Raw genomic sequence first — 576,716 nt, forward strand, 5'->3', positions numbered from 1 at the left:
CTTAATTCACAACGGTCAAGGTTGAAAGTAGAATAAGATAGGGCATGTGTTTCCCAGATAGCATGTGATTTTTGAAAGTTGCACATGAGACAGAAATGATAAATCAGACAATCCAGCTCACGTGAATCCAGGCAACGTGTTTTTTACTGCCAGACTATCCAAAGTAGGGTCCATGGTTCTGAAGAATTAGTATTAGCATCACCTCGGAACTTGTTGGAACGGCAGACTCTCAGGTCCCATCCCAGATACACTGAATTGAAATCTGCATACATTTTAATTAACAATAGCCACAGGTTTGTTTTATGTATGTAAATATGTGAGAAGCACTGCGCTTAGTATATACTACTGCTTCCTCCCCTCTGTCCTTCAAATGACCACATCGCTCATACTTATCCTTGGAAGTAAGTGGGGAAAAAAACCCTGTATATTGAATCTTTAAGAAGTACTCTACTATGAGGAAGATGTTTTATAGATAGAGATGCTCATGAAACACTTTAAATGAAGGAGGATATTTTGGTACCTCCAAACACAACATTTACTACCATTGTAATTATTTAAAGAAAGTGTTTTTCATAACAATGGTGCATATATTTCTAAATAATCAAAAATATATAAGAACATATAAAATAAAAGGTAAGTGTATATAAAATAAGTAGAGAAAAATACTTGAGGGAAATATGAAATGATTTTAGCTATTGTTCTTTTTTTACCATATACTTTTCATATTAGAACAGTTTTTAATTTACCAGTAATTTGTAAAGATAGTATTGAGCATTCTCATATACCCCACACCAAGCTTCCTCTAATATTAGCATCTTACATGAGTATGATACATTTGTTACAGTTAATAAAGCAATATTGATATATTATTATCAACTAAAATCCATACTTTATTCATATCTCCCTAGCTTTTACCTAATGTCTTTTATGGGTCCCAGGATCTTATAAAGTATACTATATTGAATCTAGTCATGGTTTCTGTTTAGGTTTCTTTGGCTGTGACAATTTCTCAGAATTATCTTGCTTTTGATGATCTTAATATTTTTGAAAATTACTGTTCAGGTGCTTTCTAAAATGTTTTTCAATTGAAAACTTTTTGATGTTTTTCTCATGGTTAACCTGGAGTTGTATGTTTTTTGGAGGAATACCACCAAGATAAAGTACCATTTTCATTACATCCTAGCAGGACTGCATATTCTCAGCTGGATGTGGTGGTGCATACCTGTAGTCCTGGCTACTCCGGAGGCTAAGGCAGGAAGATCTCTTGAGCCCAGGAGTTCAAGATTACACTGAGCTGTGTTTGTGCCACTGCACTCCAGCCTGAGGTGTAGAGCGAGACCGTGTCTCTAAAATTAAAAATAATAATAATAATTTCAATAACATAAAAAAGAGAATATGTTCTCAAGATAACTTATCACTGTTGATGTTAACTTTGGCCACCTGGCTGAGGTCATGTTTGTCAGGTTTTTCTACTATAAAGTTATTCTTTATTCCCTCTTTTTTTATACTGTTGTCTTTGGATGGCATCATGACTGCCTAGTCATGATGCACAGCCTATACTAAAGGAGCGGGAAGCTAAGCTCCATTTTCTTGAAGGGTGGAGTATCTACATAAATTACATAGAATTCTTCCCCATAGAAATTTGCCTGTTCCTCCACATTGATTTATTTATTCAAGGACTTATTTTTATCAGTATGGACTCATGAGTATTTACTTTATAGTCAGAGTTTTAATTCAATACTACTTTATTTTCTTGCTCAAATTGTTCCAGCCTTGGCCATTGGGAATTATTTCCATCGGCTCCTGAGTCCCTTTGACAAACTTTCATTATTTACTTACTTTTAGCACTTACTTTGTGGCCATACAACATGCTCATCCTGTATTCTATCCCAATCCTGGAATAATTTGTTTTCCTGATAAGCCCCATCTTTTTTACTGGAGGATAGTATTAGAAACAAAGTTAAGGACATTAGGTGTGTTTACTGCTACTGTTATGTCATTGCTTCTTGCTTCTAGGCCCTCTCAGCTGGCAGAGCCAGGAAATATATGTGTGTATACTAAAGCCATGGATATACATGTATGTCAAATATTTTTGTATATAACCATTTGTATCTATATTAAGCTAAATGTAATTTCTTACTATTTTCAACTGTAATCCACTACCACATGGATCATTTCAACCTCCTCTCCTTGCTTCTCTGTATCATCTCCTTGCTTCTCTGTAGTATTGGGAAACCTGGCAGCCACCATACACCACCATTTACTTAATTGTTCAATTCCAATACACATGTATAGTGGTATCAGAATTAATAACCCATTCCCCATGGAAAACTACTTTATTCACTAGAGAACAGTGCTTATGTACTGCTCCTTCTGCCTTTAGTCTTACAGACTTCACTCATTTTCAGAATTACTTAGGTCATTATCCTTTCCCTCCAACTCTTCAGTGAAGTTATTTCACATATTTATAAAATGGTTCAATTCTTTGATCATATTATTCATTCCATTTTGTGACCTCCTAAACCCATAAATAATTTTTTAAATTCCATATGTTCAGCCTCTCTCTGTGCTGTAAAGTTCTACTGGTTTTGACAAATGCATAGTGTCATATATTCTTCTTTACAGTATCATGAAGAAGGATTTCATCACCCTGAAACATCCCTTGTTTTTCACCTATTTGACCCTATCCCTCTCACTCAAACCCTTGGCAACAATTGATCTTTTTCCCATCTCTGCAGTATTTTTTAAATTTATTATTCTTAATTGATACATAATTTTTATACATATTGTGGTACATGCACTACTTCACTAAATGCATAGGATGCAAAATGATCAAGTCAGGGTATTTGAAATGTCCATCACTTTGAGTACTTATCATTTCTATGTGTTGAGAACAATTTAAGTCCTCTTGTCTAACTACTTTGAAATATGCAGTACACTGTTGTCACTCTATTTTGCTGTTGAACAATGAACTTTTACCTTTTACCCAACTGTGTTTGTGCCCATCAACCTATCTGTCTTCATACTTCCTCCCACCCACCCTTCTCAGCCACTAGTATCTATCATTCTACTCTCTATCTTTGTGAGATCAACTCTTTTTTTAGCTCCAACTTATGAGTGAGAACATGCAATATTATCTTTCTGTGCCTGGCTTATTTCACTTAACATACTGACCTCCAGTTCCATCCACGTTGCTTCAAATGATATTTCATTGTTTTTATGTCCAAATGGTGTCCCGTTGTGTATACATACCATATTTTCTTTATTCATTTGTCCACTAATGAACACTTAGTTTGATTCCATATCTTTGTTATTGTAAATAGTACTGCAATAAATATGCAAGTGCTGGTATCCCCTTAATATATTGATTTGTTTTCCTTTGGATAGATACCCAGTAGTGGGATTGCTTGTAGTTCTATTTTTATTTTTAAATCTCCACACTGTTTTCCACAGTGGTCATACTAATTTATATTCCCAACAACAGGATATAAGAATTCCCTCTTTCACATATCTTTGCCAGCATCTGTTGTTTCGTGTATTTTTAATAATAGGCATCCTAACTGGGATAAAATGACACCTCATTGTGTTTTTTATTTATATTTCCCTAATGATTAGGAATTTTGGGCATTTTTTCATAGCCCTGTTGGCCATTTCTATGTCTTATTTTGAGAATAATCTATTTATTTCCTTCGCCCACATTTTTTTATTTTTATTTGCTTTAAGTTCTGGGATACATGTGCTGAATGTGCAGGTTTGTTACATAGGTATACATGTGCCATGGTGGTTTGCTGCACCTATCAACCTGTCATCTAGGTTTTAAGCTCTGCATGCGTTAGGTATTTGTCTTAATGCTCTCTCTCCCCTTGCCCCTCACTCCCAGACAGGCCCCAGTGTGTGATGTTCTCCTCCCTGTTTCCATGTGTTCTCATTGTTCAGCTTCCACTTATGAGTGAGAACATGAGGTGTTTGGTTTTCTGTTCTTGTGTTAGCTTGCTGAGGATGATGGTTTCCAGCTTCATCCATGTCCCTGCAAAGGAAAAGAACTCGTTCTTTTTTATGGCTGCGTAGTATCCCATGGTGTATGTGGAATTTTTCTTTATTCAGTCTATCATTGATGGGCATTTGGGTTGGTTCCAAGTCTTTGCTATTGTAAATAGTGCTGCAATAAACATATGTGTGCATGTGTCTTTATAGTGGAATGATTTATAATCCTTTGGATATATACCAAGTAATGGGATTGCTGGATCAAATGGTATTTCTGGTTCTATATTCTTGAGGAATCGCCACACTGTCTTCCATAATGGTTGAACTAATTTACACTCCCACCAACAGTGTAAAAGCATTCCGATTTCTCTGCATCCTCTCCAGCATCTGTTGTTTCCAGACTTTTTAATGATTGCCATTCTAACTGGCATGAGGTGGTATCTCATTGTGGTTTTGATTTGCATGTCTCTAATGACCAGTGATGATGAGCTTTTTTTCATATGTCTGTTGGCTGCATAAATGTCTTCTTTTGAGAAATTCTGTTCATATCCTTCACCCACTTTTTGATGGGGTTGTTTGTTTTTTTCTTGAAAATTTGTTTAAGTTCCTTGTAGATTACAGCTTCTCTTGGCTTGGAAAGGGAGACTCCCTTGCCCGTGCCTTGGACTTCTTGGGTGAGGAGATGCCCCACCCTTCTTCTGCTCGCCCTCCGTGTGCTGCACCCACTGCCTAACCAGTCCCAGTGAAATGAACAGGGTACCTCAGTTGGAAATGCAGAAATCACCCGCCTTCTGCATTGGTCTGGCTGGGAGCTGAAGCCCAGAGCTGTTCCTATTCTGTCATCTTGCCAGCAGCCACTCACCCACTTCTTAACAGGATTTTTTTTTAATTGTTAAGTTAACTTCCTTGTATATTCCTGGTATTACTCCCATGTCAGATGAAAAGTTTGCAAATATTTTCTCCCATTCAACAAGTTGTCTCTTTACTCTGTTGATTATTTCCTGGGCTGTACAAAAGCTTTTAGGTTTAACCTAGTCCCATTTGTCTATTTTTATTTTAGTTGTCTGTGCTTTTGAGATCTTAGCCATAAAATCTTTACCTAGACCAATATCCTAAAATGTTTTCCCTATGTTTTCTTCTGGTATTAATAGTTTTATAATTTAATGTCTTGCATTTAAGTTTTTAATCCATTTTGAGTTGATTTTTATACATGGTGAGAGATAGGGGTCCATTTTCATTCTTCTACATATGAATATTTAATTTTCCAAGACCATTTATTAAAGATGATGTCCTTTCAATAATGTATATTCTTTGTGTCTTTGTCAATAATCAGTTGGCTGTGAGAAGTATTATGGTATAGTAGGAAAAGAATATCAGAATCAATCAGATCTGGTGATATATACATTGCAATGTCTTTTTCTGATCAAACGATCTTGCCCAAGTGAATTTCATCCCCCGTTTCCTCACCTATAAAATGGAACATAATAGCATCTCCTTCCCAGGATTGTTGGAAGGATCAAATGAGATGATGTTTAATGCACCTGGCCCAGTGTCTGGCCCCAACTGGACTCCCTATAGATGCCATCCCCTCTCCCTACTCAGCCCCAGGGTGCTTCGCTTGTATCTGTCTCACAGCGCTCACTGGATTTTCCCACTCTGAGAGTTAGTTGCTTACCTATTTGTTTTCCTCATGAGACTGCCTGCCCTCCAGGTCTAGGGAAGTGTGCTTTTCACTTCTTCCTCCCCACAGCCCTGAGCATGATACCTAGAATACAGTAGATGCCAATTAAGAGTAGTCAAGTGATGCTGAGGCCAGATGGGCCAGCTGTTTTCATTGGGTTCCAGACTTTCAGTATTTTAGTCTCTTGCCCTTTTCAATTTGTCAACATTTCAGCCTGAGGGGTTTCTGATTTACAAACTTCTCCTGAGTGCCAGGAACTGTGCATTATCCCATTTCATCCTTGTTTCCTCACCTGTAATTTGGGGCAGTAATAATGCCTGTTACCTAGGGTTCATGAACTCAAGGAGATGATGAACCCTAGAAGATAGGCATTATTACTGTTTCCAAATTACAGAAAGGAAACAAACTCAAATCATGCACATAAGATAGAAGTGGGCTGAAACCTGGCCAACTTAACCCCCAAGCCCAGTGGTCTTTACAGTGGGATGTTACCATTGAATAAAAGCTAACATTTTTAAAGTACCTACTTTTTGGCTGGCACTGCACTCAGGGGCATACATGCATTATCTCATCTGATCCGCTAGACTGCATGGTTCTAACAGGGCAGGAATCTTGTGTGTCTTATTCTCTGTTGTATGCTCAGTACCCAACACATTGCCAGACACAGAGCAGCTGCCAAGAAATATGTATGGAATGAATGAAACATTATACATCATCCCTCGGAGACAGATACTGTTATTATCTCCATTTTACATCAATTAGATAAACAACTGGAAACTGAGAGTGGTTAGAAACTTAACCATGGCCACACTGTTAGTAAATAGGAGACCTAGTATTTTAAATGAAGTCTGTTTGACCAAGTACTTAACCTGTCTGTCATCCTGCCTAAGGAAAGACAGGTAAATATTTATGAACAAAAAGAAAGAGAAAAAAAAGTGGCATTATCATTCTTCCATTAGCTCTGTGTATGGTTACGAATTCTTCAGCAGGCTAAAGAAATAATGGGTCATAAAACACTTCTCAGCCATTGCCCCTCACCTTCCTTTGTTTGTATATTGCTACTTTCAAAATCATTAAGCCTGTCACTGTTCGTGGGGTAATTCTGAGCATATGACAATTGCCTCTGAGTCACAGGCTGTACCCCTACAGCTTAAATATAACAATGGTAGGTTCTTTTCAAAGGGTACATTTTCCCTCACAGCTGCCAGCTCTGCTTTCTATACAAACTAAAAATAATGATCTTTCCATTATGGGAGCACTAGTATTGTTGCTTTCGCTCTTAGCTTATATTAGTGCTTAAATTATACATTCTTGGTCTCCAGGGATTTAAACTTGGCTGGGAAACTTTTCCTGAGGCCAAATAGTGGTGTTAGCTGGTGCTCTAGCATGAGGTTTCTACTGCAGTCTCCTGTAGAGCCTGGGGCGGAATTATAGTACCCGAAATGGCTTCAGTTATGATTGTTGGCCAGCTATAAAAGGTCACTGATGGAGTCTTTGTAGTCAGCTCCAGCACTTTATAATGGTGGACCCGCTCTTTTTTCTCTGTCTGTCCTACTCATTAAAGCAAAGCACAAAGTGACCTCTCCTCACTTGCCAAGGCTGCAAAAGAAATCTGTATTCAAGTGTTTGCATATAGGACTTATCTTTAAAGGTGGTAAATACCCTGGTGCTTTTTTCAGAAGCATGAGAGCAACCTTGTTCTAGTACAGTCTGACTCATGGTGGGCACCTGGACCATTGTCCTTAGATGAGCACGCCAGTCTCCAAGGCAATGGGTTGTGAAGTGAGTGGAAAGAGAAGTGGAAATTGAGTTGAAGGTAGTGGAGCAGTGGAGAGGGGAGGAGAAATTTATTTTGATAACTTGGAAAGTTGTCTCCAAATGATCTTGTCACATAACTCTCAAGTCTTGTAACCTGAGTGCTAATAATAAGTAATAGTGTTCTTTTTCTCCTGGAAATATTACGGTGACAAATAATGAATTTATTTTTCTTGTTTTCTTCTTTATTTTTACTTAAACATGTGCATTTGCTGTTGCTGATCTACTGGTAAGTTTTATGGTGTTGCCACTCATTTAAGAAAAGGCTGCCTAATATTTTGTCAGTGGCAGGGCTTACCAGTCAGCACATATGAATCTTGACTTTGATGGTCAGTTAAGGTCCACTTAGCATAACTCCCTGTCTATGATAATCTCTGGAGGAACTCTTTAATTTAAGACTTCATAGAGACAATAGGATTAACTGAAAATGATTGAATTGCACTCTGGAATGAGGATCAGACATAATTTAATATACTTAACTGAGGCATAATTCCATACAACACTCTATAGAAGGCATCCTGAGGGTTTCTAATACTAATTTCTAACTCCTCTTCACCAGAGAATTCATTCAACAGTTGTCTGGAAATTGATCTTCTCAGCTTGCCCATCTACTGAAAATTCCCTTCTGTATGTTCCAGGTAGATTTCAGCCCATGTTAGTTGGTGCTGCTAGGGTTGACTTTTTCAATCAACTCTTGTGTTTAAGCCCTGTGCAAGGCTCATTTAACATACCTTCTTGGCAATTATACTGCTAAGGAGTCTTGTTTCCATCCAGTATGCTTTGCAGATGACTGCCATCATCCAGTCATCTTAGGGAAAGTCTGTTCTCTCTTCTTTGAGTCTTGAGTATTTATTTTTCAAATACAGAAATGTGGATTCAGGACCCTGGGCTCTTCCAGAGGTGTTTCCAAAACTTTGACTTAAGCTAGAATTTTAAGATTGGGTCCAAGCTGAAAATGAATCTTCCATTAGACACATATATAGACATGACACTTCATTTGACATTTAAATAACTCTTCCAACTGCCACCTCTCAAGATATTCTTGTTTAAATGTTCCACAACCCATTGTTCTACAGGCCCTGTAAAAACTACCAAAAATGCTCATTAAAGAAGCAAATATTAACATAAAGATTCAAAAGCTGTTAATGAGGCTTACTCTAGCAGTTTTTTTCCTCTTTTTAATAAATGTGTGTGCTTATATTAATTTTTCAGGCAAAGAGTACAGTTGGGTTTTCTGCTGAGAATATTCTTAGCTTATGTGAGAATGTAACCATCATAATATGTCTCAATGTTCTGCAAAGACTGACGTGAGTTCTAGGTTTTCTATCTCTAGAACAGGTTTGAGAATCATAGATTTACAGATTTATGTTCTATTTTATAAGACTAAGAATGACAAAATCTGAATTCTGCTCCTGGATATCCTGTTACTTATCATAAGATGTTATATGAAACCTTTGTTCTCCCCTAACCTTAGTCTCCTAATTTATAGTTAGAAAGTGGAAATTGGAAGATTCCCTAAGGGATCATCTTAATTTTTCCAGCCATGGTTCTATAATATAAGCTGCTACTTCTATTCTCAGCACCACTCCTATTATTACTATTATTACTATTAATATTACCACTGCTGCTACCCTTATTGGTGTTACTACTACTGATAATGCTGCTACTGGTACTACTTACTCTTGCTGCTATTACTACTTTTGCTACCACAAACATCATTATAACTATCTCAAATTTGCATAGGTTTCATTTACAAAGACTCATCCTATCTATTTTCTGGTTTAAAACTACAAATCAGATATGGCATGAGTCCTGGGGGAGGAGGTGACCAGTTTCATAGATAAAAGACCATTTTCTTATCTGCAACATTTTTTTTCCTCAATCAGCCACCACCTCAATGAAACGTTCCTTTAACTGAGCCAACTTCTATATTCTTACAGCTTTATTAATCCTAACTAAAAATAAAGTTAATTTGATTCTGTTAGATTTATGTATGTCCAACAGTGAGAGAATTGATTCAGTCTCAATGACTACGGCTACTCCACAAAATATCACATTATTTTTACATTTTATTGTTGTCTTACTGATATGGTTTGGCTGTGTCCCCACTCAAATCTCATCTTTAATTGTAGCCCTCATAATTCCCTTGTGTCATGGGAGGGACCCAGTGGGAGGTAATTGAATCATGAGGGCAGGTCTTTCCTGTGCTGTTCTCATGATAGTGAATAAGTCTCATGAGATCTGATGGTTTTATAAAGGGGAGTTCCCATGCACACGATCTCTTGTTTGCTACCATGTAAGACACGACTTTGCTCCTCCTTCACCTTCCGCCGTGATTGTGAGGCCTCGACAGTGATGTGTAACTGCGAGTCCATTAAACCTTTTTCTTAATAAATTATGCAGTCTTGGGTATGTCTTTATTAGCAGTGTGAGAACAGACTAACACACTTAACAAATGCAAATATTCTTACCTGGAAATTGTGATATTTGATTATCTTCTCTGAGGGACAGATAGAGTTGATGCTGTTTGCTCTCTTGATTATTAATGACAACCTTCCCATGAGTCCCCCAGTTATCAGAGATGAATGACAAGTCTAGCAGCCAGTTTTCTGTGTTACTCTGTTTCCCCACAGTAGCTTATGCCCCAGTGTCATGAAGTAGTAAAATGACTCCCGTTTATGGTGAGACTCAAATTTATAGTAATCAAAAGTCTGCTGCATAAGAGGTATATTATTTAGGATCATATGATAATTTATCACTCTAGTAGGTTTTTAAAAATTTTAGCCATAGTACTTCTGAAAACTATATAAAAGCATCCACAACAATAATTAAACATATCTTTGGTTTTGGCATGGGGATGCTTTGGCTCATAGAGTCTCAGGCCTATTTATCAGCTTCATGGATGCCAATTGACAACATGGAAGCAGTCCACGTAGTACCAGAACCCTGGCTCAAAGGAATGCGCTATTCTGAAGTCCAAAATCTTTTGTCCCAAATGCAAGATTTGCATAACATTTCTCTGATTTGGGCTGTCTTCCAATACATAGAAATTCCTATTTTGTGCCAAGAAGTTGGACGATTTCTGAGATGAGCAGAAAAGGCACAGCTTCCATTCATAATTTGGAGACCTTCGTCCTCAGTGATCTTATTTTCCTATTGTGGAGTAATTAATCCACAGAGTCTTGTGACTCATAGTGCAAGCCCTGACCTGTTAGCACTGAAATACTTTCAGATAAATTCAGGCCTTCCTGATACCTTGACCCCAAGGACAATGCTTGATCCCTATTGTTCTGTGAGCTTCCAACTGGTTAGCATCCATTGAACAAATGACTATTTCCGTTGTATAATTCCTACCTCTCAAACTGGGCAAAGGGAAACCAAACTATTCTAAGAGAAAAGTAATGATCACTGGTGGTCCTTTTACCAATCAGGAAATTGAAGAAATAAAACAGTTATACCAGATCCCACCCTGAATGTCAATGGGAGAAAGAAATACTGGTCCCCATACATTAGTCTGTGACCTTGCCTCAGACAGGTGAGAGCCCAATGTAGTTTGTACTAATTTCACTAAATGCTCCCCCTTGATAAGTCTGCCTCCACAAACATCATCTATGCCACAGAATCACAGCAAGAAGTAAATAAGAATTTCCAGCTGCTGTGATGTCACATAGGAAATGCCGGAAAAGTAACCGATCCATTGCACAATCACCACAATTCAGGTCTGACTGAACACTTACCACTACACATGGGAATATCACTCCTTTCATTTTCTCTCTCTCTCTCTTTTTTTTTTTTTTTTTTTTTTTGAGACAGAGTTTCACTCTGTCGCCCAGCCTGGAATGCAGTGGTGCGATCTCGGCTCACTGCAACCTCTGCCTCCTGGGTTCAAGCCATTCTCTTGCCTCAGCCTCCCAAGTAGCTGGGATTACAGGCATGTGCCACCACGCCCAGCTAATTTTTGTATTTTTAGTACGGATGTGGTTTCACCATGTTGGCCAGACTGGTCTCAAACTCCTGACCTCAGGTGATCCGCCTGCCTCGGCCTCCCAAACTGCTGGGATTACAGGCATGAGCCACCGTGCCCAGCCTTCACTTTTTCTCTTGAGGAAAGGCAACGTGGTTCTGAACTGGCATTTGGCCCCTTGGGTTTTGTAATTTGTGCCCAAAGGAAGGTAGGGCAAGAAACCTTTGGTGATGGCCTGTGGTGGGTTGGAGAGGGGAGTAGAGAGTGAAAGACAGTAAAATGAAACCACCCAGCAGCTGTGACGGAGCTCCGATTCTGGCAGGCTGTGAAGAGTTTGACAGAGCTTTTCAGACATGAAACATTTGAACTTTACGTGAACACCCGGAGTTTTCTCTGTTCAATATGTCACAGGGAGAAATCTCAAGACACACTGTTTCTTTGCACGTTAGCTCAACACTACAATCACATAAGCTTGACGCAGTTCCATGGTGAACTCCAGGATCCCGCCTGTGAAGATGAGATCAAGACTCTGATAGGATTATGTGGTTAGACGTCCCCCAAGACAGTACAGTATGCTAACAGCAGATTTAGTTTTGGAGAAAGGAAATAGAGACTCCAAGCTCAGGGCTTCTGGTTCAGAGTTTTTCTGCTTGGTGCCCAACAAAAAAGTCTTGCTCTTTTTCAATAAGCTCTTCATCCTTCTCCAACTAGTGGGCACTGCGCTCCTGGCTCGTTTTTTTGTGCTTTCCTTATCGCATTTAATGATTGCAAGAATCACTTTCTCTCATATATTTCTCACCCTTTTTAAAAATATCAGGTAACAATATTGAGATTCTAGAGTTCCTAAAATCTTTAGACTCAAATTTGGAGATAACAGCGTACAAACTAGTACAAAAGCAGATATGCAAACAATAATTAGGTAAAAAGGGAACTGGCTACGAATTGCGCAGACAGAAACTGTGTGTGTGCTTTTCTACATGTGTGTAACTTACCTGATCATAGTCAAATCACAGTGTAAGCGTCAAAGTGACTACATCTAAAATACAATTTTTGAATCTCCCTCCCCAAATTCTTCAGCTAAGTAACACACATACTACAAGATCTCACTTACACACAGAATCTAAAAATATAGACTTTATAGAAGCCGAGTAGAAGGGTGCTTACCAGGGGAGTGGGGAGATGTTGGATAAAGGGTACAGTGCTTCCATTAGTCAGTTAGATGGGAAGAAATGTTCTGGAGATCTCTCTTACATCATGGTGACTATAATTAAGAATAATATATTGTATACTTGAACATTGCTAAGAGAGTAGCTTTTAAATGTTCTCATCCCCAAAATGATAACCATGTGAGTCATAGATATGCTAATTAGTATGATTTAATGATTCCACAGTGTGAGTCATTCTTGAGTCCTCTATTCCATCCTCTTGTGGGCCAGCCCTGTAAGCTCTGCTTCCCAAAATATATCCCATTTTTGTCTGTCCATACCTTCTACCACCTTATTCCAAGCCATCACCATCTCACGTGGACTGCTACAATAGTTGCCTAACTAGTCTCCTGTCCATTCTTGCCTCCCTGCAGTCGACTCTGCTAACAACTGGCTTCTCCGAGAACTTCCTTAATTCTACTCTAAACAGCGCCTAATCATGCTCTAATTCCCTGCCCTACTTGATTGGTTTTCTTTGCCCTCACTATCACCTGGTGCTATGCTACTCATTTGCTTACTTATTTATTATCCATCCACTAGAATGAAGGTCCCTTGAAGGCAAGATTTATCTTTCTTGTTCAAGATTGTATCCCTAGAGTTTGCAATTAGTAGTGGCACATAATAGGGAATGAGCAAGTATTTAACAAACAATAAATGAATGAATATAAGTATTTTTGTATGGTGGCCACACAGATGATTTAAATATTTTATCACTATCCTTGCCTATTTTATGATACATTCGATATTTACATCTGCATTTTAGAAATGGTATTATTAATTTTGATAATTAAAAATAAACTTGGCCGTAGCAGCCTTTTGCTGGTTGGAATGGGAGCTTTGCTCTTTAGCTGGCACAGATACATTTTATGAAGCCACATGAGCTTCTTTTCAAGGCCACGTTATTTTGGGAAAACTGCAAGTCCATGTTGAAATCTGAATCTTTTCACATTTGAAAGGATAAAAATTATTGATAACTTACTAGCTTGTAACTAATATTTCCACATTCTAAATATAACATTTACATGCTTTCCCCTTATTTGTGACTGGGAGATGAAGACAAAAACTTAACGAACTCGTTAGGAGACAAAGCTCTAAGATCATCTAATAGAAAAAGTCAACGTCTCTTCATCTCCCTGGCCTTAGTTTCCTCATGTGTATATTGGGGCCTCTGTAGCCCATGCTTTCAGGAAATATCTGTTTATATACGTTATTTTCATATGAGGTTTTCTTTGAAGGAATGTTTACCTAATTCTCATCAATGTCTATTTCAGAACGGTTCATTTCTGCCCACAGCTCCTCAAACAAATAGATTGACAAAAAAATAAAAGAGATGCCAAAAACAAAATCAAACAGAAACCATTTCACTGATCAAGATGGTACCTCAGGTTTCTCCTAGTCCACGTCTCTGCCTCTCAGGAAGTGCTGCATGAGGGCAAGGAACTGCAGGTTGTGAGGTTGCCAGAGACCTCTGTAGAGAGTAGACCGCATCCAAAGTTGGTGCTCACGGAAGTCTTGTTAAGGTAACATGGTTGTTCTGTGTCCTGAGCATCCCTTTCTCTGCCAGATGGATGGGCCTATGCAACAGGAAAAATGAAGAGCTCAGAGAGGCTCATGAGAAATTTTTTAAATGGATGTCAAAACTGTTGGAATGGATGAGGTGGTACATGGAAATGAAGAGGTGAAGGACGGAATTGTAGAATACCGTACATGTAAAGGACGGTGGGAAAAGCTAGGGCTGGAAACAGAAGGAAAAGACTAAAGAGAATAAAATTTGAGTATTTCCACTCTGCCATCCAGACCACTGTAATGTCCGCTTGGTTTTTCTTCACCTTTCTTGCGCCACATCCTCTTGGGTTCTCCCTATTTTTTTCTCTGTCACTTTCTTCCCTTTCACTGATAGCAATGACTCATATTTTAACCTTGCTGTCCTTTGGCAAACACTGCTCATGAATCCTAGCATTATAGACAGAATCCCTTTTATAAGAACCATCATATGCTCTTATAACTTTCTCAGATGAAATACACCTCCTAAATCAGTGTTTCTCCATGGGTAGGCTGCAGTCTACCTGGGAGAGCATCACCTGGGATGTTTGTTAATATGCAGAGCTCTGGGCTCCACCTCAGATCTACTGAGTCAGAATTTCTTGGGCCAGTCCCTTCCCTATTTAAAAATGTTCCCCAGGTGATTCTCATGGCCCTTGTATATTGCTGCTTTCCAAGCCATGGGCATCGTCCTAGGTAATGGGCATTGTTCAAGGTCTCCTTGAAGTTCTTGACTTGGAGATGGGGGAAGGAAGAGAGAAAACAACCATTTATCTGTGTGTGTGAGAATCACAGGTGATATAATTAGATAACAAATAAATTCATTGGAGACTTCAGATTCAGTTCATTAATTGCAAGATAATAATCACTACCATGTGTGAGCTTCTAAGACTGAGACTTAGATTACCTTTTCTTTGTTTTCTCAGCTTGTGGCAGAGTGCCTGGCACAGCAGGCAATCAACCAGACTGTGTCCAGTAGAGACAAAACCAAATTCTTGCTTTATCATCTCTTACAAATGTAATCTTGAATGCTATCAATGGTGAAAAAATAAAATAAGAGTCAATAAGACAATTCTTAATAGATACAAAAGACATCAAATTACCTGGAATTTCCTGATGATACTGATGTCAATGGCAATAATTTAATCTAACATTCATTAGATGCTAATAGCCAATTTCAAATTCGCTATTTTTTTTATTTGGTAACTATTCATTGAGTGCCTACTACATGCCAGGAAATGTTCTGGGCATTTGGGATAAATTTTTGGAGAAAGCAAATGTACCTTTGTAGATTTCTTATTCTATACAATGGTGGAGAAATAAAGCATAAAAATAATAAGTGCATTGTGCAGTATGTTAGAATGTGATAAGATCTGTAGTAGAAAATTATTTACAATGAGCAAGGTGAAATGTGTCAAATTGCAGCAGGAGGTGGGCTGCAGTATTAAATAAGGAGGTGATTATCTTATTTTGTATTCACCAAATAATGTGGGCATCATCATTATTTTAGTTTTTAAGAGTAATGAACTGAATTTTACACATATGTGGGTTACGCCATGATTACACTCCTTGTAAGAGTTGAAGCTGGATTCAAATCCAAGTAATCTGGCTCCAGAGAGTACACTTTTGAAAATTCCAATTTATATATTCTGTCCCATTGGCAAATGATGTATATACCATTTACATTTAGGAAAATATGGTAACTACAGCACCGGGTCAGCTGCAGTGGTCTTCTAAGGGCTCCAGGGCAGAAGTAAGCAATTCCAACTTTCATAATCCCAGGCTTAATTACCCAATGGGCAGCGGGAGCCCTCAGTCACCCACAGAGCTGGCTGTACAAACAAGACTCATGATTCTAATAAAGAATCAATAATGGAAAGGCCATTGCATATTTTCTCACTTGCTGGATGGGGAGGGACTCACTGTGGTTATCACACAAGAGTAAAAGAGAAGGGAACACAAAGAGGGTCACATGTTTATTTTTAGTTTCTATTAATAATTTTTGCTGAGCCATTGAGTTTGAGGAGACTTTTTACAAACTTGCAGTATAATTATTTTCTAATTGCTAGAAATGTGTAGACATCTGAGTGCAATATTCTTGTATTTTTTAATTGTAAAATTATTGAACATTGCTTAACACACTCTGACACCTTTGTTATTACCTGAGAGAAATAAAATGGTGTTTGGACCATGGGTAGTGTATGTGAAAGGAGACCTCAGAGATGGCCTTGCCCAAATTCCTTATTTTAGAGAGAATGAAATTTAGAAGCTGTAAGAAGGAAAGTGTCTTACTTGAAACCCCTCAGAGTGTCAAAGAGGTATCATATTTTAAAATCATAAATTATTAGCATTGGGAATCATCTATTTTTTTGCTGCCATTCTCTAGATAAGGAAAATTAATCCTAATACAAGTTGATTAGCTTTTTCATTGGAGTCTTCCGCTCTCTAACACATCCTCTTTACAAACCACTGATTTTCTTTAATGCAAATATACAGATTTTATTCACTTACAATACTTCAATGATTCTCTACCATCGTCAGAATAAAGCTGAATTTTGTTACTATGCACAAAAGGTTCTCCAGTATTTATCCTTTAACCGTGTTTGCAGGTGTATCTCTTAATGGTCTCCTATTGTACTGATTCTACCACCATACACGCTGTACTCTGCTCAATGCTCTCTCCTCACTTAATCTTGGTATTCTCTATTTACAGGTTTTGTTTTAGGTAGCATATCATCCAAGTTTCTCCTTCTGCCCACTCACTTTTCTGGATAAACTTTTTTTGTTTTTGTTTTTCTGAGCATGACTCTTTTAGTTATTATGTACCACTTAATATTTTGTTTATATTTGTCTTTCTCATCACTGGGAGTCCATTTAGAGCAGGCATTGTGATTTTACCCACTGCTGTATCTCTACCCTTTGGTAGCACCATGCCTTGCACATGGATAGCCTGCTACAAATACTTATTGAAAAAAATAAATGAGTAAAATAGATGAGTAAATAAATAACTTGTGGATTGATAAAGTTTAAGGATTTCCAATAAGATTTTTAAAAATATGTTTCAAGAAGAAAACAAAAAAAGTAAAAACAAAATTTTGGCTTCTTATTGAGAAGTCTCAAGTAAAAAATATACATGTAGAATTTCATAATGTAGATTGAAATTATAGATGATAAATTTAAAAATATTTTATGAAGACATTTGTTGTTGTTATCTAAGCCTTAGTTTCTCCCTGTGTAAATCTTGGTGCAATAGCAGCCAACCATTCCATATAGTTGTGGAAAAAATTATTGAAATTAAGCAAATTAAATTCTGAATTCTTTATTCATTTCTTTAAGAGGGTAATTGAACTTATACTAAATTTGGCAATATGCTCCAGGGAGGGATAAACAAATGAATCAGATAAAAGGATTTTATATTCCAGGAAGAGAGATAAGAAGCACCATGAATTAGTTTATATCCACAATTACTATACCTGATGTCCAAATTGACATGCAAAGGGCCAGGGGAGTTCAGAAGAGGTAAAAGAGTATTTATATTTGGGTATGCTGGAAAAACTTTATGAAAAGGGATCATTTGAGTGAAAACTTGCAGAATTTTGACAGGAATTTTAGAGATATGTTAATAGTAGAAATCCTCAAAGCTATCTTGGATTTTTCTTGAAATAATAATACCATGAACTTTTCTTGGGGCTAGTCTTACTACTTTGCCATTGAAATATTTGGACTTCATGATCTCGGGAGTAATAACATTAGTATTATGTAACCTAGGTTGTTAGTCTCCCAGTGATTGTTTTAGAATAAAGGAGGTCACCAAGTGCTAGCAAGGTAAATATGATTTATGTGGCAAAACCCAGAGAGAAATTACAGTTAATAAAATCATTGAATATAGACTTTATTTATTCAATAGATATTTACTAAGGTCCTACTATGGGGTAGGGTTATGTTATTTGCCAAAGACAGAGAGATAAAAGTGCATCACCTATGTTCTCAAGAACCTGAAGTCTAATGAGGAGTCAGTCATGAAAACAAACAATAATAAGACCATAGCATAATTATTTTTCTAAGAATATGCATGACTGTGAGCATCACAGGGGGCTCCCCAGAGAAGGCATTAGTTGAGCTGATGCTTGAAAGATGGGTCGGAGTTTGCCAGATATTCTGAAGCAGAAGTAGTCAGAGACAACATATGTTAATAGGCACAGGAACGAGGAGAACATAGCTTGTTGTTGGACTGAGTATTTTTTTTAAGTTTCAAATGATCTCTTTTGTTTGCTTATTGGCAACACCACTTTTTCTTTTCCTTTTATAGTGATTGTTTTAGTATTTATGGTAGTATTTTACCTTACAAAAGTATTCTTCCCTTTACCCTTTCTTGCCTTTGTGTCATTGTCATATATTCTACTTCTATATATTTATAAACCATGTAATAATTTCTTTTAGTTTTGCTTTCAAAGGTCAAGTGTCTTAAAAATGGATTTCTAAAAATTAAAAAAAAAACTTTTATTATATACTTATTTGTTAGCCATTACTGGGCTCTTTCATTCCTTGTGTAGATTCCCATTTCCGTCTGGTTTCATATTGCTTCTGTTTGAAACAATTACTTTAACATTTCATGTAGAACAGATCCATTGTTGATGGGTTATTTCAGATTTGGTGTATCTAAAAGAGTCTTTGTTTTTTTTTTGTTCTTCATTTTTCAAAGGTACATTCACTGGGTGTAACATTCTTGGTTGTCACTCCCTCATATTCACTACCACAAGTAATTTGGCAATGTTGTGCCACTGTCTTCTAGCTTGCACTAAAAGATAAAGTTGAGAAAAAAGTTGAATTTAGTTCACTATGCACAAAAGCTTCTCCAGTATTTATCCTTTACCCATGTTCCTGATCTTTGCCTTATTCTTATCTTTGTTCCTCTGGATGTACACTGTTTTCTATTGCTCTCTGGATGTTTTAAGATTTTTTTTTATTTTTAAGCAATTTGATTGCATTAGTGTAATGTTCTTCATTAGTGTAATGATGTGCAGTAGTATAATGTTCTTCATAATTATTATTCATTATTTGTTGAGCTTCTTAAATATGTAGTTGGATAATATTTACCAAATTTGAAAAAATATATATATTTAGCTATTATTTCTTCAAATAGGACCCTTCCCGCTTTTCAGGGACTCCAATTACTTGTATATTATACAACTTAATGCTTTCCCACAGATCTCTTTTTGTTGGTGGTGGTGTTTCAGTGTTATTTTCCCCTTTGCATTCTATTTTGGATAGTATTTATTGCTATCTTCAATTTTACTGGTCTCTTCTTCAGTATCTAATCTGCTGTTAATCCTACTTGGCATATTTTTAATCTTAAATACTATTTTTTTCCCAGTAGATGCTCAATTTGGGTCTTCTATCTTCCACATATTTTCTTAATATGTTCATACTTTACTTCTTGAGCATATAAAATATTTCAATTCTTTTCATGTATGATAATTTTTTATTGGAAAAAAAGGATATTGTAAAATTCACCTTGTTAAGTTGGATATTTTTGTATTCCCTAAAATATACCAAAGCTTTTTTTCCAGGATGCAGATAATTTAGTTGAAAACAGTTTCATCCTTTCTCAACTTTTTTTTTTTTTCATTGTTTCTCAGCTTTCTGTGGCAAGTTTGAAGCAGCCTTTAGGCTAGGGCTAATTTTACCAAACTATTGAGGCAATATTCTTTCTGTGTTATCTGACGCACTATGTATTCTCAAAGGTTTATTTATTTATGTACTAATTTATTTTCACTCTTGTTCATGGAAGCACAAACTGTTTCCAGCCCTGTGTGAGCACCAGGGATTGTTTGAATTATTCCTTCAGGTGGTTCTTTCCCCAGGTTCTTTACATGTATGTATTGATCAGTACTCAGATGGCGACCTTCTGCATGTCTCCGCAGCTCTCTTTTTGTACAGATCTCTCCTCATTCTATGTCCATCTTCTTTCTCATCGCTGTGAATTCTAATCATCTTTTCCCCCTACACTAAACTCTCAACTCCATCTTCTCCATTTAGGGAGGTCAAGAGTCCATTTGGGCTCCCACTCTCTTCACTGTGTCCTGGAAACCCCCCAGGCAGTTAGTTCCAAGTAATTGTAGGGCTTGCCTCATTTGCTTTACTTTTTTCATAAATAACTTATTTGAGCTGTCTTTGTCCAATGTCTGAAAACCATTGTTTAATATATTTTGTCTTGTTGTTTAACTAACAGTATGCTGGAAGCACAAGTTATCTTTGATGTGTTACTGGAATTCATGTAGATCAGGATTCCTTACTAGAAAAATTAAAAGAGTAGAGAAACAAAAGTTAAGTACGGATGGCTGAACAGAAGTCATATAGCAAGCACCTTTTTATCACAATGATAACTAGGAAGTTTTCATGAGTTGTGCATAGATTTGTAATTAAGAAACATTGCCTAGTGATATAGTCAAGCCTAGATTGAGCATGGTGAAGACAGAGATAGAAACCAACAAGAGGATCTGGCAATAGGCCAGATAAGACACTATGAGAATACAGGTTGAAAATCCCAAATTTGAAAATCTGAAATCCAAAATGCTCCCAAATCCAAAACTTTATGAGCACCAACATGATATATAATGCAAATACTTCAATATCCAAAATCTCAAACACTTCTGGACCCAAGCATTTCAGATACAAGATACTCATCCTGTATGAGCTTGGACAGTGATGGTGACCACAGAGTTGAGTGGAAATTGCAAGAGATATTTGCATCTCAGAGCTGACAAAACTCATTGTCATAATACATGTGCTTGTGTAGGGGTAGCTATTAAAGTGGAGGGAGATTTTAAGAATCTGTCTAGTTTTAAGCCTTAGATTAACTGATAGATGTAGTGCCAGAGAGCTGAGAGAAAAGGAACTGTAGGATAGGAAACAAATACTGAGGACAGGATGGTCAATTCAATTTGAGCTTGTTGAGCTGAAGTGCCTGCAGATTACTCAAGTATGGCTGATCCATTAAACAGTCAAGTACAGGGATAAGGATAGAGGCCCTAATTAGAAATAAATTATCAGAATTTTTAGTATTAAAGTAGAAATTGATGCTACTCAACTTCATCCTTCACCCTGTGGCTCCCATGAATTATTTCACTATTCATTTTTGGTGGAAGGCATTATTGGCTGTCTATCCAACAGCTGTATCTCTGCCTTCATTCTTTGTTACTGGAAGAACCTCACTTTCGTTTGAGAGTCCACTATCTTAAGTCAACTACCCAGAAGTGCAGAAATCAATTCTTGGCCAAAGTTTGGGTCATGTTTGATATAAACCAGTCATGGAGATGTGTCAGTGATGAGCTTAAGCAGAGGAGACAGTCAGACAAAGCCAGGTTCAACTCCCAGTTCTCACTTACAAATTGTGTCACTTTTGATCAAATTACTTGAACTTACTAAACATCAGGTAATTAATTTACATGAGGGGATAATAATAATATTACAACTCACTAGCACACTCAATATTGTATGCTTTCTCAAGTCCACACACACTCTGGATGCTAAAGAGAGGGTGGTGATACACACTCGGTCATAGCCTTCATGAATTTATTGCCATTCCAGGAGTACAATGCCAAAAGTAATGACAATAGAGAAAGATAAATAAATGTGTTGAGCACAGTTATCTATTAGAATTTATATTTATTCCAAAGAATTAAGGATCAAATTAGATAATGTATGCACATCTCCAAATGCACTGCCTGGCACACCATAATTGCTCAATAAATGACCGACACATTGCATTAAGAGTTAGTAAATGGTTGAAAGTTTCACTGTTAAAAGACAGGGCATTAGTAAAACTCCATATCTGTGTGGTCGTAAAATGTGAGATACTTGGGAATCATGATGATCAGCATATTAAATTGGAGCATTAAATATAATATAATACATAATTTAGCTGATTTGGCATTAGAGCTTAGCATTTGGTCATGGAGTTATTTGAATGGCAAATAAGAAATGCTTTAGTATAAAGAAGTTTTGTACACTGCACACACATACATTACATATATATACATTTACATATACATATATATATATCTTTTGCCATTTTCCCTTAGCTTGATAACTTTTACAAAGTAGCTTCGATCAATCTCTAACCAGAAGTGTCATCAGTGAATAATGCCATCAGAGTCTTATTAAACATATCCTGCACAAGTATGTCCGGAGCAAAGATAAAGTGTCGACAGGATGATGGAGTTTAGCCTGCAAAATTGATTATTTTACTTCCCAACTCTCTAGCCTTTAATTGAAATGGATAGATTTGACGGAGCACCCTTGGCCTTGGCCACAGTGTCTGGCAGAGCCTGAAAACTGACACCCTGACTTCTGAAGGCACTGAGCCAGAGGTTTCCATAGGTCAATTCTCCCTCGTCACTCCATCCCATAGCAGAGGATGGGATCAATAGGAAATTGGCCAGGTCGCCACTCTGACGCCTTCCATCCTCAGTGCAAGAAAATGGAGCTTACATTACCCCAACAGCAGGGAACAAAATTAGATTTTAGTGGTCACTAAAATGTTCCACCACCCATCAAAATCACCCTCACTGGGGCTGGAGGAGGGAAATACAAGTATTCTTGCAGGAAAAAAAGTCTTGGAATTGTTCTTCCAAGATAATTAACAGATTTCACTCCCACTAAATTGGAAACTGGGCAGTGGGTGAGTGATCCTAACACAGTTTGTTTAAGTTTGGTGCCACATTTTTTACAATGATAATCTTTGGAAGCACCAGGCGAATGACGCAGACGAGGCTGAGGAAATGTGTGGTATAGATTAAAAAATGCAGAGGTTGAAAAGGCCATTGGTTCTATGGAAAGATATGGGATGTACCAGGGAACAAAATAGCTAACTGAACAGGTCCCATCTGCCTGACAAAACAACTTAATGATTTCAGAAGTCTTATCAGCATGCAACTTCCTTACGAGTTTCCTTGGTGCACTTGTTCAGGAATATCAACTTAGCCTGGCTTGACCTTTGAAACAAGCACATGTCGGCAGCAGGGTTAGCCCAGTTGATACACTTGCATAGTAGACAAAAGAACTGTACTCCTCTTATTACTAAAGGCTTATTAGAAGTTTATTGAGGGGAAATAAGACTTAGAGGAAAATATGAGTGTGTGTGTATACATTTATACACATAGGAATAATTACATTCTGGTAAGTATCACTCAGTCTCCATTATCATTCAATTGTATAGTACATTCTTAGCATTATTGGAAAAACAAATCAAACATGCAAAAAAAGCCCAGTGTTTTGGGATAGATTACTCTTGTCACCTCTTTAGTTAGTCAATTATCTGTTCTTAGAGGGCTTTTAAGATTGTTAATAGATGAATACTACCAGTTGCTTTCTTCAACACTTTATGTGCAAAATTTTTTTATCATTTTATTTGCAGTGACAAAAACATGAGAATGTGGTTGCAATATATATCTCCAAATATAGTAGAACAATTAATAAATCACAGGGCATTTAATAGATGAAATGTTAGATAGCCATTATAATTTTACATATGAAGACTTTCTGATGCTGTGGGGAAATGTTAATAATATAAGGTAAATTCGTATGAAGAACTGCATATATCCCCACACACAATACACACCAGATACTTATTTGTATTTTTACACGAAGGGAACACAAAAGAGCCACATAAAAGTTAGTGTTTTCCCAAAAGTTTAGTAGTGGTTATTTCCAAGCTGAGGAATTATGAGTATCTTCTTCATATACTTTATTATTTTTAAGTGGCTAGGCATTGAATTTTAAAATAAAAGAAAACGAGAGTCATTTAAAAAAAAGCTTTGTAGAAGATAAAGAATGCTATAAAGTGTCTTAGTTGTCAAAATCACTGACCTTTTTTCCTAAACCGTAGGAGTTCATTGCTATTATCCCAGCATCCACTGAGAGAGAATCCAGATTCCTCAGAGGGTGAAATAACTTGCTAGGGTACAACAGTGACTTAGTAATGAGGTCAGTTCTGGACTCTACCCAGGAACACTGAAAGCTGCTGTGAATGGTTTGGGGTCTTCCACTTCTGTCGTTCAACTGGCTGCTTTATGTTTTGTGACTTGTGGCTCAACAGCCATTGTAAATAACTGCTTCCCTCTCCATGAGAGGCTTTTATTGGAAGCATTAAGAACCCTACTGGTATAGCTTACTTCATGACATTTTCCAAAGTCACAAGGAGTACGACATGACATTTTACAGGGCTGTGATTTTGCAAACATGTCTATAAAACATTATTAAAGTTTCTTATTAAACTAGACTAATTTGACTGGGACAACTGGTGGTTTGGAAAGTTTGTTCTTGCATCACAACTAGGTCTTCTGGTGACTGATTCATGCCTTTATCCTCTGACGAGCCTTTGCCATACCATGGGGCCACTCTGCTTTAGAAGCCAATTCCTTTCAACTTCTCATTACATTTGAGGAAAGACACTTACTTGTGCCAAGACATATTTTTAATTAAAGGGAAAAAGAGGGGAGGGATAAATTTATTCAAATCTAGAAAGCCCTTTAAAAATTTAAAAATTTACCCAAACGGATTTACTAGTAATGAGACTCAATTAACTATAGATGGAGCATTGATGACATTATATGAACATATAGCAAGGTGTTTATCAAAATGTGCCCTGATTAGCGTTAAAAATCTATTACACAAAGAAAAATATGTGGCCAAATGCGTTGGGGAACTACTAGGGTAAGCAGAGTTATACACATTTATTTACTGCAGGATTTGTCAGGATTCTTTTTTTTTTAACTTTTATGCTCAGGGGTACCTATGAAGGTTTGTTATATAGATAAACTCACATCACGGGGGTGTGATGTACAAATAATTTTGCTACCCAAGCACTAAGCCTAGTACCCAATAGTTATTTTCTTTTTGGATTATTTATTTATTTATTTATTTATTTTTGGTCTTCCGGGAGGAGTCCAGTGCCCTGTAATAGCAGTTGACATCTTTTACTGTAAATTTTGTCTTTCTTCTTCTGGAAGCCAATCCTGTCTCCTGATCTTAGGAGTGAGCACATGACCATGCCTGGTCAATCACAGAGTCCATATAATTTCTTCAACAGTAATTGGTCCAATGGCCAGGCATATGAATCATATAGGCCAATCAGAGCCTTCCCTGGGATTCTATAGAAATGATGACAGAAGAAACATTCCGTTTCCTTCACCCCCACCCTCTCCAATCCCTTTTCTTGCTATATTTTTTCTCTTAGCATTTGACATCATCCCGCACACTATGTATGATTTTATTTATTTTGTTTTTTTGTCCATCTTAACATGTAAGCTTCATGAGGGCAGGTGTTTCTGTCTATTCTGTTCACTCATGTATTCAGTATGTGGCACATAGTAGGTGCCCAATAAATATTTGTTGCTGAATCTTGACTATATCAATAAGTATGCATAGAGTGTACTGTTTCTAAATTTATTTAAAAATAAAACACCTTATCTTCAAGGCATTTGGAGATATTAGTTCTTTGTGAAAATCTTTGTGAAACACTGTATTTATAAGAGTCCTAATAAAATGTCGGAGTAAACATGAGTACTTTACAAATGAGGAAAATAAGACATTCATAGGTTAATAATTGACCTAAAAGTCCACACTGCACTTGAAGTTTTTGCATTTGAGCTTTCAGCTCTTCACATTGATTATGCCACCACATAAAGAATGCACATTACATGCCAGACTCAATGATGGGTCTGTCTTCTCTGGCACACTGTCTAACTAAAACATCAATGTGCCCAGACGGGTCAGGATGGAATCCCCCTTTTGTCCACAAAACTGAGGATATGACATCTCCAAGGCTGCACTGCCACATGCCCAGGCTATTCCCCAGTTTGCATTTCTAATGCAGAGCAAGTACTGCCTCCAACCTCCATGCCACCTCTCCACCTTTGGAAAGATCTGAATTTCCCCCAAAGTTATAAAAATTTTATAACTAATAAACCAAAACACATCCTGAAAGTCTGTGTCAAGCAGATGTTACAGGCTGCACTTTCAACATCCATTCAACCAATATTTCTTGAGAACTTTCTAGGTGTCAGGTAATACATTAGGCACAGGGGCTGCAAAACGGACATGGTGTCTTTGATGGAAAGTGTAAACTCCAGCAGAGGAGACAAAGAAAAACACACTAAGTAAATACAATATAAGCTTTGGTGATTGTGATGTTACAAAGAGAAAAACACAATAGAAGATTTCTAAGGAGCTCAGTTTCAGATGGGCGTCTCTGAGGAGCTTTGCTGTTCTGCTCATCAAAGATAGATAGATGTAGGGATGCAATGCTCAAAAAGAGAAAGAAACTTCAACCACGCTAACCCAGCCCTTTAGCCTTTGGGAAACTGACACTAAGATTGATTCTAGAGTTGAATTGTTTTCCTTTTTTCATTAAATAACTAGGTAGCATCAAGGAGTCCCCCAAAAGGACCGGGCCTTACCACCAAACAGATTTTTTGCTGAACTGAACCTCAGATTTTGATGGGAAGTGCTGTGTTGGAGGTGAATGCCAAGTGCTTTATGCATGTAATAGCACTGTTCTTCATTATCCATTATTTATCAGCCTGGGGAGACTGGAGGAGAGAGAGCAAGACCCCTCAGCTTAATGTGAAGTCTTTATCTTTCAGCTTTTTGAGCTCAAATATGCCAACAGAAGCTATTGAATTGCCGTCAGTGAGCACACACATCAATGGCTTGCCAGCTCGCAGCCTGAAATGCTCAGGGCCTCAGAGATGAAGCCACAGGAAATTCAATCAGGTTCTTAGGGGAGTTGATGTTGGCAGATATTTTAATTGTAGAGCCATGGGAACAGGTGAGTGGTGGGCTTAAGGACAAACACTCTCCCTCTGAAGTATTTTAGTCCTTTATTCACAAAACAGAGGTTCTCAACTTTGGCTGCACATTGGTGTCACCTGGAGAGTTAACAAACAAACAATCAAAAAATCTGATGCCTGAGTCCCACTCCTAGAGAATATGCTTTGTTTGATCTGGGATTGGGAGTTTTCAAAGCCACCCAGGTGATCCTAATGTGCCATCAGTGCTAAGAACCACTTCTATAGATGTAGGCATTACAGTGAGGGGCAACTTTGATGTGTGGAGACCTTGCCTTGCCAGCCTCCACAAAAGATGAATCAATCAATAGGCAGATTTTATTTCACGTGTTCCCATTCCACCATTTTGATAATTTAGTCTCCCTGGTCAATTTACCAATGTTTAAATCACGGAAATGATAAGGTTTCCAGTTATTTACTTAACAGGTGGGCTTTCTTAGTTGTCTGTTCTAAGGAGGAAGGATGCTACACCAGTTTAAGAAAGAGGTTATGTAGCCATTGTGTGTCTAACCTGGGTGTTCTCCAGAAGGGTAGAAGAGATGGGAGCCCTGGGGGAAATGAGAAGACCAGAAGGATATTAATCCACGATGAATGAAAAGAAACCATCCGTGCAGTAGTTCACAAAACTGTTCAACAGGATTGTTTTTCAACTGTATACCCTATAAATTTGATGTTGAAATACTTTTATCACAACATAAATGTATTTTCCCACCAAATTATTTAGTTATGGGTCTTTCTATCTGCTACGTAGAGTTTCTTTGCAGAAGGATATCATCGCTGATACAATTCCAACCCAAAGCAAAGAAACTCAACTTTGAGTGTGTTCTTGCACAGGTATTAGCCTGAGTGATGACTTCTGCCAAGCTTTTCAAAAAGTGAAAAGTGGAGGATAGACACACAGCATATTCAGAGACCCCTAGGTCCCCAGAAAGAAATAAGGTAGGCAACAGATATTAATCACCTATCACAGGCCAGGCACTTTGTTAAAAGATAGGTAACACCATCCTCATTTCATGGGTCAGGAAATTTGGCCTCTGAGAGATCAAGTTATTGGCTCACCAGTCCCAAGGCAGTGAATGGAGCAGGGAATCAAATTGAGTTCTCTATCTTTCTGTGCTGTTTCTTCTCTTCCATGCTAACCCCTGCGGGAACTTCTGAATTTAGACTTCTATCAGCAAGAGAGACTCCTTCTTGGCCCCCAAGGAAGCCACTTTTATTGGGTCTCTGAGATTTCCTCCACCTATCTCTGAGAATGATACCCTGAGATTATAGTCCCAGTTAGAAAGCTTTTCTTGCTTCAGCTCTGAATGCTTTCAAGTGTGTTGGTCAGGGGAGGAGCTCTGACTTCAGGTTGTCTAGGATGTAATATAGCTCCCTAATTCACCAGCTGTGCTGCCCCTGGCCACTCACTCACCCCTCTGAGCCTCCGTTTCTATCATCTGTGAAGTGGAACAATAATAGTACCTATTAAATAAGGTTTTCATGAGGATTAAGAGATAATCAAGTTGAACACTCAGCACAGCATGCAGTAAATGACCAGTAGATGTCGACCACACCCTTACCACAATCCCCCTCCACCAGGGCCTGGGTCTCCACTTTTCCTCATACCAGCAGGCAGAGAAACCAATCATTGGCCCCTCTGAGCTTCCCTTGATTAGAGGACTTAGCCCGAGTAGTGCACCGCCTCCATCACTGCTGTTTCAGCTCCTGCCCTCCTTCTGCATATTGATCCCATCACCTTGCCTCCTCAGCCTCCATTCATATGGAGGCAATGCAATTGCTTATTTCAGAATGAGAGTGAAGCAAACTGATTTCTCTGCTTTGAAGAATAGCTGAAACCCCCTCGATTTTATGCGGTGTTAATCAGGCCTGAAAGAAGTGACAGAAAACCAATAGCCAGGCTTGGAAATCTGCTAGAAAAACACACCATAAAGGCTCATTGGTTTCCTGTGCATAAGTGAGAGCTAAGAGGTTTCTGGAGAGCTTCAGAAACTGCCGCTTTGATTCCTGCCCAAGCTGGAGCTGGGTAGAAGGGGACGAGGTCCCAGCTCAGACCCCCACTGTCTCTGCCTTGTTGTTGAGGAGGACAACTGGCTTAGTTCAGAGGTGACTGAAGTCCATGCCCTGTCCCTTCGAATGACTTTTCTAGAACCTATGCCTACACACATCGACATGCCCTGGGCTTGAACACACAGGTCCAACTTGTGTCTCAGCATAGTGATGTTTCAAAGAATGCCACAGTTGTTAAATTCTAATTAAGACACCAAAAACCCAAATCAAGGTCACAACGTCTACTCTTTCGATGACAAGTTCTATATAATAGCAATATCTGCACTGACAATTCCATGTGTAAAACACATCACTGTATACTGTCTCATAAATGGAAATAGCAGTGATGAGAAGGAGGTGTCCTTACTCAGATAAATGTGCCCCAGTTATTTTTATTTGATTTGATTTATAAAATAAGAGTAGAAATTTCTATTTCACAAAAGTATTGTAATGATTAAATGGGGACCTTTTTTCTAATATGTAGTAGCTATTAAATTATATGCCCAATAGAATCTGAACCCAAAGAAACCAACCTTCATCAAAATCTCACATTCCAGTAGTGGCAAGACTCAGTCTTGAAGGCAAGCCTTCAGAGATCTGCTTACCTTAGTCAATGACTAAAACCTCTGTTAGGATTTTGCAGGGCCAATTTGTGTGTTATTTCTACAAGGCAGCAGGGGCAGGAGGGAAAGAGACGCCCGACAGAGGCCTTGGAAAGAAAAGTCTCAGGTGTCAGCATGTCCAGGTTTGAAGCAGGTTGCATTTGGCACAAACTATGTGAACTTGAACAATTCACTTTTTTCTGAGCCTCAGTTTCCAAATATATAAAGTTTCCCAGTAATATTTGCCTTGCAAAATTTTTGCAGTGTTTAGGTGCAACAATATGTGTAAAGACACTCTCAGTACTGGGCACACATAGAACAACAGTGTGCCCAACTGGAGAGTTTGGATAAACAATGAGAAATGTTAGCTGGAGCAGAAGGGAAGTGTACACATGTGACCTCCCCTCAAGCAGACAAGAGAAAGGGATAGCCCAAAGCCATGCCACTCAGTATGCGCAAGTCTAAGTCTTCATCAGTTGCACAGATGAAGCCCTACAGTGAACTAGAGAGGACATCAAAGGGGAGGCAAGTTGTTCCCTAGTTGACCCAGACCACACAGCTGCAAGACCCATGGTGATCTGACCTCTAGAGGAAAATGCAGTCTTAGTACTCCAGGAAGAACCTCATTTTCACTGTCTATAAGGTAAGGGCAATCTCTATCACTCTTGCAGGGGTTGAAACAGATAACTCATGTAGAGTGAACCAGGCCGACCTCAGTACTAGTCTAGCACATAGTCAATAAAAATATATATATTTTAATCTACTTTGGATAGGTCCTGTCCTTACTGGAGGTAGGTATAAAACAGGCTCTTCTTAGCGTCAGCTAAGGCTTAAGTTCCAGCTCTGTTTCTTACCAGCCATATAGCCTTGGGTGAGTCAGTATATCTCCATAAGCTTCCAATTTCTTATTTCTAAAATGGGATTCACAAAAACAACAACCATATATCAACAACAATATACACATATATATAAAAACATGGGGATGTTGAGAGCCTTAGGAAATACCTCAAATTATTTAGCACAATAAATATTAGCATTTATAATGCTACAGATCCTTAAAATACCATATTATATCTAATGTAACTATGGCTAATCTGTTATTATTAGGTATAATGCATAAGGAATACAGTAGCTGTTAGTTTTGTTTCTGACAGTTTGAAAGAAGAGGCTTTGAAGTTGTCCTTCATTAACCAGACAGTATGCTTACTCAGACAATTCCAGCCCCAATAACCAAAATGTAGAAGCAGGAGGAATCTCTTGAGGCACCCAGAAAAGGAGATAAAGACAGATACCTGGAGCCCATTGGATGTCAAAGAGAATTGGGTAAAAACCTGGAGGGCAGTTGCTGTGTCTGTTAAATTCCTGCAATCAAATAATGATAACCTACTGAGGATGGAAGCCAAAGGAATTTTCCATAATTCTAGTACCAGATGGGATTTGGACACACATCTAGTATGGGATTTGGACACACACCTATTTTATTATGTCTAGTACCATAAAATTAAAATGGGAGCATAGATGCCACATTCTCAAGGATCGCGAGGACCTCTGTCATCTGGCTGCAGGGCCAGATGTATGTAGCAAGCTCCTGGGCCACAGGAAATCCTTCAGCAGTTTCAGAGAGTTCAAGGCTCCTCTGAGCTCACTGAGTGGGACAGGGCTTTGTGAGCATCTATAGAGCCACAACAGAGTCTTAACTCTCATCTATCTCTAGGGTAAACATATTTAATTGGCCCTCTTTCACCTCCATACAGACAAGAATCAGTCCTCTGTGCCCACTTTCGCTTGAGATTCAAAATACTTTTTCCTGTTTCAAAAAATCATAGGTGTTGAGAGATAGTCTGCCTTAACCTTCTTGATTTACAGAGAATAACATTTTTTCCAAAACATTTTCCAATAGTGTCCTAAGCCATTGGCATAAATACCTCATATGTTCCTGATATGGATCCTAGATGACAATTATCAGTATTTGGATAGAGGATAGAGTTTGGATATTGGAGACAGACTGATGTGTGTCCAAATCCTGGTGCTTCCACTTTCAAGATGGATTAATTCAACTTCTCATGTCTTAGTTTACCCGTCACTACCCTAGGCACTGGGTATATAATGGAGCATGAAATGGACATGGCTTCTTCCTGCATGAAGCTTAAAGTCTAGCTAGGACAGATGAGCCATAAATAAGTAAACAAATGTATAAATCTAGAGTTATAAATTAGTGAAGTACTCAAATGATAATAAGCAGATTGCTATGATTTAGATTAAGGGAGAAGACAATCTATTCTGCTAAGATCTCCCTGCATGAGTGGCGATATTGCAACTGAGACTTGAAGAGGGAAATAGAGCCTGCTAGGGAAATGCTGGAGGATGCTAGCTGGCCTGCCAGTCTGGAGGGGAGAATGACCCTACATAGGATACATCTGCCAGTCCCTAGCACCCCTTCTGATACAAAGTTCTGCTCAATAATCTGAATAATAATAACTGAATCTGAAATTTACTTTCCAATCAATCAAGCTTAGACCCAGAATTGACTATGAGAATTACCCAGGCTTAATAATTCATGGAGGAGGAGGAGAAAACTTTCCCACCCCCTCCTTCTACAGTCAAATCCCACTGACATCACCACCAGTGTCAGTTGCCTGGGAAAGTGTCACACAGATTGACAAATGTGGAGTCACAAAGCAAAGGAGGTGGGGAGACTGGACCCCACCCAAGTTATCCTGACACCGGGGCTGCAGTTCTCCAAGTGCCCTCTCCCAGGGATTGCAATCCCTCAAGGCAATTCACCTTCTTGGAGTAGATCCTCCCCATCACTATCCACACCCCCCAGCACATTTTTAAAATAAAATCTTATTTTTATTTCTACTTTTTGTCTATTTCAACCTGAATTTAAGTTGACTAAGTCTAGGCTGTCCTAAAGCCGTCTGAGCTGGGCTTCATTCAGGAGTGGGGCCTGGGAGAAGAAACTGCTCCAGTGCAGAATCAGAGACCCTTCAGGGTGCTGGGTCCGGGGTCTTGGAAATCTGGTGGTGGTGTCGGGGGTGGCTATGGTATAGATGTCTGGGTGCTGAGCGCAATGCTGACTCAACCAGAAAGAAGTTGCTGCTGGAATGAATTATGTGTCTGTGATTTCGCAGAGGCGCCATAAACCAAACAACACCCAATGGTGTTATGGGGTCCCTTTAAATTTATAGCCTGCCCCCTGCGGAGTGGTCTACCAGATTAGGATGCAGGAAGGGAGAGAGAGTGAGTGTGTGCATTTTGAGAGCAGAGAGACAATGAGACAGGGCAGAATTGTTAGAAACATGAGGAACCACAGTGAAAAGAGGTGCAGTGACAAAAAGAAAAATTACAGTGAGCAAGGGAAAGAGTGGGATAGAGGAAAAGATTGAAAAATAGAAATAAGTCTGAAACACAGACAAAAATAGCCAGACAAAATCATGAAGTCAGAGAAAGTGAGTAAGACATTAAAGGAGAGACAGAAAGAGAAAGAAAACAGATAGATGGGAAAACATTCCTGAAAAATTCAGTTAAAGAAAAGGAGAAAAGCTGAGAGTCAGAGAGGGAAATGGAGAGAAAAGAGGTGGAGAAAAGCAAAGAGGAAAGAGAACAGGAGAAAAAAAAGAAATGTAGAGAAAAGAGGTGAAGAAAAGCAAAGAGGAAAGAGAACAGGAGAGAAAAGAAAGAAAAAAGACTACAGCCTAGAGAGAGAAGGAGAAACAGAGTCAGCAACAGAGAAACACAATTACAGAGCTACAAACATAGAGACTAAGGTACAGACAGGAAGGCTGCACAAGAGGCAATGAAGCAAAGACATCCAAATAGACAGAGGAAGCTGCAAGGAGGAACAGGCAGCTACAGGGAGAGAGATACACACCGAAAGACACCAGAGACAGAAAGACCCCGGAAGACCCCACAGCAACTGCAGAAACCAGTGCTGACAACGTGTTTTTGGGGTGTGCAGCTGATGAGACCTGAGATGGTCCCAGCTTCTGCTCTGGCTGGGAATGGCCCATGTGGGTTTGCAATAACAGGATCCCTTTAATGAAAAAACTCCAACTCATAAATGGTGTCTGCTAAAAGGGCCTCTTTTGCTTTCTTGGAAATGGAAGTGGGAGTTACTTGATATTGCTTTTCTGAGAAACAGGTATATGTGTCAAAAAATGGCCCTTTCCAGCATCTAAAAGAAAACGCCAGCCATTTTCTACCTCAGATGATTTTTTTTTCCTTTTATTATTACAACTCGCTACTCTGAGTGGATGTGTTTTGAATGTCTGTAGCAATTCTTTTCCCATTAGATTTCCGGATAACACCTACCGCAAGGGAAATGCAATTTTTTTGCCCTGTGAATCGTTTATGTCCTCATCAAAATATGTCTTTAACAACACCCTAGGAGGTGATTTTCAAAAGAACTTTCCAGTGTGAAGATTTTTAAAAATCCCCTCCTCTGTCTCTCCAGTTATCAGTTAAAGAAATAAAAATAAAAAACAATTCCCTCCTAAACTCTCTGCAGTCCCTAGAAGGAGAAAGTAACACTGACTTGGGAGCATTTAGCTCACATAATTTTGTGTTTTCTTTAATATATACAATACATATTTACCACTTATTAAATTTTAGTCCTGTGCCAGGCACTTTGCAGAAAGTATCAAATTTAATCTTTCCTGCAATATTGGCAGAGGTATTATTGTCCCCATTTCACAGAGAAGGAGACTGTGGTTGAAAAAGGATAAGTAACTAGCTGGAGGCCATGGTGTTAACAATGACATCTCTAACATATGCAATAGTAATATGCCACACATGTATGCAACATTGCAATATTAGATACTATTGCAATATATGCAATATATTGCATATCTAATATATGCAGTATTATTACTATTGCATATTATTACTATTGTATATATTAGAGATGTCATTATTATTAGCCCCGTGGCCTCTGGCTAGTTACTTATCCTTTTTGAACTTCAGTCTCCTTTTGACCCAAGACTTCTTGTCAGCACTGGTTTCTGCAGTGACTGTGGGTTCATCTGGGGTCTCCCTCTGTCTCTGGTGTCTCTCAGTGTGTTATTTCTCTCCCTGTGGCTGCCTGTTCCTCCTTGCAGCTTCCTGTGTCTCTTTATCTGGGTACCTTTCCTTCTTTGTCCCTTGCTCAGCCTTCTTGTCTGTACCTCAGTCTCTGTGTTTGTGACTCTGTAATTGTGTTTCTCCGTTACTGACTCTGTTTCTCTGTCCCTCTCTGAGGTGTAGTCTTTTTTCTTTGTTTTTTCTGTGTCATCTCATGGGCATCTCATAATCTTTTGTGATGAGCATTAGGATACCCGTTTCACAGATGAAAGCTCTGAGACTCAGATAATTGAGGTAAATAGCCCAAGACCACATTAACAAATAAATGGCAGATCAAAAACTCACACCATGGCTTTGTAATTCCAAAGCCTGTGTTCTCAATCAAAATGGTTGTTGTCTCTCATTGTTTTTGCCAGAAATCACAAACATCTCTCAAAGATTTGAGCTCAATGAAGGCAAGGGTGCATTTTCATGACTAGTATGTTTCCCCCCAAGGAATGTGAGTTCCATAAGAGCAGGTAGCTTTGTCTCCAGCACCAATAACAATGTTTGGCAGTTGTAAAGGCTCAATACATAGGTGCTGAATAAATGAATCTCTGATCCCAGCAGCTGTTGTCTTTCTTGGCACATGATTGGTGCCTCCTTGCCTGATAGCCTGCCACCCTTCAGCAGAACTGTACTGCTCTGAAGCTCAGTGGTCCTCAGTGTGCTGACTTCTGTAATATTTTTGCTGCTCGAAGAAAACAAAGAATTTCAAAGTCCAGCACATTTGCCCTAAGGATGCAAATCAAATGCCTTTATGGAACAATGGCCAAAAACAGGGGCTCTTATTAAAACCCTCACTTGGGAAACTCATGATTTGGAAAAAAAAAAAGAAAGAAAGAAAAAAATGGCCCCTTGCTTGGTCATCTATTCCTTTGGGCTGCTCAGACTTTGGTCTCATTTTTAACTTTCAAATTGTAAAAAAGGACTTTGGTTCACGTTCACCACTACACAAAGGAGGCAGTGACACAGTCAGTTGTTGCTTTCATTAGCAGCCTGCTCTGATCGGGCTCGCTTCACACCCTGGCCTTGTACTGACTTTAATTTGCAGGGCAAAAGCAAATCTAATTGAATCACATGGGGGCTTTTGCAAGCTGGCACCTAAGAACTTTATGGTGAATTTTGGTTCGTATTAAATAAGGAACATGAGCCCGGGAATAAAGACAGGGTAAAGAAGTAAACTTTTTGAGCCACAAGTGTTTTCTCCTTAGTGTCTAATTACGAGAGCAATCTATGCTCTTTCTGGATGCCAGATTCTAATTGTTCTCTATTTATAATAAAATATAAATTCAGTTACGGCTAGAGTTATTGATTAATATTTCCACAAAATAATGGATCTTGGATATATGCCCTTCTAGATAAGAGATCCCTATATACATGTCATTATTACTTCCTCCTCCAGCTGTTTTTGCCATGTTGGTTAATGGTGAATCAGCCAATGGCTTGATCCAGCCAGAACCTTGGAGTCATTCTTGACTCTTCCCTTTCTCATACATTGCCCAATGTAGAAGGCCATGAATCGTATCCATTTCCCACTTGAGTTTCCTTGGATGCCATTTATTTCTCTCCTTTCTTACCACTTTAGCCCTATCCTGTCTCTCAGGGAAAACTGACATAGCCTCCTGCCTGGGCATCTATTGTATTACTCTCTAATAAAGATCCATTGAGAACAGGGTTCTTCCAACAAACCAGACATCTTGATAGTGTGATGGGAGCAATGGTAACTACCAGTTAAGTAGCATTTACCCTATGCTGGGCCATTCATTTAGTGCACTGCATGCATTACCTCATTAAAGAGTTGCTTGGTTTTACAGATAAGAGAACTAAAACCTCGGAGAGGTTGTATAAATGCCCTAACATCAATGAGCTGGTACGCAGTAGTAGCAAGATTCAGCCTGGTCGGGCATCCTGTACCCTTGGCCACTCTCTTATTCTGCCTCATCAAGCCTTTAAGTTAAATCAGCCTTGTCTAGAAGCCCAGTTCCAAAATGAACTGACCCTAGGAACCAATGTGAGCAATTTTAGATTCTGAGCCTTAGTTTTCTCATTTATAAAATGAGCATTATAATATTTATTTTGGGAATTATTTGCTAGGATTAAATGAGCTAATGGCTATAAAATCCATAGCAATGGATCATGCATGTGCATAAAAAAAAACAAACAAAAAAATGGAAATTCTTTACTTCTCCCCTAAACATAAGATTTGAATGCAGCTTCCTCAGAAGAGGAAAGATCATTTCTTGGTATATGTATGTATTACACATTTTCTCATACATACGAGAAGGTTCTAGGGTGGAATACTGTATTCGTCAAAGGAAATTGGGATTCAAAACAACATTGCTTGACTTTTTGCTCTCTCCCCAAACCCCCCTGAACCCCTTCATAAAATATGGCTTTTCTACATTAAAAAGAAAAATCACCAACAAAAGCAATCCATGAAAAAATATCTCTATCATCTTTCTGATCATTGCATTTATCCTAATGCCTTTGCTCAAATTTTTCTGCCTACTGCCTACAATGCAAAGTAACTAGCCCTCTTTGTTCTAACACTGCATCTAGATGTTGGGGTTTCTTATGGGCAATTTGAAGATGGCAAATGATGATGGAATGTTCAATCACACACTGAACTGCCCTCCTGGAGTGAAATACACCACACAATGCTTAACTGTTTCCCCGCTGGTGTTTACTGGGGAAGCACTATTATCTCAGGTATGGAACAAGCAACAGAAGGCAGGCTGCAAAGACTAAGGTTTCCTGCTGCCTCAGGGAGCAGTGGGATCAGTTTACCTTTTGAAGGATTGTTTTGTGCATCAATTAACAGGGTCATCATAAACCCCTTCAACACAGAGCAATCAGCCAGCTGTTGTAGTGGAAAGAAAGGTGAGTATAATACAGAGTCCTGGCTCACCTGGACTAGGCCCAGCTTGCCCTTCAGAATATTGGAATCAAGTGTTGGGGGAAAATTGGAGGGAGGTTCAGATATGCACCCTGTTGCCTTGCAGCATCCTTGGCAAGGGAGTGTAATTTCAGGCACCCTGAATACCACCAGCAGCCAAGAGGCTTTGAACCTTTAACTGTGACCTTTCTGGCCTTGTATCTATTTCCCAAAAATCTCCCATCTCTTCATTTGTGAACCCCTCATTCTGTTACTCCTCCCTGAAGATGACCTTCAGGGGTACCTTTAAAGTTGAAAGGGCTGTTTCAACATTTGCTGTACACATGTGTTCACTTGTTATTCATTTGTTTGTTGATTCATTTATTTACAGCAAAGTTTTACTCTTGAAGTGTGTTGTCCAGACTGGGGAAGGGCCATCACCAGGGCAGAACCCATTAGAGCTTCTAATGTTGAAGATCACCTGTGAATAGTCAGATAGCAACAAAGGGGACACAATTTTTTAATAATCTCAGTCCTCTTAGGAATGAGCCATCAGTTCAGCGCCACCCTTCCCCAAGAGGTTGATGGGCCCAGGAAAGAGCGAGGAGCCAGGACTCCTATATGTGATGAACACTGTCCTTGGTGCCACACACATAATGATGAGTCCATCAATATCCCATCTTCAAACAGGTCAATCTAACAAACACTACTCAGAGCTGTCTGGAGGGAGGCAAAAGAGACTAGAACCTTGAGGACACTCACCACATTTACCTTTCCATATCAAATCAACATTTGAACATGGAAGGAGAGCAAAGGACATCCCAGAATTTGAGAGATGAGGTCATGGGAAGTAGCAAAGACACAGCATGAAGGAATTGAGTAGGGGCCAAGCAGGATGCTTCGGTCCGGAGCAGTTGGTGATTCCCCTTAACGTGAGAAAGATAAGGCATCCAGGTGTAGGGAAATCTTGGAAAATCAGGATGGGTGAGAGAACATGAACACAGAACACAAGGAGACCTCTTGAAACTGGAAAAAGGAAGTCAGAAAAGGACCTGATGGAGGAAAATCAGTTTCCAAAAAGGAGTTCATTCTCTGCTAGTAAACATGACATTCTCTTCATCTGAATCTGAATAAAGTGGAGAGGAAATAAGTGAACTCCTCCATTGCTTTATTTAGAGTTGAACTGGGTTTAATATATGAAGCAGTAGAGAGGAGAGTAATCACCATTACTATTCAAAGCAACCTCATTCATAGTGGCCTGTGATGCATGGTTTTCTCAGGCTTTATCAGGTCATTTTGCCATGCAGGGGGCTCCAGTGCAGGGTCTGTAGCAAGTGGCAAGGCAGGTAATAGTGCCATAATTTCAGACAATTGGGAATCAGACCCCAGGGAGAAAGTTGGCTTTGATATTCAGATCCAGATACCTAGGCTGTCTGTAAGAGAATAAGATTTAGTAGAGGTGTAAATAGAAATAGAAATGCTAAAGAGGAAAACTGAGGCAGAAGGCCAGAAATGGAGTCAGCTCTGAGGAGCAAGGGGAAGAACGAGAGTGGATTTGATGGCCAGAGTTTTGCCAGCCTTGGAAGGCTGGGGCCTATGGCAGTAAGACACTTACTCTTGTGGCTGTGACAGACAAAATGTCTGGTCAGGATTATCTCAGGGGGAGAGCAGAATTGAGGCTTCAGGTCAACATCATCAGTAGTGGCAGCTGAGGGGATTTAGCATGGGCATAGTAGGGGGGCAGAACAGCCTAAGAGGCTAAAATCATAACTCCCTGGCATTCCAATGTTGCAATAAATGAAAGGATTGCAGAGGGCCAGAGAGATGACTGTGGGAGAAAGAATAAATACAGGCTTTGAAGTCCATCAGACCTGGATTTTATTTCTATCTCTGATAATGATGATGACGATGGTGATGACGATGATGGTAGTGATACTGATGATGATGATGTTGATGAGTACATTGAGGGTAAGTGAGATAATGAATAACACATCCTTTGAGCATAGTGAGCAATCAACCTAGGTCAGTTCTTATTGCTAAGAAGACATGGAATTTTCCCTGGATCAACCACATTCCTATCTCTTCGCATGACAGCTGTTGCCTGACACTTTGGTTCTAAGTCCCTACTTCCTCCAGAATAACCACTACCACCACCAGCACAATAACAGTAATTAAAAATAAATAAATAAATAAATAAATAAACTAACACATATAGGGTAATTATTATATGTACATCATTCCAAGTGTTTTTAACAATATTGTTTTCATGCTCATCCATGTGAAGAGACCACCAAACAGGCTTTGTGTGAGCAACATGGCTGTTTATTTCACCTGGGTGCAGGCGGGCTGAGTCCGAAAAGAGAGTCAGCAAAGGGAGATAAGGGTGGGGCCGTTTTATAGGATTTGGGTAGGTAAAGGAAAATTACAGTCAAAGGGGGTTTGTTCTCTGGCGGGCAGGAGTGGGGGGTCGCAAGGTGCTCAGTGGGGGTGCTTTTTGAGCCAGGATGAGCCAGGTAAAGGACTTTCACAAGGTAACCTCATCACTTAAAGCAAGGACCGGCCATTTACACTTCTTTTGTGGTGGAATGTCATCAGTTAAGGCGGGGCAGGGCATATTCACTTCTTTTGTGATTCTTCAGTTACTTCAGGCCATCTGGGCATATACCTGCAAGTCACAGGGGATGCGATGGCTTGGCTTGGGCTCAGAGGCCTGACATTCCTGCCTTCTTATATTAATAAGAAAAATAAAACAAAATGGTGTTGAAGTGTTGGGGCGGCGAAAATTTTTGGAGGGTGACATGGAGAGAGAATGGGCGATGTTTCTCAGGGCTGCTTCAAGCGGGATTAGGGGTGGCGTGGGAACCTAGAGTGGGAGAGATTAAGCTGAAGGGAGGTCTTGTGGTAAGGGGTGATATTGTGGGGATGTTAGAAGAAACATTTGTCGTATAGAATGATTGGTGATGGCCTGGATACGGTTTTGGATGAATTGAGAAACGAAATGGAATAAGAGAAGGAGAAAAATAGGTATAAAAGGTTTAAGAATTGGGACGACTCAGGATATCTGATTAGAGAGTGCCTCAGGAGATTCAGCATAGTCCTGCCAGCAAAGATTATTTATTTACTTCAAGAGTTTAGAGTGGCAGTTTGGGGATAGCACCAGGAGATATCAGCTGTGATGGCTTGGAGAAACAGTGTAAACCGGCAGTGTAAACAAGAGCAGGGCATGTATGAGTAGTTGAGAACGATGAATAGGAGTATGACTAGACAAAAGATAGTAGGGATGACAAGTTTTTTTGGGGGCACAGTCTAAGTTGCTCTGGTGTCGAATGAGACTGGGGCCTAATAAAAAGGAGCGTCTATACAGGAGCTTAAATGGGCTCCTGTACACCTTGTAGCATTCTGAGGACAGGCCTGAATTCTGAGAAGCAAAAGTGGTAAAAGTATTGTCCAGTCCTTTTTAAGTTGGTGGCTGAGCTTGGTGAGGTGTGTTTTTAAAAGACCTTTAGTCCACTCTACTTTTCTTGAAGGCGGAGGACCATAAGGGATATAAAGGTTTCACTGAATACTAAGAGCCTGAAAAACTGCTTGGCTGATTTGACTAATAAAGGCTCATCTGTTATCAGACTGTATAGAGGTGGGAAGGCTAAACTGAGGAATTATGTCTGACAGAAGGGAAGAAATGACTGCGGTGGCCTTCTCAGACCCTGTAGGAAAGGCCTTTACTTATTCAGTGAAAGTGTCTATTTAGACTAACAGGTATTTTAGTTTCCTGACTCGGGCATGTTGATTAAAACTAATTTGCCAGTCCTGGGTGGGGGCAAATCCTTGAGCTTGATGTGTAGGGAAGGGAGGGGGCCTGAATAATCCCTGAGGAGTAGTAGAATAGCAGATGGAACACTGAGAAGTTATTTCCTTGAGGATAGATTTCCACGATGGAAAGGAAATGAGAGGTTCTGAGAGGCGGGCTAGTGGCTTGTACTATAGCATAACCTGCCTTTGCTGGTGTGTGGCGATTAGGCCTGGTGGAACCTCCATCAATAAATCAAGCGTGATCAGGGTGAGGAACAGGAAAGAAGGAAATCTGGGGAAATGGGATGAATGTCAGGTGGATCAGACAGATACAGTCATGGGGGTCAGGTGTGGTATCAGGAATAATGTGGGAGGCTGGATTGAAGTCTGGGCCAGGAACAATGGTAATTGTGGGAGACTCAACAAAGAGTGAGTACAGCTGAAGGAGCCAGGAAGCAGAAAGTATATGCGTCAGGTATGAGGAAGAAAATAGATTTTGGAAGTTATGAGAAATGTAGCGAGTGAGTTGAGCATAGTTTGTGATTTTTAGGGCCTCTAACAGTATTAAAGCAGTGGCAGCCGCTGCAGGCAGACATGAGGGCTAGGCTAAAACAGTAAGGTCAAGTTGTTTGGACAGAAAGGCTACAGGGTGTGGTCCTGGCTCTTGTGTAAGAGTTCTGACCACACTAACCATGTTTAGGAAGGAAAGGAGTTGTTGTTTTGTAGAAGGTGCTGGGGTTTGAGAGATCAGTCGGACACTATTGGCAGGGAGAGCACGTGTGTTTTTATGAGAATTATGCCGAGATAGGTAACAGATGAGGAAGAAATTTGGGCTTGATGGAAGTAATGGGGGCTGTCTGTGAAGCTTTGCAGCAGTACAGCCTAGGTAATTTGCTGAGCTTGATGGGTGTCAGGGTCAGTCCAAGTGAAAGTGGAGAGAGGCTGGGATGAAGGGTGCAAAGGAATAGTAAAGAAAGCATGTTTGACATCTAGAACAGAATAATGGGTTATAGAGGCAGGTATTGAGGATAGGAGAGGATATGGGTTTGGCACCATAGGGTGGATAGGCAAAACAATTTGGTTGATAAGGCACAGATCCGGAACTAACTTGTAAGGCTTGTCTGGTTTTAGGACAGGTAAAATGGGAGAATTGTAAGGAGAGTTTATAGGCTTTAAAAGGCCATGCTGTAGCAGGAGAGTGATAACAGGCTTTAATCTTTTTAAAGCGTGCTGTGGGATGGGATATTGGCGTTGAGTGGGGTAAGGGTGATTAGGTTTTAATGAGATGGTAAGGGGTGCATGATCAGTCGCCAAGGAGGGAGTAGAGGTATCTTATACTTGTGGGTTAAGGTGGGGGGATACAAGAGGAGGACGCAAAGGAGGCTTTGGATTGGGAAGAAGGGCAGCAATGAGATATAGCTGTAGTCCAGGAATAGTCAGGGAAGCAGATAATTTAGTTAAAGTGTCTCAGCCTAATAAGGGAACTGGGCAGGTGGGGATAACTAAAAAGGAGTGCTTAAAAGAGTATTTTCTGAGTTGGCACTAGAGTTGGGGAGTTTTAAGAGGTTTAGAAGCCTGGCCGTCAATACCCACAACAGTTATGGAGGCAAGGGAAACAGGCCCTTGAAAAGAAGGTAATGTGGAGTGGGTAGCCTCCATATTGATTAAGAAGGGGACGGGCTTACCTTTCACTGTGAGAGTTACCCAAAGCTCGGCGTTCGTGATGGTCTAGGGGGCTTCCGAGGCGATCGGGCAGTGTCAGTCTTCAGCCGCTAAGCCGAGAAGATCTGGGAAGGAGTCAGTCAGAGAGCCTTGGGCCAGAGTTCCAGGGGCTCTGGGAGTGGCTGCCAGGTGAGTTGAACAGTCCGATTTTCAGTGGGGTCCCACACAGATGGGACGCGGCTTAGGAGGAATCCCGGGCAGCGGGCATTCCTTGGCCCAGTGGCCAGATTTCCGGCACGTGTAGCAAGCTCCTGTGGGAGGAGGTTCTGGAGGAACACCTGGCCGCTGCGGTTCAGGCGTTTGGAAGTTCTCGTGTGCTGGAGATGTGGCTGGGGTTTGTCTCACAGTGAAGGTAAGGAATTGCAACTTTTTTCTATTATTCTACACCTTGAAGGCGAGGTTAATTAAATCCTGTTGTGGGGTTTGAGGGCTGGAATTTAATTTTTGGAGTTTTATTTAATGTCGGGAGCAGATTGGGTAATAAAATGTATTTTAAGAATAAGACGGCCTTTTGACGTTTTAGGGTCTAGGGCTGTAAAGTGTCTCAGGGTTGCTACCAAACAAGTTATGAACTGGGCTGGATTTTTATATTTGATGAAAAAGAACCTAAACGCTTCTGATTTGGGATAAAGAAAAAGGAGCATTAACCTTGACTATGCCTTTGGCGCCAGCCACCGTTTTAAAAGTAAATTGCTGGGCAGGTGGGGGAGGGCTAGTCACGGGCCGAAACTGTAAGCCGGACCAGGTGTGAGGGGAGGTGATACAAAGATTATAGGGTGGAGGAGCGGAGGCTGAGGAAGAATTGGGACCCAGCTCGGCCTGGCGAGGAGCAGCCTGGGGAGGAAGGGAGAGGTCAGATGGGTCTGTAGAAAAGGAAGATTAGAAAGCCTCAGCGACGCTTGGAGTTGGTACTGAGGGGACAGGCGGGAGGGAAAGAAGGAAGATTTGGGACGAGTTGCACTGGGCACAGAGACTAGGAAGGGACTGATGTGTAAAAGAATGCTTGGATGTCAGGCACCTCAGACCGTTTGCCTATTTTACAAGAATTATTTAGATTTTGCAGGATGGAAAAATTCAAAGTGCCATTTTCTGGCTATTTGGAACTACTGTCGAGTTTGTATTGGGGTCAAGTGGCATTGCAGAAGAAAAGGCATTTAGGTTTTAGGTCAGGTGTGAGTTGAAGAGGTTTTAAGTTTTTGAAAACACAGGCTAAGGAAGAAGGAGGAATGGAAGGTGGAAGCTTACCCATAGCGAAGGAGGCAAGTCCAGAGAAAAGAGTAGAGACACGGAGAAGGGGTGGAGGGTTCCTGCCCTCCAGAAAAGCAGAGAAGGGGTTGGGGCACGGAAATAAGGGATTGGGGCACAGAGATAAGAGGTCAGGGTACAGAAATAAGGGATTGGGGCACAGAGATAAGAGGTTGGGGTGCAGAAATAAACGACTGGGGGTTCTTGCCTCCTAGGAAAGCGGGACTTGCCACTAAGGGTGAAGGAGAAGGGGTTGAGGGGTACTTGCCCCTGCCCCAGGAAAGCGGGACTTGCCGCTAAGGGTGAAGGACCAAGGCAGGCGTCCCTGCGTGGTCTGACATCTTTGAAATGTGGGTGAATAATCAGAGAAGTGTCCCAGCAATGATTAAACACCAAGGGAAGGCTGCCTTCCCAGTCCATGACCGGCGCCGGAGTTTTGGGTCCACGGATAAAACGTGTCTCCTTTGTCTCTCCAAGAAAATGAAAGGAATTGAAATTAAGAGAAGGGAGAGATTGAAGAGTGGAAAGGAGAAAGTGGTTGAGGGACAGTGAGAGAGGTTGGAGAAGAGAGTAAGAAGAGGCCGCTTACCTGATTACCAAATTTCATGCGCGTCTGTGTGAAGAGACCACCAAACAGGCTTTGTGTGAGCAACATGGCTGTTTATTTCACCTGGGTGCAGGCGGGCTGAGTCCGAAAAGAGAGTCAGCAAAGGGAGATAAGGGTGGGGCCGTTTTATAGGATTTGGGAAGGTAATGGAAAATTACAGTCAAAGGGGCTTTGTTCTCTGGCGGGCAGGAGTGGGGGTCGAAAGGTGCTCAGTGGGGGTGCTTTTTGAGCCAGGATGAGCCAGGAAAAGGACTTTCACAAGGTAATGTCATCACTTGAAGCAAGGACCGGCCATTTACACTTCTTTTGTGGTGGAATGTCATCAGTTAAGGTGGGGCAGGGCATATTCACTTCTTTTGTGATTCTTCAGTTACTTCAGGCCATCTGGGCGTATACGTGCAAGTCACAGGGGATGCGATGGCTTGGCTTGGGCTCAGAGGCCGACATTTGTCTCATTAAATTCTCAGAAAAAATCCTATGTGGTTGGTACCATTATTACTATCTCTGTATTACAGGTTTGGAAATTTAAAGATACAGAGAGTCACATTGACTTGTCTAAAGCCACAAATCCAGCTCCTCACAATGTCTAAGGCTTTGTTTCAGAAAGTTTTGTCCTCTAGTCCTTCATCATATTATTTGAAGCCCCGACCAGCAACTTCGCGTGGCCCAGCGAGCTGCAGGACCCACTTTGATGGCTCTGTTCTCAGAACAGGGTGGGGAGCACTGGTGGAGAATGCGGCATAAATCTCCACCTCATAACCCAAGAGCCTCTACTCCAAGGCCATAACTCCACATCCATCAGGCTGCGGCCTGGGAGTGTTATTAGAGAAAGCACTGGGGATAATTCTTTCCAGGAAAGGGCTTTTTGCTCTGTGATTGATTAAAGACACCCCCTCTCCAAGCTGCCTCTTGCTGAGGAGCCAGTGGCTCATTTTCACAGCAGTGAGAGAACATTTCTTTGTCCTCCAACAACAGGGGTTCCAGTGAAGACTTTTGATTTCCATATCCCCCTGTAAGAGGAAGGCCCAGAAGCAAAATTCTCGTTAAATATTTATTGCCTCCTCCCCACCCCTTTCTCAGTGTGTCAGGCCCCAACAAACCCCCTTAATCACAGGGCAATCAAGCCCTGAAGAGCTGGGCTTGCTGGCTCAGGAGGGGTGTTGGGCACCCAGCAGAGAGGGGCTGAAGCCTGGGTTTCCTCTAGAGTGGGATGGAATTGCACAGTAGCCACGTGGCCATGAATGGGACTTGGAATTGAGCAAATGGGAAGTTTTGGAGAACAAATTTACTCTCCTATAGCCATCACTCACCAACACCATGTTAATGCACACACCATCTCTTCCTGCCCTCTCAAATGCTTCCCTTCCAGTCAGTTGCTATTGATTTTTTTCTCTGGTTCTGCTTGATCACATCTCTTAAGGAGTTATCCAGGTTCTAGTTCTTGAATTTCCCAGATGGTCCCACCAGCTGGGAACTCACTGTCCCCCCTACACCTAGTACATTGTGACAAGGACAGAAACAATATCCACAGATTTCAACACAAAAATGTGTTGGAAGCTGCTCTCTACAGGCATGGAATTGGTGTGCCCATTCTGCCCACACTGGACATCCAAGATCACTGCTCTTGATCTTGGAGATTCACACTTGATTTTAGCTTCTTTTGGGTGTGATAATCCATAATTAGTTGGGTCTTTGGCTTATTTGATTCTGACTTCACAACTGGGCCTCACCTCTGGATCCTTTTTATCTCCCACCATTGCAGAGGAGAGGTTTTCTCTGCCAGTATAAGCCTCATAGAACTACTCAGTAGGGCTGTCTCTGAAAAGATGTGACAAAAATGAGCCCAAACCCAATGTTGGGATCTGGGAAAAGACCAATTTTTGCTGAAGGGGCTGCAGGCCTGAAGCCATATCTTCAAGGTTGAGTGGGTGGTGACTAGACCAGGAAGCCTCCGTCCCTTGATTGAGACCTTTGGCACCCAGCAGAGGCTTTCTTTTTTCTTTTTTTTTTTTTTTTATTATTATACTTTAAGTTTTAGGGTACATGTGCACATTGTGCAGGTTAGTTACATATGTATACATGTGCCATGCTGGTGCGCTGCACCCACTAACTCGTCATCTAGCATTAGGTATATCTCCCAATGCTATCCCTCCCCCCTCCCCCCACCCCACAACAGTCCCCAGAGTGTGATATTCCCCTTCCTGTGTCCATGTGATCTCATTGTTCAATTCCCACCTATGAGTGAGAATATGCCGTGTTTGGTTTTTTGTTCTTGCGATAGTTTACTGAGAATGATGCTTTCCAATTTCATCCATGTCCCTACAAAGGACATGAACTCATCATTTTTTATGGCTGCATAGTATTCCATGGTGTATATGTGCCACATTTTCTTAATCCAGTCTATCATTGTTGGGCATTTGGGTTGGTTCCAAGTCTTTGCTATTGTGAATAATGCCGCAATAAACATACGTGTGCATGTGTCTTCATAGCAGCATGATTTATAGTCCTTTGGGTATATACCCAGTAATGGGATGGCTGGGTCCAATGGTATTTCTAGTTCTAGATCCCTGAGGAATCGCCACACTGACTTCCACAATGGTTGAACTAGTTTACAGTCCCACCAACAGTGTAAAATGTTCCTATTTCTCCACATCCTCTCCAGCACCTGTTGTTTCCTGACTTTTTAATGATTGCCATTCTAACTGGTGTGAGATGGTGTCTCATTGTGGTTTTGTTTTGCATTTCTCTGATGGCCAGTGATGATGAGCATTTTTTCATGTGTTTTTTGGCTGCATAAATGTCTTCTTTTGAGAAGTGTCTGTTCATGTCCTTCGCCCACTTTTTGGTGGGGTTGTTTGTTTTTTTCTTGTAAATCTGTTTGAGTTCATTGTAGATTCTGGATATTAGCCCTTTGTCAGATGAGTAGGTTGCGAAAATTTTCTCCCATTTTGTAGGTTGCCTGTTCACTCTGATGGTAGTTTCTTTTGCTGTGCAGAAGCTCTTTAGTTGAATTAGATCCCATTTGTCAATTTTGGCTTTTGTTGCCATTGCTTTTGGTGTTTTAGACATGAAGTCCTTGCCCATGCCTATGTCCTGAATGGTAATGCCTAGGTTTTCTTCTAGGGTTTTTATGGTTTTAGGTCTAACGTTTAAGTCTTTAATCCATCTTGAATTGATTTTTGTATAAGGTGTAAGGAAGGGATCCAGTTTTAGCTTTCTACATATGGCTAGCCAGTTTTCCCAACACCATTTATTAAATAGGGAATCCTTTCCCCATTGCTTGTTTTTCTCAGGTTTGTCAAAGATCAGATAGTTGTAGATATGCGGCGTTATTTCTGAGGGCTCTGTTCTGTTCCATTGATCTATATCTCTGTTTTGGTACCAGTACCATGCTGTTTTGGTTACTGTAGCCTTGTAGTATAGTTTGAAGTCAGGTAGTGTGATGCCTCCAGCTTTGTTCTTTAGGCTTAGGATTGACTTGGCGATGCGGGCTCTTTTTTTGTTCCATATGAACTTTAAAGTAGTTTTTTCCAATTCTGTGAAGAAAGGCATTGGTAGCTTGATGGGGATGGCATTGAATCTGTACATTACCTTGGGCAGTATGGCCATTTTCAAGATATTGATTCTTCCTACCCATGAGCATGGAATGTTCTTCCATTTGTTTGTATCCTCTTTTATTTCCTTGAGCAGTGGTTTGTAGTTCTCCTTGAAGAGGTCCTTCATATCCCTTGTAAGTTGGATTCCTAGGTATTTTATTCTCTTTGAAGCAATTGCGAATGGGAGTTCACTCATGATTTGGCTCCCTGTTTGTCTGTTGTTGGTGTATAAGAATGCTTGTGATTTTTGTACATTGATTTTGTATCCTGAGACTTTGCTGAAGTTGCTTATCAGCTTAAGGAGATTTTGGGCTGAGACAATGGGGTTTTCTAGATATACAATCATGTCATCTGCAAACAGGGACAATTTGACTTCCTCTTTTCCTAATTGAATACCCTTTATTTCCTTCTCCTGCCTAATTGCCCTGGCCAGAACTTCCAACACTGTGTTGAATAGGAGTGGTGAGAGAGAGCATCCCTGTCTTGTGCCAGTTTTCAAAGGGAATGCTTCCAGTTTTTGCCCATTCAGTATGATATTGGCTGTGGGTTTGTCATAGATAGCTCTTATTACTTTGAAATACGTCCCATCAATACCTAATTTATTGAGAGTTTTTAGCATGAAGGGTTGTTGAATTTTGTCAAAGGCTTTTTCTGCATCTATTGAGATAATCATGTGGTTTTTGTCTTTGGCTCTGTTTATATGCTGGATTACATTTATTGATTTGTGTATATTGAACCAGCCTTGCATCCCAGGGATGAAGCCCACTTGATCATGGTGGATAAGCTTTTTGATGTGCTGCTGGATTCGTTTTGCCAGTATTTTATTGAGGATTTTTGCACCAATGTTCATCGAGGATATTGGTCTAAAATTCTCTGTTTTGGTTGTGTCTCTGCCTGGCTTTGGTATCAGAATGATGCTGGCCTCATAAAATGAGTTAGGGAGGATTCCCTCTTTTTCTATTGATTGGAATAGTTTCAGAAGGAATGGTACCAGTTCCTCCTTGTACCTCTGGTAGAATTCAGCTGTGAATCCATCTGGTCCTGGACTCTTTTTGGTTGGTAAACTATTGATTATTGCCACAATTTCAGCTCCTGTTATTGGTCTATTCAGAGATTCAACTTCTTCTTGGTTTAGTCTTGGGAGAGTGTATGTGTCGAGAAATTTATCCATTTCTGCTAGATTTTCTAGTTTATTTGCATAGAGGTGTTTGTAGTATTCTCTAATTGTAGTTTGTATTTCTGTGGGATCGGTGGTGATATCCCCTTTATCATTTTTTATTGTGTCTATTTGATTCTTCTCTCTTTTTTTCTTTATTAGTCTTGCTAGCGGTCTATCAATTTTGTTGATCCTTTCAAAAAACCAGCTCCTGGATTCATTAATTTTTTGAAGGGTTTTTTGTGTCTCTATTTCCTTCAGTTCTGCTCTGATTTTAGTTATTTCTTGCCTTCTGCTAGCTTTTGAATGTGTTTGCTCTTGCTTTTCTAGTTCTTTTAATTGTGATGTTAGGTTGTCAATTTTGGATCTTTCCTGCTTTCTCTTGTGGGCATTTAGTGCTATAAATTTCCCTCTACACACCCAGCAGAGGATTTCAAAAGTCATTCTAATCTGTTTCTCCCTGACATCCGTGTTTAGGTTTCTTATCAACACTCCTGCAAAGAGTATCTGGAAGGAGCTGCTTAAAGTTGTGAAAACCATGCTCATAGCAATTGTCAGAGGTGATTGAAGGGGTTAAGAGGAAAGAAGAGGCTCAGGCACCAGTCTATTAGTTTCCCTGGAACTCAGGGCTACTGGAGCCCCAGTAATTTGAGAATCAGTTCTCCAGAAAGGCATCGCTAGGCAAAGTTACTTTAGTGTTAAATAAATAGAATTTGCCTGTTCAAATCATCACCTGCAACTCCGCTCACTGTATGTATGTGTTTTTAACCAATCTCAAACATAACTAGGCAAATAAAGGAAGAACCATAGTTACAGCATTTAAGATGTATGACCAGAATTTGCAACCCAGGCATTTAAGGCAGCAGCAAGAGAGAATGGAGAATTTTAGTCAGGAACAGCAGCGGAGACTATCCCAAAAGGGGCTCTTTAGTGTGGGTGAGCACTAGCTTCAAGCACTAGCTGTGCTATATACCAGTCTGATGAATTACAGCAGACTAGTTATGTAGGCTGGCAAAAGTCTCCCCTAGGGGTTGGTTAATGAGAATCCTGTTGGGCTGCTGGGGCTACCAAATGGTGTTCACACAGACTTAAGAATAGAGGGTTGGAAATTGGTTCCAATTTTTAATAGCTAAATCTTACTTCAATGGGTTGTGATCAGCGGTGATCATATCCTCAAACCAATAAACCAAGAGGTTGTGATAGTTAACTGTGTTTCTGCATCTTCAGAACTCAATGGTGATCTTTTTACCAATATCACTAAGGATGAAGCAGTGGTAGCCTTTCCAGTTCCCTAAAAAGACTGTAAGACAAAAAGATGAACTCACCCTAGCTCCACCCCTGACTTACTGTGTGCCTTTAAGGAACTCACTTTGCTATTCTGAAACCTGAGTTTCTACCTCTGGAAAATGAGAAGGCTATGTTAATGAGTTATCTCAGCCCTTCCAACTCTAACATTCTATCAGTTTGCAACAATGTAAGCTGTGCTTTGTTGATAAGTGCAGTCAGGTTTCCTGTCCTTGGAACATCTACCAATGAGTTATTCTGAGTTACATAACTAATGAGGTTTTCCAGATTACATTGAAAGTTCAAATATCCATTGTCAGCACTCAGTCATGACACCAAAAACTGGGAGGCTACTGAGACTTGAATCCTGTGCTAGAAGCTACTCCAAAAGAACCAGGTTGAAGGGTGTCCCAGAGATGGACCTGGAGTTCTCCAGGAACTGACTCCATTTATAACTGAGCCAACTGCCTAAAAATGCCTGGCTCTTGCCAAAGATATAAGAAACAATGGGCTTTTCCTTTACAAATGTTTCTTCAACTCAAAATATAGGACCCAAAAGTAACCACTCTGAATTGGGCTCTGAGCAATTGAAAGAAATAATATTCTTTTCTTTTTCTTTTTTTAAGTCAGGGTCTCACTCTGCCACCCAGACAGTGGCGGGATCACAGCTCACTCAACCTCCATCTCCCGGGATCAATCAATCCTCCTGCCTCAGCCTCCCAAGTAGCTGGGACTACAAGTACCCACCACCACGCCTGGCTAATTTTTTTTTTTTTTGTATTTTTAGTAGATATGGGGTTTCACCATGTTGCCCAGGGTGGTCTTGAACTCCTGGGCTCAAATGATCTGCGCACTTCAGTCTCCCAAAATGCTGGGATTAGAGGTGTGAGCCATTGCACCCAGGATTCTATTTTTTGTTTTGTTTTAAAGAAAACTTTCTGATTATAAAGGGACACTGAAAAAAACCCTCAAATATGGTATTCCCAATTATTTTCTAGATGTGCAGAGTCTTCAGCAGTGCATTGGAGATAACGCAGAAATAACTAGAAAAGACTTGTACAACTATCGATCTTTCTGTGAAATGGAAGGGAAAGTAGGTATTTGATAAGAGCCTTATACTGAAAGGGAGATTTTGCATCTTAGTGCCTTTTCTAAGTTACCTTTGGTTAAGTCAATGTCCCTATCTGGCCTGCAAATCCCAGATGTGAAAAAAAAAAAAATTGAAATTCAATTCAATGTGTCTTTTTTTTTTTTTTTTGACAAAGTCTCACTTCATCACCCAGGCTAGAGTGCAGTGGCACAATCTGGCTCACTGCAATCTCCATCTCCTGGGTTCAAGCGATTCATTTGCCTGCCTCAGCCTCTCAAGTAGCTGGGATTACAGGGGTGCACCACCACGCCCAGCTAAACTTTTTTTTTGTATTTTTAGTAGAGATGGGGTTTCATCATGTTGGCCAGGCTGGTCTCGAACTCTTGACCTCAAGTAATCTGCCTGCTTTGGCCTCCCAAAGTCCTGTGATTACAGGCGTTAGCCACTGCAACCTGCCCAATGTGTCTTAACAACCTTATTTCCTTTATGTATCTTAGATTATTTAGGGCTCTTTTGACGATGAGTGACAGAAATCCCAACCCAAAATGCTTTAAGAGAAACATAAATCATAAACTCTTCAGTGAACTGAGGAGTCCAGGCATAGATCTAGGGAATGTAGATTCAGGCATAGGTGATCCTGGGATCAAAGATGATGTCATCAGAGGCCAGGGACTTACACCCATCTGTTAGTCTTTCCTTGGGGTGTATAGTTTTCTGTTCTAAATCCCATAGGATGGGCAGATAAGCACACAAGGTTCTGAGCTTTCATCTATGAAAAAAAGGTTTCTCACTCTCAACAGTTGGAAACATACTCTGCAGGCATGAATCTCATTGTCCTGAATTGGGTCATGTGGTCAGTCTCATCCAATCACTGGGTATAGATAAATGGAAATCACCTTAGGCCAATCAGTGTCCTCCCCTGGAGGAGTGGTGAACTCCCTTCAAACCAATGGGCTGAGTGTGGGGAATGACTATTTCCCAAAGAAATTTCTGGGCACTTTTTTTTATCAGAAGAAAAGTGAATCGTAGTCAGAAGAAACAACAAAGGTTTAACCACTGAAATTCCTGGGAATCTGAAGAAAGTGTTCATCTTCCCAGGCAATAAACAAATGTACTAACAAAAAAACAAAATCAAAAACAAAGGTTACATAAGTAATCAAAAAATTAAGAGACGCCATAAAACTTGCCCATGGATCCAGGTTACTTTTAGAAGATACTTCCTTTAGGAATTGTTCTCAAATCATGCTTGTCCTGCTGAGAACTCACCTGGCTGGAAAAGGCAAATTCTCATGTTCTGCTTGAGCCAAGGCCAGGAAGGAGCCCCTCACATAAACCCATCTAACTGAGGTGCCCTCCAGTCTAGGTTTTCACATATTCCACAGGCATTTCCGCACTTTCTGGCATGCATAAAAATAGCTACAGCCCTTTTGGAAGACAATTTCACAATATGTATCAATAGCATTAAACTACCAAAGCCCTTTAACTCAGAAATTCCACTTTGGGGAATGTAGCCTAAGAAAAATCACCAAACATACAGAACAGCTTTATGCATAAATATGTTAATTGTCCCGTTGGTATAATGAAAATGTGAATGTTCATCAATAGCCAATGGTTAGGTAAATTGTGGAGCACACATTTGTTGAGCTGTAATACAATCATCAAGCACTCTGTTTTAAATAAAGAATGTGACCCAACACAGGGAATATTAGCATTTTAATGTTGAAAGACAAAATCCAGATATGAGGTTAGATAAACAATTTATGCAATTTTGTATGCATATAGGATTGTGCAATCTAATGATTTATATAGAGGTATTAAAATATTTATTAAAAATTATGGAATTAAGCTGCTCTTGGGCTCCAGTAGTGAGTTCATGTTTCTTTTCCATCTCTATTTTTTGATTCTTTTGTAAGCATAATACACTTCATAATGAAAAAAGCCAACTCTCTTGAAATTAACAAATAAACAATAAATAAATGAGATGGTTATAGTTGGTAAAATGTTCTCTCTCAAATAACATATGGGAAAGGGAACACAAATGGGACGAAATAAGGTAAAGAAAATCTTTCATTGAGTTTTTCTTCATTGAGTAAAGGCAAAGATCTATCATCCTTGACACTTTCCCAACATGTTTCCGTGTTTGCTTGAACAAACGTAACCTAACTCTAACCCTAACCCTAACCCAACCTAACCCTAACTCTAACTATGTGTGAAATTAATGAATTAAGTGCTTGTGATACTAGCAAGTTACTGGGTTGAGGTAGCCATTGGAGAATGAAATGAAATCAGGAGGATTTGAAAATTGTACCTCAATGGAAGAGCTTTGTTCTTCGAAATTCTTGATGTTGGCTTTCTGGAAGATGCTGCCTTTGCACACATTGCTCTGGGTTTAGAGGATTCAGAATATAAGGCTAAAAGGGGACTTGCAGGACATGTTTTCCAGCAAGTTTTATCCATCCACTGTGAGTTCATCACACACACTTTACTATAGACAACACCTAACTTAGCAAATTGAAGAGTATTCAGGGTGACCCTTAGGTACTCAGAAACTTAAATAGTATCACTGGAATTTCTTTTTAGGGTGACCAACCATCCCTATTTGCTGGGACTGAGGGGTTTGCCAGGACATAGGATTTTCAGTGCTGGAACTGGGACTGTTGGTTGGTCTTCCAACCTGTCAAATCCATCATCTGGTGCTTCACACTTTACATATGTAGCATGTTCCTATCCATCCACACCTCCCCATCGGCCCCATCACCATCTTAGTCCTTCGCCACAATGCTAGTTTTGGAAAGCATGTCTGATTATGTCTATTCTCTGATTCAAATCCTTGAAAAACTTACTACTTGTAGAAAAGAGACACATCAATTACATGGCACTGTGTGGCCATTCCCCTGCCTGCCCTAGGTCTCCTCTCTCACCATCCTTCTCTTAGTCATTCCCCACACCCCCTTGGCTTCCTTTTGTCCTTCGTATTTACCCTGTGATCATTCATTTTATGTGTCAACTTGGCTAAGCCATGGTACTTAGATAATTGGTTAAATACCAATCTTGATGTTGCTGCAAAAGTATTTTTAGATGAGATTAACATTTAAATAAATTGACCTTTGAATAAAGCAGATTACCCTAATGTGGTTGGATCTTATCCAAACAGTTGAAGGCTTTTATAAATAAGAGACCTGAGTCCTCTAAAGAAGAGGGAATTCTGCCTCCAGACTGCCTTTGGACTCAAACTACAACATCAACTCTTTCCCGTGTCTCCAGCCTGCCAGGCTACCTTGCAGATTTTTGGACTTGACATCTCATACAATTGTATGAGCCAATTCCTTAAAGTAAAAATCTATCTCACACATCATATTGGTTCTGCTTCTTTGAGGAATTCTAATTAATACTTGCCCATATCCCAGAAAGTGGTTTTCCTATTATGGTAGTTATTCCTGACCTCCCTGACCAACTAAAATCTTCATGCTATACTCTGTCAAAATACCTTTATAACCCAGGCATAGAAATAGTACATACATTTATACAATTGTTGACAGGTGTCTGTTTCTCTGCTAGAAGAAGATGTTTTTGATTTACTATAGTAGGTGCTTATTAAATATTTACCAAATGAATAAATGCACTCTGAATGAGCTACAATGTGTATCTTGGGTCAATAGACACTGAAAAACACTGATTTATTCCACCCCCTTTATTTTATGGATGGGAAACTGAGGCCCATAAACTCAAGCATGTGCTGGGACCACATCAATTGGTTTTGCAATTATATCCAATTATTACTTTTGTGTTTAGAATTATTTTTGAAGAATACACAGTACCTTAAATAATCAGTAGTTGTCAATCTTAACTGCCAAACAATGTGAAAAATATAATTATCCAAACTCATGCAGAACCACTGTCATATCTTCATTCTCTCTGCCAGCGGAAAAATATTAGAGTGTGATCTACAAAGGGAAAGAGAAAAGGAGACTGATTTGTAACTTTTTCCTAACCTAAATCCTTAGAATACATATGAGTTTAAAAATCTGTGCGACTGTCCCTTTGCTTGCGTTTGAGAAATGAGTCCAGAAGTCCATTGACCACTTACCCATGATATATACTATTCATGTAGGCATTAAAACAATAATTACAGGGTATCTACTATATGGCAGGCACTTTACTAGGTACCACGAGGGAAAGGGCAGAAATGAATTAGGTGAGTACCGCCTTCAAATTGCTTATAATCTCTTAAAAATGATAATATGTTCCCAAGGCAACATAGAGTAGCACATTACAATTAAGCTTCCAACTTTTGTATAGAAGAGAAAATTCACTTCCTGCAGGATGTTTTGAAAAGGCATGATGCAGGATGAGGTTTTGGAATGAGGCTTTGAAGGATGAGAGGGATTTTGAAATGTAGACCTACAGAAAAGATCATTTAAGGTTGAAATACCAAGCAAAACAGCAAACACAAAAGCCTGAAGGCTAGAAAAAAACACTAGATCTGATTCGATTTTGTTTTGTCGCCTAGAGTATAGGTGAATTTTTATCTTTACTAATTTGTTCATATTTTCCATTCATCATTTACCTATTCATTCATTCAAAAAAATGTCTATTGAGTGCTCCCTCTGTGACAGTCCCCAATTTAGGTCCTAGTTACAGACAGAGGAAATCACAATTATTTTGGTCCCACTTTTGGGAGGTTTTCAGTCTAGTGCATGAGATGGACTTCAGTCAGAAACTTACTCTCTCGGTTATATGATTGCAGGCTGAGGAAAGGGCTGTGAAGTAAGGAAGCAAGTATCATGAGGACAGATAACAGAGGGTCCTGACTTGGTGGCCTCCATAGGGAAAGAGACCTTGAGATGAGAGCTAGGAGAATGAGAACTTAATTGAATGTGGAAGGGTGGGTTGACGTGGGGACTGAAGATCCAAGCAGAAGGAATGGGCTATGCAAAGGCCCTGTGGAGAGAGGAGCAGATAAACAGCCATTGCCTACCTTATTTATCTTAGGAATTTAATTTTTCTTTAGTCCTGTCTGTAGCTTTAGGGCTGCCAAAACTGGGAGTTTTTCCTCATAGCAGTAGGTTCCAACTGGCTGCAAAATAAAATTACAATAAGGGGTGTGTGTGTCCTCCTTCAAGCTACCAACCTGTGACCCTTCTCTCAAAATTCTGTTTTAAATGTTCTGAAGTGTGGCCTGAGCATTGGTATTTTTTAAAGCTCCCCACGGTTTTCTAATATGTATGTGGATTTGAAATCACTATCAATCACCAAGCTACTAAGTGATCAGTTCACCCAAATCATGAATCAACTGCTAATCGGTTGAAAGTGGTTAACCCAGTTCTTGAATACAGTTTAGCGACTCAGAGGTGGGGAGAGAGAACTTGAAAATGCAGAGGCTGCCAACATCTCAGACTTGTTAAAACTTACCCGTTGCATCCAGTTTCGTACTTCTTGGCTATGTGCTCACCAAATGGACTTGACTATATTCTAAATTAAATCTCTAGAAGCTGGCCATCAATAAATAAGCATGATGCTTGACCTCTCTGGCTTTCCTAGGAAGAGAGAGTTACTTTCTTTTGTTTCCTGCAGGGCTTTGGGGTATCTGTCTTGGCACTTCTGCCTTTTAATTGCTCTGTTTCTTCCCCCATCCCACAAGGGACTCTTGACCCTTTAGTAATTAGAACCCTTCTTGGTCTTCCTTGTATACATTTCTAGAGCCCAGCACTAATGTCTGCATTTAGTAGGTGCTCATAAACTGTTGGAGAGGCATGCATTTCACAGAAGTCTGGTACATGCTATTTCGAACACCTGTACATCAGGGACACAATGCGTATTCCAAGTGAGCCATGGCTCACTGGGAGGTGCAGAGTTAGACAAAGACAGATCTGGGTGTATACTCTGACTCTACCCCTTACAAGCTGGGAGACTTTATGGTTACTTATCTACTTGGAACCTCAGTCTCCTCATCTGTTAAACAGATTTTAGGAGTAACTGGGAGATTTAAAAAGGCAAAGTATGTAAAACACTCTGTACTGGACTGGAAGTTAGTAGGTCTATAGCAAAATGGGTAGGTTGAATAGATAATAAAAAGAGGTGACCATTCCTAAATTCAGGAGGTGTCACATTGGTCTAAGTTGAGAATTTTCCAGATTCTAGCCTTACTCTCCCTCCAAGAAAATTTAGTCTCCAGCTGCATGTTCAGGAACACTCCTCCATACATTCTGTACTTCTGTTTATTCATCTATCTCCCCTCCTACCCAAGTCTTAACACAGGGACAGGCCTATTATAAATACTCAGTAACCATTTGGTGAACTAATATGTTTGCTTCATCTGTAAAGTGGTGGCAATACTACCTGCCTGATTGATGGAAAAGAGCTGTGTCCAGTGCCCACTTGAAAGCCTTCCAGCCCTGGGAGGATAGTGAGTGGGGGGTCACCCAACCTCCCTGAATGACAGTTTCCCATATGTGCAATGTGGACCATCTCTGTGGACTCTCCCTCCAGCTGCTGCACTATAGTTATTCAAGAGCTGTTCTTTCTATACCTGGTACTCTGGATCAGGCCCATGAAAAGGGGATGAAAGATAAATTATTTCTGGCTCCATCTACTGGGCCAGGGCTTCTTTTATGAAATTAATTTGAGCTCATCAGTCTGTTTATTTGTTCATTCATATACTCATTCACCCAGTATTTATTGAGAATCTGCAATGTAATGTTTATTCCACTACATCTTGTAAATACAAAGAGGAATACTGCATTGTCTCAGCTTTCAAAATGACAGAAATATATTGAGGAAGACAAAAACATGAACCCACAATTTTAATGAAAGAGCAGCTCCTGCTCTTGTTACAGCTGCACTGTGAATGTCTCCAGTGGGGCGGGCCATGTCCGTGGACTGGTTTTATCTGCTCCATTTCTGTGTTGTTTCAGTTGGTCAGAGGGTGCTGTCATCACAGGTAGAAAAGGGTAGAAATGCTACCAATCATCAGCAAACCTCCTCCTTCTAGTAAGGCTCCATCAACAGACATTAGCCTGCTTTAAGCTGAGCTCTACTATAGTACTGGGAGTGTCCCATCAGAGATTCTCCCAAGGTATAGTGACTGCCCTTGAGGGAGGAACCAAAGCCACTCTCATCTGAACAAGTGGAGTGTTATGGATTATAGACTAATGAGACCTTTCCAGGTAAAGTGCCACATTGAATAAATCTCGAAGAACTTTTTTTTTTTTTTTTGAGACGGCGTCTCACTCTGTTTCCCAGGCTGGAATGCGGTGGCGTGATCTCAGCTCACTGTAACCTTTGTCTCCCGGGTTCAAGTGATCCTCCTGCCTCAGCCTCCTGTGTAGCTGGGATTACAGGCATGTGCTACCATGTCTGGCTAATTTTTATACTTTTAGTAGACATGGAATTTCACCATGTTGGCCAGGCTGGTCTTGAATTCCTGGCCTCAAGTGATCTGCCCACCTCGGCCTACCAAAGTGCTGGGATAACAGGTGTGAGCCCCCACACCCAGCCAAATCTTGGAGAATGAAAAGATATTCTCAAGTTAAAAAAAAAAAAAAAGAATGGGAAGGAAAGTGGCATAAGGAAGTATCTTCAGTAGCACAGAGCATTCTGGGACAGATTAATACAGTTCTGTGTGCTAGCACATAGGATGAAGGTGTTGGAGGAACAGGAGTTAAAGTAAGAGAGTTAAGCAGGCACCAAATCCAAAAGGGATCCTGGCTCCTCCTGACCCTGAGTAGCTGGCTTGACAAAGACCAAGCCTCAGTCAGGAATCAGCAGCACTTTGGAAAGGAAGGAAAACAAAATTTGCATCCTGGGATCCATGCCCTCTCTCCCACGCTGGGCGAGTCCCAGGGCTGACTCTGGTCTATCTCCACAGCCTGATGTGGGCGTCGCCTTCACTGTTACAGATTTTCCCAGCTCCTTATCACAGATCCTGTTCTTGTTATAGCAACGCTGTGAATGTCTCCATTGGGGCAGGCCAGGCCCTTGGACTGGTTTTCTCTGCTCCACTTCTCAGTGTTGTTTCAGTTGGCCGGAGGGTGCTCTCATGACAGGCAGAAGAGGGCGGAAATGCTACTGATCGTCAGCAAACCACCTCCTCCCCCAGTAAGGCTTCATGAACAGACATTAGCCTGCTTTCAGCTGAGCTCTAAGAGTGGTGTTTTATTTTTCATGATCCTAGATGTGGAGAATGAATTGACAGGTAGCCAACCAGAGCAAACTACAAAGCCTTGAGATATAATGCCTCGTTACGGGCTTGTAGAGTCCCACAGACCTGGGTTCATATCCTGCCTCTGCTATTTCTTAGCTCTGTGTCTTTACAAATTAATGACATTCTTTGGTCCATAATTTCCTTATGTGTAAAATGAGGACTATTAACACCTGCCTTCTCAGCTTAGTTTGGAGATTCAAAGAGGCAAGCACTTAAAGCACCCTGGGAGCTGTCTGGCACATGGCAAGCACATAATACATGTTAATAATAATGATAATGATAATAGTAATCCAAAATAAAATGTAATCAATTTGACATACCACAAGTTCAATAGAAGCAAATACCTGATTTTTGTTTTGGCTGCCAAAAAATTACAGTGGGAGTTTGGACAAGGTATTAGACTTCCTCTTGCCTCTGTTTCCCTTCATAATACATGACAGGAGTAGATTTGATGAATTATCTATGAGCATTTTTAGTTCTGATAACCTGTGGTCCCTGGAACACAACTGAAGGCTGCATATACACCACTCTTCATCTAGATGACTGTCCTGTGAGGTTCCACATAAAAATACAGTTTCATTGTCTCTTATTAAGTATCCAGAGGGTTTGGATTAAATAAAAAATGACCCTTCTAAATTTTTTTTGAAAGCTTTCACACTAACAACTCTTCCCTCAGTTCGGCAGCATGCATATATGTGGGCGACCCCATCAGAGAATCCATTACATAGCACCATCAAGGATCTGAATAACCCCCTTAAAAGAAGGGGAGTTCTTGTTTCCTGTTTTCTCAGCCCCTGTCACATAGCATAACCCATGCTGAGTTATGTGCACATATTTACTATGCACATATTTATTAGCCAAATCAATAAAATAATGACTGAATGAGTCAATGGATGAATGAACACACCCATCTAATTGCTCCTAAGGTTTGCAATAGGCTCAGAGAGGATGTAAGTAAAAAATTTCCAGACACCTTAACACCTCAGAGGCAAGAGGAATTTCACGTTCATTCTCTTACGGTGCTGGGAAGCTCTCCACAATATACTAACAATACATGTCCATGTCAAGGGAAAGAGAACCCAGGGCCTCCCCAGACAATGTGTTTCATGTTTGGGCAATTGTAACTGTGTTAGAGTCTTTCCTTCTATTATTAAGCCTGAGTCTGTCTCATGCTACAATTAGAAGAAGTGCCAGGCACAGATATGTTTCATCTAGGGAGGTTAATTGGCCATACAGACAAAACCAGTGTGTGTGTGTGTGTGTGTGTGTGTGTGTGTGTGTGTGTAAGCGGCAATGTCATCTGATGGAGTCAGCAAAGTCCAAGGGATTGTCTTGTCTTTGGCCTTGTGATGACATCCACAGCTGGCCATACCTAGGAAATTAATTTATATCAACCAAGTTTACAGGATACCAATGTATAAACTTGATCATAATTTAGTCATTTGAACTGTAGAAACTTCTTTCTCCATGACCAATATGTACCTATTCTAGGCATGTGGAAAATCAACCGGAACTTCAGCTGGTGGCTTAATGAGATAATTTTGAGACCTGTTTCTCCTAGACTGTAAGAGGTAGATGAAATCCTCCACCACATCAGAGGACACCTCTCAGAGTATGGAATATAGTACATCCTCCAGGTCAGTGGCACTTCCACAGAAGAGACCCATTACATAAACTGCCATTAGTTTCCTTTTTCTGCTCGGGACCACGTTCTGTCTGTTGCAGGATATGGGAACTTTGTATATTCAGTGCAATATGGAATAAACAAGGTCCATGTTTCCCACCTTTTCTCACTGTATGACTGAGTTAAGTATCTGTTTCCAGTGATGGATCACCCTGTGGCTTGTGTTTAGATTTTAGATAGGTAAACACAGTTAGGTCATTCTCAGATACCCTGTTCATCCTGATAAACTCATACCTTCCCACATTCCTGCAGGCTCTCATTTTCTGACTTTCTCTTGGGTTGGGCATGTTTACATGTCACATGGATGACATCGCTCATTATTTGAGGATTTTATCGAGGTTTCTGTCAAAAAGAGGAGCAGAACCCATACAAGGGTTGATAATACTACTGGTCCCCTTCTCCACATTGACTTCATCTGCCATATAGATATTTCTTGGGCTCCACTGGAAGTAGGGATGTCCACATAACACAGTTCTGGATGATGAGTTGTGGGAAATGCTTCGCCCTTCCTCTCCCACAGTTTCATCTTCCGCTCAGTTCTAGAACTCTCAGCTGTGTCCATTTGGCTGAAGAGAAGGCATAGAACTTGAGTAAAGGAGGAGGGGGAATGCTCCAGAAATGCAGTAGCCAGGCCCTTCATTCCTGGAGCTGCCCAGGGTGCACAGCCACCTGGGTTCCTGGCTCAGCTGCCCCACTAAACTCTGTAGATTGTGCAGTATTATAGCCAAAAATAATTTAAGTCTACAGGATTTTGATGCAAGATGTCACCTGGAGCTTTCCAGGATTGTTCCTCCTGCCTTTGGGATTCTCCTTGCCTCTCCAAGGGAACTCAGCCTCAGTATCTTGAACATCTGAGCTTCTGTCTCTCCAGCTGCTGGAGTTGCAGGCTGGTGTGATCTGACCCCATCCTTTAAGAGAATAACTCGTCAGGTGCTTCTGTTGCTTGATTACTGGTAGAAGAGATGGATGCGCAAAATCACAGATCAGGAAATGTGTGTTGATCTGTGAACTTGACCAAAGCAAGTGGAAAGACGCAGTAGATAATTTCATTCTAACAAGCATAGGCACAACAAACAGAAAAATGCCTTTGAATTCTGAAGGCATACAACTTTAGCTTACAAGTCAGTGCAGTTTAGACAGTAGTCTTCGAAGACAGGTCAATTTGAGTTTGAATCTTGATTCTAACACTTCTTAGTTGTGAGACTGTGGGCTGTTTACTTAACTTCTCTAAGTCTCAGTTTCCCCATATGTTAAATGGAAATCATAGAATAATCTAATTCCTAATATTAAAATGAATTAAATAAAGCAATACGTGTAAAAGCACTTGGCAATGTGTCTGGAATCTAGAAACTGCATTATAAATGACAGCTATTGTTATGATCATTGAGCTATTAATGATTGTGAAGTTGTGTTGTTTATTAAGATATTAACAGTTATTAAGCCTAATTTTTTATATAGTACAGAAAGTTGAAATTTTATAACTCATATTTGATAATTAATGGTGGCAAGGCCCACAAGATTAGATGGGGAAAGTGGGTTGGTTCATCAATAGGTTATTAATACCAAGCGACAATGAGAAACTTTTTCACCATTGTTTGCTTGTTGGGCAAGATGTCAGGAGCTGATTTTTTTTGCAGCTCAGTTCCAGAACTCTCAGCTGTGTTTGTTTGGCTAGAGAGAAGGCACAGGGCTTGGAAAATGAGGAGAGGGGTATGCTCCAGAAATGCAGTAGCCAGGCCCCTCATTCCTGGAGCTGCCCAGGGTCCACAGCCACCTGGGTTCCTGGCTGGGCTGCTTCCCTGACTGCCATGAGGGATCTTGCTTTCCTGTTCTCTGTCTTAGACAGATAGAGCTGGAATGATTCTTAGAGATTATTTAATCACATTTCCCCAGAAGTGACACCCAGAGAAAAGATAGGATAAGCAGAAGTTATGCACACAATTACTCAAATTATTATTTTCTATGTTTTATTCCCTGGTTATTTTTTCTGCTGTCCACTAAATGCCTGACTACTGATGTGACCAATGCCTGCTATAAAATATGAAAATAGCTATTCAAAAGTAGGAGATGATTAATCCTGAGCCCCAATTTCCCGATGGAAGAACCAGAACAGTGTATGAGACTGGGTGTCTACCCTAACAATAACTCATACATACACTGGGACAAGAGATCCTGGTATTCTCCATGTGTCATCCAACTTTCCTGTGCCCTCATTTTCTCACTGGAGAAATGGGTGTATGCTTCCAGCTGCTTTCCAAGATAACTTGTTGCTTACAGAATCTGATTCTAGTTTTTTAGGGAGTTCTTTAAAAAGAAAAAAAAAACAAAAACAGCTGTGCCTAGTGCCTAGTGTGATTTCAAAGGGCATCCATGCTGATGGAAAGGGTGGACATCTGGCTTTAACTGCCTAGTCCTCATGACCACACCCACTTGGGTGGATCTGGGCTCAGTCCGGATGGGAAGAGGTGTGTCTGAGGCCTGGTTCTATCCCTTTTTTTTCTGGGAAAAAAATTAGCTCTTATTTTTGGCCTTCCTTGGGCAAGTGTAGAAAAAACTCAGAGGGTGGTGAAAAGCCCAAGTGTGTTTTGTCCCTGGTTTCTGAGGCAGTGCATGCACACATTCTTTTTTCAGTACTCGTGTTTCTCTCAAATTGTTCACTGCCTGACTCTGTTTCCTTCGTTCTCTAGCTCATCCTGAGATCTTCTTGTTTCCTTTCAACAACGTGGCAAGTGATGTTGTAATTTCTTTATGGAGCATGGAAGACTCACAGAGATCAGTACCCCAAACACTACATTTTACAGAGGAAACAACCAAGTTATGGAGACCTGGCTTGTCTTCAAACTCATAGTAGAAGAGGCAAAATCTGGTCTCTGGGAGTCCTACCTAAAATGATTTCTTCCATGCCCCAGTGAAAATAAGTAAATTCTGGATATCACTGTCATATTAAACCAGGCTTCCTGGAAATTGACTTAGTGTAACAGAAAAAGAGCAACCTGTGGATTTGCAACTGTGCCATGATTGGAGTTGAAGCCTTCATCAAATTAATCAAGTTCTTTGCCCAGTGTCTCTGTCTGGACATTATTTAAAGCTTGAGTGAGAAGTCAATATGATTATGTGGGCCATATATCTGACTTTTATCCAGTGGGGAGAGTCCATGAAGGACTTGAAAGGGAATTGGTAGCTGATTATTCTGGCTAGAGTGGAGAGTGCATTAGAGAAGGTGAGGAGAGGCCAGAGAGACATCGTGCTAACCCATATGAGACGTGATGGTCCAAACCAGGGCCGTTTTCTTGGACATGGAGATCTCAGCCTCTGGGTGGGAACAGAGGAAGAAGCATTTTGTGGGTTGATGAGTTCCTTTAGGGCTGATCTCAGTGAACTTCTCCAAAATTCTATTTGACCCTTGAATTAAAATCTTGGTATAATCTTTGATCCTCCCTGTAATGTATCCCCAATGCCCATTAATTTCATTGCTAAGCATATCAGTTCTGCCTCTACAAAGTTAGTAATATCTTATTATCTATTGTGTTAGCCACTGTTTGAGAAGATAAAGTCGAATAAACAAGATATCACGATGGATTCGAGTTGAAGGATGTCAGGTTTCAGCAATAAAATAATTCTGCCTTATAAATCTGGTGCTTTGGTGGAGAGAACACTGGAGGAAAATACTGAGTTTGGTGAATGGACTTTGATCTTGGTTTTAGCCATGTTCAGATGTTCAAGGGAAGATTCCAAGGAGAGAGTTAGATAATCTGGTTAGAACCACGTACTTTTAGCATGACCTTGAGTAAATTGCTTATTCTTTCACAAACTCAGTTTCTTCATCTAGAAAATATGTAAACCTATAATACCTCTCAAGACTACTGTTGGATTTAAATGATATCTCTATAAAAGCATTTAGTATCATAACTAGAATCCTGTAAGTGCTCAATCATTGGTAGCTACCGTATTAGTTTTCTAGACCTGTCATAAAAAACAATTATCCCAGGCTGAGTGGTTTAATTTATAGAAATGTATTTTCTCACAGGTCTGGAGGCTAAAAGTCCAAGATCAAGATGTTGGAAGATTTGGTCTCTTCTGAGGCCTCTCTGTTGGCTTGCAAATGGCCACTTTCTTGCTGTGCTTCACATGGTCTTCCCTCTGCATGCACATCCTCAGTGAACCTTTCTGTGTCCAAAATTTCTCATCTTATAAGAACACCAGTCAGATTGGAGTAGAACACACCCAAATAAATGGCTTCATTCTAACTTACGTACTCCTTTAAAGGCCCTGTCTTTAAGTACAATCACATTCCAAGGTACTGGAGTTTAGGACTTCAACATATAAATTTTTGGTGGGGAGGGGGCAGATATAATTCAGCTCATAGCAGCTACTGTTTCATTATTTTACATTTTACTAAGTCACGGTGATAGGAATTTGGGGCTCATTTTTGTCTATAATCATTTTACAATATTTGTGCTTCTCTAACTGGAGAAGCTTGTGAAACATTACCATGTGGTCAGAATGATATGGCATTGAAATCAGACACTAAAGGAGACATCAGCAAGAGCATCGTCCATATGCCCTCAGCCTCATGTGCTCCTCTATTTTACCCTTCTTTGCATTAAGCACTAAGGCTAAATGATTTTGTCATCGTGGCACTTGCTGTGCCAGAGTGAAATTAATCTATGACCAGTACAAGATAGAAAATGCATTCTGCAAACCACAAATCATGCCTTCCCTTCTTGTTGGCTGTAGGTGATTGTTTGAGTTCTCTGAGACAAGTACGCTTACTTCATGTAATGAAAATAAAATGCCTAACTAATGTATCTTATTTTTAAAGGAAGCATCAAAACCTTCCTCTGTCTTTCTTCTGTCCAGGGGACAACTGAATCCCAGGTACTAATGCTGAGTGAATGGGGATGGAGGTTGGGGTGGGCAATGATGCCTTGAATCACTGCTGATACGCCAAGCCTCTGTGCATTGTACTCAGGGTCTCTCGCTCCAGCATTTCCTGTATCCAGCATCTTAAAGGATATTTTCCTTTATAGGAAACTAATCCAAAAAAGAAGATTCTGTAACATGGGCTCAGAACTACTTTCCTGTGCAGAGTATACCCTGAAATAGAGCCTCAAATTGGAGACAACCACAGGAAAGGTGACTTTTCTAAGATGAGGTATAGTCTATGTGAAAAATAACCCCTGAGCAATGAGATTTGAGGTGTATGAAAGTCACCCTGCATTTTGGGATTATATGCATTAATTTATTCATGTGTTCATTTATTCATAATTCATTTAACAAATGTTTATCATAGCGGTGGGGAGTGAGAGGTCCAGCTTTGAGAAAGTAATGAGGAGGAAAAAACACTAAAACTTAACGTAGATTTTCAGATATCATTTAAAATCTTCCCAGCAATCTTTTGGGGTGTGTCTTTTTCTATGTACTTAATAAATGAGAAAATTATGCTCTGTTCAATATGATTGATAATAATGACAGTGATCAAAGATTGAGCACCTAGCGTATGCCTGTACTGGGAGCTTAAAAGGATTATCTCACTTAACTCTCACACCGCCTTTTGAGGTCATTGTATTAGCAAAACCCATCCATTTCTCCTTGCCAGCATCTGTTCTCTCCTTTTGACCTCATAAAAGAGATCCTTACTTTGGGAAATTCTTTTCTCTCATTCTTAACCCATATGATTTCTGTGGGGCTGACACTACTGTAGGCTTCAGGTGTAGAGACCTAATTCAAGCATGGCCTAAAATGTAGAACATCTACCTGGATTGAATATTTTACCCAGGGTTTCCTTTTATAACTCAAAGCTTTGCTAAAACTATTGGTGAAGAGGCTCTCTCTCTTCTAGAGAGGCTAGGCACTTAAAGAATAGTTAAGTCTGGACCTGCCATGTACCATCTTGTCTACTTATAAATAAAAATCAAATGGAAATAGAGCTGGCAAGGGGATATCAGAACCCAGAGATGAATAAGAAATAACATTATTTGAGTGGCTACATCAAGCCACATATGACAGTATACAAAGCTTCTTGACTTTTGGGGTATGTGAATAAATAAATTCCCTTTCTGGCTGAAAATAGTTTGTGTTGTACGGCAGTCATTTGCAGGAGATATAGGTGATTACAGAAACAGAGTCATGAATTCATTAATTTGTCCAAGGCCACACAGATAGTAAGAGTTGGAGTGGAGTACTTGCCTAAATTTGTTTGGATTTGAGGATTGTTGTTATCCAATCCTCATTTCTGAAGTATGTTTTTTCTGAATATAGATATCTGTGTTGACAGTTGATCTAAAAAGAGACTCAAGCTTTTTTATCTAAACTACAAGCAAAGAACAATAGCTTCTGCCTCTCTATGTGGATTATTTTAGGTTAGGTTACTCCAGAAACAAACTATGATATAAAGATCCGGGTACAGTTTGAGGTAGAAAACATGTTTAACAAATGCTTATAAACATGCAGTCCTTTCTCTATGAGATCTTCCAAATTATGAACGCCCTGGGCACCTTGGTTACCACTGCCATGCACAGGATCATCTAAGATATATATATATGTATATGTATATGTATATGTATATCTGTGCATAACGCAGAGGGTATACCCAAGATACCCTCTAGGCCTCACTGGGGTGTTGGAGCTCCTGAATGACTCCCAGAACTTGGCTTCTGGAGATTTTAATATGGAGGTCTTAGAAGCTCTGAAAATCTCCTCTGGGTTCTTGGGTGAGATATTTGGAAGTGCCAGCTCTCACCTTCATTGTTTTGTAGTTGCCAGCTTCTGATCATACTTTTACTTTGCTGGCAGTCAAACATGGCCTTACCCTGTCTCTCCCCAAGTGGCCAATTTGGTAGATAATTCAGGAAGCACTGATGGAGGAAAGTGGAAGTAACTCAAGAAAGGGAAGACAATAAAGAACATGTAATTCACCAGCTTATTACTGAGGGAAGTTGGGATAAATTCTCCCTGAAGAAGTCCAGATACAGTGTAAAACAATCTTCTGTGTGATCTTGAAAGACAAGAAAGCTGGGATATTTTTCCACTAAGCCCTGTCAGCCATTGATTGAGAATTGCTCCCTTCACAGTTAATTCTGCAGTACTTCTGGTTAGTAGAACAGGTACTAGTGGCTCTAGTGACTAGAAAGAACCTTTGGGCAAAGAGTTGTAGGTGCAAACAATTGGAAGCAACCACATGAAGAAGGAGAGTGTTGAGGGGATGCAGGCAGAATATGAACAGTATCATTTAAAGTTAGAGTTAGACAGTGACAATTGCCTTATGCCTTGGTAGGCTATGGGAATGTGATGGACATAGAAAGAGAGAGGAGATACAGGATGGATTTACTCTTTGTTGAACAAGAACAGAGAGACAGGGACACAAATGTGATTGATGTGACTATGAATTATGTTGGCTGGTGGTAGTAAGTGGGAATTGTCTTGCAAATGTGACTCAAACCAGAACACTAGATAAAGTTTGAAACAGTTTGGTTCACACTCAGGCATTGCCAATTTAAAAGCAGTATCAGTCTCCACACTGTTTTGAAGGAGGTTTTATTTTAATAGTAGCTAAAGTGTAATCTCTCCCCAAATTTGCCCAGAATATTAATGTAAAACATCATGTTTCAGTGTAATCTTATTGGGCAGATTGTAAGTTTCTTGAAGACCATGATTCTGACCAAACTTGCCTCTATATACATAGAACCTACCTCACTATCTAGTACACAGACAGTGCTTGAAGCATTTTTGTGAAATAAAATAATTAAGGACTCTGAATAGATGGTTTATAGGACCCATGACTATATCAAAGCAGTCTCTCATGTTGAGAAACTCCTTTAGCACATCAGAGATGTCTCTGTCCACCTACCTGGAGGAAGCTGAGAGAAGATACACACAGAAGATCCTCAGCCACAAATCTTGCACCATGAGCAATTACACTCAGAGTATTTTATATTAGGAATGAGAAGTGGTAAAGGTTTTTTATAGACATAGGATGATCTGGAATGTGAAATAACTTTGAGGTTGTAATACTGATAGAAATACAAGGACCTTGAAAAGAGGTTTCCACACATTTTTATCTCTAGTAATATCCCTCATCTTGAAATCTACTTTGACTGATAGTAACACAGCCAGTCCAGATTTCTTATGATGTTTCTTTCACATATCTTTTCTTCTTCCAACCTTTTACTTTCAACCTAACTGGGTCTATATATTTAAAAGGCATCTCTTATAGACAACATATAGCTGGGTTTTGTATGTAGTTGGACAATCTCTGCTTTTTAATTCATGTTATTAGTTCATTTACATTTAACATAATTATTAGTAGGGTTGAATTTGAGTCTAATGTCATGTTTTTGTTTTTTATTTGTTCCTGCTGCCTCCTGTTCCTCCATTCTTGTCTTCCTAGAATAAATCTACTTTTTCCATTATTTTTAATTGCTGTATTGCTTTTTAGCTATTTCTTTACTTTTTTGTGGTTGCTCTAAAAATTACAATAGACATCTTTATTTCATTCAAGTCTATGAATAATTTTATATGACTTCATGTAAAATGTAAGAAATTTACAACAGTATAATTTTATCGCCTCATTTTGGTGCTAATATTGTTCAATATTTCATATGTGCATATGTCATAAATCCCTTCAAATGTAGTTATTTTTTAAAATTTATGTCTTCAGTTGTCCTTAAAAAATTAAGGAAAGCAATAAAAGATAATCTCTTACATTTATCCAAATTTTTACTATTTCCAGTGCTTGTCATTCCTTTGAAGTTCTAAAATTCTATCTGATGCCATTTCTGCTTCAGCCAGAAAAAAATTCTTAAGCAATTTTTGTGGTGCAGGTTTGCTTGTGACAAATACTCTCAGCTTATGTTTTTCGGAAAATTTTTTTATCCAATCCTCATTTCTAAGGTACTTTTTTTTCTGAATATAGAAATATGTGTTGACAGTTGCTTTTGGAGAATTTTAACAATCCTGCTTCATTGTTTCCTGGCTTCCATTCTTTCTGATGAGAAGCCAGATATCATTTATAGTATGGATCTCCTTTATATACTAAATATTTTTCCTCTGGCTATGTTTCAGATGTTCCTTTTCATATTTGTATTTCATCAGATAGACTGAAATTTCTAACTATGTTTCTTTTTGTATTTATCCTGCTTGGGTTCCAAGAACTTGGATATGTAAGTTAATTTCCACCATCTTTGGGGAAATTTTGGCCTTTATTCCTTCAAATAATTTCTCTGTTTTATTATCTGTCTATTTCTGGTACTTCAATTACACACATATTAAACTACTTGATATTGTGTCATAGTTCACTGGAACTCTGTTATATAAAATATTGAGTTATAATTTGCATATTATAAAATTTACTCTTCCAAATTATACAATTTGGTAATTTTTAGTCTATATGCAGGTTTTTGAAACCAAAACCACTCTCTAATTTTAGAACATTTTCATCAACTCCAAAATAAATGCTGTGCTCATGAGCAACCACTGCCTATCCTCCTTACCATTCCCCCTGGGCCTAACAATCATTAATCTACTTATTTGTCTCTATAGATTAATGTAATCTGTTTTTATAGATTTACATTAACTGTCTCCATGGATTTGTCTTTTTTGGACATTTTATGTAAGTGTCATTTAATATGTGGTCTTTTGTAACTGACTCTTTTCATGTAGAAAAATGTTTTCAGGTTTTTTCCATGTCATAGCATGTATCAGTATTTCATTTTTGAGGGAGGATGGGGTTCAGTAAAAACCAAAAAAATTATAATAGAGCTTTAACACTCGTAATTCATTTTTAATTTTCAAATAATATTCCATTTTATGGAGATACTCCATTTTGTGTATCCATTCATTAGTTGAAATATATTTGGGTTGTTTCTAATTTTTATCTATTTATAAATAATATGTATATAAATTTGTGTATTAGTTTATATGTGGATGAATGTTTTTATTTCTCTTGGAGTATAATACTTAGGAAAATAATTTCCAGGACATATAGTAAAGATACGTTTAACATTTTTAGGAACTACCAAAGTGTTTCTCAAAGTGGATGCACAATTTTACATTCCCAGCAGCAATAAATGAAGGCTCCAATTTCTTCACATCCTCACCAGCACTTGTCATTGTCTGTTTTTATTATATTCCTTCTAGTGAGTTTGAAGTGATATTTCTCTGTGGCTTTGATTTATGCTTTTCTAAAAACTAAATATGTTGAGTATCTTTTCATGTGTTTACTAGTCATTTGAACATCTTCTTTGGAGAAATATCTTTTCAAATTCATGAACCATTTTAAAATTTGTGTTATCTTTTATTGTTGAGTAGTAGAGATTGTGTATATTCTAGACACAATTCCCTTATTAGATAAATACTTTCTACACTATTTATCTTATTCTTTTTGTTGGCTTTTCAATTTCTTTATGGTGTTCTTTGAAGCACAGAAGTTTTAAATTTCTATATAGTTCAATTTATCAATTTTTTTCTTTTGTTGATTTTGTTTCTGGTATTGACTTCGGAAACCATCACTCAATCCAAATTTATAAAGATTTACTCTGAGAGACCAGGTGTGGTGGCTCACACTTGTAATCCTAGTATATTGGGAGCCTGAGACAAGATAATCACTTGAACCCAGGAGCTTGAGACCAGCCTCAGCAACATATCGAACCACTATTTCTAAAAAAAAAAAGAAAAAAAAATTAAAATTTAGCCAGGCATGGTAGCACACACATCTATAGTCCCAGCTACTTTGGAAGCTGAGGTGAGAGGATCGCTTAAGCCGAGGAGGTTGAGGCTGCAATTTGCCTGGATCATGCAACTCTACTCCAGCCTGGACAACAGAGTGAGACCCTGTATCAAAAAATAATAAGAAGAAGAAGTCTTATTCTTATTATGTTTCCTCCTAAGTAATCTTTAATTTTAGTTCTTACAGTTAAGTTCAATTATCCATTTTGAGTAAATTTTTGTATATGGTGTGAGGTAGAGATTGATTCTTTTGCATGTGGATATCCACATGTCCCAGCACCATTTATTGAAAAAAATTCTTTCCCTATTTAATTATTTTGTACCTATTTATTAATTTTAAATGATTTCTAAGGGTCTACACATGAATTCTATTGCTTTGCCTTCAAGTTTACTAACGCTTTCTTTTGTAATCTCCAATCTACTGTTAGCCTATACAGTACCTTTTTTTAAATTTCAGGTACTGTATTTTAAGTTCTAGAATATCCATTTAGTTATTTTCTATACTTTTTTTGTTCTTTCCTGCTACTACTTCCTATTTGTGCACTCTTTACAATAATCTTTCCCTCACGTCATTGAACACATGCATAATAATTTTAATTTCAATATCTAGATCATCTGAAGGACAATTTTTAATATTTACATATTTGCTTGATGGTTGCTTTTTTGCTTCCAATGTCTAGTAATTTGCTATAATATACTGGACATTGCAGATGAAACTAGGTGTCTGGATTATGTTATCTATCTTGATTAAAGCTTAAAGGATGCTTAATTTTATTCTCATACAGAGTTAAATTTTTGTTGGATCCTTCTGATACAACAGGTTGATTTTATTCTTTATTAGGGAGGATAGATATATTGTGGTTTCTCTTTAGTCATACAGTATGGCTCTTACTTAAGGCAAGGGCCTCAGCCTAAAGAATGGCATTTATGGGCTCTGAACTAAAAGCTGAGCATCAGCAAAGTCAGTGCAGCCTCTGAGGTCTTCATTCAGCCAGTTCTAGAGCAGCTATTACCTACTGGGCCTTGGAATTTCACCCAGGATGAGTGCAGCCAGTTCATGGACAAGGATCGGTGGTGAACCCTTGTCTACAGCACAGCTCTGTCCTCTGACAGCCTGTAGCAAAAATTCTAGTTACTTCAGGTCCCTAAACTCTGATTCTCTTTTCTTTGTTCAGCAAAACTAACTTTTCTGTTTAGCTTCTACTTCTCCCTGGCGTGGTTTGGTAAATCCCAAGGAAACAATCCGAGGTTAACATGGGCTAACCTCACATGTCTATCTTCTCTGAAGGATCACAGTCTTACTCTATCTATTTTCTAACACCTGAACATATTTCCTCCATTATTTTGTCTAGTTTTATGGTTGTTTACCATGGGATGACAAACCTAGCACCTGATACACTATTATGGCCAGAGAAAGACTGCATCCATTAACAAAAATAGTAACTGTGCGAGATTTGCCAATTTCTCTGAAATACTTGAATAACATCTGTGAAAATCCCTGTGAGCAGTATGTGACTATTGTCCAAAAGAAGAGTTAGAATAAGAACTTGAGAAGAAATTTAGGTTTGCAGATTGAAGTAGCTGAACTCTACAGAAGATAAATTTGTTTAAAAATGTAAGTAAGATGTTTCTGGTTATGGCTCAAACTAACTCTATGATCTTAGGTAAGTCACTTCAGTCATCTAAATTTCAGCTGTCAAATGGGTATTGTAGGACATATTCTAAAACAATAATACTAATACTATACTAATAGTAATTTTAATACCAATTTTAATTATAATGCTAATAGTTAACACTAATAGCTTTAATTTATTACATGCTTACAATTTCTGGGCACATGCTTAATTTAAATGTATGATCTCTGTTAATTCTCATAAAATGCTATAGATATTATTTCACCTCTTTTTGTAGATGAGAAAAATAAAACATAGTTTTGCCTAGGTGACATAATTCATGGTTGGTGGAACTAGTATTTGAACCCAGATCTACTGGATTCCAAAGCCCATGTTCTTTATCACCATACACTTTGCCTTCTGTGACTGTTACATAGACTGATTGGGATCACATCAGACCATATAGAAGAATGCACCCTTACTAGTATGAACCCAGCCACAATTTCTGCTTCCCTTGCTGTTAACCCCTTTCTTTCCAGTTGTGCAGAATTTAGGACAAGAAGAAACCCAAAAACTAAAGTTGTACACATGAGTCTTGCTAATCAATAAACCTTCAGATGATGGCTTTTGGTCCATTATTACTTTCTCTAATAATGTCTAATTTATACATTTCTCACAGGTTGGGTAGGTTAATTTACTAGGGGGAACAAATGAGTAAAAACCTATTAGTCTTTTTTTTTCTTTTCTCTGCCTCAAAAATTATAATCTTGGATGTTTCTGTGAGGCAATATTAATAATGCATTTATCATTTCAAGCCCTTAACCTCTTAAGTTCTTCAAACAGAATTAAAAGAATCCTGAACTACTAAATAATTGCATTATGCAGCTGAATGGAGAGAATGAACACCTCTAAAATGACACTAATGTATTTATTCTCCTCCTGAGAACTTCACTACTCAGAGTGAGGTGGACGCTGTCACTACACTTTGCCTCACAGCTTCTTTGGAACTTCTCCTCAATTAGGCACAGACACTTCTACCCCTAGCCATCTCTAGACTCACAGCCGTTTTTTCCCCAAAGCAGAAGGCCATACAAATGAAGTGCAAGCATGGTTAATTGCACAGCTTCTCCTTGTAAACACATTGCTCTTTTGTTTGTTTGTTTGTTTGTTTGTTTGTTTGTCTTTCTCTTCTCTGGTAGTTATTTGAGGCATGAGGACATATCTATTGAGCTTGTGCTTCAATGTATATCATTTTGCCAGTGACTTCTTAACCTAATCTAGCCTAGCCTAGTTTCAGCAGCTAAAGACTTTCACCACAGGGGCTTACTTTGCCCACTTTGGGGACCAGTGCCACTCAAGCTTAAGAATAGCTCACAAGACTGATCGCTACCTTCAGTGGAGTCTGGAATTCGTCTTGCTACCCTAGAATGTGTATATAGGGCACAGTCCCGACTCATTAATATTCACTCTTTCACAAACAGCTGGTTTCTTTTCTGCATCTTTCAATCTCATCTTATCTCTTCTCCATGAACAAAGGTCTACTTGGTTGGCATTCTAACTTCTCAGCATTTACCAAGTCCTGACTTGTTGGGTACTAAAGACCACCTTTTCTATCCATCTCACATCTGGCTAATTGTAGACACTTTCTTTCATTCATTCAAAAGCTGAATAAGTGATTTCATGGATGATTGCCTGAATGCCATCCTACCCAGATTCTCTGCAAATGATGGCTGGTGAAGTATCTTAACTTATGAATACAAGTACAGCTTTGCAGGGGGTTCTCCAGTCAGAGTACAGGGCCTTTCCTCACTGCCATTATTTTAATTTTATTCAACTGATCACTTTATCTGGCCTCTGTATTCCCCTGGCTGCCCACCTGCCTGGTGGCCAAGCCCAAAACTATGGTGATAAACTCTGAAGAATCATTTCATGATGCCCATACATTTGGATGGACATTGCACATATATTTAATTAGAAGAACGAGTCTTATTAGTAACTGAAATGCATTTTTCATCCACAAAGAATCTAAATAATGTCTACAAAATATGCTCTTTCACATTTTTCATAAGTTGTCTTCTCAGTCCATACAGATCCAGCTCAGATAAATAGTCCAAGTTCCTTTTCTTTATCTTATTTTTCCCTCTTTTCCTCTGCCATTATTACTCTAAGCCTTATCCTATGCCTCTGTTTGTATCCCAGGATACTGACTTATCCTTAAGGTGTAAGTCTTTCAGAAACCCCAGACAAGAATAGCTGCAAGACAAACTCACCTTTCTCCTTTTCATGGAAATGGACTCTTATAATTAATTTCCATTGTTTTTATCCTAACAAAGTCTCTGCCATTTTATTGTTCCTCCCCAAAGAGCATCTCCACACAAATCTTGGGAGAGTAATGGTAAAGACATGAGTGGGCCGACCTGTAATGCCAGCATTTTGGGAAGGGCAAGGCGGGTGGATCATCTGAGGTCAGGAGTTTGAGGCCAGCCTGGTCAACATGGTGAAACCCCGTCTCTACTAAAAATACAAAAATTAGCCAGGCACGGTGGCGGGCACCTCTAGTCCCAGCTATTAGGAAAGCTAAGGCAGGAGAATCATTTGAACCCGGAGGCAGAGGTTGCAGTGAGCCGAGATAATGCCACTGCACTCCAGCCTGGGTGACAGAGACACTGTTTCAAAAAAAAAAAAAAAAAAAAGACACGTGTGAATGGTATAGAACATTCTATTTGCCTTCTTGGATTGTCTACCAGGGACTTTGTGAAGTTTGCTTTGAACACTATTCAAGATTCATAACACCTTTCTGTACTTTCTTCTCACTTTATTTCTGGATAACTAAAGTAGATGTTTGGACACTTGGGAAGGACACAACGGTGTTCTTATTTTATGAAATGACTACCTGAGGACAACTAAAGTTAGACAATTCATCTAAGGTCCTATAAAAAATGTGTAATTTCAGAACACTAGGATTATCTTTTTTTATTTCTTTTTTATCTTCTTCATAGGCAACCTATGTTCTGGGGCAAGTATAGAGTGCAGTGTCAGCTGTCCAAGCACTTTCTCTATAGACTCAAGGCATACACACATGGAAATTCTCCCCTGTTTCAGACACTGCAAGAGTGTTTTATGATTGTGAACTTGAGGTTCGTCCTACCCTTGACAATGCAGATTCTTAAATAAAGGCATAAGAAGTTCTACAGCATATGTTCAACTTCCATAGATCTCACTATCTGGAAATAAACTTTATTTTAGTTAAGATTCATCTTGTTCTGGTGCCAATTCATTCTACTTAACTACAGAAGAGTGACAACAATATATTTCCTCAAGAATTCTCTAACAGTTGCCATCATGTTTGTAGTGCTATTCATTCAGTTTCCAATTGTTCCTTGAAAAAAACTACTGGATTATCTACATTTGACACATAAGGACACAAAGGCTTGGGAAAATTTATTAACTACTTCAGAGCTGTGTGGCTTATAAATAACAAATGATGACTCTAGAATCTAGGATTATCTTATCCCAAAGCTGAAGTGTTTCACTGAACTACCTTAGAAAAAGTTATTTTAGTTCTCATGTATTGCTATTTTCATAGTTTATCTTAATTTTTTTCTTCATTTTGCTCCATAAAGAAAATATAGGAAAAAAAATATGGGGAAAAGGGAAACACACACACACACAAGGAAAGAGAGAGAGAGGCTTCCTATAATCTCTACTTCCAAACCAAAGCATATTATTTTTAGGAGAAATCCTAGCTGTTTGATAGCCACCAAGAGAAACCACTTCCATTAGAAACCCAAGAGCAGTGATTACAGGTGATTGGAGAGCATTCTCATTGGCTGCTGTGTTTGGATTGCTCTTCTGTCTTAATCATAAATGACCTGACCATTGAGTGGCGAAATTCTACTCCTAATATGAGCCGAGTGCCTCTCATATCAGCATATCTTGTGAAGCGAATTAGCCATCTAATAGCTAACAGGCTGATGTGGAGAGAAGTCAAATGTAACATAGATTTCCCAGAAGGCTTCAAAGTAGATCAAGTAACACTAAAATAAAATTGTCAAACTAGAAAATGATTCTCGTCAGAAAAATTTTTCTCCCCTATAAATAAATGGCTTAGACCAGTTCAAGAATGATCATAAACCATGGAAGACCTAGCATAGTGTGGTTCCCAAAGTGATTGTTGCCATTTTCTATAGTTGTCCATAACATGTGGCTGGTCATTTGAAGACTGGGAACTCATTTATGCTTGAGAATTCTCCCCATTCCATGTCTATTACCCATCCCTTTCAGCGAGGCAGAAATAACAATGATAAGACTGGCCCCCAGCTTCCTGCAATTCTACTGCCTGGAGAATGTTTAAGAGACTTGTACCAGAACTTGCAAGGTTGCTTTTGCCCAGCTACAGGACTTTCCACCTTGTTCAGAGACTGCCAATCATAAGCATATGGGAAAAAATAGCAATTCCAATAATTATTAAGAGTACTTGCTCCCCTATTACCTATAAGGGAAATCTTGTAAATCATGTTATCATGAACAATATATTAATAGCATTCAGAGTCATACAGACCTTGGCTTGAATCTTAGCTATCTGTCTTTGAAAAAAGCAACTTCCTTTTGAGTATTAGTAACCTTATGTATTTAATGGGGTCACAAATTCTTAATTCTGTTATGAAAATATCGATACAATTCTAAAGCTAACATTTACTAAGTGTTTGCTCTGTGCCAATCACAACACCAAGTACATAACATGTACTCTCATTTAGTCTTCACAAAAACCTCTTTTATATTACCTTTATCCTTTTTTACATGAAAAGCTGAGATTTGTTTTATTTTATCTATTTTAGATTCAGGGGGTGCACATGCAGGTTTGTTACATGAGTATATGGTATGATGCTGAGGTTTGAGCTTCTACTGATCCTGTCACTCAAATACTGGATATAGTACCCAATAGGTAGTTTTCAACCCTTATCCCCTCCCACACTCTTCCCTCCAGCAGTCTCCAGTGTCCATTGGTCCCATCTTTATGTCCACGTGTACCAAATTTTAGCTCCCACTTATAAGTGAGAACATGCAGTATTTGCTTTGCTGTTCCTGTGTCAATTCACTTATGATAATGGCCTCTAGCTGCATCCATGTTGCTGCACTGGACATGGTTTTGTTCTTTTTATGGTTGCATTGTATTCCATGGTATATATCACATTGTCTTTATCCAATCGACCATTGTGGAGGACCTGGTTTGATTCCATGTCTTTGCTATTGTGAATAGTGCTGTAATAAACATATGAGTGCTGGTGTCTTTTTTGGTAGAATAATTTATTTTCCTTTGGGTATATACCCAGCAATGGGATCGTTGGGTCAAATGGTAGTTCTATCTTTAGTTCTTTGAGAAATCTCTAAACTGGAGAAGGTGAGACTTAGAGATGTTAAGGTTAGAGATGATGTATGGTTACTGTGCTATTACGTGGCAGTGCAATAATGCAAACTTTCATATTCCTGCTCTGTAATTCTTTAAACTCTGATGCAATGAATTCAATACCATCATTTTGCAAATTGGTGGGGATGTTTGAAGAATTAAGTTTAAAGGATTAGCTAGTGAGTGTCTGTCTTGAATTGGACTGGGATGGCCAAGGCTAACCAGTGTGTCTGACTCGTGGGGAATCCCTAAACCTAAGTTTTTCTTTCACTCTCAAAATAATTACACACCATCCTGACAGACAGGAGTCTGTGTCATTAACTGGGATGCTGAGCTTTTCAATTTAGGGAAGAAGGATCTGCAGCTCTGAATTTCCTAAGATGGTTGGACCATCTGGTCTAAATACATATTGACATCACAAGGCATAAAACCTGAAACACAACAGAAATTATTCCCTTTGCAAAACAAATGCTAGAGGGAGAAATCACAGAGTAATTCCACCAAATTTTGCAACAAGTCTCACAAGACTGTGCGTGTTAATTGCTTGTAGCTGCAGGTTAATACTGCCAGTTCCTATGTGGCAGCTAAGTGCCAAATGGCAGGCCCTTCAATCACAGAATTACTGACATTTGGGGCTGGAGAGGCCCCTAACACCAAGGCATCCCTTCCATTTTCCACCCATACAGCCCATTCCTCAAGACTAGTCTTAAGTCTTTTTGGCTAGTTGAGTTTGAGTGTTGAGGTTTGTCCAGAGAAGTCATTACTTCATTGTAGATTTAACTGTGGGGCGATGCTTTATTTGGTTCAAACTATTGTGTTATTTGCTCAGTTTCACTCATTAATTCTAGCTTCTCTTGAGAATGCTTGGTCTCTCACATATTTAAGCCCTCGGCTTGGTATGCCAAGTCCACCACTGATGTGAGGGGTGACCGTAGGAAGCTTATTTCTTCTCTCTGGTCCCTCGTTGTTTTGCCTGCAAAATAGAATAATTGGAAGAGATGATATCTAAGGTCGCTGTTTCTTTCTTTTTTTATTTCCTTTTTGTTTTTCCCTTCATTTTTTATTTTATTTCATTTTTGTTTGTTGTTTTGTGCTCCATCTCTGCCCTTCTCTCTCCTTCTTGCCGTATTCTATAACTATACTGAAATGGTCAATTCCTCATCCTGTGACCCCTAGCTACACTGGAGCCAGCTCTTACCAACTTAGATAAGCCAAGTATGCTCATTTCTTCCAAACTTTGTGACCAGCGATGTCTCCTTGGTAGCTTGAAATCAGCCAGTATGGAATTCAGCAAAGGTGACAAACTGCAGCTTGCCCTCCCCACCTTTTCCAGACAGCCCATTGTCACACATTTACCAGCACACCATTGCTGTGAACACTTTCTGAATAGAGTCTTGGCATAACTAACCCTCTCTAAGTTAAAATAACTATGAGCAAAATACATTTTTAAAAAAACACAAGGTTAGATTATCCAACTTTAAAGAGCTCACCTACGTCCAGTACTTGGTGGGGTGGGGGGACTTATATTGAAAGAAAGGGTGAGTATAGGCAGGGGAAGGGTTTTTAACCAGTTTTGAGCATTTTCTATGTACCAGGAATATGTTTTCTTAAGCAATCCTCACTACAGCTTTAAAAGATAGGTTTTAGCTTTCATTTTACATATGAGGAAACTGAGGCTCTGCAAGATTAAGCACATTGCCAGACTCACAGAACTGGTAAGTGACAAAAGGCTGCTGCTCAGTGACAGTCTGAAAGCTCAGCACCATTTATGTTTTTGCTCCTTTTAGCAAATGTCAAAGGTGTAGAATAAAACCAAACATCCTTGAGTTCACACAAAATCCATCCAGACCATTCAGCGAGAAACAACTAGGGATAACTAAAGATCCCATAAATACAGGCTCAGAGAGGATTTCAGGCTCACCTTATTTGGGATTTTGGAGGTGGTCATTTCACAGATCAATGTAAAGTTTAGAAAAAGAAATTAACTTGTGGACTTTATATTTGAAAAGCTTGAGTCCATATGTCTAGAATGGTCAGTTGGTTTTAATATCTTGAAGTACACTCAAGTTTTCTTAATTATTACTTTCTGCTTTAGAAAAAAATGTGAAGGTAATTTGGAGGAGGGGTCTTACTCAAAGTCCCCTGTAGACCTCTCTGTAACTTCACCTGCCCTAAACTTAGGGTCACTGTGACTTTCACATGGAATAGCTTGAACTCAAACCCTAATATATTGACTCTAAATCACATAGTTTTTCAGCCACCACACCAAGATGCTTTGCCATTATGGAAGGGAAATCATTGCCATTAATATCTGTGTCTAAGACACTCTCATCTGCAGCAACATCCCCCATACTGGTAAATTTCAGCACATCCCAGAATAAGGCATTAATTTGCTTCCTCTTTTTACCATTTTGATGCTCTCCCCCTGCTAATGGGAAACAGAAATGCTGGTCACAACAGGAGACCTCCAGGCAGAACATGGATGTACTCTTCAAAGGCATGGAGAAGGGGGGCCTCAGAACCCAGCTGCCCCACAGATGGGGCTCATTATCCACACTACCCTCCCACATTGAAGGGAGGCCAAGTGAGAGCCACAGAAAATTAGAGGCTTGTGCTGGAGAGGCCAGATGTGGAGACAACAGGGACATCCTGTCTCCATTGGCCTGGTCAGTGGGTTTGAGTATTCTTTGGTGTGGCGGACAATGTGGGCTTTTTCCAGCATAAGATGAAGGGCATGTTAGGAAGGCCTGTTAAGTTAAAAAGTCACAGGAAGTAGTTGCAAAAGAAAATAAAAGCATCATTTCCTAGAGGCTCACCTGTGCAGGTAGAGAGGGACCCCAAGCAACCGAAGGGACCTGACACTGATTGAGGCTCCACTGTGTGAACAACTGTACTTTAACACACAATAGAGTGGTAATTCTATTTTTATTTCTTTCAGAAATCTCCAATCTGGAGAAGCTGAGGCTTAGATATGTTAATTCCTGCCATAGGCTCAGGGACACTGTGACTCAGGACAACATTTTGACCTGGGGATTATTTTAACATTTTATAAGCAGCAGCAACAACAATGACAACAATAATACCCTAGAGCTCAAAGGGGTACAGTGACTTGGCCAAAGCCACCTGGTTATAAGACTCAAAGGTGGAACTTGAGCCTGTGTGTTCTTGTGTTCTTAACTCTGAACCTTCGCCCTTTACATCTGTGCTCCTCAGTACAGTCCTTGGACCAGCTGAATCAGCATCACCTAAAAATTCATGACAAATGCAAATTCCCAGGCCTCACCCCAGACTTGCTAAACAGTCAGAGATGTGCGTTTTAACAAACACTCCAAGTGATTTGGATTTGCACTAACATTTGGGAACCACAGTTTTCCACCGTGCTACTGCCCTCTGAAGAAGCCCCTAACACTAGTCTCCGTATGTTTCTAGTCTCTTCTAGTCCCTTTGGATTAAGGCTCTAGTTTTCAGGAACAGAGAAACAGCTCTTCAAGAGTTCTGGGTAGGACACTGTGAGATTTGGCTGTCTTCAGTGACAGCAAATCACAGTGGAATAACTTTGCACATGGCTCAGCCCAGCTTACTCTGGCTCAGTGGCTGCAGGTGGTGAGATGCAAAGAGGCAAGGGGATGGAACATGGCAAATTGCTTTGAGGCAACCAAAATTCCCTCCTGACTTCCTTAGTTCCTGACACACTTGGTACAATGTGCATGCTGGCTTCTCAGCAGATATAATGGTGAATGGTCCTGGGGCTTGGATCACAAAGAAATAAACCCTCCAATAATCTTTCATAATCCAAACGCATGCTCTCCCTCCTGGACTATAATTAATGAATTAACACTAATTGACCAATGGTCTGGGTCATTCCTATCACTGTGATAGGCCCTGCTTAGGCCAGGTGGTGTTCACATTGTTCATTTATTTTCCTACAGTTGTTTCAGGCCTTCATTAAAATGCCAACTCTAGAACATGGGAGTTGGCAGTTTTTATAACCAAACATGGCAAATTGAATGTTAAAAAGGCTAAAATCTCTTCCAGAGTGTTGCAAAAAAGGCATTGAATTAGGAAAGTAGAAATTTGAGTTAAAATATCTCAAGCATTCCCTGGGTACTAGCTGGTATCCAAACAATGGTCAGTACCAAATCCTGTGAGGAAATAAAAGTTATGGAGTCATTGCACAGGCTGAGATTCAGGGAGATGATTTAAGGAAGATATACCATAAGGGCCATTGGCCCTGTGGGTATAATCCCAGGAGATTGAGTTATGGTTGTTCCATAGGCACAGGCTTCCTGGGGTGATTGTTAAAATAAAAGATGTTGACTATTTTTATAAGTCGTTCTTTATCTACTGATAGGAACCACTGGAATAACAGGATGAAGGGGTCGGGATGGAGGAACTACATTCCCCCATATGCTCTGGGGTTAGTGCAAAGCAGGTAGAAAAATAAATGAATGTGATAACCCTGGTCAGCTCCCAGACCAGGGTTGCCTATTGTGTTTATTCTGAGTTCCATGTTTTCATGAGATGTTGATAAGCTGGATGAAATACAGAGAAGGAAATTATACCTCATGAGAGGCAATGGAAGGACTTGGAGATGTTTTGACTGGATAACAAATAACTTAAGAAGAATGAGGGGCAAAATCCCTTCTCTTCAAATGCTTCAATCTTAAGGTATGTCCATCATTAAAAATTTTAAGAAAAACTTTGGCCATGTTTGAAAGTATCTGTAAATAGGTAACACAATTCCTCATGGTTTCACTATCCCAACACATGGCCTATTTCTATATTTTGCATATTGCCTCTTAGAACTTCCAGTACTTCATTCTCTATGGCTTCAAAAATGCAATCCGAGGACCAGTGATGAAAATTCCAAGGGGGCCATGTGTATTGCATTACAAATAAGAAGGTCCACATGTTCAGTGCATTACAAATAAGAGGGTCTGCATAATCAGAGCCATGTAACACTGGAGTCAGACACTATGCTGGGGATGAGCTCTTTCCTTTTGGAGTTGTTCAAGTATGAACGGAGAGGGTGTCTGTCAGTAAGGCTGCCAGGAGGCTTTCTGGTGGAGTCACTGTTTGCTCAGGATAGCTTTTACAGTGTCTTCCTACTCATAAGTGTGCACGGGTCTGTGGTTCCAGTATAGCTATCATACTTCCTTTCCTGAATCATCGTTTCAGAAAGTAAATGGCAAGAATGGAACAAACATGTTTTTCATGCCCTTTGCTTGCCAGATCTATCCTTTTGGCTCCTTTACATTATCTCTATTCTCAGGACAAACTTTATGAAACACCTATCCATTATTTTTGTATTGCAGATGGGTGTCTTAAGACAAATTTGCCCCTAAAAAGTAGGACAATGACCAAACTGATCCAAAATTCAAAAGACTCAAAACTGGAGAGTAGCTGAACTACAGAAGTCCTTACCACGGACAAGAGCCAGTGAGGCTTCAGAGACTTCAGCATCAAGAGTTGCTGGATGTTTACATGTCTATCCCCCATCAGTAAGACTCAACTACCACAACTCTTGAGATGCCTCCTTCTGCAAATTATTTTTCAGAAGAATCTTATTGGTTTAGTTCAGCCAGTGGACCAGTTTTCATGTGTGTCCGTGTGAAGAGACCACCAAACAGGCTTTGTGTGAGCAACATGGCTGTTTATTTCACCTGGGTGCAGGCGGGCTGAGTCCGAAAGGAGAGTCAGCAAAGGGAGATAGGGGTGGGGCCGTTTTATAGGATTTGGGAAGGTAATGGAAAATTACAGTCAAAGGGGGTTGTTCTCTGGTGGGCAGGGGCGGGGGTCACAAGGTGCTCAGTGGGGGAGCTTCTGAGCCAGGAGTAGGAAATTCACAGGGTTAATCACTCAGTTAAGGTGGGGCAGGAACAAATCATAATGGTGGAATGTCATCAGTTAAGGCGGGGCAGGGCCTTTTCACTTCTTTTGTGATTCTTCAGTTACTTCAGCCCGTCTGGGCATATACCTGCAAGTCACAGGGGATGCGATGGCTTGGCTTGGGCTCAGAGGCCTGACATTCCTGCCTTCTTATATTAATAAGAAAAATAAAACAAAATAGTGTTGAAGTGTTGGGGCGGCGAAAATTTTTGGGGGTGGTATGGAGAGAGAATGGGCGATGTTTCTCAGGGCTGCTTCAAGCGGGATTAGGGGTGGCGTGGGAACCTAGAGTGGGAGAGATTAAGCTGAAGGGAGGTCTTGTGGTAAGGGGTGATACTGTGGGGTTGTTAGAAGAAACATTTGTCATATAGAATGATTGGTGATGGCCTGGATACGGTTTTGTATGAATTGAAAAACGAAATGGAATAAGAGAAGGAGAAAAACAGGTATAAAAGGTCTAAGAATTGGGAGGACCCAGGACATCTGATTAGAGAGTGCCTCAGGAGATTCAGCATAGTCCTGCCAGCAAAGATTATTTATTTACTTCAAGAGTTTAGAGTGGCAGTTTGGGGATAGCACCAGGAGATATCAGCTGTGATGGCTTGGAGAAACAGTGTAAACCGGCAGTGTAAACAAGAGCAGGGCACGTATGAGTAGTTGAGAACGATGAATAGGAGTATGACTAGACAAAAGATAGTAGGGATGACAAGTTTTTTTGGGGGCACAGTCTAAGTTGCTCTGGTGTCGAATGAGACTGGGGCCTAATAAAAAGGAGCGTCTATACAGGAGCTTAAATGGGCTCCTGTACACCTTGTAGCATTCTGAGGACAGGCCTGAATTCTGAGAAGCAAAAGTGGTAAAAGTATTGTCCAGTCCTTTTTAAGTTGGTGGCTGAGCTTGGTGAGGTCTGTTTTTAAAAGACCTTTAGTCCACTCTACTTTTCTTGAAGATGGAAGACTGTAAGGGATATAAAGGTTTCACTGAATACTAAGAGCCTGAAAAACTGCTTGGCTGATTTGACCAATAAAGGCTGGTCTGTTATCAGACTGTATAGAGGTGGGAAGGCTAAACTGAGGAATTATGTTTGACAGAAGGGAAGAAATGACTGTGGTGGCCTTCTCAGACCCTGTAGGAAAGGCCTTTACTTATTCAGTGAAAGTGTCTATTTAGACTAAGAGGTCTAATAGTTTAGTTTCCTGACTCGGGACATGTTGAGTAAAGCTAATTTGCCAGTCCTGGGTGGGGGCAAATCCTTGAGCTTGATGTGTAGGGAAGGGAGGGGTCCTGAATAATCCCTGAGAATAGCAGATGGAACACTGAGAAGTTATTTCCTTGAGGATAGATTTCCACCATGGAAAGGAAATGAGAGGTCCTAAGAGGCGGGCTAGTGGCTTGTACTATAGCATAACCTGCCTTTGCTGGTGTGTGGCGATTAGGCCTGGTGGAACTGCCACCAATAAATCAAGCGTGATCAGGGTGAGGAGCAGGAAAGAATGAAATATGGGGAAATGGGGTGAATATCAGGTGGATCAGAGAGATACAGTCATGGGGGTCACGTGTGGTATTAGGAATAATGTGGGAGGCTGGACTGAAGTCCTGGTCAGGAACAATGGTAATTGTGGGACTTAAAGAGTGAGTACAGCTGAAGGAGCCGGGGAGCAGAAAGTATATGCATCAGGTATGAGGAAGAAAATAGATTTTGGAAGTTATGAGAACTGTAGAGAGTGAGTTGAGCATAGTTTGTGATTTTTAGGGCCTCTAACAGTATTAAAGCAGTGGCAGCCGCTGCACGCAGACATGAGGGCTAGGCTAAAACAGTAAGGTCAAGTTGTTTGGACAGAAAGGCTACAGGGTGTGGTCCTGGCTCTCGTGTAAGAATTCTGACCACACTAACCATGCCTAGGAAGGAAAGGAGTTGTTCTTTTATAAGGGATTGAGGTTTGGGAGATTAATCAGACACGATCAGCAGGGAGAGCACGTGTGTTTTTATGAGAATTATGCCGAGATAGGTAACAGATGAGGATGAAATTTGGGCTTGACTGAAGTAATGGGGGCTGTCTGTGAAGCCTTGCGGCAGTACAGCCCAGGTAATTTGCTGAGCCTAATGGGTGTCAGGGTCAGTCTAAGTGAAGGCAAAGAGAGGCTGGGATGAAGGGTGCAAAGGAATAGTAAAGAAAGCATGTTTGAGATCCAGAACAGAATAATGGGTAGTAGAGGGAGGTATTCAGGATAGGAGAGGATACGGGTTTGGCACCACGGGGTGGATAGGCAAAACAATTTGGTTGATAAGGCACAGATTCTGAACTAACTTGTAAGGCTTGTCTGGTTTTAGGACAGGTAAAATGGGGGAATGGTAGGGAGAGTTTATAGGTTTTAGAAGCCCATGCTGTAGCAGGCGAGTGATAACAGGCTTTAATCCTTTTAAAGTGTGCTGCGGGATGGGATATTGGCATTGGGTGGGGTAAGGGTGATTAGGTTTTAATGGGATGTAATGGGCATGTGATCGGTTGCCAGGGAAGGAGTAGAGATGTCCCATACTTGTGGGTTAAGGTAGGGGGATATGAGAGGAAGACGCGAAGGAGGCTTTCGGTTGGGGAGAAGGGTGGCAATGAGATGTGGCTGTAGTCCAGGAATAGTCAGGGAAGCAGATAATTTAGTTAAAGTGTCTCAGCCTAATAAGGGAACTGGGCAGGTGGGGATAACTAAAAAGGAGTGCTTAAAGGAGTATTGTCTAAGTTGGCACTAAAGTTGGGGAGTTTTAAGAGGTTTAGAAGCCTGGCCGTCAATACCCACAACAGTTATGGAGGCAAGGGAAACAGGCCCTTGAAAAGAAGGTAATGTGGAGTGGGTAGCCTCCGTATTGATTAAGAAGGGGACGGGCTTACCTTCCACTGTGAGAGTTACCGGAAGCTCGGCGTTCGTGATGGTCTAGGGGGCTTCCGAGGCGATCGGGCAGTGTCAGTCTTCAGCCGCTAAGCCGAGAAGATCTGGGAAGGAGTCAGAGAGCCTTGGGCCAGAGTTCCAGGGGCTCTGGGAGTGGCTGCCAGGTGAGTTGAACAGTCCAATTTTCATTGGGGTCCCACACAGATGGGACGCGGCTTAGGAGGAATCCCGGGCTGCGGGCATTCCTTGGCCCAGTGGCCACATTTCGGGCACGTGTAGCAAGCTCCTGGGGAAGGAGGTTCTGGAGGAACGCCTGGCCGCTGCGGTTCAGGCGTTTGGAAGTTCTTGTGTGCTGGAGATGTGGCTGGGGTTTGTCTCACAGTGGAGGCAAGGAATTGTAACTTTTTTCTGTTATTGTACACCTTGAAGGTGAGGTTAATTAAGTCCTGTTGTGGGGTTTGAGGGCCAGATTCCAATTTTTGGAGTTTTATTTAATGTCGGGAGCAGATTGGGTAATAAAATGTATACTTCAGGCCATCTGGGCGTATATGTGCAAGTCACAGGGGATGCGACGGCTTGGCTTGGGCTCAAAGGCCTGACACCAGTTTGCCTTGGGTCAGGTCCAATAAACTACGATGAGGGTATGAGCTTGCAAAGTGATTCACGTGGATGCCTTGGTTTGCAACATGTGCAGGTTGTGGTGGCAGGGATAGTGGTGGAGTTTTCTTAGAAAGATATGAGTAGGAAGCAACAGTCCTTATTTCTGAGAGAGTCTTACAGTTGCCTAAGATCTCACCACTATAGATCCCAAAGTCTATGGTCAGAACAAAATCTATCTGGATGTGAAGTCCCTGATCTTGCTGACATATCTGGTAAAGGCAGCATAAGGCTGACTCTCAGAGAAGCTGGTCTCTTGTTCAAGGTCACACGTCAGTAGGAAATGCAAGAGAGTGTTGTTCACCATTGTTAACTCTGTCCAACAGTGGAACATGCTGGAGAAGAGCCCATCCAGGCATTCATTTCGATCAGTTGTATTAACAGAGTTGCAGAATTTAGCTGGGTTCCATAGTTAAACTGATGTGGATTCAGGTCCAGAATCTGCCTTTTGTCAACTGTGTGATACTAGGCCAGTTAATCAATGGATAAACAAAGTACTAGTTCTGGGAATCCAATCCCTGGATTCTAGGAACCTCAGTTAATCTGAAATGAGGATTTTCAGCAATATCCTCTTTCAAAGCCACTCCCAATCTCAAATTCTGATAAGGGTCTTATGCAGGAGTTGGCAAACAATATCCCATCAGTCAACTCCACCCATTTTTGTAAATAAAGGTTTATTTGAACACACCCACACTCATTCATTGGCATACATGGCTGCTTTTGCACTACAATGGTAGAGTTGAGGAGTTGCAACAGAAAGTGAATGACCTGGAAAGCATAAAATATTCACTGTCTGACTCTTTACAGAAAAAGTTGGCTGACTCCTGGCCCAAAGGGAATTTATTTATTTCTGCCTTCAACTCCCATGCTGTTTTGCGCAGTTCTTGCCTTTCCTTGGTATTGTTCCCCTTCCTTTTATGAAAACTTAGAGACCAATCTTTGAACATATTCTCCCTGGGATCAAATCCCAGCTCTGCCACTCACAAATGGTGTGAGCCTTGGAAAGTCCCATTAATTTCCTAAGCTTTAGTGATCTCTAGAAAATAACATTAGACAGATGTATGCCATAGTGTTTTTCTGTGACTTCAAAGGTATAGTCCATGGAAGCTGCTTAGAAAGTGTCCAGGGGATGTTAGCTACTATTACGATGACTGTTCTTTTCTTTTTTAAAAAAAGTTATTTTTATTTGCACAAATTAATGGAGTATATGTGAAATTTTCTTATATGTATATAATGCATAGTAACAAGTCAGGGAACTTAGGGTGTTCATCACCAGTGCACACTGCATTTGTCTTAACTATAGTCACCCTACTCTGCTATCAAATATTGATTTTATTTTCTTAATTAATCACTCTGGGCAAGTTTCCATCTCCATGTTTCTTAACTAAGGAGTTTGACACTTAATACCTGGTAGCTCATGGTTAATACATGGTCTGGCCCAGAGTAAACACATTATAGGAAAAAGAGATATCTATTTTAATCCTCACAACATTCCTACTTTGGTGACAATATCACTGTATTTCACACAGGAGGAAAATCAGAGTTAGGAAGGTAAGCATCTTACCCCAAATCCCAAACCCTGTGAAGATCAGAACCAGGATTCAACCCCAAGGTTAAGGCCGTCCTCTACACCACCTAGAAATGCCAAAGTTCATAAGGAAACAATAATCCAGAGAGTTACCTTTCAGCACAGTGATCCATTTATTTCCAGTTTTTTCTTTCTTTTTGCATGATTTTCTTTTATACATAGTTGATATCTGTTTGTTTATGAATGAGTATAACTTTATATCTTGCTTTTTAAAAATACACTATTACAGATGTATTATCATCAGAAACTCTTGGTAACCATAGCTGTAAATGACTTAATAGTCTGCATAGTATCAGTACAAAGTATGAATATGTACATCAGAATTTATTCACACCAGATTTCCAGCCAACCACGTGTTACACCCCCCTTAGAGCAGGAATAGGTACAAAAGCCTGCTGTCTGCAAGTGCCAGGGAGGACTCGCAGGATGCCTCTGCCCATTCTCTCCCCAGAACAATGAGTCCCAGACAGTGCACAGAGGCCCAGATTCCTGAGACCGCCCAGTCCAGGCAAGGAGTCAGGTCTCCCGGCCGTCCTCCTTAGGTTAATCAGAAGCAGGCACGCTCTGCTGAACTGGCTACTCAAAAGAGAATACAAATGCCTAAGTCTCAGGGATAGAAGGTGGGCTCCACCAAAAACACACATACACCCTCCCCTTCCTTTCCCCCAGCACAGGAAGCTTCAGGCTAAAGGCCTATATGCCTCTCATGCATCCATATTCTGCATCTCCACCCCCTTCCCCAGCCGTGGGGGTTGAAGTTTCATTACATATCTCAGGAGGGGTCGTCATTCTTTTTCAATGAACATCTGGCCTAAGAGATCTCCTAATTAAAACCACCAACTAATTATTATCACCTACTCTTTCCACTTGTTGTTTATGATTTCCGTGTACTCCCACCTCACCCCCAAAACACATGGATTCCTTCAGGAATGGTTAGTCTCTCTTAGCTCCCCCCACCCACTTTAATGAGTCTTATGTCCCAGCCTTGTTTCTCAAGGAACTGGAGGTCTGGGACCCTGATTACTACCAGGGTTTCCAATTGCCTATTCTCCCCCTGGCCTTTCTGAAAGGATCTATTGAGAAAGAGGTCATGATTAAAGCCCTCAGAACAAGCAAAGTGTAATTGAAGCAGTGCCTGGCGCCTCTCTGCTTAACCTCCCTCCCCATAAACTGCAGCCAAGCACAGCAGGCTGCAGACCCCCTTCCTACATCTCTCTCTACAAAGGAAAAGTGAAGTGTGAAGTGGGGGCGGGGCCATCCCAAGTCTCTGCAAGCCAAAAATGCAGGTAGCTAAGAGGAAACATCTTTGACACGTGATGAAGATATTTGGGAAAATCGATGCAGAAAAAAATTATGTCAGACTTGTCACAAAGAGAGTGAAAAATGTATTTATATTGCATACACTTTGGGTTCATACATGCAACTCAGACATTAAAGGTTATGAGGGACCCCTCAGGAGGGTGGTATGATGTGGTAGAAGGAGGCTGTGCTTCTGAAATGTTCTGAATCCTCAAGATGCCCAGTATTGCCCTGGCTGTAAAAAATCTTGGAGTAGTTACTTCATTTTTAGCTTCATTTTCTTGCAAAACTCTTCCTTGCAAGGTACTGGGGAGGACTCAAGAAGCTGGCTTGAGTATCTAATACAGTCTGTGCATAAAGCTGTTTACTCATTGTAAATGTCTATCTTTTCTTTTCCACACATGCATGCACGTGTGTGTGCGCACAGGCACACTGAAACACCAATAGTTATAAAGCATATAAGCTAGGTACCATTATTTTAACTTGAGGGAATAATGGCTAAGATATGATTATTATTAAGAAGGGAATCAAGCCTTCCTTGGAAGCTACCTCAAGAGCTCTTAACATATTACTACTCTTGGACGCTGATAAGTGCACTATGTTGCATATAGAAAGATACTTATTACAGCATCATTTATAGTCCCAGGGCAATTAAAGCAATAAGGGAAATAGCTGAAACATACACTCAGAGTTTACTGGTGTGAATAAATTATGATATACACATTCATACTTTGTACCAATACTATGTGGACTATTACATCATTCATAACTATGGTTACCAAGAGTTTCTGATGATCATATGTCCATAATAGTGTATTTTTTAAAAAGCAAGATATAAAGTTATACTCATTCGTAAACAAACAGATATCAACTATGTATAAAAGAAAATCATGCAAAAAGAAAAAAACTGGAAATTAATGGATCACTGTGCTGAAAGGTAAATCTCTGGATTATTGTTTCCTTATAAACCTTGGCATTTCTAAGTTGTGTAGCGTATGGCCTTAACCTTGCGGTTGAATCCTGGCTCTGATCTTCACAGGGTTTGGGATTTGGGGTAAGATGATTACCTTACTAACTCTGATTTTCCTCCTATGTGAAATAAGTATAGTGATAATGTCACCAAACTAGGAATGTTGTGAGGATTAAAACAGAAAATGCATGTAACATGTTTAGCTTGGCACATGATACTATAGTTCATTATGTTTTCCTGGTTAAAAAAATAAGTTGGAATGGGAGGAGCAAAAGCCCAACAGAGACCAGGAGAGTGGAACTTCACTGACAGAGGATGCAGCTGGGGCCAGGCCTGTCTGGTGCTGAGGGGGGGTGCCTGGCAGCAGTGGCCCAGTCCCTATCTCTTTCCACAAACAAACAAAACCCTTCTGGAGTGAAACTCCACACTGACCATCTGTGTTCATTCAACACCCACATTCACCCTTTTCACCCCCTGCAGGTTCCATTTTCAGCTTTTCCTTCTCTTTGATGTAGATAAAAATCTGCCTGGAGCAGCCAAATGTTTTAAAGTGGTGAGATTTAGACTGCAGGCCCCTGCCTGTGTCGGAGAACATTCTTAGCCACGTGGAGGAGACCAGATTGAGGTCAGCAGCACCTGGTGAAGGGGCCTGGTTCTTTCCTATGCTAAGTACAACACTGAGCCAGCCCATGGCCCGGAGTCTGCATTGGAAATAGGGGCTGTGTTCTGACTTCACTCAAGAAGCCATTAAGTGGAAGACTGTGGGTTTCCTCTTCAAACTCTGTCCCTGCTTTCTGTCTCTCTCTCTCTCTCCCCCTTTCTCTCTCTTTCTCTCTCTCTCTCTCTCTCACACACACACACACACACACACACACACACTCCAAGATCTTTTTGGGGGCCCTAAATGCTTCCCAAGAATTTCTGTTATCCATTCCTATTCCTGCAGAACCACACATACTTCTCTAGTGCACAACGGATATTATTTTTCAAGGACTCATATAATCTTGGTTTTCTCAATTTGGTGAACATTTCACAAAGGTGGGAATTGTATCTGATATGTTTGACATTGTATCACCAGTGCAATACAGTCTGGCAAGATAGATAGTTTGGTACCCAAGTGAATAAGTGAATATACCAGTAGAAGCTCTAACTGAATTTAGGAGCCCTGACTAATCAGAGTCTTGAGAGTTCCTGGCTGTAGAGAGGCAGGGAAGGTGATGCCATTGTATGGGACAAGACTGGCTGAGGGATTCCAATGGTCCATAGCTCACTTATTCTTTCTGGCTTGCTAAGAAGCATGGAAACTCAGGGCCCCAACTTTGTTTGTTCTTTGTCTGTGTGTGTCTGTATGCACTTAGGGACTTTTGAGCTTAGTAATCATGACCTTGGGGGTAGCTATTATGATGCTCTCACTGAAGCTGTTTTCCTCTGTAGCCAGTCGTGTGCATTTCTGATCTCAGTGTACAATGTATGGCATGCAATAGACCCTCAGTTAATGTTTGCTGCTTCTTAAAATATTAGAGTGTGCAAAGAAGACTTGTAAACTAAGAGCAGGAGGCTCCAAAGACAGGTTTAATTTAAAACAAAACAAAACAACAACAACAAAATAACTCTCTTGTTTCATGTAAGTCGGACCAACAGAGGTTTAATAAACCTGTCTGCCCAGTTAGTTTGCTCAGGGAGGATCAGATGGCTACCTGGTGTCTTAAGAGAACAGCAGCAACCTCACAGGGCTCCTAGGGGATACCATCGTCTTTGGCCATGGAGCTAAGTCTCACGGCACTGTGCAACAGGGCCATCACTGAAAACCAATCAGCAGCTCCAAACGTGATCTCACAGTCTTCAGACACAGCTCAGGACTCCAGTCACTGCTATGTGATTCGAATGCACATACCTTTTCTATGCCCGTTTGGTTTCATATTTCAGTTTCATGCTAGGAATCGGGATTTTTGTGGAGCTGACTCTTTAGTTCTTTGGGGACCCCTTAGCTTTGTAGTAATGCCCTGGGATTGCCTTGGCCTTGTCTGTAATCAGAGTTACACAATCAAGGAAAAAGCGAGCTCGGGGCTGTCATTTCAAATGGAGGAGCAGCAGGGAAGAAAAAGTTATTTGGTTGTGTCTGCAGAATGACATTGAACCCTTCGAGAGGGCAGTGGCTCCTCCACCACCTCCTCTTCTGCTGTGTTCCCTTTGGGTTTCCTATAGAGGCAGTGGCTGCCATTTACAACTCCCCCAGAATTTCTGTCCCCATCATCATCTATCCAGCTCTCTGGCAGGGGTACATTCTGCTCCCCCGAGGTAACCTTGAAGCTAGTGTCAATGATGGATTTGCACAACTTCACTTCTGAGTTCTGAATACATTTTTTCTGCATGACACTGAGGGAGGGGTGAGGTGTAGCGCTGGGCTGCAGCCACCTAGCTGTCTGTCTTCATTTAAAGGATTGTAGCCTGGCTCCACAGGAGAATCTTAATGCTTGGCGGTCTTGTGTGTGCTAAAGAGAAAGAAAAGAACACAAAATAAACAGTAATGCCTGCACTCCCCAACCTGGCCCCCTCACCCTCTATCCCCCCACTCCCTTTTATTTCTCTTCCTACCTCTCCTTTCCTTAGCACAATATATATCCTCACCTGTCCTCCCTCCATTCTAACATTTAAGGCAGTACTTTATCTTTTTTGTTCTCTGCTGGATCTTTAATGCCAGGAACGGTGCCTGGCATATAGCAATCAGGCTCTGAATAAATATTTATTGAATGAATGGACTGGACCTGGTGACAGCGTGGGTTTGAGATGAAACAGATGGCAGTGGCAGTTCTGGTGCTGACAGAGAACAGCTATCTGCTCCAGCAGCAACACCTCCCTTCCAGGAGCCTCAGTTTCTACATCTATATAAGGAGGGTTGTAATTACCCAGACCTGCCAGACATCTTGTGAAGATGAAATGGAAGGATTCATGTGAAAGTGTCTATTAAGCTACAATATTCCATGTGTGAGTCATGGTTTGTTTAGCCTGATTTTAGTGTTTTGATTGCATTTTTTCTTTCTGTCGGGGACTTAAAATCCTTTTGAAAGTACGTAGAATATAAGTGATTCAGATAGAAAAAGAAAGTAGATGAGAATATTTCACAAATAAGGATGTAGCATTAAAATGAAGTTCTCACAAAAGTAAAAAAAAAGTACAAATGGTAAAAACACTTCTAAGAACAATTGGGAATCAGCCCATTGATGAGAGAGGTGACTTTAGATGGAGAGGTGACTTTAGAAGTCAAATTGGTGATGATTATACACACACACACACACACACACACACACACACACACACACACTCTCAGAGTGGGCAAGGGTCCCATGAGATGACACTCATACATTCCTGGTGAAAATAGAGATTCTTACAAAAAATAATTTAGCATCAAGCATCAAGAGCCTTAAAATATCGATTTTTAAAAATTGACTAATCTAACTATTTGGAATCTATCCAAAGAATGAATTGCAGGTAGAGTTGCATGTATAAGATAGTTCAACATGATGTTGTTGCTTATAGTAGAGAACTGTTGGTAATAACCAAATCCCTGACAACAGAGGAAAATTCTAAAAACATTTCCATAAAGAATAATGCATTGAAATTCATCAATCACAGATATTATGCTCTAAGAGGATTTAATGTCAGGGGAAAATGCTGTCAATGTAATTTCAAAGGAAAAAAAGAAAAAAGCTATATAGATGGCATTTTCTCAGTTTTCAAATAAAAGCACATTTATATACAATAACTATTTCAAGTGTACAAACACAGAAGTAAAATTACCGGTCCCCCATAACATATGATAGGTACTACATATTTGCAAATTTTACATATATGTATGTATATGTAATTCATTTTTCTATCAATGCTTTTTTGTCATTTTTTGTTCTTTAAATTTTTGTTGATATGTAATAATTGTACATATATGTGGGCACATGTGATATTTCGTTACATGTATAGTATGTGTAGCGATCAAGTCAACATATTGGAAGTATCCATCACTTTAAGTATTTATTATTTCTGTTTTGGGAACATTTCAAGCCCTCTCTTCTAGCTATTTTGAAATATACAACACATTGTTGTTAACTATGGTCACCATACTCTACTATGGAACATTAGAATGTATTCATTCTATCTGACTATATGTTTATACCCATTAACCAACCTCTCTTCACTCACTTCCCCCACACCTTTCCTAGTCATTTCCATGTTATTCATAATAATAATACATTACTTTTGAAATAGAGAATAACTATTTTTCAAAGTTATTCAAAACTCTAATTTCTAATCTTCATATTACATGTTAATAAACGTACTAGTTATATTATTGCTAAGCCTGACATGTTAAATAAACAATTGCTTTCAATTGCATAACACAATTCTCAATTGGGGAAAGACCTGAATTAGACAAATGAGGCCCCAGTTATCCCAGGGAATTAGACCAGCCCTGTGTATCCCGCCCTTCACCTTTACCCCTCCCTTTTCCTGTTGAGAAGGCAGGGGCATAATCAGGGAAGAATCCCAAGTCGATTAGGAACTGAAATAGCTGACCCTCCCTGTCCCTGTCCTTCCTGGAGAACTAAAACCTCACCCAGAGGCCCCTCCACTGACCTCACTTCTCATACCCTCCAACAATGCAGGCAAATCCCTGGTCACTGTCTCAGTATTCCAGGCACCTGCTTTTCAGATTTTGAAATTGTTTCTCCTCTAACCAATATGTAAATTTTAGCAAGATTCAAAAGTCACAGGGGCTAAGGTCCATGTTAATTGGGCAAATTATACAGAAACATTGGATATTGAATTCAAAATGCCAAGCACATTGAGATTATACACCAATTATATACAGGTGTATTCTACACCTGCAAAGATTGAAAGCAAAAAGGTAAGGATAAAAATTCGCACATTAAAGCAATGAGATTGTAGATTTCCTTTCTGTTTTCCAAAATTCTATCTGAAGTTCATCTTCTATGGCTTATGCAGTAAAATTATTTTATAAAAAGTGATTCTCAATAAGGAAATGGATTCAGAAACTTTTAGCAACTTCCTCAAAGGCACACAGGAGGTAAGAGACAGAGCTAGGATTCAAATGAAAGCCTGTCTTGATTCTTCCATTCTTTTTAATCCCTTATGGCTTTTCTGTGAAATAAGATCAACCATCACAACAGTGGGCACAAGTCACAAAAAAAAAAAATGTTTACACAGAAACAGAAGACAGATATGTGAATGTGGATGGAAGAATATATATTTTAAAAAAGAAGGAAATCAAATAGGGGCTATGAAACCAACTGCATCACTTTTGCTAAATTGAGCCTTAGAAATAGTTGAGACTTGGGGGTCAGAAAATTGATCTCCCTCCACTGCTTGACATCCCTAGCTAATTCAAAGTCACCCAGTTAGACATTCTCTTAGCACTCTGAAAATTTGTTCCAGGGCATTTATCTCAGTTGCAATTTTACATTTCTTTTTGCACTTATTTATGGAGTGCCTTTCTCCTCTGTTAGACCCAAAAGTGCCTAAATGCAAGGCCATGACTATTTTCATTCACTCTGTTCCCCTCGAGTTTAGAACTGAGTTTGGCAGATAGTAAATGATCAATTAATGTTTGTTGGATGAATGGGTGGATGATGAATTTTTATCTGTCCTCATGTTTGAGCTGCTTGCCCTACTGTCCATGTGTTTTTCCCTTGGATGTGCTGACAGCTGGATTTCAGACCATTCTTTCAGCATCCCTTCACCATTATCAAGCTACGCCCTGCAGGAGGTACCGAGTCAGTTCTTCCACAGCTAAGTACTGTAGCTCTCTTCATCCACTCCTTCTACACTGAAGCCCTGGTTTGAGGGCCAGAATTTAATCTCAAGAACCAACTCTAGCTGAAAGGGGAAAGATTGCTTTACAAGTCTGCAAGCTCCATTTGTGAGGCCCCAACTTTGTGTGTCTTGTCTTTGCATGAAAACATTTACTTCTCTTCTCTTTTAGACTTCAGTTTCTTGAATGCAGTATCTGTAGGTACTATGGATGGAATGAAAGTTTCTCTCTCCCCAAATTCATTTGTGGAATCCCTAAGTCTCAATATGGTGATATTTGAAGGTGGAGCCTTTGGGAGGTAATTAGGTTTAGGCGAGATCATAAGAGTGGGTCTCTCTGATGGGATTAGTACCATTATGTAACGGGATGACTAGACCAGAACTCTCTCTCCACCATGTGAAGACGCAGTGAGAAGCCAGCTGTCTATATGCCAGGAGGGTGGGCCTTGCCAATAACCTGACCTTGGTGGCATCCTGATCTCAACTTTCAGCCTCCAGACTATACGCAATAAATGTTTGTTGCTTAAGCCACCCAGTTTATGGTGTTCTGTAACAGCAGCCTGAACTGGCTAAGACAAGTATCATTCTGTGCTCAGCATAGAGATCCATTCACTCTTTCATTCTTTAATTTATCATTTATTTGGTAAATTTTTATTAAGTACATATTTTGTTCAGGCCCTGGGGCTCCAGAAATGTCAGTAGCCAGTTTAGTGAGAAAAAAAACAGAGAAGGCTAGAATTCTGTTCCCAAGAATGAATGTCATGTTTCTGAAATCCCCATTGTTCATGCTTGAGGAACATGACAATCATTTAATTAACAGTGTTTCATTTGTGGAAGTTCATATTTAAGATTGAGAACTCAATAAAGGTGGTATTAATACTATAGTCTCATTTCAATAATTTAACTGGACATTTATTTTTCACTTAGAATTCTTTCCATACAATGTTACCGAGATGCTTTTAAATTTATTTTGCTTTGTTGCTAATATGCTTATTAAGAGGATTAAAGAGTGTGCCTCATCCATCAGCCAAACATCTATGTCACTTTGATTATATGAAACACAGTTGACTACCATACCAGCCAATTAGGTTCTAAGAGCTATAGAATAATTAGAACATGTTGTAAAATATATTTAACAAGTTTCTAGGACTATTTTTTAAAACTTCTTTGCACAGTTTCATTTATTTCAAATCCCACTTTCATGGGTTTCTTCTTCTTTCTTCTTTAATATCATTTCCCTGCAAAGGAGTTAAATCACTGTATATTCTCCAGTGTGGTAAATAAGGAAACAGTTTACCAAGTGCAAAGTCATATGCCATGGTTCCTTCTAATAGATCTCTATGGCTGTGGAGCAATTCCTAATAACCAATAATAATGGGAAAGTGGAATGTTAAAAGGGGAAGCTTTGCTCAAGACAAGAGACATTCTAGAGTTGGAGACTTAAGATGTTAGTTATTAAATGACTGCATCACATGAAAAAAATGGGAAATTAAAGGGGGCAGATTTTAGGGAGATGTTGGTAGACTGAGTGTCCCTGACTCTCCACAATGGAGAGGGGAAGAAGGTAATTCCTTCTTTCAAACTTCCACAGGTGGTCTTGGCAGTACTACTCTGAAAATTCAATGTATGTCTCTTGAAATTTTGGTGGCACAGCAGCCTGGTGTCTGGCACCTGCCTCAACAACAAACATAACAACAAGAAAAATACATGCTAGAAACTTTTATAGTGGAGCAAAGGTGAGAATGGCATGTTGGGTGGCCTACACTCCAAAAGTTGACCCTGCAAATGGTGTATGAGTGCTTACCATGATTTAGAAGAGCGATACTGCTCCTCTGCACCACCACACACACACAAGAAGAGGAAAAGAGATCCGGCACGGCATCTTATTGGACTGCTTCCAAACAGGGCTACCTGGAGGGTTGAACAGGTCCCAGCAGAGAATCTAGGTATCTGGCGACTGAAGAACAAGTCCTTGTCCAATGAAAACAGAGATACCTTCTTCTTGGCAAAAGAAGAGTGGGTAAGAGTAGGCTGGCGGATCTTTAAAGAACCAAACAAATGCTTTGGAGAAAGTCAGTTCTAAATAGCACGCCACCTATGCCACACTGCTACGTGACTACCAGCCACACAACAACTTCCCTGTGCTTCTTCTCATAATCCCATGCTGATGAGACTCAGAACCTCGGTAAATGAAATAAAAAGATGTCAAAGCACTGAGGGAGAAGGAAGAGAAGAAGCTGTCCACACACAGGCTCTCCTCCTGAAACTGCAGTTTTCATGTCTGCACTGGGGCACAACTGGTGAGGGAGAGAAATCTCAAATTAAAAAGAATATTGAAGTTTGGCCTTTCCATGGGATTGGATATTATACATTCTGAAGAGAGATTACTTTTTGTGAATTGACCTGAGAACTGTTCACAGGTGCTGAGAGTGAGTCATAAGGTTCAGGTACTTGCCATATTTGTCCAGCAGCAGGGAAAGACCTTGCACTACAGGGCCAGCTTTGGAGACATGAGAGATGAAGGTAGTCCACCCTATGAGTTTTTTTCTCATTTGATGTGATGGTTACAAATGACACAGAAACATTACAGAATTGAAAGGGTCTAATCCGACGTGAGGGATGAGAGAAAGTGTCTTAAAGGGGCAGATGTCTGAGGTGAGCCTTGAACAAGGAGTGAAAATTGATAGATTGTTGAAGTTTTTAATATAGGAGCATCTGCCAGACCAAATCCACACCTCATGAGGTCACTTAGAAATAGTAAGAAACAGGCCAGGCGCAGTGGCTCACACCTGTAATCCCAGCACTTTGGGAGGCTGAGGATGGTGGATCACTTGAAGTCAGGAGTTCGAGACCAGCCTGACCAACATGGAGAAACCCCATCTCTACTAAAAGTACAAAAATTAGCCAGGTGTGGTGGCGGGCACCTGTAATCCCAGCAACTCAGGAGGCTGAGGCAAGAGAATCGCTTGAACCTGGGAGGCAGAGGTTGCAGTGAGCCAAGATCACACCACTGAACTCCAACTTGGGCAACAACAGCAAAATTCTGTTTAAAAAAAAGAAAAAGAAAAAAAGAAATAGTAAGAAACATTGGAAAAATAATCCTTCCAGCTACCAATTTCTGAGTGCCTACTGTGAGTTGAATCTTCTGGTAAGAAGCACTTTGCATATATCTCTAATTCCATCCCAAAATGGCAAGGGAGAGGTTTTTACTTCTATTTTGTGGATGAGGAAAATGGCCCTAGAGGGGTTGGGTAGAAATCTGGCACTCAGTGCATGAGTGGTGGAATAGGATTTCCACTAAGTACTTTCTGGTCCCAGGGCTGGTGCCCATTACTGTTCTTTATGTGGTAGGTGAGTTCATTCTTTAACTTAATTCTCACAACAGTCTTCTCAGGAGAGCTATCCATGACACCTCTAAACAGCATCCTGAAGTTCTTTCCTTCCCTTGCTCCTGTAATCTTTGTCCAAGTCTTGAAAATGGCATTTACCTTGTTACTGTAAAGATTTATTTATACACCTGTCTCCCGTTAAACTGGAAGATTCCTAAGTGCTGAGATGGAGCTCTTGCTTTCTGCGTTCACTAAATATCTAGGCCAGCTTTGCACACAGTAGGACTTCCTAATGTTATTGAATGAATAAATATATCATTAATCGTACATGAAAAAAGGGAATTCAGAGAGTTGAGATAATAAACTTAGGTAACACAAGTAATTACTTGGGAGCCAGAATCTAAATCCCTGTCTCTTGATTTCAAATATAGGGCTCTTCCCATTTATTTAAGTTGGGATTAATACAATTTTCATAGTTGCTTTGGATATATTATACTTGACTACCAAGACAGAATCAGAAGGGTATATGTGTGTATACACATGCACATAGACATGTATAGAAATAGAAATCAAAATTTTTTTCTTAGTTGACTAACTTCAGCCATTAACATGCTAATTCTTCAATTAGCCTCACTGTTTACCTTAATTCCTATTTTGTTTTGTTTTGTTTTTAGAGACAGAGTCTCACTCTTGCCACTTCACTCTCACCTAGGCTGGAGTACAGTGGCAAGATCATAGCTCACTGCAGCCTTGAACTCCTGGGCTCAAGGGATACTTCTGCCTCAGTCTCCAAAGTAGCTAGGATTACAGCACCACTATGTCCAGCTAATTTAAAAAAAAAAGTAAATATTTGGTCTTGCTATGTTGTCCATGCTGGTCTCAAACTCCTGGCCTTAAGGGAGCTTCCTACCTTGGCCTTGCAAAGTACTGGGATTATAGGCATGAGCTACCATGCCAGGTATTTTTTTGTTTTTGTTTTTGAGATAACATTCCACAGCTTTCATTAAAAAAATATTCATTGTGTACTTATTGTGTTGCAGGCAATTAGATATGCCCGAGGAGAACCCAAACTACAGATAGGTTTGGGTTTTCCTTGCATATATATGTATATGCAACCTATATATATTTACTTTGTATCTCCATATATGTGTGTATGTATATATATATATAGGTGTGCATATATACATACACACAAACTATTCTATTTACTAATCTGAGTTCCAGTGATATGAAGGAAAATGGCACAGTGCTTTGAGAATCTATTATAGAGAGCCTTGATCTAGGCTGGTTCCTCAGAGGAAGGGTTCCTAGAGATATGAAGGCAGATCTGAGAGCTAAGGGAGAGATGAGATATATGTCAAGAGTAGGTAGATAAAGGGATAGGTTTCCATGGAATTTGTGAGCAGTTAAAGGGAGGCTGACATCACTAGGACACACAGATGGAGATAGAGTCGCACAACAGCATGTAGACCTGGCAATGGTCAGGTCGCGCAGGATCCAGCTAAAAGTATTGATATTTTGTTACTTACTCTAAAAGCACTACAAAGGCACTGAAGGGGTTTAGCTGAAGAATAATATAGTCAGTCTTGAATTTCTAAAGCCTCTCTGTTGGATGTGAAGAGAATAAGTTGGAAGGAGATAAGAATGGAAGCTGGAAGTCCAGTTATGAAGTGATTAAGTAGTCAGGTGAGAGACAATAACAATGTATCTGAATATTCTATAAACTCCTGGGCCTTCTATCTTGGCTTCTCTACATAAAAAAAGAGAAAGTTCATTCCTCTGATTTGGACCATAAAGTACTGAGAAATTTCCCCCAAAGAATATTGCCATAATTTCGTTCTACACAATTCTCCCAAGTGTCATTCAAAGGCAATGAGTGTGGAGAAAAGGTGTGCTGGTATTTTCTGATCTATGTTTGTTCAGATCAATGGTCTTTTGGATGCTGCAAGATCTTTCTTCACCAATCTAATATCCCATTGTTTGTGGCTGAGCCTTTCCTCGTGAAGCCAGTGATGACCTGATCTTAAGAGGCTCACATTTTTGACTACCCTGAGGGTCTGGTTGAATTAGTTACTCTCTGGAGACCCATGGTGACCTAATTCTCTGTCTTGTCTGTGCCTTCAGTAGAGGGCAAGGGTGTCTTCATCTCCAATCTTCCCCTGCTTTGTCTTGACTGCTCTCACACTCAGACCTAATGCCCATGGAAGCTTTCCTCCTCCTCTTTCTCTTCCTCCTCCTTCTCTGCTGCAGGAATGCAATGGGGGAAGGGGGGCAGGTGGGTGGGTGTTGAAGCGGTGATTTGTGCCATTAACCTTGATCTGTAACCTCAGAAGTTCAGAAAACGGAAAAGGAGAGTGGAGCATCCGCTGGGCTTTTTCCTAACCAGTAGTTGTGCATTTCACTTGTAGAGATAATGCCAAATTAATGGCTCTGTCTACCTGATTAAGTCTTTTTTATCTTCTCTGAAACTGCAAAGGAAAAAAGCCCACCTCAGCCATCACTGCACTAAACCAGACCTAATACTCCCATAACCTTTTACCATGTGAGAACTAGTGTTCTCTGAGGGCTCACCTAGCATGCCTCCTCAAATGTTACAGTTTGTAAAACTGATAAAGAAAATAAATTCATTCATTCACCCAAAAATTTGTACCAAGTGCTGATTGTATGCTAGGCTTTGTTCTTGGATAGGGAATCAGAGATGTAAATGAGTAAATGTCTCTGCTATTGAAGAGCTCACTGACTGCCCGGTAAACAAGTGAATTAGCCATAACCTTGTGAGAGCTCTAACCTTGCAAGGGACTGATAGCTCATGGTGAGGGGTAGGTCAGAGTGGTCTGGCCCTATGCCCAAGGCTCCTATGAAGGCTAAATCAAAAGTTCTATCTCTACTGGGGAGTTTGTTTTTTTTTTTTTCTTTCCAGAAAACATCTAATTTGGTCAGCCTTGGAGTTAAACGTATTTTTTTTCCTCCTTATCTTGTGTTTCTCAAGCTGAGAGTATTTCAATTACAAACTTATTAGATAGATAAATGTATATTTTACTGCTTTAATTTGGATCCAGAAAAAGATAGACAATCTTGTAAAACTTATCCCAAGGCCAAGGATACTGCAACTATTTAATATATTATGTGCTGACTGTGTGCTGAAAAATAAGAGTCTCTACTACTCTCTCATTTCTTGGTTAGATGTGATATCCAATTAACTCATACCAACAGGCACAATGCAATTTAGAATAAGCTGTCACAAGAGATGCACCAATAGTGAGGATTTAGGGTGCTTAGTGAAAAACTGAACATTTGCATTAGGCCTAAAAGAATGGGCAAGTTATCAACAAGGGTCATGTACCGAAGAAAGTCCTGCCAAGTATGATCCTCTATAAGCTATTTCACCCAGTTGAGCCTGAATTTTCTCAACAATGAAGAAAGGAACATTATTTAATAACACCTATCTGCCTCATGCAGTAGAAACTAAATGAAATATTTAACATAAAACCAGGCTCTAATGCATAGTGATAATGGTGGTGGTAGTGGTGATGATAATCCTGGGTGGTGGTGATGAAAATGCTGATGGTGGTGGTGATGATAATGATGTTGGTGATGGTAATGGTGATGATAATGGTAGTAACAGCGGTGATGGTGGTGGCGATGAAAATGGTGATGGTGGTGGTGGTGATGTTGGTAGTGACGTTGGTTGTGATGAAGAGTATAAGGATAATGATTGCAATCGTCATGGTGCTGATGAGACAATGATGATGAAGAATTGTACCACTTCTATGGATATCATCCATAACCTTCGATCATCCTTCAGGATTTTTCTTTGAGACAGAGTCTCGCACTATCACTCAGGCTGGAGTGCAGTGGTGCGATCTCGACTCACTGCAAACCCCGCCTCCCGGGTTCAAGCCATTCTCCTGCCTCAGCCTTCCAAGTAGCTGGGATTACAGGCTCCTGCCACCACGCTCAGTTAATTTTTGTATTTTTAGTAGAGACGGTGTTTCACCATGTTGGTCAGGCTGGTCTCGAACTCCTGACCTCATGATCTGCTCGGCTCTGCCTCCCAAAGTATTGGGATTACAGGCGTGAGCCACCGCACCTGGCCTCGGGGTTGATAATATTTAGTTTTTGTAGGACTGATGTACACTGATTAGAATGACAATTTGCCTAAGGAATTGTTCAGTGATTCATGAGGGCCCAAAAGACAGAGTGGCATCTCCCAAATGACAAAGGAGGCTATGGACCATGCCTACTCAGAGGTGTTGCCAGCCAATTATAGGCAGAAGGCAGACAACTGTCAGAAGGATTTCCAACACAAGAAATTTCTCTCGTCTTTCAACAGAAAGTTTGTTTTCTAGGGGCTGAGTTTGGTGGAGATTTCTTATTTCCTGGTTTTCTCTGGGAAGCAGTAAAAAGCACATTGCATTTCATTCTTTACAATGTCTTATCAATAACAAGATTGCCTCTCTCTGCCTTTCTTTTAAGTACCTGGGTTCAGGGTCCTGTTTATAGCTTCTCTAGTTAGGGGATTCCTTTTACTCTGAGGAAGAAAAGCAGGGTGCTTGAGAGAAAGAGATTTCTGGAGTTTGAATGTTGGCTTCCTCACAGATTGGCAGTGTGGCCTTAGGCAGTTTTCTGGAACCAGCTAAGTTTAATAATACCTATTTCTTGCTTTTTGTCTCCCTTCCTCCATTCCCACTCCTTTCCTCTCTGCTCCAGTCTTTCTCATGTTGAAAGACAGTGATTTCAAGACACCTGAGACTTTTGCAGTGAGCTCCCTGGGCTGCCTGATGCTCTCTGTAGCTGAGTAAGAACAGGTCTGGGAGAAAGGCAAAGCTCTGATCCCACATGCTCGATGAGGCCTAGCTGTGGAGATGCTGCTCTTCTGTGTAGAGGGAACTGGAACTTTCAAGGCGCTCTAGAGATGTAGGTAAAACAGAGGATATCATACTGAAAGAAGCTGTGGAAGTGTTCATAGAAAAGCATGTTGCTTAAAAATAGCCCACAGCTCCATTCTGCAAATCTGCCCTGTCCCCCTCATTCTGATTCTGCTGCAGTCTATAATCAAATGTGAGTGAAAGCAAGTCTACCTAGCCTTGAGATAAAAGCTTTCTTAAAAAAGAAAAGATAGCTGGTTTCCAGTACGGCATGCAAGGAGCTTAGAAGTTTCTGCTCTGTCCTCACAACAGGTAAAAAGCTGAAGAAACTAAAAAATCAACAACTCGTCTTATACCCATCAAAGAAGTGAGGTCACAGGGCAAACTGCTGCCCCCAAAATTGAAGATGCAGGTGGATACAGAGAATCACAACTTACAGGAACAGAAACTTATGAGCAGAAATCTCTGGAGTAGCCAGTGCCAGTCTAGGAAAACCTACAGTGTAGTTGATGAATTGCTGAAGGCTCAGTGTGCCTGAGTCCAAAGGTCAAAAACTCCAGGGTTACCAAGTCATAGAAAGGTCTTCACACTTTTCTCAGTTTTACTTCCAAGAGCTCTACCAAGTCCTCAGAGTGAAGATAGAAAAAAAAAAAAAAATCCCTCCATGCTGCCAGAAAGGCAAGGAAGACATCTTAAAATGTGCCAGAACATTCTGTTCTACTTCACAAAGTCTGTCCTCAGGAAAAACTGCTTAACCAGAGCCTAATCTGCTGTAGTTTTATCAGATCCTAACTTCCATGGGGGAAGGAAAATACCCAACTCCAGTTCACTCTAGTCATCCTGTCCCAGGGAGAGAAAAACAGTGAGAAACATTTTCAGGTTCACAGCGCAGAGGTCCAGGCTTGATAAAATGCTGAGACCTAATAATAAGACTATGGAATGTTGTCTCTCCCTCCATATCATACCACAACATTAAAAGGGCCTAATTACAGCAGCTTCTTTTTACCCAGTACATCAAATACAGCTATCAACAAAAAATTTTAAAGCTATACGAAAAACACAGTTCAAAGAGACTGAACAAGCATAGGAGTAGAGTCAGACACGGCAGAGATGTTAGAATTATCAGACCAGGAGTTTAAAATAATTCTCTTAGGGATCTAGTGGAAAAGTAGATCCCAAGCAAGAACATGGAAACACAGAGATGGAAACTCTAAGAAAAAATTTAAGAGACTTGCTAGACATACACACACACATACACACACACACAGAATGACTTTGGAGGGCTCATTAGTAGACTGGCCATGGCTGAGGAAAGAATCTGAGCTTGAGGAGATGACAATAGAAATTTCCAAACTGAGAAGAAAAAAGACAAAAGGCTTGAAAAAAGTGGAACAATATTCTAAAATCTGTGGGACAACTCTAAAAGAGCAACACATACATAATAAGAATGCCAAAAGGAGAAGAAAAACAGAAAGGAACAAAAGCAATATTTGAACCAATAATTACTAAGAATTTTCTCAAATTAATATCAGAAATCAAACCACAGATGAAAGCTCAGAGAACATCAATCAGGATAAATACCAAAAAAACTACACTTGGGTACATCATATTCAAGCATCAGAAGATCGAAGATTAAAAAAAACTTGAAAAAATTGAGAAAAAAACATTCTCTATAGAGAAGAAAAGATAAGAATTATATTAAATTTCTCCTCAGAAATTATGCAAACAAAAATAGAGTAGAATACTTGCAGCATTAAGAGGAAATAAAAAGCAAGTAAGAATTCTCCACCCTATGAAATTATTCTTCAAAAGTGAAGAAGCAATAAGGACGTTCTCAGATAAACAAGAATGGAGGAGATTTGTTGCCAGGAGTCATGCCTTGCAGGAAATATTAAAAGTTTTTCAGAGAGAAGAAAAATGATTTGGGTCAGAAACTCACACTTACATAAAGCAAAAAAGAGCATCAGAGAATGATTAAGTGAAGGTAAGATAAAAACCATTCTAATTCCATGGGAGAAAATATTTGCAAACTATGCATCTAACAAAGGTCTAATATACAGCATCTATAAAGAACTTAAACTTACAAGATAAAAACAACCCCTTAAAAAGTGGGCAAAGGAAATGAGCAGACTTTTTTCAAAAAAAAGACATACATCCTGTCAACAAGCATATGAAAAAAACCTCAATATCCCTGATCATTATACAAATGCAAATCAAAACCACAGTGAGATAGCATCTCACACCAGTCAGAATGGCTATTACTAAAAGCCAAAAAATAACAGATGCTAGCGAGGTTGCAGAGAAAAGGGAATGCTTACACACAGTTGGTGGGTGTGTAAATTAGTTCAATGATTGTGGAAAGCAGTGTGGTGATTCGTTGAAGAGTTAAAGGCAGAACTACCATTTGACCCAGCAATCCCATACTGTGTATATACCAAACGAATATAAATCATTCTACCATAAAGACACATGCATGTGAATGGTCAGTGCAGCGCTATTCACCATAATAAATACATACAATCAACCTAAATACCCATCAATGACAAATTGGGTAAAGAAAGTGTGGTACATACACACTATGGAATACTATGCAGACATAAAAAATAATGAGATCATATCTTTTGTGGAAACATGGATAGAGCTGGAAGCCACTATCCTCAGTAAACTAATGCATGAATAGAAAACCAAATACCCCATATTCTCATGTATAATTGGGAGCTAAATGATGAGGACACATGGAAACATAGAGGAGAACAACAGACACATGAGCCTACCTGACGGTAGATGGTGGGAGGAGGGAGAGAATCAGAAAAAGTAAATATTGGGTACTAGGCTTGGTATCTGGGTAGCAAAATAATCTGAACAACAAACTCCCATGACATGAGTTTATCTATATAACAAATCTGTATATGTATCCTTGAACCTAAAATAAAAGTTTAAAAATTAAAATAAATAAATAAATAAATTTCAAGGAAAAAAAGCACATCCTTAATTGATGTGACAGATAACAGTTTTTCAAAATAATCACAACAGTGTATTCAAATATATATTAAATATATAAACATTTATTTACGCTTACATATAAGTAAAGTGAGTGACAGCGATGACACAAGGAACACAAGGGAAATATTAGGGACATTTTATAATTATACGGTACTTGCACAATCTGTGAAGTAGTATAGTGTTATTTGAAAGTGCACATGAATTCGTTCTAAATGTATGTTTCAAACTCTAGGGAAATCACTTTAAAAAGTGAGAAGAGTAGCACAATTGATATGCTAAAAAGGAGAAAAAATGAATTATAAAATGCTCAGTTGAAACCATAAATAGCAGTTAAAGTGTGGGAGACTAAAAAAAAAAAAGAACAGGGCAACAAATATAAAACAGTAACAGATATGGTAGATATTAATCCAACTATATCAATAATCAAGTTAAACATCAATGCTTTAAATGCATCAGTTACAAGATAGATATTGCCAGAGTGGTTAAAAAATAAAAACCCAACCTATATTTGTCTGAAAGAATCTACTTTAAATACAAAAGACATACAGGTTAAAAGTTAAAGATGGAAGAAAGGTACGCCATGCTGTTAATAACACTAACCTAAAGAAAATGGAAATAGCTATGCCAATTTCAGACAGAGAAAACTTCAGAGCATGAATAGTTATCAGGGATAAAAATTAATATTACACAATAATAAAGAGGCCAATATTCCAAGAAGATATAATAATCCTTATTATATATGTGCCTAACAACCAATATCAAAATATGTGAGGTAAAAACTGATAGGACTCAAGGAGAAATAGATGAATCCACTATTATAGCAAGAGACTTTAACACTCCTCTATTAGAAATGGACAGATCCAGCTGGTAGAAAATCAGTAAGTATTTTCAACAGCAGTATCAATCAACTGACTATAATTGACATCCATAGACTACTTCATCCAACAATAGCCTGTTACACGTTCTTTTCACGCTTATATAGAGCATTCGCCAACATAGACTGAATTCTGTCCCATAAAACATGTCTTAATAAATGTAAAAGAATAACTACCATGCAATATCTGCTCTCAAGCCACAATGGAATTAAACTAAAAATCAATAATGAAAAGACAGCTGGAAAATACCAAAGTACTTGGAGATTAAACAACACACTTTTAGATAACAAATGGGTCAAAGAAAAAAATCTCAAGAGAAATGTTAGAATATTTTGAATTAAATATAAGTGAAAATACAACTTATCAAAATTTGTAGATTCAGCAAAAATAGTACTTAGAGTGAAATTTATAGTGCTGAATGTATATATTAGAAAATACGGAAGTTTCAAAATCAATAATCTAAGCATCCATCTTAAAAAACTAGAAGAAGAGGAAATTATATCCAAAGTAAACAGAAGAAAAGAAAGAAGTACAAAAAATTAACTTAACTGAAAATGGGAAATTAATAGAGTAAATCAACAAAACTGAAAAAGACCTTTTTAAAAAACATTTAATAAAACTGGGAAGCCTCTAAGCAGGCTATGAAAAAAAGGGACAAGAAACAAATCACTAATATTAGAAAGGAGAGAAGATACATACTATAAAGCCCATGAAATTGAAAAGGATAATAAAAGAATATTATACACAACTTTGTGCCCACAAATTTTATAACCTGGATGAAATGGACCAGTTTCTTAAAACACGCAATCTGCCAAAACTCATGTAAAAGGAATAAATATATAAATAGGCTTATATCTACTAAAGAGATTGAATCAATAATAACTTTCCAAAGCAGAAAGCACCAGCTATAGATGGGTTCACTGGTGAATTCTGCCAAACATGGAAGGAAGAAATTATACAAATTCTCTACAATCTCTTTCAGAAGATTAAAGCAGAGGTAATACTTCTTAACTTATTTAATGGGGTCAGCACCAGACACTACAAGAAAAGAAAACTACAGACCAATGTTTATCATCAACATAGATAAAAAATTCTCATTAAAATAGTAACAAATCAAACCCAACAATGGTTTTTAAAAAGAGAATTTTACATCATAACCAAGAAGGGGATTTATTCCAGATAAGCAAGGGTGGTTTTACATTTGAAAATTAATAAACGTAATCTGTCATATAAACAAGATAAAGAAGAAAAATCACATAATCATATCAATAGATGCAGAAAAAGCATTTGACAGAATTCAACACCCAGTCATGATAATATCTATATATAATATAAAATACATAATAATATATAAAAATATATATTTTATATATATGCTAAATAAGGATAGAAGGGAACTTTTTAAACTTAATAAAGAACATTAGTAAAACATTACACTAACATTACGCTTAACATTAAGAAACTTCCAGCTTTCCTGCTAAAATCAGGAACAAGACAAGGATGTTTCCTCTTACCACTCCTTTTCAACACTGTACCAGAAGTGCTAGCAAATTCGATGAGAAAAGAAAAGGAAATAAAAGGTTATTAATATCAGGAAGGAAGAAATAAAACTGCCTTTGTTCACAGATGACATGATTGTCTAAATAGAAAATCCAAAAGAATCAACAAAAAAACCTCTTGGAACTAATAAACAATTATGGAAAATTTGCAGAATACAAGATTGATAGAGAAATTCAATTGCTTTCCCATACTTCTGCAACAAACAAGTGAAATTTGAAATTAAAAACACATTGCCATTTATATTAGTGCCCCTCAAAATTATATGCTTAGATATCAATCAAACAAAATAGATACACATAAAGGATTAGTTTCAGGGCCATCCACAGATACCAAAATCCAAAGATGCTCATATTCCTTATATAAAATGATGTAGTACAGTTGGCTCTCTGTATCTGCAGGTTTCAATCCAAGGTTGGTTGAATCCCTACCTGTGAAACCTTATGGCATATCGACAACACCCAAAACATGGAAGCAACCAAGATATCCTTCAGTGGATGAATAGATAAATAAACCAAGGTATACACAAACAATTAAATATTTGCACTAAAGAGAAATGAGCTATCAAGTCATAAGAAAACAGGGAGGAAACTTAAATGCATATTACTAAATGAAAGAAGCTAATCTGAAAAGGCTACATACCATATGATTCCAAGTATATGACATTCTATAAAAGGCAAAACTGTGGAGACAGTAAAAAGTTCAGTGGTTGCCAGGGGTTAGCAGGGAAGGAAGGGTGTATTAGTCTATTTTCACACTGCTATGAAGAAATACCTGAGACTGGGTAATTTGTAAAGAAAAAGAGGTTTAATAGACTCACAATTCCACATGGCTGGGGAGGCCTCACAATCGTGTTGGAAGGTGAAGGAGGAGCAAAGGCACATCTTGCATGGTGGCAAGCAAGAGAGCATGTGCAGGGGAACTGTCCTTTATAATACCATCAGATCTAATGCGACATATTCACTACCACAAGAACAGCACAGGAAAAACCTGCCCCTATGGTTCAATTACCTCCCACTGGGTTCCCCCTCATGACAGGTGGGGATTATGGGAGCTACAGTTTGAGGTGAGATTTGGGTGGAATAGAGCACAGAGGATTCGTAGTGCAATGAAACTATTCTGTATGATACTATTATATATAGTACTACATGATAATACATGTCACTGTAGATCTGTTCAAAGCCATAGAATGTACCCCACCAAGAGTGTGCTATGGACTTTGGGTGATAATAATGTGTTAATATAGGTTCATCAATTGTAAAAAAAAAAAAAAAAAAAAAAAATGCCATTGTGGTGCAGGATGTCAATAGTGGGGGAGGTTGTGCATTTGTGGGGGACAAGAGTAGTATAAGAACTCCATATACTTTTCACTCAATTTTGCTGTGAACCTAAAACTGGTCTATAAAAATAACATTTGCTAATTCAAAAAGGAAAATATAGTATTAAAAACTGAGTGCTCTCCAGAAAACGGACATAGCAAATACCAAAAAGTTAAAATAACAGCAATTAAAATAAAAATAACAACTAAGTGGTTAAACATTTACTCTGCACCCTGTCTCATTAACTCTTTATATGCATTATCTCATCTAATTCTTGCATCAGCCTGATGAGGTGTGTACTAGTATTTTCTTAAACTTGCAGATAAAGAAACTGAGTCACCAAGAGGGTAAGTCACTCCTGCCAGATGCACGTTATAGGTAGTAGAGTCAGGGTTGGCATTTAGTTCCTCTACCTTGCGCTTCGTCCCAAGACACATGCTAATGTCACATTTGTTTTCCAGATCTTGGTTAGAATGCTGATACATAAAAGTGGCCAGGACTATAAAATACAGAAGAACACTTGGAGTCTTAGATGGAAGAGGGGGGCTTCCTCCACCTCTGCAATACTGACATTTTAGACCTCATATTTCTTTATTGTGGGAAGCAGTCCTGTACATTCAGAATGTTTTGCAGCAGTTCCACTTCTACCTACTGTACGCCAATAGCACCTCCACCTTTAATGTGACAACCAAAAATGTCTCCAGACATAATGATTTTCCCCTGGGGGGCAAAATCCCCCCAGTGGAGAACCATTGCTTTACTACATGCCATCACTCCAGGTCTTGATATCAATCACAGAACCAGGCTTAATGTTTCTGTAACTACCAAATACCTAGGCCTTGCTTCACTGTGTTTTTGTCAATCTGACCTTTTCTAGCTGCCAACGATCTCTGTCCCAGCTCCATCAACAATAAAATGTAGATAATACTTTGCAGAAGTAATGTGAATTTTAAAGCACGACCTTCCTCATAGATGACAATGTCAAATAATATTTACTAAAAGACCAAGAGTATAATGATACTCAACAAATGCTGTTTATCTTTACTTTGCCCATCTCACCTAAAATGCTACAGTAAACAAAACTGAGCCCCCTCTTCTCCCCTAGTGAAATAACCTAATCACCCACAGACACTCTGAAAGAATGGATGTATTTTTTAAAAATGTCAATTCCTGAATTTGATGATTTTGCCAGTATACATTAAGTAGACATTTGGAAACATCTGAATAAAGAATGACGCTCCTTAGTTTTTAATCCATATGACTGTGCCTCTCAGACACAACCTAAAAATGACTTTCGTTAACTATGAAAGCTTCAATGGGCTATATGTGGACTGAGTCCATCCTTTCTTTTGTTTAAAACAGACCATGGTGTCATAGATTTATGTAACAATGTCTTAGAATCTGATGTGGATTAGAATTTATTTTACATTTCTGCCATAGAATTTCATTTTAATTGAAAAAGGAGATTTCTTTCTCTGTGTGTGTGTGTGTGTCTGTGTCTGTGCATCTGTGTATATACATATATGATGTCGGTATTTACTTTGTGTTTATATGTGTAAGTGTATGTTCATATATACTTTCATGTCTATACATATTTATGTACTTCTATGCATCAAGAGGAAAATTATATTGCTGACATAAAGCTATCTGTATCAGATGAAGATGGAAAAAGAAAGTTTAACATATTGGCCAATCTGCATAGAGAGCGCATACACAATTGCAGCCCATCTTGGGAGGCAAAAGCAGTACTTTCTTGCTTCTAATGGCTTGATAATAGCCATTATCCGCAACAATGTAAATGAAAAGAAAATAAAAAGAGGCATTTTTATGCACTGCCCATTAAGAGCAGCATGCATATAAACTCATGAACTTGGAAAATAAATAAACGGACTGGTTGCTAAGCAAAAGCTTGATTTCATTTCCAGTCCTATCGATGGGCATTTTGTCATTAAAAAGATAAAGCTGTTTAAGCTGTCCCAAGGGAAAGACTTAAAGTGGGATAAAAAAGAATCCAGTGGAGTATGCAGACCTGAGCCAATTTTAAATAATTGCCATTCCACCCTGAAGCCAGAGATTGTGTTAAGACGTGGCCCAGCAGCCACTGGGAGCAGGGCCTTCCTACAGGAGGTGCCACATACCCAATTTGTCACACCATGGAGCCCTATGGGAACAACCCCAAGGCAAAGATAGAGGAGTCCTTGCCTTCACTATGTGATAAAATGATGCTTAAAGACCTGTATATCTTCCTTGCTGGTTTGTCATGTGGCCTCATATATCTTTGGAATAGTGTCTGTGAATCATGGAATGAAACTCAAGAGGTCGTTTGGTCCAGCTGCTTGTCCTAACCTCTCTAAATCAATTTAGCTCCATAAGTCCCATTTGTATCAATCCACTAAAAGGTACTAACTTTATTTCTGGGTGCATTAACTCAGTAAATGACTTAATATATATGGAGTGCATAATAGTGCCTGTGCATAATAGACAGTCAATATATGACCATTTCTGCTGTTCCTTATATTTAACATTTTTTTAAAGTCTGCTGATGTAAGAAACTTGATTGCCTTTGAAATTAGACATAGCTACATTCCAATTATGACTGTGTGTTCTTGAGTGAGGACTTGGCATCTATGAGCCTTAGTTCCTTAATTTATAACACAGGGATGAGAATACTTCATGCATTTCATGATTGTTGTGAGAATTAAATGAGGAAATCCTTGCAAAAGGAGGGCACATAGTAAATTCTTAGTGGATGTCAGCTATTATTGTCATCACTGCTGTTATCATTTGCATCTCAATAGATGACATTCTGTTGCTGAAACTACAGACATCTCTGGGATAAAAAATGAATGGTACTTTTCTATTACTTATGCCTTGGAGTGATGTCATGTATTGAGTAATTTTCCTCTTGAGTGGAGCTGACGGCAGAGTTTTATGAGGAATGAGAGAGGGAGGATGATGAAGAGCAAGAAAGAGGATGAAGATCAAGATTGAGAACTTGGACTTTGTGTGAGAAAGGAGATCTGAGTAGCGACTACTCTCCTGGAGGATGGAAAAGAAGATTCAAGAGTGTTCAAGATCTCACTTTCATAGAATCAGCTGAACTATGTTCAGGGCTGGGGTGAGACCACAGACAAAGCTAGCAAGGTGCCTGGATTAGGGAGCTCAAGGTCTAGTCAGGGATAGAGGAATGTAAATGGGCCATTACAATACAAGTCTCAAGTACTTGGATGGCTTAGAAACTCACAGGCAGTGGCACTTAACTCTGACCCAAGGCAATGAGGAAGACTTCCTGGAGGCATATATATCTTAGAGGCTTCTGAAGAGTTCAGAGGACATAGGAAAAGACAGCAATTGCTCTGCCGCTTATAAAATGTAGAATAGCATGCTTAAACTTTCTGAGCTTCAGTCTTGTTTTTCTATAAAATGTGGATAACAGAATACGGACTATGATGATTATAGACATTATAATACATATTATACTTATATTAAGGTGCTTCATCAAAATTTCTTATTCATTTATTCAATGAATGCCAGTCTTTATTGCCAAGATGAGAAGCCTGGGCCAGTTACTCACCAACTCTGGTCTTCACTTTGCAATTGGCAATCTCTAAAATCCCATTCTTAGGGTGTACAATTTGATGAACAGGGCAAGACTGCTGGCAGATCAAACATCTCCCTCCTCTCTCTCTTGCTCTCTCTCTCTTTCTTTTCCACCCCTCTCTCTCCTGCTATTCAGTCCCTCCTTAAAAAACTTCAAACCCTGCTGAGTACAAGAAGGCATATTTAATGCCGGGCGCACACCCATCGGGGACCACTTCCCAGACCACAGCTTCTCCCTTCCTAATTAAAGTCGAGGCTTTGAAATGTTCAGTGCAGCTTTCTCTGAAGTTGCAGCTGACCAGTTTCTCCTGCTGCCTCTCAAACCTTTAATTTGTCAGTAAAATTGTTCGTTTTTCTTATGACTACTTGGGGTTTTTCATCCTCCTGTGGCTGCAGAAATGGACCCCGGTGAGCAATGCCTATTTTTACGAGAACTCCCTTGCACAACATTCGGGCTATCTCTGAAAACTGTTTCAAAGGGAAATGGATGAATGATTTCCTTCAAGGGCACCTGGGTACCTGGGGAATTTAAGTTTCCATGTTTTTTTATTTCCTTGAGGGCTAAGGATATATGTTGCTTTCTCCTAAACAGCCAGAACTGAAGCTCAATGCCAAAAAGTGCATTTTTCTCTAGGCCGTTGTTAAATCTCAATTTTGCCTTTGACCAGCTGTACAACTTGGGTAAGCTACCTGAAGTATTTGCAAGCCTCAGTTTCCTCATTGATATAACAGAGATTAAAATGTGACCTAATTGGGATGATTTGAGAATGATAATTACCAGCTCACTCTACATAGCTATGGTACAAATGTTGACAGTTTCCTGGCCTTCACAAAAAGCACAATTTAGTGAGCAGCTAGAAATTTGTGTGGGATTTTGGTGCCTAAATCCCCTCCTCCATTGTGGATTTGTGGACTTAAGGGGCTACGGGCACAATGAAGCCATAATTATGGGGAAACATAGTATCAATTATATTCTTAGTTCAGGCATGACTCCATAACTTCCTTTATAGCACTAAAGAGACTGTGGTGGAGCTGTGGCTGTCTTCCTCATCTCTCCTCTTTAAATCTCCAGCAGTTGGGCCTGAATGGTCCTCTTCCCAGATCAGCTGCATGGATGAGGCAGGCTGGTCTGAAGAGTGCACTGATAACTAGAAGCTCATTACTTTTTAGCACAGTGTGTGCCATCCATTAGGGAATCGTGGCCCATTGAATGTTCAGCAGCTCCACTGTTTGCTCCTGAAAAGGAGTTAATCATGTGGTAGGTGGGGAGGGGCAGAAGCACAGAGCACAGAGGGTTAACAGTGTTGGTCTGTTTTTTTTTCCCACTGCCCATATACAAGGCTAACATACAAGGTCAAGGGACTACATGAAACAGCCCCACCCTGACCAAGCAGGGCAGATGTATATAGATCAAAACAGACAAGTATGAGTGCAACTGGCTATATTGTGTAATCAAGGGTTAGAAAAGGGCTGACTCTTTATCAACCCAGTCACAGACACTATGTATATGACAAACAATCAGGAAGAACAAGGGCGAAGTGGTCTCAGGAAGCAACCAGCTCTTAGGGAAATTGCTCTGTGCCCTGTAGGTTCTTACTCCTGCTTCATGTGTAGGAATTTATTTCCAGATAGCAGCTCTGTAGGCCTTTTTCTGGGGTCCACCTTTTAAAAATTGAATTTGGCGAAGCTTATCTTAGTACCTACTGTATACAAGGGTATGGTAGGTACAGTAGGAAAGATAAAAATGCAAAGTCCCAAACCATCTAATGGTCATCTGCTACAGAGGATTAAGAAAGATCTCTAGAGTAAGACTCTGGGAGATGGGTTGCAAGCTGAGTATCGTTAGGCAAGTCACTTCTCTCTAAGCCTCAGCTTCCTCATCTGCAAAATGGGGTTAATAAAACCTATTTCTCAGGGCTGCTAATATGATTTCACATAAGCAACTGACACACAGAAGTCACTCAGTAAATATTAGTTTCCCATTCCTACACTACCCACAGGAGAACTCAGATACTGGGCACCATCCTTAGAGAAATGGGAAATGTGGGGATAATAAATCCCAACATCTGCTTGTTGGACCTTTTATCTGTACTTGGAGACAGGGTGTTTATGGAGACAAGGTAGATTTGCAGTGATGCATTATTAATAGTTTGTGATACGTTCCGGGTGATGGATATCTACCCCCAAGGCATACAGCGACAGCTGCATTCTCTCTCAGGGAAAACAACAGCATCAAGCCCGAGCAGAGAGCTCCAAGGGAAAAAAGAACAAAAAACTTCAGATGCCAATTATAGTCCATGTTGCCTTGCTTGGATTACTAGAAGGATCTCTCCCACCTCCCACTCCATCAACATCATAAATCTTTTGCCTTGAATTCACAGCACTTCTGTTTAGAAGTTCTTGCTGGCATAGACACTACACTGACAAGAGTTGCAAAATATCCCCTTCTTTCTGGTTGCTTTATGATAAAGTTTAGAGACTCACAGTACATCACTACCTACTATCTTTTCTGTGCAATGTGACAAAATATTTGTCCTGAGTAAAGATTGGTTGTCTCTGCAGCAGCTCAGTCGGTGGTGATTTCAGAACACAAAAACATGGAGTTATGCTGTAGAATTAACAACTTTTTAAAGTGACTGGAGGGATTAGAGATTGAAGAGATTGTTGATCCCCACTCTTCCTGTCTTACAGGTGGGAAGTGGTGAAGGGTTGTGCCAAAGGTTGCATTGGAAATTAGAGGCTAGAGAAAGGATAAGAGCTTTGGGTTCAATACCATGTATGCACTCATATTTATTAGAGCTGGTCCAAGATCTGATTTTATGAAGGTGCAAAGTATATCTGATCTTGGGAGTGTAAGCAAGGAGACATTGCTCTCCCATCAGACACTAATTTTTCTTTACTTACTCTCTGATTCTTGCAGCATCAATTGCAGGTGTGACACCTTTCATTCATTTACATTGGGACAGACTAATGCTGTAGACATAACACTGCACTTGGAGACCAGCTAGTTGCATTCTTACTGTAATCATGGAGAATATACCTAAACTCTTTAAACTTTTTTTTCACAAGTAAAACATTTAATAACAATCTAAAAGTTAATTTTTTTTTTTTTTTTTTTTTTTTGAGATGGAGTTTCACTCTTGTCGCCCAGGCTGTAGTGCAATGGTACGTTCTTGGCTCACTGCAACCTCTGCCTCTTGGGTTCAAGCAATTCTCCTGCCTCAGCTATCCAGTAGCTGGGATTACAGGTGCCTGCCACCATGCCCAGCTAATTTTTTTTTTTTTTTTGTATTTTTAGTAGAGACAGGGTTTCACCATGTTGGCCAGGCTGAGTTAATTTTATTTTTGTGACTCACTCATCTACTATTTATAGGGCAACCACCAAATGCCTAGTGATATCTCTGTGCTGGGATATGTATGAAGTGGAATACAACACTGTCCCTCTATTTTAGAACTTTGAATTCTACTGCTGGTTCCGCTCTGACCAGACTCTAGGATTCTGTTTTTTTGGTTTTTGTTTTTAATTTTTCAGTGATCTGAGAATTTGTTATCATGGTAAAGAGTTAATTACTTTTTGAGATGGCCCCAGTAAAGGGTGATTTCTGTTTACCTTGAAGAGTTGAATGTCAGTAGCCAAGACTAGGCTTGGTTTTGTAGCAGGTATTAATAGAAGTGAGTTTATTGGGAAGATGTGCCTGGTTGTACATTTGCAACTATTAGGATCAATGCATTCAGGCTACTACCTCCCCTAATTGTTCTCTCCTTCTTTCATCCTTCTCTCCCTCCTACTTTCAAACATTCACTTTTTGTGGACTTGATCTCAGCATTATAAGAGCTACCAAAATGAATTACTCTTTACTCATGAAGCCCATTACCTATATGGGGGATGTTAGGGTTTATCCTAGGAATAGTCAGGAGGCGAGGGACATGCAAAGTGTGGATATTACTTAAAATGTTGACATCTTCAACAACATGATAGGAGGGATATCGCCCTTTGTGATACATTAATCTAAGGCAGAAGCTTTTAAAGCTTATAATTTGGTTGTAGCTAGGTTATGATGGCTGAGAACATTTCTTATCTATGGAGGTACTCACCTTCGTGAGTGAAGATGACATGCCTGGAAGCCCATGCCTTCACGAATGTATGCCAGCTTTCTTCTAAAAGGTCCAGTCTTAGATGAACACTTCCTGCATGTGCATGGGCATGTGTGTAGATCTGTAGGTGCAGGCTGTGGAAGCACAGATTCACAGGCCATTACTGTTCCGTCTGGGGCATGTTTCTAAGATATGCCTCTACTTAGTCTGTCCATCAGAACACTGTGCTTTCTCAGGAGGCAATACTTCCATCATATGTTTACCCTTAACAGGTGGAACGTCCTGTTAGAAAGATGTGTTGAATATTTAATACAGACAATGAAGTTCATAAGGACTTTGTTTAAAATATCCTTTGGTGTTTGTTTGTTTTGTTTGTTTTTGAGACAGAGTTACACGCTCTTGTCGCCCAGGCTGGAGTGCAATGGCACAATCTCGGCTCACCGCGACCTCCACCTCCCGGGTTCAAGTGATTCTCCTGCCTCAGCCTTCTGAGTAGCTGGCGTGCACCACCACTCCCCACTAATTTTGTATTTTTAGTAGAGATGGGGTTTCTCTGTGTTGGTCAGGCTGGTCTCAAACTCCCGACCTCAGGTGATCTGCCCACCTTATCCTCCCAAAGTGCTAGGATTACAGGCGTGAGATACCGTGCCCAGCCTCCTTTGGTGGTTTTGATGATGGTCATTCTGAGGAGACAGTGACCTAGTGCCTTTATCTGAAGAACTTGTATCACTGTGAGGGGGACATTTAAGGCCTTGTGTTATCTTGCAACAGAGTTGAGGGTCACACTTAAGGATCTCATCTCTGTCTGAAGGAAGCTTTCTCATTCTCCCTGCTTCCTTCTTGCAGATCCAGAGAACCAGCCCTGAGTCATTTCCACTTTGAAACTGCCACCTCCCACATTTCCCAGTTTCTCGTGGCTGAATCTGCTGCCATTTGAAAATTTTTCTGATTCTCCTGGTTAAGCTCATTGAACTCTTCATTTGTTTGTTTTTAAAACTAGAAGTCTGGAGGAAGAAGAAAGTTAACTATTATTTATTGGTCTTAATTTTTTTTCAAATATGACTTTAAAACAGATTCATTGCTAAGTCCTTTTTCTGAATTATTTTATTGAATGTCCCTAACAACACTATATGTAAATATTATTTTATCTCCAAGTTATGGATAAAGAAACTGAGGTATCAGATTAAATGACTTATCTAATATTACACAGCCAGTAAGAAGTTAAGCTTTTTTAGACATGATTACTCACATGCTTGGGGAAATAGAGATGAAGTAGAAAAAAATTATAAAAGCTGAGAATTATGAAATTTACCAAATTCTTAAAAGAATTTGAACTTTAAAAAAATTGAACATTTTTTTGTTTGGTCCCTTTGGTATAAAGCTCTTCTATTCCTCTCTTCTTCATTATCTTTATGTCCTCATCCTTTACCCAAGGAAGGTCAAATTATGTCATTCTTTGGCAAAAGCTATGTTACCATAATTGTTTAAAAAATGCATGATATAGTTAACTTCTCAAAATAGTTCAAAGTTTTGAAAATGAATCATGTTTCAAACAGTCACCAACTGGAGGCCAATTTGCCTGCCATTAAGTGGTTTCCTAGATGCAGAATTTACCAAATGATTTCACTTTATTCTGTCATTTATTCCCAAAAGCACTTAAGAATCACGAAGGAACTGAACACATCTTGAGGAATTCATAATGCTAATAATCATGGCTGTCATTTGCGGAACCCCTTTACGCTCCAGGCACTTTCTTAAGCTCTTTGTACATGTTGCCTTATTTGACTATCATGGCAACTCTTTCAGGGAGGGATTACTCTCTCAAGCTTTATTAGTGAGGATGATAAGGTGCAGAAAGGTTAAGTAATGTTCCTAGGGTTCCTACAAAACAGGAATGAGCAGAGCAGGAATAAGAACAGAAGTGTCCATGCCTATGAAGGTCACACAGATGGAGGAAGCTGAACCGGTCTTCCATTGTGTGGCCAGATCTTTCAGACAATCCCTTTAATGACCTACTAACTATAACCCAGACAATATCTCATCATATATAATGGTCTTAAAGGGAGACTTTTCTTCTAAAACTTGAGTGAGAATAGCACAAGTTTGGCCAATTCGGGCAATTTTCCATCTTCATGCAATAAAATGGTGAGATTTCAATCAACACACAAATGGCTCAGTCAACACTATACTGACTAATTGGACTGTACTTCTGGGACAGTTGCAAAGTGGACTAATGGGAGCACACCCACATTAGACACCAGAGCAATAGTATAATCCTTGTAAAATTGTTTCATTTAGCAAAAAGAGTAATTGAGTATTTCTGGAAATAGTCGCTAGTTTTCTCCTTGACATAGACAGGATACTTTTCTTCTTTTCACCTCCTTTTTTCCTCTGAAAACAATAGGTATGTGATTAAAGGAGGTCTTTGAAACATGCAGATTTCTAGGACATTGTTTTATATCTCTAAAATAAAATCTACTATGCTCACTACCAGGGTGATGGGATCCATACTCCAAACCTCAGCATCAAGCAATATTCCAATGCAACACATCCGCACCTGTACCCCCTATATCTAAAATAAATGTTGACATTTTCATAAAATAATAATAAAAATATTTATTTCCCCAACACAACTTTTAAATATGAAATCAGTTTTAAAATGGTGTGTATGTGCATGTCCATGTGTGGAGTTAAATTGAGTACACGGCAAGGAATGTTGGCGAGTTCTCAAGTTGGAATATTTAACATTGAAATATTTGCAATAGTGGTGTACTGAGGGCTTATTATGTGTGTTAAACATTTTGTGTACATTACTTCTAATAAATATATGTGATAGAATAATATCTCTACTTTACAGATGAGCAAACTGAGGTTTAGTGAGGCTGAATAGCTTGCTCAAGGACAACCTTTTCAAAAGCCCGTATGTATCTGATGCCAAACTATTCCCTTTTTAACTGACCAGACTGCCTCTCCAGCCCACGCTGAAGAACACATATCTATCTAGTGCTAGCCCACATGAAAGGAAGGTCACCATCCTGAGGCAATGTGATCCAATATCAGTCATATGTTCAGTCAGACACAACCTTAGAGTGAAACCAAGTTGCAGCACATACAAAACCAAGAGACTTGGTTGAATGAAGGTGTTTTCTTCAGTGAGTCTCTATAGACAGTGAGGTCCTAGAGAACCTGAAACCATTTTAGAAGATAGGTCAATAAGACAAAGACCAAAGCTCTGATTCTTTGTGTCACCCAAGTGACCCACATGATGATCTTATGATTCTGATTAAATAGTACGATGTCATTTTATCCCCAAGTATGTTCCAGCACCAGGCAGCCTCTAGGTCCCTCTGAGTAGGCAGACTTTGCATTCCAGTGACAGACATCATTAAGAAAATATTTCTACTCTCCAAACCAGAGGGAGGAGAATGCTGGAATTTATTATCTCCTTATGCTTAAACACATCCCAGAACAACTTAATAAGGCAAAAATTCTCCCCATTTTACAGACGAGCAAATTGAGGATTAAAGAAGATTATGCTTTCCCCATGGTTCAAAGCTAAATCTGAAATTATAAACCTGCCTCTCTGGACTCCAAAGCCAGTCTTATTCTAACACTGTTCCTTCCTGACTGGTTCCTTTTAGCATTCAGATCTCCTTGGTGTTAAGCCAGCGAAGAATGGCTCTCCCCCCACAAGTTGAGCATAAACTCTGAAGAGCTTAGTTTAGCCCTCTGGGAGGTATTCTCTCTTGGATCTCTGATGCAGAGTTTGGTTGCAAAGTTGGATCCATGTATGAGGGAATGACGCTGCTGGGGATTGGTGGAGAGTCCACTGGTCTGACGCCAGCTGGCTCAGGGGACCATCTCTCCTCCCTTTCCTGGAGCAAGCAGTGTTATGTCTGGCCATGCTTCTCTGCTTTGATGCCCATTTCCACAGTCATTTCAAGTCTTCCCACTCCTCAAACTGAGCATTTAGACTCTCATGGATCACCCCTTTGATATTTCTAGCCACGTAGCTTCAGCTTCAAAAACAAATCAGGAATGACATTCTGTGACTATATTTTCAGCTATAGCTCATAATTTGGTTTAAAACTTGTCATTGTCTAAGAAACATATCCCTGTGCAGAGAACCCGTTGGACACCCGGATGAAATTGACTAAATAAAAGCAGTTTCACTGAACAATTTGCAAATATCACTGCTTCTTGCCAATCCTTTTTGGCAAAACTGTCTTCAGTGACTCGAGAGTTTTTCCAGCCTGAAAGAAATTTGAGTTACCTTATGCTTTCCTCTCTACATTTTTCTGATATAATACTTCCATTAAAGCCACATGTCTCAGACAATGGAAATATCATTTAGCAAAACACTAACATTAATTTTGCAGGAGATATTATTCAGTATTTTGTTGTTGTTGTTTGTTTTGTTTTGGGACACAGTCTCACTCTGTCGCCCAGGCTAGAGTTCAGTGGCGTGATCTTGGCTCACTGCAACCTCCACCTCCCAGTTCAAGCGATTCTCCTGCCTCAGCCTCCCAAGTAGCTGGGATTACAGGTGACCACAGCCACACCTGGCTAATTTTTGTATTTTTAGTAGAGACAGAGTTTCACCACGTTGGCCAGGCTGGTCTCAAACTCCTGATCTCAGATGATCTGCCCACCTTGACTTCCTAAAGTGCTGGGATTACAGGCACGAGCCACTGCTCCAGCCTCAGTTCTCCACCCCGCCCCCGCCACAGGAAGATGGACCTAATTTTAGAGCCAAAAGCAATATTCATTAAAGATAGTTTGCACAGCACAGTCAAGGTATGCTTGCACTCGTGTGGTGATAGGCAAGAAGGAGTTACTTGAGCCATATTTCCTGAGGAAAAATGATGAGGTATTTTCTGTCCCATCAAGGTTGAAAGTGCAGGAAGGGTCTTTGGGATAGGAAAGAAATAGGGCAGGAAGTGTAATTGTGAAACTCCTGGCATGGACATCAACAGCCAAGGTTTCTAGTTTAAATCTAACTAACAATGGGTAGTGTTTTGTTATAAATTAAATATGAAGATATGCTCACAACATTAAGCAAAATTAAGTTAAAATTTAAGAAGGGAATTTACAGAAAAGAAAAGAAAAGAAGAACTAGACAAAAATCACAGCCCTTGTGGAGCTTACATTATTTCTTAGATGAGTCACTTGGCTAGTTTAAGACTTGGAATTTTTATCTATAAGATTGGGTGAAGAGGAAGAAGCACAACCTAAATTAGTACTTCCGTGACTGTGTGCCAGACCCCACACGAAACTCAAGACAATATGTCATTAGCCCAATTTTCCACTTGACAAACACCATAGCTCCTTCATTTACTCATTATTTTGAGACATATTTTAGTGGCACTTATTCAGGGAAGCCGCCATTAAGGAATAAAACAATCCCTTTCCTTCCTTTACAAAGCTGCTAGTCTACTGGCTGAGATCACATGTGAACAGCTGGACCAGGAAGTCTGGACTCCTCCCAGTGCCCTGTTGTAGTGAGGACAGTCTCCGTTGAGGCCTGATCTTCAAGCATAATTACTACTGGCTAGTGTGCTGGTTTGGATGATCAGTTATATGCTTACCCTCCCCAAGATTCACAGGGTTTCTTCGAGGACTTAGAGCTACACTATTTTTTCGGAGACCCAAGTGAAACCAGGCCAGGAAAACAGCCAAAAGTTTCAGTCCAACAGATTCTTTAAAAGTTTCTGGAATAAACACTTTGCTGGCCCATAGGAGACATAAAAGTTTGGAGCTTTTAAAAGGTGCTTATGAGACAATCTAAGCCAGAATGCTCAGCTAACAGATGAGAGGAGAGGCCCAGCTCAACATGAATAAACAGCAGACCCATGGAAATAACCAAGTTTTCTACACTCCTGTCCATTCTTCCCTCAGTCTTTTTAATGTCTCCATTTGAGCATGGTCATCAAAAGGATGCGTAAGAGCAATGGAGTACGGGAATCTTGCAAGATGGTGCTGTCCGTACTTTGAGGGCATTTCTGCAGGGAGAGAAAGAACCAAACTTCCCACTGAAGAAGAGTCTACAAGACTAACCTGCTTTCCTTCATTCTTTCAGTTCACTTTTTTTTGTTTTTGATTGATGTTTTTATTTTTTTATTTTAAGACGTCTCTGTCGTCCAGGCTAGAGTGCAATGGCATGATCTTGGCTCACTGTACCCTCCACCTCCCAGGTTCAAGCGATTCTCCTGCCTCAGCCTCCCAAGTAGCTGGCATTACAGGTGCCCGCCACTGTGCCCAGCTAATTTTTTGTATTTTTAGTAGAGACAGGGTTTCACCATGTTGGCTAGGCTGGTCTTGAACTCCTGACCTCAGGTGATCTGTCCACCTCAGCCTCCCAAAGTGCTGGGATTACAGGCATGAGCCACCATGCCCAGCCTTCAATTTGCTTTTAAATTATTAGTTTTTTTCTTTTGCAAAAGTACGGTGAGTTTTTTTTGACAGTAGAATACATACTAAAATGTAATTATATAGATATATAATACATATCAAACCCCTAATTCTACCACAAACAGATAAGCCTGATTAAACTCCCAGGGATATATCCTGACAGGCATTAACTATGCTTACATATACTTTGTTACTATAATAAGATCACACTGTTCATATTATTAAGCAGTCTTTTTTTTTTTTTTAATTTGTTGATTTGTTTCTAAACCCATTTGACCATATGTCTCATCTTACTGGTATGGTTCTTTGAGTCTTTGAAAGGTGATTTGTGGAGGACAAGAAAGGCTTTGTAGGCACTCCCTGCCCTCATCCTTGGAATATCCCTTCCCCGATCTTCTCCTGATGCCAGGAATTCCATTAGCGAGTCCGCATGTGTGTTGATGCACGGATTAGCAGGCAGATGCATGCAGGAGAGGTCGACATGAGGCCCTAATCAGTAATTGAAATCATAGCCAGTGTAGCTGATGGGATCCTACTCAGCAGGCAGCTGGAGAGGAGGTTTCTGGCAGGCGGGAGAAAGGACCCAGAATGGAGCGTGATTTGTGTGTCACTAGGAGGAAAGTGAAGCGAGAGCTCCAGATACTTCTCCTCTGGAAGCCCAGCAGGGGAAGGTGAAGGAGCTACACGAAATATTTGAACTTAGAAACTCCAAAAGGAGGAGCCCAAGAGAATGCAGAGTAGAGGAAAAACAAACAAACAAAAAACCCAGAAAACTCACCCTGCCAAGAGGGAACCTTTCATGAGTGCCCTCAGCTTTGTTATTAAAATTGCAGTCATAATAATATTGCTGTTCATATCATTCATTCATTTACTGATTTGGTGGTTTATTTGCCACAATTTATGCAAAGCCTGTGGTGTGCCAGGCATTTCCCCACATGCTGGCTTGAGCTAATGAGCACAGCAGACATGGTCCTGCCTGATGCCATGCTGACAACCCAGTGCTGAAGTTGGACTTTTAACACACAGACACACAGATAATTACATAATTAAAACTCCTTATAAGTGCTAAGGGTAAAGGAGGGAAATCACAATGTCTTATAAGACAGAATAACAGAACAAGACATAACTTAGACTGCAGGGTCAGGATGGCCTGTTGACCCAGTGATATTTAAAGGAAATCTGCAGAATGAATAAGAATCAAGCAGTCAAATCCACAAGAAAGGGCTCTCCAGGGTGTGAAGAGCCTGAATAAAGGCCTGGAGGCAGGAAAGAGTACAGCTCAATGGAAGGTCAGAAAGTCTGTTTAATGTGGCTGGAGTTTCTCCAGCAGTTAGAGGGGTAGGTAGGGGTGAAGGCCCTATAGGCTCTCTGTTAAGGATTTTTGGTGTTTGAAGAATTTTCTGCAGAAAAGTGACATTTCTCAATTTATTTATTTTTAAAATAATTCTAACTATGGAGAATTTTTATCCAATACATTCTTCACTTATTTCTTGTTCATTACCACTCTATAAGCAAGATAAGAAAATAAATACCTATTTAAAAAAAAAAAACTAGAATATGGGTGTTATCTCTCTGAGTTTAGTCATTACTCCATGGAAATTTTCTGAAATTCTGAAAAGGTAGATCTATTCTCAGCAAGGCCAAAGTTGTGCTTCTGCCTAAATAATGGCTCATATTTCTGGAACACTTATTATTTGCTACATGTTTTATTGTGCACATGTACCCTAGAACTTAAAATATAATTATATATATATATATATATATATAAAAGAAATTTGTATAGATGTTTCTCTTTTAATTTTTTTAAAATGAAATTCTTATAGCAACCCTATGCAGGAAATGTGATTATTCTTATTTGACAAACGAGTGTCTTAACAGACTCACTCCATCCCCACAATAAAGCAGAATCCCTTTACCTGGACTCTGTGCTACTGCTAATTTTGCTTCAGGCTATTGTCCCGGGAAGCCCGTGGGTCCAAATGTCTCGTGCATTCCTAAAATGGTTTAAATCTGGGCTCAAATAATTTGAGCTACAGGTCAGACTGTGGACCTTTAAAACAGCTTTCTCATCTGTCTAGAGAAAGTACTTCAGTATGTGAGGGGAAGTTTCTGGGTGTCTAGAAAACCTTATCAGGATTGGGGGATGCTTATCAGCTGCTTTTGTCTACTGCTGCCTGGGCTCCAGTGACAGCTGATGTCTTACAAAGGGATAACGTTGGTTGGGGATACTCACTGACAGCAGCAAGACTGGCAGTAATCTCAACCTTTGCCTTCAGACTAGAGCAGACCTCATCAATCAACCTATCCATCAATGTATGGGTACCTGTTAAGACGTTCAGGATCCAGTTGTAAGGTAATACTTAGGTTCAACAGAAAAATACCATTTCCTGGATAGCAAGGCAAACATTCTTGCAAGGGAAAATGAAATCAATTTATACTGTTCCACTTAACAATAATTAGAAAAAATATGAACTGCAAACAGTAAATTACAAAACAACCTAAGCAATTCTAAAAAGACAATTTTAAAGAAATAACTGTTTTTTTTTCAGTGTTTTCCACAAGATCTCTGTTTGTTGTGTGTACACACACAGATATGCAGATAAGCCCACGGGATCTCAAACTGATTTATATAGATGGTCATCACTTCAATTCTATAAATTTTTCTTTTTGTACAAATTAAGTCTAGGGGGACACATAAAACATATCAGTTATTTGGGTGTTTACTTTTATTAATAACATTTATATATATTCAATTATAGTTCAAAAATAGTCTGGGATAAGTTGAAACAAAAATTTTAAAGCCCTACCTGACAAATACAACAGATTTTGCTATTCTGGAAAATTGCAATTTTTTTCTTCATCATACTTTTTGAACTTTTATTGATTGTTGTTCAAATAGAATGCTTGTTCATAAATCAAAATTCAGAAAAGAGTTTAAGAACAAAAGGTGCAACTAGACCAAAATGCAAATAAAGCTATTTTCAGAGGTAATATATTTTTTCAGTCTGTTAAATCTATGCATTTGTTAATGTAAGCATTAAAATGGTATATAGATAACTTTTACCTTTGGCCACTTATCAAGTTTTATTACACTGACACTTTTCTATGTTGTTATATTATTATTAAAAATATCTTTTTAGATATTAGTCCTTTGTCAGATGTACAGACTATGAAAATTTTCTCCCACTCTGTGGGTTGTCTGTTTACTCTGCTGATTGTTCCTTTTGCTGTACAGAAGCTCTTTAGTTTAATTAAGTCCCACCTGTTTATCTTTGTTTTTGTTGCATTTGCTTTTGGATTCTTGGTCAAGAAGTCTTTGCCTAAGCCAATGGCTAGAAGGGTTTTTCTGATGTTATTTCTAGCATTTTTATAGTTTCATGTCTTATATTTAAGGCCTTGGTCCATCTTGAGTTGATTTCTGTATAAAGTGGGAGATGAGCATCCAGTTTCAATCGCCTACATGTGGCTTGCTAATTATTTCAGCATGATTTATTGAATAGGGTGTCCTTTCCCCACTTTACGTTTTTGTTTGCTTTGTTGAGGATCAGTTGGCTGTAAGTATTTGAGTTTATTTCTGGGTTCTCTATTCTGTCCCATTGGTATATGTTCCTATTTTTACACCAGTACTGTGCTGTTTTGGTGACTATGGCCTTACAGCATAGTTTGAAGTCAGGTAAACTCAAACTAATTAGCAAGAAAAAATCCCATCATAAAATGGGCTAAGGACAATTCTCAAAAGAATATATGAAATTGCCAACAAACATATGAAAAAATGCTCAAAATCACAAATGATCAGGGAACTGCAAATCAAAACCACAGTGTGATACGATATGTATACTATCATATCATATGTATGCACTATATAGTATACATATATACTATACTATAGTATATATAGTATATATACAGTGTATATACTATATACTATATAGTATATATTATATATATAGTATATATAGTACATATAATATACTATATAGTATATATCCTATATATGGTATAATATACAGTATATAATATATACCATATATATTATATAATATATAATATATACCATATATATTATATAATATATAATATAAACCATATATATTATATTTTATATAATATAATATATTATACATTATATTGTATTATATTTTATATAATATAATATACATTATATTGTATTATATTTTATATAATATAATATACATTATATTGTATTATATTTTATATAATATATATTATATTGTATTATATTTTATATAATATATTATACATTATATTGTATCATATTTTATATAATATAATATAATATATATTATATTGTATCATATATTATCTAATTATATATATTATATATGAATATTATATATATAATATATATAATATACATTATATATCTAATATATATTATATATAATATATAATTATATCTAATATATATATTATATATAATATATATAAAATATAAGTTATATAATGTATATATAATATATAATATATAATATATATAATTATATAAAATATATATAATTATATAAATATATATAAAATATATATATATAATATATAATTATATATCATATTATATATATTTATATATATATATACTATATTATATATACTATATGTACTATACTATACTATATTATACAGTATATAATATATATTATCTAATATATAATTACATAATATATATTTATATACATTTATATATAATATATATTATATATAATATATACATAATTATATATATAAGTATACATATATTATATATATGTATTATATATACATTATATAATTTATATTTTATATAATATATATTATATATTATCAGATATAATATATATTATATCTGATAATATATTATTAGATATATATATTATATTAGATAATATATTATCAGATATAATATATATTAGATATATATATTATTAGATACAATGTATATTATATTAGATATATATATTATTAGATATAATATATAATATATTAGATATATTATTAGATATAATATATAATATATTAGATATATTATTAGATATAATATATAATATATTAGATATATTATTAGATATAATATATAATATATTAGATATATTATTAGATATAATATATAATATATTAGATATATATTATTAGATATAATATATAATATATTAGATATATATTATTAGATATAATATATATTATGTTAGATATAATAATATATTATATCTAATATATATTATTATATCTAATATATATTATATTAGATATAATAATATATTATTATATCTAATATATTATTATATCTAATATATTATTATATCTAATATATTATTATATCTAATATATATTATATTGATATAATATATTATTATATCTAAGATATTATATCTAATATATTAGATATAATAATATATTATTATATCTAAGATATTATTATATCTAATACATATTATATTAGATATAATATATTATTATACCTAATATATTATATCTTATATATATTAGATATAATATATATTAGATCTAATATTTATTATATCTAATATATATTAGATATATCTATATATATATATATATATCTAATATTTATTAGATCTAATATATATTAGATTAGATATAATAATATATATTATATATGATGTATATTATATATTATATCTAATATATTATATATTAGATATATAATGTATATTATATACAATATATTATATGTATATTATATGTAATATTCATATATAAGATATAATTAGATAATATATAATACAATATAAAATATTATATTATATTATATAAAATATAATATACTATATATACTATATACTATAGTATATACTATGTATAATATAGTATATATTATATATAGTATATATTATATATACTGTATATAGTGTGTATATATTATTGTGTATTTTATATATTGTATTTATATATAAATATATAGTACATTATATATACATTGTATATATTTATAGTGTATATATATAGTATATATACACAATAATATATACACACACACACCCACACACAATGGAATACTACTCAGCCATAAAAAGGAACACATTAATGGCATTCACAGCAACCTAGATGGAACTGGAGACTAGTGTTCTAAGTGCAGTAACTCAGGAATGGAAAAACAAACGTCATCTGTTCTCACTCATAAGTTGGAGCTAAGCTATAAGGATGCAAAGGCATAAGAATGATACAATGAACTTTAGGGACTTGGACAGAAGGATAGGAGGCGGGTGAGGGATAAAAGACTACAAATTGGATTCAGTGTATACTGCTTGGGTGATTTGTGCACTAAAATTTCACAAATCACCACTAAAGAACTTACTCATGTAACCAAGTACCACCTGTTTCCCAAAAACCTATGGAAATAAAATTTTTAAAAAAGAATAAGTATATCATTTTAGTTATTTAATATGGTTTTATCAAGTGGGTGAACAAAGGATAATTTACTCCTCTATTGCTGAGGATGTAAGTCGTTTCTAAGTTTACATATTTATAAACAGTTCTATGATTATTGTATTTCTATGGAAAATATGCTACATATATATTACTTTCCAAAAAAATAACAGAAATGGCATTACTATGAAGAAAATAATTAACACATTGAGTGATTTTTAAATTAATTTTCAACTGTGGTTTACTGGTTTATCATCTCTTGCATGGTTTTTCTCTTTTTTTGGTTTTTTTTGAGAGAGAGTCTCGCTCTATCCCCCAGGCTGGAGTGCAGTGGCACAACATTAGCTCACTGTAGTCTCCAACTTCCAGGTTCATGTGATTCACCCGCCTCAGCCTCCCTGTAATTGAGTAGCTGGGATTACAGGTGTGTACCACCACACCCCGCTACTTTTTTTGTATTTTCAGTAGAGACAGGGTTTCGCTATGTTAGCCAAGCTGCTCTGGAACTCCCGTCATCAAAAGATCTGCCCACCTCAGCCTCCCAAAGTGCTGGGATTACAGGCGTGAGCCACCATGCCTGTCCAGCTTCTTAATCAAAACAGATTATTATTTTTTAAATGGTTCTAGGTTTAAAACAGTTAAAGTAATTCATATTTCATTATTTTTCATTACTAGTTATCAAACTTTGCTTTCCATGTGCCTATTTATGCTTATCTTTAACTATAAATGATTGGTGTGTGTCCCTTGTTCATTGTGTACTGAGGTCCTATGGTTTTTTATTAGCTTAGTTAATATTTTTGTATGCTAAAAAATCAGCTCTTTGTCTACTATCTACATTGAGAATATATTTCTAGTCTGATTTTTTGCTTTTATTTTTAATTACCTTTATTTCTCACAGCAGTTTTGGGTTTACAGAAAAATGGCAAACATGGTGCACAGTTCCCAAATAGCCCTCAACCAGTTAATATCTTACAGTAAGATGGCATATTTTTTACAATTAATGAATCAATATTGATATATTACTACTAATTAAAGTCCATACTTTATTCAGAGCCCTGTATTTGTTACCTAATATCCTTTTTCTCTTCTGGAATCCCATCCAGGATATAACATTACATTTATTTGTAATGTTGTCTTATGCTCCTTTGGCTGTGACAGTTTTCTCAGACTTTCCTTGATTCTGATGACCTTAAGAGTTCTGAGGAGTATTGGTCAGACAATTTTTTTTTTTTTTTTGAGACAGAGTCTTGCTCTGTCACCCAGGCTGTAGTGCAATGGCACAATCTCGGCCCACTGCAACCTCCTCTTCCTGGGTTCAAGCGATTCTCCTGCCTCAGCCTCCTGAGTAGCTGAGATTACAGGCGAACGCCACCACGCCCTGGTATTTTTAGTAGAGACGGAATTTCACTATGTTGGCCAGGCTGGTCTCAAACTCCTGACCTCGTGATCCTCCCACCTCGGCCTCCCAAAGTGCTGGGATTACAGGCATGAGCCACCAAGCCCCGCCCAGACAATTTTTAATACATTGCTCAGTGGGTCTGACTGGGGTTTTGGAGAGGAAGAACACAGAGGTAAAGTGCTATTTTCATTATATCATATCAAGGATACAGACCATTAACACGACTCAACTTATCACTGTCAATGTTGACTTGATCACCTGGCTAAAGTAATGCTTTTCAAATCTCTCTCCTGCAAAGTTACTATCCCTCTATTCCTTTCCATACTGTGATCTTCAGGAGAAAGTCACTATGCACAGACCACACTAAGATGTTGGAGGTTATATGCGACCTTCTAAAGGATGGAGGATCTATATACTTTTTTGGGGGATTTTTCTGCATTGGAGATTTATCTTTTCTTTCTTTCTTAATTTTTTATCTATAGCAGTATGAATTCATGGATATTTATTGTGTACTTTGGGCTACAATCTAATACTCCTTTACTTAGTTGCATAGATTGTTCCAGATTTGGCCATTGGAAACTCTTTTAATTGGCTCTTGTGTCCTTTTGACATTGGGTCTCTTGCTTTTTAAATTGGGCTGTTTTTTGTGCATACCTGTCAGTTCATTTGTGAAATGTGTGTGGAAATTTTGCCTGTGGATGTGTATGGGTTTTAATTTATCATCTTACTGATGTTGATAATGGGATAGACAGAGAAATCACATAAGAAACCCTGAAGCAATATGATATCAGCTTTATTTGATGGGTAAAGTAGCTTTCATTGAAATCAAACAGACCTAGATTTGAAAACCACTATGGGAGATTATTACAGTAATAGCCATCAATAAATTATGCTTCCTAAAATATGTTATGAAAATCATTCTCCCCCGCCGCCCCCCGACCAGCAGATTGACTGTAGGCTTGATAATGTAAATTTCTTTGGCTAACGAGATGTAAGCTAACTTGACACAGAGAGGCTTGATAAGCACTTGCACACAAACTTGAAGTCTTGGAATTCTGTGACCACTCTGTAAGAACACTAGTGCTATCCTGCTGGAAAGGACATGAGAAAAAAGACAAACATCTCAGCTGAAATCCCAGTTCATTAGGCATGCGAATGCAGCCATCTTGCAATAAATAGCCTCACTCACCATCTAATAACTATGCACACATACTTGACTCAAGGAGAATTTAGCAGAAGAGCTACTTAGCTGAGCCCAGTCCAAAAATGAGTGTGCAAATAAATTGTTGCTTATAATTCAATATATTGTTAGTTTATTATATTGAAAAGGTTAGCAGACTTAAGACCTAGTTCCAGAAGTGGACTTCAAAGCTATGTGGATAAGGAATACTAGTTTTTGTAATTTCAGTTTATTACTTTAGCTCCCTGAACTTCAGTTGTCCATCTATTGCATAGGAATAATAATACCTACCTACTCTTTTTTCTTTTTCTTGAGATGGAGTTTCGCTCTTGTTGCCCAGGATGGAGTGCCACGGCACCATCTCGGTTCACTGCAATCTCTGCCTCCCAGGTTCAAGCAATTCTCCAGCTTCAGCCTCCCAAGTAGCTGGAATTACAGGCATGTGCCACCATGCCTGGCTAAATTTTTTTGTATTTTTAGTAAAGACAGGGTTTCTCTGTGATGTTCAGGCTGGTCTCGAACTCCTGACCTCAAGTCATCCACCTGCCTTGGCTCCCAAAGTGCTGGGGTTACAGGCGTGAGCCATCATGCCAATGAAATCATGCTTATCAAGTGTCCCACCGAGAGCTGGAATGCTGAAGTGGCTCAGACCTTATCCTCAGCCATTTCCTAAAACACAATCACTAAAATGTTCCTTCCTTTCCCAAACATGCTGTTAGATAAATCAGAGTCCAATTGCAATAAAGAAGATTGCAAATTAAGCTTATTCAATGCAGCAGGAATGGAATATGAACCACTGTCTCATCCACAAAAAATGTGACCCCAGAAGTGTGCCACCTGATTGCTATCTGGGACATTTTGACAGGCCTTCTAGTGCCATTTCTAAATGGAACCATCAAAGCATTTTATTCCAGATATCTGAAGCCAAACTCAGCCTCTCTTCCTCATTTCCCATCTCCTAGAAATAATTCTGAAGGCAAGGTTGTGCTTTAATGTGTAGATTTTATGTGAGAAAATAGGTGTCTTGAAAACAAAGATATATAGGCATAGCATGAGAAAATCCAGCATTGCAGAAGAGTACATGTGACTGGGAGATAGGGACAGAGACTCAACACTCTGTTCTTTCTGGTGAGAGGAAAGTTACGCAGAAAGAGTCTGGGTTTAGTTATGGTTTTGTACTAGCATTTAAGACTGAGGCTCATCACTAACTTACCTCTAATGTTTTTTCTCTATCATTCTATTATGTATTAATGTCTTCAAATAGACAGATTGAATGTAATTGGTTATGTCTCATGACATATTAAGAAAAATGGTATTCAAATTTTGACCCACTAGAAAGTAATTATTTAAATTGTCAGAGTCATAGTGCTTTTTCATCTGCCAAATTTGTATTAGGCAACTTAATTTCTTAAATCAGACTCAGGGTCTTAACATACACATATGGCACATACACACTTATAAAGAAACACTGACACATATGCATGAATAACCATGCATAAGCATTCACCCAGGTACACATATAAAAATACACACCCTCCTTCACAAATACAGACATTTCCATCATCGCCATCATTGCCATTATTGAGTGACTGCAGGAGTTTTATATAACTTTCTCACATACTTTTAGCAGGCCTCACCCATGGGTAAGACAAGCTGATGTGGTACTGTCAGAACCCCCAGTGAGTACCGAGATATGGGCATCCGGGTGGTGAGCATCACAGAGCACCTTGGGGGAAGGGAGTCCAATATTCATCGGACTCCACTTGTCCTTTCACTCTCCTCCATAAAAATATGCCATATTGACTCTCAAAAGAGGGCAACCAAAAAGAACCAGATGTGACAGGTTCTGGTTCTACCTCTTTCACTACCTTTTCTTGTGACTTTGTACAAGTCACTTTCCTTCTTGGAACATTAGTTTCTGGTGGGGACTTCCAGTTCCAGCCAAGATGGAGTAGGCTCACAATATCCTGTCTCTCCTACTGACTATAACTAAAACCTATGGATAGAATGCAAAAAGCAAATACCTACAATCTCTGAGAAGGATACAGGTTGATCGGGAAAAGAAGTCAGAATTTGAAGAATGACCAATATCGCAGGGGTATTCTTTTTTTCTCCTTTGTCTCCCAGTTTTGATCCAAGAACAAAACTGCACAGCAGATGTGGAGAGCAAAACCTTTGAGAGACTCTAGCCAGAAAAGGGGTTCCTGTGTACCAAAGAGCATGGGATCCCTATGAACAAGAGACACACAATTTTTTTTTCTCTCCCAGTTATGCCCAGAGGCCAGCTTGAATTGCTGTGTGATGGTGGCAGCAATGCAGAGGGTTGAAAAGTAAAGCCCCAAAAGAAGAAGCCATCTCTGAGGTCAGGTAGTCTGTGCTTCGAAGAGTGTGTTTGTTAGTGGGGGAGGCCAGAAGCCATATTGTTTTTTCTCTATTTTTCTCTGATTGTATTGCCCCGAGGTCAGCCTCAGATATGTGGGAATGGCCAGCAGCAGATAAACCCTCTGAAGAACATTGCTTTCTGGTTAGAAAAACAAAACAGGGGAAAAGATTGTTGAGAGCTGGAAAACTTGGGTGTATTAACCACCAGAAATCTCAAGTTCATGCCTGAGGTGCACTTGCACAGAACAGATCTAAGAAACACAGCAAAGTTTCCAAGAACTGAGTTAGAATATCAACCATCACCCAAGGTTGGTGACAGTTTACACAGTCAAACGAACTCCTGAGGGATGCAGGACAGGGTCATTGCCAAGACTGGAAACAGAACTTAGGTTGGACCCTCCAAAGGCAAGGCAGAGCTTGTTGTGATCTGTACCTAACCAAAACTGTCAAAACAAAACACATCAGTGTCCTCCAGATGATTTTAACGGAGTTAGAGTCTCACAATACAATATTTAACCATCCATAATACAGTCCAAGATGAATTGACATAAAAGGAACCAGAAAATTGTGAAGAATTCTTAGGGGTAGGCCTTGGTGCACTATAGTCCATGCAGCAAATTTGTACTAGCACCAGGATTAGTATGGCTCTGAAGATAAGAATAATTTGTACATTTCTTAATGATTGAAAAAATCAGAAAACTATTTGTAAAACGTGAATATTTTATGTCAGTCAAATTTCAGTATCTATGTCTAATGTTTTATCGGAATACAACTACACTCATTCATTCATGTGTTGTCTGCTGCAGCTTTCATGCTGCAATGTCAGAGTTGAGAAGTTGCCGCAGAGACGATATGTCCCACACAGCTAAAAACAATTACTATCTGACCCTTGACAGAAAAAGTGTGCCGATCCTCACCACAGAAAAACAGAATCCCAATAAATATCCATGCTTGAGATGACCTAGATGTTGGAATTACCAGACAAAGACTTTAACGTAGATATTATAGTCACATTCAATGAGATAAGGATTAGTGTATAGAAAGATAGAGGTTCTCAAAAAACAACTCTAAAAACAGAACCAAATTGAAATTTTAGAATTGAAAAATGCAGTGTCTTAAGCAAAGATAGTCACTAGATAGAATCAATAACAGAATGGAGATAAGAGAAGAAAAAGTAAGCTTACAGATACATCAATTAAATTATTCAAACTGAAGAATATAAAGAAAAAAATGAGTGGGGGTGAAGGAGAAAGAATACTGCTTCAGAAACTCAAGACAATACAAAAAGGTCCACTATTCTTGTCACTGGAGTCCGAGAGGAAGTGAGAAATAGATTGGGTTAGAAAAAAATTTGAAGTAATAATTATTTTCTCCCAAATTTGGTGAAAGACATATATTTACAGGTTCAAGAAGTTCAGGAAACTCTAAACATAATAAACTCAATAAAACGCTGCCCAGACACATCACACTGAAACTCATGAAAACCAAGATAAAAGGAAGGGGTTGAAGCAAATAGTTACTAAAATACTCAATGAAATACTACATTAAAGAGATAAAGAGGTTGGTCACAGAGTGAGGAATCTGAACTAAAGACAGAAAGTTATGGTTGTAAAAAACTAAATATTTTGGCACCTTAAACCCTCACACATAGCATTTTTACCCCAGGAAAATGAAGGCCAGGAAGATTGAATTACTTGGGCAAAGTATTAATAACTCTCAGGCAAGTGGGCAGGAAGGAAGAAAGGAGGGAGGGAGGGAGGGAGGAAAAGAGGAAGGGAGGAGGAAGAAACAGAAATCTTTGCTGAGTGGAGGAGGTTAGCAGGAATCTTAACACTGACTCAGTACCATATGCTTTTCCTTAGAGGTAAGAAGAATATAGTGATCTTCACAAGATGAGTATTTTAGGAGAAAGCAATGCTCTCTGAAGCAACTCGCTTGAGGGCTAGGACATCCAGACATCCACCGCCCGGGCAGTGGTCAGAATCAAAAAGACGTGGTGCATGCTTGCGAGGAACTATAGAAAGGAGCCCATGAAATATTTTTGCTTCCTTGGAGAATTTTGCTGAAGTGATGTTTAAATGGGTAGGGGTGGGGAACAGTGTCTTCATTTTTACACAAGGACAAAACTGTTGGAAAATTCAATCCTAAAAGATGTAGCACTCATTTCAGTGCCAGGAAAAATTAGACAAACTGTTTGTTGATATTATGTAGCCAGAAAAAGAAAAATCAGACAATGGATTTTAAGCTAAACTCACAAATACTTTGGCAGAGTATGGTTTCTCCTTTTCCTCTACATCCTCCTCCTCATTCTCTTCCTCCTCTTGCTTCTATTTCTCTTCTTCTGTCTTTCATTTTTCATCTTCTTTTTTTAACTTTTATTTTCAGTTCAGGGGTACAAGTGCAGGTTTGCTATATAGGTAAACTTGTAATGTGGGGGTTTGCTGTACAGATTATTTTTGTCACACAGGTATTAAGCCCAGTATCCATTAGTTATTTCTCCTGATCCTCTCCCTCCTCTGACCCTCCACCCTCCAATAGATCCCAGTGTGTGTTGTTCCCCTCTATGTGTTCATGTGTTCTCATCATTTAGCTCTCACTTATAAGTGAGAACACGTGGTATTTGGTTTTCTGTTCCTGCATTAGTTTGCTAAGGATAATGTCCTTCAGCTCCATCCATGTTCCTGCAAAGAATATGATCTTGTTCTTTTTTATGGCTATGTAGTATTCTATGGTGTATTAAAAAAGTGGGCAGAGGATGTGAACAGACACTTTTCAAAAAAAGACATACATGCAGCCAATAATCATAGGAAAGAAAGCTCGACATAATCAAAAATGCAATTAGACACCATCTCACACCAGTCAGAATGGTTATTAATAAAAAGTCAAAAAATAACAGCTGCTGGCAAGGTTGTAGAGAAAAAGGAAAGTTTATTCACTCTTGGTGAGAGTGTAAATCAGTTCAACCACTGTGGAAGACAGTGTAGTGATTCCTCAAAGACCTAAAAAGAGAAATATCATTCAACCCAGCAATCCCATTACTGGGCTTATACTGAAGGGAATATAAATCATTCTAATATAAAGACACATGCATTCATATGGTCATTATGGTACTATTCACAATAGCAAAGACATGGAATCAACCTAAATGCCCATCGGTGGTAGACTGGATAAAGAAAATGTGGTACATATTTTTTTCTCCTCTTCCTTTTCCTTCTTCATGCATCACTCTCAAACACACACACAAGCACACACACACATGCACATACACACACACCCTAGTGAGGATTTAAGGGGTGGGCTTTGATTTCCATACCCACATTGGAGACTGTAACATACCAGAGTGGTCCAAAAGAAGTCCACATTTCATGAGGAACTACTTAGGTCTTCTTGAGGAAATGTTGAAGAAGCTTTTCAACCTAATATTTGGAATCTAAAACTTTAGAGCTTCAGATAATAAAGAGGCAGAAGAGATTCAGTTTGGTAAAAGTATTCTGAGATCCTGAGAGTCACTCTGCAGCACAGAGTGAAATCTTGTCAAGGTCCCTGGCTCTGTGTCAGTGACTTGGGACTCAATTGACTTTCAGTGAAGACCCAGAGTAATCTATGTAAATATCTTAGGAGTAGTGAGCAAGACATCTGAAGGAACACTCTCACTTGTTGGTGGGACTTTCTTACTCCTCCAAGAGTAAGGAGGAAAGAGACTCTGCAAAGACAGCCAAAGAAGGCATTAGAAACCCTGGCTGCACAAGGCAGGCATCAGAAGCCCCTGGTATGGCAACTTCCATTCATGTTGTCAGGTGGCTGGCACCACTCTAGGCAGGGAGAACAAGAGTGGAATGGGTGGCAGATATAGGATGTATTTAAATTCAGCCAAATAAAATGTTTCAGGTTCTCAAGCTTCTTCTAGAACAAGAGACAGAGCATAACACCCTTGAAGCTCCTCTGATTTGTCTTTGTGCAGAGATGGTACAAACTTCCATTTGTAGCCCTGCTATAAAATACAGGCATATCCTTGATGTTGCTGTTTTCTGGGGGAAGAAAGGATCAACTCTGTATCACTGTTCCCTGCATAGAATAACTAAAACAGAATGCCTCATAGCGTGTAAAGGTATTTCGAACAAGAACAGTATTAAAAAAAAATTCTCAAAACCTCCAGTTTATTTTTCCAAGCCTAGGTTGATCTGGCCTAATCTTTTTCCATGGGACATTTTCCTCTGTTCTGTCTTTTTTGGCTCCAGACTCAATATAAAAAAAATATTGTTTAAAAAATGAAACAGATGGCTGACATCATAAGGAAAGACCTGACGGGGTTTCTGGAAAGGACGTAGAGGTCCAAGGATTGTTTTGAAACTTTTCCTGCTCTTGTCCTTGAGGACAAAAACTGGGAGGAAAGAGGTGGAGAGGTGATATAAAACTGATTAGAATTTGGCAGGGGAAAAAAAAACACAAACTCCTGGAAGATAGGCACATTCTATAGACTTGGCTGAAAAATCTTGTTTCTCCAATTTTGCTGAGATATACAATATAATTTTATCTTATTTATTGTCACTATTATTATTATTATTATTGAAGGAAGCTGAGTTAGAAGAACTTGCCTTGAGTAATAATTAGAAGAACATAACAAGATGCTTCTCTACTGACTTCCAGCGAGAAGATTCTATATAATTGTTCTATTGACAGTGTTTTGAGAGATGTGACGCTGAAGAATAAACAAATCTAAAAATTATTAGGCATGATGGCTTGCCAATTAGATGTTAATTCATTCTAAATGGTTGATCAGCTTCAAGGGAAGTGTGCAGATGCACACTGCCATTTCATTGATTTTGTGCTCAGTATTGATGAAGGAGGATGGGACTTCATGCTCTGTGAGGAAAGATACATTTAGCACGATCACGGCAGCCATTGGGAATGAAGAAGCCCCAGCTGATGGCTTAAGAAAGGAAAAAAGATGATCCCAGAGAACCAACTGGTGAATAAACAACAAGTCTACAGGCTGCAAGGCTTGTGTCTGGTGAAGGAAAAGCAGAAAGCCTGTTTTGAGTTCCAACCCATAAAAATATGAGCATCAGCAGTACTTTTTGTAAAATAAATGAGGTGCCAGGGCTCACATGATGTTAAATTATGAAATGTCTTCCTCCCTCCTCCTCTCTTCCTATATTCCTCCTCCCCTCTTCTTTATTCCCACTAACTTGTGAACTTGTTGTTCTTGCCAGAGGAGTCAGTAGAGGTGGGAATGTTAATTTATTGAAGGCCTTCCCAATGAATGGTGTTTGTAAGCTGCTGGTGAGTTGGTGAGCTGAACAGATGTACGTCGTGTAAGTAACCTTCTAGAGCAGGGAAAATGGAGTTACAAACTCCTGATTTCTTTCAATTTAAATCAATTTACTAAATATTAATTAGTTACTACTCTGTGACAGGTAGCAGTTGCAGCTACAAAGGAAGTAAACGAGGTAGGATGTGCTCTCGGGAAACAGTCTAGGATGAAAGACAGACAACAAAGACATCATCATGCAAAGTGATGAGTATCATTCTAAGAAATGGAGAGGCACAGAAACAAGATAAACTAGTTGTATATGGTGATGAGATTGCTCAGGAAAGTCTTTTTTAAATGCTTAAGATTTGAGTCAGTTTTGAAGAGGAGAATGAAATGGGTTTGCATTTTAAACGAGGGGGAAGGTATGGAACTCCAGGAAGCAGGAGCCACATCTGCAAGGCACGGAAGTGAGAAATGTCTGGTGTGTTACAAAATAATCCAAGTACTTTGGTATCGATAAAGTACAGTTTTGTATAATCAAGTAATGAAGTGCAGATCTGCAGAAAGCCATCAGACAGCAGGATTTCTCCAAAGAAAGAAGAAAAAATGGAGTTTGGTGAACTCCATCGTTAGCTAGCAGGGAGGACAGGAGTTCAATGCAGCTTCTAGTTCCATGTGTGAAGTTAACAAAGGATAAAGATAGCAAAGTGTCAAACACCGGAACTTCTGATACTTTCCCATACATGTTAATCTCTTCTCGTTCCGTCAAAATAGTTACCAGTGAAACTTTAAAAGGAATATGGGTCTTTGGGCATTTTTCTTCAAGAGAAACAAAACAAAGAGGAACTGGGAAACTACCACACAGGCAGGGGTGCAAACTTCCCCAGGGCATCAGAGTAGGTTAAGGCAGCTATAGAGAAAGAAAGCCAAGTGGACTATAATAGTAAACCTCATCATGGGGGACGGGGAATGAGTGGTATGCATGAAATACCTGTTCGAATCTGAGAAAGGGCCCAGGGTTATGGGACAGTTACTAAGAAAGGATATTTTTTTCCTCACGTATAAATCAGTCCAAAGCATGCTTTCTCAATGTGAACAAGATGTCTCCTGGCCCCAGGAAAAGACATGAGGCTGCATCCAACACCATACCAAGGTCTGGAAGAATCAACAAGCTTGCTATTCTCTGCTTTTGGTGCTAAATAATACTGACCTGAGAACCTTGTCTAAGAATGGAATGGGTTTATTAATTTTGATAACCAAGGGAATCAGCCACTTTGGAAGCAAAGTGAAAATATACAACTTATTTTTTAGAAGCAAAACTTAAAACCCTTCCAGAAAAAAAAGAAACATAACACAAAACCATATACTCAGAATCGTTAGATTCTGGAGAGGAAATACAATATAGAGACTAGAATCTAAATGCTGCTAAATAAATGGAATTCTCTAAGCCAAGCACAGTGATGTACTCCTGTAGTCACAGCTACTGGGTAGGCTGAGGCAGGAGGAGCACTTGAGCCCAGGAGTCCAAGGCTGTTGTGCACTATGATCATGCCTGCGAATAATCACTGCCTTCCAGCCTGGGCAACAAAGGGAGACCCTGTAACTGGAAAAAAAAAAAAGAAAGGAAAAAGAAATGGAAATGGAATTCATCCCAATCTCTCCTTTCTGAATAGACAGAGAGTCTGACGGGTACATATATGGTGGAAAGATGGACTGCTTCATGTGCAAAAAGGAGTAACCATGCTGCCTATCACATGGAGTCACACGGGGAGCTACTTACTGAAAATGTCTTCCTTCTCAAATATCTGACATACAGTAACTTCTCCATATTTATGCCCTAGGAGGAACAGCTGAAGAATGTACAATGACTAATGGTCTCCCTGTGGGGGCTGGGGAGATCAAATTCATGAAATTATTTCCTATTTATTTAAACTCATAGTGTTGGAATTAATCATTTAATTTCAGCAAGATGTTTCAGAGGTGTGGAATGTTGGATGTCTATTGAATAATGGCATTCTAAAAAAAGTGGTAAGGTCTCATTACAGAGATACTTATCTCTTCTTGACATCGGCATTGAGATGTAGGTTTAGCAGTAGCCTCACAGATGAGGAAACTGAGGTTGAGTAACTCAAGCTTCCATTGCTACTAAGTGGAAGAATAAAAATCAATAAAAAGGACTGCCTCATCAAAAATAATGCTCTTTTCAACAAAGATTCAGGGACAACTGGATATCCATATGCAAAAGAATGAATTTGGATCCTAGCTCCACATCATACACAAAAATTAACTCAAAATGGATCTTAGAATTAAATGTAAGAGCTAAAACTCAGACTGCCATGACACAAGTTTACCTATGTAACAAACCTACATATGAACCCCTTAACTTAAAAGTTAAAAAAATTTCTCAATATTTTAATGTGTGGATAAATAAAAACTAATTTCTCAGTAGTAAGAACAATGGTCTTAGAGATAATAGGACCTGTGATTGCTTTCCAAGTTTACCAGTAAATAGCTGTATACTGAAGGTTATATTGCCTAACATAGTCAGCTGGCCAGTAATTCAATTATCCATTTCTTAGATGTTCAATATATGACAGATTCTGATCAAAGTAACAGAAATTATGTAGAGAACAAAACAAGAGCTGCCCCTCTCTAATGGATAAACAATGGTTTCCTGGATAAGACACTAAAAGCACAAGTGAAAACAGGAAAAAAAAATAGATAAATTGAATAACATCAAAATTAAATACTCTCGTGCTGCAAAATATATTATAAATGAAAAGACAACTTACTATTCAATAATATAGAGACAACCCAATGAAAACATAGGAAAAAAATTGATGTTTCTCCCAAAAGGTATACAATGGTTAATACATACATAAAAAGATGCTCAACATTCTTAGTCATTAAAGAAATGCAGGCCAGGTGTGGTGGCTCACGCCTGTAATCCCAGCACTTTGGGAGGTGGAGGCAGATGGATCATGAGGTCAAGAGGTTGAGAACAGCCTGGCCAATATGGGGAAACCCTGTCTCTACTAAAAATACAAAAACTAACCAGGCGCGGTTGCAGGTACCTGTAATCCTAGCCACTCAGGAGTCTGAGGCAGGAGAATCACTTGAACCCGGGAGGCGGATGTTGCAGTGAGCTGAGATCACGCCACTGCACTCCAGCCTGGGCGGCAGAGCAAGACTCCGTCTCAAATTTAAAAAAAAAAAATGCAAATCAAAATTATAATGAGTATCACTTTATACTCATTAGGATAGCTAAAATCAAATGGATAGACAACACGTGTGGGTGAGCATGTGGGAAAATTGGAAGTTTCCTACAATGCTGGTGGAAATGTAAAATGGAACAGTCACTTTGGAAAACAGTTTGAAAGTTCCTCAAAATGTTAAACATAGATTTATCCTGTGACCCAGCAATTGCAGCCTTAGATATATACCTATGATAACTGAGAATGTACACCTGCACAAAAACTGGTACATAAACAATGCATAGCAGCATTATTCATAATAGTCAAAAGGTGGAAACAACTCATATATCCATCAACTGATGTTAAGATAAATACAATGTGATATAACCATACAATAGACTATTATTCAGCAATACAAGTGAAGTTCTGATACATGCTAACACATGGGGATAAATCCTGAGACATTATCATAAGTATAAGAACCACTCACAGAAGACCACGTATCCTATGATCCCATTTACCTGAAATGTCCAGAAGAAGCCAATCAACAGAAACAAAAAGTGGATTTAGTGGTTGCGTAGGACTGGGGATGGGGAGTGACTGTTATGGATGTGGGACTTCTTTTCAGAGAGATATAAATATTCTAGAATGAGGTTATGGTTACGGTTGCACAACCCAGTGTGTTTACTAAAAATATTACATATTGAACTTGAAATGATTTGTGTATGGCAAGTGGATTACCTCAATTAAGCTGCTTTAAAAATACAGGTTAACAGTCAAACAAACAAGTAGAAAACCCATGTTCTTTTACTATGTAGCATTTAAACTGTACACTATACTCCCAGAGTGGGATCTAGATTCATGCAAATTACTTCTAATCACAGTTCTCTCACTCACTACCTCTATGACTTTTGGTAGCATACCTTCTGGGCCTCAGTTTTTTTCCCTCTTAAAGTAGAAATAACAGTGCCCATGTCCTGGGATTGCCATGAGGATTAAACAGCGTACTTAAATGCTTAGCAGAGAGCCTGGTACACCTAAGTACCTTGTTAATTGTTGCCTTTTTTTTCATTCTTCCATTTTGCAAAAGGGATCCAGGCTTAGTCATGTCTGCCACTTCCTAACACCTGCAAACACGGCTCCCACCTGAATAGCAGTCACCATGTTTAATGGCTTTGTTTATTGTTGATGCTTGGTGTTCACACATGATAACACTCAACCGAGCAGCAGAATATATTGAGAAGAGCATGGACTTGTTCAAGATAGAAATAGGTCCAAAATGTGTTTCTTCCGTGATGGCTTATGAACTAATCCTTTCAAGCTTCAGTTTTATTAATCAATAAATGAGTCAGTAATGTCTGCCTAGGAAGGTTGTTATGAGGATCAGACACTGTGAACTGTGGTAAGATGGAAAACACCAAGCACAGTACTTGCCACTGAAGACACCACTAATATGAGCTCCCTTCTCTTTCCTTGCCTTCCATGCTTTCAGCCTCAATAAAATAAAATGATCTAATAAGGGAACAAAAATCCTCTTGACACGACAGAGAAAAAAACCACCTTGGCTGATATTTCCTCTGCCAAAAAGATCTTATCCAGAGCTTCTTAAATGACTCCAATTAAGAGGTATTTTTTGAAGACACACACGTACAGGGTTTTTTCCCCCTCTTTTTGCAGTGATCAGTTTAGACAGAAAGAAATAGACAGACTACTTCAATTTCACATAGAATTTGATGAAAAATTTAGAACTCTAACCACTCCTGTTCCCTAAATTGGCATTTATTAGAGTTATGAGGAGAGGTTGCAAGAGAAAACTACATCAAAAATATGCACAGGGCTTTTGGAGAGATACTTTCTGGAAGTGATGCTGTCTTACTGTCAGTCTTTGAAAGAAATATCAAAAAGGTAATGTGAGCTGAAGCTTAAGATTTCTCAATATGTCCATTTCAGTTACAAAGGATTTTTATGCTCCATTTCAGACATTATTTAAACATTGTTATTCCTGCAAACATGCCACACAGAGATAAGGTTTTGCTCTGAACCACATCGAAATGCAGATTGGTCTAGAAAGTCAGTTTCAAAGTGCCTTCTTGGAGGTAACTCTTTACTAAGCCTTGGAGAAATTTCAATTGCAAACCTTCAGTGGGGGGGATGGGGTTTAAGATTTGTAATATTCTTTTTAATCATGTGAGTCGCACAACACCGGTACAGTTATAATCTGAATAGAGTTGCTGGAAACATCAGGGCATTATACTGTAGCTGCTTCATTTAATCTAATGGTCCACATTTAGGTCATTTCTATGCATTTTAATCTATTTAATGATCACCTTTCTTGGGAGATTTACAGCAGCTAGGTGTCAGGGGTTCTGGTACCTAGGAGCCATCACGGCACAATAAATAGTAGAAAATGCTACTGGAAAATGCATGTTTTGTGTAGATCTGCCCTCATTAAACACCACAGTGATATTTGCTGAGAACCCCCAGGTGTCTCACAAGATTTAATAATGAGCATTTTATAGGCATCCAAAGAACAAATTTGATCTTGCTTATTTCGTTAAGTAAAGTAGAATATACTGAAATACTGGATCCTTCGGTAGAACAGGTGGACACTTACTTACAGATCATTTCCCTAGATCAGGGTTTTCCTGAATGTTCTATGAAAGATGAGCAAATGTAGCTCCCTACAGTCTAGGAGATTTAGAGTTAACTGTATTCACTCATTCAAGGTTCTGAAGAAGTCCTGCAAAGGGATGTATTTTGCTTGTTTGTGTAGTCTAACGTTTCCCAAACCAAGTTAATTACAGAAACTATCTTCACCTTGTAACCTCTTTCAACATCTTGTAGAACATACTTCAGGAAGGAGAGCCTTAGCCTATACCTAATATCAGATTTTCACTGGAAAAATAAAACATAAGTTTGCAGACAGACATGTCTGGGCTTCTGTCTGGAACTTACACGCATTGCAATCTCACATCATAAGCTACTTCAGCTCTCAGAGCCTTACTTTCACCTTTTGGAAAAATAAAGATAATAATAGCTACCTTGCAGTATTACTGTAAGGTTCAAGTGAGAATATGTATGCCAAATGATTAGGAAAGCAGCTGGCACGTAGTAGGTTTAAATTCACCTTAGCGGCCGGGCGCGGTGGCTCACGCCTGTAATCCCAGCACTTTGGGAGGCCGAGGCGGGCGGATCACGAGGCCAGGAGATGGAGACCATCCTGGCTAACAAGGTGAAACCCCGTCTCTACTAAAAATACAAAAAATTAGCCGGGCGTGGTGGCTTGCACCTGTAGTCCCAGCTGCTCCGGAGGCTGAGGCAGGAGTATGGCGTGAACCCGGGAGGCGGAGCTTGCAGTGAGCCAAGATCGCACCACTGCACTCCAGCCTGGGTAACAGAGCGAGATTCCATCTCAAAAAAAAAAAAAAAAAAAAAAAAATTCACCTTAGTTCCTTTCTTCGCTCCATTCTATTCTATGAAATCTCTAAAAGACTGGAAATATAATCATGAATAAGATGCTTCCTGCTTTGCAGAATCTTATATATTTTTTCAAATGAAAGCCCGGCCTCTGTTTTAGACAGCCCTCTGGACAGACATTTTGGGAAGCCGATAAAGGAGATCTCACTGTAAATGAGCACTTACCATATGCCCCATGTAAAGTCTGCAGTGCCTCATTTAAGCATCACAGCAATGCCATGAAGTGGGCATTTCCTATGAGACAACTACGTTTACTAGAAATACGTGACATGTCTGAGATCACACAGCCAGAACTGGAAAAGTAGAAAATAAACCCAGAATTATCTCCTTGAGAAGAACCTGTTCTTAGCAACCACTGGGTTGTTACTTATCATTAAGAACTTGTTCTTAATCCTCCCAGTCTGGAATAAATGACCAGTCATAAGGCACTTGAAGAGAAAGAAGAGGAAAAAAAGAAAGGTAGAAAGAAAATTAAAAGAGAAGAAAGTCACAGAGCAAGAACATGAATGAGACATGGGGCAGCTGGATCATGTGTGACAACCAAATGGGGCCTCAGGGGATGCTGCTGCGGCTCTGTTTGGCAGAAGTCTGCAAAATATTGGGAATCTGTCACAACTTGGCAAATGACATGTCACATTAGCCAGTAAAGCTCAGAGTGATTAATACAGATTAAAATATTATTTCACGTGCCAGGATTTTGTCCATCAGGTATATGTACAAAATGGTAGAAATTTCTCTATACTCCCAACTCAATGGCCTCAAATAGTTGTATTATTTCTCTAGGAGTTTGTGGGCTATAACTTAGACTTTTGTGAAACACTATCAGTAAAGGTGAGAGAGATTACAAGAGTTTAATTAACTTTGAAGCAATAGAAGAGTGGTGATGAGAATATGATGTTTTAGTGACATAAGTTTGGAATTGAAGATGATTTTGAGTGGATTAAGAAAAGCCTCTAAGGACCCTGCGTTCAAATAATTTCGAAAAGTGATGAAAGAGTTATCTTTGAATATTTAGAATGGAGTCATCTTAAACAGTCAAGAAATCTGTACTTTTGAACATCTTTATGCATAATTATAATGGTTAGAAAATCATTTAGAAAGTTGGTTTATGTCAATAGAACTATGTTCATCTAATTTATCTAATAAATTAAAATATATTCATTCAATTTATATCTATCATGGATTTCCTAATACCTAGAATTGGGATGAACAAAGAAGACACAAAGATGAATGAGCCCTGGACATCTGCTGCATGGAGCTCGCTGAGGGAAAGAGATGTAAAAGTCATACTAGCTTAGTGAAATGGGTTCCAGGAGAAGACCATGTTGGGAGAATAGCCAGTGAAATGAGTCATCTTAATAGGGGAAGAACTAAAAGAGGATGTCCACAGGAGATGGTGTTCAAGTTACATGTTGAAGAAGGCTAAGACTTTGACGGGGAGATGGTGGGCAAGGAGAATCCCAAACAGAGGAAACCCTCAAACGGAGGAAATTTTTAGGGCAACGTCAAGAAGGCAAGGAGGTGTGAGGTAGCTATGCATACTTCCGAGTGCAGTTAGCCTGGAGTGCTAAAGTCCATGCCCCCAAGAGGACATTGTGTGAACTGAAACTACTGGGCAAGAAGGCTCCCGGTCCTTGTGGGCTTCAAAGGTCATGTCTATGACTTCCCATGGGGAACAGAAAGCCACAGAAGGACTTCAGCAAGACAAAGATGAATGCACATTACGTAAAGGACAACCCAAGCATCTCCACGGAAGAGACTCTGCAGTTAGGTAAAGCATCTTATGAGATATAGAGACATTGTGGAATAGTCAGAAAGGGTCCCTTGGGCATCTTTCTAACATGCAGCCATCCTTACTGAAATCTGCACTCTAGACAGCATGATTTAGTCCCTCCCTTCAGTAAAGGATAAAATCTTCCTATATAACCTCTGCATGAAATCTCAGATCCTTTAGTAGAATTTTGAGTCATATTGCATAAAATAGCATGGCTGAGGCAAACTTTGACTTCTACATATTTTATGTGGTATATTTCATAGAGTCAGAAGTTCAGGATTGAAAGAAGCATCAAAGACAATTTAATTTGACCCTTCTGTTAATGCTTGAATCACTTCTATGAGATTCCTGTCACAGTTTGCCCAGTCTCTGTCTGATAATGTAGACCAACAGGGAATACATTGTTTGCCCAAATAAAAGTACTAATCACGCCACTGGGGACAGGGGAACAGGATGGACTGAGACAGGGTAGTGTACAAGCAGGAATTCAGTTCTTGCAGGTAGCAGGAGTCAGACCTGGAGAAGGCAGGGTACATGCTGGGTGAGTGCAGGGGTTGTGTCCAGGTGGCCAGAGACCACCTGGAGCTGGGGAAACTTGTGGAAATCTCAGTTTACAGGGAAGGGTTGTGTACGTGTAGCAGGAGTGTCATTCTGAGCAGAAGTCAGCATCCACATCACTGGGATTCATATGCAAATGCTGGAAAGTGAAGTACTGAAGTACTAGGGCTAAGTGTTACCATTTAGAACCTGGTTGAATCAACCTCCACCCAAAGCCACAGGTGGAGGTTAGGGTCTATGATTTCAGATTGATCACAGGTTGAGATTACAAGTCCAGGGCTGGTAAAGGGAAAGGCTCAGGAGAAAGGCCATAAAGTGTGAGAGTCTTTGGAGCTGGTTTTATGAGTCATGTCTACAGAGATAAGGTGGAGAATTTAAAAGAAGTAGATGAGGCCAGGCATGGTGGCTAGCACCTTTAATTCCAACACTTTGGGAGGCTGAGGAAGGAGGACTGCTTGAGCCCAAGGGTTTGAGACCAACCTGAGCACCATAGCGAGACCCCGTATCTAAAAATAAAAATAAAAAAAATAAAAAAATAAATTAGCCAGGCATGGTGGTGCATTCTTGTAGTCCCAGCTACTAGGGTGGCTGAGGTGGGAGGTCATTTGAGTCCAGGATGTCGAGGCTGCTGTGAGCTGTGATCACACCACTGCACTCCAGCCTGAGTAATAGAACCACACACTGTTTCAAAAAAAAAAAAAAAAAATGTAGATGAACCTAGACAGAGCCCAGATGAATCAAAGACTGGAAAGAGTATTTAGGACTCCTCTGAATTCAAAATTTGGTGAGTAGCTACTTATTCAAGGTCATATGGTAGATGTGACTGCCACAAGAGTGGACAGGACAGACTCATCTTTACCTGCAGGGAGTGTATAGTGTACCTCGTCTATTCATAGCACCCATGGCTGAGATTTGGCTTCATGCACCCTGGTTTGACTTTAAACCCCATTGTGAATTCTTTCAATGTGTAAGCCCCTCTCCATTTTCCTGTTGCTGCTTTGATTTTAAACACATGAAAATGCTGGACAAAAACAAGCTGCTGGATAATATGAAGAAAGTGCCTTTTAGCAGTCGGGGGGAGTAGGCTTTGTGTGCTGTAGGGAGGGCGCTTGTTGGGGGATGGGGGGCAAAGAACATCCCTGCACTGATCTTTTTAGGAAATTGGAGAATGAAAAACAAAAGACAGATTTTCAAACTAGATTTCCTCTCTGAGAGAACATCCTGAGACATTGCTATTAGTCATAGATACATAATTTAAGGGTTCAAAAGAAGTGTCAGAAAACAATTTTCATGCCAATTTTTCAAACTCAAAATGGAGGGATGAAAAATATAGGTGGCATAGAGGTCGTGAACATGCATATTCTTCAGGCTTAATGCCTCGATGTAGCAATTATAAAAATCTGGTAATTGGGCAGTTACTTTATCAGGACACTTGACGTGAAATCAGCTGGGCAGGGGAGAGTCTGGGAGATGGTTTTGAGCATAAACTTATTGAATAAGAATTTTTTAGATCAGAGCTAATTCAGGAAAAACAGTTTCTTCTGTTATGCTATGGAACAAGATAAAAACAAGATGGAAGCAAATTAACTTAAATTCTCTCTCCTCCCCCTTTCCTTTTTTTTTTCTCTCTCTCCCACTCACTTTTGCTCTCTTGCTACACACAGATGAGTACACACCATCAACAGAGCTATTTTAGCTTTGCTAGCATAACTAGTCATTGAACATCAAGATCTAGGAAGAGACACAAAGTAGTCGTATATTTGTAGATACAAGGAAACAAGAAAAAGTAATGAATATCCAATCCTAAGTCTTCACTTGGCTAGGTAGTGAGCACTTCAAACTCAATACCTCTTAAACTTAACTCATGCTCTCTATGGCAACTCTCTCCATTTTTTGTTTGTTTTCCCAAATTTGGTAAATAGTACTAACATTCATCTACACCTGCAAATCAAAAACATGGGTGTCATCCTTTATACCTATTTTCCCTCTCCCTTCTTTTCCAATTAATGTCTATCTTCTATATAGTCCAGTTCCTGAATTGTCCTTAAAATCTATCACTTTTCCCTCTCTCCACCACCGCCATCCATGTCCAAGGTACTATTGCTCTGAATGGTTGCCTTGATCTTGGGTTAGTACATGTCCCTTTTGTTCCCAGTTGAATTCACTGTTTCACCTACAGCTGCCCACATTATCCTTTTAAAAATGTAAATCTAATCATGCCCTCCATCCTGCCCCATTGCTTAGCAGTTTCTCATTGTTCTTAAGAAATCCTTAATGAAACTACATATTCCCTTATAATAAGACCCTGATTTATCACTGTAAATTTGTCTAATAATACTAGAACAATATTTTTTCTTCTCATGACATTAGTATTTGTTTTTCTTGTAGATCCCTGGATTTGCCATGCTTCTTCTGTCTTCAAGGCCTTCCTTCCTACATGCCTTTCCCTTATTTGTTCCTTAAAATGCAATTTTCCCGTTACCTAGAAATAAAAGTCTACAAAAGAAGCTTTCCCACACCTCCTAGACTAAGTCAGGTTCCTGTTATGCTTCCCTGATACCGTTTTTTATCATGATTGTTGAAATTAGTTGTTTAATAACTAACTATTCTGCTAGAATTGTAAGTTCCATTAATTTAAGAAAAGATGTATGCTGGCCAGGTGCCATGGCTCACGCCTATAATCCCAGCACTTTGGGAGGCCGAGGCAGGCAGATCACTTGAGGTCAGGAGTTCAAGACCAACCTGACCAACATGGTGAAACCCTGTCTCTACAAAAAAATACAAAATTAGCTGGGTGTGGTGGCAGACACCTGTATTCCTAGCCACAGGGAGGTTGAGGCAGGAGAATCACTTGGGCCCAGGAAACAGAGGTTGTGGTGAGCCGAGATCATGTCACTGTACTCCAGCCTGGGCGACAGAGTGAGACTCTGTGTCAAAAAAAAAAAGAGAAAGAAACAAACAAACAAAAAGGAAAAGATGTATTCATGTATTCTGATAACCAATGTATCCTCAGAGCCTGAAAAGGCATCTGAAACTGAGTAATCAAAAGGCACATATAAAATGGATAAATGATTTTCATGGGTGATCTTTGATTTCTTATAATCACAATGGATTGTCCTGATGAATCAGATGGGCCCAAGTAAATATAAAGTTCTGAGCCTGAATCCCAAAGATCAATTTTCTGAGAATACATGGAGGAAAAAAAAAATACATATGTATATATACACACACACACACACACACACACACACACACACACACACATATATATATATATATATATATATATAAACAGAGAATTCTTGCTTGACTATAAGCTTAATTAAAATGAAATACTGCTGGTTATCATTGCTTAAAAAGTGATTTTAATCTTGGGCTTTGTAAAGAGAAGTAGATTATTCAGAACAAGAAATGTGGCACTTCTGTTCTACTCTGCACTGTGTAGGCTGCTCCTGAAATACTTCATTCAGGTTTGGGATTCTGGGAACTTATATATTTGAACAGTCCAGAAGTGAGAGAAACAGATGCCGAAGGGGATTGAAAATCATGAAAACTATGAGGCATTGTTGAAGGAGCTGGAGCAGTACCTGAGAACTCTATTCAAAAATATGAATAACTCTCATGCTTGTAATCAGAGTGTCCATATGGCCTAGAAGAAAGAGACAAGGGCCCATGGGTGGATTTTGAATGGAGACAAATGATGGCTTTCTGTTTGGAGAACAGTTTTGACTAAACGTCCTGAACTGTGATATAGGCCTTGCCCCATACTGAAAGAACATTCTAGAAGCCACTATTTTGTGGGAGTGGAATGGACGAACCTGGAAGATTGTGAGGTTTCTGCCACTGGAATTGCTCAAATATAGACTGGCTGGCCGCAAGGTGCTGATATTCAAGAACCATCAGGGATCAGCCTCGTGCTGGTACTAGCTTCATATTTAACTGGCATTTATTTAAAAAGATACTGTGTGCCTAGAATTGTGCTGGACTATTTCACAAATGCTGACTCATATATGCCACAACACAGCTTCATAAGGTAAATACATGCTTTTGTAATCCTGTCTTGCAAGGGAGGAAAGTGAGGCTTAGCAAAGTTAAGGGACTTATTTAAAATGGCATACCTGGTAAGTGATCCTTCCCACATCCTTGTAAGTGATCCTTTCCAGGTCCTTCTTTTTTTTTTTTAACTTCACAATTTTATGTCACTTTTTAAGAATGACACTTAAAGGCCCTTCCAGGGCTTATGTTCTCTAATTTTACCGCACTGGGCTTGACACTGAACATAGCCTGCACACTTAGAAACCTAACCACAGTGTCAGTCCCTTTCCACAGCTGAACAAAAAGACAAGGGTCCTCAAATTGGGTCATTTCTAATTACCCAATGTAGCTAAGATTGCACAGAATAAAGCAGGGGGTGACAGTGGCTGACTATTTGCGATATAGTTTTCTAATTTAATATTTTATTTATACTTCTAATAGGTGAAAGTACTAGAGTTGGCAACTAGAGAGGTTATGACTCAAGTCATTGAAGGGGAAACCTGGAAAAATCACAATCAAAACTTTATTATGCTCATAATTAGGCTAAAAATAAGAGCATATGGCAGCTAAGGGAAAACATAAGCCACAGATATTGGATCTCTGGTAGACAAAGTTGAAGAGGAATGAATGCGTGGAGTAATATTGTAGGTGAAGACAGGAAAGAAATGGATGGAGTTAATAACTTAATGCATCTGGAAAAGTGGGAGCGCTGTTCAATGATAAATCGAAGTAGAAGTAGAAGAGAATAAATGAATAAATAAAGCAAAGAATAAATGGCCAGTAATGCAAGACACTAAAATCCTAAGCTGTCATCAAAGATATAAAAATGCAGGAATGGATGTGTAAAAAATAAAAAGGCAAGAATGAAATGCATCTGGCAAAAATGAGGATAAGTAATGTTTCAAAACCTTGTAAGAAATCTCTAATTGGTGAAAAGCATGTAGCTCATAAAACCCTGATGAAATTAGAGTGACAGTAGGGTAGCCCCAAAGGCAGGGATTAGACAGACATTTAAAGCAACCTGAGATATTGCCATCATATAGTAGAAAAAGAAGAAGAGAGATGTTATATTCCAGATTCCAGGGATTTTTTTTTCTTCTTACAGGATGAATGTCAAATGATGTGAAGAAGAGTGAGCAGGCATAGTTAAAAGAGCATAGATGAATTTTGGGATCATACCATTGGGCATTAGGATATAAAAGTTATGAAACAAAGTGTGCCCTTTGCCAATTTTTCTAACCTTTATATCCTCAGTATTTTCTTTGTTGTGTGGAAATACTAATGCCAACTATACGGTACTGTTATGAGCATCGGATATAAAAAATGTGTGTAAATGACCTGCCAAACAGCTCCCTACATGGAAGCTATTCCAATTTCAAAGTAGGGTGGCATCGTGGAAAGAGCTATTACAGAAATGAACTAGGAGGGAGGGAAGGAAATTAACCTTGACTGAGCCCTGGCAGTGTTCTGGGCACATACGCACATTAATTCTTTCAATCCTCACAACAACCCTATGAGAGTGACACTAATTTCCCCCAAACGGAGGTACAGAAGGCTTAAATTAAATGTCTTGGGTCTTGCCACTAATGATTGATAAATCTGGAAATCAAAGCCCAGTTTTTGCATTACACCAGTCGATTAAAATACGTGGGCCATCTTAATTTGCCCAGTTCAGATGCCTGAAAGCTATGACCTTATTCTTACCATTTAGAGTCTTGGGTTCTCTATCATATTCAAAGAATTTGCTTTTACAGTTTTGTTTTCACCTCCAATCCACAGGGCAGAGAAAAGACCCTCAAGACATGGGATATCTTAGGAGTTCATGAAGTTCAAAAATTATTCCAGCTCGTTTCTCCAGCCCTCCATCCCAGTAAATATGCCATGGAGCAGGAGACACAAGGAGAAATTACAGACTCCAAAAGCCACTGGCAGCAAAGGAGGGAAGCAAAGAACTAGTAGCATGCCTGAGGGGATGCTTAGGCTCTGTCTTTCTATCAGTTCAGCCAGTGGATCTTTAATCTAGTTTGAAAACTTCAGCCCCAGATGGACGTGGGCAGCCTTTAGAAATGTATTCTCAGCAAGGGAGGTGTCAGGATGGATTCATAAGAGGTATTTCATGCCTCACAAATCACCTTGAATATTTCATGTACATTAAAAAATTAGTAGACAAAACCGGAGCAGTGGTGTATAATTTACATAATTTCCAAGATGTTTTTGATACAGAGCAGGGCAGAAGATTTATCTGTGGGCACATTAAGCTGCACTTGGAACAAAATGCACTGGCTCTGCATTAGTGTCCATCAGAGAGGGTAGCAAAGAGCTACGTCGTGTTGAAGCAGTAAATATGGGCATAGCAAAGAGAAATATTAGCTTCATTTTTCTTTATCTTCTGCAGAGAGGACTGGTGAGTTTCTGCTCTCTGAAGGATGAGATAGCATTGCCCGCGTATGAATGAGTTTAAAAGGCATAAACAAGGGAGTCTGATGGCCTAATTTGGAAGGGTCCAGCGGGAATCTGCCTCCTTGCAGATAATGAGATCGTATTTGGAGTAGATATGCCACCAAGGGAGAAAATGAATTTAATAGAAATATCACTGCTATTTACAACTAAAGAAACATTGGCAAAATATGCTGAAAAGAGAATGAATTCATGGTCTGGGACCTTTTTTATGTTTGGAAAAGCACTTAGTATGTGACCCTCATCCTGTGGATAAATGTAATATGAATTTATAGTAATTCAAACCTCTGAGTTATATTTAGCTAGGATCGAAAGAGTTTGAAAATTCAGCCTTGAGCTACATTTACTGGCTGAAGAATCAGTGTCTTGCATTTACTTTCTACCTTTCTAGGTTCTAAAATTCTCAGTATTTGGCTCCAGTCTGTTGGGGTTTTTTTTTTAACTGATGATGTGTCCCCAGTTGACGATACAAGGACACTCATTTGTGTGCAGCTCAGAACAATGACTGTGTCTTGATCGACGATGAAAAGAAGCATTTCTTCTGCTAATGGGAAATCACACAAAGATGTAGAATTTTTTTTTTTCTTTTTCTTGGTCCTTTGGCTTTCTTGCATATGGGGGTATGTTTCCTTAGAGACTTCATGATGGTAATGAATTCAGAGTTTATTGACATACATTTATAGAACACATAGATTAATTTCTACAAATAAACACTAAAGTTAGTGTATTTACGGGGCAGTCCTGGACTGGAAATTGCGTGTGCCCTCAACTCTGTGTAAGCTGGTCTCCCTTGAATCTAGCTGCTTTGGAAAATTTTGGGATTGGAACATATAGTAACTAGTTTTTTTCTTATGACTATAAAAAGTAGAAGAAGGAGAAACAGTGAACTAGAAAGGGGAGTACAATAGGAAATGCAAATAACCATGGTCCTTCTGGTTAGATAACCATGACAATGGTTTATGTTTTTTAGTTACCCACCTACCTTGGGCACATTTGCAGGTTGCTTCATTTGAGTTACCCAACGTATGGGTGACATTTACCTCCATTTTTCAGATTAGCAAACTGATTGTTGGAGAGTTTTAATGACTTCTCAGGTCATACAGTCTTTGAATTGGAGAATTAGGTTCTGCACCTAGGATTGACTAGCCACATGTCCAGGATGCTAAGTGAAGCTCAGAGGCCTGGGAGAAGTAGAACTCTAGGCAAAGCCACAACCAGTCAGGGAGGCTTGAGACTTGCCCCTTCCTTCCAGGTACCTGATTTCCTCTTTCTTCCCTAGTGAGAACCCAGGCTCTTTTTATGGATGTGGGAAATAAAATGAGATGAATGAGCCTGAGATTTAAATTGTTATAAAACTATTAAAGAGAAATCTGTCTTAAGTTATCACCTAAGGGGCCAGTAAAAATTGGTCGTCATAGAGGTGGATTTTTAAATAAAGGTTGAACAAAATTACACTCAGATCCTTAGGGATGCTTCTAAATAATATTTTAAAACAGGGGGTTACACAGTGAGGTGACCTTCCTGTCATACTGCCTGTATTATACCAAGATATCCTATGCCCAGCAAGGCTCAAAGAATGCACATTCTCTCTTAGGAAACTTCAGTGTCCCCTGGATCTTTTATTATCTTGCCCAGAGCAACACTCTGATCTTGGGGAGAGCGAGAGTCAAGACTTCCTTCAAAACTGGGGACTCACCTGAAATTTCCACCCTTGAAAATCCCTTTGAAGAATATTTTATTTCTGCAAATGCATCTCCATTCCTAACCCTCCCACCTCCACTATATCACTGCTTTGCTTGAAAACCAATGATGCTTACCCTGCTTTCATGGTGCATTATCAAATCTACCAACATCATTTCTCCACTTTCCTGGTATGTTCTATTGGCCCCTGTGTACAACCATGAGTGCACACCTAAAGAGCACTGCAACAATCACCTCGTATGTTGAGATTTTCTAAACCCAGTGCAACAGAGATATGTTTTTGCTCTTTTATGCCCTGAGCTCACCTTACCATCAACTCAACTTGCAGATTTGTGTTTGGGTGTGGCTGAGTCTACGTGTTTGGGAGAATTTTAAGGGCAAAATTTAAGCCAGTCTTTACTGGCTGGAGCATCACTTCCCCCAAGCTTAGAAGAGTATTTGACCTGCTGGATGGAGACAGTGAATGTTTATTGAATTAAGGAATGCAAAGTGAATGAATGCGTGAGTGGAAGGCTTGTTCTAGAAAGACAGATGGAAGCTTCTCTATTCCCAACGTACAGCTGGTCATTGTCATGTCTTCTTCCTCTCTCTTACACTTCTCTGACTGTTCAAATCTCCCCTGCCCATCAAGACCAAATCTACAGTGTGTTTCCTTTCTGAACACATTCCCTTATAGCTCATTAACCTTATAGGTGTTTAGTCAATGAGTCAACATTTGTGGATTGTTCAGTGGGTGTTGAAATTGATGGGAAAGAGAATGAGCTTCAGGGAGGTTTGCATCTGAGTGACTACATTTAAGTGGAAAGACCTTTTCTTTCTTGACTTCATTTTCAGCCATCCTGAGCAAAGTGAAAAGTGGTAGACAATGAGAATTTAATGATTTTAATAAGGAGGTGCAGGTTGGTGAAAATCACCTCCCAGGTATTAGAATTGGGCCACAATAGGTGGGTTCTAGGGAACTCAATGACAGATGTTTTTGCCTCCTGAAGGGGATGGGGAAATAAGCCCATCTGCCCATTTCAGAGGGTGCCTGTACTTAGGTATGCATGAGATTTACCTGAAAGGTGAAATTTAGACCCTCAGAGAGAAAAGGCAGCCACGGAGATGAGCCTATAATCTGCCATTATTCTCCTGGAGGTAGATACTTCACGTATCCGAGAGCTCAGGTCTGCTGAAAACCACTTTGAAAAGGATTCAGTCTAGATATGCAAAGATGAATAAGACTCACTGCATCATTCTGTCCACACCTGCCTAAGAAGGACATTGCTTCTAGGTTTCAGGCAGGATAATTGATCTTAGTCCTGAAACCACATTATATCAGGATAGGGCTTTTGTCAGAAGTTCTTTAAGACCATGATTTCATTAAGCTTTCTTATACCTTGTAATAGAGAAACATCTTGCTTCCTTTACAGATGGGCAAAATGAGGCTTAGAAAAACGTGATGCTTCTGCAGAGGAAGTAGGGGGTGGGAGTTTATAGTGCATCCTCATTCCTAGCTTACCTGGCAACACAAGCTCAGCTTCTCTCCCTGAATCGTTTAAAAATCTCCACAATCAGCCAAAAGATTTATATTTTCTTATTACCTTAGCAGCTTCTTCCGAATAAATCTTTTTTTCCCAGCACAAGGAATGAATTTAAAGGAATATACTAAATTTCTAAAAAATGGGCTTGCAAAGCAAGATTCTGCTTTGACCCTAATATCTCCCTTAGATTCCCTTCTGCACACATACACCCTTATCAAACATGATTCACCTTCTCTGGGAACAGGCTGAGATTGGAGTCATGGCCAAAGGCAGGAATGGAGGTGTGGGCATTTTCATAGTATATAATGAGCAAATGAATGATGACTATGAGGAATTTTGGGTGTCAGACCACCAGTTACCAATAGTTTTCAAAGAGTAGAAGAATTTGAGGAGAAGGTGATTTTTAATATAATTACATGCAGAAATATGTTTTGAGGAATGAATTTTTAAAATTGCGGTCATTGATGTTTTTGCATTTCTCTTCCATTAGAGAGAATAAAAACAATCTAATTAAAATTATAGCCTCATGCTAGATCATCTTATTAGCTCCATGAGATTTCATACATAGGCTCACTGAACATCTGGAATTCCAGAACATCATCCATTGCCAACTTTAAAATAGATACCTAAATACATATAGATACATGCATATGATGGGCACACACTGCTTTTTTTAAAAGTTGGAATACATTTTTTACATGAACTTGATCTCAAAGGAATGACATAGAAAAGCTAAAATGGTAAGCTTCTTGATTCAAAATCACATCCAATTCACATGAAAAATAACTTATTTGAAAAAATGCACGGTTTTTTTTCTCCTGATGAGAGTGCACAATCACTTTGAGAAATTTGGGAATAGCGGCAAAAAGTAAAGAAAACATAAAGCACACATAATCTCACCCCTCAGAAGTAGCTGTTCATAGTTTCATAAACTCTGTCTTTCTTTCTTGAATTTATCATATTTTTTCACCTATAAGGTATCATACTACCCATGGCACTTACATTGTCCTGTTCTTGTTCATATTCACTGATACCCATCTTCCACATTGATAAAAATATTAATAAACATTTTAAATGGCAAGTCAATTTTATTATATAGTTACCTTTATTTCTTTATGTTGTGAATGTAGGTTCTTTGAATGCATTTCTTTCTGAAGGAAAGCTGTAAGAAAATTGAGTTGGAATTTAATTTGGAAGAAGAGTATATGACATTATAGAATGTTAAAACTAAAAGTAATTTAGAAGCTCATGTTCAGCCACCTCGTCTTATTTAGAGATATGTAAATACTCTCTGAGAGAAGAAAGATTTTTTTCTAGGGTTACAGTGTCAATGAACAATGAAGGGAGGACTGGAACTGAGACCCCAGTGATCTTCCCAGCTCCTTATCCTTCCTCTGGAAAGCATTTTCCTTCCAGAAGGATGATGTTCTGGTCCACCCTTTGAGAGGGATTGCTTATGAAATCAGCACCTGTGCCCCCACAGGAAATAAAGATAGGACTAGATGGTGAGCCAATATAGGAAAGAACACCTGTTGTTATTTCAGGTTTAAACAAGGTCTTCTGCCAAACCAAATCAGGGTAATGTGCTGAGAACACCTGGAAGAATGGTCTTCAAAAATTTCAGATGCCAACATAAGAAAGACTGCCAATGATATCATGTTCTGGGACACTCCCTCCCCACAATTCTCACATGCTCCATACCAAAGTGCCCTTATTATAATGTTCAAGAAAGGAACATACTTAGCAATCTTATAACCTTTGCCATATGTGTGTGTGTGTGTTTGTGTGTGTGTGTTTCCACTGCATCCTTAAAATTAGGTAAGCAGTTGAAGGGAAAGCATTCTATCCTATTGGTGCTATGGAACCAGGGAAGATATAGCAGAGGGTCGAACTTGGGCAGGGGTGGGGAGAACTCATTTCACCCAGATGTTTGGGACAGGCGAAGACTAAGATTTTTTATTCCTAGATGGTACAAGTAGAAGGAACATCAGAGCAATAATTTTGCTTTTTTATTAAAATTAATTTCTGAGCAACCAAGAAAGAGACAGAATGGGGCAAAGTTAGAGAAAGAGAGAAGGATAGTTTAGAAAAAGCAAATAACAAAAGAGAAATGAATGGGGGAAATAAGTGAAAAAGAATACATACTTAAATGCTGATAATGCTAATAAATATGTCAATTATATGTGCAGAAGAATGCTAGTTCTTGTGGTCATTTTTCTGCAGGGCTTACTGAAAGGAAGCAATTTGGGGAGCTTACCCTAATACCAACCCTGTCCTCCTTGATTAAACAAGAAGATAGAATTCAGGTTTGGGGGAAGTTCAGTGTTCTCAGAAAGATGTTATTCTATCCCTTTTTGTGGAGGAAGGGAGAGGGTCTTCTCCTTGGGCCACAGAAAAGAAGATGGGGTGGGGCCAAGAAAATAGTCCATAAATACTGGGCAGACCACCAAAAATGTCTCCATATTGAAGCCTTAGGTGACCTGTTTACCTGCCCTTTAATTACCAGGGCAGGAAGCTAGACACAGGGTAGACGGTATGCTGATACTTTCAAGTAGATGAGTGCAGCTAAAGCATACTCTTTATCTTTCCACCTCAAACCTTGCTTTCTGTTCCCTGTGACCTTATGCTCTACTGGCCTAAAGGTCTTAGTTCCAAAGGGAGGAGTGCTTCCACCAGGACCCAACAATGATTCCATTAAACAGGAAGTTAAGGCAGCCACCAGGTCACTTTGGGCTCCCCTGTGCTGTGCTGACTGGGGTGACTGCTTATGACCACCAAGGAGAAATGGAAGCACTTCTGCCCAATGGAGGTAGGAAGAATATGTCTGGAATACAAGAAATCCTTTAGGGTGATTAAGGTCATGCCCTGTGATTAAGGTCAATGAAAAACTACAACAATTCAATCCTACTAATGACTCAGACTCATCAGGAATGAAGGTTTGGATCACCCCACCAGGCAAAGAACCACAATCAACTAAGGTACTTGCTGAAGGCAAAGGAAATACAGAACGGGTAGTGAAAGAAGGTAGCTATAAATCTCATTATATCATACCAGTATACTATTAAGTACTATAAATAGTAGTAGTCAGGATTCACCAAAGAGACAAAATCACTGGAATGTATACATATATAAAAATAGATTAATTATAAGGAATCAGCTGCTCTCTTCAGGCCTCAAATAGATTGGATGAAGTCCACTCACATTAGGGAGGGCAATATGCTTTACTCAGTCGACCAATTTAAATGTTAATCTCACCCAGAGACATCCTCAGAGAAATGTTTCACCAAGTACCTGGGCATCCCATGGTCCAGTCAAATTGACACATAAAATTCACCATCACAGTAGAGAACCTGACACATAAATAGAATGGTAAAATGGCAGATATTATTTATTCTTATTACTTTTAATATTTTAGATCACCTTATTTTGCCTCATAGTTTCATTCATGAAAATGCAAGCATTAATAAATACATTCTAAAGGATAATGAAGGATAGAGATAGTTTTAATAATACCTGAACTGCAACCTAGAGTTGGGCTAGATTGAGTTTTGCAGGTTGCAACCTTGAATGCTTAAGCTTTGTGTTTATTAAAATATAATACACAAAGATGGCCAAATAGGAAGAGCTCCGGTCTACAGCTCCCAGAGTGAGCAACTCAGAAGACGGGCGATTTCTGCATTTCCATCTGAGGTACCGGGTTCATCTCACTAGGGAGTGCCAGACAGTGGGCGCAGGTCAGTGGGTGCGCACGCCGAAGCAGGGCGAGGCATTGCCTCACTCGGGAAGCACAAGGGGTCAGGAAGTTCCCTTTCCTAGTCAAAGATAGGGGTGACAGACAGCACCTGGAAAATCGGGTCACTCCCACCCCAATACTGTGCTTTTCCAACGGGCTTAAAAATGGCGCACCAGGAGATTATATCCCGCACCTGGCTTGGAGGGTCCTATGCCCACAGAGTCTTGCTGATTGCTAGCACAGCAATCTGAGATCAAACTGCAAGGGGGCAGTGAGGCTGGGGGAGGGGCGCCCACCATTGCCCAGGCTTGCTTAGGTAAACAAAGCAGCCAGGAAGCTCGAACTGGGTGGAGCCCACCACAGCTCAAGGAGGCCTGCCTGCCTCTGTAGGCTCCACCTCTGGGGGCAGGGCACAGACAAACAAAAAGACAGCAGTAACCTCTGCAGACTTAAATGTCCCTGTCTGACAGCTTTGAAGAGAGCAGTGGTTCTCCCAGCACACAGCTGGAGATCTGAGAACAGGCAGACTGCCTCTTCAAGTGGGTCCCTGACCCCTGACCCCTGAGCAGCCTAACTGGGAGGCACCCCCCAGCAGGGGCACACTGACACCTCACACGGCCGGGTACTCCAACAGACCTGCAGCTGAGGGTCCTGTCTGTTAGAAGGAAAACTAACAAACAGCAAGGACATCCACACCTAAAACCCATCTGTACATCACCATCATCAAAGACCAAAAGTAGATAAAACCACAAAGATGGGGAAAAAACAGAACAGAAAAACTGGAAACTCTAAAATGCAGAGTGCCTCTCCTCCTCCAAAGGAACTCAGTTCCTCACTAGCAATGGAACAAAGCTGGACGGAGAATGACTTTGATGAGCTGAGAGAAGAAGTCTTCAGACGATCAAATTACTCCGAGCTACGGGAGGAAATTCAAACCAAAGGCAAAGAAGTTGAAAACTTTGAAAAAAGTTTAGAAGAATATATAACTAGAATAACCAATACAGAGAAGTGCTTAAAGGAGCTGATGGAGCTGAAAACCAAGGCTCGAGAACTACGTGAAGAATGCAGAAGCCTCAGGAGCAGATGCGATCAACTGGAAGAAAGGGTATCAGTGATGGAAGATGAAGTGAATGAAATGAAGCGAGAAGGGAAGTTTAGAGAAAAAAGAAGCAAGCAAAGCCTCCAAGAAATATGGGACTATGTGAAAAGACCAAATCTACATCTCATTGGTGTACCTGAAAGTGATGGGGAGAATGGAACCAAGTTGGAAAACACTCTGCAGGATATTATCCAGGAGAACTTCCCCAATCTAGCAAGGCAGGCCAACGTTCAGATTCAGGAAATACAGAGAACGCCACAAAGATACTCCTCGAGAAGAGCAAATCCAAGACACATAATTGTCAGATTCACCAAAGTGGAAATGAAGGAAAAAATGTTAAGGGCAGCCAGAGAGAAAGGTCGGGTTACCCACAAAGGGAAGCCCATCAGACTAACAGCGGATCTCTCGGCAGAAACTCTACAAGCCAGAAGACAGTGGGGACCAATATTCAACATTCTTAAAGAAAAGAATTTTCAACCCAGAATTTCATATCCAGCCAAACTAAGCTTCATAAGTGAAGGAGAAATAAAATACTTTACAGACAAGCAAATGCTGAGAGATTTTGTCACCACAAGGCCTGCCCTAAAAGAGCTCCTGAAGGAAGCGCTAAACATGGAAAGGAGCAACCAATACCAGCTGCTGCAAAATCATGCCAAAATATAAAGACCATCGAGACTAGGAAGAAACCACATGAACTAACGAGCAAAATAACCAGCTAACATCACAATGACAGGATCAAATTCACACATAACAATATTAACTTTAAATGTAAATGGACTAAATGCTCCAATTAAAAGACACAGACTGGCAAATTGGATAAAGAGTCAAGACCCATCAGTGTGCTATATTCAGGAAACCTATCTCAAGTGCAGAGACACACATAGGCTCAAAATAAAAGGATGGAGGAAGATCTACCAAGCAAATGGAAAACAAAAAAAGACAGGGGTTGCAATCCTAGTCTCTGATAAAACAGACTTGAAACCAACAAAGATCAAAAGAGACAAAGAAGGCCATTACATAATGGTAAAGGGATCAATTCAACAAGAAGAGCTAACTATCCTAAATATATATGCACCCAATACAGGAGCACCCAGATTCATAAAGCAAGTCCTGAGTGACCTACAAAGAGACTTAGACTCCCACACATTAATAATGGGAGACTTTAACACCCTACTATCAACATTAGACAGATCAACAAGACAGAAAGTCAACAAGGATACCCAGGAATTGAACTCAGCTCTGCACCAAGCGGACCTAATAGACATCTACAGAACTCTCCACCCCAAATAAACAGAGTATACATTTTTTTCAGCACTACACCACACCTATTCCAAAATTGACCACATACTTGGAAGTAAAGCTCTCCTCAGCAAATGTAAAAGCACAGAAATTATAACAAACTATCTCTCAGACCACAGTGCAATCAAACTAGAACTCAGGATTAAGAATCTCACTCAAAGCTGCTCAACTACATGGAAACTGAACAACCTGCTCCTGAATGACTACTGGGTACATAACGAAATGAAGGCAGAAATAAAGATGTTCTTTGAAACCAACGAGAACAAACACACAACATACCAGAATCTCTGGGATGCATTCAAAGCAGTGTGTAGAGGGAAATTTATAGCACTAAATGCCCACAAGAGAAAGCAGGAAAGATCCAAAATTGACACCCTAACATCACAATTAAAAGAACTAGAAAAGCAAGAGCAAACACATTCAAAAGCTAGCAGAAGGCAAGAAATAACTAAAATCAGAGCAGAACTGAAGGAAATAGAGACACAAAAAACTCTTCAAAAAATTAATGAATCCAGGAGCTGGTTTTTTAAAAGGATCAACAAAATTGATAGACCGCTAGCAAGACTAATAAAGAAGAAAAAAGAATCAAATAGACGCAATAAAAAATGATAAAGGGGATATCACCACCGATCCCACAGAAATACAAACTACCATCAGAGAATACTACAAACACCTCTACGCAAATAAACTAGAAAATCTAGCAGAAATGGATAAATTCCTCGACACATACACTCTCTCAAGACTAAACCAGGAAGAAGTTGAATCTCTGAATAGACCAATAACAAGAGCTGAAATTGTGGCAATAATCAATAGCTTACCAACCAAAAAGAGTCCAGGACCAGATAGATTCACAGCCGAATTCTACCAGAGGTACAAGGAGGAACTGGTACCATTCCTCCTGAAACTATTCCAATCAATAGAAAAAGAGGGAATCCTCCCTAACTCATTTTATGGGGCCAGCATCATCCTGATACCAAAGCCGGGCAGAGACACAACCAAAAAAGAGAATTTTAGACCAATATCCTTCCTTGATGAACATTGATGCAAAAATCCTCAATAAAATACTAGCAAACCGAATCCAGCAGCACATCAAAAAGCTTATCCACCATGATCAAGTGGGCTTCATCCCTGGGATGCAAGGCTGGTTCAATATATGCAAATCAATAAATGTAATCCAGCATATAAACAGAACCAAAGACAAAAACCACATGATTATCTCAATAGATGCAGAAAAGGCCTTTGACAAAATTCAACAACCCTTCCTGCTAAAAACTCTCAATAAATTAGGTATTGATGGGACGTATCTCAAAATAATAAGAGCTATCTATGACAAACCCACAGCCAATATCATACTGAATGGGCAAAAACTGGAAGCATTCCCTTTGAAAACTGGCACAAGACAGGGATGCCCTCTCTCACCACTCCTATTCAACACAGTGTTGGAAGTTCTGGCCAGGGCACTTAGGCAGGAGAAGAAAATAAAGGGTATTCAATTAGGAAAAGAGGAAGTCAAATTGTCCCTGTTTGCAGATGACATGATTGTATATCTAGAAAACCCCATTGTCTCAGCCCAAAATCTCCTTAAGCTGATAAGCAACTTCAGCAAAGTCTCAGGATACAAAATCAATGTACAAAAATCACAAGCATTCTTATACACCAACAACAGACAAACAGAGAGCCAAATCATGAGTGAACTCCCATTCGCAATTGCTTCAAAGAGAATAAAATACCTAGGAATCCAACTTACAAGGGATGTGAAGGACCTCTTCAAGGAGAACTACAAACCACTGCTCAAGGAAATAAAAGAGGATACAAACAAATGGAAGAACACTCCATGCTCATGGGTAGGAAGAATCAATATCTTGAAAATGGCCATACTGCCCAAGGTAATGTACAGATTCAATGCCATCCCCATCAAGCTACCAATGCCTTTCTTCACAGAATTGGAAAAAACTACTTTAAAGTTCATATGGAACAAAAAAAGAGCCCGCATCACCAAGTCAATCCTAAGCCAAAAGAACAAAGCTGGAGGCATCACACTACCTGACTTCAAACTATACTAAAAGGCTACAGTAACCAAAACAGCATGGTAGTGGTACCAAAACAGAGATATAGATCAATGGAACAGAACAGAGCCCTCAGAAATAACACCACATATCTACAACTATCTGATCTTTGACAAACCTGAGAAAAACAAGCAATGGGGAAAGGATTCCCTATTTAATAAATGGTGCTGGGAAAACTGGCTAGCCATATGTAGAAAGCTGAAACTGGATCCCTTCCTTACACCTTATACAAAAATCAATTCAAGATGGATTAAAGACTTAAATATTAGACCTAAAACCATAAAAACCCTAGAAGAAAACCTAGTCATTACCATTCAGGACATAGGCATGGGCAAGGACTTCATGTCTAAAACACCAAAAGCAATGGCAACAAAAGCCAAAATTGACAAATGGAATCTAATTAAACTCAAGAGCTTCTGCACAGCAAAAGAAACTACCATCAGAGTGAACAGGCAACCTACAAAATGGGAGAAAATTTTCACAACCTACTCATCTGACAAAGGGCTAATATCCAGAATCTACAATGAACTCAAACAAATTTACAAGAAAAAAACAAACAACCCCATCAAAAAGTGGGCAAAGGACATGAACAGACACTTCTCAAAAGAAGACATTTATGCAGCCAAAAAACACATGAAAAAATGCTCACCATCACTGGCCATCAGAGAAATGCAAATCAAAACCACAATGAGATACCATCTCACACCAGTTAGAATGGCAATCATTAAAAAGTCAGGAAACAACAGGTGCTGGAGAGGATGTGGAGAAATAGGAACACTTTTACACTGTTGGTGGGACTGTAAACTAGTTCAACCATTGTGGAAATCAGTGTGGCGATTCCTCAGGGATCTAGAACTAGAAATACCATTTGACCCAGCCATCCCATTACTGGGTATATACCCAAAGGATTATAAATCATGCTGCTATAAATACACATGCACACGTATGTTTATTGAGGCATTATTCACAATAGCAAAGACTTGGAACCAACCCAAATGTCCAACAATGATAGGCTGGATTAAGAAAATGTGGCACATACACACCATGGAATACTATGCAGCCATAAAAAATGATGAGTTCATGTCCTTTGTAGGGACATGGATGAAATTGGAAATCATCATTCTCAGTAAACTATTGCAAGAACAAAAAACCAAACACTGCATATTCTCACTCACAGGTGGGAACTGAACAATGAGAACACATGGACACAGGAAGGGGAACATCACACTCTGGGGACTGTTGTGGGGTGGGGGGAGGGGGGAGGGATAGCATTGGGAGATATACCTAATGCTAGATGACGAGTTAGTGGGTGCAGCGCACCAGCATGGCACATGTATACATATATAACTAACCTGCACATTGTGCACATGTACCCTAAAACTTAAAGTATAATAATAATAAATTTTTAAAAAAGACTTTAAAAAAAATTTAAAAAATATAATACACGAAACGTCTTGTAGAAGTTTTAAAGTAAGATTCATCTGTGAGTCACCTGTAGAACACACTTTAAAGGTGTTGGTTAACAACCTCTGTGTATTGCTATTCATAGACATGTAACTATACATCTGAGTCTGCACAGATACTCATATATGTGTAATCCTAAAGGTTTTTGATAAATGTGGAATAACTTAACCAACTTTATGAATTTAATTAAGCTTTTCCCCACATGGTGTGTTGGAAAAGACAGCAGTTCATAGAAAGACCATAATCTAAAAAAAATATATATATTTTTCAAAATGGGAACCAGGTCTACAGGGCAAATGGGACATTTTGCTTGTCAGCAAAATAAATTTATTCTGAATTTATGAATGGATAATAAGCCACCTTTTCACAATGATTAATGGTAATTAACCTTTTAAAGCTCCATCACTTACCTGGCCATCTTTGGCTGACAGTCATTGAACACAGTAGAGAATGCTGATGGTAAAAAGACCTTCCTCTGGACTCCCAAGGTCCTATAAGGTAGACACCATTAGTTTTGTGCGAAGAGGTGGCAAATCTGATGCAGCCCTAGATAACTTCAGACAAAAAAATATACACATACTCTGTAATGGAGAGAAGCTTTTATCCTGTAGGGACAACTGGACTAGAGGACAGTCAGCTCTACTGCTTGAAGCCACGTGACTTCAGCAACATCTTTTCACTTGTGTGCACCCACCTCCTTTACCTATAAAATGGATGAGTAGCGATTTTATTAACAATTATCATTTTAAGTGAAGGGTCCTGTTGGCTGGCATAGGAAAAATGCAAGCCCCTTTTAAAACAACATCATATTAAAGCTGTCTCTCAGCAAGCTGGCACTTGTCACACATCCTAAGACACTAACCTGGACCCAAGATATGCTCCATGTCTTTGCCTGTTTCAGCGGCCACCACCTCTGACAATATGAACATCAAAGATAGCTGGGAAGTAAATTCTGGAATGGGCTTTAGCACGAAAGATGTTTATTGGGGGTATCCTTAGAATCAACACCTGTGGAAGTAAGAGAAAGTAAGTAAGATTTCAAAAAATTCAAGATGTGATGCAGGCAAGACAGACTTGGCTGACCCCAAAGAGAATCATGGAGTTAGAATGGTACATCAGAGTTGTTCTGAACCAGAGTCAATGGCCAAAACCTTATACCCCTACAGTGATCAATTCTTGACTGTGGGTTGCCCCAGTAAGGATCACGATCTTGAGACCCACAACATGAGAGAATCCCTGCAGGGGCGAGAGTTGAAAGTCATTTGCAGATGGCACTCCTAGTTGCTGAGACCACCTCAACTTCACAAAAGGGTGGCCCATTACAGTATCTTCCACATTGATTGATAGATTAACTGATTGCACACTTATTGAGCATTTACTATGTCCCAAACAGGCTATGCTGGGGCTGCTACCTGCTTTATCACTTCTAAGTCTCATCACAACCCTATCAGATAGGTATTCAAACACACTTTTTCACATGAAATGAAGGCTCAGTTAGTTGTGCAATTAGAATTCAAAACAAGACAATGTTAACTTGCATGAGTCCAAGAGTTTGCCATATGCTGAGAGACAACTTGCACTTTTATTGTGTAAATTATCAATTGTTTTCAGTACTTATCTGATTTTTCCTTGGAGATTGTTTCTACTTTCCCCTGTTTCAAATTTTATTCCTCTGTAGGATTTATTCCAGACCATAACTCACACTTCCCCAGCCAGGTGGAAGTAATTGTTTCCTCATTTTGTTTTCAGAGACTATGGCTAGCTCTAGGAACTCACAGAAGTTACTCATCTTCCCTATGTCTCTGTTTCCATTATCTGTAATATGGGAATGATAGTAACACCTATCACATCAAACTTCTAAGAAGATTTTAAAAACGAATGCATAGGTATCACACAAGCAAATGCCAAGTGTTTGTTCTTCTTCTTATTTGCATATTTCATGAATAAAAATAAATCAGTGGATAACTGTTTTTGTTCATGTATCATATTTACATATAGGTAGACACATGTATAATAAAATTCACATGTTCATTGATCTTCTTGTTAATTAGAATCATAAGATAGAGATTGTGTGATAATTACCCGGATATACTTAGAGCTTAGCATAATATCTCATACCAGTAGGTTTACCCAATAAAAAGCTATTAAATTGAATTACATTTCAACAATAAGTAGCCAAGTTTTATCAATCATAAATCACAGACATCTTTCAAAATTGTTCATTTCTGTCAGTGTATTACCCTAGCCCAAGCCACCATCATTTCTTCCTTCTGATTTAAAGTCATACAGATTTGGAATCAAAGTAGGCTGACATTCGTATTTAACTAGTTTAAGCCTCTATTTCTACATCTGTGAAATAGGAACAGATAGAGAACCTACTTCATGGGGCTGAAAACAGAATTAAATGAGATATGTAAATTAACTAATTAGTTCAAGGCATGGCATATAGCAAGACCTCAGCAATTGCTGGTTTTAATCATAACAATGACAATCACAACCACCAACCCAAGCATTTTTCCTGTTGTTGAGTTTATTCTCTGCTGCTTAGCCTACTGTAGGGATAAAACACCAGATTAGAAGTATAATGATATTGTACAAAGAGCAAACACACTGAGTATGGTTTTATCAAATAAACTTGTTCTTAACTTTGAGCAAGTAACATAATCTGTTTTAGTCTTGCTTTTTTCATTTGTAATATGGGAATAGTAATAATGCATATATCATAGAATTTTTAGGGTAAATGATATAATCTACCTATATAAGCATTTATAGAACAATGAGACCCAGTCAACAAGTACGAATGTTAGCTTTGACTCATACTATTAGCATGTGTGCAAAATAACAATTCATGGTGGCTTTAGTGGCAATATTGAGAGAGCTGGGTAATTCTGGCACACAGTAGGTCCTCAGCGCTCATTGAAGTCTTTCTATTGCCTACATTGTTGTGTCCTGAGAAGAGACAGCTGGCTCCTCACACTACAACCTGCACAATGCACAGGAGAATGTTAAACGGTGGGGAAAACACTCTGACGAAAGCTGTTTTAATGAGACATCCCATTAGCTCTGCTGCTCCCAGGTCATGCTGCCTGTGTCAGAGCAAGAACACTAATGGACTAGGTGGTCATGTCTTTCCGTCTGACTAGACTCTGGGTTTTTAATAAAGCAAGCAACCCACACACTCAGGCAGCTTGGGTGTGTGTATGTGTGCCTGTGTCTCCAATGATAAACAGTTTTCATCCTAAAAAAAGACTCGAGAAAAAAAACAACAGGACAGGAAGGCTCAAAATGTCCTCTCATTTGCACCAATCAGAGAGAAGCTGACCAAGACCTTCCTACACATGCGGATAACCCTCACACAGGGCAGAGAGGAGTAAAAAAACACGCTGCTTTTCCAGGGGGGCCATAATACACTCAATAGCGTTAATAAAGAGTAGTGTCAGCTGCCTGGCTTCTTAATGATGAATAATTCATACACATCAAAGCAGCCCTCACAAAGTATTTTTTCCCGTGGCCTCAAAGACAATGAAATCACAGCAAAGATGTCAAAAGGGGAAAGTTTTTTCAAATCACATCATCCCCCTATCTCTCCTCCCTACTCTGTAATATCCATTCTCTGGACTTGATTAAAATCAATTGTGATATTAGTTTATAAACACATTATTAAATCTTTTTATTTGCTTCTTATTCTGTGTAATGGCAAACTCCTATTCAGCCCTCAAAGCCCAGCTCAAAAGCCATCACTTTTTGAAGTCAACTCTGCCATCCACTTTCCCAACAGTCAGTCTAATCGTTCCCTTAGGTTAAACATATTTGCTTTAATACAACTGTTACTAAGACCTTATTCCTTTAAATCTTTGGCTCAGACTTGGAACCTCTTAAGCTTAGACACACTGTCTTATGTATTACAGAATAACCAGCACTCAATTTAAAGCCTGGGGTACAGTAGGCACTCAAAAAATGTTCATAGGAAATTGGAATGACTTGAATTCTTGAAATAAATAAAGATCATACTTAAAGAGAAGCACTGGAATGCTAATATAGATTAAGCCTATGAAAAGGAAAATTAGATGAAAAGAGTATTTCCAAAAACTCACAAACATCATTGAGGATTATTCTTATCATTTAGCATTTACTAAGAACCTAAATCAAAGGCTTAGAAATGCAAGGAGTGGGGGGGATCTGTTTGGAGGGCTTATCAGCACTCTTTAGGAGGGCAAGCATGTTAAGGAGAAATATTTATCAGAACTGAGATAAAATTAAAATGGCAGAATCACAATCTAGGTTATTTTTGTAGTCTGTCTTAAAATATCCTTATCCTCCCTTTCTTTTTGATCATCATAAATGACAATTTACTACAGACATACACACATCAAAATGAAGATGTTACCCACTTTTTGTATTTCTCAACTGGCTGCTGCTTCAACAAAACACCATTTCAATGTCAGGAGGGAACACATTTCTTTTTTGGAGTAAATGCTTGTTATCAAAGGAAAAAAGATATATTTTTAAGCTAAACTCTTTATTCTCTGAAAATATTATAATGCTTATAATGTGCCAGGTGTTGTACTAATCACAAAGGGAACATTTGGACTGTAAGTCATAGGTCTCACACTCACAAACCTCCTAGTTCATTAAGATAGAAAGATGCCATGAGATAATTATGAGGGGACCTCAAAAATTTCATAGAAAATGCATATTACAAAAAAACTATGCATTGATTTAAAAGATGTTTGCACCAAAAAAAACTCATACTAACTTGTTATAACATGTCTGAAGGGCATCTAGTTTGAGGCACTAAGAAGGGCAAGACATCAGTTTGAAAGGAGCACCTCTCTCAGTAACATGAATTCTGCTAAAATTGAAGCAAGAATGAACATCAAATTTATGGTAATGTTTGAGTGGAACAATGGTCAAATCATTGATGTTTAAAAAAAGTTTATGGAGGCCGCATGCGGTGGCTCATGCCTGTAATCCTAGCACTTTGGGAGGACGAGGTGGGTGGATCACGAGGTTAGGAGGTCAAGACTGTCTTGGCTACCACGGTGAAACCCTGTCTCTACGAAAAATACAAAAAATTAGCCAGGCCTGGTGGCAGGCGCCTGTGGTCCCAGCTACTCGGGAGCCTGAGGCAGGAGAATGGCATGAACCCAGGAGGCAGAGCTTGCAGTAAGCGGAGATCACACCACTGCACTACAGCCTGGTTGACAGAGTAAGACTCCGTCTCAAAAAAAAAAAAAAAAAAATTATGGGAGACAGTGCCCCAAAGAAATAAGCAGTTTGCAAATGGGTACAAGAGGAAAAGATGATGTTGAAGATGAAGCCCACAGTGGCAGACCAGCCACATCAATTTTGGAGGAAAAACTTCATCTTGTTTGTGCTCTAATTGAAGAGGACTGGCAATTACAGTATAAACAATAGCCAATACCTAGACATCTCAATTAGTTCAGCTTACACAATTCTGAATGAAAAATCAAAGTTAAACAAACTTTTCGCTCTATCAATAGGTGGCAAAAGTGTTATACCCAGATCAGCTACAGAAAAGAGCTCAGCTTTCGGTGGAAATTTTTAACAAGTGGGATTAAGAGCCTGAAGCATTTCTTCAAATAAATGTAATAGAAAATGAAGCATGGCTTTACCAGTACAATACTGAAGACAAGGCACGATTAAAGCAAAGGCTACTGATATGGTTTGCCTGTGTCCCCACTCAAATCTCACCTTGAATTGTAGCTCCCATAATTCACATGTGTCATGGGGGGAGACCCAGTGGGAGGTAACTGAATCATAGGGGTGGGTTTTTCCTGTCTTGTTCTCGTAATCGTGAATAAGTCTCATGAGATCTGATGGTTTTAGAAAGTGCAGTTCCCCTGCACACGTTCTCTTGCCTGCAACCATGTAAGACATGCCTTTGCTCCTCCTTCACCTTCCACCATGATTATGTGGCCTCCCCAGCCATGTGGAACTGTGAGTCCATTAAACCTCTTTTTCTATTTCTCAGTATTTCTTCATAGCAGTATGAAAATGGAATAATACAGCTACCAAGAGGTGGAAGTTGTCCAGTCAAAGCAAAAATGGACCAGCCAAGAACAAAGATTGTGTCAACAGTTTTGGGGATGCTCAAGACATTTTGCTTGGTGACTTTCCAGAGGGCCAAAGGGTTTCTTATGAGTGTGTTTTGAGAAAATTAGCCAAAGCTTTAGCAGAAAAATGCCCAGGAAATCTTCACCAAAGCATCCTTCACAACCATGGCAATGCTCTTGCTCATTCTCTCAACAAACCAGGGAAATTTATCAATAGTTTCTGTAGAAAATCATTGGGCATCCACTTTACAGTCCTGATCTGACTCTTTCTGACTTCGTTTTTTTTTTTTTTGTTTCCTAATTCTAAGAAAATCTGTAAAGGGTGTCAATTTTTCTTCAGTTAATAATATAAAAAAGATTGCATTGAGGTGGTTAAATTCCCAGGGCTCTCAATTTTTTTAGGGATGCTCCGAATGGCTATTATTGTGGCTTATAAAAGTGTCTTACACCTAGTGGAGCTTATGTTGAGAAATAAAGTTTATGTCTTTATTTTGTAACTTTTAATTCCATTTTTCCATGAACTTTTTGAAATCCCATTGTGTTTTAAAGTATTTATTTCTGCTTTACGTACAGAGTTATGGTTTTGCAGAAGGTGTGATAACTGATTCTTTCTGGAAAGTTAAAAATGGCTTCAGAGAAAATATGATTTTTTAAATCTTATTATTATTATTTTTAGACAGGGTCTCACTCCAGTCACCCAGGCTGGAGTGCAGTGGCATAATCATGGCTCACTGCAGCCTCAACTTTTTAGGCTCAGGTGACTCTCCCATCTTAGCCCCCTGAGGAGCCGGAACTATAGGCATGTGCCATCACTCATGGCTAATTTTTAGTATTTTTAGTAGAGATGAGGTTTTGCCATGTCGCCTAGGCTTGTCTTGAACTCCTGGGCTCAAGCGATCCATCCGCCTCAGCCTCCCAAGTGCTGGGATTACAAGCGTGAGCCGCTGCATTTGGCCAATCTGATTCTTAAAGGGCAGGTAAAAGGATATTTTCCACTAGACCAAAGGCCGCTGGATCTCATCAGGAGTTAGCAGTACTTTCAAAGGTCTGGAGTTGTAGAAGGTATTGGTGGAAAGTTTTATGTAGGTGGGGTACCTAATTCAGGGCACGGGATGAGGCAGGTGAAGAGAGAGAAATTGGAAGATGCCCATTGCTTGAAATTACAATTTAATAAGTATAGTCTTTGTTTTGTTCTGTTTTAAGATGACACTGTCAGCCTCTTGGGTGGTAGAATGGGAAAAAATGCCTACTAATTAACTATTTTTTTGCAGCGAATAAAATGATGACAGTTTGAACCAAGACTGTGGAATGGAATGAAGAAAAATAGATCAGGTCATTGAAGGTATCAAAAGCTTTCTAGGGATAAATAAAATGCATATAAATTGAACATGAAAGTAAGAGTGTGGAAGAATCAGGAATGGCTGAGTAGGGATGGAAGGAATTTTTTTTATGAAATGAGTTAAAAGTTACATAGTTTCAAAAAAGCTAAGAACATAGACCAGTTCATTTAAAATGGGTATGTTGAAACCAAAGATAAAAAGACTATTGCAAATTGAGACACTGTACGCTGTGAGTGAGGGGATGTAGGAAGATGACCTGGGCTGCAAGTCTAGACTGTTTTGGCTGCTAGATAACAAAATACTATAAACTGAGTAGCTTGTAAACAACAGAGATTTATTTCTTACAGTTGTGGAGACTGGGGAGTTCAAGATTAAGGCACTGGCAGATTTAGTATCTGGTGAGGGCCCACTGCCTGGTGCATAGACAGAGACTCCCAGCTGCATTCTCACATGGTAGAAGGGGAAATGAGGACTCTCTTCGGCCTCTTTTATAAAGACAGTAATCAAGTCATTCAGGCACCACCCTCATCATATAATCACCATCCAAATGTCCCACCTCCTAATATCATCACCTAAGGGGTTAGGCTTTCAATGTATGACTTTTGAGGGGACACCAATATTCAGATCATCCAATGAATCACAGCAGGACTCATACCTGTAATTAGCTTCCAGATCATATACCTGAGCTTAGAAGAGTGATCTTTAAGGATTATTGGTGTAGGTGTCTTTCAACCACATCAGGTAAACTGGTGAAGAAGGCATGAGAGCACATCTTGCTTCTCCTCTCCCACCATCACCTGAAACCTTGAGTTCCTTACCCAGTCAGCAATTAAGATGTTGCTATTCATGATTCTATCCTCCGTCCTTCATCTGTTGCAGAATCAGCTGGGAACAATGACTGCCAAAAGTGTCCAGAGGAAGTCTGCAGGACCTGGGTCTCTCCTAGGTGGAATATTCTTTGAAATCAGGTAACAGATACAGTTTGGGCTAAAGAGTGGAGTGGGTATGGGAGGGAAAACAACAGAATCGTCTGTGGAGGAATCATGGCTATGACCAGAAAGACACAAATGGAGTTAAACTGATACCCCAGACATGTCAGGGGAGCCCACAAAAAAGTGGTCAAAAGCTTTTAAAAAATGATAAAGTCAGCATAGGGCCATGTGGGCAGCTTAAGAACCAGTCCTCCATTAGCCTATACTTCTCACCTAGGGGAGTTTAATCCATCTTTGATCATTGTCAGTTTATGTCTCACCCAGTATTGGCAGGAATGGTGCAATACAGCTTCTTAAATAAGCCTGGCATGGTGAGGCAGGTGAAGCCCTGTCTCTTGGTAAACATGTAGAAAGCCTGCCATTGGTTAGACTAACTGAATAAAAAATTTGAATGCCTTGTCAAGCAACTAAAATTGTTTCATATCCATTTCTGAAATACAAGATGCTGGCTCTTCATTCATTAATTTTTAACAAATATTTACTGAGTGCATACTACGTGTTAGGCATTATTCATAACCCTGAGGATGTGAAACAGCAAAAAACAGACATAATTCCTGCTTCCATGGAATTTTCAATCTCTTGAGGAATGATAGACATTAATAAAATAATCACAAAACTAAATAATTAATTAAAACTGAAATTAGAGCTCAAATAGGAAGAAACATATTTCTATGAGAGCATGTAGCAAGCAGACATGACTTAGACTGAGGGGTGAGATAAGGCTCTCCAAGGAAGCAAGACTTGAGCTGTGAACTGAAAGGTAAGTGTGGTAGACCCAAACAGCAGGAGCAGCACTTGCAAAGATCCTGTGGCCAGGGGTCCTGAAAAATTTCTGTTGTGGCTGGGAATACAGAGAGTAGACATGTTCTAAGAAGAGGCTGAAAGTCAAGGGAGGAGCTATACAGATTCCTTGCTAAGGTTTTGGATTTTTCTCTTTATTATTCTTAGAGCAGCAGGTTTCCATAGACAAGTAATTTCCATGATTGTGTTGCTTCAAAATGCATACTGCTTTTATATACTTACCTCTTCAAAACCACACTTCTTGGCCAGAGCTATGTATCTGTGTGAGAAGGAAGCCAGAGATGGAGAAATGAATCAGACAGGTTTACAAACCTGGAGAAACCCAGTGTTTAGAAAAGAGGGAAGTAGCTAGATAATGATGCAACAGTGAAAATAATGGTAGGAGAAAGAAAAGCCTAGAGAGGGTAATAGGGTAAGCCTCCTTACCAGCCCTCAGGAAGCAAGGACAGATTCCCAGACTAGTAACATCTGAACCCAAAGGGCAGAGAATAATAGCTCATATCTGGTAAGTGCTTACTGTGTGCCAGGCACTAGGAAGTGCTTTTCATCTATATTTAAGGTAACAAAAGCCATATGAAGTGTATTCTATTATTATCCTTCTTTAAAAAGATGCAGAAACTGAGGATTGAAAACTTGAAGCAATTTGTTCAAGATCACACAGTTGGGACAGAGGAGGGCCAAGATTTGAACAAGGATGCTGTCTGCTAAATGTAAAGGCTGGAGGGCAGGGAGATTGAATTGTATATTTCAGATGAAAATATTAAAACATGAGATGTGTTGATTTAGAATAATTATAGCCTCTTCGAGAAATGTTTGAGGGCTTGTAAGTGCAGCTATCTTTGCCCAAATTTGGGGATAAGAGCTTGAGCCAAAATAACACGAACCTCCACTCTTAACAGAGTGGAACCTTTTGTGCGGTGAGTGCTTCAGAAATGAGAAATGCATATGCATCAGAGAGCGCATTAGTACTTAGACAATCCAAAAAGACCTGTTTTTATATCATTTGACTTTTCTTCTTTCCTCCTGTAATTACTTCATTTCAGTGAAATCACGCTGTATTATGATTTAACAACTGGAACAGTCACTTAAGCATTGATATTTTGCAAGCTCCTTTCTAATGTTCCCACCCACAATCTGGCCTAAAAAGGGAGAACAATGAGCGATCACTTAGGGGCCCAGATAAACCACACAGGAGTGCTCACTGGTCACTTTTGCTGTTTGAATCCTGCCCTGGTTATCAGCTGCCAGTATTCTGCCAGGAAACTCTAAGGTAGAATAATCATGGGACTAAGCAGGAAAGAGATTGCAATTTTTAAAGCATAGAGAAATTGGCATGGGGTGAAGATGTTGTAACTACAGGTTGCAACCATACTTCCTCTTTTAAAATTGACTGTTTCCTTCCACAATGTTGTAAGTACGTTTCTTTCCCCAGCCACCTCCAGATAAAAAGACAAAATGCCTCCCAAAGCTACGAGATGAACTACAGAATTCTAATTGTTCCCATGCTTCCTGAAGATTTGAAATTCCAGCCTGTGCTTCATTCCCATGCAGTTCTTGTTAACTCCACACATGGGTAAATAATCAAAGGTATCTAGTGGTCAATGAGTGTTTTCTTTGTAAAATGTATATCTACTAGGAATAGGTAGAGCTCTGAGCACAGTGACTTTTCTGAAGTACAGACTTTTAGCCCCAGGGGAAAAAAAAAAAATCTTAAAGACTGCTTTCTCGGCCCTGTAGTTGGACAAATAAGGGGGCTTTGGTCCTGATACGGATGTGAGCTGCCCAAGCTTGCAGGGTGAACTATGGGCTTCCTGATCCTAGCTGCTGTTATTTCAACTATGCTGCCCTGACCTAAATAGCTTTGCATTTCATACTAAGCAGTATGTCCCCTTACTTCCTAATCAAAGGTGTAATCAATCATCATTTGCAAGGCATTCATTTTGAGAAGTAGGAAATGAAATTCCCCAAATGTGGTTACATTCTAATTTGCAGGGAACCACTGATTCAGGAAAAGGAACTCCTTTAAGGGAAGGTCACCAAAATGTATACTGGCACAAATCGTGCCACTAAAAATTACTGTGAATCTAGAGCAGGGGTCAGCAAACTTTTTCTGTAAAGGGCCAGATGGCAATTACTGTAGGCTTTGTGGGCCAAATTGTAGTTACTAGCAACTCTGCTCCGTAACAAGAAAGCAGCCACAGATAATACAAAAAGGAACAGGCATAGCTGTGTTCCAATAAAACTTTACTTATGGACACTGAAATTTGAATTTTACATGCTTTTCACATGACATAAATTTTTTTTCTTTTTTTGATTTTGAAAAATAATTTTTAAATATGAAAAATATTTTTAGCTCAGTTATACACGAATGAGCAGTGGGCTGGATTTGCCCCTCCTGCCATAGTTTCTGGTCCCTAATATAGAGGAATTGTAGCTGTTTCTCACTATGGTTTGTACCATTAGAAAATATACATATGATGGTAAAAATAATTATTTTCAGTACAAATCCTGTTTTTCATTGCACTGAATGAAAAAATATCTAGATATTTCCATGTAGAGAAGTGTCCAAAATATTTAAAGGTATAAAGTAAATCCCTTTACTTCGTGGATTATAATCTTCATCAAATAGGGTTATATTTCATTTGTCCTCAAATAACCGACATCACAAGCACCTAATAAGTGATTCTTTGCTAAAATAAACCATGTCAATGCCCTCTGTAGGATCCTTCAAAATCTCCCTCTCACTGTAGATTTCATGGTTTCCAGAGCAGTTTTAGTGTTCTTTTAGATTTTCATTCATTCATTTGTTCATTTATTCAATAACTATCTCTTGAGCACCTATATAGTGGCATTCAAGGCTCTCTATGATATGATAATGGCCTGATTCTGATCTCGTGTCGTGACATGCCTGTATACACATTCATTTACTTATTCGATCCACTGATACTGGCTGTTTAAAATCTGCCAGTCACTGTTTGAGCTACTGAGAATAAGTAGTGGACAAGCCTATTAGAATTCCAGTCCTCATGGAGCTTTCAGCCTAATCACAATGAGCCAGGCGTGGTGGCTCATGACTGTAATCCTAGCACTTTGGGAGGCCGAGGCAGGCATACTACCTGAGGTCAGGAGTTTGAGACGGAGAAACTCCATCTCTACTAAAAATACAAAATTAGCTGGGCATAGTGGCACATGCCTGTAATCGCAGCTACTCAGGAGGCTGAGGTAGGAGAACCACTTGAACCCGGGAGGCAGAGGTTGTGGTGAGCTGAGATCACGCCATTGCACTCCAGCCTGGGCCATAAGAGTGAAACTCCATCTAACAAACAAACAAACAAACAAACAAAAAATCATGATGAATGAACGAGTTGCAACTTTGACAAAGGCTAGGAAGTAAAAGGACAAGGTGCTGTGAGATCGCGTTTCTCTCTATTCCAGTCATGCTGAATCTCTGGTGAGTTCCAACACTAGCTGTGCTCACCCATGCAAACACCTCTGACATGGTATCCTAGGCTCCTCAAATTCTGGGTAACTTCAATCGTCCACATTCAAAGGTCCCAGGATTGGGCTCCTTCCCATGCGAGCAGTCTAACTCCACCTGCCCAAGCAGAGTGGGCCATAACTGCAGCTGTGCCCCCATAGCATGCTGCCCTACTGTGATTGCTTCCTTTACATCTCCATATTTTATTAGTCTTGGAACCCTTCAAGTAATCATAGAGGTCTAGCTCAGCATTGTCAGCTTCTGTGCCAGTTGCCCAGCACAGTGTCAGGCTCAGCAGATAGGCAATGTTGAACAGAATTCAAGCATCATGACACATGGAGAGTCACTCACTGGAATGTTTATACTGTGCATTAAAAATAAGTCAGCCTTTATCATACACTAGTCACTCTTTCCTCTTCCCCTCCCTAAAGACACACCTTTAATTTCACAGCAACTTTATCTAGTATTTGTACTTTTTTCCGGAAAACTCACCTTTAAAGTGGAAGGTCAAGTTGCTTTACTCTCACTTTTTTCATTAAAGAGCCTGTTATGTTACATTCAGTTTGACTCCACACTCAGCAATTCCAGAAGAGAAGTCTCTCTTATTCGAATGGGGACTGGGAAGGCGGCAATAATTTGCAGAATCCAACAGAACCAGGCTAAAACATTTTTCTCCGTCAAGAGATGACACCATTTAACCCCAATTAACTCACATCTCAGGTTCAAGGCTTCGGGTTTACTAACCTGAATCAATACCCTACTCTATCAATTATGTAAATTCAAACCAATGACATTCCTTGACATTTTTGGAATTGGTGTTAAAATCCTGCCAAGCGGGGGCATCATTGGGAGCTACATTATGATCCTGTAGGAAAGTATTGTAGATGGATCATATTTTAGTTTTTTGGGGTTTTTGTTTGTAAGATTGAAAAAAAGAATCACTGGCTGGTTTCCTGAGACAGTGAAGAAGACAAAACACACATCGAGATTCTTCAGATTTCTTCTTAGTGCTGTCATTTATGAAAATTAATGAAAACCATTTAAGAGGGTGTAAATGAGCAACTAATAGATTTAGAAATCGACTCTCACTCACTCTTCCTTTTCTCCGGAGAGAGGAGGCAACAGAGTCTAAAGAAAGAGGGAGGTGAGCAGCTACATTAGGGAGCACAAGCATTGAATTTGGACAGACCTGGGCTCAAATGCAGGTCTGTGCGTTTCTGTATGGCCAAAGGCAATTCATGATAGCTCTAAAAGCCTCATTCACTTCATGTATAAAATGAGGCTATGCCTCACTTCAGCAAAGAGCTTTGCAAATATTACGCAAAACCTGTACCATCATCTCTGGAGTGCTTGGAGCCAGGAACATAGTCAGTGCTCAATAAATATTGGCTAACATTAATGTTACATCCACAACTAGACATTTTAATGCTTCGAGAATCCCAGACTGGTTTCAGTGCTGTCTTTGAATTTTCTTTTGTTCAACCATTCATTCATTTGTTCAGTAAATATCTGCTAGGCAGCTATAAGGTACATGGAACTGCATTACATCCCTGGGGAAGAAGAAATGAATGAGCAAGCCACAGCCCCCCTTTCTCGTGAAGCTCATGGTGCTCCCTAACCTGTCACAAGTAAATATGCCACTTTTCAATCCAGATATTCAAACAATCTCAAGCTTTCTGATGTAGGCAGTTAATCTGCCACGAATTTTCCTTCTGTGCTTGGCACATTGTAGTTGCTCAGTAAATGCCAATTAAATGAATAAATGTCAGTTGAGTGAATAGAAGGGTGATGGTAATGAATGTCTCCTATTCCAGAACACTGATGTGTGAGTCAGAGGACATAGTCCCTTTTTAATGTTTTTAAGAGATTGTGTCTGTGTGTGCATGCACATGCTTTGCTTAATTCACTCTCAGTCAAAGAAAATGTCTTGTGGAGATTTTAACATATTTAGGTTTAAGTTCTGGAACTAAACTTTATATCCAGTTGTCATGACAACTGTTTCTAAGACAATTAAATCCCAATCTGAGTATTCTGAAGGGCCAGTCATTTCTGGAGAGGGCTTTGTTTGGTTGGAGAGGGAGAGTCCTATTCAACTCTGGGCCCTGCATTTTATAGTCAGTCCTCTCAGAAGGAGGTCCCAAATCCATCACCCCTTCTATATTAGTTTGCTAGCCCTACTGTAACAAAGCACCACAAACTAAGTGATTTCAACAACAGAAACTTATTGTGTCACAGTCCTGGAGCTTTGAAGTCCAAAATCAAGGTGTTGGCAGGGTTGGGTCCCTCTGAGGGCTGTGAAGGGGAATCTGTTCCAGGCCTCTCTCCTTGGTTTGTGGACGGCTGTCTTCTCGTTTCACATGGTGTTCTCTCTGTAACCTCATACATCTTTCCTCTATGGGTATCTCTATCCAAATCTTCCTTTTCTTTTTTTTTTTTTTTTTTTGAGACAGAGTCTTGCTGTCACCCAGGCTGGAGTGCAGTGATCCAGGCTGCATCTTGGCTCACTGCAACCTCCACCTCCCAGGTTCAAGCGATTCTTGTGCCTCAACCTCCAGAATAGCTGAGATTACAGGCGCCCACCACCACACCCAGCTAATTTTTTATATTTTTAGTGGATGGGGGTTTCGCCATGTTACCCAGGCTGGTTTTGAACTCTTGAGCTCAGGCAATCCGCCCACCTCGGCCTCCCAAAGTAGTGGGATTACAGGCGTGAGCCACCATGCCCAGCTCAAATCTTCCCTTTTCATAAGGACACCAGTCATATTGGATTAGGGATCACCCTAATGACATCATTCTAACTTGATTACCTCTGTAAAGACCCTATGCCCCAATAAGGTCACATTCTGAGGTATGGAGCTTAGGACATCAACATATGGAATTTGGGGTGGGGGGCACAAATTGATCCATAACACCTTCTCACTGGCATGAGAAATTAGACCTTATCAGAATGCTATATATATCCTCCAAGGTATTATAAAGATGGCATCAACATTCCCTTTAAAAACAATTCCATAGGTTTTTTGGGAACAGGTGGTATTTCGTTACGTAAGTAAGTTCTTTAGTGGTGTTTTGTGAGATTTTGGTATACCCATCACCTGAGCAGTATACACTGAACCCAATTTGTAGCCTTTTATCCCTCACTCCCTCCCCACCCTTTCTCCCCGAGTCCCCAAAGTCCATTGTGTTATTCTTATGCCTTTGCACCCTCATGGCTTAGCTCCCACTTATAAGTGAGAACATACGATGTTTAGTTTTCCATCCCTGCATTACTTCACTTAGAAAAATAGTGTCTAATCTCATCCAGGTTGCTGCGAATGCCATTAATTCATTCCTTTTTATGGCTGAGTGGCATTCCATTGTACATATATAGTTTACATTCCCACCAGCAGTGTCAAAGTGTTCCCTTTTCACCATATCCATGGCAATATCTATTTTTTTTTATTATTGGCATTCTTGTGGGAGTATGGTGGCATCACATTGTGCTTACATTCCCATTTTATAGAGAGGAAAAGTAAGACTCAACGGGGTGAAGCTACTTGCCTCAGGTCAAATAGCTAAGAGAACAGGACTATCCTGGTCGTAGCATGACGCTATGCTAATACCCATATTTTATCCCATCATGTCTAGATGTTTCATGTTCTCTTTATGAGGCAGTCAGAATCTCAAGCAGAAGAACAGCTACTGTAACTTTAGTGCTCGACTCCCTTAGAAGAAGGGCAAAGTCTTCTAGATTCCTCCAATATCAACTTAAAATTAGTTTTGTGCAGCCCTGGCAGGCACAGCAATAAAAGAGATCCAAGGTGCATTTACCTTCCAGGCAGTAAACCTATATGACTGCCAAAGCTGTCATTTTTTTTTTTACCTTCTGAAAATGAAATGTTAATTCCCCCCTTAAGACCCTCCACAGATTTAGTTTGTAGGCTAATAACAGTTCACTTAAGAACAAGAGAAATGTCATCCCTACTTTGACGTGTGATCACAAAATAGAACGATCTTCAAATTCCCTTCAAAAGGGGAAATGTTTATGAATTCACTTTCAGTGGGGGATATAAAGGGATTTGTCAAAACCTGCTGTGATTTCAGCGATGCAGAAAAACAGTGCTGCATTCATTGAGCCAGCCCAAATGTGAGCTCATGAGTGGTACTGTCCTTCTGTATCCCTGCCCTTAGGGCTTGGGGTATTCTCAACCTCGTGGGCTTCTTAGGGTGTCCAGGGCATTCTTTTATTAATTTATGTGTTTGTCCCTTGTGACCTTGATTTGAAAAATAAAAAATACAATGGGAGACTTTTCACCCACATCATCCATAACAGCTCTGGCTAGGTCTTGACACCAGAAATGCCAAAGATATTGAGTTGCCCGGCTTTGTCATTGGGGCTTTACTTTCAACGTCTATGTAAAATCGGCAACTGGATTTGATTTCCTAGTATAGGCTTAAGAAGACTTCACAGCCACTGAGTTTCTTTTGCAGAAAAGGTTGTCAGCAATAGAGGTTAAAGCAACATCTTTCAAAGGCAGAAGGATAATAAAATGTTTTTATTTTTATGTACTAGTTATTTGTTGTCTGATATATAATGCTCATTATTTCATATTGCATTAATTTTAAATTAGGGATAATATACCCATTTTGCTGACTAGGAAACTGAGACTCAGGTGAGTTAAGTAATTTTGGCAAATTCATACAATTCATTTAGGCTCCAAAGTATAGAATCAAACCCACAATGATTTGACTCTTCATACTGTACTATGATTCCACCTATTATAAAATATCCATATTCACCCAAACATCTGCTCTCTGGTGGTTTGTGCTACCTTTATGACAATGAAGTCACTCACTTTACAAATGATGAAATATATCAGTTCTCTTAATAATGCTATAAGAGATACAGTTCCAGAAAGTTTGACAATTTGTTAGATGTCTCCTCATTTCGGATGAAGCTTACTTTTATCCACTTTAGACCCTTCAAGGACAATTTCTGTGAAGCTAATTCTTTCAGTGAAGAAAATATGAAGAGCCAGCATCTAAATTCTTATGGGCCTGGCTGTCACTTAACATCTGCTGGAGAAGAGTAGTGGGGTAGAAATAGTACAAGCCTGCAAATCAAGAAACTTGAGGTATTTGTTTTCATTCTGCCTTTGACTGGTTGCATGACCTTTGACAATTCCCCCAAGTCGTACGATGTCATTTCTAAGATAAGTAAAGAATGGGTGCACTATTTAAACACACACACACACACACACAATATAAATATGTTAAATTATAAATACTCAATAATTTGAAGAATTCTACTAAAATTGGCTTCTGTACTAGGGCTCTTACATACTTTAAGTATTAAAATTATTCCTCTTAAACAGATGAGATGTTAAGGGTCCCAGACATGTAAAGAGCTTCCATACTCATACACTGATGAAGTTGCAAATCAAACTCAGTAGTGTCTGGTTCCTAATTCATGTTCCTTCTACAATATTCCTTTACCTACGGTCATCTGAAATATTTTACTATAAATCAAATATATTCAACTTTGAACATGAAGTTGAGTCCAAAGGAAGCTCAGTGTATGATCCAATCTGCTAACAGGTTCTCTGTCTAGGTCCAGAGGTGCTTTTCTGGACCACAGGAGAACCAAGCCCATGGGTGTACATGGTCAGTCAATTGGACAGAGGTCTCAGTTGACCAAAGATCCCCTGAACTTGAAGGTGATCAGGGAGAGGAGGACCGGCAATCATTAGACTCATGTACAGATCTATTTCCATTCTCAGGAGTAGAACAGAATATTTCATCACCAACCACTCCACCTGCCTTGAGAATTTGGCTTGTTAGCCATACACCTGCTATACAAATTTTCCATTTTCTATTTGACTACAGTTCCACTTTTCTGGCTATGATTTCCTGCGAGGGAAAATTTATGACTTCACCTAAACAAACAACTATGACCACAACCTACCTTTGCAACACAACTGGGGAGATTAATCTTTAAAATATGGGGTAGGGGGCATTTTGGCATCCTCATTAGTTGTTATATTCTATTTCTATTCCATTTTAGGAATATATATCTTTTTTATTGTAAAAACAAAACAAAACAAAAAATAAAACAACAACAAAAGGAGAAGGGCTCAAAAATAAATAAATATTGATCCAAGATTCAGGGTAGGTTCCACTTCCAGACCCAAACCACCCACCATCATAGACTCTTCAAATGATCTACTTCCATAATTCCAAAAATTATTTGATTTTGTTTGCTTTTGTCTTTGTCACATGCCCAAGCTCTCCTCATTTTTCACTGCAACTGAAATGCTTATTCAATAATTACAAATTAAGCACTTATTAAGTCACATAAAGTGGTCATTGGGACAGAGACTGTTAACTTCAAGCTCATGGTGTGAGAGACAGACATGAAAAATTGGTTAATACAATATAGTGCAAAGAATAGTGACCTTCTCTCCTCATGGGATGGAGATGTGAATTTAGAGATGGCTTATTTCACTTAATTTAATATTTTCTCTCCTTCTCTGCCACACTTCACATTTCAGTTCATTCTGGAACTTGGGTCATCTCCCTTAAATACTGATCCAAATATGTTTTCTCCAACCTCTTTTAACCTACTAACTTGTCAAGTTACCTATATAATTGAGACTAAATCCTTAGGGTATCCTCAATGTTCTAGGCTCATGTTCTGTACATCAAGACTTATCTTCCTCCCTCTCCATGAATCTTGCACTCCACGTAAGCGCTTTTCATCATTCTCCTCATGTTCACAGGAAAACTCATACTTACTCATAACCTTTGCTTTTGCTGTTTCTCCCATCTCATGTGACCTCTGCCTATGAAATTTCTAAGCTTCAGGTAAGCCCCAGCTCTGAACTCAACTCTCTCCTAATATTCCCCAACTAGGCCATGGAATCTTAAAGATAGCTAGATCATCTATGGGCACACTTATCCCAGTTGAGTAATTTCGTTGCCCACCTCCAAGGTAATGAATAATACTATCCCCACTCTACGTTCAGTGACAAAATGATCTCTACATTTTTAGGTAGCTGTACTTCCTATTGAATTATCCTTACCTGTAGGATTTTTCATAGAGCCAAAATTAACTTCTCTGAAACAACACTTTCTTTGGCTTTGCTCTGCCTTTTGGAAAAGAAGAACAATTCTAACATCTTTCTTATGTATCTACCAATCACATGATTGAACCCAGTCATTTTTCTATTATCATCATTCTGCTTAGATCTCTTCTCCAGCCTAAATATCTTAACAGCCTCAACTCTCCTGCAGGTGGGGGAGATGTCACTCTTTCTCAACACCCTGTTCAAATGCAATACCCCAATGCAGCATGTGACCATAGCTGCAGTCTTTATAAAAGAAGATGGTTTACTTATCTCTTCTCTTTGTCATTGATTTTTATTAGAGTAAGTTCATGATTGCTTTTTCCAGCAGCTATTTTATGCTGCTGGTCATGGTGAGCATGAGGTCAACCAATGCAGCCCATTTTTCTGCAGGGACTGCCATTTAGGTAGGGCTTCCCCATCCGGTGCTTAGAGAGTAGAATTTAAAACTTGATCTCCATAAGCCCATGCAGTTTCCATCCCTCTGTGCTCTGCCTCCGTAAAATAGTTTGCCTGCTTAGTGAACTATGGTTCTAAAGGATGAAAACATCAAATGCATCGGCAAAAATCACAGGTATTGATAACTGGCCTAAAATATTTAAGTGTCATATAATTCCAGCAGACCAAACTGACAGTAATAATAGTGGTGTTTTATACATCAATGTAATAATACTTAATAATGATGCTTTGTATTTATCCACTGCCTTTCTTTTGGAAATGTTGGCAGAGTAAAGTAAATCTAACATTGATATTAAAAAATAAACCCCTAAATTAATACCAGTTTGACATACCCCTTCAAAAAAAAAAAACTCAGAAAGCACAATATAAGGCTCTCTGACAACCTGGAAATGAATGGTTTTGCAAAGCATAAAAAATTTGGCCTGTAGGATGACAAGAAAGTCATATGTCACCTGTGACTAGTTGTAACTCCTACCCTCAGGGTGGGTGTTGGTTTAATTTTGACTCTGGAGAAACGTAGAGCAGTAAAATGTATAAAAAACATGGGCAAGTTCACATCCCTCACTTGTCAGGGATATAAAGCAAAATCAAAATTATTTTCTAAGTCTTTGGACACAAAGTGATTATTTCTGGGGAATGTAAACAGTTGCCAATTCGAATACATATCAGTGGACTCCAGGTCAAGACTAAGGGACCAACAGGGTCAAGAGAACAGGCTGGCATCTGGATAAGCGAGTTATTAGGTATAAATTAATATAGGTAAATACCTCATTTGAAACGGAAATGGTTTGGCTGTGTCCCCACCCAAATCTTACCTCGAATGGTAATAACCCCCATATGTCAAGGGCAGGGCCAGGTTGAGATAATGTGATCATGGGGGCAGTTTTTCCTATACTGTTCTCTTGGTAGTGAATAAGTATCATGGGATCTGATGGTTTTATAAATGGGAGCTCCTGAACTCCTCCAAGTTCTCTTGCCTGCTGCCATATAAAACATGACTTTACTTCTCCTTTGCTTTCCGCCATGATTCTGAAGCTTCCCCAGCCATGTGGAACTGTGAGTCCTTGAAACCTCTTTCCTTTATAAATTACCCAGTCTTGGGTGTGTCTTTATTAACAGCATGAGAACAGACTAATACAGAAACACTGCATCAATTACCATAAAAGTAATTTATAGAGGAGACATTCTAAGGGATAACAATGTCTTAGACATAAGAAACACATCTCTAATGGTAAAATTTTAAACATAAAAGTAAACAGAGAGAAAATAAGATATTGAACCTAATTATAGGTCTTTCTATTTCTTCAAGTTAACCATGCAGTATGCGGTAAAAGAATAATTTAATATCAGATTGGCCAATATTTCTCAAGCTAAGAAGGAAAATACAATTTATTTTTCTCCCTGATTCTCTCTTTTACACACTAATTCCCAATACCTATATTTGTTAAGTAGTTATCATGTGCAGAAGGAAATAAAACATATGATTTTTAAACAGTCTCTGTTTAAAGTGAGTAGAATCAACAAGGAGATAAAAACGTCAACATAACCAAAATCTAGGAAGGAAGTAGCTGGATGACACAATGTGCAGATAAGATCTCTGTAGGATTAGTGGGAGGATGACCTCATGAGGGATAGTAACAATCAGAAGTAAGACCTTGGAGAAGATTTTGTGACCTATGGAGATAGAGAAAGGGCATCCAGAGAAACAGAACCAATAGGATATATAGATAAAGATTTATTATGAGGAATTGGCTTACATAACTATGAAGGCTGAGAAGACCCAAAACTTGCCATACATTAGCTGGAGGCCCAGGAAAGCTGGTTCCAGTCCCAACCCAAAGGCCTGATAACCAAAAGAGTCAATGATGTAAGTCCCACTCCCCAGTCTGAAGGCCTGAGAACCAGGAGCACTGACATCCGAAGGCAACAGAAAGTGGATATTCCAGCTAAAGCAGAAAGAGCAAATTCACCCTTCCACATTTTTGTTCTGTTCAGGTGTTCAAAGGATTGGTTGGCTTCTACTCACACCATTATCAGATTGGCCAATATTTCTTAAGCTAAAAAGGAAAATACAATTTATAAATATAAAATACATGGGGAAGAGAAATCTACTCTACTCAGTCTACCAAGTCAAATACTAATTTCCTCTAAAAACATTCTCACAGACATAGCCCCAAGTTTTACCAGCTTTCTGGGCATCCCTTAGCCCAGTCAAGTTGAAACATAAAATTAACTATCACAGCATCCTAGGGTGGGTAAACATCCATAGCAAAGACATCTAAAAAGAAGAGGAGATACGGTGTTTTTGGTCTAGGCCACAGGGGGCATCATTGACACTATTTTGTGATAACCTATTTCATCGTAGATGCTGTTACTTTCGTTAGGGTTGTCTCTATGAGCTTTTAATCCTCAGCATAATTCTATTGTTCAATATCCAATCTGTCATGACAGAAAACTTTTTATTAAGCAGTTACAATATGATCACCCTTTATGCTAAGCATTTTGAATTTTGTGGTATTTTTGGCCAAAATAATTGACTTCCCTGTAGCTGTGGACATTGCTGCAACTTTGTAACTGCCTTCTGATTTTGGACTTGTTTTGTGGCAAAGATGTTGTTATACTAGATCTGAGCCCAAGCCTCAAAAGGTTTTGAATCTCTCTTTCTCTCTGTCTCCATCTCCTCTCTCTCACTCACTCACTCTCTCTCCTTTTGTCTCTTTCAATCTCTCTCTCTCTCTCTCCCCACCCTCTGTCTCCCCCAGAACTTTGTCCAACCACCATGAGAACAAGTCCAGAGTAGCCTACTGGAGAAAGAAAACTCAGTTTTTCCAGCAAAGACCATTCTAGAATCTTGAGCTAGCCAACTCCCAAACACATGAAAGAACTCAGACAGGATCGGCAAAGCCACCTACCCATCTTGTAGCTGAACATACAAGCAAAAATGAGCCCAGGTAAAACAGAAGAGCTGCCCAAATCACCGGTAGACTCATGAGCCAAAATAAACAGTTGTTTTAAGCCATTGAGCATTGTTAGTTTGTTATGCAGCAACAGCTAGCTGATATACATATACTGCTCACAACCAACTGTGAAACAGGTATTGTTACACATCCCCATTTTAAAGGTGAAATAACTAAAGTTTTAGAGAACGAAGTCACTTGTACTAGGTCACGTGTAGCTAGTATTTTAATTCAGATTGTCCTTTTTCTAGAGCCAGAAGGCTTAACCACTTGCTGATACTGCCTATCCATATGATCCAAATGTTGTAGTTATATTTGGAATAAGTAAAATCAGGCACATATTAAGAAGCAGAAACAAGATGCAAAGTCAGGTCTGCCTTACCCTAAACTCACACACTTGTTGTGCCATCCTATCTTCTCTCACACAAAAGGGAAGCACTGAAAAATCAATACCATGATAAAGGAAGATTGAGGTCAAATCTACATGCTTTTGGACACCAGGGCAAAGAGCTTTAGCTGCTTATGTTTTGAAGATAGTAAGCAGTCCTACAATTATTTTAGCAAAGGTAGTACAAAAGTGCTTACCTTCTTTAGGCAGCGTAGGGGTAGCAGGAACACTTTCAAACATGCCATAACCCAAGAATGAATTCGGTATTTGTGTTTTCTGCCAAGCAAAATATCTCTCTGCAGAAAAGGGCCCTCTCTTTAGCTTAAAAATAAATTCAGGATGAATAAACCTCAAAAACTTCAGGGGCTAGGTCAGAAACATATCTTCCATGCAGAATATAAACACCAACTTTTTGTAGAGTCATGAAGTGTCCATATTTTTTTAAATCATAAAATATGTTGGCATACTTTACTTCCACAAGGACCCCTACCATGAGGATAACCTTAATCCAGCACAAAAGAAAAATATTTACAGGAACTGAGGCCGGTAAGTTGTTCTCCCCTGTGTGATGTGATATACTGACTACTCTGATTATGCAACAGTTTGATGGGCATGGTAGAAAAAAACGCTTAGGAGTATAAATATTAATGCTTAGGCAGTGATTTGTGTAAACTGTGTAGCAAAAACAAAAGTACAAATATAAGTTTTTCACATATTTGCCTTGTCTATGGCATATATTATTCACACCACATGTTTTCCATCTCTACAGCTCTTCTGAGTGACTGGAAACCATATTTCTCAAATACTGAATTCTCATAAAATGTTTTTTGTTTCTTTGTCTTTTTATTTAAATCTTGAATCAGATGAGAATTGTACCTGGTTTGCAAACTGGCACTAAAGCATTAAAATTGGGTTTTAAAAGTTTCTTTTGTGAATATTATGGGATATCCAAAAAGTTCAGGATGGCAATATCAAACAGCATCAAAATGTTTCTAAACTTTTTAAAAAATGTTCTCCTTTTATGTCAAACGATGCAGTGTTCATAGAATAAAAATCTCTAATTCTCTTTTGACATGATCTGTAAGTGAGGAGGTAGTGGAGTTCTTCCTTCCACTCTTAGAATTCTACAAAGAAGCCCTCAGTAGTGACATGGGAAAAGAGGTTCTTCCTTTTCTTTGCTAGAGATGGAAGAGAAGCTGCGTTCTTTCTCCTGTGCCCTGCATAATACACCCTCCACTAATACCGTTACTGCTCATACCTATTGTCCTTAAGAAACACTAATGTGATCCTCTGCTTCTTTCTTCCACCAAGTATCTGTTCTTAAGTTACAACATGTAGCCAAATTGGGAATACACATACTGTGATTCAAACAGATTTCATAGCTTACCTGGCTGATTCTAGTGAACCTTATTGAGGCAGGAACTCCTGACCAGGTTACCATGTTAACCTTGCACAGTTAATAGCACATGAGCTGTGGAGCATCGTATTCTGCCCTAAGAGTTTTCACCCACCTAATCAACAAGTATTTCTGGAGTATCTGTCCACTGTCAGATCTTGTGCTTGGTACTGAGGATATAGCAGTGTGGAATGTAACGAGATGAGCATGGCCCTTGGAGACAGTGGGAGAGAGATAATAAGAGTAAAAAATGAAACAAAGTGATTATTGATTGTGATACATGCTCTAATGGGAATAAACATGGTGGTACCGTATACAATAAGTCTACTCTGCAGAGGAGGACTTCTATAAGGAGATGGCATTGGAGTTGAGACCAGAGTGATGAGACAAAGCTCATCATGTGGAGATGGGCAGAAATACATTACCATAAAAAGTAAAAGGAAGTGCAGAGGGCCCACAATGAGAAGAGCTTGGTATGTTCAAGGAAATGGAGCAGGTAGCAAAAGAGGAGTCCAGGAGACTGGGCAGGATCCAGATCACTTAGTGTATTAGTCCATTTTCATGCTGCTGATAAAGACATACCCAAGACAGGGTCATTTATAAAAAAAACAGATTTAATTGACTCACAGTTCCACATGGCTGGGAAGGCCTCACAATCATGGTGGAAGGCAAGCAGGACCAAGTCACATCTTACATGGCGGCAGAGAAGAGAGAGAACTTGTGCAGGGAAACTCCTTTTCATAAAACCATCAGATCTTGTGAGACTTACTCACTATCATGAGAACAGCATGGGAAAGACTCACCCCTGTGATTCAATTACCTCCCACTGAGTCTCTACCATGAAACATGGGAATTGTGGGAGCTACAATTCTAGATGAGATTTGGTGGGGGGGGGTTGTGGTGCACAGCCAAACCATATCATTTAGACACTTGCCAACCCTAACAAGAAGTTAGAATTTTACAGGAAGTGGAAAGTTTTTGAAGGGTTGCAAGTGGAGATGAAACTTGATCTTATTTATATAGACTCTTGCTCAACACTCAGGATTGGGACTTCCCTCCAAACATTGTTTTGTAGGAAACTTTCCCATAAGGGAGCTTCTGCACTTCTTCTCTGGAGTCAAGACTCCATCCTCACCACAGGGTTTCTGTTTACTGTCTGGGCTGCTACTTGGCTACCCCTTTTTCCCTCTGATGCTGGTAATGATGGCTATCTAGAAATCTCTTCTCCATTACTCTCCCATCACTTCCACATGCTCAAACAGTTATCCCAGCTAAGTCTGAATTCAATGTGTTGCCTCTTGGCAGACTGAGGGTCCAGCTACTGTTGAATATCCACTCGGGAATCTAGACAGGTCTTCATCCTCTTCCTATTGTAACCAGCCACTCAGATCTTGGCATGCCTTCTGAAAGCTGAATCTACAAGAGCTATTCTAATGCTTAATATCCCCAAGCAGAAATAACTCAAGGCAGACATCTACAAAACAGACATGTTTTATGCTTTGTCCTGTTCTGGTCATCTGAATCTTAATTGAAATAAATACACAGTATTTCCCAATCCTAATAAGATCATAGTTTCTTCCTTATTTTTCCCTTCCTTCCTTCCTTCCCTCCTTCCTCCCTCCATTCCTTCCTTGCTTCCTTCCTACCTTCCTTCCTTCTTTCCTCTTTCTGTCCTGTTTTCTTTCTTTTTCCTTCTCTACCATCCCTCTCTACCTTCTTTACTCTTTGGTCCTTCTCTACCATCTTTCTTTTTCCATCCTTTGTACTTTAATAACTAAAAGAAAGATGAAGTCCCTTAAAGGATTTATGAACATGATAATCCTGGTAATAATACTAATTATGATGATAATAAAATTATCATAGCTAACACTTATTATAAATCCTCACAACTCTAATTGGTACTATTAATATCGCTATTTAAACATGAAGAGCTTGAAACCTGTAAAGGCTAAGGCACTTGTCAAGGTCACAGAGGTGGCATAAGACAGAACTGGGTGGCCCAAATGCAAAGGTCATGTATGCCTCACCATGCTTTGTTGGATACCTTGTATTGTGAAGCATGAGTGAGCCTATATTCTGTATTGAAAACTTTGTGAAGTGTGCCATGCAGAGAAAGGCATTTTTAACTATCATCTGAAATAAGATAAGTGCAATTACAGAGAGGGCTGTTCGATCCAGTTCTGATGTTGACCTCTCATTCCTCTTCCCAGAAGTGCTGGTAGAAATGCTTGACAACTGTGTCTGATGGACACACAACTGGAAAAAGCCATATTGTGGGTGTCTATGTGTGTGTGACCCCACTTTCTGCCATGAATCCTGAACCAGTCCAGATCCCTTATCTCTCAGTTAAGTGTATACATCAGTAAGGGTATACCTCCATTTATTTCTGCTTCCTTCCAACATGCTTCCTATTGATATCTGTGCTTATTTGAGTATTCAGCGGAGCTCTCTGTTTTGCCAACCTGAATGCTGAATTCTGCCCCTGCTCTCTCTGCAGCGGTGGTAGTGTTGGTGGTGTCTGTATTTAGGGGTGGCAGTCATTTGACCACTGTGGTTTATGGACAAGTGTTTTACATGCTTTTCTGAGGAAAGAGTTAATTCCAACTGGGGGTTTATGGCAAAAATAGATTATCCATTAGATAAAGACAGTCCTCAATAACCCTCTTCAGCCCCATTAAGTATCACCTGTCAACAGGCTCAGCACTACCTCGGGGCGTGACAACATAATCTCTGTATTTCCATTAGTGGGTTGGGTCAGTTGTATCATTCACATTCGGGATAAGTACCACTCCAAGATGACTTATTTATAAAATAATGTAATTTAAAATAAAAATCCAGAAGGTTTCTGTGTTTAAAGCCATGGATCACCAAAGAAACTGGTCCTATTATCATTTGATTTGCTCTATCAAATTAGACATAATTACACAGAAGTATTTATTTGCTTTTGTTTTTGTTTTTTGAGGCAGAGTTTCACTCTGTTACCCAGGCTGGATTGCAGTGGTCCAATCTCAACTCACTGCAACCTCTGCCTCCATGGTTCAAGTGATTCTTGTGCCTCAGCCTCTCGGGTAGCTGGGATTACAGGCATGCGCCACCTCACCCAGCCAATTTTTTTGTAGTTTTAGTAGAGATGGGGTTTCACCATGCTAGCCAGGCTGGTCTCAAACTCTTGGCCTCAAGTGATCTGCCAGCTTCAATCTCCCAAAGTGCTGGGATTACAGGCATGAGCCACCATGCCTGGCCAGAAGTATTTATTTGACTAGACAACGTATACAGACATGCACACAAAATCATCATGTACAATATTCTCCAAGAAATTAGGGCCTGGGCTAAAATATGTTTTAGGAAGTCTCTGTAGTCTAGAGAACTGTTTCTGAAAAATATACCAAATCTAAAATAACAGCCACTAAGTTGCTTTTGGTTGTCTTGTAAATTGACTTCATTATATATATATATATATATATATATTTTAAATACAATAGTCATTCCTTTTCCGTGGTGGTTTCGCTTTCTGCAGTTTCAGTTACCTACAATTAACCACAGTCCAAAAATAGGTGAATATAGAACGAGATATTTTGAGAGAGATAGAGCACATTTATATAACTTTTATGACACTATATTTTTATAATTATTCTTTTTTATTACTAGTTATTGTTGCTAATCTCTTACTGTGCCTAATTTATAAATTAAACATTATTATAGATATGTATGTATAGGAATAAAAAGTGTATATAGGGTTTAGTACTATCTGCAGTTTCAGGCAGCCTATAGGGATCTTGGAACATATTCCCTACAGATAAGGGGCGACTACTGAAAGGTGATATTGTGTGGGTTTGGCCAAATTAGTGAGTATACTTTTTCACATGAACGAATTTTCCAGATAACTAAGACTTAGTATTGATCCCAGTGGTAATTGCTTATATTAACTATTTTTAAAAGAAACTGTAATTTAATGTATCACATACCTCTTGGCTTTTTGAAACAGAAAATACAGAAACCAAGCTAACCTTTTCTTGATGTCACAGTCTGCCATTATCAATAGCTGTGGCAGAGAGAAAAAGTGCTGGATTTGAAGTTACTTGATACTACGTGCATGTTTACACTCTGCTTCTCTTCACAAAGAATTTGAGGTCAGCTTACAAAATTATATGTAATACAGAAGAAAAGTGACAAATAAGTGAAGGAATCAAGATGAGGAGAAAATACAGGAAAGCAAATACAAAAGCCAGGAAAAATATTAGTGAGCCAGGATCCTGACTTAGCACGCTGGCTGCAAGTGATGGAAATCCAGCTTGAAATTGCCTGAGGACCAATGAAGAATTAATTGCTGCATATAAAATACTGCAGTAGTAAACAATGGCAGAAATGGCCTTGAGGTTGACCAGAAATAGCTTCTGAACACTGTCAGGACTCTCTCTGTAGGTTTCTCATCTCTGTTACTCTGTGCACTGAGTCCTCACTTTTCCATTATTTAAAGGCAAGGAGATGGTCTGACTTACTGGAACATCTGCATTTCTCTACCAGTTCTTTGAGTAGGACCCCACTTGGCACAGCTTGGGTCCCATGGACATCTCTGGACAATTCACTCTGGCTAGGAGGATGTTTATTATGATGGAGCCAGTCTCGTTCCAATGTCATCCCTGTAGTTGAGTAAATGAGTGAACCAGTTTCCTGATCAGGGAAAGGAACGACCCTCAGAGAAAAGCAACAGCCACTATATAAGCATTCTACATGGCCTCATGGAAGCCTAAATATTGGCCCAGATTTTCATTTAAGCTTCCCAGTGTCCAAAAAATGCAGGAAATACAATTGTTTACATGATTCTTGATTTCTGTAACACAACAGGAAAGAGGGGCTTGGGGGAGAGTAGAAAAGAAGAGCTGGTATTTCAAGGGAAGCTCAGCTTTTCCTTGCATTCATACCAGAGATCTCTCCCACCTGGTGGTTCCTGAGTTAGGGAACCATAGAATACGTGAGTGAAGTCAGAATGTGGTATTCTAATTAGCTCTGGCCCCAAACATGGCTTAGAATTTTATTCTTTATGCTGAGCATGGACATACAATTGTTTCTCCTCACCTCTCAGTCCTCTACTTGATCACAGTGGGGTCTTGGCAGCCTGCTTTTGCCAGGAATCAGATCTATCCTTGTTGCAAACCACAGCAAAAATAAACAAACGAAACGACCTGTGTCCTTTGCCCACAGCAGGGAACAGATGTCCACATCCTGGACTCAGGAATTTGCGCAGAAGGAGACACTCCAAGCAGTGCTCCGACACACAAGAGGCCCCAGGAATTCGGAGACCTGAGTAACCCCAAGGAAGCCCTGGCCGCACTCAGGCTGCTGTTTTCAGGCAAAACTAAACAACTCATATCAGTCCAAGCACAAAGGATACTCTCCAAGGATCATGGACATGGAGGTTTGGATTGATTTGCATTCTTTTGCCAAGGAAAGCATTAACTGGCCCTTTGGGAAGCCCACCTAGTCAAAGGCTAAAAGCTTTATTGTGCCTGGAGGACAATCTGCACTTCCGCTCCTTCGGGACTCACCTACTCTCGTGGTAATTCCATGCCAAACCACAACCTCCTAGGAAATGGATCTGACTCTGAGTCAGAGATGCGTTCCAAGTCCTAGGGCTATTGGCCCCGCCAACTTATATCCTCACCCCTTGACTGCCATTTCTCTCTTTTGCCAATACTGACACTAATTGTAGAGTTCCCCAACTCCACGCTGCCACTTGCTTATTTCGTTATTATTGCTCAACCTGTGTGACTATTTTGGAGGACAGAGATTCCTAGGTCTCTGTATCTGGATCTTTCTCTAAGCTGGCAAGTAACCTGCTTTATCTAACCTTCCTACTGTCAGTGACCCAAGCAGTAGAAGTCACCTCCCTAATTGTCTTCTATGAGTTGGAAACCAAATAAAAAGATTTATTAGAAATATGTATAGAGTTAGAGCCTGTGTGTACTGACTGAAGTTCTAAAGGCTCCTCCCATAGTGTGTATGTGTGTGCATATGTGTGTGCGTGTGTGTGTGTGCATCTGTGCGTGTGTTTAAAGGGCTTTTTGAAAACCATCTCTGCCTATTGCAAGCCCTTCCCTCTTATTTCTAATTTCAGGAATACATTTTGGTAAAGTTGCTGGAAGTCTGGCCTGTAGGTAAGTGGGGCATCATTGTTCATAAAAAGACACCAAGTATCCTATGAATCCCAGGCTCTGCATCTCTACAATGACTGGTGGACGTGTTTTGTGAACAGACTGGGAACTCAAATGAATTGTTCCCATGTTCCAGTGAGAAACATCATCACCCTGCTCCCAAACAACATACTATGTGCAAAAGAGAGACAAAGACCTGAAGTTTCTCTTTCCGAGGGTATATTTGTTATGGATTTGGAGAGAGCCACAACCTTTCCTACACATTATTGCTCAGATGAGCTTCCTGCATTCAGAAGAAGGAAGTGGGGGTATGGCAGGTAGTTGCAGAGGTAGGTTTATGCCCAACTGGAATGGGAGTCATCAAATGGCACAGCTGTCCTGGGGCTCCAAACAGCTTCTCATCAGGATTCCCTGGAACTCCCCCAGCTTTGCCTCAGACGTTCCAAGCTCAGTTTTGTATATGCAGTTACATTTCCGCTGCCTTCCTCGGGGGACCAGCTTTAAGTAAAGAGGATGAGAATGTGAAGTTACAGAGCTCAGCTTGCCAATACTCCACCAGAGGAAATCACAGGGCAGAATGACAAGATCACTGCTTGGGGCTTAAGTACAAAGAAACAAGGCTTCCTGCCTGCGCCACTCCCACTCCCAAGGCCCATGCGCCACATGCACACGGTGTGACTTAAGGCAAATTGCTTAATATTTTCAGACCTGTTTGTTCCTCTGTCAAATGAGAATAGCAATGCCCAGCCTCTAGCCAGCTGGGGGCTACAAGAATTAAGCACAAAATGCCAAACACAGTGTCTCATATGTAGTCAGCACTCAATCTTTCAAAATAAAAAGAACAATAATTATATGTCTGCCTAGCTACTTTCAGAGTCAGCTCAGATGGTCCTCTCTCCATAAACCTCTGGTAATTTCTCCACTTGAACGTCTGTGCTCATTCTCTGGTTTTCTTAGCGCTTTGCAGGACCCCAGACAGACACAGTCACATTTTGCTTTGTATTTTTGTTTCTTGGTGTTTGGGTGTGCACGTGTGTGTGTGTCCTGGGGTCTGGGTGTGCATCTATGTTTCTTCTTGGATCTTTTTAGTTGTTAAATCTACTTGTTCCAGATAGGAAATGTGACTTCATCTCTCTCTCTCCATGTGCTCTGTACACAGAGAGGACTTAATAATTTTGTGACAAGTGTATTTATTTACCACCATGTGAGAGCTATTATTGTGTTCCAGGATACTTACTAGGTACTTTATACATGGTATTTTATTTAATCTCCATAACAGCTCTAGGAGATAGATTTTATTAACTGCATCCTTTTAATGACTATTTATATAGTCAATAAGACTATAATGACTTATACTCCTACTGAGCAGATAAGGAAACTGAAGCTCCGAGGAGTTAATAGGACTTGCTCAGTGTTGCACAACTACCAAGTGGTGGCCCTGGGAAGTCTTCTGTGACTCTAATCTAGGCTCTAAAGTCTAATTATCCACTGGCTGTTAAAGTGTGGCCCTCACACAGGCAGCAGCAGCATCACATGGGAAGTGGAAGTGAGAAATGCACATTCTTGGGCCCTAGCTCAGATCTACTGAATCAGAAACTCTGGCAGTGGATTTCAGTCCTCCAGGTGACTCTAATGCACGCTCAGGTTTGAGAAAGGATCCCTGCCCCTAATCCATCAAGCCAGGCCAGGAGAGTGCAATCGTAGAGTCCATGTGTCCTGCCTCTTGAATCCCTGAGTTGAAATCCCAGATCTTTCACTTCTTAACTATACAACTCTGGGAATGGTATTTATCCTTCCTCTGCCATAATCCTCTTATGTGTAAAATGTGAATAATGACAGGACAAACGTTGAGTTGCCAGAGGGATGGAAAATATAAATGCATATAAGACATTTAATCCAACACCTGGCACGCAGTATAAGGACTTGCTAAATGCTATTTGTCATTATTATGATTTAATCATTTTAGATTACTTTTCCAGTGTATTTCCTCACCATCCCACCCAAAGTCTGAACAGTTTTGTTTGTTTGTTTTTTAATAGAAGGAAAGTAACTTGGGTCTGGCCTTGATGAGGCTCCTGAATTTTCCTGCTTGTGATACGGTGGTGTTCTGAAGACTGGCAAGTACCTTTCTTGTTTCTCTGCTGCTATCCTGAAAATGTGACTTGCGTGCATTTGGGAGAAAGGTTTGCTGCCTGGGACAGTGCAACACAAGTTTAGAAGGCAGACTTGAATCTGTCTGCACATTTGGTCAGGTGAGCTTGGGCATGCTCTTTAACATCTGAAACTTTCCTTCTCCTTTTATGCAAAAAAGGAGAAAATCACCTGGGTGCAGGGTGGAGGAGGTAGCACTAATATTTACTGAGCATTTACTATGTCCCAAACATTTCTTCTTCTCAGTGCTTTATATGTGTTCTCTCATGTGAGCCTACAGTTACCTGTGAGATAGATAGTAACATAATCTGGACCTCACAAACAAACTGCCACAGAGAAGTAACTTGTTGAAAGCCACACAAATAAGATTGGAATCCAGGAAATCTGGCTTCTCGGCCACCATTCTTTTTTTTTTTTTTAGATGGAGTCTGGCTCTGTCACCCAGGCTGGAGTGCAGTGGCGAGATCTCGGCTCACTGCAAGCTCCGCCTCCCGGTTTCATGCCATTCTCCTGCTTCAGCCTCCCGAGTAGCTGGGGCTACAGGCGCGCGCCACCACGCCCAACTAATTTTTTGTATTTTTAGTAGAGACAAGGTTTCACCATCTTGGCCAGGATGGTCTTGATTCTTGACCTTGTGATCCACCTGCCTCGGCCTCCCAAAGTGCTGGGATCACAGGCGTGAGCCACTGTGCCTGTCAGCCACCATTCTTAACCATAACTGCCTCAGTATGTTGTTGAGAGAAATAACTAAAAAGATGAACGTTAAACACAAAACAGTGCCAGGCACATGGACGTGCTTATTACATGTAGCTGAAACAACAAATCATCATCATCCTCAGTAGCAATATCAATAATATGGATGGAAGGGCAGTTTTTCCATTTGTTACAGGTGGAATTTAATCTCCTGAGAACCAGGTAAAGAGATCTTCATTTCACCCATAAGTCCAATCAGTACTTGGTGAAGGATTCCTTCTTTCTTCCTCACCTGTCCTCCCCCTAGTGAACCACTGGTGTCATTAAGAAACAGTTAACACACATCATCTTTCTTAGCTATTTTTGCTGCCTGCCATCTGGAGTGCCTCGGCTCTCTTGGATGTGTTCACACTAAATCAGCAGATGAAAGCATTAACTAATTTCTCCATTTCAGATCCGCTCATTTGGGTAACGATGACCTTTAAAACGAGTGTCATCCACCTCATAACCATGTGCCATATGTTGGATGTCGGATAATAAAGCATATTTAAACTTAGCAGGCTCCATAACACCTTATGGCTGGTTGGTGATTAACTAATAACTTCCTTACCAGCATCTTCCCGGTTAAGGCTGACAAAGCGTTTTGTTTGCCACTTAGTGTCCGTTTCCATTGGAACCTTTTCAAACATACTCCTAGAAGACTTGATTGTGCACTGAAGCTTTCTCGTTCACTCTTGGCATATGGGGCCAGCACATTTTCTCCCCCAGATATTTTATTTCATGCAAAAACATAATACCAGACACTGATCCCTGAGTGCCAGACATTGATCCCTGAGTGCCAAGTGCCAAGATCCCATTTACTGTTCACAAAAGCTCCACAGGACAAGGGTTTCTGTGCCCATTTATGTACAGATGAGAGTGAGGGTCAAAGAAACCGAGCAATTAGCGCAAGTTCATGGAAGGGCTGAGATCTGAACCCAGATCTCTTTCCCTAAATGCCATGACTGTATTTTTACTTATTTTTGTTTTTGCTAAAATGCAAGATACCATTTTGGGTGTTTTGTTTTCCTCCCATTCAGGGAATCAAGCTATGCCCTAGTTCATGTCTTCATCAGAATGGGAAGCTTTAAAAGTTAATTCCCAGCCAGGCGCGGTGGCTCACTCCTGTAATCCCAGCACTTTGGGAGGCCGAGTGTATCGGATCACGAGGTCAGGAGTTCGAGACCAGCCTGACGAACATGGTGAAACCCTGACTCTACTAAAAATACAAAAATTAGCCGGGCATTTTGTAATTACGGCCCACCTATAATCCCAGCTACTGGGGAGGCTGAGGCAGAAGAATCGCTTGAACCCGGGAGGTGGAGGTTACAGTGAGCCAAGATTGCACCACTGCCCTCCAGCCTGGGCGACAGAGTGAGACTCTGTCTCGGAAAAAAAAAAAAAAAAGTTAATTCCCAATATTTCATCCAGTCTCCTCCCAGTTTTACCCTTCCATCACTCTGATGGTTCACAGAGATTCTGAAAGTCACCTTGCCTAGGACTAGTGTCCCTTCCTGTAGCTACTCATTCACAACCTCGACCAGTAAGCCACGCTGGACTCTTCTGTGCCCCATGCAATTCCTCAAAAATCTTGTCATTCTATTATATGAACCACAGTAAGAAACACAGATTACACTACTCACCTTTTCTGAACCTTACATTCCTACAGAATATATCTGATCCCAAGGAAAGTAGCTTTCAGTCTTTGGAGGAGGTTTTCAAAAGTGATTACCCAGAATGAAAGGGAATAATGGGAAAAAAGATGTATGTAAATACTTGGTTATTCACGGATGTTGTGACTGAGGAGATGGTTCTCCATCCCTAGCAGAGGATTAATTCTGAAGTTTTTTTTTTTTTTTTTCTATCTAAGTCCCATCCAAGTCAGTGGGACTATTAGGTCCCTTGTGATACATATTAACACTTGGTGAGCATCCTACCTTTGGAACTCTAAATGCCTCAACACACTTGTTATTCTCTTCCTCAAGCTTTTCTATATACATCCCCACAATTGGTTTTACATAAATCGGTATGTAAGACCTGCCACCACCAACAAGATAACGTATGCATCAATCTATATCTTTCCATATTTTTCTCCGTGCTCTTAAAGTGCTGTATAGGCTAACCTGATGGTGTGCTTTTCCTTAGTTGTAATTTGTTTTACAATAATGGCTATTATACACACGTTGTTAAACTTCACTATACTCATTCATTTGAATAATTATTTTTTTCATATTGTGAATATGCCACAATTTATACACCTGTTCACTGATCAGTGGGTATTCTCTTTCCCATCCCCTACTCCCATCATGAGCATTATATATAGGTGCTTTGATTTCCAGGCTCTTGATTCCCAGAAATGAGATTATTACCTCAAAGAATAAATGTTTTTAAAGTTAAATTGCTACTGCTAGATTGTTTTCCAAAGGCAGAAGTTCTTTGAATTTCCGCCAGCAATACTTGAAGTAAACTTTCCCCATATCAAGCAGCCGAAATGGCTATTTCAGTCTGATGGAGGTAAAGTAGTACTTCATTGTTACCTGAATTTTCATTCCGTCATGACTAGTGAATGGAGCACTTTTAAGATATATTTGTTAGCCATTTTGATTTGCACTTCTGTAAATCATATTTTTTGTCCAGTCTTCCTGTTGTACTCTTCGTTTTTTTCTTGGCAACATATAGAAGTATTTGCATACTACAGACATTACGATTTATTATCAATGATGCAATTTGATTTTTCCATCTCTATTAATGTTTATTGGCTTTGTTTCTGCTTTTTGGTTTTTATTGACATACGTAGACTTTACCTTTTAACTTCTGTATTTTCATTATTGATTAAGAATGTGCTACCTTCTAGATTGTAAATGTAGTTTCCTGTACTTTCTGGCAAAATTCTTATTGCTTTTTTGTTGTTGTTTTAAATATAACTCTTTAGTCAAATCTTCTTACATGGTCCTTCTTTGTCATATTTTTTGGATAATTTCAGACATGTATTCTTTGGGATAAAATTTAAGATTTAGAAATTAATCATAGAAACTAGACTAAATATACCTACTGAATTTTACAAATATATTTTCAGCACAACTGGATAATACATATCATTTTTTCTCTTAATTTGTGATACAAATGATTATGATAATAGATTGGTAATATTATACCATCTTTGAATTCCTGAAATATATCTAACTTGACCAATAATTTTATTTTATAAATCTTGGAAAAATTAATTGTAATGCTTACATTTTTAAATTAAAGAGCAAGTTATTTATTTCCATTAGTTTCAATTGCATTTTCTCTTTCAATAAGATACAAGCACTTTCTTGAGAGTTTCTCTGCTATCTTGTACAAGGTATTCCTACATTTGTTTACAATATTAAAAATGAATTATTTTTCCCATTTTAATTTATATATACTGTTTTCTAAAACAGCAGAAGCTATTCTTTCCTTTCATTTTTCACATTATAAAACCTGTTCAATAATTCTGTTTTTTATTCTCTTGTATTTTAAACTACTTTTCAATGAAAGTTATGTTATACCTCTCATTCTTCAATATTTATAATAGCACTTAATTTTCTTGTCATATTGCATATGCTAAAACATTCAAGAGAGAAAAGGTAATAATGGTGATGACAAATATCGCCGTGAAGTTCATGATTTGATTTTGAAGTTGTCTGAATATTTTTCTCTTTGGGATGTATTTGCTACCATTTTTAGTAAACATTATTTATCACATATAGCTGATTTATTTTTCTTATTCCACTGAATTTAGAAAATATATTTTCAAAATGTGGGGATATGATATAATAGATCTTGCTAAACTTACTAATATATTTGATTATGACAACAGACTATTAATGATATATCTAATATATTTCTATCTTTTTAATTATTTGAACTATCCTTGTTAGTTTTAAAGTTAAAAAGTTATGCTTGCTCCATAAAGCAAACTGACATACTTTCCATCTTCTTTCGTAGCCTGAGTTTATTTAAATAACATAAAAATTTTCTGTTCTTCAAAGCCCTTTAATCTTGGTACATTTTTGAATTATATTCACCTTCCCAATTTCTTCTATGTGTTCCTGGGATGGCTATCTTGTGTGTGTGACTGTGTGTATATGTATGTTAACTTTCTCATTTCTACCTTTTAATTTTTTTGTTCTTTTATTAGTTATTGAGGTTATGTCAAAAGACAAAATTACAAGATATTTAGTCATAGATTTAATTGGCTTTTATTTGTGATTCACAAATCAGGGCGGCCTCTATTCTACAAAGTAGAATGAGAACACCCTCTGGGAAATGGCAAAACAGTGGATTTTATAAAGCGGGAGCAAGGATACAAAACAATAGAAAAAAAAGTTGATTGGTTAGCATCAAGTTACTTTAGGTTACTTTTAGGTAAGGGATAAAGCTGAGGACACTTTCTTATTATAGTGCCTCAGGCAGACTAAAATCTGTTGTTTTCGGGGAACACTGATCTGTTTGGGGATCTATCTTTTCTTTCAAGTTTCAGTTTTATTATGTGGCATTTAGCATGAGTGACTTCGGTTTGGTCTGGTCTGTTGGGGTCAAATGCAAGACCTCCTTTCAAAACAATGGCCTCCTGGCCAGGCACGGTGGCTCACACCTGTAATCCCAGAGCTCTGGGAGGCTGAGGCGGGAGGATCATGTGAGGCCAGGAGTTCAAGACCAGCCTAGGCAACATGGTGAAACCCTGTTGTTATTAAAAATACAAAAATTAGCCAGGCATGCTGGCACATGCCTGTAGTCCTAGCTTCTTGGGAAGCTGAGGCACGAGATTTGCTTGAACCCAGGAGGCAGAAGTTGCAGTGAGCAGAGATCACACCACTGTACTCCAATCTGAGTGACAGAGTGAGAGACTGTCTCAAAAAAAAAAAAAGTCCTCCCATAATTTTTGTTTAACAGTTATTACTTAGTCTCCTTTGGTGTTTTTTTTCCACTAATAATTAATTAAGTTTGGCGAGAAAGCTTTTACTGCGTCCTATAATTTTCGTTATAAAGTATTTTTTTCGTTGTTATCCAGATAATCTGCGTTTTTACTTTTATATCTTCTCTGATTTTAGTATCATCAAGGAGGGTATCATTTAATTTCCAAGAAGCTAACATTTTGAATATTGATTGATTTCTTCATCTTAGGATAAGAAACAGAGAATATGACCTTTTTTTAACTTTAAGAAATGCTGCTTATAAATATCCCTATGATGGGCCAAGCATGGTGGCTCACACCTGTAATCCCAGCACTTTGGGAGGCCAAGGTAGGTCGATCACCTGAGGTCGGGAGTTTGAGACCAGCCTAACCAACATGGAGAAACACCGTCTTTACTAAAAATACAAAATTAGCCATTCATGGTGGTGCATGCCTGTAATCCCAGCTACTTTGTGAGCCTGAGGCAGGAGAATCGTTTGAACCCGGGAAGTGGAGGTTGCGGTGAGCTGAGATCGCACCACTGCACTCCAGCCTGGGCAAGAAGAGTGAAACTCTGTCAAAAAAAAAAAAAAAAAAAAAAAGTCCCCATGATGAAGAGCAATGTATATTCTCTATTTTCAGAGTGATGTGTTTATCTGTCTATCTAATCTATTTATCTACCTACTTTACATTTATTTATATCCGTCTGTAGCGTATTTGTTATCTATTGATCTATTTTTGGTTTCATTATCAAAGCATATGTGGGAAATCACCTCCTTTCTGACTCTCAACTATATCCAACCTTGGAGGCAGGGAAGACTTAAGCCACTCATTTAGCTCATAGCACTCAAGGACTTGGGGGTTACCAGTTGCATTCAACTGGGTTGATGTCAGCTCTTCTCCCTGAGATCCTCAGAGCACTAAGTACCAGCTCCTGTCAGTTCTTGTTGATTTCTTATTCATGCCCTGGACCTATTGCTAGTTCCAAGCAGAGAAAGCTCAGCACTAATCTTTTCTCCATGCTGCAAGAATTCCAACAAAAGCAAGGCCTCATGTATATCCAGCTGCCTATGGATCCAGACACTCTACCACTCAGGTGTAGCCTATAAAATTAGAGAGGAACTGAATGGCACTTATATTCCCCAAATCCCCTATAAGTCCATGTCATTAATAACTTTTCTAAGTGAGGTTAAAAGAGAACTACCCAGGACTCTGAGGACTATAACCTGCTTGAGTCCAGCCGTAGCACAGTGGGAACCTCAGTGGAGCTACTGTATAGGTCAAGATAAGGGATCCAGTGGAGAAGGCAGGATGGGAAGACTAGCCAGGCGATAACATCAGTAAGAGGAGTCCAGCAACCCAGGTCACAGTGTCTATGGGAATGGGACAACCTGGAGTGGGAATCAATTATTGCTGATGTCCAAAAATCCTTTGTGGGAGAAGGTGGCACAGTACTAGTCCCAAATTGCTTCTCCAGTTACAGCAGATTATATGCCTGGAGACATAAAGTGATGGGGACAGTACAGCAAATATCCTTTTGTTCCTGACTTTTCTTGACCACTTGTAAAATATATTCCATATTAAAACCAACAGGAATATAGAAAGGAGCAGTAACAGAATTTGCATGAAACATCATTTTAAAACAAGAAGTGTTAAAGAAATTTGGTCATTTCAGTGGACCATTTGGGGCTGTTCTGCCAGATTTCCCAGGCTAAGACTTTTCATTTACTCTCCAAGAGGCGTGAAGAATTTTGAGGAATCCTCATGTTGCTCACCTGCCTTGAAAACCTCATGTAAAATTCTGTCAAAAGGCCCTGTAGGTTTTTTGTTGTAGAATTTATCACAACCTGAACTTACCTAGTATATTAATCTCTTTAGTTCATGGTTTGCTTCTTCCAATTTAAATGTAAGCTCCAGGTAGTCAGGGACTTGCCTGTCTTGTGCACGGAAACACAAAAAGATAATTTCATCCATAACATTGGCCCATTTACCCATCCTGGAGTTCAGGTGAAATGCCTCTGCTGTACACAATCTTCACAACTCTAAAAATGACATTGTCATGGCCATTGTTAGCAGCAAAGGCATTTGGTAAGCAGGCATAAGAATATCATCCAGTGACTGGGATAAAGATAAAGGAAGTTAACCAAGCATGGCAGGATCAGGACTCCCATCCTGGAGTGTACCAATTCACCTGCTTGTAGTTCTCAGTAGGCTTTTCTTAAGATTGACTTGGAGACTAGGTGAGGCCAGTCTTGCTTTAGTTCCTTAATACCTCTACAGAGAGCCTTGAAGCAAAAACAGACTGACACTAGGCATTAGTCCAAGGCCCTGCTGGGATTTGATAGGGCATGAGGGAAGGGAACCTTGATGGCTAACAGGGCCTGCCTATTCCCTCCTACACTGGTTCATAAAAGGAAATGCCACCTAACTTCTGGTGAGAACTGGCTTCCTCCCCACAGCCTCATCTGAAGTATTTAATTAAATCCAATCATACTGAAATGCTGCATTTGAGATTCCACTTTTTACTTCTTCACTCCGTTTCTGGTATAAAGGCGCCCTGGGTTTTATTTAGTCAAATGTCTAACTAGAAATTGCACTTTTCAGAAAAGATAAAAAATAATGATCATCTAATTCCCTATTTTCCACAGAGCCACTTAACTTTCAAGTGCTTAGTAGTAATCAATAAAAGCCTTTCATCACAAAACCCAATAAGCAAGATCAAATTCAAGGGAAAAGCTCAGAAGAGAGCAATGGTTGGCACCCAAACCATTTTATGAGGTCAGAATCACTTTTCTACATGAAGCTAATTTCTACTCATGGCCCAAAGCCATTTCACCTCTTGCACTCTGACTTCTTACTTTCCAAAGCTGACTCCACTGGGCCTGCTAAGAACACAGGTGCTGCTATGAACAGCATCCAGAGAAAACCTCACACTGGAATTGATAGCAGCCATGCTGTGATCCCAGCTCGATGCCCAATTTGAGGGTTACTTCTCGTTCAGGAGAACCTGCAGGCATTGGTTTAGAGAGAGAAGCAGCAGCTGTGAAAGACAATGTGAAGATTCAGAGTCTTTCTGATGGTGTTAAGATGGCATTTGGACCCAGGATTTGGGGGCTTATTCCCTAGACCCTCTCATTTTCCCCCAACCTCTCCAAGGAAGACAAACAAATGGGAAATAGGAGCAAACAAAAGTGGAAGTGTCCTCATTGTCAGCTGGGCTTGAGTCCCACATCTCAGTACAAAAAGTTCTGGTGAGTTGGGTTGTGGTTCAGGGTCAATAATGAATGCCAAAAAGCTGCCTATTCCACCAAGTCCCAACCCAGCTTTCGAACCTTCTCATCCTGCATTCAGACCCCTGAGAAGACAGGACAATGAGAGAAAAAGACCCTGGGTCAACTTGCTGCTCTCACCTCATGACTTTAAAAGAAAGAACACTATGGACATCAGAGAGATACACATTCTTAACACAGGCAGCCATACCCTTGAACGAGTGCCATCCAATCAGGTAATAAGAATTTGCCTATTGATGTTAGGATTCAACTATAACCTCTATGCAAATAACTTTTCTTAAATATAGGTAGCACTTGATGGATACTTATTAATGGATGAGAGAGAGATTACATATATAGATAAATATTCCTCTCATATACTACTTTAAAGCTAAATTGGAAATATTTTTTCACAAGCAAAAAAAACAAAAATTTATTGAAACACATCTGAAACACAATTCATCATTAAATAGATTTCTTTGTATATTATATTTACAAGATACTATCAAAGGTTGTGGAATTATGCCCTAAATAAGAGACCCTCTAACTGTAGGATCAGAAAAAATATATGTAGGTAAAATCTGTTACAATATACATACTGTCACCAAATGAACATGCAAATAGCCCACAGTTGAAGGTCAGATGCCAATATAATATGAAAAGCAATATAGATACTTGGAGAATTTTTTTAAGTTTATTCTCACAGAATTCAGGAATGGGTTATTGAGAATTGTAATACAAAAGACTTGAAAATTATACTAGGTCTTAAGCTAGTTGGAACTGTTTTCTTCTTCAAATAAGGTCTAGAAATCAACAGAAGAGGAAGTAAGCTATGTCCCAATACCTCATACCCAGAAGCTCATCTTGTTTATGACAGAAGAAGCCCATGACTGTGTTGAACTTATCCTATGTTTGCCATTGAGTTCAAAACCCCAGCCTTTGCTGAAGAGGTGGTGGGCTGCATTTCAGCACCTCTCTTAGATGATCAGAACATCCCTGATGCAAATCCACCACAAGCACTAGAATTGGTTTGGAAGCACTTCACTGGTTTCTCTCTGAACTTGAGCCTATGCACCAGATAACCAACATTTTTCACAAAATTGGCACCTCACAAAGTGAAACTCTGGGAATCCCAATTGTAAGAAACCAGAACTATTGGGCTCTCTGACCTCATTAACATATTTACAGCAGTGAGGTTGTCAGTTCCTTAATAATTGCAAAACTTCACGTCACCAGCCTTCCCATGCCCACACCAGACACCAACCAGATGTCCTTGTTCTGACAAATGGCTGTAAAATTGGACTCAGCTGTCTGTAAAGAAGACTTCTATTCCTGGGGCTTTGCCTTGTTCGTGGGCACCTCCTCCCGGTCCTTCCATGTGTCAGACATTTGTTAAGCAAAAAATAAATGAATAAACCAATGAATTACCTTAAAGTCAGTAGGAAGGGCGGAATTCATGGGAAACAAAAAAGAAAGAAAGTGTCCCTTTCTCAGAAAGATGTAGGCCTTTTATTTTGCAGAAGCCGAAGCTGGATGACTTGGTTTTGTAACTGGGCTATACAGTTTCCTTCACACACCATAAAGGACTCAAGTCTCACCAGATCTTATTTTGACTTGAAATGTTTCATGATAGGTTTATGGTATTAATTTCCTCCTGTTATATGCATGGCCCTTATGTGCGTTTTCTTCAGAAGATAAATCAACTTGCTCGGGTGAGACAGACGAGTGTCGTGTATGCGACTTTAAGAAATAATCCTCAACAAACAAACCATAAGGGATTGTGGTCCTCCGTGGAATATCGATTCTGCCACGTTTTAATGCTTAGAGCCACCAGAACACATAAGTAATCTGCTTTTTAAAATAAAAGAGTTTTAATTAAATGATTTCGCAGATCCTTATTGCTGACACCGTCACTTCTATTTCTAATGGATTTTGAGACTTGTTCAGAACTTAATCCTGTTAATAAGATTCGATTTTCTTTTTGCCTTAATAGTGTACTTTGAAATACTTATGATGAAGCCAGGGCATATTTGGTGCGCAGTACTGCTGCAGTTCTGTGTGTAATTTTGGCAAATGAGACTAAGAAGAGAATGACTGGAGAGAGAATGGAGATAACATGTGGAAAGACTGACTCCTCTGCAATTTAGAAAAGAAAATAGGTTGCCGTTTCCTTCTGTATGTCTAGTTCAATCTTGCTCAATCTGTGATGCATGTATTACAAGCAAGGGCCTTTAACCTAAACGGTACCAGCCAACTCCTTCTAAAAAATCTGGCTATTTAATAACTGCATAAATAGCTGTACACTTGATTAAAAAGAAACATAATTAATTGGCATAAAGCCACCCTGCTTGTTCTCCAGATTTTCTTTTGGCGAAATTTTCCTAGTGAGCTTTAATATTCTTTTCTTTTTAAAACCCTTTTTGCCTACCTTAGAGATATAAACTCTATGGCTCTTGAATAGAAACCAGAAACAAATGTGTTTTATTCATTCTTTTGTCATTGATATGCTATTAAGAATCTATTCTGTACAAGAAACTAAAGAGCTTAAAATCCAACCAAAATTTAATTTGGCAATTTTAGAAAAATAGTTTAAAGGGAAGCATGCCCATTGAGGGCTGCTTTAAGCAAAGAAGAGATAGTGTTTGTTCAGCAGATATTCAATGCCATCTATTCCAAGCCACCTATGTATTGACCCTGAAGACATATAGAAATTTGCAATGTGGGCACATGGGGCAAGGAGATAAGTAACCAGGGCACAGATCAGAAGGCAACGTAATGTCATAATAGAGGCAGGCATTGAGGATGTACCTGCATTTAAGGATGCAGTGTGGAAAGCTAATATAAATGAAGATGGTAAGGCTCTTGCATGCCAAGCTAGGAAAACATGGGCTCTCTCCTCTAGACCGTGAGAAATGATGCATTTTGGTAGAGAGGGCAGTAGGAGAAATTTATTGTCATGGCTGGTACTTGAAAACTCCAGTCAAAATTTTGAATGAGAGAATATTTTCTGATACTTTAAAAATACCATTCGCTAACTTTCCCAGAATTATAATATCTGGTTATTGTTGATGCTCTATTGAACTGAAAACTTTCATTAATATTTGTGGTTTCATTTTATAAAATTATCATAACTGATGGATTTACAGTTCTGAAACAGTAACCAAATTTTAATAATGAAGCCATTAATACATACCTTGGCTTGAGGGTATGATATTTGTGACAATGCAATATTTGCTCTGAAAGTAGCAATCCCCAAACTAATATATTTATATATCTCTGTAAGTTGCACAAATGTCTCCCCAGCTAGCAACGCATTGTATTGTCTTGACAATCGGAGTTCTTTCACCAATGTTGTTTATTTCTTCCTCTTTGCAAGGAAAGAAAAAGATGTTTAAAATATATTAAAAAATTAATTATCAAGACGATCTTGAGACACATAAAAATTAATTTAAGAAGGAATTTCAGTTTCCAAAGCTCACTATTTCTGGTATTTTTCTGCAAAGGCTGTGAGTCCAGTGTGTGTGTTTCCTGAGACTCAAAGCAGCATTTACATTTAAATGAAAATGCAGACATACATGTTTGACAAAGACCATATACTTATGCTCCTTAAAACCATTCTTTCATAAAAGGAACAGAAAACACCCTGCTATGCCAATATACCAATTTATTCTTTAAGAAAAATAGCATATTGTGCATCTGTTGGGGATTATATATATATATATATATATATATATATATATATATATATATATATAAAATACATTTTTTTGTTGGATCCATATATTTCCTGAGAATCAGCCTCTTGAAGAAATAAATAGATGAGGGCTGTGTTCTTTTAATTATTGAAAGGTAAAACCCAATAAAACTTGAATGTTTCTCTTGTTCACACCCTACACCTCCCACCTCCATCATTTTTGTTTTCATGAAACTGAGACCCATGTGGTCCAGTGTCTTAGCCTAAATTATGCACAAAATGCCTGAGCTGGGCTTTGAAATTAAATCTCTTAATTCCTTACCAAGTGTTCACTTTTGACATGTTTTTTGCATGCTCACCTAAAATACTTATTGAGAAAATGCTAAAAGTTTCTGAAAAATTTTTTTTAAGAAAAAGATCCTACCCACTCAATATTTCCATGCCTGCTATAAACCAGCCAATGTACTAGGTTTAGGGATATAGGAATTTGAGGATAGGAGGAATTAGTACTAACATCAGAATTAATCCTGAAAAAGTCGGGATATGTAATCACTTCCTTAACACGTGTTTCTGTATTCTAACTCTAATAAATTAACACACATAATATCAGTGTCTGCATTATTATCTGCATTTTACATCATGTGAGACTTGGAGACATCCAGTTGCTTGTCTAATACCACACAGCTAGTAATGTTCAGTGCAGAGATTTGAACTAAGGTCATTTTGCAATCAAAGTCTATCATGATCTTTTTGATACTTGAGGTAATTATTTCTACCCAAAGAACTGTAGCCCAAACCTGTCCTCACAAATCTGCCAACTTCCCGTCCAGCTGTGCAAGTGGCTCCCTTTATTCCTAAAGTCCATATTGATATAATGCAACAACTAATCGAAGCTCTAGGAGCATGCATGATAGTATAAACACCTATTTCCACTTAAAACCTCTTGAGCCTTCAATTTCAAATAGCACAGCAAGATTTGCAGGTACTATGTGAAGATCTTATGGAAATGACTAATGCTGTAATGTTGGTATAAAGCACTTTGGGAAACTCCCAAAGCTAAATTACTCTCCTGACTCAAAAGCCAAACTTCCCTTCCAGGAAGGCTAAATTGTAGTTGAGAATCTACTCATTTCCAACACTTGGGGCCAAGTTCATCCAAGTCAGTTACTTTTGTAAGATGCAAAAATGTTTCCATGAATGCAATCTTTTCAGTTTTGTTTATTTATTCATTTATTTATTAAAACAAATACAAGTACAAAACTAGTGAGGTGGACACTTGGATGGGAAAAAGCCACATCTTCAGTAAAGTATCTGGAACTGAGACAGAAGTGTAGGTGTAAATTTACTTCCTGCTCCATGCCCTGGGGAAGGCAACAGAATGAACATGGATGAATAGGAATCCCAGCTTAGCTACCCACCAGCTGTGAAACTGAGCATCTTCAGATTGAACGCAGAGACTGGCAAGAGTTAGTTTTAAAGGGGCAGAAAACAAACATCAAAGGTAGTGCATATACAGGGATAGATGCCTAATAGCCACCTAGAAGTAAAATTTTCTGTGTAAGAATGGGGGACTAATATGAAATCTAGACAAGTCAAAGTTGGGTTGAGGCAAAACAAGGAAAAGAAATGGAGTGGACCCTGCCCTGGACCCACTCACAGAGTTTTTGCAATCAGTCTTGTTGCCAGTAGCTCTGGTTTCCTTTGGGGCTGTCATAAAGGCACCATTAAGAATTTAAAATTCACTGACAGACATGTCTCAGCATTGGTTCCCCCTAGGCTGTGAACTCTACCAGGGTAGAGAGTTTATGTGCTTTGTCCCTTGTCATGCCCTAGACTTTGATTCCTTGGTTGGCATCAGGCAGGAGTGTCCTAGAGGTAATGGTTAAGGTTATTAATAAAGTCGTTGCTATTTTCCATATTCAGTTTTCTATAATGAACTAATATTTTTTTCTGTCATGGTAGCTTCATTCCACTCTACCTTCTTGGGTGTTTGCATTTATCTGTCAGATCTTGCAGCTGCCTTTGTGGTTTTCATTCATTCTCATCTCAGTTCTTAGCCAGCACCTGATTCCCCTTTCCTGTTCTTCACCTTACTTGGACCATCCCTATGTCCTTCCCCACGGCACTTCAAGTGTCTGAGCCCCAGTTTCTTCCATTTTAAAATAGAAATAACCAAAAGACACAGGGCGATTACATTAAAAGTGTGTGTGGCGTATCCAGCAGGGTATTCAAGAGATACTTATTTACTCTCTTGCTACAAACCTTGTGACTCATAGTGGGCTCCAAAGCCTGTTCTGCTTGGACAAGAGCTGCAGATATCCTTACTTCAGCCTAGAGAAATGTGGTAATGGGAAATAAACATTTGGGTCATGCTTCGTTGTGTAGTTTTTTTATGTGTGGTTCATAAAGGTGATTTTCAGTAATGAAGAGATTCCTGTGAAAACAGAGAAAAGTAGAAATGTGTACCTGCTGAAGTCAAACTGCACTCAGAAGAAAAGCCCATTGCACTTAAGAACAGAAAATTAGTACAGACAAAGCTGAAATGTATTACACTGAGAAAGAGTTAGAAAAAAAATGAAAAAAAGAAAGTTATCTGGACAGAGACAGGCATAAGCAAGAGTTCATGTTCCCAGTGGCCATTATGCTATGAGACTCATAAGGTCAAATTTTACAATTACAAATTTTTGCATAGGTCACTTCTTTCTCATGGGGGATAATTCTTTCTGAGACATGCTCTCTCTTTTACCCTAGCTCTCTGTGGCCTGTCACACTCTTTGGGTGCAACATTACAATTCAGCAATGTAAGAGATTCTAAATTTGACCTAAGCCTTGACAAAATTAAATGTGCCCTAGCTAACTAAAAATCAAAGTAAGTTTTCCATTGCTCCTTTCAGATATTTGTGATTTTATGGGGAAATGAACATATGAATAACGAAACTATTTATGTATCTCAAAATTGGCTAACCTCACCCGCCTACATATCCAAACATAATAATAGATAGCTTTAACAGTAGGCAACAAAAAAGTAAGTGATATGAATAGAAATGTATGGAATCAAATTGTATGCGATACGCATACATCAATTCAATCCGTAGTTGAATGGCTGAATGTGCTTTCTGTAAAGTCGGATTTATTCAAGCAGTACAAACTTTTGCTCTCAAAAGATTAGGCTAACCATATTATTGAAAGATGGCCTAGCCCAGAAGTTGAGAAGAAAAGAGAGAGATTAAGAAAAAGGGGGACTGAGTTTGAGGCTGCAGTGAGCTACGCGTGTGCCATGCCACTGCACTCCAGACTGGGCAACAGAACAAGACCCCTTCCTTAAGAAGAAAAAAGAAAGAAAGGAAGATAGAAAGGAGAGAAATGAAGGAAGGAAGGAAGGAAGAAAGGAAGGAAGGAGGAAAGGAGGGAGGGAGTGAGGGAGGGAAGGAGGGAGGGAGGAAGGGAGGGAGGGAAGGAAGGAAGGAAGGAAGGAAGGGAGGGAGGGAGGGAGGGATAAAGGGAGAGAAGACCCCACTAGATGATCAGCCAGTATATTCAAAGAAAAGGTAAGAATGACCATGAGCAATGACTCAATAATCCTTTTTTTTTTTCTTTTTTTTTTGATATGGAGTTTTGCTCTTGTCGCCCAGGCTGGAGTGCAGTGGCGCAATCGCAGCTCATCACAACCTCCACTTCCCGGGTTCAAGTGATTCTCCTGCCTCAGCCTCCTGAGTAGCTGGGATTACAGGCATGCACCACCACACCTGGCTAATTTTGTATTTTTAGTAGAGATGGGGTTTTTCCATGTGGGTCAGGCTAGTCACAAACTCCTGACCTCAGGTGATCCACCCACCTCGGCCTCCCAAAGTGCTGGGATTACAGGCATGAGCCACCGTGCCTAGCCAATAATTCATTCTTAGTGCAGGCCTCAGACTGATATCTGATATCCCTAAGTATCTGTTGTCATCTTTTCGGTCTCCTACTCAGTAACCTTCATTATTTCCCTATAACATACAGTTACCAGGTTGGGAAAGACCAACCTGGTAACTTGGCATTCAAGACCCTCGCCAGTCTGTCTCAGCCTCCCCGTTTACACTTACTATTCATTCCTTATGGTTAAAATCCAGCACTTACCCAATCATGCCTGAAGCTTGTCTCTTGTGGCATTCCTTGATGAGTGTCTATTCCATTGCCTTTCCCACCTCAGTGTCTATCTTGGCTCCTCTTTAACTAACTCAACCCTACCCTTCCTGCAAGACTCAGAATTGGTCCTCTGTATTCTGAAACCTTTCTTGCCCTGGTCCTTCCCAGCCCACATCATCCTTGGTGCTGCTTCCACAGCCTGATGGGAAACCCTAACTGCAGCACCCCATCTCTGTAACACTATGGGTGTGAGTCACAGAGCACCAGGCACAGTAGTACTCAACAAATACCAGCTGAAATGCCAATTACTAATATATATTCTCCTGAAGATGAGCTGTGAGCTCTGTAGGCAGGGGTTGTGTGTTAAGACAGCTATTTATTCAGATAAAGGTGTTCAATCCCTGTGAGCCAGGAGGTTCACCTCTCAGAGATTAAAAATGAGGCGCAGACGGAGCATGGTCTTGTCCAGTCTTATAGAGTTGGCGACCTTGTTCTGTCTGATTCCACTGCACAGGCAGATTCCACTTCAGCGTACTCTCTCAATATAGCTCATATTTAGTTTTTTGACTAGGACACCATAAGATTGTTTAAAGAGGCACAGTAGCTAAAAGTCTAGGCTATGTAGTCATCCATATCTTGGTGACTCCTCCATTACAGGGTGTGACTTGGGGGTGCCTGACTTATCCAACTTAACCCCAACACCTCTTGGATATGGGATAATATGAAATCTCACATTAGAGTTGTGAAAATCAAAAAAGATAACACAAAGACTCATGGCAAATACCGTAACTCCTTTGCATATTGGTTCCGAATTTTTGTTTCCTGGTATCCCCTTAATAATTCTGATGAACCCATCTGTGCAAACAGAAAATGCTGAATTGCTAGGTTCATGGATCACCTCTTCAAAATACATTTTAATAAGGAGATAGGAGAATTACATAGGAAGTTTACTGAAAAGGGAGATTTCTCAAAGCCCTTTTGTGTCAGTTAGGCTAGAGTTAGTCCAGGAATCTGTATTTTTAACAAATACTCCAGCTGAGTCTGATGCAGAAGTCTAGGAACAAACTTGACCTAGTAGATACTTGCTCTAAGATTGGAAAGTTACACCATCGTATTTAGGATCATTTGACATATATACTTTTTATTACCAAACTGATTCTTTCTGTGTGTATGTCATTGTAGTGATGTGAAATTCACATAGATCAAGTTACAGAAACTTAATGTTTAGATACACATATCAAATTATGTACATGTCAAATCAAGGCATAAATCATTTCCATGGCTCCAGAAAGTTTCCTTATGCCTCTTCCCAGTTAATATCATCCCCCTTAATTAACCACTGTTTTTAACATGTATCATCATAGCCTAGTTTTTCCTGTTATTGAACTCAATATAAATGGAATAAAGCGGTATGTATTCCCAGGTACGCAGGTGTTCTCAACATTACATTTGTGAGTGTCATTTATGATGTTTTGACATAATATACATTAAATCTCTCAAACAAGCTTTCTGTCTTTTCCCTGATGAAAGCTACCTTCCTCTGCAGTATCTAGAATTGCCTAGAGGGACTGACCTTTCTGATTCTTGAAAACCACAGCACACAGCCCACAAGTTCCAGGCTGACTCACCCAGCAAGTTTCAAATGTGACCTTTGGGAAATGATGCCTCCTCTGACACAAGCACATGTTTTTTCTATCCAGGCCAATATTTTACATTCAATACTGAGAGTAGGCATGAGGGGGGAGGCGTGTCCTGGCCACCATCTATAATTAAAGATGACATTTTTCTGAACTTGGAAAATAAACAACAACGTGCAGACTGAATCAGGGCAGAGAGCACCATCGATGAAACAGGCGAAAAAAGGAGCAGCCCATTTTTAAATCACATACCCCCTTGAATTACATTAGTAATTCAGTGTGTCATCCGTTATTCAGCCAATTTTATAGAAATTATAGAGAGATTCAGTCCTAATTAAGAATAATCTGATGGTCGGGCTTGACCCAGTTAAATTCTTATCTTTATGACGTCAATCTTTTATAATGCTTCCAGAAGCCTTGGCAAAGCCTCCAATTTTATAAGTAAAAATTAATTAATTGGGACATTAAATTTGAAAGATGCTTTTATCTTTTCCCTGGTTCATGCCTTCACAACAGAAAGCAATAATTAACAGTTTTATTCAAATATATAAAATAATTCCTTGAAGATTTCTAACCACTTTAAGTACTGCAGGAATCAAATGATATGATGTCTAGATATCAACAGACAAAAGAAACTGATTTTTTTTTGCAATTATTTTATTGAGAGAGTTCTTGGTGATCACTTTCACTGGAGTAAGACAGATGGCCTGTTGTGAAGTTGACTTGGCACCAAAGTCTGCTGAAAAAAAAAAATCTAACACAATTTTTCAAGAAAAGTTTTCTTTTGTAGCTTTTTCTCTGGAAAATTATCCTACCTTAACTCACCTAATTACAATAACATACACACAGAAAGAATCAGTTTGGTAATAAAAAGTAGATATATCAAATGATCCTAAATACGATGGAGTAACTTTCCATTCTTAGAGTAAGTATCTACTAGGTCATGTTTGTTCCCGAGTTTGTTCCCTAATAAGAAAATAAATTCTTAGCCCACATCTAGAAATTACCATTTGAACGCATTGTCATAAAATTAGTATGGGGTTTAGTTTTCTATGTAGGTTCCATTTATTTGTTCATTCATTCATCATTACTTTTTTGAGTACCGCACATTTGGAAGAGAAAGATTAAGGAAACCACATGAACTCCAGGAGGTTAACAAGGATTCCTGGTGGAATGAGTCACTTCACCTGATGGAGACTGGCGGATCAGGCTGAAGAGCAGCCCCACTTGGTGTGCCCCAGCACTGTGACCTGCTTGAAAGTTTTATTAAAAACTTGGAAGGAGCTGGAGAAGATGAAGTGATTCTTTCAGATGGACTATTCAGATAACATGAATTGAATAATAACAAGAAACTAAGCAGACAGGAGAAAGCCAACTTATATTTCTGAGTAGGGATGGTGGCAGGCAGTACAGTACACCTTTCCACAAATTCTAGTTTCTTGCTACAGAAAGGGGAAATGTGGGTTTAGGGTAGTTAAGTAGTTTGCTCCAGGTGGCACTGAAGTACATATTAAAGCTGGCCACCTTCTCAAGTATGTCTGTGGGGCAATTTTATTTCTTCTTTTTTATTTTATTTTGTATTTATTTATTTTTAGAGATAGGACCTTACTATGTTGTCCAGGCTGGTCTTGAACTCCTGGGCTCAAGCAATCCTCTCATCTCCACCTCCCAAATTGCTGGAATTACAAGCATGAGCCATGACACCTGGCCTGTGGGGTAGTTTTAAAATATGGTCATAAATCCTTTGATACACGTCATATTATTACATGGGGTGTATGTCCCTGTCACTTGAGTGTGGGTTGAGCTTAGTGACCAAGGTGGATCAATGAAGTGTGGTAGAAGTGACACTGTGTAACTTCTCAGGTGAAGTTAGGGAAGGTCACACAGCTTCTCTCTAGTTCCTCTGGGGCACTTGCCCTTGGTACCCAGACATCATGCTGTGAAGAAGCCACAAAAGCCCATGGAGAGACTCATGTTGAGAGAAACCAGAGCCCATGGCCCTGACCCACAGTCCCATCCACGCTCTTAGCTAACAGAACCAACTGGCCAGCCATGTGAATGAGCTACTTTGAAAGCGGATCTCCCACTCCCTAAGCGAATCTGTCCTGCTGAATACAAATGAAACAGAGATAAAATATTGTTCTTGAGCCCTGCCCAAATGGTAGATCCAAGAGTAGAATGAATAACCGTTGCTATTTTAAGCCACTAAGTTTTGGTATGGTTAGCTATGCAGCGTAGGTAGCTCTATATTTACACTACTTCCATGTCTGTATATTGTCTCCTGGAAAGGAGTGGCAACCCTTTAGAGGCATGGGCAGAGAATACGGTTCACATTGGTAGGAGTACACGTGAAAGTGTTCAGTATCAACTGCATGAGGTTGAGCTCTAGGAGAACAGAGTCTGGGCATTTAACTTGGATCTTTCAATTGAGTCCACAGGTCAACTGAAGAAGAAGCTCAGCAGAAGGTACATGTGGATCTTCAAATGCCAGGTTTGCAAATCCCATCTCATCCTCATCATAGCCAGCATATTATTCTCGGTTCTTGGAGCCACGATCAAACAAACAAAAAAAACTTTGAAAAAGTTGACCTGTATTCCAGGAAGGTCAATCAAATGATGATGGTCTAAACGTTGTGTCCTACATAGAAGAGATAATGGTACCACTAACATCCAGCCAGCCAGAACCAGGGAAGTGTGGACCAAAGTGTAAGAATAAGAGCCAAGATTCAGTACAAAGATTCAGTGACTATGTAAGGAGAAAATACCCACTCTGAAGTCAGATGACAAGGTTAATCATCTCTTGAGCCCTGTGATTTCTGGAAAGTCCTAAGCTCCCAGTCTCTTTACACAATTGCAAAAGAAAACAGATAATATCTACTATCTTCATAGGCCTAGGCGCAATACTAGAATTATTGAAGATAACTTGCGTAAAAGAATATCGTATGGGGGACTCTCAATATTTACTCACTGGTAAAGTCAGAGTCTCAGGGGATCAGGGTTTTGCTTTATTTTAAAAGCAGACGTCCATCAATGGAATGCTTGCCTTGGAAAATAGCAAGTCCCTATCTTAAAGTTTTCTTCCTAAAGCTGGATGGTTGTTCTTCAGGGAATTAGGAGGGTATCCACAGGGACCTCTGAGTTCCTTTTGGTCCCTAAGGAATTGCATTGACAGCTCCTTTCTGCAGGTCCAGTGCTGTGTTCTTTAATGGTCTGTGTCTTCTAGAAGCCCAGCACAGACCAGCTTTCACACAAATAAACATTAGCATTTCTCTAACACAAGAGAAATCTAAGTGAATTAGATGGCCGGAGGATTACTCTCATTCAGCCTTTGAGGTTTTGCATTCAACTCTCCTCTCTCCCCTCCACCACCAATATAGAACTCTTGGTGGAGATTTAGAATATTTTCAAAATTCATGTATTCAGAAAATGTTGTCTGTCAGACAAATGCTTGCACATTAAAGGAACTATGAACATTTAATATTCTACACCAAATGCTGAAACCAAAATTCAAGGGCATTTTGTCCTTTGAATCAGAGATGCTGTCATGCATCTTCCTCCCTCTTCTACTGTTGTGTCTAGAGTTAGCATTAAAGAGCAGCAGCTAGTTTTTGATGGGATTTAGTTTGGATTTCCAGCTTATCCCTTACTAACTCTGCAATCTTGGGCAAGTCACTTAACCTCTCTGAACTCAAGTCTCTGAATACAAAATGGAAGTAGTAACACTTTCCTCCTGGGGATGTTGTGAGAATTAAATAAGATAAAATGTGTGCCTCTGCCTGGGGCAAATAGGAAATTAATACATATTTGCTTCTTTCCTGCTGTTTCATTTCTTTAGGCTGCTTCCATGAAACAGAGAGGGAAGCATCATTCCCTCCTTTCTTTCTGTCTTTCTGAGATAGATATCTGAAATGTAGTTACCAGGAAAAATGGCACTTGGGGGCTAGAGTCTTTATAGAAGAGAGAAATCCAACTCCTTTCACTTTCATTTTTTTTTCCTATTTATTTTCCGGAAAGCAGTGTCTGTTAGTCGTCATCTCAATGCCCATTCTCTCTGAACTCCTTAATATCAGAACTCCGATTTGTGGTCGGAGGGAATCATTGCCTTCTGTCTTAGTCCCTTCTGGACGCCACAACAAAAAACCATAGACTGGGTAGCTTATAAACAACAGAAACTTATCTCACATTTCTGAAAGCTGAGAAGTCCAAGATCAAGGCTCCAGCAGATTCCATGTCTGGTGAGCGTCTGCTTCCTCACAGAGAGAGCCTTCTCACAATGTCTCCACAAAGTGGAAGGGGCAAATGAGCTCTCTAGGGCCTCTTTTTTTTTTTTTATAAGGGCACTAATCTCATTCAAGTGGGCTCTGCCCTTTATGGTCTAAGCTCTCAAAAGTCTCACTTCCTAATACATTTACCTTGGGGTTTAGGACTTCAATATAACAAATTTTGGAAGGGAGCAAACATTCAAAACATTGCACTCCCTTATAAAAAAACAAAACAAAAAACAAACAAACAAAAAAAACACTAGATTTTTCAACCTCCCTTTTAGCCAAGCATTGCTGTGTGCTTACATTCTGTCCAAAGAGGTGTACATGGAAATGACACAGATCAATTCCTGCCTAGAGGGAGCCACCTTGGCTGGGGGATGCCGCCATCTTGCTCTCTTGCCTTTGCTCGTTCTCTCAGCCTGAAATGTGTCCTTGTGGACTACAGTGCCAGTCACAATCATAGATCATAAAGTGACCTTGAAGATGTGATGGAACAAAAATATAGGACCCTGGGTCTCTGTAGACCCAAGGAAAGGAGACTCCAGGACCACCTTACACTGCCAATGTTAACACTTCTTTCACTAAGGAGCCAGATAAGGTACTACCTTGGGTTAAGCTGTTGTTGTCATGTTTCCCTTTTGCACACAGCCAAGTCGAATTCTGAGATACACGAGAGAGGTCCCAAGGAGAAGAAGGGGATTGGAAGTGAAGCTCCTGCTCCACTCTCCCTCTGGAAGAGTCAGGCAGCTTTCCTCATAGGGGGTCATGGGGAGCAGTCTGTGTAGGGCACATAGGCAGGCAGGATTCAAAGATGGTAGTTTCTTGCACCACCTTCTTAAAAGCAGGAAAAATATGACCTGCTTTTAAGAGAGAAATTATAGGGGATTTAATAGAGGTCCTTTTCTTTCCCCTTTCCTTCCTTCCCAAGTATCTTTGACCATCTGCTATGTGATAGTTAGTGAGACAGGCACTGAGGATAATGAATCTTGGTCTCAAATCAATCCCCAGTGGGTGGAGGCAGACAACTCAAACATACATCAAGAACTGTCACAGGATACGGATGCTCCTGTGGATGCTGTCCATGTGCAGATCTACAGCAACTCATCCAGCTTGGGTTGGGGAAAGGGAATTCAGGAAGGCTTTGCCAGGGAGGCAATTGGGCTGGGTATGAAAAGGTGATGGGTTTCAGCCAGAGAAAGAGAGGATCTGCATCCCTGACTGCATTTCCCACACCCGGCTGCTGAGTCCCATAACTTCTCTGCAGTCCGGTGTTTATCCACATCAGCCACAATTTAAACCTGGCTCAGAGGCCACTCAAAATCTCAGCCACTCAGTGTTGGATGAAGACAAGTGAACACTTTGGGAAATATGCATGAGGTAATTGCCAGTTTAATCTCAACAGCCTTGTAATTTGGGAAGCAATCTTCCATGTAACTGGCAAATTAGCTGGAGAATTGCTCCCATCCGTCCTGTGGTAGGTGGGGGCAAGTGCTTAGGGCACAGGAACCAGACAGAGGCTTCAAGGGCCCTCCCAACATGGTGTCTGTGGTCTCAGTAGGCAGTCTGAGCCCTATGGCCAAGGCGGCCAGGGCAGGAGAAGCGCCCAAATGGGCGAAGTGGGGATAATCAGGCAAGATTGCATCGGCTCTTAAAAGCTATATCTATATACATCTATCTATCTATCTATCTATATCTATATCTATATATATATATTTACTACATGTCTGTAGGAAATGAACAGAAACATCACAGGAAGCAAGGGTTGAGGGAGGCAATTATGGAGCACCTACTATATGCCAGACAATTATTTTAGGCATTTAACATCCATCGTCTTATTGAATCCTCACATGAACACTTTTTAAAAATATATTAGAACTCATATTTCATAAATAAAAGTATGAAGAAACCTCAAGAATAACAAAAGCCTGCCCATGTTCACATTGACACACTAGAAGATTCAGGATTCCACTTCAACCGACCTGTCCCAAGCCCACATCAGAGGCTGTCCCTCACAACAGAGTGCATTCCATACCAGGGTCCAATTCAAATCAGCTCCATGGGGCACAGACCACACTTTTATGAGTGAAGATAGGGCAAGTTGGAGGCTAATAATGAAGATAGATCAGCTGTTATTTCTCAGTGTCTCTGTGCCAGGAGATACGGAGACGTTTTCCTTGGTAAAGAACAGCTACTCAGCAAGATGTATTTGCTGTAGATGTTTTATAGTCCCTTCCCAAAGGGACATAAGTAGTTTCTGGTCTCTAACTAGGAGAACTAATTATGTGTGTTCCCTGTTTTTTCTCTGCCCAACAACATTTGCCAAGCTGTTTGCTAGTTACCCCAGAACAACAGGTTCTCAAAAGAAACTAAAAAGTTATCTGTTATCTAGGTACCATTTCATCCTAACACTCTGGCTTAGAGTAGAAAACAGAAACACAACATATATCCTCAGTCAATGGGCAACCAAACAGACGACTTGGCACAGAACAGGGAAAGGGACAGAAAGATCCTCTCTAAGCCACAGGAAACACATAAACAAAAACAAAACTCAGTATCACTGTCAAACACTCCTGGGTGCCTCCCTGAAGGAGAAAAACTCGCACTCCATGTTTGGCTGTGTTATATACTTGAAAGCTTTCTTTCCTTTACCCCTAAATTATCCAGAGCTATTTCATTTCTCTTCCTGAGAGCAATCTTGACAACTCCCTCGGCACCTGGAAGATGGCTGGGTATGTATGGAGAACATGGAATTTGAAATCATTAGACAGAGATTAGATCTGGCCAGCCACTTGCTACCTGTGTGACTTCAGGCGATTCAACCTGGGAGTCTCACAAGGTTATGGAGACGAGCAAATCAGAAATATGTGTACAAGCATTTTTGCAACCTGTCAGGCTGTCTATAATTTTTTTAAGTAAATATTGGCATGTAGATTGTGAAAGTCACTGTAGAATGTTAATGATAAATAGAATCACACTACCCAATCATTGAGCACCTATATTTGCCTTGTATTGGGCCAAAAGCCTCCCCTCCTCCCAGGAGGGTGCCATTTGCATACCCGTTTCACGGATGAGCATACTGAAACTCAGAGAAGATGATTCACTCAATAGTTACAGAGCTAGTAAAGGAGAGAGTTAGGATTCAGATCCTAGTTTGTCTGACCTCAAGGCCCAAGCATTTTTCTGCTGTACCACACTAATATTTTCATCACAATTCAAATACAAATCCAATGTCAGCTGACACCAGTGACATATTATGAAACAAATGATGCTGAATGCCATCAGCAACTCTCAACAGCTGGCTCATTTCCCGACTATGGCACACTGCTCAGATTGCATGGAGGCTGGGATTGATGCTCTTTATTTGTCCATCTCCTGTCCAAATGCCACCCTTTGAAGTAAGGTCACCTCCACCGCAATGGACACAAGAAGAAAACCAACAAGGACATTGGCCCTGTAAGGAAATTTTAGCTTGAATTCTGAACTTTTTTCCTTCTCACAGGCTCTACAAATGGCTACACTTAAAACTCTCAGATTTAAAATGCAATCATTACGAACAGAGACAAAAATGAGTACTTGCAATAACTGGTGATGTCAAAGACAATCTGTAGACTGGTAATTATATTGGACCAATATCAATTTCCTGGTTTGTATCATCCACAACAGTTACGTAAGATGCCACCAAAGAGGGAAACTAGGTGATGTATACATGGGATCTCTCTGTACTATTTTTGCAACTTCTTGTGAGTCTATAATGCATTCAACATAAAAGTCTTGACAGATGTCTTCAGTGAGGTCACTTCACTCAATGAAGTAGGGCACCCCTCACCTCCAGAAGATCGCACGCATGTGGCATGATTTCTTTTCTTCCCCCTTTACATATATTGAGTGACCAATGTGTGCCAGACATCCCAGTGGGCAGCTACCCCCTGTTATTTTATTTAATCTCCAGGATAATTCTGTGAGGACAGCATTGTCAGAGCAATATATAAACAGAGACATCATGGATGGAGATCGTACAATCAATAAATGTCCAACTCTGGCTCCTTGGAGAGGAATCCAGTGTCCTTTCCACAATCGCAAGCTAGTTTCAATGAATATTTGATGAGTACGTACTATGTGTTGAAATTATGACATGCATCCTGGAAGGCAAAATGAGGTATAAGGCTATTTCTTAGCATTTAACGTAGCTAAATGTGGAAGACAACAGAATATTCCGAAAAGTGCATCATGTGAGAAAGTGGAAGAAAAGTAGGAACGTAACTCAAGGATTTTGATTCTAGCCTATGCTCCACTTCTGACTATCTATAAGACCTTGACCCTGTTTGCTAAACCTCACTGAGAGGCTGTTCTCTCATTTGCAAAGTCCCTGAGGTTCCTGCCAGCTCCGATCTGTGGTTCTTTACCTACGCATGCCAGAGTGACAGCCCCAAGTGGTCTGGGCTATGATGATCCAAGAAAGTGATGTGGGCAGAAGGAACTCATGGGAGAAAAGTGACCCCAGTGGACACAGGTGCTCAGGGAAGGTGGCTTGGGAAGATCTGGCCTGCAACTGTCTCTGAAATTGGGAAAGATTTTTATAGTGTGAGAAGGGGACATTTCAGGCACAGAATTCTCCTAGAGTTGGTACTATGACTACTCGGTACTCTTAGGAGCATCACAGAGATTGAGAATGAGTTTATCTGGAATGCTCCAGAAAAGGTGACTTGAAGTGAAACCCCAATTCACTCAAAAAACCACCTAAGTCTATTAACAATTTTCTTTGTTGACATGCCCTACATAAACAAAGCAGCTTGCTTGACTTGAAGAGACTGCTTAGTCAAGACCACTGTTGTAGACATCTATAGTTCTCAATCAGCAGACATATCCCTCCTTTCTCTTCCTAACAGTGCCCCATTTTTTCATCAAGCATTCACCAATTCCTGGAAGCCCACAGGCTCACTCACTCTGAGCTCCAGGGTTGGTCCCTACTGGTACACTACACAAGCACAGCACATTTACCAGACAGTGGTAAATGATAAACAACAATAATTGTTTTCCTGGCAAACTTATGACCTGAGATAATTCACATGAGACTTGAAATTCTGTTTCTTGGTAGGGGGGAAATTTAGTCTTTTGTTTGTGGAGAGAAGAAATGTGTGGCTTCAAGAACTCAGAAAATATTTTGTAATCAGGATGAGCCAACATTAATTTCAAACTAAAACCACAAAGGCAGAGCAGAGACATGGGAGTAAAAAAATGTGTTTGGTGAATTGTTTAAACTGCTGGATCAAACTTAACCTGAAGCTCATAACCTCTGAACTTTCCAGTTATTTGCTTTAAAAAGTCTCCTATATTTTCAATCATTTAACGTTGGACTTTCTCATACGTGGAACATAGAGTCAAATTAACAGGCATAAATATATTTAGTCATCTTTATGAGGCTTAAGGAACCCTGGGAAGGCTTAAGAACACAGAATAGCAATGTTGAGAATCCTGACTTGGTCCAAAGTCCTAGTTTACCAGTCAAGCAAAATTAAAGCTGTGTTCAACTTCACCAAAATTCGTCAATCTCATATTTGAACTTACCGAATAGTCTGTGACTTTGATGTTACTTTTACCCTCTGAAGACTGATCTGCTTCCCTGCCCCCAACCCCATTTTGATTTGACTGGCCCAGTCCCCTTCACCAATCTCAAAATATCATAGGCACCTTGATTTTGGTACTTAAAACACTGTTTTGACATCTTTGATTATCTCCAATGTCCTATTGCTAGATTCTGAACTTTTAGAAGTCAGGGATATTTCCTTGATGTCATTGTATTCCAGGTAACTGTGTAGAATTTGGTCCATGACTATTTGTGGAATATATGGAAGAATAGAAGAGTAAGCTATAACACATATAGGTAGCTTGTTAGTAAGAAACCTATGGATAGCTCACCAGAGAGACAGAGGATACAGCTGTTATAGTTTTAGGGGTCACCACATGAGGCTTATGCTGTTCCCAGAGGCCCACCTCTGCAGGTCATTTCAGTTACCTGGCCTGTCAGGTGCATAACGGGAAGTACAAATGGTAGGAGCTGAAGGTAAGTAAAAAGCCTTTCAACAGGCAGAGTTACACCAGAGATTTGTGCAGCAATTTTCAAAGTGAAATAGAAGGGGAAATGGATGAGATAAAATATAAAATCAAAGAGGAAAAAAGTTTTCCTTCATATTGTGTGGACTCTTGCAGTTACTGTTATTGCCAAGTGAATGTTCCCATTTTTTCGGAAGAGTCATATAGTACTGGAATGTCACCGAGCTGCAATTTGATCAGCATTAAGTGATGCTGTTGAGTTTGGGGTCCAGAATGGAATTTTAACAGGAATAATAAAATAGCAGCCATGGAGCTTTTCTAACTTCAGAAAGTGAAATATTGACCCTGAAGTTGAAAATGTGGCTCCAAGATCATCACTGTACAATTATCCAGGTTTCTAGTGATCAAAAGAAGCCCCAGAACAGTTGATGAATCTTGGGTGCAATCTAAACCATATTTTTAATGTGTTTTATCAATACTGAGACATATCTGACATCGTTTATTTTTCCTTTCACATTTTAGCATTTTTGAAATCAGAATGCTATTGACTTGGCAGACAGAAACCTTAATGTAGTTGTCATCACCTGTATATATGCGTGAGAGTTGCAGAATGATTAGTTGCTTGGGCGGGGGCAAAAAATCCCCATTACAATAATGGGACACTGTCTTGAGAAATGCTATTTAACTAGTGGTCTTGGTATGGGAAAAACCGGTTATCAACAGCTCTGAGTTGAAAAGTGACGCTGAAAGTTTCAACTCTGAAGATGAAGAAGTTGCATTAATACTTTAGCCAATTTATTTCAGTTTTAAAACTAATGCATGAATTATAGATGACAAAATTGATGTCTGTATAAGTCTAAAGTCAAATTGATGTCTAAATAAGTCTAGTGAGTTTTAAAAACTCAAAATGATAAGAATCATTATGTCATAGTTTAATTGGCAAGAATTTTCTTTTTTAGTTGTACATATAATAATGTCACACCTTAAAATTTATAAGATACAATGAAATAAGTTGTGTTATGGGTTCAAGGGCTAGAATTCAAGTTTATAAAACACATCCCCAATCAGTTATGCAAAACCAGGTAAAAGGGGTGACTTACAAATGTTTTCTACAGATAATTACTGTCTAATTAGAAAGATAATTTAAAAAATTTCCATTTCTTTTGAAAATAGAAATTTAAATGGTACAGGGCAAAAGTGGAGATAACTCATGTTTCATAGAAAACTCCAATGAAAAGTTAATAATAATTTGATGGATGCATCTCTATTGTCCTCTGACCACATTCATGCCTCTGCTGGAAGAAGCAGTCGGTGGTTTCACTAACTAGAATTGCCTTTGAATCAGAATCTTTGGCCAGGTGCAGTGGCTCATGCCTGTAATCCCAATACTTTGGGAGGCCGAGGCAGGTGGATCACCTGAGGTCAGGAGTTCAAGACCAGACTGGCCAACATGGTGAAACCCCGTCTCTACTAAAAATACAAAAAGTAGCCAGGCGTGTTGGCATGTGCCTGTAATCGCAGCTACTTGGGAGGCTGAGGTAGGAGAATCACTTGAACCCAGGAGACGGAGGTTGCAGTGAGCCATTGCACTCCAGCCTGGGCGACAAGAGCAAAACTTTGTCTCAAAAAATAATAATAAGAAGAAATAATTTTAAAAAATGAATCAGAGTCTTCAAGTTTCAAAGGTGGAAAGACACCCAGAGCTTTTCCATTTACAGGTGAAGCAACTGCCTGAAGGTTGGTTCTGATGCTCAAATGACTTAAAAAATTGTCTTCAACCTAAGACTAGTGGTTACATAATGAAAAACATGAAAGAAAAACAGGAGAACAAAAATATCAGCTAAATAATGAATCAGCAAATGACCTCAACATCCATTGAGTGTCTTCTGGTGGTAGGTACCTTGCCTAGAATAGCTCAGATAACAAAACACTCACAAACTCTATTGCCCAATTTCACAGCTGAGGAAAATCAAGCTCTAGAAGTTAAAGATTAAGTGCTTTGTCCAAGGTCACACAGCTAGGGAAGGCGGTGGGAATCAAATCAAATTTTGTATGATCTACAAATTGCCTTCTTTCTGTCATGACACACTGCCTTGAGGTACAACCATGATGAAATGTTGTGCTCTTCTGAAACTGACACTTTTGGGAGAAAGATAAATATAAAGATTCATAGCATTTGATTGGCTGCTTCAATAGAAATCTGGACACCAGAGGTCTATTGCTTCCACTCTTTTGCATATGGTTGATGTGGTCTCCTTCCCCAATCTCTGGCCACTTTTTCCATGTTCAACTCCTGCTCATGAATTTAGCTTCAGCTCAGTTATCAGTTCATCCAGAAAGTCTCCTAGGCTGAATTACTGACTTCCTCCTCGCTGCTCCCCCAGGACCTCAGTATTTCCCATTACCATTGCATTTATGTCATTGCATCTCACTGAGGACAGGAATATTCTTTTCATCTTTAGATCCTCAAGGCTGGCACAGATCCTGGGGCATACATGGCACTAATACAGGACCGTTGAATAAATGCATGCATTGTCATTGTGTGGACTGTGAAGATTCACGATGTCTCCCTCCATGATCAGAATCTCTTTATCGCCTAAAATAATAGCTGTAGTTGAAATCTTTTAAGTGGAGGCTACATAAGGAAGAAGGAGGTTCTAGGTTTCTTTACTAAAAAGTTCCATAACTAATCCCCCAAAACACATAATAGAAACTAGGTAGGGGGCAGTTCGTAGAAGGCAATTAACATGAGCTTCTACATGTCATGTAGCTTAGAGAAAAAAAGAAATCAAGTATTGACAAACCATTGAAAGTTCTATTCCCAAAATGTTATATCTCCCTATTGTTGGGCAGTGCCTACATTTTGGGGCATCACTCTCTTCTAGAATGTTTTGGCATGGCAAAGTGGGAGCATGCTACAGAGACATTAAGGAATGGTTAGGACTTGGTGGCTGATGTGAGTTCAAGAATCCAGGGTCTTCACATATTTCTTTCCTGTTTTTCTTTAAAGTCCCCAGTAGCCCAAAATATATTTTAAAAGAAAAACCCTTAGCATGTAGCTCCTAATTGTTTGAACTTTGGACAAATATCCCATCAGAAAATATCTGCCAGGTATGGCAGGACTGACCCCTGCCTATTATTCTGGCTTCTTCTCCCTACTTAATCTTCTTCCCTTGTTACACACCAGCCACATCAGCTCTCCCCACTTCCTGAACATTCCTAGGTCTTTCTGGCACATCCCATTTACTTTATTTATTCATTCATTGAGACAGGGTCTCACTCTGTTGCTCAGGGTGGAATGCAATGGTGTGACCATGGCTTACCGCAGCCTCAGCCTCCGGACCTCCAGGCTCAAGCGATCCTCCCATGACAGCCTCCCAAGTAGCTGGGACTAGAGGTGTGGTGCCAGCATGCCCCACTATTTAAAAAAAAAAAATTTTGTAGAAATGGGGTCTCACTATGTTGCCCAGGCTGATCTCAAACTCCTGGACTCAAGCAATCCTCCCGCCTCCATCTCCCAAAGTGCTAGGGTTACAGTCATGACCCCAGCCATGCTCTCCTCTTATTGGAGACGTTTACTTTTCTCTCTTCATCTACTCAACTCCTCCTCTTTTAAATCACAGCTAAATATCATTTTCTCAAGGAAGACCTACCTGATCACCTGGGTCTAGGTGGGATCCCCTGTTATTTGCTCTTGTTGCAACCCATGTTTCTCTATAGGAGAACGCATTACAATTGAAATTAAATAACTATGTGTGTAATAATGAGTTTGAGAACTGTCTTCCCCATCTGGCAACTCCCTAAGGGCAAGGACAACCCATATTTTTTTTTTCAGAACTATCTTCAGCACATGACATGGTGCCATTCATACTTAAAAATATGTGTTGGATAAAAAAATTTAAAAAATAGAATAAGCAAATGAGTGAATAAATAATGGGGCCTCAGTTTCTCCCTTGGGATTAAGTGGGTACCAGGCAGGACAAAATAAGCCACCTGTGCCATTCTACCCTTTCCATCCTGCTGTTTTTCCACCCTGCAGCTGCTTTCTCAAAGAATCCCTGAATCTCCTCTCTAAATAGTGCAAGCTTGCTGTTGGGAACACCCACAGATGCACTCTACAAATACACAACTCACTTTGAGTAATCATATTGATTCGGAATTATCGGCCATTCAAATACCTCATTGAAGATGCCATCTGGGATGTTATTGCTCTTCAGAGGTAGATCATATTCTGAGAAAATCTGTCAAAATGTAGAAATAACTCATCAAAATGGCCATTGCAGAATCTAGCTGCACTTCTTAAGGAAGCAGACTCTGATGCTGCGGGTTTCATTGCCCCTAAGTGAGATGCTGAAGGAAGAAGGGCTGTTTCTTTTCTGTTTTCAAGTGTCATGAGAAATTTAAAGTTCAGGAATGTGCAAGTTCAGAGTGCTCCTGGACTCCTTTGCTCATTCAGAGACATCTCACTGAAAACAAACATTCCTCAAGGTTATCTCTGGTCCTGGAGGGTATGTGCTTAAGCAGAACTGGGTTTCAGTTCTTCCTCAGCCACGTGTGGCCCATTAAGCCATGGGCAAGTTTCTTAAGCTATTGCAGACCCAGTTTCCTCACCTGTAAATTTTGAATAACAAAGTCTACTGCATAGGGCTATTTCAGGGCTTTAAAAAGATAAAGATTGTATAGCTTGATATGTAATGCCTGGAACTGATTAGGGACTCAAAATGTTTACCAAATAAGCTGGATTAAGCCATGATAGAATCTTAGATTTAAACTTTAGACAAAGTAATGGCATAAGGCACCTTTGACTACAACTTAGCGGTAGGAAAGATAAAACCATTCCAAGTGCCACTGGCAATGGTATGCAAGCAAACCAGTTCCAGTAGGGGTGGTAGAGAGTGTTTGCCTCTTTCATGGCGTAAATACTCCCAACATGGCCTGTTTCAAACAACCGACACATCAAAAATTAGCTCCCCAAAATTCTGAATATGTAACAATCGGATCTTGGAAGCCAATGAAAGTCAGCGTCATCAAACCACAACAGAAACACGTTGGTCTTGCCTCTGTGTTAGTGCCAATCCTTGACCATGCCAGGAGAAACCCAAAATGTAAGCCTCTCAGTAGATACCTGCCCCCTCGGCCATTCACGAGGAACACCTGGTGCTATCCCAGGTGCTCCCTGCTCCGCATTATTCCTTTCAGCTCCACAGCAGAGCTACCCTCCACCCTCCGTGGGCAGCATGCCATTGTTTTACTAGGGAAATTCAGTATTATTCAGCAGGCACTTTTGAATTGAAAATAACATTTAAAAAGGATTATCCCAGGCAAAGTCATCAGCTGCTGTGTACTCATTGAAGTTAAAACAATGCAAGATTGATTATTTTTGTAGACTATGCAAATTACAAATGGCATTGGTATTAAATCCTTGGTATTTGACTTCACCTCCAAGTGCTCCACAATTACTGTTTTCAAATCAAGAACCTGGATTTTTTTTTTTTTTAGAAAATCAAGCTATATATGTATATATTTCCCTTCCAGAAAAACAAAAGCAAAGGAAAATAATCACATCTGAAAGGCATTAATGATTCTAAACACATATGAAGTAAAAGACAAAATGCTTTGTGAAGCGACTTCAGCTCTCTGTTGCTTTCTGACCTCCCCCGTGACACCTACAAAAAAATGTCATGTCCTTGGTGGAGGTCTCTCATTTCTAATGGAATGGTTTTACCTTTTCCCACCACTATGCTGAATTCAACCCTCACTCGCAGCCTAGCCTAGTTGATTTAATCACTTTCACATCCACATTAGACAATATCATGGATGTTATCATTAATTTACCTAATAGCCTTTGATATGCACAAAACACCTTAAAGATATTAAGCTGTAGGACATCAGATACAGATAGGGGTTTAAGAGAGAATGATTTCTTTTACATGGTCTAGGGGTTAGAGGTGCTAACATTTGCATAACACTTACTAAATACCCAAACAGCATGCTGTAGCATGACATAAATTATGACAATGTATGATCACAGCATTTCAGAAAGACACATATTATTATTTCCCTCGTTGTACAAATGCAAAAACAGACGCTGAACAGTTAACATTTTCCAAGGAGGCAAGTGTAGAAATGGACAAGGCAAGATTAGAACCTGGGTCATTCTCACTACAAAAACCATTGCTTTCTCTGCTGCATCACTCTGCCTGATGAATTTATGCCCCAAGAGCTGTCTGAAAGCTTGTCTCATTCCCTTCATCTATTTAAAGTCAAAGCAAAAGCACATTCTGTCTCCACCTTGTCTAAAACTTGAACTTGAGATGATGTCATGGGGATAGTCAAATTAGATCAGTACAGATTCATCAAGGTCTTACTTCATTGGAGATGCTGTGCTGGGTGTAGAGTGACTTCAGAGTCCTTCCCAGTGGGAAAGCCAGCTTCTCTGCACAGAGAAGATGGCAAGTATGACAAGATAAAACCTGGTTACAGCCAGACCTGAGCTCCGCCCCCTCATCTCATAGGCCGGCTTGCTCTGCTCACATTAGCGCCATGCTGTCCACCTCCCTGCTCCTGTGCACTCCCTGCCCAGTTCCCAAGTCAGCTGAAGCCCACCTATTCCTTAGCTCTAGGATCCACCCATACATTTTCATTGTCCCCACCATAGCTGCTGTCACTGCCCCTGCACTTGGCTCCATTATCGCTTGTCTGGACTATTTAACCAATATAAGCTTTCCTCTTTATGTAATCCTACACAAACTCCCAGATTAGTCTTATGTTTACATATTCTATTTTACCATGACACTTCACTACTCCAAATAATTTCTAGACTTAAGAAAAATTAAGAAAGTAATAATTAAAAGCCTAGATAATAAAACAGATGAGAGCAGATTATCTTTAGTTTAGACTTCCGTTGAGGGGTTTTTGCCCTCTGCATTCCCTGTCTCACACCGCAGCGCCCCTCTGGGGCATCTTCACAGAACACTGGGGCAGTGCAGAGCACTGTGAGATCATACTTTGATCACTTATGGCCAGAGGAATAAATTTCAGCTCATTAGCCTGATAGTCAAGGCCCTTCTGTCTGGCAGGACAGGGAGCCACCCTATAGGGTTGCTGCAACGTTTAGAGTCAAAATATTCAAGGCACTTAGAGTATTCCTAGTACATGACAAATGCTCAGTAAATGTAGTTTGCTTTATTGGTTGTTGTTTCCAATCCTTATATCCATGTATGAACTCTAAACTTCAGTTTATGTGAACTCCTATGTCCTCTGTTCTCAACCCCCAATTGGCTCTCTCTAGTCATTACCACAGGCTATTTCCAAAGCCTGAAATCTCTTCCCCATGTACTCTCCGTATGCACAATCCTCTTGCTCTTCCAAATCCTACTGCCTCTTGGATTATCCCAGCTAGAAGTCGTTGGTCCTACCTCTGAATGCTTGTAGGCTTTTCCCTAGAACTCACCTGGAACCTGGTTGCATTACTCACTGTGTTACTGTATTCTGTCACTCTCACCTCAAAGAGCATCCTGTGGCCAGGTCGTTTGTGCCCTTGCCACTGTTCCTACCTACCATAGTAGGTTGCTTATAAGTGATGAGTAAAAGAATACAACCCACTTCATCCCTTTAAATGGTGATGCAACTGCTCAATTCATCAAGGATACCTATGGCTACAAGATGCTCCAAACTGTAATGTAAAAGCCAAAACGTCATAGAAGCTGAACAACTCCACTTCTCAAAATATTTCAAACCAATACTCTGCTTGTACCGTCAGGCTTGTTTTGTACCAGGGTAGGTTTCTTTCCTGTTGTTGATGGAGAGTTTTTCTCTCAGCAGGTGCTGATCTTCATGCTACCATTGCTCCAGCCAGTGGGTCATGACTCTAGTGAATGAAGAATCCCAGACAATGGAAGCTGCCCATGGCTTGGAACCTGCTTCCATGAAAGCCTGTGCCACCCTAGCCCAGTTCTGGCTGAGCTGTATTATTGGGTCAGCCTTCTAAGAGCTTCCCTGCCTTAGTTCTTCCCTTTTAGGTCAGCCTTAAAGCCTCATGAGAGGGCTTTTGTAAAGCATGGATGTACCCACATTCTTTAGTGTATCACTTCTATAAAGTTGTCAATGGGTTTCCATCATAAATAGCCACTTTCCTCCAAGTGTGATCCCCAGGACATCATCAGAAGCTCTTGGACTGCATGCTAACATGCAAACTCCTGAGCTCTGTCTGAAACCTAATGAACACCAGTAAGCTGCTTTTTCTCTCCAGTGGCTTCAAAGGTGATTTCTATGCACACAACCATAGGAACCTCAGACTTAAATAAAGGCCAGTTGTTGATTTCAACATTAAAATCTGAGCCAGACAATTTGTCTAGGTCCCCTGGAAGGAGCAGCATCCTTCACGTCTCTCTCCCTGCGCAGGCTATTGTTCCCTGTGGGCCCTCCTTGCCTTGCCTGTGTGCCACACGCACTGGGCCCATAATATCCTGCCACTTCCCTCCTGCTGTCTTGGAAATGTCACTGCTCCCACAAAACCCCTTGGTTTCCTAGACATGTTCAGTTATCACCATTCACAGCACCTTACCTACCTCGTGAAGCAGTGTTCTGTGAATATTAATCTACCTGCCTGATATGGTTTGACTGTGTTCTCACCCAATCTCACCTTGAATTGTAGCTCCCATAATCCCACATGTTGTGAGAGGGACCTGGTGGGAAGTACTTGAATCATGGGGACAGGTCTTTCCCGTACTGTTCTTGTGATAGTGAATAAGTCTCACAGGATCTGATGGTTTCATAAAGGGCAGCTCCCCTGCACAAGATCTCTTGCCTGCCACTATGCAAGATGTGCCTTTGTTCCTCCTTTGCCATCCACCATGATTGTGAGGCCTCCCCAGCCATGTGGAACTGTGACTCCATTAAACCTCTTGCCTTTATAAATTACCTAGTCTCTTATGTCTTTATTAGCAGCATGAGAACAGACTAATACAATGCCTTTGCCCCATCAGCCACCCATCTTCAAAAGCTGGAACCACACATAGATTTAGTTAGAATAATACTTTCCTTAGTATAGATTATAGTTTATGACCTGCAGACACACGTGGTGTGGTTCTTTGCCCTGCAGCTGCCTCTGAACAGCACTGACCACATCACTGCACCTCCCTGAGTCTCAGTATCTTCATCTGAAAATGGCCACAGCATCCCTCCCTAATTTCAACTTTTTTGATTAAATGAAATAATGCATGCAATGGGCTTAGAAGAGTACTCAATAAATACCAACTACATTTTTATTGTTAGTAATATGATCATTATTTTATTATCCTGTTATCCCAAAAGTGAAACAAAAATGCCTGCTGCCAACAGACAATAAATCATTGTAGATTTTATCTCTTCATAATGCTATTGGGATAAGGTCTACGTCCAGGATGCAGAAAATAAAGAATCTGCTTTTTTCTTTCTTTCTTTTTCCTCTCTTACCTTATAGGAGACCAATGACTGGACTCTGCTGGCTTGTAAACCAGAACCAAATTCTATTAATGGGGCTCCTGTGACTTCTGATGATTCTCCCATGGTGCAGGCAGGACAGTGCCACAGTGGAGGCACCAGGGACATTGTGTCTCGGCCATGAAATGGGCTGCTCCAAATTGCCCTGCACACACCAGAGGCCAGGTTAGAATGTACAACAAGATTCTACTAGACACTGTGGGTAATAAAAAAGAAGAAGGAATAAAGCTGTCCTCTTATACATCCTCATGTAAGGATGCTTACATTCTTTGAGCATCCTTCTAAGTGCTTTATTCAGTCAAAAAACATTTACTAAGTATCTACTTTAAAAAACCCCTCTATTAAGGGCTAGACAAAAATTCCTGCACTTGTGAAATTTGCATTCTCCTGGAGAGAAAGATGCAATAAAAAATAAGCATAATACATTTGATATTGTAAGATGACATGTGCTGTAACAAAGAAAAACGAATAGATCACAGTAAGGAAGACTTACATGTATTACCTCAATGGCCATTATTGTATAGACAGATGCTTTTATTATTACCTCGATTTTATACATGCAGAAATTGAAGCACAGAGAGGTAAAGTAACTTGCCCAACTATCTGATCAAAGAATCAGATCAGATTGAATTCATGCCTTCTGATTTCAGAGACCATGGTGTTAATTATAGTGCATGGTGACAACCAGTTGCACTAGTCAAGATGGAGCACCTGCCCAGCCCAGCTTGTGTCCAGTCCTGCTCAGTTCCAGGCTACCAGGAGAGGATGGAACAGGACAGCTCACCTCCCTTCACAGACAGGGACCTGAGCATCTCTAGTAAGGACCGGAAAGACATTTTTTCCTTCACTCCGGCCAAATGCCTTTCCTCATGGAGCTTAGGGTCACCTTCAGAATTCTCACTGGTTCCTGTCATACATTCAGCCTCCTTTCAGGGAGATGACAATAGTAATGTCCACGTCTTCCAGGGAAAGCCAATTCCTCCCAGCGATTAAAACATCATACAACCTCGTCATTTAGCGTTAGGTATATCTCCTAATGCTATCCCTCCCCCCTCCCCCCTCCCCCCACCCCACAACAGTCCCCGGTGTGTGGTGTTCCCCTTCCTGTGTCCGTGTGTTCTCATTGTTCAATTCCCACCTATGAGTGAGAACATGTGGTGTTTGGTTTTTTGTCCTTGCGATAGTTTGCTGAGAATGATAGTTTCCAGCTTCATCCATGTCCCTACAAAGGACATGAACTCATCATTTTTTATGGCTGCATAGTATTCAATGGTGTATATGTGCCACATTTTCTTAATCCAGTCTATTATTGTTGGACATTTGGGTTGGTTCCAAGTCTTTGCTATTGTGAATAGTGCCGCAATAAACATACATGTGCATGTGTCTTTATAGCAGCATGATTTATAATCCTTTGGGTATATACCCAGTAATGGGATGGCTGGGTCAAATGGTATTTCTAGTTCTAGATCCCTGAGGCAGCACACCAACATGGCACATGTATACATATGTAACAAACCTGCACGTTGTGCACATGTACCCTAAAACTTAAAGTATAATAATAATAATAATAATAAAAACATTATACAGCCTCAGTACTTTTTTTGGTGTTAAATAATGTCACATTTTGCATCTCAAAAGGCTATATCTATGTTGAACCATGCCAAACCCAGTATTTAAGTTTTTCTCCCAGTATTTCAATATAATCAGTTAGGCCTGTGCCTGCATGCGCCTGCTACAATATTCCACGTGGCTGCCAATACACGTCCAAAGAAGAACGCTCATAACTCTAACAGAAATTGACATATACATAATGAAAACATAATTTTCCCCCAAAGTTACAGAATGACCAGCTATACATCTTTGTAGAACCTGCTATCTGCCTAAATCACCTACATGCAAGTAGGTCAAGATTTTCATTTTCTCCAGGAACTTGGGTGAGGCGTAAAGTTCTGGTATCTAAGAGCCCCGTGAAGTGATCTCCCTAGAAAAAGAGACATTGCTACAATGATAAATGCAAATTTAAGTCTGTGAGACAGAAAACAATTTAAGGGTTTGAAATGGCAATTTTCATGTTTCAAAAATCTTAGAGACACTGTCATATCCAGGGCCCTCTGTGATGAGTGCCACTGCTAGGACATCACAGAATTGCTGAGATTGAGAGAATCTAAATGGCTCATCCCATCTATCAATCCATGACAGAACAGAGTAAGATCCTCATCGGTGACAAAAAAAGCCCCCTGCAAGGAATGCTGTAGAGTAGCCCTGTCTCTCTACACCTCTCTCCTTCCCCACCATCTTGCATCCATGTCTCTGTGTGCACCTGCTGTCCCTCTCTAAGAGGCCATTGTGATTCTTTCCCACTTCCAAAACGCCTACCCATGCTATCATCGTAGCTGGTTCTCACCTCCTCTATGAAGCCCTTCTCCTCTGAAAGCTTTGCCCATGTCTGAATCTCCATTCTGCCCACAGATAAGAAATTAGTGGTTTTCAAAGTTTAGTGTGCATCCACTCTCTCCCCACTACTACTATATACACTTGATAAAAACAATCATTCACTCTGCTCACATTTGTCAATCATTTATATTAGACCAGCAACTATTTCAGCTACTATAGAACTACAGTGATACAGCTGAGCCATTTGGATCAAGTCGCTGTGTTCATAGAGCTTACAAAAGAGTAATAAAGCAGCCATAGATTTCCCATCTGCTTCACACACAGGCATTGTAAGCATTCAATGGATACCTGCTGATTGATTTACTGATTGGCTGAATCATTAATATTTCTTTGTATTCAACAGCTATGACTTCAAGATCCTAGTTTACACCAACTAGTGTGGTACAGCCTGCAATTTCCAGGGTGAACATAAAGAAACAGTGTCCACTTTCATGGAGCTTTAAACCAAGTTACTTATGTAAAGCTTAGAGTTAAGTCATTTATTTTTCAAAAAAATAGTTTGCAGAAAGATTTCTGGGCAAATGCATCTTCTCACCAACAGTTACTAAGCATCCACATTAGTGGAACTGATTTTATTACCTCAGAGATTTTATTTAACCCACACTAATGTGTGCAGTTGGTATGACTCTGCAGGTGAAGGTACTGATGTTCAGGAAAGTGAAGTGACTCGTCCAAGCTACTCAGTCAGTGAGTTAGTGGTAGACCTGGGACTCCCACATAGATGTCCTGGGTCCAAACGCCAAACATTATCCTTATCCCCAAACATCTGGGAATGCTTTTCTTGTTTTTGAAGATCAGAATTGTGCCAGTGGCTTTTACAAAATCAGATATAATACAGATGCAGTTGAGACCCTCATGAAGATGTAAGTATTTTGGAAAAATTAATAAGGGACAAAGTAATGTTAGAAAGCAGGAATTTTAGAATGAAAGAAAGAAAACGAAGACATTAGATTGAAGAGGTTAAGTAAATACCTTGTAAAGTCCAGAATTAGACCTCAAATATATCCCATCCAAAATTATCCTCATCCCATCCAAAAATTATACCTCATTTCTGATATTTACAAAGGGAGTTCTCAGTTTTTCTGTTCAAAGTACTTTTTATCAGTTTAATCTATGTCCAAAGATTTTTTTTAATTTGATAAGGTAATTTGTCAAAGAAGAAATAGCGACTGGATTTCGTTAATTTTATTAAATAACTTGCTTACTGTTCATAAAATACTTTAAGTAATGTAGAAGGAAACTCTACAACATAATGGAGATCCTCAAATTACATCTTCATTTCACAATTATATTAAGATTACACTTCAGAGATCCTTATAGGCTCATGATAAAGTAACCCAAGTAGTTTGTCTTACAAACAAATGAGATCTTTCTGTCTCTGGTATTGGATAATTACTGTTCCAATAAAAGATCCAAGAGTTTGCCAAGCTTTTCCTTGACCCAATGACTACAGCATCAATAGTAAGTAATCCTTGTATCGTTACTTCAGCCGAAAAAAACATCTAGTTATTAGTTGTGGCTTGGTTTGGTTTTTCCTTGGATTTCTAACTCATTCCTGAGCAGAAAGGGGCATTGTATTTTATGTTAGCAATATTTCTTGTTTATTCTCATAACCCCACTTAATGAAAAATAAAACTTGGTCCAGCTTCTCAGTGTCTTCTGGCTCTTTGTTGAGAACAAACAGATTTGAGACACAAATCCATGGTAGCAGTGTGGGAAGCCATCAATATATTTTAAAGTCAGCGGGTATAGTGGAAGAAAATAAAAGGCTGCCAACTCAGCCTTGGGTTCTAGCCTCCTAACTTCTTGTGAGTAAACTTTGGAAAATTATTTAACTGCACGGAGCCTTTGTTTCCTCAGCTGTGAAACAGGGTAATCCCAATAGGATCATTGGAAAGACTGAAATAAGATCAGGTATGTAAAATATTTAACATATGGTAGCATCCAATAAATATTACTTATTACTCTCTCTAGCTTTTGGGTTTAATATTGTAACTTTCTGCTGGATTTTTAAAGAGAAACACCATATCTATGTATTTATCTGCATACTATGTATATATTCATATAGATAGAGGTGTAGATATAGCTCTAGACATACAAACATTTATGTGTGTGTTTGCAGATTTCTATTTAAAACAGAATTTGTTAAGTCTATCTCTTTCAAATGTGTTGCACTTTAAAATCCACCTATTTCCCTCCACTTATAACGGTTCAACTTGCATAATATTCTTCCATAACTCACATGAGCAATGCTTCCATGATTCATTGGTTGTCCTCTTTTCCACCTTCCCAAGTTTGGCAAGGTCCTTCCCATAATTAAACCACTGCTAGAGTCCTTGACATACAAAGGAAGTCAAACTTTCTCTAACAGAGCTAGCTGTGCCCAATCTCAAATCCATATCCACTCTAGTGGAAAAAGCAGTAATTCTTCTGTATGTACTGCACTTCTGGGCACTACAGGCATAAAATAAATAACATTTACTTTCATATATCGTGTCTTCTTAGGGATGTCCTGAAAATGGACTCCTTTTGATGCTGTTCTCTTAGGGAAAGAATTCAGAGTTAGAAAATAAAATTTTTTGCTAAAGGCATCTTGGTGGAAAATGTCATGTTACATGAGAAAATTTGTCTGACTCCTCAGTTCCTGTCCACTCTCCATTGATTTATTCTTTCTTCCATTCATCTCTTTTTTCCCCTTTATGCTCTAACTTTAAACATTTTTGGAGCTATTGTGATATGTCAAGACCTTTGAAACACAGGGCTAAATAGACTATTCATTTTTTAAAGGTTAATCACCAAAAGTCAGTTTCCAGGTGTTTAAATGTTAATTTTTAAAAGACATGAAAATAATGTATAAATTGTAAATCACTACATTTTTATGGTGCAAATGCAAAATTGTCACTGGGGAGTGATACAATTCTGCCTTTTCTATGTATTTTGTCTTATAAATACCTTACGAGTGGTAGAAAACTCAAATGATGCTTTAAATAACTTATCTGGCTCTATGTGCTTCAATAACTTGCATGGGGAAACTTAATTCTCAAAGATTTAAGAAGATTACTTTGTACCTTTTCAATTCCAGATCAGTATGGAATCTATCATGTGAACCTGGCTTGGACATTGCAAATATGTATAGATTTCAGTTTTAAAAGGTAGTCACAGATCAAATAACAAAAAGAAAACATTTGCAACTTAGATCACACAGACTCTGTAATATCCCTCATATAGAAGAACATCTTCTAAAACCAGAGGATAAAAATAACAACAATCTCATTCTGAATATTCCTTTCAAATCTTTTTCATTTTCCTGTCCAGGTCTTCTGCTCTGTTCTCACAGAAAGGATAATAGAGTAGTGGTTAGAAATTCCAGAGCTGAGCCTGGAATACTCAAGACTACTCGCTAACTCTGTCACTTAAGGCAATAAACTTTATCCTCCCAAGTCAAAGTTTGCTCATTTGTAAATGGGATGCTAACCTCACGGGGCTATTACAAAGATTCAATAGGATAGTCAATGCAAAGTACTTAACAAAGTGGCTGATGAGAAAGACTTCTCTATAAATGGTAGCTATTATTTTTTACACAGTTATAATCCTAGTGCATTTCCCATTAAATATCCTGCTTATTTCTTTTACACCTAGTTGGATATTATACATGCTTTTGAAGTTGCTACATAGCTGTCATAATTAAAATGTTTAGTTAATTCATCTAGGCAATGGGTATGTCATCATTTAACTTATCCTGTGCTGGCTTTTTCTGATATTAAGCTCTAATTACACACACACCCCCCACAAATTAATCTCTCAATTTATGCATCTTTTTCTATATTTAGAATTGTCAAACCCAGGAAAGACTCCCAGAATGCCTATTACTAAATAGGAATATATTTACACCATTTGACAACATGCTTCCTAGAAAAGATTTATAAAAACTTACTGCCATCAGCAATGTAAATGTGCAACCATTCCACTGCAACTTTTTTTTTTAGATGGGGCAGAAATTCTTTTATTATTATTATTATTATTATTATTATTATTATTATTATTATCATACTTTAAGTTTTCCTTTGTAGGGACATGGATGAAGCTGGAAACCATCATTCTCAGGAAACTACTGCAAGGACAAAAAACCACTGCAACTTTTATGTTATCATTTTCCATTGAAATAAGAGATGCAAGATGGTACTTCATGGTTGTTCTACTTAGCACTCTTTGTTACTCAGACTAAACCTTGTAAATGTTTATTCATGGGACGCATTTCTTTATGTATCATTATAAAATTCTTTCTTAATTATTTATAAACATTTTATATATAAATGTCATTCATCCTTTTTTGTTAATTACTCTCATGTACTGTTTCCCTTTTAAAACCATGGAGCGGAATTATTTCTCCTCTTATGCATTAAGGGCAGGTGCATTTTGTTGCATTCATGCCTTTGCCCATGTGGAAAATATCATACCTGGCTCTTGTTTCTCATTTTTAAGCAATCTGTCTATCATTTCTGATCTCCTTTCTGAGCTAAAGTCTTTTCATCTGAGTTCATTCTCTTACACACTCCATCCCCCTGAAATTGCACTAAGAACCCATGATCAGATCACACCACCACTGTAAACCCTCTACTGAGCACTATTGTTCCTCCAGGCATCTGAAATGGCTCTAACGTTCAAGTTCCTAGTGTCAATGGGGACTGTGCTACCCTCATCCTCACTAGATGCTGAGTTTTATGTCCACCTATTATTTTCTGTTCACTGCCACCAATTCATAGAGTGCATCAATTTTCTTTCATTTTTGTTTCTCAACTCCTACGGCAAAGTTTAGCACTATAAAATATGTGACATGACTTGAGGATGAAGCAGCAGCTCCCTGCTGAAACTTCAGAGCAAGAAGCAGTTTTTTTTTTTTTAGAAAGTCAATGAGCTACCAGCTGTTTGCCTAAAAAAGATATGGCAGCATTAGCCACGCAGATATTCTGCAGTTGTTCCCTGGCCATAATGATAAAAAAATTTTTAAGACTCAACTGCATATGTCTTCCAGGAAGTGGCCACAGATACCAAGCTGTTACTAACAATGACCAGTAAGGAGACATGTTAACTTTGTAATGGATAAGCTGTGTCAAGATGCCATATTCAGGCATTGTCAAGGTCACTTTTTATTTTGTGATTCCTTCTACAATTACAGAGAGATATGTAAATGGAAGATATTGTTTTTAGAAAGGTTGCATGACATTAAAGTGTGGTTTATTCTACTGAAAAATACCAGTAAATACCACTTAGAAGAAGTGTTGCCCAGACAAAGCAAAGCAAACATTCATTTGATCTTTCCATTTCCCCATGTCTCATTTTATAGTAACAGTATCAAAAAAAAAAAAAGTATCAACAATTTGCTTGGAAAAATGTACTGGGGACAGACTTGACACCAGGGTGAATTGTAACTCCCCAAATGATGAAAATAACAAAGACAAATTGAATCATTTCTCCAGATGGCACATAGTAGGGATGGCTAATTTGCATAGAAAAGGAAATCACTCAACTTTATATATCCAATATATGAAACCTCAAGTTCCTACCACCTGGTTTATAAGCATCTCACCTAAATGGTATGTCTACTCTCTCTCCCCAGTCTCCTTCTTGAAACCTACTGCGGCTATGAAGCTTGAAGTAGATAGATGTTGGAGAAATTATGACGAAAGTGTGTTTTTCCTTCCTTTCCAAAAATATTTGAGATACCGGGATTTATCACGGAAATATCGGAACAATTAAAATACTGAGGGTGGAAGAGAGAGAAAAAGACAGAACGAGAAAGTGAATATCTGGTCACCCGAAACAGAAATCTGGGAATCATCCTTAATTTATCCCTCTCTGGCCCCTCCTTTACATCCAGTCACTTACTAAGGGCTGTGATTTCTACTTTCTAGAAAATATTTCTCCAGGGATTCCCACTCCAGATGATCTCTTCCTAGCTTTCACTGTCTGCTAACTGGTTTCCCTATCTTCTGACTCCATCTCACCTTTCAAACTCTTCACTCCAGGCACGTGAGTGATAGTTCTAAAAGGCAAATACACACATTTCTTTTATGACGTTTCTTATTTTACAAAGCAGAACTTTTGCTTTATCATCTACGGAGAAGAAAACTTTGTTCTCATGCTGGGATGGGAGAGAGAAAGTTGCTCAGCAGAGCGGGGAAGTAATCTGGAAATCAAACTACTTCTCAGATGCGCATTCAACAGGGAGCCTGCTTCTGAAAAGCACCATCTTTACTCTCACTTCCAGAGGTACGCAGTGTTATCCTGAGCCATCTGGGGGATTCTGGGGTCTAAAATGGATTGCCTCTCAACTTTCCTCATGACCAGCTTATGATTCATTTTTCTCAGTACTACTAAGTCACTATTCTTCATCCTTTTGCTTTCCAGCTTCCAAAATTTTGTGCATGTGCTTGTTCCCTTTTTTCTTCTTATTTATGCCTTTTTCTTATTATTTCAATAGGTTTTTGGGTAACAGGTGGTGCTTGGTTACATGAATAAGTTCTTTAGTGGTGATTTCTGAGATTTTGGTGTACTCATCAACTGAACAGTGTACCCTGCACCCATGTGTAGTCTTTTGTTCCTCATCCACTTCCTACCTTTTCCCCAAGTCCCTAAATTCCATTGTACCATTCTTATGCCTTTGCATCCTCATAGCTTTTCTCCCACTGATGAGTGAGAACATACAATGTTTGGTTTTACATTCCTGAGTTACTTCACTTACAATAATGGTCTCCAATTCCAACCTGGTTGCTGCGAATGCCATTATTTTCTTTATCCACTTGTTGATTGATGGGCATTTGGGCTGGTTCCATATTTTTGCAATTGTGAATTGTGCTGCTATAAACATGCATGTGCAAGTATCTTTTGCGTATAATGACTTCTTTTTCCTCTGGGTCGATACCCAGTAATGGGATTGCTGTATCAAATGGTAGTTCTTCTCCTAGTTCTTCAAGGTTTTGCTCTATTGCCTGGGCTAGAGTACAGTGATGCAATCATAGCTCACTGCAGCCTCAAACTCCTGGGCTCAAGCAATACTCCCACCTCACTGTCCCAGGCTACAAGCCTGTGAACCACATCCAGCTAATTCTTTTTTTTCCTTAGAGATGGGGTCTGGCACTTATGCTCAGGCTTGATATCAAAGTCTCGGGTTCAAGTGATCCTCCCACCTCTGTCTCCCAAATCACTGGGCTATTAAAGGCATGAGCCACTGTACCCAGCTGATGCCCTTTACAGAAGCCCAATATTGTCATTTTAATGGGATTTTGAGAGGAAGAGAAAATATGTAGTATTTGTATATTCAATCTAACATATTTACCTGGAATTTACCTGTAACTGTTTTTTTACATAAATACAATAAAATAGTCACACTCGCACATCCCCAAATACATATATGCAGTGTATGTGTAGAGAGGGAAAAGGAATATTTTCAAAATATTTAGAAATTGTGTTGAGTCATGGTGTGGTACAAATATGAAGTTACTAGAAATCACATCATTTTTTAATATGGAACTTTATAGTCCGAAAAAGTTTATGATTTCTATGCTGTTGAATCGTAGAGCACACAAGTAAAAATAAAAATAAAACATATTAAAGGTTCACCCACAGTGTGCCATCTGAAGTCAAACCGTGTGTTTTATCTGCAGCTCTTGTGTATTATGAAATACACAGTTTCATAAGGCATAATGTCAGAGTATTTGTAGCTATCATTTTTAATTGTCATGGAATGTTTTATTGCATTGTAGCTTAGTTCATTTTGTGCTGCTATAACAGAATATCTGAGACTGAGTAATTTATAAAGAACAGAGACTTATTTCTCATATTTCTGGAGGCTGGGAATTCCAACATTGAGGGGCCATATCTGGCTAGGGCCTTCTTACTGTATTATCCTATGGTGGAAGGGCAAAGAGAGGGCAAGAGAGAGTAAAAAGGGCCAGAGGATGAACTCATCATTTCATCAGGAACCCATTCCCATCATGAGGAACCATTCCTGTGACCACAGCATCGATTCATTCATAGGAACAAAGTCCATATGACCTAATCGTGTCTTAAAGGTCACACTTCTCAACACTGTTGCACTGGGGATTAAGTTTTCAACTCATGAACTTTGGGTATATATTCAAACCATAGCAGATTGACATGCCATTATTAACTATTTCATCTCCATATTGTTTTCTTGCCATAAATAAAACATGCAAATTATTGCACTACTGCTGCAGATTATCTATCCCTATTTTACTGTAAGTTCTACAGCATTTGGCATTATCATTTTAAGATCGTCTTATTTAGTGGTGATGCCTTTGTTTTATTTTTTATTTTTAAATTTTACTTTAAGTTCTGGGATACATGTGCAGAATGTGCAGTTTTGTTATATAGGTATACACACGCCATGGTAGCTTGCTGCACCTATCAACCCATCATCTAGATTTTAAGCCCCGCATGCATTAGTACTTGTCCTAATGCTCTCCCTCCCCTTGCCCCTGATCCCCCGACAGGCCCTGGTGTGTGATGTTTTCCTCCCTGTGTCCATGTGTTCTTGTGATTTTTAAATATTTTATTTCCAGCATTTACTGCAAAATTGTGTTTTCTATTGTGGGGGATGTTTATATCATCTATTTTTACTAATTAGTTATGAGTTTCCTAACTGAATTGGAATGAACTCTCTTTCATTAGACAGATACTCATAGTGTGTTGCAGAGCTACAGAGGATGAGATTTGACTTTTGCTTTCTTTGAGTTCACAAGCTAGTGGAGTACAAGCTTTAACAAGCCCAAGAGTAGTGGTGTTGTCATCAGGGAAGCACCAGCTAAGGATGCCATGTGCCTGTCTGGAGAACAGCATGGAGAGGGCATTCCAGGTTGATGGAAAAGGAGAATCAAAGACAGGAGGCATATGCTTAGAAAATACAAGAAATTAAGACACTTACTGTCTTAATTTCTGACATGTGCTGCAAGTGGCATTTCTCATCTTTTTTACTTTGAAAACTATTTAATAATTTTTCAATGCATGTATATAATCAAATTTGCTGACTAGACTTTTGGGTTGTTTTCATTTCTTTAAAAATCATTCCAACAGGGTCTGGGTCATCACAGTTGACTTGAACAAAAGTTTAATAAAATTGCCACAGCTAACACCTCTCCTTAGGGGCAGTAAGGCAAGCAAATAAAAAAATTTTAACCATAAGTTACTGATAAAGAAGTATTTGATAAAGACAACATTGCATTAGAATTGTATTCTCACTGTGCCTCTCTGAAGGGTTTTGGCTGTTGTATGTTAAAACGGCAATTGGCTTTGCTGCTCATTATTCTGAGTAAAGATGTAGTCATTTGGCTTTTAATGACAGACATGGAATGTGTCTGCAGGGGCCAGATCTGGCTCCATTCCTGATCTAGAAATACTTTTAAAATACAGGACTTTAAAAATGCAGTGGTCTTTGTTATATCTTCTTGCAGTTAGATACAAGGAGTCACAATTTCTACCATACAACTCTGAGGGTTTGATTAATGTTTGGACAATATTTCTTTATTAAAACATATGTGAGTAAAAGGGATATAAGGATATGGCTCTTTTCTTCAGGAGTTTATAGACTATTTAAGGTGAGCATATACTTAGATGACTGTATTCCGTCATCCACTTGCTTGTCTATTGCTCTCACTAGAGTGTAAGCTCCTTGAAGGCAGGAATTGTGTGTTACTCATTCTTGTGTCCATAATGCCTGGCATATAATGGAAGCTCAACAAATAGTTCGCTTATTATGTGGTTGAAAGGAGACATCTGTGTACGCACAGCTCTAGTCTTGCTGCTCTGTGTTTTCAACATGGGATAAACATGTGAGCATGTGGGGGATGAAGAGAGGATGGCCAGCTGGAAAGGATGAAAATAGGCTGCTAGAGGAGCCAGCTTGTGGGTGTGGGCTGTGGGAAAGCCTGGAGCATGCAGAAGTTGAGGGAAGGGTGGTTCAGGCAACAGAGGGAAAGGCAAAAATGAAAGTAGAGCAGTGAGTCCCAGCAACAGTGAGCAGCTCTGAGGAGGGGGAATCATTGGGTATAGGGAGGAGAAAAAAGGGGAATCAGGGAGCAGGTGCCTAAGTTCTGCAGTGCTATCAATAAAGCTAAGGGATGTTAGACTACTTTCAGTAGGCAATATGAAAGCATCCCCATTCTAAAAATAAATCAGAAGCAGAGGACTGGCATCCTCAGATTTACACTTTTGAGAACTCATTCTAGTGGCAGTGTAGGCAGAGAGAGGGAAAGGGAAACCTGGGGAGAGGGAAGCTGATCATCGAGCTGTTGTGATGCTATATGTGAAACTAAAATAAGGCAGGTGCCTGGACTATGTGCTGAAAATACAATCCTAAGCAGACAGACAGATACCTTATCTGCATGAGAACGCAATTACAAGCTGCGATGAGAGCAATGAGGTCTGATCCAGCATAGGGGGTTGCTAAAAAGGTTTCAATAAGAGCTGAATGTGTGACTCGAGGCCTGATGATCAGACTTGTGCTTATTTGATGAAAAGGGTTTGCAGAGGATGAGGGTAGTGGAGGAGGATACCAGGCACAGTGGGGAGCCTGAAGAAAAGCCTTCTCTTAGTGGGGAACACAGAACATTTTGTGAATGCCGTACCAAGTTCCGGGTGGCTGAAAGCATTGAGTGGAGGAATGCTTGCTGAAGACAGCAACAGAGCCAGGCCAGATCAAGCATGGCCAACCGTGGTGAAGAAGTATTGAATTGTTTCAAGCAGAGAGGAGGATACTACCAGATGGTTATTTGAAATGCTCATTCTGGATTTTTTTTCTAGAAAATTGATTATAAAGAGCAAGAGGTTGTATGGATACACCAGTTAGGTGGCCACTAAAGGTAAGAGGTGATGGTTGCTGCTCAGACCAGACAGTTGTTGAAGTGAAAGAATTCCACAATTCGTTAGGAGATTGATGGCTCATGAAAGTTAGAAGTGATTACTAGTGCCATTTGCTCTAATAGAAAACGCAAAAAAGAGACCAGATTTTGAAATTTAGTGTGGGGAAGACAACAAATTTGATTTTGGACATGGCAATTTTGAGGTGGATTTGAGAGATTTGATAAGCAGAAACATAAATAGATCTGAATTTTGGAGTACATATAAACTTTAGTCATTAACTTAGGATAACCCAAGTCCTCAAGGCTCTCTCTTCTCTAGGAAATTAGGAAGGACATACACATGCATGTAGTAAAGGCAGAGCATCCCAGCATAGAGTCCAGAGGAGCTCCGAGGAGAATGGAAGCTTGTAGGGGCATAGGGGAGCTGCTTCATATTTTCAAGACTCTCACTGCAATAGGGAACTTAGGTAACCAGGCTTGTTCTCCCACACCAAAGAGAAGACTGGAAACTCATGGAAGTGGTGACATTCCCCTAAGGCACACATTCCAGGCTGAGCATTTAAATCAGTTGATACTTCTTCTGTATCTTATTTAAGACTTTAGTACATGAGCTCTTAGGAGACCAAAAGTTATTTTCAGTATCAGAAACTGGTGAGTTTCTAACAAGAATTTACCCTAAACACAGAAAACAATTTTTTTAAAAATAGGGCTTACTTCTGGAAGGCAGGATAATGCACAGAACACACCACCCCTTTCTCCAAGATGCCCACCATCTTAATTCAAAAAACTGAATTTGTCACCTTGCATGGAAAAAGGAACTTTGCATATGCAATTAAGGGCCTTGACATGAATAAATTATCCTGTTGGACCCAATCTGGTTACATGGGTTCTTAAAAGTGGAAGATGTTTCCTGGTTGTGGTCAGAAGGAAATGTGACCATGGAAGAAGGGTCAGAGGGATGCAATGTTGCTGACTTTGAAGATCGGAAAAAAAATGAACTGTGAGCCAAAAAATGTTAGCAGCCCCTAGAAACAGGAAAAAACAAGGACATAGATTCTCCCCAAATGCCTCCAGAAGGAATGCAACCTTGCCGACAACTTGCTTTTAGCCCAGTTCATCCTGTTTGGGACCTCTAACCTTCAAAATGTTAAGACAATAAATTTGTGTTGTTTTAAGTCATCAGGTTTGTGGCAATTTGTTATAGCAGCAACAGAAAACTAATACATCTTATAGGAAGAAGCCTACATTTGAAGTTGTATGGTGGGCTCAGCAGGAATCATCTGACTCAGGACGGCCAAGCAGTTGGGACCTAAATTTAGGTGAGTGTGTCCAGTGAAGCAGTGACCCCAGGCCTGCCACACTGCAGCAGCCACTTATTCTCATAGGAGTCAGTTTACTCCTTGGAGCTGCTGTACAGATGGCATCTGCTTTCACCTGAGTGATACATCTGGAGCATAAACACTCAGGCACATACCATCATCACCAAAACAGAATAACCTGCCAATAAGCAGGGTTGAGAAGGCTGCACCAAGATATCAACAGCTGAGGCTGGGCACAGTGGCTCACTCCTATAATCCCAACACTTTGGGAGGCTGAGGCAGGTGGATCATGAGGTCAGGAATTTGAGACCAGCCTGGCCAACATGGTGAAACACCATCTCTACTAAAAAATAAAATACAAAACTTAGCCAGGCACAGTGGCGGGCCCCTGTAATCCCAGCTACTCAAGAGGCTGAGGCAGGTGAATCCCTTGAACCCAGGAGGCAGAGTTTGCAGTGAGCCAAGATCTTGCCATTGCACTCTAGCCTGGGTGACTAGACTCCATCTAAAAAAAAAAAAAAAGATCTCAAGAGCTGATTAAAAGTGGTTGTAGATACCGAATAGTGGCAAAAATAAATGATAGGTAGGCAGGTAGATAGATAGATAGATAGATAGATAGATAGATAGATAGATAAAGAAAATATGGAATTTGTTCACACAATTATGGAAGCTGACACATCCCATGAAGTCCAGTAGGCAAGCTGAAAACCCAAAAAGGCCAATGGTGCAAGTTAGAGTTCCAGGACATAGAAAGACCAATGTCCCAGCTTAAAGACAGTCAGACAAGGAAAGCACATTTCTCCCTTACTCAGCGTTTAATGGATTGGATGAGTGTCACCCACACTGGGGAGGGCCATCTACTTTACTCAGTCTACCAATTCTAATATCAATCTCCTTCAGAAACACACTCATGGACTCACCCAGAATGATGTTTAACCAAATATCTGGGCAGCCATGGCCCAGTCAAGTTAACACAGAAAATTAACCATCATAGATAGACAGATAAACTGATAGAGATAATCAGAGGCATCCTTTCAATTAAGATCACCCATTTTCCAAACTGAACAAAGCTAAAATTCTTGGAGTAAGAAAGAAAATAATAGCAATCAAGAATTGCTGCACTTTGCTTGATTTTGCACAAAAAGGAATGGCTATAGGCACCATGGTTGGAAGGACATTCTGTCCTCATTCATTGCTTGAACAACACCAATTGCCAGTAGCCAATCATGAAATGACAGAGATTAGAAGACAGTGCAAAGTGCTCTTAGCTTATCTGTGCATGTATTTTGTTGATGGTGTTTGCTTGCTCTCTCATTTTTTATCATTGGTTTTGGAGAGGTGTACCTCCCAAAGCCACAGTTTGTCCTCCTTTTCTACTTTGAGCTCTATCCTGAGCCCCAACTTAAACTCCACTGGTGTCCTCCCATGATCAATGCTGGAAAGCATTGACCCATGAAGCAGTACTGTGTCCTGTTGGATCCCATCCTGGGAAGGCAGAGTGAATCCATAATAATGCGATATCCTACTGCATGTGTTTTTCTACAGTCCTCTGTGGTACAGACTTCTGACTTTTGTTTCTTTTTTTTTTTTTCCCAGAATGGAATAATTAATTTAAAACACTTTCTCTTGCTCACATTGGTCATTTTTATAAAAACCTATGTGTCAGGACATTTAAGACACTCCTCTTTACCAGGGGTGAAGGTAGGAAGGAACAAAGCCAGTAAAACAGAAGATAACCCTGGGCACCACATATATAAAGATTTCATACAAACAAATAAAGAAAACAAAACAAAAACTAGCACCCAAATAGGCAAGTAATGGACATGAAAAAAATCCATGAAACAGGAGTTAGAAATGACTAACACATACATGGGGTAAGGAAGATTTTCAAACTATCTAATAAAAATAAAAAAGAAGGCAACTGAAAAAACGAAAGGCAATTTTTCACCCATTTAATTAACACACATTAAAAACTTAAAAGGCAGGAGACAGGAGAAAATGATGTTTGAAAGAGTTTGGCTTAACTTACTTTCTTGCATTGCTCTGGGAAGTGTTAATTAACACAACCCTTTTAGGAACAATTGAGCAATATGTGTCATGGGTCTTTAAGACATTCTGACCTTTTGACCTGTTAATTTTACTTCCAGGATACAACCAAAAATGAAATAATCCTGAATAACACAGAAAGTTCATGTAAAAAGTACTTCATTAAAATTATATTTATGATTGTGATACATTGAAAATAACTTCTACATCCAAATAATTCAAGTTGTATCTATGAAGAGTGTTTTAAAAACCAATTTTTGTCATTGTCAAATTCAAGATATAATTTTATAATGAAAAACTTCATTGAAATATGCATACAAAGAAAGTATGAGAATTATACAACTACTTTATAAAACAAGTGGAATTATGAGTGATTATGCTTCTTTTTTACTTTTTTATTTTTGAAATTTTACAAAGGGGATCTATTGTACTGTAATAATCAGGAGGAAATTTTATTTAAAACAAAAACTTGGAATAAATTGTGAAGTTCCTATATGAAAAATCACTAAAGAGCACCCTCACCCCCTACCACCCCCTGAAATCAAACAAACAAACAAATGAACAACAACAACAACAAAAAAAAAACCTATGGCTTAAGTAGTTGGTCTGAAATTTGAGGACATTTAGTCGTGCCACTCGACTCCCACCCCAAAGATGTAACCCTAGACCCGTTAGGCATTTATAATCTGACAGCACTAAGGAGGTCTCTGAAATCCCTCCTGTCCCAACAGGAGGGAAGCAAAGTCGTTTTAGAGGAGAATAAGTTCAGATTGGATGAGAGTAAATTACAATCATTGCCAAAGCAAACTGTGTCAGAATTACAGGTGATGAAAGTCCGATACACCTCAAACCAAATTTTGAACAAATGAAGACAGAAGGAATTTTCTGCAATTAGCCTATCAACTCCTCTCAAGGTGTGTTAACTCCATGAGAGCACAGGCCTTTCCTGTCTGGATGACATTTGTAATATCTGATCTCTGGCATGTACAAAGGGCTCAAGAAATATGTGGTGGGCTGAGTGAGGTGGATCGTGCCTATAATCAGCACTTTGGGAGACAAAGCTGGGAGGATCACTTGAGCCCAGGAGTTTAAAACCAACCTGGGCAACATAGCAAGACCCTATCTCTACAAAAATAAATACAAAAATTAGCCAGGTGTGGTGGCCTGCACCTGTAGTCCCAGCTACTCAGGAAGCTGAGACAGAAGGTTGCTTGGGTCCAGGAGTTTGACTGTGCCACTGCACTCCAGCCTCAGTGACAGAGCTAGACCTTGTGAAAGACAGGCAGACAGAAAGAAAGGAAGAAAGAGAGAGAGAGAAAAAGAGGGAGGGAAGAAAGGAGGGAGGATGCAAAGAAGGAAGGAAGTAAGAGAGGGAGGATGGAAGGAAGGAAGGGAGGGAGGGAGGAAGGAAGGAAGGAAGGACGGGGAGGGAGGGAGGGAGATAGGGGAGGGAGGGAGGGAGGAAGGGATAGAGAGATAATGAGAGAGACAGAGATGTGGTGAATGAATAAATAAACTCAGTTGCTTCAGCCAGAAACCTAGGAGACTTCTTCAGTTTTCTATAGCCTTGACCCCATGACCAATCCGTCCTTTTGGTTCCTTCTTAAAATATATCCCCAGTTGTCCGCTTCGGCCCCTTCCACTGCCCATTCCTCACTCCAGGCCATGCTCTCTCTTTTCTGGAAAACTTTTAACAGCCTCCCCTCAGCTTTTCTTTCTCTAGTCCTCTTCCTAGGCATTGTCCACCAACCAGCCAGATTTGATCTCAAAGCCCGATCAAATCATGTCACTCTGCCACTTGGCTTCAAAGTTTCCAACTGTTCCCACTCCTGATCGTGGTCCTCAGTCACAGCTGTAACTGCCACTTCCTATTTCCTCCGAACTCTCAACTCATGCCACTTGCGTATTCATCATCATGCTGCGATCACATCCTTCTGCTTCCAGTTCCCCCAGTTTACTCAATTTCCAACCTCCTTCCCACCTCAAGCCCATTTAAATGTTCCCACTGCCCAGAATACACTTTCTTCCACTCAGGTTTCAGCTTAAATAATCTGTCTTCAAAGACACCTTTCTTGTCCAAATATTTAAAGAAGACTTCCTTGTTATCTTCCGTAGATTTCACTTTTATTTTTGCTTTGTACAGCACTTATGATAATTTGTTATTAGTTATATATTTATCTATCCGTCTGTTTCTCCCACCTGACACCTCATGAGAACAGGGACTATTATCAGTATTGTCTACTGTTGCATCCCAATGTGTTAGGTGTAGAGCTGTTCACGTCCATTTGCTATATGAATGAATGAGCTCTTATAAGCTGTGCATTAAGAACAGGCAGTTCACGTCCATTTGCTATATGAACGAATGAGCTCCTAAAGAAAGAAGTGATGGACAACACAGGTTTATTGAATGAGTAGTGGATGGGATGGACCAGCATGGAGCTAGCAGGCAGTTTTTTTTTTTTAAATGAGAAAGCAATAATAAAACTAGCACTAAACTGCAACAGCCCATCTGACCAGACTCTTTCATCAACTCACATGGAAGGCATGAAGAGCAGAGCATCATTATAAGGACTTCAAGTACAAATGGAAGATGATGTACGCCAAACCGTTTTACTAACGTTATGTAATTCATTAGTGTGAATTCTCTCTGTGTTAAATATATATATAAGCTTATACTTTTAATTTTCAGTAATTCTCACCAATTTTTGTCTGTTTGTGGGCACAATATTCTGAAACTTAAGAAGACTATTGGACCAAAAAGGATCAGACAGTGAGGCTGGTGCCCACAATGAATAAAGCAGGCAAGATCTACCTTTCCAGATTGGTCTAAAAAGAGCCTGTTTACATGTCGGGGGCAGATTATCCCTTAAGAGAACACAGATGGCAGAGGAGAGACACTGCAGGATGATGCACCCAACATGTGGGGAAAGTAATTATAAAGGGATTTAAGACCGTGGCAGAAACAGAGAGGTTAAGTCTCAATCCCTTCTGTGGTGTATTAAATGGCAAAATAAAAAAGCTTTGGAACATCAAACTAAACTCATCTGGCAAATTGTTTTTGGAAAGAGATGGGTTTGTGCATTTGGACTCTTGTCAGCTGTGTAAACACACTATTATCTAGCAGGTTATCATCGAGGTTCTCTAAACACCGTGAAGGCTCACTGTACCTGCCCACTGGCCCAGCATAGCCTGGAAGAGAGCTGTCCTCCTAGGTGGCCTTGAAAGTTACTATCTCCACAATGGAGCACATCACCACCATTTGCTTTATGTTCACAATGACCTTTTCTGGTGGGAATCCAGCCCAGAGAAGCACGGTTTTCCAGAAGAATGAAGGGTTGGTTGACAACCCTGACTGAATGGTAGGATAAAAAAAAGATGGTCTGCTGGCTGCATAATCATTCTGTTTTCTTTTTTAGGTTCCCCAATTATGTTAATTCAGAAACTGTATCTATTAATTGCCCAATTAGACATCTGGTAATCACTCTCTACAGAAATATCCCAAATCATAGTGGCAAGAGCTGGGTGCACTATTTTATTGTATCACAAATAAAAATCTAATTTAGATTTAATAAAAACTAATTCCAGCTAATTTAATACCAATTGATCATTAATGGGGTGCATTTTGTGGTTTATCAAGTATATAAGAAGGGTATATAATTAACTGGAAATGGTGTCCACAAGGTTATAATTAAATCCTTGGCAACTTTTAACTTTCAGCAAATGTTTTACCACTTAATTAACATTTCAGAAGATGATTTATATATGATTTATTAAATGCCGATTGCACAGGGTGCTGGGACAACTAATCATGTAGTGATGAAGCCTCCTATTTACAAAAGGTCTCTTCTTTTGAGCTAAGTAAATATCTTCTTGTGGAGTAAATAAGATGTCTACATATCTTTTTCATAAAAATTAATAATCAATTATGGACTAAAGTAATTGGATTATTTTAATATTCTAGTGCTGGCATTGTATTCACAGTAATTTTATTTTTATTTAACAGAGACTCAGAGAGTCAGATAGAATAACGAAGAAGAAGAGTTTGCTTGATTTTTCTCAACTTCCTTCGCTGAACTCTAAGCACCACTTCCATTAGACTAGAAGAGGCAAGAGGGCAGGGACCATGCCTGTATTCTTCACTGCTGCACCTTCAGCTCTTTGCACATAGTCGGCAACTAGTGAATGACTACCTGTTACAGAGATGAAGACAGTTACTGTAAGGAGCACACAGCTGAGAAGGTGGTAGAATCCATGAAATTAAACCATCTCAGTTTACATTCAAAATTCCCTATCTTCTAAAGTTGGCTACAATGAATACTGTATGTACTGATTTATAGTTTGATTTAACACATAAAATGGAAGTACTGTTATGAGATTTAAAGAAGATACTGCATGTGAAGGACCCAGTGGAGTAAACACTGAATACATGTTGGCCAAGCTCCATCTCCTATGTGGCATTCATCACAATTAAAATTTCCCATTGATTTGGGTGATAATCTGTCTTTCTTTCCCAACCAGATCAGAAGCTCCACGAAGGCAGGACTGGGATACCGTGGTGAGCAAATCTAGCTTTGCTCACCTGGTATCCCAGAACACACTAGGATGATTGCAACCTTGGCCTCCAGTGAATATGTGCTTAACCGACGAATGGATGAATGAAGACACTAGCCTTATTTGTTACTAAAATTGCCTAACATAGTTGGCCCTCCAATCCTGTGTTCTTCAAAAGATGAAAAGAAAACCAGAACTCAAATCATGGTTTGTTGCTTATGAAATGAACCATTGCGTGTTAAAAATTGTGGCAGTTTGTTCCCCACAGCAGGGCAAGTCCCCACAGGACCCCTGGCCTCAGGTTCTACCTTCAGCCTTCTGACAGAACTCCAGTAATTGTGCAGTTGTGGTCTTCCAGCATTCTGAGCTGCCTTTGTGCTCCCAATATAGTCGTCAGAGCTTATTGGAGCATCATTTCCCTACAAATATCTCAATATGGTCCCATGCCAAGCCTGGTCCTGCAGGGACCATCTCATTTGCATCTGAAGGTATCAAAATCTTGCTGAGCAAGTGCCTTCTACCCCAAACATCTTTCGAGATACAAGCTCAGCACCCTTTTAACGTGAGACTTCTCGCTTTCCCTGAGGCCTGTTCTGGGAAGGTGAGCTATATTAAACTTGCTGCCATAATGTTTGGGCTTATTGATTTTTTAAAAATAGTTGGCACCAAACATCCAAAAGGCAGTTTAAAAAAATCAAAGGGGGAAAGAAACAAGAAGGGAAAAATATGCAGTCTACTGCAGCATTTAGCAATGTCCACTGTGGTAGGCATTTCCAAGTGTGTACGCTTCAAGATGTAACAAAACCAGGGCTCTTTCCTTGATGGTCTTTTAAAATGAAGGTGACAGCTTAAGGCCATAAGCAACAGCAAAAAGAGGAAAGCAAGTTCATTGTTTTATACAGCCAGGCCAGTGCTTGGCTGACTTGAGGAAAGCAGAAAACAAACTTAGGTGAGATTCCTTGCAAGTAAGGATTCTCTTCTGCTATTAGTTCTGGCAACCTCTAAAATTTGACAGCCAGATTCATTATGGGAATCTTGAGGTCTGCAATATTACCACAAATTCAAAGGCGCTGTTCACACAGTTGCCTTTTGAGGTTGCAGGATCAAGTTTGCTCATCGATTAGATTTAGCCTTTCTGAGCCGAGTGCAGGAAACGTTGAGGGGGATTTTTTTTTTTTTTGGTGTATAACATAACTACATTTATTTAAGAATGTATTCCAATATGAACAGCAAATTTCAACAATGCAAAAACTGCAATTATGTTTGCACTAACCTAATAGTATCTTATTGTTGTTTCAATGTGCATTTTTCTTTTTCTATTTTTTTTTATTATACTTTAAGTTTTAGGTACATGTGCACAACGTGCAGGTTAGTTACATATGTATACATGTGCCATATTGGTGTGCTGCACCCATTAACTTGTCATTTAACATTAGGTATATCTCCTAATGCTATCCCTCCCCCCTCCCCCCACCCCACAACAGGCCCCGGTGTGTGATGTTTGAGGGGGATGTTTAAGCCAGTATCAGGTACAAAATCATCATCTCAAACTTGTGCCCAATAGCCACAATTGAAAGAGGGTTGGGGTCATGGTATAATTCATCCATTTATCCCTCCCTTCTTCCCTACATCCCTTTATCTATCCATCTATTCATTGATTTCACCCTTCCTCTCCCTCCCACTCCTGCCCTTCATCCATCCATCCAAAAGTCATATGTCAGACATTGCACTAGGCACCGTGATTTATAAGATGATAGAATTATGTCTAATCATCAAATATATCTCATCTTCCAGATCTGCCATGCTCTTCATTCCTTCATGCTTTTGCCCTCGCTACTACTAATCCTGCAATATTCCTCAATACTGGAAAAGTTCCTTCCCATTGTTAAAATCACAGTTCAAAGGTACCATCACTTGAGATATTTCTCAAGTGTCTGAGCCTGAATTGTTTCTACTTATTTGCTTAATACTTTATGCATATGTACTCATTAGCTCTTGCTATGTTTTACGTTAGTTATTTAAAATAATAGCCACAACAATAAATAGATCTTATTAAACAAATACAGTGACTACTTTGCTAAGCACTTCACGTGTATTAAACATTTAATCCTCCCAACAGTTCTAAGAAGAAGTTACTATTATTATCCTTAGTTTACAGAAGAAATTGAGGGACCAAAAAGTCATTTATGTGGCACTCAGCTTGGCAGTGAGCTCATGAAGGGACTCTGTGTACTAAGTTTAGTTAATGCTTGTCACAGAGGCACAGTATATGTGTATGTGTGTGTGTGTGTATGTGTCTGTGTGTGTGTGTGTATGTACAGTTCCCTGATTCATCATCTATATATGGATATATTAGTGAATAAAAATAAATCCAACACAAAATTCTAGGATTCCAGGTCTGTCCTCACCTTCCTAAATGACTGAACACAATTCTGAAAATTACAAAATAGCCTAATGTTATAGTGGTTCCTACTTGACCAGCTACATTTGTCATTCAGATGTGAATTCACTTTGGATTTTTGTGCAATTCAAGGGACTGTTGCTGGGTGCTAAATATATATCAGGCACCCTGATACGCATTTTGCATTTTACATAGATTATCTAATTTAAGAACTCGCAACACTCTGTTAGGTAAGGACAATTGCTATTTCATTTTACAGGTGCAGAAAAACTGAGGCTTAGATGTTAGGAACCTGGCCCAAGGTCACCTAGCTAGGAAACAGTGAATTTGGTGTTCAGAGTTACACAGGCTTTCACCAGAGCCTTGAAGCCTCAGCACCATACTCTGCTAACAGACACATAGAGAGAGATACAGCAAGAAATGAGGTGAGGGAAAAGGCAGATGCAGAAAGCAGGAGAGGAACATTATTTCTCGAACCGTTTAAATACTTAGACATTCTTGCCCTGACTTTAAGGCTCACTGTTTTCAATACCTATTCAAAGCACCTTGAAATGTTGAGCACTTGAATAAAATATCCCTGAGAAAAGGCTGTACTTCTGCTCAAGGACAAGACGTGTGTGTGTGTGTGTGTGTGTGTGTGTGCGCGTGTACAATCTATAAGACTCCATATTAATGTTGTTTAGAGCTTTTAAGTTCAAAATAAGATTCTTAATTGCAAAGTTATGATGGCATGGTTGACTATGATGCCCTTTCCATCTCTATGGGATGTTTTCTGTTTAGGTTTGTAAATAAATCTGTCTATACCACTGGCCTTGGCATTCAAAGTATCCCTACAAATGCCGTTATTTCTTGTACTGTAATATCCTACCAAGAGTTCAGCAAAGCTTTAAGTAAGAATGACATGCACTCATTCTGCAACCACTTGCAGTTGCTTATCTGTCCCCACCACAACCTTGAAATTCCTTTTTCAAATATCACAAATGACCCTTGGCTCACCAAAACAAATGGTCTCTTCTTAAGCATCATTTTTCCTGTAACTTGCTGAACTCTTAGATATCACTCACTCATTAGTCTCCCCATTGAAGCTCGGTACTGCCTGAGCTTCTATGTCTTAAGGTATCTTCTCATTTCACCATTTATTTACAATTTCACTATACAGCTTACAGAGGTCATCACATGCTCAAGGCTCAAGGGTCAACTTTTCTATTAGTTTCTCAAATAAAAAGGGTTCAAGCCCCCTTCCTGAGATATGAGAAAACAACAAATTTGATAATTATCCTGCAGATTTTGATCGTCCATTTAAGAATCCCTATTTTAAGATCATTGGCTGCAGAGTCAATGTCCAAAACTTCATTTTGAAACAGCTGTACATAGAAAAGGAGCAAAAACCCGGTTTTTCAAAGTGGGTGCAGGATAACTTTATTTCCAATCATAAGACTCTTGCCTTGTACCTGTGATTTATCTGGCTTCTACCTGTTGAGTATGACAAACTATATTTCAACAGACACAGACTTTGGAGACTGAGAAATATGACAGACAGTAAATGAAAAATGGAAAGAAAACGTGAGTCCTCTTTCATTTATAAAAAGTCGGCATTTTTTCAGACCCTGTGTCCTGAACAAAGATAAAGAGGAGAGGATGTTTGCAACCAAAAAAAAAAAACCTTATAACTGATATGCGATTGTACAAAAGAGTCAAACTATAATGATGTTTTGAAGAGGCTCATTCACTCTTTGGTTTTTCAAGGAATAAAAATTGTCTGAGGCAGAACACACACACATGTGCACACACACACACAGTGCTCACAGTGTTTCACTACAACCCAGCTACCTGCTGTGATTAATTAATATGAAAACACTATTAGAGATATTGGCACTTAACCTTAGGCTGTTCACACACATTTCCTTAATGGAGATGGCTATCAGGTTCTCACTTAGGAGTCTGGGGGTTGAGGGCAGAATGGGGAGTCAAGCCTAACCCTGACGAGGTCATCCACTACCCATACACACAGCATGACAAGATGCTGTTCTAGGGTCCAGGACTGGATTAACTTTTATAAACTTGGCATGGCCAGAAGGATTTAAAAACTGGTATCCAACCAGAGAATCCAATATAGACTTTGGTTCTGGGGCATGGCAGTTATACAGCAAGTGATGAAGAAAGGAAACAAAACAAGGAGTTGGGAGTCTCTGGGCTGTAGGAATGAGTGAGGGCAAAGAGAGTTGGGGAAGGAAGTGAATCAAATGCATCTGTCCTGCCTATGCACAAATGAGTCCTTGAGGGTCTAAAGTTCCATGGCATTAGCTGCTGAACCAGGATGTAGGTGGGTTGGTCAGGTTTCAAAGCACAAGGTTGGCATAGCTGAGAGCCAGCAGGGAAAGACCGTTTACATATTTCTCAAAAAAAAAATCGATGAGAAAATTAAATGACATTGAAGGGACATTGGGACCATTTATCTGCTTTTTTGGAGGATAAATGTTTTGCAAATATGCTTCCCTCTTTTTATATTTTTATGATAAAAGACATAACATTATTATGTCTTTTACATAATAACTTGATAAACTAAAAACTGCTTCTTCTTCCGCCTCTACTTTGTGGATTTTTGAAATAATATTTACATTGACATGAGAGCATATTTTTCTTATCAATTGAATTGGTGGGTATGGCAACATTTAATTTCTTGAAGAGATGTCTATCAACATAGTGGTGAAAAAAAGAAGTCATATACATTGTACCAGCATGAATATTCACTGCCTCCAACAATAACAAAATATTATAATAATAATACTAGTACTAGCAACAATGACAGCAACAATACCCCCTACAACAATTGAGGTACAGAGAGCAGAGATTCCATGGTCAGGTAGCCCAAGACTCAAATTCCTGGCACCTCCTTCTGATTCAGTAACCTTTGGTATGAATCCCTTTAAGTGACAATTTCATGCATAGAAAAGGAAGTTAATTATACATAATTCATAGGGTTATAAACAACTCATAAGGTTGTGGGGGAAATGTATTATGAAACAAAATAAAAGGAAAGGAAGAAAAGAAAAAAACGTCCTGGGTATTTTCTAGCACATAGTAGGTTCCTCATAAATGACTGTCTCCACATCTGTTTTCCTGATCTCGAAGCCAGTTCAGCAACTTTTGAAGTTTTCCAAAGAAGAAAAATGACACTACAAACAGATGAATCAAAGCATGTCTGAATTATTTTCTCTCACGCAAAACAGTGTTATCTCTAGAGCCATTTGCGCTACCATTCCCCATCAACAATAGAGATGGCCTCTTTTACTCCATGGAGTTTCACTGTAGAAGTGCTGACCTAACTCTGGCCCCACACAGATCCCTCCCTTAGCCATAAAGTGAGATACTTCAATAATTCAAAGCTGACAGCAAAAGACAATGTTTATTGAGAAAGATGGTGGTCAAAACAATTTTTGAAAAACAGACTGAGAGTGAGTACATGCACAATAATATATATGAATTCAGTTCTTATGTGAGAGGCAGTGTGCTAAGAACTACATAAATAAAATCTAGTCGAATGTTCAAAACAACCAATAAAGGCAGGGAGCTTATGATCTCCACTTTACAGGTGGGGAAACCAAGATTTTAGTGGCCATTAAGCCAATTGCGCAAAGTCACAGAGATACCAAGTAGCTAGCTAAAATTCCACAGGCTTTCTCCAGATCCCAAGTGTGGAATCTTGATTTTATCCTTACAGAAGGAAGAAAATGCATACTATACACAGAGGGAGAGGCAGGAAGAGAGAAAAAGAGACAGAGAGAGAGAAATTTAAAAAGAAAGGTAAACAAAGTTTATTAACAAACAATGATAGTCAATCACTGAATGAGATTGGAGACTATTATTCTAAGTGATGTAACTCAGGAATGGAAAACCAAATATCCTATGTTCTCACTGATATGTGGGAGCTAAGCTATGAGGACGCAAAGGCATAGAAATGATACAATGGACTTTGGGGACTTGGGGGGAAGAGTATGAGGGGGGCGAGAGATAAAAGACTATAAATATGGTGCAGTGTATGCTTCTCGGGTGATGGGTGCACCAAAATCTCACAAATCACCACTGAAGAACTGGCTCATATAACCAAATACCACCTGTACCCCAATAACATATGGAAAAATAAAATTAAAAAAGGAAACACAAATAATTGAGTTGCTTACTAAAAAAATCACTTGACTTTTTTAAATGTTTTTTCTTCCTAATAACCCACTTTTGAAACACATTAGAATCTTAAGACCTTGAATAAAATATTCTGAAAAAAAGCTAAACTTCTGTCTAGAGGCAATACATTTGTACACAGGAAGAATACAATTGCTTTACATGTTTTTAAGGACTTTATTCTCAAAGGAACAGTCTTATTTCTACAGCCTGTAATTTATGCTGGCTTGGCTGGACCTTATTTTTCTCCTCACAGTCCCAGTGGTGAAATGTCATTTTCAGTTGGTGTCTATGAATAGACCTATAGACACCACTGACCTTGGTGGATGAAACCCATGCCGTTGATGGAATTATTTTCATACTGGAATGGCCCCCAGGAATTCAACCAAATGTGGAGCAGTGATAGTTTGTTATCACTCAACAACCTTTCAATCTGGTATGTCTTCCCTGAGTGATCTTTAAATTCTTCATCTCAAGAATCACAAGACGCCCTCTGTCACTCGCAAACACAATTTTTTTTTCTCAGCCTTCAATTGTTGTAGGATTTTAGTTATTTTAGGCTTTTTGTTTAAACCATTTGACACCCCCACCTCTTTACAATTGGTTGTCTAAACTTGCATAACTTGTTGACTTTATTTTACATTTTTCACAATGAAACTACTTTAACATCCAAATGTCTACATGCCCAGCTTTAAAGGGTGAATTCCCCTTTGATACCATCCACCTATCCCTTCATGTTAAAAGCCAAAGTGTGTGTGCGTTTGTTGAAATTGTCTCCATCTCAGCTCCAGGTCAGGCAGGAACTCAAGTTTAGAGGATCAGCCTAGTCAATATCCTTGGCCACAGTGATTGGTTCAAGAATGGGCATGTAATCCTATACAACCCCAGTGATTGGTTCAAGAATGGGCATGTAATCTTATACAATCCCAGGAATGTTTTCACATTTTAGAAGGTGAGGTGCGCTCTTTCCTTTTGAACTGGAACATGAAAAGATGTGAGCCTCCAGGTGCTAACAGCCACCCTGCTACCATGTATCTTGTGAGAATTAATCCAACTCAGAGGAAAGCAGAATTGAGAGGTGAAGGGTGGCTGCCCTGGTGATAATGAGCTCCTGGGAATATTGCCTCTGCATCGTATTACCAGGGATGGCTTTATGGGCATGTAGTGACTGCAATCACACGTGACCCTATGGTTGAGGTTTAATGCCCTACAGCCATTGTCTTAAAATTACTAGTAAATGTATCTTCAGAATTGTATTTAGTAAGTGAAATTCAATGGGACAATGGAGTGTCAACCAGGAGCTTGGAGCTATGGCTCATGAATGGTCCTGCCTCCTGCTACTCTCCTCCCTCCCTGGGACAATTTCTCCACACCTTGGTCTCTGCTCCCAAGAGCTGTGGACTCCACGTGGCCTCCTGCTCCCTGTGCCCTATAGCTGATCTGCAATAGGTGCTTCTCTTTGCCAGGCTTGATGGCTGGCTAACATCAACAGGGGAAGACCTGTGTCATGCAGCAACTTGGGGAAGAGCTAGATGGTGACCATCTTTGTCCCACGCTGGGAGCACCAAGATGTGTTCAGCAGTTGGTCCACTAGGCAGGATCCAAGTGTGTCCTGGAGTGGAGGCTGCAATACCTTGAATTGCAGCAGTGAGCCCCATGGAAAAGAGAGATTGATTTCCCATCCTCCAAAAGGTCCCACCTCTTTGTTTTTCACTGGGCCCTGCCAATTATGACACTGGCCCTGCATGTTATACATGGAGTTTGCAAGTATGTGAGATAATAAACTCCTTTTTCTGCTTAAGAATCTTTGAAGGAGATTTCCTGTCAGAGGCCTAATGGACACATTGTTTTCTGCTCAGACCTGGGTCAACAGCCACGTTGCAGCCCCTGGTCTTGCTCTTTGCCTGGCTACCCTCTACACAGCTATGCTGGCCTCACAGATCACCTGTTGCCTCTTCTCACTGCTTCTGTGTGCTGCTGCTACTCTGCTGATTCCCCCGAGTCCATGGAGTAGACATTAGACTCTTTCTTAATCCCCTAAAGCACAGCTGAACCCATGATGTTTGAAAATGAGCCTAGCATCTAAAAAATTAAAGCAGATACTATAATAAAGGTATACTAAGTCTCAAAGCTAGACTGTGAGCCCTGGACTCTTCAGTTCACAGGCTTCTGCAGGAGGACACCTCCTTGCCATCTTTCTTCTCAGCCTCTGAGTAGAAATCCCAAGTGGATGCAAATTCCAGTTGCCCTCATACCCTCAGACCCACACTCCCCTCAGAATCTATACCCACATTTCCCTGAAGCCCTTGGAAAAAGAAATTCCAGTGTCAGACCAACCTCTGAACAGTAACAAAGGAACTCATTAAAAATACTAGTACTGATTTTTATATTCGAATCTGACTCCATCTTCACCACCATAATTTTAAAGATGTTGTAGTTAGGTCAACACAGGACTCCTCACTATGCAACATATATGTTGTTTCATGTTTGTAATGATTTAAAAGACATTTCCATTTCTAATGATTTAATTGAATAGGAAATCATAAAACAATCTTACTTAAAAATATAGATGTAAAAATTCTACCTACCACATTAACAAAAGGAACCCAAGACTGTTATGACCACCTAGGACTTACTGAAGAATGAAACAATGGTTAAATACTAGAAATTTCAATGACTCAACAATAAAAATTAGATGACTTTTCAGAAGATACAGAAAAAAATTAATAAAATTTAAGATCTTTTAATAAATAAACTTTAAGGAAATGAGGAACGGAAGGGAATTACCATAACCTGACAAAAGTTACCTCATAAATAGTGATGTTTTAAAAACATTTCCATTAAACTGGGGTTCAAGATGCGAATTCCCATTATTACATCTTTTATTCAACCCTTTTCTGGAGGTCTTAGCCAGTAAATTAAGGAAGGAGGAAAAGAAAGAATGAAAGAAGGAAAGAAAAATGGAGTCAAGGAGAGAGGAAGAGAGAGAAGGAAGGAGAAAGAAAGGAAAATGTAGCAATTGAAAGAAAATAATCAAAAGTGTTCACAAATAATATGGTCTTTGTTGAAAATATTAAAATATCTACAGAAAATTTATTGGAACAAATGAGAGTGTTTATCAGTATTGTTAGGTAATAGTTCAGTGTCAAAATACACAATTTTTTAAAAAGTCAATGGTGTCTAATAGAAACAGATTAGGAAATATGATTTTTAAATATTCACAACAGAAACTAAAATATAAAACACAATGAGATATTTATAAAAGGAAATATTGAAGAAAGTAAGACCTAAGTGTGTGTGTGTGTGTATATACATATACATACGTGTGTATATACACATGTACATACGTGTGTATATACACATGTACATACGTGTGTGTATACACATGTACATACGTGTGTGTATACACATGTACATACGTGTGTGTATACACATGTACATACGTGTGTGTATACACATGTACATACGTGTGTGTATACACATGTACATACGTGTGTGTATACACATATACATACGTGTGTGTGTATACACATATACATACGTGTGTGTGTATACACATATACATACGTGTGTGTGTGTATACACATATACATACGTGTGTGTATATACACATATACATACGTGTGTGTATATACACATATACATACGTGTGTATATATACATATACATACGTGTGTGTATATATACATATACATACGTGTGTGTATACATATACATATACATGTATATACATGTATATATATACAAAGACATATATACATGTATATGTATATATATACACACGTATGTATATGTATATATGTATATACGTATACATGTATATATGTATATATGTATATGTGTGTATATATGTGTATATATATGTGTATATGTGTATATATGTGTATATATGTATATATATGTGTATATATGTATATATATGTGTATATATGTGTATATATGTGTGTATATATGTATATATGTATGTATATGTGTGTATATATGTATATATGTATATATATGTGTGTATATATATACGCATATATACGCGTATATATGTATATTCGTATATATACGCGTATATACGCGTATATTCGTATATATACACGTATATATGTATATATACGTATGTATATGTATATAAAATTATATCTTTATATTTGTATAACATTTTAAGGGTGGGAAGATTTACTATGTAAAATATACCGATTTTCCTTAAATTAATCTCATGTAAGTCTTTACTTATAGTAAAATACACCCTTTACTCCATTGAATATTATTAAAATTCCGAAGTGTTTCTTTTGGAAACTAGATAACCTTTAAAGTTAATATGAATGAGTAAAGGACAGAGGAAAAAAAGGTGAGGGTCACACTAACATTAACAATATTTAAGGTGAACTTTAATAATTATTTCAGAATGATATTGGTACAGAGATGGGAAAATAAGTCAAATCTTTTATGCACCAATATTATACAGTATTATAATTAGAATCCCAAAACATGTGAGCAGGTAAATGAGTACTTGCTATATTTCAGAATTGGCTTTCTAATGAGTGAGTAATGGATAGGCAATTGAATTGATGGTATTGAGTGGAGGCAGGGGCGGGGGAGTGGTGAAGATTGTCATTCATATACAAAATCACATGCATTTAGATACTTGTCTCACATTAGATTCACAAAAGTAACTTCTAACAGTGCAAAATGTCAAAGACAATTAGATACCACTTATGCTCACGTTAAAAACATGAGAAACAATCCTACGTCCAGTTGCAAGGACAATTTAGGTAGAAAGTATAAAATTTAATGAAGGATTCTCATCAATTTTAGTACCAGGAAAGGAGGATGAAATGAGGGTGGGTGGGTCTTTAGCTGTATCTGTATATTTTACTTCTTTTCAAAAAAAAGAAACATGACAGAATATTAAGAGTTTAATAATCTGGTAATAGGCATAGCAATATCTGATTTCTGGTTTTTGTAATTTTCTCTATCCTATAATTTAGGGGTATGATAAGAAACAATTATAATAAACTGGTCAGTTACCATGTGTTCAACAAATGACATTCACCACTTAAACAGAACAACAGAGGGACAAAAATATGAACATTTCAATTAATGCTGAAAAAGTTTCTGTTAAAGTCAATATCCATTAACAATCAGGGAGAAACTTAAAAAGCCCAAAAAATTAGGAATACAGGTAAACTCCTCAACTTGATAGACGGCATTAAACAAACCACAACTAACATAATATTTGATAGTAAAATATTGAATGTTTTACCCTCTACATGTAGAAACAACATACATACATCCACTCATACCTTATCTAGTCAACATGGTTCAGGAGGCTCCAGCCAAAGAAAACAAGACAAGAAAAATAAATAAAAGACATACAATTTGAGGAAAACCAAAGATCTCAACAAATAAGCTGCTAGAGTTAAATAAGTGAATTTAGAAAAAGTCACAGGACACAAGGTCAAAAGATAAACACAAACCATTTCTAAATATGCGGAGGCAAAAATTTGAAAATTAAACACTCCAAATTAACTGAAAAAATTTGAGTCATAGGTAAATGAAAAGAGATACCATATTCAAGGATAGGACAACATGATATTAAAAATATAATTTCTCCCCAAATTGCTGAATATTTAATTTAATTTCATTCAAAATCTGGCAGACGTTTTATAGAAACAACAATACATTTCTAAAGTTTTATATGGAAATGCGAAGTACCTGGAATAGCCAGTGTCATATTTAAAAAGAACAAATTAGAAAAATTACTCTTTTGAATATGAAGATGACCTATAAAACTGCAATAATTAAGACAGTGTTCTATTTCTTATTCAACCATCACAAAGAGCACACTACTGATATACTCAACAAGATAGATGATTTTTTGAAACGTTATGCTGAACAAAATAAACTAGACATAGATGAGTACATACTGCATGATTTCATTTATGTCCAAAGTAGGGAAAGAGCAGTCTGGTAGGTCAAGAATGAGGGGGTCTATCTGGGCAGGCTAGGTTATGTTGTGGTGATTAACAATCCTATAATCTCAATGGTTTAAAACAAGAGTTTACTTCTTGCTCATTCTACATAATCATTGTGAGTTAACAGAAAGGCTTTCCTTATAGCCAGGCTGATGGAGCAGATACCACTCAGAAAGAGAGTTCAGGAGGCTCTTGCACAGGCAATTAAATTTTCAAGTCTGGAAGTGTCACAAGAGATTTGCCTTTATAACCCATTGATCTTGCTCCCGGCCCCACCCAACATAAGGAGGGAGGCAGGAGGAGTAATCCTTCCATGTGCTCAGAAGGCAGAGTCAGAAGTACATGGCTAGCAATTCAATTGACTACCACTGCTAGATGGATAGTAGTGGTTGAAAAACAAGTCAATAATATAAGGAAAGGTCTTAAAACTACTAGGATGCTGTAGCCAGTGAAGAATCTATAAGAAGCAGGCTAAGGGACTTCAGTAACAGAGATCTATAATATTCAATTACAACCTGTTGGCTTTGGTTGATTTCATATGTTACTCCTCTTCTCATCAAAATCTTCTATAGAGACAAATAATTATTTTCTTCAAGTTTTGTTTTGTAAAAAAACAAGATAAGTGATGACATTTTATGTAGCAAGGAATTTATGCTCAGAAGAGGTATAATGTCATTGCTCCAAGTCAAAGTTGCTGACAAGAATGAGCCTTCAAGGAATCTATAAAAATCACGAAGAGTCTATTGGGTGCCCTCAAGTCATGGATTGGAGTTAGATCCCAATTTATCTAACTCTTAAGGAGCAGGGTTGTCTCAGCTAATGATGGTTGTCAGGAAGAAAGGAAATAAGAGGTTTTTGAAATGGTCTCATAGAGTGCTTAGTGTGGAGGCAATGCTCAACAAATATTACTTTAAATGTAAAAACAAAAGAACGCTAGACCTGTAAGAATTATATAAGTTCTATACAAAATGATGCTGATAAAGAGTGGCAACACGACCAAGAATATGTTATGACAACTTCAATACAGCCCTGGTGTCCATATCTGGGTCTCGTGATAATTTCACTGTTAATTTCAGGACAGTGACTTCTGTTATACTACTGTGAACTACACCCAGGCTGCTAAGTATTTCCTGCCTATTTTCAAGGGTGACCAAAAACCAAGAGAAGATTTCTTCATAGCCTGGCAGGGTTAGGACCACATTATTTTCACAGTCAAGTGTGAAAGTTGGAACTCAAGCCTGTACAGCAGGCAGGGGCCCTGGGAGGGTTTAGCAGTTGAGAAATGCTCTGTCCACCGAGTTGGTGTCTTCTGCTCTCTTCCTGAACTCAGTAATTGGGATGACTCAATTGGGATGCTCCTTCACTCATCCCTTCATTGGGATGCTCTCAATTAGCGTGTTTACTTGTTTGTGTTTTCTTTATTGATTCACATTTTGCATCTCCCTTCTACTTCCCCAAAACAAATACTTTAATAAAGAGAGGAGGAACTATGGAGTGACTTTCCTCCTCTTCCCCACAGCTCTTCCTGACAATGTGCTGCTGACTCTGCCTCAGTATGTGCCCTTGTGCCCATACAACCTGGCTGCTTTGGTTGTCACCTCTTTATCTGTACCCTAGAAATGCTGGGCAGCCTTCCTCTGAGTCTCCTTGTCTCCTTCCTTGTTCATTTCCAGGTGATTCTCTACACTGTCCAGAATCAAAGTGTTAAAATTGAGTCTTGGCCTGACATGTCTGGTTTAAACATCTTCAACAGTTTCCAGTATCTGAAGGACAGGTTGTAAGCAGGGTGCACATAGAAGATGTTGATGGGACTTCTTGCAGATTTTTTTGAATTTTTTTCATAATTTCTGCTTGAGCTTCTCTTGGCTTTTGCTACCTGCCACCTCTTCATCTGCTGGCACAAGGAGCACAAAGTGCTGAGGGGTTTTCAACCCATGAATAAAGGGAGAAAACCCTGAAGCATCACTTCCACTCCAGAACTCCCCTGCAGCACAGTGACAGCCTGAACCTTCCGTCCATGGGCCTTGGCCTGAAATCACACCCCGGCTTGGGTTCTTCCCCATCTATTTCCTGCTTTCCCCATTCTTATGCTGGCATCTCCTAGGAGCATCTTCTTAATAAGCCACTTGTATGTGACTCCCCCTCTCAGGATCAACTTCTAGGGACCTGATCTAAAGCATCCCACTACCCCTGACCAAATTCAGTTTCAATAAATGGTCAAATGAGTATTTTTTTTACTTTTATAAATTTTTCTTTAATTTTTGCAAGTCCAAGCAGTTTTTTGCACTTTTGGTTTTAAGGAGAATGGTGCCTAATAATAAATTGTATCTTTGAAGGAAGTTAAAGTCTGTAGCCATTTTAATTTTAAAATTCAAACAATTTCTGGTGGCCATTATTTGGAAAATTTCCTAGAGTTTAGACAGTTTCATTACATTTTCATAGAGCCATGAAGCCAGCTTCAAACAGCTTTTAGCCCCATTAAATTGTCTTTTTTTCCCTTCAACTTTCATTTTAAGTTCTGGGTGACATGTGCAGGATGTGCAGCTTTTTACATAGGCAAATGTGTGCCATGGTGGTTTGCTACACAGATAAACCCATCACCTAGGTATTCAGCCAGCATTCATTAGCTAGTCTTCCTGATGCTCTTCCTCCCCTGCCACCCCCGACAAGCCCCAGTGCATATCGTTCCCCCCGATTTGTCCATGCATTCCAAATGAGTATTTTCATACTGCATTTACTAGCCCAATTCCTTCTGTTTTATTTTAGTCCTGTTTTTTTCTCTCTCTTTTTTTTTCTCACTTTCTGTGCCCTTTCTCTGAAGGCATTTGAGTTTTTAACTCCTGACCCTTAGGCTTTAGACTAGGGTAGGATGATTTAGGGCTCTTGACAGTCTCATTCCATTATGTACGTCTGGCTTCAGCTTCCACCTCTCTGTCTCAGGCACCCTCATTTCTTCTAAGAGACACTTGATGTCTTCCCATTTTCTAACCATGCAGGTCCTCACTCAACTTTGTTTCTTTACACATGCTGCTTGATCTAAATGAAAGACTCTCCCCTGCTTAGGTCCACTTAGCAAAATTCTGTTCATCAAGGCCTTTATCACATGTTCATTCCCAGCGCATCACAGTTTAGAATAACTGAACAAAGCCCAGTGCTGGAGGAAATGAGAAAGAGAGACAAAAGGTAGAAAGTAAGAAGGAGAGATGATCCAGGGAGGCAGCTGTTTCTATTCTGGAATTCATGAAAGAATGCCAGGAGACAGGAAAACCTCCTCAATTCTGCACGATATTGGTATATTTCTGCTTGTTTCTGGGGATTTCATAGCTTTTATCTCCTAGATATCTTTACTAAGAGTAAGAGACAGAGAGGGAGAGAGAGACAAAAAAGAGAATACGAATTTTTTAACATTCTCCACATTTCCGAACTATATTTGGACTTCTCCTCACCATAACATCATGAGGTCTACAGCTACCTTTGTTCCCATTTTAGAGATAATAAAACCGAGGTTTGGAAAAGTGATGACTCTTTAAGGACACGCAGACTGCCCATATCAGATACATGATGTCAACCTAGTTTTAAGAATTGCAAGATCATGATCTCTATTCTAATAGCTCCTGGACCAGAGAAATCAAGTGAAGATATTTCCAAAAGACTTGTGTGTGACTTCCTGAGGCCAAAACAGGGTAAGCTGCAGGCGGAGGATGACTGGCAGGGTTCCACTGTGTGCTCCTCTGCCTTGTTGGCTCATAAAACTGAGGGTGCTCGGAAGCCATGGTCACTGGGACTAGAGCTTGCCTTGACAACTTCATTTGAAAAATATGATACTGATTAGAATCCTGAGAAGAGAGAAATAAATTTATCCACTCTCTCACCTGTGGCCTCCTTTGATTTAACAAGTGTTCTTTATCATTATCTGTACTTTAAAGCTGTGGTTCTCAAAGTCTGTTCTGAGGATCAGCAGCATCAGCATCACCTGGGAACCTGTTAGAACTGCAAATTCACGGTCCACACCAGCCCCACTGAATCAGAAACTCTGGGGGTGGAGCCCTACAATTCATTTTAACATGCCTTCCAGGGGATTCAAATGCACATCTGAGTCTGAGAACCACTGACCTCAGAATGTGCAAAGCCCTCACAAATCTATTTTCTCAGTGTTTCTTTTGGAAACCTTGAATCTGTCTTGTTTTTTCCCCACTGCATCTTTGAGGATACTGAGGCTTAAAGGGGATGTGATTATCTGACATAAATTCGGATGGACTAGCTTTATAGCCAACCCACTTTCTTTGAGTATGGAGACTCTCCTACCCTATTCTCACCCTATGTCCCTGTGAGAGCCTCAACCAGGAGGATCAAAAGAGCTTTTCACCTCCACAGTGAGACAAGGCAACAGACATGTACTGATGCCATGTACGAACTAACTGATGGGGGAAGATACATTCAGACCAATCCACTTGACTTCGGCTAGGAAAATAATTTGGGTGTCCAAGTAGACTTTTGATCCATTAGAGATACATGTTGCCCCCATCAAAAAAAAGAAAAAAATCTTCAAGCCAGGCGCGGTGGCTCACGCCTGTAATCCCAGCACTTTGGGAGGCCGAGGCCGGTGAATCACGAGGTCAGAAGATCGAGACCATCCTGGCTAACACGGTGAAACCCCGTCTCTACTAAAAAATACAAAAAAAAAAAAAAAAAAAAAAAAAAAAAAAAAAAAAAAAAAGGCCAGGCGTGGTGGCGGGAGCCTGTAGTCCCAGCTACTCCGGAAGCTGAGGCGTGAACCGGGAGGCGGAGCTTGCAGTGAGGTGAGATGGCGCCACTGCACTCCAGCCTGGGGGACAGAGTGAGACTCCGCCTCAGGGGGGAAAAAAAAAATTCAAACTGGTGAAATAGCCAAGTGTTGTTTTTGTTGTTGCTGTTGTTGTTGTTTTTGAGATGGAGTCGCGCTTTGTCACCCAGGCTGGAGTGCAGTGGCACCATCTCTGCTCACTGCAACCTATGTCTCCCGATTCAAGCGATTCTCCTGCCTCAGCCTCCCGAGTAGCTGGGACTACAGGCACCTGCCACCACGTCCAGCTAATTTTTTGTATTTTTAGTAGAGACGGGGTTTCACCCTCTTGGCCAGGATGGTCTGGATCTCCTGACCTCGTGATCCACATGCCTCGTCCTCCCAAAGTGCTGGGATTACAGGCTGAGCCACGAAGTGTTTTTAAAATTGTAAAGTGCCATAAAATTTTTTCAGAATTGATGAGCATCTACTCATCAATGAGCATCTACTCATCTTTTGATGAGCATCTACTATGCACGATTATAAAAGGAGGAAAATTCAATGATGTTTCTGATGTGAATATGACCACAGTAACTCTCCTGCTTCAAACTTTCAGTTAATTTCTATGTGTCTAAAACACTGATTCTTAACCTTGGTTGCACATTAGAACACATTAAAATTCTAATGCTTACACTCTAACCCAGATCAATTAAATCCGAATCCCTGAAGAAATAATGTGGTATTTTGCAAAGATCCTGGATTGTTCCATACACAGCCATGTTTGAGAATCACTGATCCAGACACTTCAGTCTGCTTAGCATGGTCTATAAATGCCTACATGCTCCAGCCCCTGCATACTTGCTCAAAACTCCCAGAGCTCAAGATCCTGGCCTATTTCTGTTTCTCAACTGCACCTCAGCAGCCTCCTCATCCCCAAGGCCTTTGCCTCTGCTGTTTCTCTTACCAGGATGCTAGAGAGCCAGCAGCTTTTCCTGTGGCTGACTCTTTAGCATCCTTCACGTCTCAGTCCAAATGCCTCCTATTCTAAAAGCACTATGTTGGCCGCTTCATCTAAAGTCATGCTCAATGTCATTCTCACTTACCATCTGGTTTATCTCTTTGGAAGCATGTTTGACAGCCTTGATTTTGTATTTATTGACTTGTGTGTTTCTGATCTTGCTCCACTTTAATGGAGGATCCAGAGAACAGATGCCTCGCTCTTTCTATTCTATGTCCCCAGGATCTAGAAAAAGAGTCTGGTTCAATAAATATGGCTTGAATAAATGAATGAAGGAAAATGAATGAACTCCAAAAGTCCAGTGATTAATCTTCAGTCCTGTAAATCGTATTCAGGACTTGAACTCCAGTGTTCTGAGTCCAGGGTCATTGATTTTTTCCAGCTCAATCTAACTGACCATATCTGCTTTCACTCTATTCACACCTGTTTAAACCCACAAGGTTAGAAGAGACATGCTGTTCCTAATAAAGGACCTGGGACTTGGTGACTTGGAGTTTACCTTACGCGATGTGGCAAGGAGTAGGCAAGTAGGCACAGCACAAAAAAACAGCTGTGCAAATAGCATCACCTCCAGTCCAATTTAAATGAAGTCAGTAAATTATGCCTCCAGACCCTAAACTATTTAGTTCACCATGTTGGAGAAGGAAAAAGGACTGTACAGAGAAGCAATTTCTCAACCCAAGTATTTCATTAAAAAACAAATGGAAGGGGCCCCCATGGGAAAATGTGGCACTTGATCTGATTGTGGGAGACACTTTCTTAAAAAATGGAATAATCAAATGGTGGCTCACCTACTCCAGTCAGTTCTCACCATTAGTAATAATGGAAGGCCATGAGCTGGGATGAAATTCAGCCCATAGCATGCCCTGGAGGAGACACAGAGGGACAGGAAAGCCCTCTGCCAGCAGAAGCAATAACACCATTGTTAACAGTAAGTCCCTTTGTCAACTCTTTGGGGAGAGTTATTATGGGGGGGTGCTGTTAACATATTTCTTCCTCTCCATTGTTTCTGACAATGGCAATAAGCCCGTGGATAATATTTTGTTAGCATAACATGCACAGCCGAACCGGCCCTTGCTCTTTTGCAACCCACAATAAAACAATCTCATCCAATATCAGTATCAGAGAAGGCTGAGTCTGCACAGTCATCGCTGAGAGTTAAATACCAGTATTTACCTAGCTAGCATTTGTTTTAAAAGAATGTTTGGAGGAGCAGGGGGTAATTTAATAACAACAGTTTTTTTATAATTATAATTCTAAGAACAAAGCCAGAGAGTTCTTGTTTCCATTTGTGAGAAGAGGGGCCACGCAACTTGCCTATAATCCCTTAGTTATTGAGTGGCAGAGCTGGGATTAACACCAAGTAGAACACAATTCATAACATACAATATACTTAAGAAGCCTCTATGGGCACTAATAATAATGATAATAATAATAGTAATAGCTTACTATTATTATTATTTACACTTAACAAATGTTAGGTAAATGACAACACTGTCAGTGCATTACACACACGATGTTATTTATTTTTCTATTTTTTATTTGTTTTTTGTTTTTCTGAGACAGGGTCTCACTCTATCACACAAGATGGAGTGCAGTGGCATGATCTCAGCTCACTGCAACCTCTGCCTTCCAGGCTCAAGCAATCCTCTCACCTCAGCCTCCTGAGTAGCTGGGACCACAAGCATGTGCCACCACTTCCAGCTAACTTTCATATTTTTAGTAGAGATGGGGTTTTACTATGTTTCCCAGACTGGTCTTAAACCCCTGGGCTCAAGCAATCTGCTCACCTCAGCCTCCCAAAGTGCTGGGATTATGGTGTGAGTCACTGCGCCCAGCCCATAGTCTTATTTAAATATCACAATAAGTCATTTAATTCTCATTACAACTCTACCAAGTAGGAACTATTACTTTCTCTTTATAGATAAAAATACCCAGGGTCAGAAAGTTTAATGGCTTGATTAAGTTAAGAGTCAAGAATGGACAGAGCTGTCATTGGAACACACATCTTTCCAGCTCTTTTTGTTCTTCCTTGGTATTTTGTATGAACTAGACTAGAAATCACCAAGCTTCTCACAGTACCAAGAATATTGAACTAAGAGGTTTGAAACCTGATTTGGCTACTAAGTCATCCTGTGACCTTTGAATGGATCCTCTCTCCTTTCTGACAGGTCGTTGGGCTGGTCTGTCTCCATCGCATCTTAATTCCTGGTCTAGCACTCTTCTCCACTGCATGCAAACTTGGAGGATGCACACAAAACCACCATCTGGCATGCTGTCCAACTGGGTTCTTTCAAATGTGAGATAACCTGGTTTAAAAAATTAATGACGAAAGCAAACCTTACTGGACACAAGTCTCAAAAAGACAAAAGAGCTTGAGCTGCTATTGGAAATAAACAGGAGATACTCCTATGTCCTTGTTACTATTATTTGCAGGAAAAGAGGAGCAAGTGATTCATTCTTTCACTCCATGTACTCTTCACAAGGGGCTTTGGGGAATAAAAAGAAAAAAACAATTCTGGAGCTGAGAACATAATTACAAAGAACTTGAAAATGAGGTAAAGACCAAATTAAAGCAGTAAGCCTTAGGCATAAATACAAATGGATGACTATCAGCAAATCTCTCGTGGCAGCAAATAAAAAGAAATACATAGAGAACTTCTTGGTATTAAAATAAAAGTTGGAAAAAAACATGGGAGGTACCACAGAGGCAGAATCCAAGGGTGTTGAATTCCTCATAGGGCTCTGAATAGACACCATCGTAATAGCAATAGTGACTAACAGTTCTTGCAGGGTGAATGCAAACTGGGTGTGTGGTATGCATTTTATATGCAACATCTCATTGAGTTCCCACCCAGCCCTGCGCAGTAGGTGTCATCACTACCCTCATTTTACAGACGAGATGAGCAAATGGACTCAGATGCCAAAAAACTTGTCTAGATCATTCAGCTACTCAGCAAGGCAACCAGGATTCAGAATCAGACTGTCCTCATCCTGAGCTCTTTCTTCCACCCACTGTGATGGGCTGTTCACTGGGGAATAATTTAAGAGCCCTTGGCATTGGCTCTATTCCAGAACGGGGAAAATCTTCAGTCAAGTGATAAGATGATGAACTCAACTTCCAGTGGCCAAGTTTGCAATATTGGCTCTCTCTGCCTCCTTTCTTATTCTCTGCCCAATTTCTTAACCACCTCTGCTCCGTCATTGCCCTCCCTCCCCATTATATATGACGTTTCTTTCTTCCTTCCTCTTTACATTTATACTACTTTATTTGGTTATTGATCACTTATCAACTGGTTGATTCATTCATTATTCTTCAAATGTCTCTCAAGTTCATACTGCAATGCCAAGCTTGGGCTGAGATGCTGAGCACAAAGAAGAATGCAGGGCAGGGATGTAATGGGAGGCAAAGGAAATTTCCCCAGGGAGCTCACTTGGAATAATTGGAGTAATTATTCCAAGTCTTTGCTATTGTAAATTGTGCTCCAATGCCTGGGGCCAAAGAGAAGGAGAGCATTAGGACAAATACCTAATGCATGGAAGGCTTAAAACCTTGATGATGGGTTGATAGGTGCAGTAAACCACCATGGCACATGTATACCTATGTAACAAACCTGCACTTTCTGCACATGTATCCCAGAAGGAAATGTATAGACAAATGTACTCTCAGCCCATAGTCGAAGGGGTGCAGCAGACAGGGAGTACACAGAGAGAACACCAAAACCTACTCTGCAGAGAACAACAGGTTCTCTAGAAGAAGTGTCTGATGTTGGAGAGCAGAGGCTGTTCCCCCTTGCCTAGGATCATGCACACAGGAGGGCTGTGATGCTCAAACTCTGCCATGCATGAAAACCACCAGGGGACTGGTGGAAAACACAGAGCACAGGCCTCATACCCATATAGGCCATAGATTCTCATATGGGGGCCTTGGTCATGTCAGGAACTAAAATGGTTAAAAAGTTGCCAAAGTGATTTCATTTCATGTGATCTGAGCTGCAGCAGGAAGGCAAGGCATACTTGCTAAGAAATGCATGCAAACATACACACAGATGTCATAGAAATAAAGCAAATAAATGTTAGCCCCTCCACATGGACAATATTTTATAACCACCCTATACACTTGCATGAGCATCACTGGCTGAGAAAATTCACTTTATTGAGACCCCAGGAACTGAAATGAAGGATAAACATGCTTGGCTCAAAATTATAATAAGAGGTTTAATGAACAACAAAAAACACTCACCATCCACAAACGTGACTTGAAACATCACGTTCAAGATGTTTCTGAGATTCTGAGGCCAGAGCTGGTAAAACCTGGGCCCTTCCTCCTACCCCATAGTGCTTCATTTATCTTCCTGAGTGGTCACCCAACGCCGGTGCCCAATTTGATGTTCATACCCCTGATGCATCTTTAGAATCCACAGCCATGCTGAGTCTTAAAAGTGCCACAATTTTCAAAAATATTTTTCTCCACTGAACTATCATTGCTCCTCCACTTAGACACTGATCCTGCCTCTCTAGCAAATTAACCAGACTCAACCTCTTGATTTTTAACCTCCTGATTTCCACATATTGCATAGAAGCTATTGCCTGACTAATCCACCATCTGCCAAAAACTAATCAAAAGTACTTATTCCAAGTCTTTGCTATTGTAAATTGTGCTCCAATGCCTGGGGCCAAAGGGAAGGAGAGCATTAGGACAAATACCTAATGCATGGAGGGCTTAAAACCTTGATGATGGGTTGATAGGTGCAGTAAACCACCATGGCACATGTATACCTATGTAACAAACCTGCACTTTCTGCACATGTATCCCAGAACTTAAAGTAAAATAAAATACAAATAAGAAATAAATTAACCTTAGAATATTTAAAAAGTAATTATTCATGCATGCGACAAGTATTTATTGAGCAACTACTAAGTACCCAGCTCGGCTCCAGGCACTGTGTCTTCTGTAATGGAAACACAGACATAGTTTTCCATTCACAGAGAGCTTGGGAAAACAGGCATTGAAAAATTGAAAAAATAAACAAGTGATTAACAATATGAAGTGTTTTGAAGGGACATTCACAGGGCATGGAAATAGAAAAATAACAGAGGTGATAGTTTAGATACATGTGAGTAATACGAAAACTGAGGACACACCATCGCCAAAGACCCTGAGTCAGGACAGGGTTTGAAAGTTTTAAGAAATTGAGTATCAAGGCGAGAGGATAATGAGAAAAGGGAGGAATAGTGTGAGATCACGTTGGAAAGGTTGAGTGGGCTGCCTGACCTGAGACCTTGTAGCCATGGATGGTCCAATCCTATTTAACATAAAATGGAAGGGAAAGCCACTGAAGAGTTTGAGCAGGAAAGTGATATGATTTGTTCAAAGGAATCCCTGGATATGCTACATTTTTTTCATCCATTCATCAATTGATAGATATGTGGGTTGTTTCCACCTTTTAGCTATGATGAATAGTGCTGCCATGAACATTGGTGTACACTTGTTTTGCTATCTGATTTCAATTCTTTTGAGTACATAACTAATAGTAGAATTGCGGGGTCATGTGGTAATTAGATGTTTGACTTATTAAGGAATTTCCAAACATTCCCACAGTGACTGAACCATTTTACATTCCTATCATCAATGTATGGGGGTTCTAATTTCTCCATATCCTTTACATGCTACACTATGGATGAACACTAAACACATTATGCTAAGTGAAAAAGTCAGACTCAAAAGACCACATACTGTATAATTCCATTTATATGAAATGTCTGGAACAGGCAAATCTACAGAGACAGAAAGCAGATTAGTGGTTTTCAGGAACAGGGAAGGGGAAGTATGGGGAGTAACTGCTTAATGGGTGCGAGGCTTCCTTTTGGGGTGATGAATTAGAGTTCTAAGTTATGAAATTAGTAGTGATGGCCACAAAATGTTTAGAATATATTTAATGTCACTGAACGGTACACTTTAAAATGGTTGAAATGGTACATTTTATAGTACATGTATTTTACTACAATTTTTTAAAAGGATGCCTGGCAATTGCCTGAAGAAATAGAGGTAGGAGGGGAAATACAGGGCCATAGGGAGGGATGCATGAAGATGACTTCAGTCCTCTAGGTGGGAGCTGATGAAATAGCAGGGAGGCAGTGGTGTCCTGCAGAGGAGAAGGGAGTTTCATCTGGTTGATGCCTTGTTCCTTCTTGGTGCAACCTATTCTTTTGTTTCCTATAAATTGAATCCCATGTTGTTCCTTCTTAATGCAACTTCTTTGTGTGTTTTCCGTAAATTTAACCCTCATATCCACAGATTCACCCTGAGGTCTCTCCTCCCACTGAGTCCTCTGTCAAACCAGAGGCCATGTCTTATTACATTTGTTAAATAAATAAAATAAATCAGTAGCATCAGATAGCTTACGGCTGTGTGTGCAAACCTGCTGAGCAACTCTCCCCATTATACCTTTCCTCCCCACTTTCCTATCCCAGCCAACTACGGGTCCTGAGCTGCATGGAAGTAAGAAAGTCCTAAAATCAATACGGTATTTAACGGGAAGGCACTGAAGCGTGGCCAGCCCAGAAGCAATCTGCTGACTTGAAAGCATCAGGAGGGCTTCTCAGGTCCAGCTGCTGCCTGTCCAAGCGGCAGTGGAAGCCCCAGAAAGACAAATTGCAGTCATCAATCCCAGAGAAGAAAGACTTTCATGCTACCTCCTGTATCAGCAGGAGGGATAAAGAGTTGCAACCTGGTAGCTCTGTTTCTGAGATGGTAATGAGTATCATTCCCGACATCGGATGACAGTGGACTTAAAAGCAAGTCAGAAATTGCCCTGTGTTTCCTGTTAGCAGCCTGACTTTTTATGTTGCAGGGTCAGCACAGGCCAGGCCTGTTGGTGTGACTCTGCAGAGAAAGTGCTCTGATCCCATTAATATGAACTCTACCTCTTTCAACCCTAACACGAATAAGCATCCTGTCATCCACCTTGCAGCAAAGATCAGGGACAAGAGGCAAAGCTCAGAACCACCAAAAATAAACACAGCAGGCTTGTACAAGCATCATTCACTGCATTGTCTTCTCAAATAAACACAGCAGACGTGCAAGCATCATTCACTGCGTTGTCTTCTCATATAATATGGCCTTGCGTGCCTCTGCCAGTTATAGTGACATCTGGTGCTGGGCATTATCACATTTTTTTCTTTTTTTTTTTTTTTGAGAAGAGTTTCACTCTGTGGCACAGGTTGGAGTGCAGTGGCATGATCTCGGCTCACTGCAACCTCCACCTCCCAGGGTCAAGTGATTTTCCGGTCTCAGCCTCTGGAGTAGCTGGGATTATAGGTGTCCACCACCACACCCAGCTAATTTTTGTATTTTTAGTAGAGATGGGGTTTCACCATGTTGGCCAGGCTGGTCTCAAACTCCTGATCTCAAGTGATCCACCTGCCTCGGCCTCCCAAAGTCCTGGGATTACAGGCAAGAGCCACCGTGACTGGCCCTTCACATTTCATTACAGGAAAAAAATTATTTTATTAGGCATCCCTCCGTAGAAAGCAATGTAGCAAGGAGGATAAGACTATTGTCTCTTAGGTCACACAAATCCATATGTAACAATTGACTCCACCACTTTCTAGTAGAGCGACCTCAGGAAGGTTACTTAGACTCTTAAAGCCCCAGGTTCCTTATCTGAATAATGGACATCACAGTATCTACTTCATGAAGCTACCAGGGAGTATATGATGTATGGATGTTAAATACATAGCTCAGTGCCTGCAAATATAAATGTTCGATAACTTTTAACTGTTATTGTTGGAATCATTGTCTTATGCAAAAGCAGGGAATTCCACTGCTCTTCTGATCTTATCCAGGATGAGAGAAATGCATGTCAAAAACCAGAAGTGAGTAATTTATTTCATTCTCAAATTTCCCTCACCAGAACCCACATTCATTATTGACCAGGAGTCCTGGCTTGAGTTATTTATTCTTTGTCTAACAGGTAGAGGACCTCCTTGAGTTCCTGAGAAGGGGTACCACCCACAGGAGAGAGAAATGGGGCCCACCCATAGGTCACCATGGAAGAAGAGGAGGGGGATCTGGAAAGAAACTCAGCACCCACTATTCAGGGCTCCCTCCCAGCCTGACTCCCTTGAGTTTTGACCCACTGTCTGTGCCTCTGCACAGCGAGTGGGGTGCTTGCCCAGGAGACTCTCCCAAAGGACGAGCCTGCCAAGGCATCCTCCCACATTTGAGACTCATTGCACTGTAAAGCTGTGATTACAACAGTTCGAGTGATGACTTACAGGTTCATGTTGGGTACGAGAGGTGAGGCTGGAGGAAGGTTGGAAACCACTTCACTAAGGTGAGTAAAAACTTACTTCAAGAAAACTTACTGCAAGTGAAAGAATGTTTATACCAACTTGACTCATCATGGGCCCAAACTGGAAATACCTACCTGTCCATCAGCAGAGTGATTAGTATGGTATACAATTTCATTTACACAAAGTCCAAAAATAAACCAAACTAACTGATGGGGATCAATGTAAAAATAGTGGTTACCTTGTCAGGCAAGTGACAAAACGGTGTTGGAAGGTTCTACTTCTTGATACGGTATTTACACAGGTGTTTTATTTTATGAAACTTATTTGGGCTCTAAACTTATGATTCCTGCACTTTCCTGTGCATATGCTTCATTTGTTTTTCAAAAGAGGTTTACTTGGCTGGGCTCAATGACTTACCCCTGTAATCCCAGCACTTTGGAAGGCTGAGGCGGGCAGATCACGAGGTCAGGAGTTCGAGACCAGCCTGGCCAACATGGCAAAACCTCGTCTCTACAAAAAATAAAAAATCAGCCAGGTGTGGTGGCGGGCGCCTGTAATCCCAGCTACTCGGGAGGCTGAGGCAGGAGAATCGCTTGAACCTGGGAGGCAGAGGTTACAGTGAGGCAAGATCATGCCATTGCACTTCAGCCTAGGCAATAAGAGCAAGACTCCATCAAAAAAAAAAAAAAAAAAAAAAAAAGAGGTTTACCTAAGTCTAAAGCACGGGCTTCCTAAAGTCTCCCTGAGGCACTGAGAAGATTCAAAACCTGTGGCTTCAGCAGACAAGGATAATGGCACCCAGTGCTAGGGACCAGCACCCTCTGTACCACGCATCAGGGGTTTTGCAGTGGTCAGCAGCAGGACGAGCAGCACTGTGGGCCACAGAAGCCAGGGCACCAGGAGATGCTACAGGAGCTGAATGTGTCACACGGTGGAGCCCACATGTGTAGACACCCCTCAGTTAGACATTCCCTGGAAATATTTAGGGAGAGCTTGGAACACCCTGACCTTCCTACACAGTGAGTTAGTGTGCATAGAGAAAACATGCCATTTTTTAAAAGTTACTGTGACCCTGTTTTGATCCTCAGGCTGGTGACAACTAAAACATACTATTTTAATATGTTTCGTGAAAAGTTCCTTGCAAAATGGATGTAACAAACTGTGGGTTAACAAGCACTTAAAAAATGTTCATTTCTCTTTTTCTCACACCAAATGGGGTTCATTGGGACATAATAAAATAATTTCCTCAAATTTAATAGAATTAAAGAAGAATCTGAATTTCTGAGCTATAGACACATCTGAATTTTGATTCTGGATGAACACTATTTAAATCAAAATGTCCTTCTCTGTTCAAACAACATTAATATTATATTAATGACTATCAAACTGAATATAAAATTGCTCACTCATGACACCCCCTGTCCTATTAAATAAAATTGTTATCTTTAAGCATCAGTCAATGGGCATATGCTAAATTTGGTAACCACTACTAGTCACTGAATATGGAGATTTTTCCAAAACTTTGATGTTATAAATATCACTACAATAAAATGTTTCGGTATAGTCGGTTTGTTTTTCCCTAACTTTTGGAATATTGACAATAATTAATTGGAATTTATCTCTACTTATTAGGAGTTGGGCATGTTTACATTCTGTGAAATATGCTTCCTGAGTTCTTCCTTTTAAAAATTATAAATTTCACTGCCAGAGTTTATTTTTAGCTTGCAATTCTTTTTTTTTTTTTTTTTTTTTTTTTACTTTATTCATTCATTTTTTAAAATTTCCCTTGCAGGCTTACTTGGGAAAAGGTCAGAAGGATTTCAGCTCTCATGTTCAACTCTGGCCTAAGTGGGCACTGCAGATTCATAGAGAGAGGTAATTCTGTAAAAGGCAAATTTTATGGCTGTGAGTCTATCCAGGCTTTTGAAATAGGAACAGCCATGTGCAGCCCCCTCTCGATATGTCTCAACCAACCGAAATCAGACTTCATATTCAAATCGTATCTGGCTGAATTACTTCCAATCTAAAATGGCTTTGAAATTTTTCATATTAATGGATTTGAATATATAAAGTAATAAGAGAAATCTATAGACCTATATAGTTTTAAAGTTTTATGTATGTGAACCTGGAAATATTAGAAATGTAGCTCATCCTGATGAACAATATTCACAATGTAAGAAGATCTATGATGTGACCCGGCTGCTGGGGAAGGACTTGCCCAATAGCGTGATCAGTTTCTTAAAGGTCATGAGCAGGAATCTAAGGCAGGGAAGATACTATAGCAGACAAAAGAAAGAAAGAAAGAATGAAACCATCTAAAATATTCTTATTTGCCTCTAGCGGGATGCTGGAAGGCCTGTACGCCTCTTCCCACGAATGTCATGCTGCACTCACCAAGTCGTCAGATTTAAATTTTTTTCCCAAAATGTTTCCAAATGTTTTACTAAAGTGATATTGAGTAGGAATTTTAAAGGGGAAATAATTGATAGTAAAAAAAAAAAAAAGAAAGAAAGAAAAAATGGATATGGCAAGTGTAAGGGTTAAAATGTTTCTGCTATTAAGAATAAAGTAGGGCTCTGAGCTCCCTGGCATCCAAGATAAAGAAGGAAACATGGTTTATTTCACATGAGATGAGAAATCCTACCAATTCTATAACTGAGTCAAAGAAGAAGCTTGATTTTTGAGTGAAACTTCTTTTCTGGTCCATTATGAAAGGGTCACAGGGAAATATGAAGGTATTACCTGCCAAAATTTACTGCAAATGCAGAAGTTGAATTCATTCTTTGAGGTTTTAGAGTGACCTTCAATTAAAGTAGAGATGTTGGCTGCCATCCAATTCAGCAATGGCAATTGGAGGAGGACTAGGATGATATATTTCAGGTTTGTAATAAGAGTCCTGCAAAGGCCTCTATTGCATTTAGGTTTCCAGGGAATGATCCTTTGGTTAGCTCAGGGGTCTAACTGGACAAAGATTGAGTGTCTAGAGGCAAGGTCAGCATGATGTTTAGAAATCAGTGTTTTACAAAACTTATGGATCATCAGAATCACTTTTTTTTGTCACACTGAATCAAAAACACTGAGGGTAGTGCCTAGAAATGTGTATTTAAAAAAAAGAATTCACTCCCCAGATGAATCAAAAGTGGACAGTTTGGGTCAGCATTTGGAAACAAATGATTGAGAAAGCTCTTCCAGAAGGCTTTCTCTGTGTTCTGGCCTTTGGCAGGACCAAGAGGAAAATAAAAGGCAACAGGGAACCCTAAAGATTATATACAATGCAGGTCATCTCATGTGGAAGATCGAGGGTAAAAACTTCTTAAGAGCTGCTTAGAGGACTTAACAGTTTGTAGAAGAAAGCACAGAGTCCAGGCCATGAGCCCACCACCCTAGCATGTCCACCTTTTCCATTCATGGAGACCAGATACTCCCTGCAAGGCTCAGGGGCCCATTACAGTCATTCTTTTCACATGGAGATGCCTGTCTGCTCTGGCAAATTTTGATAAATGCAATGCCAAGTTGAGCAGTGTACAACCACCGCAAGCAGTATTAATCAAAGAAGGGGCTGGTAGATCTCTCAGATACTTTTGTAGTGAAGGAAAAATAATCACATGTCTGATTTCTTCAAATGACCACATTTGTTCATTCGTTTTTTTTTTTTTCTTAACCTAAAAATAAGGCTGCCTGTACTCCAATAGTTAGACTAGCATCATTGGCTCATGTCTAAAAAGATGTCCCCTGGAGGCCTATTCTTGATTTGTACTCTCTCCAGGTCCCCAAAACACTAAATAAATGAAAGTCGATGGCTTTTAATGAAAGCTTTAGCCTTCTCAGTTAAGCTTTTAATTGTGTGACAGCCAAACACACACACACACACACATATCACATCACATCCTGAGCTGTTTATTGGCATTACAAACTCTCGGCCTAAATGTCAAGCTATGCCACAGAAACATGAACAGTTCAGTTTATTTTTTATTTTTTTTTTTTTTTGAGACGGAGTCTCGCTCTGTCGCCCAGGCCGGACTGCGGACTGCAGTGGCGCAATCTCGGCTCACTGCAAGCTCCGCTTCCCGGGTTCACGCCATTCTCCTGCCTCAGCCTCCCCAGTAGCTGGGACTACAGGCGCCCGCCACCGCGCCCGGCTAATTTTTTGTATTTTTAGTAGAGACGGGGTTTCACCTTGTTAGCCAGGATGGTCTCGATCTCCTGACCTCATGATCCACCCGCCTCGGCCTCCCAAAGTGCTGGGATTACAGGCGTGAGCCACCGCGCCCGGCCAGTTCAGTTTATTAATGGCAAGTTCGAAGGTTGTTCCCATCATTTACTGCAATGGGGACTCCAGCTTGCTCAAGCTCTTAGCTTCTAACACAGATCAACACAATCCTAGTGTTGACTTAGAGCATATTAGAAACCCAAAGCACAGGAGAGACTGATGAAACTCTTTGGCAGGCTCCGAGTAATCTGTATGCAGAAACCTGAAGCATAAAGACGAGAGGTGCTGCATTGACTTAGATTAAAGTGCATTCCACGGTTGCCTCTTTTGGATCTATTTACTGTTGATTTGCTGTAGAGCAATGCCTGGACCTTCTTTCTTTCATCAGATAGTAGCCATCATGTCATCTTCTTCTATAGGGTTGCTGTGATGTTTTGATATAACATGTTTTAGCATGTCTAAAACAGTATCTGACACATAGGAGGTTTTCAAAACAATAGCGACAAGTCTAATTAAGGGAGAAAATGTTTGTTAAAAATGTATATGCGGCTGGACGCGGTGGCTCACGCTTGTAATCCCAGCACTTTGGGAGGCCAAGGCAGGCGGATCACGAGGTCAGGAGATCGAGACCACGGTGAAACCCCATCTCTACTAAAAATATAAAAGATTAGCCGGGCGTGGTGGCGGGCGCCTGTAATCCCAGCTACTGGGAGAGGCTGAGGCAGGAGAACGGCGTGAACCCGGGAGGCGGAGCTTGCAGTGAGCTGAGATCGCGCCACCGCACTCCAGCACTTCAGCCTGGGTGACAGAGTGAGACTCCGTCTCAAAAAAGAAAAAAAAAAAATGTATATGCTACGGTTTACTCTTGAATTGAGAAGTTCATTCTTTCAGTTGGGGAATTCAAAGACAAACACTTACAGTAAAGATCGCATCCAGATGAAGGCCTATGAGGCACAGGAAAATAACAATTGAAAGTTCAACAACGAATCAGGCAAGACATTCTGATGCTGACTCCCACATTCCTAGTGGTACCTCCAGATCAAAACATGTCTACCTGGATCAAACGCAAGAGTCACTTTTCCACTTCCTTTTGTCATGTCATTAACGTGACAAAATGCTGAAGGGACAGGAAGCGATGGAGAAAGAACAATGCCAGCTGACAGTAAGGAGAATGGAAGCATCCTACCCTAATGCTTAATGTGAATATACTGGATATTATGAGTTCATGACACCTTCTTCCCATATGAAAAGAGTAGAAAATTGACCCAAGGAAATAACCTTGGGCCAATAAACATCTATCACCCCATAGGCATCTCAATGCATATAAATCCCTTAGTATTTCATCAAGGGAAATGGAATCATCACCACTGGAAAAACAAGCAGCCAAGTAAAGATGGGTATCTTCATGTTTTCTTAAGAAATTGCTCCAGGAGAATTCAGCCTCATCAACCTGCAATTTACAGACCCAGAAGCTTTGCTTTATATGGTTCTACCCACATCCCCTGTAGACATCATCTCCCCTTCAGCCACAAAGTGTAGGTATCAGTTTATCAGAAGGTAGAAGAGACACTTGGTTATTGCTGGTAAATTTAACAGCAGTTACTGAAAATGACTCAGTTAAATTCTTGTCCAGTAAATGTTATCAGTTTTCAAGTGGTAGAAAACAAAGGTTTTGTGGATGTCAGGGGCCCCAAATAAACCTCTGTGGCCTGGAGTTTGACTTCCCTGTAACTACGGCAGGTGAGGAATGGAAAAGTCTTAATGACTAGCACTGCATGCTAAAGTGCTACCAAAGAATGATCATGCTAAGGTCATTAGCTCTGAACCATAGTGTTTACCCAAGACCTGAGGCTCACCCACACTGGGCAACATGGCCCCAGGAGCCCAAAGACTTATCCATAAGCTGTCATGTTCTGTGAGCCTAGCATCTACCAGTACCGTGTACTCAGCATGCATAGTTTATGCCTCACATAGTTCTTCTCCTAGTGTATGTGTGAGAAAGCAGATTCAAAGAGATTAAGTAACTTGCTCAAAGGCACGTGACCAGTGAGTGGCAAAACAAGGCTTGAACCTAGTTCTGCCACTCCGAGTCTAGTGCACTAAACCCCAACTTTATCCTGTCTCTTTATGTACTGTTGTTGGAACATAAATGTCACTCGGGAGGTGAGAAGTCATTTCTATTCTTGCTATAACCTCCTCATCCAGCACATGACTTAGTTCAAAACATGTGTTCAGTAAGTATCGGATGAGGGGATGATGTCAGGACAACTGATGTTGAGACTATGGGCACTCTTAGTCCCTTTAACGCCTTGCCTCTGTTTATACCTGACACTGGATTGGACATTCTTCATATATGTTTTCTATCTGGAATTTGTGTCTTGACTTTACTATGCAATATTGCCTTTGCCCTCTGCCTCCAGAGTCTCCCATTTCCCAGGGGACCATTCCTAGTTTCATTCTAGCATTATTCACTGGACGACCCCTCCCACCTGTCCTTTCCTCTGCACCACCACAGCTGCCCCTTGACTGGCCCTCGAGCAAAGGCTCCATCTCCCACCCCTAAGCAAAAGAGGAAGGTCATTTAGAATAGAAGGATTCGATGCCCTTGGCACTAGAGAAAACGCAGACATTCAGGAAAAGTCTGTGCTGGGAAAAATCTTATGATTTATGCATTTACACCTGGCTTTAGAGTTAGTAAGTCATGTTTAAAACAAACCATCAGAAAACTGCTTTATTTTCATAAAGGTATAAATCTCCCAAATTAAGTAGGACGGCTCACATTCTCCTTTCTAGGTTCCTTCTTTAGTGACCGCACAGAAAAGAGAGGAAGGTGTGATCCCAGAAACATGTAACAACATATTTAAGGAATAGGGAAATATGAATGCTTCATTTAATGCTTAGTTATGACTGAGGAGCTCTTTATATATAATCAAATGTCTCAACATCATAAATATGTATCACCACAAAATATGATGGAATTAAATTTAAAGTAAAGATATGCAGAGTAGATGAGAGTTTCTAGTTATATCACATCTAGGCTGTTTAGGTGCCGAGATTTCCTTTTGCAACAGGAAGGATCTTTATAGAATGTTTCCAATGCCTTCTTCATGAAGAATGTCCTACGTCTGCTGGGTTTGGAGACATATAATGTCCACCACTCTCATCTTCTTAAATTCTGTGTGGAAAGCATGTGAGGCAGGAGCAGTCAATCTCTGAGTCATACCCAGGCCAGACATGTGTTCCTGGCTGCTTTGGGCCCCCTGCAGCCTTCCTCTGATTACTCTATCACTATTGATTGCTTTTCCTGGGCACCTGGCTAATGATTGCAATAAAATGTGACTACAGAAGAGCTTCCTGTTCCGTAAAGATCAGCCTTGATGGTGACCAACCTTGACCTGACAGTGACCTAGGCAGCGTGAGCCTAGAAGATAAGATAGGTAGGGGTGTGTTTGTGTGTGTGCTTGTGTGTGTCTGTGTTGTGTCACTGATGTAAGACAAGGCAAGTAAGCAAAATAATTCAGGCCATATGGTCTTGGTTGGCACATACTACCCAGGAAAGATGGGTCCAGACAAGCAAACCCATAATAATAAGTTTCCTGTGAAACAGCACGAGATGACACTCCCCGCTCCTCCACACCCTAGCTTCAGGCCTAACCATTCACCAGCAAGCTGGTCCCAAAGTCTCCGCTCCAGACCTCCGCTTCATTTCCTGCTTTTAACCCCTGCAGGCTTGGTCCCCCATGTATTCTCCACACCTGGCTATGTGAAATTTGAATGGACATTTCAATGGAGAAATCCACTGCTGTCCCCAAAGTGCCCAAAAGTGCCAATTAACCCATAGTGGCTTTTAAACCCACAGCCACTAAAATCTCGCTGGGGCAAGGACTGTGCCAATGAATTTGCAGCTAGCTGTAGGTACGGAGGTACCAGCGAATTTCACTGGCACCAGTGCCCTTCTCTGCCTTATATTTCAACAGCAGCTCAGTCTGGAAGCTTTTATTCACTCAACTGTGGTGCTATTTTTATATCTCTGTCAAATCTCTTCCTGATCCCTCTCTTTTGAAAAGGGTCCTTATAAATTCTATCGTAATGGCAGGAATGCAAGAAACTGCAAGGGTGGGCAGAGACTAGGGGACACGTGGTCCTACAGCTGTTACCATCTTGGCATAAGAAAGCAGGTGAAGTTTTAAAAAAAGACGGCCACACTGCCATGCCTCTGTCACCAAAGACAGACCTCACATGTCTGTCTCATGTGTGTTTAAGTGTCTTAACAAGACTGCTCATGTCTTTCACCCTAATCAATACGCAAGTAATTTTTAAAAATAAAACTAAGTCTATTTTTAACCATATTCTGTGACTCTTGGAACATTAGCCAACTAGAATGTCCCATTTATTTATTCACGGGGTCAATGTGCTTAGGAGTTTGCAGCCAACTTATTTGTGTATATGATGGAAAAGACTGCAGATACTAAACAAGCAATGCCACGGAGTGTGACACATGTCCTCACTGGAGAAACACCAAGGGCTGGAGGAGCCCGAAAAAGGGATCTTAACTCAGATTTGCTGAATAAAATAACACTGTGTGGAAGAAAGTTCGTCTCAACTGAAACCTGAAGGATAAATGAAGAGCCAGATATAGAGGCAAAAGTGTGTCCCAGGCACGTGTTCCAGAATACACAAAGATCCAGGGAGCAACGACAGTGCAGTGAAGAAAATCTGGTGTCATTTTTATCTGGTAGCAAGGGACATAATAGTGAGGAATTGGGCTATCAAGGCAACCAGGACCAAGTTATGAAGATTTTTGATAACAACTTCTAATCACCTTTACAGTTCACTCCAATTCTGAATCTGGAACCTGAAGAGTCACCCCATGTCCTTTATTTCTGATAAATGGGGGGCTTGGCTACGTATGAACATTTGGGAGCCCCATCACCTAGAATATAAAGTTCATACTCCTAAGTTTTTAATTAAATGGCTCCAACTCACCCTGTTTGTGAGCCAAGGCAGGGTCATCTCACCCCATCGCAATGCTCCAGCACCCCTTGATACTGACACCATCAGACCAAATTTCTCTGGGTTTCCTAATATTTCACTCTCCTTTCCTAACACTACATTTCTGCCCATGCCACCCACTCTACCAAGAATTGCCTCTAGTCATATTTGCACTCACATTTGGCTAGCACCTGCCAATCTTTCAAGATTCAATCCAATGCCACCTCCTCCAGAAAGTGCCTTAAATTCTGTCCGCAAGAATTGAACATTCCTTCATCTGCATTTGCACAGCACTATCAACTTTCTTCCCTAGACTTTTGTTCATAGGGTTGTATTTCAAGCTCTCAATTTCATCACACAGGGTCTTCTCACACATATTAATACTTAGGTAAATGCAAAGTACTTCTTTAATATCAAGAAATGACAGTTTGTGCCAGTATGGTGACCTGTAATCCCAGCTACTTGGGAGGCTGAGACAGGAGAATCATGAGATCTCATCAAAAAAAAAAAAAAAAAAAAAGACAATTCATTGACTACTCATTTCATATACTGTATAGGACAAGTCATAATTGCAATGTATAATCATGTTATGTACATTCATGGTGACTTGTATGTATGGTCTATATCCTCAAAGAGATTCTAACTTCCTTCAAAAAGAAAACATACTTGTCTTATTCATTTTTATATTCTTAGGGTTTAATTCCAGGGCATGGGACACACTTCCAGGGCAAGTGTGCTCATGAATATTGTTGAAAAAATAAATGAGAAAAACAATGTAAATAGACCCTTCCACCCCTCCCTCCCATGCAGGCAGGCAGAAAACCTTTAATCCTCTTTAATTTCCTGTTAAGGATTAAACAATACAAACCAATGGAGCCCCTCCTGCCACACCACACACACACACACACACACACACACACACACACACACACACACAAAACAACAACCCTTTCTTAATTCCTTAATCTTCTTTAATTTCCTGCTAGGAATTCCTAGGTCAATGAGGACAGCAGTCAAATGTACAAAATGCCTTTTTGGGATGTTCAAGAAAAATGCAAACTTTTGTGGTGGATTATCAGACTGGAGAAATTCAACAAGACAGAGAGTCACCGGGGTTTTACTCCCAACTTTACCACTGACTGTTGAAAGGCACTCAACATACCAATTAGAAACTGCACATTTGCACAACTCAGTAAATTCATCAATGATTTAAAAAAAAAAAACCTTTTTTCCAATTCACTTTCAACTTTCCAATCTAATGTCCAAATTGCTGCACACACATTCACTAAAAAAACAATGAAAGTTGGGCTGGGTGCGATGGCTCACGCCTGTAATCCCAGCACTCTGGGAGGCCGAGGCGGGTGGATCATGAGGTCAGGAGATCGAAACCATCCTGGCTAACAAGGTGAAACCCCACCTCTACTAAAAATACAAAAAATTAGCCAGGCGCGGTGGGGGGCACCTGTAGTCCCAGCTACTTGGGAGGCTGAGTCAGGAGAATGGCGTGAACCCGGGAGGTGGAGCTTGCAGTGAGCTGAGATGGCGCCACTGCACTCCAGCCTGGGCGACAGAGAGAGACTCCATCTCAATAAATAAATAAATAAATAAATAAATAAATAAATAAATAAAGTTCATTTTCATCATCAACTGCCTTCTACTTTCTTTGTTCTTTTTCTTTTTCTTTTTTTTTTTTTTAACACCCTCCTCACTCTCCATTGGTATGGTATATGCAAAATTAACTGGCCTTGAAGAAAGAAAATGGTTTGGGGGTAAGTTAACAGTCTCCTGCTTGAACAATGTCATACGTGTGGGACCATGTTCACTCCTGCGTGGCTAAACTTGGGACAAAGGAAGGGTGCATCTGTTTCTAATCTGGCTACAGGCCTCAGGAGTTTTAACCTGAAGTTTGTTGGAGAGTAATTCCTGGAATCATCACCGGAGTAGACTTCTAAGAATAGAGACCCTTCTGAAAGCAGCAGCTTAAAGGATCAGTCTGGTGGGGGCCCTGTTCTTTGGCATGATGGAGGAGACCAACTGGAGCTTAATAAACTTTCTCCTAGTTCTGGGAAATTGAAAATCAACTTATGGATTTTGTTTAGCATCTGGTCTAGGTGCCTTTTTTCTTAATTACTTACAGAGACATTAGCAATATACCTACTAGAGGCTTCCTTTTTCTGAGGTCTATTTGTAAACATAAAATGTTAAAGATTTATGGTAATTGTAACATTAAAATCAACCCCCGTGTTTTAAACAGATCTTGTAGCTGCTACAACTTACTCAATTCCAATTGCATTGTGTAAATTGGCCTAATAATGAAGAGCCATACATTTTCATTAGTGCACTTGTCCTGTCTGCTGATGGCTGACATTCTAACTTTTGATAAACAGCAGGATTCTCTAAACTGCTGATTTTGCAGCTCTGACTCTCCATTCAGAAGAAAGAAAATTTGACTTCTGAATCTTGCTGGTAAAAACTCCTCTTCAAAGATGTTTTAAAATTATAGGCATGTTTTTTAAGACCAATCTAAATGGTCACCTCTTGTTATAAGCCATTCTTCTCATTTGCAAAATGTACATAATAATGCATTTAGGTCATTCATTCATTCCTTTATTTTTGTGACAGATATTCGATGATTGTTTCCTATGTACACCTGGTCCTAGATTAGGTATATGAAGATGAAATAACACAAATATTCAGTGCCTGGTATGTAGAATAGTATATTCAGTAAGTGGTAGAGCCTTCTTCCCTTTCTACAGGAGTCTAGATAATGTAGATAAGGATAAATTTTTATGATGGTCAACATTACGAAAAAGGAATTGACATCTCTCATGAGAAAGACTTAGCTTTTGAGAGTAAGAAACATCTTTTGATACCATTCAGCTCTCTCTCTAACTCCTGCTGGGACCCCCCACTGCACTGCTTATGTTTATCTATCTTCAGCAAAAGTAAGCTCAGTCTACAAGGCAGCCTGTTCTGTGAGTAGACTGAGTAGTTAGCTCTTAACATATGCCTTCAAATAATGGCTCACCCTTTACTGGGCTTGTCAGAAGTAAAAAAAAGCAAATGACCTCAATTTTCTATATGGAAGATGGTTGTGTTTACTCCTTTCCTAAGCCCTCTTCTCTCAAAACTCATCACCCACTTTTCTTTAACTGTTTGTTATAAGACGCTGATATAAGTTTTAGCCTCTTCACCCTGTTGTTTACCTGCCTGTGGATGTCAGTCAGCCAATGACCCTCTTAAAAGAAAATGTGATCTGACTCAAAGTGAAGGAGAAGTGATAACAGCAGAGTTTCCTATGGGCACATTGCTCAAGAATCACTATGTGTTCAACTACTCTTGGGTCTTCACAAGCAGCCCTGCATGGTTCCTGTTTTACAGTTAAGGAAACTGAAATACAGAAAGGTAATGATTGGCCTACAGCCACACAAATACTAAATGACAGCTAAATACTAACAGTCAGCAAATACTAAAGACTAAATAAGCAAATACTAAAAGTCAGCTCTCAAACCCTGGGCTCACTCCCCCAAAGTCATTGGATTATTCTTCCACTCCACGCAGCCCTTGTAGCTGAGGTGTTTATGAGTCCATTCCCCATCTGCCCTGTTTATAGAAAATGTTTCATTTGCAAACACTGGCCCCAAGGAGAGAATATAGAGGAAAGACTTGTTTGGAGCTTTAGTTCTATATTATCCCCCGAGTAAAACTGTAAAGTCAAAGACCGGGAACCAAACAAAAGAGAATTATGTAGAAGTAAGAGGGCTTTAGATGATATATGAAGGCATTTATAGAAAAGTGGCTATTCACAGGGTTATGATTGATTATATATTTAAAATAAACACAGTTACTTTTCTTTACTTTGGCTTTAAGAGGGGCTGAACTTTAGCATCATAATGGCCCACTGTTGTCTACATGCAGGTGGCTGGCACATAAATCCCAGAGAGTGGTGGATTGAGCAGCCAATGGATGGCTCCCATCTATGAACAATGCATATCCTGCATTTTTGCCAAGACACAAGCTAGCAGTGTCTGTGCTCCCACGTCTGTGCTTCGACTTCATGGGAGAAGCAGTAAGATCTACCTCTCCTTTGGCTTAAAAACGGAGATGATTAAGTGCAATTAAAAGCTAATTGTTGCAATTACTCATGCAGCACTTCTTTCCAGAATAAGAAAGGTGCATTTTCATGAACTCTGAGGTTGCAAAGGTATCCTTTAGGGTTATCAAGTCCAGTCTCTAATAGGATACATTAGGCATCTGTACAATAACTCAAAGGCAACATAATGCCCAGTGGAATATTTTGAAGAAATGTAAGCACATTATTTCCCAAAGTGGTCCGCCCTTTCCTATTTAACTACACATTTTTTCAATATGGTAACTCAGCAGAACATTAAATACTTTCATAATGGCAGTACTCTCTAATAATTTATATTCACTGGGGTATAGAAGTTAGGAGGGTCAACTAAAAGAAAAAACAAATTGTCATTGAAAATCTATCCATGTGTCAATGGCAGATTTTGGGAAAAAGAAAAATAGTCTTAAAGTTGTAATTGGCTCTGAAGATAGGCTGGTCTGTCATAGTGATGTTTAGACGAGAAAACCAAAGCTCAGATGGGGCTATGATCTGCCCACCATCAGAGAGCAAACCATATTTAGAAATTTTTTTCTATTCGACTAGAACAGCAATAGTCTCTGAATTCATGTCACCACTGCTCCTTAGCCTTCATCATCAGACATATATTTAGGCAATGTCATGCAGTGGTTAAAAAATTAGTGTAAATTTTTCTCAGATTCCACCCACACATCGACCTCTAATTGAATGACCAGGCATTTGTTCAACTTCTTCAGAAACATAGGCACTACACTATGTCATCTTTTAATCTCCCTGAAGACAAAAATAACAACTCAAAATCACATTAAATAGGCGTTAACCCTATTTTAGAGATGATAAATATGAGATTCTGTTTTAAATTGCCATTTTTTCTAATGATAACAGTAGTAATAAGATAATTAAGACTCATTAATTAGTATGTTCTGAGCATCATGTTTAGACTGTTTCTCAATTTTTTTAATTTTAATAATGATAATATTTGGTAAATATTACTATTATGTTCATTTTACAGAACAGAAAACTGAGGTTTCAAGAGGTTAAGCAACTTCTCCAATGGCACTGACCTGGAAAGATGGAGCTGGGATTTTAACACAGGTAGTTGGACACCAAAAACCTACATTTGTACAGGAAGACAAGTGTGAAAATATATAGTAAACATGGACACTTAATTGTACAATGGAAAAGAGAATGCAAATATTTGCTTTAAACACTTTGAAAAACTAAATGTAAAAAAAAAAAAAACAAATGATTTAAAAAATGAGAAGAGCAAAATGTCTGATTATATGTGACTTGTGACCGCATACATGCAAAAATATGTGTACATATGGACACCCATTGGAAAGATAAAACCATTGATTTCTAAGTAATGAGACTTGGAACTCTTTACTTTTAGATTTAAAATATTCTTCATGGCTGGGTGCAGTGGTTCATGCCTGTAATCCCAGCACCCTGGGAGGCCAAGGCCGGTGGATCACTTGAAGTCAGGAGTTCGAGACCAGCCTGGCCAACATGACAAAACCCTGTCCCTAATAAAAATACAAAAACTTTATCCAGTCTATCATTGATATACAGCCATAAAAAGGAATGAAATCATGTCCTTTGCAGAGTCATGGATGAAGCTGGAAACCATCATTCTCAGCAAACTAACACAGGAATAGAAAACCAAATACCACATGTTCTCACTCATAAGTGGGAGTTGAACAATGAGAACACATGGACACAGGGAAGAGAACATTACACACTGGAGCCTGACAGGTAGTGGAGGGCATTAAGACAAATATCTAATGCATGCTGGGCTTAAAACCTAGATGATGGGTTGATAGGTGCAGCAAACCACTATGGCACATATATACCTATGTAAAAAACCTGCACATTCTGCACACATATCCCAGAACAAAAAAAAAACAAAAAACAAAAAACCTAGCCGGGCGTGGTGCCTTGCACCTATAATCCCAGCTACTTGGGAGGCTGAGGCAGGAAAATCGCTTGAACCTGGGAGGCGGAGGTTGCAGTGAGCTGAGATCAGAGATCGTGCCACTGCACTCCAGCCTGGGTGAAAGAGCAAGACCCTGTCTCAAAATAAAATAAAATAAAATATTCTTTAGATGATTAGCATTTTTACCAATATCATTTTTGAAAACTCAGAAGGTAATAAAATGAACTTTCCCATGTTGTCCCTTGGTCACATTGTCTACTGAACTCTGCAGGCTGGATGAGAATAATAATGAAACCACTCACAGAATTCCTTGTTCCTGCGCCAGCATCTCTTTTGCTTATGCAGTGACGGCACTCTCCCCACAGTTGGGTGCACCGGTCCGTCTTGTTTGTTTATAGTTCATTCAGCAGAGATTGTTGGGCACCTACGACATGGCAGATGTCTGAGCTGAGATTTGCTCTGCTCTCAAGATATTCTAGTGAAGTGAAAAGTTCCCACACAGAGACTATAATAGATGTAGCGAGAAACCATCAGAGGACTACAGGCAACCAGGGAGGGGGCAAATCCTCTTAGCTGGGGACTTCACAGAGTAGGAACTTGCCAGAAGAGGAAAAAGAGAATTCAACATAGGGGAACCTTTGTGCAGAGGAGTCACGAAACCAACACAGGCAGACGAGTGTGGCTGGGTGTGACTGGCGGGAGAGAGTGGCTAAAAATGAAGCTAGGAAGGTGCTGGGGGCCATTTTCTTGGAGGGCTTTAGACTCCATGCTGAGGAGTTGGAGGAACCCTGGATGCATTTTGAGTAGGGCAGTGCAAGGACCATGCATAGAGTTCCAACAAGGGTCCCCATCCCTCACACTGCCGTTCATGGATGTGGAGGGAAAATTTCAACATAAGGAGCCATTGTGGGAACGGGCTGGCTAGCTGAGGGCTCAAAGATCTGGTTTGGAGCACTTTGGGGATGAGGAGCCATACCGACATCAACAAACCACCTCACAGACAGATTGACCAACTTGCAGACTGTGGCCAAATCCCTGTGCTTTCCTGGTGGATCTCAAAAGCCTCTCAGGGCACAACCTTGTGTTACCAACATCTGGTCGTTAAACAGTAAAACACACACAAGCACCTATTTCCAGGAAGTTTGTTCTCCAGTTTGTGTATTGTTTTGTTTTGTTTTGAGACAGAGTCTGGCTCTGTCGTCCAGACTGGAGTGCAATGGCACAATCTCAGCTCATTGCAACCTCCGCCTCCCGGGTTCAAGTGATTCTCCTGCCTTCCGAGTAGCTGGGATTACAAATGTGTGCCACCATGCTAGGCTATATTTTCTTTTTCTTTTCTTTTTTTTTTTTTTTTTTTTTTTTTTAGCATTTTTACTAGAGAGGGAGCTTCCCCATGTTTGCCAGACTGGTCTCCAACCCTTGACCTCAGGTGATCTGCCCGCCTTGGCCTCCCAAAGTGCTGGGATTACAGGCGTGAGCCACCGCTTCCAGCCTAGTTTGCGGTTTTGTTTTGGTTTGGTTTTGAGCATAGAATAAGCAGCAAGGACTGTTCAAAAATAATCAGTGAAATGGCATTCCAGTGTCCTGCTCTGTTCTGCTTTCGTGTTGTTAATGAGCTTAACTGTGAACACAATTCAATGTTATTAAAAAAGAAACAGCCTATGACTGTTGCTTCCCAGTCATCCTGTAAATGTGCTTCAGTCCGTTATTTCACAAGTATTAAAAGCTAATTGTTTTAGTTTTCAATTAAGGCCTGCATGCGTGAGAGTTTGTGTCCGTATGCATCCCCAATAAAATTGCGTTTTCACCACCCATGGCTCTTGCTTGAGTGGCTGCCTTCTATTTGGTGGTGAATAATGGCAATTCCTGCCCAGCTCTGGTGAGCTGTTGGTAGAGTCTGAGCTAAAAGTCACCCAAGGATTGCACTGCCTGGGCTTTTGTCTGCCTAGGAGTATAAATAATTGAAAGCAAGAAGAAGCATAGATGCCATTTCTTGGAGTCTGGTTAGACTGAAGGAGATAAAATGGCTTTGATTTAAGGGGAGAGAAAACGACGCCATAATGAACTCCGAGATTTCATCGGCGAATTTTGCCATTTTATCAAGGGAGCAGGCAAAACCAATGTAACTCAAAGTGCTGATTATCTCCCTTCCTGGATTATGCAAGGTAGTAACTTCTGGGAGCAGGGAGACAAATTGGAGCAAGTTTTAGGAGAAAATGATTGGGCTGTTCTCATTTAGAAACATCTCCCTTTCCCCAGTCCTACCCAGGCAAAATGCAAATGGAAATTGCCTGGCAGTTCTTACTAATCAATCTGCCTCTGGAGGTAGTAAATTCTCCCTGGCCTCCTCTTTCCTTAATGCTGCTCCAGCTAGAACAAGACAGATGCTCTGCCTTTTGCAGGCTCCATTTGTGACACCTCTGGGAATTAGAATCTTGAAGATTTGCCACTAAGAAAGGGCGGGGTGCCCAAATACAATCCCACCAACCTTAAATTGAATGGTTTCTCAGTGAAGAAGCATCTTATTAAGAGCCATGATATTTCATTTAATTTCAACTCATCAGAAATAATTCAATAAGGGTGTCTCCTTCTCCGACCAACTGCAGGAACTCACTGGCATATGAAGACAAAGATATCTTAGCTTGGGAAGCTTAGGGTACTTCTTCCAAGTCAACATTCATTATGCTTTCTTCCATTTACATGTTTGATGTCAGTCTTATCTGCAGGATTGTATCACCACACTGGTAGAGAGCACATCTGACCTGTTCACCTCCCTTTTCCACATACCAGGTTAATGACTGGCATAGGAGAGCTTCTTAATCAGCATTTCATTCCTTTATTTATTCAACAAATCGACTGAGGGCCAACTATGAGGCAGGCCCTGTGCTAAACCCATGGACTACAATAATAAACAAAACAGACATGGCTGTTGGCTTTACAGAGCTTACGGTTTTGGGAGGAGTCTTAAATTAGCAGATAATTATGGAGAGCATAAGAAAGAAAAGGAAGAGGCACAGAGAAGGCTAATCAGAAGAGGGAATACCATTCACGTTTGAGTCAGCGAAGGCATTTCTGAAAAGGTGAGATCCCCAACAGGACTGGAGGAGTAAGAAGAACCCAGACACACAAAGCATGAAGGGAGAGCACTCCCAGCACCCTGCCGTGTCAGAACTTCACATATTTTGGGAAGCTTAATGTGTTAGTTTGCTGGGGCTGTCATAACATAGTACCACAGACTGGGTGGCTCAAACAACAGAAGTTTATATTTTCTCACCATTGTGGATGTTAGGAGGCCCAGATCAAGGTGTCAGCAAGATTGTTTGTTTGTTTTTCCTGAGGCCTCTCTTCTTGACTTGCAGATGTCTATATTCCTTCTGTGCCTTCACAGGACCTTTCCTTGGTACCCATGTCAAAGTTTCCTCTTTTTGTATGACATCAGTCATATGGGATTATGGTGAACCCAAATAAATGACCTCATCTTAACTTAATTACCTCTTCAAAGACCCTATATCCAAATACAGTCACATTCTGAAGCTGTTGGGATAAGAACTGCAACCTATGGGTTTTGAGGGCACACAACTGAGTCCATAAGACTCAGTGAAGGCTGATGGGGTTAAATCCTTCAGTCTAAGTGTAAAAGAGTCATTGATGGATCATAAACTACTCACAGGGCCAAGTTTGTTTAAAGCCACTGCTTTGAGAGAAGCATGAGGAAGAGATTAGGGTGGAGCAAAAATAGATCTGGGAGAGAGACCAGTTAGGAGCTGTCACAGTTGTCTGGCCAAGAGAGAATGGTGGAAGTGAGGTGAAGGAGGAGCAAGTGTCAAGATGGAGTCTGGAGATGGAATCCCATTTCCTGAATAAGAAAAAGAGTGAATGAATGGATGCATGCACGCATAGGTTAATGAAATCCACTGAATGAATAAACCATTCCTGGTACTCACTGTGAGAAGCTCTGCCTATAGTCTATTAAGTGAGCCTCTCATCTCTCTCCCGTGTAGAAGAGACTTCCCTATGTAACATGTGGGTGTATTTCTGTCAGGGAGCCTCTTATTCTGCATATAAGGAGATCAGTACTCTGTTCCCCTCTCACAGTCACAGAGTAGGCATTCTGAGTGCACGCTTTGAATGATAAGGAGGCAAGAAAAGGGCCTGTGTTTACCTTGCTGTGTCTTCCTGGGGACACTGGTGTTTCTAACTCATCAGTCCCTCTACATCTTAGACAAACTCCTGTCTTTGAGCATATTTCAACATGCAAAATGCAAAGTCACTTTTTAAAACAAAAGTAGTTTTACTTTTTGGTTGGGTTTGTGACATTAGCCAAGCACCATTCTCCACAGTATTTGTAATGTAAATTTTCTTCATTCACCTCACACGTTCACACACACAACCAGGACAAGGGGGCCATTTCTTGCCAGAGAGGTCCACAAGATTGATTAATTAGTGCAATCAGGAATTCACGGAGCCGTTCGATTGCAGTGCTGATGGAGCCTTCGTGGCATTTGAGTCCACCAACCACCTTCAACCATGACACGAATATTTGTTAGAAAAGTGCCTCAACTTCCTCCCGTACCTTCTGTGGAACAAGTTGCTCACCACTTCACAGCATTCTCCTCTGTCTCACTGCTAATCCATTTAAATGATCAGGTTAGATACAAAGAAAAAAAGTAAGTTGGTCTTCCCATACTCACAAGGCTCTCCTCTTCTTTCTGTGTGGCTGCCATTCACAGGCTGGTAGCTTCCTGTTAAAGAGCTCCACAGCCTTGAGTAGATGCACATGGGAGATGATTTCAGCACATTACCAGCCTGGATGTGTCTCTCCCTGAGGGTCCAAGTTGGCCATTGTCTTTCTTAAAATGAAGTGTGAATATTGAATAGAGGGCATCAGGCATGGAGTGACCAAGAACCTGTCCACCCACACAGACACCCAAAACCAGAATCTGGTCCGATGTTCTTTTTCCTTCTCCTTCTACATCCAAGTCACACAACATTGTGGGATTTATCCCTTAGTTTTCTCTTGCCTTTTTTCTTCTTCTTTACTCCCATTTACAACAATCTATTAGCTGCCCTTTCTCTCGACTAAAGAGTACAAAAATCTCCAAGTAAAATATAACCTTTGTATCCAGCCCTTTTACATTTGCCCTGACAGTTACCTCTAACACTGTCCCAAAAACTGCCAATTGTGGAATATGAATTTGCCCTGACTTCCCTTCCCTAAAGCCTTTCAATGTATAGTGTGCTGGGGGAGAAAGGGGAAAGGTTTTCAGTAGCTCTGAAACACCTAAAGCCCAATGTCAAACTTCACATTTTTCTTCTGCCCTTCAGGAGCGATAGCATGATTCTATCTCTCTTCATGATTCTATATCTCTTCATGATTCTCTCTCTCATCCCATCTCCTGTCCCTCCCCAGGGACTGCATTTTTTGGAATCTCGTATTCATCCTCAACCTCATCATATTCTTCCTTTCATCTGACTTGTTCATGCTGATGCTTCAGCCAGTCACAACCTTCCCTACTTCTTTGCTGGGGTGACACCTACTTGTCTGTTAAGGTTTACAGTCACATCTCATGGGGCTCAGGGGTGCCCAAGTCAGCCTAACACACCACTCTTCTCCACCAGGCTCTCATGAGGCTGTGTCCCTGCCTTGACAGACAAATACATCATGACATAGGGTACCTGTCTGGTGACCCATGTCTCTCCCTGCTGAAACCATAAACCCAGGTTAATCCTCATTGTCCAGGACTTTATGTAGAATGCAGGAGACCATCAGTGCATGTTTGTTGAGCTAAACTTTTATCTCACCGACGAGGCTGCACTGGTATATTTGGGGAGGCCAAATCATGTTTCATGTATTCCTTTCCCGAGTGATGTTGTGCACAGTGAAGATACAACCCTTTCTCCAGAGTCAACCTGAAACCTAAAAGTCATCAAGGCTTGGTAAAAACCCTGCATCTATGCCATTATGATTTACTATGTGGTTAAAATACCAGATGCAAGATAGTTCCACAATAACTCAAGAGACCTGGAAATTTTTTATGGACCAAACACAACCTCAGTCATAGTCTCTGGTAAACTTTTATTGTCTCAGCCCAACATTAACCATACATTAAGTTGATTACTAACTGTCCCACTCAAGTATTAAGAAAAATGCACCCACATTCTAATTAGTTATTTTTAAAAGTGATTTTATACATAGTTTTATGATCAAACAATGCAATATAAAACAAATATTTAAAACTCATCTTAAAACATAGCTACCCTGATAAGCATAATTTAGAAATCTTTAATGAATTCACCTCAATTAGCCTTTAATTAAATAGCTCATTAAAAGCTGATTTGAATACTGCTCATGGAGAAATTCTTGTCCAACTGTTGTGACAGAGCAGGAAGTTAATGAAGTTAAAATTAAGCACAATTTTGAGGGAATAGTCTGAAAGTCATAAAGCTACGAGAGGAAATAAAGTCTCTGAACTTTGCCTGACACCTGAGACTTTATTCATCACCAAATGCTCAGGTATACGGTAGACTTGAGGCCCAGGGCAGGGCCAGCAAGCTGCCTTTCCACTTCTTGTTCTCAGCGTGAGGGTTCAGTATCTTGGAGCTATAAAATGATGTTTGATGAATGAATGAAGGAACCGTCAAAACAGATCTGCACACATTCTAAATTCAAGCAAAAGGTAAAAGAATAGGAAGGAAGTTTACATTTTATGGAGTGACTAATCATGCATCAAATATTTTGAACAAGTTGTTTTTATTTATTTCTCCTTCATGCTAGGAGCTAAAATATCATTCCTATTTTACAGTTGAAGAAACAGAAGACCAAAGTGATTAACACTAACACAGGTATTAATAGTTTCATCTAAGCTGAAATTTTAATTCAAATGCAAGAAAACACCCCAAATATTTTAACATTTCCAACGCCCCCCTCTTTTAAAAAATGTTATTTCATTGACATTTTTATATTTTCCAAATTTTTTCTTTTTTTTTTGTTTTTGTTTTTGAGACGGAGTGTCACTCTGTCGCCCAGGCTGGAGTGGAGTGCATTGGCACAATCTCGGCTCACTGCAACCTCTGCCTCCCTGGTTCAAGCGATTCTCCTGCCTCAGCCTCCCGACTAGCTGGGATTACAGGAGCCCGCCACCACGCCCTGCTAATTTTTTGTATTTTTAGTAGAGATGGGGTTTCACTGTGTTAGCCAGGATGGTCTCAATCTCCTGATCTCATGATCCACCTGTCTCAGCCTCCCAAAGTGCTGGGATTACGAGCGTGAGCCACTGCGCCCGGCCTATATTTTCCAAATTTTCTACAAGGAGTATGTATTGCTCTCAGAATAAAGAAAAAAAAATAAAAGGTATTTTTATTTTTTATTTTAATTTTTCTTCTTTTTTGTATTTTTATGTCAATAGTTGTGTGGGTACAAGTGGGTTTTAGTTACATGGACAAGTTCTAGAGTGATGATTTCTGAGATTTTGGTGCACCTGTCACCAGAGCAGTGTACACTGTACACAATATGTAGTCTTCTATCCCTCACCCCCCGAGCCTCCAAAGTCCATTGTATCATTCTTATGCCTTTGCATCCTCATAGCTTAGCTCCCACTTATAAGTGAGAACCTAAGATATTTGGTTTTCCACTCTTGAGTTACCTGAGAAAATGCATACAGTAACAGCCTTCACCTTCTCACATCTGCTACTGCCAACTACTCCTAAAGAAAATGTCCCCAAACCAGTGGCTTTTGTTGCCACAGCTCTGTCATTTCTGGGGGGCGACATCTATCAGATGAACATTCAAAGACGTAAATGCTGCTAAGATGCCTCCCTCTGAGAAACCTGGCAAGAGGTTAGCAAGGCAGGCATGGGGGCAGCAGCCACTCCTGAGAGTGCTTTGGGCTCTCTGCCCTGCCAGGGGAGCTCCACACCCTCTTAGAAGAGAGGAAAGACAGACACAGACACCATTTTCATCAACTCCATCATGCCTGGATAAACCTGAAAGATTTTAAAGCAGAAAAATACCCAGGGAAACAGTCTAACCTGAAATTCCCTGCAGAATGCAAAATGTTCTGAGATCTACATGGCTGCCATCCAGGAAACCTCACTATGGGAGAAAGGGCCCCGCTTCCAGGTCCTCCGCTGGGCTGAGATACCTGATGGTCAGAGGCATCAGAGTTTGTGCTCCACAGCATTGGAAGCAGAGCCTGGGGATAAAGAGGGTGTGAGGAAAATGGACCTGTGTCCTCAGCACAGCAGGAAGCAGGAAGGTCTGCTTCACAGGAGCTAGATCCCTGCCTGAGGCTGCAGCTGGAACCACTGCAGGGAACCACCCATGCCCGAACCACCACAGCTGGTACAGGCTACTTGTGGCCTAGACTTAGGTGAGTAGGAGGGGGGTATTTGAAGATCCAAGAATTCCAGGTCTTGGAATCTGAAGTGAAAACTTCAGATCGCGGATCCAGAGGTTTTCTAGAATGTCCATTATGGCTGAAGTGAGGAGATACGAAGGCTGCAGAGGTAGCGGTGGTAGGGGAAATGTTGAGGGACACACGGGGGTCTGGCACCCTTCCCCATTGACGAGAAGCACTGTGTTTTTCTCTTTTTGTATATTAGGATATTGCAAGCCAAGTCCTTAGGACAAAAGTTTTCTTGACTTACATATAAAGAACATTTGTAAAATGCTGATAAGCCTCCTATCCTTCCAAGCCCACTGAGTGGCTTGGAATTCAATTTCTGCTTGAATATTTGCAGGTCTAGAAGTCTCCATAGTCTTAAAAGCAGCCAATACCACTCTCACACAAGTGTGACTCTTGAGAACAGTCTTCTTGTGTCATATCAAGAGACTTTTCTGTAGCTTGTAGAGTCCAGTCCTTTTTATGTGCTCTGCAGTCTCACAGAAAAACCCATTTTCTATAGTTACACTAATTAACACTTACCAAGCACCTGCGATTGGGCCACTGCCCTCCTCAACCCACTCTCCCACATATAGATTTTATTAGGTGGAGATTAGCGAGGCTCAGTGGTTTAGGACAGAGGCCACACTGATGGTGTGTAATGGGGCGACAGTCAAGGTGGGTCTCACTCAAAATTCCATGCTGGCTCCTATGCAGACCAAAGGGTTATGAGGAGGAGTGTGATGGCTGCTCTGATCTTCAGGGCCCTGTGAATGCTCAGGCTGAGATGCAGGAGCTTCTGTGCCCTGCCTCTGGACCCTAGCATTCATCTACCCATCCCTCCTCTTCTCACCCCAGTGCCCACCCATGACCGAGCACATTCCTAGATACTCCATGACTATGTGCTGCCAAAGTAACTAAATGCAGAGGCTAGGAAATTCCTCAAGGTGCCTTCTACTGCCATGCAAGAGTTCTCAGGTATTTAATTTATAAAATCTACCTAATCAACTGCCCATAAGTATGTTTTGAAAAATGAAAAACACCACGTAGAGGAAACACTAGGTATCTGTCCCCTACTCATTTCTCCAGCCTGGCCTCCTTCCCTGTTCTCACTTCCTTCCTGTGCGCCTTCCTCCCCAGGATCTTGCCTCATCTTGGAACAGAACTTAGTCTTTCACCTCTTTCATGGTGGTCTTGGCATGGACCTTTCCCCCTGGTTAGACACTTCTCGTCTGACTTCATTTTTACTTGCTACTCGGTGGTCATCCACCCCTTCTTCAGTGAGGCTTTATCTTTCTTTCCAGTGTCAAGTAAGCACCCATATGTGTCATCTTATGGCATTCTGTACTATTCCCTTCTTTGTGTATAATAATTCTATGTATATACTGAACATCTATAGCCTCCACTAGGAAAATCTCAGAAGGAATGATGGTGTCTCTTCTTATCACGGGGTTCCCAGCATCTAGTACATAATATGTGCTCAATAAATATGTATTAAGTGGGCAAATACATGAGTGAATAAAAATAAATGCATGGTTGTTTAATATATGAGCAATTCCAGAGTATAAAGTAAATATTTAAATGTTCACATCCGTGTCAACAGCTCATTCTTCTGCTCTATCCAGACAGCCCCATGAGGTTGACTGTGTTCCTTTCTTCACTTGCCAATATGCCTCTATCTACAGACCATGTTTGCACCTCTAGGATGAATAAAGGACTTCTAGGAAAGTTGTGTTACAACCACAGATCCCATTTCCAGACCATTGCAGGTATATGGGACACAGCACCATTAAACTGAATGCAGTTGGTTTTGAAAAAACTTGAAATTTCTTCAAAGGTCCATCTGCATACATAAGAAAGCTCAGCCAAAGTCTACACATCCCTCTATATGCAATTAATACATTTATATTCCCATGCAGTTCCCAATGTAGTCACATTGCCTGGGCAACAATAAAACATCACTTGCTGAGGCCACTGAATTCTGTCATGCATCCATCAATGATTCATTCTTCCTTCAATCTTTATTTTCTTATTCATTGCCTTCTTCAGTCCTTCAGTTAGACCCTGGCATTCAGGATCCATCCATCCATCCATCCATCATCCATTCACCCATCCATCCATCCACCAATTTGCATTTCTAGGCATCTGACCTTTTCTTAAGACCCAACTTAGCTACCCCGGGATCTACAGGGATGGGGAATCTGAGAATTCATAGCCTAGCACTGAGGGTCCATATCAAATTAGAAGTAAAGCAGACAGCCAAGAAGAATGGAAAAGGTTCCTCCTTGTCTACTCACTCACTGTATGTCAGGATTCCACATGCCTGGCTAGGCCTCCTTATCACATCAGCTGACACCTGGATGCAATGATCTCACATACATATTTCTCCAGGCCAGACCTGTTTGGTGCACTCCACACAGATCATCGAAACTGCCTACCTTGACATATTTCCTACTTGCTAATTCAAAATTGGATTTCTCAGAATGGCTAAGATGAACCCTTGATCGTCAGTCCAATTCATTCTCTTCCAGGATTTGTTCACTTACCAATGACTCTGTTTCTACACCAAAAACATAGGGATCAGTCTTGCCTTCCACCTTCCTTCACAACCACCAATCCATCATATTTTACAACTTCGATATTTTTCCCATCCTAGCATCATCACCGTAGTCCAACTCCCATCATCTTTCACTTGGACAATGTTTATTAAATTGCATGTGCTTGGGCTGCTCCAAATCTGTCTTAACAACGTTGTTTTCAAACACAGATCTCACCAGGTGACCCACCTTCTGCTTGAGAACTTTTTGTGGCTTCCCTCCCATCGCTCTTAAGGGTGAGGTAAAGGCTACAAGGCTGACATGAGCTGGCCCAGAGTATCTCCCTCATCTCTTTTTGTCCCTACCCTCCCTGCCTAGCCCTGCATGTTCCCATCACACCAACCATACTCATGCTAACAAATATATTTCCTCTTGCTAAAAAAAAGCTCTGCCATGCCACCCCCCATAGACCAAGTACATTCATCTTTTCTCCCCCACCCCCTTTTTTTTTTTAGAGACAGGGTCTCACTCTGTCACCAGGCTGGAGTGAAGTGGCAAGATTTTGGCTCAATGCAGCCTCAACTTCCCAGGCTCAAGTGATCCTCCCACCTCAGCCTCCCAAGCAGCTGGGACCAAAGATATGTACCACCACACCTAACTATTTTTTATTATTTGTAGAGACAAAGCCTTGCCTTGCTGTGTTGCCCAGGCTGGTCCTGAACTCCTGGGCTCCCACCTTGGCCTCCCAAAGTGCTGGGATTACAGGTGTGAGCCACCATTCCTGGCCCTTTTCTCCTTCATTAGCTCTCAGCATGTCTTTCATCAGGACACTCTTCCCTGATTTCCTCATCTGGGGACCAGGGAGTGCGTTTGTTTTGTCCACCCAGAAGATGCTGTCAATAGTCCATATCCCTATAAACTAGCCCAGAGGCACCTCATAGCCAGCCCCCACTACATCTCTCTCCCTGATGTCTCTCTGGCTGTGGGGAAATGCTTGACTCACATAGGACAGGCTGGGAGTGTTAGGGAGTCAATAAACCGAAGCACTTCTCAACCAATGAGCCATGAGGGCTGGGCCTTGCCCACAGTGAGGCAATTCTCAGGCGTGTCCCATATAGTCTTAGGAACCCAGCAGGGCTGAGTCTCTGTTGCCCACAGCATTAATTATCTCTATGACATAACTTTCACTGGCTTTCTTCAATTACTTGTCTCACTTCTCCACTCCCTCATTGTGCTCCCTGAAATCACCTCCCAAATAAACGTTTGTACTCACACCCTTGTCTAAGGGCCTATTAGGGGAAAGAAAAAGTAAGACATTTTCACAGGAAAGGCTCACTTCTTCCAGATCACTAAATCCATCCGTGATTATGTGTTTATTACTGCAAATCTTCGATAACTGTCTGCCTTTCTCTTTAGGCTATTAGTTTCATGAGAACAAGGTTCCCGGCTATTTTTTGTTCTTCATCGATTTCCTGGTGCCCACCTCAATACCCAGCACATAGCAGGTGCTCAATGAATCTTTCTCCAATACAAATAAAATGATACATCAAGCTGTGTCTCCAGCACTGGAAATAAAACTATTATGATTTAATCACCACCCTTAAGAGGCTCGTATTGTAGGAGAAGCAAATTGAAATATTCATAGTATACTCTCATTGAAATTAATGTCACTCATTAGCATTGGATTTTATGAGATCTGAGGAAAAAGTACTTCGCCCACCTAAAAGGAGATCAGTAAGGGAAGAGATCCCAAAGCCTCATCCCAAAAGGCACACACCCCAAGAGAAGAAGGCTTCCACACAAAGATTCCGTAGAACTGTTGAGAGAAAGTAGAATAAATGCATTTGCTGTATGGGCTTGATACTTGAGAAAGTTATAAAAACCTCTAACTCAGAGGCTCAGAACCAGACTAATCATATTGTAGTAAATATTAATAATGGAAATTAAATAGCAGATGCATCAGTAACAGTGTACACATGGAGTGTGAGCACTCAGATGTGGTTTGTTCTAAAAATTAGGCTGATCTAAAAATACTCTTTGCGGAGGTGCTCTCATTTTCCAGAAGCAGTGATTAGGGCAGCAGGGGGCTTGGCCCAGGAAGTTTCCTGTCTGCCAAGGTTTTGGCAGCCCCCAGGGGGGCCGAGGAGTCTTGTTCAGGAGTGGCTGCCTCACAGAGCCTGTGAGTTCTGAACTCTGCTTCTGTCTTTCAAGACCTGTACCTACAATTCTCAGTGAACTGTTTTCATTTGTAAATGTACTCAACGCTGGAAGGAATTTGCCAAATTGTCTATCACCTGTCATCATTTAGTGGAATCCAAGTTTGTCTTTTGTCTTATGGTGGAGCTGAGTGCTGTAACCAATAACCCCAGAACCTCAGTGGCTTAACATACTAAAAGTATATTATTTCTGGCTCATGTAAAGTGGAATTGGATGTTTGACATGGGGCCTTCCACAGCTCTGATTCAGAGACAAAGACCTTTTCAGTCTGGTGGCTCCTCAGTCCTCTTGGGTCTCAGAGTCCTTGTTGGATGCTGTGCCTCTTTCCAGCAGATGGGAAGAGGCTCTTAGGTGGCAAAGGAGGTCGTTCAGGCTGGGTCTGGGAGGTTTGCTGGTTTCGCTCACATGCATTAGTCATAACTCAGCTCCAAGCCCCATTTACATGCAGAAGAGCCTGAGAAACAAGGTCCGGCTGTGTTCCCAGGCAGAAAAGGAAACAGGGTCTTCTTGTAAAGACTGAGAGGTCTCTCCCATACTTTTCAAGACATGTTTAGAAAGGACGGGGCCATGGGAAGGTAACCGCAGATGGCATTCCCTATCTGGTGCATGGAATGCAGCCCGCCCTTATCTGTCTCGATGAGATCATCTTTTCCACTTTTCAACTGACACAAAGGAGCTGGGTCTGTTGGACCTAGTGACCTGGAATTCCACAAGTGTTGATATTTGGACTTCCTGGATAATATGTATCCAGATCACCTTTTTACTTCAGGAAATATAAGGTCCAAAAATCAGTGATGTTCAAGAAATGGGCTTCCTACTAGGCAAATAAGTAACTTTAGTTCTTGGAAAAATTACTTAATTTCAGGTATACTGTGTGTGTGTGTGTGTGTGTGTGTGTGTGTGTGTGTGTGTGTGTGTGTATCCAAAAGGCTTTGGAAGAGGTGATGTCGAGGCATAGCAAATGAGAACTCATCCCCATTATCTATGTCCTAGAATAGCCCTAGATTAGAGTTACAGGAGCTGAATTTATTTTCTCTTTATTAAGAACAGAGTTGAAATTCTGAGCTCAGCAACCATATTGGGTTGTTATTATAATCATCTCCATTTTAAAGGTGAGTAAACCAACACTGAGAGGCATTAGGGATTTTCCCCTAAGTTATATAGTGACTAAGTGGTGGAGATAGGACTGAAACCCCAAAAATCCAATATGGGAGCCAGACTTAACAGTACACTTTCCCAAGCATCTTCGAGGAATTTGTATTGCAGGAAAAATATTGCTTTCTAAAATGCATGTAACTCATTTGTAAACATTATATATTACTGCCTGAAAATTTAGAATAAAGCAGAATAAATGAAAATCAATAGTCCTTTACCCAACCACAACCATGGTTGAAATCTTAGCAAAAATTGGAACAAATAATATTTATTACTTTTTAACCATTCCATTCCCCATACCTCATCTTCAGAAAGTTTTCTTACAAAATTACTAATTCTGGCCAGTCCTTTCTGCTTCTGAATAACCCTCAATATCTTCTCTAACCTTGGACTTACAGAAGCCAAACCAACCTCAGGGTAAGTCCAGACTTTGTTTTTATTGGAAAGTCTATTTTTCACTCCAAAATAACAATTTTGGCAACTACAAAATCAGAGCTGCTGCTGCTTATGATAGACCAACTTCAGAACCAGTAGTGTGGCCAATAAGAATGTGCTAGTGATGTGGCAGTTCTCTGGAAGAGACCAATGTCACAGCAAACTGGATGCTCTGAGCACTGTCTCCAAACATTGTGACACCTCTTCTTCCTGACTTGCCACAGAGATCATTGAGAAGCACTTTAGATAGAGTTCAATACATACGTCCATGAATGCCTCCAATCTTAACGGATGTGTTTTTTGCACAAAGTACCATGACAGGCATGAAGGATAAGACACAGATAAAATTGTATCTCATGATGTACCTTCCATCTGGAATCTGGGAAATGAGCAATGGGAACACAGTCCTTGGTTGTTAATGTGGTATTTGTTCCTCTTAGGCATGGGAGGTAAAAGGGGCACATCAATATCACCATTTTACCAAGAAGGAAACTGAGGCTGTAAGGCATTTAGTGTCTTACTGAGGGCAAAGCAAAGGTAGAAACTAGTTGTTATGGTTTGAGTGTGTCTCCTCCAAAATCAAGGTGCTGAAACTTAATGGCCAATGTGATCGCATTAAGAGGAAGGGGGACCTTTAAGAGGTGATTAGGCCATGAAGGATCCACCATCATGAATGGAATGTAGGCCCTTATAAAAGATGCTTCATACAGCCTTCAGCTGTCTCCCCTTTTCACCTTCTGCACCCAGAGGATGCAGATACAGGCACCATCTTGGAAGCAGACAGCAACTCTCAGCAGACAACCAAACCACTGGTGTCCTAATCTTGGACTTTCCAGACTCCAGAATGATGAGAAAGAAGTTTCTGTTCTTTATAAATTACCTGTCTCAGGTACTTTGTTACAGCAGTGTTCTGTGTGGGAAACACGCGAGGGGAGAAGAAAAGACACACACAATACCTCTAAGGGTAAACAATCTTTATCCCATATAAATAGCAATGCTGATATAATAAGCAAATGATATAGTAAGTAGATTGATATAATAAGCAGACTGATATAATAAGCAGATTGATATAATAAGCAAATTGTGATGGGAAGGGGAGAAGGAAAAAGATATTTACACTCACCAGAGTGTGGAGGATTCACCACCAGACTGGGAAGCAACAGCCTGGGCACCATAGTCGGCCACTCGTCTGTGCACAGACGAGGAGAGGTCTCATGAAGCTTCAGTGCAGTCTAGGACCCTAGCTCTTTTTGTAACAAGTTGTTTGACATGAGGCCCAGTCATGAGGGTCCCTCACGACTGGGCTCAAGGAACACAAAAAGGTCAACTTGTTTTTGTAATTGTCTGTTGTTTTCAATAACTAATATATAGGAATAGATTGAAATAGAGATTACTCCGACACAGCAATGGATGAACACCTCAAAGGGCCCACACTACTTGTTCTGAGACTTGGTGACCATTGTTTGTGTCCATGTTCAATTGAGTTCACATTTAATATTTAACTTTTCCTCCACAAGCAGCACAAAATAGATGAAGACAGTAGTAAATCCAGGACTCAAACATAAGTTTGTGATTTATAATGTAGACAAAGGCATTGTAAGGAGTTACAAGTGGTCATTTAGACATATCCTAGAGTACTCTAAGATCATCCTAACCAATATTACTTTCCTATCATAAGGGTTATACCACTTGCATGGAGGATCATGATGACAGTCACCTGTCAGGATTTTCTTCCATTTATAAGTCCACGAAAAGCCTATGTTTTCTCTGCCTCTGAAATTGTGCATTAAAGTCTCAATCTGTGCTTGGCACTTGACAGGTACTCAGTATAAATCATATATCCTTGCAATTATCGACCCCATGATTACCAAATTACCTATGTGTCAAGTAGAAAGGAGGAAAGAGAAAGAAGAAAGAAAAAGAAAGAAAGAAAGAAAGAAAGAAAGAAAGAAAGAAAGAAAGAAAGAAAAAGAAAGAAAGAAAGAAAGAAAGAAAAAGAAAGGAGGGATGGAGGGGAGAGAGAAATAAATTATTTTATTTTTCTGGTTCCTGAGACATTTCCATAAGTTATTAGAAAAAAAAGATCAATTTACTAGTAAAATAAAATGTAAATCTTTGCAAAAATTTTCTGTAACCTCCGCAGGTTTAAAAAGGAACCTTTGTTCTTTGTTTCGCTCCTAATGATGATTGCCCTTAAGTCTTGGGCTGATGTTTTTAAACCAGGAATTGATTTGAATTGGATAGGAGATAACCAACATTGAACACAAGGTAAGCATTAAGATGAGTTTTTTTTTCTTGGTCATATCGTGTGTGTATAAATTACCTTCAGCACAGAGAGTTTTATTATCAATCATTTGAGCCAATAAATGTCTCATTAAATCTAATTTTCACTTATGGAGTACGCAATTGTCATTATATAAATATTATTTAATTACATAATGGCTCAACTATTAAGAAATCTGTATTTAACTGATATTTGAACCATATTCATAAAATGCTCTATTCTAGGAACTATTTGAGAATTCCATAATATTTTGATTAAAGACGGTAGTACTTTACTGATTGTATTTGGATAAGCCATGTTGTCTTTATAATAAGGTGTGTTGATATTAAAAAATGATTAAACATTTTCAAGGGAAGAGCTGCTTCAACTTCACCCACCTTTCATCTTCATATTATGAATTATACATTATTCTTTCACTTCTATATCCTCAATCCTTTTTTCTTTGTAGGCAATTATACAGTGACCCATCCATATAGCTCATGAGATTTCTCAATTTTTTATGAATGTTCGTAAATATGGAGGAAATGAGTGCCAAATTTATAACCGGTTGGACCATATTAATCTTTTTTTGTTGTTGTTGGAGGGATGGCTATAGTTATCACATTGCACTGTTTGAATTTAAGAGAAAATTATTTTAGGGCAGTATGGGGAGTGAAAGATGTTTAAATCTAGAAAGTCCCTTTAGCCAAGTATGTGACAAGCACCATGTAAGTGGAAGAATTTGGAAGCCTAACTTGAATACTTCTTTGTTTTATTTCCTGAGAGATGATAGGAGACTCGGGGTCCAGAACATGATGAATGTTGGCTGTCAGATGAAGGCGAAGGGAGATGGAACTGGGCTGGGTCAAGTTTAGGGAACTTACCTTTGGAAGATGTCTGTGTTATGGGGGCATGCGACACTCAAATTTAGTCTTATCCTAATGTAAATATCCAAGGGCTATTCTCATGACAGTGGAATTCAGGGAATGGTTACACTTGAGATGCAGCTCGTGCCAGAGTGGCCTGAAGCCTGTCTCAGGCAGGAGGCAGGGATAAGAGCATACGGTCTTCCCAACTATGGCAGGACATAACCCATAATAGAGTGTGAGCTCAACCAGGACAAAGCCCTTTTTCATTCTTGGTTATCTCCATAGTGCCCAGGACAGACTCTATAACACTAGATCTGTAGAAACATTTGCCAAACTGTGGATGGAGAGAAGATGCAGTCAATGTCAGGGCACAAAGAGTGTATCAGTTTTGTGGGCTTGGATATGGCACATGGTTGGGGACCTGAGGCAGACTCCTAAGGATAAGCCAGTTGTGTGGATGGTTCTAGAGTTAAAAGGAAGTGTCTTAGAATAGGGGAAGGTGCATGATGATCAGAGCTCACTCAAGGGGCAACGGGTACCAATCTTCAGTGGGTTGTGTGTCTACCATTCTCATTGACTCATTCAACAAACATCTATGGGGCACTGGCTTTCAGCCAAATACTATGTGAAATGTTGGGACACACAAATAAAATGTCATGATTCCTGGTTTGGAAGAACTTTTGCCTTAGTGGAGAGAAAGACCTCCTAACACCACACACTGTAAGTCAGCAAAGGCTTAATGGTTGTGTATGGCAGGGTATTGGCAAGACTGCCTCCAGGATGGTGGTCCAGATATCTTGTATTTGAGAAAGCCATATGCTCTCTGATGCTTCCAGAGAGCCCCAGATCCTCCTCAGCAGCAGGGCTTGAACATTCTAGAAACTCCAAATTATACTGAAGGTGTTGGTATTTTATTTCTTTTTGGTAAACATTTGAATTGGCTCAGGCACTATGCCAAGGGCTTTGCAAATATTTATTCATATAATCAATCCTCACAATAATATGGAGGAATAAATTCTAGCATTTCCATTTGACAAATGAGGAGGCAAGATTTCAGCATTTAAGTCATTTGCCCAAGATCCCACAAGTAGTGTTTGGGGGGATCCTACACTTGAACTCAGAAAGTTTCACTCTAAAATCCATAATCTTGAACTCTACACTGTGGAGTGCACAGTTATGACTTCAGAGAAGGGGGAGCTCAGCATGAGGTAGAGCTAGTAAAGGCTGTACATGAACGGAGTGAGCATCTTGTGGAAAATGTAGACTTGAGTTAAGCTCACATGTGAAGAAAAGCCAGTGTAGTCTGAATCCTCAGCGGGGTGAAGGTGTGAATTCAGGACTCTACTGGTTCAGTTGAGAGCTATTTATTCAGCATCTGCAAAGCATGGCAAGCCAGTCTTACACAAATGCTGATTATAAGGTAATGAGCAAGGGGAGACGTGGCTTTCCCCTGCCCAGAGCTCCCAAGCTAGTGAGAGCTTCAAACAAGTCAATAAATGATTCCTACAGGAGCCATTAGGGCAAGTTCAGAACACTGTGGGGACGCCTAAGAAGAAGGGCTCCTAACCTCTGAGACAAGGCTGGTCAAAGGAGGCTTTCTAGAAAGAGTACAATATGAAGATAATGGCATTGGAAGAGTCTAAAACGAGTTGGGGAGAATGCTCTAGAAAGTTAGCAAAGCCAATAGAGGCTGGCATTGAGATGCTCTCATTTAAAGAATCCTAAAAAAGGCAGCAATTGAACAGGATAGAGGGTTCAGAGAGACCCACACTTCTCCCCTATTCCTGTTCCTGGTGCTCAGAGTAGAAGCATAAGGTACCCTAGGGAACAAAGTCTTAGTAATTGCCTCTAGGAATAATATTATTGGTCACACTGGGTTCCTTAAACCCAATTCAACTTTGCCCCTATATCAGCAATTTAGTAGGTTTAACTACATTGCTTTTCTGTTCCAATCTGCTTTGTGAAGTGCTTAAGAAAAGGCCCTTTATAACTCTCTATAATAATAAATTATGAACAACAAAAAAAGGGGCAGCAGCGTCGCCCTCCTGTTCCTCCAAGGGGAAAGCTGAGCCTAATTCATATATTCTGCTCTGTCTGGCTATCTGGTGGAAATAAAAGATTGATGCGAACTTTACTGTGTAAAATTTGGGGTCTTTTCATCCAGACGAGAAGACAATTGAATATTATAAAAACATGCAGCACACTTGAAGAGAACTTATTTTATTCAAGCACTAAGAACCTTCACCCTGAGAGAAACTGCTTTCTGTAAAAATAAATAAATTAATATATGCCTGCATGAGAAATAGATTTCTCTGATAGTTTTTTAATCTGAGAATCTTGCAGCTGAGAAGTCCAACTGCTTCATTTTAAAAGTGCAGAAACAAATAACCCTTGGGTTGGTAAGTAGCTCACCTAAGATCACGCAAACATAGATGGACAAACTCAACCCAGACAATTTGACTCTGGAATCTCCTTTGGAAACCACAATGCCAGGTTATCTCTCACCTTTGAGGCCATGCTGAAAAGTCTGCCCTGAGATGTCCCAGAGCACATAGAAAAGAGGGAGCACTAACACCCCAGCCTAGCTGGCTGAGTCCACCGCAGAGAAGGGGCCAGAAGAAATTGAAAATAGCTCTGATGGGAAGTTGTCCTGAGACTGTCCCATTGAGGTTCATCCCTAATTGCTGCGCATATGATAAATGAACACTGGTGTGTCTGGTTAATGTGACATGGGAAGGGATGAGGCTGCCAACCTCCGAGGGTCAATGTTCATTATGGTGCCCAACCCAATCCATTCAGTCTGGACCACTAGCACGTGGTGTCCAGTCCTGACGCTGTTTGCAAGTTCACTGAGAAAGCAGAAAGTAGAGCTGGCTCAAAAGAAGTCTACGTGATAAAAACCTATCTTGACTCTACCCCAGGAATAAATCATGACATCACCCATTAGAAAAATATATATATATTTAGATTATGACAATAATTTTTAAAACTTTAGAAGATGAATCAAAAAAACAAGCTAAACCCTAACATAATCTCAAAGTTACATTAAGAAAAGCAGATTCTCTAAAGCATGGATATGGGAGGTAATGACCGCACTCTACTCTTCTTAGGATAAGCAACAATCATCAGTAGTATTACTTTTAATATTAACCAACTTATTATCATCATTTACCATTCTTTTTAGAATCAGGCACTCTGCCAAGCATTTCAGATGTATTGATTCCTAATCTGATCAATCTGCACAACCTCAGTATGAGATGAATGTTTTTATCCTCATTTTCCAAATAAAGAAAACAGAGCTTGGTTGGTATTTCCAAAGCCACATGACTGCTAAATACAGAAGTACGGGGTTCAGAGTTGGTTAACTTTGAGGCTCACTTACATCGTCAATGACCTAAGCTCTTTCCACCTTTCCACTTCACCATCCCCAGTGGGTTAGCCTGTCCCATAATGGCTGCTGCAATCCCAGGCATTAAAAGCAGAGGGTGATGTCTTGAGGCAGAAATCAGTCATTTTTCCTTTCCTCCATGGGTCTCTTATTAAAAATAAGAAAGGCCTTTTAGTACAACTACCTTCATATCTCATTGAACAGAAGTGAATCCCGAAAAAGTCATCCCAGTGGGGATATATTTTAAAGCCCTCTGGATGATTCTTCTGTGCAATCTGGACAGACAAGCACTGGCCAAGACTAATTTAGATTCACCTGCTGGGCCTAAGATGAGTACAGCCACTCCTGGGGCACAGGGTGCCAGACAATGACCAACACTTGGGTCATGCTGGCAAGGAAGAAGGGTGTGGCTCCCCAGTCTGGCATAGTTAGGCATGGGCAAAACGAAGTGTGGGATAACCAGGCATGGGGAAACGACTATTCCATGGGGAGCTTACATGTCAGGTAGAGTCTCCTTTTGGCCACACTGCTTTTTGAGAAAATCCTCTTTCTATGCACAAGCCTCCAAGGTTCTGGGTTTTGTGCTAGCAAGGGAGTGATTACAAAAGCATTCTCAAATCATAGGAATTCCTGTTGTATTTTGGGAACTGTTGCTACATGGCAGGAGGAGGATGGCTTTTTCATCTCAGAGGAGTTCACTGGGCAGAAAGAAGAATAAATCGCCAAGTTATTCTATTTCAAAACCTTTTCTAAGGCATTTATCTAAGGCAAGTGTAAAACACTTAGATACAGATTGTTTTTAGGGATCAAAATTTAACCAGATAATTTCTCTCCTTTTCTTCCTTTCTACCTCCTTTTCTTTCTTCCTTCTTCCTCTCTTCTCCACTCCCTCCTCCCTTTGTTCCTTCCTTCCTTTCTTCCTTTCCTTCTTTCCTTCCTCCCTCCTTTCTACCTCCTTTTCTTTCTTCCTTCTTCCTCCCTTCCTCACTCCCTCCTTCCTTTTTCTTTCCTTCCTTTCTTCCCTTTCTTCTTTCCTTCCTTTCTCCCTCCCTCTCTCTCACCCTTTCTTCTCCTCTCCCCTTCTCTTTATAATGGTGAACTGAGTCAGGTGGGTCTTTCTGCTATGGACTGACAGTTCTCCCTCTCCGTCTCTACTGGGGTACCAACATCACACATCACAGTTTAATGTATATTATTTTTGCCAGCCTCTCAGTTCCACAAAGACAGACACTGTTATTCTTGTTTTACTCAATGTCTCTAGAGGTTAACACAATGCATGGCCCACACAAGGCACTCACTGTCCAGTTGACAAGGACCTGTTCAGTCTTCTACAGCACAGCTTTGATGGGAGAGGCCACCAGCCTAGGGTGAGGATGTTGAAGCTGCTATAGAAGCTGAGACTGCAGCACATCAGCGATTAGATGAACCTCTTAAAATAGCACTGTGGAAGGGGATGTGGGTCACTGCCTACTTGGTATTGCCTTTGGAAGTAGAAATGGAATATAATGTGGACTCCTACTGGGAGTGCCTCCTGCCCTGTTCATGTCTGTCCATAACAGTGGTTCTCAAAATTGCATCAGAATCAGCTGCAAGGTTTGTCGAAACACAGATTGTACCCCTCTTCCCATTTCTGACTCACCAGGTCCAGGATGGGGACTGAGAATTTGCATATATAACAAGTTCTCAGGTGAAGCTCATGCTGGTAGCCTGACATTTTCAAAACCACTGCTCTATAACATGCCCTGGAGTTTATCTCAAGAATTCACAAAGACTCCTTAGGGATTACTGGGAACCGCTAAGTCCAAATCTGTCTCTGAAAGGAGACCAACAACAATTTGCTGGATCTCTGAATGGACATCAAGTCTAGGGGCTGTTGCAGCTCTCAGGGACAGCCCTTCCTCATGAGTGGGTCTGGGGAGAACTATGACCAAAGAGGTTAGCAGAAGAGTCTGGAAGCACGGGCTCCTCCTCTGTGGGGTCAGGGTTGTAATTTACACAAATGGTCACCCAGCGGAGACTCAGCATTGGAAATGGTCACAGTCACTCCACAATCTTCACCATCAAAGCATTTTCAACATAGGTCCAGCTCCCTCCTGAAAACTAAGACACACTCCCTGTGGAGCCTCTTTCTCTCTCCTGGGTCGTGCATGTCAATGTTTGAGTCCTCCTTGGCCTGATCAGGTTTTTCCTCTGTGCTTAACAATAGGGTATGCATTTGAAGAAAAAAAAAAAAAAGGCAGGAATTATCACACCCTGCTGGATTTCTGAGCTAAAAATACATTCTCCCCATTGTGGAGAAACTTGAAGCCAAAAACATCCAGGGCAACAACATTGACTGTCTCTCTCCAGCACTAGTGACTCCCTAAAATTGTGCTTAATTATTTCAGAGAAATAGCATGGCATGAAATTTAGGGGTTTCTGCAATGTGAGAGAAATTCCAGTGTGGTTTTGGCAGCTGCCAATCACAAAGGTATCCAGTCCAGGAGTCAAGGGCGCATCAGCTCCAACACCTATGAGGTCTGTGACATTGAGCAGGTTCTCTCTCCTCTCTGAACCCTGGGTTTCTCATCAGCAAGCTGGGTGAACTTGCAGTCAGTCTTTAGGGCCAATGTGACAACTCCATGAGAAAGCATTTGTGAAAAGAGCCCTTCCTTTAGAGTAGAGGAACCACCTGGAGCTGAGGAGGACATTGTGGAGGAGAAGAGATAAGAGCTCTGCCATGAAGGATGGATGGGGCACTGGGATGCCGAGAGGAGAGGTGAGTGATTACTGACCAAAGCAAGAGGCTGGAGAAAGGTTTGCAAACTCAGTAAGATGAGTGAGATTTCAGGGAGAGAGAAAAATATGCAGCTTGAGATGTAATATGGACAGTTATCTGTAGCTGATGGAGCCTCACCAGAAGCTTTTGAACAGGGAGGGACATTAGAGTTGTATTTTAGAAAACGTGAAAAAGATAGAAATAGCCTAGAAGCCAGAAGTCCAGGGAGGAGAATTTGGCAAAATAGTAAGAAACACATCAGGGCAGTGGGGATGCAAGATATTTTAGAGGGACAGGAAAACAGGCCTATTCCTGATTAGAAATGATTTGCAATTAGCATATGCAAGTGAAGTCTTCTTTTCCCTGTGGCTGTCTCTTCCTGGAGCCGGCCTGCCCCTCGTCAAACACGGGGCTTTAAATCAGCGTCGGCCCCACCTCAGTCTTGTCCCTTCCATCCCCCTTGTCACCCCTCACTGTTTTGGCCTATTGTTTCCATCCAGGCCTGAGCCCAGAGCCCAGGCTCACCCTGCCAACCACAGCCAAGGAAAAAGGAAATCCAAAAGGGAGAAAACCGCAGAGTTTTCTGTTTTCTTCTGCAGGAGAAAGCAAGGTTATTTTTGGCCCCTTTCAGTACAAATCAGATTTTTTTTCTTTCTCGAAGCCCAGTGTCTGGTAGGCTTCAGGCAGGGGAGTGGAAATGAGAGCCCACACTTTGAATACCTTTGCATTTTTGCTCTGTGTCAGTTCTGTTTGTCTTCCTCCGCCTGGCTGTCTCCCGTGTCTCCGGATTGTTGACTTCTCTCAAATGCTGCTCTTAAGCCAAAGAAAGTAAAACCAGGACCTCATGTTCAAGGATGGGGTGCTTTGGTCAGAGGAAAAGAAAGGATAGAAAAGAAACCATCCCCCACTCTGGATCTGGCTGTGTAGCTCAAAGTACAGCCCCACTTTCAGTTCTTATTATTACCCTGGGGATAGAACTGGCCCCTGGGTCAGGTAAGACCCTGGACTCCCTGGGAGTCACACAGCTGGTAGGGCACTGCCAGAATGGAAGCCACGCTCTTCAACCCTAGGGTCATCTTTTCCTCAGAGTTCTCTTCTGCCTCCTTGGTGGGTTATAAAGTTTGTCAGCGTCCACTGAGCCAGTGGAATCAGGAGCTATGAATCCAAGCTTAATTGTCAGACTGCTCGGGTGGGTTAGAATCCCGACTGCACAAGTTATTGAAATTTCATAAACCTCAGTTTTCCTGATCTGTAAAATGGGCATATTAACAGTAAATTATTGCGTTGATTTGAGTGTTAAATGAGATGATCCACATGGAGACTTTGGGAACTGCCTGCAGCATGTTTAGTGAGCAGGTGTGAGTGTGTGAGCGCTTGTGTGCACGTGTGAAAGCCACAATGACATTTTCACCCAGTGGTCACCCAGTTTTGTGACCCACACATTGTATTTTGAGGGAGTTGAAAATTAGTTTCCATCCTTTTCTTAGAAGATTCTTTCATTTCTTTTTCTCCTTCTTTCCCAATGGAATATTTCACTTAAGGCAGTTCAAGATAATGTAACCTGAAAGAATGTAGCATACAGCAATTGGGAAGATTTTTCTATTTAATTCCACACATCATGTTGCCTATTTTTAGTCAGAGTCACTTGTAGGTGCTATTTGCAACTCTTTTTTTCTTTAATTATCTTTAAAGCTTTACGCTTTAAAACATAACACAGGCATGTGCACTCACAAACATATATACACACCACCTTGATGACACTGTCTAACATTATCTTTTCTGATATCTAGTTCATCATTTTAAAAGAAAATGTTGCTGTTTGCTATATAGGAGGTCTTTCAGAAGTTCCCAATCCTGCTAACGCTAAATAACAATTGATATTCTAATGATAAATACACACTCTTGAATAAGTGCCTGCTACGGTTTGGGAACCTGCTTACATTATCACCAGTATTTACAAAACCCTGAAATCTATCCTCATTTTTTAAGAAAAGCAAGGCATGGGGAGTAAAGGATGGAAGTCACTCAGCTGAGATAAATAAGCAGGGCTGACAATGGAAGCCATGCCTATCTGGTTTCAAAAGCAGTGCTCTTACTGTTATGCTAAGATGCTTCTCCTTCAAGACAAGAGGGCTGTCCGAATTGTGCCCTCTGTATCCCCAGTGCTTGACACATATTTGTTCAATATTTGCAAATATTTGTTGAACACCTGCATAAACAGACTAGTGTGCATGCACACACACACACACACGCACACACACACATAAGCACACAAGCACACACACAGATTGTTGTGGCTGTTTTTATGACACATATGGCTCCACACTCAGGCTTTTGTGATCATGGAGAGAGGAACAGAGGGAGGCATTGTGCTCAGGAGTCCCTGATCCTGAAGCTTTGCAAGGAGAAAGGTCTCAAAGAGCACAGGAGGCAACAGCTTTCTGAGGCACCTGGCCCCACAGAGACGTTCCAATCCTGCCTGGTTTTCATGTTGCAGAGACCACAGGGCATCCTGGAACTCATCTCCTTCTTTGAATATGAACGAATTAATTACCGCTGAAATAAACAAATAGCTGGTACCTATTCACTGGTGTCCTAAATCAAATATTCCCAATTTTCCTGGACTGCAGAATAGCATGCACGAAGCACCAACTTTCTCATGATGGCTCACACTTGTCACGTTGATCCCATTAGCACTGACTGCACTGTCAGGAGAAACATGTGGGTCTGACTCTTCCGGCTTCCTTGGGACCTCTTGCCCTGATTAATGGTGGTCTGGTAAATGCATTTGACACCAGTCATAGGAAAACTTGTTTTTTTCTGGTCAGTTTAGGCTTTCTGAAGGGGTACACACTGTACAGAAATTAAGAACACTTATACCTAAGAATGTATTTGTGTGCGTGTTTGTGTGTGTATTGAAATGGGCCTTTCTATGAGCCCACTGTTTCATTCATTCATTGAATGAAGAGATTACTTCTCCCAGGAAAGTGTTTCCCAAACTTATCTCTGGGAAACATTGTTTCTGTGGTCTGCTAATAAATTAGATTAGAACAAAATAAAAGAAAAGAACATTCCTTAGTTAAATAATTTGGGGAATTTCTGGAATAAACAAAGTTAAGCAAGTTTTTTAACATAGAATTTCTGAGTATTTTAGAGGCTAATGTACGTCGTGACTGTGAAAAAGATAAATATGATATATTATAATTAACATACTCTTTGGCAACAGGGTGTTTTCTTCCCCAAGAACCTCCCAGAGAATGAATGTACTGTACCACAATTAGAGGAAAAGAACTTCCATAGAGGAAAAGTAAGTGTACCCTAGTCCTTTATCAAAGCTTTTACACAGATGCAAGAATTTCCAGGTGACACAACACAGGTCAGTATAAAAGGACTCAATGTGCAGATACTCTTTCTTTTCAACAGCAGCTCTCTGTATGAATTCCTCCACAACAAGCTCATATTATCCCCATGGGCTCCACGTAGGTCTCTGCTGTGCCTTCAGATCAGCTACCTTGAGAGAGGCCTGGGACTGTCTAACCTCATGGATGGGTGGGCATTCCAGGCTTTAAGGAGCAGACGGACATTTGGGCATCCTGACTCGAATGAGTTGGCATTTTCTGCAGCCACAAAGCTCATCAAATATAGTCCCTTCACATGCTAGTTGTAAAAAGTAGGAAGTTACAACTAATGCTATGAGCCGAGTGACTTGAGCCACACAGCTATCGGGCCCACCCAGGAATCAAGACAGGAGAGATCTGGGCCAAGTTTATTTTTCTTTTCCCTTGGAGTGTGATAGCTGGAGAAGCAGACTGCACAGGAAGTAATGCAGACACATGTGGGCCCCGAGAGTGTGGGGTTCACAGTCCATCAAGAAACCAGCCAGGCTTGACGCGTCATCCCTCCGCACTTACTCAGACATAAGGAGGTTTACATTCCCACTGGTCTTAGAGAACAGAGAATGGACTCGGAAAAGAAAAACGTGGCCAGGAAAGATGCTAGGGCTGGAGCCCAAAAGGTTGAGGTTTGTCCAAATTGTCAAAGAAAAGGTAAAACAATGGGGACTGTGGTATAACATAAGAAATAAAGGGCATGGAACTGACTCTCCTTGACCTCAAATAAGACTCCTCACCTCCATGAACCTCAGTCTCCTTATTTTCATATCGAAGATTAAAAATTCAGCTGCCTTTATTGATAAGGATTATATTCACCCAGAGTTGTGATAATTAAATGATGATCCACATATAAATTGTCATATATGTTGTTATATAATTTGTACATAATATGTATTATTACATGTATAAGTAATATTCTATGCTTATTATATTTATATTTGCTGTATGAATAACTACAGTGGAAAGCACAACAGAATGAGACTCAGGAAGCTAAACCTTGTGTGTTAACTTGCTCCATCAGAAGCCAGTTGGAGTGGTCAGATAAATTACGGTACATCCATCAAATGGAGTTTTTTGTAGCTGTGAAAAATGGGATATATCAGTACATCTCAGCAAGGAAAACCTTTCCAAGACAGACCACTAGGAGGAAAAGCAATGTGTAGGGCCATAAGAAAGTAAAGTATGGACCTTTTTTCATACAGAAAAGCATTAAATATAAATATGTACATGTATAAAATGTAAAAGAAAACAAAAACAGATCCTAGCTATGCATACAAATGCGCATGTCCTTTTTGGATATGTATACATTTTCTAGAGAAAAATACATTGAGTACCTACAAGAGTGGAATTAGGCAAAAGAAAAAGGAAAAAGGGGCTTTCCATCTTATTTTATACTTTATTTCATCTTTCCACTTTATTGTATATTTATCTACATTCTTTGTATGATTACAATGTGTATGTGTGTGCGTGCATGTGTGTGTATGTATGTGCAATTCAACAACAGAAATAAAATGAATTTGAGTTAAAATACACACACACACACACACACACACACACACACACACACACACACACACACACACACACAAAACAAAGGCTGGCCAGACCCGGAGCTTTGAGCTTCTTCCTCTGTGTTCTAGGACAGCCCAGCAGACATGGTTGTTTTTCTAGGTGGGAATAATTTCATTTTCTTGCCCTAAATACTGGGCAAAGCCCATATCCAGCTCAAAGTCGACAGACCTGGTTCAGGGGAGAACAGTTTCACCACCCCCACCCCTGCGACAGATTTTGCTGTTTTTATGCGTGGGCACAGAGGTGGGCATGTTTGGAGAGTTGTGAAGAGGAACTGAACATGTCCTTCAGAAAGGGGAGGAGCTGATAGTGCCTAATGAGGAGCTTGGTGTGGCATAGCACTGAAGTTTTAAATGCTTTAAAGTAAAACCAGAAATAAATTTAATTTCAAGTAAAATGCTGATATAATCCCTGTATAGAAGCTGGAATCTTTTGAGTGAATAGACGCTAATTTGGGGGACTGTCTTTTCCTTCACTGGCTGTAATGTGTGGAACGGTGACCCCCAGAAGGATTTGTCTGTGCCTTAACACTCCTAACCTACAAACATGACTATATTTGGGAAAATAGGCTTTGCAGATGTAATTAAGTTAAGAATCTCAAGATGAGCTCATTCCCGGGTTATCTGGACAGACCTTAAATCCAATGACAAGTGTTTTTATAAGACATTTGTAAGAGACAGAAGAGAAGACACAGAAACAAAGGAGAAGGCTGTATGCAGACAGAGGCAGAGACTGGTGTGATGTAGCCACAAGCCAAGGAATGCCTGGAGTCACCAAAAGCTGGAAGAGGCAAGGATGAATCCCCCCTAGAGCCTTGGGGAGGAGAATCCCCCTGATGACACCTTGATCTCAGACTTCTGGCCTCTAAAACAGGGAGAGAATAAATTACTTTTGTCTGAAGTCATCAAGTTTGTAGTAATTGATTATAGCAGCTCTAGGATGCTAATACTCTTACCAAAGTGGCCTGGGTTGCTTTGGATTAATTCCCAGCGAAAGGGGAAGATCTAAGGATACAGGAAAGGGAAAGATAGACTTCTACTCCACACCCAGAATGCCTGTAACCACACCATGCCAAACCTTCAGACAGGCCCTGGGCCCTGATCTTCCTTCTCTAAATAGCTTCTCCCAGTGCACTCTATTGGAATATTCTGCTCTATTTTTCTGCATGGGCCTGTCATGACCCATAATTATGTTATGTATTTGACTTCTTTTTTTATAGTGACTATGTTCCCCGAGGAATGGGAGCTCCATGAGGGCAGGGGCCTCCCAGTCTGGCCACCTCTGAATGCAGCCCACAGAACAGTGCTTTGTATGTGGGGCACTGAGATGATCTCTGTGGAAGAAGTGAGGAGTGATGCTCTGGGCCCTGAGAGGGAAGCAGAGAGACCCCACACGCAGACCCAGCCCCGACCAAACACTCAGGCCAAGCAGGAGGATATAGCAAGTGCTGGGGAAGCTGTAGCACAGGTCAGAAATGTTAAAAGAAAGTGGCAAGAAGTTGTAAGAAAGGAGTGGGGACTCTGAAGAAAAATGAAGAGGAAGGGACAGATGTGAGGACACTACAGGGAGGACCCAGGAAGACCAGGCCAGCAGCAGTGCTATGTGTGCTGGGGATGAAAGAGGGCACAGAGGCTTCAAGCTGGGAGCTGGCCCAAGTTCATGTCAAAGGCACTAGGCCCACCTGCCCCAGAAACCAGCTTCCTCAGCTCCCAGGAGAGTTGTCTGCATGACTTTTCCTCCTTTACAAGTACCCAAAGCTCATAGTTAAATTAGTTATTAGAGCTATGCATTAAATTATATGATATTATATGCTAAGTACTATTCCTAAGAAAATTTTTAATAATTTCAATAATTCATATGATAGGATAATTCCCTTTTTACAAGTGAGAAAATTGAGGCTCATATTGAAGTGGTCTCAGAACAGGCAACTAGGGGAATCAAGATTTAACCCCAAATCGATTGACCTCAAAGCCTGTGCTTTCACTCTGGTCTGTGTAGCTTGCTATTGCAAAGAGTTTCATGATTTCTAGAGTAGTGCACACTCAGGACTCTCATTTGACCTGAGAATTTTGGAGAATCCAGGTCAGAGGCCCCTCACCCAATTTTGGAGAACAGAAAGCTGAGGGTTCAAGAAATGCAGGGGTCTTCCCCAAGGCACTGCATCTGAGGAGCTGCAGACCTGGGATGAAGAACATCAGTGTTCCATACTTACAGTCCTTTGCTTAGGATTTCAATCTGAACTGTGTCAATATACAAATGCAAGATGAGAGCAGTGGGAACAGGAAGCAATAGGGACTGGGGTGCAATTTGCTCCAGATCTGATGCCAGCTGACCAGGACTGTTCCCCAGGGCCCAGGTCAGTGGGCAGTGATCCAGCACATCCATCCCCAAAAGTGGCTTCCAGAAAAAATCTTACTCCCTAGAAGGGGTTGGCTGCATCCATCTTGTAGGACAATAAGCTATTTTCACCAGAGAGCTACAAGGCATAAATTTAGATTTCAGAACATTTTTTATGAACCAACATGATGGCCTCTGGACACCTCTTTACAAAGCCATAAAGAGTCAGACAGCCCTTTCCAGAAACTGCACATCCACCTGTGTCCCAGATACAGCTGACAGCCTACAGCCACATGGCAGGAAGGGCCTCCCTTTGTTTGTTGGAAAAAAGAAAGGAATCAATGGCCAGTGCTCTTAATGCAACCGTGGGCGCCCTGTCTGTCTGTTTTGCTCTACCATCTCTTTCCTTGTGCCCTGTTACCAGGTCAAATCCTGGGATGCAGAACAAATCCTAAAAAAGGCCTACCTGGGTTCTGCCCTCAGCCCCTGCTCAGTGCCCATCTTCCTGCCTGTCTTCCCTGGCTCTCTGGGCTCCCCTCTACCACAGGGCCTTTGCATGCTGCCACTCTCCCTGCCATGTGTGCCTAGGTAAGCCCTAATGTTCTCAGACCCCAGTCAGCCCTGCCTCCCACCATCTAAGTCAGACTCTTTAGTTATATTTTCCTAGAACTATATTTATTTTCTTCTGAGCATTTACCTCAGTTTGACAGGGTTTGTGTAATTATTTGATTAGAATCTGTACCCCACCCTAACTCCCCTGCAATCTTCATGAACACAAAGAATGTGCTTCCATTGCATGCTCAGAGCCTGAGAAGATGTCTAGTCCATATTCAGTTGTAAGAAAATACTGTTAAATTAAATTTAGCCTAAAGCTGCATCTTTACATATTTTAAGTTCAGTCTGCAGATCTCTTCTTACATGGTGAACTGTAACCTAAACAGTTGTAACCTACTCTTATACCAATCACTGAGTTTTGGTCAATCAAAGGTAGCCAACTGTTCAAACTAGGGTCAAATAAGGCAAACACCAAGCCATGACTGACCCAGCTATTTCTGTACCTCACTCTCATTTTCTGCACATTGCTTTCCTTTTCCTGCCCATAAATGTTCTTCCACCGCATAGTGGGGCTGGAGTTTCTCTGAATGTATTCAGGTTCTGGGGCTGCCTAATTCATGAGTTGTTCTTTGCTCAATTAAACTCTGTTAAATTTAATTTGTCTAAGATTTTTCCTTTAACAACAGTTACCAAATAAATAAATGCATGAATGAATAAATAAGTGAATCGATGAATAAATAAATGAATGGACAACAAACAATTGCTTAGTGTAGTGGCTCTCTACCAGGGGAGATTTTGCCCCACTGTGTACTTGGCAATGTTGTAAAACGTTTTAGTTTGTCAGAACTGGGAGAGGTGGTGGTAGTGCTACTGGTTTCTAGTGGATAGAGGTCATGGATGCTGCTAAACTTCCTACAGTGCACCAAACAGTCCTTCCTGCCATCCTCCCAGCAAGGAATTATCTCGCCCAAATCATGCTGAGGTTATAAAATTCTGTGTATTTGTTCCCTAGAGCTGCGTAACAAAACACCAGAAACCGGGTGTCTTAAAACAACAGAACTTTATCCCCTCAAAGTTCTAGAAGCCAGAAATCCAAAATCAGTGTGTTGTCAGGGTTGGTTCCTTCTAAACCCTGTGAAGCAGAATCTATTCCACAGCTCTCTGCTGGCTTCTGCTGTTTGTTGGCAATCGTATTGGTCCATTCTTATGCTGCTAATAAAGACAAACGCGAGACTGGGTAATTTATAAAGGAAAGAGGTTTAATGGACTCACAGTTCCACATGGCTGAGGAGGCCTCACAATCATGGCTGAAGGCAAATGAGGAGAAAAGTCACATCTTACATGGCAGCAGGCAAGACAGCATGTGCAGGGGAATTCCCCTTTATAAAACCTTCAGATTTCATGAGACTGACCCACTATCAGTAGAACAGTAAAGGGGAAACCACCCCCATGATTCGATTATCTCCACCTGGCTCCACCCTTGACACTTGGGGATTACTACAATTCAAGGTGAGATTTGGGTGAGGACACAGCCAAACCACATCAGCCATCTTTGGCATTCCTTGGCTCACAGCTGCATCACTCCAATCACTGCCTCTGCCTTCACATGGCTGCCTTCCCCATTCGTCTCTGTGCAAAGCCTCCTCTTCTTATAAGTTATTAGTCACGGAGTTTAGGTCCCACCCTAATAAACTCATCTTAACTAACTACAAGGCAGAGAACCTATTTCCGAATAAGATCACCTTCATAGGTACTGGTCTTAGAATTTGAACATATCTTTCTAGGAGACACAACTCAACCTGCCACACTCTGGTTTAGTGGAAAGTCAATCATATTCAAACCCCTCCCCTCAAAAACGAAAAAAAAAGGCAAAGAAACTTGTTTTTTCTCTTCTCCTCTCACATCCCCCCATTGTCCTGTCACTCAGCCAGATGCCTGGTTGGCTCCTCAGCCTTCCTTCCACCCTACCTCTCATCCAATCTGTCGGTCACCTGTACCTTGTCAGTTCCCTACTTTCAAAATATTTGAGAAATCTGCATTCTCTTCTATATCAGGAGCATCGTATCAAGTGGGTTATGTACATTTAATCCTCACACCAATCCCATAAGCTAGGTATTGTTATTATTGCCTTCATTTACACATAATGAAATCAGGGATAAAGTGCCCAAGGTTATACACCTTGTAGGTGACAGAACCCGGTCATCTGATTCTACGGCCCACACATAACCCCCGTTCTCTGGGGGGCTTCCTCGTCCTCGGGTTGAAGGCCCAGTTCTCTCATTTACTCCTCTGTCAGGAACTCTGCCCTGTGCTCTCAGAATGTGAGGGACTTGCCTCCACCACAGTCCTTTGCTCTCAGCATCTTTACTGTTTGTTTACATTCCTCTCTCCCTTCTAGACTATGAGGGCTTTCAGGGAAGATACGATGTTTATTTCATCTCTGTATCCCAAGCCCAATACCTGCCCTGGAGCCTGACACTCACAACCAGTCAATGTCAGTTGAGTAAATGAATGCATTCATAGCTTCAACAATCTAGACTAGAGACATCCCCTTTGTTTATACTAGAATTTTCCAGGTTACACTGCAATAAATGCAATACAGCACTATGGCTCTGTCAGAAGAGATCAGAAAGTGAAACAATTTTTTAAAGAAAGAAAAAGATTCCATAGTCAAATTACCCTGGACAACTCTAGATTAACCAACACTAAAGACGTTTCCTTCCTGCTGGAAAAGCTCTGTGAACAGAGCTTTAAATATTCTAATTTGCTTTTAGACTTTTTGGAAGACAGGTGGTCATCCAGGTATGCAGAATTCTTTTATTAATCAAGAACACTTTTTAAAACTTTATTTGAAAGATCTCAAGAAATACCAACCATAGTTAGAGTATGCTGGGGTGCACCGTGGCCCCTCCTGGACAAAGAGGCCTCCCTCAAGGTTAAGAGGTGTAGGGGCTTCCCTCTGGAGCTGGAGATGCCATCACTGGCTAGCTAGGATGATTCTTCTCTCCCGCAGATCTCAGATCTGCACCCACCATGTTCCTGCGACACTTTCATTTTTGTTTTTGGTTGATTTTCCCACTCTCATTAGAGCCTGTATTCCCTGTTTCCGTCCTGAGCTGAAAATGAAAGTGGATGGCCTAAAGCTCTCTGAACCTCATTAACCTCCACATTATCTCAGGGAAATTATGCCAATTATCACACCGGGGCTCAGGATTGAAAAGCTACCATGTCTGAGCCGACGGTGATGGATGCTACCAATTTAGAGAGAGGAGGGGCAGCTCTTCATGTGGTGAAAGAATCATTTGTTTTGCCAAGAGAAGCTTTCCTGTGGCAGACACAGAGTGTGGCTCTGACAGGGAAGTGCTCCTGGCATCCTTTTGTAAGCGACCCATTCTGAGCACAATTTTAAAAAAATAGCATGTGTTGGTTAAGCTTGCTTTTTTATTGTCTTAATACAGAGAAGTATAGAGAAGAAGAAAAAAAAAAATCTAAACATATAAAAATGGCCCGTAATCCCCCTACCCAGTGATTTCTGTTGACCTTTAAAACCAATCAAAATAAAAGTAATACAATATAGGTAGGTCTAGACAATTCAAAGAGTTCAGTAAGTAACAAAGTTAAAGTAAATATCTTCCACTTCCTTTTCCAAGTCCAATCTCTTAACAACCAATAGAGTTTTGTGGTTCCTTTAGAAACATTCTAACAGTGGAACATCAGGGCTGAGAGCTGTGGCTCTCAGATATGAGGGGACATGAAAGTCACCTGGATTTGCTAAACGGAAGGTGGCCTGGCATCTGCCTCAGAGATTCTGATTCAGCTTGTCTGGTAGGGAGTTTCTCAGGTCACGCTAAATCCCTGCTTTCTTCCCAGCTGTGTGATTTTGAACAAGTTACTCAGCCTCATTTTGCCTTGTTTTTTTTATTTTTTATTTTATTTTTCCATAAAATGGGGCTAATAAGAGAGTTGTCAGAATTAAATGAATTAAAATGATAAAAAGGCTCTGCATATTAAGAACCATGTAATTTTGCTATTTAGCATATACCAGCCTGTAAATATGTATCCAACTACCATTTATGCTTTTTAATGTTAGTTAACAAAAGGATAATTTTATAAACACTTCAGTACTATGTTCACAATAATTTTTCATATATTTACATACAGATCTATTTAGTCTTTGTGCTTAACATGAAATCATAGTTTAGATGTATTTTCTGGAAGACATGCTAGTCTTCTGTTAAGTGACCACACTAATTGTTTATTCTTTATATTGTTTTATTTTTTATTTTTATCTTTTATTTGCAGTTCAGGCATACATGTACAAGTTTGTTATAGATAAAGTGCGTGTCATGGGTTTGGTGTACAGATTATTTCATCACTCATGTAATAAGCATAGTACCTGATAAGCAGTTTTTTGATCCTCACCCTCCTCCCACTCTCCACCCTCAAGTAGAGTCTGGTGTCTGTTTTTCCCTTCTTTGATGCCCATATATACTCAATTTTTAGCTCCCACTTATAAGTGAGAACATGTGGTATTTGGTTTTCAGTTCCTGTATTAATTTGCTTAGGATAATGGTCTCCAGCTTCATCCATGCTGCTGCTAAGGACATAATCTCATTCCTTTTTCTGGCTTCATAATATTCTATGGTATATATGGACCATATTTGCTTTATCCAGTCTACCGTTGATGTACCAATTGTTTCCAGGTACTAGCTAATCTAAGAAGTGCAGCAAGGGATATCTTGCATATATCTGACATATATCTGTGAGTATATTCAGAGTTGAAAAATTCAAAGTTAAATACACATTTTGGGGAAGGCTACTTTTGTTTCTAAGCCTGGGGCTGCCAAAAATCCTGATGGGACCTACAGGCAGATGATGTTTTCCCCATGGAGTTTGTGGTCTTCATCTTTAAAATGAGGGTGAGAAAGCAAGCAAACAATGTTGGCATACTGAGTCATATGTTCATAGCAGGAAGCAAGAAGCTGAGGATCTAGAATCAGTTAAAGTGTGCTCCCCATACACAAGGAACCCTGGTCCTCAAGGGACCCAGAGTTCCTCGTGTATCCCGGCAAACAGATGTACTGTAGGCACAGTAATAGAGTAATGCAGGAAGATAAAAGATTGCACAAAAAGGGAGTGAGGTGGGTAGAAGGGATCAGGAAAGGCTTCAGGGGAAAGGAGTGGATGTGTTTTGCAAAGTGAGTAGGAATCACAGGATGATTAAGAGGGAAAGGCATTTCAGAGAGAAAAACCAGCATGTACAAGAGCCCAGAGGCTTGGTAGCACCTAACACAGCACCTAATATAAGATGGGCACTCACAGGGCGTTAGTGTTAGTTGAATACAGTCTTGGCCCTCGAGGGGTGTATGACACAGAGAAAGCTAGTGTCTTAGCCTCTCTTTGATCCAACTAAAGACCAAGAATCTCTTCAGACAGGGCTGCCACATCCTAACGTGAGATTTTAGGTTCGTGAATAGTTTAGTACCTTTTTGATGAATTCACATAATCAAAGGGAAGATTTGCCCTCTTATACCTCTAAAATCACCAGGTTGGAATATAAATGTAGAAAAAACTTTCAGATAGACCTTGGCCTTGCCTGCAACATCTACACCCTTGGTGCAAGCCCCAGGATTCTGAGTGCAAATTGGTCATAGCCACTTCCTTCTACCAAGATTTCATTCCCTGGGGGACAACCAGTGGACATCACTTTAGCTCCCACTGCCAGCTCAGAAAGTCTGTTAATACCATCAATTGAAACCATGTAAACACACAAAGCCTTTCAGTTGAAACATTTCAATCTTGCAAGCTTTTTGCTCAAATGGTAGAAGAAAGGAAAACATGAATCTGAACTCTAGGGGACATTTGATACTGGTTGTTTCAAGGGACAGAGTGCAATACTGGTTGTTTCAAGGGACAGAGTGCACTGAGCTAGGCTGCTTTTCAAATATTTCCAAGGATGCATTGGAACACTTCACATCAGAAAGGTGATGTTTTATTGTTACAGTTTGCAGTTGGTTTCAGACAAGGGCCATAGTGAGTCCACAATATGGTCCACTGTCATGGAATAAAAGCAGCAGATATAGTCTTCAAGTTGACCCCAAAACATTCCCAAGCCAACACCTCCTTCAAAGGAAGCTGGGAAAGAAGGTCTTTAAGATGCTCTAATTAACCTGCTCCATAATCAGTTTCCTGATCGATAACAAGCCAGTATGCCCTTCTGACCGTGCAGTTTCCCCAGATAGATTTAAAGGGGAAAAGACTGACTTGAGTCCAAACTCTGCCACATTCTAGCCATGCAACTTAGAGAAAGTGAGCCAACCATACTGAGCCCCAGTTTCCCTCTCTATAACATGTTGATAATGTTGGGAGAATTAAACAGTAGCATTTGTGGAAAGGTCCAGCTCAGAGGCTCAATCATAGACAATTTCCACAGTGCCCTCAATGTTACTGGAAAAAAGAATTACCTTATGTCATTTTTAGAGGTGGGATAGCCTACAAGCTTGTCCCTTAACTATGAGTTTCACTGATGTTCTGCCATATGTACTAATAAGAGGTGGGAAAAATAAAGTGACAGAATTAGTTAGGACTTTATTTTCCAGTTAAGGCTATACCCAACTTGAGCTGGCTTAAGAAAAAATGCAGGTGATATATTAGAAATAGTGAATCTTCATAAAATGATGGGATGAAAATTGCAACTGAGCCTAGGGAAGGGCCTGGAAACCAGGACAGAAAGTCATAAGTAAACCTGATAAATGGCTGTCTGCAATTTATACTCCTGCTTGGTCTTGATTCATCGTTTCTCCTCTGTTTCCTAACAGCATTTCTCTGCTCCCAATTCTCATGGTAGAATATATGGCCCCACAACTCCTGTCTTCACCTGCTAGAGGACCAGTCAGAACTCAAGACCATCAATACTTAGAAAATAGAAGCTGATTCTTCCAGCGTGAGGCTACACTCGCTCTAATCAGCAGGTGGATAGAGCCACAGAGCATAAAAATGGCTATTAGGGGAATCTTGTGCATCATGGTTATAAGGTAGAAAGACTCTAAGTTGAAAGGACAGATTGATAATTTTAGGAGAGAGGAAAAGAGAAGAGGTGTACCTTCAGTAGTTGACTAAATGTTGCTCAGTTCCTGCTCTCTATAAAGTAGTGTTGAAGGCACAGAGGTATACATCTGGCTTTGGAGAAGTTACAATTTTATCTATTTTTTTCTTCTTTGTCATTTCTCTTTTTTTCCATAAGTTATTTGGGTACAGGTGGTATTTGGTTACATGAGTAGTTTCTTTAGTGGTGATTTGTGAGATTTGGGGGCACCCATCACCTGAGCAGTATACATTGCACCCTATTTTTAGTCCCTTATCCCTCATCCCTCTCCCACTCTTCCCCCCAAGTCCCCAGAATCCATTGTATCATTCTTATGCCTTTGCATCCTCATAGCTTAGTTCCCACATATCAGTGACAACATACGATGTTTGGTTTCATTCCTGAGTTACTTCACTTAGAATAATAGTCTCCAATCTCATCCAGGTTGTGCAAATGCTGTTAATTCATTCCTTTTTATGGCTGAGTAGTATTCCATCATATATATATACACATATATGTATATATATGTGTGTATATATGTATATATATGTATATATGTATATATGTGTGTATATGCATGTGTATATATGTATATATGTATATATGTGTATATATGTATATATGTGTATATATGTATATATATGTGTATGTGTATGTATATGTATGTGTATATATATGTGTATATATATGTGTGTGTATATATATGTGTGTATATATATATGTGTGTATATATATATATATATATATGTGTGTATATATATATATATATATATATATGTGTGTATATATATATATATATATATATATATATATATATATCACAGTTTTTAAAATCCACTCATTGATTGATGGGTATTTCAGTTGGTTCCACAATTTTGCAATTGTTAATTGTGCTGCTATAAACATGTGTCTGCAAGTATCTTTTTCATATAATGACTTGTTTTCTGAGAAAGTTGGACTAGATCAATAGTTCCTAACCTTGGCTTATTATTTAAATGACATGGGAAGCTTTTTAAAAGCTCAATATACAGGCACCACCACCAGATAGAATAAATCTGAATCTCTGGCTATGGGACTCTGGGTATCAATATTTTAAAAAATGTCTTTAGATGATTCCAGTCTTTAGCTAAGGTTCATAACCAGTGAACACGATCAGTTATTCTCAAATGAATCACCTCAATCTAGCTAACATAAAGATGGTGACATAATAGGTTACAGATGGGGCATGGAATTCTGCATTGCTAACAAGCTCCTAGGTTTTATCAATGCTGCTGATCCATGGATTATCCTTCCAGTAGCAAAGCACTAAGGTATTCCTGCATCCCAGTCTAGTCCTGAGATTCTAAGAGAGGGAATATTTACTTGACAAATATTTATTATCTATACCAAACCTTGTGTTACATGCTGCGGCCAAGAAAGCCAGTAAGTTTCTGCCACAAAGAGGTTAATATGTAGCCCTCACGGCTTGAGAGAAGCCCAAGGAAATATTCTGTGGATAACATTTTTTTTTTCAGAGTTGTGTTTAGAAGTCTATTTATTAGGAATTTTTGTTTGTATTCTTTTTGTTTTGTTTTGTTTGTAAGAAAACATTCTTACTGAAAAGGCAACTGGCTTTCCTGTGAGAATGAAAGCCTGCTCAAGTCTGAGACTCAGGCAGTTTGGCATGGAAAGAAGGAAGTGATAACACCTAGAAATTTAGCGTAATGCGAGCAAAACACGAAGTCTGTGATGAAGAGAGTTTGGCCCTGGGCACAAAGGGCAACATAGAACCTATAGCTGGTGAAAAAATAATGATATTTATGATGACAGATAGAGAGAGAAAGAAGGAGATATTATGGATGGATGATGGCTGAATGAAGAGATAGATAGATACATACATACATACATAGACACACAGAAAAATAGATAAAGGTTCCGTGAAAGAATCTGCTTGTCTCCCAACGGATTCAATAATGAATGATCAAGCTCACTCTACAAAAATCATGAATATGTTTCAGGACATAGTTAAAATTTCTATTAATAACAGAACCAAAGTTGATCCAGTGCTTATGGTGTAAGTCTGTTATGTTTCATTAAGCTATTCTATGTGTAGAAAGCCAGGAATCCACATGTATACCTTGTTCCAAATCACAGAGTATGCATTCACATAGTGTGGGGAGGGGGAGGCCATAATAAATTGCCATCCTTGCATTCATCAAATATTCTCTGAGTGCCTACTATGTGCCAGGAACTGAATTTGATCAAAGTTTCCACATTGCCACTTTAGAGATTATTCATATGCCATTATCTTTTGAAGCCAAGTTCAAGATGTTTTGCTCTGCATGGTTACATGTAATACTCACGAAAACCTGTTACATAGAAGTCAATGTGGGAAGCTGTTGATGTTGATGCTGGTGATGATGAGTGTAGTGGTGATGGTGATGGTGGTACTGATGGTGGTGGTGTTGCGATATATCTTCTACTTAAGACATTTTTTAAACTGACTCCAAAACGTGGAGAGACCATAGAAAGTTCCACTGTTGGTAAGTTCTTACCAAACTGGGGCAAGAAGTCAGGTGGCCAGACTATAACTTCAGCTTCCTGTCCATTCCACCAAGGAATAACTAGAATATTAGGTAGTTTCTAAAGTTTAGTTTTTAGTTGGCCATGGTAAACACATGTGAGAAGATGAGCAAAAAACTCAGGTTCTGCAACGTACTATGGTTTCATGACTAAGAAGAGAGAGGCTTTAAAATGGCAACTCCTAAAGTTTTACTGATTTTTCATTTCTAGCTTGCATTCTTTTCTTCTGGCAAGGCTGGCTGGAACAAGAATCAGTCATAAAGGAAATGTTTCACTCTGCCTCACAAGTGCATTTCTGTGCCAAAGTTAGCTCCTACCTTTATAGTTAATACACATAAAAAGAGAATATTTAGACAGGCACTTCACAAACGTGTGGTTAGCTTAGGAAGTCAGAAGATTATAACTGCCCCCAAGAAAATGTCGTGCCTTTCAAACAGCTTCAATCCAACTGGCCTTGCAGCATCCCATCTGGTCACACTCCAACCCCTCTCCACTCTGCAGCCAGAGTGAGTCTTTACAAAATGTAAATATGATTGCATCTCTCCAGGGCCCAACATTCTCAATGGCTCCCTGTCATCTGCAGAAGAATCCTCATGCTCCCTAGTCTTGCAGACAACACCTTTTGGGGTTTGGTCATGGTTAACCATTCTAGCTTTATTTTTCTTCCCACCTTTTGGCCTTCTATGATGTGCTTGGGCAAAAGCAAGTCACATGTAGCTGAAGTCCGCATTAAAGACCACTCTGCCAGCCCAGGCAATATAGTGAAACCCACTCTCTACAAAAAACAACAAAAACAAAACAAAACAAACAAAAAAAACACTTTGTTTTTTTTTCAAATTAGCCAGGCGTATTGGCACTTGCCTGTAGACCCAGCTACTTGGGCAACTGTCTCATAAAAAAAAAATTACCTCTCTTGGTGATGCTTCTAGGCCTCCTAGGTCCCTTTGCAAGAATGCTGTATCTGCCTTCACCCTGTCTTCACCCCACAAACTGTTACTCACCCTTAAGGACTCACCCTACCCAAAAACACTTGCTTGCCAGACCAGCGTCAGATGAGAATAGGGGAGCCACCTTTATGCCTAATTCTATCAGAGTGTGCCATAAACCATGAATTTTTTAAAAAGCAAAATCCACTCATCATCATCATTAATCACCACCACCACTTCAAAGAATCATTGAGAGCCTACTAAGTTCCAGCCACTGTTCTAATCACTGTACATGTATTATCACATTTAATATCTGTGATATTCTATGAGATCTGACATTAAATAAGTTAACACACACACAAATAAAGGCACAAACTATCTAAGTATAGCAGTGCCTGGCACATAGTAAACATTGCAATAATTTGTTGCTCAACAATTTGTAAAGCTAAGTTAGTAACTATTTGTTCAGTTCTTTTTTAAAAAACATGGGCTTTATTTTTAGAGTAGTTTTAAATTCACACAAAAAAGTTGAGAAGATAATACAGGAAGTCCCCATGTACCCTGCACCCATTGTTCCCTATGCCTATCCCACATTAGCATCACATCTTTGTAACAATTAATGAACCACCATTTATACATTATTAGTAACTAAACTCAATAATTTGTTCAGATTTTCTCAGTTTTTGCCTGATATTCCTTTTCTGCTTCAGGATCTAACATAGGATATCAATGTACACTTATTTTGACGCCTTCTTAGGCTCTTTTGGGATGTGAAATTTTGTCAGACTTTGCTTGCTTTTGATGACCTTGACAGTTGTGGGGAAGAATAGTTGGGCATTTTGCATGATCCACTATAGTGATTTGATGTTTTTCTCATGACTGGAGTAGGGTTATGGGTCTTGGTGAGAAGACCCAAATGGTAAAGTACCATTTCATCAAGTTATGACCATTGATGTTGGCCTTGATCACCTGACTGAGGTAGTACTTGTCAGGTTTTTCCACCAAAACATACATTTTCCCTTTTCTCATATCGTAGACCTTGGAAGACAGTGATGCTTCCCCTCCTTGAGGGTAGAGTATATAGATAAATTATTTGGAATTCTTCTACATGGGAGATTTGTCTCCTCTCCTCCATTTTTTAATGTATTCAATCATGTATTTAGATAAGTATGAACTCATGGACATTTATTTTATTCTTTGTGTTTTCATCCAACACTAGTTAATTTTATTGCTCAAACTGTTCCAGCATTGGCCCCTGGGAGCTCTTTCAGTTGGCTCCTGTACTCCTTTGACATAATCCCATCCATGTGAGCTTTTTTTAATATGATCACTTCCTGACTTTCTGCTCCAGGCTCATCTTGCATATTTCCTGCCCTGGTCCTAGAGTTAGCCACTTCCACAAGTCCTGGTTTGTTTTATTGGAGAATGGTATTAGAAACCAAGATCTAGTGCCAGCTGTGCCCATTGTTATTGGAGGGCTTTTGTTTTGAAGACTTGCTTGACTGAACAAAACAAACAAAAATATATGTATATGTGTGTATGTATATATGTAGGTATGTGTTGTAATTCCTGCATATACATATACACATACCTATAAATATTTCAACCTGTAATTGTCTGTATGTGTATTAAACTAAACATGAGTAGCTGATGTCTCCAACTCTAATCCATTATCACATGGATCATTCTAGCCTCCTACCCTTGCTTATCTGTAAATTTCCATTCCAACAGCAAGAAACCTAGCTCCCACCACCTGCCATCTATTTACTTAATTATTCAACTCCAGTATGCATGCATAGCAATACTAGAATTCTTAACCTATTCCCCTATGAAAAACAACTTTATCAATATTAGTACAGTGCTTATATGCAGTTTATTTTGCCCTTAATCTCACAGACTCTACTGATCTCCAAAGTCACTTAGGTCAGCACCTTTTCCTTCCACCCTCTTCAGTGAGATTGGTTTATACATTTGTAATACAGTTATATTTGCTTGTCACCATCTGCCTTCCTTCCTGGGATTCCCCTGATTTCCTAAATGATTTTTTATGTGCATACATTAAGGTTAATGCTTTGTGTGGTACGGTTCTATTATTCATTCATTTTTCATCATCTATTTATTCCCCATTCATTTATTGTTTATAACACTATTTCACACACACATACACAGAAGTTAAATTAACTGACATTTAGAAAATGACCCTAACATAGCATTTAAAGTCAAACAGAAAGATCAGAGTCTACAGAGAGGAAGGGAAAGGTAACCATATCAGAGCTTAGCATGAGACAATTACTGCAGTAAAGAATTGAGGTTAGCTCAGAGTCCCTTGGCTGCCAAACTGATGGAAAGAAGCATAGCAGCATCCTAGAACAAATAGTTCCTATTCTGGACCTAAACACTAAGTGGCAGTTATAAGGGAGGAAGGTAAGATGGGACTAAGTAAGACTGACTTTGGCTGAACCTGCAGACTTCTAGGGAGAACGTGTTTAGGCTTGACCCTTAAGTCCATAGAAAGTTGCATTTCAAATTTCCTGTGGTTGTTCCAGAAATTCTCTCCCAGAAGTCCAGGACAGTACAGAGATTCACTGCCAGCTTGCCAGCTTTGGGAATAAGCCTTCATCCTTACCATCATCATGAGGAACACTTAAACATTTATGCTACATTTACATTTACAAAATGCTCTTGTATTTTCTTCTTCTTTTCATTCTCATGTCCACCTGAGGAGTCTGTTGTCAAGTATATGGTCATTCTCATTTTATAGATGAGTAAGCTGAGGGTCAGAGAGGGCTTGATTTTCTGGAGACACACAATAAAGACAAGCAACTCAATTCTAGAATCTGGATTCCTCTCCCCTCTTCTCCCAGAGCAGCTCATGCCACTGCCACTCCTTGACTACTTTGAGGACAGCAACCAAAATACAAGTAATCTCAGGTGGCAATCAGAAGTTATGCATTTGAAATTCATTTGACTCCACTGAGAATCCATATTAAAGGACCTGAGATTCCAACATGGACTTTAAAATTCTGCAAAAGTGTCATTTCCAATGTCATTTCAAAGTGCTGCAAAGTGGCCTGTGGCCTTCTCTGGAAAAAGTAAAGCAGATGTTTTGTTTTGCTTTCCCCAGTCATTCTTAGGTATCGATGTTTTCACATTATTTTTTTTTGAGACAGGGTCTTGCTCTGTTGCCCAGGCTGGAGTGCAGTAGCATGATCTTAGATCACTGCAACCTCCGTTTCCCAGGCTCAAGCGATCCTCCTGCCTCAGCCTCCTGAGTAACTGGGACCACAGGCAAATGCCACCATGCCCAGCTAATTTTCATATTTTCTGTAGAGACAGGTTTCACCATGTTGCCCAGGCTGGTCTCAAACTCCTGAGCTCAAGTGATCCACCTGCCTCAGCCTCCCAAAGTGCTGGGATTACAGGTGTGAGCTCCCAGCCATCTCATATTTAATGTCATTCTTAAATTATCTAGAAACTAAGAAACAAAGGATAAAAGCTTCTGCACAGTCAGAGAAGGCAATGTTCATTCTGTTCCCTCTTTATTTGCACATACTTATTCAGGTTTTTCACTCTTATTTTACACAGAACTCAAATGTCTGTAATTACCTGATATTCAAACCCACAGCATATTAGAAACAGTAACTGGAAAGAGAGAAGAGTGGGTACACGAACAATTAGGCATAAGGATTTAAAACACGAAACCATCTAGAAACATTTAGTTCAGGGGCAAAGTGTCTTTGTGCACCTCAGTTTCCCCTAACAGCTTTAGTTTATTTAAGCAGAGCAGCATAATCTGTGCTCATAAAGATATTTCCAAATTATTTTTTAAATCCAAATAATGTTGTGTATACTGCACTTGAAATAGTGGCAATAGTTTTTTCTGTTTGTGTGCTTGTTTGCTTGCTTTTAAAATATTTTTCATTCAAAACAGTCAAAATAAAATAAGTAATTGCTTCAGTGTTTAAAGCGCAGAAGCCTTGGATCTATGGAAAGTAAGAGTACCCAGTATAACTCATTAACTCAATAAACATTTACTGTGTAAAAATTGTACATCAGGAACCGTGGATGGAGAAATAAATAATATTGATCCCTGTCTTCAGGAAGCTCAACATTTAATTTGAGAATATGTCCCCAGGGATCTGCATTGCTGAGATTTTTATGGTATAAAAGGATGATGGTTAAATCCTTCCTGTTCTACGAGTCTTAGGACTCCCAGAGGTGAGCACCACTGAATCAAAGCCTTGAAGTTTGAGAAGAAGCAACAGGATTCATATATTAAGGAAAGAAGGAAGGAAGGAAGAAAACAGGGAAGGAAGAAGGGAGGAAGGAAGGAAGGAAGGAAGGAAGGAAGGAAGGAAGGAAGGGAGGGAGGGAGGGAGGAAGGAAGGAAGGGAGGGAGGGAGGGAGGAAGGAAGGAAGGAAGGTAGGTAGGTCTTGGAGTCAGAGAAGTTGGTACATCCCCCATCTCTGCTACTAACTTTCTGATTGACTTTATAAACCAGTCAATTTTTCTGGGTCTCATCAAATTTTTCAGAAGGAAGGAAAGAAGAAAGGAAGGAAGGAAAGAAGGAAGGAGGGAGGGAGGGAGGGAGGGAGGGAGGGAGGAAGGAAGGAAGGAAGGAAGGAAGGAAGGAAGGAAGGAAGGAAGGAAAGGGGAAAACTGAAAAAGGTTGGCCAGACCGAACTGGAAGCTGGAGGGTAAAGAAATCCCCTGGTGCAGATGGTAGAGGTCAGGCACAGAGCAGAGTGAAAACAGAGCACGTCTGGAGAGGCAAATAGAACATGTTCATTCCTGCCACACTGATCCATTCCAACATGGAGTCCACTTTGCTCAGGATCAAAGGACATTTTCCCATTAGCATCAGAAGTGGTCTCATGATCCTTCTCAGCAAGCCCTCCAGGCAGAGTAGAGTCATTGGTTAAAATTGGACCGTAAGTTGGGCCATATTTCCCATCCTTGCCCAACACAGTCTTGAACCTTCTTTCATATTCTTTTTTCGTTGGTTTGATTGTCTTGATTTTAGTAATGCCTTATCACTTTTTGAAAGGTGATTTTAACTTGTGTTTGCTGAAACCACCATATTGATAATGCTTTGTGGATATAAAATATCCAGAGAGACAGAAACATTGTCATGAAAAAAAAAGCACTGGACTTTGTTTTAGAAATCTCCGTATCTTACTAACGAGATTGGCTGATCTTGGACAAGTCATGTGCTTCATGGGAGCCTAAGATCTAACCTATGTGTAGTAGGAATGATGAAGTTACCTCCCAGAACACCAAGGATGTTAACTTTTACAAGGGAAAAATACAAAAAAAAAAAAAAAAAAAAAAAAGGTGCTGCATGATTCATAAGAAAGTAGTGATTTTTTAGTTTAGTTATTATTTTTTAATAAGGCATCATAAAGAGGTGAAGAGATCAAGCTGTAGGTTAGAAAACAAGGCTTTGAAACTTGGCTCTGGAACTTCCTAGCTGGGTGACAATGAGCAAATGTCATAATCTTTCCAAACCTCAGTTTCCTTATCTACAAATGGGAATGACTGCAGCACCCACCTCACAGGCTACTTGTTTCATGATATTCAATGAGGATAACCAAAAGCATTAATTATTACTGCCTTGTTATGGCTGCAGAGGATGCCTTCAGAGCAGGGAGCAAGTCCATACGTTATTCACTAATTTGATAGCATTTATTGTGCCTTGTCAGGGTCTAAGATTTATGATTTAGCTGGAGACAGACATCAACAGGCCTTTCTACTTCTCCTGAGACCACAGCCATAAACAAAATTAAACTCCTGAGTGCTGTTCCCTCCAAACATTTCTCCTCAATTTTGTTTGCCCAAGTTTCAGAGACCATTACTTCAGTCATGATTTTCAATGTGAGCTGATTGAAATCACTGGTCTTGGAGTCAGAGAGGTTGGTGCATCCATCCCCCATCTGTGCTGCTAACTTTCTTATTGACTCTATAAACCAGTAAATTTCTCTGGATCTCATCAAATTTTTCTGAGGAGAGAAACGAAGGAAGGAAGGCAGGGAGGGAGGGAGGGAAGCATTGATTTACACCAGACAACCCACTAAAAGTTTTCATTTTATAATAACTGTAACACCATCAACCATTCTTTGAAAGCACATCTGTTGGCTTCCAGAGTTTCTTCATCACTCTTAGACGTGGAAGGTGTTTAACAAGCTCAAAAAGACACACAAATATCAAGCACCTACTCTGTGACTGGCATCAGATCTATATTTAATACACTTTGGGTATTTTCTGAAACAAAGATGATTTTCCATAACCAATTCCCAAACCAAGAACATGCATGCATCTGTGTCCGGCAGAGTGGAAGTAATGAACATGAATGCCACCTTTGTTAAATTCTGAAATGGACCTAAAGGTGCCCGAATTCTATATAAAGTCATATTGCTAAGCTTTGATTCATACCTAATTTCCTCAAATGGGAAGGGTGGAGGATTAGTTGAATGAAGGGCTGCTGTAGAAAGAGCAACACATGTCTTCTTGGCGAATGTCTGCTTTTCTTCCAGTTATTAGAGTTAATGCCAGCACAGGAAGGGAGCAGCAGGGGCCAGAGTTGTTTTTCCCCTTAGAGCAACAGGGAGAATGTACTGCAGATAAGAGTCACCCGAGTGTTTGGCTTTTGGAAATGGAATTAGAATTGCTGTATACATGTCAACTGGATCTGGGAAGCCTGACAATTCTTCTCCCTGCCCCCATCTCTTAATTCTGATTACTGCCAGACTGAGACCTATCTATCAGTTCTGAACGTTAAGTGCAAGAAAGGTTTCATTGTGAGGGGAGGGTTGGGGGGAACTGGCCTTATTTTACCAGGAGAAGGCTATTATCTTGCAACAGCTGTTTATAGTTAACTGCAGCCCATACTTAAAGCCTGAATGTTAGAGCCTTATTTAGTGCCTGTGGATTTGTGGTGAACAGAGTCAGGCTTAACTCTTTCTTCCCCACGTTGCTAATGATAGAAATGAGGTGGAGGGGATCTGCAAACAAAGAGGGTGACACGGAAGAGGGCTGGAGCATGGAAGCAGGGCAAGCAGTTATTTCAAATGAGGGTGACTACTGAGGTTTTACTGCATGTTAGGGATGCATGGAGCATGTTGCATGCATTATTTCCATTAATTTTGACCATCAGCACTCTGATATTGATATGATTCCACCTATTTCACAGGGGAGAAAAAGGAGGCTTAAGCAAGAACGCCAGGATTCAAGTCCAGAAGAATTCAACTGCAGAACCAAAGCTCATAAACCCTAGATATGTATCTTGTTAATTCAGAAGCTTTAACTGAGGATATTCAAGATGGCCTGCACTGTGCTGGCCTAGCTATCATGGATAGAGGGTTTCCACCCCACAGGACCCTTAGGCTGGCCAGAAAGGTAAGCGAATACAGTTGATACACTGAGGATGGAGAAAGGCAGTGAAAACCACATAAACTTCTCACTCTAGGGGAAACAGAGTAGATCAGAACTCAGAGGAATTTAGGGAGGGTGGCAGAATTTATACAAACGAAGCTCATTTCAAGAAGAGAACACAGCTGCTGAAATACATACATACATACACACACATACATACACATGTATATACGTACATGCATTGCAGAGAGAAACACTCAGAATTGTTTCAGAGAGGGCTGGGAGGGGTAAGCAGGGCCCGAGCCCCAGGAGCACTCTGGCTGCCCCTGCACAAACTTAGACTTGATTTCTACAGGTGACAAGCAACAAGGTGGTCAGAGCTACATTTTAGAAAGGTCACTCTGGCTGCAGGGGCAACAAGGTTGTGGAGGTGGCAAAAGATGTCAAGAAAAGTCAGTACATTCTATGACAACCCAGGGAAAGGAAAAAAAGGCCAGAACTATAGAAGTGGGCAGTTGGGAATGGAATCAAGAGATGTGTTGCAGGTAGAACAAGTAGAAATGTGTTCATTTCTTTGCCTCTCTAAAGACTAAAGAGAGGTTAAATTTTCCAGCAGGAAGTTGGAAGGAGCATTGCTCAAACCACTAACCCAACCCCAAATGATATACATTCCTGAGGGTTACAATGCTAACCAGTGGTGTTGGGGGTGGCAGTGAGACTGCACCAGCACACACACACACACACACACACACACTTTCATTTACTCAAAACGTCTGGAATTTTTGCTCTCCTCTTTGTTTGACTCCAACATCTTTTCTGATGACAAAGAAAACCAAAGATTTTGAAATCCATTGTTGAGCACAAAGAGAGGCGGAGTAAGAGGGTTGTGGGGGAAAAGTTGGCCGACTCTGAACTTTATACCCTGCCTTGGTACCCAACAATTCGCAGTGGGAGAGAGAGTAGCTTGCCAAAGAGCTCTGTGTGACTGGGCTAAGCTAGAAGAATATGTAAAGTTCAAGATGAAAAGACAGCCCTCACAGCTGAAAACAGAGCTGGGAGCTAACAGAGCTTGGGAAAGGAGACTTCACAAAGAAAAGTGCTTATCTGCAAACTCGTTTCTCTGCAGCAAACGCTCCCAGGACCTCTGGCAAAAGGAATTCCTGGACACAGGCCTTTCCACTGAGCTTTTAGTGATCTGTGGTTAATTACTTCTCGCCAGGCTCTCTTCTACAGCCAATCCATGGGGCAACCTGCAGAGGCCTGGGGTAGAGGTTTTGCCATTTTAATTCCAACATTCAACAAAGTTAAAGTTTTACAACTGCAGAACTGGGAAGAACCTTACTTCTCCTTCTACTCAGAATTCCTAATTTTTGCTGGAGTGGTGGGTCAGACAATACAGGGAGAAAGGCCAGGCTGCCTGTGAGACAGCAGCATCTGCTGCCTGCAGGGGGCTGGGGATACCAGCAAGGGGTGTCTCTCCTGCTGTAAGGAAGTCCAGGAGAATCTGACGGTCACTCAGCAAAAAGGGCTGTTCTGGTCTGCCCCAGGGCATTCTTGCAATTGAGCCACAGATTTGCTACCATTGGCCAAATGGACTAAGGCTTCTTCCAGCACTGCATCCTGGACTCGCATGATTTTACATCAAAACAAAACAAGTTTCCTGAAAAGAAGGTGTTTTAGACAGGGTTCTCCAGAGAAACAGAAAAGCATGTCTATTCTATCTATCTAGCTATCTACCTATGTATCAATACTATCAAGAGATTTTTTAAAAATTGGCTCCTGAGGCTACAGGGGACAGCAGGTCTGAAATTTATAAGCCAGGCCAGCCCATTCAGGTCAGAGTGGATGTTGCAGTCTTGAGTCCAAATTCCACAGCGCAGCAAGATGGAAACTTAGGCAGGGTTTTTAATTTTGCAGTCTTGAGAATTCATTCATCAGGGAACTTCTGTCTTTGCTTTTAAGGTCTTTAACTGATTGGATGAGGCCCACCCACATCTCTTAAAGTCTACTGATTTAAATGTCGATCACACTGTTAAAATACCTTCACAGAAAAATTTAGACTAGCATTTGACCAAACGAGCAGGCACCATAGCCTAACCAAGTTGACACATAAAACTTACCATCATAGAAGGTATTACAACAGTGTGTAAAGCAAGACAAAAGTCTATATATTGTGGAATATATAACTGGCAAAGGATTGAGATTAATACAGGACCATGCATTTTATTGTACTCAAAACCATTTCAGATAACTGAATTTCCTACACACTAGAGAGAATAATGACCCCCCACCTAACTCAAAGATTCCCAGTCCCCTGCCCCACTTGCAGTCCCCACCAACACACCCACTAGAGGCCTATTCCTCCAGGAGTCCGGGGTCCCTATCAACCTCCCTTGGACCTCAGACAGTGGGCAGCACTGACCAGTGACATACACCAAGTGGGGATGTCCTCCAGCCTGGGAGACCCTGTGTGCTAGGGATAAAGTCGCTGCCTTCAAATTTTTGTCTTTTCTTCCCTAACTAGGGTTTAACTCAGGCCATTCTACATCTACCTGCACCCCCACCCCTATTTTCAGCCTTCCCAGATCAAGCTGACATGTATACAGCAATTCTATTTTCATTTCCAAAAGCCAAACACCCGGGTGAGTCTTATCTCTGGTACATTCTCCCTGTTGCTCTAAGGGGAAAAACAACTCTGGCCCCTGCTGCTCCCTTCCTGTGCTGGCACTAACTCTAATAACTGGAAAAAAAGCAGACATTTGCCAAGAAGACATATGTGTTGCTCTTTCTACAGCAGCCCTTCATTCAACTAATCCTCCACCCTTCCCATTTGAGGAAATTAGGTATGAATCAAAGCTTAGCAATATGACTTTATATAGAATTTGGGTGCATTTAGGTCCATTTCAGAATTTAGCAAAGGTGGCATTCATGTTCATTACTTCCACTCTGCCGGACACAGATGCATGCATGTTCTTGGTTTGGGAATTGGTTATGGAAAATCATCTTTCTTTCAGAAAATACCCAAAGTGAATTAAATATAGATCTGATGCCAGGCACAGAGTAGGTGCTTAATATTTGTGTGTCTTTTTGAGCTCGTTAAACCCCTTACAAGTCTAAGAGAGATGAAGAAACTCTGGAAGCCAACAGATGTGCTTTCAAAGAATGGTTGATGGTGTTATAGTTATTAAAATGAAAACTTTTAGTGGGTTGTCTAGTGTAAATGAACCTTCCTTCTTCCTTCCTTTCTTTCTCCCTCCCTCTGTCCTTTCCTCCCTCCTTTCCTCCCTTCCTTCCTTTCTTCCTTCTTGTATTTTATTGATTACAATAACTCAAAACTTTTAGTGGGTTGTCTGGTGTAAATGAATCTTCCTTCCTTTCTTTCTTCCTTCCTTCTTCCCTCCCTCCCTCTCTCCCTTTCTTCCTTCCTTCCTTCCCTCTTTCTTTCCTTTCTATTAGCTATTTTTTTCTGATGTGGTCATGTATTTGACCACGAGGAGAATTCCAATGCATTTCAAAAAGCATAAGTTACACAAAACTTCTTGTTTTGCCACTATAAAACAAAATTAGAAATTAAGAAGCAGCAGCCAGGTGTGGTGGCTCACACCTGTAATCCCAGCACTTTGGGAGGCTGAGGGGGGTGGATAGCTTAAAGCCAAGAGTTCAAGACTACCTGGGCAACATGGCAAATCCTCATCTCCACCAAAATTACAAAAATTATTTAGTCTCATGACCGTGTTTCAAAAAAAAAATTAAAAAGCAAAACAAAACATATGAGATAACAAATACATATATAGCGATTTTTCCTGATGCACTCCCTCCCTCCACTGCCCTCCTTCCCCCAATTGTGGGTTTTTATGTTCCTTCTTATTTTAAACCAAGAGATAACAAAAGGGAAAAACATTTTAGGGAGACATAAATTCAAAAAAAAAAGTCGCTGGAGCCAAGATGGCCGAATAGGAACAGCTCCAGTCTACAGCTCCCAGAGTGAGCGATGCAGAAGACGGGTGATTTCTGCATTTCCATCTGAGGTACCGGGTTCTTCTCACCAGGGAGTGCCAGACAGTAGGCGCAGGACAGTGGGTGCAGCACACCCTACGCAAGCGGAAGAAGGACGAGGCATTGCCTCAGGAAGCGCAAGGAGTCAGGGAGTTCCCTTTCCTAGTCAAAGAAAGGGGTGACAGACGGCACCTGGAAAATCGGGTCACTCCCACCCCAATACTGCGCTTTTCTGACGAGCTTAAAAAACGGCACACCAGGAGATTATATCCCGCACCTGGCTCAGAGGGTCCTATGCCCACGCAGTCTCGCTGACTGCTAGCACAGCAGTCTGAGATCAAACTGCAAGGCGGCAGCAAGGCTGGGGAAGGGGCGCCCGCCATTGCCCAGGCTTGCTTAGGTAAACAAAGCAGCCGGGAAGCTCGAACTGGGTGGAGCCCACCACAGCTCAAGGAGGCCTGCCTGCCTCTGTAGGCTCCACCTCTGGGGGCAGGGCACAGACAAACAAAAAGACAGCAGTAACCTCTGCAGACTTAAATGTCCCTGTTTGACAGCTTTGAAGAGAGCAGTGGTTCTCCCAGCACGCAGCTGGAGATCTGAGAAGGGGCAGACTGCTTCCTCAAGTGGGTCCCTGACCCCTGACCCCCGAGCAGCCTAACTGGGAGGCACCCCCAAGTAGGGGCAGACTGACACCTCACACGGCTGGGTACTCCTCTGAGACAAACCTTCCAGAGGAACGATCACACAGCAGCATTCACAGTTCACGAAAATCCGCTGTTCTGCAGCCACTGCTGCTGGTACCCAGGCAAACAGGGTCTGGAGTGGACCTCTAGCAAACTCCAACAGACCTGCAGCTGAGGGTCCTGTCTGTTAGAAGGAAAACTAACAAACAGAAAGGACATCCACACCTAAAACCCATCTGTACATCACCATCATCAAAGACCAAAAGTAGATAAAACCACAAAGATGGGGAAAAAACAGAGCAGAAAAACTGGAAACTCTAAAAAGCAGAGCGCCTCTCCTCCTCCAAAGGAACGCAGCTCCTCACCAGCAACGGAACAAAGCTGGATGGAGAATGACTTTGACAAGTTGAGAGAAGAAGGCTTCAGATGATCAAACTACTCCGAGCTACAGGAGGAAATTCAAACCAAAAGCAAAGAAGTTTAAAACTTTGAAAAAAATGTAGACAAATGTATAACTAGAATAACCAATATAGAGAAGTGCTTAAAGGAGCTGATGGAGCTAAAAGCCAAGGCTTGAGAACTACGTGAAGAATGCAGAAGCCTCAGGAGCCGAAGCAATCAACTGGAAGAAAGGGTATCAGTGATGGAAGATGAAATGAATGAAATGAAGTGAGAAGGGAAGTTTAGAGAAAAAAGAATAAAAAGAAAGGAACAAAGCCTCCAAGAAATATGGGACTATGTGAAAAGCCCAAATCTACGTCTGATTGGTGTACCTGAAAGTGATGGGGAGAATGGAACCAAGTTGGAAAACACTCTTCAGGATATTATCCAGGAGAACTTCCCTAATCTAGCAAGGCAGGCCAACGTTCAGATTGAGGAAATACAGAGAACGCCACAAAGATACTCCTCGAGAAGAGCAACTCCAAGACACATAATTGTCAGATTCACCAAAGTGGAAATGAAGGAAAAAATGTTAAGGGCAGCCAGAGAGAAAGGTCGGGTTACCCACAAAGGGACGCCCATCAGACTAACAGTGGATCTCTCGGCAGAAACTCTACAAGCCAGAAGACAGTGGGGACCAATATTCAACATTCTTAAAGAAAAGAATTTTCAACCCAGAATTTCATATCCAGCCAAACTAAGCTTCATAAGTGAAGGAGAAATAAAATACTTTACAGACAAGCAAATGCTGAGAGATTTTGCCACCACCAGGCCTGCCCTAAAAGAGCTCCTGAAGGAAGCATTAAACATGGCAAGGAACAACCGGTACCACCCACTGCAAAAACATACCAAATTGTAAAGACCGTCGAGGCTAGGAAGAAACTGCATCAACTAATGAGCAAAATAACCAGCTAACATCATAATGACAGGATCAAATTCACACATAACAATATTAACTTTAAATGTAAATGGACTAAATTCTCCAATTAAAAGGCACAGACTGGCAAATTGGATAAAGAGTCAAGACCCATCAGTGTGCTGTATTCAGGAAACCCATTTCACGTGCAGACACACACATAGGCTCAAAATAAAAGGATGGAGGAAGATCTACCGAGCAAATGGAAAACAAAAAAAGGCAGGGGTTGCAATCCTAGTATCTGATAAAACAGACTTTAAACCAACAAAGATCAAAAGAGACAAAGAAGGCCATTACATAATGGTAAAGGGATCAATTCAACAAGAATAGCTAACTATCCTAAATATATATGCACCCAATACAGGAGCACCCAGATTCATAAAGCAAGTCCTGAGTGACCTACAAAGAGACTTAGACTCCCACATAATAACAATGGGAGACTTTAACACCCCGCTGTCAACATTAGACAGATCAATGAGACAGAAAGTCAACAAGGATACCCAGGAATTGAACTCAGCTCTGCACCAAGCAGACCTAATAGACATCTACAGAACTCTCCACCCCAAATCAACAGAATATACATTTTTTTTCAGCACCACACCACACCTATTCCAAAATTGACCACATAGTTGGAAGTAAAGCTCTCCTCAGCAAATGTAAAAGATCAGAAATTATAACAAGCTGTCTCTCAGACCACAGTGCAATCAAATTAGAACTCAGGATTAAGAAACTCACTCAAAACTACTCAACTACATGGAAACTGAACAACCTGCTCCTGAGTGACTACTGGGTACATAACGAAATCAAGGCAGAAATAAAGATGTTCTTTGAAACCAACGAGAACAAAGACACAACATACCAGAATCTCTGGGACACATTCAAAGCAGTGTGTAGAGGGAAATTTATAGCACTAACTGCCCACAAGAGAAAGCAGGAAAGATCCAAAATTGACAACCTAACATCACAATTAAAAGAACTAGAAAAGCAAGAGCAAACACATTCAAAAGCTAGCAGAAGGCAAGAAATAACTAAAATCAGAGCAGAACTGAAGGAAATAGAGACACAAAAAAACCTTCAAAAAATTAATGAATCTAGGAGCTGGTTTTTTGAAAGGATCCACAAAATTGATAGACCGCTAGCAAGACTAATAAAGAAGAAAAAAGAATCAAATAGACGCAATAAAAAATGATAAAGGGGATATCACCACCGATCCCACAGAAATACAAACTACCATCAGAGAATACGACCAACACCTCTATGCAAATAAAATAGAAAATCTAGAAGAAATGGATAAATTCCTCAACACATACACCCTCCCAAGACTAAACCAGGAAGAAGTTGAATCTCTGAATAGACCAATAAAAGGCTCTGAAATTGAGGCAATAATTAATAGCTTACCAACCAAAAAGAGTCCAGGACCAGATGGATTCACAGCCGAATTCTACCAGAGGTACAAGGAGGAACTGGTACCATTCCTTCTGAAACTATTCCAATCAATAGAAAAAGAGGGAATCCTCCCTAACTCATTTTATGAGGCCAGCATCATCCTGATACCAAAGCCGGGCAGAGACACAACCAAAAAAGAAAATTTTAGACCAATATCCTTCCTTGATGAACATTGATGCAAAAATCCTCAATAAAATACTGCCAAACCGAATCCAGCAGCACATCAAAAAGCTTATCCACCATGATCAAGTGGGCTTCCTCCCTGGGATGCAAGGCTGGTTCAATATACGCAAATCAAATATAATCCAGCATATAAACAGAACCAAAGACAAAAACCACATGATTATCTCAATAGATGCAGAAAAGGCCTTTGACAAAATTCAACAACCCTTCATGCTAAAAACTCTCAATAAATTAGGTATTGATGGGACGTATCTCAAAATAATAAGAGCTGTCTATGACAAACCCACAACCAATTTCATACTGAATGGGCAAAAACTGGAAGCATTCCCTTTGAAAACTGGCACAAGACAGGGATGCCCTCTCTCACCACTCCTATTCAACATAGTGTTGGAAGTTCTGGCCAGGGCAATTAGGCAGGAGAAGGAAATAAAGGGTATTCAATTAGGAAAAGAGGAAGTCAAATTGTCCCTGTTTGCAGATGACATGATTGTATATCTAGAAAACCCCATTGTCTCAGCCCAAAATCTCCTTAAGCTGATAAGCAACTTCAGCAAAGCCTCAGGATACAAAATCAATGTACAAAAATCACAAGCATTCTTATACACCAACAACAGACAAACAGAAAGCCAAATCATGAGTGAACTCCCATTCACAATTGCTTCAAAGAGAATAAAATACCTAGGAATCCAACTTACAAGGGATGTGAAGGACCTCTTCAAGGAGAACTACAAACCACTGCTCAATGAAATAAAAGAGGATACAAACAAATGGAAGAACATTCCATGCTCATGGGTAGGAAGAATCAATATCTTGAAAATGGCCATACTGCCCAAGGTAATTTATAGATTCAATGCCATCCCCATCAAGCTACCAATGACTTTCTTCACAGAATTGGAAAAAACTACTTTCAAGTTCATATGGAACCAAAAAAGAGCCCGCATTGCCAAGTCACTCCTAAGCCAAAAGAACAAAGCTGGAGGCATCACACTACCTGACTTCAAACTATACTACAAGGCTACAGTAACCAAAACAGCATGGTACTGGTACCAAAACAGAGATATAGATCAATGGAACAGAACAGAGCCCTCAGAAATAACGCCGCATATCTACAACTATCTGATCTTTGACAAACCTGAGAAAAACAAGCAATGGGGAAAGGATTCCCTATTTAATAAATGGTGCTGGGAAAACTGGCTAGCCATATGTAGAAAGCTGAAACTGGATCCCTTCCTTACACCTTATACTAAAATTAATTCAAGATGGATTAAAGACTTAAACGTTAGACCTAAAACCATTAAAACCCTAGAAGAAAACCTAGGCATTACCATTCAGGACATAGGCATGGGCAAGGACTTCATGTCTAAAACACCAAAAGCAATGGCAAGCAAAGCCAAAATTGACAAATGGGATCTAATTCAACTCAAGAGCTTCTGCACAGCAAAAGAAACTACCATCAGAGTGAACAGGCAACCTACAAAATGGGAGAAAATTTTTGCAATCTACTCATCTGACAAAGGGCTAATATCCAGAATCTACAATGAACTCAAACAAATTTACAAGAAAAAAACAAACAACCCCATCAAAAAGTGGGCAAAGGACATGAACAGACACTTCTCAAAAGAAGACATTTATGCAGCCAAAAAACACATGAAAAAATGCTCACCATCACTGGCCATCAGAGAAATGCAAATCAAAACCACAATGAGATACCATCTCACACCAGTTAGAATGGCAATCATTAAAAAGTCAGGAAACAACAGGTGCTGGAGAGGATGTGGAGAAATAGAACACTTTTACACTGTTGGTGGGACTGTAAACTAGTTCAAGCATTGTGGAAGTCAGTGTGGCGATTCCTCAGGGATCTAGAACTAGAAATACCATTTGACCCAGCCATCCCATTACTGGGTATATACCCAAAGGACTATAAATCATGCTGCTGTAAAGACACATGCACACGTATGTTTATTGCGGCACTATTCACAATAGCAAAGACTTGGAACCAAGCCAAATGTCCAACAATGATAGACTGGATTAAGAAAATGTGGCACATATACACCATGGAATACTATGCAGCCATAAAAAATGATGAGTTCATGTCCTTTGTAGGGACATGGATGAAATTGGAAATCATCAATCTCAGTAAACTATCACAAGAACAAAAAACCAAACACCGCATATTCTCACTTATAGGTGGGAATTGAACAATGAGAACACATGGACACAGGAAGGGGAACATCACACTCTGGGGACTGTTGTGGGGTCGGGAGAGGGGGGAGGGATAGCTTTAGGAGATATACCTAATGCTAAGTGATGAGTTAATGGGTGCATCACACCAGCATGGCACCTGTATACATATGTAACTAACCTGCACATTGTGCACATGTACCCTAAAACTTAAAGTATAATAATAATATTTAAAAAATAAAAATAAAAAAGTCAAGGAGTTTAAAATATCTTATTCTAAAAAATAATATGCCACTGTCTCATATTCTTTTACACCCATTTTGGCCTTAATGTCAGCTCACCTAAGAGGAAGACTACCCCCTTGGGTTAGGAGTAAACATTCATACTGGGCTTTTCCAGCCCTCTAGTTAGTGTATTCAGGCCCTGCTTTCTCTACTTGCCTAAGAAGCAGTTATATTTGTAAAGACAGAGGTGGAAGTTTATGGTGTAAGGTCTTCACTCAGGTAAAGGGTATTTCCTTTAAAAATTCATCTTCTTTTTCATGAATGCCCCCAAGAGAATGTCATCTACCCCCACAGAATTCAGTAAAACATAGCTAAAAAATTGAAGTGAGTGACCCCACTAGACCTTTAATAAGAATCACTCTTGACAGGATGAGAATAAAAACCAAAAGCACTGGAGTTGTTGGGTGCTGGTAGTAACACTTCAGATTGAGAGGGTCATGCAATTATGCCAGCACCACAGTAAATATTCATACACAGGCCTCAGTGACATGGCATATTTCAGTGCCTTAAGACCTAAGTAGGGCCAGAATCTAACTTACCTCTGAGGTTGCCAATGCATGAAATTCCTCATATGTCTTCTGATGGACATGACCTGTCCTCAAGGCTCCCCTCAAACCTGCACCTTTCCTTTTAGCATTCCTTGCCACTGCGGCAAGTAAATTGCTGGTTTAATTATTTACTTAATGTCTTTCTCCTCTGTTGGATGGTGACTTCTGTAAAGTCAAGGACTGTCTTGTGTAATGCTTGGCACGACATTGAGTAAATAAGTGCTCCATGAACATCCATTCCGTGAATGAATGTACCAACCAACCCACCACAGCCAGGGTCCTACATCCCTCAGGTGTGAATGACCAGATATTTTCATCCATACAACTATGTCCACTTGCAGATACCATAGACATAAATAAAACCCGAGTGTTTAAAATACTTTTCCTTTCTGCAATTGGGGTATTCACATTGATAAATTGTTCCATGCTCTCAGGAATATTAAGAGGCTGCCATTTATATAACACCACTTTCTACCACCACTACTTCTTAGGAGACTATTTTTAAAAAAGAAATAACTGTCAGTGTGTGCATGATTTTCAACTACACATCTTTTATTCTTCAAAACTTGAAGAAAAGCTGCTGTGTTTGTGTTTCTTTTACATTTAGTTTGGTCTTTCACAGCAAAGGTGCCCAGAAGCCTGTTTAAGTGAGACATTGTTCAAAGCCCTCTATAATTTTATCCCCCTCTGCCAATTTTCCTTCCTCTTTTCTCACCACTTCCTACCATGCCCTAAACGCCCCAGCCCACCATTGCACGAAGGTATACACAGAGGGGTGGTAACCAGGCATCAGATCTTGAGGAAGATCCTGAGAACACACAGAGAATAACACAAATATAGTCGCAGCCCTCATGGGTTTATACTTTATTGAGGAAGGCAAGAATTAAGAAAGTACTTTGAGTTTGATGAAAGTTAACAAAGAGGGCTTTAAGACTATATTAGGAGCATACATAAAATAACTGGAGTCTAGTGTACCAGGACAGGTCAACTTGAGAACATGACACTTGAGCTGAGAATTAAAGGAATCAGTAGCAGCCAGGCAAGTGAGCAGTGTTGGGTTGAGGACACTTTGTAGGCAGTGGGAAGGGTGTTTAAGAAGACCCAATGTTCAGAAGGAACATGCTGGATTAAAGAAAATGAAAGAAGCCAGAACACCGGCAGAAGGGAAAGAGTTATCCTAACCCAACACACGTACAATTTCATTCATCTCCATTTTTTCTCTCTTGCTGTTCCCCTTGGTCTTAAATGCTGTTCTCCTTCTTCTCAATCTATTACATGCTTAATTCAACATTTATTTATATTCTGAGAGTTTTACCAACATCTCCCCTGTTGGAACATCTACCACCATGACTCGTTTTTTGTGTGTGTGACAGGGTGACAGGGTCTTTCTCTCACCCAGGCTACAGTGCAGTGGTGTGAACTCCATTCACTGAAGCCTTGATCTCATAGGCTCCAGTGATGCTCCCACTTCAACCTCTAGGTATCTGGGACTACATTTATGTGCCACCACACCCAGCTATTTTGTTGTTGTTGTTGTTGTTGTTTGTAGAGATGGAGCTTCACCATGTTGCCCAGGCTGGTCTCAAACTCCTGGGCTCAAGTATCTACCAGCCTCGGCCTCCCACAGTGCTGGGATTACAGGCATGAGCCTCCACACCCAGTCCCCCAAAATTCTTTATGCAAACTTTTACCATGGTGCCCATCTATTTGTAGTTCTACTCTATTACTGTGCCCTCTACATTGTAGTAACTCCCATACACCTTATTCCCTGGGCTCACATCGCGGCCGATGCAAAGAGAAACTCAATGCTGTTTCCAAAGTGAATTGAATTGAATTGTTTGATACAGCAACATTCAATGTGGACAATATTCTAGAAGGCTTTCAGTCCACAATCCCACCTAATACGGGAACACATTCTTCCGTATTTCTGACAAGGCTTTCCAGCTAATTATTGTCCCCATAAAAGCCCACATAGGGCAAAGAATGTAAGCTTCAGCGTTTGGAAATATCTTTAAAAGAACATATTGAGAAAAAGGCTTAACTCGGGTAAGAAGATTAATAGACTGAGCTTAAAAGTCATTAAAAAGATGTAAAGGAGGAATAAAGTTTGAATAAACAAAGCCATGTCTAATGAAACATTTTTTTTTATATCAAAGGCAAGTTATGAGCAGTGGGACTGACATTGGGTTTATAAACATCATAAAGTGTCATGGATAGTGTGAGTGGGAAAACCTGTCACAGAAGGATGCAAGGCAAAAATTAGGTCAGCACTGAAGATCTTAGGACATTCTAGAGTTGCTCTCAATGTGGGTTCCTAGACTCAGTAACTGAGCTCCCCGCTTATTTCTCTAATCCAGCTTGCACTTCTTTAGCAGGTCCTGGCCTCTGGGTCCTTATACCAGATGCTCAAAGGTATATGTGAGGCTGGGCTCAGAGGCTCACACCTGTAATCCCAGCACGTTGGGAGGCCGAGGTGGGCAGATCACTTGAGGTCAGGAGTTCAAGACCAGCCTGGCTAACATGGTGAAATCCCATCTGTACTAAAATTACAAAAATTAGCTGGGAGTGGTGGTGGGTGCCTGTAATCCAAGCTACTGGGGAAGCTAAGGCAGGAGAGTCTCTTGAACCTGAGAGGCAGAGGTTCCAGTGAGCTGAGATCACACCACTGCACTCCAGCCTGGGTGACAGAGTGTGTGAGACTGTCTCAAAAAAAAAAAAAAAGGTATATGTGAGATAATAATAATGATTATAACAAGAAACACAACTGCAGCAACAACAAAAATAATGCATTATTTAAAAAAAAAACTCTTCACCTCTGTGAACTGCCCTTCCCTCTTTGTAAAATGCAGATAATAATGTTCACCCTCCATAGGTCACAGAGTTGTCCTATAGACAGTATACCCACATAAAGGGTCATTGAAAATAGAGGCATCATGTCATAGCAGAAAAACATTGGTGTTCACTCAGGTAAACATGAAGCAAACCTGATTGTTATACTCATTCATTTATTCAATCATGCATGCATTCCTTAATCAGCAAATGTTCGTTTCATTACTTAGTTTTGAAAACCCAGTAACTATCATGAATAATACATCATACTTTCTACTTCCCACCAAGCATGCTTTATGAAGTTGCCAAGATGAGTAAATTTGATGGCAAGTCAAGGTATACAGTCTTTTGATTTAGAGCTTGTATTTGGAATCTCAGTTTGTTTGCTGTTTTCATAGCACGTAGTATGAAGAGCTTTTTCTCCTCCACGTGGCTGGCACAGGGCTCTTGTTGGATCTGCCTTCAACTCTAGACTGTAGTCGTCTATTTTTTATGGTGTCCCCTGGAGCCACCCAGTAGGAATTTTGGCTTTGGCAAATAGTTTATATTTTATCTTAGGCTATGCCTTCCAAATGGCCAGTATTTCATCCAACAGTGTTTGTGAAATATGGTAACAAACAATCAGAAATTTAACTTTATTTATGTGGACACCATAATAGACCTTGAGAACATAATGTTAAGCAAAGAAGGCCCAGCCAGCACCAGCATCTGCCTTTCTGTAGCTTAATATCTATAAGGGAAGACAATATGTCATGCAAGTAATCATAAGAAAGTGTGAAGAGTGTTAAAATAGAGGAAGAAGAGGAAAATGTGCAAACATACAGCAGAAAGAGACCTAACTCAGTTTAAGGGTCCATGACATTTAAAGAGATCTTTATGAAAGTGCAACCTTAAGTGATTCAAAGGCAGAGGTGAGGGTAGGCGAGGAAGTAGTGAGGACAGAGGAAAGTCCCATTCTCACAGTAAGTTGGCATTTTAATGCTGGCATCTAAAGCATAGTGGTTCAAATCATACCTCTGTTCCTTACTAACTCTGTGAATCTGGACAAGTCACATAACCTTACTGTTCCTCAACTTCTTTATTTGTAAAATGTGAAAATACAATACCCAAACTTGTTGCATTATTGTGATCCTCAAACAAATTCATACATAAAAAGCTCTTAGAAACATGCACGGCTCATAGCGAGAGCTACATAAATGTCGGCAGTTATATTTTTACTACTGCTACTATTGCTAGCTATGTCATTCCAAGAGATGCAGCTAAACTCCCAGAGCTTCAAGGTCATCATCCATAAAATGGGAATACTAATACCTACATTATAAGGAGATTATTAACGAGAATGATAAATGCAAAATATGTGCGTCTGATAGGCATCCTATAGATGCTCAGTAAATACTATCGGGTATTAATAGCAATAGCCTAAACTTCATGGAATGCCTTGACCTTGGCCCTGACCTACTATTTACAAGTGATCTATGTGTATAAATACTGACTAGTCTTTCTTGTCTAGGTTTGGCTAAGGCAACAAAGCTCAGGTAGAGGACAGGTCAGGTGTGCTACTGCCACCCTAACACAAAGATGGGCCACCATTCATAAGTCTTAAGCAAAGTCCAACACTATCTAATGATAATACATTCCCTTTATAAGTTATTTAATGATGGTGCTTCCGATATCCCTGACCCTGGAGAGTTTTCCATGTCTCTTGCTCTGAGTGTCACATTCAATGGGGAAAAGGTCAGCAACAAAAAGGAGATGAGAACAACTAGGAAACTCTTGTGCCACCACCTGTCAAAGAGAGACTCAATGACCTTTCAGTGGCTTCCCTTGGGCTCCCCTTGATGTAAGTCCAAGAGGCAGAAGACTGAGCTGCTCTTGGGAAAAAGGATCCATCACCCAGCCATTTCCCCAGGTCCATTAAAAGTCTGACACCATTAATCTGCACTACTTTACTTTTCATTATGTAGAACTGTGCCTTGATCAAAAGTCCCCTTGTGTAGCAGCCTGATTCATTACCAATAGCTGTGGGCCACACACCAGAAATTCATAATCAGCTGACATTATCTACCCAGATCATTCCCCGGATTTGAAAAGCTCCTCATGTCTATCATTATGAAGAGGCAGCCACACGGGATACAATCTGCAAACAGGTCTGAGGGTTAACACAATGGAATGCCCTTTGAACAAGGTTCCAGTTAAGGAATGAACTCCTATCTCCGTTGTACATGTTTGGGTCACCTACTTTCTGAGAACTCACCCACATGAACCCTACATGGGAACTAAGAATCCTACAATTTGGAGACAAAGAGGACCTAGGATAGGTAGACACAAGCTCAAGACACCAAGATGCTATCTCTGGGACACAAAGCCCCTGGTAAAAGATGAGATACTTCTAGTTCAAGCTTACATGTTTCTAAGTTTGGGGCCCTTTCTCCAACATCCAAATTTTCCTTTACCATTCACTTGATGTGTGATCTTAGTCCAATCACTTGCATTCCATTCTCAGTTTTATTTTATTTTATTTTATTTTTTGAGACAGAGTTTTGCTCTTGTTGCCCAGGCTGGAGCGCAATGGTGTGATCTCGGCTCACTGCAACCTCTGCCTCCCAGGCTCAAGTGATTCTCCTGCCTAAGCCTCCCGAGTAGCTTGGATTACAGGTGCCTGCCACCATGCCTGGCTAATTTTTGTATTTTTAGTAGAGAAGGGGTTTCACCACATTGGCTAGGCTGGTCTCGAACTCCTGACCTCAGTTTATCCCCCCGCCCCCCACCCCAGCCTCCCAAAGTGCTGTGATTACAGGTGTGAGCCTCCACGCTCAGCCTCTCAGTTTTATTTTTTTCCTTTATTTGTACAAATGTATAGGGCACATGTGAAATTTTGTTACACATCTAAAATGCGTAGTAATCAAATCAGGGTATTCAGAGTGTTCTTCACCCAAGTGTAATACATTTTTGTTAAGTATAATCATTCTACTCTGCTATCAAACATTGAATTTATTCCTTCTATCTTACTGTATACAGTGTTTGTGCCCTTTAACCCACTTCTCTTCATCCTCCCTCCTCACCCTCATCACCCTTTCCACTCTATTTTATCTACCTTTCTACTCTCTACCTCCATGTGATTAGGGTTTGTAGCTCCTACACATAAATGAGAACATGCAATATTTTTATACGGGCATGCCTGGCTTATTTCACTTAAGATAATGACCTCCAGTTCCCTTCATGCTGCTACAAATGACTTGATTTCATTCTTTTTTTTTTTTTTTTAATTTCACTTTAAGTTCTCGGATACATGTGCAGAATGTGCAGGTTTGTTAACGTAGGTATACATGAGCCATGGTGGTTTGCTGCACCTATCAACCAATCATCTAGATTTTAAGCCCCTCATGAATTAGGTATTTGTCCTAATGCTCTCACTTTTCTTGCCCTCCACCCCCCGGCAGGCCCCGTTGTGTGATATTCCCCTCCCTGTGTCCATTTGTTCTCATTGTTCAACTCCCACTGATGAGTGAGAACATTTGGTGTTTGGTTTTCTGTTCCTGTGTTAGTTTGCTGAGAATGATGGCTTCCAGCTTCATCCATAACCCTGCAAAGGTCATGAACTCATTCTATTTTATGGCTGCATAGTATTCCACAGTATATATGTGCCATATTTTCTTTATCCAGTCTATCACTGATGGGCATTTGGGTTGTTTCCAAGTCTTTGGTATTGTAAATACTGCTACAATAAACATACGTGTGCATGTGTCTTTACAAAGGATTTCATTCTTTTTTATAGCCATATGGCATTCCATTTTGTGTATATACCACATTTTTTAATCCATGCATCCACTGATGGACACTCAGGTTGATTCTTTCTCTTTGCTATTGTGAGTAGTGCTGCAATAAACATGGGAGTGCTTTATTCTACCTCTGTCTCTTGCAGGAGTGATCTGTATTAAATAAAAGACTGTGAGTAGAAATGTGTTATGACTGTGTGTCTGTTCTATGGGCAATAACCTTTCAGTTGACTACCAACATTTTTTGCAAGAAATGGGAACCTAACAAAGCAGTTAATATTAATCAAACGATTAGCTACCTAATTCCCTGAGAGATAATTAGGTGCCAGATAATGTGTGGCAGGTGCTTTGTAAGCATCATAACAGTTTCAAACAGTCACAGCCATATAGTGTCATCATGGAAGTTGAGTAAATTAATAAATATAAAATGTTTTAAACATATAATAGTAAGGCCTTAATAAATGATATCCATTAACATCCATTAATGCTATCACTGGAATCCTTACTAAACATGCCTTAAAAATAGTACTTTTGTCATTGTTCAAACATCTGACAAGGGGATCATTTTCTCCTGGAACCCTCTATTGCAATTCTAGACCACTCTGGCTGTTGGGTTGATCTGCCATGACTTAGACTAGAATCTGCATCTTCCCAGTTCCAAGCCACTATTTCTACATTTGCCCCCTAGTCACATAGAAGTCTACCTCCTTTCATAAGGAAAAATACCTGGAATTACTTAAAGAGAGTGATCCTTGTCTTGTCAAGATTTTTATTTTCTAGGCTAAAAAAGAGACATGTCTTTCAGTTGGATCTGGTGTGACTTGACTCCAACTTTGTTTCTGAACTTATCATTTAACTCTGAGTATTACCCACATCTCTTGGATTCACATGGAGGAAACAGTGGAGAACAAGCCAAATAACTTTTCTGGCTAATAAAGCAAAAGAGGGAGCCGGCAATAAGCAGATACCTGGGTATGTTCCTCCCAGATTAAACAGATGTTATTGTTTTGCTCATTTGCTTCAATTTTCTTTTAAGGAATAAACAGCACAGTATGGCTAAAACCCTACCACAATATTCCTTTGCTTCTCTATCCCTCCCCAGAGATGACCTAATACCTGGAAGTGGATATGAAACTTTTTGTGAGAGTTTTTCCATTTGTGTACATATGGATGTCTCCACAAATAATATGTAGGATTGTTTTGAACATTTAAAATGTAAATAAATGCTTTCATGCTGTGCATACCATTTTACACCTTACTGTTTGTACTTCACATTACAGAGATTTATCTATGTTGATACACATACTAATTCATTTTAATTGTTGCATAGCAATCCACTGTGTGAGTTGCCCACAGTCTATTTACTCAATCCCATTATAAGTAAGACCACTTACCTGTAGGTTAATTAGACTGATTCCGATTTTTTTGAAATTGCAATTTTACAAATACATATATATGTATGTATACACATACATATATGTACATACATGTTTATATACACTTGTAAACACTCTCATGCACGTATACATATCTATGTATCACTTTCACATATATCTGTAAGTAGAATAGCTGTGTCATAAAATATGTACATATACAGCAATATTCGATATTGACAAATTGTTCTCCCATCACTATGCCAGTTTATCACCACCAACAATGTATCAAATTTTGTGCATGACCTCAAAAAATTTAATAAAATGTAAAGCAAAGAAATTATATAGGTCACACTCCCTAGTCATAATGCAATAAGTTAGAATCATTACAAAGAAAAAGCAAAAGTCAAAATTACTTGAAAATCAGGAAACATATTCTTAAATAACTGAATTATAAACCCAGGAAGCAATGAATAGGTAAACACTCACATAGCAAAACCGATGGAACTTAACTGACAGCTGAATTCAGAGGAAAACTTATGGCCAGCAAATTAATACAGAGATTAAAAATGTATTGATTTCAGAATTATGGGACAAGGAAAAATTAAGAAAAGTAATATTCACCTTAATAAATGAGAAAATAGGCCGGGCACAGTGGCTCATGCCTGTAATCCCAGCACTTTGGGAGGCCAAGGCGGGTGGATCACCTGAGGTCAAGAGTTCAAGATCAGCCTGGCCAGCATGGTGAAACCATGTTTCTACAAAAATACAAAAATTAGCTGGATATGATGGCAGGTGCCTGTAATCCCAGCCACTTGGGAGGCTGAGGTGGGAGAATCACTTGAACCCAGGAGGCAGAGGTTGCAGTGAGCCACGATCGTGCCATTGCACTCCAGCCTGGGCAACAAAGTGAGACTCTGCCTCAAAAAATAAAATAAAATAAAATAAATAAATTAATTAGAAAATAATGGAACAAAATAAAACAAAAGAAAAGAGAACTTAATAAAGTCTACAGTTAATAAAATTTTGAAGGTAGCAATGACAATGAAATCCAAGAATTATTTCCTTGAAAAGACCAATAAAATAGACAAATTAGGAGTTTTAGAGGGAAGAGGTAGAGAGAGGAGAGAGAGAGTCAAGATTATAAGAAAAAAGATACACTATAGGCAGAAAGAAGACTAAAGAATTAAGGGAATCATATATACAACTTTATGGAATTGATTTGAAAACTTAAAGGAGATGAATGACTTCCAAGAAAAATATAAATTACCAAAATTAACCCAGGAAGATAAAAATAGAATAGTTATCGCTATATCAGCTTAGGTAATTTGGAAAGGTAACTTAAAATTTATCATTAAAAAAGGCAACAAAACAGATAGGTCAAAGTTAACTTTCATTCATGTGACATTTACAAAATGGATGATTCAAATGTTATATAAGCTAGTTCAGGCCATAGAAAAAATGGAAAACTAGCTAGTTTTATATGCAGCCAGCAAAATACCAATATCTGATGAAGATAGTATAAAAATGCAGAGCACTTTCACTTATGAGAATATAAGCACAAATATCAAATCAAATGTTGACTAATTGAACCAGTGATATACTAAAGACAAACATATGTGAGCAACTGCAAAAGTGGCAAAGGCTTATTTCAATTCATTGGGGAAAAAAATAGATTAATTCAAAATAGTTTTGGCACAACTGGCTATCCATCTGGAAGAAAAGAAATAAATGTTTAAGACTATATACAAAATACTTATAAATACACTCACATCTTCAATGTAAAAACATATATATACAGGAATACACACACAAAATATAGGGTCCTGCAGGGAACATGTCTTGATCAAACCTGAGAACTGAGAAATGTTGAAATAAAATGTAAACACATTTGTTCAGGTAAAATATTTTACAGCACAATATAGTATACCGAATGTTAATATAAAAATAATATTTCCCAAATGACTTAATGACTTTGCAATGCAGATGACACTGGGCTTATATTATAATACTTAAAGTAAACTGACATAATGAGAAAAAAGAGGCCCCAATGGAAAAATGAGCAAAGTTATGAATAACACACAGGAGAACAAATCAAAAGGGCTCACAAACATTTATATATACCCACATTCAGAACCAGAGGCATGCAAAATAATAGTGAAATAATAATTTACACCTATGGTAATTTTTTAAAATTTAAAACCAGCCATTGTTAGCCAGGCACAGTGGCTCACACCTGAAATCCCAGTACTTTGGGAGGTCAAGGCAGGAGGACTGCTTGAGGCCAGGAGTTTGAAACTAGCATGGGCAACATAGCAAGACCTTATCTCTCCAAAATATTAAAAATAAAAAAATAAGCTGGGTGCAGTAGCTCATGCCTGTAATCCCAGCACTCTGGGAGGCTGAGGTGGGCAGATGACTTGAGGTCAGGAGTTTGAGACCAGCCTGGTGAACATGGGAAAACCCCGTCTCTACTAAAAATATAAAAATTAGCCAGGTGTAGTGGTGGGTGCCTGTAATCCCAGCTACTTGAGGGGCTAAGGCACAAGAATTGCTTGAACCCAGGAGGTGGAGGTTGCAATGAGCTGAGATCACATCACTGCACTCCAGCATGGGCAACAGAGTAAGACTCCATCTCAAAAAATAAAAAAATAAAAACCTGTGTGGTGACATGCACCTGCAGTCCTAGCTACTTGGGAGGCTGAGGCTAAAGGAGTCCTTGAGCCTAAGAGTTAAAGGTTACAGTGAACTATGATCGTGCCAGGGCACTTTGGCCTAGGTGACACAGTGAAACTCTCTCTCTTTAAAAAAATAAAAATTTAAATTTAAAAATTTTTTAAAAGCCATTTTTTCGCAGGGATACAAGAAAATGGGTACTCTCGCATATTACTTGTAGAAATCAGAATTGTTAATTTCTCTTATGAACAACCTAGCAAAATGTATTAAGCCTAGAAATACACATACTCTTCAACCCAGCAATACTGATCCTGGATCTATTCCATAGAAATAATAAGTGTTTGAGGAAGGAGATGGATATTCTAATTATCCTGATTTTCTCACTATATATTGTACCTGTGTATCAAAATATCACATGTACCTTGTAAATATGCATAATTATTATGTACCAATAAAAATGCAATTAAACAATTAAAAGAGTCTCCAATGAGGGATGATATATATGTGATCATATTTTTGAATATTACTTTATATTAATATATTTGGAATAAAAGTGAATAGATGATAACACACCCACATAGAGACTTACATGAAGGCATATAGACATATTAACATTATATAATTGTCTCCAGAAGGCATTGATACAGTACAGTTGTCTGCATATTGCTTTGCTGATTTAACAGTACCTGATGGATATCTCAGCAAATTAAAGGGTGTACCTCTAACTAATTCTAGTTAATTCTTCAGGTTATTTTTTGATGTAGGAGCCTAATAATTTGACCCAACATTTCCCCAGACTCAGACAGTTTCACTAACAAATTTTACCAAACACTCAAAGAGTTCATATCAACCTTGACCCACTCTTCAAAAAATTGGATGGGAGGGAATGTTTTATAACTCATCCTATGAGGCCAGTATTACCTTGTTACTAAAACCGAATAAAACATAGAAAAATTGTAGACTAATATCTCTTATGAATATAAATGCAAAATCTTAAACAAATACCAGCAAACCAAAGCTAGTAACATACGCAGACACAAAATTTTACAGCATGACCAAGTGGGATTTCTCACAAAAATGCAAGTTTGGTTTAACATCTGAAAACTCAGTTAATGCAATTCAGCTTATTAATGGAATGCAGGACAAAAACCATATGTTCACCTCAGTAGATCCAGAAAAAGGATTTGACAAAATCTAACACTCATGACCAACAACAACAACAACGACAAAAAACCACATTCAACACACTAGGAATAGTAGATAACTTCCTCCATCTGATGTAGAATACCTACAAAAAGCTCACAGCTAACATCACACTTAATGGTGAAAGACAGAGTGCTTTCCCCTAAGATCAAAAAGAAGAAAAGGATGTCTATTCTAATTACATCTACTCAACATTGTATTGGAGGTGCTAGCTAGGGCAATTAGATAAGAAAAAAGAAATAAAGGCAGCAGAATTAGAAAGAAAAAAGTAAAATGATCTCTATTTGAAGATAAGCTTATCTTATACATAGAAAATCCTGAGGGTTCACAAATTAAAAGAAAAAAAGTTATTTGAACTAATAAATGAGTTTAGCAAGGCTACAGGATATGAGTAATATATAAAAGATTTTTTGTTCAACATTTGTGTTGTTTCCACTTTTTGTACTTCTATATACTAATATTTTTGTATTTCTGTACACTAGCAATAAAAAATCTGAAAATGAAATAAAAACAATTACACTTATAGTGGCATCAAAAAATAAAATACTTAAAAATACATCTAACGTAAGTATAAGACTTATACATTGAAACTAAAAAAAATTATAGAAATGGAAAAAAATCTAAGTAAATGGAGAATTACCCCATGACTATGAATCAAAAGGCTTGATAGTGTCCAGATGGCAATACTCCTCAAATTGTTCCACAAGGTCAATAGAATCTCTACCAAAATTTGAGCTTTTTTTTCACTGAAGAACTTGGCAAGCTGATCCTAAAATTCACATGAAGATTCAAAGGATCCAGAATAATCAAAACAATCTTGAGGAAAAAAAAAAGTTACAGGCACACAGACTTTCTAATTTCAAAACTTACTATAAATATACAGGAACTGAGACAGAGTACATCTACTATAAGGATAGCCATATAAGGAACAGAATTGAGAGTCCAGAAATAAACCCTGATATCTATGATCGATTGATTTTCTACAAACATGTCAAGACAATAAAATGGGGCAAGAAGAGTCTCTTCAATAAAGATTTCATCAAAATTAAAAACTTTTGTACATCAAAGGACATTATCAAAAAAAGATACAGAATGAGAGAAAATATTTGCAAATCATATATTTGATAAATATAACTATATCCAAAATATGTAAAGAACTCTTACAATTAAATAATAAATGACAATAACACAATTAAAAATAGGCAAAATATTAAATACACATTTCTCCAAAGAAGATATATAAATGGTCAATAAGCACTTGAAAAGATCCTCAACATCATTAGTCACTGAAAAATGCAAATTAAACCACAATTAGACCCCACTTCATACCCAGTAGAATGGTTATCATAAAAAAGAAACACAATAGCAAGTGCTGGCAAAGATATAGAGAAACTGGAATCCTCATGCAATGCTGGTGGTAATGTAAAACGACGGCACGTAAAAAGAAAGATCTTCCTCAAACTGTTAAACAGAGTTACCATATGATCCCACAGTACCACTTCTAGGAATGTACTTAAGAGGAATGAAAACATATGTCAACATAAAGACTTGTACACAATGTAAACACTGTGTAAACTACCAGTAGTTTTTATACTAGCCAAAAAAATGGAAACAACCCAAATTTCAGCAACAAATCAATGGATAAGTGTGGTATACTCATGATAAAAGCTATATAACAAAATGAAGTTCTGATACATGCCACAACCTAAATGAACGTTGAAAACATTAAGTCTAAGTCAGAAAACACCAAATATTATATGATTCAACTTATATGCAATGTCCAGAATAGGTAACTCTACAGACAAAAAGTATATTAATGGTTGCCCAAAGACATAAAAAGAAAACGGATTTCTTTTTTGAATGGCAAATACATCCAAAATTAAATTGTGGTAATTTTAACACAGTTCTAGAAGTATTCTAAAAACTATTCATTTGTGCACTTTATACGGGAAAGAGGCATAGCATGTAAATTATAATTAAAGAAAGCAGTTCAAAAAACACAAAAGAATGGGTCGAAATTCTGAAGGTAAATCAGACTCACCCACGTTTGTGGTCTGGTGATATGGAAATGTCTCTTTTCACCCGTGAGACTCCAGGTTTATTCCCTACTTCCAGTATTCATGAAAAATAGGACAGAGAGTCGAGCCTTTTCTTCTTCCACGGAAATTAACACCACACGAAAATTGCCATTCTGTTCTAGAATATAAGGAAATATCTCATTGTAAATGGTATGTCTATTTACAAACTGATAGCTAGAAACAGCTGGAAAGCGTGTTTTTGAAATCTTAGAAATTTAAAATCTGAAATTTTAGAAATTTAGAAATTTGAAATTTTAGAAATTAGAAGTTAATGTAAAAATGTACTTATGCCATTTGCAAACTTGATACCTAAGTTAGTAAATTCCAGAATGTGCTAGTTACAAAAATAAATGTTACTCAGTGTTGAATGTGATCTTTTACCATTATTTTTAATTTGGGAACAAATTATTGACTCAAACTTAATGCATAAAGATTCCTTTTCTATAAATGTTCTGGGAAATTAACTAACAATTAAGTATGACTAACAACTGAAAAATGAAAGCGCATATACTAGGGCTGATTCACAAGTGAGATACTTCTGGAGTTCATGATAGCCTGTGTGGAGTTTCCTGGAATCTTTGCAGTCACTACATAACATAATGTCATCCTCTTCTGGCCACTTTAAGTGACACAGGCTTGCCCAAGATGCACTGGGAACTCATAAGAAGCCACCAGAGTGTCTATCTTCTGCACTTTCTCCACACCATCTCCTATCAGTATGTCCTGATCCTCTTTCTCAGCCTTTCTAAGTAAGAAGTCCTATTCCAGTTTCATGCCTCGGCCACTTGGGTGAATGTTTTGATCAGGGACTCCAGATCCCATAGGTTTCTGCAGTGATATGTTAAGCCTGGAAACTGTCATTGAGAGATATCTATACCTCAGAATCCTCTGGGCCAGCCCTGACCTTCTCACTGGGGTGGAGGTAATAAGAGTAATTATTACTAAGCACAAAGTATACATGGAGACTGATGTAGATGCTTTATATAGATTAACTTCCAATCTTCATGGCCGTTCTCTCCCATAAGATTTCAGGCTTAAATACTTTAGAACCTTACATAAAATGACTCAGCTAATATGGACAGAGTTTAAGCACTTCACGCTTGCAACAGTGTTTTGCTCAGCCTGGCCAAAGACCACCTATAAGATCACCTGGAGAGTCTGTCAAACACATAGATTTTCTGGCCCCAGCTAGGATCAACTGAATCAGTTGTTCTCCGAATCTTAATAGTTTCACAATTTTCTGAAGTAATCTGTGATTCTGACACACAGAAATTGGAAAAACACCACTTTCTTCTTCCTTGAGCATCAGTACAGTGTTTCACAAATTTTCTAACAAGCTGAAACCTCCAAATGGCCTTTCATTTTCACAGTGGATGGGGGATGGTTTTCATATACTTCTTTTTCCAAAATCCATTCGTTATATTCTTCACATTGCATGATATATTAGAAAATCCCAACAGGAAAAAAAAAACACCACCACTATTAACAAATAACTCTGTGTCGGAGGCACCACTTGACTAAAAAGATGAGCTTGGGAATCTGGTTTTTACTAGTCTTTATTCAAACATATATATAGGACTCCTATGCCCACTCTCCAACATCTCATATGGCTAAGCTGCAGCCTTGGTACTTAGTTACTAAACCCTCTCACTAATGCCTAGAATTTGGGTTCCCAATCACAGGCCTATTTAGACATAAGATCCACGGGCATAAAGAGATGTTGCCACTCTTCATACTCTTGAGAATAAGGCCCTTCAAAAATGGGAAGGGTTTTCTTAGGTGCTTGGTAGAAAGGCTTTGTTTAGGATTTAGCTAACTAGTTGTATATATCAGCCCCAAATTTAATCTTCTCCTCTACCCAGCACAATGCCTTGTTAATGGTGAGTTCTTTCAGAAATATTTACTAGATGAGTGAGTCAAGATATTGATCATTTGATGTCTGAATATCAGAACTGCAAGAGACCACTGGGAGATGCAATTCAAACCTCTCCATCTCTTTTTACAATTGAGAAAACATCACTGGGATCATTGGCCAGAACTCAAATCCCTTCCCAATAGGGCAAGGTCACTCCCATTGTCTTCACATTTCAGAGCATTTAGTTGAAGCTATGTCCAAGATAAGAACTCTAAGTTCCTGATTCTTTATAAATTTATCAGTTGTAATGTCCTTTCCCCAAATCACTCTGCCTCTAAGGCAGTAGAATTTTGCCTCTCTTTTTTATTTAGTATTGATACCTGCAATATGCCTGAGAAAGAAATCTAAAGGGACACTTATTGAGACAATAAAGGCACATGCAAGATCATGAAAGAGACAGAGAGGTGGAAAAGATGATGTTTTAAAGATGATGCCCATTGAAAGATGAGCAGAGAAAAGAATGCAGGAGATAATTTCAAGGAAAAAAAAATTTCACTGAGCTAAAAGTGTTCAAGCCTAAGAATACCCCCTCTAAGGGTAAAGTTTCATTCTCACCGATATGACAAACATTTTCCCAACAGAAGAAATTTAACACATTATATAAATACCCCAATACGCAAATGGTGGTAGTAATAATTAGTTTTCTCCCCTTTCATCTCCGTTGTTTCTGCCCACACGCATTTCCTATTTCGAGCTTTGGTGTAACAAATGCATCTTTTAAACTGGAAGCCCACGCCTTGTTTTTGCACAAACACAGGTCTCTTTATCGCCACGTGCAGTCTCTCCAGCTCAGGGAGCCGAACAATGAGGCATTTTCTTCTCTCCCTGGCTGCAGAGCTCTGACAGAATTCATTTAATTTCCATGTAAAGTGTAATCGGCGGATAATAATAGGTCACTCACAGCAATATCATTCTGCTCGCCCTGATCACCCATCATTGTGCTAATTGCGGGATAATGTAATATACAGCCAAGGCACACACATAGAATTAGACTGAGCATTTGTTTTTGTGATGCTATGAACAGGATATAAGAGAGAGTGTCATGTCAGCAAATATCATAGACATAGCCCCAGTCTTCCTAAAATGACTCAGGAAATAAAAGTAAAGATTCTTGTATACAGAGGATCTTTGGTATTCTTGATGTCACCTGCAAAATCCACAGGACTTAGGTGATTTTTCTGGGCACAGCTAGACCACGTAAATGCTCTGTCATCCCTGATGTCCCAGTTTTTTGGCTCCTTGGGACAGAAGCTTAGAGCAGCCAAATGATTGCTTGGGCAGGTGACAATCACCTGCTAATTGGCTGTGCTCATTTTAAAATATTTCAAAAATATTGATCATAAACCTTAGATTCTTCTTTCTAAGCCCAAAGACCCTCAAAGCAGCAGAGGCCTTTTCTGTATAGAATTGCTATCCTGGCCAGGCACGGTGGCTCACGCCTATAATCCCAGCACTTTGGGAGGCCGAGGCAGGCGGATCACGAGGTCAGGAGATCCAGACCATCCTGGCTAACAAGGTGAAACCCCGTCTCTACTAAAAATACAAAAAATTAGCTGGGCAAGGTGGCGGGCGCCTGTAGTCCCAGTTAGTCGGGAGGCTGAGGCAGGAGAATGGCGTGAACCCGGGGGCGGAGCCTGCAGTGAGCCGAGACCGCGCCACTGCACTCCAGCCTGGGCGACAGAGTGAGACTCCATCTAAAAAAAAAAAAATTGCTTTCCTTCCTGTAGAAACCTAAATTTTCCCATGCATGCTGTTTCTTTTTTGTCTCTGTGTTGGCAAAGTCAGGAGCTATCATAGCACATGGGCGCCAAAAAGGTGGGTCCTAAAGATGGCCTAGCCCAACACGTTCATTTAATTTATTTCATGATTTTTTATTCTTGTTACAAAGACAATTCATGTCTATTGTAAGTTATCTGGAAAGAGGGAAGAAAACAGAAGTGAACCCAACCCTCCAGAGAGCCCTGCAGTGCAGAGAATGAAGGTGAAGCCACAGAGAAAAATAATTTTTCTTTCTCAGAGAGGGACACTAGGAGGGGTGGAAGGATGTGTTTGCAAGAGGTTTGAAAACTCATATCTGAGAATAGTGTATGTCCGTCTTAGCAGTCAGCATCCCTCATGGATGTTGTCTAATCCTCATGCGCTGGGTGGGGCCTCCCAGCAACTCTCCTGCCAAGAAGCAAGGCAGCCTACTGGTCAGCACAAAGCTTGGCCAGCTCCAGCGCTTCAAGCCAGATTTTCAGGCTTTGGAAGAAGAGAAGAGCCAGCCCATTCCCTGCTCTCCTTCTCTGGTTTTTTTGGGGTATGTGTGAAGATGGAAATTATGCTCATGACCTGACAGAGACAGAAAGATAGAGAACTTCACAGACGCTAGGAGATGGAATCAGATGAGAAACAGCCTGTATTAATCTGTTTTCACACTGCTATAAAGATACCACCTGAGACTGGGTAATTTATAAAGAAAGGAGGTTTAACTGACTCACTGTTCCGCATGGCTGGGAAAGCCTCAGGAAACTTACATTCATGGTGGAAGACGAAGGGGAAGCAACACACTTCTTACGTGGCAGCAGCAGCGAGCAAGGGATCGAAGGGGAAGTGCCACATTTTTAAACCATCAGTTCTCGTGAGAACTCATTCACTATCACGAGAACAGCGTGGCGGAAACCACTTCCATATTAAAATCACCTCCCACCAGGTGCCTCCCTCGACACGTGAGGATTACAACTTGAGATGAGTTTTGGGTGGAGACACAGAGCCAAACCATACCAAGGTCCAAGGGAGAAAGAACCAGAGAAAGCAGATGGAGCTGAGAGACAAGTGTAGGGGAGAAACAAATACAGCACCAGGAGTGAGAGAGTGAGGAAGGGATAAAGGAACAAGACAGAGGCCCAGAATGGTAGGGAACAGAGAAACAGAGGGAGAGAGGTACAGAGGGAGAGGATAATGGAAGGGAAGAGAGAGAGATGGGCAATGAGGGATGAAAAGAGAAAGAGAAACCCAGAGTGAGACAGAACTAAATGAAACTGACATGAGTGGCGTCTATACAACAGGCTGAGCCCAACGTTGTGGCAGGGGTCTGGAGGGAGGTGAGTGTGAATGTGTGCATGTGCATGTGTTTGTGCATGAGGGGGCGCTGTTGGTGCTAGAAGGAGCCTTAGACAATGCACAGGATTTAAAAGCTTCCTCTGGCTGGGCGCCGTGGCTCACGCCTGTAATCCCAGCACTTTGCGGGGCCCAGGCGGGCGGATCACCTGAGGTCAGGAGTTCCAGACCAGCCTGGCCAATATGGTGAAACCCCGTCTCTACCAAAAATACAAAAATTAGCTGGGCGTGGTGTCAGGTGCCTGTAATCCCAGCTACTCAGGAGGCTGAGGCAGGAGAATTGCTTGAACCTGGGAGGCTGAGTTTGCAGTGAGCCGAGATAGCACCACTGCACTAAGGTCTGGGTGACAGAGCAAGACTCTGTCTCAAAAAAAAAGCTTCCTCTGACTTTTGATTCATACACTCATGTCTACCCCTAGATACTCAGAGCACCTTGATAAGCCTGAAGAGGAGATTGTGTTCTTTATTCTTTCTCTCTTACCTGAAAAGCATTACTTCTTCCCATATTTCAACCATTTCGTCAACAATTTGGTGATTCCCTGGTTCATGACTCTGCACACTGAGAAGCATGAGGTCATTTTGGAGGGGGCTCCAACCAGACCAAATGTGATATGAGCTGAGCAGAGGGAGTGGGGTTTGGTGAGCGGGAAAGCAGTGAACACCCTCTGTTGGTTCAGTTCAGGGGTCAGGCCCAGCTTCCCCAGGGCACTGAGAGCTAACTCAGATTTCCAGCACTGAGGTCACAGATCCAGGAATGGGGACAAAGAGTGCCAAGCCTGAGGCTTCAGGTGAGTGGTCAATGACTCTCCATCCAGGGCGTCAGCCTATAGGTCCATAAGTAGAAACTAGCAGGCATCAGACTGAAGGGACACTGGACCCTGGGCTCAAAGCCCAGGACCGAATTCTAGAAGCCAACATAGCAGGGGGTGGAGGTGAAGAGAAAGCTCTGTTCATGAGCAAAGTGGCCCTAGGGACACTGGATTCTGAGAATAAATGGCAGTGGAGGGTCCCTAAGATGGAACAACAGAGTTACTCAGTAAACGTAGCTAGGCTTCCCCATCCTAGATCACAGTGGCCGACTTGATTCAAAGCATCAGAAGGTGGACAGAGGAAGCAGCTGCTACCCTCCTGCCTGTGAAAGTTGTCTTGAGCTCTGGTCAATGGAAGACTCATTTGTGAAGAATGGAGAGAGAGAGAGGAGACATTGTCCCTGTCCTATAGGTGTGCCCAGTCACAAGGGAGACATGAGAAAACACCCCCCGACACACACACACACACACGCAAACACATCTCCAAACATGCTTATGACTACCATTATGATAATGGAGATACACAAAAAAAAGGAATAACAAATTCTACATCCTTGCTACTCAAAGCATGGTCCACGGACCTGAAGCATCAGCATCACCCGGATGCTTATTCAAAATGCAGTAGCCCAGGCCCTGCCACAGCTATAGAAGTAGGATCTGTGTTTTATCAAGAGCACATGAAGCCTGAAATGCCACACTCCACATGACAGGGGATCAGAGAAGGCTTCTTGGAAGTGTAACACTTCCGTGAGTTGGGTGTTACTTTGTCTTATAAGTAAGGAAAATGATATTTGAAAGACTGGATGGGTAGCCCAAAGCAGCATATCTCTTAAATGACCAAAGCTGGTCTCAAACTCAGGTTTATGACTGAAAATTAAACTTACTAAATCAAAGATCACCACTTATGTCATGGCGGCTATGTGCCAAGCCCAGAGCTAAGTACTTTATTACTCAGTTCTTTGTGTGTTTGGATTCTCACAATAACCATGTAAGATATATTTTCCCCAGTGCACAGAGGAAGTAACAACAGGCTCAAAAAAGGCAGGTGATGTTTCCCAAAGCCACACAGCTAGCAAGGGGCAAAGCTGGGATTCAAATACACAACTGTCTATTCCTGAGTCTGGGCTTGATCTTCGATCTGCTTTATATTGCCCAGGCCTGGTCACTGTGCCCCCCTGCCTCATTTTCTAAAGATGGAAAACCTGCTCTTCCGGTGACATCTATCATTCTGTTCTTCTGTCTGGTCACAGCCAGCCAACTGTGGCCAAGCCTGTGGCCAGCCGGCAAGGACAACAGAAGCCACAAGCTGGGAGCAGGCAGCAGAGAGATCTGTGGCACATGCTGGTCCCTAGCATTGGGCACGAGGGCTCCAGATCAGCACAGCATTTGGAAACCCACTTTAGGGTCAGAACTGGACATTTGTGTGCTTTCTGCCTGAACCATGCACTTAATGTCCTCCCATATCCACAGGCCAGACCCCCTGGAGCTGCCAGCCTGGGAAATGTTAAAGGATGTCAGGTTCCCAGAATGTTTTGAGTTTTCCCAGTAGCAGGATGTCGGGGCTGGGGAGGCACTTCTGTGTGCTCGACTGTTTCTCTCGTTATAGCAAGATGTCTTTCAACTCCCCCTGCCCGGTGTTCTTCTCATGCAAACTCCACGTGGCATTTCCTGTCCTCGCAGCTCTTGCCTCAGATATAGGCAGCCATAGAATCCCTGCCCTTCTACATTCATCTGCAAAGAGCTGACAAAAGGAAAGCAGGTGGACATTCTCTCCACTTTGTTTTTAGACTTACAAACTCCCCCAGCCCATGAATGCATCTGCCTGTAGGAGGGAGCTCTCTGAAATGCAAACCACGTGTACCTAAAGAAAGAAAGCTTGTTGTATTCCATTATAGGAAGGCCAGCAAAACCCAAAAATAAAATCAAATGGAGTGACTCTGAAAATATCCGCAGATCACCATCATGTATCCCTCCGGGACATAACCATTCAGAAGTCTCTGAATCTCAATTCTGATTTTCTGAACTGCCACTGTAAGTCATTCCCCTATTGGGCTCAGCTTGCCTCAGGCAGGCTGGAGGCCCAGGGCCCTGCTCAGGTGCTGCTGCTGAGTGGAGCAGGCTCCTAATAAGGCAGGTGTCAGTCCAGAGAGAAAACATCATTAGCGATTGTTTGTGAAGGAGAAAACATTCACAGGGTGGTTGGGAAGGGAGGTGACTGTCTGCCTAAGGGGACAGTGATCAGGATATAAAACCCTCAACCCACCAGCAGCTGATGGGTATTCAGGAAGCAAGAGCATGCCACCTCTATCCCTTAGAGAGCAAGGAACTCAGGACAACACGTTATCTTGTGAGCTGGGGTTCAGGATCTCCTAATAGGTACAGAAATACTTGACCAAAGTGGTGTTGGTTTGAGTGCGCGCACTAGGGAGGCTTGGTGATTTCCCAGAACATCACCTTGGGAGTAAAAACACAGCATTCAGCTCTACAAATGCTTTTGAGATTAGAGGAGCCCCTCGATGGCTTTGAATTTAAGTGGAGATTGTTCCCCTGGGAGAAATCAGCCACAAATTTGCACAAGCACATGGGCATAATGAAGGCAATTGTTCCAGCAGGGAGGCTTTTATCAAAGAACATGATGTGGAGTTAGAAGTAGAGAAAGGCCCTCCATGGGCATCAGTGGGGTGGACTTCTGGAGCTCCATGGTAAGAGAGGGGGCTGAGAAGACACGAATTCAAAGCTGACAGCTGCCCCTTCTCAAAGTGAGGACTTTGCTCAGGAGGTGGCAGAGGAGAAAGAAAGAGTGTGGGGTTTAGAACCAGGAATCCTAGCTTGAAGAACCCAATCCAACTTGTTTTCACCACCCTTCCCCAGCAGGATAAATGTTTTTGGTTTTTTGTTTCTATAACCAAATCATTATTTACAGGCAACAAAATTTTCCAATTTTAAGTGTGCGGCTCATGGAGGTTTGACAAATGTATTTGCCATGTAACCACCATCCCAGTAAAAATATAGACTATTTTCATCACCCTAGACAGTTCCCTCCACCCTTATCACTCAGTACCCACCTGACCCTACTTATCTTCCAGAGGCAATCACTGTTCTGGATTCTCTCACCACGAGGTAAGTTTTTCTTATTCTAAAACTTCAAATAAATTAAATCATACAGTGTATACTATTTTATGTCCAGCTTCCTTCACCCAACAGAATGCTTTAAAACTTTGTCTCTTCTGTTGTGTATAGTAAAAGTTGGCTTCGTTTTACATTATGTAAATATATCAGGCCAGGTGTAGTGTCTCATGCCTGTAATCCCAGCACTTTGGGAGGCTGAGGCAGAAGGATCACTTGAGGTCAGAAGTTTGAGACCAGCCTGGGCAACATAGTGAGACCATGTCCCTACAAAAAATAAAAAATTAGCTGGGCATGGTGTCATCCTTCTACAGTCCTAGCTGAGGTGGGAGGATTGCTTGAGCCCAGTTGTTCAAGGCTGCAGTGAGCTATGTTCTCGCCACTGCACTTCAACCAGGGTGACAACGAGACTTTGCCTCAAAAAACAACAAAAAGAAAAATATATTTTGTTTACCCATTTACCTGTAGATACACATTGAGGTTGGTAAGAGTTTCTGGCTATTATGAATAAAGCTATTAAGAACATTCTTTTATAAATCTTATTGTAGAAATATACCTGCATTTTACCTGGGTAAATATCTAAAAGTAGTATTTCTGAATCATAGGGTAGATATATTTTTGGCTTTATAAGAAGCTACCAAACTGTTTCTCACTATAGCTGAACTATTTTACATTCCCATCAGCAATGTAAGAAAGTTCCAGAATAATCTACATCCTCACCAACCCTTGGTATTGCCAGTCTCTAATTTTAGCCATTCTGATGTCTGTAAAGTAATATCTCATAGGATTTTGATTTGCACTTCCCTGAAGACTAATTGTAAGATGCATCTTTTCTTATATTTGTTGGCTAATTATATGCCTCCTTTTACAGGTAATCTGTCCTTTTTCCTATTGAGTTATTTGTTTTTTATTACTGAACTTTAGGAGTTCTTTGAATACCCTGAATATTAACCCTTTGCAAATATTTTCCCCTGTCTGTGACTTTATCAATGGTGTTTCTTTTTTTCCAAGAGCAGATTTTAATTTTGCTAAGGCCCAATTTAAGATTTTTTTTATTAGTACCCCTTTAGTCCTAAGAAATTTTCACCTACCTTACAGCATGAAGATATTATTGTATATTTCTTTTAGAAGTTTTATAGTTTTCATTTGTATGCCTGGGTCTATGATGTAGCTCAAATTATTTTTTGTGAATGATGTGAAGTGAGGATTGAGGTACCCCTTTTTTCCATATAGACATTTAGTTTGTCCAACACTTTTCTTGAAGACTTTTCTTTTTCTGTTTAGTTACCTTGGCACCTTTATTGAAATTGGTTGAACATATAAATGTGTATTTGCAGACTCTCCATTCTGTGATAGGGCTTCTAAGGATATCTTTTGTTCCCATATTTGGTCTTTGGCCTTGGTTTCTGACACAGAGCTCCTAAACTCCTTGGAATTCCTCATGATAGGAACATCTTTTGTTCTAATGAGATGACTCTTGATGGGCTCCCAGACGGGGGCTAGTCACTAGAAAACCAAGTCATGCATAGAAGCATTAAACTTTCAGCCTCAGCCCCCATCCCTTCAGGGAAGGAGGAGAAGCTAAAGACTGAGTTAATAACCAATCATGTCTACATAATGAAGCCTCCATAAAAATCCCTAAAGTAAGGGACTTAGAGAGCTTCCAGGTTGGTAAACACATCCATGTACCAGGAGGGGCGATGTACCTCAACTCTATGAGACAGAAGCACCTGCACTGTGGGCCGTTATGGACCTCATCCTGTGTGTCTCTTTACCTGGCTGGTCATCTGCAGCCTTTATGGTATCCTTTATTTTATAATAAACCAGTAAGCATAAGGAAACATTTTCCTGAGTTCTGTGGCTGTTCTAGCAAATGACTGAACATGAAAAGAAGCTCCAGGGAACCACCAATTTTGTAGCCACGTCAGAGAGAAATTGTGGGTCACATAAAGACTTACCACTTGCAATTGGTATCTGAAGTAGGGGGACAGTCTTATGGGACTGAGCCCTTAACTAATGGGATCTATGCTAATTCCAGGTAGACAGTGTGGAAATTGAATTGTAAGACACCTCGTTGGTATCCCAAGAAAATTTGAGAATTGACTGCTGTAGAAAAAAAAAAAAAAACTTCACATTTCTGGTGTCATAAGGGAAGTATTGAAAGTACCATGAGAGTAAAGGAAAAGGTATTTTTTCCTATATATATTGCAGTTAATTACATTCATTGATTTAAGCATGCTAACCCCACCTTGCATACCTGGGATAAATTCCTTCTATATACTTCTGGATTAATTATTCAACATATTTTTAAGAACTTTTGCATTGATAATCATGAAGGATTTTTGAATGTAATTTATTGTCTCCTTGGCAGGTTTTGGTATCAGAGTAAGATTAACCCCATAAAATCGGTCATAAGTGTTCTTTAGTCCTCTATTTTCTGGAGCAGTTTGTGAAACTTGTGTTATTTCTTCTTTAAGCGTTTTATAGAACTTTTCAGAGGGACCATATGAGTCTGGAGTTTTCTTGTCAGTAGGTTTTTTTCCTGAATCAATTTATTTCAAGGATATATTACTATTCATATTTTTTCTTGTGTTAGTTTTAGTATGTTGTCATGTTCAAGAAATTTGCCATTTTGTTTCAGTTGACAAATATATGGACACCAAGTCATAGTTTTGTAATATTTATAGGATCTGAAGTCACTTGTCCTCTATCATTCTGATATTGGCATAAAGCTGTTAGTTTTGCAATATCTGTAGGGCATATAGTGGTGCAGAAGGGTTAACATCAAAGTTCTGACTGCTATCATTTGCTATCATTTCAAGTGTGGCCCTTGGCTGGCATCTGAAAACTTTGATTTTGGAAGGGTCCTTGCCACCCAATCTGATAAGAGTAGTGCGCTAACTACTGCACAAGAAATATGGTTTATGCTGAATACGCACTTTCCTTCTGGGAGTCTGCAATTTTGGTATATGGTGGACAGAGGCTGCCAAAGTGTTCCCAGTAAAAATCCTGGACACAGATCTCTGATAAGGTCATTAGACACTTCATACATGTTGTCACAAGTCACTGTGGGGGAACTAAGCATATCCTGTGTGGTTCCACAGAGAAAGCACGTTTGAAACCTTGCATCTGGTTTCCTCTGGGCTCTGATCCACGTACCTTTTCCTTCTCTGATTTTGCTTTGTTTCCTTTGATCGTGTCTTAGTCCGTTTTGTGCTGCTATAACAGAATACCCAGAATACCACAGACTGGGTAATTTATAAGAAACAGATATTTATTTCTCACAATTCTGGAGGTTGAGAAGTTCACAATCAAGGCACCAGCAGGTTCAGCTGTCTGGTGAGGGCTGCTGTATGCTTTCAAGAAGGCACCTTGTTGCTACATCTTCTGGAGGCAAGAAACACTGTGCCCTCCCATGGCAGAAGGTAGAAAGGTAAGAGAGACAAACTCCCTCCCTCAAGCCCCTTTATAAGGGCACTTAATTCCACTCATAAGAGAAGGACCCCTAATAACATAATTACCTCTTAAAGGTCTTCCCTCAGTACCATCGCATTGGCCATTAAGTTTCAACACCTGAATTTTAGAGGGAACTTCTTCAATCCATAGCATGTTGTAAAAAATCTTAGCCAGGGGTAGTGTGCTGAGTTCTGGGAGTCCTCCTAGCAAATTTTCAACCCTAGGAAGAGCCTGGAGATTACCAACACAGAAGTTATTTTTCTATCATACTGTTATTAGTAATTGATATTTTCTCTCTTCTTTTCTTAGTTGGTCTAGAAATGTTTTTAAAGAAAATACTTTGACCTTGTTGACTTTCTCTGTTGGCCAACATTTATCATTATTAGTTTATTTTCTATACTTTCTGTTAGTTCTGTTTCTATTAGTCTATTTTAATAATTTCTGTTCTTTATTTTTCCCATTTTTACTTATTTTGAGATTAATTTGTTCTTTTACTTGCTTCATATGGTAGAGGTGTAGATCACTGATTTGAAACTTATCATTTTTCTAATATAAGCATTTAAAGTCATACATACATTTCTAAGCATTTCTTTATTTACCTCACAAATTTTTGTATGTTGTGTTTTCATTATCATCCATTTCAAAATCTTTTAACCTCCTGTGTTATTTCTTCAGTTTCCAAATATTTTGGGCTTTTCTGAATATCTTACTGTTATTAATTTCAAATATTGTTCTACTCCTGTCAGAGAAATACTCTGTATGATTCTAACCAGCTGACATTTATTGAGACTTGTTTTAAGAATCAGCAAAAGGCCCATGATTATAAAAGTCCCATATGCACTTAAAGAGGACATGCATCCTGCAATTGTTGGGTATATGTTCTACAAATGTTGTATGATCAAGTTGGTTAACACTATTTTCAAATCTTCTGCATTCTTTCTGTATTTTTATCTACTTGGTTTTGGTTTTTGTTTTTGTTTTGTTTTGTTTTTTGTTTGTTTGTTGTTTGTTTGTTTTGAGACAGGGTCTCACTCTGTCACCCAGGCTGGAGTGCAGTGGCAGGATCTTGACTCACCTCAGCACCCTAAGAAGCTGGGACCACAGGCATGAGCCACCATGCCCGGCTACTTTTTATATTTTTGGTAGAGACAGGGTCTTGCTGTATAAACCAGGCTGGTCTCAAACTCCTGAGCTCAAGCAATCCACCTGCCTCGGCCTCCCAAAGTGCTGTGATTATTGGCGTGAGCCACCGCAGCCGGCCATGTTATCTATTTGTTATATCAACTCTAAATGAACGGTATTAAAATCACTATGTTTGTGCATTTTTCTATTTATGCCTTTACTTTTGTCAACTTTTTCTTTATGTATTTTGGAGTATTGTTATTTATTGCATACATTTAGAATTTCCAGGTATTCTTCAGTAATTGACCATTTAATCATCATGAAATAATGCCCTTTATCAATGGTAATACTCCCTGCCTTGAAATCTACTTTGCCTAATATGCAATATGAGATCTTTCGTATTTATTTTCACACAGGTCATGAGGTTCTGCTCAGCATTTTTTTTAATCTTTTTGCATTTAATTCACTTTTGGCTTTATAGGTAATGTATATCTCTTTTAAAAAAAAGTACTTAATTCTTTATTTATATCCAGTGTGACAACCCCTGCTTTTCGATTGGAATGTTTAGTTCATTAACATTTAATGTAAGTATTAATGTAATTTGGATTAAATATAGCAGCTTGCTATTTGTTGTTTATCTGTGCTTTTAGTTCTTAGTATTTTTACTCCACGTTTCCTGTCTTCTCTTGGGATAATCATGCTGTTGGTTTTTTTGTTTAGTTATTCAACTTATCTCTTCTATGGCTGTTTTGCTTTTATTCCTCTTTTTCAATGGTTGCTCTAATAATAACAGTAAGCATCCTTACTTAACTTGTCTACATCGATACTGAATTGACATTATATCACTTCATATACCACGTTAAGAGCTGTAAATAGCATCTTCTCATCCTCTATTTCTGCAATCATCACATGTTTTACTTTTCCTTTGTTAGAAACCATCATTTTGTTATTATTTGTGCTCTAAACAGTCCATTACATTTTATAACATTTGAGAAATGAAAATATAGCTTTTCATATATACTATTCTTAGTGCTCTTCCCTCCTTTCTTTTGGATTCAAATGTTCACTTGATATCATTTACATTCATCCTGAAGAGCTTTCTTGAGCATTTCTGGTAGTGTGAGTCTGAATACATTTTCTTAGCTTCTGTCTACAGCTTATCTGGCAACTATCTTTATTTTTTCTTCATTTTTAAAAACATACTTTCATTTGATGAAACAATCTATGTGATAGTGTCTTCCCATGCCTTATCCCCTGCCCTGACACTTTAAAATGTCATTCCTTTATCTTCTAATTTTCATTGTTTTCTTTTTTCTTTCTTTTTAATAATAAATATGCTGGTATGCTGTTAGTCTTCTCCAGATTCTCCTGTATATGTCTTTACCCTGCTCTGAATACTTTTAATGCTTTTTCTTTTGCTTTGGTTGATTACACTTTGACTACAATGTGTTCAGGTGTGATTTTCTTTGTATTTGTTCTTCCTGGAGTTTCCTGGGCTTCTTGAGTCTGTAAGTTGATGTTTTTGTTTTATCAAACTTTGTAATAGTTCGGTCAGTATTTCTTCAATTTTTTTTTCTGTGTAATTCTTATTCTCCTCTCCCTCTGGGACTACATTACAGGTTTTTGTTTTGTTTTCCTTTGCATTTCAGTTTTTCTTTCTCTCTCTCTCTGTTCTTATTCAGGATAAGTTCTAATAATGTATCTTTAAATTTATGAATACTTTCTTTTGTCGAACCCAATCTGCTGTTAACTTCATCCAATTAATTTTTTATTTTAGCTATCTTATTTCTTTAAGATATGTATTTGATTCCTTTTTAAGTTTCTATATTTCTTCTAAAATTCTCCATTATTTATTATATCTATTTCTTTAACACTTTTTATGTTGGTTAAAGTAATTACCTGCAATATACAATCTCTGGTCATCTGTGGGTCTGTTTTTTATTGATTCGTTTCTTCAATGAGTCACATTGTCTTTTTTTTTTACATGATTTTTTTTTCTTTTATTTTTCCTTTTTTTTTTTTTTTTTGAGATGGAGTTTTGTTCTTGTTGTCCAGGCTGGATTGCAATGGCATGATCTCGGCTCACTGCAACCTCCGCCTCCTGGGTTCAAGTGATTCTCCTGCCTTAGCCTCCCGAGTAGCTGGGATTACAGGCATGTGCCACCACACCTGGTTCATTTTGTATTTTTAGTAGAGTCAGGGTTTCTCCATGTTGGTCAGCTGGTCTCGAACTCCCAACCTCAGGTAATCCGCCCACCTCAGCCTCCCACAGACGATTTTTTTAATTGTGATTTAAGTATTGTTTTTCATACATTGTAGAGACTCTTTTGTTAATGTATTTGGAATAGTGTTGCTTATTTGTTCTAGACGTTAAATATATTATTCACAGAGCACCTTGATCCTCAAGCACTTAGTTTTAGCCTTTGTTTGAGTATGCTGCTTTTGCAAATGTCTTAGTTCTCAGAAGTAGTCTTTACTTCTAAAGTACGGCCTTTCTAGAAGTCCAGTGAAAAACCACTAAGGTATTTAACAAACCCCTCTCACACAGAGGTATTCTAACTCCAAACTCTTACTTCTCTATGGTGAGCAGCAGATTACAACTCTGCTTAGTTTATTCATCCTTCAAGCTCTTCATATTGCCTTTTAGATCCAGAGTTTCATCCAAACATGCATAGTCTGGGAGTCAGATGAAGATTAGAGAATAATTCAGTCAGTGGGTCCTACGTATCATGGTTTCCCATTCACTGATTCAACCATCTGCAAATCAAAAATATTCAAAAAATTATGGGGCACGGTGGCTTGCGCCTGTAATCCCAGTGCTTTGAGAGGCAGAGACAAGCGGATCACTTGAACCCAGGAGTTCTAGACCAGCCTAGGCAACATAGAGAAACTCCATCTCTACCAAAAAAATATAAAAAATAGCTTAGCCTGGTGGCATTGGCCTGTAATTCCAGCTATTTGGGAAGCTGAGGCAGGAGGATCACTTGAGCCCAGGAGGCAGAGCTTGCAATGAGCCGAGATTACAGCACTGCACTCTAGCCTGGGCAACAGAGTGAGACCCCATCTCAAAAAAATAAAATCAAGAAGTTAATAATAATACCCCCAAAAAATACAAATTAAAAAACCAATACTGTATAACAATTATTTACATTGTATTATTTACATTGTAAAGATGATTTCAAGTATATTGGAGAATATGTGTAGGTTACAAGCAAATACCACATCATTTTATGCAAGCAACTTGAGTATCCACAGATTGTGGCATCTGTCAGGGGAGGTCCTAGAACCAATCTCCTACAGATACAGAGGAATGACTGTATATGGACTTTTGGCTGTAGTTTTTCTGGCTGTACTCTTTCTTAGAATTTTCCTTATCAACATTCCAGAATCTCTGGAAATTCTGACTCCTCAGACCCAAAAGAGGGTGGCCTGAGTTCTAGCTGCTATACTGTGTAACCATTAGAGTATCCTCAAGAGAAAAATAAATGTACATCTCACCCAGTATGGCTCCCTTTTTTCAAGGATCAATTCCTTACTGGTTTATGTCCTCTCTTTGTTACTCTTTGGTTGCTCCTGTTCTTTTTTCTTATATTGTATCCATAATTTTTATTGTTTGCTCTAGGATGATTAGTCCAATGCAAGCTGCACTATTACTTAAATTAGAACTCCTTGAGTAAGCTTTATCTATATTCATTCAAGAAGAGTGTACTAAGCCCCTACCTCACGCCTAGAGCTTGGTTAGATGTTGGAGATGTAGTGGTGAATAAAAATACAAAGGGAGAGAGAGAAAGAATAAAGAAAGAAAGTGATAGTTCCCACCTTTGTGGAACTTACAGTATAATGAGAGACACACACACAACGAAATCACATAAATACATGTATAATGAGAGCATGTGGTTATGAGAGCCTATAACAGGGCAATTTGAACTGATCAAAAAGATCCAGGAAGATATCCCTGAGGAAGTCTTAATGGAACCACCATCTAAAGCTGCTGTTACCACCCAGGAAGTTTTCATGTGATTCTAGAAGCTGAGAACCCTTTCCTGAGACCATGACCATCACCTTGAAATCAGATGACCAGTTAACCATGGATGGTTTATGTCTGTCCTAGCAGAAGTCCAGTGATATGCTAGATACTGTGATGAAAGGATTCATCCTGGATATATCAGCTGTCTGGTAAAGCATTCTCTATAGTAGAGTCCATGAATTAGGGGCGCTGTCATGGGAGTCAGAAGGGAGAAAGGCGGAACAACCAGACACACCAATCCAGTGCAGGGACAGCTGCAAGAGCATCTGGCCACCCCAGCATTTTTGAAAAATTGTGAATGGACTTAAATGTCATGGAAGACACAGGTTCTAAGAACTGCCTTTCTACTGAATTATTTTTAAAAAATAGAAAAGGATTTTTAAAAAGAAAAGTTTCTTTATGGGTTAAAAATTCTGTTGAAAGCAACAGAGCTGTGTGAGAGAGAGAAATCCCAGGATTTTGTTTCCTCTCTGGGAGCCTGGGGAATTCACCACCAGGGAGGGATTCATGTGGAGATCCCCTGGGGGTGGAAGGGAGGGGGCTACCGAGTGAATTTTGGGGTGGGGAAGAGCACTTCCACTTTAAACCATGAAAAGGGAGAGGGCACCCCTCCTTTACTCGTGTTATAGTAACGTTCTTTTATGAAGGTTTATTCGAGTCCTGTCAGTCTGATGGTAATGTTTTCTCCACTTATTCTGTAATTATGAAATAATTATAAATGGATGACACAGATCCTTAGTCCCCCTTTTTCTTTCTATTCAGCGGTAGACATTCTGCCTGAAATTTGTAGTCTAATTAGTCATCTCTTGAAATAATTTGCCTATGGTAGATCTTCCTAGTCTAGTGGAAAATAAAAATTATCAACCTGAATGCATTTATTATTTTAGTATTAATTACATTTTACTTAACAGAGGTTCTTATTCCATGAAGAATATTTTTAAAAATGAAACAGGACAACAGGAGGAAAGACATAGAAATTTGCATAACCTAGTGCCTAAAGTTCACCACCGATAACATTCAGGGTTAGAGCTTAGTGCCCATGAGCAGGTGCATCTGGACAGAAAGCACGACTGAATGTGAACCGACAGTGGCTGGGGTATATGGGCAAGAAATCATGAGGCTGAGGAGGTCTCCTGTGGCCAAAATCACGGATAGCCTTTTTAGGCACGTTAAATATTTTAGAATTTACTCTTAAAGAAATGAAAAGTGGGGCTGGGCACGGTGGCTCATGCTTGTAATCCCAGCACTTTGGGAGGCTGAGGCGGACAGATCACTTTGGGAGGCCGAGGCTGAGGCTGAGGTCAGGAGTTCAAGACCAGCCTGGCCATGATGGTGAGACCCCATCTCTACTAAAAATACAAAAATTAGCTGAGCGTGGTGGCAAGTGCCTGTAATCCCAGCTACTCGGGAGGCTGAGGCAAGAGAATCGCTTGACCCTGGGCAGCAGAGGTTGCCATGAGCCGAGATCCCGCCGCTGCACTCCAGCCTGGGTGACAGAGTGAGACTCTGCAAAACAACAACAAAAAAGAAATGAAAAGACACTGAAGGGTTTAAACAGGAAAAATTCTATAACCAAATTCGTATTTAAAAATCCCTCTCACTGTAGTGTAGAGAACGTTATCTGAATGAGGCAGGGGTTCCTGAGGAGAGGCTATTAGGAAGCTGCTGCTGTCATCCAGATGAGAGGCAGCAACAGGACACTGATGGGAGTGATGGAGAAGGAGAGGAGTCCACAGATAAAGGAGACATTTAGGGAGAGCAAGTGGTGATTGATTGGACACGGGGTGCTTTCCAGGCTTTTATTTTTTTCTTATGCATAAGTTTTTCTTTATCTTAATAATGTGACCTTCTATACACAAATATTTTACCCTGCTTTTTTTGACTCAACAATAAGAGTTTATTTGGTATTACTTACTGTTATTAAATGCTGTGTAATAATTTCTTGAACTTATGCCCATAATTTAATTCCCAGCCTCTCACTGTAGGATGCTAAGGTTGTTCTCCAGGTTTTTCTAATAACATGTAATTCCTTTGGGCATAAATAACTTTCTTTATATTTGATTGTTTCTTGAGAATAAATTCCCAGCACATAATTTAATGGGTTAAGGTATATAATCTTATTAAGATTTTTATGGCAATAAATGGATACATCTATTTTAACATCATAGTTACATCATTTCTTTGGGGGAATGGCCTTATATCAGGCTAGTGATGTTGCGTTATTTTCATCATAGAAGGGACAGTGATTTGTCTTCACTGCAACAGATGTGTATTCTGGATATAGATTAGTCTTTCCTGCCCCCACAACTTATTGTCAGAACCACCATCTATGGACTGACAGAATGTTTTATTCACCACCGTGGAATAACGTGCAACATTGCTTCTGAACATAGGAAACTCATTTTATGGCAAAAGAAATGTGGCAGTTGGCTTTTACTCTGGAATTCAATGACCTCACAATACAGCCCATCCCTAAAAGTATCTAGCACCCTAGACTGATGGAATGGCTTACTGAGGACCCAGTGATAGGGCCTATTAGGAAAAAACATTCTGAAAAGTTTGAGGTTATATTTTTAAATGTGCGGTATATGCTTTAAATAAGCAACTAATATATGGTGCTATTTCTCCCACAGGATATATGGGCCTGGGAACAAATCTTTACTATTGTACCCATTAACAGAGTATTTGTTCGCTGTCTCTACAACTTGGAACTGTCCTGATTTGAAAGTTTAAGTTGTCAATGGAGAAATATTTTCACCAGGGGACACAATGATTGTCCCACTGAATTGACAGTTGCAGAGGCCATTTCAGGCTTGTCACATCACTAAACCCTTGGGAGGAAACAAGTTACCATCCTAGCTAGATGATTGATCTTGATCATCAATAGGAAATTTGAGTTCTCCTCAATAGGAAATAGGTCAGGAAGGACTAGATTTGGAACCTGGAGGATTCTCTTGGGGAAATTTTAGCATTCCCATGTGCAATAGTAACAGTGAATGGGAAGTTGCAGCAACCAAGATAGAAAGCAAAACAACCAAGGATTTACACCATATAGGAATGAAGATTGGGGCTGCCTACCTGGTAAAGAACATTGATTAGTGGAGATCATGGATAAGGGGAAAGTGAACATGGATCCAACTGTAAAGGAAAGTAGTTATAAATAGCAACCATGGCCTAATGAGCAGCTACATAAGTAAAGACTGAAATACATGCATACATGCACATGTGCACATGCGCACACATACAGAGCTTTTTATTTCACTTCTGTTCATCCTTATTATTATTTTATAAGGCATATTAGCAGTGGTTCAGAGCACATGTGGTATCCAGTTCACTGGTTATATTTAAAGAAAAATGTTCTTAAATAGTTTCACCGTGTATACCAAGGCAGAATAAATAAAATGGAAAAGTTCAGAGGATATGCACAGAGTTAAGGGGATATACTGCCTTCTGGAAGAATCGGCACAGTGCAGAAAAAGTATCCCTGTCTTGAATGGCCAATGGAGAACAGATTCCAGCTTAATATAAGAAATAGCTTTCTTAACAGCACTACGCAGAAATAAAATGGGTCTCACCATTAATGTAATAGGCTCCCTATCACTGGGAACCTAAATAATGTTCAAGGGGATTGATGCATTAAGCACAAGACTGCAAAGTCAAACAGGATATTGTTGTTGTTTTACATTTAAGGAAAATAATTATCAGAGAGGTGATGTGATTTGTCCAATATCACACAGCTAACAGTGAAGCTGGATAACTCCTTCTAATACCAAGATGTTGTTTTACTGTCTATTTGCTGATAACCAAAGAGGAGGACCGTGAGGAAAATTAGGGTTTGATTTTTTCTTTTTCCTTTCTCTCCATAAGAATTTTAGCTCTTCTGGGGAGTTGATGAGTTCCTTTCAGGGATTAGGAAGCTTATGTTGGGCATACTTTGATATATATCCAAAATACATCATTAATTATTTACTTCATTAACCTCTAGAAATTTCTAGAAAACTGGCATATCATTAACAAAACCCAAAGTCAATAACTTTTGTCAATATATCGCTTACACTCTCCTCACCTATTCAGCCACACACGGTACACATGTACACAGTACATGCCCCCCCAACACAGACACACAGTCACTCACACATCAAATACTATTTTCATTAACACGTGTGTTTGAATTAAAACATTTTTTCTCTAGTATTGTGAATACTGGAATACTGATGAATTTTGGAAAACGAAAGATGGCTAAACTATCTAGATACTCAGATATTTCTGTGCACAAAAATGGGTCTAGTTCTCCAGTCAATCCAAGGACATGGAAAGATTGTACTTCCCTGCACCTTTGAAGTACAATGTGGGCCGGGCACGGTGGCTCACGCCTGTAATCCCAGCACTTTGGGAGGCCGAGGCAGGTGGATCACGAGGTCAAGAGATCGAGACCATCCTGGCTGACAAGGTGAAACCCTGTCTCTACTAAAAATAGAAAAAAATTAGCCAGGTGTGGTGGCGGGCGCCTGTAGTCCCAGCTACTCGGGAGGCTGAGGCAGGAGAATGGCGTGAACCCGGGAGGTGGAGCTTGCAGTGAGCCGAGATCGTGCCACTGCACTCCAGCCTGGGCGACAGAGCAAGACTCCATCTCAAAAGAAAAAGAAAAAGAAAAAGAAGTACAATGTGGCCATGCAACTTATTTTATCTAATGAAATGTAACTAAATGTCCAAGTCACCCTGAAGCCTGATATTGAGATGTTGATATCATAAGTTAGTGGCGCCTCCATCAGATTGGATCCTTGCAGGACTACAGAGAACAGAGGACCCTCTCAAACTTGACTGGCCATGTAGCATGCACAAGAAATAATTATTTGTTGTTTTATGTCCCTGAGAAGCTCCATTTGGTTGTTACTGTCTGAGAATCTAACCTATTGTGAGTGGTAGACATGCCGACCAAACCCTATGTTAGAGATTGAAAGTACAAAGCATCTCTATAAGACAGACCTTATTATTTTCATTTTACAAGTGAGGAATTTGAGGTTTAGTCATCACTAACATGCCCCAAGTCACACAGTAAGTTAGAGCGGAAAGAGGTGAATGAGACAGTAATCCATGTTTCTAAGGAAAGACAAGTCTTTGTGTTTGATGCTGGAAATAATCAATTGTTTTCTCCAAAGGGCAACTTTGGGCTTTCCACAGGCTTGGAAAGCTCCCTTCCCTTACTAATTTATCTTAGGGCTTGCTTTGTCCATAACATCCCTAAGATTGGGCTCCTGGCTGAGGTCAGATGAGAATGACTATGGTGGAGACAGAGGGCTGGGGAGGAGTTATCTTCAAATAGATAAGAAATACATTCACAATAAAGATAATTTCTGGAAAACAAGACACAGAGGAAGCTGCAAATATATCCCAGTGGACTGCAGCTACTTCTAACCTGTCTGAATTGTAGGGGATAAAACAACATCGCAGGAGTGGATGAGCTCACGTGGGTGAGTGTACAACACTAGGAAAGGAAAGATTGATGAGTCTCTTCCCAATTCACCAGAATTGATACCTTAAATTTAGACAATATTCTTCAACTTTATTCTAAATTCAATATAGAGTTTCTGTTTACTAACTTGCCTACCAAATGGCCTTTGGAACATAATGTAAATTCTTGCTTCATTAATATATATGTCACCTGATGTTTACTTGCTTATACATTGATAATTGTTCTTCAGAATTGCTTTTCAGGTTTTACATTTTTTCAAAAGAAAGCATCACATCTATCTAAATGCATGTATCTAGTAATTCATATTAATTCTTGTGATGACATTTAGACTAAATTTAAGGTATCAATTTAGAATAAATTTAAGGTATCAATTCTGGTGAATTGGGAAGAGCCTCATCATAATATTGTAAGTTACAACCAAAGTGTTATGCCTATTATGTAAATCGTCCAATAAAGAATGACAAACATATTTATCACAGAAAGTTTACAAATTTTCAAGCTGACTGACCCATTAAAGCCTGTTCCTTACTTGACCTACAAAGATTTACACAAGATGATGGAGGTGCTTGCTTCTGAACATAGAAAACTAGAAACAAAAGATGTCCAACTTCTTCGTCCTCTTAACAATGTTGTCTCATCTATAAAAACAAATCAACAAACAAACTGTCCCTTTACCTGGAATGTTCTCCAACAGATGATGGAGACATATGGTTCCTAAAGATACATTGATTTCTAAAAGTGAACTATATAAACTTGCTGTTTTACATATTAGAAAAATAACCTTAAAAAAGGCAAAATAGTTCACCTGGCCAATAGCTTGAAGTAGGGCAGAAGAAGGAAGCCCTCTGCTCTCCTTTGGCCCTGCCTGTAGCCATCCACCTGGTCCCATCTGAGGTGCCACCATACCTGTCCTCAGTGCGCTCTTCTCTTTCTCCACTTCCTTGCCTGCATCTTGGCCATTTCTTTCACTTAGGACATTACAACAGCCCCATACTGGTCTTCCTGCCTCTGGTCTCTTCCCACCTCCCATTGTGTTTCCAATAAATGACAAAATGATTTTTCAAAATACCATTTGGGTCACATCACCATCCTAATTTTAATCTCTTCCATGGTTCACTGTAACCCTCAGATGAAATCAAACATCTCTTGGCTGAGAACGCCCTTCCTGATCAGGTGTGTCTCTACCTTTTTTGTCTTATTTCCTGGAACATGCTCATAAACACCTTTCCCTTTAATTCTATGGAATTACATGAAGTTTCCTCAGCCCACCCTTTGTTTCCCTCCAAACTCCTATTCACTCTTCAAAATCCATACCAGGCATTTTCTTTTCCAAGAAGCTTCCCTTGACATCTTATCCCATCTATCCTGGTTAGGACATATTTGATACTTTGTTTTGATTCACTGTTGACTTGACCTTCACCAATAGTAAATTTTGAAGTCATTGAGATCAGGAAATTCATGTTCTTAACTTTATATCACAGGATATAATATTAATATATTATATCACATAAATGCCTGTCACATAAATGCAGGGAGTGGGCTGGGGGAAGAATAAAGGAAAGAAGGAGAGAAAGGAAAATAGGAAGTAAAGAATAGACTGACTCTCATGTTCACTATCCCTTGATCCAGAGTTCTTCCTCCCACTTCATGGTCATTTCTGCAAATATCAATAAGTAAGATAAAAAAACAAGTGGCCATGTTGGTTTTTTAATAGTTAATGAAAATAATATTCTCACATTATTTTCTTCAAGTTCAATAAGAATATTTAATATGGAAATTTATATGGTTTGGCTGTGTCCCCACCCAAATCTCATCTTGAATTCCCATGCATTATGGGAGGAACCTGGTGGGAGGTGATTGAATCATGGGGCCACGTCTTTCCCATGCTGTTCTTGTGATAGTGAATAGGCCTTGTGAGATCTGATGGTTTTAAAAATGGGAGTTTCCCTACACAAGCTCTCTTCTCTCGTCTGCCACCATGTGAGACGTGCCTTTCACCATCTACCATGATTGCGAGGTCTCCCCAGTGGAACTGTAAGTCTAATAAACCTTCCTTTTGTAAATTGCTCAGTCTTTATCATCAGCATGAAAACAGACTAATACAGAAGTAATAGAATTTCTATAGTTAGTAGCTATTGTAGAGGTATTGACAAGCTCAGAAACTGGTGTTTGCATCTGGATGTTGATATGCTTTGTCTATGAGATTTGGCCACCCAAATCTCATCTTGAAATGTAGCTCCCATAATTTCTATGTGTTATTCTTTTGTTTGTCCATTCAATTAATCATTTAGTAAACATTAAGCTCCTACACTGTACCTGTGGGAGGTAACTGCATCTTGGGGGTGCAGTTTTTCCAATACTGTTCTCATAATAGTAAATAAGTCTCACGAGATCGGATGATTTTGTAAAGGGGAGTTCCCCTACACAAGCTCTCTTGCCTGCTGCCATGTAAGACATGACTTTGCACCTCCTTTGCCTTCCACCATGATTGTGAGACCTCCTCAGCCATGTGGAACTGTGAGTCAATTAAATCTCTTTTTTTTCTAAATTACCTAGTCTCGTGTATGTCTTTATTAGCAGTGTGAGAACAGACTAATACAGAAGTTAAAATAAGATGATCATAAAAATGACAACAAAATAGTTTGTTATAAAGTTACACAATTTTTAAATGGCATTCATGTGCAATATTTCATCTGATATCCCAAGATACCCAGAACACTATACTGAGTGTAATTAAAAGTATTACTTTTATCATACTATAGAAGAAGAATTGGAGGTTCAGAGAGGAAGTGATTCCTCAAGTGCACCTTGCAGATCATTGGCAGAACAGGTGCCCATATGCAAACCCCTGAACCTCTCATCATTAAACTTCACTTTCCACACACCCTGTTGAGCTATTTTGCTTTAAATAAAAGGTCAAGGAAATTTCCTTGGAATTAGATGTTTCCTTGGGCTTGACTGCCCTTTGTTTAGGATTTTATATTCTGCTTTCTATACAAGTTGTTACAACTCAGCACTTACCCAGTAACCTTCTCCAAGGGAAAAAATAGCAATAATTTATTTGGCTTATATTTTTTCTAAGATCTCAAAATTACTGTTTTGCAAATATCTTCCCTGAATTTTAGAGTGTATAAAACAAGAGTATATAAAATGGAAAGAAAGCCATTGGCCCTATGAAGTCAAGGACTCTTTCCATAATAATAAAAAAATTTAAATAAAAATTTGATCATAACTTAAATTCATGGAAGAATATTTGCATTAGAATGGGTGATTTATGTTAAAATATTTCAATATCCCCTGGGCCTAAAGGCAACAAAATTATTCTTTTGTTTGTCCATTCAATTAATCATTTAGTAAACATTAAGCTCCTACACTGTACCAGGCAGGCATTTTTTTTATATAGGACTTACTTATTTATAAGCTCAAAATCACAGATGTGGGGAGCATTGTACATCCTGTTGAATCTCTCTTCCCTCTTCTTTCACAGTTTCATTCTTGAATTCTCTATTTCCATGCCAGGAGACTCTTGTACTTAGGTTTGAATTGATCTATTGATAAGAATCTCATTACTTCTAGGGGTTCCTGAAGTTTACTAGGTTGCTATATCCACTGGTCAGTTTTCCGGGGCAAATGGACAATTCTCTCCCCAACAGAGCATGACAGAAACATGGAAGGACAACTCATTAGACAACTTTGTAAAGCTTCCCGCTGGTACTGCATTGGACTGGCAGTTCCTAGTCTGGATTCAGACAAAAGAGACTCAACCACAATTAAATAGTCACAGAAATTCCTTATGGGCTTCTGCCTGTGCACATTCAGAAGGACACTAATTAGGTGGGGACCCCTTCCATGCCAAGCTCCCCAGGCCTAGGGTTGGGGTGGGGGCTGGCTACATTGGAGGATTCTTCTCTGACTAGCAGCGGTGTTTGACCTCCTCATTGAGTCCCTAAATTGTGTTTGCCCCGCTAATAAAGCCCTAATGGTGGGAGCTGACAGACTGCCTGCCTTTCCCTATCCAGGGGACTCCACTTTCCCCCACTGTGGGTTGCAGGGCATGAATGACCCCTTTGTCTTCATTTCAAATGTTTTGGCAGGGCTTCTAAAAACAGTGGTGAATGAAAAACCACATGGTTCTAATTGTTTTCTCTGGGATCAGACTGATTTCCTTAGGCCATCCACCACGTACACACAGTGCCTCGAGATCAACACTGCCCATAGACTTTCCAGCTAAAACCCCAAACTGTGATTTTTAAGAAGTACCAAAATATATGCAATCGTTCTAAGAAAGAACATTTTCTCTACCCAACTCTAGCAATCGTCCAGGTGAAAACATCAGGGTGTGATTTCCTTTCCAATTAAAAGATACACTGAGCCAAGACAAGCCACCTGTTTATATCAAGGAAGGTACTAAAACCTTCAGGGGAGGGCTGCAATTTCTTGAATGAAGGAACAAATGAATAAACAATACATGGAGAAGAAGGAAAGGGGGTGGAGGAAAGTGTTCAACCCTAAACTGTGCAAATACTGGTTTGATGTTCACTTTGTCCCAGGCACTAGGTTAGGATTTTTCAACTATTAACAGTTTGGATCAGATAATTATTTGTGTAGGGAGGGTCTTTCCTCTGCATTGTGGGGTGTTTAATAGCATCTCTGCCTCTACCACTAGATGCCAGTACCAACACCCCACCCCCAGCTATGACAATCAAATATGTGTCAGATCTTGCCAAATGTCCACTGTGTGTTGGGGGTGAGATGGGGAGCCGGGGGAAGGGGCAGAATTCATCCCCATTTGAGAGTTACTGAACTAGATAATTCAAAAACACAAGAATTGCAGAAACACTAAGTGAGAGTTGGCTCAAGAGTCGGCAGCTGGGTAGGAATCCCATCTTTGCCTCTTACTAACTCTGTGACTTTGGGCTTAATACCCATCCTCCCTAAACCTTCAAATCTACTCCATAAAGTCTAGAGGATTAAATGAGAGGCCCCATGTAAAGTGCTTAGTACAGAGCCAGATACCCAGTGAGCTGGGCACACAATCAACGTTAACTGGCATCAACATCATCCTCATGGTATTTCTGCAACTTGACACAACAGCAGTCCTCTTCTCTGAGCATAACAGCAGTCCTCTTCTCATGCATCTGCTGAGCCCATTGGGTGCTGTTATGTCCACCATCAATTCTAGAGTTTCCAGCCTCCACATTTCAGGCCCAAGAACAGCGGGAAATGAGGACTCTGGCATCACCCATGACCCCTTGACTCCCTCCTGGGGTACACACATGCCAGGGGTTGAGAAAGAAAGATGTTTCCCATGGAAGAAAAGGCTGCTGACATTTTCACAAGCACATTTGACAGGGCTTTGACCAGCCAGGGCCAAAGGTCGGATTCCTGGCTTTCACATTTGCCTTTCTCCAAAAGGAAAAGAAAGCCCCATGGTGCTAACGGATATCTTCGGCCTCTGGTTACAGCCTGGGATGAATGAGCTGCCCCAGCAACCTGGTTTTTGCAAAGGTTCCCACACATCACATGGTCAGTCACTTCCACCAACAGTCCCCCAATCAGCCTGACCCAAGATCCAGACCTGCTTCTCTTCAGCCTGTAGCCACTCCATCTGCTTTCCATCAGCTCCTCTCCATCCTCACCTTTGTGTTCTGTTTAAGTCTCTCTCTGGCTCCCTGGATTGGAGATTTGAAGCACCGTCCTCTCTACCTCTTATCTCCAGGGCATCCTCCAAACCACCAAGTCATATTATTTTTCTAAACTGCAACTGTGACTGTCACTCCCTTGTTTAAAAACTTTCAGTAGCTCACCATTTCTTTTGAACTAAAGTCTTCAGTTAGCTATACAAGCACCTGAATGCCCATGCCTACCTCCCTTCATCTCTCAAGAAGTGCTTCCCTTCTCACTCCCACTTACTGCCTGAACAGCAGGTAAACCAAGCCCCATGCCATTCCCTGAAAATGTCCTACTCCTTTTCCAAGCTGATTCATTCCCTCAGCAGTACAGATAGAGTGCAGGGCCAATGACATCATCAAGAACTAACTGAAGTATTTAAGGCCGGAAAACACAGATGTATTGGATAATATATTTGAGAAGAAAACTGTGAAATCAAAATGAATAAACATTTCATTAAACAGTCACAAAACAATACGCTCTAACTAGTCAACTGTAATTCAACTCGTGATGCTATATAAATATAATAAACATTAAATTAAATAATATAAATTGTTTTGACACAATTGAAACTTAAAATTTTAATGTGAGATGTGCTATGTATGTATTTATATTCGGTTTAAAATGAGATGGGGCTTCAAGATGAAGAGGTTTTAAGTGTTTCTTGCAATCCTGGATCTTTGAGCACATTCTTTCTCTGTAGCATGTGTTTTCCAGTCTCTCCATCTGGAAAACTGTTTCTAATTCTTCAAAATTAACTTAGATGTTGCCTCCTGTAAGCAGCTTCTCTGAGGTCTGTTCCACATGGCCAGCCTTCTCTCTGTGGTCTCTGTGCTCCATCTCAACACCTCTCATACTATGTCAGTCTGTATCTCTCACCAGACTTTGGGGGTTAATGATGGAGAAGACTGTGTCTTATTCACCTTAAAACAGCTCCCTACTGCCTGGAACTTAGCATAAAATGAATAATTGATTACTGATGACAATAACCACTACAACAATTACAATGTTGTAATTTGGGCACCCTCCAATGGCAGACCAACCAAGAACCTCAAGAGAGAAGTGTACTTTCTTACTTTGCTGTGGCCACATTAGGGTACCCTCTGCTCTGAGTGTGGGTCAGGTCATGGCATGACAGGCTAGCCATTAGCTGGACAGGTGAGTCATCGATCATCAGAATGACCACCTTTCCTTCTCCAGACCACCACATGGAAATAAATGAGACAGGCCTGTCTCGGAATGGAAATAAATGAGACAGGCCTGTCTCAGACATGGCTGCTCTCAACAACTAGTACCTCCAGGACCTGACATAACCAACAAAGCAAGATTCCGAGGGGTTCCTCGGGCTTGGAACAAGGAACCAGTTATACTAGGGTCTCAGTGCAAATGAATGGCTTTTGTGGCTGAAGAAAAGTGGAAGGTGAAACGCTGAGCACTTCAGACATTCTATGTCCACCATGGCAAGCATTCTTGGCTACAGTCCCTAAGGGGACCACAAAAATTTCACAACATGCTGTTTATTTCTTCTCTTTCAGGGATTCTTGGGGGTGGGGTAGGAGGCAGAAGAAGCATGTTTTTGGTTCATGAACCAGATGCTTTATTTATCATTGCTCAGAAAAACTGAGGGAAACAAAAAGAATCAGGGTAGTAAGGGGAAAATTACCTTTGGTGTGAGCCAGGCTTGGGTTGGAATCCTAGCTCTGCCACTTATAAGTGGTGCGATTTGAGGAAATATCATGTAACTTCGCTGAGCCTCAATTTCCTCTTTCATTAACTGGCTGTAACACATACCTTGAAGATTTGATATGATTTCTGCAGTTCATACATTTAATGGCAACCATGAGAACATCTTCATCATTCATGTTCAATAGTCAGTGCTGTTGTAGATCATATGTTGTAGGTTACATGGGTGATCATATGTTCATGTCATATGTAGATCATGTGTTGTAGATCATATGTGTGAGAGTGATCCTGGCCCCATCACCACCACCACTACCCCTATGTCCCTCATTCCTTCCCCTATAATTGATTTTCCATCTTTGGAAGCAAAATAATAAGAGAAAATAGGGCATTCCTGAGGAAGCCTGTTCTTAGAGTCCCTGCTTTGAAGCACACCATGGCAATGGGCCACACTGCAAATTTGGGGAATAAATTTCATTTTGAGTCTTCCACCAGTTGTCTGAAGACAACAACCACTCATGCAAGAAAGGCTTCCAGAGAGAGTGGGACATCAGGGAGAGCCCTGGAGTAGTAGTTTAGTTACAATTTCAAATGTACCATCTACCCATTGGAATATTGCTATTATTGGGAAATAATAGCAATAGTGTGTTGGTACAGTTTTAGAGAGTTGCACTATTTACAAAGTGCTTTAACGAACAGCACAGAAAGTGACTTTAACAGGTGTAGCACTTGGCCTCGAGGTATACCAGTTGTATTGGCCTATGGAATTCCACTTTAACTTTTTAGTAACTTGAAGAGGAGTGGTGGCATCTATCATTATCCTTGTTTTATGTATGGGGAATTTTAACCACAGAGAGTTTAAGTGATGAGGTCACACAGCCAATAAAATCACTGAGTGAGGATTTGAACCCCAAGATCTGGTTGATTTCAAAATTGATATTCTACCCCCAAAGGACTCCCTTAGCCTTAGAAGTATGGTTATCAGAGATAGTAAATAAAAATGCATAATACCCAGTAAAATTTGCATTTCAGATAAGCAACAAATAATTTTACTATCAGTACTCCCCGTATATTTTTAGCATAAGTATAGCCCAAATATCACTTATACTTTTAAAATATCTATCTATCTTAAATGTTAATTTAACTAGCCATCTTGCATTTTATCTGACAACCCTTCTTAGGAAGTTCGTGTCACATGAGCACGTAAGAGGTGGTATGTCAGGGCTTTTCCAGAGACACCTGAGGTGGTGCTCGTGGAAATGTGCCATTCATAAATGTAAGCATTCTCTTTACTATTGAAAGATTTTTAGAGAAACATAGGCAAAGGAAAGCTCCAGAGATGATTTAGGATGTGTTTTCTACATGAATATGATATGGGTCTAGGTGTGCAGAGTGAGAAATCCAAATCAAAATTGACAGCAGGCAGACAACCTCGACTGGGTAAACTCAGGGTCACTAAGCCAATTTCACCCTGAACTCTCACAGGTCTCACTTGGAAGCCATAGCAAGTTGCTGACCTAGAAGCTGATGTTTACTGAAACCCACCTGTAGGGCAGCACCGTGCTGGCACTTTATGGCATCTCATTCCGTCTCCTGGCATTGCTGTGAGGTGGGCATGATCACCTCACTTACTGAGTGAGAGATTGGGATGGAGAAGTCAAGGCCATGGCTCATTACTGGTAGAGCTGACTTTGACACAGGTCTGTTTGAACCCTATCTACACGCAGCATCATATATATGGTTCATGGAAAGCCAGGGAGCCACAGTCTGATGCCTGAGATTTTGTAGGTATATATTGAGTGTCCCAAGTAACACAGTTTAAATTGTTCCTTCTACAGTCATTCTACCTGAATAGTCTCCTGTCTACTCATCTGCACCTTTTTTGACTCATCACTCAAGGCCCATGTCATCCCTCTCTGACATTTCTGCAAATTTTTGGACCATTGATGCTTTCCATAATACATGAACCCCTCCTCTACACCTCAAATCACTCTCTGGCTTGGCTTCCAATGGCCTTCAGATTTGACCTCTTACTGCAGGAACTGGGCACTTCATCTCCCATTGTGTGCACAATGCCTGCTACCACTCTTACAGAGTGGTATGCCACATAGCACAGTGGCTAAGAACACAGTCCATGGCTCCACCACTAACTGTGAAGGCTTGGATAAATTACATAGCACTACATGTCTTGGTTTCCTTGTCTTTAGATACAGATAATAATAACACCTACCTTAAGGGGTTGTTGTAAGGATGGATTGAATTAATGTTCATAAGTCACTTAGGACAGTGCTTGGCACACAGGAAATGTATCATTCATTTTATGTTATTACTATTACTAATGATGAGATCTATCATGATTTGAACTTTTCATAGGTGTTGAGCACGGAGCTGAACAGCTCACATGCTATTCTCACAACAACCCCGAAGGCAGATACAACTGCCATTCACACAGTTAGTAAATCATAGTGAAGAGGCAAAACTCATCTGAACATGGAGCCTATACTTTCAATCCCAGCTCTTCTGTTCTCTCATATTTCTCTCTCAATCTCTTATAGATTCTTGAAGGTGCTTCAAAATCATGGCTGACTTGAACTACATATTTTCTCTATCAACACATAAAGAGACATAAACATTTTTGCCTCCCCAGAATCGAATGCTCCCAAATCAAAGCCTTCTTTGTGTATATGAGCAAGGAGATGAAATTGAACAGCAGGGGGTTAATAAGAGCAGTCAAGTATGGGCTTACAGGTTAGCCAGCCTAATCTACAACCTGAGAGCTACCTTTGTCGCACAATGACGTCACAGCTCCAGGTCTCAGATTCCTTCTTGAACCATAAAAATATCAATCTTTTCTTTCTTTTATTCTTTAAAATAATACATCTTAAAAAGTTAAAATATTATTTAACTAACCCCAGGTTGGGGCAGGTGTTGGGGATAAAAATCAAAGCACATCTTTATGGATGTGGACCATGCAATGTAGCACCTATCAATGCCCGCATCCCAGGTGGCCCTCGGAGCACATTGCACCCAGCAAATCACTGATCTCGAGCAAACCACCCTTCCGATGACTGTGTAGTCACTAGAGATGTCTGCCTCCACCTCCAGCCTGTCAAAGACCTCAGAGAGATAACTTTGTTAATGAATAGGAAGGAACCCTTTCTAAAACCCCTGAGTGGAATATGTCTTGTCTATAGATGAACAAATGAAATGAAACACTCCAGTCTGGGACCCACAGTGACAGCTTCAAAAAGATATTAAATCTTCACAGACCAACCAAGAGAAAATCAAAGTTTATGGAAAATTTCACATGGCATTGGTAGATAAGACATGTGATGTAGAATCCATCTCAGGATACATCCAAGGATACCATGTGATAACTGTTTGTCTGTGGGCAAGCTTCTCAACTCCCCTGAACCTTCATGTCCACATCTATGAGTTTGTGAAAGTTGTCCTTCAAATTGGTATGGGCTCGAAATGAAGTCACAGATGTCAAAGCACCTGGTATGTCTAATTCCTACTAATCATATTATTTTATAAGAGCACGATTTCCCAAACTAATCATATTATTTTGTAAGGGCACGATTTCCCAAGTGTCAATTTTACCTTTATTCATAGCACACATATTTCTGATTTGGGAAAATAATAATGTTTTTATCAAACCAGTAACTACTGTGACCATTGAAATTCAAAGAGTCTCATCCCTTGCTATTTAATGGCACTGATTTGCTGGGTTTTCCCTTCTCATCCACCCAGAGTTCAGTTATCTGAGTGAAAAGACCAAACTAGAGCTATAAAAATATCATTACATTGCTGCAGCAAGTTCTCAAACTCAGACAGTTATAACCTGATGCAGGGCATTCCAATTTTAACTATCTACTGCTGTTTTTATTTCATAAAGACACTAAAAACATCCTGCACTGCTTTTATACACATCACTACTTTTATGGCTTTTGTGTCATAACAAAAGGCAGTTCATTGGAAGCTAAGGATTTTTTTTTCCAGCAGAATAAATAGCCAACTTGGAATAAGACATTTCTGTCTAGTCTCTCTGCCTTCTAACTCAGGCCCATTCAATCAGTCCACATTCCTCCATGCTGCCAAACTGTGCTTCCCAAAAAGTGATTTATAAGATATTGCCCTACTCTACCTTCAAAGGCCCCCAATTACCTTGATTGGAAGGCCCTACATCCTTAGCCTGGCATTTAAACATGCCTGATATCTAGCCTCACAAAGAAGCCACCTAAAACACAAAAAAACACTGAGTTTGTGGTTTACCTTCTTGATTTTATGTACAATAAGCTGCCTCCACAATTTCTGGTAAGCCCCTCTGCCTTACTTCTTTCCATAAGTTTAATTCCTACTTATTAATAAAAACTTAGATTTCTACATAATTTTTCTAGGAAGTTTTCCCTGGGATTTCTCCCTTTCCTCATCGTTAGCAGAACACTGCTTCCTCTCTTATTTCAACACAACAATACTCTGCCCAGTCACATGGCTTTCACTGTTGCCTTATCACCTCTCCACAACTAAATCCAAATTTCCCTTCGATTCGATTCTTTATCCTGTACTGTGACTACGGGGAATGCCAGGTAATGATGCATAAGAAAAGGAACAATTCTAAGAGGAAACTAAGCAGATTCCTTAATTTACCAAGGGTAAGTGACCTAGCCACAGTCACATGAAGTTCATGGCAGATTATCTGGAACTCACTACAGTGCACTTTCCAGAAATGAGGGAGGGAGTGCAAGAGGAAGAGGCGGAGGGATGGATGGTTGGATACACACATGCATGCATTCTAAGGGAATATCTGTCAAACTCTTGACTCAAGGAGAAGAGGATGCCTTCCTCTGAAGAGAGAATAAATAAAACACTCTGATGAACAGGAAGATGACACCTCTGTGTCTAGTTAGTAGAGTTGGAAGTTCCTCTCTAGCCCCAACCAGATTCAGCAAAAGATAACCCACTGAGATATTGGTGGCAGAGCAGCCAAGCAGGTGCTATGGGAAAGACTGTAGGTTTGTGGGCAACACTAGAACTAACCGGTATAAAGTGATGCTTTTAATCAAGGACCTGGACTCTCCCACATGTCTTCTTCCCTAGCTAATGTTTTCCCTCCCACTTCAAGGTCTTGACTATTCAGATCCCCAAACCCCTTCATTAATACAGTCAGCTCCAAGCACTGAGATGTGATTAGTGATTTATACTATGTTGTGGCCATTAGCTACTAATGTACACAGCTCTGGAGCATCTCAGAAAAGGACCCATCTAGGCATTTCTCACATGGACAGATCACCTAGTAGGTGACTAGACAGACTCTGATAATAAATATCTAGGAAGCCTTTGTAATGTTCAGACAATTCTGATTCCTATAAAGTTCCTTGTCTAGTAAGTTCAGTTGCTTCACCCAGTCTGTGTCAGCAAACAGCTGTTGATGTTGGACAGTGTGGTTGACATAATGTCATTTACCAAGATTATGGCAAAGGCACAGTGCCTTGTCCTCAAGGCACTTTCAGTCTAGGTAAAATCTCACTCTATGGAATCTCCCTATTAAGTCTTGAATCTAAATGAACATTTTGATTATCATTGAATAATCATCCCTACAGGAATTTGAAAAACAATCCTTTCCTTCTCCATCAGCATCTTTCTTGGTAACCATCACAGAGCTCCAATTCTTGTGAATACACCATTGTCTGAGTTCTTCTACACCCCTGGTCACCTCCAGTCTTTAGTTGCCTCTCTCTCTTTGCAGTATCTGAGCCATAAACAAAATAAAGGGAACTCAGCCCTTGAGTTCTATTAATATCAGCCCATGATATCAATAGAAACTCTCCAATCCAATGATCACACAGTAGGGTAGGTGAATTAGAACCAAAGCCAGATCAGTAATTCTCAATGATTACTGATCTGGCTTTGGGAGAAAGCCAGAACATAGGAATTCTCAGTAATTCTCTGTAGTATCAACAAAGTCACCATTAACCTGGAAACCCTGAAATCCCTTGGTGGGTGGCCATCTGTCTGCAAGATAGCCTGTTACTGAGTGGAGCATCTTGAGGTGTCCTTGACCTGAGCCTTGAAGTCTCGCAACATTCATCCTCAAAATTTCACATATGCTCACCTGGCTTAGCTTATTCTAAAAAATCTCAGAATTTTCAAAGCTTCCCCATAGGGTCTTTGATATAGCTGAGTTGTCTGGAGGAGTCCAAATACAGGGCTCTTCCAACATCACATCCCTGTATTCCTGTAATAGGTAACTGTAGCCTTTAACAGGAAAATGTAATAATTTTCAGCCTCATGCTTGTCTTCTTGCATTCTGCACATGGAGACAAAAACTGTTTTACAGGAGATTAAAATAAGACAAAGGCTGGAGAAGGGTCTGTGTGTGCTTACCTATTAACCATATTAGGAGTCAAAATGATTCATGCCTCCAACAGATTCTACTCTGTCTGGCTCTGAGCTTGGTTATGTAGTACCAAGATGAATAAGGTTCTTTTTAAGAGATATGATCTAAGAAGCCTGTGAGTGCAGTTATGCAGGCCCCTGTTTAAGAAAAGCCATGGCACTCCTATGTAAATCTCAGAGAGGAAATGTCTAGAAGGCCCTGGTATTCTTGAGGCTCACTTTGCCTTGGGATTTCTCATGCCAATGCTTCTACCACCATCAAATTGTCCCCAGTAAGTCCTGTGATGCCTGCAGCATAGACACTGGCTTCTTCTCTTCATGTGATGCCAGTAAAAGAAAGATGAATTGTTGAGGCAAAATTTTATTAAAGATCCATAATTAACAAGAAGGAAACAAGAAAACCAAATCATCATAGCTTAAAACTTAAGCTCTGTAGTCAGGCGGATTTAGGGTGTGAATTTTGGCTTGGCCAACTTCTATTTCTGTGATCTTGGGCAAGTCAACCTTTCTTTGACAAACTTCACATGAAAACTAAGAATTGTAGTACTATCACATTGAGCTGTTGTAAGAATTCAGTGGGAACAATAGAATAAGCTATACGCTAGGATAATTATCTATTACTAAACACTGTATAGAACAAGAGTCATCTGGCCTACATGTGAGGCCGGCCCTTCAAGCTTCTCCAGGATCCAATGACCCTCTCTTTCCGTGGTTTAGACTCTTTTCAGGCTGTAGGTATCATCCAAGCACCAAACACTCAGCAACACACCTCGAAATCCAGACCCGAAAAAGAGTGACACTCTTGCCCTTCTCGTCTCTTAAAATGCAAACTTTATTTGCTTCACATTTTTCCTCCAAAGTATTAAACATATGGTATTTCATCTGTCTCCATAAAATTTTAAAGCAGATACAGATGTTCTTCTCGGCTAAATGTTGGATTTAGAGTCAAAAGACCTGGTTGTGAATACTGCCTCCCCCACTTGTTAGCACTGGAATCTGAATCAACTGGCTTCATCTCTCTGAGCCTTGGTGTTCCTATCTGCAATGGAATAACAATGATATGATGGTAGGGGGGTGCAATGACAATAGCGACAATGATGAAAACAGGACGTCTACCTCACAAGCTTGTTAGGGGACTTTTAGGAGCTATGATGTGATAATGGTTGCAATGTTTAAACAATACAATTTCCTGTTCATCTTATTATTTATGATTTGGGAACAAAAGCTCATGGAGTGCAGAAGTGACTAAAGGTCACACAATTAACCTGTGCTGGTCATAGTGGGACACTTTTTTTTTTTTTTTTTTTTTTTTTTTGAGACAGAGTATCGCTCTGTTGCCCAGGCTGGAGTGCAGTGGCGCCATCTTGACTCACTACAAGCTCTGCCTCCCGGGTTCACCCCATTCTCCTGCCTCAGCCTCCCAAGTAGCTGGGAATACAGGTGCCCGCCACCACGCCCGGCTAAGTTTTTGTATTTTTAGTAGAGATGGGGTTTCACCGTGTTAGCCAGGATGGTCTCGATCTCCTGACCTCGTGATCCGCCCACCTCGGCCTCCCAAAGTGCTGGGATTACAGGCGTGAGCCACTGCACCCGGCCCATAGTGGGACACTTCTAATGGAATGACCACTTATACACCTCTGGGTTTGTTAGCCTTTGCCCCAGCTCTGGTCCAGTTTCAGGACAAAACACCCATATGCCTTGTAGACCAGGTCTAAGAAAAGCATGTTCACTTGATCTTCTATACTTTTTTTTTTTTTCCAATAACAGTGTATACTAGACTGGCAGTGTGAAGATACAACAGCAAATAAGCAGTTGCAAGGCTGCCATGTTTATAGTTTATTATAATCTGTAGAAGTAGAAGGAACTTACCAATACTCTAGTTTTAAAGCTTTATTAAAATCATGAGGCTATTGAGGCTCGGAGTGGCTACATAGCTTCTCGCATCTCACCTGGGAGAATGGGGAAAGACGGAATGGGAGCTAAAGTTGTCCAGATCCCCTGGCTGGTGCTCTTGGTTCCAAGTGACTCTCTGACACAAATAAATCATCTTCATCATACCACTCATTCTTTCATATTTCATATAGGATTTCTCTGGGACTTGATAAGATAGTTTGCTCAGTGTATTAGCCCTTCCCGGGTTATTTGACTTTCCTCGATTCCTACATTTGTGGAACACCCATGAGCAAGAAGAGGCCCAGCATCTTCACAACTCTATGGTTTTAATGTGATGGGCAAACATTGTTCCATGAAAGAACAGTATCTAAGCCCTTATCTAATTGATACACTGTCTTAATTAAGGCTTATTTGGCAGGCTGAAATAAATTGGGGGATTTATTCAAAAGCTCCTGGGTAGTCCATGAAGTTGATGCAATGGTTAGGTCGAAACTTGGCAAGGAAGAGACCCACAGAAGCTCTGGAGACTCCCTTAGTAGGAGCAGAAGGCCATAAAACTTGACTCTGGAGTCATGCTGTCCAGTACAGTAGCCGCTGGCTGTTAAGTTTAAATGCAAAATTAAAATTAAATGTAATGTGGCTCACACCTGTAATCCCTGCACTTTGGGAGGCCAAGGCAGGCAGATTGCCTGAGCTCAGAAGTTCAAGACCACGCTGGACAACATGGTGAAACCCTGTCTCTACTAAAATACAAAAAATTAGCTGGGCATGGTGGTGCACGCCTGTAGTCCCAGCTACTCGGGAGCTGAGGCAAGAGAATCGCTTCAGCCCAGGAGGCGGAGGTTACAGTGAGCGGAGATCACATCACTGCACTCCAGCTTGGGCTACAGAGTAAAACTCCATCTCAAAAAAAAATGTTAAATGTAATGTAATGGAAGTTAATGGAAATAAAATTGGAAATACAGTTTCTCCAGCATGCTAAGCACCTTTCAAGTGCACAATAGTCACCATGTTGGGTAGTGCAGGTTAGAAATCATTTTCCATCATTGCAGAAAGTTCTATTGTAGAGCACTTCTCTCCACTGATGCCATTAAAGTGCCTCTATCCTGGACTCCCATGCTCTGTCACATTATTTCAGCTTTCTAATTTACAGTAGAGAGAATATGATAAGCCAGGTTGAGATCTGTGTCTGCATTCTGGAACAATCCACTATGATCAAGGAGGACGAAATCATTTAATACAGGCCTGGCTGGGCATCCTTCACTGAGGCAGGTGATATAAGGGATTCTTCTGTGAAAAGGGTATGGGAGTACAGTCATGTTACCTCCTAGACTCATCAAAGCTGGTGTCTCAACAATTCTATCTTGTGTCTGTGTAATGCCTCCCAGGACTTCCCCGTTCAACTCTCATGACTCTCAACAATAGCCTGAGATCATAAAGTGGACAATTGAAGTAAAGAAAAGCTCTGCCCAAGATTGTGGAACAAGAGAGTGGTAGACCTAGGGCTTCAATCCACTTCCTGTGTCTTGTCTGGTACATTCATAATGTCTTCTTCCACATTCCTCTTTTTAAAATGTAATTTATTGGAAGGATATTTTTATTTATTTTCTTATTGTTCATCTTGGGCAGCCTTCTTGAAACATCCTAATAAATCTCACTCCTCTTTAACGAGCTGCATTGAGCCTATTAACAGGAAAAATAAAAACAAACCACTATTATGTATCTTCATCTCAAGGTGTGACCCAGTCAATTCAGGCCCAAGAAGATGAATGGATCATTTTTTTTAATCTAGAGAACGCTCTGAATGCATGATGTGTTTTTTAGGACACAAATTCAAAGGAGGCACAGAGAAGTCAGCAGAAGCTTCATTTAGGGGCCTTTGTCTCTTCCATGAAAAGAGTCTGCACTAACAACAGAAACTGAATGCACAAAACTAATTATTGGAGTTGTATTTAATTAACCTGGCCTACTAATGTAATCCCTGGAACATTTGTTCATCTGCAGAAGTGTTATCTTCAGGAGCAAATCATCATTGGCTTTTTCACATTCATTGGGTCTACATTGATGGAGCATCATCAAATCCTTGCATGCCATGGAGGTTTGCACATCTAGGTTGATAAGAAGGCTGGGGGAGTGAGTTTCTTCATCTGCCCCTAGTTTCTACATCATTCTTTAGGTTTTCTCACAGAACACTCAGGTCTCTTCTAGGTATACCCACCTGTACAGCAATGTGACCATGGTGTCTAAACTCCCTGCATAACCTGGCCCAAAGACACTCCCAGCCCATGAGCTATAACGCACCCACCTATCCACACAGCAGTGCCATTCTAAGGATACATCCACCTGAAAACCCTCCAAGGTAGCAGGTTCTCAGCCTTGACTGCACATTAGAATTGCCTGTGGAGCTTTTAAAAAGACCCAGTTGAGCTGTACTCCAGACCAATTAAATCAGAAGGTTTGAGGGTGGGATCAGAATCAGTGATTCTTAAAGCTCCCCAGGTGACTGCAAAGACTAGTTGAGTGGCAAGTTAGTGGCCGGCAGTATGTGCATAACCTGGAGCTTGTTAGATGTGCAGAACTGCTGACCCCACTTTAGACCTACTGAAAGGGAATCTATATTTTAACAGGCTGCCCCAGGTGACTTATCTGTGTATTAAAGATTAAGAAGCACAGCCCAACCAGGGTTCTCAAGCTCATGCATGCATCAGAATAGCACCTTCAGAGCCTGCTAAAATGCAGATTGCTGGGTCCCATCCCCAGAGTTATTAAATCACAAGGTCTAGAGTAAGGCTTGAGAATTTGCTCTTTAATTATAATTTCAACTTTTATTTTAGATACAGGGGTATATGTCCAGGCTTGCTACATGAGCATATTGCATCTAGGTGGTGAACATAATACCCATTAGGTAGTCTTTCAACCCACGCCCCCTTCATTCCTTTGCCCTTTAGTGGTCCACAGTGTCTATTATTACCATGTTTATGTCCACATGTCCTCAATGTTTAGCTCCCGCTTATAAGTGAGAACATATGGTGTTTGGTTTTATGTTCCTGCATTAATTTGTTTAGGATTATGACCTCCATCTCCATCCATGTTGCAGCAAAGGACATGATTCCATTCTTTTTATGGCTGTGTAGTGTTCCATGTTTCCATGGTACATATGTACCACATTTTCTTTATCCAATCCACCATTGATGGGCACCTGGGTTGATTCTATGTCTTTGCTAATGTGAATAACTTGGCAATAAACATACAAGTGCATGTGTCTTTTTGGTATGATGATGTTTTCCTTTGGGTATCTGCTCAGTAAAGGGATTGCCAGGTTGAAGTTTGAATGGTAGTTCCGAGTTCTTTAAGAAATCTCCAAACTGCTTTCCACAGTAGCTGAACTAATTTACATTCCCACCAACCGTGTATGTGTTCCATTTTCTCTGCAGATTCAACCAGCATCTATTGTTTTTGACATTTTAATAGTAACCATTCTAACTGGTGTGAGATGGTATCTCATTGTGGTTTGAATTTGCATTTCTCTGATGATTAGTGATGATAAGCATTTTTCCATATGTTTTTGTCCATTTGTATATCTGCTTTTGAGAAGTGTCTGTTCATGTCTTTTGCACATTTTATAATGGGGTTATTTGTTTTTGCTTGTTGATTTGTTTAAGTTCCTTATATATTCTGGATATTAGGCCTTTGTTGGGTGCATAGTTTACAAATATTTTCTCCCATTCTATAGGTTTTCTGTTTATTCTGTTAGTTTCTTTTGCTATGCAGAAGCTATTTAGTTTAATTAGGTCCCACTTGTCAATTGTTGTTTTTCTTACAATTGCTTTTGGGGACTTTGCCAAAAATTATTTGCCAAGGCCAATATTGAGAAGGGTATTTCCTAGGTTTTCTTTTAGGATTTGTATAGTTTGAGGTCTTCTGTTTAAATCATTAATCAATTGTGAGTTAATTTTTGTATAAGGTGAAAGGTAATGGTCTAGTTTCATTCTTCTGCATATGGCTAGCCAACTATCCCAGCACCATTCATTAAATAGGGAGTCCTTTACCCATTGCTTATTTTTGTTGGCCTTGTCTAAAATCAGATGGTTGTAGGTGTGTGGCTTTATTTCCGAGTTTTCTATTCTGTTCCATTGGTCTATGAGTCCGTTTTTCTAACAGTACCATGCTGTTTTAGTTACTGTACCTTATAGTGTAGTCTGAAGTCAGGGCGTGTGATATCTCTGGCTTTGTTCTTTTGCTTAGGATTGTTTGGCTATTTGGGCTCTCTTTTTGTTTCATACAAATTTTAGAGTAGTTTTTTCTAAATCTGTTAAGAGTGATGTTGGCAGTTTGAAAGGAATGATGTTGAATCAGTAAATTGATTTAGGCAATATGGCCATTTTAATAATATTGAGTCTTCCAGTCCATGAGCATGGAATGTTTTTTTCCATTTATTTGTGTCATCTCCAGTTTCTTTCAGTAGCGTTTTCTAATTCTCCTTGTGGAGATCTTTCATCTCCTTGGTTAGCTGTATTCCTAGGTATTTCATTTTCTTTGTGGCTTTTGTAAATGGGGTTGTGTTCTGACTTTGATTCTCAGCCTGGATGCATTGGTGTATAGAAATGCTACTGATTTTTGTACATTAATTTTGTATCCTTAAACCCTGGTAAAATCATTTATTAGTTCTAGTAGCCTTTTGGCAGAGTCTTTAGGGTTTTCTAAGTATAAAATCAAATCGACAGCAAAGAAAAATAGTTTTATTGCTTCTTTTCCTACTTGGATGCCTTTTATTTCTTTCTCTTGCCTGATTGCTCTGGCTAGGACTTCCAGTACTGTGTTGAATAGGAGTGGTGAGAGTGGGCATCTTTGTCTATTCCAGCTCTCAAGGGGTATGGTTCCAAGTTTTGCCCATTCAGTATGATGTTGGGATGAGTTTGTCATGAATGGCTCTTGTTATTTTGAGGCATTCTCCTTCAATGCCTAGTCTGCTGAGGGTTTTTATCATGAAGGGATGTTGGATTTTATTAAATGCATTTTCTGTATCTATTGAGATGAAAATTTGCTTTTCTAACAGTGATGTGATGCTGGCGATCCCAGGTGAGGATGATATCACACAGAGATCACATTTTCAGATACACTGCTCTCTAAAGCACATATAACATTATCCCCAAATCTTTTTTTCTCCCAGTAATGTTTTATGAGGACATAATAATATATTGAAACACAGAGAATATTGCAGTTACTAAGGAGATACAATCCCTGACTTCACGGAACTTAAATCCTAGAAAAGGTCCAGACAATAAACAAGAAAATAACTAAATAACTGAAATGAAAATTACAGATCATTTAAAGTTTTTATGAAAGGTATATTAATATATACTGAGTGGCGAGACAGTGGGTGGCTAGGAAATACCATTGTAGATCAAGTGGTCAGGGATGAGCTCTAAGAAGGAATTGCATTGAGCAAAGACCTCATGAGTGAGTTGGTGAGTACAGCAAAGGACAGGAGGGATAGATTCAGGGCAGAAGGAAAAGCAAACATAAGTGCCCAGATTCAGGGTGGGCTCGCCACACTCCAAGTAGGATGAAGAGTCCAGGGGATAGATTTCCCTCTCCATCTCCTAGATCCACACTCTATTGGCTGTGTGATTTGGAGAATGGAACTTTTTTTTCCTCTTGGCTTGTTTATTCATCAAGCTTTCCTTATAGGATTCTTTGGAAGATTAAAATTCCATCAAAAACTTAATTCACACTTTTTGCACACAAAAGTTACACTTGCTTGCTGATACCAATTTCTTCACTGGGGAAAGAAAGCAGAACTTGCCAACAGTGAGTGAGACATCCCTCTTCACTGAACCCCATAATGGAGACATAAGATGGATGAGATGTTTTCTCTGCCATCAGAAAACCCCCAGCCACATAGGAAGGAAAACAGCAGGAGGAAAGAGAGAAGACTCAAGAGACAAAGAGAGCAATGATAGCTGCATGGATTTGGACTGGAGAGTAGAACACAGGGGTATCCCAAGGACTGGAGCAGTTCAGGAAGGATCTTGAAAGATGCAGAACTTCAGGCAGGCCTTAAATGAAGAGTTTAAGCCCTTAAATGAAGGGCTATAATAAGAGGATACAGGCAAGGGGACCCTATAATTTTGCCTACATGTTTTATTGAAGAGCTAGATGCATGCATCTGAAGATGACAGTACCAGACAAATGTCAAACACCTTCCAGAGTTTATGGACCTCATTAGTTAGGCCAAATATTTTCACTTCTCATCTCTGTCCTTGACTTCTGCTGTGAACTGAATTGTGTTCCCTCCAAATTCTTATGTTCAAGCCCCAACCCCCAATGTGACTATATTTCAAGACAGGACTTTTAGGAGGTTATTAAGATTAATAATAACCTCATAAGAATTGGGCGTCATGTCCTTATAACAAGAGGAAGAGACACCAGAGCTCTCTCTTTCTCTGTACTTATAACTTGCGCTATATTGGCACAAATACAGTGTGAATGCACACATCTCCAAGCCAGGAAGAGAGCCCTTTGCCGGAATCCAAACCCTGCCATGCATTGATCTTGGACTTTCCAGTTCCCAGAATAGTGAGAAAATACATTTCTATTGTTTAAGCCCCCTAGTCTATAGTATTTGTTGTGGGACCCCAATCTAAGACACTTTCCAGGAAGCATAAAGACGAAATTAATTCCCATTTAGTGTAAATATAGTGGCACAAGTTTTATAAATAATGACTTTCATCTTTCATCCACAAACTTAATGGTATAATATTAACTATTTTTTAAAATTATCTTAAGTAGGAAGTTTTTTGTCTTATTTCCCGCCAGACCTAGATTTGAAAGTTCCACATTTCTGGCTTTGAAAGAAGAATTCTTCAAGTAACTAAGCATTCATTTTCTTATATAAAATGGAGATTATAAAAAATGGCTATTTTTGAGCTTGTTGTATCACATTAGAAAGAAAATGATAGGTGGAAGTGAAGGAATTAGCTCTTAGTATATGGTAAGTGTTCCATAAGTGCTGGTTTCCTCTCCTCCTGCACTATGTGGCTTACCCCGGACTGAACAACACAACTATCCTATATATGATTGGAAAATGACATTCCCACATGAAAGGCTTCGCTGAGGTTCAGACTCTGGCTCCCTCCCATCCCCGACCCCAGTTAAATGTTGCATAAATGATCCCCAGCCCACACACATTTTTTACCCTAGCTGGCCTCTAGGTAAATAACAGCTGCCATTGTCTTCTATTAGGCTTATTAGAGATGTTTTATCATCCAAGCCCCTATAGTTGCACAACTATAAACAAAATAGCCTTACCAGGGGAATCTGTGGCTCTGTCTTCATGGGTCCTGAAACTGATGAGTGAATTGTCAGTGCTTGTGAGCCCTGCAGCCTTGTGTCAGGGGAATCCTCCTCTTCCTGATTTGGATGTTCTCTGGTATTTATTATGTTTGGAATGTCAAAGAATATTCCACAACCCCACTTCCCTTCTTGTCTTTAACTCTCTGTGATCCCAAAAGGAACACCTTTAGCCAACAGCTGTTCATAAGTGAGTAATGAAAAAAATGTATTTAGAGTGCTCTCTTAAAAGCCTAAGAGAACAGAAAGGCAGCCATGAAGCTGGGGTTGTTCTTGAAAGCCTGACCAGTTAGCTCAGTGTATAGGAGTGAGGGTTATTGTAACCCAATTCCGTGAGGATGTGTGAGTATGAGGAGTCCACCCCACTCATGCCCAAGATCCATCTGCAGCCCCCAGACTGATCAGGTTGACCTCACATGTAGAAGCTAGTGCACATCTGAGAAGCTCAGTGACAGCTAGGGTGCAGACGCCAAATTGATACCCAGGTGCTGATCTGAGAACCTTCACTGGGCTAAAATGTTTGAAACGTCTGTACCTAGCTCTCATGGTGCCTACTTCTCAACATCTGTTCCTGGGTCTAACTTCAGGAGCTGGGTCTGTTTCAGGGCTAGCTCTGAATTGGAGCTGTGGGTTTCTGGTGCATCCGGCAGTTAACATCTGTGTCTGGCCACTGTAGGTGCCAGATATAATCTTCTTATGCTCCTCTATGCTGTAGTGCAGCTGATACTTTTGGTACTTGTGTCACATCCTCCTGACCTGCCTCTGATTTCAGCCACAGCTGTGGTGGACAGATCTATTTACTCTGAGAACCTCCACCTTAATTAAAGCACAGGGCAGAGGGTCCAGGTGGATATCTTATCCCAGCCCCAGCTGTACAGCTATAGATACAGAGACAGCAATAGAGATCTTAAAGTGGGGTTTATGGACTAGCATCATAGGTTTTACCTGAGAGATCTCAGATCCGATACCAGACCTACTGGATCATATTCTGCATTGTACAAAGAGCCCTAGAGTCTTTTCAAGCATGCAAAAATTTGAGAAATACTGGTCTGGATTATTTTATGTCTCTGTAAAGTGTCTGACTCATCAAGCCTCTCCCCACTCACCCTTCATTCTGGATAATGATGGTGGCCCTAATATGAAATGGAGTAGACAAGACTCTTTTTTTAAAAGGAAAGGGAGAAACTGCCTCATGCTGTTCCCATGTTGTATTTCATTGTCAAACATCAAGAATCATTCAATTAATTAACTTGGAAAACAAAGTTACTTTAAATTATTGAATGCAGGTTCATTCTGGTGCTTAAACACCAGCAGTGCCAGAAAGAATAATTTCCTGAAAGCTTCCTATTGCCACAGAAAGGAAGTCATTCTTGAGGAAAAAATAACAGCTCTAATATAATCGCTTTTCATTTGCACTCATTCAGGAAGTTGCCAAATGTTTGCACTCACTCATTTGATCAAAAAGTTGCTTTCTTGCTACAATTAAAATGTATGATGGCTGCTCCGTTAGCCACTTCATGACACTGGTCCAGACATTGAGAATTTTCCAGCTAAACTTCTCTGTTATGAATAGGCTTTAGGCTGTTGAAGCTGGGATAGGCATTACGCATGAATCTGGACCAAATCCTTTATTTTATAAGAAATACACACAGTGTGTAGGCAGACACACACACATACCCAGAGGCTTCAAGGTGCTTGAAGGAATTGATCCACTGGAATTCTATTACAAACCCTTCAATTCTGAATACAAGGCTCTTCCTATGTTTTTTAAAAATATATGAATGTTTCTTTGATCAAAAGAAAAATCGACAGCTAAGAAAAACCAGTTCATTCGATCCTTATCTATCTATCTATCAGTGACTGTTTGAAACCAAAGAATATTCATTTGAGCAAATTCAGATATCCTCAGTATATGACTTTTATCTATTGTAATAATTTTCCATGCAAGTTCTGTAAACGATGACTAACATCTGTCTCTCTCTGTCATGGCATTAGGGATTATTCATTCCCTTGAGGTTGGGCTAGTTTTGTTCTTCTGGATTACCTGTAATTATATTCCAAAGATAGTTTGCTAGGCATAATTTATTATCTTTTCTCTGTAAATAAACACTACTTCTGAGTCCTCAGTGACTTCTAGTTCCTGCCTGCCTTTACATATTTTGGGAGCAGCAAAAGGAGACCTTCTAGTTTGGTTCTCAGAAGCCCCAGCAATCACCCTACAGGCCTCTGGCTCTGATTTACTCCAGCTCTTAAAAATCATCCTTTTACAAGGTAGGTTTACAGGAAACTACCTATTGCCAAGTTCACCAAGTTATAAGGGAGGAAATGCATAGGATCACACAGAGGCAAACCCCACAAATTAAAAGAGGGGAGAAGTCACATCTCCTAATACAAGTGATACCTCTTGTATTGGTCTGTGCTCACACTGCTGTAAAGAACTACCTGAGACTGAGTAACTTATGAAGAAAAGAGGTTCGATTGACTCACAGTTCTGTAGGCTTAACAGGAAGCATGACTTGGGGGGCTTCAGGAAACTTACAATCATGGAAAAGGTGAAGGGAAAGCAAGCACCTTTTTTCACATGGTGACAGGAGAGAAAGAGAGTGAAGAGGAACATGCTACATGCTTTTAAACAGTCAGATCTCGTGAGAATTCAATCATGAGCCAGCACTCAAAGGATGGTGCTAAACCATTAGAAACCACCCCCATGATCCAATCACCTCCCACCAAGTCTCTCCCTCAACACATGGGGATTACAATTTGACATGAGATTTGGGCGGGGACACGGAGCCAAACCGTATCACCTCCTTATCTCAACCAAAATATTTTTACAGTATATGCATTGCCAATTCTGACCACCATTACAACCCCATAATATGGGCAAGTCTGACGCATTGAACTCCATTTTATGGAAAAACAAACAAAAACAATAAAAGTTTGAGACTCGGAGAGTGAGAGAGACAGAAGAAGAGAGGACTTGTCTGCCCACAGAGTCACCCTTTCAGTGTCTACTGAGAGCTCTGGTCTGAATGATTCTATGGCTGAGAAAATGTCTGATCCCAAGAAGTACATCAGCCCCCATCTGCTCACCCCCATTCCAGATCTTTCCAGACTGACTGCGCTGAAGAACTGAAATGGTGTGTATATGTAAATGGACCTGAAAGGCAGTGGTTCTTCAATACATGGCATTTCTTATGATACAGCCACCATATGTGGAACATGATTATTTATAACACTAAATTCTGTCTTCTCAGCTGCAGGTTGCTTGTTCTCCCTTTAAAATCACATACATGCAGCTTATTTGACCACTAATACATTGTGATAGCTCAGAGCAAGTCCTCACAAATGGAACTTGCCCTCTAATTATTCAGAAATATAATGAAACCCATCATCAATCTCCAGGTCGGAGATACCCTGGGACCCCAGCAGCAGCCCTGGCATTTACTCTCAAGCCGCAGTCACTTGGATGAGAATTGTGGCAGATGCTCAGGTCCCCACCACAGCTGACCCAGGGCTAAACGAACCCCTCCGGGATATGTCTCTGTCTGTTGCATGCTGGGAAGACAGGGGTTTTCTATCATTGCTATGAGTCCAGGGAACCCCCAACACATACACACATGTTCACATACTCACATCCGTAAGATAAATCAATCCATCTGCTTAAGAATCAGACTAAGAAGGAAGGGCCCTTAAGCTACTATTCCAAACACTGCCACATAATCACAAAAGATAAACTTGTTTGTCTCACCACTTCCAATGAATCATGAGCTCTAATTTGTAGTGATGACTGGAGCTGCTGTGCCTCTTCTTACTCTGTCCTTTACTCTCTTTGTTTTAGTCTCTGCTAAGCCCTGTACTGGGCAGTAGGGTGAATGAGATGGGCATCACTGGCCCCTTCTCAGAAAGAGAGACAAACTGCACACAAACTCCCTTGCATAGACACTAAAAATACCAGGTGGAGATAGCCCCACTCACTGGGAGCTGGGCACCATGCCAAGTTCCTACATCATTCATGGGCCTCACCTAGCCAAGACCTCACCCCAGCCTATGAGGCAGGCTCTGCTGTCATCTCCATTTTGCAAATGAAGAAACCGAGGCTTGGAGATGTTTATGGACTTTGCTTAAGTATAGCCAGAGTCGTCCATGCTCTGGTCATCCTACCATATAGAGGTAACCACAGAGTGTTACAGGGACACGGAGGAGGGGCTCAAGCTGAGAATGATAGAGGTGAAGTAGAGTCTGAATAGGCTCCCTGCAAAAGATAATAAATACATGAGATCAGTGGCTGAAAAATGAGCAGGAATTAGGCAAGGAAAGGAGGGTGGAGACAGCATCGCAGCAGAGAGAGCACGGCATGGGCAAAGGCATGGTAGGGAGAGCAGAGGGAGATCCCAGGTCAGTTCCCAGGCTGCACACCAGTCATCCCTGAGGGAGGGAGAGTGGATGTGGAAGAAAGGGAGGAGGGGAGTGAGAGAGGGTAGAGCAGTCTCAGGAAGGGGCTCACTCAGCCATGGAAGGCAGTGATGTGGTGATGGCAGGTGAGGGGAACTAAGTCCCACAGGAGAGAAATGTGGGGCTGTTTCCGGTATTCTGATGTAATAGGACCCTACCTCCCTTCTATACACACACCCTAAGCAAGTAGTCACAGAGGGCTGGAGATCCAAACAGAGCCACGCGGGCTCAGGAAAGGCAGCCAGATAGATGGGGATGGGGGCTGCAGCATATGGTTCTAAGGGGCACTTCCAGGGTGGAAGAATATTTTTGTTCCAGTTTTCAAAGAGCTGAAGGGCTCATGAGAAACAGCCCACAGAGGCATGTGGAGCAAGAGATGGAGGCTTTTCTTGCAGACCCAGGCTACTCTGGGGCCCGGTGGTCACAAGGACATTGGATGACCAGAATTCTGAATAGGAGAGAGGGTCTGAGACCAGCTCCAGTAGTCCTGGGCAGAGCCTGCAGTTGCTTCTGGGGCTCAGCCCAGTGCACACTCAGAGTCCAAGGCTCTGTTTTAGTCTCTGCTAAGCCCTGTATCGGGCAGTAGGTAACTGAGACGAGCATCACTGGCCCCTTCTCAGAAAGAGAGACGAACTGCACACAAACTCCCTTGCATAGACACTAAAGACAGACATCCAGATACCCTTTTCTCTGGGTCAATGAAAGGCAGGAGGGCCCAGACCAGATACTGCTCAGATGCTTTCTCTAAGTGGAACCTCTCTGCACAAGATGCCTGTAATGCCCTCTAAGTGAGCATGAAAGAAGGAGCTGACAGTTCTGGGTCACTAGCACTGTCCCCAGATGTAGATACAGGCAATGTGTGACAAGGGAGGACTGGAGGAGGAGGTGAGGTCCTGGGGAGGGCTGGGGAAGGGGGATTCTCCCCATGAGGGTCATTCCCTCAGTGATGCGGTAAAGATGGTAGTAGTAGCAGAAGGTCGTGGAGAGGGAGATGGGGTGCAGCCTCCTCTTCACCTGGGAAAGCTCCGGAAAGACAGCCAGGGAGCCCAGTGTGCACCTGAGGTGGGCCTGTTCTTGAGGGAATAGAAGAATACTACAAAATGAGAACAAGGAAAGAGCTGAGGAGGCAGGACAGGGCTCAGAGGCACAGCAGCAGCCCAGTCACCCTGAGCCCTTCTGAGCGAAATGTAGACGATTGCAGAAATCAGAGTGTAGAGCAGACAGATTTCATCTCCCATGAACGACTGAGTGCATTATTTCTTTAAGGCCAGAGCGCACTGTACCTGGAGTGAACCTCCGAGCTCTAGCCCTCTCCCTCCTCCTATAATGGGGGCCCCAATCTCATGCCTTCTCTGTTGATCTCTCAAGCTTCGATGGCACCCATAATGAGCTCTGACAACACTAAGCCGGTGAATCCCACCTCCCTGATTGAGAGCAAGACGTTCTCTGCACCCCAATGTCCTGGAACTGTCTGGTCTAGGAACCGCAATGGGGTAGTAATGCCAAGGTTCACCTGAAGCCATGATGACACTGTCTCAAATCCCCTGGCGCTAATCCCCTCTGTGTATGGATGCTGGCTGGATATAGCCACTCTCTTCCATGGACAGCAGATTTTCTGCCTTGGGACCCAAACCTGGCACCCAGTCATAGCCAAGCCCTTGTCCCAACTAAGCCTCCTTTCCTCCCTCTCCCCACCAGACTCTGCAGTGTCACACAGGTGTGGATGGCCCACATCTGTCCTCCTTCTCTCTCTAGCACATGGTTCTAGCATGCGGTATGCTATTGTACTGTCCAGATGGGCCACTCGTAGGCAAAGCTTGCACCTTCTGGGTCCTTCTCCTCATCACTGATAGAAATATTGACCTGGCAGGGCTGACCAGAGGTCAAATTCACTTTCCATGAGACCGTTTTCAGAGACCACCTCCATCTCTCACCCTGGGACTTCTCTCCATAGGAAGTCAATTCATGAGAGACTGCTCCACAAAGCTTGCTGGGGAGAGAAGAAGCGAACAGATTCAGGAGGCAGAAGAGTAGAGTGGTAAGTGCCCCCCACTTCAGAGTGAAATAGCTGATGAGTCAGAATTCTGCCTCTAATGTTTACTGTCGTGAGATTCTAACAGGTTTTGTAGGGAAGATAATAACTCCATGAGAGTTGTAGAAATAGATATGTTGTTATCATGGTACAGGATGACCTGCTGTGTGTGCAGCCAGATATGAGCACTATGTAGATTTGATGCCCCTTTGATCCTTGCATCTGCCTGGGAACTAGGAAGTATTCCCATCTCACAGATGGGGGAGTCAGGCTCAGAGAATGGAGCCCTGAGCACAATCATGCAATACTGCATGATTCAATAATGCACGACTCGACTCCGGGGCCAGCATTTGGACCTTGGCCTGAATGGCTCCAAAGCCCACCCTCTTTCTCCTCTGTCTCCAGCCCACAGTGCCCTCCCTCCTTGCCTGCTTCTCTCACCCATGTTGGGAGGAAATGGCAAGTATAATTCCTGAATCTTAAGCTAGGAAAGTCAGGCCAAGAAGTGCAGCAAATATAGTACACATGACATATCTGGTGGGAAGCTAAAAAATGTCAAGTTTTGAAACCATGAATTATTTTCCTTCTGTTTCCTCAAATCAGCACAAGCCCATCTGCGTGTGGTTTTCCTCAGGCAATATGCCGAGAACAAGTTTCACCCAGGTCTGCCCCACTCCCTTAAGCCTTCCATAACACTGTCTGAAGAAGCATAGAAATCACTAGAGTTAGAGCAATGGTGAGTGCTTTTGGGGTAAATTTTGTAAGCCCTGAGAAGACCTTGAATCCCTCTTCTAAATACCCCAGGCTGATTGCAGATATCTCTGCTTCATTTAATAAGAAAATATACCTTCATTTCTCGATCAGAAAAAAATAGAGTCTGTTAAGATATTAAGACAATGTGCTCTAAACTTCTTACTAAGGTGTGAGTGACTGATGTTAGAAAGAAGATCAGGAGAATGTATGTTCAGCACCTTACATACATTCTCCCATTAATCTTCATAGTAACTAATCATGCAGAGTGTGTGCCATTATTACCACTGAGCGGGTTATTTTTTCAAGGCCAGAGCTCACTATGCCTAGAGTGAGCCTCCAAGGCCTAGTCCCCCTCCTTCCTCCTACAGAGGGGACCCCAATTTCATGCCTTCTCTATTGATCCCTCCAGCTTCAATGGAGCCCATCATGAGCTCTGACAATACTAAGCCTTGCCAATCCCACCTTCACCAGGACAGCAAGATATTGTCTGCACCTCTATACCCTGGAACCTGTGCTGGTCCATTCTACAGATGAGGCTCAGCCAGGTACAATGCTCCCAGGGAAGGAGGCAGCCCATGAGTGACTGACATGTGGGTACAAAACCTCGAGCCCCCTGCTTCACGCTGGAGCAACTCTGGCATCCTTCCTAGTCTAGAGCTCCCTATGAGATCAGATTAACACAAGTCTCCAGCTGAGAGAACATCCTGCCGTAGCTTATTTTCTTTTGCTGTATTCTACTCCCTTTAGTCTCTCTCTCTCTCTTTTTTTTTGTAAGGAAAAAAAAAAAAAGGCTGGGCACGGTGGCTTATGCCTGTAATCCCAGCACTTTGGGAGGCCAAGGCAGGTGGATCACCTGAGGTCGGGAGTTCGAGACCAGCCTGACCAACATGGAGAAACCTCGTCTCTACTAAAAATACAAAATTAGCCGGGCGTGGTGGTGCATGCCTGTAATCCCAGCTATTCAGGAGGCTGAGGCAGGAGAATCACTTGAACCCGGGAGGTGGAGGTTGTGGTGAGCTGAGATCACGCCATTGCACTCCAGCCTGGGCAACAAGAGCGAAACTCCATTAAAAATAAATAAATAAATAAATAAATAAATAAATAAATAAATAAATAAAAAATAAAACACTCTCCCAATAAATCACTTGCAAAGGAACCATCCCTGCCTCAGGCTCTGCTTTTAAAGAACTCATCCTAAGACAGTGTCTAAGGAAGGAGGCAGAAATGCTACATGGGCAAAAATCATCCAGAGCGGGCACTAGAGTCCTTGCCTCCTGACAGTTCCCTAGAATATTTTATAGGATCTCCAGGCAAGACCTCAAAGCTGTTTAAATGCAACAGAACCTTGAAGACATCTGGGCAACCCTTTCATTTTAGAGGTGGGATGGCCAACACCCAGTGAGGGGAAGCAACTTACCCAGATCACACAGAATTTAACACAAATCTATTCCCACAAATAATACAGTCAGACCAAAGACAAGGCATGTCCCCTGCCTACCACGGAGTTTACATCACCAGTGCCAGTCTAGAAGGGATGCTTTCTCTGAGGTGGAAGAAGGTAGGTGTTTGTGCTCAGAGGTTTCAGAAAATCTGATCTGGTTACTCTCCTGCTTAGAAACCGTTGCTCACAGAAGGAAAGTCATGCTCCATGGTGCAGTGCTTAGGGACTTACACATGATAATGTTCTCCAGCCTTGGAATTTGACATCCGATGCTCCCCAAGGCACTGTGAATTCCATACACCCCTGAACTTTCCCAAAGCCAAAGCATGCTATGCTGTTGCTGGTTCACACTGGTATACATGTAATGTTACCAAATAAATACAGTGCTCAGTTAAATATGGAATTTGAGACAAACAACAAGTACAGCTTAGCATAAGTGTGACGTAAAAACTGCATGGGACATACTTATACTAAAATAGCATTTGTGTGTTATCTAATCTGGCATGTTGTTTACTTCTGCTGCCTGAAATGCCCTGTTTTTTTGTTGGTTTGTTTTGCGTTGCGTTGTGTTTTTTTTTTTTTTTTTTTTTTTTTTTTTTGAGATGCAGTCTCGCTCTGTCGCCAAGCTGGAATGCAATGGCATGATCTTGGTTCACTGCAACCTCCGCCTCCTGGGTTCAAGCGATTCTCCTGCCTGAGCCTCCCAAGTAGCTGGGACCACAGGTGCATGCCACCACACCCAGCCAATTTTTTGTATTTTTAGTAGAGACAGGGTTTCACTGTGTTAGCCAGGATGGTCTCGATCTCCTGACCTCGTGATGCACCCACCTCGGCCTCCCAAAGTGCTGGGATTACAAGCATGAGCCACCACATCCTGAAATGCCCTGTTCTACAGAGTCCTGGCAAACTCCTCATCCTCCAAAACCAGATCAAATTGAAGCTTTTATGAAGAGCCTTGTCTAATTTCTGAAATAGTCCCTCCCTGGTCAGGACCAGAGTGCTCCGGGCTCTGCTCAGCTGAAACTGTTACGGTATTATAATGTGTTATCAGGAATGGCTTCAATACTGGAATGCCGGGCTCCCCAGTAGTCATATGGGGAGTGGGAGGATTGTCTGAGCCTCCATTGACAAATGTGTTCATGTATGCATAAATTCATTCAATAAATATGTACTCGACATCTCTGTGTATAGCATGTATGAGGTGTAGGGTCCACACGCATCAATAGAAAAAACTTGCATGGTGCCTGTTCTCAGGGGGCTTTCAACCCAGGAGAGGGAAAGGTGTTGTACAAGTCAATAAATAAATAGATGATTTTCAAGTATTATCTGTGCTACAGAAGGAACAAACTAGGTGCTCCAATAAAGAATAATGATGATGGATAGTAGCAAGAATTGTTCTAGGAGGTCTTTCAGGGAGGTAACTTTTTAAACTAGGATCTGAGGGATAAGTAGCATCCAGTTGCATGAAGGGAGGGGGTTTCAATAAGAAAGAGCAGCTTGTGAGAAGGCCCTGAGGCCAGAAAGAGCTTGTCATGTTTGAACTTCTTATAGGAACTGGGTAGTGAAGAAGCACAATAAGTATGAGTTAAATATGGAGCCACAAGCAGGGGCCAGATCATACAGGATCTTACCAACTATATTTAGGAGATTATTTGAAATATAGCTGGAGATTGTAAAGGATCTTAAGCAGAGAAATGGTGCAATATTTTTCATGTGCAATCTTTACTCCTGTGTCTTATTAATCTTTGAACCCCCAGCATTCACTTTCAATGCACTTAATATTTGTGGAATAAATGATTCTGTCCCTTTATTTGATCCTTGTACCCCCATCTGTAATAGAACCATTGGGACTTCTATCTTAACACACTTTGACTCAGGTAGAATGGCATCTCAATATTTATGTGTCCCCCAGCTGTTAAAATGTCATCAGAAAGGTATTTCAAACTCATAGAACCCCATTCCTTTTTGGAAGTGGTTCTATCTGCAAGAACAGCTGAGATGTAACTTTACAAACTTTTACTAAGTAGCATCTTGGCTTTTAAATTAAATGTCAGCATTGGTTTTTCACTGGGAATCTGGCCCAGCCTTCTGCAAGGCAAGATCTGGTTGACGACACAGGCCAGACCCTCAGAATGGGGCACAAGAGAAACTGCTTTCAAGGGACACAAGGAGATGGCAGGGTGCCCACTCCCAACACGCTGATGCTGGGGCACAGGTGGTCCAGCCCAGGGAAGTGTGCATGTGTAACTGAGGGGAGGGAACTGGCAGGGAACAGGGGGAGATCTGTCCATTGTCATGATAGAGAAAGTGGTAGAGGGAGAATGTGCTCTCCACACTCCCTGCCCCACAGTCAGCCTCCTTCATCCAGGGAAGACCCAATGCTGAAGTCTCACAGGGATCCTCTGGTGAGGACTTGAACCCTAGGTACCAAGAAGGTTGAAAAGTCTCAATCCTGGAGGAAGGAAACAAAGAAGGGTGGGTGGAGGTGCCATTCCTCTTTCTTCTTGGCTGGGAGTTTTCTAGACTTCCGTAAAGTCTGTATCTCTTGTCTCAAGACCCTAGGGTTTCCAAAATTATCCCTAATTTCTCTAAAGTTTTATAACTTACTACTCTGCCTCTCTTCCTCAACCCACTTCACCCCCAACATACTTTACACTGTAGTCAAACTAGAATACCCTTCACTCAAAAACTCCCTTCCTCATTTTTTGTTTGCAGCTCCCAATGTCAAAATTCTTAGCACGCTCCCAGGCCCCTAGGTCTTCCAGCCCCAACCCATCCTTCCTCTGCACCAATGGGAAGGTGTGCACACCCTCTCCTGATTACCCACTGACCCGCATCTAGTCCTTCCTCACTCCTCGGCTATTGACAGCCTCACCCTATGGTCAATTCCTTCCCTTCTTGAAAATTCGTCCCTTTGAGAGTCAAGAATGCTAGCTTTCCCTCTGTGAATTCTCTGCAGAATCAACCCTGTTATTGGAAGAAGAGCAAGACCTACTAGCCAGCATTTCCACAAGCATCTCATTTCTTTTTCACAATGACCCTATATGATAGGTTCTACTATCCATATTTTTAGATGAGGAATTTGAGTTCAGAGAGATTAAGCAAAAACCCTAATCATCTAGGTATTAAGTGACAAAGTCTAAATTTAAATCCATGCTCATTTAACTCCAACACTGATACCTCCCCCATATAAGGCTGCTCCAAACAGAGCTACTTAACTTTTTAAGAATATTCATTTCCCTTTCTTTTCTGCAACACACTCTTCTCCCTACTTACTGCAAAGATCATTGGAACCCACATCTCACACCTTTCCCCCAGCCCTTCCCTGAAATCTGGCGTTTAATGGAAGTGAGCTTGCTAAGCTTCCTGCAAACACTACAGGAATATGGGACTATTTGGATTCCAAGGGACCAGATTGGACCAGAGGCACCAGAGCAGACTACATCTGCCACGAGTGCGCTGAGACATTTTAGTCTTCACTCGTTTGAAGATCTCATCTGGAACATTCACAGTCTCAGAGACAGCAAACGTCATAGCCACCAGCAAGGATGTATTTTTGTTTCTCTCCTTCTCCACAGGTCAGAAGTGGTTAACTATAGCAAGAAGTCTCCTTCTGGGTTTCCCATTGCCAAAAAAATAAAATTTCCTTTGTGAGGCTGGGACAATCTTCATGATTGGGCCCCTAGTATCTTCCTACAGCTCTGGTCTCTTCCTCTACCGTGTCAGACTACACAGGGGTGGGCTCTGATTATACACAGGGCTGAGACCACCTCCTTTTCAGGTCCTTGGCATGCATTCAAGCCTCCATACCTCAGGTGGTGCTGTTTACCTTTACCTAAAATCTACTTCCCTCTGTGTTTCTTTGAGAACTTCTTATCTTCCAAAACCCATCTCATGACAGCACTCTCTTGAACTTTCTCTGAATCTATGTGACTTTGGTGGCAAAATGAATCACTTTGAATGTGATGAGAATATAGCATCTTTTTTTGAGATGGAGTTTCGCTCTTGTCACCCAGGCTGGAGTGCAATAGCGTGATCTTGGCTCACTGCAACCTCTGCCTCCCAGGTTCAAGCGATTCTCCTGTCTCAGCCTCCTGAATAGCTGGGATTACAGGTGCACACCACCACACCTGGCTAATTTTTGTGTTTTTAGTAGAGTCGGGGTTTCACCATGTTGGCCAGGCCGGTCTCAAACTCCTGACTTCAGGTGATCCGCCCGCCTTAGCCTCCCAAAGTGCTAGGATTACAGGCATGAGCCACCGTGCCCTGCCAATCCTGTACAAGCCTCTAATCGTCATTCATTCACAACATATTTATGCATCAATTACTATGTACCGGGCCCTGTGTCAGGTCCTGAGGATGCAACAGTGAATCAAAACTGCGAAACCCCTTCCTTCATGAGATTTTATGTTCTGGAGCAGGGACTGTCCTATCATGTAAAGCCCGGTTAAAACACCCAGTTTCTCCAGTGCAGTGTTTGTGCCTCTAGCAAACATTTAATTTCCATGTTTGTTTCACCAGGGCACACTATGCTCCCCGGCATTTGGTAGACATTCAATCCCTGTGCTTATATTCAATTGAGGAGGGACATATGTCTTGATTAACACTCACCAGGAAGCCGGGACACCTGGCTCTGCCACAAACAACATGTATGTTCTCACCAAAACCAGTTCCCAGTCTCAGACAATTTTTTTCTTGATAAAATAGAGCACTAGGGAGTAGATGCTTTCAGGGGTTACTAACAGCAATATGATTCGAATAAACTATGTATTCCACTGTGTATTTTCATGGCGGGGAGTGAGGAAGGGGATGAAAAGCTCTGGAAAGATGCAACTGGATTTAGACTCAGAGTTACCAGAAAGCCCCAAAGGCTCAGCCAGATTCTTCTGATCCTAAGAACAGGGCCCACTGGCAACCTGATAGCTCATCTTCAGATCAATCCCATTGATCTTGCATTGTAACAAAGCCACTTCCCCTCAGACTGTAGCTTAGCGGTGCTTCCCAGGGTTTCCTGCCATCTTGCGTGGCTGCATCTTCATCTTTATGCAGCGACTGAGGGCATGTGAGGCACGGCTTGGCTGTGAAGGTTTGTCTCTCTGTTTTAATGGTGTGACAGGAACCTTTCTTCCTGCCACAAAACAGCTTTACACCGGGTATGAATGAAAACCTCAATCATCCATCCTCCCAGTGCATATCGTTTGTCTCATGAAGCAGGCAAGACAAGGGCATCTTAGTGGTTTTGTGAACAGGATGGGAGAAACCCTTAGGGTCTTTTCTCCTCACCTAGAGATGTCGATCGATTACAACGTAAAGATGGTTAATGACCAGAGGAATAGAACCATGCATTCGTAAGGAACATCAGATTCTTCCTTAGTAAACTCCTACAACTTCCAAGGGTGAAAAGAGAAGGAACGCCCATGGTAGAAGAAGTGACTGGACCTCACAGGGTGACACTGATACCTACCCTCCTTGAAGAGGCTGCTCACCAATTCCCGCTGCCAACTGTGCACTGGCCTCAGGGGATGCTCTCACCCCATAAACTCGCTGGCTGGAATGTGGACAAAGGACCCTCCTCTTAATTTTGTGGCACAATGGAAATAGAGCTGGAACCTTCAACTCAGATTGATTAAAGACTTAGGAATAGCAAAAGAGAAATAAAGTCAGAGGATCATGTAGAAGTTGAAAATCAGATCGCCTGACTTAGAAGCGAGGACTTGATGTCTGGAGTTTACAGGGTGCCTCCACACCAGCACTGGATGTGCCCCTGTGAGCTGAGCACCTTTGAAATCACACTGCCCAAGAGCCCACAACTCAATGTTTGTGCTCTCGGAAGTCCAGAGAGAAGAGAATGAATTTCAGAAACACAAGAATTCCCTTCCTGTGCTCTGTCAAGTGCTCATTTAGCAAGATGCAATTTTCTCTCTGAGGGATGGAATCTTCCATTGTGGTGCCTGTCTCCTGTAAGTGAGACTCCAATCCTATCTCATCCCTTTATGGTGTCAACATGATGATCAGATCAAGATTTAGCCCAATAAGGCCAATAGCCCCCTTCCTAACAAGTGATGGGTTCATTCGGTTTCAGAAGAATTGTGTGTTACAGTTTTGCCCATCCAGCTGCTTATTGGCTCTTCCACTAACTCCTTAAACTCAACCCCTGATCACCCTCCTCCTGGACCCCACACCTGCTCCTCCTCTAGCATTCCCCATTTCAAAGCACCACTGAACACTCAGGTGCCAAATATATAAGCTTGCTCTATCCTTTTGTTCAAGCTTGCCTTGCCCCCTTATTTATCAAGTCTTGGTGACATTATCCTTGCAATATCACAGCCATCCCTACTCTCCACCATCATAGTTTGCCCTCCTTCACACCACTGTCGCCTCTTCACCAACTGCTAGAACATTCTCCTAGCTGCTCCCTTTGGGCCCTGTATCTTCTTTTTCAACCACCTGGAACTTGCTGAACATTTCCATGAAGATCAGCTCAGGTTTTATCCCTCTGCTACTTCAAAAATTCTAGAAGCTTCCCGTTGCCATAAAATCAAAGATTTTATTCCCGAGGGTTTTATCAAGCATTCCACAGGCTAAGTGTAATGCAGAAAGAGGTTCTATGAAAAAAAAAAAATCAGGGAAACTAGATTAACACTCTTGAGATTTTTGTTTTTATTTTTTTGCTGCAGGACTTTTCAGTGCCTTTGATAAGATATTGATAAGTAATGTGTATTGTGAAGTTCCACACGTGTAATATATTGGCAGCATTCCAAAAATTCTTTTATCAAAAACTATCTTAGCAGTATTTTAGAGGACTCATGTCACATGGAATCTGCATCTGAAAATTCTGCTGTAGAATATAAAACATAAAATCTAATTTCTGGCATTCAATGAACTCCATAATTTAATTCTACTTTTGTTTTCTTATTCAATTTTATTCATAAACAATGCTTAGTTTATTGGGTTTTTAATTACAAAAGAGATACTTGATATTGTTATGAAATTAGACAAGAGTATACAGGATAAAATGATTTTTCTTTAAATCAGTCCCCTAATACAATAAACATACAACATTTTTATCATTCTGTTTATCTTACTAGCTATGTTTACAGATGCACATACATATATAGGCTTCTTTTTTTCTTTCTTTTCTTCCCATTTTCACACACACACACACACACACACACACACATAATAGTAACATTATACACACATTATTCTGCAAGTTCTTTGATTTCATCAACTGCAATCTTTATGTTTATCTGAACATCTTTCCAGATTTATGCACATTGACCTTTCTCATTTATTTAAGTAGCTGCATGATGTACTACAGGGCAGATGCCCCAAAATACCACAATTTATTCAATTATTCCCTATTGATGTAATTCTAGTTATTGCCAGAGTTTTTATTTTTATTTTTTGATGGTTTAATACATGGAATACTGCAACATGTATAACAAAATCCTTTTATTTTATTCCTGAAGTAGAGTATTTCAAAAGTTGACCTAGTCCATTTTTCATGAGAAACTCATGCTATTTGCTATTTGTAGTTCTTGGGTGAAATGAAAACCTACCTGAAGTAGGTAGGACAGATGCTGAATGCTGGTGCCCATTATTTTAAACAAAGACAGGAAAACGACCTCTGCCCTTTTGAAGTCAGCCCTTGGGATGCCTCTCTGAACACAGCAGGCAGATGGTGGGCCGCCAGGTCCCCCACAGGACACTCCTCCCCAGCCATCCCTGTCCTGCCTTTAACTCATACCCCATGATGATCCCTCCTGATCTGGGGCTTTTGGTGATGCCTGTATTTAGAGAAAAGCCCCAAAACCTCACCACATAATAGTAACGAGGGAAGGAGGAAGACAGGGCACAGAAAGTGTGTGGCTCAGATGCTGCTGTGGGCACAAAAGTCGCTTGATAAGGGTTCAGAGCTGAACAGAGCTGACAGGAGAGCAAGGGCAGCCACCGCCCACTCATCCTCCAGGGGGACCACTGCATTGCACAACCAGACTGCCCAGAAACTGGCTTCCTGTGGACCGCATTCACCAAGTCACTTCTGGGAGCTATCACCCTTCCTTCTCCACTTCCTCACTGCCTGCCTCCTTGACAAGTCATCCCTCTGAGCAAGCTGCAAGGGATCCTACTATACCTGCTATGGGAATCAGAATAGCAGGCAAGTCTCAAGCACAGACTCGGAACCAAACTGCCAGGCTCAGATCCTAGCTCTTTTCCCTACCAGCTGCATCATCAAACAAGTGACTTACATTTTGATCTTTTGACCTAAGTTTCATCATCAATAAAATGGGAATAATGGTAATACTTCATAGGGATGTGACTTTTAAATAAATATAATTTCTTTCTCCCCAAACTGGTGCCCATATGTGTGTGTCTGCACATGTCCATAAAATATATAATACTATATATTAATGATAATAACATTAATATGGAATACTATATTATACTATATTATATTATATTAGTTTATTATGTTATAGTATATAATAGTCATTAATATAACACAATTTTTAATATAATATTATATAATTCTATATTATTATTCTATTAACATTAATATAAAATATATGATATTATAAACATATACTGTATTATATAATTATAATTATATATTATATAATAAATATTATATACGCACATATATATATTTTATACATATAAGGTGCTTAAAGAAGTGGCTCACAGCAATCTCCCAGGAACCCTTAGCTCTTTTATTGGTGGCCACACACCCATTCTTATCAGGCCCAGCCTCCCTGCAGTGCTCTAGCCTGAGACAGGCTGGGCCATCTCTGTCCCCTGCACATGGCGTGATGCCAAACCTCTTCACCTTTGCCTATGCTGCTCCCTTTTCCAGGCTGACCTTCCTCAAATCCTATGCCTGCTTGCCCAAATCCTTCTCTTCTACAAAGGCTCAGTTCAAAGGGTGCCCTCTCATCAAGCCTTCTAGTATTCCCACCTACCCTGTGTTCCCCCTGGAGCCTTCTCTCTCCCTGCTTGGCTCTATAGCAGCCCACTTCCTTGGACTTATCACTTTCTGCCTTACATTATAGTCATGCATGCCCTTGACCTTCTGTCATTCAGACTGCATGTTTCTTGGCAGCATGGATGAAATCCCTCTGTCCCCTTTGGTGTCTGCCACGAGGACTGACATATAGTGGTACCAAATGCATGTTGGCTGAATGAACCAGGTCATATTAGGAACCCTTTGCAGTGACACTGTCCCTTCCCATTTTTGAAGTTTGCTCCATTGTTGCATGAAAATCGAAGCATTCTCTCAACGGGTAGAAAAGTGGCTAGACTCCCTGCACTCTCAGGGTCACGGCAGTGCCTGGAGGAAGGCAAGATGGTCATGGCTTTATGAGAAGTCAGGGTCTCAGGCTGGGTGGTGTTAATGAACACAGGGTTGATCATGCCATCTTAGAGGGCACCTGAAGCTACAGCCCCCTCTCAACATGTGCCACATACCTCCCCAGCTCCTCATCACCTGTCTCAGAGCCCAAGTTTTAATTTGAAGTGCAGTGTCTGACCCAACTGAAATGGAATGCAGGGAAGGTCGAATCCTATTAAGTCACCAGATCATAAAGCAGAAAGGTATAAAGTTGACAAATTGCTTCTCCCAGTGGCAGCAGCTGTGAGGCACTCAGCGAGCCTGGGCTCTGACCCAGGAAAGGGCCAACAGATATCCCCTTCTATTTCCTTGGAACTGGTCTCAATGTGCAACTAACTCCCTTTCCAGAGTGAAAGGGCTTAATTGTTTAACAGGTAAATGTTTCATATCCTTCCCTGTATTTTATTTTCCAATTGAAATAGAGCCTGGGGGTACCAGGTCATGCCAGCCTGGGCATATGGATAATAAGTCCACAGTAACCCTTAAAAAAGGGAATTCTGCTCATTGTGCACCAACTTAAAATTGCACAAATCTCAGCATCCTGCCCTTTTTCCCCACAGACAGTCCTGGGAGGAGCTGAGGCTGTCAATCATGGGTCCCTGCAAAGAGTTGCCTTTGCTCCATTGGGGTATGCACCATGAACCTCTTCTCATGCTCTGTGAGCCAAGGTGATGTTTCCAGGAGGAGAGAAATTGAAGAAGGGAGGCACACACTTTGCACATTTCACCTACGTTATCCCACAGAATCCTCCCTGCCATGTAATGTCAATATCATGGTCTCCATTGTAAAAACAAGCCAAGAAATGTCCAGCAAGGATAATTACTCACCCAAGGTCAAACTGCTAGTATCAGGTTAAGTTAGGATACAGTGTTCAGAGTCTTCCTGATTAAAGATCATATTTAGTCCATTATACAACACACTTTCCCTTGTTGCCTCCAAAGCCCTCATTCTAGCCCAGAATTGCCTCACTGAAATATAACAAGCAGCATCCTCCATCTGACGTGTACTTTCCTTGTCCTCACAATAAAATCATCCATTCCATTCCTTTTAATGAACCTTTAAACTTTCTAGAAACACACTCCTAAGAGTATTGTCAAGAAAGCTATGCTATCGGTCCCTAGGTTTCAGTATTGGTCTGGAGCCCATTTGACTAAGGGAGCTCTTACTCTCGGCTTCACTGTGATGCTGACTGTCCCCCACCATTACTACCCCACCTCAGCTCCTGCACATGTTCCCCAGTTCTCATCTCAGGCCCCTTGGTCTGATAAGCTATTCGGAAAAGCTTCTTCCACTGAACTGCAAACTTTGCTAAATAAAATTTTGAAATGGTACTCCCAGGCTCACATACCACAGCTAAGGGATACTTTTTCCACCTAAGCCCACTAGTGAAGCTTGGTAAACCTGTGTTTCCTCACCTGTCAAAGGGGCAGTAAGCATACCTCCCTCCATGGGATGTTTTATAGGTTCAATGTCGGTCATGTCTTAGGCATATAAAATGCTCAGTAGTAACTAGTACAGAATAAAAGCTCAATATGTTAGGCCCCATCTTCCTCCTCATCAGCTGCTCTCCCTGGTCTGAAGTTGCTCATGTTGAGCATCTCCACTTCTTGCTGCAGTGGAAGATTAAAGGATCGGTTTGGGCAGGAGGTTGGGGGACATACACAGGGTTAAGTAGCCCTGGGCTCCCCTCATGTTTGTCAGAAACTAAGATAACCCTCTCATTCAGACCAGAGAAAGGACCCAACATCAGCCACATAAACTCAGTGCTGCTCACATTGAAGGAGACGAATGTGCCCAACTCTCTTACTTTGAGGCTCCAATCTTTCTAGGGAAGACTTTCAAGATGACCCATCCCTCTGGCCCTCCAGATACTGGAATCCACTGGGGAAACCTTGTCTTCTCAAAGAAAATAGAGACAGAATTGGGGCCACTGCTCTACTGACCAGCTCTTTCTCCCTTCCTAATTTCCCTATTGTAGTTAATTACCATAGGCGAGAATATCCATTCTTTCATCCATACTTATTAGCTCATTATTCAAATAGATTGTTTAACTCTACCCAGGAGATTCTAAGTTCTGAGTTCTTTTAGAATTATTTTGTAATGTTTTAAAACAGAAACTTCATAAGAAAAAGTAATATTCCAACTCTGTTAGATATGTTGGATAAAAGCTGATGTTTCTATCCATTCTACTGCAGTCTTTGCATTCCTTTATGCCATAAGAATCTACCATGGCCTTATATACCAGGCAATTTTCTAGGAGTAAAGGATAGAGGCAGTTATGCAAATAAATTCAGTGCAGATCCCAGAATCAGAATGGAAGTATTTGCGTGGTGTGGAAAAAGCACGGGGAAGGGTGAGATCAAGTCCTCCTGAAGGAAGAATAACTCCAAGTCATTCTACTCTTAGAAAATATCTTCCTCTTTCAAGTTGTGGCTCATGAATCACCTTCACTGGGAAGCCTTTCCCATTAACAATTTAAAGTTTTAGAAAAGTACAGTAAATTCCAGAGACTGGGAACAGGGTCACTGAATTTCATCTGAATTTCTTCTTGACAGATTTGGAAACACAGTTGCCTTGAGCATGAGGAAGAAGAATCTAGGAAACCCTTCAACAGCATAACAAATATAAACAAGAAACTCCCCAACTCTTTGGGAGTTTCGATGGTCTTGGAAATTTACAGGCAGACCACATTCTGATGCTCCTCCACTTCTACTGTAAGTGGTAGTCGGGGGTTCTTTGCTGGGGAAAACTCAGAAAGCTTGGTCATTTGTGGCCTATCAAGTCATTATGACATTCAGCTAGTCACTCAAGATGAGAATAACTACCAACCATTTTAGCCAGGGGCTGCTTTTCTTCAGAGAGCAACAAGGAGCTTCTCAATGTTTATAAACACTCCTTTTCTTAATTTTTATAATCATTCACTATTAGTGCTTCATTTAATGCCAGAAGACATCAAGAAAAATCCCATTTCCCTTCTCATCTACACCATTCACGTGACCACACGGGCTCAAGAATTCAGATGCAGAATGAAGGAAGACACTCATGTCTGCTTAGTCAAGCTTTCACAGGTCCTAATTGGATGTAGGAAGATGTGATTATTTTCACTAGCCTGTTCTCTCTACTGAATGTAAAAGGAAAGACCCAAGACTTGTCTCTCACAAAGCACAGAATGAGGCTTTTCTCTGAAGTTCCCTTACCCACCTGGAAACCAGACCCTCAAAGAGGAAGACAGCTGTCTTCCATCTTCCCCCAGAAATTTCAATATCTATCACAGAAAAGAAGACAGAGAGCCTCAACCACACCTAGGTGGACTTTCTCACAAGAAAATGTGCGCTCCTCAGGATCATTCAAATTCCAAAGGGAAACATTTACAATTAAATTTCTGTCTGTGGGTTTACTCACTTCCCCTGAAAATCATGTACTCCTATGCCCCCTACTTTCCTCTTCCCAATGGATAGCATGTTTAAGTGTCAACCATCTAGTTTTTTTCTGGAGTTTTCATATTTTGTATGACTCCCATGCACATGTATATATGTAACAAATGTTATGTTTTTCTCTTGCTGACCTGCCTTTTGTTATCAGAGTTTCAGCTATGACTTTTTATTACGGGAAGGAAAGTAATCACCCCCTTACCACTTGTACACAACCAAACTCCACATCCTAAAATTCAATTATCACTGAACTTCACAATGCAGCAAGGCCCAGTCTTATCATCTCTCCCCTCCAATATCTTCCTCCCTGTGTCTCTTATATTGGTAAAGATTGCCATTTTTCTTCAACAACCAGCATGCCATTTTACAGCTCTCCCTCACATCATCCCCAGTTTTCTTGGATACATCTTCTTAAGATCAATAATACTGTACCTACCACATTTTGTCTACCCTCACTGCTACAACATGGTCCAACTCCTTAACACTTTATGCATAAATTCCTTGACTAGATTTTCCAAAGCATTCTCCCATCATAAGCTTTATCTGCTCCTCCCAATCTTTCCCAGTTGTCATAATAAACTTTCTCCAATGTAAATCTAAGCCACTAAAATCTTTTTTTTTTTTTTTTCATTTTGAGACAGAGTCTCACTCTGTCACCCAGGCTGGAGTGTAGTGGCACAATCTCAGCTCACTGCAACATCCACCTCCCAGGTTCAAGCGATTCTCCTGCCTCAGCCTCCCAAGTAGCTGGGATTACAGGTGCCCGCCACCACACCTGACTAGTTTTCATATTTTTAGTAGAGATGAGATTCCACCATGTTGGCCAGGTTGGTCTCGAACTCCTGACCTCAAGTGATCCACCTGCCTTGGCCTCTCATAGTGCCTAAATTACAGGCGTGAGCCACCACACCTGGCCTCACTAAAATGTTTATATTTATATCACCCATTTCCCTTTACATTGCCCATTTCCCTTCAGGATAAATCCAGGCTTCTTACACTCCCTAAAGACCCCTGCATAATCTGAACCTGGTCCTACTCTCTGCCCCCTCCCCAAATGTACTCTAGCCTCTGACGTATGGAAATATGTACACCCCTTTACCATCAACCTTCTTTTGCTATTTTGGTTTTATGTTTCTGTGGCAAATGCCTTACAGCAGGATTGGGTTTTATCTCTAAAGGTGAGAATCGCTGTCTTCTAAGTGAAATTAACTCATTCATAGTATAAGTATTTTGACTTACTGAAACCAACATTCTCTATTTGCCACTCTTTCTGGTCATTTTCTTATCCTTTGCTCCTTCCTTAAGTTCTATTGCCTGGGGTTCCTCTGCTTTTCTTCCTTAGGCCTAGGTCTTTAGTGGTCTGGGGGTTTGTAGTCTTGATCTGTTTTTCTAATTTTTAACCTTACGTATTTTAATAAAAATACTTAAATGTAGGCAAATCTGAACAATTTTAGAGATGATCAGCATCTATATTCTCCACATAACAAAACAAATCTCAGCATGCTGTAAATTCCATCTGCCTCCTTTACCCATCCCCAACTTATTGTATATTGAAATCAGCAGAGATACTTTAGTCAGAAAATTAATTTTTAAAAACTCAAGACATTTAAAATTAAGAATTTTTTTCTGGTTTGTTTGTTCACCATTGTTTCCTTTATCTGACTTCTTTCTCTTAGGTTTATTTTTTCCCCTTGTTGTTAATTAGTTTCAAGGAGATCTGCTCATGGTAAATTTTCCAAATCTTTGCATATCAGAAAATCTGTTGATTTTACTCTCAAACTTAAATCATGCTTTTACTGGGTATAGTGATCCAGATTCAACATTAATTATCTCCCTGACATTTGAAAATATTGCTCCATTATCTGCTGTATTCATCGCTGCTGCTGAGAAGTCTGTTGTCAACCTGATTCACATCACTTTATAAGTAATTTGTCCACCTACTCCACCATACCTCACTCCAGAAGCTTTCAGAATTTTCTTTAGTGACTTAAGATTTTATCACAGTGTCTTGCATGGATTTAATTATCCATTTATTCTTTTCTACATGACATGAAAGAATATTTTTCAGCCTAGTAACTTATTGGATTGTTAAATTCTATGAATTTGCTTTCCATTATGTGTTTGAATTATTGCTGGGTCCATTCTGCTATCCAATTCATGTGCTGGTGTTTCTTGTTTCAACAAACCAATTTTTAATACCTTGGATCTCTACTTATTCAGGCTGTGTTTATTAGGGGCTGCCAAACTGAGCTCTAAAAGGCATTCTCATTAAATGGAAAAGTTATACTAAAATGAGCTGTTATCTGAGATGAGTAGGTCTGAAACGAATGTGTATAATTTAATGCATCTAGTTTACACTATGCAAGGTTGTGAAAGGCCTGGGCAATTCATGGTTTTAAGTCCTCAGATAGAGCAAGGGAAGGCGGGGAAACTGTAGATCTGGTTGAATTTCTGACCATGTTCTTCTGTGCTGACCATTCAAAGACTCCTCCCTTTCAAACCTTTGAAGTCAAGGTACAACTGGTCATACGTATACAAACCTCTGAGAAAAGTGAATGACAAATCTATAGTGGTGAGGTTTCATTAACTTGTAAAGAGAGTGCAGTGTTGACTTTAGCTCCTGTTTATTCTAACAAATGTGTCATCTTTATGTCAAAGTTCCTTTGTTCTTTCTGTAGCATTCTACCCCTCCCTCCACTGCCTGGCTTTATTTAGGTCTACAGAGAAGATAAGTGGATGACCTGCCACGAGCAACCATACACCGCAAAGAGCACCTTACTGTAAAAATATGCTAGATATATTTAGTGCTGCTTAATTAGAATTAGCTATCTTGAATTCATTTCCCTTTCTTTATGATGAGGTTTTAAATAAAAACCCAAACACTCTATGTTTGTATTTATTGCAGGGCTTGAATTAGGTTGAAATCTGGATTCTCTCACCTTGAGCAAGATGTGTTACTACTCAGCCTCAGTTTTCTTATCTGCAATCTCAAGAAAATAATGTTTTCCTCACAAGGATGCTGGAAGGATTGTAAAGACACGAAGATAGTTGGGCTGTAGACTTCAATACACTCTAACAAAACAAAAAAGGCTATGTTTCCATAGCAAGTTCAATGCATCCACACTCATACGCTTAATAATTGAACTAGCACTTCCCAGGGGCATACAGTGCATATGAGCCAGGGAGAGTACCCACATGGCTTCATTTTTGGAATTCTATGACTTTTGGGTATTCACGTTCTCAACCAAACCATTATGTCACCCTAGGATTTGCATTTAATACCTAGTCTCATACTGAACTGGTAAATGACTTTGAACTCCTTAAAAAAGCAATGAGCTCCAAATAACAAAAGCAATGTGTTAGAAGATGTTATTATTAACTCCCTAGCCATTTTTCAGAGTGTCAGACTCCATCCTCCCAAGGAGCAGGGAGTCTAATATTGGTACAAATTCCCTGGATCTTGACATTTAGTTTCAGAGTTTTAATTGACTCCAGACTCACACATCATGTGTCTCATGAAAGACAACAGTCATCTGCACGATCTCATCACCATCTGCCCCCTAAACCATCTGAAACTCTGGGGACTCCAAGGGAAAAGTAGAGAGAGAATTTGTCAAATCATTAGCACCCTATTTTCAGAGGCCCTCTAAAAGGTGCAAGTGGCAATATTTGCCTGAGTCTGTGATCAAGTCCCTCAGCAGCCAAGAGCATGTATTCTCTAAAGTTTATTCTAAAAAATAATTTTAAAAGTTTATATGCTAATAATTCTGGCCTTCACTACCCTTTCTGGTCAAGGTATTATCCCTCACCTGACAAAACAGGAAAAATTGAAAACGAAGCACAGATAGCTGTAGTCTTCTAATATAAAAGAAATGGAAAGAAACGGATATTAATTTAGCAAATCTAATGCTTACCACTTGCTTTTACTGGCACAAAAGCCACACACACCTACACACTCACACACTACAGATATAGAAAGATCTAGACAGAGACACAGACATAGATGTGGATGTACATTTTCCCCTCAATATAATCATTTGAGGTAGATGCAATCATCTCATTAATAGGTGTGCAAACAGGCACAGAGCAAGACAAACCTAAAACCCCCATGTTCATCCTTAGCCCTTAGCTAAGTAATCATGCATTCTTAGCTATTGATTCTCCATTTCATGGTTGGAAACTATACTGTTTTGTTCATTCCTGTATCCCTCTGCCTGGCAGAGAGTCTGGCAATAGTACATGGTCAATGAAATTTTGTGGAACGAATAAAGAGCAGGCTATAATATGGTACCAACACAACAAGTTATAGAGACAGGCTTTATAGACAGGAGCTCAAATTTATTGACCACCTACTATCTTCCAGACCCTCTGCTGGGCAGAAAGATACAGAGATGAATGGAACAGATATAGTTCCTGACCATCTAACGGGAGAAGTAATAACTAAGACTATACTATTGCTTGGCTGAAGGATATGGAAGAAAGGAAAAGGCCACCATGAGGGAGATGATACAGAACTGAGAGAAGGGATGGGTAGGTGCTATCCAGCCCCAAATTAGATATCAGAGTTTGGGAAATCCTATCTCTCAGGAGGTCATTCTGACCTGTTGTCACACTGACTACCTTGAACGTTATGCTCAAGATTTTGTTTCCTCTGGGACACAAACATACACACACGTACATGTTGCATTTCCTAGAGTCTGGGGTCACCGGATTTAGCAAATAAAAATGCAGGATTTCCAATTAAATTTGAATTTCAGATAAACAAATTTTTAGTATAAGTATGTCTTAATATATGAGACGTACTTACACTAAAAAAATTATATGTCTGAATATATGAGACACACATATACTAAAAAATTATCCTTTGTTTATCTGAAATTCAAAACTGGTTGGACAAATTTTATTTTGGGAATCATTCAATAATTTTAAAGTGAAATAGGATAAAATGCAGACTTTATTAATATAGAGATTGTAGGCCTAAGTTTTACTGAATGTTAATTAGACATGTTAATTTTTGAGAAGAGCTAACTTTCAAAGATGAGAACAGTATCTTCCCAACCTCTGTCTGTCATGGTTAATCCATGAAGATCACAGAACGCCAAGTCTAGTATGTAAAAAGCACTCAGTATCAATATGGTTGTTTACTTAATTTCATTATTGCCAGTGGTGTCCTCATTAACGGATTCATTACACCAATATCTAGTGAACCTTTCTGTTTTCTAGGCACTGTGCTAAAGTTTTTTACATACATCATCTCTCTCAATCCTTCCAGCATCCCTGTGAGGAAAACATTATTTTCTTGAGATTACAGATGAGAAAACTGAGGCTGAGTAGTAACACATCTTGCTCAAGGTGAGAGAATCCAGATTTCATCCTAATTCAAGCCGTGTAATAAATACAAACATAGAGTGTTTGAGTTTTTATTTAAAACCTCATCATAAAGAAAGGGAAATGAATTCAATGAATTAGCTAATTCTAATTAAGTGGCACTAAATATATCTAGCATATTTTTACAGTAAGATGCTCTTTGTGGTGTATGGTTGCTCGTGACAGGTCACCCACTTATCTTCTCTGTAGACCTAAATAAAGCCAGGCAGTGGAGGGAGGGGTAGAATGCTACAGAAAGAACAAAGGAACTTTGACATAAAGATGGCACATTTGTTAGAATAAACAGCAGCTAAAGTCAACAATGCGTTCCAGGCCTCAGAGTGTGCTCTAGGGTCCCAAGACCAGAAAGAGGATAAACAGAAGGAATAAAAGACAGTTGTCATCCAATAGCATTGCCCTTAGGTGCAGGAAAAAGACACCACCCCAAGGCATAAATGGACTCCAGTTCTCTGGCACATCCTTTAAGCTACTTGCCCTCCAGTGTGATATTGATCCAGCAGCTAAACACGAAAGGATCTTAAAGAGGGACAGACAAAGTCTGTAAAGTGCTGGGTTGTTCTTTCAGTATTTGAGTTTCTGGACTGGGAAAACATGTTGCATGGGGCAGGAGACACAGCTGCAACAGCCTGCAAAGCTCTTCTGGTTAAGTGTGGATAATAAAAACAACAACAAAATCTACATCCCCAGTGTATAATTTCCAAAGCTCCCTGTAGTGTAAGTATGATATTCATAATTACACTCATTTTGCTGCTGAGGTCCCAGAAGACCTGAGCGATTGGTTATGCAACTCCTCCAAAGTTTCACAGAAGCAGGTCGACAGGAGAGCCGTAGACAGAAGACAGGTACAGGGAGGTGCTGGATGTCAGGCCATTGGGTCCAGTCCCCTGCCCAAAGTGTCAAAGGCCTTGTAAAGAACACTTGCATGCATCTGTCTTTATTTTCTGTTCCCTCTCTCCTTATTGCAGAAGAGCCTACCCAAGGCCAATTTCTCCACTGCTGCACCCAAAGTCCATACTCCTTCACTTATCCATACACATCACCCCAAATATTAACTCTCCCAGCATCATCCATTGCACCTTCGCTATTTGATCATCTCCATCAGCATATAAACATGCTGCTATATTTACAATCACACACACACACACACACACAGAGTGGGTGAACCTTCTTCTGACCCCCATCTTCCTCCAGTTCTGCCCTACTTGCCTATTCCTCTAATATAGAAAAGATGGGTCTCTGTATGGATAGAGGATTAGATAGATAGATATGTGAGAAAACAAATCTATTAAAAGATTAATGATATAATCTAAATAGTGTGTATGTGGGTATACACTGTGTACTTCTTTCTTTCAAGCTTTCTGTGTGTTTGAAATTTTTCTAAGTGAAATATTGGGGGAAAAGCTGTCTCTATTTCCTCTCACCCTTTTCTTTCTATTCTCTCTAGAAACTACTCCAATATGTCTTTCATCCTCATTTCTTGTCAAAGTCTCCAATGACTTTTGTGTTGCTAATGCAGTGGCCACTCTCCCAAGCCTCATACTGATACATGGGCAGGCATTTGACACAGGTGGTTACTTCCTTCTCCTCCACTCAACCGCACTCAACTTCTGGGAGGTCACTCTGTCTTGGTCTCCCTCCTAGGGAGACCAAACATCTCCCTCCCCAAAACCTCCCCTAACATCTAGACTATAGTGAGCCACAGGACTCATTCCCAGACCCCTTTTCTATTCACACTCCCATGCTGAGCTCACCCAGTCTCATGACTTTAAATGTATCTTTGCAGATGACCTCCAAATATATACCTTTAACCCAGACTTCTCCCCTGAACTCTGAACTCTAATATCTAACTGCCTATTCTACATCCTCACTTCAAGGTCAAACAGGCATCCCAATCTTAAGATGTTCAAAGTCAAACTCTTTGTTTTATATCAGCCCCTCCACCCTCACCCAAATCTACTTATCCCCACAGAGACCTCCATGTAAATATGTCCAAGCTGGCCCGCTTGAAGGATGGTAGGCCATGCAGAAGAAAACCAAGGCACCCAGAAGGACATCCTGCCAACTGCGAGATGTTTGAGTGAGACCATTCTGTCAGCCAGTCACCAGCCAGCCAACCAGCTAATGACAGATGCATGCATAGGCTCCAGAGAGATCAGCTGAGTTGTCCCAGACTACAAGAACCAGCCAACCCGCAGAATTACAAGAACAATAAAAGGTTGTTTTCTTAAGCCACTAAGATTTAGGATGGTTTGTTTCTTAAAAAAAAAAAAAAAAATGAAGAACACCTGAAATATTCTAGAAACTATGTGTAATTTTAAGGTGAAAGAGTCACTCATAAAGAAAGATAATTACCTAACTCTTTAAATGCATGCATTGGGAGCTGGCCTTGTCACAGTTCCTTGAATATATCCCTTATTTACTTGAATATAGGCTTTTAAACTGCCCCCATTTTCTCACCCAGGAAACTTCTCATGGTAGGACAGCTTCTTCCAACTATCTTGAAAACTCTTGAGTAGAGCTTTTTGCACGCTCTAAGTTGTTGAGATGTCTAAGTTGATACATTCCTTTCTTACATAAACTTCAGACAAGGAAAAGAGACAGATCTGCACAAATGTGCCCTCTGTTTTCATGTTTAATGATGCCATGTGATATCTCCTGGATTGTAAGTCTGATTAGTGTGGTTCACGTGGCTAACACCCCTCTATCATGTATTGATTCACTTTTGAGATTGGATCAAAGTATGCTGAATTATTAAAGACTTAATTTTTGACTCTGGGTTGGATGCAAATATGTTTTCAAAGTGCATTATATTTTAAAAATTCTTCCAGAACTTCATTAGGAAGCCACTGAAATGTACCAATTTTTGATTTGATCTGTCAGAGTAGCCTGAGGATGTAGCAACTACATAGGCCCCAGATCCTGACCCAGAGCAGTTAAACTTAACAAAATCTTGCTAGTGAATCAGCTGCCTGCTCTGATTGCTAGAGTAAAATTAACAATTCTCAAGGGCCTAGAGAAACCCTGAAGATAGCTACATCCATTTCTTTTTCCTCTTCGTATTTGCTTACCTCCCTCCTATCACACTCTGCTCTCATGGAAGGAGCCAGGCCTGTGGAAACCCCTGCTCGAACTCCTCCCAGCTAGCCTCAAGTACATGATTCTCACCTGTGCCCCCAAACTTTTCTGTATGACACCTGGTTAATTCTTAATATATGGCATTGCCATTGTAAGTTTATCAGCCATCTGCCCTACTAGCCTGGTATTCTGTAAGGTCAAGTACCGAGTCTTATTTACATCTGCACACCCTATACCCAGCAAGGGGTTCTGCACAACGTGGGTGCTCCAAATAGGCTTATTGATTGAATGAAATCAACAGACTCATGTCTCATTATCGAATATAGATCTCCCCCAAGAAGCTTGTGAACTGATGAAAATTATACAAGTGTTTGTTACCATCGTCATCATCATCATCATCACCACTGACTTCATTTCAGTAGCTGTGTTTCCTGGATTTAATTTGTTTCCCCAATCTTCATTATCTAGTTAGCAGTGGGAGGCTGGGCAGAAATCCAGGCCTCCTGGCTCCAAGTCTGTTCATGTTCCCTCATAACATTTTAACCATTAGCCTGATAGAGACCTGCAGCGGTCAACATAGCAAGAGCACAGAGAGGATTCTAGGATCACACAGCCAGGCCATGGCCCCAAGTAATGTGTGGGAAGAAAGTTATCACTCAGAAAACAATTACCCTGTCCCATGGCCGGGGCGGTGGCTGATGCCTATAATCCCAGCACTTTGGGAGGCTGAGGCTGACAGATCACTTGAGGTTAGGAGTTCGAGACCAGTCTGGCCAACATGGCAAAACCCCATCTCTACTAAAAAAAAATACAAAAATCAGCCCAGCATGGTGGCTCACGCCTGTAATCCCAGCTACTTGGGAGGCTGAAGCACGAATCACTTGAACCTGGGAGGCGGAGTTTGCAGGGAGCCAAGATGGTGCCTCTGCACTACAGCCTGGGCCACAGAGCAAGACACTGTCTCAAAAAAAAAAAAAAAAAAAAAAAAAAATTACCCTGTCCCATCACTCTGCTCATCACTCTATTATTTTACCTTTTTAAAATTCTCACAAAAACATTGTGAGGCAGGTAATAATTTTTCAGATGAGGAAATAATGGCAGTGAATTTTCTATGGCAGGCAGCAAATCAGTGGCTTGACCACGCAACACCATTCAGCCAACTCGCTATCCTAGATGTCTAAAGATGTCTCTACCTAGCTCAAGAAGACTTTCTCAAAGCCCTACTTCCAGGCACAATAGAAAACATGATATCTATTTACAAGGCCAACGTTACTGGAGGCTGAGGAAAGAAGAGGCTGGTATTAGGAAAAATAGACAAAAAAAAATTCAGTTTTTTAGGACCAAGCAGTTCTTCAAAACAAAAGGGAAACTCAAGTAGATATATTTCGTGAATATGAATCTGTCATTATTCAAAGTGTCTGAGCCTTTTAACGTGAGAAGTTTTAATGCTGTGTGTGACTCTGCTCCTGGACCGAGCATTTCATAGACAAACACCTGGAGAGTGTGGCTAACATGGGAGGAAGATATCTCCTCAAGGTGGCATGGGGCATCCAAATATTGCATGGAATATACTTATACTAAAAAATTATTTTTCATTTATCTGAAATTACAATGTAACCTAGTATCCTGCATTTTTATGTTCTAAATCTGGCAACCCTACATAGGTATATTTTTGACAGTGAGGACGCTCTACCAGAAGACGGGTGCTCCTGTGTCATTGATCAGAACTGAGACCCATGTCCATGCTGGCTCCAACCTTCAGCAAGGGGGTGGAGCCTGCATAGTGACTTGGATCACTATGGATCATCCCTTTGGGCCTCCTGGAGAACACGGACATGAGTTAAAATGAAGGGCTTAGGAGACATAGAAGGGGAAATGGGAGTCGGAAATGCAATCAGCCCCATTACCATCATCATTACAGGGGCTCCAGAGCTGACACCCTCCTTTCCAGCCCACGTATCTTAGTTCTTGGTCTGACCTTGCTATGGAGGGAGTTGGATACATGAAGTGGGATGACTGCCAGGCTGCATCTCTCTTTACTTCTTGGCATGTCCTTCAGCAATGACTGCTTCACATCCTTCATGTTTTTCAGGATGATGCCTCAATGGTCCTGCTGTGGAAGGAAAGCTGCTCTGCAGGAGTCAGAAGACATTATTCTCTGAGTGGTGGATTCAGCTCTGGATCACGTATACCCGTGGGCAAGCAAGCTTGGCTTTCGAGTCCTCTCTCAACTCCCCTGCAAAAGGGAGTGTTCCTTGTAAAGAACTTAAAGTCCCTTTTCACTCCAGCTATCTTTCAGCAGAGTCACGTCCTGGCTCTTCCCACCTGAATCGAGCTTTGACATTGCTTAGGAGCCTCTCATTTTTTGGATATTTTAAATCAAAATTCTAAAAAATGTCAAATATATCCTGGGCACTGTTTGGTAGGCATTGCTGATAAAAGATGCACAAAGTGTGCTGAGCACACAGTCCAAGAGAAGTGATAGACATACAAACAGCCAAGTACCACTCAGTGTGGGGCATGCCATTGTAGAATTACAGAGAACGTACTGGAGGATCTCTGAAAAAGGAGGTAGCAAATTTCTCTGTCCCAAGGAACCCGGGAGGAAGTCAGAGAGGAGGTGATTCCTGAGCTGGGTCTTTAAAGATGAGCAGGGTTTCACCAGTCAGCAAAGAGCCTGGTGTGTTAGGATAGCAAAGGGAGGCTCCATGTGAACAGAAAGAAGGTTCTGATAATGAAGAGAGGTAAACAGCCTACTTGCCTAACCATAGGGACAAAAGAACAGGATGGGCTGAGCACAGTGGCTCATGTCTGTAATCCCAGCACTTTGGGAGGCCAATGTGGGCAGATCACCTGAGGTGAGGAGTTCAAGACCAGCCTGGCCAACATGGTAAAACCCCATCTCTACTAAAAATACAAAAATTAGCAGGGTGTGGTAGTTCAGGCCTGTAATCCCAGCTACTCAGGAGGCTGAGGCAGGAGAATCACTTGAACCCAGGAGGCGGAGGTTGCAGTGAGCCAAGATTGTGCCATGCACTGCAGCCTGGAGGACAAGAGCAAAACTCTGTCTCAAAACAAAAACAAAAACAAAAACAAAAAAAGAAAACAACAACAACAAAAAAGAGCAGGATGCATCCAGCGAGTTTTGTGCACACTACAAGACAATTATTTTTAATACATTAATTCTTAAAATGCCTTTGCTGGCAGCATTAATTCACTTAGGTGATACTGAAGCTTCTTAACAAATAGCATTGCCAGCGATGCATTTCATAGTGATGTGACTCAGTATCCTAGAACAGTGCTTAAACACAATGAGAATGTGTCAACCCATACGCACTTAATTCATTCACAGTGTGGATCCCAGCAGAATGGCCAAGTTCCACAAGCAGCATTCACCCTGCCTTTCCATCTCACAGTGTTTTATAACATCGTCAACCTGAATGAGGTGCCTAGAAGGACAAGTGGTGGTTTTCAGGTTGAAAATAAGTGTCCATTCCTTCCCATGGGAAGCTGACATCTCATTTTTTAAGGGTGACATGCCATTACAAAGACGCATTGAAAGGTGAAAATTGGAGCACACTCTTGAACATCCTAAGTGGTACACGAGCTAGAAAGAAACTCTCATTAGGTGTAATGACTCTTCTACCTTGAAATGCAGGGGAAGGACGTATGCTACAAGAAAATAGAACACATGTTGGGTAAATATAAGCATGCTCTCAAAGAAACCAGAATGGACAAGGTTTCATTCGCTTCACATCTACAATAAAACAAGCCAAAATATGGAGCCATATGTAGGTGAGCTTAGGTTTAGTTAGGAGCTTTCTTTCAAAAATGACCATGGCACAGTGCAAAAAGTGCCTACATTGGAGGGAGGGGGGCATTCTGATTTTTAGCAAGTGCCATTTAGTTATCATTGTCCTCATCATTGGCAGGGTCTGGGAATGACATTCGCCTGCCTTGAGCAAGCTAAGAGCTTTCTTTGAAAAAGCATCCCCAAGTGAAGGGGCTTTATAATCTCCACACTGAGGTCAGGAAACTGAGAAAGATGGCAAGACATCGTACCTAGGATTACACAGCTAGAGCTTGATTGCACCTCAGTAAGTCCAGGTTTCCCTGAAACCAAATGGAGCATCTTTCCATGGAAACCTAGAAAAAGTAACATATTTTCTCAAGTTCACCAGACCCTGGAGGGGTTGCAACTTGAACCAGGAACCCCATTTTTCTGGCTGAGTTCAGATTCTTCCCTTTCAGTTTGCTGGGAATAGCTCCCTCTCTTAAACCTCCTGACCATTTTAAACTTTTGGTCAACTTTCCTTCAACAACTCTAGTCTCTGGTATTTCTGCTTTCTATGTGAAAGGGAATAACTTGATAACCTTTAAAATCCTTCTTTAGAGAAGAAAGAACTAGCCATTTATATTCCTGCTGCAATCCTCATGGCTCTGCCTGCCTCTGAACTGGCTTTCTTGGCTCCGTGATCCTTAGGCTTTGTTAACAACCTCTCTTTGAGGTTAGGGTGAGGAATAGTAATTCAGCTATTCACAGGGGCTGCTGGAGGCAAGCCTGAAAGGTGTCCAGAGAGCCAGCAGGCACGGGCCATGCTTTCAATGGACAAGGGCAAGAGTCAAGAGTCATTTCCCCATGTGGTATGTATGTGAGTGTGAGAAAGAAAGAGAGAGAGATGAGAGAGACAGAAGAGAGATTATGGGAGGGGCAGGAAAACATCAATATATGCCCTTCCAAAATAAATTTAACTTCTAGGTAGAATCTTAGTTTCCAAATAGGCTTATGGAATCCTCACTTTTTCCAATTTCAAAGCTTCCTGTTGCATCCAGCGTTTCTAGAAACACTCCTTTGTAGAACAGCAGCACTGTAAGAACAAAGGGACACCATAAAATAGAAATTGGGACACAACGCATTCTTTTCCAAACAGCAATATATCAAAGGCTTGGTTCTCATCCCACAAGGGGAGAGGCTCCTAAGGTTAGGCATGGTTTGAGTATTGCCTTCCCACCTGCATGCTATGATCTGAGAAAATATAAAAACCCAGCACAGAATTGCCAGCACTCTGAATGTGTAAGGAAGACTAAGACCAAAACTCCAAGAGTCGTCCCTGTGGGTGGCTGGCATGTCAGAACTCAGTGACCCCATGCTCTGACTCTAGCTTTTTATTTTCCCTTTGGGGCAACCCAATTTGCTTCACATTGACACCATTACAACAGACTCTAGGCTGTGGTGTCTTGTTTTCTATTTAAGATCTCTGTCCAGGCATTCATCTCTTCCTTTGTTCCTTTTCATATAGTTAAGACAGGCTCTCTTTTCCAGAAGACTTTATTGAACCCTAAAAGATGAAGAATGGAACATAAACTCAGTGAACATAAAGGCCATTAAAGTGAGCATGGGTTTGGGGGGAAAGGGAATCTGTTTTTACCTGCATGTTTCTCTCTTGTGAAACTCCTTTAAGCAGTGACACAAAAGAAGACCTTATGCCAAGTTCCAACTTGAAGCTCATCAGTTAAGGCTTGGATGCATAATGTATACATACCATGGAATATTATTCAGCCTTAAAAAAGGAAGGAAATTCTGATATATTCTACAACATGGATGAACCTTGAGGACATTATGCTGAGTAAAAATAATGCACTCAGAAAAAAAACAAATAGTGTATGATTCCACTTAAATGAGGTACTTAGAGCAGTCAAATTCATAGAGACAGAGAGGAGAATGATGGCTGCTAGGGGCTGGGGGAGAGGGAGAAATTGGGAATTACTATTGAATAGGTACAGTTTCACTGAAGTCACTTTAAAACAATTATGGGTTAACCATCTTAACACTGAAAAAGTGGCTAAGATTGTAAATTTTATCCTATATGTATTTTACCACAATTAATTTTTTTAATTGAAAATGTTGAGTGTATTTCAACAATGATTTCGACTTTTCAGCCTGGTTCCATTGCCTTCATTGATGTTGGAATCTTCAGATCCCACCAATAGGGATCTAAACTACAAGTTATTTTCTCGACCTTGTTAGAGACAAATGAGATTCTTTATTAAATGATTTAAACTGATTTTTTTTCAACTAACTTTTAGGTTTAAACAATCAAACTCACTACTCCAGTGAGTGTTTGTCATTCAAATTAAGAATTAGCCAGGCATGGTGGCTCATGCCTATAATCCTAGCACTTTGGGAGGCCAAGGCAGGTGGATCACCTGAGGTCAGGAGTTTGAGACCAGCCTGGCCAATGTGGTGAAACCCTGTCTCCACTAAAAATACAAAAATTATTGGGGCATGGTGGTGGGCGCCTGTAATCCCAGCTATTCAGGAGGCTGAGGCAGGAGAATCACTTGAACCCGGGAGGCAGAGGTTGCAGTGAGCTGAAGTAGCGCCATCGCACTCCAGCCTGGGCAAAAAGAGCAAAACTCCATTAAAAAAAAAAAAAAAAAAAATTAAGGATGCCTGTCAGGGTAAGCACAAAACAGAACTGAGGCACTGTGGCATGAATGACTTTCAAGAAGGTAACACCAAATGAAGAGCTGGAAAGAAGATCTGCCTTCCTTTCTATGAGTTAATTATCTTGTCCGTTTCTTTTTCTAGTCATTTAATAAATAATATTTTGCTTATCGACCTTTTTTAAAATCTTGGAACAATAAGAGAGATACTTTCATTTCTTCATCCAATTTCAAAGTCTGGAGAAAAAAAGACATGCATGCACAACTAAGTAATCAACGTTAGATTCTGCTGACATTTATTAAGCTCCTACAGTAGGCTAGGAAACAGGCACATAAAACTACATGGCCATGAGTTTCTAATTTAATTCTGTTTCCTAACCAAACTGAATCAAAAGGCTATTGTTTTTCCCACATCTTCAACAATTCATTTAATTCCTGTATTAATCTATGTTTCGAAACACCCACCCTGGTCATCCCTTATCCTGTCTCACCAAAATTATTACTCCTGCTCTGTTGCAGCCACACATTTTTGTGGACTTCCATGGACAGGTTAGGGGGAAGAGATTTGGATGTCATCATGATCAGTAGATGACTGCTCAAGAATATAGATACTAAGACCACAGGAGGGGTGAGGAAGGAGCCTTGAAGATCCCCAGAACCCAAAGAAGTGGGCAGAGAAATAGAAGGACCAGAAGAGAGAGGAGGGAATTACCAAATTCAAAGTACAAGTTTGGAGAGAAAATGATGAGCAACAACATCTAATGTTGCCAAGTAAGATGAGGAGTAATGAGTCCTTCAGCTGTGATACTTGGGAGGTTCCTTGGATTTTAGAAAATCACTGCCTTAGACTCGGGGTGGTGAAAGTGATAGTGACACATGAGTAGAATGCAGTACAATGAAGCAAATAAATGTGGATAGTTCTCTTAAGACAATTGACCCGGAAATGAATGAGGCATCTCAAAGAAGAGTAGTCTCAAAGGGAGATGAATGGATCCAACGTTTGGAGGTGCTTCTTGTGGCATCTGTTGTTGAAAGAGACTTTTGTAAATGGAGTAATTTTGAGAGAGAGCAAGAGAGAGGAAGAGAAAGAGAGAATGAGAATGAGGATATATTCAAGACTCAGGAATTAAAAATGTGGTCAGAGGAGGGAAGATTCCTAGGGTGGTGATGGGTGAAAGCCAGAACCAGGCACACACCGAATAGGAGAAAAACGCTTTTACATAGAAAAAGTGCACCAGGCTCAATTCTCCTTCTTCCATAGAGCCCTCCATCTAGACCTCAGCTCGCCTAATGCCAATCCCCTTTCTTACCGTTGCAGAGCCATGTGCAGGGTGAGTGTAGAGCAATTATTTGTAGAGAATAAGAACAGAGAGATGATGCTCTGCATGGCTCAGAAACAACTTCTGCATGAACTCCTCTTTGGAGGCCTGGGTGTGTTGAGCCAGTTCACTCCAGCGTGGGCAGCAGACACTCCAGCCCCAGCTATGTCTGCCACTCTCTGAGTCTCCTTCCTTGCCTCTCTCCTTCCCGTTTAATTTCAAACTCTCACATTTCTTGTGCATTTCTCCTCTTAAGGACAGAGACACTGGGTCATTCTGTAATGTGCTGGAAAAATCCACAATCCTTAATAAAAAGGCAGGCAGAACCTTTCTTCCCCACAGCAGGGGTAGCTGAGCAGTGCTTGGCCAGGCAGAGGGAGGGCCATCTCTTTATCCCCTCCCCTTCCCTTGTCCCCCAGGGGGTACGTTCCTGGAAGCACTAATGGTTCTTAAGTTTAGGCAGTGTCCAGCTGTGAAGTGAGGCTCCATTCTTCAAAGAAGTCAGCAGCCACCTGCTCTGCAGGAGACAGGGGAGAAATCGAACCCTCAACTAGAGAGACAGTGGGTGGTACACTCTGGCTGCTGGCTGCAGCCACCTGCCTCCCATCCGTGCAGCTGGGACTGATGGACCCAACCAAGAGGTTCAGCCCAGCCCCTGGAAGAAAAGCTGGCCCCTCCCAGAGGGCATGACTTCCTACTTGTCAACCTAGAACTTCACCATTGTCATTGACCCTGATCCCAAGCCTCCTCCTGAGAACTCAGTTTCTTCCTCGTGCCAATGACAGCTGCAGCCTATGTCCTAAAAAACTGAGTCCCTAGACATCTGCCGACCTAGAGATAAAGCCCTTTGTCCCCCTTGCCTTCACTGTCCCCTGTGTAGGAAATGCATCCCACCCCTACTCATGGGCCCTATTCAGGAGTCCCTGTTCCTGCTGCCTAAGCTCCCCAGTCCAAGTCACAGACAGCAGTCTCCTCCTGCAGTCTCCTTGCCTGACAACCTGCCCTGACACCACCCTAACACCGAGGGGGCCTCCTGAAGCTGACTGCTCACCTGAGCCCCACTACCTATGACCAGGCTTCCTAATTCCTCAGGTACCTCAGTGGTCCTGTCCACAGGGTGGCTGGGAGGCTGCAGTGAGATGGAGAGGTAGAGCGATGCCTCAATGCCCACACATGTCCATGGTGGGGACCATTGTTGTTGCTGGTGTTTTGCTCTTGTTGAGGGCAGATTTGGCAGCCGTGTATCCCTCACCCCCAGCTCCCACTTCAATCCTGGAGCACACAATGTGCCCCTAAGACATTGCCCAGCTGGAGACAGGCAGACAAGCCTAGATTTGAGTCCAGACAGACTTGAGTTTGAATCTAAGCTCGCTTATTATCTGTGTGACTTAGAGCAAAATCACTTAACCCCTGGAGCCTCCGTTTGTTCCTCTATAAAGCCTCCCCTGTGGGTTTCGTGGGATAATGAAATGAGATGACATAGGAAACAAACCTGGCACTTTTAGGCATTGAAAAGAACCCTGTACTCGTGCCTGTCCTGTCTTCTGGAAAAGTAGGCAGAGCCACCTGGCTTTGATCCAAGACCACCCCAGGGATTTCCCCAGGAAAAGACTTCAGATGCTTTCCCCAAAGGGAACCACAAATGCCGGCAACACACCCGAATCTGCCTCCTTCACAGGCCTGGGGATGTGTTTGATGTAATCAACAATTGCCTATGCCTGTGAGCTGAATCCCGACACATAGGCTCACTTCCGACAACGTGCATATGTTCCTCCAAATTAAATGGGAGCCTGGGGAGCAAATGACTTTTATCAGGATGTGGGGTCAAGAACTGCCCTCCTGCTCTCCTACAATGGGTTATTTACAACTGTGTGTTTCTCCCAGTGCTGCTTGTCAGCTGCTAATAGCATCCTATTAAGAAAGAACTGGAAGGAAGGACAGCAGAGGCCTCCACCAGCCCCTGCCCACTGAGAAGGGGCTGAGACAAAGTGCAGGGTGAAGTGGAAAAATTCAGGCTCTGAGGTCTGACTGCTGGGGCTTGATTTCCAGCTTACTAGTTTGGGACTCTGGGCAAGTAACTTTATCTCTTTTGAGCCTCTGTTTCTTCATCTGTAAAATGGCCATTATAACATTATGAGAGACAGCAGTGCGGCAAAGTGAATGGCATGGTGCTGACATTCCACAATGCTGAGCAACATTAAAATTAGCTGGAGTTGAATGAGCAGTACATGAGCTCTGGGGTGTTCTGTAATGGAAAGAGATGGAAGGCAATGGCAAGAGAAAGCACCTACTCTGTGCTACTTTTACATATGCTATTGTATTTAATCCTCAAAACAAGCCAAAGATGTGGGTACATTATTGCCATTCTTTTTTTCCCTCTTGAGATGGAGACTTGCTCTGTCTCCCAGGCTGGAGTGCAGTGGTGAGATCTCAGCTCACGGCAACCTCCACCTCGCAGGTTCAAGCGATTCTCCTGCCTCCACCTCCCGAGTAGCTGGGATTACAGGCACATGCCACCACACCTGGCTAATTTTTTGTATTTTTAGTAAAGACGGGGTTTCACCATGTTGGCCAGGCTGGTCTCGAACTCCTGACCTCATGATCCTCCTGCATCAGCCTCCCAAAGTGCTGGGATTATAGGCGTGAACCACCACTCCCAGCCATTATTGCCATTCTAAGGGAGATGACTGAAAGGCTCAGAGAGGTTAAGTGACAGATTGAAATCTGCATCAATAGCAAGGGATGTGCAGCCACATGCTTATGCCTCCTGAGCACCTCTTTTTGCCAGCATACTGGGGGTGCTGCAGGAGGACTGGGAATTCACAGGTGGGCTGGGCTGCTGCCTGGACAACCTTCAAAGGAGACAGGAAATGAGAAAATGGGGCTGACTCACTAAGTCAGGACACCCGTCCAGGACAAACCCGGAAGACTCATGAGCAGGCCCGCAGGCAGTTCCTCATTACCACATCCCACTGCTTGGAGCAGACAACAGCAAGGGAAGCCATCTGGAGGTTAGGTCAATGCAGCTAGGTCTGCCAGAATGATCCAGATCAAAAAGCCTGCACATTCCAGCTCAGCCTTTTTCCAGGGTCTAGCCAAGTCTCCAGCCCTTCCTGCATTCCATTCCCTGTGCCTGGAACACTCGACTTCCTTTGGTTTGGCCAGTTCCTACCTGTACTGCAGGTCTCTTGTGTAACATGCACTTCCCTGAATCCTTACTGGAATATCCAGTGTGGATGAGCTACTTGGTCCTGGGCTCTCACAGCATCCTGCATTCTGCCTGTCCTACAGACCTACTCTCTATCTGACTGGCTGCCTTCTGTCCGGGCTCTAAGCTCCAAGAGGAGAAGGACTGTGTCTGTTTTGCTACCATACAGTGTTGTTAATATCAGTATCCAATGATTTCATCATTAAAGGAGATGATGTGTGAAATCCTTAGGACACTGCATGATGATGTGTACATGGGTAAGGAGTGATGATGGAGGTGGCCCAGCTGCAGTTCTTTGCAGTATTGTAGGATATAAGCTGTTTATGGACATGCTTCTGAATTGATTCATTTGTGCATTTTTGGCACCAGGCACTGCTATACACACAAAAAATCCAACAAGTGCCAGATGATACCACAAGTGGCAGGTGATTCACTGGTGAGACAGGGTGCCCCGGGAACTCAAAGGCAAAGTGTGGATCTTTTTACCTGGAACCAGCAGGAAAGGCTTGTCTGACAAACATAAGGTGGGACTTTCTGGACATTGGAGAATCATTATAAAAGAGGCACAGGGGAGCAGTTAGTGAAATTTAAAGCAGTTCAGTTCAAGAATTATAGCATATTCACACATTTTACCAAAGCCCCAAGAACACCAACATCTTGACCATGGAGAAGGTGCAGAGGGATGGACTCAAAACTTCATCCCTGCCCTGTTTCCTTCTTGGTTGGGAGTCTAGGTTGGCTGCACTGCAACCTCTGCCTAGTGTTTAAATCCTGAGTTTTGGTGAGTATTGTTATCATTGACAGTTTCTGAGACAACTGCAGCCCTCTGCTTCCTGCTGTGGCTGAAACATGACAAATAGAGAACTTCCCTGGGGAGGGGGTTGCTTCAGGGAACCCGTCCCAGGCTGAGACTGTCTTCCTCAAACCGCCCATCTCCCCCCAGAATGCCCTTCCTTCTTATTCAGGTATGATTTTTAAAATGACCAGGCTTTGAGCTAAAAATACAAATGCTTTATGTTCCTCCATGGGGGGAAAAATAAGACAAGAGAATCTATGAAAGTAACAAGGAATTTCATCCTTCAGTGGACTTTAGAATGGATATTTTAGACTCAGCCATCCATAAACATCGGGTAATATCATACTCTTGTAGTGCAGAATGAATTCCACAGAACGGGCCACAAATCTGCATTAGACCAGCAAGGGGGGCTCTCTGCGAGCGAGCGTTCAAAGATCTAAGGGATGACTGGAACCCTCTGTGCCCAGCTAAACAGATTTCACAGGCAAGAGCCCATCAACCAAATAGCACCAACCCTGGGCAACATTCTGCTAGGCCTGTGTAGAGGGGAGAACGCAGGCCATTAGCTCGGGCAGCTGGAGTCAGCTGGGGACTTAGAGCCGAAATCCTGCTCATGTCAGACCCTGCTTGTGACCTGCCCTGGATCCCAGTGACTACACGGCTTGCAAGGCCCTGGATGACCTGGTACCAGCTGCTGCCTCTGCATGATCCTACCACCCCGCTTCAATTCTGGGATTGTGGCATCCTGTCCTCCTCTCTCCATCCTCCAGAAGCCCCAGGATACCTCACTTGCCATTCGCTGGGCCTGCCTCAGTCCTTCCCCAGGCTTTCAGTGCTGAGCTTCATCATCACACCCTCTAGGAAGCTCCCTTGATCCCCAGTATGGATTAGCTGCCTTTTCTGCAGTGACATGTTGATTCCAGGCAATAAATGCCAAGCCTTTCACATGCTCGGTGCCACCTTTCTCTCCAGCCTCGTCCTCGCCCAGGCATCCTCCCCTGCTGCATTAGCCAAGCTCCCTGATACATACTCACATCTGGGGCTTCTGCCAAACTGATGAGTCCCTCTTCCCTGAGCCTGCCAAGATCCTTCTCTTGTCTGAGCCACTGTCCATGCAACGCCCCTCGGGACATCCTCACCTTTGTCAAACTGAATTAAAGAATTAAAGCCTCCTCCTCAGCCTCCTTCAAAAATCAGCTCAAATATCACTTCTTCCCAGAAGCCTCCCCTTACCAGGACCTGCAGAACTGTTCTCCCCTACCTGTGCCCCTCCCCTTGGCCCCTGATGCCCCTCACATCTCCTCCTTGCCTCAGCAGCAGTTTACCCCCAAGCATGTCCCCAAGTGAACAGATAAGCATCTATCTCAGCTGGGCCTAAACCACCCTTAATATCTCTGGTATCTGCATAGCTCCCAACACACGGAAACTTACCACACTCTGAAATGAACAATAAAATAAAAGGGCTTCCTTCTCCTGCTTTTCTGAGCTAGTAACTTTATCAAGAAGAAGAGGCTTGCTGTGGCTGAAGGTACCATAGCCTTTACTTCTACCCCTGCACTCTCTTTAGGATCAAAGAGCAAGGCAAATACTGCCCCAAATTGATTGCGTCCAAATGCAACCATCTCCTGCCATTTTAGATTTGGGAAAAGGAGGTACAGTATGTTTCATAAAGCCAGCATCATGCTGGATTTGCAATATCTACCAAGCCCCCCTGCTAATTGTTCTACTTTCCTTATCTCTTTTACGCCTCACAACAACCTGATGAGCTAAGTTCAATTGCTCTCATCTACAGAGCAGGAAACAGACAATGAGAGTTTAGGTCTCTGCCTGGCCAGGTCACGAGAATGCTTGATCATCAAGCTGGCTTGCAGGCTTTGAGCTCCAGGGGCCTAGGTCCAGAGCTGGAGTTTGGGACTGCCACACTATCCCCACCTCTCTCCATTGGGATTTCTTCGGCACGTATTTGGATTCTGTTGGAGCTCAGAGAGATTGCACAGCCTGTACACACTTAGATCAACTTGTCAGTGGCAGGGCTCGCTCACAACAGATCTTTTTCATCCCTCCTCCCTCGACTCATGAGGCTGACAGAGTGGTATATTGGATTTCCAAAGGCATCTTTCAGTAGAAAAAATATTTTCTTTTGATCACCCTCTCTCTTCCCAAAGTTGCAAAGGTGGGAGATCAAGTTGCCAACTGGAATTCCATTCATCAAGGAGATAAATATCAGCTATCTACTCCCCCAGTGCCACCATCAAAGAGCACATGTCAGCGGGTTGGCAGCTAGTGGCTGGCAGGACAAGGAGGCCTGAGACCGAGACTGGGGAGGGGCCTGTGTTTGAATCCAGTCTCTGCTACTACCCTCCCATGTGACCTTCGGCAAGCCACATCTCCTCTTTTGGCTTTTGTTTCTCCGTCTGGAAAGCAAATGTGGGTTCCATGAACAACTAAGTTGACCAAATAAATGAACTGATGAATGAATGAATGAATGATACAGTACAATGAGCCATTTTTCTGCTCTAAGAAACTATGACTCTAAAATATTTTTCTAAAGCAGAGTTCATTCTGTTGGCCAAGCCAGAACCCCAATCATCTGCAGTAGGACCAGCATCTAAGTTTCACATTATACCCACAATCTCTCTTTAATTGAGAGGGTGATTTAAAGCACCAGGACTTTAGACCCAAAGAGCAATGTGAGGTCTGTGAATGGTAAGCCTCTCCTTTCTCTCTTCCCATTTAAACCCAGCTCCAGCTCCATTCACCCACAGGCAGCCAGCATGGTGCAAGGGGCTTTCTGCAGCTGGGGCAGTTGACTTGAGCACAGCTGACCTCTCAAGGTCTCCCCTGGCTCCAGATCCTCTGATTCAATAATAGTCCCTGTGAATAACAGATCTGCTCCCTGACACTGTGCATGATAAAGTGACCTGATACAAAGTCCTATTAAGATAAATCACATTTACGTTTAGGAAATTATATGTTTGAATCCTGTAATTTAATGTCACTGTGACGCCTGAGAGGAAGGAGAGAGAACTCAATTAGAGGCTAATTAGACCAGGCGACTCAGGAGGCCTCGGTTGGCTGTCTGCCTCTGCTGAAGGGAACTTAAGCAAAGCTACCCAAAATTCCTGCCCCTCTGCCTCAGTTTCCCCACCTTAAGATGGGGATAGTCCTTGTAAGGGAAGTAAAGGACCTTGAATAAGACAGAAAAGGTGCCAGGCACAGTGGCTCATGCCTGTAATCCCAGCACTTTGGGAGGCCGAGGCAGGCAGATCACCTGAGGTCAGAAGTTCCAGACCAGCCTGGCCAACATGGCAAAACCCCAATCCAGGCCGAGCGCAGTGGCTCATGCCTGTAATCCCGGCACTTTGGGAGGCCAAGGCGGGCGGATCACGAGGTCAGGAGATTGAGACCATCCTAACACGGTGAAACCCCGTCTCTACTAAAAAAAATGCAAAGAATCGGCCGGGTGTGGTGGCGGGCGCCTGTGGTCCCACCTACTCGGGAGGCTGAAGCAGGAGAATGGCGTGAACCCGGGAGGTGGAGCTTGCAGTGACCCGAGATCGTGCCACCGCACTCCAGCCTGGGCGACAGAGCGAGACTCCGTCTCAAAAAAAAAAAAAAAATCCAAAAATTAGCCGGGTATGGTGGCATGCGCAGGTCATCCCAGCTACTCGAGAGGCTGAGGTAGGAGAATTGCTTTAACCCGGGAAGCGGAGGTGGCAGTGAGGGGAGATCGCACCACTACACTACACTCCAGCCTGGGAGATAGAGCGAGACTCCATCTCAAAAAAAAAAAAAAAAAAAAAAAAAATCTGCTGGGGTCCATGGGTGGGCTTCAGAGGGTCTGTGAACCCTGCACCACAAAATGCAAAATCTATGTGGGAGTTATATTTACAGAGGAGTAGATCCCTCAGAGTTTCATCAGATGTTCAGAGGTAGGCAGAGCTAAAAACGCTACAAACTACTGCTTCTCTCAATCCTCCCCTTCAGCGGAAACTATTCTAACATCTCTCCTTCTCCAACCAACAGCCTTTGCTCCTTCCTGTTGTGGCCCCTCTTGCTAAAATGGCTGGTCATTGTCACCATCCTACTTCCTCCCTCCTCAAAATCCTGCCATCGCCACCATCCCCCTAAAACTCCCTTCCCAGGGTAACTGTTGGCCTTCTAAGATCCACCTATTTTTCTTAGCATCTTTCCAGCATCAGCCCCTGTTTGCAACTGCACTGAATCCCTGATCCCTTTGGCTTCTGTAATCCGTGATGTTGCCCTTCCAGACCACTGCCAGGCAAGCACTCCTTGCATCTCTCCTGGGCTCAGTCCTCTTCCTGCCCCACTCATATGGCATGGTGTTCCCAGGCCACCCCTCCAGCCCCTCTAGACTGAGGGTACTTGTGTTTAACACCCGCTTGGAATTCTTCTTGATGACTCAGACCCATGTAGGCAACTACCTCCTGGATTTCACAGAGATCCCTGAAATTCAACATTCAAGAACAAACTCAGTCATTTCCTACCCCATCTCATGCAGCTGAAATAACTATAAACCTAGTTGCCACCGCAGGAAACTTTCTCCTGAACTTCTCCCTCCATCCCTGATATCCTACAGGACCACACATTCTGAGGCTTGGAGATTTCCTGCTGAGTGGAGGTGACTGGAGAGAGGAAAAGTCTATCAGGGCAATCCTGAGGTCAAGGTGCCCTTGGAGAAGCAATGTTTTGGAGGGAACTCTGTATTGGAGTGGAGGTTCCGCAATGCACAAGGAACATAAAAGGGTGTGAGGGGAGGGGTTGTTTAGGTCACAGGAAGGACATGAAAGCTGTGGGTCCAAGAAGACTTGCCCTTTAAGTGGTGGTGGTGATGAGTTGGGCCAAGGGCAGACTGGGATGTGGAGAAGGATGTAGATGGGATAAAATGAAGTCCAGGGTCAAAGTGGAATGTGGGTGCAAGGTGTCTGTAGTGCTGCCACGGTGGTATTGCTCCTCCCCCAACAATTCCCAACCCCTGGTTTCCTGCCAAAGTCTAAATCTCAGTGGGTGAGCTAGTAGGGGGATGAGAAAATGACACTTGTCAAGGGATGCAATCCCATAATAGCACAGCAACCACCAGAGCTTAAAGAAGGGCCCTTTGGGACAGAGCGAAGACAGAAGGCAGTCGCAGGGGAGGAATGACAGGAACAGGATAGAGTTTCTTGATCTATAGCAGTTAATATCTGTTGAAGAAGGTCTTCCTTTATGACTGCATTGATCAAATGATGATGAGATAATGGCTACTGTGATAAAAAATCAAAGGAGAAGACTTCTTTATGTAGCACTTGCTTAGGCTCAGTGTAGCTTTAAGCTCTAATAACTTCAGAGAGATAAATGCCATAAATAAACAAAAACAGTATTTGAAATTATATTTCTTTTTTTTTTAACATTGATTTGGTTCTGTGAATTTTAAAAAACAAGTCTTTAAATTTTTTTCAGCCCCTCTGACTGAGCATAGCAAATATTGACTGAAACAAAAAGAACTCTTTTTTATTTTTTGAGGTGGATTTTCGCTCTTGTCACTCAGGCTGAAGTTCAATGGCACGAACTTGGCTCACTGCAACTTCTGCCTCCCGGGCTCAAGCTATTCTCCTGTCTCAGTCTCCCAAGTAGTTGGCATTACAGGCACGTGCCACCACACCCGGCAATTTGTGTGTGTGTGTGTGTGTGTTTTTAATAGAGATGGGGTTTCACCATGTCGGTCAGGCTGGTCTCAAACTCCTGACCTCAGGTGACCCACCCACCTCAGCCTCCCAAAGTGCTGGGATTACAGGCGTGGGCCTCTGTGCCCAGCGTGAAACAAAAATTAAAATGAAAGATTTATAAATGCACAAAACGAAAGATTTTTAGAAAAGGGTAATACTTCAACTTTCAAATGATGTGTTTTTGTTAAGTGTATAGCATGGGTGCTTCTGAAATTATTAAAAATCAAAATTACACTCAAGCTTTGGGAAGACTTTTTATTTAAAAAAAAATCATAATATTCAATCTTCATAGTAGCTCCCTAAAGGTAGGTATTACTATAACCCTCTTTTACAGACAAAAATCCAGAGTTTGAGTGAGGTTAGGAGACCTGCCAAAGTTGCTTAGGGAGGGATTCTGGAGCTGAGTTACCGCCTCTTGTGACCAAAATGTAATGTAGCCTAACGAGAGATTTGGGAATGATGCCTCCAGCTCATGGGCTGGCCAAGTAGTTGCCTTATAAAATAGTGAGGAGTCTTCCTGACAGAACACGTGTGGACAGAATGCAAACTAGAGGAAAGTAGCAAGTTGGCCTGGGGGAAGATTATCTCACAGAGGACCCCTCCAGGGTGCAGCCAGAGACAGTGGTGGGCCAGGATGGGAGGGGACTGAGCTGGGTTGTTTATCTTTGTCCATATGGGCTGCTGGTGATGTTTACATAGACTGCATGGAGCTCTTTGGGTCAGCTTTAACTGGGGGTATGCAGACTAGATGGGGAAGAACGAAGGGAGGGTACAAAGAAACCCGAAGGGAGATCTGGGCATTGCAGGAGCACAAATGGATGAGAAATGTGAGACCGGGTGAGATGCAAGCTATGCGTAGCTGCTCAAATATTAATCAACAATATATTTTAATGACATCAAACACCAGTGAGCATTTGAAGAAACATGAAGGGCTTTGGATACTTGAATAATGGCATTGTCACTTTGAGATTTTATGGTCTCATCTTTGGCAAGAGCTACAGCAAAACCCTAAGCAAATAGTCAGGGTGCTGGGCGTGAGCTTTGGAATGTGAGTCAGCAGCGGCTCAACAGGTCCCTCATAATAACAAAGCATCTGCCTCTCCCAAAGTCACCTGGTTTCTTAGGATCATAGCACATCTGCAAAGCCCACAGCTAAATGGCCTCTTCTGTCGGTACAGGGTCAGGCCTGGGCTCAGAGAGCCCCATGGAGCTCTGCTCATACATTAGCTGCTGTGTGACCTTGGGCTCAGGACAGAACCACTGGAACTCAGTTTTGAAATCTGTAAAGTGGGATGGCTCTAGGTTCATGGTAAATGTCAAGGAGGTACGAGTGATAGAGCCCACACAGGCCCAGGCACCTGGTGAGCTGGGGTAAAGCAGCTCTAGAACATTATTACCGTGCCCAGCTATTGCTCATCTTGGCCACCTGCGGCTGCGGCTCAAGAAGAACAGCGAGGCATCCAGCCACACAGTTCACCGTAGGTGGGCTGGCCTGTAGCCCAGGTCTCAGAGAGTCAGACCAGTTGTTTTTCCCTCAGCTGTAAGCAGAATTCTCCCAGAAGGACCAGCCAGCCCTGGGTTGAGCAGAGGAGACTTGGCTTATTCCTTGTACGATCTGGGAGGATTACTCCTCATCCTAGGAAGATAAAAAAGGCATGAAATGCCTTTACTAGACTATTTACTAGACTCAGGGTATAGTAAAGCTGTTAACATCGAGATGAACAGAAACAAGAGTTAGGCGGCTGCCTTCTAAAGCTGACCCAAGACAGCAAGCGTGGCCACAGGTAATTAAAAGAAAGAAATACATCGCCCTTTACACACCCACAGTGTTCAGAGGGCTTTTATCAGCAATGCTTTTGTCCTCCAAGAAGAGGCCCTAAGGAGAGGCTAAGAACTGTAAGTAAGTTCATCACACAGAGTCACTAGGCCCCTCAGTGGCCACTGTGAGATAAGCAAGCCAAGACTTGCTGTGCCTAACTCCCAGGGCCTCATCTGTGCTCTACAGAGCTACCTCTATGGCGATTATCAGGTCAGAGAGACACAAAGACCCCAGCCCAGGGCACCTGAAGGCCATTTCCAGTCTAACCTTCCTGATAGGAGAAAGTCAGTGAGCAGCACACCTGGGAGGAAAGGAATGGCAGGTCAGGGAGGCTCGTGGCTTCTGGCCTCCATTTCCACATCAGAAAGCCTGAGGTAGCAATGATCGCTGCCTAATAGGCAGGGCCGACATGGACAGTTGCTCAAGCAGTGCACTGCACCTGTCCTCCTGGAGGTGCCACATGTGCCAGGCACCCCTGGAGCTGAACAGTGTTTGACCTGTCAAACAGTGGTTCGACCAATCTCAGTAAGAATCTCATGAGATTTTGTTAAACCACTTTGGAAAAAGTCAAAAACTATGCAACGATTAGCCATCATCACAATAGTTACCAAAAAAAAAGTTTTACAATTACCCTCTCTACACTGACCATCTCTTTGTGGGGCCTTAACCTCTGTAGCACTTTCTCTACTGTCCAACTGGCAATAGCAACAAGAAAAAACACACACGATATTTAAACACAAATATTAATCACTGCCCCCCAAGACTCTTCTGTTATAATTCAGTATTTCTCAAATTTCCATGTATATGTGAATCATCTGAATTTTTTTTAATGGGATTCTGATGAAGAGAGGTAGATTTAGGAAGTAAAAGAGGGGTGCTGAGATGCTGCATTTCTGACAGGTGCCATGGGCCTTGCTATGGTGAGGCTGTTGCTGCTGCTCTGTGGACCACACTTGGAGAAGAAAGCCTGTGACTCCCGCAGCACCTAATGTTAGCATAAGGGATGTTTGTTTTTCCTTGGTTTTTTGAGGACCAGTAGAAATGAAGGGCCAACAAACTAAAGCCTGCAGCCCAAATCCAGCCTGCTGCCTCACTTAGTAAATAAAATTTTATCAGAACACAGCCACACCTACTATTTACATATTGTCTCTGGCTGTTTTGTTGCTGTCATAACGGGGTCGAGTGGTTGTGACAGAGACTGTGTTGCCTACAAAGCTGGAGATATTTACTACCTAGTCCTTTAAGAAGAGGCTAGATGACCAAGCAGTTAAGGTGAGACCAACTTGTATTGAGTGGGGGTAGGAGTCAGAGGGAGAGAGACAGGAAAGAGAAACACATTGAATCTGAAATCAAACACACTTCATCAAACACACTTCATCACATGGTGCTTTCAACCTCAACACCCTGCCAACTGACTTTCAGCTTGGCTATCAGGGAGGCTTCATTTCTGAGGAGAGTTCATTGGTTTATTTGTTTGTTTTAATTTGTATAGATTTAGAGGGTAAAACTGCAGTTTCTTACATGGATATATTGAATAGTGTGAGGTCTGGGCTTTTAGTGTAGCAATCACCCAAATAGTGTACATTGTATCTATTAAGTAATTTCTCATCCCTTATTCCCATCCCACCCTTCTGAGTCTCCAATGTGCATTATTCCACAATGTATGTTCCTGTGTACACATTGTTTAAAGTGAAAACATGTAGTATTTGATTTCCTAAGTTATTTCACTTAAGACAGTGGTCTCCAGGTCCATCTCTGTTATTGCAAAATACATGATTTTATTCTTTTATGGCTGAATAGTGTTTCATTTTGTGTGTGTGTGTGTGTGTACCACATTTTCTTTATCCAATCATCTGTTGATGGACACTTAGACTGATTTCACATCTTTGCTATTGTGAATAGTGCTGTGATAAACATGAGTGCAAGTATCTTTTTAATATAATGATTTCTTTTCCTTTGGGTAGACACCCAGTAGTGGAGTTGCTGAATCAAACGATAGTTCTATGTTTAGCTCTTTGAGAAATCTCGATACCGTTTTCCATAGAGTTTTACTAATTGTGCTAATTTACATTTCCACCAACAATGTATAAGCGTTTCCTTTTCTCTGCATCTTCACCAACATTTGTTATTCTTTGACTTCTTAATACTAGCCATTCTGACTGATTTAAGATGGTATCTCACTGTGTTTTAATTTGCTTTTCCCTGATTATTAGTGATATCGAGCATTTTTTCATATGCTTGTTGGTGACTTGTATGTCTTCTTTTGAATAAAGGTCTGTTCCTGTCTTTTGCCCACTTTTTAATGAGGTTATTTGTGTTTTGTTGTTGAGTTGTTTAAGTTCCTTGTAGATTCTGGAGAGCTTATTTTTGTTAGTCATCTTTGCAGAGAGATGGTAGATTAGACCTCCTTAGGTTTCTCTGTTGGCAGAAAAAACAGATATATTCCAGAAAGCCATGTAGAGTCCATCTTGGCCTCCAATATAGAGATGTGTCATAATTGGCAGAAGCCAGCATCTTCGCAGGTAACATGATAGGATTCAGATTATTCAGTCCAAGATGTTCTGAGAAATGCAGCTGGCCCAAGCTGAGTCCAGACATGTGGCCAAGAAGTCCCTCAGAGATCCAGTTCATTCTGACACCTGGCTACCAAGTGAAGGATCCAATGTTAAGAAGTTGGCCATCAATAACTACAAAAACCACTTGTGGTTATTTCAGTATTCCTAAAATACGTGGGTTTTTTTGTTTGTTGGTTTTTTTTTTGACCCTGTAGGCTCCCAGAGCCAGGCTATAAGTTAAAGGTCATCCACTCTGCTCCCACCATGCTCCCAACTATCAACAACAGTTGCCTCAACCATGGTTTTGACCGGGTGATTTCAGCCTCCACTTGAATACTCCTCATAATAAGGAGCTCACTACCTGTCTTAATCTGTTTGTGTGGCTATAAAAGAATACTTGAGACTGGATCATTTACGAAGAAAAGAGGTTTATTTAGCGTATAGTTCTGCAGGCTGACAAGATCGAGGGCGTGGCCATGGCTCCTGGCTTTCGTGCTGCATCACAACATGGTGGAGAGGGTCAAAAGGGAACAAACCCATGCACAAAGGGGAGAAATCTGAGGGGCATCCTTGTTGTATAACCCACTGTCGTGGGAGCTAGTCCATTCCCAGAGAACTAATCCAGTCTCATCAGCATGAACTCAATACCATGAGAACAGCACTCAGCCCTTCAGGAGGAATCCACACCCCATGATCAAAACACCTCCCACCAGGCCCCACCTTCCAACACCACCACACTAGGGATCACATTTCTACATGAGTTTTGGTGGCGACAAACAAACCATATCTGAGCCATAGCATTCCTGCACACACAAATGCTTGTGTGACTCCATTTGCAACAAAGTTCCTCTTTGAACTGAGTTCAAACCCGCTTCCATGCAGTGTCCATCCACTGGTCCAAGTGCCACGTTACAGAGTCAAAGAAAATGAGTCTAACCCTTGTCATCCCCCACAGAACTTCAAATCTCTTTTCTGGGGTGACTTTGGATAGGTTGCTGTATCTCTTGGGGCCCCTGTTTCCTCACATCTAAACTGGGGGGGTCCCAACTGGACACACAGAATGTTTGTGGGGGTCAAAGAGGTAGGGGTGGCCAAACTTTCATCCCCAGTATCTCACATAATGCTCATGCCAGCTCTGTGAAGTGGAAATTGGTTATTCTCATTTTTAAAATAAGGAAACTGAAGTTCCGAAGGGGAAGCGGCTCAGCTGGTGAGGGCAGGGGAAGGCTTCAAATCCACGCACATCTAAAGCAACCTCAGTGCTCTGTGGAACTCATCATTTGCCTCTTAGGAAAGTAGGGGACCAGTTTTGGGACAAAGGAACCCTCGGGTTATTCAGATTCAGATTCTGGACCTGGAAATTCCAAAATGAGCCCTTGAAAGCTGGAAATAAATCAGGTCAATCCCAAACTCCCTTTGTTTAGAAAAATGAAATGTTTTTATCAACTTCTTCAACAGGAAATCTGATTTCCATCCTTGTTGCCACTTTATCATTTCCTCCCAGCTGTTATCGAGATCACAGCTTCAAAGATGGTTAAATGTTTGTCACATTTAATATTCTTGTTCCCATTTTTCACATACGGGAAGCTGGCTGGTGCTCATTGGAAGTGCTGGGCTGAAAACGCAGCTGCTTGTGCAACTGTGTGTGCAGGGGCGGAAGTCCAGAGAGCTGCCCAGTTGTCTGCCTTGGTGACAGTGGCATCAGATGGGGTCTTTGAGCCCTTGGGGACAGGACCAGGACATACAAGAGCTGAGGCTGGATACCAGGAGACAGGGGGCCACAGAGCCCTCCTGTGCATGCATCTCCCTAGTGTTCCATCGGCCCAGCTCTTGCCACCCACCACCCTTCTTTGTGAAGGCATCAGCATCTCTCACCTGAGTATATCAAGCTCTTCCTTCAAACCAGTGTCTGTGGCTCCAAGCAGACCTTCTACAAACCTTTTCCCACCTTCTCCACACAGCCACTAGAGTGATTTTTCAAAACCCCAAATCTGATCATGTTACATCCATGCTCAAATACCTTCAGTATGTCCCCACTGTCCTCTCAGGATAAATTTCAGACTCAATAACATATCTCAATAAGGTCTGGTCTGCTTGACTTCTGCCTCTTCTGAAGCCTTGCCCATTACCATGGCACCTGCTGTCTAAGCTCCAGCCTCTGAGGCCTCACTTCTGCTCCTCTGCCTGAAACCCTCTTTCCAACTCTCCAAAATGGCAGATTAGAGATGGTCACAAATTCATTGACATTTCTCCATCAATAAGTGGGAATATGTGTCCCCTCCCCTTGACTCTGGACAGGCTCTGTGACCAGTGGGGTCCAGGGGACATAACACTGTGGTGGTTTGTGGCCCTTGGGCCTTAAGAGACTGGTAGCTACCATCTTCTCTTTCTCTCTCTCTCTCTGTCTCTGCCTGGAGCTGCCATGTAAGAAGCCTGACTGCTTTGCTAAAGAGATAAGAGGGGATGTGAAGAGAGTCCCTGAGACTACTTAGAAAAAGGGGGCCCACTGAGCCCAGCCTCTCAACAGTCCCCACCAAGGCAATATGACCAAATGACCACAATTGACAATTGACACCCATAGACCAGAAGAATCACCAAGCTGAACCCAATCCAAACTCCTAGCCCAAAGAATTGTAAGAAATAACAAAATCATTGTTGTTTTAAACTTCTAAGTTTTGGCAACTAGTTATGTAGTAACAGACCACCTGACCCCTTTTTCTCCCTAATTTTGGGTAACTAACTCCTATGCATCTTTTGGCTGAGATGTCATTTCCTTTGGAAAGCCTTTTCTGATGGCACAAGGCCATTCTTGTTGCCCATAGAAATCTATTCCTCTCCCATCTCAATGTGCCTGGTTGCTAGCTTTTCTCTCCCACTATCTTTGGAAGTCCCCAGAGGGCAGAGTACCATGCTGGTCTGCCTAGCATTGTGTCTTCATCAGGGAGCACAGTCATTGCTAAATAAACATTTCCCAAGTGAGTGACCAAATGAACAGATAGATGAAATCACCTGGGACAACTAAAAGGGATTCTAATTAATGGTAAGAGTTAAGCCAAGGACAGGAAACAAGTTTCTAAAATAGTCCCACCAAATAACTCTCTGTGGTCATTGTGAAGGAAGATGCATACATTATATCCAGCTTGAGGAGGTTGGGTTTATAGATATTCCAACAAAAACTATGCAGCCATTAAACATCAATCAATATCTCAATATGTGAAAATCAATTATGGGATAAGGCAATTGCCAACAAAGCTTAATTTATTTGTTCATTCTTTATTTCATGCATTTATTTTCTCAAGAAGCATTTGTCAAGTGTCTCCTACATGCCAGATACTTTGTCAGTTGCTGGAGATATAAAGCCAAAAGACACAAGGTCGCAGGGTCCATGATAGGCAGATGGGGAGCACCAGAACAGACTCGGTGTCAATCAGGGAAAGCTGTCACCAGCAGGTGACATGAGATAAGTTTTCAAGAAAGATAAGCATTGCAGAGAGGAGTTGGGTAGGAGGAAGTTGCTGCCAAGACCTGCATCGTTTGCCCCTGAGTCACCAAGGATCACAATGCTCATGGCTGATAATTATGAAATTAAAAGCAGCAGGGGATTGGGGATTTTAGGAAAAGGAGGTATCCTCAGTGGTGGTACAGGAGCAGATGCTGCTTAGAGAAGAGAAAGCAAACAGAGGCAAAGCCCTCCTGGGCCCAGTGCCTGCAGTGTGGTGGAAGACTGAGATCTGTTAAAGAGGGGGAAAAGAAAACTTTAAAAGCTGGAGGCAAGACTCAGAGTGAAGGCTTAATTGAGGAAGCAGGCATTTTGGGTTCACACAAATAAGCAAATAGAATCCCCTTGGCCCCTCCTGGTCATCTGTGAGTTTTGACAGGGTTCATGCAAAGACAATGATGAGTACATCATAACACCGCATGGCCAACAGTAATTATAAGACAACATCAATTATACAGCTCAGCCTAATTTTGAGATATTAATGAATGAAAAACTGTGCATCTTGAAATTGATGAATGGTAGTACTTTATGGAATTGTTCTTAGAATGAAAGCATGACTTTCTTGAAAAGCCTCTAGGGTAGTACCTTGCATATGGTGGAAACTAGAATTACGGTTTTTCTTTTCTTTTTCTTTTCTCCCAGCCTGTAAATGTTATCTCTGATAGTAAGTCTCCTGACTACAATGAGTAGCTGATGGATGGGAAGGGGGGTTCCAATACACAGAATGAGCATCTAATGGGGAATGGGAAAAAACTAGAGGTCATATGAAGCCCTGTGTTTCTCAGTATACATCTACAGTGACCACATAACTTATTATCCAAACCAGGACAATTTTGAAAGTAAAAGAAGTTGCTTTTAATAATTTAACTGGAACCAGGGACATAAACTGGGGCCAACCCAGATGAGCCATATATAAAAACCTACAAAAGTCCATCTTCCATCTGGCAAGTACAACTGAAATCAGATGCAAATTTCTCTATGCTTAGACTTGGAGTGTCTTCGTCCAAAACCTGGAAGGCCATGAGACAAATGATGGGCACGCAGGTACTCTTGGCTCCCATCCCAAGAAGGCTTAACAAACACTATATTCCAAAATTGGTTAAAGTTCGATGCCACCGTGTTGTGGGAGATGTTCCCCTTCCTCAGCTGTTATTTATGGTGCAGAGAAAAGGAACCACATTGATGATGGATCTGCTTTTATCAGATAAAAATGGGAGGAACAATGAAAGATCATGGTGAGATATTGTGCAGGATTTCAGTAGGACACTTTAAAAATATATATTAGAGAAAATGAATTTTTCACTGGCTAAAACGTATCCATTTACAGTCGGAGCATCCATATATTTATGAGTGTTTTAGCCCTCAAAATAGTAACCCAGGACAGAATAACAAACAGTCTCTTAATAGCCCTAATTTATCAGGCTCAGCAGTTTAAGAAAAATAAATAAAAAGAAACAGGAATGCAAGTGGGGGGGGGCCGAAATGAAAGCTGGAACCTGAAATACTGGAAATGGTACTGCCCAAAAGGTTATTCCAAGTCTGTCTTAAGAGAATGCATCCTTAGCCCAGAGAAAGCCTTTCGAAAGTGGCTTTAAAAGCATCTGAGGTTGGACCCTGAGTGGGTGAGGAAAGGTAAGGATAAACAAACCAGCCTGGCCAGGCACGGTGGCTCACGCCTATAATGCCAGCACTTTGGGAGGCTGAGGCGGGCAGATCACCTAACATCAGGAGTTCAAGACCAGCCTGGCCAACATGGTAAAACCCCATCTCTACTAAAAATACAAAATTGCTGAGTGTGGTGGTGCGTGCCTGTAATCTCAGCTACTTGGGCGGATGAGGCAAGAGAATCGCTGGAACCCAGGAGGCGGAGGTTGCAGTGAGCTGAGATCGTGCCATTGCGCTCCAGCCTGGGCAACAAGAGCAAAACTCCATCTCAAAAAAATCAAAAAACAAAAAAAAGAAAGCAGCTTGACCCTTGTGAAGGTTTGTTTTATTTGGTTAAACGTTATTCTGGGTGTTTCTGGATGAGATTAACATTTGAATTGGTAGACTGAGTAGAGCAGTTTATCCTCTGTAATGGGGGTGGGCTGGAATGGAACAAAAAGCTGAGTAAGGGAGAAGTCACTCTCTCTGCCTGAATGTCTTCAAGCTGGGACATTTGTCTCCTCCTGCCTTTAGACTTGGACTCAAACTGGAACTCTTCCATCAGCTCTCTTGGGTTTCTAGCTTGCTGACTGTAGATCTTAGGTTTCTCAGTCTACATAGTCACATGAGCCAAATTCCTTATAATAAATCTATATTTAGGAGATCTCTCTCTCTCTCTCTCTCTTTGTAATATCTATCTTTTTGAGAAAGAGAGAGAAAGATCTCCTATTGGCTCTGTCTCTCTAGAGAACCCAGACTAATACATATTTTAGTACTAGGAGTAGTTCTAGAGGAAGAGAATTTTAAGCATGTGAGTTTTCTGAATTGGATCTGGGGTTTCTAGAATTGGTTCTCTAATCTAATTAAATTTCAAGATGCTAAGAGCTCTATTTCCAGTAGTAAAGAGAGCATAAATAGTCCATGGCATGATCTGGCAATAGAGGTACCCAAAATATTTCACTAGTGCAACCCTGTAACACCATCGCCCTTTTATGAATGAAGGCCTTTGCTTTCACTTCTTCACCTTCATTTCTTTCAATTTGAGGACTCCAAATCCCAGTCTCCTAATTGTTTTCTTCATTCTCCTGTCTCTTTCCTTGTCTGATGTCTTCTGTGACCTGCAACTGATTTATTTCAGCAGAACTGGTCTGATCATTGCCTTTCTCTGGGACACAAAGATGCCACACAGTAGAAAGAACACAGAAGTTGGAGATAGATGGACATGGGTTGAAATCTCACTTCCGACACTTTTTGCTGTGTGACCCATGGCAAGTTATTGGACCTCTCTGAGTCTTGGTTTACCTTTCCAAGAAATTGGGTTGTTTACAAGGCCACCAACCCCATCCTCATATAACTTTCACTCATTATTAGAAATTTCTTTTTAACAATGGGCTGAAGTCTTCCTTCCTATAAGCTCCACCATCAACTAAAAATATCACTCATGGTGTTTTCAACTCATGATTTCAGCCTAGCAAAAAACATTATTTGCAATGTAAGTATTAGTTTCCTTAATACATAAATGCTTCTAAGAAATGAATATCAAAAACATAGCCCAATTAAAATGACAATAATAATAATATTAGTCAAATGTCATGATCAAGAAATGGACAAAAGTAGAAACAAAAATGACCAACCAAAAATGAATATTTACAAAAAGATGATAACCTAAAGGGATAATTAAAGAAATTGAAATTAAAACAATGCATGTGAAATTTTAAAAGGTCAAAACATAGTTGTTCATGGGGATGGGGAGACTTTGAAATTAGTAAAACTTTTCTAGATGGCAGTTTAGAATATCTATCTTAAATATATAGAAACATTTTCACTCTGAAATTTCACTCAAGAAACTTTTATCTCAAGGATGATATTTTAAAGTGCACAAAGATTTCTGTATAACGATGTTTATCATGTTATTTAAATTTCAGAAAATGTTAAAGCATTCCAAATACCCAACAACAAAAGATGGATGATGTAAAGAAAGATAAAATGTAATTCTTTGCAGACATTTAATATTATGCTTTGAAGAAAATGTAGTAACAGGCAAATGTGCATAAAACAATTACTAGAAGCAAATACACAGTAGTTATCTCAGGATGGTGGGATTACAGGTCATTACAGAAATATTTGAATATTTCCATATTTTGAAATTTTCATTTTCAAGGATGAAAGGAGGGAAGAACAGAAGTTGGAAGGAGAAAGGGAGAGTAGACTCTGGCAAAGCAAAGTTTTGTTTCCACCATGCTTCTCTGGTGAATGCCAACTCAAATATTAGAAATAGTCACAAAAAAGGGGCAGAATTGGATGACTGGCTCACTCACTGGCTTGCTGTGTAAGTTTCTGCTCTATCCTTAACCTCCCTGCACCTCGGTTTCCTTCCTTGTCAGATAAGGATAAAAATTGCCAGCCGGGCATGTGAATTGGGTTGCCGAGATGATCAGAAGGGATACCATGCATGAAAGTGCTCATAAAACTGCAAAGTGCTCTACAAGTCCTGGATGGTGTAATTATTGCCTTCGTTAGTGTGATCATTCTCTCTTACTCTATTATCCTTGGCTGGAGAGCTGCTCGTCAGACTATGAAGTGTACTCGGTATTTCTACATACACAAAGTGAAGTGCATGCGGCTTCCCAGACCTATTTGAACAGATCTGGCATCAAGAGAGAGCCAAACAGACAACGAAGACCTCTGTGGCCAAGTGGCAGGAGCACATGTGGTTCTGAGAGAACCAACTTGACACTGGATGACCTAGGCCAGAGTCCAACTTGCCCATGGTGCACTCAGACACCTCACTCTACCCCGCTGAGTCCCATGCATTCATCTGTCACATAGAGAGAGTGATGCCAGTCTTGATTCTATCACATGATTATTTGGGAGGATACATCCACAGCATGTGTGTGAGTACTAACAACCACCAACCCATACAAATAGACCCAGCATTGAGACCGTTATGTCATCTCAACCACAGTCCAGAAAATGCAGACATACAGAATGTAGTTCTTGAAGTTACTAAGCAATATGGAGCAGATAGGCTCTATGGACAAAGCTTTTCAGAATCACTGGATTTTAGATCATAAAATTATTATTATTCTATAGTATTAATATGCCTGTAAGACTTCTCAAAAGTTTTAATATTCTCTTGTATATATGAATTTCCAAGAACTGTTTACATTTCCCAAACACCTTTGGACCATGGAACCCTCTTTTAATGAAGCATCCAGCTCATGATCCTTGGCACAAACCTGGTAAATGTTGACATGAGACAAAATTTACTACAAAGCCAGGGCAGCTGAGTCTCAGCCTTGTTTCTCTGCTGCCTGGCACTCCGGGGCCCTTTCATTCTAAATGAGATATAGCACCTTATTCCCTTGAAAGCAACTATTACTCTTACCCATTTATGCACATTAATGCCAACATGCCTTAGCCTCTCACCTATCACCTTCACATTAATGATTTGATTTGAATTAATTCATCCATCTCTCTTTCCATTCATCCATGCATCAATCTATTCATCCATACATTTATTGCCATTTAACAGACTGAAAAACTGAGGATCAGGAATATAAGGTATTTTGTCTCAGGTTAAGTAGAGCTTAGATTCCAACCTAGATAGATCTGGTTCCAAAGTCTACTGTCTCTTCATTGTATCACAACCCTCCACTTCCCCGCCACTACCACTAGGCCCCATAGCAGAGAGAGTCAGGAAATCAAAGAAGAAGGAGAGGAGAAGAAAGCCACATCAAGACAATGATATCCAAGAGCGTCTGAGTCCCAGAGTAGTAGAGAGAAATCTGGCAAGTGGAGGGAAGCTAACAGTCCCCTTAACACTGAAGGTGAGAGCTGACCTTGGGAAATGATGCTCGTCACTCTACCATACCAGAATGATCATTAGACATTGACCTTTGGAGCCAACAAGATTTAAGTTTAGATCTGAGATCGAAAATGTACTAGCCACATACCATCACTGAGCCTGGTTTTCTTCTCAATAAATTCTGATAATACCAGAAGGCTTTGAGCGTTCGATGAACTAATAATGTGTCCTTTATAGGCCTTAGTGAAGCTCCTGGCCAAATGTTCAGTAAACGGTACCTTGTTTGATGCATTCTATCCCCAAGCTGATGTTGTCTGGAGAAATACCCATTCCCACTCATTGAGTCACCATGAATGGGGGGCTCACCATGGCCAAGGGTGCTTTCTGGAAAAATAAAAAGGAGGAGGAGATCAGAGTCTATTTGATCTCGTTTACGTTTCTACTTCTCTTAGCAGAACTTGGTGCAGTAGGAGACTTTTTTAAGCACTCTGCAAAATCAGCTGAAATTTCCAAGGCTCGCCCATGTCTGAAGAAGACTGTAAAGACTGTGAATTTCTTCAGACTTGGTTGTTCTTTCCACAGAGATGAGTTTGTGGAAAGAAAAACCAAGTCTGAACAAATTTTACCATGACTAATGATACCAGTAACAACAATGGTAGCAGCAACCACTGCTTTGACCAAAACCACGTTATATGCTTCCTAATGTTATATTTTCTCAAATCTGCTTTTTATTTGTTACTGATACCAGATCAGCAGCCTTTCTGAGGCAGCCCTGGAAGATCCTGCACATGTTTCCCTTTTGTCTCTTTGTCCTTTAAAAAAAAGAAGAAAGTGTTCCTTGTCATAGCTTGTCCTGCACTGCAAAGGGCACTGTACATAAAGACTGTGTTTTAGTTGAGGACACGGGGAGCAGAAAAGCTTGACTAATTATGTTACTAATCACTTGAAGCATCTTCCATGTGACAATGTAATTATGTCAGAGTAAGGTGAAATGTCTCAACTACTTAGGAAAAATAAAGGAGAAGCCCCCTCCTCACCACTGCTCCCCCTTTCTGTTATCCTGGCCTCATTTTGAAACTTTCTTTCAACTCAGAGGTCATTTACAAAAAATGAGGCCACAGCTCTCTCTCTCTCTCTTAAGCCATGAAGGGCCATCTAATAACTGTTAGATTCCTCCGCCCACCCCCAATGGCAGGATTTTGGTGAATAAATGAAGTTTGCTCAAAAGAAATAGACCTTTCAAGTGTTTACCTGCTCACTCTATTGTCCTTGGTTAAGGTTCAGTTCTCAGAGGGGTGTGACCTCCAGCAGGATCTTTAAGGATGTCACAGAAGGCTCAGACATGTGAAAGCAAATAATAGTTCTTTCTTGTGGTCAGAGCCTGAACACACCAGATTTGGAGTAGACATCCGTTCTGAGATGCCTGAGATTAATCAGCCTGGTAGATGGAAGACTAACACGAAAGCAAGGAAGTCGACAGACATTTATAGAAAGATGTGCAGAAAGATGAGCCAGGTTAATAGAATCTTCACTCCAAGCGACTTGCACAGCTGATGGTGAAACAGCCCTCACTCTCTTTCCCTTGACCTCTTGGAACCACAGTTTCCTAAATGGTAAAACAACCGGTCAGATGAACATCTTGATAGAGTGGATGGTCTAGAGACCAGCCACATCGGCATCACCTGGAAGCTTATTAAAACCGCAGAATCTCAGGTCCCTCCCAGACCTACTGCATTTTAGAAAGATCCCCCCAAGGCAATTCATGTACACATTAAAGTTTGAGAAGCCCAGAAACAGCCTATATTCCTGACATACTTTCTTTGTTCCTTTCTCTAAAGACAGTTTCAAATTAACAGGGACCACTGGTAGCCTCATATTCTGCTCCAAAATACTCACCAACATCCTTCTCATCTTAACTATCACCCAAGAAACCACATTCTAGCCAGGTGCAGTGGCTCATGCCTATAATCCCAGCACTTTGGGAGGCCAAGGAGGGAAGATCGTTTGAGCTCAGCAGTTCAAAACCAGCCTAGGCAACACAGTGAGACCCTGTCTCTACTAAAATTAAAAAAAAAAAGAAAAAGAAAAAGAAAAAAGAAAATTAGCTAGGCATAGTGGTGCAGGCCTATAGTCCCAGATACTTGGGGGGCTGAGTGGGGAGGAGGATCCCTTGAGCCTGGGAGGTAGAGGCTGCCATGGGTAGAGATTGCACCTCTGCACTCCAGCCTGGGAAACAGAGTGAGACCCTGTCTGAAAAAAAAAAAAGAGAGAGAGAAAGAAAAAAGAAACCACATTCCCCCAGGCCCTTGCTTCCATCCATTTCTAGAAAGACTCTGACAGACCAAGTTTCCAGCAGGTGTGGCAAATGCATGTCATCTTGGATTGACTGGCTCTGCCTACCCAGAGTGCTGTTTGGATAAAGGATCATTAGGCAGCATCAAGATCCAGCAGGAAAGAGTTCTGTGATCAATTAGTGATGTCTGCTATAGGTGCAGGCTGGGAATCTCAGATGTGTTCAATTATATCTTGCTGAATTAACATTTTAAAAACAGGACTTGGAGGCAGAGCAGTGATGAGGAAAACCCTGAGAATCAACCAACCAGGGCTCGTAGACTCCATTCTCGATTTCAGACCTTACTTTCTTCATCTTTAAAATAAACGTGTTGAACATGGACCACAAAAAGCCCTTCCTGCCCTAAGGTTCTCTGATCCCATGGGTCTGTGATCACATGTGTATATGTCACATCCCACATGTACATGTTCCCAGGACAGCAGATTTTGTTCCTATGTCACAACAATCCTAGCTTCCCTTAAATCAGAGCACTCCTCTTAAATAATAATCTGGTGGTGTTTGTGGGGTAGGGAGGAGAAGAGGGGAGGTTAAGAGATATGGGAGGAGAAGCTGCCAAGCATGCTGACCTGAAGCAGGGCCCCAGCCCTCTACCTCTGCCAGGCATCTGTTTCCAATGAAACTAAGGAAATTCCTGACCCACTCCCGCATGCTCTCGTTGCTGCCCTGCTCTCGCCTCTACATTGGCCTCTCCCCTCTGTAGGCTCTGAGCCAAGTCCAAAATCCCCATGGGCTCTCAGGGGCCAGGAAACAGGACAAAACCTAGAGCCGTGACTCCTCTGGTGGTGGCTAGCTGCCAGCTTTGATTATCTGAGGTTGTCTAAGGGTACCTAAGAGGAAACTTTGCCCTTGAAGTGTGTCTGAAGTCTACCAGAGGTGATCCAGGACTCTAAACATGGCTGTGTGCTGAGAAGAGAATTCCGAACTGAACCAGATCTCAGTGATGTGGCTTTTCTGGAGAAATCCACCCACCTGTATCAAAAATGTATGTTACTGCCCAATACTGCAAAACAGAAGGTGGAAATTCACCTAGAAATTCATAAGTGAAAGGCTGTGGGTCTCAACTGGGGGTAATTTTGCTCCTCTGGGGACATTTGGCAATGTCAGGGGATGGTTTGGGTTGTCACAAGTAGAGAGGGGGGTGCTACTGGCATCTAGTTGGCAAAGAGTAGCAAGAGATGGCAAGAGATGCTGATAAACTTCCTACAACATACAGGGAGCTCCCCACAACAAAGAATTATCCAATCCCAAATGTCAATAGCTTGAGAAATTCTGATGGTAAGATAAGTTTGGATGACCAAGTACATGCCCCTAGTTTACAGATTAGGAAGCTTCAGTCCAGAGAAGGATAGAGACTTGCTACTGGTAGCACAGTGAGCTAAATCAGGTTCTCTGGCTCCATCCACCCAGCTGTATGCTTAGGGAAGGTAGAAAAGGAAAAAGAAAACTGGCCCCAAGGATAGGCCCAGCTCTAGCTTATAGCAAGTGACTGAAGAGACTGAATAGAATATGGGAGTGATGAGCTTTAAATAGTCACCATACCCACTAGCAAAACATGTTTCAATGATGCTCCTGGGCTCATCCAGTTTATGACTACTTCCTCCTCATTGGTAATAAAGAAAGGAGTGGGGCCAGGTGTGGTGGCTCATGCCTGGAATCCCAGCACTTTGAGAGGCTGAGGCAGGTGGATCACTTGTGGTCAGGAGTTCAAGACCAGCCTGGCCAAAATGGTGAAACTTCATCTCTACTAAAAATACAAAAATTAGCCAGGCATGGCGGCAGGTGCCTGTAATCCCAGCTGCTCAGGAGGCTGAGTTGGGGGAATCTCTCAAACCCAGGAGGGATCTTGGGAGGCAGTGGTTCCAGTGAGCCAAGATCGTGCCACTGCACTGCAGCCTGGGTGACAGAGGGAAATTCTGTCTCAATAAATAAATAAATAATAAATGGAGTGGGAAGGTGGGAACAGGGGATAAGCATTAAGCATGGAGGGAGGGGGCTAAGGGGACATCTTCCCACCTATACTTACTGTTGACCACAAAGAAGCTCGAACAACATGTTTGAGCTTGGCAGAGGAACTACCCTATTTGTTCCTCTAAAAAGTGTCTCCTGGAACACTGTTTTGAGACGTGTAGGGCACATCATTTGCTGGTCTCAGGAAGTAAGTACACTGTCATTCTGCCTCTAATTTGCAATCTCCATCATGAAGAGTGGAGATCTGGCCCACATTAATCCCAATTCAGAAAAGCAGTACTGAAGTCTGAAGGCTGGGTCAGAGGCATTTCCTTATGGTCTTTCTTCAAAGTTATTCTGATGACTCACCTGTCAGGACAGCAGTACCTTCCAAAATAGATGAAGTAGACGGAAGCATTGACATGAGCCTCTGTCCCATAATCTCCATTTGGTTAAGACTGTCCCTAGTCCATAAAATCTAACCGAGTATCTCATGTCATCCAAGGGGACTTTTTTTTTTATCACAACCTGCCTCAGCTTTACATACACAGATGCACTTGAAATGTCCATCTCTAAATGGCCCCAAATTATGTCAAGGTCAGGGTTTACTCTGCAGGGACTTTCTGAAGCCTGTAGCCTCAACATCTCTTTCATGGTTCTGCCAACCAAATCTTTACCACTGACATTCCTACAGCATATACAGAAGTCAGTCTCATTCTTTAAATCAATATATATTCTGATTTTAAAAGCACTGTCCTTAAAATGCAGAATATATACACACAAAAGTTACCTGAAATAACCCCACAAAGAAATGACCAGTGTTAAATAGTAGCATATATTCCTTCACATTTTTTCAATATATGTGTGTGCATTCATCTATATCTACCACTAGATAGCATACACAAACACAAATAGTTTAAGTTTAGTCTCATTGCCTACAGAATTTCATCATCTGTTATTTTATTAAACTATGTATCACAAGTTTCTTTTCCTGTCATTAAGTTCTTTTATATATCATTGCTCCATGGCATTCTATTGTATCAATTTACCATAATTCCTATCTTACAATTAGATGACTTTTTCCTATTAATACTCTAAAAAACACTGTAATGAACATCTTTCTTGAGGATCTCAAATCTGTTAGGAGAAACAGAATTGTGAACAAGCATTTATCACAATGATGCAATAAGTACTATACTATTGGTATATTATGACTTTGAGTGCATCTGTGGTTTACTAAGGTGAATTATTTCAAGAGAAACTTCTGGGACAGAAGTGCATGTTCCATTTTTATGACTTTTGAGATGTGCCTTCAAGTTGAAAGGTAAATTTTTTAAAAAATATTGAGAGCCTCTGTTTCAGAATGCAGGCACATGAGCACTCACATTGGAAAACTAAATGAAATAGCTCCTTTTGCCAAGAATTTGGTAAGTAAAGGTCTAATTCTAGTCCCAAATCCTTGTAGCTAACTTCTCATTGCTTTTATACCTGCAATTCAGTAAGTGACCACCAGTAGCCACTCTTTGGAGGATGACTGAAAACAGTCACAGAGGTATTCAACAACTGTAAATACACCAGTATTATAGTACTTATTGCATCATTATGATAAATGCTTGTTCACAATTCTGTTTCTCCAGTCAGATTTGGGATCCTCAAGAAAAGGAGTCACATATCCTGAATCTCAGAAAACCTGAAAATAATCAAATTGTCTTCCATAGAATGCCTATTTATTTTTGGAGTTGAAAAGTTGTCACCAATATCTAAACAAAAGCCACAATAAAATCTACATAATGAGGATTCCAGAAAGGCCATAGTGAAATTTTGCTGAATAAAATAGTAGACACCATCTTTAGTGTGGATCCTAGTGTCAGCGTAGAAATAAGTGTACTTTTTAATTCTCCCATAGAGAGGAATATATTTAAATGAAACTATTTCTTAGAAGAGAATATATAATTTATAATAAAGAAAAAACTTAAAAATATAAAAATGTTGTTAGTGATATCTTAGGGTAACCAGCCAAAGGATGACATTTCTTTCCTGGTTTCCAATGCATACTTCTCAGAACAGATTAGGCTGCAAATGGAAATAAAAGTGTATATCATTCCAGGTCCTAGAAAACAGACGGTGAGAGGCAAGTTCGTTCATTTCAAAAACAGAGGGGCTGACTTTGAACTGCTTGATGGTGAACAAACCAACCTTCCCTGTGATGTCTGGCTAAGGATTCTTTCTACATTGAGTGCCAAGGACATTTAATGTATGATATTTGATTTGCTGGGTGCAAAGCTCAGATGGGGCTTGGAAAATCCATCTGTACTCTCAAAGCTTTTCAAAGGGAAACAAGGTTACTAACATTTATGCAGGCTTTAATATCGTGTATCAGGCAATGGGAGTGAAAGAACTCATTGAGTCAATGGGATGGATCTGGCTGATAGGCTCTCAGAACAATAAAGATAGTGGTGAATTTTGGCCAGGACTCCAAGGTACATTAGAATCATACTCTTTAAGAGGCAGAAAATAAGCCTCACAGAAGGAAAGTAACACACCCAAGATCACACAGCTTGTTAGAAACCGAGCCAAAACAAAGAAATGAAAATACATGGTTAATTGACTTGCAGGTTAGCATTCTTTCTCTCTTCTCAATTCTGTTTTGCTCTTTTATCTCCCATGTGTTTCATTTCATTGAAACATGAATGTCGGTGATAAAGTAAAGCCTTCATGTCTGACTTGGGATCATCCTCTGTAGGCTGAATGACATGCTAGAAGGGGTGTTAAAAGATCAATGATATTTGAGACCTAGTGGACATTATTCCAAAAGGTGGCAATGTTATAATGACAAAAAAAAATACATTTTGGGGTAAGAGGACAAGGCCTTGCAATTCTGAGTAGGATTTTTATTAAGAATATCTCCAAGCCTTCTCCTCTTCTTTAATCCTGTGGCTTTCACATCTTTTACCTGTACAACTTCAATGGACTGCTCTCTCAGTCAATGTCCAGGTAGAATTATAGAAATGATTCTAAGTATTTACACAGGAGGAATTGAATACAGAATTTAGGTTACACTAGTGAAGGAAGAGCTGAGAATCCAAATAAGTGAGAGAATATAGAGATTCACAGCATCAGAAAGCTGTGAACCTCCTTAGATTTCAAAGGCAATGGGATGAGTTGGCATTACTAGAGTCTAGGATCTGGAATCATCTAGTGGAAGCTAAAGCCATGGTAGATCTATTTAGAGAGGAATGGAAGGGGAGGAGGGAAAGAAAGAGTGAAAAAATAGAAAGAGAAATAAAACAAGTACCCTGGCTTCTCCCTGAAGCTCTGGAGCAAAGATCAAAGAAAAAGCAAAGGATGGGCCTGAGTGCCAACAGATCCAAACCCAATTCACTCCTAAATTGTTTCATTGCCTCTGTTTCTACCTTGCACCATCTGTCCACTAGAACACTCCTTGAGTGATCTAACATGCAAGTCCAATATTGTCATCTCAGGCTTTAAATTCTTTTGTGGCTCCTATTGCACTTTGGGAAAATGACCCTCACCCCAGCACAACATACAAGATTAACCTGTAAGTGAATTCATTTAATTATTCCTTTTTAATTGATATATAATCATTGTATATATTCATGGAGGACATAGTAATGTCTCAATATATACAGCGTGATAAGATCAGCATATTCACAGTCAGACCAAAGCTACTGCAATGTTTTTACTCTGAAATTGCCCATCTATCAGCTTCAGGAGGGAGACGGCGTATTGTGAGTTGCACCAGGCTGACACATGATGATGAAAGATGTGAGTAGAGACCATTCCAGCTGGAAGAAGATGATCATGGCAAAGAGGTGAGGGTGCACAGCGTGAGAGCTCAGAGAAAGCTAGAGCTGGTCTTCAGACCATAGGCACCGTGGTTCCAAAACCTACCCTTGAGAAAATGAAGGTATATGGTCTCAGGAAGAGGAAACTCTTTCTTTACACCTCCCATGTGGATGTATCAAGCACCTTGCACACGCTAGGCATGTGACAGAGACAGTGTAAGGGCAAGCTAAATATGCAACTAAGGCCAAAGGACCTTGAGTACCATGCCTAGGAGCCTGAATTTCATTTGTGGGTAGGTGACGCAAGACCATCTAGGTAGTGAAACCCATTCTCACTCCACTGGGAAGCAAGATCTGGAGGGAAGGAAGTTGGAGGAAGACCTTCTGTGGGAACGGCTACAGCCCCCACCCAGCCCAACAGAGCACATTCTCTTCCAGCTCCAACTCAAGTTGTGCCCACACTCCCCGCACAGAGAGCTGTACTTTGTGCTCTTCAGAGGCAGAAAAGTCAATAAATTCACTTTTTCACAGAAAGAATATGTCATCTAGAAGGCCCTGGGGAGTTTGTCTGCAAAGTTTAATTTCTATTGAAGGATCCTGAGTAGGTAAAGAATACAGAAGGAGAGGGGAGTATGAGAACAAAAAAATTGAAGGAACTAACATTTGTTTACTGATAACTTACCTGGCACCAGAACTCTTACGTCCATAATCTCATTCAGTGCTTGCAACGGTGGAGAGATAATGAAGCCATGAGTAGAAATTGTAAGGGATCAGGGAGGTCCCTCTGATCTCTAATTCTTAATTAATTCAACAAATAATCATTCAGTGACTCTGGATACTCGACATTGAGTCAGTGGCTGGGAAGCCAGCATGGACATGACATCGTCCCTTTCCAGGAGAACCTTTCAGTCTGTGTTGGAAGCAGACATGTTCACAAGCCCACAAAGCCCTTTTCCAGTGTGTTGACCTCCATCCACAGTCTGCCTGATCACTCCGGGAACAAGGAGCCTTGGCGTCCCACAGAATTTACCAAACGTTCTTAAATGTATGACAACATTTGTTTTCCATTTTTATGATGTTTTGGAAATCTGGATGCATCTTGTAATCAATGCAGAAATTTAATGTAGTTAATTATTTTTCCTAAGAAAACAAATAAATCAAACCAAAACAAAAATCCATAGTGTTGTTCAATCAATGGTGTGGATCAATACAGTCTTAAATCTGAGTAAGCATGGAAATTGTTTATAATCAAGATATTAATACCTCCCATTTGGGAGGCACTCTATGGAGTGTTTAGGGAGGAGGCAATGGGGGTAAAACTAATATCCCCTCTCTCTCGAATGATGCATTGATGCATGACTGTTTCATAACCATGATTTTTGCTATATGCTCACTGTCCCATGTGAGTCCATTAATGTCCCCATCAAAACCATGCAAAAAAGGAAATCTTCTCCTTATTGTTACTTAATCTAAACATGCAACAAATCCTTTACAGTCTTTGAAGGAGAGAGGTTGCAGATTAGCTCAGACTGGAATCTGTGACCAATGGCTCAGTCAAGATAGGAACATGGATACAAATAAGAAACTCTATCAATGTTTCTCTCGGCAATGGAACAACAGGGACCATGACAAAATATGCTATTTTCTCATTTACAAAGCCACAATCATGCCTGAAAACATTTCAACTTTTTCTTTGTTGAACCAACACTCAGTTCTGTGTAACTTACACAAATTCCCCAAATCTCCTTGAGTCTAAAGATTGAGAACCATGTAGGCTTAAAAAGGATGAAGAAATTGTTTCAATTCCCCTTTTAAGTGGTTTTAAATTAAGTGCAATGGAGGAAACTTAGATGAAATGCATTTTGCATACATTTGTAAGAGGTTACCTACAAGGCTGGATGCATGCTTGGAGATGTGGTGTCTTCAGAAACAAAGTGGGTTCATCAGAAAGTGAACTCACCTGGGCCAGTAACAGGAGAGCCCTGGGCTTGGAGGGTTCCTGGCAGAACTTCCTTTCTCCTCTTCGAAATGGGGTAATAGAAAATGTAACAAAAGAAAAAAAAATTCTCTTCAGCTCTGGGAGTCTCCAGGGGATGTTTGTTTTGAAGAGATTTTGAGCCTGATTTTCAAGAATAAGGAGGTGCCAACTGTTTGTAAAAGATCCTAAAACAGCATGATCTCTGGCCCTCAGGAGATTTATCTTTTATTTATACAGAGTATTTTTGAATGCCTGTTACTGAGACAAAGAAGTGACTGAGAGGCTTCATGTAAAAGGCAACACAATGTTTTTAGAGCCCACATCTAAAGAAAATATGTACATAATATTATAATGCAAATGAGTTGAAGGATAAATAGGTTTTAGTTGTTCATTTAAACATAACTTTAATTCAGCACTATTAGGCATAGGGGAGATGAATCCAAACACAAGACTTGTTTCCTGTTACAGGGAAATGTACAGTCTAAAGAAGGAAACTGACTTGTAAAAATACAAACTTCAGTTTTAAGTGACATATGGTAGGAGAAAGGAGCCAGGACACAGAGGAAGAAGGAACAACTCCCTCCCTGATAGATGCCATTAAGGCCTTCCTGAGGAGGTCGCTAGAGTTTGGTCCAAAAAAAGTGCATCCTCTTGATATAGCAATTATACTAATATTTTATTTTAACTATTGCTATATGATAAAGTATTGTGGAACTTAGTAGCATAAAATAGAAATAGACATTTATTATCACATATTGTTTCTTTGGGTGCAATTTTTCTAATTGATTCTGGTTCATGGATTCTCACAAAGTTATAATCAAGATTCGGGTCTGGGCTGCAATTCTCTAGGGGCTTGACTGGATTGGAGAATCTGCTTCCAAGGTAGCTCACTTGTATGGCTTGCAAGTTGGTGCTGGTTGCTGGTGGGAGGTCTCAGTACCACCCCATGTGGAACTGTCCATAGCATTGCTTGATTATCCTTACAACATGGCAGCTGGCTTCCCTGGAGCTAGTGATTCAAGAAAGAGCTTACCAGGAACTGCAATGATTTTTGGGACTTAGCCTCATCAAAAGTCATTCTCTATCATATCCCCAGTATCTGCAGTGTGCAATTTACTACACAAGTCAGCCCTATTCAGTGTGGGAAGGAACAAGGGTAGAATACCAGGAGGTAAGAATCACTGGGAGACATCTTGAAGGCTAGTTACCACAACTAATGATAACACCTAAAATGGTGGTATTATTACTGTTGAGTAATGTGGCGGTTTAGTTCTGTGGTTAGTTAACATCAGACTTTAGAATTACATAAGCCTTAGATGGCCGAATAGGAACAGCTCCGGTCTACAGCTCCCAGCGTGAGCGACGCAGAAGACGGGTGATTTCTGCATTTCCATCTGAGGTACCGGGTTCATCTCACTAGGGAGTGCCAGACAGTGGGTGCAGGCCAGTGTGTGTGCGCACCGTGCGCAAGCCGAAGCAGGGCAAGGCATTGCCTCACCTGGGAAGGGCAAGGGGTCAGGGAGTTCCCTTTCCGAGTCAAAGAAAGGGGTGACGGACGCACCTGGAAAATCGGGTCACTCCCACCCGAATATTGCGCTTTTCAGACCGGCTTAAGAAACGGCGCACCACGAGACTATATCCCACACCTGGCTCAGAGGGTCCTACGCCCACGGAATCTCGCTGATTGCTAGCACAGCAGTCTGAGATCAAACTGCAAGGCGGCAACGAGGCTGGGGGAGGGGCGCCCGCCATTGCCCAGGCTTGCTTAGGTAAACAAAGCAGCCAGGAAGCTCGAACTGGGTGGAGCCCACCACAGCTCAAGGAGGCCTGCCTGCCTCTGTAGGCTCCACCTCTGGGGGCAGGGCACAGACAAACAAAAAGACAGCAGTAACCTCTGCAGACTTAAGTATCCCTGTCTGACAGCTTTGAAGAGAGCAGTGGTTCTCCCAGCACGCAGCTGGAGATCTGAGAACGGGCAGACTGCCTCCTCAAGTGGGTCCCTGACCCCTGATCCCCGAGCAGCCTAACTGGGAGGCACCCCCCAGCAGGGGCACACTGACACCTCACACGGCAGGGTATTCCAACAGACCTGCAGCTGAGGGTCCTGTCTGTTAGAAGGAAAACTAACAACCAGAAAGGACATCTACACCTAAAACCCATCTGTACATCACCATCATCAAAGACCAAAAGTAGATAAAACCACAAAGATGGGGAAAAAACAGAACAGAAAAACTGGAAACTCTAAAACGCAGAGCGCCTCTCCTCCTCCAAAGGAACGCAGTTCCTCACCAGCAACAGAACAAAGCTGGATGGAGAATGATTTTGATGAGCTGAGAGAAGAAGGCTTCAGACGATCAAATTACTCTGAGCTACGGGAGGACATTCAAACCAAAGGCAAAGAAGTTGAAAACTTTGAAAAAAATTTAGAAGAATGTATAACTAGAATAACCAATACAGAGAAGTGCTTAAAGGAGCTGATGGAGCTGAAAACCAAGGCTCGAGAACTACGTGAAGAATGCAGAAGCCTCAGGAGCCGATGCGATCAACTGGAAGAAAGGGTATCAGTGATGGAAGATGAAGTGAATGAAATGAAGCGAGAAGGGAAGTTTAGAGAAAAAAGAAGCAAGCAAAGCCTCCAAGAAATATGGGACTATGTGAAAAGACCAAATCTACATCTCATTGGTGTACCTGAAAGTGATGGGGAGAATGGAACCAAGTTGGAAAACACTCTGCAGAATATTATCCGGGAGAACTTCCCCAATCTAGCAAGGCAGGCCAACATTCAGATTCAGGAAATACAGAGAACACCACAAAGATACTCCTCGAGAAGAGCAAATCCAAGACACATAATTGTCAGATTCACCAAAGTGGAAATGAAGGAAAAAATGTTAAGGGCAGCCAGAGAGAAAGGTCGGGTTACCCACAAAGGGAAGCCCATCAGACTAACAGCGGATCTCTCAGCAGAAACTCTACAAGCCAGAAGACAGTGGGGACCAATATTCAACATTCTTAAAGAAAAGAATTTTCAACCCAGAATTTCATATCCAGCCAAACTAAGCTTCATAAGTGAAGGAGAAATAAAATACTTTACAGACAAGCAAATGCTGAGAGATTTTGTCACCACAAGGCCTGCCCTAAAAGAGCTCCTGAAGGAAGCGCTAAACATGGAAAGGAGCAACCAATACCAGCTGCTGCAAAATCATGCCAAAATGTAAAGACCATCGAGACTAGGAAGAAACTGCATGAACTAACGAGCAAAATAACCAGCTAACATCATAATGACAGGATCAAATTCACACATAACAATATTAACTTTAAATGTAAATGGACTAAATGCTCCAATTAAAAGGCACAGACTGGCAAGTTGGATAAAGAGTCAAGACCCATCTGTGTGCTGTATTCAGGAAACCCATCTCACGTGCAGAGACACACATAGGCTCAAAATAAAAGGATGGAGGAAGATATACCAAGCAAATGGAAAACAAAAAAAGGCAGGGGTTGCAATCCTAGTCTCTGATAAAACAGACTTTAAACCAACAAAGATCAAAAGAGACAAAGAAGGCCATTACATAATGGTAAAGGGATCAATTCAACAAGAGGAGCTAACTATCCTAAATATATATGCACCCAATACAGGAGCACCCAGATTCATAAAGCAAGTCCTCAGTGACCTACAAAGAGACTTAGACTCCCACACATTAATAATGGGAGACTTTAACACCCCACTGTCAACATTAGACAGATCAACGAGACAGAAAGTCAACAAGGATACCCAGGAATTGAACTCAGCTCTGCACCAAGCAGACCTAATAGACATCTACAGAACTCTCCACCCCAAATCAACAGAATATACATTTTTTTCAGCACCACACCACACCTATTCCAAAATTGACCACATAGTTGGAAGTAAAGCTCTCCTCAGCAAATGTAAAAGAACAGAAATTATAACAAACTATCTCTCAGACCACAGTGCAATCAAACTAGAACTCAGGATTAAGAATCTCACTCAAAGCCGCTCAACTACATGGAAACTGAACAACCTGCTCCTGAATGACTACTGGGTACATAACGAAATCAAGGCAGAAATAAAGATGTTCTTTGAAACCAACGAGAACAAAGACACCACATACCAGAATCTCTGGGATGCATTCAAAGCAGTGTGTAGAGGGAAATTTATAGCACTAAATGCCTACAAGAGAAAGCAGGAAAGATCCAAAATTGACACCCTAACATCACAATTAAAAGAACTAGAAAAGCAAGAGCAAACACATTCAAAAGCTAGCAGAAGGCAAGAAATAACTAAAATCAGAGCAGAACTGAAGGAAATAGAGACACAAAAAACCCTTCAAAAAATCAATGAATCCAGGAGCTGGTTTTTTGAAAGGATCAACAAAATTGATAGACCGCTAGCAAGACTAATAAAGAAAAAAAGAGAGAAGAATCAAATAGACACAATAAAAAATGATAAAGGGGATATCACCACCGATCCCACAGAAATACAAACTACCATCAGAGAATACTACAAACACCTCTACGCAAATAAACTAGAAAATCTAGAAGAAATGGATACATTCCTCGACACATACACTCTCCCAAGACTAAAGCAGGAAGAAGTTGAATCTCTGAATAGACCAATAACAGGCTCTGAAATTGTGGCAATAATCAATAGTTTACCAACCAAAAAGAGTCCAGGACCAGATGGATTCACAGCCGAATTCTACCAGAGGTACAAGGAGGAACTGGTACCATTCCTTCTGAAACTATTCCAATCAATAGAAAAAGAGGGAATCCTCCCTAACTCATTTTATGAGGCCAGCATCATTCTGATACCAAAGCCGGGCAGAGACACAACCAAAAAAGAGAATTTTAGACCAATATCCTTGATGAACATTGATGCAAAAATCCTCAATAAAATACTGGCAAACCGAATCCAGCAGCACATCAAAAAGCTTATCCACCATGATCAAGTGGGCTTCATCCCTGGGATGCAAGGCTGGTTCAATATACGCAAATCAATAAATGTAATCCAGCATATAAACAGAGGCAAAGACAAAAACCACATGATTATCTCAATAGATGCAGAAAAAGCCTTTGACAAAATTCAACAACCCTTCATGCTAAAAACTCTCAATAAATTAGGTATTGATGGGACGTATTTCAAAATAATAAGAGCTATCTATGACAAACCCACAGCCAATATCATACTGAATGGGCAAAAACTGGAAGCATTCCCTTTGAAAACTGGCACAAGACAGGGATGCCCTCTCTCACCACTCCTATTCAACATAGTGTTGGAAGTTCTGGCCAGGGCAATCAGGCAGGAGAAGGAAATAAAGGGTATTCAATTAGGAAAAGAGGAAGTCAAATTGTCCCTGTTTGCAGACGACATGATTGTATATCTAGAAAACCCCATCGTCTCAGCCCAAAATCTCCTTAAGCTGATAAGCAACTTCAGCAAAGTCTCAGGATACAAAATCAATGTGCAAAAATCACAAGCATTCTTATACACCAACAACAGACAAACAGAGAGCCAAATCATGGGTGAACTCCCATTCACAATTGTTTCAAAGAGAATAAAATACCTAGGAATCCAACTTACAAGGGATGTGAAGGACCTCTTCAAGGAGAACTACAAACCACTGCTCAAGGAAATAAAAGAGGACACAAACAAATGGAAGAACATTCCATGCTCATGGGTAGGAAGAATCAATATCTTGAAAATGGCCATACTGCCCAAGGTAATTTACAGATTCAATGCCATCCCCATCAAGCTACCAATGACTTTCTTCACAGAATTGGAAAAAACTACTTTAAAGTTCATATGGAACCAAAAAAGAGCCCGCATCGCCAAGTCAATCCTAAGCCAAAAGAACAAAGCTGGAGGCATCACACTACCTGACTTCAAACTATACTACAAGGCTACAGTAACCAAAACAGCATGGTACTGGTACCAAAACAGAGATATAGATCAATGGAACAGAACAGAGCCCTCAGAAATAATGCCGCATATCTACAACTATCTGATCTTTGACAAACCTGAGAAAGACAAGCAATGGGGAAAGGATTCCCTATTTAATAAATGGTGCTGGGAAAACTGGCTAGCCATATGTAGAAAGCTGAAACTGGATCCCTTCCTTACACCTTATACAAAAATCAATTCAAGATGGATTAAAGATTTAAACGTTAAACCTAAAACCATAAAAACCCTAGAAGAAAACCTAGGCGTTACCATTCAGGACATAGGCGTGGGCAAGGACTTCATGTCCAAAACACCAAAAGCAATGGCAACAAAAGAAAAAATTGACAAATGGGATCTAATTAAACTAAAGAGCTTCTGCACAGCAAAAGAAACTACCATCAGAGTGAACAGGCAACCTACAACATGGGAGAAAATTTTCGCAACCTACTCATCTGACAAAGGGCTAATATCCAGAATCTACAATGAACTCAAACAAATTTACAAGAAAAAAACAAACAACCCCATCAAAAAGTGGGCAAAGGACATGAACAGACACTTCTCAAAAGAGACATTTATGCAGCCAAAAAACACATGAAGAAATGCTCATCATCACTGGCCATCAGAGAAATGCAAATCAAAACCACTATGAGATATCATCTCACAGCAGTTAGAATGGCAATCATTAAAAAGTCAGGAAACAACAGGTGCTGGAGAGGATGCGGAGAAATAGGAACACTTTTACACTGTTGGTGGGACTGTAAACTAGTTCAACCATTGTGGAAGTCAGTGTGGCGATTCCTCAGGGATCTAGAACTAGAAATACCATTTGACCCAGCCATCCCATTACTGGGTATATACCCAAATGAGTATAAATCATGCTGCTATAAAGACACATGCACACGTATGTTTATTGTGGCACTATTCACAATAGCAAAGACTTGGAACCAACCCAAATGTCCAACAATGATAGACTGGATTAAGAAAATGTGGCACATATACACCATGGAATACTATGCAGCCATAAAAAATGATGAGTTCATATCCTTTGTAGGGACATGGATGAAATTGGAAACCATCATTCTCAGTAAACTATCGCAAGAACAAAAAACCAAACACCGCATATTCTCACTCATAGGTGGGAATTGAACAATGAGATCACATGGACACAGGAAGGGGAATATCACACTCTGGGGACTGTTGTGGGGTAGGGGGAGGGGGGAGGGATAGCATTGGGAGATATACCTAATGCTAGATGACACATTAGTGGGTGCAGCGCACCAGCATGGCACATGTATACATACGTAACTAACCTGCACAATGTGCACATGTACCCTAAAACTTAGAGTATAATAAAAAAAAAAAAAAAGAATTACATAAGCCTTGGTTCAAATATTATTCCCATCATTTACTGGCTCTTTGGCTTCTTGACTGGTTGGGAGATGGCATGACCCGGAAATGCCACACTGGATGGAGGGATGGAAGCCACATGTTGTGACAGACCCAGCTACCCTTGGCTGTCCTACATCACCTTCCTATGGAAGCTGAAGGAGTAAACTTTTACTGTATTCAAGCCATTGTGTCTTAGAGTCTCTTTGTTATAAGACTTCACCCATAACTTAATATATTCATTGGTACAAAAAGCTTAAACTCTAAATTCACTTTCCCTCATCTATAAATTACAGATAGAAATACCAATCTCGTAGGGTTCTTGTAAAGAAAAATAAAATGATGCATAAAAGTGTGTGTCTATTGTCTGGCCCAGAGTTCACACACTCATTGTCATCTTTGCCCTGCTTGAGTTTATGATCAGTGTCAACACAATTAATGAAACAAACATTCTGTGAATTTGGCAAATGTGTGTATCCATCCACAATGTTGCTCCAGGGAATTTAAAACAATTTGCTCTGCAAACTCCTTTTATGGGAACTTGAGGGTTTTAAATAAATAAAGTAGTGGTTTTACAGAAAAATCATTCAGTGGACTGCTTGTGGACCAAGATCTTCCATGGACATCTTGCCCTATCTAGTCCTCAGTTTCTAATGCTGGAAAATAAAAGGAAAAAAAAAGAGGAAAGAGAAAGAAGGAGGGGAGGAAGGAGAGAGAGAAAGAAAGGAAGAAAGAGAAAGAAAAAAGGAAGGAGAAAGAAAGGAAGGAGAGAGAGAAAAGAAGAAAGAGAAAGAAAAGGGAAGGAAGGAAGGAAGGGAGGGAGGTCGATCAGTCAGTCAGTCAATATTTCCCAATTCCTAAGGGTTTCAGAAAGCAACTTCAATAGTTCTGCCATTACTTGCATGACTTATTCAGCTCTGCATAACTGGCTTTTGCTGAGGAAGGTGTTCTATCGCTTCAAACAAGTTTGCAAACCACAAGATGAACAAGATGATCTACCAGGTGCCCTCTGTCTCCGTGAATTTTCCCTAAACCAGTTGCAGGCACTTTTCCTCCAGCAATAATTCCTGCTTCAAATCAGAGAATCTCCTGATTCTCTCTACTCTTAGGGGCCCACAGTTTGTCATAAATGAATTAACAAAGGCAGTGGGTATTTGACTCAAGTTGCTCAGGACTTTCTTAGCCCAGCTGAATCTGTGCAACTCAGTGGGTCTGAGCCATGCCATCTAGTGAACAGATCCGGCAGTGAAGCATCCTCCAGCTCATGCATGTTCCAAGATGAACCAAGAATTCTCTATCTGGGTGCAATGGCAATTTTTTTAAAAGAATCAAAATGAGGAAATGGGTTAGAAAACTAAAATGTCATCTCCATCCAATGCCCTGGGCCTGAAGTGGCTGAAATAATCAAAGCTGTCATTTTATTTTCTCCTCTCTTGGAATTACTACTTTTAATTTCTCTACTGAAGTTTCTCTGGCCAACTCATCAAATTTTCTATCAAAATTACCCACAGAATTAATTTGTATGCACTGGCATATAAGAATTGGCTGACAAGATGGACCACATTCGGGGTGGGGCGGGGGTGGGGAGGGAAGCCTCCCACTCACCCTAGGAATTCACTCCTTCCATGGAGTGAATGCTGGATGTCCAAAATGCCCTGCACGTGTTGGCTGAATCCTTGGCTTCCTGCCTGCTGATTAGTGTTGCAGACCCACAGCCTCAAGCAACTGCCAGGTCTCCTTGCTGGAGATTTTCCCTGGAGGACCAGAGCCTGACGCCAACACTACTGTGTCCCCTGGATTTCCCTCTTCAGGTAGACTCTGGCTTACAAAGGAACACCTAAGACAGCATCGGATGTGTCAGGAAGTCCCAGAAGGCATGATGACAAAAACAAATGATGGCAGAAAAAATAGAGTTACACCTGCTAACATCACCTCGGTGACGAATTGTGGGGAACTCGGGGGCTCCTAACTCTCTCCCCGACTCATGCAGGCCACAGGCACCCGGACCCCAGGCCTGGTGATGGACTGAGAGTTTACCAGGCATGGCCGGCATGCAGAATCCATTCCCCAGCAATAGGGACAGCTGCTTCCCAGATTCTGTTCATTGTCCTCCATGTTAGAGAATTTATCTTAAGAAACCACGTGGCCGGGCGCGGTGGCTCATGTCTGTAATCCCAGCACTTTTGGAGGCGGAGGAGGGCGGACCACGAGGTCAGGAGATCGAGACCATCCTGGCTAACTCAGTGACACCCCGTCTCTACTAAAAATGCAAAAAAAAAATTAGCCGGGCTTGGTGGCGGGTGCCTGTAGTCCCAGCTACTCAGGAGGCTGAGGCAGGAGAATGGCGTGAACCCGGGAGGCGGAGCTTGCAATGAGCCAAGATCGCGCCACTGCACTCCAGCCTGGGCAACGGAGCAAGCCTGTCTCAAAAAAAAAAAAAAAAGAAACCACGTGCGGCCGGGCACGGTGGCTCATGCCTGTCATCCCAGATACTCGGGAGGCTGAGGGAGGAGAGTCGCTTGAACCCAGGAGGCAGAGGTTGCAGTGAGCAGAGATCGCACCATTGCACTCCAGCCTGGGCAACAAGAGCAAAAGTCCGTCTCAAAAAAAAGAAAAAAGAAAAAAGAAAAGAAGAAACCACATGCTTTCCGAGTTCACCCCCATGATTAGGATTCTATACAAAAAAGAAAACCATAAAAACCTAGGGTTGAATTTTCTTCTTTTGTCTCTGCCCATCTTAACTTCAGTTGGTTTTCATTTATTTCAATGTGTACTTTGGAATCAGAACCCTCCACATTCCCAGTTAACTCCCACCACCTGGGTTATGTTATTTTGAGGGGGACAGGAACACTGCTTCTTCCCCTGCTCCCACTCTTTTTTCACATTGTAAAAACAAATTGTTAAAAGGGTGGCCTCTGTCTGCAGAGAGAGAGAGAGGGAGAGAGTGTGGGAGCTCTTCCTGCTGGGCTCAGTTACAGAGCAAAGGGCTTGGGGGAGCAGTGACCACTTTCAGCCAGGAACTGCAAACCCCAGAGTCAGGCAGGGTGATGGTTCACTGAAGCAACCCCCTCTTTTTGGATCACTTTTGGGGTGAGTCTAATCAACACGGGATGTGTGACTTCAAAACAGCTGGGAAGCATTAGAGGTCAAAAGTTTAAATCAAGTTAAGAGCCATCGGAATGTGCAAGCCCCGTTGTTTTAATCTCTGTTTCTTCCTTTAATCTACACAACGCTCTTTGTGGGATAAAATGTCTTGGTCAGGGCTTGTGTTGACACATGGGTCCATGAAAATACATTCATGAAACCAGAGTTGGAGAGGCGGGTAGGAGGGGTATTGTATTTGCTGGTAAAATAAAGCAGCCAGCCATTTCTTTAAATATAAAAAAGAAACCAATCCCTTCTTTAAACATAAAAAAGAGACATGTAGAATCACAGAATACTAAAGCTGGAAAAAATCATTGCAAATCTTTCAAACCCTTTCATTACCACGGTGGAAAATAGGCCCAGAGAGGTTAATGCCTGGTTCAGATTAGTGTTTAGCAGCTAACCCACTGAAGGGGTAAACATATTTAGATTGTGCCACACTTCTGCCCCAAACCATAAAAACCTAGGGCTGAATTTTCTCCTTTTGCCTCTGCCCATCTCAACTTCAGTTGGTTTTCATTCACTTCAATGTGTACTTTGGTTTGTGCTCATCATTAGGATGAAGTGACAGTTCTCTGGCCTATCAGGGCTTGGGTGATGTGGTCCCACTCACAGCTCAGTTTGCTGGGGCCACACCCCTGCCCCCTCCCCCATCCCACCATGCTCCTGGCACATTGTTTTCTTGGTTCCATCAATTTGTGAAGTCCTATCCCACTTCTGAGTTTAGGGACTTGTTATCTCTCCTTTATGGAAGGTGTGTCTTCCCCCTCTGTCCTTCTCTTTAAGGGGAGCTGAAAGACCACTTCCTCATCACTGCCTCCCTCATGAGCCTGTCCAGTGTGGCCTCCCTGACACCCTATGTCTCACCAGCTCACTCATGTTCTCCCTGGCACCCAGGCTCTGATTACCCTCTCCCTGTGTTGCTCATTCACTATTGTCCCCTCCCATTACAGTGTGAGTACCAAGGGCTGGAACCCCCAGGTACTGTCTTGCTAACCATTGTACCCTTCTGTCCACCACATGCAGTTGTTTAGAATCTATTTGGTAAACCGATTAATCAATCATTGAAACAATCAATGGGTTCAAAGGTAGTCTCTGTCTCCTTAGTGAATAAGTGTTGAGACATGGAATAGATTCAAGATGATCACAAATAGTTAGACTGGGGGTAGCGTATGTCTCTTTCCTTGATTCTGGGTGGATTCTGTGGCCATTTGGTCAACAGAAAAACGTCAGAAGTGACCTGTGCCACTTTCCTTGTGTAGGCTTTAAGAGACCAGCAGCTTCTACTCAAGCCTCTTGCAAATGTCTCTGGAGCCCTGAAATAGTTTGCCGTGGAAATGGTTTGACTACCTTGAGATGACCACCACCCTGAAGAGGCCCCACCAAGGCACTCCAGTCACTAGCCCAGCTCAGCCCACCCTCCCAGCCATCCCCCACCCAGTACTAAGGAAGTGAATGAAAACATCTTGGACACTCACCCTCCTGTGAGACAAGCCCAGCCACCAGCTGAATACCACTGAGTGACCTCAGCCAATGCCCCAAGGAACAGAAGAAATTCCCAACTGGGCTCTGCCTGAATTCCCAATCCACGACATCCTTCCAAGTAATCAAATGAGGGTTGTGTTAAGCTGCTAAATTTCAGAGTGATTTGTTACACAACAGCAGGTAACTGCAATGGGACTGTGATATTGTGAAATACATATTTGGTTTTTGTCTCCGTTTCCTGAGGTACAGCTCCTAAAAATCCTTGGAATCTCTTGAGTGATAAGAGCATTTTTTTGTATGCTATGAGTTGATGACTGTGGGCCCTGGTCACCTGAAAGGCCAAGGCATGATTAGAGGGTTGAAATTCAGCCCTACCTCCCAACAGGGAGGAGCCAAGGGTTAAGTCTATCACCAATGATCAATGGCTTAATCAATCAAGCCTGTGTACTGAAGCTTCTATAAAATCAAAAAAGGACTGGGTTCAGAGAGCTTCTGAATAGCTGAACACATGGAGGTTCCTGGAAGGTGGTGCACCCAGGGAAGGCATGGAAACTCCACATCTTTTCCCACAGAATCTCACGCTGTGCATCTCTCCATCCATATCCTGTGTAATATTCTTTATAATAACCAGTAAAAGTAAATATTTCCTTGACTTCTATTTCTGTGAGCTGCTCTAGCAAATTAGTTGAACCCAAAGAGGGTTGTGGGAACCCCGATTTATAGCCCATTGCAACTGGTATCTGAAGAGAAGGACAGTCTCATGGGACTGAGCCCTCAACCTGTGGAATGTGATGCTATGTCCAGGTAGATAGATGGTGTCAGAATTGAATCACACTAGAAGACACCTTGCTGATATCCACTGCAGAATCTGCTGGAGGATTACTTGGTGGGGAGAAATTCCCACATGTTTTGGTGATGAGAGGTCACAGAAGTGTTGATTGTTGAGTGAGAGACTAGGAAAATCACTTTAGTTTACCCCCCTCCCCATACCCAACACAGGGCTCCAGAGCCAGATGATTTGGGTTTAAATCTTAATTCCATCCTTCATTAGCTAGCTGGGTGATCTTCTGCGTGTTGATTTATTTTCCTTAAGCATCACTAACTAGATCATCTGCAAGAGGGGAATAATGGGATTCCTTGCCCAAAGAGTTGTTAGAAGATTAAACAAAGTCTATGTCAACTACTTAGCACAGTGCCTGACCAGCAATACCAAATGATCAATAGGTCTTCAGTTACTATTGTTTGTACCCTGCCAACTAAGTAGAGCTCCGCTTTCACATAAGTCAGAAGAAGAACTGTTCCAAGGACTCACACGCACCACTTCCTTGCCATTAATTCATCCATGCACCCTATCACCAGGGAAAAATCCAAAATTTATCAAGTCTGAAGAACCGTCGCCCCTGCTTATGTTCAGAGCACTATCTCTCAGCCCTCCTTCTCTCAATTCCTGTTCTTAGCCCTACAGGCACAGGCACAGTTGTGCACCCTCCCAAAAATGGCAGGATGGATAAATATTTCCACAGTGAGTATTTCTGGTTAGGGAGATTCTAATATATTCGCTTCCTTCCTTGTGACTCCTTCCTGTATTTTCTAAATCTTCTACATCAAACACTTTATTTTCATAAAATGTCATAAAGATTACAAAACACAGGAAGGAAGAATTTCTTCTACTTGAAAACTGAGACACTCTTCTTTGTCTTTCTCATAGCATCTGCCCCAACATCTCTTGTGCTGTTGAATGAATGAACGAGCTAAGAGTAGAGAGGGGTTTATGGTGCAGGTATAGGCAGGGCAGCCTGGGTTTATATCTTATGTATATTTTTTAAATATAAAGTACAAAAGTTCTGCCTCAGTTTTTGTTATTTTTAGTTCATTTGTTTGTTTTTATAATGATGCTCATGTTGAAGCCTTTGTTTTAAATGAAAAAAAAAATCCTTTTGTGAAGTGAATAGTCATGCTGTCATTTATTTTCTTAAGGCCAAAATGCCAGAGTTTATTAAAACGAGTTTCTCCTTCTGCATCTATGTTTATAAACTAATTACAGGCTCTTAAACATCCATTTAGCAATGAGAAAGTTCCAAGACAGTGTGCTATATTCTGGTTAGAAAAATACAGTTTAACTGAATACGTATAAATTGCTCACACCAAAGGAAGATGAGGTCTCTAGGAATACTAACCTACCAAGCACAGGTTTGCAGCCACACACATTTCTTATCTCGGGACAGCAAGTGGGTGGACTCTGGCAGAGCCCCAGGCACAGCGGATAAGCACCCATTTTTCCAGAAGTCTGTCTCTGCCTCTGTGTTCCTTTCAGCTGCCTAGCTTGCCACACTCAAGGGCCTACCATCTCTGAGTCGTTCACAAATTTTCTAAATAGGTTACTAGTTCATGTGCTGGATTTTTGTGCTCTCATCAATTCACCAACTCAGTGTAACCCAAATCAGCCCAGCCTGTGTGAGATGAATTCAATGAACGTGGAAATTGCCTCCAAGTCCTTCATGCCTCTGATTCAGTACGCAGGCTTCCCCAGAGCTCCTGTTTGGAATGCCTTCTGCATTAGCAGCTGAGGTGCATCTCTTCGGACTCGCTAGCACCACCCCTACCCCCTTCTCACCTGTGTTATCTCAGGGAATTTTCAACTTTATGTCATCCCAACAGGCTTCTTTTTTGGTCATTTCTCATCACTTGGATCTATAAATATTAATTACAGGCCTCATATGTTAAAGCCTCTTTGAGCGTATTAACTATTTAGCCACATAAATCAATCCTAAACTAATCTTAGTGGTTCATCATACTTTCACAAGTTCCAGAACTTTCCATTTCAGCTAACACTCTTCAGTTTTTGCCAGCAACATTATTTAATGACTTTTCAATCTGCTAGGCTCTTCTTTAGATAAAGGGAACAGAAAGGGAAGCATGGAGGGAGGTATGAAGAGAGAGAAAAAGGGGGAAGAAGAAAAGGAGGGAGGAGGTAAAGAAAAAAAAAAAAGAAAGCAGGGGGAGGGAAGGAGGGAGAAAACACAGGCAAGAGGAATGAACCCAGGTCTTTCCAGTGCTGTTCTCATGATAGTGAATAAGTCTCACAAGATCTGATGGTTTGTTTATTTTTGGTTTTTTTTTTTTTTTTTTTTTTTTGAGACCGAGTCTCACTCTGTCGCCAGGCTGGAGTGCAGTGGCGCAATCTCAGCTGACTGCAACCTCCGCCTCCCGGGTTCAAGCAATTCTCCTGCCTCAGCCTCCTGCGTATCTGGGACTACAGGCGCACGCCACTACACCCAGCTGATTTTTTTGTATTTTTAGTAGAGACAGGGTTTCACCATATTGGCCAGGATAGTCTCGATCTCTTGACCTTGTGATCTACCCGCCTCTGCCTCCCAAAGTGCTGAGATTACAAGCGTGAGCCACCGCGCCCGGCCCAATCTGATGGTTTTGTGAAGGGGAGTTCCCCTACACCAGCCCCCTCTTGCCTGCCACCATGTGTTATGTGCCTTTCTCCTCCTCTGCCTTCAGCCATGATTGTGAGGCCTCCACAGCCATGTGGAACTGTGAGTCCATTAAACCTCTTTTTCTTTATAAATTACCTAGTCTCTGGTATGTCTTTATTAGCAGCATGAGAACTGACTAATAAACTGACCAAGGTAGGTTCCCCATTTCTCACTTCAAGGTTCACTGGAGGACAGGGTGACGACGTCAACAATAATTTATTATGCATTTATACGTTTTTAAATACCTAAAAGAGTATAATTGGATTGTTCATCACAAAGGACAAGTGCTTGAGATGATGGATACTCCATTTACCCTGATGTGATTATTACTCATCGCATGCCTGTATCAAAATATCTCATGTACCCCATAAATATATACAACCACTATGTATGCACAAAAATAAGGCTGGGCATGGTGGCTCATGCCTGTAATTCCAGCACTTTGGGAGGCTGAGGCGAGTGGATCACTTGAGGTCAAGAGTTTGAGACCAGCCTGGCCAACATGGTGAAACCCTATCTTTACTAAAAAATTAAAAATACAAAAATTACCCAGGCATGGTGGCACGCACCTGTAATCCTAGCTACTCAGGAGGCTGAGAGAGGAGAATCACTTGAACCTGGGAGGCAAACGTTGCATTGAGCCGAGATGGCACCACTGCACTCCAGCTTGGGCAACAGAGTGAGACTTCATCTCAAAAATATATATATAATAATAAAATTAAAAATTAAAGATTCATTGGAAGATACAGGCTCTGTGGGTGCTGCTTTTGCTGTGTGTTTCTACACAGTTCATGCACAATCTGTTAGTTCTTGGTGTATACCTCCTAGTTGTATGAGAACTATGTAGCTTCCCTAGGAGCATCTGAAAAATCTTCATAGTATTGGTTACTTTGCACCAGTTACCCCTAGAGGGCACCAGGGCTCAGGGAGGCAGGGTCAGATCTGCCAGGGTTCAAATATTGGCTACTCCAGGTGCTGAACATTAAACCTGGGACCTCACCTCCCTGGGATGCAGTTCCCTCCCCTATAAAGTAGAGATTCTTCTACATGATGCCTGTGGTTGTTATCCAGAATAAAAGAGACAATGCTACAACACAAAGTGCTCAAAGCCTGACTCATAGTTAGCGTTCGATAAATGTGAGCTTTTATTATTACCATATTTCCTCCATTCTGAGACAGCATCGATCAGAAGTCAAAGCATCAATTTAATAATTTCTCAGGGGGAAAAACAATATATTAAATACAAATTCCCATTTTAAGACATCACAATTTCAACAACATTAAAAGGTGAAAAGAAATGTGTCTTAAAAATCAATGACATATGGTCTTATTACCATCACATTTTGGAATCATTTTAAGTCATTCGCTTGTTCACTTGCCTTTTTTCTGTTTTGTCTGGCTGCCCCAGGGGACACATGGGTTTCATGAGAGTAAGGAAGTAGGTATTTGTTCACCATTGTGCACTCAGTGCCAGACGCAGGTGTCAAGCGAATGTTTGATAAGATGGTTGAATGTCATCTTAATATGAAAGGCTATTGATTAAAACCCCGCTAATATTGCCATGGTTCATATATTGAAACTTCCCCTCATGTTCTTCTCAGTCCATGCAATTGACCTTCCCACCAGTCTTGGGAGAAAGGTTGGTTTGTTTGAGGGTATGTTTGTTGAGGATTAGACTCTTCCTTGAGCTGTATACAAAGGAGTGAGGATGGAAGCAGGCAAGAAATGTGGAGAATCCACCATAACCCCTGGCACCAGGGAAGTAGTCAGAAATCACCCTTGAAACTGAATGCAAAGCAAGGGTAGGGTATAGGCCCCCGTCAGCATCAAATGCGCTGCTACTTGGAATGTCCTTAGGACTGTAGCTAGACATTAAACATCAATAATTATCCCTTGAAAGAGTCAATTAAATTTTGTCCCTTCAATTTACAAAGCAGAAAAATAAACATTGAAGTCATCTCCCAAGCGCAAAAGACTTTTAGTTTCCCATTCAGAAATCAAAATATTAACTCAATCAGTAAACATGTATTGAGGGTCTCCTACGGGCCAGGTGTGTGCTAGTTTCTTGGAGTGGGAAGCCAGGTGGGACAGCCTGTAGGATAGAGCAGACCAATGAGGGAGACACCTGTATGTGCAGATAATTGCTCCAAGTCAGGTAGGAAGAGACAATGACTAAGGGACAGGGGAACCCCAAGGTGAGAAGTAGAGAGGAGTTCGCAGAAGAGAGATTATCTGTCTCATCCGAATTACTGGGATGGGGAATCTCTAGTTTGGCACTGCACCAGCCCTTTCAGAAAATTCCCTGCAACCTGAACTAAATCCAAGGCCAGGGAACCTGTCAGACCTCAGGTGATACTCCAGGGACACATTAAATACGAAAGGGCTTCTCGTGAAAAGCAAAGCAAATCTTAGTCATTCCACTGCCTGGGGGAGGGGGATAATTACATAAATAAAGGTTGCTTTTAACTTATCACACAACAGCAATTCTCAAATAATTAGCGTCAACAAGAAATTAGGTCCACTTATCCCAATAGCAGAGGAAAATTGTTTGACAAGAGACCGCTCCAGGGTGCACTCTTCTTTGATGAGGAAGAGGACAATTTATCAGAGGACCCTGAAAGCAGCCTCATGATCAGAACAGGACACAAGAGGGACTTAGCAAAGAAGAAAGCTGCAAGCCCAGTTCTCAGACCCAGCACTCAACAGGTCAGCAATGGACTGAATGGCGTGAACCACATGATGCACCCCAGGTTATTGAGCTAAGCTTCTTGGAGACTGGAGCAGGAAGCGGTGTTGGAACACTATGGCTCTCAGCTGGTCTTCAACCATGAGAAGAAATTCAATATTAGCAGAAAGGAAGAAAGGTCATGCCAGGCTGAGAGAGCACCCAAACAACAAAGGAGCTAATCCAATATGACGCCCGGACAAAGATAAAGTCTGTGATGAAGTGGGAGCTATTGACGGGGATTGTTCAAGGCAGATGCTGATTGTATAAGGAACTCAGAGGTGTGTTTTCTTTTTTTCCACTGACATTGAGGATCCTGAAAGTTTTTAACAGGAAAGTGATTTCTGATGTGTGTTTCAGGGAGACAATTCAGGTGGTGCTGAGGCTTAACTGGAAGAATGAGAAACAGGGGAAGGAAAAACAATGATTGCAAAAGTTCAGACAATGAATGGCAGAGTCGGGCATCAAACATGGAGGTGGATGTATGGGTGTTGGAGATCAACTGGATGAAGAACAAGAGGGTATGGAGAAACATCCTGGCCTCCTAATTGTTAGAATTAAGAATGTTATCCCTTTATGTTCACCTAAGGAATGTACTGGAACACTCACAGCAATATTCTTCATAATGGTCACCTGAAAATTACCCAGTGTCCATGATACAACAAAATACCACATGGCTACGTGAAGAAGGATCTCCAGCAGAATGCATCAGCTTGGGTGAATTGCACGATGCTGAGTGAAAGAAACAAGAATGTTCCATGTACCCACCAAAAAAAGTATACATAGCATCATTCCATTTATGTTCCGTGATCCAGGGAACACAGGGAGCACCTCTAGGATGGGTTCTGATGACCCGGTTCCAAATTCTGCTTGCTCAAGTGTGCCCACTATATGAAATCCACCCAGCCATGTATGTATTACTTATAGGCACTTCTATCAAAATATATTATGCTTGAGCTTTTTAAAAGAAAACTGCCCTTATAGTGTCCCTTATGCAACATTAAAGCAATTTTAATAGTAATAACAATAATGCCTCCCATTTTGGAATGTGCTAGAAACTGGTAGGTGCTGACAGCAACCTTGTGCAATAGTTTTTTTTTTTGTTTTTGTTTTTGTTTTGAGACAGGGTCTCACTCTGTTGCCCAAGCTGGAGTGCAGTGGCATGATCATAGTTCACTGCAGTCTCAACCTCCCTGGCTCAAGTGATCCCCCTCCTTCAGCCTTCTGAGTAGCTGGGGACCACAGGCATGAGCCACCATACCCTGCTATTTTTTTGTTAATTTTTTTTTTAGTGATGGAGGTCTCGCTTTGTTGCCCAAACTGATCTTGAACTCCTGGACTCCAGCAATCCTCCTGCCTCAGCCTCCCAAAGTGCTGGGATTACTGATGCGAGATAGATTTTAAACCTTAATTTTATAGATAAGGACAGGAGGGCACTGAGATGTTAAATAATGTACTCTAAAGCCACCATCACTCTTCGGGAACAGAACAGGATTAGAACCCAGGAACTCCTACATTATACTGACTCAAGATTCCACAGGAGTGTTCCAATAAATGTGGCTGTGATGATTCTACTTTAGACATTGCATTGGCTATGTCTATATGGCCCTACTTTTCTGGAATAAGCTGAATCTGTCACTCATGCACTTCCAAACATTTGAGTTATTGATGGGTTCAGCACTCTGCTTCTTTCCACAATCCCAGACCTCTCCAATACACACCTTCTTTATAAAATTTTCAATCAAACAAATGAATTTAACCCAGAAAAGCAAACACATTTTGGCTAGAAAAGTCATCTTTTTTAATCAGTTTTTGTGTTTCCTATATAAACCAGCAGCCCAGAGGTACTATTTCTGAAAGCATTTTGTAATGGAAGATTTTACATGAGTGCTATTTAGTATTATCATTATTATCCTTGTTATTAATAATAATGATTTATAGAGTAGTTTGAGGAGGCACTTCTATTTAGAGACTAGGAACACAAGCCTGATTTGATACGTAAGCCAGCAAATGTAATAGGAAGAGGAAAAGGCAAGGGGAGAAATTAAAACAGATGGCTCTATCTTGGGCAGACATCTACCTTCAGGGACCAAGAAGCAGGTAATATGAAGGAAAGATTCAGCAAAAACAAAACCCAAGGACAAACATTTCTCCACTACGTCAGTGCAAGAGATGCATTCTGCTGAAACTCACTAACCCCAGCCAAGTGCTGTCTGTAGCACCCTGATGGGTTAATTTCCAACATATAGATGTCTAGGAGCATTTTCAAAGCAGTTTTACAAATAAGATTATATCACACATGACCTTCACAAGAATGCTGTGAGCTAGACATGGTGGCATGGCTTTTTACTGCTGCTCCATCATGCTGATAAAAGTATCGCAAACTGTATGAGCACAACACTGTGTGACCACATCACAGAAGGACACCCTGGCCACTCTACCATGTAAACGTGCTACAGCAGGAAAATGATCCTAGGGCCCATCTTGTCCAGCGACCCATGGATGCCATTGACCCTAGACCTGGATGGGACCCAGGAGTTTATATTCTAAAAATAACACTTCCTGAAAAAATAATCATAGGATATAAAAGAAGAACTCACATCTTCAGAATGATAGACTTACTTGGAGTGTTGCAGAGGGAATAATCCAAAAACTCTCTCACTAACATCCTGGGGAGAGTCCAAAATAGCAAAGATAAAGAGAAAAACCCTAAAAGCTTATAGAGAAGAAAGGTGTTATCTTCAATGGGATAGTAATCAGATTCACATCAGTTTTCATCCTTTGAGGAAAAATGTATTTCAACTATACACACCTAGCCAACATACATATAAGTACACTAATATGTCTGCAAAGACTATTTTCTGCAAAACAACAATAAAATTGAGACTACAGTCAACTGAAAAAGAAATCCAAGAAAAATAGAAAAAGGGTCCAGGAAATCCAAGGAAAAAATGGAAACTAAATCTAGGAGGGGAATCAAGTGAAATCTCAAGATGAGGAGTGTGCAGCAGAAAGCAATCAGTCCAAATGGGGCAGGAAATCGACCTGTGCCAGAAATAACATCTTCAAGAGAAAGCAGACTTTGTCATTTAATTTGTATGATGAAGAAGCTGCAACTTCTTAATGGGAAGATGAAGGCTTAGATTTTTTTCTATCAGAAAAAATAAAGGAAGCCCATGGAAAAACAAAAACACCCACATGAAAGGCATGAGTTGAATATGAAAAATTAAAATGCAGCGTATTTTTGAGGAATTAATTAAGGATAAGTAAGGAAAGGGTTTGGGTTTTTTTTTGCTTTTTGGTTTTTTTTTCATGTTTTACCCACATTCCTTTGAGTGTCATGAGTTAAGAGAAACAGCTTTTCAGTCCCTCTGTGGGTCCAGGCAGACACGTGACTCTGCCATGGGTAACGTGGACCCTGGAGGCCACAGAGCTGACGGGCTCTGAGAAGAGCTCCAAGGTCACGGACTGCGCGCACACTGCCTCTGCCACTTGCTAGCTCTGTGACCTTGGGCAAATTAGTTCACCTCTCTGTGCCGCTATTTTCTCATCTCTAAATTGTCATCTCCTTCATAGGGCTGTTGCAGAGATTAAATGAGCTAATGTATGGAATGCATGTAGAATGGTAAGTACCCAAATTTTTGGTGTTATTACTATTATTATTACAAAATCAAAATATAGAAATAATAGTTGATTTCCCATGCAAAGCTATTATTAAAATTACCCTCTTAACAAAAAAATGAAAGATTAAATCAGAATGAAATAACACAAAAGAAATATAAAAATCAGAAAGGGAAAAATAATGGCATAGCTACTGAAGCAGAGAGGCTGCTGGTGAGGAGGGAGATTGCTCATTCCTTCATCTAAAGTGTAAGTAACTGGATACTGTGAGAAGTGAATAAATCAAGCAAGAAAGGATTTTGTGTCTGTCTATATAATTTCAAATAATTTCATTAATAATTACAATTCATTATTAATTTTCATTAATATAAATGTATTTATATATTTGATGTACATATAAATATTTATGAAGTTTGTATATTTATAATTGCTTACAATAATCAATATATTTAACTGTAATTTTTAAATGTAAAACCAGCACTTAACATGGTATTTATCAGTAACAGAAAGCAGGTGGTGGAGAGAGAAGGCAAATTAAGAATGAGTACTGACGTCTGCAGAGTGCTTACTATGTGCCAGGCACTGTTCCAAGAGGTCTACATATATTATTTCACTTAATGTTCTAACAACCCTAAAAGTTAAGCATGATTATTATTATTGCAACCATTTTACTGATAAGGTATTTGAGGCAGAGAAACTAAGTCCTTCCCCAGGTCCCATGAGTAGTGAAAGAAAAGTGCCTCTTGGCCACTATCTCTAACAGTGTTCCTCTCTCAGAGAGGGGAGTTTCTAAGAATGGTTTAGATATAGGATTTAGCTTCAGGGTGGCCAATACCGGAGGGAAAAACAACTGTATTGGGATAAACAGTGTCCCTCAAAATGTTCACATCTACTCAAAACCTCAGAATGTGACCTTATATTGAAATACAATCTTTGCAGATATCATTAGTTAAGATGATGTCATACCAGATTATGGAAAACCCAGTGATGGCTGTTGATATGGTTTGGCTGTGTCCCCACCCAAATCTCATCCTGAATTGTAGTTCCCATAATCCCTATGTGTCGTGGGAGGGGACCCAGTAGGAAGTAATTAGATCATGGGGTGGGTTTTTCCTGCACCGTTCTCATAATAGTGAATAAGTCTCATGAGATCTGATGGTTTTATAAAGGTTAGTTTCCCTGCACACTCTCTCTTGCCTGCCACCATGTAAAACGTGCCTTTGCTCCTCCTTCGCCTTCTGCCATGATTGTGAGGCCTCCCCAGCCATGTGGAACTGTGAGTCCATTAAACCTCTTTTTCTTTATAAATTGCCCAGTCTCAGGTATTTCTACACAGCAGTATAAAAATGGACTAATACAGGTGTCCTTATAAGAAAAGGAAGAGACACAAAGAAACAAATGGGGAAGACCCATGGGACAACCGCGGCAGAGACCTAAGTGATGCAGCTACAGGCCAAGGGTCAGGGATTGCTGGGAGCCACCAGACTCTAGCAAGAGGTGAAGGGAAATTCTTCCCCAGAACAGTAAAGGCCATATGGCCCTGCAGACACCTAGCCTGCAAAACTGAAGAAATCATTTTCTACTGTTACATGTTACCCAGTTTGGGTAATCAGCTACCCCAGCTCTAGGAGACTGAAACAACAACCAACCCAAAACTTTAAATTGAAATGGTCCAAATTAGAGGAAAAGAAAGAGAATGTTACCTTATGCTTCAACTCTCCTGTGTTCCTTTTTGTGGGGGGTGGACTCCAGGTGGCCCCAGGAACCCCACCTCTTAGTGTTCTCATATTGTCTGACACTCAAAAAGCAGAGGACTCAGTTAAGCTGCCCACAAATCCTTGACCCACAGAAGTTGATATAAAAACGTCAGGCTGTTTTAAGCCACTAAATTTATGATACTATTGCCATGTATCAATAGCTAACTAATATTCTCCTATAATTAAAAAGAGCAGTAGTAAGCATTTCAATTAGTAACGGTTTTCTGGAATTAAAAGTAAATTTAAGATGACAAATTATTGTGATGAACAAAGTCAGTTGGGAACAAGTCCCTCATTAAACAAATAAGGAAACTAAGGCACAGAGAAGTTAGGCACATGGGCAGTTACACACAAGTAATTAAGAACTGAAATGTCACTGAGGCACACACATCCCCACTGACCTACCATTTTCTACTTCATTGCTGCCTGCAGAATGACAACACCCTCTCTCTCTCTCTCTACATATATATAAATATATATAAATATATAAATATATATGAATATATATAAAATATATAAATATATAAAGATATATAAATATATATAAAGACATATACATAAATATATATAAAGATATATACATAAATATATATATAAAGATATATATAAATAAATATATACATATATAAAAGGAGGAGGAGGAAGAAGAAAAGTAGCCAAAAGCAATATAATTGCTCAAATCGAAGGCAAAGATCCAGTTTTGTCTCAGATTATATTCATGGTAACCACTGTTCCCAACATTTCCCCCCAGTTTCTGGGAGGGTAGATGTGTTAAACAGGCACTTATTAGACAGTTTTTTTGACAGCTGCTGCATTTGCAATTACTGTAATATAATTTTTTTTCTTCTGAATAGCTGCAGATTTTGTTTTTGTCTGAGCTGAGGTGGAAAATTGAGAAATAGCGGATTCAAAAATAATTGACTTTATTAGGAATATGAATGTATTACGCCCACCATATATTAAAAACTCATTGCTTTTATATTGGCCTGGAACACCGTACAATACTTTTATGGTTCCCTAGTCTCCCCGTTCCCCCTACTTTACTGTTCCCATCAGCTTTATGTTCCTCATTCCCTGTCACATGGAAAAAATAAATGGTTAAAAATCTAAGTGCTCATCAGACACAAACCAGAGTTCATAAATGAAAGTGGGCATCCTTGGGTAATTTAAGATATTGCTGTGAGCTGGTGTTGCCAAAAACGATGCACTTATTGAACCATAAACAAAAGCAATTAAGATGAGATGTTGATTACTGTGAAGGGAAGTTCCCCAGTAGTATAGAAACCACAGGCCACAGAGGGGGGTCTCATTTGCATAAGCATCTCTGGAATCGTGGGATATCCAGGAAGGTCTGTGGAGGCTCATCTGCTAAAGGATCCTTAGGATTTCCTGGGAGAAATCCTGAGAAGCCTCCCTGGAACATTCTGCACAGGGAATCACAACTACTAGGCAAAGAGAGGAGACAACGGCTATTTCTTTGTGGCACAGCCAGGAAGTAAGGCAAGTCCCTCTGAGGTACATGAAAGGCAGAAAGACACACGCAAACTGCAGTTGGAATGTAATGCTGTTGAAAGCTACCTGGTAAAGCATTGCCCATGCCCAATGACAAAGAACTCACTGGAGAAGGTCTAGCTTCAGAGAAAGACGAGGAGACCTTCTGGAGCCATTCTTAATGGCTGGACCCTCCAGGCTTGGCCAAAAGGCAACTGTGCTAGCAAGATCCCAGGAACAGAAGTCTGGATCAACAGCCGATAGAGCACTGGTGATGATGCCTGACTACAGAAGTTGCAAGAACTACAGAAGTGAAAAGACATCTGAGTTGTTACAAAGGAATAAAGGAAAGGATGCAGTGACTTTTTTAAACCTGAAAACAAAACTGGGCAACAGGTCAGGGCAAATACCATAGCAACAACCAACTTCCCACCCCACCCAGCCCTAGGTTTTCCACCACCCCCACAGCTGGAGCAGCTGCACAATTGATGATCAGAGTGGAAATCTGTGAACACACTCGGTCTCTAAGATTCCCTTTCTGGGGCGGAAAGGCAATCCTGATTATGGAGAATCATGCCTAAAAATCCTCAAGAGCCAGGCACACTGTAGGTGCACAGCAATTTTTTACGGAAGGGAAAAACAGAAAACAAGGAATGGCTGGATGCACCGATGGAGTGAATGAGTGTGTGCATCACTGAGACTGAAGTTAAGCTGGGACTGACATTTAGAGCCGCCTGGAGGGGGCAGAGAGGGTGGAAAGAGCACACCAGGGCAAAGCGCCCTGAGACATGTCTTAAGCATTGAGCAGGAACAAGACAGGCAGGAGAAGAAAAATGAGCGTCCAGCCAGATAGATGATGTTGGGTCAACTCAATCCTTCCCCGTCTGTCTGGAGTAACTCTGCAGGCACACATTACAGCATGCCGATCAGCCAAAGGGAGCAGTGATTGGCATCTCTGAGCCAGCACCTGTGAGCAGACTGACATTCAGGGAGACAGGTCCAAATGCCACCGGTCAAAGGCCAGAGAACCTTGCAGCCTGACTGGGGCCACTCAGACAGGTGCGATGACAGCCGATCCCATGCAATCACCCTGAGTAGTGGTTTGAATTTCACTGAGTGGCCAGTTCACTTAACCAGGAGGTATATCTGTGTTCCTCTAGATTTAAAAGGTGTGGAAACCCAGAGAAAGCAAACTAATGTTTAAAGACCACCTACTTTGTGCCAGGCTCTCTGCTAACAGCATAATGCTATCCCTTTGAAAAGTCGGTAAAATTCTAAGTAGGGGTTTTTTAGCCCTATTTTATAGATAGAGAACCTTGGGCTCTGATGAATTAAATGGTCTTTAAACATTCACACAGGCCATGAGATAGAACCAAGATCAAATCTTCATTTCCTGATCCACGGAAGTCTTGTTCTTTCTTCCACTCTGACATTGACAATGAGACATACAGAGATATATGCAAGGTAGGATATTTTTCAAGACAAACAGACAGAGTTGGAAGAATTTTAAGTGTTTCCTTGACTACTGTTGTTGCTATTCTGCAACTGAAAGAGAAAGAATCCATGGGGCAGATGGAAAAATAAGGTGGCATGCAGGGGTAGCCAGAAGAGATAGAAGAAGTGTCATTTCTGGTGTGGAGCTTGTACTTCATCCAGAATTCCATGATAGAGATGATGAGGTTGGTTATGAGATGGAGGCTGAGGCTTAAGTCATTGTTTCTGACAAAACTAGGGTCCCAGGGCAGACTCCAAAAGATCACCAGGAAGGTTAAAATAGGTTATATACAGAGAAAACTCTGATACCCTGTGCCAGCCTTGAAAGGGACTCAGTCACTGAATGATGACCACTGCTCTCATCCCTGTGGATACAAAAGCCCATGAGAGGAAGAACTACATTGCCAAGGTCACAAGACAAAGCTCTCTTTAGGGAGACATAGCTTCTGAGACCATGTTTATAGGATTCTGTGATTTAATTCATTTATTCAATAAACATCTATAGGAGTAGCTCCCTTGGAATGAACTATTGTAGGTTCTAGGAATAGATCAGTGAACAAAATGGATAATAAAATCTCTGATCTCCTTGGGCTCCTATTCTAGGGCCATGTATTCTGTTTACCTCCAGTATTACCATGTTTCTTCTCCAGGTTTGTATCAGAATAGTCCTGTTGCCTTCCTCCACAAAGAAGTGAGCAGTGAAGATGTAGGGTGGGGTTTTTACACAGAGGACACCTTAGATTTGAATCCTGGATTTGTCACAACCTAACTAAGACATCCTCAAAAATAACAAGTTGCAAGGGTATTTCTTATAATATTGGGGAAAATAATATTTTCCTTGAAGGGTGTTAGAAGAGTTCATTTACATATGCTAAGTCATTTAGGCTACTACATAAACACCGAAAATACAAATATCTCTTTAGTGCTGATCTCTCTCTCTCTCTCCCCAAGCCTGAGTTCTGTATCAGATAGTAAATCATGTATTCCAGCTTCCAGTCCTAACTCTGTTCCCATAGCAGCTTCTGCACACTGAGGGAATATGCATTGTTTGTAAATGCAACTTATGTTCTACAATCATAGAACAGAGGAAACCCCAAATCATTAATGGCAAGGGGAGGGAGAGGAAGGAAGGAGAGGCAGGGAGACCAAAATGAGGCATTTCTCTGGTACGAGGCAATGAGCCTCTTCACCAGGACTGTGATCCAGTAGACCAGGAGGAAATGTTTTCAAAAGATTTTTAGGAAGTCTTTATCTATAGGTCATGCCTACTGATGAGATGTTAGGGCTGAGAGAAAGGGCAGCATCTAGCATTGTCCAGTTTCTGATGTGAGCTACTGAATGGGGAATAGTGCTAAAGACTCAGTGGGAACAAGGAAGTGCTCTGGATATGTTAAAATTGACGTGCCCAGCGGGTATGCAGGAGGTGATGACAACTAGGGGTTAAAAAGAAGACCCTGGACTTTGTAGGAGAAGCCTGGGCAGGAGGTCAAGATATGGGGGTTCACTGGCATGTAGGTGGTACTTGTTATCAGGAGAGCAAATGAGATGATTGGGGGAGGGTTAGTAGAGTGTGAGAAGGGAGTTGAGTAAGAAGACCAGGGATAATGCTGTTTAAAATTGGCCAAGGATGTGAAGTCAATGAAGTGACTATGAAGAGGCACACAGAGCTGGAGACTGAGAAACTACAACTGAACTTGTCACCCACTGTGATGGGGGGTAAAGACACAGCAATCCTGCCAAGTTCAACCCCCCTGACCCCGCCACCACCAGCTCACAGCAGCAGGTAGGATGGGCTTGCCAATAGGTCCCTGGGACACACCTTTCTTCAAGGAGTGCAGAGGGAGGGCTCTGAGAATAACACAAACAGCCATAAGTTTGCCCAAAGAAATGTCACATTGAAAGAGCCCCAGCCCCAGAAAGGTATGGTGTTGGGGCAATGACTGAAATTGTAGCTGAGATGGGAAGCTCTAGAGATGAAGAACATTCATTTGGTTTCCTAGGACTTTCTGAATGATTCATTCTTCTTCTCCTCTGTGAGGTAGAAATGCAATAGAAAGAAATCTACGGTTATAAATTTTCTCGGTTCCTTCTTACCGAGTCAGGCAAGATTGATGGACTAAGCTGGTTGACACAGAAGCAATTGGGAATATCGTTATTTGCCTTGTATTTATCTGCATTTATGTTAATGGCTTTGTTCTTGATCAGAGCAGCCAGGAAACTAGGGGAAATGTTTATTGCACTCAAAGTTTTCCTGTGATGAATTATGTGGGAGTCGTAGAATAGCCAATGCACATACGTGTTGAAAATATTTCCCTCATTTTTTTTCTGCTTCTGATCCCAACAGCACAGACCTCCTGCATACTTTAGACCAAACCGACTCAATTTTTTATATTCTGCTTTGTCATCTGATTGATTTAATGCTTCTTGTGGTCAGATTTTGCAGAGAAAAGGATACCCATACAATTTCTCTCTCTGGCATGCTCTTGTTTGCTTGCTCCTTTTTCAAAGGGTAATTTCATAAAATCACAGGACCAGGAGGGACCTTTGTCCACATTTCTTCCCAACTCCTCACTGTACAGAAGCACTTGGGAAAAAAAGGATGAGAAGGAAAGAAGTCACTTTTTAAAAATCTTTTAGAGGTCAGGCTGTGTGCTCAGATGTTTTACTTGTATTAACCTATTTAATCTTTATGAAACTCTATTATCCCCATGTTGAAGATGAATAAATTGAAGCTTGGAGAAAGTCAGACACAGGCTGGCAAACCACTCTATGTAGTCCAAATCAAGCTCAGCTTCTGATTTTGTAAATAAAGTTTTCTTGGAACACAACCAAACTCACTCGTTTACGTATTGTTTATGGCTGCTTTCAAGTCACAATGGCAAATTTGAGTGGCCACAGCCAAAATCATGTGGCACACAAAGCCAAAAATGTTTACTATTTGGTCCTTTATAGAAGTAGTTTACTGACCCCTCTTTTAGGAAAATTGTCGTGGTCACAGACAGCATATCACCTGCGTGTTGTAAGACCTTGTTCTGTCTCACTCCAAACATCTGTTCTTTCCTACCACAGTACTGCTACACCCATTCACAGTGTCCACCACATACAGGAAGAATTCGCTCAGGTGGCCTCTCGTGCATTTTCATCTCAAAAATGCACCTTCTTGAAAACCTGTAAGGCTTTCTGCAGGCAATTATAGGCAGCAGCAAGGGTATGTGTGCTGTGAGGCATTTGAGGAACAGGTCTTCCCTTACCCTTCATGCCACAGTGGGTTCCATTTTCTGTTTTGCAAAAAGGAGACCAAAATGGAGATTAGTTTAAGTAGAACCTTTCTTCCTTTAGGGGACGGTTTCCTGGAAGAGGTAGATTTTGATGTAAGTTCTTCATGTCACAGGTCATGCAAATTTCTCTAAAAGATTCTGAGGGAAATGGGAAAGGGTGAAAAATGCTTTTGAAGACTGTAAACCATTCCAAATGGTGATGCTGAGGAAGGCGAGTGAAGGTGGTAATGCCAGAAGCAGCCATTTGCTGAACGTGTCATGGGATTTACATAACATTCAAGTTTACATAAAGTTTCTCCAATCAGCACCACCCTTGAAAAGGTAGGTAATTTTGTGACAGGAGGAAAGAGAGACCCAGAAATGTGAAGAGACTTACCCAAGATTCCACATTTAGTAAATAATGCAGATAGGACTTGAATCCCAGTATGCATGCAAAGCCCACTCTTTCCCCATGTGCCACTTCTTAAATGAAGCCAGCAGACTGAAGAGGTCACTTTAAGAACTGGCTCCAAGGATTGTATTCAAGCTTTCTCAGGGTTAGCTTTTCTTAGAAGTGAAGTAAATATGAGTTAACGGAAGCCAACCAAAGGCAGATATTTGTGGGCTTCATTGGAGTTGGAAGTCTGAAGATGGGAGAGAAGGGGGCATGGTCTATGAGGGTGTTGAGGGGAGAGCTGAAGGGAAACTAAAATAAAGAAACAAAACTTTCAGTGGAGGTTCCCTGGACTGGGAGACCTGTGGGTATCAGTCAGAGATAGGAGACCCACAAAAGACCAAATGTGCAAAACAAAATGTTAAAAGCAAATAAGAAGGTGGAAGAGATGCCCATCCATGGAGGCCAAGTCTATAAGGCATCTGAAGTGTGATGTCTGACCCTGGGAATCTGATCTGAGGTGAGATCTTTACACAATTAGAGGGTCTGTTTAATCAGAGAATTGCAGAACATCAGGTGCAGAGGGGATTTATGGGACATTTGGTCCGATCCTCATCTAATCCTGATGGTGCAGGACGGGTGAGCCCCAAAGTGGGGCTCAGCCTGTGAGTGTTCTTGGCTTCACCCAGGAAGGACTTCAAGGGTGAGCTGGTGGTAGGGTAAAAGAAAACATCTTTATTGAAGGGGCAGTGTTAGAACTTTGGCAGTGCTTTGCAGAACTTTGCAGAGCAGGGATACCCCCTAGGCCGTGCTCAGGGCACTTTTGCAGTCATGTTTATACCTATGCTTAACTGTATGTAGATTACAAGGTGGGGGTGGTTTATGCAGAAATTTCTAGGGAAGGGGTAGTAACTTTTGTGTTATTGGGTCATTGCCATGGAAAGGGGCAATAACTCCTGGGTGTTCACCATTGCCATGGCACACTGTCGGGCATGTCTTATAGAAAGCTGCTTTTGCCCCATCCCTGTTTTAGCTAGTCCTCAATTTGGTCTGGTGTCTGAGCCCACCTTCAGAGTTGAGTCCGACCTCCTCTACCTCACTGACACTCCATGATGGCCACCACTGAGGATGCACAGGCCCCACAGATGCCACTTGATCACCTTTAGAGACCAGGAATCGGCTGGGCACGGTGGCTCACACCTGTAATCCCAGCACTTTGGGAGGCCGAGGCAGGCGGATCACGAGGTCAAGAGATCGAGACCATCCTAGCTAACATGGTGAAACCCCGTCTCTACTAAAAATATAAAAAAAAAATTAGCCAGGTGTGGTGGTGGGTGCCTGTAGTCCCAGCTACTCGGGAGGCTGAGGCAGGAGAATGGCATGAACCCAGGAGGTGGAGCTTGCGGTGAGCCAGGATCGCGCCACTGCACTCCAGCCTGGGTGACAGAGGCGAGACTCTGTCTCAAAAAAATAATAAATAGAGAGCAGGAATCCAGTTCCTACAGCACCGGGCAGCTCCAACTCAAACAGGTGATTTCCCTGTGACTTATATCAATCAATTCCAATTCTGCCTGCAGGATGGTAGATAGGACAAACCTAACTACTGCTTTTCTACATACAATTTATTAAAATATGCAGACAGCTAGCATATACCCTCAGGACCATCCTTTCCAAGTTAAACACAAAAATCACCACTAACAGATGACTTCCGTGCATGATCAGCCCACTAGGAGCATTATATGCTATCTCATATCCTTAAGAGGTTTTCATTACTACCTGCACTTTATAGAAGAGAAAACTGAGGCTCAGAGAATGTAAGTAACTTCCCCATGCTTCACTTGTAAAAGAGATGGATTTCCAACACAGATCATTCTTTGAATCCCCTGTGGTTTCTGACACCAAGATTTTGAGCTCCCTCACCATTAGGGTAACTTTAGACTTAAAAAAAAAAAGCTGAAAAGAGTAAGTGGGCATGCTTTATTTTTTTCATTAAATTGACATGGAGGAGAAAAAGTAAATTATAAGTACAGTTGAGTCAGAGCTGTATAAGAAAAACAATTCACTAGTTGAAAAATGACTTCCTGTAAAATACCTTTTTAGGTTGTTTTTGATGTTTACAATAAAAATCAGTGTTATGTGTCCCTGTAAATCCAGAGGAGAAATTCACCCAGTTTCCCAGGAATCATCAATAAAATCATATTTCCTTATATTTATCAAACAATGGGAATATATATTTGATAATTAGGTAAACTTCCTCTGTCATTTTAAAATCAATAGCATCTTTAAAATGTACTTTCATAATAATCTCTTCTAATAAAAAGTGTCAGAAGAGGCAGTTTCATGGACTATAAATTTATAGACAATGAGGTTAAGCAAGGTGGATACGTTTTCAAAAATGGTTATGAGTTCTCAAGCCTCCAAGGTTGAAAGACAGAAATCAACTATAAAATTTTGGTTTTTAAATGGCACCATAAAGGCCAATGCCAGTTACAATTTCCAGCCTTTTTTCCTTCAATTCTTATACCCAACACCATTTCTAATTAGGAAACTGGCCTTCTGTGAGCACCTTAACGAAGCTGTAACTCCTGCAAATTCTTCTGTCTGGAACATCTTCCATGTGTTACAGATGAAACCATCCACAGCCATATCAGCTGAAAGTTTGACTTCCAAAGACCCAGGGCATCCACTGCCTGACAAGCACTTACTTTCTGAATATTTTAAAGACAAGGGGATTAAACACTTCAAAAATAACAGATTCTTCTTTGCATGAAAATATAATATGTTTCCATCTTGATGTAAAAGAATAGCTTGTTATCACGGTACATCTGAAGAAAAAAACAAATTACACATGATGCAAAAGTTTTCTTAGCTAATTAATTCAATTCTGAAGATAAAATTGAGACAGTACAGAATTACAAGCAGATTCCTAATAAGATGTGAAATCTAGCAATTTCAACTAAGGTACCAGAACATCTATTTCCAGGAGACGAAGTTTCTCGTGGCCGCTTAGGTTGGTCATTCCAGACCAAGATTTGCAAAAAGCACTAATATACTGATTAGTGATTTGTCCCATCACTCCTGCAACGTAGAAATTTCAGGATCAAAATTTAGACTAAATTGGTGGAAACTCTCATTACTTTGTACAAATTAAAATACCACCCAGGAGAATGGAATTCACCTATAATAGTGATATAAAGATGCATTATAAAACCTACATCAGTTACACAATAAATCAGTCTTTGAATTTTTAAATTTGTGGAAAGGACATGGGTTTGAAGTCATACATATCTGGATTTCGATAATTAATCTACCAGCTATTTGCTATGTGAGAGAACAAAACATCATTAAAAATCCCTAATACGTACTCAATTTTTTTATCTGTAAAGTGGAATTAAAAATATCTACCTCAGGGTTTTGTCACTGTTGTTTAAGAATTAGAACCAAAAGTGTATTGGTGTTTAAGAAAAAAACATATATTATAACCCTCAACTGCCTTTTATACATGTTTGCTAATAAAAAGAAGAATCCTTTTGTTTTGTCGTGAAACCAAGATCTTTTGAACATCGCAAAAATCTTGAGGAAGTCTTTGGACTGTGAGAAGACATCGGTAGAGGAGGTGATTAAGATTGTTTCATCCAGAATTCCAGCATCTAGAAAGATTCTAGATCAGGGGTTCCCAACTCCTGGGCCGCGGACCAGTCCATGGCCTGTTAGGTATCAGGCCCAACAGCAGGGGGTGAGCATAGGGCAAGCCAGCATTACTGCCTGAGCTCTGCTGCCTCTCACATCAGCAGCGGCATTAGATTCTCACAGGAGTGGGAACACTATTGTGAACTGAGTACGCAAGGGATCTAGGTTGTACACTCCTTATGAGAATCTGACTCATGTCTCATGATCTGAGGTGGAACAGTTTCATCCCAAAACCATCCCCCACACCCCGCCTGCCCATCCATGGAAAAACTGTCTTTCCACGAAACCTCTCCCTGATGCCAAAAAGGCTGGTGACCTCTGCTCTAGATGACACGGTAAATAAACTATCTCAGAGCCTGGTATACAGTAGATGCTCAAGAAACTCTTTCTTTCTTCTCTGGAAGCATTGTTTCTGTGCTAGAATATCTTTGTTTTTGAGAAGTACCACCAAGTTTTCTATTTTCTTTTTCAAGTTTTTTTAACTTTTATTTTAGGTTCAGGGATTCATGTATAAGTTTGTTATATAGGTAAATTACATGTCACAGGGGTTTGGTGTACAGATTATTTCATCACCCAGGTATTAAACATAGTACTCAGCTGCCACTCTCCCTCCACCCTCAAGTGGGTCCTGGTGTCTGTTGTTTCCTTCCTGGTGTCCATGTGTACTCAACATTTGGCTCCCACTTATAAGTGAGAACATGCAGTATTTAGTTTTCTATTCCTGAGTTAGTTCACTTAGGAAAATGGTCTCTAGCTCCATCCATGAAGCACCAAATCCCTCCAGCCCAGTAGCAAGGAGACAGAATTTTTACTCTGTCTCTGATGAGAAGAGTGTACAAAAGGGGCATAAAGTATAAACATACAGTCCACCGTACTCTGCCCTGTGGCCAGGAAAGACATCGCTGGTCTGTCACTGAGCTGCATGAGAGATCAAATAAATTTCTATTATTCACATGTACCAGTAAAAGGGAGACTTTCTGTTATCTTGACCCATGGTCATGATTCTGAGTGTCCCTACCAGTGAGAAAAGAAAAATGCTGAGGGTCCCTGAGCTGGGAGAGCCCTCCCGGGTTGCACCAGATAGACTTGTCCAGACCAAAGAAGTCAGAGCTTTAGCCTGGAGTCCGGAGAGGTAAGGATGACCTGAGCCAATGTCCCAGAAAAGAGCTGAAACAAGGCAAACAGACAGCAGCACCAAGTAATGGGCCTAGTCAAGAAGAAACAATGGAGTTTGGATAGAGAGCTGAAATGGGACACTGAGCCCAGATAATGCCTGGCAGGGGCAGTAGATCAGGCTGGAACTTTGGAATTTCCAACATTTCCTGTATCTTAAAGGACTTGGACCAAGAAGGGCAGTTAGGAGGAAGAGACCCAGAGCAGGGGATACCAGGGGAAGGTGGGAGTCTGGAAAACTGAGAAGAGGTCACAGGCAGGACCACCCATGAATGAGAGCTTGGTCCCAGGGGTGGGGACCCATGGAACTCAAAGAGCAGCTGTCATTGTCAAAACAATTTTTATCTCCAAGGAATACCCTAGACCCTATACTTTATCCCAGAGAATCCCAAGGACAAGGAAACATTTATTCCTAGTCAAGGCGATTGAGGCCACTTTGATCTTCCTGCTTGTGTGAATGAATCACGAATCCCTCCAAGTCCTGTTGAATGAATTCAACATGAGTAGAGATGCTTCCTATTCTTCTAAAATATACCACCAACATCTCTTTTCTTAAATGCTCCTGAGGTTCTCCCACTGGCCGTTGACTTCTCTGAACCTCAGTCTTCTCATCTATCAAATGGCGAGAATAATACTGAGATGGTGACAAGCCTTAAGAGGGAATTTCAATAAGAATCAGGGAAGCCATCCTAGGCTCTCTGGTTAAGCAGTGAGAATTCTGGAGTTAAATGTCTCAGTATCATGGCCCTTGTTTGATGTTCTCTGAAATTCAATTCTGAAAGAGCCATATCTAGAAAACAAAGCCACCCATAGATAACCTGAATGTTCTTTTGCTTTGAATCTTTTGTCTTCATCTCAAGATAGTACAGGAGTCCACCTCATGAAATCTTGCTGGGTATCAGCAGCATACTGCCTCACTTGGGAAAGACCCCAATGATACCAGCAATGTCAGGAGTTCAGGAAAGTCCAGATGCCTACAAAAAACTGTTCAGGGATTGCAGGTGATTGCTGTGTGTCCCTAGAAGGTATGATTATTTGGGGAAAGCTCAGGAAGTTATTTGAGTCTCCATCGTTTCCATTCTTTGCTTATCAAGACAGGTGTGGGTCTTTATGGTAATGGCAATAATAGCTACCATTTATTAAGTATTTATATTGGGGATGGTTAAGTATATGCATTGTCTCTTTATAACTACCCTATGAAATGAGTAATATCATTTATCTTCATTTTAACAGTAAGGCAACTGAGGTACAGCAGGATGAAATAACTTGCCCAAGTTACCCAAACATAAAGTTGGTAAAGCTAGTATTTCAACTCAGGCTGGTGATCCAGAACCCAACTTGTAAGCTTCTGCCTCTACTGCATTCTGAGTTGGGGGAAGTAGATGATCTTGGAAGAGATTTTTAAATCGGACAGGGAGGGTTGATTTCTATAAATATTGGTGGCAACCCTTCCCTTGATGCTGAGATTTACACACTATAATGCCAGGGGCTTGATGAATTAATAGGGTTGACTTATGTGAGTCAGACCTGTTCTTATCTTCTCTGTGTGACTCCTGCCCCAAAGGGGAAGTTAGAGAAGACAGAAAAGCAGAAGACAACAATACTGACCATCTGACCCACCCCCACCGAGCACAGCCAGGGTCAGGGTTGCCCAATTCCAGGTCTCTCACCAACTAACCTTCTAATTTTGTTGATTTCCAAATCCCAAAAGCCCCACCCATGCAGGATTGTGGGGAGAAGAGAAGCATGTCATCCCTGCTTTTTAATTCCTTTTTTCATCTTCTTATCACAAGTTCCTTGGTAATTTTCCAATTTCAAAGGAAATATTTGGAAGGATATCTGAGGACTGAATGAGTTCATGTTTTACACCAAATGCTTTCAACATGAGAATCCGCCCAGTCGTATCTAATAAAAATATCCTTCCTGAGCTGGTACCAGGAGGTTTCATTAAAATAGCAGTCGATAAGCAGAGCTGATTTGGCACCAAGGAAAAAAAATCACAGGCATATCATGCCTTTGGAATTCAAGAGTACAGCTGAATCAAGGCCCTTTTTAGTTGTCTTAGGACCATATTCTAAGTTTTGCCTTATCAGATACTGAGGAATACACTGTGGAAGGGAAGAAATAGCTTTTCTTCCCATCTCAGGTTCATGGCTGAAACCCGTATAACAAAAGACAGAGTAACAAGAGAAAAGCATGCAAATTTATTTAATGCAAGTTTTATGTGACACAAGAACCTTTGGAAATGAAGACCCAAAGAAAAGAGGAATTCTGTGTATTTCTACATGCTAATACACATGGGGTTGCGTCTCCTGTACCCAGTCAGTACTATGTCAAATTATACTGAACTGTCAAAGTGAGAGAAGTTTCAGAAATCTTTTCTCTATCCATCGTGCCAGAGGCAGAGAAACCTGCCATGGACCATTGCTGATGCCTTAGAAATCAGGTCCCCTCCTGCCTGTGAGTCAAAGCCTCTGTGAGCATTCTGAGAGATTTATTCCCAGGGTTTCATTCTCCTGAACACAATTGCCCAATTAACAAAAAAGCCAGAATAGGGGCCCACACAAATGGTTCCTAATATGTTCATTAATACATTTTCAAAGTTATTGCATGTCACAAAGTTACTGCATATCACCATGGGCTAGGTCCTCTGTGAGTGCTGGGGACTCCAAGTTGAACAGGGATCTCACCTACAAGGAGCTTACCATCAAACAAGGGAGGTAAGATGTACACAATGCAAGATAGGAAGTCATCATTGCTACAAGGGAATGAAAAGGAGGAAAGAATTATTCCCAGCTAGGAGGAGCATGGGATGCTTCCTGGAGGAGGCATCTGAACCAAGTTTTGATTGTAGGTGAGAAGTGGTGTCAAGGATGGGAGGGAGCATTCTCCAAGCATGCTTGGAGGAACCAAGCATAAGAGGATAGAAGACCAGGGCTGTGTGCAAACAAAGGGAATACTTAGACATTCGGGCTGCCCGGACTTAAAGGTGTATGGTTGGCTTTAATGGAAAAAAATGGTCAAAGTATAGTAATTGGCTTCTGTTTTCTGTATATAAGTTTGCTCATTAATCCAATGCACATACTGAGGTCCATTCCAGTACAGTTAATTTCTACTTCTAACTCCATTATTTTGATACAGCAGAAACCTTGGGGTTTTGATAAAGGTGAGAGGTATAGAGAGGCATGAGCTAAAACTCTGGAAAGCAAAACATCTTTAAAGCCCTCTAATTTTTGTCACTCTGGTCTAATTCGGATGCCTTTGCATATTATGATTCCCTGACTGACACACCTTTCTCCTTTATCTTTCTCTGGGGTTCTAAAAACTTAATTCAAATATCATCTCTTTTGTGAATGAAGGCTGCCCTCTTCCTGGCCAACTGGCAGTTTTGAGCTCCAGGTTCCCTCTTCTGCTTCCTCATCACACTCCACCCATCCATTCAGCCGTTGTCACACTCTGCTAAATTTATCTGTGTAAGTAACAACAGCAATGGTAAGGACAGACACTGTGTCCTGAGCACTCTGGATGTGCTGGGTTTTCCCTGCACCATCCGTCACTTCCTCAGAGGGACTGGAACTCATTATGGACAGGGACCTTATCCTATAATGAAGGGCACTGACCTCGAACCAGACTGCCTGGGTTGGGATCCTGGTTTTGCCACTTCTTTAGCTGTGTGAACTTGAGGAACTTACCAGCCTCTCTGTGCTTTGGTATTTCTCCTCTGAAATATGGGGATAGCAATAACACGCATATAATGAGTATTATTGAAATGGTCATGAATCATAAGAGAAAACAGAGGCCCCCGCGGTTTTAGTGGAGGGTGGTATATAATGTACCTAGTAGGCGTCCTATACAGAAATGTTTATTTTGTGATGTTTATTTTTAAACTCAGAGTTCTGTATGCTTAGGAACTGTGTTAACCCATTTATGCCTGCGGCTGCAATTTTTTGAATTTTTGCAATCAGACCTTGGCTATGACCTTGAGCAGTAAGAGTAAATAACTCCCTCATGCTTAGTGTTCCAACAATGGAACACTAGGCATAAATGGGTTTTAAGCACATGAGCAAATTTCCCAAGGTCCCTCCCAGCTCCAGTATTTCCCAGTCCCAGCTGCCATTCAGTGGCCTTGGGGTCATTTGGGAATGCCGTGTCATCCCAATGCATCAGGGTAGTGTCCCCCTAGGGGTAGAACCTCCTCGCCCGGGCAGGGCACCCAGTACACAGATGTTTCAGTTTACGCCTGAGACTTACAGCTGTGGAAATACCACCCTTCAAAACATTATGCCTTTTTTGTTTCTAATACATGAATTAGGTCTCAAAAAAAAAAAAGAAAAAGAAAAAGAAAAAGAAAAGAAAGAAAAGAAAAAAAAAAGAAAGAAAAGTAACAGATCTGTTTTGTGCCAGAGCTGTCTGGTCTCTCCAAACACTTAATCCAGCCGCTCTCATTGTCTGGGATCAAAGCGCCTTCCCCACACTGCAGCTTTGTTCTACTTGGAGCAGATGAACAGGCTGAAAGGAGAACTCCTTCAGGCTTCCTGCCCCTCCCTTCCCCTGAACTTTGAGAGAACAAAGAGATTTACAAGGCAAGGATCCCAACTACAAGGTGCTAATGATCAGAATCACATGCATCTGAGGTCTGGACAAGTGTTCCTAAGTCAGAAGGCTTCCAGGAGGGGGAGGCGCTTAAGGTAGGAGAATGGCAGCTGGGAACTAGGAACCAGGAATCAGGAGTTTGGAATTGCCTGGAGATGAGAACAAAACCTGGAATCAGGAGTGTTCAGGAATCACCTTGTAGAATACAAAGCACTCACAGGCATAGGTGCAACTCACCCAGGAAAAATACCCTCCCACCAACATGGCACATGTATACATATGTAACAAACCTGCACGTTGTGCACATGTACCCTAAAACTTAAAGTATAATAATAATAATAATAATAATAAAGAATACCCTCCCTCCGAAGGCCCCCTGCCCTCTGAGAATCTGGCAGGCTCCACTGGGTCCTCCCTGTTCCTCCCATGCCCAGCACCTGAAAGTAGCTATTTAGTCTCAGCCTGTGCTGAGAATGACAAAAGGGTTTCCTAAGAATGGCAGAGCACAAACTCTAGGAGACCTGTTTAGCGTAAATCAGCATCACCTCAAGGGTTTGTTAAAATAAGATTGCTAAGCCCCAGGCTCTGAGTTTCTGATTCAGTAGGTCTAGGTAGAGCTCCAGAATTTGCATTTCTAACAAACTCCCAGATGCTGCTGGTTCAGGGACAATCCTTTGAGAATCTGTATTCTGAACAATTAACTCTCCAGGTTCATACACAATAAACAATTTAGAGCCAATATAGTCTCCAATCTCAGCTTCCAGCTGCCTGTCCCAAGGATCTGGAGATCCCGTAAGCATTGGAGCAGAGTAAGCAGTCATAGCCCAAGTTAGATCTCGGTCCTTTCACGTGCATACCAGCATGGTTTGGTCGAGGTGGAAACATGCATGTCCCACTCTAAAACTCTTAATATAAACCACAGAGATGTACTGGATAATGCTGTGAAAAGCAGAGTAACCTGTCATAGCAGAGTGGGTGAGAGAGGAGATTTTTAAGGCAGACTCCCTGGATCCTGCAAGCCCACTTACTAACTGGGTGATCATGGACGAGATGCTTAGACTGTTAGCCTCTGTCTCCTTCCTTGAAAACTGTGGAGCAAAATGAACTTCCCATCACAGGGTTGTTAGAAAGATTAAACAATATAACCCAAATATAACCTCATATCAGGCTCTGTGGATAGCGATAGTTTTAAAAACCAATTTAAACTACATAACCTGCCTCCAATCAAACTCTCTGCCTTTTATGGGCTTAGCTTCTGCCTGCTACCTGTGGCTGTAGGTAGGATGATTTCAACATCAGTGAGTGAAATAAATGCCTTCTCACCTAAAGTCCCAAACAGCTGATAGATACCTCATTGAGCAGAGACATGGGCACCGAGATTTCACATATGCACCTCATTACCCACCCCCACCCCTGGCAGCAAGAACACATGGCATTCCTGTTTAACTTGGCCATGCCCAGGTTTCTGACATTTACATTCCAGCCCACACTGCCAGGGCAATGCCTGTTTCATAGCATTGCTGGGGAAAGGGTCTCGTTACATTTGCAGATATGAGCTGGAGCTTATGGAATTTCTGAGCGATTCTTTAAAGACAACCTCCAGGAAGAGAATGTTAGCTCAAGTTTTCACAACAAATAAATCCCCAAACATTTTGCCTTTGTCCATTTTGTGTTGCTATAACAGAATGCCTAAGATTGAGTAGTGGGTAAAGAAATGAAATTTATTTGGCTCACAGTTCTGGAGGCTGTAAAGTCCAAAGGCATGCACCAACATCTACTCAGCATCCAATGAAGGTCTTCTTGCTACATTGTCCCCCAGCACAAGGTGGAAGGGCAAGAGAGCATGCAGGCACATGCTTGATAACCTACAGTTAGGGAAGAAAGGGGGGTGAACTCACTCTTTTATCAGGAGCCTACTCCTGAAGTTATGGCATTAATCCATTCATAAGGGCTCTGGTCACCTCTAAAATGTGCTACCACTCAACACTGTTGCATTGGGGATTAAGTTTTCAACACATGAAACTTGGGAGACCCTTCTGAACCATTGCACATTTTCTACTTGAAACAAAAAGAGCAAAAAACATTATGGTGATTTTTTTTTTATCTTGTGAACCTTGATAGTAGATACATCAAGACTGACTCCCCCAGGACTCTGCTCAAGGAAGTGTTGAAAGGGAAGAATATCAGCTTCAGTTTAGCTGTAAGCACTCTCTGTCCATGGGCTAATTTTCTGAAGTTCTCTGTGAGCAAGTTAAGACTTTCTGTATGGTCTCAAAATAATCAAATCAATGACCAGATACCTTCGATGTCACACAGCTGAAGCAACTGTGAGGGGCAAGACAGTTCCTACAGGCTGCCAGCTGGGCTCACAGTCACTACATAATCATGGACATGGTACAAAAGGCAGACTGTGGTCCCCAACTGCTCAGAGAATCGAACAAGAGCTGTTCATGTCAGGACAGACTGGAGAGTTTAATAGATACACTATACCTTGTGAGCGAAAACTGTACCAAAAAAACAGTACACAGGGTAGTGGAACATGCCCATTAGTACAAATAGTTCTCAAATCACTTTCTCAAGTGCCAGTAAAATAAATGTTATTTTTGAGAATGTATGTAGTCAAGTTAAGCTGTCTACAACCAACCAAAGTGACTCTTCCTTGGTGAATCCAACCAAGTACTTTTTTGGGTGCTTAACTTTGGGGTTTGGGACAAGGCAGTGTTGCCCGTACCTGGAAATGGAAGCCTTATCTCTCTGGGCCAGATTCCCGCATTTCAGACTCACTGAGATAGTCAAGCAAAGTGCCAATCTATTCATTCCTCTCCAGAAATTCAGTTGTTACATAAGCCAGTGCTTTCTTCTTCATGGTCTGTCTGTTCTGTCCATGTTTCATATACACTAGGGAAAAGGTCTCCTGAGGAGTCTCAGATCAGAGCCTGGACCAAGCTGAGGATCCACAGTAGATGAAAGTCAACAAAGAGGCCCAATACACTTGTTGGCCAGAGCTCCTGAGCCTCCAGTTATAGTTGCTGAAATAGTGTGGTAGACTGAATAACAGTACCAAAGACATCCACATTCTTATCCCTGGAATCCATAAATGCCTTAAATGGCAAAGGGGGTTTTGCAGTGGTGATTATATTAAGGATCTCAAGAAGTATAGATTATTTTGAATTATCAAAGTGGGCTCTAAATGTAATCATAAGTGTTCTTATAAGAGAAAGGCAAAAAGAGATTTCACTGCACAGACAGGAGTTTGTGATGAGATGACTGCAGCAAGATGCTACAGGGCTAGCCTTGAAGATGCGGAAGGGGCTGGGAGCCCAAGATGGCAAGAAACGCAGCTCTAGAAGTTAGAAAAGGCAGAAGATCACATTCTCCCTTGGAGCCTTCAGAGGATGTGCAGTCTTGGACCTTGATTTTGGCCCAGTGAAACTGATTTTGGACTTCTAACTTCCAGAAGCATGAGAAAATAAATATGTTTTGTTTTCAAGTATCAAATTTGGAATAATTTGCTATAGCAGCCACAGGAAACTAATATAACTGAGCACTACCAAAATTCTGCTTCACTGAACTGCCCTTTTCTCTGTTCCCTATAGGCTCTTCCCATATTCTCCTTTTAACACCATCTTTCCCAGTGAGTCACCCACAACTCACTGGTCTTCCACACCTATTAATCATGTGTGGCAACCACCAAGTCACTTCAACAGGAGTTGAGACTGGGTGGAGGTGTGTTGGGTTTTCTGTGTGTGTCTAAGGTATGGCAGGCATCCAAGGTGTGTCCAAAGATGTGAGTTCTATGTCCTTGACTGTGACATTTAATCACTCAGGGCACAGGGTGTAAGATCTTAATGAGCTTTTTGACTCTACATTTCTATTTTAAACTGCAGGGATTTTTCACTTTTTCTAGAAAAGATGACAATAACTTTACATGATTTTGATAAGCATCAAATATATTTTTTTCCACATTCTCACAAATGCTTGCCTTTTTTTTTTTAAAACTTTTAGGTTCAGGGATACATGTGCAGGTTTGTTACACAGGTAAGCCTGTGTCTTGGGGGTTTATTGTACAGATTATTTCATCACCCAGATATTAAGCCTAGTACCCATTAGTTACTTTTCCTGATCCTCTCCCTCCTCCCACCCTCTACCTTCCAATCAGCCCCAGTATATATTGTTCCCCTCTATGGGTCCATGTGCTCTCATCATTTGTAATTTTATAGGTGAATTCTTTCTATAAACAACTAGTAATGGTTAACCTCTATGTAGTCCAATTTTCTATGTCACATGTAAGGGTGTGACACATATAAGGGTGACTCTATGACTGAGCACACAATAGCCCTATGCCATGGGGTACTCTTATTATGCCCATTGTACAGATGAGAAAACTGAGTTCTAGAAAGTTTGGGGAATGTGTGCAAGGTTACTTGGCTGATCAAGGTCACACAGGCAGTCAAGCTGGCACTGGAGCCTAAGCATTCTGACTCCAGGGGTCTGTCCACTTAACTGCCTCATACCACCACACTGAATGTGTATGAGAATGACTGTAACAGTCATTATAGGTACCTTGGATCCCGAGGTAGCTCTGACCCTTGCCCCTGCCTGGTGTGCCTTTACCGGGTCCTGTCATCCCCCAGGCTTCAGTGGCTGAGACCCGTGTCCTCCCAATTCAGGAGACATGAACAGGAGCCATAGCTCAGTGCTGATGCTAATCACCTCCAAGTCTATATGTTCCATAATGAGACCACCTAAGAAGCCATGGGCTGCCCACTGCTGTGAAAACATCCTTGTCCCACTTCCAAAGCTTGTGATTTGATGGAGATGAAGCTCAGATGGAACTCCAGGGCTGAGCCTGAGCCTTGTCAATTGGAACTGAAATTTTGGTTGAAGTGTGAGGCAGTCTGTTACCGACATTCAGGAGCAGTTTAAACACATTGAGTCCCTTGGAGACAGAAGCTCTCAATATGCCTCCCCATGTTTTATTCTAGCCTTCTCTGTACTGATCCATTTCATAAATATTCATTAAGCATCTACAACTCTCTTCTGGACACCAGGGCTGGAACAATGAAGGTAGCTCTACTCTATGCATAAAAGAAACATGCAACGTGGGGCACAGGCCATTCCAGTCATGAGGATCTGGTGTTGGGGCCCAGGGAGACAGTGGCTAAATTGACCCAGAAGAATTGAGGAGGGATTCAGAAAGACATTGATGTTTAGTGGAATTGTTAAGTCTTGCCAAACATGGAGGGAAGTATGCCCTATCAAAGAGAGGGAGCAGCTTACATACACACAAACTTGAATGTGTTAATGAAAAAACATCAGTGTGGCTAGAACGCTGGGGATATGGGAGGAGAGTCAGTGGAAGGTTGGGCTTATAGTCCTAAAGGGTAGAGATGCCCTTCCAGACCACAGCCTGATTGGGATTAAGATTATATACCAGGCTTACTGCAGTGAAATCTTACATGGACTGAGCCTTCAACCTTTCTTCCCTCTCTTGCTTCAAACTCTTGAACCTGAGCTCCAAAACGTGTCACTGCAATGCTCCCATGTTAATGAGCAAACATCAAGGCATCTCATTCATATGCAAATGCTCTGACAGACACTATATGAAATGAATTCAGATGGAATATGCCAGCATCCTTTTTTTTTTAATCCTTCCAGAGAGTTATGATGTTGCTACATAAGTTAATGAGAGGAATGGAAGAGCAAACACCGCTCTCGAAACCTGTCAACAGTATAACTATTTAGATGGGTATTAAAGCCAGACACTGTCATATAATTTGAGGGTATGGCTGAAGACATCTTAAGAATATTTTGTTTCTGACAATTGAATCATAATTTTAATAGACATCTCCAAAAAAGAGAAGCAATGGTTGCAGCCATATAATGTTTATTTAGGAGCTGGTGAAGATCTTTGATTCAAAGTGCTGGCTGAAATGACAGAACCCAGCTCCTGGGATGTCAGAGCTGCCAAACACTTAGAATTTTATTAGAACAGTAAGTGCCCAAGAAATATCAACACCATACTCGATAGGTAGGTACTATGTAAAGCGCTTTATGTATATTCTCCATTGAATCCTCACAGCAGTTTTAGGTGGCAACTTTTATTACTCTCTTTTATGGATGAGTAAACTGAGGCAGACAGAGGGCAAGCAATTTGCCCAAGGTCACACAGCTAATGAGTGAAGGGGTTGAGATTCCAACCTAACAATCTGGCTTGACTCTTACCTACTGTCCTCTACTCCCTGTGGGCAATGAATTCTAGTGCTCTAGTCTCAAAGGTAAGGAAATAGAGCCTAATTCAGGAAAAAGTGACCTGGCCAAGCCTCCTGCAGACACTTAGCAATAAAAATATTTGCCCTTAACCCCAAGTTAAAGTGAGACTTTTATCAAGTATTACAAAGAGACAGGGTGGATTTCTGAAAGAGGAAGAGTCTTGGAGAAGCTAAAAGCTGGATTAGAATCCCAGTTTTGGTATTTGTTAGGTCTGTTGACTACAGCAAGAGTCTAAAGTTCCTCTCCCACTGTTTGATCAAACATATCATAGGGAGACACTTACCTACCTTACAGGGTTGTCAATGGGAGGAGTTAGGCCCTAAATTAAAGTTCATGCAAAAGAATCTGACTTGTGTAATTGCCCCAAGTTCCACCCAACAGCCACACTGAGCTTCTGGGGAAGTGAGCTTTTAGGACAAAAGCTTTTAGGGCAAAAGTTGGGCAACCATCTCAGAAAATTGACACCACTAGATTGTCAAGGAAACAAATTCAGTGTCCATCCACATTAAATGAACACATGGTTTGTGGTGTCATTACCCGATGGAATAGCATACAGCAACGCAAATAAACAATCTGTAACTACTCCCAACATTGATGGTTCTTCAAACATAACAGCAAGTGAAAGAAGCCAGAAGAGAGGACATGGTGTATGATTCCATTTATATAAAATACAAAGGCAGGAAAAACTATCCCATAGAGGTTCCTCTGACAGGAGACCAGTGACAGGAAGGGGGACAGTGGAGAGGGAGGATTGTTTGCTGAAACTCTGGCAATGTTTTGCTTGTTATTGTGGGAGTTAATGACACAGATTTGTTAATTTTGCAAAAATACAACAAGCTAAAGTCTGACAACATATTCACCTTTCTGTATATTCCAATTTTTAAAAGTTTAAGAACTCCAAGCATTTAAAATTCCTTTCCCAAAGAACAAAGTCTCTGATCCCATGAAGAAGGTGCAAGGCATGTCCCACCTGAGGAGAGGAAGCCCACTATATTAATCTGATCTCATGCTGCTAATAAAGACATAACTGAGGCTGGATAATTTTATAAAGGAAAAGAGGTCTAATTTAGTCACAGTTCCACATGGCTGGGGAGGCCTCACACAAAGGAGGAGCAAAGTCACATCTTGCATGGTGGCAGGCAAGACAGAGCTTGTGCAGGGGAACTCCCCTTGATAAAACCATCAGATCTTGTGAGACTTATTCACTACCACAAGAACAGCATGGGAAAGACCCACCCACATGATTCAATTACCTCCCACTGGGTCCTTCCCAGGATATGGAATTGTGGGAGCTACAATTCAAGATGAGATTTGGGTGGAGACACAGCCAAACCATATCACCCACCCAGTGCAACTCCCTAGAAAGGACAAAATGCCTACCCATGCCCCTCCTAGGAGACAGTTTTGATGCTAGCATGATAAAAGGTAGGGAACTGGGTCTCAGTCATGAGAGTGCAGATGGGGAGAGCCCTAGGAGAAGAAATAAACCAAGAGACAAGTTGGAGACCAGAAGCCACCACCCCAATCATATCTATTCCTGCTGAAGGTGTGCCCATTATGCACACACACACATCCTCTACATGCTGATCACTGCAAGGCATAGCTGGGGCATCACTGTATTTCATCTTCACAACAACTTTCTAAGATGGGTTTTACTATCCCTCCTTACAAATGGTGGAATCAAGGTCTTGGGCAAATAAGTTACTTACCCAAATGTAACCAATAAGCAACAGATCTGGAATTTGAATCTCCCTGTTTAGTTGCAAGAATTATCCTTTGACCAAGACCCTGTTCCTCCTCTCCATGGAAAGATAACTTTATATACTTCCTAATCTGTGGCAAAAGTTGATTAATTATGATCACGTGTGGGTGAAAATGAACCAAAGCACTTTAACCTCAGGCTGATTGATATTTGCTGATTCAACCTCTTGTTAGATCCTAATGACATCAAGAAACCAAGAGAGAGATTCAATGGCAATACCCATTCAAAGCATCCCAACAGCAGTGTTTCTAAAGGCCTGGCCCTTGGTAGGTACTCAGTGAATTAATGAATGAAAGAAGTGATGACCAGCTTTGCCATGGTTGTTTAGCTGTCAAATTGCGTTTCATCCTCACAATAAACAGGGAAACAGTTTTTTATCCCCATTATACAGATAAGAAGGTGAGAACCCAAAGAGGTTGAAATGACTGGTCTAAGGATCCCCAGAAGGGAGTGGCAGCACCAGAAACAGCTAGGTCTATTTATATACACTAGGAAAATTTCCTCCAGGATGTTAACACCCGAGCCTGTTGTTTAGACAGTGAATCCTCAAAACCATGTTAAAGAGAAGCCTATCTTTACTTAATGAAGCCCAATGATCTTTAAAAATAGTGCTGCTATTTATTGTATTTCTGGAGCTCACAGAAGCTGAGTGGAATATTTTAATGCCATGTTCTGAGAAAGATGCAGGTTTTAACCAGAGATGCAATTGGCAAACCATAAGAATAGACTTGCCTGTGATATTTGGACAAATTCTCCTTTCTGCTTCCTTCTTTGAGGCTTCTCAACGGCATCTTCTCCTTGATTGAGACCAAAGACAGAATAATAGGAGGTCTGCTTCTCACTTCTGAGTCTATATATCATAGGTTAAATGATTTATCAATTGCCAACTCCAGGCCAATCTCCATCACCCTCAGGCACTCAATCAATTAATACTGACACTAAGTGGGGTGACTCTGCTGGGGCTTCCTCCTCTAAAGTTCTAAGACAGCAACAAATGGCTAGCACTTTATTAGGTGCCACGGAGAGAAAGAAGACAAGAGTACGCTCCCTCTTATGCTTTGTTCTTAGTGAAGAGATTATATTACAGGCCTAAAGCAGAAATAACCAGGGAGCAAATATAAGACAAAAAGAATCTCCATACAACCCAGTGGAGGCCACCTGAAACGGCAACTTCTTTCTGCATGACCCCCTCCAGTGTGAACCAATTCCTCCTGCTTCAAACACATTAGTCCACAGAAAGTAACAAGCCAGGAATTTGAATGCAATGTAGACAACAACTTTATTTTGCACGATTATTTTCCATTCTCATTAAACTGCTGATTAATGTGTCCCATTTTTTGTTTTCTTTTTATGATCTTTGCACAATAAAAAACAATGCCATCACTGACTTTTAATTTGTACACTACAGCACACATCCTGCTCCGTCAGTTCTGAAGATGGTCCCCACCGCTAGAGTCGACTTTCTTACAATGATACTGCCCTCCTCTGTCCCTTAGGCTCCCTCCCTCTATCTGGGGCCTGCTGTGCTTTCTCAAAGCTGTTTTATCAATATCTCTGCCAGCCTCCATGTTCAGGCACAAGAGCTGAGATCGCTGACAAGGCCAGCTTCACTTCTCCAAAGAATCCAGCCCCTGCCTGCCTCCCTGTGAGCAGAAACTGCACAGCTTAGGGCTCCTCCTTTGTTAATTAGGATCAAATCTCAATCCCTGATAACCCAAAGAAAGGAAAAGGCAGCCAGTCAGGCTAAGAGGCTGTAAAAGAACTTCCGCTAATCCTCCCAAAGCACTCAAGAGAAGGCTTTCTGCCAAGTCAGGGTCATTTAATGTATTCACCTTTGGAAAAGATATTAAAAATGATTAAGTTCATTAAAAAAGAAAGAAAAGAAACCTCCTCTAAAGCAATGACCTCTACTCAGCAGCTGTGATAAAACAAGTACCTTTTCTTAGGATCTGAAATGTGCTAAAAATTTCAACAAAACTATGTAGAAAGGCAAGGTACACCCACACCAGGGAGTGAATCTTTCTGGCTACCAAACCAGCAGGAGTCAGAAGCAAACATCACTCTAGGCTTGGTGCTACAGAGGGATCAGAAGGGGGTAATATAGTCTCTGTCCTCAAATATCTTACAGTCTGGAGAAAGAGATGACACATATACGGAAGATAAACTACCTGATTCGTACAGAGTGGACACAGTAAGAGATCCCTGGAGAGGGGACTTAACGTGCTGAACCTTAAATGAGGAGTTGAATTTGGAAGAGCAGGGAGGAAGATGAGACATTCCAGGCACAGAATATTTTGAGCCAGTGCAGGAAATTTACAATAAGGGAAATGCATGTCTGGCCCAGAGGGAAAGTGGGTAAGACAGATGGAGTCTTTAAGAGCTTAAACACCAACCAACGAGCTGTGAGGTTGCTGTAAACATCAGGGCAAGTGTATTTTTACATGAAAGAGGATGAACAAGATCACCTCTTGACTGGACTCTTTTCTATTTCTATCTCCAGAGCTCTGAATTCTCAAGTTTCTGTCATGTTCTTTCCTTCCATTATTTTTCCTCTCTGAATTACCTCAAGAAGTTTTCAACTGGGGACGGTACTCATCCACAGAGCATTTAAAAATGTCTGTGGACCATTTGGAGTCATAATTATGATTGAGGAGCAAAAGTGGCCTTTATTGGTGGAGGGTAAGGTTGCAAAATGCCCCTCATTGCTCAAGGAAGAGGTGTCCTGACTAAACTGGCAATATCGCTCCTTTGAGTTGCACCTGCTGTGATAACAATTATGACGATAACAAAACAACAATAATAAACTCACAGATCTAATTAGTTCTATGAGAGCTAAACTGGGTCCATCGAAGTCAAAATATTCTATTTACGCATGGTGACAGGCTCTGCAAATGTTCACAGGGGACATGGCTGCCTTTCATTTCTGAGTAGACCACAGCCACACCCAACTTGCTGCATCCTCTTCCTGCAACTTTCAACATAACTTACCTTCATGGATGAACTGTAAGAGCCCTTTCTAAAGATAGGAAAACAAAGCAAAGTGGATGGTGTCATCATGTCCTCTCCCAATAGTTCCAAAACTCACAGGGTCATCATGACCTTGTATTTCAAAGAAGGAATTGTGGTTTATTGTCATGGCACAACAAAGAATGAATGTTCTCCTTATAAGTCTGCTTTCCTACATCAACTATAGAAAATACTTAAAACGTGATATGGGCATATTGACCATTGCTCCTCTCATAACAGGAAATGGGTTCTGATTCAAGGCTTGCTGAACTTGCCAAAGGGAAGAGGAAGAGAAAGAGAAAATTTCTCATGTGGTGTGCTAGGCATCAATGTAGCAGGCTGAACAACCTGAAAGAGTTTTAAGGAAGTAGCCAAGATTAGCATGAGGATTATGCGGTCCTGAATGACCCAATCAGATTAGAATAGGACCTTGGCGGTGTGACTTAATTTTGTGGAAGGAAAACAAATTAGATTTAGCAATACTTTAGGGCCCTAACCAAGCATATTGGAACTCCAGGAAAGATCTCCATTCATCAATTCAACACATACCACTAGGCATCTACTATGAGCCAGGATGCCAGGGTTTTTCTACATGCTATAGTGACCTGGACAATGCTCCCTACATTCACAGCCCAAACTGAAGTATTAAGCTAAATCTAAAGCTGAAGTCCTTTTGGAGTCCCCTACAGATTGTGGCAGGGGCAAGAAAGGCTGATATCAAGGATACCAAATAAGGGGACAGCAAGAATCACTCCACAGCCATCCGGCCAGGCTTGCCTGAAACTCAGGGCTGGAGGATGTCGGTGGGAGTAGGATGACCAACCATCCTGATTTTCCAGAAACTGAGGGGTCTCTAGGCACAGGAACTTTGTCCAGGAAAATCCTAGATAAACTGGGATGAATTGGTTGCGGTAGGCAGGAGACACCATCTTTTGTAGCTGGGAAGGACTGAAATAGGCAGAATTTGAGAGGCTGAGCCCAGCCTGGACTTTTTGCTTCACTCCACCTCCGAGCTCCTTCCTGCTTCTTCCCAGTTTCACCATGTTTCTTTCCCTGACTCTGTTCCCCCATTTTAGGTCTTGAGGCACCACAGTGTGCTGTTAATTTGGTGTGTCCAGTTAAAACCCTTGAGTCTTATTTGACCAATACTACTAATCTACTCATACCACTACTACCCCTGACACCAAGATAACTACCATTCATTGAGCATCTAATACATGATGGGTGGGGGCTTTCCATAGTTTAGCTAATCGAATCCTCATAACTGTTCTGTAAGAGAAGGAGGATTCCTATGGTAGAGACTGGAAATTGAGACTCAGGGAAATTGACTAGCTGAGAGACTCACTTCTAAACCTATTGGCAAGTAGAATAACCCCTGTTATCATCAGACCTTGGAGTCCTATAGTCCTTCCCACCCAAGTCATCTTCCAACTCCAACCAAGAAAAGGGGATTTTCATAGCATCATCCAGATTTGTACACTTTTCTGATGACTCAGGATGCCCCTGGAAGCCAAGCCAGGGAAAGCCACCATATGGTGAAACATTCTCTTCTAGACTAGCAATATTTACTTGTTTATAACCTTCAGTATGAAAAACATCCTTGAGGCCTTTATAAGTGATACAATCCCTTACAGCAGGTTTCTAGAAATGCAACACTTTTCTAACACTTCAGACCTTTAGGAACAACATGGAGAATTCCTATTAACAACTACCCTTTTTACCAGGCATTAAATGTGACACAACACTTCCAGTGCAGGGATATCCTTCTTGAGAAGACCCTATAATGAACCTCTTCATTTATACTTTTATTTTGCCTTTAAAAAGGAGCCAAGAGGCATGGGGCAGAGTTGAGGCTGGACATTACAAACTCCGTGTCCTTCAGCTCAGTCTTTCCAACAAACCTTCGCAGATGAGGAAATGGAGGTGGAGAAAGGATAAGTTCCTTGAGCAAGGCCATAAGGCTAGTTAGTAAAGAACCTGGGATTTGAGTCCAGGTCTCTGGACCAAACCTGTTGCTCTGTCTCTCCTCTTGAACTATTCACTCCTGCTCATGGAGGGGGTGCAGAAGAAGGGACAAGAAATATTCGGGGCTCACGCCTGTAATCCCAGCACTTTGGGAGGCCGAGGCAGGCGGATCACTTGAGGTCAGGAGTTCGAGACCAGCCTGACCAACATGGTGAAACCCCGTTTCTACAAAAAAATACAAAAACTTAGCTGGGCATGGCAGTGTACGCCTGTAATCCCAGCTACTTGGGAGGCTGAGCCAGGAGAATCACTAGGACTTGGGAGGCAGAGGTTGCAGTGAGCCGAGATCGTGCCACTTCACTCCAGCCTGGGTGATAGAGTAAGACTCCATCTCAAGAAAAAAAAAAAAAAAAAAAAAGAAAGAAAAGAAAATATTCCAGTGTTTTCCAAAATGGCTAAGTTTAAACACCACCACAATTCTTTCCTCCTGAAAGGCTCCAATAATCCGTTTTCATATCACATGGGGGAAATGTGTATTTTGAAAAGTTTCAGAGGCTGAGGCGGGTGGATCACCTGAGATCAGGAGTTTAAGACCAGCCTAACATGGTGAAACCCCATCTCTACTAAAAATACAAAAATTAGCTGGGCGTGGTGGCAGGAGCCTCTAATCCCAGCTACTCGGGAGGCTGAGGCAGCAGAATCGCTCGGGAGAAGGTTGCAATGAGCCAAGATCGTGCCATTTCACTCCAGGCTGGGCAAAAGAGCAAAACTCCATCTCAAAAAAAAAAAAGTTTCAAAGATGATTCTAATAAGACACCTCACATTTGCAGTTTTAAATCTTTACAGACCCTCAAGCCTCCTAGGAGCAGGGATTCAGGACTGAAGCCCACAGATGAACATCTCAAAGAATGTGAACCTCCTGAGAAACATCCAGTATTCTGTGCACATACCATGTGCATTATTCCAGGAGCCAGAACAATTTCCATTAGATTCTCAAACCAGTCCCTACTCGAGGCAAGCTTAGAAACTACTCCTTTGGAGAAAATGAGTTTCTTCTAAAGCAGTGATATGAATTCTATCCTTTCCAGCCTCAACAGGCCCTGGACACATGTAATTGTAAGCCATTATTCAGGCCACTCACTTACCTTGCATTTAAGGGAATGATATTTCCCCAACTTAATGTAGTATTGCTATTGGCAAATAGATCACTCTCAGAGTTATCGAGCCCGCCAACTTTTATATCCACCAAGGTAAAAGCATTCATCAGATTTTGTCTTTTCATTCTCTTAACTGGCTTTAATAGATTTCTGTCTAGGATCAAAAGGTTGGCTGAACACTGTCCATGCATAAAGTTTTGTGGGTTAATGAAGATGATCATTAGCTGCTCATGCTCACTCTCAGCTTCATGATTTGTTAAGCAGAGACTCTGTTTCTATCACAGTTGCTCTGCTGGGATCAACCTGTGTGTGTGGAATGTTCAAACAGACGAAAGCCCCTTGGAGGAAACCTGACTGGTTTCTGAGTACCAGTCTTGGCACTCACCATCCAGATAGGGTGCTTTTCTCTCTGTTTGGCCCTGCTACACCATTGTGGTAGGAAATTTACTTTGTTTTAGAGACAAGGTCTTGCTTTATTGCCCAGGCTGGAGTGCAGTGCTGTGATCACAGTTCACTGCAGCCTCGAACTCTTGGGCTCAAGTGAACCTCCCACCTCACCCTCCCTAGTAGCTGTGACTACAGGTACATGCCACCACACCTGGCTAATTTTTTAAAATTATTATTCTTTTTAGAGACAGGTTCTGGTTATGTTGACCAGGCTAGTCTCAAACTCCTGACCTCAAGCAATCCTCCCACCTCAGCCTCCCAAAATGGTGGGATTACACAGGTGAGCCACCATGTGTGGCCTAGAATTTTTGTTTGAACATTTGTGAGCAATCCTATCCCTGTTTCAATCACTTTCTTACGTTCTCTGCTGGTGTGTGTCTTTTCCACCAATGGTTATAGCAATCTATCCACTGTATTTCTGTCTTTCTGTGCAGTGAACATTATTATGTTCATGGGTCCAAACACCTAGTAGGCATCTACCACGTGCCAGGTGGGCTGCTAGGCACTGAAGAATAAAAGTGAGATGGGACATATGATCTAGGTCCTCATGGAGCTCCTCACAGGCCTGTGGAAGAAAGACATGGATCAGCACAGTGAGATAAGAGCTTAGGTGGGGCTGGGTTGCCTGCAGGAGAAAACACTGGATCTGGAAGAGATGAATGGGTGAATAGGAAGTGCATGGAGAACAGGCTGATTCCAGGCAGAGGAAATAGTATGCACTGGGCAAGGGAGCAGCCAACAACAAGGCATGTCATGGACCAAGCCCATCACAATGGCTGAAATAGAGATTGTCTGTCAATCACGCAGACATCACTGTTCCTCTTTTAGAAATGCAAGCAGTTTCGAAAGGTTAGTTGGTTTGCTCAGAAGTGAAGCTTGTGTTATTGGCTAAATATTTATGTCCCTAACCTCCCAAATCCGTATGTTGAAGCCCTAGCCCCCAGTGTGATTGTATTGAGATAAGGTCATGAGGGTGGGACCCTCATAATGGGATTAGTGCCTTTATAAGAAAAGGAAGACAGATCAAATGCAGTGGCTCACACTTATAATTCCAGCGCTTTGGGAGGACAAGACAGGCAGATCACTTGAGGTCAGGAGTTCAAGACCAGTGTGGCCAACATGGCAAAACCTGGTCTGTACTAAAAATACAAAAAGTAGCTGGGCATGGTGGCATGCACTTGTAATCCCAGGTACTCCAGAGGCTGAGGCAGGAGAATCATTTGAACTTGGGAGGTGGAGGTTGCAGTGAGCCAAGGTCATGCCACTGCACTCCAGCCTAGGTGATAGGGCAAGACTGCATCTCAAAAATAAAAAAAGAAGAAGGCAGATCATGAGCATGCACCAAGGAAAGGCCCTGTGAGCACACAGCAAGGAGGAAACTGTCTACAGGCCAAGCAGCAGCCCTCACCAAGAACCCCATCTGCTGGCACCTTGATCTTGGACTTTTCAGCCTCTGGAACTGTAAGAAATACATGTTTGTTGCTTAAGCCACCCAGACTGTGGTGTTTTATTACAGCAGCCCAAGCTAAGACAGTTGCTATCTCAGGAAGCTTTGAGAACTAAGCCTGCAAACCCAAAGGACAGAGACCTCAGTGACCCGTGATATCTGGAGCTGAGCCATTTGGAGGTGCCCAAGGCAGGAGGTATGGGGAATAGGAAGAGGAAAGGGCCTTCCATTTGCTACCGGATGGCTACATGCCAGATACTCTCCCTGTGTTTTCTTATCTTAGAGATGAGGGCACTGAGGCTCAAGAGATTAAGAATTTTGCCCAAGACTGCACAGTAATTTATTGGTGGCCTCTGCAGTCCCTGTTCCCTGATGATTTTATGGGCTGTAACTCTTTGCTGGCCAAATCAAAATGCCACCCCTTTGGCTTATTGAGATTCCAGAAGGAGTGCAATTAGTTTGTTTTGTTTGTTTTTTGAAAAGCACTGTTTGATGCAAATATATAACCTGACAAAAATATTCACCAATGCGTTTTATGTGTCAAGATGCTATACTGGGCACTTCATACACAATATGTCTAATTATGGCAATAGCCCAGCCAGCTACCTGGTACTGCTCTCGTTTTACATTTAGACAGAATAGCTCAGGGAGGGTTCTGAACCTGCAAAGTCCCACAGTGTTAAAGCCTGGGTTGAAACCTTGAAGGGAAAGTTCATGGGAACAAGAACTTATTTTCTTCAAGTGACAAAAAACATGGAGGAAAAGTTTAAGCAGATAATCTAAGACCCAATATTCAAAAAAGCTTGACCAAACCAGAACAATAGGCTTAGAATAACCAGATGTTTCTAAGATTCTAGGGTTATTTTTAAAATAAAACATATGACAGTGAGACATGTAACATGGCAGCAGCTGATATAATAGAGACTTAGAAATGGCTGAAGGTACCAGGGGACCACAAGCTCAATGTAAACCGATAGCATGTTGTGGTTGCCAACATGAATTTAGGCTGCACTAATAGAATTAGAGTAGCACTGGGAAAGCCTGCTTGCTTTGGTGACTTTAATTATCCCATTTGCTGAAAATGAGTGGAGTGGAATAAGTGAGTGTTCTCAAGTTCCCATGATAAGAGAATACCCATCATTAGCTAGTTCCAGTTCTTACTCACTGGGAAGTGGAAGCAATGTCAGGCACATCCTGTTTGGAATGTAAAGAGAGCATAATGTCAAAGAAAACATGCACAACCCAAGGCTGATCAACAAAACTGGCTCTTGAAACTAGATCCTTGATCTAGATCCTAGATCACTACACTCCCGGCAAATGCAGGCCTGGGATCTTGGCAGAGACCAATTCAGGTAATAACCCAAGACAGACGTAGCCACTGCCTATTGCAGAAAGCTAAGAATGCTGTGCTGAGTACCCATGACCCACAGATCATCTCGGATTTGAACAAAAACAATGCTTTAAACATGTAAATAAAGTGGACTTTGGGTAGAAGCACAGGATGTAACATTTATTAACAAAGTGACCTTAATGCAATCAATATGGGAGACTTTGCAAATATCCAAGAAGGCTTTCTATCCTAAGAAAAACCATCATCAGGTGGAAAAGAACACCTTCAGACATCCCTGGGATGGATTCATACTCACATCTAAGTCATTCCCAAGAGCTTGGATTATCTTCTCCTACTCCTATGCCCCCATGGCAGTTGGTTTATTGTGGTTTCTCAAGTTCAGATGTAATTAACATTTGACTCTTTGCCTCTGCTGAAAGAGAACTTATAAGAAAGCCTATTGTCATATCCAGTGGACATGTGTTGGTGCACGCTTGCTGCAGGAGACTATGCTAGGCTTTGGGGCCACAAGGATCTGTGAGAACCCGGCCTATCCTCAAAGAGGCCACCATCTGAAGCCAAGTCGGACACACACCTACAAAACTTAATTTGTGTTATAGCACAGACCAAGGCCATGCAAAATGTGGGGTTTAAATGCTGGCTGTTGATTTTCTAGAGTGGTAATAGTTAATGGAGCTGAAATGACCCTTTCTTGCTTATTTACTAAATTTTCAACAAAATAAGTCAGCTTCTTTTAGAAAACCCAAGATGACCAACCAAAGAGAATATGATGTGAAGCTTAAACTAGATGATATCTTACACCCAGAGTGAATTTTTTTGTTTGTTTGTTTTTTTGAGATGGAGTCTTGCTCTGTCACCCAGGCTGGAGTGCAATGGCGTGATCTCGGCTCACTGCAAACTCCGCCTCCCGGATTCAAGCAATTCTCCTGCCTCACCCTCCTGAGTAGCTGGGATTACAGGTGCAAGCTACCACAACCACCTAATTTTTGTATTTTTAGTAGAGACGGGGTTTCACCACGTTGGTCAGGCTGGTCTCGAACTCCTGACCTTGTGATCCACCCGCTTCGGCCTCTCAGAGTGCTGGGATTACAGGTGTGAGCCACCACACCTGGCCAGAGAGAATTTCTTACAACTCTTCTGGCACTTTTACTAGGACTGCTAATAAACCTCACCCCTTCCAAAGCTTGGGGTGCGGATGGGGGTGATTGGAGGAAGAGGAGGAATTCCATAAGGATGCCCACTTAGGAGAATACCACCTCTCCAAGTGCCTGTATCATATGGAGGGTTCATGGGGTTTAATCACTCCGGTTGAAGACTATTCAGCTTTTTAAATTTTGGTTACCTCAGCATTTTTCAAGGATTTTTCACCTCCAATCAGCCTCTACTACACATCTTTTGCATTGTCGTTGTTGTTTCTGGGTTTGTTTTGTTGTTTTTGCTATTTTGTTCATAACACTACTAATCACCTCAAGAATCCCAATTTAGGAAAACTGCGTAAGACCAGTGCCAAGACTCACACACACATATTTACACATTCACTGGGCAAAAAGAAAAGAAGGCTGGTCTGTAAATAGCTGTTATCTTTATGTGATGTGTTTCTATTTTACTTTATTTTCATTGTAATACTTTTCTGTATTTCTAAAGCTTCCAAATTATTTTACTTTCATAATTCAGGAGAAATTATTTCTTGGTTTGAAACCAAATAGATGGCCATTTGTGGTATTCAGAGATGCTTTTTACTTACCACTGTGCCAGTTGTAGAAGTTGAAGTTATTTTTTACAGATATTTGGGGATTTTTTTTAATAGTTTGAAGTTGCTGAGACATGGAAATAGAGGATATTTAGATAGCCTTTTTTCTGTACCAGTGTTTCTTAAAGTACAATTCCTGGGCCAGCCGTATCACCTGGGGACTTACAAATACAAACATCTCCCCTCTACAAACAAACACACACACACACACACACACACACACACATACGGTTTAAGAACCATGTATTCTAGGCTTCAAGAGTCCTAAGCAGGTCCAGGCATGGTGGCTCACACCTTTAATTCCCAGCATTTTGGGAGGCTGGGCGGGCAGATTGCTTGAGGTCAGGAGTTCAAGACCAGCCTAGCCAACATGGTGAAACCCTGTCTCAAAAAAAAAAAAAAGGCTCCAAATTAGCTGCATGTGGTGGTGCATGCCTGTAATCTCAGCTACTCAGGAGACAGGTTGGACAATCGCTTGTACCTGGGAAGAAGTTGCAATGAGCAGAGATTGCGCCACTCCAACACTCCAGCCTGGGTGACAATGTGAGACTCTGTCTCAAAAAAAAAAAAAAAAAAAAGAGTCCTAGGCAGGCTCTCTATATTACCGGTGGCTTGATGATTCCAATTTTTCTCCTTTCCAACTGTCACCCACCGTCAGCTTGTTCTCCAGGTCAGCGGAGGTTGGGGAAGCAGCCATCGCCTAAGTAAATTCCTGCAGGTGTCTGTGAGGAGTAACAAGTTGCCTCATCTTAATCAGCCTTCAGCGGTTGTTGTTTTCATTAGTCAAACTGCATCAATCAGCAAGCGGGTGCTACAGCTGGAGAGCTCCAGGCACCAGGAGTAGTAATGAGGAACTTCCCTCGACTTTCCCTAAGCGGGGTCTCTCCCACCTCCCCTCACCCCTCCTCAGGGAGCCCAGCCATGCAGGCGCACTGTTCAGCATGCAGTGGACCCCTTTCCTCTCCAGCTTCACTGTGCCCTCTGCACAGTGCCAGTGCTCACCCACAGACAGGAGGGATGTTTCAGCTGGGATGCAACCCAGAGACCATCCCTGCCAAACCCCTCATTTAACAGGTGAGAATTCGAGGTCCAAAGAAGGCAGGAATAGGGCATGTCCAACCTTGGAACTCCAAATTTCTGCTTCTCAATTCAAATCCCTTTGTGTGACACCCTAATGCGAGCTGAATATTTTTATGAAATAAATACACATAGCAAAGAATCAGTCACCATCTTGTTATTGCAACAGATAGGATGTCAGTATCTATCATCTATCGGTCACCGTGTAAAGCTGTACCATTGAGGACAGATTGCAAATTACACAAAATAGCCTTGCATGATGCTCTTTTCCAGGGCTGTTTTAAGGATCCCAGTCTGCCCTTTACTCAAATCATAGCAATCAGTAACCATTTTGCCCCTGGTCTTTTCAGGCCCTGCCAACCCATGATTGAGGCAGTGGGAGGTGCTGGGAAAAGATGACTGGCTTCCAGCAGTCCCTGACCCGCTGCTCACTCTAAATGTGACCTTGAACATGTTACTTAAAAAATCTGGCTTCAGTCCTCCCATCTTTGAAACATAGGGGCTAGTTAATGAACTCCAAGGGCCTTCCCATGGACAATAAGGCACACTTCATTCTTATTTCCAATTTGTTGGCACTGGACAAACAAAAATGTCTCCTACAAGCCGCCGGAGACAGGCAGTGTCTGCCCTGCCTGGGCCTCCTTAGTCACCTGCACTCATCAGCATCCTCATTGCAAGGTTCAATACAGTTCACGGCATTTGGGAGTCAGAAGTCCTGACAACTGACGGCATGGCCAGAAAACCAGCCTTAGCAGGCTCATCTGGCATTCCAGTGACATTTGGCTCTGGCAGGAACTGTCCCGGACCCTCTGGATGGCTGTCTTGGATGTTATGAAATTAGAGATTAGAATACAGAACATTGACGCATCCCCTCTCCACCCTGTGAACATTGGAGACTCTTTGGCCTTTTGCAGCCCTGAGAAGAGCCAGTCCCCACTCAGGGCAGCTGGAGTCGAGTTGGTCTTAAATTACCTAAAGATTCTGAGTGCTGGGCCTGGGCTCCATTTGTTTACAAAATAGGCACTTTCAAAGGCCCTTTACTAGGGACTGGCAATTCCCCGGTCCCCTGCTATAGGCTGATGCATAATGCATAAGATGCTGGGAAATGTGTATTCATGAGGGCAGCCTGGCTTTTGTCAAAAAGAACTGTGAAATATTATGATGGAACAATTTTCATTTCTGCCACATTGTTTTTATAGTGCATTCATGACTGGGGATTGAGGGCTTTTTGAGTTTTGTCTGGTGCAGATGTTGCCGTGCTGAGAGCTGCTTCAGACGTCCGTATTTTCCAACTTTGTTGCTGACAATTACACGAAGGTGGGGAGGGGGCTCTCACAGGGAGACAAAGAATATACGTCCTCAAGTGATCTTGCCATAATTCATCCAGGAGAGCGGAACAAGAGAGGAGGGAAGGAAGAGAGGGAGGAAGGGGGAGAAGAGGAAGAAGTGAAGGAGGGAGGGAGAGAAAGAGGGAAGGAGAGGAGGGAAGGAGAGAAGAGAAGGAGAGAAAGAGGGAAGGAGAGGAGGGAAGGAGAGAAGAGAGGGAGAGAAGGAGGGAGGCAGAAGCTAAGGTTTGGTGAAACCTCTAAGTCCCCAGCTTAGGAAGCCCTTGTCTAGGGCTCCCATCCTTGTTTCTCAAGCACTGCTGCAAAGGAGCCATTATCTACCTCCATTTTACATATGAGGAAACAGGCCCAGCAAGGTTGAGTCATTTGTCTGAAATCACACAGCCAATGAATGATGAAGCCTGCTTTTGATCCTCATCTATATGACCAACTTTACATTCTTCTATGACCCTAGGCTGCCAGGAGAATGGAAGCCAAGGAGAAACACACTCTATCTGCAATCCATCTGAGAAATGGTTGTGAGACATAAGGGGGAAGAGATACAGAAGCTGCCACTGCATCTCAGAAAGAAAGATGCTGAGGAACCCACAGCAGAGACAAGCTGGGAGTCAGTGTCACTGAGCAGATGCCCATGCTAGGCACACTACCATAGCTTCTCCTGCCTGGGCTGTGGGGCATCCTGGCTGTCACGTATATGAAGGGACTTGCCTGAGCTTCCACAGCTCCTGCCTTTCTGCACTGCATTCTAGCTCGGGTTTCTGGATGTTAAATTCCAGCCTTGTCTCATGGTGCCACTGGGCTTCCTCCTCATCCCTGAGATTCTGGCCCCTCCTCAGCCAGGAGGCTATGCATTCTGGAAGGCACGAATTGTGGCTTAATTTTCCCTGGATGCCCAAGTTTCACATAGCTCCTGGCAAGCTCACAATGCAGGCTTCACACATAGGCAATAAGCGTATTCCTCCTAACAGAGAGGGCCAGGCTCTTTGCAAACCCCAAGGCATCAGGGCAGGAGAGTAATCCATTAGGGGGGACAGTTAGGGAAGCTGAGCAAAGAAAGGGAAATGATGCCCATGGCCTTGCCCCTGGGAAAATGTGTGGGTGGGCATAAGACTCCTAAGGCCAGTGCATGTTCATAGCATAGAATCCTAGAGAGAGAGCAAAGCAGAGAGCAGAACTAGGGCATAAGGAGAGACAGACACACACACAGGTGTGTCACCTTACACAGGTGAGGCCAAGGCAGAGCCTCCAAGCCCAAGCAGTGAGAAGAAGAGACAGGGCTTTGGCTTAAGGGCACTCAGGAAGATGAAGTCCCCAAGGCAGCCACTGAAGACCCACGCCTCCTGCTTAAGCTGGGAACAACCCAAGTGGGTTTGAAAGTCCTAAAAGGAAGCAGACACACATGGAGACAGGGATTTGTCTCCAGAGAGTTTGTCAGCCTAGGAGTTCATCTTCCAAATGCATTCAAGTCACTCTGCTTTTTCATGCGAAAGACTGTGGTTCTGAAAATCTGGGCCAGGCGTGATGGCTTACACCTGTAATGCCAGTACTTTGGGAGGCCAAGGCGAGTAGATCACCTGAGATCAGGAGTTTGAGACCAGCCTGGCCAACATGGTGAAACCCTGTCTCTATTAAAAATACAAAAAAATTTAGCCAGGCATGGCAGTTCATGCCTGTAATCCCAGCTACTTGGGAGGCTGAGGCAGGAGAATCGCTTGAACCCAGGAGGCAGAGGTTGCAGTGAGACAAGATCGCACCACTGCGCTCCAGCCTGGGTAACAGTGAGACACTGCCTAAAAAACAAAAGAAAGAAAATCTGTGCACAGAGGGATTAGCTGGGACTCCTAGTGGTCAGCACCAGAGTCAGGGTGGTGAATCTCACTGCAAACCCAGCCCCACAAAACTCTCTTCCAGTTTCTAAAGCAGACCAAGCTCTGTCTTGCCTGAGGCTCTTTGCATTGGATGTTCCCTGTGTCTGTCTTGTGCCCCATCTCCCTCCATAGTCATAGAGCTGGTAGTGTCTCACCCTTCAGATCTCAATTTATCTGGCTGGGTCTCCCATCCCATATTGCCCATCAGAGTGCCAGGTTTGGATTTGCTACTGCTGTTGCAGTTGTCATTGTCTTGCTGTTGCCATCTGTCTCCAGCTGTAATATAAAGTCCATGACAGCAGGAGTCAGGTGTGACTGGTTCATCCTTCCATTCCCAGCCTTAAGTATCATGCCTAGGACATAGACAGGGCTCAGTAAATGTTTGAGAATGAAGGAATGCGTTCACAGTGTGATATGCAAGAGCATTAATAAGGCGTACCTAAAGGGATTAAAATCCAACAATTTGTTCTCACACTGCATAGGGTGCTCCTGCCTGTTTGGATAAGCAAACCAGGCCACGGGCAAGGAACAAAGCATTGGAAACAGATCAAAGCTCCCAGCAAGCAAGTCCAAGAGGTCCCTGTCCCTTTTACCCCTTGGCAGGAAGGCAGCGTCTTGTATAAAATTAGAACAAATGTAGTTTCAAAACTCCACATTCCGAGATACAAATTTTGCAACCATTAACCTCAGTTCCTATAACTGTATAAAGGAGAGTGAAGCCACCTGCCATTAATATTGCCATGAGTATTGAGTTAGAGCAGAGTTTCAACTGGGGGTGATTTTGTTCCTCAGAGGACACTGGACAACATCTGAAGCCATTTTTAGTTGTCACAATTGGGGAGATCCTAGGGATGCTGTTAATCCCCCTGCAATACACAAGACAGCTGCCCTCCACAAAGAATGATACTCAGCCCAAAACGTCAACAGTTGTGAGGTCCAGAAATACTGAGTTAGAGAATTGCAGTTGTATAGGAAGCATCTCTAGCTCTCCCTTCTCCATGACCAGCTCCACCTGCAAGCAACTGTGAGAAGTCCAACAGCCTCTTCCGAATACTTACTGAATTATCCTCTGCTAGGACTCAGCCCCGCTATGTACCTCATCTGGCTTGCCTGTCTTCTAATTATTAAGGTCCTTTTTGCACATCGGCATCCGCCGAAATGCCTCCACCCATTCTCTCCACTGTTAGTGGTCTTCCTTCTGTTGCACTACATATCTACAGGAGCAAATGCCAGCACAAATGCAGCTGAGGCTTCCTCCTTCAACATTGCCCCTTCCTCCAGCCGTCCGATGCTTTGTCACAAAGCATCGCCTCCTAAAGAGACAACTTGATTGATGAAAAAGCAGAGAGCTTCCTAGGCGGACAAATCTAGAGTCCTAATTATGTAGTTTCTTCCTAATTGTCTGGCTTTTCTCATCTGGAAAATGGGCACAATCGAATCCATGTATCAGGATCTGCTTGGATATTTGAGGCACGGTATGTGATGTGTTGCATACAGTAGGCAATAAAATGCGACATTCACATGCAGAGCTTCTGATATATCAAATACAAAATCAAGCTCTCTTTGGCAGAGTAGGGTTTTTAATTCCTTGAGAGCCAAGCACACTGCCAGGTGGGATAGGAAGACATCTGACTTTAAGGTGTATATTTAGAAGAGAACATTATCTTCCAGAGATTTTTCTGTTTCATCACTCTACTTATGCAAAATTAAATGGGTTCTTTCAGTAGTAGTTTTACAGCATGAATTCCTCAGCTCTTCTGATCTGATTATACCTCCTAACTGTGGATCTACCACCTACCACTGTGATGCATGCCAGGCTACCTGGGGAAACTGCCATTGCCTGGTCTGCACTCTATCTATAGCTGCTTGAGAATGGTGTGCATATGAGGGCAGAGAGGATCTATAATAATAACCAACTTAAGAAAACAAGCAGGCTCGCTCTTTATACTCCCAGTTGTAATTTTGTGAGCACCTAGTGAATCTAGAAGCAGAGCGATAAAGGATCATGGTGACTTAGAGGAGTGGGCAAGAAAGGATTCACCTCCAGGCTATTTTGGCTAGTCCTGCAGAGACAGGGGCATAGATTCAGGCCACCTGTGGGCACTCATGGGTTTCTTTGCATGTAGTGTTAGTCTTGATGGAGAGTGGATGTATTAGTCTGTTCTCACGTTGCGTTGCTTATAAAGACATACCCAAGACTGGGTCATGTATAAAGGAGAGAGATTTAATGGACTCACAGTTCAGCATGGCTGGGGAGGCCTCACAATCATGGCAGAAGGCAAAGGAGAAGCAAAGGCGGATCTTACACGGCAGCAGACAAGAGCGTGAGAGGTAGCAGGTGGAACCCCAGAGTCTTATAAAACCACCAGATCTCGTGAGAACTCACTATCATGAGAACAGTATGGGGGAAACTGCCCCCATGATTTAATTATCTCCACCTGGTCCCACCCTTGACACATGGGGATTATTACAGTTCAAGGTGAGATTTGGGTGGGGATACATAGCCAAACCATATCAGTGGGGGAGTGCCAAATTCATGTTAAAACCCTAATTCCTGGGCCAGGCGCGGTGGCTCACGCCTGTAATCCCAACACTTTGGGAAGCCGAAGTGAATGAATCACGAGGTCAGGAGTTCGAGACCAGCCTGGCCGACATGGTGAAACTCCATCTCTACTAAAAATATAAAAATTAGCCGGGCATGGTGGTGGGCACTTGTAATCCCAGCTACTCGGGAGGCTGAAGCAGGAGAATCACTTGAACCCAGGAGGCGGAGGTTGCAGTGAGCCGAGATCGCGATGCTGCACTCCAGCCCAGGCGACAGTGTGAGACTCCATCTCAAAAAAAACAAAAACAAAAACAGAAAACAACAACAGAAACCCTAATTCCCAACATGATAATACTAGGAGGTGGGACCTTTGGGTAGTGTCATGTCATAAGGGTGGAGCCCTCATGATGGGATTAGTGTCCTTATAAAAAGAAACTCGCTTCTCTCTTTTCTCTCTCTGCCATGTGAGGACTCAGCAAGAAAGGTCCTTCTGCAAACCAAGAAGCGGGCATTTGCCAGGAACTGAGCCAGCCAGCACCTTGATCTTGGAGTTCCCACCCTTTAGAACTGTGATAAAGGAATGTTTGTTATTTAAGCCACCCAAGTCTATGGTGCTTTTGTTATGGCAGCCTGAACTGATTAAGATGGAGAATATGATAACCTTTCGCTGAAGAAACTCAACTACTAGCACATGTTTCCAAACTGATTACATATGTCCTATTCTATTACATCATTAGGTTTCGGTCTAAAATCCCCCCTACCCCCAAGGGAACTCAGGAGAGGAGACCCTCAGAACACCCATGTCCTTCCATCTCATCTCCATTAAGCCTTACTCCAAAACACAAATGACCAAACAGAAGACGCTGCCAGATCTTTATCCGCTTACTCTAAAGAAAGTCTTGCTAATGTGTGCAGCTGTCCAAAGATAGAGGACTGCCTCAGGAGGCAGCCAGGTTTCCATCTCTGGAAGCAGTCAAGTAGAGGTGAGCTAGCAATTTAGTAGAAAAAGCAGACGGCTGTGGCTGAGATTTATCCACAGACACAAGGAACGGCGACTTGAGGAGGCCAGCTGACAGGAGCAGCTGAAAAATATTTTATTTCAGTGATTCAGAGTTTAACTACTTCTGAGAGGCTAGTCACGGCAAAGACTAATCAGACTTAATACGTAAAACATAACCCAGAAACATGCAAACAATAACAGACCATTATCCCAAAGCTGATTGATAGCAGGGACATCACAAGAGGCCGGGAGCGCCAGAGACCGGGCTTGACTTGGCTGGCTGCTCGCGTCCAGCGAACGGAAGAATTCTAAAAACAGTGAGATAGACCGGACACAGTGGCTTACGCCTGTAATCCCAGAGCTTTGGGAGGCCAAGGTGGGTGGATCACGAGGTCAGGGGTTCAAGACCAGCCTGGCCAACGTGGTGAAACCCTGTCTCTACTAAAAATACAAAAAAAATAGCCAGGCGTGGTGGCGGGCACCTGTAATCCCAGCTACTCAGGAGGCCGAGGCAGGAGGCAGAGGTTGCACTGAGCTGAGACTATGCCACTGCACTCCAGCCTGGGTGACAGAGCGAAGAGTCCATCTCAAAAAAAAAAAAGTGAGATAAACCCTTAACCACTGAAGGGAAGTTCTTACTTCTAGAAGCCGCTGCTGTCCTTCCTGACATCAGTTCCCACCGTTTCACACTGTCACAGTGCCCTCCTTTGAAACACTTACTATGATTATCATCTTATAATTTTCCCTGCGGTCCTTCAGTGTTTGTCTCAGACATAGGACTGTAAACACTGTGCAGGCAGGTGCTGTATCCTCTTTGCTATAGCTGTCATTTTTGTGTTTTCTTACCATGGCCTCCCAGTTCATGTCTTTATGTTTGTCAAATGACCAAACAAATGAATAAGCCCAAACTCCACGGTGTTTGAAATAAACTGTGCGGCAAACCTCCCCCGCCAGTCACTACGGATATATCATCATGAAAGTGTCCTCAGGCTTGAAAATCAAACATATGCCTCTCTTAGAGACCATTATCTCTTCCTGAAATTTAGCAGGTTAATGAAGGTGGCCAGTATTTATTCCATTTCTTGGGGCTATGGAGTCTTTTCTTATCTGCAAATGACTTAAAAATATCACTCAGACATCCTGAAACATTTTAGAGGTTTTATTAGGTTTCTTATTAAAGAGACAGTGAGCAAAACTGGTTTTGCCTGTATGGTTTCCAGCAACCACATGTGTATAAGCAAAGTCTGAAACTGGAACTGTTGGGTGAATTTTAGAAGAAATGTGACTACGGTAGGTTAAATATCACTTTGCACTGGTGGCACAGTGAGTGGCAATTATTAATCCTTAATTATGTGGAAATCTAAAGATCAACACCCTTTAATCAACTGTCTAGTGGTTTCTAATAAGTATGTGGACTACAGTTATTGTATTTGTTGGAGAAAAAAATCAGTAAATGGTGCTTTGCACTCTGCTGCCACTTATGGCCAAGTCCATTTTCTCCAAACTTTTTGAGGATAAAAAAGTTTACAAAACAGTAATTTTTTAAAATAGGGTTTTGTTTTTTTTTTCTCCTTGGCCTAGGTTAAATTTGCCTTCTCTTTACAGTGAGCTTTAGCTAATAGCATCATTAACTTGGTTACACACCCATTTGGCAGGGGAACAGGTGGGCAGCACAGAGATAATGGTGCTAAAATGAAGAGAGTAGCAAAAAAGGAATTGTTCAAAGGTCCCCCAATGACTAAACAATTACTCTCTTTGTAGTTTATATTTTAGATCAAGTAGCATTTACCCTAGACTGCGTATTTTGTCTCGGAATCTCATCTGCCTCTTCTGGCTGTGTGTCAATCCCCTTCTCCGCGATGAAATTTCATCTCTCCTGGAACTCTTTGGTGAGCAGAAGCTTCTGGTCTCTGGCCAAATGAACAAGGCTTGGACTCTGTGCTCCTCATCCTGCACCCAGCCCTGATTTCCAAACACAATATCCTTTTCCTGATAGCCTGTTGCACCCCATTGTGTCTCTCTCCACACTCATTCAGAGGTTTTAACTCCTTCTCCTAATACCCAAGGGTGCAGATGAGATGGCCTCCCACTTAAAGTGGATTTCCAATTTTCAGAGGACATTATTCAGTTCCACATGCACATATCCTCACAACTTTTGCATGTCTATTATGATAAAGTAACAGAGCACTCCTGTGAAGCCAAGTCCAGGCCCTCTGCCCCTGTATGCTGGAGGGTTAGAAATTGATTAAATTCTAGTATCTAATTGGGAGTTTGCAGGTTCGGAGACCACACATGGTCCATACATCACTGAGATGATCCAGTAACTATGATGGATATATATGTTTACATGCATGTGATAATACAGGCACCCAAGGCCTGAAAAAATATGAGTTTTTGTTGAGACAAAAGGAGCAAATCACAGATTGGGGGCTGCTCCTGAAAATACAAGGTGATAAAAGTGTCATAAATGTGGACCAATGTCAAGGTTCCGTGCAACTAGAAATGGTCCCCAAAATCCGGCCAAAGAAGAATATCAAATTGTGAGAAGGCCTATTCCTGTGATCTCCCTAGGAAAAAGAGTTTTGACTCTAATACTCAGCTTGCTGTGCCTCATCGAGGTCTCTATCTACACTAAGAGGGGATCTTTATCTCCAGCTCCTTTCTCAAGATGGTGAGTGCATTTATTGAGTATGCTGAAGTTCATGCTCTGGAAGGAGAATTTGATTCATGTTACTCCACAAACTGAAATAAATAAGCAAAATAGAGAATAGCAGTGGGCTTTGAGTCTAAGCTTCACTGCTAACAGTGAAGACAGGAACCACCAACTTCAGCTTCACCTGGGATTCTGCAGCAGTGCACACTCTTGGGATCCACCCCAGACTTACTGAATCAGAATCTGCATTTTTATGAAGACCTCCATTCAGAAAGCATTGCTGATCATCTGTGACCCAGGTAGGGGAGGCTACAAGTCACTTCTAGCTCACATTTCAGCCCCTAGAATGTGGCTCTATGAGGTAATGGCTTTTCTTTACTCTAGTAACCCCTCAATAAATATGTTTGGAGTGAATAAATGGGTATTCCTGAGACTCTTGTCCCCCAAGGTCTATATGCACTGGACTGTCCACTCCTGGCTTCAGGAACTATGTTTCTAAGTCTTAAAGTTTGCTTACAAGTTGTCAGCTTCTTCTATGTCTAGCCTCTAAGTTCTAATGTTTTTAGGCTAACCTCAAGATTAGCAGCATTTTATAGCTCGGATGTGAACTCTAGGACAAACCTTTGCTTTTGCCTTTGCCCTGTGCATTTTTAAACCGCTGTTAATAGCAAGAATCATTTCCAGTTTGCTATCAGAAGCCCAAAATGCAGAGCCAGGACAGATACTGTTTAATATTTTTTTAATTTCCCCCTGACAGAGCCACGATCCAGCCTGTGTAACACTATTGAACTTCCCCCTGACAGAGCCGTGACCCAGCCTGTGTAACACTGTGTACACAATAGAGCCATGACCCAGCCGATGTAACAGTATTAAACATCCCCCAGCCAGCATTAACTCCAATCTTGACTGTGACTGCTTTGTCCCAAATATCAGTGAAAACAGAATATAAAATAGACTCTTTTGCTTCCTCAGTAACACTTTTCAAAGTAGAGTGGATGTTTCTCTTTTTAGTCTGACTTAGCTTTACTGCAAGCAATCATAAAACAAAACAAAAACAATATTGAAAGGGAGGCTGGGGATGTGAAAAGTGAAAAATATTCAGGGCAACTTTAATGGTCTTTTCACCATCTTTATTTAATGTTCAGGGTGCATGGGAATCTCGGAAACAGGACAGTCATTACTTTTAGCTCAACCTTCTCTACTGGGTGAGAGGCCTCTTTACCTAACCTCCTGTCCAGATCTGGAGTTCAGCCTCCCCCAGTATTGGCCAGCCCTGCCCTCCTGAAGGCCCATTTCCTGTGTCCCTGACACCCCTCACACAGGCTTGTCACCTTCACATACTGTCTCCTCCCAAGTACAAGCACTCATTTACCATCACCCTCACTTCTTCACATTCCATCAAAATGTGTCTTTACTTTCCCATTTGTCCCCAGCTAGGAGACACAGTAACCCAATAGAAAAAGTGTGGACTTTGGAGTATGATAGCAGTGATTTAAAATCCCAGCCCTAACTCTTGATTGTCTAAAGACTTTCAGTAATTCATTGAGCATCTTTATAACTCCACTTCATCTTCTGTAGAATGGAAACAATAGGATAGCGAAGAACCACATAGTGTTGTTTTTCAGGTTTAGAAAGTTAGCTCATATAAGATACATAGGACAGGATGGGTGTGTTGGTTCACACCTGTAATCCCAGCACCTTGGGAGGCCAAGGCAGGAGGATCACCTGAGGTCAGGAGTTGGGGACCAGCCCGGCCAACATGGTGAAACCTCCTCTCTACTAAAAGTACAAAAATTAGCGGGACATGGTGGCGGGTGTCTGCAGTCCCAGCTACTTGGGAGGCTGAGGCACAAGAATCGCTTGAAGCTGAGAGATAGAGGTTGCAGTGAACCAAGATCGTGCCACTGCACTGCAGCCTGGAAGACAGAGAGGGACTCTGTCTCAAAAAAAAAAAAAGATACATAGATACATAGGAAAATGGTTAGTCCTCGATAACTTCTCCCACTTTATTTACCATGCCCTCATAAACCAAAAATAAAATTCTAAGGCCCCCCAACCATCGGAATGGACTGGACCCCTCCTGTTGGCCAAAGGCATTCTGGAGTTAACCTGAAAATCCAGTTTAGATCGTGATGGAAGAGGGGGTTGGACATGACTCCTTATACCCCTCCAGCATTAATGTCAACACAGATGTTAAGTCCTATAAGAAACAGACCTTAAGTCCTATAAGAAATATTTACGATCTGTTCTCTCTGAAGCCTGCTACCTGGAGGCTTCGTCTGCATGATAAAACCTTGGCCTCCACAACCCCTTATGGAAACCTAGACATTCCTTTCTACTAATAAGAACTCTTTCAATCAATTGCCAATCCGAAAATTTTTAAATCCACCTATGTTCTGAAAGTCTCCCCTCCATCAAACCAATGTAAATCTTACATGTAATGATTGATGTCTCATGTCTCCCTGAAATGTACAAAAGTGAGCTGTACCCTGACCACCTTGGGCACATGTTGTCAGAACCTCCCTAGGCTATGTCAGGGGCATGTCCTTAACCTTGGAAAAATAAACTTTCTAAATTGACTGGGGCCTATTTCAGTTATTTGGGGGTTCCTGAGGAGTCTACAAATCAGGCCAGCCTAGAACGGGGATGAGAGGATTCCAGGAGCCCACATCACCTTATATGTGAGATTAGACCCAATCTTTTATCTCTCCGACTGTCACAGAAAACGCACAAAAACAAGACATCTTGAAAACCAGTAAGTGGAATTTGAAAGCCTAGAATAAAAAATTTATTATAGAGAAAAAAAGACACTGATTTTCGAGACACTGGCAATTGAACTCCGCCTCTGACAAGCTGTGTGACCTCAGGCAACTCACTTGAGCTTCTGAGCTCCCATTTCCTCATCCGTAGAATGGGGATAGTCATGGCTCCATGCAGAGCAGGCAGTGGGATTAAATAAATGTGTTTAAACATCGAAAACAACAGATCCACTCCTAGAGATAAATAAGAGTCTGTCATCTCTGTTGTCTTTTCAAAAAGTGTCAGGGACTGTCAACACAGAGGAGGCGACATCACAGCCTGCTCCTCAAGCAGAGACAGTGACTCCTGAGCCATCAGCACAGGAGTGATCACTTGAGCTATTCATTATAAATATTCCACAACAATGTCATTTTAATGCTCCCAAAAGAGCACCTGTTATTTATGCCACAAATTGGACGCTCTGTGGCATAAATCATCAAGATGCACTTCCCATGTGTCTTAAATGAAGGAATGCCATTCCAACCAATAAGGTAAATATTAAGCAAAACAAAAACAGACAAAGCACAGAAACACCCCATGCTGTGACTTTAATAGTTGATCAATTGCAGATCAAGAGCTTTAATTTCTCCTCAGCTTTGGGTTGACAGCAGGCGCCAAGTTCTCACTCTTTTAGAGATGATTACTTTGCTGAAAAACAAAGGCTCCATTCAACAGACCTTGGCCAACAAATACATTCAAACCTGGGACTCTCCCAGAGACATATCCAGATAATGAACAGCACCATAACATGGCTAAATGACCCCCACACAAGAGGGCTGTACTGTGACCATCATCCCACCACACTGCTGTGTTGTGTGACTGACTCTGTTTCTCTGACTAGATCATTAGCTATTTGAGGGTACAGGACTTGTCTGTTCCAGAATCCAGGCCCAGCCTAGGTATCAGGTAAAAGTTTGCTTAATGAATTTCCTAGGACAAAAAAGTGGTGGTCAAACCAATGTCTGCCTCTCCTGCAGGCCTGGGATCCACCATTAACATTCCTTTGCTACCATCATGTGAAGGTTACAAATCTCTAATTCTACCAGGCTCTGCTAATTACCACTTTCTCTTTGAGTCCTCCCCTAATATTTTGCAGAATAACTTGCTGAAGCAGCATCTCTGGGGTAAATACCTGGGATTCATCATCTCGCACCACAAAAATTAAGGACACAGACACATGTGGGTGGGTTAAGGAGCTGAAAGTTTAATAGGCAGAAGAAAGGAGATGGAAGAGCAGCTCCTTGCCAGAGAGAGGCATCTGAAAAGGGGAAAGGCAACTGATGGCTGCAGATTTTATAAGAAGGCTTGGGAAGGCAGTGTCTGATTTACCTAGGGCTCAGAGATTGGTTTGACCAGCTGTGACATTTACATAGCATGTGGAGAAGGCTGGTCACCCCACCCTAATCTTATTATGCAAAAGAGCTTTCCACTTGGCCAGCGCCATCTTATTGGCTCCTTACTGTACATGTGGCTAGCAAAAAGAGAAGATGGGCACGACTGCTGGCATTCACCTGTGCAACCATCCGGCTCACCTGTTCATGTCTGCAGCCCAATTTTATGGGCTGCTCTTTGTTAGAAAAGAAAATGATTTGGGGGCTGGTTTTCATTGAAAGGAAAACCTTACTAAGGACTTCTATTTCCTCACTATCTGCCTAAGGATTTTCTTAACTCCTATATCATTGCTAATAATAATTGTTGTAACTATAATAACCTGCATTACCTCCAGTCCCACCTAGAACATTTTCTGGATCACACCCATTTCATCTGACAGCATCTGTGTCCTCAACTGATGATGATGGAGGCATTGCCATCTTCCAATGCTGGGAGAGGATGGGGATACATGGAGATACCATGTCCACTGGAGTCAAACAGACCAGACTGGAATCATGACTCTACCAGGTAACATCTGAATGGCCTTCAGCAAGTGATTTAACTTCTCCACAAAATGGTATAATAAAATTTGTCTCATAAGCTATTCATTCATTTTATAAATATTTGTGGAGTGCCTTATTTTCCAGACACTGATATAGGCACTGGGAATTCTGCAGTGAGCAGAACAGACACTATTCCTGATCCTATTCTGGTGAGGTGCAGAGAGGTAGCCTCTTTGAAAGTTGGTAGTCTATAGGAATAACTCAACAAATATACACTTATTTCATTTGTAATGCCCAGAACTATGCTTTGACATAATACCTGCTCCATAAGTAATGAGAAAATAAATTAAGTAATTGCTTCTAAATTAGCCAAAGCCAGATTTAGCATACTTTAAGCAACATGATTATTTCTCCTCCTAATTAGGTGTAATTCAGTTCAATTGTCATGGCATGTGTCTTCACAGAGTCAAACCTGTTGGTTTGGGGAATATCAAAAGGAATAGGTCATATTCTGCTGGGATGGGAGGAAAGTGAGATGTAAACAAATAAATATAAAAACCATGGAATATGCACATGAAAGACCAATGTACAAGGCTATACAGAGGAAGGAGTGAATGTTCAGGTTAGAGGTGGCCTCCCTGAAGAGATCACATCTGACCAGGCCGGAGTAGTCAGGGCAGGGAAGTTTCGTTACTAGATATTCAGCTGCACCCTACTCATCTGATACATACTTATTGAATAGCTCTGTGTGTCCAACCCCATGCTGGCTTCTAAAGGTCAAGTTTAAGGCTCTGACCCAAAGTGTCTGCAGAGGAAGTAGATCTTTCCCAGAGGAGCTGGTGAGGAGCCCTGTGGTGCTCAGAGATTGGTCTGCCCTGAAGTAGTCAGGGAGGGCCCCTTGGAAGAGGGGCAGGTGAACCCTAAAGAGAGAGCAGCGTTGAAGCAAAGTGGGAGGGGACATGCCCTCAAATGCGGGCCACATTTCCTGCATTTCCTCTTCTGGCATTTTTTCTCTTAGGCAAGACTTCTTCAAGCATGAACCATCACCCTCTGTGGAAGAATGAGCCAAAGAGAAAAATCACCACTGAGAACAATTATTTTTGACTTCAAAGGGCATCTCAGTATCTTCAAAGGGTATCACTTCACACTGGGCAGAAAACAGATGCCAGACCACCTGGTCTGCGGTCACTGGGGGAGTGGGTTACCCAACAGGGCAGACCTCAAACTTCTCCAGCAAAGAGAAGCTGTGAGAGGCCCTGTGTGGCCCTAGAGCTGGTGGGAGGCGCAGAGGGTGGTGGTTCCTGGCTGTCTCTTCTTGCCTGAGTCTATGAATTACAAACTGCCTGCCCACCACCAACAGTCAGTGCTGAGCTAAGCAAAGCGAGCAATCCAGGCCTAGGCTAAATAAAGTTCGGCTGCTTTCTGCCTTTCTCTACTGGTCAAAGTCCTTTCCACTCACAAGAGCTGCACGTTTAAGAGACATGACAAAAGCCAGGCAGAAGGAGTGATGGATGGAGGATCAAAATTGCAAGACAGAACATTGAATAGCCCTAACCTCCTCCAGATCCCTTCTATTTTTCTCCTCCGTCCTCATTGTTTCTGTCAGGTGTCACTAATAAAATCTTGATGCACACATTATCAACAATAGAGTGAAGTTCAGCAGCCGACAGTCTTGTGAGCCTCTGTGCTCCCAGGAGAAACAGAGAAAGCCTGAGCTGGTACAGGGAGTGTCCTCTAATGTCTGGCCCTGTGGGAATGACACTCACCAAAGGGGTACATAGAGTGGGTTAAGGGACCTGAGGCCTGCAGAAAAGGAAAAACCAGGTGTCCATCCCTCTCCTCCTGGAGCATCTTTGCCCCAGTTTCTTCAAATGCTTTCAATTACTCTCCAACTTTGGGCAACCTGCGCTTGGTCACGTGAAGGGAAATTACTTGATCACTGTTATGGGCTGAATTGTGTCCTCAAAATTAATGGATTGATGCTCTAATCCCCAGGACCTCAGAACATGGATCTTGAAGACCCTTGTAGACGGGGACTTCAAAGAGGTGATTAAGTCAAATGAAAGCCATTTGGGTAGGCCCAAATCTAATCTGACTGGTATCCTTATAAGAAGAGGAGATCAGGACATAGACACGCACAGATTGAGGGTCTACCATGTAAGGATACAGGGAGAAGGCAGCCACCTGCCACCAAGAAGAGAAGCCTCAGAAGAAACCCACCCTACTGACACCTTGATCTCACATTTCCAGCCTCCAGGGACTGTCAGAGGCATTTGAACCAGAGTGACTCCATCTTGAATAGGACCTGGGTAAAATGAGGCTGAGACCTACTGGGCTGCATTCCCAGGAGGTTAGGCATTCTTAGTCACAGGATGAGCTAGGAGGTCAGCACAAAATACAGGTCACGAAGACCTTGCTGATAAAACAGCATGCGGTAAAGAAGCTGGTGAAATCCCACCAAAACCAAGTTGGCGATAAAAGTGACCTCTAGTTGTCCTCACTGATCATTATATAGTAATTATAATGCATTAGCATGCTAAAAGACACTCCCACCAGCACCATGACAGTTTACAAATGCCTTGGCAATGTCAGGAAGTTACCCTATATGGTCTAAAAAGGGAGGTGAACCCTTAGGTCTGGGAATTGCCCACCCCTTTCCTGGAAAACTCATGAATAACCCTTCCCTTATTTAGCATACAATCAAGAAATAACCATAAAAAGAGCCAACCAGCAGCCCATGCTGTTTGTCTGCCTAGAGAGTAGCTATTACTTTTTATTTATTTTATTATACTTTAAGTTCTGGGATACATGTGCAGAAAGTGCAGGTTTGTTACATAGGTATACACGTGCCACGGTGGTTTGCTGCACGCATCAACCCATCATGTACATTAGGTATTTCTCCTAATGCTATCCCTCCTCTAGCCCCCCACCCCCCGACAGGCTCCAGTGTGTGATGTTCCTCTCCCAGTTTTTTTTTGTTTTGTTTTTTGTTTTTTTTTTTTTTTGAGACGGAGTTTCGCTCTTGTTACCCAGGCTGGAGTGCAATGGCACTATCTCAGCTCACCACAACCTCTGCCTCCTGGGTTCAAGCGATTCTCCTGCCTCAGCCTCCCGAGTAGCTGGGATTACAGGCATGCACCACCACACCTGGCTAATTTTGTATTTTTAGTAGAGACAGGTTTTCTCCATGTTGGTCAGTCTGGTCTCGAACTCCCAACCTCAGGTGATCCGCCTGCCTCTGCCTCCCAAAGTGCTGGGATTACAGGCCTGAGCCTCCGTACCCTGCCAGAGTAGCCATTCTTTTATTCCTTTACTTTTTTTTTTCTTTTTTGAGACAGAGTCTCACTCCATTGCCAAGGCTGGAGTGTGTAGTAGCATGATCTTAGCTCACTGCAACCTCTGCCTCCCGGACTCAAGCGATTCTCCTGCCTCAGCTCCCAAGTAGCTGGGATTACAGGCAACTGCCACCACACCTGGCTAATTTTTGTATTTTGAGTAGAGATGGGGTTTCACCATGTTGGCTAGGCTGGTCTTGAACTCCTGACCTCAGGTGATCCACCTGCCTTGGCCTCCCAAAGTGCTGAGATTACAGGCATGAGCCACCGCACCCAGCTTATTTCTTTACTTTTTTAATAAACTTGCTTTCACTTTATGGACGTGCCCCAAATTCTTTGTTGCATGCGATCCAAGAACCCTCTCATGGGGTCTAGATCAGTACCCCTTTCCAGTAACAGGACTATGAGAAAATAAGTCTGTTGTTTAAGCCACTTACTCTACAGTCCTTTGTGATGGCAGCCTGAGCTGACTAAGACAGAGTCTACAGTTACATCTGACATAGACAACTTTAAATATGGCACACTCAGACTGACAAGGGGTATACAGGGCCAGAAAGGACCAAGCCCACACACGCACAC

The 576,716-nt window shown here is 40.7% G+C and overlaps 2 long non-coding RNA genes across 3 annotated transcripts, besides 17 other annotated features; one reads left to right on the top strand and one right to left on the bottom strand.

Annotated features, from left to right (window-relative positions):
- Positions 37,141-37,642: an enhancer, noted in NCBI's record as "NANOG hESC enhancer chr16:65260913-65261414 (GRCh37/hg19 assembly coordinates)". NCBI's record gives its function as "activates a minimal SCP1, AML or CMV promoter by ChIP-STARR-seq in primed H9 embryonic stem cells {active_cell/tissue: H9 hESC(primed)}" and the evidence as "EXISTENCE:reporter gene assay evidence [ECO:0000049][PMID:30033119]".
- Positions 39,784-40,284: an enhancer, noted in NCBI's record as "OCT4-NANOG-H3K27ac hESC enhancer chr16:65263556-65264056 (GRCh37/hg19 assembly coordinates)". NCBI's record gives its function as "activates a minimal SCP1, AML or CMV promoter by ChIP-STARR-seq in naive and primed H9 embryonic stem cells {active_cell/tissue: H9 hESC(naive and primed)}" and the evidence as "EXISTENCE:reporter gene assay evidence [ECO:0000049][PMID:30033119]".
- Positions 40,285-40,785: an enhancer, noted in NCBI's record as "OCT4-NANOG-H3K27ac hESC enhancer chr16:65264057-65264557 (GRCh37/hg19 assembly coordinates)". NCBI's record gives its function as "activates a minimal SCP1, AML or CMV promoter by ChIP-STARR-seq in primed H9 embryonic stem cells {active_cell/tissue: H9 hESC(primed)}" and the evidence as "EXISTENCE:reporter gene assay evidence [ECO:0000049][PMID:30033119]".
- On the top strand, positions 42,175-203,861 carry LOC124903780 (uncharacterized). Its single transcript, XR_007065224.1, has 4 exons — positions 42,175-43,311; positions 61,855-62,000; positions 181,228-181,316; positions 203,125-203,861. It is a non-coding gene; the product is annotated as an uncharacterized LOC124903780 (long non-coding RNA).
- Positions 44,934-45,462: an enhancer, noted in NCBI's record as "OCT4-NANOG-H3K27ac hESC enhancer chr16:65268706-65269234 (GRCh37/hg19 assembly coordinates)". NCBI's record gives its function as "activates a minimal SCP1, AML or CMV promoter by ChIP-STARR-seq in naive and primed H9 embryonic stem cells {active_cell/tissue: H9 hESC(naive and primed)}" and the evidence as "EXISTENCE:reporter gene assay evidence [ECO:0000049][PMID:30033119]".
- Positions 45,463-45,991: an enhancer, noted in NCBI's record as "OCT4-NANOG-H3K27ac hESC enhancer chr16:65269235-65269763 (GRCh37/hg19 assembly coordinates)". NCBI's record gives its function as "activates a minimal SCP1, AML or CMV promoter by ChIP-STARR-seq in naive H9 embryonic stem cells {active_cell/tissue: H9 hESC(naive)}" and the evidence as "EXISTENCE:reporter gene assay evidence [ECO:0000049][PMID:30033119]".
- Positions 45,557-45,851: a silencer, noted in NCBI's record as "tiled region #682; HepG2 Repressive non-DNase unmatched - State 24:Quies, and K562 Repressive non-DNase unmatched - State 24:Quies". NCBI's record gives its function as "represses a minimal TATA promoter and a strong SV40 promoter by Sharpr-MPRA in HepG2 and K562 cells {active_cell/tissue: HepG2 | K562}" and the evidence as "EXISTENCE:reporter gene assay evidence [ECO:0000049][PMID:27701403]".
- Positions 45,992-46,520: an enhancer, noted in NCBI's record as "OCT4-NANOG-H3K27ac hESC enhancer chr16:65269764-65270292 (GRCh37/hg19 assembly coordinates)". NCBI's record gives its function as "activates a minimal SCP1, AML or CMV promoter by ChIP-STARR-seq in primed H9 embryonic stem cells {active_cell/tissue: H9 hESC(primed)}" and the evidence as "EXISTENCE:reporter gene assay evidence [ECO:0000049][PMID:30033119]".
- On the bottom strand, positions 94,633-386,428 carry LINC00922 (long intergenic non-protein coding RNA 922). 2 transcript variants are annotated; one of them, NR_174971.1, is made up of 10 exons: positions 386,370-386,428; positions 381,902-382,056; positions 185,335-185,457; positions 182,364-182,400; positions 181,167-181,335; positions 173,794-173,939; positions 173,342-173,422; positions 164,374-164,432; positions 121,545-121,826; positions 94,633-95,570 (listed from the first exon to the last, which is right to left on the bottom strand). It is a non-coding gene; the product is annotated as a long intergenic non-protein coding RNA 922 (long non-coding RNA). The 2 variants fall into 2 exon arrangements; NR_027755.2 differs by lacking the exons at positions 181,167-181,335; positions 182,364-182,400; positions 185,335-185,457 and adding exons at positions 166,562-166,620; positions 173,512-173,634 and having other exon boundaries at positions 121,545-121,678.
- Positions 116,582-117,450: an enhancer, noted in NCBI's record as "OCT4-NANOG hESC enhancer chr16:65340354-65341222 (GRCh37/hg19 assembly coordinates)". NCBI's record gives its function as "activates a minimal SCP1, AML or CMV promoter by ChIP-STARR-seq in primed H9 embryonic stem cells {active_cell/tissue: H9 hESC(primed)}" and the evidence as "EXISTENCE:reporter gene assay evidence [ECO:0000049][PMID:30033119]".
- Positions 128,761-129,472: an enhancer, noted in NCBI's record as "OCT4-NANOG-H3K27ac hESC enhancer chr16:65352533-65353244 (GRCh37/hg19 assembly coordinates)". NCBI's record gives its function as "activates a minimal SCP1, AML or CMV promoter by ChIP-STARR-seq in naive and primed H9 embryonic stem cells {active_cell/tissue: H9 hESC(naive and primed)}" and the evidence as "EXISTENCE:reporter gene assay evidence [ECO:0000049][PMID:30033119]".
- Positions 131,794-133,938: a tandem repeat, named in NCBI's record as "fragile site, distamycin A type, rare, fra(16)(q22.1)".
- Positions 132,901-133,129: a repeat instability region, noted in NCBI's record as "repeat instability region; expansion of the 33 nt AT-rich repeat results in chromosome fragility at this site". NCBI's record gives the evidence for it as "EXISTENCE:polymerase chain reaction evidence [ECO:0000082][PMID:9039263]" and "EXISTENCE:Southern hybridization evidence [ECO:0000078][PMID:9039263]".
- Positions 185,111-186,310: an enhancer, noted in NCBI's record as "MED14-independent group 3 enhancer chr16:65408883-65410082 (GRCh37/hg19 assembly coordinates)". NCBI's record gives its function as "activates an origin of replication core promoter dependent on BRD2, BRD4, P300/CBP and CDK7 cofactors, and independent of MED14, by STARR-seq in HCT116 cells {active_cell/tissue: HCT116}" and the evidence as "EXISTENCE:reporter gene assay evidence [ECO:0000049][PMID:35650434]".
- Positions 466,245-466,744: an enhancer, noted in NCBI's record as "NANOG-H3K4me1 hESC enhancer chr16:65690017-65690516 (GRCh37/hg19 assembly coordinates)". NCBI's record gives its function as "activates a minimal SCP1, AML or CMV promoter by ChIP-STARR-seq in primed H9 embryonic stem cells {active_cell/tissue: H9 hESC(primed)}" and the evidence as "EXISTENCE:reporter gene assay evidence [ECO:0000049][PMID:30033119]".
- Positions 467,836-469,035: an enhancer, noted in NCBI's record as "CDK7 strongly-dependent group 2 enhancer chr16:65691608-65692807 (GRCh37/hg19 assembly coordinates)". NCBI's record gives its function as "activates an origin of replication core promoter dependent on BRD2, BRD4, P300/CBP, MED14 and CDK7 cofactors, with strong dependence on CDK7, by STARR-seq in HCT116 cells {active_cell/tissue: HCT116}" and the evidence as "EXISTENCE:reporter gene assay evidence [ECO:0000049][PMID:35650434]".
- Positions 523,398-524,005: an enhancer, noted in NCBI's record as "NANOG hESC enhancer chr16:65747170-65747777 (GRCh37/hg19 assembly coordinates)". NCBI's record gives its function as "activates a minimal SCP1, AML or CMV promoter by ChIP-STARR-seq in primed H9 embryonic stem cells {active_cell/tissue: H9 hESC(primed)}" and the evidence as "EXISTENCE:reporter gene assay evidence [ECO:0000049][PMID:30033119]".
- Positions 538,140-538,714: an enhancer, noted in NCBI's record as "OCT4-NANOG hESC enhancer chr16:65761912-65762486 (GRCh37/hg19 assembly coordinates)". NCBI's record gives its function as "activates a minimal SCP1, AML or CMV promoter by ChIP-STARR-seq in naive H9 embryonic stem cells {active_cell/tissue: H9 hESC(naive)}" and the evidence as "EXISTENCE:reporter gene assay evidence [ECO:0000049][PMID:30033119]".
- Positions 571,083-571,820: an enhancer, noted in NCBI's record as "OCT4-NANOG hESC enhancer chr16:65794855-65795592 (GRCh37/hg19 assembly coordinates)". NCBI's record gives its function as "activates a minimal SCP1, AML or CMV promoter by ChIP-STARR-seq in naive H9 embryonic stem cells {active_cell/tissue: H9 hESC(naive)}" and the evidence as "EXISTENCE:reporter gene assay evidence [ECO:0000049][PMID:30033119]".

This window comes from Homo sapiens, chromosome 16, assembly GCF_000001405.40.
Source record: "Homo sapiens chromosome 16, GRCh38.p14 Primary Assembly".
NCBI lineage: Eukaryota > Metazoa > Chordata > Mammalia > Primates > Hominidae > Homo > Homo sapiens.